This window comes from Hyperoodon ampullatus (assembly GCF_949752795.1).
Source record: "Hyperoodon ampullatus genome assembly, chromosome: 1".
NCBI classification, from domain to species: domain Eukaryota; kingdom Metazoa; phylum Chordata; class Mammalia; order Artiodactyla; family Ziphiidae; genus Hyperoodon; species Hyperoodon ampullatus.
In genome coordinates this window covers 75,111,461-75,688,176 of record NC_136914.1, presented here as the reverse complement: position 1 = coordinate 75,688,176, position 576,716 = coordinate 75,111,461, and the positions used below count along the sequence as shown (strand labels likewise).

General features: G+C 35.5%; 1 protein-coding gene across 4 annotated transcripts; it reads right to left on the bottom strand.

The window, feature by feature from the left end:
* Positions 1-90,784: 90,784 nt before the first annotated feature.
* PCDH7 (protocadherin 7) lies at positions 90,785-512,718 on the bottom strand (the record flags this gene model as incomplete). 4 transcript variants are annotated; one of them, XM_079703325.1, is made up of 3 exons in its annotated part: positions 509,543-512,718; positions 311,426-311,642; positions 90,785-91,161 (listed from the first exon to the last, which is right to left on the bottom strand). In XM_079703325.1, the coding sequence occupies exons 1-3, from the start codon at positions 512,714-512,716 to the stop codon at positions 90,785-90,787; spliced, it is 3,768 nt and encodes a 1,255-aa protein (XP_079559451.1). In that variant the 5' UTR covers positions 512,717-512,718. The 4 variants fall into 4 exon arrangements, with proteins under 4 accessions (XP_079559451.1, XP_079559452.1, XP_079559453.1 ...); XM_079703326.1 differs by having other exon boundaries at positions 311,450-311,642; XM_079703327.1 differs by lacking the exon at positions 90,785-91,161 and adding an exon at positions 285,178-285,266.
* Positions 512,719-576,716: the final 63,998 nt, after the last annotated feature.

Below are 576,716 nucleotides of genomic sequence, written 5' to 3'. Positions count from 1 at the left end.
CAAAAATTGAGCTACCATATGATCCAGCAATCCCACTCCTGGGCATATATCTGGAGAAAACTCTAACTTGAAAATATACATGCACCCCAATATTCATTGCAGCACTATTTACAATAGCTAATTTTTTTCTAAGACATGGAAGCAACTGAAATATTCATTGACAGATGAATGTATAAAGATGTGGTATATATACACAATGGAATATTACTCAGCCTCAAAAAGAATGAAATATTGCCATTTGTAGCAATATGGATGGACCCAGAGATTATCATACTAAATGAAGTAAATCAGACAAAGACAAATGTCACATGATATCACTTATATGTGGAATCTAAAAAAAAAAAAAAGATACAAATGAACTTATTTAAAAAACAGAAACAGACTCACAGACATAGAAAACAAACTTATGATTACCAAAGGGGAAATTGTGTGGATAAATTACAAGTTTGGGATTAACATATATACACTATTATATAATAAATAGATAACCAACAAGGACCTACAGTATAGCAGTAGGGAAGTATACTCAATATTTTGTAATAACCTATAAGGAAAAAGAAGCTGAAAAAGAATAGATATGTATACATATATATATATATATATATATATATATATATATATATATATATATATATATATATATATATATATATATATGTAACTGAGTCACTTTGCTGTATACCTGAAACTAACACAACATTGTAAATCAACTATATTTCAATTAAAAAACAAGAAAGAAATCCTGCCAATATTTGTATTTCGGGAGACCACTTACTGAATAGAAATATCCTTTTCCATGTGACTTAGGAACTAATAGATAATCCAACTGCTTGCCTATAATAAGGCCAGAGACAGACCTAAATTCCCATTGTTTGACTCATAAATGGTTAGCTGAACTGTCTGTCCCTATTGGGACAAACCCAGTCTGGACAAAATACCCATTAACTTGACATAACCTAACTAGTCTCATTTCTACCCTCACCACAGACCCTGGGAACTGGACATGCCTTTGAGCTCTGGAAAATGGAATACTCCCTATTTAACAATCCCTCCAGAAACCAGCTGATGTTAGAAAACACATTCCCCAATCAACTGTGTAATGAAACCCACCTGACTTTCTCATTCCTCTTCATCCCATTCTTTCTAGCCTTATTTACTCCTCTTTGTAAAATAAGAGCCCTTTCTTTATGTTTCTATGAGTTCAACATTTTTTTTATAGATTCCAAATATAAATGATACCATGCCATACAGTATTCATCTTTCTCTATCTGGTTTACTTCACTTAACATAACACCCTCTAGTTCCATCCATGTTGTCGAAAACAACAGGTTTTTCTTTTTTCTCATGGCTGAATAACATTCCACCATATATATACACATTTTCTTTACCCATCCATTCCATCAATAGACACTTAGGTTGGTTCCATATCTTGGCTATTGTGAATAATGCCACAATGAACACAGGAGTACAAATATCTAATATCCTGTTTTCATTTTATTTGGATATATACCCAGGAGTGGAATTGCTGGGTTATATGGTAGTTTTATTTTTAATTTTTTGAGAAACCTCCATACTGTTTTCCATAGTAGCTGTACCTATTTATACTGCTAGCAAAAGTGCATAAGTGTCCCTTTTTTACACATCCTTGACAACACTTGTTATGTCTTGTCTTTTTGATAGTAACAATTCTAAAAAATGTGAGGTGATATCTGATTGTGGTTTTGATTTGTAATTTCCTGATAATGTGTGATGTTGAGCAACTTTTAATGTACCTGTTGGCCATTTGTACGTCTTCTCAGGAAAAATGTATATTCAGTTTCTCTTCCCAGTTTCAGTCAAATTGTTTGTTTATTTGCCATTGAGAAGTCTGAGTTTTTACATATTCAGCTATAAGATGAGTAAGGCCTGAAGATCAGATGTATAACATGGTGACAATAACTGATAATGATGTATTTATTATACAATTAAAATTTGCTGAGAGCAGACCTTCAAGATGGCAGAGGAGTAAGACACGGAGACCAGCTTCCTCCCCACAAATACATCAAAAATACATCTGCATGTGGAACAACTCCTACAAAACACCTACTGAGTGCTGGCAGAACTCAGACTTCCCAAAAGGCAAGAAACTCTCCACATACCTGGGTAGGGTAAAAGAAAAAAGAAAAAACAGAGGCAAAAGAATAGGGATGGGACCTGCACCTCTGAGAGGAAACTGTGAAGGAAGAAAGGTTTCCAAACAATGGAAGCCCCTTCATTGGCGGAGATGGTGGGGGGCAAGGGGGAAGTTTCAGAGCCATGGAGGAGAGTGTAGCAACAGGGGTGCAGAGGGCAATGCAGAGAGATTCCCACACAGAGGATTGGTGCTGACCAGCACTCACCAACCTGAGAGGCTTGTATGCTCACCCATCGGGGTGGGTGGGGGCTGGGTGCTGAGTCTCCGGCTTCAGAGGTCAGATCCCAGGGAGAGAAGACTGGGGTTGGTTTCATGAACACAACCTGAAGGGGGCTAGTGTGCCACAGCTAGCTGGGAGGGAGTCCAGGTAAAAGTTTGGAACTGCCTGGGAGGCAAGAGACCATTATTTCAGAGTGCATGAGGAGAGGGGATTCAGAGCACTGCCTAAACGAGCTCCAGAGACAGGTGAGAGCCTCAGCAATCAGTGCAGACACCAGAGAGAGGCATGAAATGCTAAGGCTGCTGCTGCAGCCACCAAGAACCCTAGGTACAAGCATAGGTCACTATCCACACCACCCCTCCTGGGAGCCTGTGCAGCCTGCTACTGGCAGGGTCCTGTGATGCAGGGACAACTTCCCTGGGAGAACACATGGCGTGGCTCAGCTGCTGAAACATCATGCTGGCCTCTGCCTCTGCAAGCTCAACCCACATTCCGTACCCCTCCCTCCCCCTGGTGTGAGTGAGCCAGAGCCCCCTAATCAGCTGCTATTTTAACACCATCATGTCTGACTGAAGAACAAACTCTCTCAGGAGAAATACAAGCAGAGGCAGAGCTAAATCCAAAGCTGAACTGCAGGAGCTGTGTGAACACAGAAGAGAAAGGGAAATTTCTCCCAACAGCCTTAAGAGCAGTGGATTAAATCTCCACAATCAATTTGATGTACCCTGCATCTGTAGAATACCTGAATAGACAATGAACATCCCAAAATTGAGGTGGTGGACTTTGGGAACAACTGTAGAATTGTGGTTGGCAGTATGTGACTGATTAGTTTCTGATTTATAGGTTCATCTTAGTTTAGTATTTAGAGCTTATTATCACTGGTAAATTTGTTTATTGATTTGGTTTCTCTATTCCTACCACAGAGCAGAAAAATGAAAAAAGAATTGAGGACAGTCTCACAGACATCTGGGACAACATTAAACACACCAACATTTGCATTATAGGGGTCCCAGAGGAAGAGAAAAAGAAAGGGTCTAAGAAAATATTTGAAGAGATTATAGTTGAAAATATCCCTAATATAGGAAAGGAAATAGTCAATAACGTCCAGGAAACACAGAGAGTGCCATACAGGATAAATCCAAGGAGAAACACGCCAAGACACATATTAATCAAATTATCAAAAATTAAATACAAAGAAAAAATATTAGAAGCAGCAAGGGAAAAACAACAAATAACATCCTAGGGAATTCCCATAAGGTTAACAGCTGATCTTTCAGCAGAAACTCTGCAACACAGAAGGGAGTGGCAGGACATATTCAAAGTGATGAAAGAGAAAAACCTACAACTAAGATAACTCTACCCAGGAAGGATCTAACTCAGATTTGACAGAAAAATTAAAACCTTTACAGAAAAGCAAAAACTAAGAGAATTCAGCACCACCAAACCAGATCTACAACAGATGTTCAAGGTACTTCTCGAGGCAGGAAACACAAGAGAGGGAAAAGACCTACAATAACAAACCCAAAACAATTAAGAAAATGGTAATAGGAGCATACATATCGATAACTACCTTAAATGTAAATGGATTTAATGCTCCAACCAAAAAACAAAGACTGGCTGAATGGATAAAAAACAAGACCATATATATGCTGTCTACAAAAGACCCACTTCAGACCTAAGGACACAGAGAGACTGAAAGTGAGGGGATGGAAAAACATATTCCATGCAAATGGAAATCAAAAGAAAGCTGGAGTAGCAATTCTCATATCAGACAAAATAGACTTTAAAATAAAGACTATTACAAAGACAAAGAAGGACACTACATAATTATCAAGGGATCAATCCAAGAAGAAGATATAACAATTGTAAACATCTATGCACCCAACATAGGAGCACTTCAATACATAAGACAAATGTTAACAGCCATAAAAGGGGAAATTGACAGTAACACAATCATTGTAGGGGACTTTAACACCCCACTTTCACCAATGGACAGATCATCCAAAATGAAAATAAATAAGGAAACAAAAGGTTTAAACAAGATGAACTTAATTGATATTTATAAGACATTCTATCCAGAAACAACAGAATACACTTTTTTCTCAAGTGTTCATGGAACATTCTCCATGATAGATCATGTCTTGGGTCACAAATCAAGACTTGGTAAATTTAAGAAAATTGAAATCACATCAAGTATTTTTTCCAACCATAGAGCTATGAGACTAGATATCAATTACAGGAAAAAAAATCTGTAAAAAATAAACATTGAGGCTAAACAATACATTACTAAATAACCAGGAGATCACTGAAGAAATCAACAAGGAAATCAATAAATACCTAGAAAAAAATGACAGTGAAAACCCGATGACCCAAAACTTATGGGATGCAGCAAAAGCAGTCCTAAGAGGAAAGTTTATAGCAATAAAATCCTACCTCAGGAAACAAGAAACATCTCAAATAAACAGCCTAACCTTATACCTGAAGCAATTAGAGAAAGAAGAACAAACAAACCCAAAGTTAGCAGAAGGAAAGAAATCTAAAAGATCAGATCAAAAATAAATAAAAAAGAAATGAAGGAGATGATAGCAAAGATCAATGAAACTAAAATCTGGTTATTTGAGAAGATAAACAAAATTGATAAACTTTTAGCTAGTCTCATCAAGAAAAAAAGAGAGAAGACTCAATTCAATAGAACGAGAAATGAAAAAGGAGAAGTTACCATTAACACTGCAGAAATACAAAGGATTATGAGAGATTGCTAAAAGCAACTATATGCCAATAAAATGGACAACCTGGAAGAACTGGACAAATTCTTAGAAAAGCACAACCTTCCAAGACTGAACCAGGAAGAAATAGAAAATATAAACAAACCAAATACAAACAGTGAAATTGAAACTGTATTAAAAATCTTCTAACAAACAAAAGCCCAGGACCAGATGGCCTCACAGTGAATTGTATCAAACATTTAAAGAAGAGTTAACACCCATCCTTCTCAAACTCTTCCAAAATATAGCAGAAGGAAGAACACTCCCAAACTCATTCCACGAGGCCACCATCACCGTGATAACAAAACCAGAGAAAGATGTCATAAAAAAAGAAAATTACTGATCAATATCACTGATGAACATAGATGCAAAAATCCTCAACAAAACACTAACAAACAGAACCCAACAGAACATTAAAACAATCATACACCATGATCAAGTGGGGTTTATCACAGGAATGCAAGGATTCTTCAATATATGCAAATCAATCAGTGTGGTACACCATATTAACAAATTGAAGTTTAAAAAACATATGATCATCTCAATAGATGCAGAAAAAGCTTTCGTCAAAATTCAACACCCATTTATGATAAAAACCCTTCAGAAAGTAGACATAGAGGGACCTTACCTCAACATAATAAAGGCCATATGTGACATACCCATAGACAACATCGTTCTCAATGGTGAAAAACTGAAACCATTTCCACTAAGATCAGGAACAAGACATAGTTGCCCACTCTCATCACCATTATTCAACATAGTTTTGGCAGTATTAGCCACAGCAATCAGAGAAGAAAAAGAAACAGGAGGAATCCAAATCAGAAAAGAAAAAGTAAAACTGTCAGTGTTTGCAGGTGATATGATACTATACATAGAGAATCCTAAAGATGCTCCAGAAAACTACTAGAGCTAATCAATGAATTTGGTATAGTAGCAGGATAAAAAATTAATGTACAGAAATCTCTTGCATTCCTATACACTAATGATGAAAAATCTGAAGGAGAAATTAAGGAAACACTCCCATTTACCATTGCAACAAAAAGAATAAAACACACAGGAATAAATCTACCTAAGGAGACAAAAGACCTGTATGCAGAAAACTACAAGACTCTGATGAAAGAAATTAAATATGACACAAACAGATGGAGAGTTATACCATGCCCTTGAATTGGAAGAATCATCATTGTGAAAATGACTATACTACACAAAGCAATCTACAGATTCAATGCAATCCTTATCAAACTACCAATGGCATTTTTCACAGGACTGGAACAAAAAAATTTACAATTTGTATGGAAACACAAAAGACCCTGAATAGCCAAAGCAATTCTGAGAAAGAAAAACGGAGCTGGAGGAATCAGGCTACCTGACTTCAGACTATACTACAAAGCTACAGTCACCATGACAGTATGCTACTGGTGCAAAAACAGAAATATAGATCAATGGAACAGGATAGAAAGCACAGAGCTTAACCCATACACATATGGTCACCTATCTTTGATAAAGGAGGCAAGAATATACAATGGAGAAAAGACAGCCTCTTCAATAACTGGTGCTGGGAAAACTGGACAGCTACATGTAAAAGAATGAAATTAAAACACTCCTTAACACCATATAAAAATAAACTCAAGGGCTTCCCTGGTGGCGCAGTGGTTGAGAGTCTGCCTGCCGATGCAGGGGACACGGGTTCGTGCCCCGGTCCGGGAAGATCTCACATGCCGTGGAGCGGCTAGGCCCGTGAGCCATGGTGGCTGAGCCTGCACGTCCGGAGCCTGTGCTCCGCAAGGGGAGAGACCACAACAGTGAGAGGCCCGCGTACTGCAAAAATAAATAAATAAATAAACTCAAAATGGGTTAAAGACCAAAACGTAAGGCCAGGCACTATAAAACTCTTAGAGGAAAACACAGGCAGAACACTCTATGACATAAATCCCAGCAAGATCCTTTTTGACCCACCTCCTAGAGAAATGGAAAAAAAAAAAACAAAAATAAACACATGGGACCTAATGAAACTTCAAAACTTTTGCACAGCAACGGAAACCATAAACAAGATGAAAAGACAACTCTCAGAATGGGAGAAAATATTAACAAAAGAAGCAACTGACAAATGATGAATCTCCAAAATATACAAGCAGCACATGCGGCTCAATATCAAAAAATCAAACAACCCAATCCAAAAATGGGCAGAAGACCTAAATAGACATTTCTCCAAAGAAGATATGAAGATGCCAACAGACACATGAAAGAATGCTCAACATCACTAATCATCAGAGAAATGTAAATCAAATCTACAATGAGGTATCACCTCACACGGTCAGAATGGCCATCATCAAAAAATCTACAAACAGTTAATGCTGGAGAGGGTGTGGAGAAAAGGGAAAAGTTATTTACACATACAGGTAAAAACAGGTTAAAAGAACAAAAATCTCTGAAAATACTTTGAAATCTATGTTTTGGCCAAGTGCTAAAGCCTTAATTGGTCCTTATATGTGTAAATTGTGTATGACACCACTAAAAGGGACAAAATTTGCATTTGTAGTGCTTGTAGATTTGTTGATGTGAATACTGTAGATTTGTAAACTTGACAGTTTGCTGTCAGATTGCAGGCAGTGAAGTGTCCTGAAGAGGAGCTGTTTCTAATTTCTGGAATGTGCTATTTGGGGGAATGATTGTTGATCCTGTCAGAGGAGAGAACACACTCCAATTTTTACTATGTACTGCACTTTTATATTCAGGTTTACACATTTGCCAGTTGAAATTATGAAAACAATATAATATGCTTCTGTTCAAGTGAATATTTACAAACATCAGGCTCTGCTGTTTCCTGAGTCAAGTTCCCCAGCAACAGCAAGGCCACAGCCCAGCCTTTAAGCATCTCAGAAAGTTGCCTGCCATTTAGCATCCTAAATTAAAGGAAAATAATTATAAAAGTTGAAATAAAAATAAATCCCCATCTGATGAAATTGAATTGAATTCAGTGCCACTGTTACTAAAGTAATGAAATCAAAAATATGAGATGCTATTTTAGTGCTACCAAAATAAAAAGTTAAAAATAATAAAAATCCTACTTTCATAAGGGTAGGCAATTGCTAATGTTTAACATCATTAATGCTTATATAAACTGACTATTTTTCCTGGAACAAGTTTTATAATATTTCAAACTTTTTAAAAATATTATCATTTAATTCTAGGAACCCACCATAAATAAATAATATTCAGAGATACAAATGAAGATGTATATATAAAAATACTATTATTTTTAATAGCAAAAAACTATAAATCTCTTGATTAAAAATGAAAATATTTATTAAATTGGAAGTTTAAATTACATTTCCATGTTTAATAAGGAGGTAAAAATTTGTAAATATGATCATTATTACATTTTACTAATATACAATATATTTAATTTATCTACTAGATTACATAATCTATAGCTATACTATATAATCTCTTATCTGTTAGACCTAAAATGTTGTATATTATATGTTATGATATATACTATATCATGTATAATATATTATCATGTAAGATATATTGTATATTATCTTAACATATTATATAATAAAATATATGGTATATAATACATTATATACCATATATATAATTTACTGTATTTGATTACATTATAAATTTACTAAATATAGTATAATTAAATGTGATATACTTTATATAATATATATATTTGTATATTTAGCTTCTGCTATCGATTGAAATTTGTGTCCTCCTCAAATTCATATGTTGACACCCTAACCCCCAATGTGACTGTATTTAGGCCCCTATCTCAGGCCTTTAAGGAGATAATTAAGGTTAAGTGAGGTCATAAGAGTAGGGTCCTCATACGATAGGTTTAATGTCCTTAAAAGAAGCAATACCAGAGAGCTTACTCTTGCCCCAGGTACTTGCACACAGAGGTAAGGCCATGTCAGTGCACAGCAAGAAGGCTGCCATCTGCAAACCAGGAAGTAAGCTCTCACCAGGAACCAAATCCGTCAGCACTTTGATCTTGAATTTCCCAGGCTCCGGAAACTGTGAGAAACAAATTTCTGTTGTTTAAGTCACCCAGTCTGTAATATTTTGTCATGGCAGTGTGAGCTAAAATAGCTTCTTCCAGATTTTCAAATTTTCTACATTTTAAATTTTTATAATGATTTTGGTTGTTTTACGTAGAACTTCCCAGATTTATTATGCTTTAGCAGCAGCCTCAGAATACCAAATAAAAGTAGGCTGAACAATAAAGGCATTTAGTCTCTCAGTCAATCAGGAATAAATTTAGTGGAAAGCAGTTCCAGTCTTGGTCCAGTGGCTCAGTGATATCATGAAGGACTTTGTCTCTTCTCATCTTTCTCCCTGTGATCCTCAGAAGATCATTCAACTCCAGAATTGAAAGACAGTTTCTGTGATCGGGCCCTTATTAGATATCACTCAAGATAGGAAGAAGGGAGATAAATGGAATAATTGGGTTTTTGTGGCCACAAATTGAGTCTTATCCCCACCTACAATAAGGCAATTATTGGCAATGGATTATAAACATTTATACCTTGGGTCTTGTTCCACTTCTAAAAATTATATTTTATGGATAAGAACAAATTTGCATTTAGGGGACATCATTATTTGAAGTGTAGTCCAATATCATATCACATTATCAACTCTAGCTCACTGTCAGGATAGCTGCCAACAAAATAACATCAGCACCTCACAACCATGACTTAGATTTAGATGAGCGTGAAAACAAAGAGAAGGTTTTTTTGTTTTTTTTGTATTGTTGCAAAATCAAAGTTCTGTGAGAATGTTCCAAACAGGGCTAGTTTCTGTTCACACCCATGTGTCCAGGGGCCTGCCAACCTGTTGTGGATGCTGTGGTCTCCATCCTCCCTTCAGGATAGAGCCACACATTCCCCAGCTGCCAGCAGTGTTTGTTCAAAATGATAATCATATGAGACTATATTTTTTCTCATGGTTTCTCTACAAGTTTCCATTTCCAAATTATTAAATAAGAAAATCCTTTTGCTCCCATACGAGTTTAAAAAAATGAATATATATCTCAGTTAGCATGAGGTTACTTTTCTAAGGCAAAAAACATTTAATGTATTATATAGTTTGGTTTTATTAGTGTAAACTGTCACCCCAAACATTCATAACAGTCTTTCATACCTATAAATGCTTTGTGGAAATCAGGGAGTGAGGTCCAGATAAGGTAAAATCTAGCATAAGAAAAAGAAAAGAGCCATGGAAGATGTGGTGGGTAAAATAATAGTCCTTCAAAGATAGTCCTTCCATATCCTAATCCCTGGAACCTTTGAATATGTTACCTCTCATGGCAAAAAGAAATTAAGGTAGCAGATGAAATAAAGTGTTGCTAAATCAGCTGACCTTAAAATAGGGAGAATATCCTGATTATCTGTACAGGCCCAATGTAATCACAATGACCTTTTAAAATAGAAGAGCTTGGCCAAAGAGGTCATTAGAGTGATGCAGTGTGAAGGTCTCAACCCATTCTTGCTGGCTTTAAAGATAGAGGAAGGATGCCAGGACATGAGGCACATGGCCAGCCTCTGGGAACTGAAAGTGCAAGAGATCTCTCCCCTAGAGCCTCAAGAAAGGAATGCAGTCCTGCTGACACATTGATTTTAGCCCTGTGACACTTCTGACCTCTAAAACGTTGAGATAATAAATTTACTTTGTCTGAAGTCACTATGTTTGTGACAATTTGGTATGAGAGCAATAGGAAACTAACACAGAAGGCTGGATGCAATTGGGTTAGGGATTGAACCCACGAGAATGTAAGGGCACAAAAATACACAGAAATTTGGGGCAGGGGGAGCATGGGGATTGCCCAGAGAATAGAAGTGGGAGAATTGAGCCAACTTCATATATGCCTCAAAAGGTAAGTTAATCTTACCTTAACACTAAATCAAGATTTAGCTGTAAAAGAAGGCCCTGCTTCTGTTTCTATTATGACTGTTGCTATTGTTACCACTGGTGCACTGCCTGACTTTGGACATTTATATTTTCATTTTACCCAGTTCTGGGTTTGGATTCATGATCCTATGTTCATCCTACCGTCTAAAATCAATCTCAAGGCTATAATTTCTCTTTGGCCATGTTTTCCATAAAGACCACAGCCCAGCTCATCTTCTAAAGCTGCAGTTCTCAAACTGAAGTATGCTAAAAACGGAGATATCCAGAGACTAGCCTGGGGTAAAGCAAGGCCATATAATCTCCAAAAATAATCTTCAGGAAATATCAGCACTTTTTAAAACATCTTTACTGAGGTATAATTGCTTTACAGTGTTGTGTTAGTTGCTGCTGTATAATAAAGTGAATCAGCTATATGTATACATGTATCCCCATATCCTCTCCCTCTTGTGTCTCCCTCCCACCCTCCCTATCACACCTCTCTAGGTGGTCACAAAACACCGATAGAGCTGATCTCCATGTTTTATGCGGCTGCTTCCCACTAGCTATCTATTTTACCTTGGTAGTGTATATATGTCGATGCCACTCTCTCATTTTGTCTCAGCTTAACCTTCCCCCTCCCCGTGTCCTCAGGTCCATTCTCTATGTCTTCATCTTTATTCCTGTTCTGCCCCTAGGTTCTTCAGAACCTTTTTTTTTTTTTTTTTTTTTTTTTAGATTCCATATATATGTGTTAGCATACAGTATTTGTTTTTCTCTTTCTGACTTACTTCACTCTGTATGACAGACTCCAGGTCCATCCACTTCACTGCAATAACTCAATTAGTTTTACTGTATGACCTTAAAGAATTTGTTTTTTGACACTAAAACTGGGCAAGCGGGGCTTCCCTGTGGCACGGTGGTTAAGAATCTGCCTGTCAATGCAGGGGACACAGGTTCGAGCCCTGGTCCGGGAAGATCTCACTTGCCGCGGAGCAACGAAGCCCGTGCAACACAGCTACTGAGCCTGCGCTCTAGAGCCCACGAGCCACAACTACGGAAACCCACGTGCCTAGAGCCTATGCTCCACTACAACAAAAGCCAACACAATGAGAAGCCCACGCACCACAACAAAGAGTAGCCCCCGCTAGCCACAACTAGAGAAAGCACACACCCAGCAAGGAAGACCCAACACAGCCAAAAAAAAAAATAATAAATAAATAAATAAATAAATAAATAAATAAATAAATAAATGGGCAAGCAAAACTACAGACCTAGCTTTCTGGTTTAGCCAATCTAATACTTATTTTCTTCTTTCATGTATATACAATGTTTATATGCAATCAGGCATTGGAATATTGGCTATTTTTGTGCTCTCATGAGGCATCAGTGGCATTAATACTGTAGCTTAGGGCTTCCCTAGTGGTGCAGTGGTTGAGAGTCTGTCTGCCGATGCGGGGGACATGGGTTCATGCCCCGGTCCGGGAGGATCCCATGTGCTGCGGAGCGGCTGGTCCCGTGAGCCATGGCCGCTGGGCCTGCGCGTCCGGAGCTTGTGCTCCACAAAGGGAGGGGCCACAACAGTGAGAGGCCCACGTACCGCAAAAAAAAAAAAAAAAAAATACTGTAGCCTAGATTCGGCCAGAACAAATTTTATTATTTCACTGGTTGCTATAGCTAATCTTAGGCCTTACCACCAAACCCAATCGAATAAGCTTGAAAATGGGAGATACACAGCAATGGACATTTTTTTTAGTTTGTCATTTTTATTTTCATTCATGATCACACAGACATATACACATACACACACGCATACACACATGTCCACAAATCAAAATTCATTGACAATTGTGCTCCATAAAATTTTCTGCTAACAAATAATTAAATATCCAATATTTCACTTAAACATTGAAAGTGTCTTTATTTTGTCTTTCTTTTTTATTGTTTAAAATTAAAATATTTTTTAAATTATATTTTCAACTGGGATCATAGATAAAAAGTTAAAACAGAACGTTTGAAGAACTAGAGGCTCAGTATGTACTTATTCAAATGAATTAGGGAAGTTCAAAATCATTTTCAATTATTGAGCATTGAAATAGACATGCTGTCACCTTTCAAATGGAGGAAATGAACTTTTCAATGAATCTCTTAGCATTACCCCAACTATGGTTAGTAAATTTGTAGAAGCAGTAGTTAATCTAAATAGCATAATTTAGATTTTTACTAAATATATGTACTTTATTATCAAAGAGATATAAATCAGTTTAATTCAATAGAAGTGATATTGTACAATTTTTGAGCTTTGTCATCAAGAGATCTTACACTGTTTATTCTACCACTCTTGGAAATTTACCTTGAGATCACCATATATAGAAACCCTAACTTGCCTACTGAAGAAGAAGAAGCTACATGAAGCAACATCAGACAGCAAACACCAACTTCAACATACATGAGTGAGGCCATCTTAGATTACTGAGTCCTAATAAAGCTGTCAAATCTACAGTTGCATGAATGAACCTAGGCAAAACCAACAGAAGCCCTGCTTTGCTGAGCCCAACCCAAGCTGACCTTCAGAATCTTGACCAAATAATTACTATTTAAGCTTCCAAGTTCAGGGGTTGTTTTGTTACACAGCAATAAACCACTGATACAATATGTTTATTATCAAGTGTGCTTTCAAAATCCCATGAGACATCAAAAACTTATGAGAATACACTAAAATAAATCAATTGACCTCTTTAATATTTGGCTTGAAAACCTCCCTTAGTCAGATCCACATGTTCATTAGAAGAATTTTCTACCTTCCATATTATTAGGCATTATCATTTTGACATTTTTTTCACAACTATGTAATATGTGTCACCAGTTTTTCAGCCTCAGTTAGCATTCTTCTCACTATTTTTTCAAGTGTGCATGAATAATTCATTTGCCATTTCTCCAGCCTTGCAACTTTTCTAGCCTATTCTCACCACCTTGCACCAAAGCTAATGCCACTTGTTTGGGGTTTTTGTTATGCACTATCCTACATCTAGATACTAATAACTGTACCAGTTATTTATCAGTGCTTTAAAAAACACCCCAAACTTGATGGATTAAAACAAGCCATTTAATTTGCCCACTCTTCTGTCAGCAATTTTCACTGGACCTAGATAGACAGTTCTTCTGCTGGTCTTGCCTGTGTTCCCACATGCAGCTACAGTTATCTGACAATTGACTGGGCTCAGTGCTTCACTCATATAATTGGCAGCTTAGGCTGGGAGGAGGTCAATGGGGCCTCTGCTTGAAATGTGTGACTTTGTTCCATATGGGTTTTCATGCTTCAATAGGCTACACTGGACTTTTGCATAATACTCTTAGGGCTGCATTCAAGGAAGATAAAATCAGAAGCTAGATTCCACTTGAGCCCATGTTTATTCTGCCATAAATTAACAGTCAAGGCTCATCAGAAGACCAGTCCAGACTTAGAGGGTGGTGTAGTGGGTTGAATGACTTCCTCCCCAAATATATGTCTAGTCCTAGTAACCGGACTCTGTGAATGTGACATTATTTGGAAAAAGGGTCTTTGCAGATGTAATTAAATTAAAGGATCTTGTGATGAGACCATCCTGGATATCCCCAGGCAAACCCTGAAACCAATGATAAGGGTTCTTAATAAAGGACCGAATAAGAGAAGGCACAGACAGAGAAGAGGAGAGTCCATGTGAGGATGGAGGCAAAGCTTGGAGTGAAGCAGCCACAAAGGAATGCCGATAGCCACCAGAAGATGGAAGACACAAGAAAAGATTCTTCTCTAGAGTCTTCAGAAGGACTATGACCCTACTGACACCTTAATTTCAGATTCCGGCAGTCAGAACCATAAGATAATAAATCTTGGTTGTTTTAAGTCTCCAAATTTATGGTAATTTGCTACCATGGCCAGAAGATATAGCCTGCACTTCCTGATGGGAGGTATAAGAAACAAAGTCTCTTTGCAAAGGAGTAGACATGGGAATGGGTGAAACTATTGCAGACTTATTTGAAAACAATTTATCACATGTAGGAAATCAATGCTCTTGCAGCAACATTTGAAACTCATTTTCATTAAAAATGAAAAGTTGAATGAAACTAAGAATTTTATTCAATTAAAATGAGGGATGCCTTGCCTAGAAATAATACATTTAAAAGTGCAAGTCAACATGCAAATTTTTAAAGGCTCAAATTTTCTTATTTATCAGTTTCATTATCTTCTAGGAAGGGCTTTTGTAAGAGGAGAATATTTGGTTAATTTTTTAAAATTTTTATAGATGAATTAGTTTTGCATTAAAAAGCAGCATAACTGAAAAAGATGACTTTACTTTGAAAAGCTAATGATGCATTTAAATGGTATACTTGAGCTATAGATTGATAGTTTCTTAACTCATAGTAGCTATTACATTTATATTTTGCTTATATTTATAATAATAGTCTCTACAGAACAATTAACTTACAAATTGCTCTATGGAAAAAGAGATGTAGAAGATATTTTAATAAGGTATGTGAATTTCTTTATCAAGCAAAACTGACCATTAAAAAAATAATAATAAATGCTGGAACCATGCCCAGATGGAGCTAAATCTATGGGGAGCCAAAGAATGTGAGTGGCATCTCTAAATAAAATTTTTGTAAACCCAGATTATTACCTGCATTAATCACCAATGATGTCTCAAATGTATTATCCCTTAATTATCACAAGGTGGTCAATATAATGATAAAATTGGAAGTTTTGTGCAAAGAAAACCCAGTGGTTTTAACACTCATGTTTGAAACAAATGTATAATAAATAAGAAAGAATATTTGCAAAGGCACCTTGCTACACCTATCAGCACATAGAAGGTGTTGACAGTTTTTGAACCTAGGGTTTAATTCTTGTTGCTGATTTTGCTTCTTCCTTAAGAAGAAGAAAAAAATAAGAAGACACAAAGGACTTTAAGGTTTAATTAATTAAATGAATTCAGTCTTCTCCTTAATAAGCAACACCCCACCAAGTTGGGTATCTTTGTGGACATGTTTCTAAGGTTTAATAATCTTAAAGAGCAACTTCAAGACAAAAACTATAAATTTGTTTATGGTTTAAAGCAAAACTGAAAAAAAATAATAAGTCAACAAAACTACAAAAACAATAAAGTGTGGGAACTGAATGAGGAGAAATTATTATGGGGATTGTAGTCTGATTGGAACTCAATTCATTTATATGCAGTTTAAATTACAGCTTCAATGGGAAGGTAAAGAATAACATTGCCAATTATTTTTCTTCACTAAAAAAAGTTTGGCGATTATTGCCCTGAAGCACTAGGAAAGATTGACCAGTGGATCAAAAACTTGTTCAGTTCACCACAGAGCAAAAAACTTCACGTTTCCCTCCCCACTCTCCCACCACCCCCCAAAATAAAATTTCCACTAATGTCTTGTTTATTGGTTTCTTAGGTAAAATAACTTAGTTATTACCTGTTCATAGTGATTGAAAAAAATAACTTATTACTTACACTTATGTATTAATGTAAGGCTAAGTTATCAAAATACTATGAAAATATAGCAATGAAAAAACTTGCTAGAATGATGTCACCTATTATAATCTCAGCCCATTTCTTTTAGTTGATACATTCAGTGTCAGAGCTGTTCCTCCTTTTACTGTTAAATAGGAAATTCACTCATATGATGTTTGTTGATAACTTAAAATATTGTATATTAAAACAAATATCATGGATTTTTCATGAATAACTTCAAACAGAACCATCCAGCTTGCAATATTCATGCAAGATGTTATGCCTCTAGATTCCCAATGCTTGAGTTCACTTACCCCTCAGCTATTAGGTTTGAGAAGTTTAAGGCACACTGTTCCAATACATGTTTGTTGACACAGCTATGTTTTGTTTTTGTCAAACTGTTTTGGGGGCACTTTTCTGGCCTCATCTATTTTATAGACAGTTAACAATCTACACTGAAGTTCTTTGGGATGTTGTATTTATATCAGCTCCACACACTTGGGGAGAGAAAAGAGTATCATTAATGGACATGATGTTGGTAGGAGCTGCATTATTTCTGAAAATCTCTCTAACTTCTTTGTTTTAAATGTTCGTCTTGACAACTTACTCATGTACTTACTCAATGCATCCACTATATATATTTGCAGTGAAGTTAAAAAACTCCCTATCTGGGAGTATCAAAGGCTTTATATATGTATAAATGAAAAATATTTCATCCACTTATTTCTTCATCCATACACACACACACACTTACCTTTGGATAACATTTGCAGATCAACATTAGTTTACAGTTAAAGCTGATGTTGTTACGAGAAGTTCACTGATGACACTATGAAATCCAATCTTTCTCCAGATTTCATGTGAGAATTTCTATTACTAGAAGACCTTTTTACCTTCTTTAAAACTCTTTGAATTTGAGGTTTAACTTTTATCAGTTAATATAATGGCCTTTCTAAGATTTCATTAACTCCCAGAAGGACACTGTCATATTTTTTACACAGTTCATATCTTTACCTAGATTATAAGTATATTTAATGTCTTTATATGTTCAAAGTATATTTAGTGTCTTTACATGTTCAAAAGACTCATGTTAAAATAAACACTAACTTAGTCCTTCGTGTACTAAATTCTAAAGTCCTTCGTGTATTAAATTCCCTATATGTAGATTGGAAGGATTTTATCTGCTGCATTTTGATACATAAAGCAACAATATGCACCATATATCAGTTTAGTCTTTGGCATTTTCCATTTAGTATTTCTAGAAATGTTGCAATTTTATAATATAAAAAGGCAAGACTCAGTTGGAAATGTCAAAACTATTTTTATTGAAGAGATGATCAATTCCTGGTGGCATTGTTACAAACTGCCAAAAGGTTTGTTTTTTATTCAACATATAATAGGTTCAACATATAATAGGTGACTTTCCAAATAATACATTACCCTGAAGAATAACACCTAATCAGAGATATGCCGATCCCAGCTGCTGTCTTCTAAAAGTATACCAAAAAGAACAGAAAAATTGTTATTTATAGTCAAATTTCAATTTTTTAGAATTGTTCTCTTGTCGACATATTACTTCTGTTGTTTGCTTCACATTCTTCTAGATTAAATATTTCTAGCTTTTTCAAGTTCTGTACTCTTTTGAAGAAACTGAAGGTAAACAATAGAAAATTCAAGTCATCTAACATGGTTTTGGCATATCCATACATGCGTATCTGTGGTGAACATGGCATTTAAGGTAAGTGGATAAAATAAACTTGGTTACTTGTTTGTTTTCCATAGTTTCTGTACTGGCTGTACAAATAACTAGGATTTATCTGTTTTTAGATAACTGACATTATACAATGAAGGATCCCTTGATTCTTATCCGTGTAAGATCCATATTAATGGTATATTTTTTTTCATGTTTCAATATTGGACAAGCACCAATGCATCTCCTTGCAAGAGATATTGTTATAGTTTTGTAAAAATAAATCATGTTAGTAAAACTGAAAGGAATTTTGGCACTTTGACATGATGTATTCATTGTGTGAGCTTTCAGTATTTCCTTGATAAATGTAAAGGCTTATTAAGTGAGCTGCTGTAGGATAAAAGAGTCACAAAGTTTGTTTCATTTATACTTTTAAATTCAAATCTCCCTCAGACAATTTGTGTTTGCTCAGTCGTTTAATAACATTTATTTTGTTCCTACCACAGGCCAAGCTCTCTTTGAAGGACTAGGGATCCACAGTAAACCAAACCAAAATCACTATTCTAATGGATTTTACACTTATGTGTGTTGAGGCAAGGGAGTATTAAATAGAAAAATTAGATATGTGAACAACTTGATAATGCTTCAGTTGTTGATATAAAATAAGTCATGGTAAGGGAGATAGTGGTACCTGGGTGAGTATTGCTAATTGATAGGAGATGTAAGGAAAGGGAGGCCTCTCTGATAAGTAGAGATTTCAAGTAAGAAAATGAGCCCTGAAGATAATCCTGTCAAAAAGCATACCGGGCACAGCTGGTACAGTAATGGTACAGTAAGGGAAAGAAATAGAACTTGTTTACCATTGTCGAGGAATAATAAGAGGACAGTATGCCTAGGGTGCTTTACATTTTTATCACCAATGTTAGGATTTAACAATAATCTTTTCACTTATGAACATTTTAAAAATTACCAAGAGTTTGCATATAGTACATTGTTGATTGACACTATATGCCTAAAGTATGATTGATAATTATTATCCCAACATTATAAAGGAGGAAAACGAATTCCAAAGATTTTAAAGGCCTTACCTCCATTCTCACAATGCTGAATGATGAAGCTGGAAATATAATTCAAACCTGATTCCTGGCCCATTTTACTCCCCATTATTTTATATTTTGTATCAAAGTTAGACTAGACTGGGCCTTGATTACTCTCTGAAATACTCAGTCCAAGACTTGAGAATCTAGAAACAAAACCTTTATTTGAAAGTACATGTCTTGAGAAACTATAATGCCCATCCGTTGAAAGCTTTACATTTTAGAGAGGAAACAAGGTCAAGATATATATATATATATATATATATATATATATATGTATATATATATATATATATGTATATATATATATATATATATGTATATATATATATGTATATATATATATATATATATGTATATATATATATAACTGAAGCTTATAAGGCACTTGAATTTAAAATAGTTTTTCTCTAAAGAGGTAGCATATTCATTGATCTTATATAAAAAATGTTATCAACTGTAATTCAATAGTTAATTGACATGAAATTTTAAAATTATTTGAGCCCAAATGCCCAGGATATATCAGAGTGTCTATTTAACACCCTCTGAACATAACATATGCCATCCTCCTATCAATATTTTATTCTTTTTATACCATCTACCTGGAATACATTTACATTCTCTCTATTTTGGAAAGTTTTATCTGTTGTTTGAGATATCATTAATGGTACCATTCTGCTAATCATATAAGTCTCATGTAGCTCAGAATGCACTTAATGCTTGTGTTTACTACTCATTTTGCCACTAAGATATGCTCTTTTTTATTGTCACTTAATGTTTAAATGTTTCTGTCTTAACACAAATGAAAAATTTATGGATTCTTTGCATTTCCAGCCTCTTTATTTTATACATACACACAGTCATATACATATGTATGCATATATACAGTTGTATATATGATAATCTCTTAGCAAAAATGGATGGTGTTGATGATTATGATTAAAAAAGAATGATTTCAACTAGAATAGATGATTATACAAAACTGAAGGATCTTGTAGAATCTTATAATTTTAGTGTCCATTTTAACTTAAACTTACAAGTTTAATGTCCTCTTCAAATAAAGTGCTTACTAATCTCTCTTTGGAAATACGGGAGGGAGTGAGGGGGAGAAAATTAAAATTATAATGCCTGCTATACAAATACTTTCATTTTTCTCAAATTTATTTTCAGGTACTAAAGTAACACATAAATACATTATTCTTTAAAAATTCAAGTATTAGGGGCTTCCCTGGTGGCACAGTGGTTGAGAGTCTGCCTGCCGATGCAGGGGACGTGGGTTTGTGCCCTGGTCCAGGAAGATCCCACATTCTGCGGATCGGCTGGGCCCGTGAGCCATGGCCGCTGAGCCTGTGTGTCCAGAGCCTGTGCTCCGCAATGGGAGAGGCCACAACAGTGAGAGGCCCGCATACCGCAAAAAAAAAAAACAAAAAAAAAAAAACTAGGAAACAGAATCCAGCAGCACATTAAAATGATCATACACCATCATCAAGTTGGGTTTATCCCAGGAATACAAGAATTTCTCAATATATGCAAATCAATGTGATACACCATACTAATGAATTGAAGGATAAAAACCATATGATAATCTCAAAAGATGCAGACAAAGCTTTTGACAAAATTGAACACCCATTTATGATAAAAAAAACTTTCCTGAAAGTAGACATAGGGAAACTACCTCAGCATAATAAAGGCCATATATGACAAACCCACAGCCAACATCATTCTAAATTGCGAAACGCTGAAAACATTTCCTCTAAGATCAGGAACAAGAACTAACACATCCTTGTAAAGCAATTATACTTTAATAAAAATGTTAAAAAAAAAAAAAGCTCAGGAACAAGATGGTGTTGCCCACTCTCACCACTCTTATTCCACATAGTTTTGGAAGTTTTAGCCAGAGTAATCAGAGAAGAAAAAGAAATAAAAGGAATCCTATATCAGAAAAGAAGTAAACCTGTCACTTTTTGCAGATGACATGATACTATACATAGAGAATCCTAAAGATGCTACCAGAAAACTACTAGAGCTAATCAACAAATTAGGTAATGTAGCAGGGTACAAAATGAATGCACAGAATTCTCTTGCATTCCTATACACTAATGATAAAAAATCTGAAAGAGAATTTAAGAAACACTCCATTTGCCATTGCAGCAAAATGAATAAAATACCTCGGAATAAACCTACCTAAGGATACAAAAGACCTTTATGCAGAAAACTATAAGACACTGAGGAAAGAAATTAAAGATGATACAAACAGATGGAGAATTATACCATGTTCTTGGATTGGAAGAATCAACATTGTGAAAATGACTGTATTACCCAAAGGAATCTACAGATTCAATACAATCCCTATCAAAGTACCACTGGCATTTTTCACAGAGCTAGAACAAAAAATTGCAGTTTGTATGGAAACACCAAAGACCCCAAATACCCAAAGCAATCTTGAGAAGGAACAACAGAGCTGGAGGAATCAGGCTTCTGACTTCAGACTATACTACAAAGCTACAATCATCAAGTTAGTATGGCACTGGCACAAAAACAAAACTATAGATCAATGGAACAGGATAGAGAGCCCAGAGATAAACCAAGCATGTATGGTCACCTAATCTATGACAAATGAGGCAAGAACATACAATGGAGAAAAGACAGCCTCTTCAATAAGTGTGCTGGGAAAACTGAACAGTTACATGTAAAAGAATGAAATTAGAACGCTCCTTAACTCCATATACAAACTAAACTGAAAATGGATTTTAGACCTAAATATAAGGCCAGATGCTTTAAAACTCTTAGAGAAAAACACAGGCAGAACACTCTATGACATAAATCATAGAAAGATCCATTTTGACCCATATCCTAAAGAAATGGAAATAAAAACAAAAATAAACCAATGGGACCTAATGAAACTTAAAAGCTTTTGCAGAGTAAAGGAAACCATAAACAAGACGAAAAGACAACCTTCAGTATGGGAGAAAATATTTGCAAATGAAACAACTGACAAAGGATTAATCTCCAAAATATACAAGTAGCTCATGCAGCTCAATGTTAAAAGAAAAAAAGCACCTCAATCCAAAAATGGGCAGAAGACCTAAATAGACATTTCTCCCAAGAAGATATACAGATTGCCAACAAATACATGAAAGGATGCTCAACATCACTAATGGTTAGGGAAATGCAAATCAAAACTACAATGAGGTATCATCAGACACCGGTCAGATTGGCCATCATCAAAAAATCTACAAACAATAACTGCTGGAGAGGGTTTGAAGAAAAGGGAACCCTCTTGCTCTGTTGGTGGGAATGTAAATTGATACAGCCACTATGGAGAACAGTATGGAGGTTCCTTAAAATCTAAAAATAGAACTACCCTATGACCCACAATCCCACTACTGGACATATACCCTGAGAAAAGCATAATTCAAAAAGAGTCATGTACCACAATGTTCATTGCAGCACTATTTACAATAGCCAGGACATGGAAGCAACTTAACTGTCCATTGACAGATGAATAGATAAAGAAGATGTGTCACATATATACAATAGAATATTACTCAGCCATAAAAAGTGACAAAATTGAGTTATTTGTAGTGAGGTGGATGGACCTAGAGTGTGTCGTACAGAGTGAAGTAACTCGGAAATGGAAAAACAAATACCGTATGCTAACACATATATATGGAAACCAAAATAGAATACTGGTTCTGATGAACCTAGGGGCAGGACAGGAATAAAGACACAGATGTAGAGAATGGACTTGAGGTCACAGGGAGGGGGAAGGGTAAGCTGGGACAAAGTGTGAGAGTAGCATTGACATATATACACTACCAAATGTAAAATCGATAGCTAGTGGGAAGCAGCTGCATTGCACAGGGAGGTCAGCTTGGTGCTTTGTGACCACCTAGAGGGGTGGGATAGATAGGGTTGGAGGGAGGCATAAGAGGGTGGAGATATATGGATATATGTATGCATATAGCTGATGCATTTGTTGTATAATGGAAACTAACACAACATGTAAAGCAATTATACTCCAATAAAGACTTTTTTAAAAAAGATCAATTTGAAAAGCAAAAAAAAAAACAATTCAAGTATTAGAAATAAATCTGTTCTCCTTTGTCTCCCAATTGCAATCCCACACATCTCATTCCTCTATTACCGGCCCTGCTCCATATTCATTAGTTGAGTATTCTTACTGAGATCTTTCTACATTTATTCACATACCTGTGCATCCACAGATGAATTCTTACTATTTTGGTTTGGAACAGATTAGATTCATAGATTATAGATAGATTGATAGATGTAAAATATATATATATATATATATATATAATGTTTATATAATATGAATAAAATCACATATATTTTTATGCAACTTCTTATTTTTACACACTATTTCTTGGAAATATTTAATGATTTTACATCCTGATGTACAGCATTCTTTTTAAATGCTGCACAGTATTCCACAGTAAGGAATATTACAGTGAGTGTATTGAGTTATTCTCTTAAAGAAGAAATTTAGGACGTTTCAAGGACTTCCTTTATGTAAGAATCAGAGAATTATTCTCCTTGAAACTCTCTGCAAGAATGCCTTATTTTTGAGCTTAACATTAACAGTTCCTTTACCAGCTGGAACCTTATTTTACCTAATTATGTCTCAAGGGTTTAATAATCTGGCACACCGAGGGAATAAGTTTCATATTTATTCCAAAACAATTTTTAAAAGAAAGGAAATTTACATTATATATTCAATGGAAATTATCTCTTTTTTTTTTCCTTTTTTCTTAAATTTATTTATTTATTTTTGTTTGTTTGTTTCTTTTTTTTTCTTTTTTTATTAGTTTCTGCTTTATAACAAAGTGAATCAGTCATACATATATATCTGTTCCCACATCCCCTCCCTCATGCATCTCCCTCCCTCCCACCCTCCCCATCCCACCCCTCCAGGCGGTCACAAAGCACCGAGCTGATCTCCCTGTGCTCTGCGGCTGCTTCCCACTATCTATCTACCTTACGTTTGGTAGTGTATATATGTCCATGCCTCTCTTTCCCTTTGTCACAGCTTACCCTTCCCCTTCCCCATATCCTCAAGTCCATTCTCAAGTAGGTCTGTGTCTTTATTCCCGTTTTACCCCTAGGTTCTTCATGACATTTTTTTTTTTAAATTCCATATATATGTGTTAGCATACGGTATTTGTCTTTCTCTTTCTGACTTACTTCACTCTGTATGACAGACTCTAGGTCTATCCACCTCATTACAAATAGCTCAGTTTCGTTTCTTTTTATGGCTGAGTAATATTCCATTGTATATATGTGCCACATCTTCTTTATCCATTCATCCGATGATGGACACTTAGGTTGTTTCCAGCTCCGGGCTATTGTGAATAGAGCTGCAATGAACATTTTGGTACATGTCTCTTTTTGAATTATGGTTTTCTCAGGGTATATGCCTAGTAGTGGGATTGCTGGGTCATATGTTAGTTCTATTTGTAGTTTTTTAAGGAACCTCCATACTGTTCTCCATAGTGGCTGTACCAATTCACATTCCCACCAGCAGTGCAAGAGTGTTCCCTTTTCTCCACACCCTCTCCAGCATTTATTGTTTCTAGATTTCTTGATGATGGCCATTCTGACTGGTGTGAGATGATATCTCATTGTAGTTTTCATTTGCATTTCTCTAATGATTAATGATGTTGAGCATTCTTTCATGTGTTTGTTGGCAGTCTGTATATCTTCTTTGGAGAAATACCTATTTAAGTCTTCTGCCCATTTTTGTATTGGGTTGTTTGTTTTTTTGCTATTGAGCTGCATGAGCTGTTTATAAATTTTGGAGATTAATCCTTTGTCAGTTGCTTCATTTGCAAATATTTTCTCCCATTCTGAGGGTTGTCTTTTGGTCTTGTTTATGGTTTCCTTTGCTGTGCAAAAGCTTTGAAGTTTCATTAGGTCCCATTTGTTTATCTTTGTTTTTAGTTCCATTTCTCTAGGAGGTGGGTCCAAAAGGATCTTGCTGTGATTTATGTCATAGAGTGTTCTACCTATGTTTTCCTCTAAGAGTTTGATAGTTTCTGGCCTTACATTTAGGTCTTTAATCCATTTTGAGCTTATTTTTGTGTATGGTGTTAGGGAATGATCTAATCTCATACTTTTACATGTCCCTGACCAGTTTTCCCAGCACCACTTATTGAAGAGGCTGTCCTTTCTCCACTGTACATTCCTGCCTCCTTTATCAAAGATAAGTTGGCCATATGTGCGTGGGTTTATCTCTGGGCTTTCTATCCTGATCCACTGATCTATCTTTCTGTTTTTATGCCAGTACCACACTGTCTTAATTACTGTAGCTTTGTAGTATAGACTGAAGTCAGGCAGGCTGATTCCTCCAACTCCGTTTTTCGTTCTCAAGATTGCTTTGGCTATTCGGGGTCTTTTGTTTTTCCAAACAAATTTTGAAATTTTTTGTTCTACTTCTGTGAAAAATGCCAGTGGTAGTTTGATAGGGATTGCATTGAATCTGTAGATTGCTTTGGGTAGTAGAGTCATTTTCACAATATTGATTCTTCCAATCCAGGAGCATGGTATATCTCTCCATCTATTTATATCATCTTTAATTTCTTTCATCAGTGTCTTATAATTTTCTGCATACAGGTCTTTTGTCTCCTTAGGTAGGTTTATTCCTAGATATTTTATTCTTTTTGTTGCAATGGTAAATGGGAGTGTTTTCTTGATTTCATTTTCAGATTTTTCATCATTAGTGTACAGGAATGCCAGAGATTTCTGTGCATGAATTTTGTATCCTGCTACTTTACCAAATTCATTGATTAGCTCTAGTAGTTTTTCGGTAGCATCTTTAGGATTCTCTATGTATAGTATCATGTCATCTGCAAACAGTGACAGCTTTACTTCTTCTTTTCCAATTTGGATTCCTTTTATTTCCTTTTCTTCTCTGATTGCTGTGGCTAAAACTTCCAACACTAGGTTGAATAAGAGTGGTGAGAGTGGGCAGCCTTGTCTTGTTCCTGATCTTAGTGGAAATGGTTTCAGTTTTTCACCATTGAGGACAATGTTGGCTGTGGGTTTGTCATATATGGCCTTTATTATGTTGAGGAAAGTTCCCTCTATGCCTACTTTCTGCAGGGTTTTTATCATAAATGGGTGTTGAATTTTGTCGAAAGCTTTCTCTGCATCTATTGAGATGATCATATGGTTTTTCTCCTTCAACTTGTTAATATGGTGTATCACATTGATTGATTTGCGTATATTGAAGAATCCTTGCATTCCTGGAATAAACCCCACTTGATCATGGTGTATGATCCTTTTAATGTGCTGTTGGATTCTGTTTGCTAGTATTTTGTTGAGGATTTTTGCATCTATGGTCATCAGTGATATTGGCCTGTAGTTTTCTTTCTTTGTGACATCCTTGCCTGGTTTTGGTATCAAGGTGATGGTGGCCTCGTAGAATGAGTTTGGGAGTGTTCCTTCCTCTGATATTGTTTGGAAGAGTTTGAGAAGGATGGGTGTTAGCTCTTCTCTAAATGTTTGATAGAATTCACCTGTGAAGCCATCTGGTCCTGGGCTTTTGTTTGATGGAAGATTTTTAATCACAGTTTCAATTTCAGTGCTTGTGATTGGTCTATTCATATTTTCTATTTCTTCCTGAGTCAGTCTTGGTAGGTTGTGCATTTCTAAGAATTTGTCCATTTCTTCCAGGTTGTCCATTTTATTGGCATAGAGTTGCTTATAGTAATCTCTCATGATCTTTTGTATTTCTGCAGTGTCAGTTGTTACTTCTCCTTTTTCATTTCTAATTCTACTGATTTGAGTCTTCTCCCTTCTTTTCTTGATGAGTCTGGCTAATGGTTTGTCAATTTTGTTTATCTTCTCAAAGAACCAGCTTTTAGTTTGGTTGATCTTTGCTATCGTTTCCTTCATTTCTTTTTCATTTATTTCTGATCTGATCTTTATGATTTCTTTCCTTCTGCTAACTTTGGGGTTTTTTTGTTCTTCTTTCTCTAATTGCTTTAGGTGCAGGGTCAGGTTGTTTACTCGAAATGTTTCCTGTTTCTTAAGGTGGGATTGTATTGCTATAAACTTCCCCCTTAGAACTGCTTTTGCTGCGTCCCATAGGTTTTGGGTCGTCGTGTCTCCATTGTCATTTGTTTCTAAGTATTTCTTAATTTCCTCTTTGATTTCTTCAGTGATCACTTCATTATTGAGTAGTGTATTGTTTAGCCTCCATGTGTTTGTATTTTTTACAGATCTTTTCCTGTAATTGATGTCTAGTCTCATAGCATTGTGGTCGGAAAAGATACTTGATACAATTTCAATTTTCTTAAATTTACCAAGGCTTGATTTGTGACCCAAGATATGATCTATCCTGGAGAATGTTCCATGAGCACTTGAGAAAAATGTGTATTCTCTTGTTTTTGGGTGGAATGTCCTATAAATATCAATTAAGTCCATCTTGTTTAATGTATCATTTAAAGCTTGTGTTTCCTTATTTATTTTCATTTTGGATGATCTGTCCATTGGTGAAAGTGGGGTGTTATAGTCCCCTACTATGATTGTGTTACTGTCGATTTCCCCTTTTATGGCTGTTAGTATTTGCCTTATGTATTGAGGTGCTCCTATGTTGGGTGCATAAATATTTACAATTGTTATATCTTCTTCTTGGATCGATCCCTTTATCGTTATGTAGTGTCCTTCTTTGTCTCTTCTAATAGTCTTTATTTTACAGTCTATTTTGTCTGATATAAGAATTGCTACTCCAGCTTTCTTTTGATTTCCATTTGCATGGAATATCTTTTTCCATCCCCTTACTTTCAATCTGTATGTGTCTCTAGGTCTGAAGTGGGTCTCTTGTAGACAGCATATATATGGGTCTTGTTTTTGTATCCATTCAGCCACTCTGTGTCTTTTGGTGGGAGCATTTAGTCCATTTACATTTAAGGTAATTATTGATATGTATGTTCCTATTCCCATTTCCTTAATGGCTTTGGGTTCGTTATTGTAGGTATAGTCCTTCTGTTGTGTTTCTTGCCTAGAGAAGTTCCTTTAGCATTTGTTGTAAAGCTGGTTTGGTGGTGCTGAACTCTCTCAGCTTTTGCTTGTCTGTAAACGTTTTAATTTCTCCATCAAATCTGAATGAGATCCTTGCTGGGTAGAGTAATCTTGGTTGCAGGTTTCTCTCCTTCATCACTTTAATTATGTCCTGCCACTCCCTTCTGGCTTGTAGAGTTTCTGCTGAGAGATCAGCTGTTAACCTGATGGGGATTCCCTTGTGTGTTATTTGTTGTTTTTCCCTTGCTGCTTTTAATATGATTTCTTTGTGTTTAATTTTTGACAGTTTGATTAATATGTGTCTTGGCATATTTCTCCTTGGATTTATTCTGTATGGGACTCTCTGTGCCTCCTGGAATTGAGTAACTATTTCCTTTCCCATATTAGGGAAGTTTTCAACTATAATCTCTTCAAATATTTTCTCAGTCCCTTTCTTTTTCTCTTCTTCTTCTGGAACCCCTATAATTCGAATGTTGGTGCGTTTAATGTTGTCCCAGAGGTCTCTGAGACTGTCCTCTGTTCTTTTCATTCTTTTTTCTTTATTTTGCTCTGCATCAGTTATTTCCACTATTTTATCTTCCACCTCACTTATCCGTTCTTCTGCCTCAGTTATTCTGCTATTGATCCCATCTAGAGTATTTTTCATTTCATTTATTGTGTTTTTAATCGATGCTTGATTCATCTTTAGTTCTTCTAGGTCCTTGTTAACTGTTTCTTGCATATTGTCTATTCTATTTCCAAGATTTTGGATCTGGGAAATAGAATCTTGGATCAGCTTTACTATCATTATTCTGAATTCTTTTTCAGGTAGACTGCCTATTACCTCTTCATTTGTTAAGTCTGGTAGGTTTTTATCTTGCTCCTTCACCTGCTGTGTGTTTTTCTGCTTTCTCATTTTGCTTATGTTACTGTGTTTGGGGTCTCCTTTTTGCAGGCTGCAGATTCGTAGTTCCCGTTGTTTTTGGTGTCTGTCCCCCGTGGCTAAGGTTGTTTCAGTAGGTTGTGTAGGCTTCCTGGTGGGGGGGACTAATGCCTGTGTTCTGGTGGTTGAAGCTCGATCTTGTCTTTCTGGTGGACAGGTCCACGTCTGGTGGTGTGTTTTGGGGTGCCTGTGGCCTTATTATGTTTTTAGGTATCCTCTCTGCTAATGGGTGGGGTTGTGTTCCTGCCTTGCTAGTTGCTTGGCATAGGGTGACCAGCACTGTAGCTTGCTGGTCGTTGACTGAAGCTGGGTGCTGGTGTTGAGATGGAGATCCCTGGGAGATTTTCGCTGCTTGATATTATGTGGAGCTGGGAGGTCTCTTGTGGACCCGTGTCCTGAAGTTGGCTCTCCCACTTCAGAGGCACAGCACTAACTCCTGGCTGCAGCACCAAGAGCCTTTCATCCACCCGGCTCAGAATAACAGTGAGAAAAAGTAGAAAGAAATAATTAGTAGAAGAAAGAAAGAGAGATTGAAAGAAAGGAAGAAGGGAAGTAAGGAAGGAAGGACGGAAGGAAGAAAGAAAGGAGGGAGGGAGGAAGGATGGAAAGAAAGGAAAGAAAGGAGGGAGGGAGGGAGGAATGAAAGCAAAAGGAAGAGTGAATCGAAGAAGAGAGGGAGGGAGGGAGGAAGGAAAGAAAGAAAGAAAGACAGGAGGGAGGGAGGGAGGGAGGAAGGAAAGAAAAAGAAAGTGGAAAGAAGAAGGGTGGGAGGGAGGGAGGGATGGAGGAAAGAAAAAGAAAGAAGGAAAGGAGGAGTGGAGGGAGGGAGGGAGGAAGGGAAGGGAGGAAAAAAAGAAAGAGCAGGTAAAGTAAAATAGAATAAAGTATGAAATATAGTAGCGTTATTAAAATTAAAAAGTAATTATTGAAAAAAAACACGGACCGAAAGAACCCTGGGACATATGGTGGAAGCAAAGCTATACAGAGAGAATCTTACACAGAAGATTACACATACACATTCACAAAAAGAGAGCAGGGGGAAAAATCAAAAATCTTGCTCTCCAAGTCCACCTCCTCGATTTGGGATAATTCGTTGTAAAAAGAGGAAAAGGGCGAAAAGTCTGAAATCTTGCTAAGTCCACCTCCTTAATTTGAGATAATTCGTTGTAAAAAGAGGGAAAAAAAGTGGGGGAAAGTCTTAAATCTTGTCCTCAAAGTCCACTTCCTCAATTTGGGATGATTCGCTGTCCATTCATGCACTCCACAGACGCAGGGCACATCAAATGGACCGTGGAGCTTCAATCCGCTGCCTTGGAGGCTGCACAGAGAGATTTCCCTGTCTCTGCTCTCACAGCTCCCGGGTCTCAGCCTTGGACCTGGCCCCGCCTCTGCGCGTAGGTTGCCGGAGGGCGTCCGTTCTTCGCTCAGACAGGACGGGTTTAAAGGAGCCGCTGATTCGGGGGCTCTGGCTCACTCAGGCAGAGGGGAGGGAGGGGAATGCCCTCTCCTCGCGCAGCAGGCAACAAAAGGGAAAAAAGTCTCTTGCCTCTCCGGTAGCTCCAGACCCTTTCCCCGGACTCCCTCCGGGCCAGCACTAACCCCTTCAGGCTCTCTTCCTGCCGCCAGCCCCAGTCCTCTCCCTGCGCTCCGACTGAAAGCCGATACCCGAGCCTCAGCTCCCAGCCCCGCCCGCCCCGGCGGCCCAGCAGACAAGTCTCTCGGGCTGGTGTGTGCCTGAGGGCACCGATCCTCTGTGCCAAAATCTCTCCGCTTTGCCCTCCGCACCCCTGTTGCTGTGCTCTCCTCCGCTACTCCGAAGCTTTCCCCCTCCGCCACCTGCAGTCTCCGCCCTCGAAGGGGCTTGTAGTGTGTAGAAACCTTCCCTCCTTCACGGCTCCCTCCCACTGGTGCAGGTCCCGTCCATATCCTATTGTCTCTGTTTATTCTTTTTTTCTTTTGACCTACCCAGGTATGTGGGGAGTTTCTTGCCTTTTGGGGGGTCTGAGGTCTTCTGTCAGCGTTCAGTAGGTGTTCTGTTGGAGTTGTTCAACGTGTACATGAATTTCTGATGTATCTGTGGGGAGGAAGGTGATCTCCGCGTCTTACTCTTCTGCCATCTTCCTCCGGCTCCTGGAAATTATCTCTTAAACCAAGTTTTGTTTCTGCTTTTCTTTTGTTTTGTTTTTGTTTTTGTTCTTTTGGAATTGGGAATGAATAAAGTAATAAATAACATAACCTAAACCAAGATGTTTACTAACAAAAGGAAAATTTCTAATAGCATATGTAGGGTCAAGGTGATAATTTAAAACACAATGAACTCAAAAAATGTGAAAAAAATTAGCAATCACACAGTCATGCCCTCTAATAATCAGTGAATCACAGAGAAATAATAACTCACTTTTTAATGAGGATCTTCCATAGATTTAAGTAACTCATCACATGGGAATTAAATACAGACTCAGATATTCAGATAGACAAAAATATTTTGGTTTTAAGTGTGAATTCAGAAGACACATAACCAAGGAGAAAAACTATGTTTAATATTGCCCAAGATACTTTTCAGGAAGTAGCTCTGAATCTGCTTTGCAGGGCCAGTTTTTTATAATTTAGAATAGTGAATGATGAATCTAAGACCATGGTTATCTCCTGCTGAAGTCATGGTACTGAACCAGACAGCACCGCACATAAAACATGAAATGAAGAAGAAACCAATCGATAAAGCAAAGCATTCACTGAACTTTGTATTTCAAAAGACAGATGAGGGCTTCCCTGGTGGCGCAGCGGTTGAGAGTCCACCTGCATATGCAGGGGACACGGGTTCGTGCCCCAGTCCGGGAAGATCCAACATTCCGCAGAGCAGCTAGGCCCATGAGCCATGGCCGCTGAGCCTGCGCATCCGGAGCCTGTTGCTCCACAACAGTGAGAGGCCGGTGTACCGCAAAAAAAAAAAAAAAAAAAGACAGATGAAATCTGAACGACACAAGTCCTATCCTGAGAAAATAGCACAGAAGCCTAGAATGGGGAGTGGAATTTGGCTAAGTTAAAATATAGCAGAGTAATCTTAAGAATTTCTAATTTTTAGCTGAATTTTTGTCTCCAGATTTACAGATTTTGGCTCCAGTGGTTTACAAACATAGAATCTTTCAACCAATTGAATAAAATAAAATATAAAGGATGAAATCAATTTTAAATGAAAGTAAAAGAGAGACAAAGTGAGAGCAAGAGAGGCAGAAAGAGATTATTTAGGGGACCCAAAAACAAAGCCCTGGAGAAATTATAGACCAAATAACTTATACTCCTTCAGTATGGTGGGCAACCTATAACTTGAGAAGATTTTAAATCACAAGGGCATCTCAAATAAGCCTACCTTGTGTATAAGTTGTGCAAAATGAACACTATTTGACACACATTGTGAAAAATAACCATTAGTTATCTCAGTTAATCCTGTAACAGTACCACAACACATGATATGGAGTCCAAGCTTGTAGTGCCTGCCACAGATCAGGCCAACAAATCAAGAGATGAGTTGTTGGGGCAAGGACTATTGGCTATATTCAGAAAGTCAGCAGACCCAGAAGATGGTGGACTAGAGTCCCAGAGAACCATCTTCCCGAAGTTAAAGTTCGGGCTTATTTTATACTAAAAGGGGAGGGGGTAAAGTTTTGGTTCCAGCCAGACTCCAGAGGAGATGTGTTAATTTCTTCCTTCCTGAAGCCATTCGCAAGTGGGCCTGGTCAGGATGTTTCCTGTGAGCTAAACAGTGGTATTTTAGGTTAACACTCATTAGCTGGGAGGCAGGATACCCAGAGTTGAGCCATTATGTATACTTTAAGCTTATAGGCACATCCCTTTATTGATTAACTTGTTCTTCCCTATTACACATGCATTTTACCTAGCATTATATAGTTGACTTTACTTTATGGGTAATAAGCCTGGTTTATGCTAGATTAAATGAAAAATGGCAATGGACATTGTTTGAACACTTATTATTTGTTAGGCAACACACTAGGTATTGTGCATAGATTTACTCATTTAATTATCACAACAACCACACCAGGAGATATCATTAAGCCCATTTTTTAGATGAGAAAATTGTAGCATAGAGGAAAAATCAAGAGAGAAAGAAAGAGAAGAAAAAGAGAGCCAGAAAAAAATAATGTGGACTTATATTTAAAGATCCATGAAAACTGAAATAAATTATTTAGGCTATTTCTTCAAGGCTGATGCATTCCAAGATGGTTGTCCCACTTCTAAACTGCTCATAAAATATATCACTACATAGAAATTAAATGAATTAGCTCTAGAAAGACTTTCATTTAAAGTCATTTACTGAAAAGTGAGCCAACTATTGATTTCTGGAAAGAACTACTAGAAATTAAATATCCAGATACAAAAGGAGTAACCAATGATTAATACCAATATTTGTCAAACATATTCATGAGGATCATTATGCTTGGTCAAAATTTTATGTTGCTTTTTCCTGATGAGCACTTAGTGGAGTGTTTCACATTTTTCTGGAAATATATTTATGCTTAATTTAAAGGAAGATGGATCTAAATCAGAGATCTAAGAGTTTCTTAAAATGGTGGCAATGTTGCCATCTGATATTTAGGTTACCTGTACAACTGGATTTTGTGAAATTAAGGCTACAAGGTATTGCATTATATTTAGAAGAGGAAAAATGTTTACTTGAAATATTTCCCAGGATTCCTTCCTGAAAATCATTTCCCTGGATTTCCTTTTCCTTTTACATTTTTTTTTTGTGTGTGTGTGTGAAGAAAAGATATAGCTGCACTTTCCCTAAGGAGGTCAAATTAAGCCAATGACATATGGTTCATTTTTTAGTTTTCTTCCCTTTTGTGAAAAATGCAAACATTAGTAAAAATCATAAATTCTAAAGAGATGTTTAGTAATATTTTTGTCAGCAAATTATTCTATAATACATACTAGGTCTGAGACACATTCCCCTAAGATTCTGTGCAATTTGAAGAAATCTTGAAGTATAGGAACTCTGTAATCATAAGACATTTAAAAAAAAAAAGCAGAACTGGTGATTGGGAAAATGGGCATTTATGATTGAAACATTAGGAGAATCGGTTATTCCACTGTGATGTAAAAATAACTCTCCTGTTTAGAGTTCACTTTCACAAGACTCTGTTCCTTCCTGTTATATCCCTTACTCTAACTTCAATAGCTTTGTCATGTGCTTTGCTTTTTTTAATTCTTAAAATTCACTGCTAGAGCATTCTTACCATGGAATTGTCCAATCATCAAGGCATCTGCTTATATTATTGTCCAATCATTAAGTCACTTAAATTATTTTAATTTCCTGAATATTTTTTCTTTATAACCAAAGTAATTACAAACGAAAAAGAAAATAGCTTAGGAATGCATTATCACACTTGATTGAACAAACATTGCCAAATTATTTTCTAACTGCCCTATACAACTTTCCTTGTTCTTCTTTTTTTTTCTTTCTTTTTCTCTCTAAGCAATATAATAAAAAGTATTTTATGAATCAGATAGACTCAGGAGCTTTTTTCCTCACTATACCTATCATGTTAATTGAGACTAGGCCCACCCCATTCTGGTACATTGTCTAGTTAGTAATCGTTAATGTATGTACCTCTTTTCGGGTTACATGTGACGCTTGTCATGAGTTACCCTCTAAATATTTATCCTATTCTACAATGTAGAGTAAGTTGGGATTCAAGATTTTTCCCCACTCGGTACTTCACTCTCTTGACTTTCATGTGTTCTATTAATCAAAGAAATACTTCTTTTAGCTTAAGCAACAAATCTCAGAGAATAATTCTTTTTTTCTTCTATGATACCTCATAAAGTGTTCTGACAGGCAGTAAATTCTTAAATAGTTACAAAATAATAGAGAGTTTCCCTGTTTCATATTCAGTCACAAGGGTACAATTTTCCATTTACCTATTTTGTTATATAGTACACATAGTGGAAACTCTTTTTTTTTTTTTTTTTTCTTTTTTGCAGTATGCGGGCCTCTCACTGTTGTGGCCTCTCCCGTTGAGGAGCACAGGCTCAGACGTGCAGGCTCAGCGGCCATGGCTCACGGGCCCAGTCGCTCCGCAGCATGTGGGATCTTCCCGGACCGGGGCACGAACCCATGTCCCCTGCATCGGCAGGAGGACCCTCCACCACTGTGCAACCAGGGAATCCCCTGAAAACTCATTTTTGTTTAATGTGATGTAAACTTGTCTCACCAGAAAGTGAGTATCTTCACTCAGACAACTCAGCAATCTCATTTGTCTGCCTAGACAAGCTAATCTGATTGTAATCCTGTCACTTATCTTTTAATTTATTTTGAAGCTGATGTATATCTGAAGTGGCATTCAGCTGGGAATCACATAGGTAAAATTGATTTTTATCACATTTAAATGTTTCAGGACCTGGGCAAGTGTTTTTAGATATACAATCTTAAACCATCTTGTTTGAGAGTCCAGCAGATAAACTGTGGGCATAAACTCAAGTGGTAAAATATAACAAGATTCTAATAATGCAAACAGAGACATAAGTAGAGTTCTGGGATTCTGATCTCCATTGATATTTTTTTAGAGTGAATCGGCCATAGATAATTGTCAAAAAAACACAATATTTTATTATAGAACTAGAGAAGCTATTGCTGTTCAAACAATGCCCAGCTGCCTTCTTCCTCTTGAATTGAATCCATCTACAATACCAAAAACAAATATTAGGGAAAACAACAAAAGCATCTTTCATTTCTAAACTAGATTCATGAGAAAAACTGATGAGAGCAGAAATTAATAGCCAAGCCATTTCAAATGAGGCACACAAACTGGAATTTTACTTTGATACCCACTGGTTGAGCAGGAAAAACTAGAAACCATAAGAGGTAATAGTGATTTTATTTAATTCATGATTTTGTACAAACTACTTGATCTGAGAAAGAGCCAAGGAGGCTTCAGTTTCAGGGTAACAAATTAGATAATCTCCCAAAGTCCCTTCATCAGGAATTGAGTGCTGAAAGCATTTACCATGATGAGGGGGACCCATGAGGAGAGGTCCAGGTAAGGATAATGGGAGAATGGCCAGCCATGCAATTAGAAGGCAAAATTCAGAAGCATGATGAAAATCATCTGGTAGTAGAAATCACAGCAGATGGCTGAACTTAGGGAGGGTGATCAATCACAGCATTGTTTGTAGTAACTAAAAATTGGAAATAACTAAATGCCCATCATTAGAGAAATAGATGAATAGAATGTGGAATACTAATGGAATAATTAACAATAGTGTATATAGTGAGACATAGAGATTCACACACATGCACACATACACACACACAGAAAATGAGAGAGAGAGACATCAAGAACAAAATAAAGTGAAAAATCAAGTCCCATTATCATCCTTATTTTTTAATCTCACTCTCCAAAGTAAAATTGTTACAAATAAATATGCATGTATGTAAAGGGATAAACACAGATGAGAACTGTATACACTAACTTCCTGATGGTATTGGTCTCTGAAAACTTGGGCAGAAATTCTTTAAAAGGAAATAGGATTATAAATATTATTCTTTGTGCTTTTCTGTATTTGTGCATTATTTAGGCAATGAAAAACAAGGAAAGAAAGAAAACACAATGAAGTAGATGATATCAAGAGAACCAGATACTTTGTATAAGGACTTACAGAGCATTACTGTAAAGAGCAAACTGATTCATGTGTGTTACTGGCGAAATCAGTTATGAGAGGAAATGTCATCAGTCTCACTTGCTGTAGGTGATTGCATTATTCAGGACTCTTGGTTGCAAATAACAGAAACCCATGTTAAAGTTATTAAACAAGGAGGCCATTAGAGTGAGGTGGCTCCAATGCCTTGGTAGCCTCCATAAGCCAAACAAAAACTAAGCCAGAGTCCACTGACTAAGCCAGAGTCCACTTGAATTTGAGAAAGTGAAATTTGAGAACAACAAATCACAGCCAAGCTTTCCCAAACAAGGCAACCACTTAAGCTCTAACCAAGCAATTTTTTTTTTTTTTTTTTTTTTTTTTGCTTTGCTTTCCTTCTGCATCTTCTCTATATAAACCTTTCCCCAGTCTCTTCCTGTCAGTGGAGCCACTCCTAACCACTTTTGGCATGGCATTGCCCTTTGGAAGTTGACATATACTCGAATAAACTGAAAATTTGAGTGGGCCTCAATTTATCTTTAGCACCCATTAATGCTAACTTAAACTTGTGAAATGTATCTTAAAAATCCAAGCACATTTTACAGGTAGGCTCAGGATAGTGCTGGATCATCGGAAATAACTTAAAACTCAGATGTCATCAGAACTCGCTCAGTTTTGTCCATTCCTTGTATCTCTCTCATTTTTCTCTTTCTCCCTATGCATAAGGTTCCTCCATCTTTCCATGCTAGATATCTCTCACTCCCAGTTCTAGTTTTCTTGTGAACAAAGCCTACCCAAATTGGGTCTTCTATTCACCTCTGATTCAGTTAAATTTCATCTCAATGATTGTATACAATACCCATCATTCTTTCAGTTTTAAATAGGCACATAGGTCCTTGACACCTATTCTGTCATTCCCCTTTCAAGGCTGAGTATAAAATTTTAAAATAGAATTTCTAGTACTGTTTTTAGTATCTACCCTTAATAGTCAATTCTTAATTGACTATTATTTTCATATAATATTAGTATAACTGTTTTATAAATATGATTGTTGCTAGTCATGAAATTTTAGTTCATTCCAGGATTCTATATCTTAGCCTTATTAAGAAAGAGAGAACTACTTAGTGTAGTGATTTTGAGTGTTCCACATGATATATTTGTTTTTATTTAAAATCTGTGCTTGGGTTAATTCAATAATGGAGGTTAAGGAACAGCAAATTCAGTCATTTAAGGACTTTTTGTCATTCTATTTAGAGATTTTTTTTATTGACTAACAAAGTACTTTGTGCTTGGCTGAGATGAAGGATCATTTAACCACCCCAGAGAGGCATTTCAAAATTTGTGTATTTCGGCTTCCCTGGGGCGCAGTGGTTGAGAGTCTGCCTGCCGATGCAGGGGACACGGGTTCATGCCCCAATCCAGGAAGATCCCACATGCTGCAGAGCAGCTGGACCCGTGAGCCATGGCCGCTGAGCCTGCGCGTCTGGAGCCTGTGCTCCACAACGGGAGAGGCCACAGCAGTGAGAGGCCCACGTACCGCAAAAAAAAAAAAAAAAAAAAAAAATTGTATATTTCATAGAATCATTAAATTCCATGTACATTATCTTTTACTTTGAGGTATTTTGATTAACATAAACTAAGAAGGTTTCAGTGGAAACAAATAAAAAAGGTAATAGTTCGTCAAAAAAGTGAAAGCATAACACACTACAATAACTTTGTAATTAAAGTTTCATTCTTTACATTTTTTGAACATGCATTTATGTTTAGAAATATACCTACTTCATATCTCTTCTGTTTCTCTGAGCAGCCTCAAGGGTGCCAGACATGAAGATGAAAAATCATCAAACTCACTTAGCCATTCCAATTTATCATTTGTTTTTATTTTTGTACTTTTTTTTCTTTTGTTGGGTTCACTTTTGGCTAATGAAGTTATGAGTTATCCTGTTCTTAGAACTGCTTAACTTCACAAAGTATTTCCAAGACCTAAAAATTACAAATATAAGTATACATTTTCCTATTGGGAAGGAAGGATAAATGGAAGAAAATGTGTTTGCTAGATTATTGTAGACCTGTGCATATATAAAGATATATAGACAAATATAGGTATAGACAGTGAAATGGAGCTCCCAGAAGGAGATGAGAACAAGAATAGGGTAGAGGGAATATTTGAAAAGGTAATGGCTAAGAATTTTGTAAATTTAATGAAAATATTTTAACCTGTGCATGTTGTAACCAAGATGGTCAGTGAACCTCACACATAATACATACAATAAAATCTATACCTAGGCACATCATAGTTAAATGGCTATAAAGTGAAAATGAATAGAAAATCTCATCATTGGACAAAGACAAAAAAACACATAACATACAGAACAATAATGAGAGTTAAGGCAGACATCTCATAAGAAACAGTTAAGATCAGAGGACAATGATACAGAGTTATTAAAGGCTTATAGAAAAAAAAATGCCAAACAAGAATTCTATATCCAGTGAAAATATACTTCAAAAATTAAAAGAAAATAAAGACATTTTTCAAACATATAGAAGCTGAATGTATATGCTTCTAAGCAGAACTTTATTGCAAAATATGACAAAATTAGTTCTTCATGCTGAAGGAAAATCACAGAAAACAGAACTCTGGATGTTAACAAAGAAATAAAAACACCACCAAGCTTATTCATATGCATAAATAAAGCAGATTTTTAAAATTATGCTTATTTTTTATAGATATATGTGTATGTATGCATTTATAAACATATATGTGTTTATATACACATGTTTGTGTGAGTGTATGTGGCTATATATATTATGAAAATTATTATAAAATAAAATATATAAATAAAAAAAATAACAGAACTAAAGAGAGAAAAAGATAAACCACAATCCTAGCTGGATATATAATGTTCTTCATGGGAACTGATTTTTTTGAAATAGAAGAAAATTAGTATGGCATAGAAGATTTGAGTAGGATTATTAACCAACTTATTTGGCGTGGAAAGATTACTATACACAACAAAAACAAAGTTCACATTTTTTTCAAGTGCATATTGAACATTCACCAAGATTGATCATATGTTGGGCCAAAGAAAAAAACTTAGTAAATTTCAAAGGACCAAAATATACAAGTTGTATATAAAGCAATGATGAAATATTATTTCATTTTGATTAGAATAGCTAGAATTTAAAAGTCTGACAATATCAAATACTGGCAAAAATGTAGAACACCACGAATTTTCATCATTGTTGGTAGAGGTGTAAAATGGAAGACTTTGGAGCACTGTTCCAATAATGTTATCAATGTCTGACAAAATTGAATAAATATCTCCCTTAAATCAACACCAGAGAATAGATAAACAATTTGTATTATAGTCATATCATGAGATACCACTAATAATAAACATGTTTTTTGAATGAAAAAAGTGAAAAGTAACTGCTCCTTGGAGAATAGGAATTGACTGTTAGGAAAGGAAGGGAACATTTTGGGATGATGGAAATGTTTTGTATCTTGTTTTGCATGGTGATTACATTGCTGCATAAATTCAACAAACATTCAAATGTCAAATGAATGTTTAAAACCTGTGCATTTTTAATGTAAATTACACCTCGATGGACAAATACAACAACAAAGAAAACGTGAAATTACAACAATTCCAATCAAGAAGTGTTTATTGAATGAAAACCAGCAGGGTCTAATGGTGATGGAGGTGTAGTTAATGCCAGCAGCACAATACTCCTAATCTCCTCTCAAGCAACTGATATTTTAACTACAGTGAAAGAGTACACACACAAGTTAAATAATAATTTTAAATACAAATGTAAGTGATAGTACAAAACAGTCTATGGTTAACTGTAAGTTGAAGTCTTGCCTTCATCTTCAGAGCAGAGAATAAGAACACTTTGAAACTGAGGAATTAAAATGACTTCTTGGAAGCGATATATTTGAGCCTGGCATTTCAACATTAGTTAAGATTTGGTTGAAGGAGATAAAATAAAATAAAGACTGTATAGTCATTACCTCTTAAATTTTACTACTTTTTCTGAAACATGGGTGAATTAGTTTCCGATCATTACTGCAAAAAATTACCACAGACATAGTGTCTCAAAGCAACACAAATGTATTATAATTATGGAGGTCAGCAGTCCATAAAGGGTTTCACTAGGCTAAAATCAAATTGTTGCAGGTTGATGTTCCTTCCGAGGGATTTAGAGGAGAATCCGTTTGCATTTTCTAGCTTCTAGAGATTGTCTGGCATATGAGAAAATTATAAACATTCCCATTCAAAAAGGGAGAAAATAAGAAGAAAAAAAAGAAGTCACCAGTACCAAACAATTTCAAAATCCAGCCTGGAAAATCCCATTTTGTTTCAGAGTTCTGGAAATAATCCTCTTGTGATTCTGGGCCCATGGCTCCACCATTAGCTGAGTGGTATTACTACCTGTTTCCTATCTGTGAAATTGGTGGGGAGAGGGTCTTATATCTGCCAAGTAGGCAATGTTCACACATTTCAAGAATTAGGATGTAGGCATCATTGGGAGACCATTTTTTCTGCCTACTGTGATGGACTTTAAAAAATTCCTATGATTCTAGTTAGCAGAATTTCCTCACTTGATTAAAGTAGTGTAAACATATTAACTTTCCAAATTATAAACCTGAGAGGTCCTTTAAAAAAAGAAGAAGAAGACGAGGGAGGATTTTTCTTTCACTATATCAGGGAAAATCATTTTTTCACTCTGGGAGGAATTATCCCATTGACCCCAGCAGTGACTATTTGTATACCAAGATTTTCTCAAACTTAGAATGTTATTCCACTCCCTACAAAAATCCTTAAAAGATCACTCCTTCAAATCTTTCAGAAAGCAGTTTATTGGGTGGGTGTTTTAGTTACCTATTGCTGTGTAATGATTTACGTCAAAATTTAATTACTTGAAACAAAAATAAACATTTATTATTTCATGGTTTCTGTGGATTAGGAATTTGGGGATAGTTGGCTGGTTCTAGCACGGGGTATCTCATGAAGTTACAGTCAAGATGTGGACGCTGCAGTCATCTACAAGCTTGATTATGCCTAGAGGATCCAACTGCTTGAAGGCTTATTCATGCTAGCAAGTTGGTTCTGCCTCTTAGTAGGGGGTTTTGGTTTCTTGACACTTGTGTATCTCAATAGTGCTGCTTGACATGGTGGCTGGCTTCCCCCTAAGTGAGCAATCCAGGAGAATAAGGTAGAAATAACAATTTATTTAACCACATGCACATTCTACTGGTCACACAGCACAATCCTGATACAATTTGTGAGGAGACTACACAAGGGAATTAATATCAGGTAGCAAGTTTCCTTGGGGAGCCATCTTGGAGATGGCTGCCACCATAAGCAATACAGAATTTATAGGGAAATCTGTCAGACAGAAGCTCAGCTGTGAAAAAAATCCCCACAGGCAGTGAGGAGAAAATGTCCATGATCTATAAAGGATTTGAAATCAGTATTAAAAAAATATTTTGATTCTGTCTTCTAGAATTATCCTTACATTTGCCTTTGGGAAAGAAGACTAAGAAGAAGTATTCAGAAGGCTTCTTGAAAAATAGAATACTGTAGATATGTACATCATATAAGTGGAAATTGATCTAAACCACTGAAATATTTGCTCCATATCTAGTATCTGAAGCCTTGATACAGCATCTATCATCTGGGTGCTTACAGAATTAACCTTGCAAAAGTAGGCACAGCTTCTAAAGACTCATTTTGACACATTTTCCAAAAATGCATTGTTTGAATGGGAATTTAGCCAGTATTTTAAAAACCCCCTTGGCTCTAAATTTAACATTATGAAATAATCATAATTGAAAGGTAATGTAAGAGGTCATCTAATGTTTTCTCTAAGCAGAACAGTAAAGATAGTATTCAAAACAAGTGGATAATTATTTGGATTTGTGTTCTAAATCTTGCCTTTTGCTGGTGGTAACAGTGACCTATGGTGATGCCCCCAAGGCTAAAGTTGTTCCTATATTGTAACATAAGGTAAGGTATGTTTATTTAGCTTTTTTGGAAAGATTCAGTAAAAGTAGGTGATGCTTGAGATTGAGGATCAGAATATGGTTAAATAATTAAAAACTCTTTGTTCTGCTTCATCTAAAGGCTTATGGTCTGATTTTTGCAATGTTCCTTTTTAGAAAAAGTAAAAATAACAAACAACAACTGTTGGCCTTAGTCAGAAGGTAAAAACCTCATAATCCTTGGGATACTCATTCAACTAAGATATATGCAGTGCTTATTTTTCCTAATATGAGGCTGGACATTATAGAAAAATTGTACAAAACAATACAGCATCCTCAACCTCAAGAAACTGTATGTGCCGATGTAGAAAACAAACTTCTCATTACCAAGGAAGGGGAGAGGTGTGGGATGAACTGGGAGATTGGGAATGACATATATACACTACTATATATAAAACAGATAACTAATAAGAACCTACTGCATAGCACAGGGAACTCTACTCAATGCTCTGTGGTGACCTAAATGGGAAGGGAATCTAAAAAATAGGGGATATATATATATGTGTATATACATATATATATATATATATATATATATATATATATATATATGTATGTATGTATAACGATTCACTTTGCTGTACAGCAGAAACTAAAACAACATTGTAAAACAACTATACTCCAATAAAAATTAATTAAAAAACTGTATGTGAAGGGTCCTGTCGCTTATTGGTTCAGATATGTCCATTACCCTCTTGCTCGCTAGATTCCCCTTGGTAGATCCTGGGCAAAAAGGAGTCAGAAGAGAATGAAAATATCAGCTTTATTTAAGACTACTCAAAATGCAGATGTATCAGTAAAGGTGGAAGAGAACAGCACTGGGACACGTTGCCAAAGTGTGGTGGGCACCATCTATTACTCTTTTTAACTTCCTACTCTCAGCCCCCAGCCCTGATCCAGTAATTCAGCACTGATTTCTCTCCATTTGTCCACATTTAGGCTAAATCTGACAAAACAGATGCTTATCCAGTACAATAGCAAGAACTGTTTATCCTTAGGGATTAATATGCATTTTATATCCCTGTCTGAATGTCTCAAGATAAACCTAGAGCTACGCAGCAGTTTCTCCCACTGTGACAGGCTCTTAGTCGCCTTAAATAGTCTTGGGATGCATCTGCCATCTGACATTTAAGGTCTCTTTCATTAACATATCTCAGCCCCTGAGTCCTGCTAGTGATGCATGTGGTGTGATTTTGCAGTCACTGAAATTTACAGCCAAACTCAAACAAATGAATAGGAAGATTTTAGGAGGAGCCCAACACCTCATCCGGTATGACTTTATTAATTTATATCTAGTTAGAGAGAAAAAGAAAGCAAATTAAAGCACAAGAGCTCCAGAGAATCCTTTAGAGTATGAATTAAAAAGTTGTTTTGAAACATAGGAAATATGAAATGGGAATGAATTAAATTGATACCATTTCATTTCACTAATGAGTAAATCTTTAAACAACTATTTGCCATCTGGATAGCTGCCGATACAAACACTCCTTCAATAAAGAATTGCTATTCCCTTGTTTATTAGAGTCGTATTTTTTACATACCTGTTCTCTTGCAGGTTTTCAGTGAAAAATATAAATGCATTAAAATAAAAAGTTTAAAGGTCAAAACCTTAAAATATTTTAGATTACCCATGGTAATATGAATTAATTATATTAACATATAATTATTGAAACCTACATTAATATGTAGGAAGAAACTGACATAGATAAAGGGAGGCTGAAATATTCTAATGACTTTAAGAATATTATTATGCAATAACTCAGTTTCTAATACTGCAGAACTAATAGACTCAGGTAATAATACCCTCGCAGCAAGATTCTCTTTGCTTTAATTTTATCATTGCCAACTCTTAAACAAAACACAGTACTGATGGTAAGTACATACACCTGCATAAACACACATACAATAAGCACAATCACAAAGACTAGAATGTGTTTATTTTTGGAAATCAGTCATCTTTCATTCTATATTTTGTGATCAATGTCTAAGGAAAGAATAGGTGGCATGTATCACTAGCACTTCTAAACAATAATAATAAAAGGTATCAAAGGTTAAGAAGTTAAGAATCAAAATGAAGTCCTGCCTTTCAATCCTAGTGTTTAAGCCATTTTTGGTCAAAAGTAATAGTCACCATAAAGAGTAGATGTATCACGGCTTCCTGTTAGCACTGGATAAATATTATTGCTCTGCTATTTCGACAGCAAACTGCAGGCCTTTGGAGCCAGCAGGCTCTCCTCAAGGACTTGCTGATGTGGAACAAAAATATTTTAGTGTGAAAAAACTACTCCCTAGTGCACTTGTTTGCAAACTGCTGAATTTCTAGATAACTTTATGTTCGAGGACTATTTTTGATAGTGCAGATCTGGTGCTGAAATGCCTCTAAAAGAATCAACACTTTTTTTCTTTTTTTTTTTTTTTCTTTTTTATTCACAGCATGACAAGCCCAGTTGAAACACAAAGCTGCTTGGGTGGCAATCTTTTATTTTGTACAGTAATTTGTTGTGTTGAACCCTGACTTCCCTGTTTCATGCTTGCAAAATAGTAAAAAGCAGTCAAGTGAAATGCAAATTAATATGAAACTCAAATACTCAACAGCTTTCAACTTAGTAGACTCAATTGCCAAAAGAATGTAAAGAAAAGCTTTAACACCACTGTTAATTATGCTTTTCTTGCCAGGAACACTTTTGGCATTACCTAGAAACTGTAACGAATTGTTTTATTTCATCCAGAAATTTCTGTGTAATTTAATTATTGTTTATTTCTGTTTTATCTTCATCTGCTTTAACATAAAATATAGCAACTAAGCAAATACTTTTCTTAATGTTTCTGTTGAGATGTACACTAAACTGAAGTCCATTTAATTTCCTTGGTAAAGTCTAGTTAAAGTAAGAGTAAATTTATTTTTCAATTGTTATTTATATAGATTAAATTAACTTTTAGTTTTGTGTTGTCTACTGGGAATATGATTTTGCATAGCTAATTATAACTATTTGTTCTAATAAACTTCTAACACATGAGATTTTAAATATGTTTAGGAAAGTGAAATTAATATTATAGATAACTGAGACTGTTATATAATCTTGTGTTTACACTATAGCCATGCATTAGGAAAATTTTACCATTCATGGATGATGGGGTGCCATATTTTATATTATGCTCTAGGATAGAAAAGATAAGCAAGACATCATGCTTTCTTCATGGAATTCAATATTTAGTGAGGGGATACACATTCAAACAAATAATTACAATAAAAAATACTAAGTATTGTGAGTGTTTTTTATTAAATCAACATATTTTGTTCTATCATCAGGCACTTAAGACCCATCTGTAATGTGATTTTTTTTATTCCTCTGGATAACAGACACAAATAAGTCAGGAATTTGGTGAATAAGTTTTTCTTATTACATTTTTCAATCACATTAGGTACAGCATTAACTGCCCAATTTGCTACCATTTCCACCACTCCCTATGTCATCCAGAAGGCCAGAGTATCTCTTTGGTTACCAAAGTCATTTTAGTTTGAGACCCTGAAGTGGTAGTGCCTTTAGTAAATCACATAAACCTGCATGTTGACTGACTAAACTAAACTTGATTGGATTTCTAGCCCAAATATTCAATTACAATTGGATAACTGACAAATCTTCACTTTACTTTTCAAAATAAGAACACATACCATCCTTTATATGTTAAAGTGACATTCCTGACCTACCATCTGCCTTAAGAATTTTTCCTAGTTGAGAATAGATTTGTACTGATCTATATACACCTGGTCCCTTTTGTGATAAAGAGCATGCATTTTGGAGACCACTGGCCAAAGTTAGGGGCATGCTGTGTGGTTGTGGAACAGGGCACAGTTAACTGGATCACATGGGGACTGGGCCGTGGCCTCATTAGTTATATGCTGTAATCAGTTGAACTCAATAGTCACTAACAGCTTTATTGAAAACCAACAATATGTTCAGCTCTCTGCTGTGACTATACTCTTTCTTTTAGTGTGTTGAAAGAAAGGTTCTGTATAACAAATATCAAACTTGCTCTTTTGTTCTCTCTTATTTCTGGTGATACAAGGTCTCACTACTTACATTTTCTTCTGTTTTTCTCCATGTTTCTCTCCTTCAATTTGCTTTTTCTTTTCCTTTTCTTTTTTTTTTTTTTTTTTCTTTTTGGCCATGCCATGCAGCTGTGGGATCTTAGTTCCCTAACCAGGGATTGAACCTGGGCCCTTGGCACTGAAAGTGCGGGAGTCCTAACCACTGCTGGACCGCCAGGGAATTCCCATTCAGTTTTCTTTCTGATGTCCATACTTCTCTGGGTCCTTTCCTATTCCAACCACTCATGTTATTTATGGGCAATTAGTTGTCTATCCTGAAATACGCTTATGTCACACAGCTTCCAAGAATGGGTCTTAGGCAATATCAATCACTCAATGGGGGCTAAGAAGAGAGCTAGACTTCGAAATGGAACTTTTCTTACCAAAAAATATTAGTACAGTTATCTCCCTAAATTAATTTGATCCTTCAGGTATTGTGATGTTTACAGTGAGGAATACCAATGATTTTCCACAGTCGCATAACAACTTTTAGTTTTAGGCTCATGGACATTTCAAGCTGGAAAAATTCTTAAAGTGCATCTAACCCACTGAAATCCAAAAAGACTAAATAATTTTTCACCATTAGAAAAGCTGGCTAATGACAGAGTTTTGCATTAGTTAAGGTATAAGCTAAGCTGCTGTTATATAGAGACCAAAATGGAGTTAAGTTTATATTTCCATTATCAAAAAGACTAAGAAAACATCATCTATTACTAGATAAGTAGCAGCCTCTGCTATAGCAGAATTCTAAAGAATTCTTGCCTTTATTACAAGGTTAGGAGTCTTTATAGAAAAACAGCCTTACAACTTGAATAACATTCTATTGTTAAAAACTTTTGGGCTTCCCTGGCGGCGCAGTGGTTGAGAGTCCGCCTGCCGATGCAGGGGACACGGGTTCGTGCCCCAGTCTGGGAGGATCCCGCATGCCGCGGAGCGGCTGGGCCCGTGAGCCATGGCCGCTGAGCCTGTGCATCTGGAGGCTGTGCTCCGCAACGGGAGAGGCCACAGCAGTGAGAGGTCCGCGTACCGCAAAAAAAAAAAAAAAAAAAAAAAAAAAACTTTTTATATTATTAAAATTTCATATCAGAACATCATCTCTGTGGTCATCATCTAAAGACCTTAGGTGGTCTTTCCTTGTATCTTTTGTGATCTCTTCATACTACTCTTTAAGTGGGAAAAAGTAAAACGTTTAACATATACATAGTATATATATAGTATACTAAAGATATAGTAAATATTCAAGTGTCCAATGTTTGAACTTAATTAAGAAAATTAGATAGAGGTAAAGGCTCATTGACATGAGTCTTAAATCATTACTGTATTAAATTACAATATTATGACATTTGAACCCATATAAAGGAATTTCTACATTTATTGCAAAATTAACTTATACTACAAAATAGTATTCAAAAAAACTTTACGTATGTCACTGGACAAATCCTACCGTCTGGAATATTTGAAAAAATTTAGTTCCCCAAATTAATTTGTAAATAAATGGTTGAATGTACAAATGAGTGAATCGACCAAGACAAATTTTGATCATGTCTTAACTATAGGAACCTGTACAGATAAAATACTTCAGAACTACTTGCTGAATAAATAAGTTCCTTGTGAGATGGTTACCTACTGACTTTGTTTCTTAGATCATTAAAAACAACTTTCATTCCTTCTGACCTTGCATTAAGAATTTGGTAATCAGAATATGTGTGAATCTATACTAAATCCAAAGTTTCGCTGATCTTTTTCGCCCAACTATTTATTTATTTATTTATTTATTTGTTTGTTTGTTTGTTTGTTTATTTATTTATTGTGGTATGCTGGCCTCTCACTGTTGTGGCCTCTCCCGTTGCAGAGCACAGGCTCCAGACGCGCAGGCTCAGCGGCCATGGCTCGTGGGTCCAGCCTCTCCAAGGCATGTGGGATCTTCCTGGACCGGGGCACAAACCCGTGTCCCCTGCATCAGCAGGTGGACTCTCAACCACTGCGCCACCAGGGAAGCCTACGCCCAACTATTTAAATGCCTCCATTTTTCATAGCAAAACTTAGAGGGTGAGTGATATGAATGTCCTTCTACACATATCAACAAAATATCCTGAGACATTTGCTGTCTCTACACCAAGGAGTATCAGCAGATTCCAGTAACTTTTGTCCTCTGGCTACTACTTGTATAACATAAGGTAGTACATTTGCTATATTTTTCCAAGACTCCCAAAGCCATCTCCTTCTCTCTCTTTTTCTTTTTATTTTTTTTTCCCCATGAGCTTCCTGTCATTTGTCTCCCTGGAAAGGTTTCCCAATGATATGCTGTGAGAGTTCTTTAAAGAGGTTCTGCCTTTCTTTCTTGGCTTTAGGGTGGGGATTGAAAGAAAAAAAAAAGTCCCATTGCTGGAGACAGTGGTATGCATAGTACAGTTGGCCTATCAAGTCTAGTCTCTTTGTTTCCTTTTATCTTCGAAAAGCTCTAGGCTAGAGCCACAACTCATTCTTTTGCTTCATGCCTCCAGCAGGGCCTCAGACCAGCTGACTAGCTGGCACCACATCCTTTGGAACAGGAATTCTTCCCTTTATAGGGTTTAGCTGTCATTGCCCAGGCATTTTATGCAGTATGATTGCTTCTCTGTTTCCCACAAACACAACCTACTTTTAGAAGAACTGTATCTATTGTTTTCAAACTGTTGACAACTTTAAGACATTATATGCAAAGATTTCAAAATACAGAAATGATTTTTGAAAACACATGCCTAGTGGGAGCACTAAGAATACATTAAAATATATAACAGATGATCTTATTGTAAACTTTCTAAATCTAATAACTTACTTCCTGTCTTTTACAAATTCAGTTTCAAGAGCATTTCCAAGGTCTGGTTAATAAAAAGTAACTTCTTCATTAGTGTTGTTTCTATTAGCTATAAGCTGGTGACATCAGTACTTCTCTGTTTTTGTTTTGTTTTGCTTTGTTTTGTTTTGAGGTACGCGGGTCTGTCACGGCTGTGGCCTCTCCCACTGCAGAGCACAGGCTCTGGACACGCAGGCCCAGTGGCCATGGCTCACGGGCCTAGCTGCCCAGTGGCATGTGGGATGTTCCCGGACCGGGGTACGGAACCATGTCCCCTGCATCGGCAGGCGGACTCTCAACCACTGCACCACCAGGGAAGCCCTGTTTCTTGAGTTTATATTTTAAAGCAAATTCAGAACTATAGGGTTATTTTGCTTTCTATTTTGTTAAGTTGTTGCAAATTTCAAGCACGTAAATGAAGAATAAACTACAGAGTGATAATATCTCTATAGCTCCGTTCTTTGACATATATTGAAAGCATACAAATGGAAATTGGTTTTATTAGGACGGCATGCATAATTGCATTAGCATTTTTCATGTAAACCAATTTTCATGACTCAATGGAATTTCTGCATAAAATGTCTCTGAAGCCAAATTAGCCAAAATAGAACCAATCAAAATTTCCTAAATTAAATTTAAGGATATATATGTTCACAAATTTGCAAAATTAATGAAACTTGTTTTTACTGAAATTAAAACATATAGAAATAAAAGGAAAACAAGGAAAAAAAGACACTGGGTACCAGTTGGGGGAAAAAAAAGACTTTAGTAGAAGATGGTACAAATTCCTTCCAATATTTGAAGAGCTGTTCAGTCGACATGTCTTATATTTTTAAGGGCCAAAGAGTAGACATAATAATATTAGATAAAAATCACAGAAAAATTGATTACATTTTACTATGGGGGTTTTCAATAAGAGTTATTAAGTAGTTAATCAGTTGCCTTATGAGGTTGTGTAGATCCTATCAGGTAAGTCCTATCGTGAGACTTACCAACAAAATATCATTTCATTGAGGGTTACACTGAACCAAACCAATCGTATGCCAAAAAAAAAAAAAAAGTGCTCACATAAGAAGTTTGATTTGATATATATTTGATTTGATATATATATATATATGCATATGTGTATACACATACATATATACTATACATATATATTATACATATATATTATATAGGCATCATGTCCCAGAAGCCCTTATTAAAATGAATACATAAATAACCTAGGTATGCCTTCTAGACCTACCCCATTATCATATTAGAATGTGACAGATTATCAGAACAACTTGTTGACATAAATAAAAGTGATTTTTATTGGGTTTACTGCTGACTACAGCAGCAGCAAGCCCTGGGAGGTAAGAAAGTACCTGTGGATGAGAATACAGCCCTAGAAGATGCTTCATTAACCGAAAGGATCAGAGATTGACTTAAAGAAAAATCCCATTTGCCTGTTTTACCCAAAGCATTAAAAGTCCTTATTCATGTACTCTCACAGGAACTCACTCTTTTATCAAGTGTATGTGGAGCCTGATTATGTGCCAGATACTCTTCCAGACTGTGAGAAAAGTGCAATGAACATAACAGGCAAAGCTGCTGCCCATGTGGTGTTTAAAGTCAGCTTGGGGATCCCTAAGAACATAATCTAAAGCAAAACAGTGAGGTATTATTCAGAGAATTGAAATAAAAAGTATTTCATCAATGTCTTATAAAAGTTGAGACAAAACAATAAAATTATATGAATATTTGAAGTGTCTCATCTTCCTTTACCAAGAAACTGTCCTAGGAAGACAGATGAAGAATTCTAGGAGCAGGACAGGAATAAAGATGCAGACGTAGAGAATGGACTTGAGGACACAGGGAGGGGGAAGGGTAAGCTGGGGCAAAGTGAGAGAGTGGCATGGACTTATATACACTACCAAGTGTAAAGTAGATAGCTAGTGGGAAGCAGCCGCATAGCACAGGGAGATCAGCTCAGTGCTTTTTGTCCACCTAGAGGGGTAGGATAGGGAGGGTGGGAGGGAGATGCAAGAGGGAGGAGATATGGGGATATATGTATATGTATAGCTTTGTTATAAAGCAGAAACTAACACAGCATTGTAAAGCAATTATATTCCAATGAAGACGTTAAAAAAAAGAATTCTCAATATTACAGTATATTGATTGCTCTTAGAAAAATATTTGGAACAACACTCATTAATTTTGTGACAACTCATTTATATTTCTGTAATTTTTTGAATAGGTAATTTGCTCAAAAAGTTAATAAATTCAAAAACATACATAAAGTAAAAAGTAGAGTTAAAAGTACCCTGCCAGCTTTGTCCCATATTCACCCACTGCCCTTGCTACCTCCCCTGAAAGTACAGTAACCATTATTATTAATCTTCTTTGTGTTAATGTAGGCAAATATTAGTATAAAACCTATATTTTTATGCAAAAGATAAAGTAACATTCATATTAATTTGTACTTTTTTCACTTAATATATCTTAGCAGTCTTTCAATATTAGTCCATAAAGAGCTTTCTTATTCATTTTCATAGCTGAGTAGTATTCCATTCTATGGATGAATCACAGTTTATATAAATAGTCCCATTTTGATAGACATTTGTTTTATTTTTTATCATTTGTTATCGAAAATAATGTTGAGGAAATAACAATTTTTCATGCATTATTTCCAAAATGCAAGGGTATTTGTACAATGTAATCCTAGAAACAGAATTGTTTAAAATGGATATGTGTTTGCAGTTTTGATTAATTTTGCTAAAGTGACCTGCACAGAGATACACTAATTTATCCTCATAAATTGAGTGTATTACAGTTATCTTTTAGTTTCTGCATGTTATGTTGATACTTTTTCAGATTTTTGCTGATATAGAATGTAAAAAATTGTATCTCAGTGTGATTTAGTTTGGACTCTTGCATGGTCCAAATTGTTTTCAGTAGTCTTTATTCTAGAAAGGCCATTTGGCTAGGGAGAAAACCTTGGTTCACACTTTTCCTCTTTAAATATCACAGATGTTGTTTCCCTGTCTTCATTGGTTGAATTTTGCTGTAGAGAAATATGCTGGTTTTAACTTTACCCTTTAAGAGATTCTGCCTTAATTTTTTTTTTTCATTTTATTATGATGCATCTTGATGTTGACCATTCCAGGTCAATTATTCCTCACTCATAAGTTAACAATATAGTTTTCATATCCTAACAACGTAAATTTTGTTTTATTTTATTTTTCTTGAAATGTATCATGGGTTTCATCTTCAAATATACTTTTGTACTTCAAATACACTTATAATTAATTAATACATTTTCTGGTTTTCTTCTCTGGGTACCACACATTTACTTATGTTGGACCTCCTTTGCAAATCTTCTGTAATTATTGCTTTTGTCTTCTATCTTTATTTCTGCTTTTCTCATTTTTATTCTTTTTACTTATACTGTAATTCTCCCTTATGCTCCTAAATCCCTGTTTATTTTATTTTTCTAATGATATTGTTTATTTCTGCTCCTTCATTCTGATTTTACCACTTTTGTTTCATCTCATTTTGTTATCTAGTATCACTTTCCTGAGGTTTTGTATCTCTGCTGCTTGGTTTTCCTTCAAAGATGTGATGCTTCTTTTTTTCTTAAAAATTCTTGGTGAAATGTTAGTCTATAATTTTCACCTGCTTTCTCAAAACAACAAATTTTGGGTGCAATTGTTTTGCCTTTTTAAAAATTCTGCATCCTTTTTCTAACTTCTTATGATATATATTTTTTAATGTTGTCCTTGCTATTTTTCTTATTACCCTTTATTAAATGAGTTGTCTTTTTCTTGACTGACTAGCCCTTTTCAGAAGAATCCTATGGAGCACATAGAAAGTAGGATACCAGGATCACCTTCCTGGCTTCACAAAACAAATCTTCCTTCCTTTGGTTTGCAAAGGAAACATCTTGCAAATACAACTTTGTTAAACTCTGTGTGTCTCTGCCTCCTCTTTCCCTATGGTTTTGTGCCCAGGAGGGCTTCTCTTGCTGTCCCTCTTCACCCCAATTTCCACAAATATTACTGTCTGCAAGAGATTCAGTATTTATACTTTATAATTATGCTCTCATCTTCAGAAACTGTGTTTTGCTGGTCTTTTCTGAGATCTGCCACCACTTGGCCCCTTTTCCTTTTTTTTTTTTAGTTTACTTCCTCCAGTTCAGTTTTTTGCCCTATTCCAGATGTTTTTAATAGAACTTACTCTTATTTTGAAATCCCTGAATTAAGTCTTTCTTCAACTTTCTTTCAAAATAGGAATTTCTTCTTTTGAATTACTGGAAGGAAAGGGGAGAGATAAAAATTTACACAGTTATGCTCTTTCCAGAAGTCCCTATATTGATGATTTCATTAAAAAAAATAAATAGCTAACTAGGAAATATTGGAACAGGGGAGAAATGGATTTTGTCTATTGGGTCTCAGTTCTTCAAATTGGTAGTAAGCCCTGATCCAGACATCAAGCTTTATTCTTTTATTAACTTTTGTTATGATCACGTATAGAGAAACATTGTTCTTGAGGAATTAAAACCTTATTTGAAAGACAGAGTGAATGAAAATCCTATGTTTTTTCTTAACAGCATTATTTTTCTTTACTACTACAAAACAGACAGATGCTATGAAAGCCAAATGTTAGCAAGTTAATTTTTGATACTGACAAAATCAAAAACAAATGGAGAGCAGCCTTGAAAATTCCCTGAGCAGACGAAACCAGTTTAGTCATACAAGCCAAACTTAGTTTAGCTTACTTTGCAAGGCTAAATTAACCTGAGTCATGTCTTGTTTACACCTCTGGAAATTGTAAGCAAAGCTTAAACTGTTTCCAAAGGTTGATATGAGGTAACCACTGACCAATTCTCTATCATTTAAGAAAAATCTAATATTATAAACAATCACTGTGAAGAATAAACAGTCACCGCCTTCTCACTATATAAGCTGCTTTGTAACAATATATCCCTGAGGCTCATTCCATGTCTTGGTTTGAGTGCTCCCAGGTTACAAACTGGCTTTTTGGTATTTGCACAATAAACTTTTACTAATTACTTCTTCAGCATGTAAAAAATTAATACACAGAAACCTCAATTAAATAGTGTCAGGAGACCACAAGGGGGAGCTTCGGAAACTGCGATAAGAGCAGAGCCCAACCGGAAAGACTCCTCTTCTTTGGCAAGGATGCAGCCAATGAAACTTTAGCCCTCCCAACTTCCTCATTCCTCTCTATAAAAGTGTTCTTCCTTTGCCATGAAGGTACTTGCTCAGCCTGGTTGCAGACCCTGGATTGCAATTCTTTGCTGATCCCAAAGAAACCCATCTTTTTTGGAGAAATATCTGGCATTCTATTTCTTTTAGGTTAACAGGTGATACAGTAGCTTTACATCTGTTATTTCTGAACTTTCTACAATACATTTAACTTGACTGCAATGTAGTTTGAAAACTCATACAATTTGAGATTAAATTTTCAACTTCTCCATTCTTTCTTTATTCTGCATTTCACTATTTGCACCTGCAATCAACCAGTTTCCTGCTCAAGAGGTTAATTGTTTGCACCTGCATTTTTGCACCCTCAATTTTGGTGACCTTTTGCAATCAGTATGCATGTCTTTATTTACATTTCCAACTTGCTAATCTTACCAGATAGTAGGTTTTTTGCTTAAACTCTTCAAAAAAATTGTGTGTTTCCAAGGTGAATTTGGAGGTAAGCAATAGATGAGCTGATAATGATTTCGTCAGAAAGTTGAGTTATTTTTAATTAAAATAATGATGACATTTTCCAAAAGAACAGTCCTTACAAGAAGAACAAACTTAGAGATCAATTTTAAAGGGTTATTTATAAAAAACAATAGCACATCTCCTAAATCTTATAAATTATGTCTATTTTTGTCTTTACATGTGTCATGGAAGGTTAAAAGGTTATATTGAAAATATGCCCTTTATGCAGGCTAACTGGTTACCTCCATAAGAGGGATTAATAATTGGGGCTCCTGGACCCTTGAGATTTTTATCTTTTGCCAAATGATGTCTAAGTTCAAGTCATGATAATTTGAAATGAAGTCAAACAGACAAACCACTTAACCTGAGTTGAAAATTAATGGTTGGAAATGAATTAACTTCCTAAATATTTAATTACTTACAGATATAAAAGTCAGTAGTCAGGATCAAAGGTAATCTTTTGACACACTATTGCTCAGAAGGGTCTTTCATGGCAAAATCTTTAATTTATTTTTAGGAAGTATATATAAGAAAGTAATTTTTTACAAATAATAAGTCAAATGGCAATTCCAGTTTGTTCTGAGAATTGCTTGAATCTTATGGTCTCTGTTCTATTGCGATTTTTTTAAGTGTTGCTAGTAGGTGCTGCAATCCCACTAGCATAAACCTAAGAAAAATATTAGTTTGTTGAGATCTAAAAGGTAATAAACTAACCAAAACTGACCAAATGTACTGTCAACTGTGAGGCCAGATAGATTTGTTTGTACATTTCCTGTGTCTGTTACTCTCATTTATGAAGATGAATCTTCAAAGGAGGAGAGGGAAGATAGATTTATTACATATTTTTCTATTATCCTTCCTGCTCTGGGATTTGCCAGGTCTATGGCGCTTGACCAAAATTGTGTTTTCTGAATCGTGCTTAGGTGGTTTGCTATTGTTCAAATTGAAGGAGCTCATAGGAAATTGCCCCTGAGAGATGCTGCAATGTGTTTGCTGTAAAGAAGTTAATGGAACCAGATTCACTGGTTTAAACATTGTTCTTTTTATCAGAACCCTGGAGAAAACACCTCTGGATTTTTCCAGATTAGTCGGGTTTCCTGTGAGTCAGAAGTTACTTTCTGCCTTATGGATACTATGAAGGTCTTAACTTGATTGATTTTCCTCTTCTTGTTGGTTGCCAAGAAGTTGAAAGCCAACATTATGACCAACTTTTAAAAAGAGATTAACGTGTTTGATATGCACTTTATGTATCCACCATCTTATTTCCCTGCATGTATTTTCTCTTTGCTCCTCATTTTCCTTATTTATGGAGTATGGAGAGATATAAAAGCCACCTCAAAAATAGTTATATTCTCTAATAGAACCTCAGTTTCAGAAGAACCTTTGATCAAAGAAGCATTAACTGTGATTATTAGCACTCTAACATTTCTAACATTTTTAAGAGCCAGTGAAAAAATAGGAAAAAATAGGAAGGTAATGTGAAGAGAGATGACAGTTGCTTTGTGAACATCATGCTTCCTCCTGTAGACTAAAATTGTGTGTGTGTGTGTGTGTGTGTGTGTGTGTGTGTGTGTATGCCTATGTGACAGGCATAATGGTTGCTCACACACCACTGCCTTGCTAACAGAGCTTTGATTTTCTCAAGACATCAAGAAGAGATCCCTTGATCTCAGAGAAAGTGGGCATAAAACTTCTTCTTTAGGGAGTGGTTATTTTTCATTTCTTGTGAAAGAGATAAAGGTGAATTCTGCTAAGGGTCTTTGTGTAAAAATTTCACAAGCAGGAAAGTGGCATGAGAAGTTGTCTTATAGCTCTGGCTTACATCTCTGTCTTAGATCGAGGTCTTAATATCTGGAGCTATAGTAGCCTTCTTGTAGCCATGAGTCAACAAACTTAAGACTAAAATGCCAAAATTCTGAGGATCATAGAGTAGAAACATGGAAAAATCCTGGGTTCTTTATGATACACTGAATAACTGAACTCACACTACCAACTTTTTATCTCTAAACTAATTGTTGTGTAGAAGAAAAAACATATTTTTAATAGTACTTATATATTTTTTTAATGTTACTTGCAGTTGAATGTGTTCCTGATGATACAGTCTTGGAAGACAAAGGTTAAGAAGTCTAGCAAATTTTTCTTAGTGATTGATAACAGAAAGAAGACTTATCTCTTCTACAGTCTCAGTATTGAAGTTTATCATAATTTCTTATATGATAGGTAGTCTGACAACTTTCTCTACCTTTATTGGTACCTGTCACAAAAAATATCTGATTATCAGGGAAGACAAACCAACAGATATTTTTCCTTTATTTTCATATTTTTATTTTTAAGCTTTTAAATTTTATATTTATAAATAAATATTTATATATCTATATTTATAATTTTTAGCAGTTAATAATTAACTCCACTAGCTATTCTTCCAAAATTGATATTTTTGAGGCAGATATCCTTTGTATTTTTGAGGTAGACTTATCCAATTTAAATTTATTTGAAATAAACAATGGGAGGCCACTTTTCATTGAACACACACTATAACTTAGTGTGTTTTCCAAAGGAAAACCTGGCACTTCTTGCATTAATTTTGGATCAGAAATGGGACAATAGGCCCAGAAACAAGGGAAAGGAAACCTATAGAGAATTTCAGAACCTCTCTACAGGAATGAAAAGGAAAGTAAATTTATAGAAGTCATTAACATTACAAACAGTGAAAACTATAGTGGAAAGAGTATGAAATAAAGTGCAGAAGAGTGAAGAAGAATGTGACATTAGACAATGAAACAGCAGAAAAAAAAATCAAAGATGTGATAGATCATAGATAATTTTTAAAAAGCATTTATCATTTGCCTAACATTATGCCAAAAAAATTGCATAAAGAGTTTTATTTAAGACTTAACAACCACCTTACTAAGTAAGTTATATTAATTATTCCCATTTTACGAGTAAGAAAACTGAGCTCTGGAGAGATTCACTAACTGACTCACAGTTATACAGCTAACGATTAAAGCAAGGATCGACTTGTGTCTTAGCATAATTGTAAAGTCTATACTCCTAACAGCCATATTATGGTGCTCCCAGTAAATACATTAGGACAGCAGTGTGTATTCCTATACAGATCACATCTGCATTTTTGTCTAGCACACGTTCCTATATTCATCTATGCCCACAATTCTATTTTCCCACTAATGCTTCAGAGATTTTAGAACTAAAGTCAAATGTTATAATTTGACTATTCATGTAATACAAAATTTTACCATTGTACATATCAGCCAAAGTGTTTTCAGCAACCATTTTCATTTCTGCTCCTCAATTAATGTTAATCACAGTGATTATGCTAATCTAGGTTGTATACAGTATACAAGAAATAACAAGGAGAACCATTTTAGACTAAACAGCCAAAACAAGCTCCACAGTAGACACAAATACTTGAATTGTAAATAATTTGAATCAGGTCATATGCTGAATAAACAGCAAACATTTAAATATCAAAGAACAAGCAGAATTTTGTTTATAATAGTATACATTTTAGTATTTATCTCTTGATGTTTATACTTTCACATTATTTCTGCCCTTTATGTACTTTTACACTATTCTGAAACAATATACCAATCTGAAAAAAATAATAACAGTTTTGTCTAAACAAACATTCACATTGATTTCTACCAATGATACTGTCCATTATGTAATATAACACAGGATGATGGTGAATTGCACACACACTCTTTGGGGAGCTAAAAAAGTGACTATCGGGCTTCCCTGGTGGCGCAGTGGTTGAGAGTTTGCCTGCCGATGCAGGGGACGCGGGTTCGTGCCCTGGTCCGGGAAGATCCCACATGCCGTGGAGCGGCTGGGTGCGTGAGCCACGGCCACTGAGCCTGCGCGTCTGGAGCCTGTGCTCCGCAACGGGAGAAGCCACAACAGTGAGAAGCCCACGTACCGCAAAAAAAAAAAAAAAAAAAAAAAAGTGACTATCAGTGCTTGGTAGCAAAAGGCAAATCCAGCTGTGAAAAAAATTGGAGCCTGAGGAAAATGTGCTCTCCTACATACACTTAGAAAATATTCTTCCATGTGTAGAACCAGTTGGAAAAATGTAATGAAGTTCTACAATCAAAAAATACAATGATACATTACAGTCTATGTCATTCAATCAGTTCCCACACGGTTGTCAGCTCTCAAAACCAACATGGCAACGTGACATCTATTCAGCCCAGGAACTTCAAGCTGATACTTTTTTCTTGCAAAATCATGCATGGTGGCAAATAAACCAACCCCTATTTTATTTAAAAAATTAATATTTTGTACATCAAAAACATTTTTTCATTAATTTTGATGTGCTTAATATTTTGCTTTATAATATTATTTATCTTGATGACTAAGTGTTTTGGGCTTCTTAAACTTTGTACCTGCAGTAAGTGCCTCACTCACTTCAATTAATCCCAGTCCTACACTATATGAATCTATTCTAATTTTATATGCTAAGAATCATAGAAAAGTCCAGGCATGCCCAATGTACATTCTCTATAAATCTGATACTCAAGGACACATTGTGGTATGTCTTTTGGAGAGTTGCCAAAAAAGAAATCATGACAAATAATAACCAGAACTAAAGTTTTTCTTTAAAAATAGAATAGGACTAAGAGGGGGAAGACAATTGTCCTATTTTCATGACCTTAGAAACATCATGCAGGTAAAGGTCTAAAGCTAATCTACAGTCTTATTTTGTAAGAAGCTTTTTTTTTTTTTTTTTAAGTAAAGGAGATTTGGCTACTGAAGAGTAAAAATTTAAGCAAATGTATTAGAACCATCGCCTCCAAATATGTGTTGTCTTTTGCAAAGTGGTCATCATATTTATTTATTAATTCCAGTGATGTTCCTATCAGCTTTTTGAAATTCATTCCCACAACTTGCTCTCAGAGCTAGATTATGAGCCTTAGGAGTGAAACAGTCTTGTTAATCTAGAGGCACAACACATTATGTCTTAAAATAATTTTGCCAATTTAAGTGCCAAACACTTATATGCGAAGAATATTGACTATTACTAGAAACCAAGTCTACTCGCAAAGAATGGCCACATGCCAAGATTAATTGAATTTAAACGATTTGAGCAAGCTTCAAATGATATTCCAAAAGAAGAAATTAGAAAATATCTGAATATAAATGAATTCTGGAATAAGAGAATGGGTGCCATCTTTTAAGAAACTAGTTCACACTTGTTTATCAATTCTCGAATAGGTTTGCCAAAAATTAAGTTGAATTATTTTATCATCATACCTTATATCTTATTTGCAGCTGATGTCCTCCAATAGTCTACAGATTGTTAGTTATGCCGGTTTTCTACAGTAAAATCATAGAGTAAAAAAAAAAAAAAAAAAAAAAAAAAAAGAAAAAGAAACAATCAAACAAAAGATGTACATATAGTCACATACAGTCAATAACACCCTTGAAAATTCCCAGACATTTCTCATTAAGTTCAAGTTAGCAGGCAGTTGAAGGTATAACTTCCATCACTGGAATAAGTTGTGATTTCTTTAAGCTGAGCACTGGATGAAGTAGTTGGATTGTATTTAAGAGCACGTTGCCAAAAGTACATATCTCTAAATACTAGAAACCCACTCGGTATGGTGATCATTTCACACTATGTTACGTATGTGGGAACCCAGGCCAAGTAATGGAAAAACATCTTTACATTCTAGTTTTTCATGGTAGTTCTGGGACATTTATTTATTGAGTAGAATGTGGGTAAAATAGCTTACACCATTTAAAAATATATTTTTTTCTTCTATCTTTTTTTGTGTGTGTAAGGTATGAATTAATTTTTGCAAGTGAAATGCAGCTATGAAGTAACCTCACTGTATTTAATTGAAGACAGATTTATTTTTAAACTTGCTTGATATAGATAAGCTGGACCTCATTAAAATTAAAGACTTCTACTCTGAAAAATACAATGTCAAGAGAATGAGAAGACGAGCCACAGACTGGGAGAAAATATTTGCTAATGTGAAAAAGCTACATACTGTAGGGAGCATTTTTACTGTATGTGTCCATCTATATGACATTCTGAAAAAGGCAAAGCTATGGAGACAGTAAAAAAAAACCAATGGTTTTTAGGGACTGTGAGGGTTGTGGGGGGGGGGGGAGAAACAGGCAGAGCTCAGAGGATTTTTTAGGACAGTGAAAATACTCTGTATGACACCGTATGTCATTACACGTTTATTCAAACCCACAGAATGTGCAATGCCAAGAGTGAACCCCAAGGTAAACTATGGACTTTTGATGGTTATGATGTGTCAATGTAGGCTCATCAGTTGCCACAAATATACCATAATGGGGGAGGCTACACATGTGTGGAGGCAAGTGGTAGATGGGAGATTTCTGTACCTTCCCTTCTATGCTCCTGTGAACCTAAAACTGCTCTAAAAAAAGTTAATAAAAAAGAAAAAAAGTATATGAATGTACAATAACTAAAAGAAAAAAGGAAATAACCCAGTTCTAGCACTTTTTATTTGGGTGACTCAGTAATTAGATAACATTCTGAAGTTTTGCTTATTCATCTGATAAAAAAAACAGAGTAAGAAGCAAGTGAAATTATATATATGTTTATATATAATGTATATTAAAGTGTATTTTTAAAGCATGATAATAGCAATTTTCATTTGAAATAAGTATAAATCCAATATACGAATTTGAATTCTTGTATACATATTAAACAATCTTCAAAAATTCTTACAAGTAATTTGTTGTAGTATAATAAAAACACAGATATATATAATTTTCAACTGCCCAAAATTAATGGATATATAGAATCTATCTCCCTTGTAGATAGCATAGCACTAGCTAATATCAAATCACAAAAAGAAATCAGGAGATCTAGCATGTTCTTCACCTTACCAAATTATTTTTTCCATGGTGTTTTATTCAGTGTTTTTTCTATTTTTCCTTTCCACACATATTTGTTTTGTGCAACATTTTATGAAGTTGAAATCAGAACTGAAGATCTACAATGTATTACTAATTATTGATTGTTTTAGCAGTAGACAAAGAAGTGTGTCTTCGAAAAGTTCCAGATCTGACTACTTCAGCAACTGTGGCATGATTTACCTGTTATGTTTAACAATAAAGGATATCACACTATACTCAAGGCTGAGGCACACTGCCAGCTTATCAGTCAATCAAGCACTAGTCAGTTTCCTACTCACCACACACTGTCATGGACGCTGTGGGAGAAGAGGAAATTATTGGTGACCGACTCTACTTTCAACTGCTTTTAGTATTTCTGATGTAAAGGATGTCTTTTCTGACCTTTACTTTCCCACCTTCTAATACCTGTAAATGCTTTTGCTTCTAAATACCTAGAATGGATTCTATGATCTGCCAAACTCTGACTCTCCAATTTGGTCTCCAGAAGTCAAGCCTGTCCCTGAGGCCTTGACCACTAGGCCAGGCAGATGATTCAAGGGGAGCCAATCAAAGTTCCTTTCTTTGGGATTTAGAACTGCGAACAGGAGATACCAGTCTCAGCTGGGGTTAGACAGAGAGATTTCGAATTCTGAAAGGCTCTTAATTTCCTGTTACAGTGTCTGCACTGTTTCCTTATGAGTTCCCTAAGACACACTTTTATGTCCTTAGAACAGATTCTCCCTTGTGACTTAATCTAGCTCAAATTTGTTTTTACTGTTTGGAACAAAATGTTCTAATTTATGTAAAGTTACTTTTATTTATTTATTCTTATTGGAATATAGTTGATTTACAATGGTGTGTTAGTTTTAGGTGCACAGCAAAGTGATTCAGTTATACAAATACATATATTCATGCTTTTTTATATTATTTTCTCATATAGGTTTTCACAGAATATTGAGTAGAATTCCCTGTGCTATACAGTAGGTCCTTGTTGGTTATCTGTCTTATACATAGTAGTGTGTGTGAACAGCTACTTTTAAATTGATAGTTCTTATCAAGTGAGTGGATATGTCCAAAATAGTAAAGACACTTAAGTAAATGGTTAAAAACACGTGACTGCCCATATACAAGCTCTCAGCAATACCCAGATATGTCTGGGATTAAGAGGCACATTCCAGTCTGAAACTTTGGGGAGCACAACACATTCTTTGACCCACTCTGAGTTATAGATATCAAGGCCATGAGGTTGCATGGTGCAGTAGATTTGTCAGGTGATTTTTATAAAATTCAAGATTATTGGTCTGTTTATATGTATTTCCTGAACTTTTTTGTCCCTTCAGGGTATGTTTAATATAATAAATCAAAAACAATCCCTTGCTCCATGAATAGAGTTGGAAGAAAAATTTTTATTACATTCCAATTCTGAGTGAACTAAGAAAAATCTTCAGATCAAAATGAAAAGCTGAATAGATTTCATAAAAGAAAATATATACAATAAAAAGCTTTGTTATTAGCTATTTTATCAATTGGAAATCTCAAGAACACTGCATCCTGACATGCCCCATGCATATCTGGTCTCTGAAAATTAGAGAGATCGACAACAGGGTTAAGATATTTTGAAAGATGTCTGACAAAAAGGCAAAGCTAAAATGATGTCTGTTTGCTTAAACTAAGTAGCTAAAACTAGAGGGGAAAATAAATTCCTCTAGGAAATGCCACACAGTTGAAGGCAGAGCACTTCAAAAGTCCAGAGGAAAGGGTAGGAATTTTTAATACAGAGGTTGATTAGAAATGTAAGAACTCAGAAGTGTTTCTCAAAAGGAGAAGGGTTAGGAAATTTACAAGGAAATCATTTCTAATCAAGGCAGAGACCTAGTGAATTAAGTGCCAGCTCACCTGGAAGCCTCAGAGATTCTAGCCATTGGTTTGAAACAGGAGATCCATTTCTGGCCTTTATGGTGACTTCATCTCAGAAGAGGCATAATCAAGGGAGGAAAGAACAATGTGATTTCACCAAAGTGATGATGGAGGAGGGAGATTGGATTTCAAAGCCCAATTATAGCTTCAACTTATCCTCTGTGAAGGAATCAGGAGCAGTAGGTAAAGAATCAGTATTTTATGGTCTTCTAAACCTCTCTGTTAATTTTGTTATTACCTATTTTTTTTCATGTGAAGAATATCAGAGGCCTCTTTGAAGAAAAAGGTCTGCATGGTTGTGTGGGTTAATAAAGAACTACAGAGGCTGTATCCCACAACAAGGAAGTCAATTGAAAAGTCAAAAGAACATAATCTAGATGGAAGCAGCTATCAAAGGTAGGAGAGGACAAGAGCAGAGTGAATTCCTACAAGTGAAAGATAAGGATTTGGAGTTTGCTGAAATAAAGAAGCAACCATGATGACCAGAAGGATCCGCATGTAGTAAAGGACACAAGACATTGAGCTTAAAAAGCCAGGGCTGTTTATCAAGACTGAGCTGGCTTTGGTCTTTGGGACAAGTCCATCACTCAAGTCTGCTGGTCACACTTCAGTTGTGTGACTGGCTAAGTTAGGCAACCTCTTTGTGCCTCAGTTTCCTCTCCTGTAAAGAGTAAATAAAATAATACCAGATTAATAAGAGTTGGGAGATTTTAATGTTAGCTAGTGTTTGAGGACAACCTTTAAGCATAGAGGCTATTACATAATAGTAATCAATAAGAGGTATTATTAGAGAATAGAAGAAAACATAAATATGGAGTGACCTCTGCATCAGAACATATGCATGATTAATTCATTTCTTGAGCCAACATCTAATTTGTCTTAACATGGGATTAAACATGATTTTAGTCTAAAGAATGTAGATATTAAAACAAACAAGCAAAAACCTCAATTAAAGGAGTTCAACATATTGAAGAACATGCATGTGAAAACAAAGCAAAAGACTTATCCGTGGAGAAATGACTGATTTTACTACTGAGGCAGGAAATACACAAGATAAACCTGAAACATCATGCAGTGTCAAAAAGAAAGTGCTAGGGGCAGAGAGAATGAAAATGATGAGAGTTCGGGGGTAAGTCAAATGGAAGCAGGGACCAAGTAAAAGGACACCCAATGGACTAAGCTGTAACAATTTGTGCAAAAAAATAACTAAAATAGTACTGAATTATAATCCAAAGTATAAAATAAATATCCATGAATCTATACAGATATAAATAATTATGTAAATAAATAAATAAATAGGGAAGAAAAGACAAATCTCCCATTCAGATGAATCTCAATTTATGTAGATACTCCTCCCCCAAGGAGGTGGAACATGAGTAGTCATTACTGAGCATGGGCTTCCAAAAGAGGTGGTATAGGAAAAAGAGTAACTTTACAGTAGAGAAACATAACAAACACTACTTCAGCCTGGAGCTCAAAGTCAATAGCAACAATGATGTCATACTGATAGTGTGTACCTTAGATATGATGTGATGAAAAGGATACTTCCCCTCTGTGCTCTTCCTGCCAAAACCCATAACTACTGTCTAACTGTCAAATTCCAACTGAAATATTCTCCAAAATACCTAACTAGACCTCCTCAAAATATTAAGATCATCAAAAACAATGAATGTCTGAGAAACTTTCACTGTCAAAGGAGCCTAAGGAGGCATTAAGACTAAATGTAGTAGTATAAAATAAATAAGCTACTAGGCTATATTGTACAACACAGGAAATATAGCTAATATTTTATAATAACTATAAATGGAGTATAACTTTTAAAAATTGTGAATCACTGTGTGTATACCTGAAACTTATATAATACTGTACATCAACTATACCTCAGGAAAAAACAAAAGCAAAAAAAAACTAAATGTGTGGTATGATATCCTGCATGGGATCCTGAAACAGAAAAAAGACATAAAATAAGAATTAAGGAAATCTGAATAAAGTATGGTCTTTACTTAATAAGAATGTATATATCAATATTGGTTCATTAATTATGACAAATGTATTATACTAATTTAAGATGCTAATGGAGGAAGTAGGTGTGAGACTATAGGAACTCTCTGTATTATCTTTACAATTTTTCTGTAAATCTAGAAATATTATAAAATAGAAAGCTTATTGAGACATACTATACAACAGTGAGATAAGCATTTTCCCTCTCTAATATAAACTTCCTGGGGGCAAGAACACTGTTAGGTATAACTTTCTATCCCCTATATCAACATCTAGCATAGTCTCTAGAACATAATGGTATCTGGACAAGTTAGTTGAACAAATCAATGAATGCAGGAAAATAGGTACTAATTATCAGCATAATACTGGGTTTAAAGTCATAAATTATGCCTGGGAGTTTCAGGAAAGTTTTATAAAATGATAACCAGTAATTTATAGAGTAATATTTATGTATGATGAATACTCCAGAAAGATCTAAAACCATGTATGTACTTTATCTCTTCCCATGTTAAAATGACAATGTGTCATATTAATAGTTAACTCTTCCCCTTTGTCTCAGACTTACCACCTGTTGTTACTATAGTTCAGACATAATGGTCCTCAACTTAATTTGTTCTTTAAATGGGCCAATTTCCTTCTTGCTCCAAATCTCAACCCATCACATCCACCCCGCCTTCCCTCCTCCTTGCTTTCTCCCTCCCACCCTTATCTAATCAATTCTTACTCAGTCTTTTAATCTCAGGTTAACTGTCATTTCCTCCAGGAGTGACTCCCTGTCTCCTGGGACTAAGCTAGGTTTTTGGTTTTGTTTTTACTATTTTATATCACCCTCTATCTTTGTGTTTCTCCCATGTCTCTTATATCATTGCAAATACACACACATGCATGAACACATACACATTTAATGACAGCAAACTCTACAAGAGCAAGGATTACATTAGTTTTGTTCACCCTTGTATCTCCTGCATCTAGCATGATGTCTGAGACATGATAGGATACAATACCTACTTGTCATATGACAAGGAATGAAAATACATTAAAATAGAGATAGAAAATTTTAAAAAATTATGAAAAATAACAAACAAATGAGTTATCAACTCAACTCCTCTACACCCCCAAAGGCATCATCTTTCCTATCTCTCCCTCTAGCTATTTAACGTAGTTTCATATCTTCTTATCACTCATTTTACTCCAAAATAACATACTTTGCAACTGCTCCTTAGTATTATCTCTCTATATATAATATGCTATCAGTCCTTAAATTACTTAATATAAGAAAGCTATTACGGGCACACATGATCATCCTTTATGTGAGCTAGAAATCCACATACACACAGAAAGAAATTAAAAAGACATATTGTTTACTGACCTTGCAGCCTAGTTTAAATTTACTTCAATTTAAGGGACTCCTTGGAACACAAAAGCTATGTTTTACAGCTCCATGTGCACGTACTGCACTACATGAAATACTTGGCTGGGTTCAACGTCTGAATCCAAAAATATCTCCTTATGTTATTATGACTGCTGCTATCTCTCACAAAATTAGCTGAGCCGTGGAGATAAGAATGTTCTTCTGTTTCACACATGACATGCACACCCATAAACGTGTAGGCATGAGAGAATAAAGGGAGAGGGGCAGACACACACAGAGCTTTCCTAACGTGGAGCACAAAAGCAATTTTGATCATAAATATTATTTTCTCGATTTACAGAGCAGTGAGACCCAGTCACAGGATCCTATAGAAATTTACCCAGTGACAGTTGAATTGATTTATCCTTGCAGAATTTAAAAAAAAAATTAAAATTAAAAAAAATCTAAAAAGGCTTGAAATATCTAAGTTAAGGTAAATGTGTTAATATATTTTAGCTTTTTTTTTTTTTTTTTTTTTTTGCGTACGCGGGCCTCTCACTGTTGTGGCCTCTCCCGTTGCGGAGCACAGGCTCCGGACACGCAGGCTCAGTGGCCATGGCTCACGGGCCTAGCCACTCTGCAGCATGTGGGATCTTCCCAGACTGGGGCACGAACCCATGTACCCTGCATCGGCAGGCGGACTCTCAACCACTGCACCACCAGGGAAGTCCTATTTTATCTTTTTTAGACCATTAAAAATCAGACATTTTGCTTTGCAGAATATCATTAGCTCTATGAGAAAAGTAGGGTTTGGGAAACTAAGTTTTGAGGGCATTAAGAGAGGAGATAGAAAAGACCTTATATAAGGCAAAATGGCTTAATTTGATCTTATCCTGATTTCATGTAGTCAGAGACCCCTCTAATTAAATCTAATTGCCTCAGTTATTAATGAGAGCTTGTGCACTCTTAAGAATGTAAAATGTCCCTACAAGCAGATATATTTAGTCTATTTACAACTCAAGGGTCTACTAGAAAAATGCAGCAACCTGTGGTTTTACCTGGGTAAGGAGCTCAGGAAAGTGACCAGAGGACATTGGGGGAACTCTTCCCCTTTTTATCAGTAAATACCTATTTTGCAACTAGGAAAGAGATTAAAACAACACATTTAATTTAGGAATTTGAACTAAATACCTCTATTTGCATGCAAAATATATTGGACCATTTAAAGTGGCAAAATATTTAGGGAACATGAAGATATGTAAATACAATGAATTTATAATTTCATCCTAGTAAAATAATTCTTAAATCCCTAATTCATGCCAATCTATGAAATCCTGCATAAATTCTTACTTATTGCAAAATTTTCCACAAAGACTACTTAGTAGAATTGCTTTCTTGGGACAGGTTTCATATCAACACTTAAGAGTAACAAAACATCAAATTCTATAATATCCCCAAGTCCAGTAAATATCCAGAGGGGTTATTCTACCTGGGTGCCCTCTGCGGCCAGGAAAAGTACAATCACTTACCTATAGGAGACTAAATCTAGTAAGGCAGATGCTTGCATACAATCAGTAAAATGGAATGTGATACATAATTTAACAAAAATATGTAGACTGTACGATAGGAACTTGGATGAAAGAGCAATTAATTCTGCACCATCAAGGGTAGTTTCAGAGAGCTGTTCCTTGAACTGGGCCATAGAGAGAAGAAAATGCCTCCTAAAAATAGTGTAAAATACATAATGATTATCCCCAGAGGATATCTAGGGATTATTTGGCCTCTCCAAATCATACTTCTCCAAAAATATTAATTTATTCATTTTAAAACTGAGGTACAATTAACATATAACATTGTGTAACTTCAAAGTGTATAATGTGTTGATGTGGCACATTTATGTATTGCAGTATGACTGCTACCATGGAAGGGAACTTTAGCCATGCATCAAAGAGGGGATATCTCAAAATCTGAAATCTGGGGACTTCCCTGGTGGCTCAGTGGATAAGACTCCAAGTTCCCAATGCAGGGGACCCAGGTTCGATTCCCTACTCAGGGGACTAGATCCCACATGCATGCCACAACTAAGAGTTAGCATGCCACAACTAAGGAGCCCACAAGCTGCAATTAAGACCCAGTGCAACCAAATAAGTAAATAAATATTTTTTAAAAAGTCTGAAATCTAATCTAATTTACTTAGGTTTCACTTGGTTTGTAGGACCAAATTTGCTTTTATCTGAGTGCACACAGTCATTCAGAAACACACTTTTCCCAAGAATAGAATCGTCCAAAGACACACAGTCACACAAAGATAATGTGAAAAATACTCTCACTTATAAAAACTCTTGATTTTCAAGATGCATTCAATAAAATTTCTGAAAAAACAGATAGAAATTTAGATGATTTAAGTAAGTCCCTCCAAAAACATAAATAAATCTTAAGTTTAAACACGTTTTTAAATTCATGGTAAAAGTTATTAAAGACTGTGTTGTAACCTTAAGTCCATGTTAAGCATCTCAGGTTAGCCACACATTAAGGAATGAAGTAGACAATCTCAGATGACTCAAAATGATTCCCATTGACTACTGTTGAAAAGAGTAAAATGATGCTTTTGTACATTAAGTGTGAGCAATATTCAATCATGGAGATAGCCTAGGCTGAGCCAATGGAAATTAAAGAAAACAAAGATAAAGAAATTGTTGTGGAGCAAAGATGATAAAACGAGGACTCATTTGACAGCAGATGCCTCTTTACATTCTTTGCAACTTTTCCAACAACCATAAAGTAAGTAGAGTCTCCATAATGTGGATGAGAAAAGTGAGTTTCCAATAGGTTAAACAGTGGGTCCCTGGACCCCATAAGTAAGTAGAAGTGCTGGGCTTCAAAATCATCACGACTCCACTTAGAAGCCAGTGTCTCTTGTAGCTGCAATATTATTCAGGATTTAATTTCTATGCAAGAAAACTGAGAATGATGAGCAGTGTCATAGCAAATTTTAGTTGGTTGATTGCAGTGAAAACCATGTGGAAAACCCTGTGATTTATATATGTTAAAGACATTCTGAAAAATGCAGAGTCTACACTGTCCAATTTTTATGGTTAAAGATCTTTTCTTCTACACTCATGCCCTAATTTTATAGTTAAATAATTGATAGTGACAGAAAAAAAAAAGAGTGACAGATATATTTCAGTGGAATAACAGGATGCTGTCCTTCATTTCATCTCATAGAAAGCACACACACACACACTTACACTTTTTTATACTGAATTTAAAAAGCAAAAGAACAAAGTAGGCTCTAATTCAGGGCACTGGCATTAACCAAGAAACTTTTTCTTTGTCATGTTGGAAAATTGCACCACACTTAAGTTGTGGTTTAACTTCATTACTTTCATACACTTCATTAACTTAGAGAAAGTTAAGTGGAAATAATCTATGCATATATTATAGTCCTAACGAAAAGATATCAATCTCTTGAGCTGAAAATATATTCATAAGATTTTACTGTCCTTATATTTAATGAAGAAGAAATCAAATTACTTTTACATTCTAAGGGAAAAAATATCAGATGATGTATTTGGATATCTAATTAAAATGCTTATGTACCTTGCTTAATTAAAACTAGACCCTTATTCAAAATAACAGGATGTCTAATGCATCTATTTATAAATAACTCAGAAGAAATGCCTAGAAACTAGGAGAAGCAGAGTAACTGAACTCTGTTCATGCATTAACCTTCATTTCCCTCCACCTTTTTCACAGGAACACCTTGTGTAAAACAAGCCCTGTCCTAATCAAGCTTTTTAACAAACTTCCAGTGGTGACAAGCATAAAGGCAAAACATCTAAAGCTAAGAGTTTATTTTTTTTTCAGCCTCAAGTGTTATGACCACAACCCAGAAATGCATTAGTCACACGGGGATTAGAAGATGGCTTTTTTTTTAAAAGGACTTGAACGATTTCATGAATGCAAAATGAATCCCAAGAGCCTGCCTATTCTTGATTTGCTTAAATGTCTTTAATCATAGAAAGAGCCTCTATCTGAGAAGACAGAAACTACTTGTAAAAATCCTAGACAAATATTGGATGAGGATCCGAGGCATGCCATAATGTTTCTAAATATTTGAATGAATAGAATAGGTTAATGGAATTTTGCCTGGAATAGGGAAGAACTCAAACTTGGTTTTAAGACTCTTCACAAGAACTTTCCTAGAACCTAGGTCAAAATCCATTGTGTTGCCATCTGCTGTCTTCATGGCCTTTATAAACTCTCAGATATGATTCATGTTTATCCTCTCAGGTTTCGAATATTAGGAGCTACAATTTCAGAGCCAATCAAAAAAGAGAAAAAGTGTTGTGTTTAACTGCAATAATTTTGTATGCCCCTCATGGAAATTATAGATGTCTATGGATATTTGTGAGAGAATTGCTTTTTCTACAAGATAATAGGAATAGAATAAAATGGAGAGGTAATTTTGTGAATTCATCCTTTCTAAAACAGGCTAAGACATCTGAATGTGTTCACAGTGAAATTAGAAGGCAATTCATTTGAGGATTACGTTAGAGAACAGACTGTTAAGAACCTTTCCAATAAGGCTTCCTATAAAGTAGTTAAAAGGCTGTTTTCTTTTCTCCCACCTTTTCCCCCTTCCCTCCTTCCCTCCCTCTTTGTTTCCCTCTTTCTTTTCATCTTCTGTCCTTTCTTCCCTTGTCACATGTTGTTGGGCATCAACTATGTGCCATGAACTGGGTTAATTAAATGCTGAATATTGTAGACACCCTGTCTGTCCTCTGGGAACTTAGAATCTAGTTGAGGAGTCTGTTCATGTCATTGATCTCAATGACCAACTGAATCCATCTTGGAGACTACAACAATAAAAATCAAACCTTCATTCTTCCTGTTAGTGAGACTTTCAGTTGGTAAGTTAATATTCTCTATGATCAACTTCAACTCCATTTATAAATCTTGAAATCAGTTCTACCTCACCTCAAAGATTGGCTACCCACCAATATTTCAATCCCAGACTTTCCTCCAGCTTTTCTTTAAGATTCAGAAAAAATAAATAAAAGTACAATGACCTCTGAAAGAGCATGACAACATTTTAATTAGCCTTCCTTCAGATTTGCTTATGTTATTAGGTCCTTATAATTTTAAAACTGACCATACAACACGTATTTCTAAGATTTGAATACGCATATTGATTGACTTGGGTTTATTTTTTGCAAACCCTATATCTTGAATTTTAATTAATCTCACTTTTGAAGTTTGAGTTCTATCAATTATAAACAAACATACATAGAAGTTATAACTCACAGAAATTCAGTAGTCTTATGTAGGCCAAAAACTGTGCTCATAGAATCCCCAGAATCATTTAAGTCTCCTTGTGAAAATGCAGTGCCAGAAACCTGTGTACTCTGTCCACCTGGGACCACCTCTGAAGTCAGTTTCTCCCTGGCCTCTGAAGTACCACTAGATTATTCAAGAGAGTGAGATGCCTCTGATTTATAGGAAATATTTTTTGAAGGAGATGTTCATCCAAAGCATTAGAAAGTCTCTTTCCCTGCTGAAATGGTGTGTGCAAATAGTCAACTATCTTGTGTCTGAAGGGCTGAAGTGAATGTGACTTCACTTGTCAACGAGCTGGTAGCACACAGTGGTGAAGGGTAGAGTCTAGAGGCTGATGGCCTGGGTTTGAATTGGTAATTCACTGTTGGGTGACCTTGGGCAACTTGCTGAAACTATTTGTGTCTCAGATTCCTCACTGGAAAAGTGAGATAATGATAATTAATTTTCTCATAGGGTTGTTTTGAAGTTCTAAGTTAATATTAGTAAAGCTCTTGAAATAGTTCCAGATATATAGTAACACATATATCTATATGTATGTATGTATGTGTATACTAGGTTACTTTATGCTAACTTGAAAATGAGCTGTCATTGACTTGAGCAAAGAGACCCAGAAATAAATAATCACATGTCCAAACCTCACCTTTCTCTTGTTACAGGCAGATATACCTCCTGAATGAGTGGAAACATGGATAAATACAAGCTGAAGAAGAAAGTTTAGTGTTAAGGTCAGATAATCAAGAACAAGAGAGAAGCCATATAGGAATTACAGTGGGAAAGTCCTGTAAAACTCTCCCTTGCAGATTATTTCTTGTACTAGCTATGGGAGACAGTGCTCACCATGCATCTCTCCCTGAAAAAAAACATCTTGAGGGTAATGATTGCTTTTTCTTTTTTTTTCCAAATACAGATCACAGGCATTATTCTGTCTCTTAGTTACCCTAGTTAGCTCTAGGTAGAGGAAATCGTTCCAGATATGATATTCTTACCTACCACTCTTAAGACACAGGAACAGTTAAGCAAAATTCACACAAAATTTCAAGGAGGAATCCACTGGTTATTTTAGTATAGAAGAAGGATCCATCTCTCTTTCTACTCCAGCTCAGAGATGTGAGTGACATTACTTCTAAACCTAAATTCACTAAAGTTGTAAGAGAAGGGAAGATTCAAAAAGAATAGAGAGATATGTGGTCTTTTTAATAGCATGGTTTCCTAGAATCTATTTGTGGTTTTCATTACTAGATAGTCATATCTATATTGTCTTTAAAAAAAAAAGAAAGAAACACAATGGTAAGTAGCTAAAATAATCCAAAGTGAACAAAATATTCTTCTGACTTTAAATCTCATGTTTATTGCCTAAACAATTTGAGGACTGCTGCCCTTTGATTTATTTCTATTTACTGCATATGGATTCTTCATCTCACTTAAAAACTCTTAGTGTTTTCGTCAAATAAGAAAAAACAACAGCATAAAAGAAATAATCATTTCCTCTCATTATAACTATCTTGGAGCTCCAATTGACTCAAAGGAGTTGTGTACAGACAGAATAAAATGGCTTTTTAAACAAGTAGTAAATGACTCTGAATACTTTTGCCTTATTGTGTTTAATAAGTGCCATTTAAATTGTTGGACCCAACACTTTCTATTACATTTAATCTTGGTGAAAAAAAGTAAAAATGTCAGGAAAATGTTATCTACACAAAATTAAGACCAGTACAGATAGATGTTTTAATTCAAGCATCATTTGTAGCAATTGATTTATTTTAATCTCAATGGCAGTATGTAATTTCCTGTTAAAATAAAAGCCTTTTGAAAACTATTTGCAGAAAATGCAATGTGAGTCATTCTGGAGTCTAAAGTTTCATTCAAATTCACAATCTTTCAAATATTTAGCTTTTTTTCAATTACTAAAGTGACTAGAACATTCAAGACTAAGTTAAAAGTATAAACTGGGACTTCCCTGGCGGTCCACTGGTTAAGACTTCACCTACCAATGCAGGAGGTGCGGTTCGATCCCTGATCGAGGGAGCTAAGATCCCACATGCCTTACGGCCAAAAAACCAAAAACTAAAATGGCCAAAAAACCAAAACGTAAAACAGAAGCAATATTGTGACAAATTCAATAAAGACTTTAAAAACTGTCCACATCAAAAAATCTTTAAAAATAAAGTGTACTACTGAAAAGCAATTGTGTTTCTTTTTGACCTGTCTCAGCAAGGAAAGGAGAAAGGAAGGAAAAAAGGAAGAAATAGAGGGGTGTGGGAAGGAAGGAGGGAGGGGGAGAGGGAGGAAAGCAGGAAGGAAGAGACAGAGGAATCAAGGGATGGAGGAAAGAAAGAAGGGAAGAAAAAGGAATGGTATACAGGCTCAGGGTGAGTGGGGAGATAGAAGAAAACAGAGAGAGAGAAAGAGATACAGAGAGAGAGATTCATTTCTAACAATTTCTTTAATGTATGTGTATAAAATTGATTCTGGTTCAGAACATGAATCACCCTCTGTACTTGTTTTGCTCTTAAATGATATACTGGATTAGGAAAAAGATGTGTTTTAAAATTCTACTTTGATGTGTACCATGTAAGATACCACAAAGCATGTATTTCTCAGCACTCAATAGTGACCTAGAATTTGGCCAGATTAAAGAACAAATGACCTTTAGAATAGTGGTCTTCGACTAAGGGCAATTTTGCTCCCCAGTCCCCACTCTGGGAGGAAGGCACATTTGGCAATGGCTGGAGAAATTCTCTTTTAATTTATTTTATTGAAGTATAGTTGATTTACAATGTTGTGTTAATTTCTGGTGTACAAAAAAGTGACTTAGTTATACATATAATTGTAACGACTGAGGAGGAGGTACTACTGGCATCTAGTGGGTAGAAGCCAGAGATGTTCCTAAATACCCTCCGGTGTGATTTATCTGAGCTACAATATTAATAGTGTCACTGGTGAGAAATCCTGCTCTAGAAAGAAATTCTTGTCCTTTCCTCACAGTGTGTGCTGAGCTAATTAGGGAAATTCTCTGCATGAGGAACAATTATTGTAGCAGATTTGAAAGTCTGCATTGGAAGATGATGAGGGATGGTGTTAAACACATAGAAGTATGGACCTTGAAGTCATTCAGATAGGGTTTGGGATTCTTTTCAGTTAATAGCCAAACAGTGTATTTTAATTTGATTGAGACTCAATTTCTCCATCGAAAATGGAAATGATAAAATCTAATTCTTTTATTTATTTAGACATGATAATGGGATGATATTAAATTCAAAGCTTGTAACATGGATAGTTAACAAATAATTGTGGCTTTTATCATTGTTATCTTTATTGTTATCATTCTGAAAGCATAAAATTAAACTCATATTAAGAAATTTCTAGGCCTCCCACCAATTTTCCTCCTATCCTCACAAGTTAACTAAAATTAACATCGCTTATATTACAGCCTATGAAATGGCTGTAAATGTAAATTTATTTTTCATCATAAGCACAGGATCTGCCATCTCTCGCCCATTTCTAGTTCTTCCCGTATTTACAGACTTCTACTATTTCACAAAGACATGCTCTTCTTTATTATAAACTCCTTAGTCATTGTCTAGGTTTAAAAATTTATATTACAGCTAAGCATGCAAGTGGCTATTGGTCTTCAGCTGACAATTAACAATATTAATGTCATCTTATATATGTGGAAATTGAAATGCTGCATAAAAACATTAACAAGAGCAGGCAGAGGATGTGTGTGTTTGTATTGTACAAATTTATTATTATGTATAAAACTCAGACTATATTAATCAGTAATGAGTCTACAGAAGTTTAAAATAAAGAACATTTTGATATATATTAATTTACATTATTCTCAAAGTGACACTAAGGATAAGTGTTACTTCTTGTATGTTCCAGATTCCAAAACAGATATTCAAAGTTATGCCAATGTGTATAATAAATAGTAAAGTTAATCTCAAAGAAAGTCATTACTGCCCACTTTTTTGGCTCTTTGTGTTATTATGAATCATAGTCACTTTTCATGAACAATGAATAAAGATACCTATTAATCAGCAATCAGTCACTCAAAATTAGTACATTAGTGTATGTTGAGACTGTTGAAATATGCTGAGTAATTTAGCAGAAAATGTGCTCAATTACTTCCAAGAATATTGTTCCATTACTACAAGTAATGTCACTCTTGAAATTCTTCAGAATTGGCACATAATATTCCTTATTAAAAAGAGACCACAAAAGCTAATATAGGATATTATGGTATCTTACCAATCTGTTGAGTCTTGAGATTTTTATCAATCTTAGGAATCTTGGGGAGGCTCTATTCTTTCACTAGCATTTATGTCACAAACAATCTGGGGAAGATGCTGAGAAACCTGTAGATTCTCTATCTCTGTCTCCATCTGCATCTCTATTTTTATCTATATCTATAGCTTTACAAGAAGATCTATGGGATGAGGATGACATAAATGCAAGAAGCAAATATTCTACCAAGGAAGTGAAAGAAAAAGAAATAATCCCCTGTGGTCAAATAATCCCCTGTTTTTTTGTTTGTTTGTTTGTTTTTTTGTTTTTTTAATTTAAAAAAAAGAAAAACTCCTTTGGATTCAGGAAAAAAAAAAATGAGCAATTTTCTGTTTCTCATCCATAAATCAATTCATTCTTCTGCTGTGAGAGAGTGAGATGTGAGGCAAGAAGTCAAGAGAATTTTTGAAACTCTCTCCTCTTGGAAATGAGAAATGAAGAAATAATATTTATCTCCCAAATTAGTTTCAAGGAATTAGAGAGATGATTCGTGAGCTGAAATAATCAGAGAAAGTGGTAGGGAATCTAAGGCTGATCTAGGCCTTGCACCGTGAGCAGGATTTGGAAGCACACATTTTGGGATGAGGAGAAATGCCCTAGAGACTCAAATCTACCAGGCAAGTTCAGAAAGAGTGAAGATGCCTAACTAGGGCACAGGGTGGTCATGAAGAGATTAAGGAAGATTCAGCTGAAAAGGGAAGAAGATAAAACTGTGTGAACAGAACACTGAGAATATGCATCTGTTTTCCGGTATTGCTTTTTTTCTTCAATGAATATCACTAAGCACAAATTGCAGGTATTAAGGTTAAAACATTCGATAAAAAGCAGGTAGTAGGTAAACTCTTACAGAGCTCTTTGGAAACAGCCCTGGGGCTCTAGGCTGCAGACACTATGGAATAATCTTCAAGATGACACAATCAGAATCAACAAGCTAAATCATCTTCTGTTTTGGGTTCTCTTCTGAATTGGAGAGAGGGTCAAATTGGCCCAACATGAGTTACCCAACACGAGGCTAGGGGAAAATAGAAACCCTTAGCTGCAAACAACTGGCAAAGGAAAACTGAGGTAATTTTACCAAAAGAAGGTGGAAGGAGTGCTTGGTTGATGAAAAGGGCAGATACCCACCAATAGTGATGTATCAAAATAATGTGGAAGAAAGATTAAATAATACACAGTGTGGGTATAAAGAATAAAACTAAGAGGTAGAGCTGTATGATAGGATGTATGGATGCCTGCCCCTCCTCTTCATTGTGCTCTGGAAATACAGGACACTTGAAGGTACAACCTCTGTTTTCTTTATTTTCTTACCTTTAATGTTTAACATTGCTGTTCACTGTGCTTGGAATATTTATTTTCCTCTTATTGTCTAATTCTTCTTTATCTTTCCAGGTTAAACTTTAATGAGCCTCCATTTTCAACCTCTCCAGCTGCCCCAACCAGATCAGCCTTTTTATGTTCTAAGAACTACAGATATGTATTTCCTTAATGTGATACTTATTTTTGCATTTAGTATTACCAGTGTTCCAACTAACATGTTCCTTAAATTCATGGAGGATGTCTTCTTCAACTTTGACATTAAGCAGAGTTACAAATATTTGTTGAAATATATATGGTATGATGCCAGTAGCTTCCTTCTGCCACTAAAAGTGCAGAATCAGGAATTTTCTTCTGGTTTGGTTATCATCTTTACCTTCATCTCACCCCACACTCAACCGATTGCAGCAGAATGACCTGAAAACAACCAATAGGATGACCATCAACCTATGAGCTCAATCATTCTGCCTAACTCAGTCAGACTGTAACAGAACTGAGACTGAAGTATGCTAATTGAATTAAATTTATATTTAAATAGCCACATGTGGATAATGGCTACCATATTGGACAGGGTATGTCTAAAAAGTACAATTATTGGCCACAGCAGCAAAAATGGCAGCAGTGGCAGAGATGAGCCAAGTCACAGCTGCGGTTAAGAATGGATAAGGGGATCCATGGCAGTCAGGAGATGAATGTAAGTGTTGAAACTGGGTGGTATAATGAATAACAATTCAGTTCCCTGAGAGACAGGGCTTCAGTTGCTAAGATGGACCCTAAACTTTCTTATTTCTCACAACTACTGGAACAACTTGAAAATGTCTCAGTTCTTGGAAACAGAATGACACTAAATAATTCAACCACAATATTAGGATTTTTTTTTTTCTCAGGAAGGGAGATGAGAACAACCTTTGGGTGGTTCATCCCTTTCTTACCATTACCCCTATTACACTTACTCCTTATCCTTCCACTCTCCACCCCCAAAACACCTGCATACCCTTCCTTCTCTATCATTTCCCCATCCCAAATCTCTTCCAGTTCTTCAAACTTTCATGCTCTCTCAGACACCCTGTCCTTTATACACAGTTATTTTTCCCTGAAAAAACCTCTTCACCCCTCATCCCCATCCAGCCTGATTCCTGATCTTGGATACCTCTTTGAGTAGCTATTCCTACTGCAAAAGTCTAAGACAGATGCCTCACAAGCTATCCTAAACAACTTAGTTTCTCATCTTTGACCATACCAAGTTCTTTTCAGTTTCAATGTTGTTTTTCTCTGGCTATCTCCATGTATTTTATAACTCTATAAGAGAAGAGACCATCTATAACTTGCTCATTGTACCCCAAATATCCATCACTGTGTTTGATATACCTCATATTATTTTGTTAAGTCAATTAATTACACCCACATTTTCTGGAGGAAATGCACAATGTTAAAAAGTTCAGGGGGGAAAAGATATACGAGCAATTTTTCTGCAAGAATATGATACATTTTTAGAAATGTTATTCTGAGTTAAGTTATCCTTATGGATTGGAAAATGAGGAGAAATACCTTTAAAAGTCAGAATGACAATGACCATTTTAATAGACAATTTTCCAGAAGTTTTTTCCCTCCACAATTGGAGAAGACTGAGAAGTGCCATCACATCTTCGAGAAGCTGTTATTGAAATGCACTTTCTAATTGGGATCTTAGCCTAGAAATTATGCTACACTCCACACAGTTATAACCAAGACTTACACATTGGTTAAAACTGAATCCACTTATGGCTAAGATATAAATTTAGAACTAAGAGGAACATCTAGACATTCCTAGATAGTAGTTGACCACGGTGTGAGTGAAATAAATATGTTCCACCTGGTTCCTCTATGCTGGTTATTTGAAACATGTGTGGAAGGAGTGACACTTCTGGGAATTCTTTGCCATGATGTTGTGAGGGACCAAGTAGTGCAGAGGTCAAGGCATTTTTTTCATGAGTCCAGAGAAAACAAACAAGGCAGATGCCATTTCCAATTTAACTTCTGGTAATTTGGCTCCAGTTCACTATCCTGAGCAATCTCTTTATATTTGTAATTCAGGTTGATATTAAACCTGAGTATATCTTTCTGTTTACATATCTTCCTGCCCTTCTTGAAGAGTTAAAGTATAAATTGGTGCCTTCATCTCCATTGAAGCACCAGAGCAATGTATGATTCTTTTTCACTGTTGGGTCTGATTACAATAGAGTGAAGATTATTTTTCCACCTGTGACATTGTCATTATAATCGTCTGACTTATATTTATAGTCAAGTGGGAGTGTTTCTCTGATGACTTAGAGCCTTTAAACCTGAGGATAACAAAATGCTGGCTATGAAACACATATAAATCCTAAGCAGAAAAAAAAATAAAATCACCTGTTATACTATTTGTTTTCATCTAATAAAAAAATTAGCCTGGAGTATTCCAGGCAATTTAAGGAAAGAAGTCAACAGGCAGTGTACTAAATATCTCGTTATGCATCCCAGTAATTGACATAGCAGAAGCATAGCTCAAATACTACAAAAAAAAGACAGTTCACTGAAGGATCAGCTTCTTTGGATTAAGGCTATATTTCTTACCCTGTTCACCCTCTCTTTGCCAATAACATCTATAGCTTTGAAGCGTTTCCCAGTATGGTAGCATTCTCATTTGCCCTTTTTATTTATTAAACCATGTATGGACTGACAGTACCTATTGTTATGACTGAAAATTTATCTTTTCTTTTCTTCAGTTATGTTGCCAGATTACTTTAGTCAATAAGAAGGTCGACTGTTTCTAGATTAGACATAGATTTTTATGGTAGCTTTTTCAATAGCTTCATTTCTGGAGGTTTAACAAAATCAACTAGTGCTGACTACTACACAGTCAACATCTACAATAATTCCTAGATTGAAGGTTCAGAGATAGTCATATTAGAAAATGTAGATTGAAATAATATAATTTACAAGCTGAAACACATCCATATTTTCTATGTTGATCAAACCTTAGATAAATAGGTTCATTGTAGTTGTCGACTTTTTTCTGCATGGTTTTATGTTAGTTTCCTCAAAATATAAACTTCAAAGTTAATTTACAGGTTTAGCAGTGTTCATATTTAGGCTTTCTATAAAGATTATTTCCTTTGCACTAGTTTGGTAACAACAATCTCTGAAGTTATTTAGCATATCATATTTGCTTTCCTGGGAGAGGAAATAGCTGATGTCAAATGTCACACTACAATGATAAGATTTTTTTTAAGCACAATTTCCTTTGGGGGTGTTATCAGATGAAAAGTGTTCAATGTTTTAAAATTAAATTGCTTCTCTTATTATTCTAAAGTTTATTCACTCAACCGCAGATAATTTTAGGATACTTCAAAATGTTCACTTTTTTTTTATTAATGTAAAACATATTCATGTATGTAATTTGGAAAACATAAAAAAAGCACGAAAAAAAAAACCTCACTCCAAAAATGCCATTACAGTCATCACTGTATTTCTTATTTTTATTTTACATATGTCATGCTCTAAATATAAAACTTCATACTATTTGTTACTTGACATAAATAAACTGCATACATAAAATAATCAGCCCTTATCTGTGGCATTTAAATTGAAGTATGTTTAAAGCATTTGATCCAATGAAAAAAAGAAAGTCTTCCACCTCTAAATCAAACTGGGAACTTCCAGTATAAGACACTCTTTTTATTTTTTTTCTGAAGTGGACAACGATGATGCCTGCATTGAGAAGATTATGAGTTATTTTCCAGATGCCTGAGGATTTGTTGTATATCGACCTGAATCTCTTAAGGAGTCTATCTATTGTGATCTAGGGATGAGATTTTTACATATCTGGTCAATGGGAAGAAATGATCCTGATAACCAGGGTAATCACATAGTCTAAAAGTTGAGGGTGGTTATTAGTGACTTTGCTGGATAAAGCCATATACTAACACTGTCCAGGTCAGACAGGGGCATCCTTAAGTAAGGTGTAAGAAAAGGAATTTTAGTGATGAATTCTAAAATTAATCTCAGCTGAAGCCGTTTTTGGTATACCAGGGTGAGGAAACTGTAATTTACTGGTCAAATCCAGCCCAATGCTTTTGTATGTCTCCTCATCTAAAAATGTTATTTATGTATTTAAATGGTTGAAAAAAAACCTAAGCATTTGTTTTCTTTCTTCTCATACAAATACTTACACAATATCCTTGATTTTGATTCTTAAATTGCAAAGCCTAAAATATTTGCTATCTAGCCCTTTATAGAAAGTCTGTGTATGCTGGTATCTTCTAGTCCAATCATTCACATTGTTTAAGACTTTGCTTCTTATTCAAATCTCTGATTTGGTTTTTCTCATAGCTGAACTAAAATACAGACCTCTGTAAAAAAGAAAAAAATCCCTTTGGACTCCAGAAAATATAGTTACTCACACAATAGATGGACAAATACTGATTTACAAAATGAACATTTTATTCTATTAAATTCAGCTTCAACTAAGAATTATCACTGAAAACTATTTATGCTGAAAGATTACTTTAATATCATATTAATAAAACTCAAAACTTTAAAAATTTTCATAGAATACCTGAATCTCTAGAAACTTAGTGGATCACAAATTTCAGTTTAAGAAACACTATTCTAGTATATTCCAGATGTACTGTAGGGTCTGGAAAAACATTCAAGTAAGTGTTTCTCTCTTAAAGGCAGGTTTTAAAATTATAAGTAAATGAACTAGCCATCTACTTACTTTACTTTACTATTTTTTCTAGTATTTTTTGCCCTTACTCCCTTTTCATAAATGTATTAAAAAATGGTTTAAATACATGGTCACATTTTTATAACAAGCCATAAAACTGTAATAAAAATATTCCATATACTATTGCATAAAACACACTTGGAAAAAAAACTGACATTATCCTATCAAGTTACTACTAATTTTGCTAAGTCTGGGATGTTGTAATGTACTTTCAGTTAAATTACCAAAATAAAACATCTTGTTTCTATCTGTTTCTTTAGACTGCTCATTCAGGAGTTTATTTTAATGGACTATTTTTTTTTTAATTAGGCACTTTGATTAACATTTTTATTTTTCAAAACCCATTCTAATCTTTAAGATTATATCTGCATTTCTCTGTTGACCTCATGCACCTTTCTTATGACCTTTTTAGTGATACATCATTTGAATCATAACTTTTAATAGAAAAAAAAACTGAATATCATAAGTGAACTATAATTTTTGTTAGGCATCATTTGAGAATGTTGGGGGTAAATTTTGCATTTATGAACAACTGAGCAACTGCTACATATTTCCACAGGAAGTTCAGTAAAAAGACAAAATTATTTCTTTGTGGGTCGCACATATTAAATTCAACCAATGAATACAATTTACATTTAAAAGCAGCAAGACAGGAAAAAAATGAAGTTAGGCCTAAAGGAGAGCATAAATTTTTAGCTTTTCACATTTTACGTTCATATCCTTTCCTCACTCCCTGTAGCTTAGAAAATTTATATTATCTTGGTTAATCACTTTCCTCCATGCAGTTTATAAACAAGTATTAAATTAGAGATAAAGTAGGGATAAAGATTTGTTTATAAAAATAAACATATATAAGTTTATTCCCTGTTCACTCTGACTCCCAAGAACTCGAGTGATATTGTAAATTTCCATTAAAATAAAGCTGATTGGGTTGCAAATCCTCTAGTCCTGGGTTAGCTACCTAACATTCTGCCACCTCCTGGGAAAACTAGGTTTGCTTTTGAAAGAGGAAAAACACAGAACAAATAAACTTCTCAGAGTATGGCAAAGGGCTTTGAGATGAGGACACAAAGAAGTTAAATATAAAGAGAAAAAAGTACAAAACCAAAACTCGTGAACAGATTTCTTTGTGAAATCAGTCTGTTGAAACCAAAGTAAATTTTGGGAATTCAAAATTATCTGATCAATTTTGATAGTGCTGATTGTTGGTTGTGATCATTCAAGCCCCCAAACCTAGAATGACTCGATATCCAGCCAAGGTCTATCAAAACCTCATTGCCTGATAGATTAGGCCAAGGGTATTCAGCGGGAAAATTAGGCTATGAAGTTTTCAAGATTTTACAATTTGCTGCCAGAAAACCCATACAAGTTACAATTACTGCCAGAGTATGTTATGTGATGTCAAGTGAAGATAACTACCTGCCAGTCTGAGTAATTAGTATCCCCTCCGCTCCCATTCCCAATTTACCAAATGCCTATTTTATTCAGGTAAATGGGAAGAGTTCCTTTTCCTTGTTATCTGTTAAATTACAAAAAAATGTTTTCATTGGTACATAAGCTAGGAGAGATGTTAACACTGACAGAATTTTGTGTTCAATTTATTTTCAATCTAAGAATAATTTAATACAAGTAAAATCATTCATACATGGCTATTCTAATAGATTGTTCGGTTTATATCACAGGTATTATGGGAATTTTGCAATCAACCTTACAAAAACATTTGTAAACCATAATGTGTGCTGTATATGTAAGATACTGTCGTGCTAAGTCAAGCTTCTAAGTAACTAGATGGAACTCTTCAAGGAATCAAAGGTGGTAGAATAATCAAACTTAAGTCTTGGAAGCAATACACACAACTTTTGTTGACCTGCTTTATGTCTACCTACTTTCTATATGTATCACTGTATTTTTACATGTTTGAGATTTAAAAAATATATTTTAACCAAAGGATGCAGTCTCAGGGTAAAATACATTTGCTAAATCTAAATTGAGAATTTAAAAGAAAAGTAGTGATTTTATTTTATGTTTTACTGATTTAGATACAGAAGTTTGGGTCTCACCATTAGATGATCATAAAGCTAAATGAATGCACATATTTTTTCACTTCATTACAACTTGCAGCAGACTTTCTCATCATACTTCACCCTTAATTTCTTCTTTAGAGAAGGAGGGCTGCCAGCCAAAATCAATTTACAAATATACATTTGATTTAAAATGAATGTGTCATTCTACGTAAAGTATTTTGAATTTTCAACCAAGAAAGGGAAAAAAATGGCAGGGAAACTTCAAGGCAAGCATCTTCAGAATTTCTGTTTTTCACATCCGTAGATTTTAGAAGTACTGTTGTGAGATGGGGCAAACATTCCTTGCAATCTATTAGCTTATATAAAAAGTATTTTCTTTCCTTTTCTAAGTCTCTGAGTTGCATTGGAGAAGAGAAGTTGCTTGTTTGAATAAATAACAATTTAATAAACCAGATAGGGCATCGCTGGTGGCGCAGTGGTTGAGAGTCCGCCTGCCGATGCAGGGGACACGGGTTCGTGCCCCGGTCCGGGAAGATCCCACATGCCGCGGAGCGGCTAGGCCAGTGAGCCATGGCCGCTGAGCCTGCGCGTCTGGAGCCTGAGCTCCGCAACGGGAGAAGCCACAACAGTGAGAGGCCCGTGTACCGCAAAAAAAATAAAAAATAAAATAAATAAAATAAACAAGATAACCACTGTAGTTAGGGTAATAATCTGACAAAGAAGAGTAAATGCAATAGTTTTTTAAAAAAAAGACAGTAAATGATTGAAAAAATACAAAAAGTAGAGAATGTTCAACTAAAAGAAGTGAGTAAGGTAAAAATTCTAATTTTTGCTTCAAGTTTCTCTATATCTAACATGATATAAGGTGTTTTTTTTTTTTAGTCTCTTTTTGTATTCATCATTACTTTCACTTAAAAACCAAATTTCCTTTACAGAGATACATTTTGACTTTGAATGAATTTTATCTGAAATGTAAAATTCTCTAGATAACACCTGAAAAAAATCAATTTTTATGTTACTGATGAGAAGTTCTTCCACTGTAGACTTAAGATTTCAAAGCCAGCTAGGTAAATGTCTCAGGAATTATTTTGATGAAACTGAAGAATCCAAGTATATTCCATTATAAGGCAAAGTAACAAACAGTTATGCCCAGTGCCCTTTAAATCAACAATTACTGCAGCATTATCTTCCTTATTCCATCTTCATTTAGCAGAAATCATACCATTTAAAATCAAACTGGTACATGCATCCATTCACTTCTCGTCCAATCAAAATTGAATTACCTGTCAACAGAGAAGTACACTGACAAGTGTGAAACCATTTGACCATGTTATATTTTAATCTGCAGGGACAAAAATGACAAGCAATTTATTTACATAAAACTGTACAAAAGCAAATTAAATTATGTAACGTATTTTATAAATAGTTGGACTGGACGAGTGTTTAATACATTTTGCCATGTTTAGCATAGTTGCGTGCATAGTGACTCATAGTAAACGATGATAAATTGTTCTCTGCTTCACTATCAACATCCAAGTAGCAGAACAATAGTCAATGATTAACGTTACAAACGGAGCGTACCACACTGAATGCAAGTGCTTTAAAATGTAGGAAAAATTGTCTGAAAGTAAACCCTAGGTAGCTGAAAAATGATGCCTTCCTCCAGATGTTATATATACCTCTGCCCAGGTCACAACTAACAAGCTTTACAATACTCATGATCATCTTCACTCTTTTTTTTTTTTTTTTTCCTTAAGGATACATTGTATATTTATTACTGATACAATATACCTAAAACTACTGAGATCTTCAGATTTCTCTTGCCTGTTTTAGGATAGCTGTTTGATTCTTTGATTCTTGGCAGTTTCTTCTGGTCTCTGTGTTTTATTTTCCTATAAGACAGCTTCCTAGGGTAGCCTTTCAGCCAGACATCTTCATTACCATCTTAGTTTTCTTCCCATAAAAATAATGCCTCCCTTGTTTTCTGAAACTCAGGCAGCAGGCCAGTCAGAAACCATAATGATATCTGGAGGTTCAGAATGAGCATTAGATTTTAGACTGAAGCTACAGACGTTTTAATACACGTAAATTTATATAGTTACTCAATTTATAAATGCATCCTAATGTATAATGCATGCAAAATTCACTTGAGCTTCTTGTGTACAGAAAGCAAATATGGTTTATATACTGTACAACCAAAGTGAAACAGCAGTTAAAAGAAAAATAACAACAAAAAAAGAAAGAATAGAAATTGTAAATCAATATTTTACCTTGCAAAATGGACTGACTTCACCCCTGATAATCTCTGCATTACTATTACAATAAATGTTTTAGCCTTCTAGACAGAATTAAGCAGCCCATATAAATTTTGTTTTATGAATGAATGATATTTAAAACTGTTCCACTATCTGAGTTTGTCAGAAGGCAAATTTTTAATATATTATTTATTATTTTCAGAAAATAAAAATGGATAAATATACAAGATCAAAAAAGGTGAGAATAGCCCATTTCCCCTCATTGTCCAAACCCAACAACCGTTTTTTTACCATAACAACAGGTATAAAAGGCACAGTTGCTTATTTTGCATTCACTCATTTATTATTATTTTTGTTTCTTTTTATTGATTTTTTTCAAAAGCACTCTATATATGGAGTGGCACCAGATTTAACCTATTCAAAATAAAAGTCATACAAACACAAAATATATTTCTGTGTCATGCCAACTCATTATAATAATACACATGTTATGATAGCTAATTCTACTAGAATTACTGCAAATACAGTACACTGAATTTTATTCTTTCATACCCATTTTAGTTCTAAAGAGGCTCACAAGTTAAATGACAATGACATGGCTGACTTGAATGTTGTGCAGACGTCATTGGGGAATGTGGATCCAATTAATCCAAAGAGCCCATATGACCCGTATTAGCTTTATAGACAACAGAAGGGTTTTAAGATAGAGTGAAATGAGCTATCTAATGGTTCAAGTGTCTCATGAAAGAAAGAAAAAAATGTATTAAAAAGTTTGCTGCACACATGTGTTATGAAATTGAATATTTCCTTTGTAACGTGCAAGAAAAAATATGTATACATTTCATAAGAATCTTTAGAAGTATTTTGTCTTAATAGGTACTTACAGATTATACAAGGCAGAACTGCTTTAATGCAGTTTCCTAACAAAGTAGTAGAATTGTATCTTTCCATAATGTAAATAATAATCAAACATAAACATGTTCAATTATTGATATTTTAGTCCAATGTTTTTGTTTCTTCAATTACATATCTTCTTTCATCCTAACTATTACACATAAACTAACATCAAGATGAAAACTCCATTTAAGAAAGAGCATAAGGAAATGACCCCAAAAGAGTACCCCACCAAACAGAGAAGTGGTTTCCAAAGATAAACATTTGATGACCTATAGTGAATTAACAACCTATATTCCAGGCTGCTTCATGTTGTAGTCTGAGAAATATTGCAAAGCATGAAACTATCCAGAGCTACATAGTTTCTACAGTTCGCTACAGAGCCATCAAGGCTATGCCTTAACCAGGTTACAAACATTCAGTGATGAGACGGTTTGCTTTCTTCACCCATTATCCCCTAGTCTGTCCCTGGATCGTCAATTTTTCTGAATGTCCCAGCTCAATTTCCAATTGTATTAAATTATCCTCTGTAGAGGAAGTGACTCAAAACCTGCATATTCTGTTTCTTTATATTACACTGAAAAAAAACTGCATATTTTCCAACTTTGAGATGTGTATACCATGAGACATGTCACTGCCCAGAACTCATTTCCTTCTTGTTTACTCTGGCTTGGTTTTAGGAGATATGTCAAATAACGTTCAAATCACATTAGTGAGTAAGTCTTTTAGAGTGTCACCTTGTTTCAAAGTCGTGAGTCTCAAAATGTGCCATATTGCACAGGATTGAAAATTAATGCACTTTTGTTAACATGGAAGAGTGCACTGAACACGTAAAAATGCACTTGGTGATTTGAAATGTGGATAAGACTAGCAAGCATAACCTGACTCTACAATGACTATAGTGAACTTAAAGACTATATGTTGATGTATCTTTCTTTCAGTACCTACCCACAAATATGATTTTAAAAAGTAAAATCTTCCCTGATAATATTTGTGAAACTAAACTTTAACCTCAACTAATTGTCTATTTTAATACCAAAAATATGTCTTATTGACTTTGCATTTTCTGAGCTTTCAAAGAAAATCCATTTTAAAAGAAAATGCACACTTTCTGGATATAGAGAAAATGTAAAATAAACGTGTTTGAGGGCTTCTGTGCATGCCTGGGTTCAGTGACTTTTGTTACTTAATGGATTTCCACATGAAGACCAAATCTACTTCATGATTTCCCTGATCTGCCGTATGATCTTCGGCCTGTTAATGACACAATTGTTCCAGTTAGTTGATAATAGTGGTGCTGTTCTGAAAAAAAAAAATATATATATATATATATATATATTTTTACAGCTTATAACTAGTGTAATTGATACATGTGGTCAAAATTATGTATATACTAAGAATATTCAATACAGGTATGGGATTGAAGTTGATGCTCCTGACTTGAGAAAAACAACATATGCCAATTTGGGACTGCAATCTCCAACCGGGTACTGTTTAGTTTTCAACCTTTGTTAGAATATTAAAGCTGTGATCCTCCCCCAAATACTGCTTCTAGAGTTCCCCTCTATAAGGACTGTACCTTTAGAAGGACTCTATCATTTTTGAGGGATTGCCTTCCATGGTGATTAATCATTTCTGATCACACGTCTGAAATATATTTCACCTGATCTGCTTTCTTTTGACTAACCGCATGACATTTAAACTAAATCAAAGTGACTAAAATCATACTTCAGCTTAGGGATAATGAGAGTGTGTTGTGTTCTGCTAATCAGGCTTGTTACCATGAAAGAAACTTGCAACCATCTTTCTTGTTTGTTTGTTTGTTTTCTGGAGGGTGGTGGGGAAGAGAGAGAGAGAGTGTTGGGAGTCAGTGAGGGGGCTAGACATGCAAGTGACAAGGATGGTTTCTACATTGTATATTACAATCAGGCTAAACAGTATCATTCACTAAAGGCCCGATCTGGAGGCAGAAGTGGCAGGCAAAGCTTTGTCTCTTTGGTAGCCCCCTCTTTGTGATTACAAGGTTTTGTTTTGTAAGGTTTTTCACCCCTTATCCTCCTTCTCATACATGAAAAGAACTTTGCTGTTGCTTCTTTATAGCCTACAGGTAAACTTCTCTTCTAGTGAGAGTATTGACAGGAGATGGCTTGTATTCCCCTGTTTTTGTAAGGGGAATATCCTCAGTGTTGGCTTCCTCATTTTTGCTGAAACTAGCTGCACTGAAGGTCTCATAGGATGAGGTCAACTTTTTGTTCAGGAGGTTTCTGTTGCGGTCGCCCACGATGGCGGCTTCACCATTTGCCAGCTTTTCCTGGCTTCCTCGTTCATCAACAGGCATGAAAGTGGATAGTTTGGGCTGGCTCTTCTTCCTCTCTGGAGAAGTGCGGACGGGCATCCAGCAGGAGTCCGAGTGGCCATACTCATCACACTCACGGGTGCACTTCCCAGTTAGGGCTACATCTGGAAGAGGTCTTGAATCTGAAATTCAAGGAGAAGGAGCCATTAAAGTTGGCCATTTCTCAATAGGCCTTCCTGACCTATATAAAATTGGAGGATATATATATATATATATATATATATATATATATATATATATAACATTTATATAATATATATATTACATATATATTTCCTTTACCATATTATTTCCCTTTTTTCAACACCCTGCTGTTCATAATCTCATAGAACAGTTTTTATTTCATATCCAATAAAGATAAGGTTTTGAAAAAACATCAAATATTATAGAAAGAGAGGAATGGACAAACTGATAAATTTAAGTGTGTAGAACAAACAGGTATATATGCATGTGTTACAGAACAGGTACATGTGCATATTCTCAAGTAGAAATAAAGTACACATGTATATTTGTATGGGTACAAATTTTTCCACATGCATAAGAAAAGTTATTGAATCCAAAAAGTTAATTTTCTGTACTTATAAATTATCCCAGAAATTGTGTACCTTTGCCAATTGGATTCCTTCCTGCTTCTACATTATTCATAGAATGCAAATATGCAAAACCTTATAGTAAAAATACATTATAAAACTCCAGGGTGACTCAGAAGTAGAACCTAAATTGACAGCACATTAATTATGTGGTTAAAAAGTAAAATAACAAAGTACTAGTGGGTTCCAAGTGTGAGCACACTAGCAGTATCACCACCTACCCCACTCTAGCCCACACGCTCCTGCCTCCCACCTTGTTAATGACCTAATGTGTGCTGTAGGATACTCCGTTGAGTGTTCACATAGAAATACATCTGCCGGTGTGTTTGCTGAATGGAAATATTATATGAAATGGAATGTATTGGGTAAATCGAGTCAAAACTTCTACAATTTTGATGAAATGGCATGTATTCTTAATTAATGGTGTTGCCTAATGGAGTAGGAAATGTCTGTCTTCTATTTCTATAAACCTAAGTTATATCATTATATGTGTCTGTCTTTGGAGAATAGTTATATATTTTCTTACTATTAAAAATACTTTTTTTAACAAATTTTGTTTTGGTTTGAAAAAGAGAGTGAGAGAGAGAAAAACCTGCTTCATCTCAACAGATTCTAAGAAAACTACCTCTAGGGTTTTATTTAATATATTTTACAGTTTCTTTTATTGCCAAAAAAAGAACATAATATGACTAATATGACTATGCTACAATTTATATCATTCGGTACCTTTCTATTACAAGGCTTGGGACTTAAAAGACTGACAAATTAACCTCTGCAAATATATTCACAACAAATGAAATCAGTGAGATTTGCATATGCATCCTGGGTAGACTTGGTTTAAAATAGAATAGGGGGTTATTTAAATTATATCCAATATATTTAAACCCTCTGCTTTTGCCTCCACGCACCATCCCCTGTAGTTTGTAATGATATTCCTATTTGATTATCATTTGTATAAGGATATTTTTAGAAATTTTACCCTGCCAAAACTCCTAAATCAAGGCAGTCCAATACTGCATGTCACTTTTTCCCTACAGTGATGGGTGGATAACTGAAATATTGACATTTGTCAGCTCATTGATTTTTGAACCACTGTGACCTGAGACTTTTATGCTGTGTGCTCAGAGTTCAGCAAGGAAATCCCATTATTCTTCACAGGAAATCTAGAATTACTTTTCTCTTTTCCAAAGGTAAGCTGCAAAGATAATTATTTATTGTAGTTGCAAATGCTGCTATTTGACTTTTAAGTGAGCAGATCCTATTAATTTTATCATCAAAAAAAAGCACTTTGCTATTTATCTTTTTGTGCTAAATTCCCTCTGTCTCTTAAACACAAATTTTAGATGCATTTTAAAAATCAAACTATTGACAAATTTTGTGAATGTTTTTTGTAATCTGGTCAGTTTAAATGAGCAAATTGAGTTCTTTGGGAATATTTCTTGTCTTGGGATACTTTGCTTATTTGAAGCTGACCTAAATTCTTTGAACAGACCAAAAAAAAAAAAAAAAAAAAAAAGAAAGAAAGAAAGAAAGAAAACCTTATAAAAATGCAAAGTGAGAGGAGCTGGAGGAAGATGGCGGAAGAGTAAGACGCGGAGATCACCTTCCTCCCCACAGATACATCAGAAATTCATCTACACGTGGAACAACTCCAACAGAACACCTACTGAACGCTGACAGAAGACCTCAGACCCCCCAAAAGGCAAGAAACTCCCCACATACCTGGGTAGGTCAAAAGAAAAAAAGAATAAACAGAGACAATAGGATATGGACGGGACCTGCACCAGGGGGAGGGAGCCGTGAAGGAGGGAAGGTTTCTACACACTACAAGCCCCTTCGAGGGCGGAGACTGCAGGTGGCGGAGGGGGAAAGCTTCGGAGTAGCGGAGGAGAGCACAGCAACAGGGGTGCGGAGGGCAAAGCAGAGAGATTTTGGCACAGAGGATCGGTGCCCTCAGGCACACACCAGCCCGAGAGACTTGTCTGCTCGGCCGCCAGGGCGGGCGGGGCTGGGAGCTGAGGCTCGGGTATCGGCTTTCAGTCGGAGCGCAGGGAGAGGTCTGGGGCTGGCGGCAGGAAGAGACCCTGAAGGGGTTAGTGCTAGCCCGGAGGGAGTCCGGGGAAAGGGTCTGGAGCTACCGGAGAGGCAAGAGACTTTTTTCCCTTTTGTTGCCTGGTGCGCGAGGAGAGGGCATTCCCCTCCCTCCCCTCTGCCTGAGTGAGCCAGAGCCCCCGAATCAGCGGCTCCTTTAAACCCGTCCTGTCTGAGCGAAGAACGGACGCCCTCCGGCGACCTACGCGCAGAGGCGGGGCCAGGTCCAAGGCTGAGACCCGGGAGCTGTGAGAGCAGAGACAGGGAAATCTCTCTGTGCAGCCTCCGAGGCAGCGGATTAAAGCTCCACGGTCCATTTGATGTGCCCTGCGTCTGTGGAGTGCATGAATGGACAGCGAATCATCCCAAATTGAGGAAGTAGACCTTGAGGACAAGATTTAAGACTTTCCCCCCCCTTTTTTTTTTCCTCTTTTTACAACGAATTATCTCAAATTAAGGAGGTGGACTTAGCAAGATTTCAGACTTTTCGCCCTTTTCCTCTTTTTACAACGAATTATCCCAAATTGAGGAGGTGGACTTGGAGAGCAAGATTTTTGATTTTTCCCCCTGCTCTCTTTTTGTGAATGTGTATGTGTAATCTTCTGTGTAAGATTCTCTCTGTATAGCTTTGCTTCCACCATATGTCCCAGGGTTCTTTCGGTCCGTGTTTTTTTTCAATAATTACTTTTTAATTTTAATAACGCTACTATATTTCATACTTTATTCTATTTTACTTTACCTGCTCTTTCTTTTTTTCCTCCCTTCCCTTCCTCCCTCCCTCCCTCTGCTCCTCCTTTCCTTCTTTCTTTTTCTTTCCTCCATCCCTCCCTCCCTCCCACCCTTCTTCTTTCCACTTTCTTTTTCTTTCCTTCCTCCCTCCCTCCCTCCCTCCTGTCTTTCTTTCTTTCTTTCCTTCCTCCCTCCCTCCCTCTCTTCTTCCATTCACTCTTCCTTTTGCTTTCATTCCTCCCTCCCTCCCTCCTTTCTTTCCTTTCTTTCCATCCTTCCTCCCTCCCTCCTTTCTTTCTTCCTTCCTTACTTCCCTTCTTCCTTTCTTTCAATCTCTCTTTCTTTCTTCTACTAATTATTTCTTTCTACTTTTTCTCCCTGTTATTCTGAGCCGGGTGGATGAAAGGCTCTTGGTGCTGCAGCCAGGAGTTAGTGCTGTGCCTCTGAAGTGGGAGAGCCAACTTCAGGACACGGGTCCACAAGAGACCTCCCAGCTCCACATAATATCAAGCAGCGAAAATCTCCCAGGGATCTCCATCTCAACACCAGCACCCAGCTTCAGTCAATGACCAGCAAGCTACAGTGCTGGTCACCCTATGCCAAGCAACTAGCAAGGCAGGAACACAACCCCACCCATTAGCAGAGAGGATACCTAAAAACATAATAAGGCCACAGGCACCCCAAAACACACCACCAGACGTGGACCTGTCCACCAGAAAGACAAGATTGAGCTTCAACCACCAGAACACAGGCATTAGTCCCCCCAACCAGGAAGCCTACACAACTTACTGAAACAACCTTAGCCATGGGGGACAGACACCAAAAACAACGGGAACTACGAATCTGCAGCCTGCAAAAAGGAGACCCCAAACACAGTAACATAAGCAAAATGAGAAAGCAGAAAAACACACAGCAGGTGAAGGAGCAAGATAAAAAGCTACCAGACCTAACAAATGAAGAGGTAATAGGCAGTCTACCTGAAAAAGAATTCAGAATAATGATAGTAAAGCTGATCCAAGATTCTATTTCCCAGATCCAAAATCTTGGAAATAGAATAGACAATATGCAAGAAACAGTTAACAAGGACCTAGAAGAACTAAAGATGAATCAAGCATCGATTAAAAACACAATAAATGAAATGAAAAATACTCTAGATGGAATCAATAGCAGAATAACTGAGGCAGAAGAACGGATAAGTGAGGTGGAAGATAAAATAGTGGAAATAACTGATGCAGAGAAAAATAAAGAAAAAAGAATGAAAAGAACAGAGGACAGTCTCAGAGACCTCTGGGACAACATTAAACGCACCAACATTCGAATTATAGGGGTTCCAGAAGAAGAAGAGAAAAAGAAAGGGACTGAGAAAATATTTGAAGAGATTATAGTTGAAAACTTCCCTAATATGGGAAAGGAAATAGTTACTCAATTCCAGGAGGCACAGAGAGTCCCATACAGAATAAATCCAAGGAGAAATACGCCAAGACACATATTAATCAAACTGTCAAAAATTAAACACAAAGAAATCATATTAAAAGCAGCAAGGGAAAAACAACAAATAACACACAAGGGAATCCCCATCAGGTTAACAGCTGATCTCTCAGCAGAAACTCTACAAGCCAGAAGGGATTGGCAGGACATAATTAAAGTGATGAAGGAGAGAAACCTGCAACCAAGATTACTCTACCCAGCAAGGATCTCATTCAGATTTGATGGAGAAATTAAAACGTTTACAGACAAGCAAAAGCTGAGAGAGTTCAGCACCACCAAACTAGCTTTACAACAAATGCTAAAGGAACTTCTCTAGGCAAGAAACACAACAGAAGGACTATACCTACAATAACGAACCCAAAGCCATTAAGGAAATGGGAATAGGAACATACATATCAATAATTACCTTAAATGTAAATGGACTAAATGCTCCCACCAAAAGACACAGAGTGGCTGAATGGATACAAAAACAAGACCCATATATATGCTGTCTACAAGAGACCCACTTCAGACCTAGAGACACATACAGATTGAAAGTAAGGGGATGGAAAAAGATATTCCATGCAAATGGAAATCAAAAGAAAGCTGGAGTAGCAATTCTTATATCAGACAAAATAGACTTTAAAATAAAGACTATTAGAAGAGACAAAGAAGGACACTACATAACGATAAAGGGATCGATCCAAGAAGAAGATATAACAATTGTAAATATTTATGCACCCAACATAGGAGCACCTCAATACATAAGGCAAATACTAACAGCCATAAAAGGGGAAATCGACAGTAACACAATCATAGTAGGGGACTTTAACACCCCACTTTCACCAATGGACAGATCATCCAAAATGAAAATAAATAAGGAAACACAAGCTTTAAATGATACATTAAACAAGATGGACTTAATTGATATTTATAGGACATTCCACCCAAAAACAACAGAATACACATTTTTCTCAAGTGCTCATGGAACATTCTCCAGGATAGATCATATCTTGGGTCACAAATCAAGCCTTGGTAAATTTAAGAAAATTGAAATTGTATCAAGTATCTTCTCCGACCACAATGCTATGAGACTAGACATCAATTACAGGAAAAGATCTGTAAAAAATACAAACACATGGAGGCTAAACAATACACTACTCAATAATGAAGTGATCACTGAAGAAATCAAAGAGGAAATTAAGAAATACTTAGAAACAAATGACAATGGAGACACGACGACCCAAAACCTATGGGACGCAGCAAAAGCAGTTCTAAGGGGGAAGTTTATAGCAATACAATCCCACCTTAAGAAACAGGAAACATTTCGAGTAAACAACCTGACCCTGCACCTAAAGCAATTAGAGAAAGAAGAACAAAAAAACCCCAAAGTTAGCAGAAGGAAAGAAATCATAAAGATCAGATCAGAAATAAATGAAAAAGAAATGAAGGAAACAATAGCAAAGATCAACCAAACTAAAAGCTGGTTCTTTGAGAAGATAAACAAAATTGACAAACCATTAGCCAGACTCATCAAGAAAAGAAGGGAGAAGACTCAAATCAGTAGAATTAGAAATGAAAAAGGAGAAGTAACAACTGACACTGCAGAAATACAAAAGATCATGAGAGATTACTATAAGCAACTCTATGCCAATAAAATGGACAACCTGGAAGAAATGGACAAATTCTTAGAAATGCACAACCTACCAAGACTGACTCAGGAAGAAATAGAAAATATGAATAGACCAATCACAAGCACTGAAATTGAAACTGTGATTAAAAATCTTCCATCAAACAAAAGCCCAGGACCAGATGGCTTCACAGGCGAATTCTATCAAACATTTAGAGAAGAGCTAACACCCATCCTTCTCAAACTCTTCCAAACAATATCAGAGGAAGGAACACTCCCAAACTCATTCTACGAGGCCACCATCACCTTGATACCAAAACCAGGCAAGGATGTCACAAAGAAAGAAAACTACAGGCCAATATCACTGATGACCATAGATGCAAAAATCCTCAACAAAATACTAGCAAACAGAATCCAACAGCACATTAAAAGGATCATACACCATGATCAAGTGGGGTTTATTCCAGGAATGCAAGGATTCTTCAATATACGCAAATCAATCAATGTGATACACCATATTAACAAGTTGAAGGAGAAAAACCATATGATCATCTCAATAGATGCAGAGAAAGCTTTCGACAAAATTCAACACCCATTTATGATAAAAACCCTGCAGAAAGTAGGCATAGAGGGAACTTTCCTCAACATAATAAAGGCCATATATGACAAACCCACAGCCAACATTGTCCTCAATGGTGAAAAACTGAAACCATTTCCACTAAGATCAGGAACAAGACAAGGCTGCCCACTCTCACCACTCTTATTCAACCTAGTTTTGGAAGTTTTAGCCACAGCAATCAGAGAAGAAAAGGAAATAAAAGGAATCCAAATTGGAAAAGAAGAAGTAAAGCTGTCACTGTTTGCAGATGACATGATACTATACATAGAGAATCCTAAAGATGCTACCGAAAAACTACTAGAGCTAATCAATGAATTTGGTAAAGTAGCAGGATACAAAATTAATGCACAGAAATCTCTGGCATTCCTGTACACTAATGATGAAAAATCTGAAAATGAAATCAAGAAAACACTCCCATTTACCATTGCAACAAAAAGAATAAAATATCTAGGAATAAACCTACCTAAGGAGACAAAAGACCTGTATGCAGAAAATTATAAGACACTGATGAAAGAAATTAAAGATGATATAAATAGATGGAGAGATATACCATGCTCCTGGATTGGAAGAATCAATATTGTGAAAATGACTCTACTACCCAAAGCAATCTACAGATTCAATGCAATCCCTATCAAACTACCACTGGCATTTTTCACAGAAGTAGAACAAAAAATTTCAAAATTTGTTTGGAAAAACAAAAGACACCGAATAGCCAAAGCAATCTTGAGAACGAAAAATGGAGCTGGAGGAATCAGGCTGCCTGACTTCAGACTATACTACAAAGCTACAGTAATTAAGACAGTGTGGTACTGGCATAAAAACAGAAAGATAGATCAGTGGATCAGGATAGAAAGCCCAGAGATAAACCCACGCATATATGGCCAACTTATCTTTGATAAAGGAGGCAGGAATGTACAGTGGAGAAAGGACAGCCTCTTCAATAAGTGGTGCTGGGAAAACTGGACAGGGACATGTAAAAGTATGAGATTAGATCATTCCCTAACACCATACACAAAAATAAGCTCAAAATGGATTAAAGACCTAAATGTAAGGCCAGAAACTATCAAACTCTTAGAGGAAAACATAGGTAGAACACTCTATGACATAAATCACAGCAAGATCCTTTTGGACCCACCTCCTAGAGAAATGGAAATAAAAACAAAGATAAACAAATGGGACCTAATGAAACTTCAAAGCTTTTGCACAGCAAAGGAAACCATAAACAAGACCAAAAGACAACCCTCAGAATGGGAGAAAATATTTGCAAATGAAGCAACTGACAAAGGATTAATCTCCAAAATTTATAAACAGCTCATGCAGCTCAATAGCAAAAAAACAAACAACCCAATCCAAAAATGGGCAGAAGACTTAAATAGGCATTTCTCCAAAGAAGATATACAGACTGCCAACAAACACATGAAAGAATGCTCAACATCATTAATCATTAGAGAAATGCAAATCAAAACTACAATGAGATATCATCTCACACCAGTCAGAATGGCCATCACCAAGAAATCTGGAAACAATAAATGCTGGAGAGGGTGTGGAGAAAAGGGAACACTCTTGCACTGCTGGTGGGAATGTGAATTGGTACAGCCACTATGGAGAACAGTATGGAGGTTCCTTAAAAAACTAAAAATAGAACTACCATATGACCCAGCAATCCCACTACTAGGCATATACCCTGAGAAAACCATAATTCAAAAAGAGACATGTACCAAAATGTTCATTGCAGCTCTATTCACAATAGCCCGGAGCTGGAAACAACCTAAGTGTCCATCATCGGATGAATGGATAAAGAAGATGTGGCACATATATACAATGGAATATTACTCAGCCATAAAAAGAAACGAAACTGAGCTATTTTTTTTTTTTTTTTTTTTTTTTTTTTTTTTTTTTTTTTTGCATTACGTGGGCTTCTCACTGCTGTGGCCTCTCCCGTTGCGGAGCACAGGCTCTGGACGCGCAGGCCCAGCAGCCGTGGCTCACGGGCCTAGCCGCTCCGCGGCATGTGGGATCTTCCCAGACCGGGGCACGAACCCGTGTCCCCTGCATCGGCAGGCGGACTCTCAACCACTGCGCCACCAGGGAAGCCCTGAAACTGAGCTATTTGTAATGAGGTGGATAGACCTAGAGTCTGTCATACAGAGTGAAGTAAGTCAGTAAGAGAAAGACAAATACCGTATGCTAACACATATATATGGAATTTAAAAAAAAAAAAAATGTCATGAAGAACCTAGGGGTAAAACGGGAATAAAGACACAGACCTACTTGAGAATGGACTTGAGGATATGGGGAAGGGGAAGGGTAAGCTGTGACAAAGGGAAAGAGAGGCATGGACATATATACACTACCAAACGTAAGGTAGATAGATAGTGGGAAGCAGCCGCAGAGCACAGGGAGATCAGCTCGGTGCTTTGTGACCGCCTGGAGGGGTGGGATGGGGAGGGTGGGAGGGAGGGAGATGCATGAGGGAGGGGATGTGGGAACAGATGTATATGTATGACTGATTCACTTTGTTATAAAGCAGAAACTAATAAAAAAAAAATCCACACCCCCAAAAAAAAAAAAAAAAAAATGCAAAGTGTGAGATCAGATCTACTTTTTACTCTAAACATTCTTTTTTTTGTCACTGCTTAAATAAATTCAAGCTTTTCTTTTTTTTCTTATGCCTACCAAGGTAACAAGACAATAATCAGTAATTTAGCTACTGAAATAGGAAAAATCGCTACAAATGTGATTGTCATTCCCTGCAGAACTAACCCAGAATAGTCTCCAATCATCTCTCTATATTTACTTAAGTCTCACGTAATGTGACAGTTTACTTACACAGTGACTTACACAGGTCGCTGCTCTTTGGGGATTAATTTGTGTTTACTGTTTGAAATTCATAGCACCTTGTTTTTCGTTTGTTTGAGATGCATTTAGGGATAACTCATCGAGCTACCTTAATAGTTTAACACCTCTTCCCACCAGTTATACTTAACTTGTGCACCTTGAACTCCCTGTAGCTCATAAAAAATTTATATTCATTTAGATTGACTCAATTTCCAATCAACTAGGAGTGAGATACTCTTCAATTCATTCCCTCAGCCTTTACTTCATAGTCTGGGATATAAGCATGACTTTTAATAAGGATCTCCTGTCATTTCCAAAGTCAATGACTTGATTGGGGACCACAGTGGAAGTTGACAAGACTAATTGGTTGAGACATGTTGCAGTATTTATCATCAAATTTAGAAAATAATCAAGAAAGGCTATAAGAGATTCATCACAAGCAATCAAAACTTCCAACCTTGATGACTCAAATGAATCCTCAAAAGAAATGTTAATGATTAACAAACACAATTTATATTATGATGCAATCTATTAAAGGAAGGCATGAGTGGAATTGTATTTTTCTGTGTTTCTGTATTTTCTTATTTTAATTATTCAAGTAGATATTATATATATATATATATATATATATATATATATATATATATCTTTTAAAAGACAAAAGTTATATGGGGTCTTACAGAATCATCAAATGAACTTTTTTCTCTTTTTTATAAAAGATATACTCTTAAAATGTCCTATTTGTTGTGGGATTACAGAGGCAGATCCTCCATAAATAGTAATCCTTCTTAGTCTTTCAGTCTTCCACTGAAGAAGGTGTTCTGTGATATCTAAGAACATTATTTCACGCTTTAGTTTAGTATTCTTCCCTTTCATTTTGACCTGAGTGGAAATGGAAAATAGTTAATCAGAACTCTGTTTACTTGGTATTGAGTAAATCAATTTAAAAAGTAAAATGTTCTGTATTGAAATATAATGGTATTCTTTTATCAGCATTTTCCATAACCAACTCAGTTCCTTAGAGGTTCCCCCCTACACACACACTCAGTCATATCAAATCTTGAGAGGACTGGAAGTAGAAATGGTATTCATTAGCTCTTGTTGTTGCTTTAGCATCATTTGCAGAGTTCTCCATTTTTACCTAGTTATGCTATTTACTAGAAACATTACATACCTTTAGAAAGTTAAAGTCCTTTCTTAGATATGAAGTTAATTTCCCTCTCGAAAGTAGACAGTTTTCAGCCATCATAATATCAAACAATGTATAACACATAAAATACTTCCTCACATTTCCTCTCTTTTACTTATCACCTCAACCCAGCAACAAGGAGGATGGAAACAGTGAGGGGTCCAGACTACGGAAGAGCTGAGGCCAAAGAACAAGTATTTTCCATAATACCATATTGCTTCTTCTTAAAATGTAACAGCAGAGTTATTTAGAGGTCAATTGCTGCTAACCACAGCCATAAGAAAAAGCTAGAGTCCCCAAAGAAAGAGAAAAAATATATATCTGACAAGCACAGGAAATAGATGCCACGAAGACACAAATTTTACTACTTAATGAAAAAAATAATAATTCAACCTTTTTAAAACTATACATTTCCTAAAGTGGAGGTAATTATAACTAATTTATGAAGTCAAGTTCTTTGTCTGAAAAGAAATGTATTTGCTCTTAAGAGGCAGGGAAATGAGTGGGTGATGAGAAGATACTGCTGCAATGACCTCAGCAAGTAGCGCAGACAATATGGAGCATCATTAGAAATAAAAAGGAAAGCCCAGATTTATGGAGGCATTTGATGCTTCCAGAAGCTGTCCTACACAATTCAGAAGCCTTTAGAAGTATCATTATTATAGGAGAGCACTGGAATTGTTAAGACTCTTAAAGACAGCTCTGCACCAGTAAAGATTTTGATAGACTGAGTTATGCATTCTGCCAGAATCCTGGTCACCCATTCCTATTCCAGACCCTTGGCTTGGGGCTGAAGATATAAGGATATTTTCATTTCCTAAAAGAAGCATGAAAATGTTGCATTTAGTTTTTAAATATTTCCAAAGAGTTTTTCTTTGTTTTGTTTTGCTTTAAGCTCAGATACTTAAAGGTATATGCATCAATTGCTTATGTGTTTAATATACAAATAATTCTCTGGCTGTATGAAATAAATGGATTGCTAATCAATGTGTAGACTCCAAGACAGTCACATCCTTCCTGTGCACTTAGCACATTCTTAACATTATTTGACAAAATTTTGCAAATAAAAAATTGTGCTATTCTTCTTTTGAGGAGAAAAAAGCGCACACAGGCACCTTTTCCCTTATTCCTTTTTAAAGTACTTATTTCTCTCTTTATATGTCTTGACTTCCTGTTATCCAAGATTTCTTTTTCTAGAGACACACCTAATTCTGGTGGAATTTGGTGGACTACAAACAACTTTTACAAAAGGATGATCAACAAAAAAAGGCAGATAGGGCTTCCCTGGTGGCGCAGTGGTTGAGAGTCCGCCTGCCGATGCAGAGGACACGGGTTCCTGCCCCGGTCCGAGAAGATCCCACATGCCGTGGAGCGGCTGGGCCCGTGAGCCATGGCCGCTGAGCCTGCGCGTCCGGAGCCTGTGCTCCGCAACGGGAGAGGCCACAACAGTGAGAGGCCCGCGTACCGCAAAAAAAAAAAAAAAAACAGGCAGATAAATCTGTTGATTTTCCAACAAATATTTTAATATTACGTTTGTTTTCTTTAGTCCAAATGAAAATACCTTTTTTATTCTAATGATTCAGTCAGGTGCTTTATTTTAAAATAGCTGTCAGAAAATGATTTATTTTTGCCTTATATAATAAATCTGAGAACAAATAATTACATAAATCTTTTACTGGAACATTATTATTATAGGCGATAAAGTTTAGGTGTGAGGGGGTGAGATCCAAAAATTGAATACTGAGTCAGACTTGGCTTTTTTATATAAATGACCTAAAGATCCCTGCCTTTGATCTATTTGGGGAATTTGGGAAAGTTAAAGGTAAGCACATAACAGATCATGGAGAAGGTAGAAATCCCTGACTTAGATAAGCAGTAGGTGATCCTCCAAATATCCCAACACTTTCTGGAAGAAGGGGAAATTTATAGTTTTGCGAGTAAGTGTTATCCAGTGCTACTACAAGGGGGTTAAGATTTCTACATTGTATTCTAATTTATCATGAAATCACTTGATTCAACTGAATTAGAAGAGAATAAGGATCGCTTATCCAACCAACCCTTACTTCATTCTCAATTATACCTCTCCTGAGTGCTTCTCTCAAGACAGAGTGGAACTTGTGAAAAGAACGGATTAGGAGTCCCAGCAGTGGTGAGTGTGATTCTGATCCCATTATATATAAGCTGTGTGACTTTGGATATAATTTCTTTGAGCCTCAAGTTCCTCATATGTGAAGTAATAATACTTACTCCCCATGTATAATGGGGATAAATGAGTAATGTATATAAAGTTTATATTGTGGTGTCTGGTGTCTTGTAGATTTTAGGTAAATAGTAGGTCACAGCCCCTGGAGAGATATAAAGAAGTATAGTTTTTTTTCCTCTCTGCAGTCTTCCCTGAATGAATGGGTATTAAGGGAATAGGCTCCAGAACCAGGATCCCTGAACTTGAATCCTAACTTTGTCACTTAATAAGTATGTAACTTTAAACAAGTTACTTGATGCATTTAAATTTCCTCATCTTTATAAAGAGCATAAGAATGAATTAACTTCTTAGGATTATTGTGAGGATTTAATGTGTTAATAAAGGTAAAGTATTTGTAACAATTCTTGACACACAGTGGGCCCTCAGTAAATATTAGAAACTTCAGGCGCACAATCCCTTATCTGCAATTCAGTCCTCAAAATAGCTTTGAAAACCAAAAGCTTTTTTTTTTTCTATAAATTTACAACAAACCTGACTTTCAGTACAAGGTTATTTTTCAATTTTATTTATCTCACATAGTGTGAATATTTATATGTTTTCCGGGAGAAACAGTGTTTAATTAAGGACACTGTCTCAGACTCTTTGATCTTTAAAATAATATACATGCATGATATTACCTTTTCTAATATATGAAAGATTCTAATTTTTAAGATTTATTTGTTTCCAAGGGTTTCAGATAACTTACTGTGGACCTAGTAACAATCATCAGTCAAAAGGGCATATATTTGGAGTTTCTTTTCCAATAGTACTCATGGATTTATTCTGATAGAGTCTGCAGTATGCCAGAGCTACCACCTACTTAGGAAAATACAGTGGCCACTCGTTACTCTATATCAGATGTTCCCCTTAACACTTCTTTATTAAGACTTTGGCAGTGAAGATTTATTCAGAATGTGTCATTATAGTTGCTCAAAACTGAAGGGCAAATGCTCTATTAGTTGCAGTTATCTTTACAACGTAAACAGATCAACCTCACAATTAATCGTTTTCATTTGAAAGAGACTTGCCCCTAAGATGTTGGGTTGTTATCTTGCTTTGCCTGCATGGGCCACAACATAAAAAACAAACAAACAAACAAAAAAAGAGCTCCATTTTAATGACATGTTAAAAATTAGCAATAAGCTAAGACTAAGAGGTTGAAAATCAAGAAAAGACAACAAAAAGGAGGGTGCACCTCACATGTGGTACACCCTTCAGAGATCAAAAACAATGAGACAGGGCTTCCCTGGTAGCGCAGTGGTTGAGAGTCCACCTGCCGATGCAGGGGACACGGGTTCATACCCCAGTCTGGGAAGATCCCACATGCTGCGGAGCGGCTGACCGCTGAGCCTGCGCGTCTGGAGCCTGTGCTCCGCAACGGGAGAGACCACTACAGTGAGAGGCCGCGTATTGCCAAAAAAAAAAAAAAAAAGAAAATGAGACATAAAATCCATCTAGCATACAAACTATGCAGACTTTATGATGTATGTACGTGCTTGTTTTAAGTTGCAAAATAAGGCCAGACGTACCTCTCATCTTCCTATACACAGCCCTTTGGAGTGTGACATCACTGTCCCTACTGTCGAGATTCTATTTCCACAGCCCTTGAAGCTGGGCTAGCTTTGACAACTAGAGTGATACTGTGCAATTTCCAGGAGAGGTCTCAAGAGTCCTAGCAGCTTCTGTTTTTGCCCTTGGAAGACTGCCATCTCCATTCTGACAGAAAGCGTGATCTAACTTCTTTGAAGATGAAACACTTTTTGAGAGACAGACTAAGTTACCTCAGTTGGCCCAGTGGAGCCTACCCCCAGAGAAGCCCCCAAGTGAATGCAGCCACATGAGTGATCCAGGCAAAACTTGCAGAAGAAGCAATAGTCAATCCACAGAAGTATAAAAGTAATCAATCTTTGTTGTTTGAAGCTCATAAGTTGTGCTTGTTTGTTTGATTTTGTCTCTTTAGGGGGTGGGGAGAGTTCCTTGATGCAGCAATAAGTCACTGAGATCATGATCATGGACATACTATATTATCTGCAGTAAATCAAAAAACAGCCTGAGATGTGGCAACAATATATTCTACTTCTTTTGTCTTCTTATCATGGGCAAAAAACTGACCAATATTATGGAAAGCATAAACATTTTCAGGGCTGTAAGCACATTTAATCAGTAGTTCAAGCAGAGGTCTCCCATAGAAAGCTCTGGAAATTTTGGTCCTGTAATTACAGGATTTCACTGAATTTTTCACCTAACAGTGCTCTAGTTCGGGCTGACATGCCAAGACAATATTAAAATGTTTAAACCTGTTTGAAAGCATCAGCAACTTTTCTCTGTACCTTAGGCTAAACTCAGTTAAACAGCAATTGAATGTATCTCAAGAAGCATTTACTGCCCTGAGGCTTAGACCACTGTCATTCTGAATGTGGTATTAGCATATACAGTGGAGACTGCAAGCCAAGTCTCAAGCAGTCCTGCTGAATCAACTCAAACATGATTCTGCTGGTTGGTACATGAAAACTGCACTACAGCAGAAAAATGTATGGTGCCTGCTGGAGAGTGATCTATTTATGCACATCAGAGATGGGGCTTTACTTTGATTTCCCAATTCACGAATGCAAAATTAGAGGTGGTGGAGGTTAAGGGAGGAGAGTGAAAGGAGAGGAATTAAGTGCTGGAAATGAGAAGATGCTCCAAAATTGATCAGAAGAGTTTATAAAACCCAGAATAACATTGGGGACACTTATTATACAAGTTAACAGTTGATCATCCCACTGAAAATAGACGAAATTCTGGTTGTGTGGGCCATTCATGTTTATTTTTCCACTGCAATAATCAAAGCTTTCATGATTTTTCTTCTGGTCTCCTGGGTTTCCTTAAATTAGAAATCATTTGCTTTCAGTGTCATAGACTAATAATCTGATGAAAAGTGGAAGTATTGCCTCCCTCCATAAAGCATGTGCCCATAAAATCCGCATAAAATTTCAGTGGGGTTCAAGATACCAGAGTAAGGGTTTCAGCATCCTGGTGGATGGAAGAAAGAAGGGTGCATTTTTTTACTGACACCTTTTTTCATTTGAGTTTAAATCACTGGCTAAGAAAATATTTAACAAATCAACATTCATCCTTGAAATATAGAAATTTACATGTGGTAAATGAATTGCCATTCAAACAGTGACAGAATGATTTAAAATAAACAAACAAAAAAAAATTCTGAAACACGTATTTAGAAGTAAGGAAAATAATTTAGATTTGATTATGTTAATATTGTGCATAGGTCTTTTAAATGCCTAAATCTAAAAACCCCCAACAAGTTATAAGGCTTTGTATTAATAGCAGATTCATACTTGTGGGTGGATTTTACTGATTGCTGATCACTAACTTGAAAGGTATTTTCTTTCCTAGAATCTACATCCAACATTTACACCGTTGTCTTTTTTTTTTTTTTTTTTTTGCGGTATGCAGGCCTCTCATTGTTGTGGCCTCTCCCGTTGCGGAGCACAGGCTCCGGACGCGCAGGCCCAGCAGCCATGGCTCACGGGCCCAGCCGCTCTGCGGCATGTGGGATCCTCCCGGACCGGGGCACGAACCCGTGTCCACTGCATCAGCAGGCGGACTCTCAACCACTGCGCCACCAGGGAAGCCCTACACCGTTGTCTTGAATTGCCAGCAGCTGGATCTTCACTAACCATGAGAAGGGAGATGAATAGGTGAATTCTTGTCATTAAGGAACTTTATACAAAATAATAATGATACAGATGAGGTTTTTTTAATTAATAAAATGTGTTAGCCACTGTACATTGGTTTTACATACAGTAAAGTGTGAAGTGAGTGCTTCTAAAAGAGTTGCAAATATCAATTTAGAATCACTTTCCAATAATGATCTCAAATCTTCAATGTTTTCAATACTGGCTATAAAATTGTAAAATATATATCCTCAATAAATATTAACATTGTCTTTAGGAATGGATATTTATTCTAAAATAATACATAAAGGCTCTATTAACTGTAAGAATATTATCTTTGGATTGTAGTCTTGAAGGCAGTGCCCATTTTATCTTTGCTTCTCCATATAACATATAATTCTATACAAATAAAAAAGCTGAAAAAAGGAAACTGGAAAAATCAATTAAAGTATATTTTCTCAAACCTTCTTTCCTCCCATATAAACCATGATAAAGCATTTTTTTAATTGAAGTACAGTTGATTTACAATATTGCATTAGCTTCAAGTGTATAGCAAAGTGATTCAGTTATACATATATATATTTGAATTCTTTTACAGTATAGGTTATTACAAGGTATTGAATATGGTTCCCTGTGCTATACAGTAAACACTTGTGGTTTATCTATTTTATATGTAGTGGTGTATATTTGTTAATCCCATACTCCTAATTTATCCCTTCCACTTTCCTCTTGGGTAACCATAAGTTTGTTTTCTATGTCTGTAAGTCTGTTTCTCTTTTGTATATAGATTCATTTGTATTATTTTTTAGATTCTACGTGTAAATGATATCATGTAATATTTGTCTTTCTCCATCTGACCTACTTCACTCAGTAAGTGGTGAATTAATGATGATGGAATCTAGGTCCATCCATGTTGCTGCAAATGTCAATAGTTCATTCTTTTTTATAGCTGAATAATATTTCATTGTGTGTGTATATATGTATATATGTGTGTGTGTGTGTCTGTGTATATCTCACATCTTCTTTATCCATTCCTCAGTCGATGGACATTTAGGTTGCTTCCATGTCTTGGTTATTGTAAATAGTGCTGCTGTGAATATTGGTGTGCATGTATCTTTCTGAATTAGAGTTTTCCTCTTTTACAGATACATGCTTAGGAGTGGGATAACCGGATCATATGGTAGTTCTATTTTTAGTTTTTAAGGAACTGCCATACTGTTTTCCATAGCGGCTGCACCAATTTACATTCCCACCAAGAGTGTAGGAGGGTTCCCTCATGATAAAACATTTTTTTAAGTGAGAAGTTATGAAATAGGTTGTATAATAAGTAGCTGGTATTAAATATCTAAACATTTAATGTGAACATGTTAAATATTGAAACAAATTAATTTAGTATTTGGGAATGTTTTAAAAAGAAAGAGAATCACTGCAGTGGCCATAATGTGATATAAATTTTTTCTATGTATTTTTTCAATGCATTATTTTGTGTGAAAGTCTAAAGTCTAAAATAGACTATGTTAAAGCTCAAATCATGTATGAAATAGAACTGTAACATAATATGATTATTTTTTGCACAGAGGAAAATCATAGCAATTTAGATTTACTAAATATATTACTTTATTCATTTTTTTCTAAATGTGGCAAAATCACAACACCTGTTCATTTTCTCCTTCAATGTAGTGATCCTGAGAAATTATCCAATTATTCTAATGATATGGCCATTTTAAAAACACATTCTCAAACTATTTGCATGGGAGTACCTATTGAAATATTTATCATACAGAAAGCTCATCTGGTTGAAAATACTCCTGTAACAAGAAGCTGTGTTGTAACAGAATTCTATTAGTTATTACGATTCGGGAGAAAGATAGAGTTCCTCCTTTGTGTTCCTTACTGAGGAAGGTTTCACAAAAACCCTGAGTTCTGAAGTACTTTTGAGAGATGAGGCTCTGAAAGGTTTTTAGTAGGAGCTGAAACAATATTTATGGGGACAGTTTAAAAACTGTTGGAATGCTGGCTCCTTAACTCTGATCAATAAGTTGATCAGTTAAACTAAAATTGGCAACCACGATTAGGACCAAAAGAGTGTTGAAGGGCTTGGGAGCTTAGAGCAGGTAAATAAAAGGAAAAGGAAGGAAATGATCTCTGATGAGTAGCAAACAGGACTCAATGAGCAGTTCAAGTGGGGGAAATCAATGAAGCAAAACTGGATCAGTTTGCTTCATTGATTTTTGCTGCTTATTGAAATGTTTTCCTTTATTTACTTCCTATTTCTTCAGAGAGCGGCAAAGTCTCACTGTTGAATCTCCCTGTGAGCCTGTGATGAGCAGATAAGCAAGCTCTGGAGATCCTCTTATGCCTACATTATACCTTGTCACGCTGCATGGATTCAGAGGCACTTCAAATGCTCCCTGTGACGCTGTAAACGCCTCACTGAGCCCACAACCTTACTGTGGTAGGCAGAAAGATGGTTCCCCTCCTAAAATGTCTACATCCTAGTCCCCAGAACCTGTGAACATGTTAGATCACAGGGCGAAGGAAAATTAAGGTTGTAGGTGGTATTAATTTTCCTGATAAACTGTCCTTAAAATAGGGAGATTATAGGCGGCTAGGATACAAACCAAAGAATGTGGACAGGCTCCAGAGACTGGAAAAGGCAAGGAAACAGATTGTCTCCTCAATCTTCCAGAAAGGAAGGCAGTGCTGCTGAGACTTTGATTTTAGCTCCTGGAGACCCAGGGTCAGACCTCTGACTTACAGAACTGTAAGAGAATAAATTCTTGTTGTTTTAAGACACTGAGTTTCTAGTAATTTGTTACAGTTGCAATGACAACTGATACACACTCTCACCACTTCTCTGCTCAGAGTAAGACAGCATATATTTGGTCTTTTCTACCCATATTTCATCCATTGAAGGAAATGGAGTGGAAAAATTTTGATTTTCAAAGTTTTCATTGAGTCATGTTTACCTAATTTTTGAGTATCTGTTCAGGAATTTTTGTTTTTCACTTTTGAAAATTTTGCTACATTCTAGTATCTAATATTACAAGTTATTTGTATCTGACCAATCAACGAAGTCCAGCAAAGTGCTAACAGCTCTCCTTTCTGAGCGATAACATCTTCCTCCTCCATCCCTCAGTGATAGCTGTCTCTGGGATTACTACCAGAGAATCCACTTTAAGTCATTCAAAATTTGGGTAGTGTGATTCCCAAGAAGAGAAAAGAAAGAGAATTTGGCATATCATATAAGAAGGAGAGCCAGGTACCAGGGTACAACCTTAATGATGGCTCCATCAGATTATTATGGTGCTTTTGTGACTTCCTGATATTTATTACTTGTGTCACATTTGTCTGTTTGTCCCGTTCCCTCTTAGTAATTAGCAGGAGAGTGCCTAATTAAAAAGCACCCTTATGATAGTTTTAAGAACAGTAAGTAGAATAAGTCTCTCCCTACTTCAAAACCCTCTTCTATAAATTTTGGTATACATTTCAAACTTTGTATTTTTGCACAGAAGTTCCTTCAGGATCAGGGTCCTGCCTACCTCTTTCCATTCTTATATGCTCCCATTTGCCACTTCAACAGATCTACTGTAGTTGTCATTTCTAGAAAGCCCCTTGCTGTTCCGTGTCTTCATAATCCTAATGCGTTGCTTCTTCTGCTATTCTTTGCCTTGTCATCTGTCTCCCACAAATCCTTCAAAATCCATTTTCAGCATTTCAACTTTGAGATTTCTTCTAACCAGGCTAATTCTGACTTCTCTTTGCCTCTCTAGCCTGCATCCTATGCCTGTCTCTACCACAGCATTTAATGTATTGCACTAAAATCTGTTACCCACTCATGTGACTTTTTCTGTAACATGTAACTCCCTGTGGCTAGGTTTCACAAGTTACTTAACTGTGTACTTGGGTTGCTAGCACCAAGCCAGTCACATGCTCAATAAGTGCCTTTTGAATGGATGGATCAAGAACAGGTAGGGAGGGCTTCCCTGGTGGTGCAGTGGTTGAGAGTCTGCCTGACAATGCAGGGGACATGGGTTTGAGCCCTGGTCTGGGAGGATCCCACATGCCGCGGAGCAACTGGGCCCGTGAGCCACAACTACTGAGCCTGCGATTCTGGAGCCTGTGCTCCGCAACAAGAGGCCGTGGCAGTGAGAGATCTGCGCACCGCGATGAAGAGTGGCCCCCGCTTGCCGCAATTGGAGAAAGCCCTCACACAGAAAAGAAGACCCAACACAGCCAAATAAATAAATAAATAAATAAATAAATTAATTAATTAATTAAAAAAAAAAAACAGGTAGGGAGACATATTGCATGTCATCCCTGATGATTCTGTCTAATTCCACAATGGCCACAGGTAAACGGAGGATAAGGACATATGTTAATTGCAAACACAATGTAATTGGCCAAGAACAGAAGGTGAAGTGTTTCAGTATGTGCAGATCTGAATTGATTTCTTTACTACTCACTCTCCTTACCCTCATTCAGAGTCTGTCCTATAATCTCTAGTTGAGATTTGCTTTCCAACAGAACAATGGAATTGATTGAAATAACCCATGGATATATTTTACAGAACAAAATGCAGTCCTAATCCTCAGCCTGGGACAGGCTACTGGGGTTACTGGAAGCAGTAGTGGATGCAAAGTAAAGTCTAATGGGAAAAACCTATACAAAGTGGTCACAAGGCTACACATATGAACTAATTTGTTAAGCTTCTTTGCTCATGGGTGGTAGCTATTTTATAGTTATTTTAATGTTTTAAGGACCTCTGGTTGGCAAATCTTTCAATAATAAACTTGGGAAATAAAATTTATTTTTGGCTTATACACAGCTTGTATCATAGAAGAAAAATTTCAAAGCATGGAGTCATGAAGGAGAGGTATTCTATGTGATGTAAAATGAAAAGAAGAAAGCTCTCTTCTCTCATTCTTGTAATGTGGGTGTATTTTAATAGGAACTATGTAGACAATATACCTACCTATTTTAGTTCAATAAATCTTATTTGCCTTTTCGTAGCAACCTGATGGGTACATGTTAAGTGAGTAGGATCATGGGCAATTTACATCAGTGCTTTTCAAACAGAGAATCATGATCCTTTGGTTGGTGGTTGAACCCACTTACAAAGTTATAACCAGCTTACACCATGTTCACATTATTTTGTAAATATTTTGTTGTAGTTTTTAAAAAGTATGTGTATGTATATTTATATGTGTGTACTCAGCCCCTATGTAAAATAAATATTTTATTCTGGGTCACACTGAATCTATAGTTTAAATCATATCTTGTAGAAATCTGTATTTCTGGCTACTTCTGAGTAAGCTATATTATGTGATATTTAATACAAAATATAATTTTGTATTATATTATGCACACAATGTCATGTGAATTTTAAATTGTATTTTTATCTGTCATTTCAGATTGTAATTCAGAGACTAAAATTTTATCCTCATTAAAAAGGAATTCAGATAACTCAACAAATAAGAGTTAGTCACATCCTCAATAACCACTTCAGGAAGTCTACTGTAAATACAGTTTCTTACCTTGAGACATTCTGAATTTACAGTTAATTCCCTAGATTCCAATTTTCTAAAATTATGTGTAATCATGATGATCCTTCTCATAATCCACTTAAATCCTCTGATAGACTTTGATAGACTTTGATTTATATCAATCAGCAAAATGGCAACAGACCCTTTAAAAAAGGAAGACTTAATATGACTTCTTAAAGTCATATAGACATTAAGATGTAGGACACATTTAAGCTGTCTAATTGTACTGCTGGTCTAATGCCTAAGTATTAATCTGTCACAATGTCAAATTACATACATTTAGGGTTTTTTTTTTTTTTTTTTTAGTAAAACGTTTCTGTGCTTAACAAACTCATAGTGCAAAAAAATTCAGGAGTGCAATTAGAATGTCATCTCTTCTGCAGATGACTTAAGAAAAGCATGAATCAGAACTTAACAGTCAACATAATTTCACAGATAATCGTGGCAAAATTATGGTAATGCAACAACGCAGAGTACAGTGAGATTAGCAGAGAGTGATGATCAACTATTTATCTCTACCTTCTGCCATGCATACTCTTATTTAAGTCTCTCTCTCTCTCTTTTTTTTTTTTTTTTTTTTTGCCAATGTTTTCAGTTTTTACTTTGCCAGCAGTGGGCATCGAATAGGAAAAGAGGTTTCATGGTGTAAACAGATTTTTCCATGTGTTCAATGAATTAGCTTCACTGGCTCTTAGGCAAAACAGACTGGCTGGATGGAATTAATTTTAGCAAGCTTTTGTGTTTTGCCCAGGGTCTTGTACAATTCAAATGAATCAATCCTATACCAAAATAAATAAATAAATAAATAAAACTACAAGTATTGTAATGAAAATCATCACTAAAGCATATGCTTTAGGAGTTTCCTTTCAATGACATAGTTAAAATTTGTGTGTACTGTATTAATCATTGGATTGTACTCTGTGAGTACTTAAGTGAATTATTTGGTGGGAATCTTGCTATTTGTCAACATTCTCTTTCTGCAAATAAGCCAAGGACTAGTGGAATTAGGACTTGGCTATGACAGGACAGGGGAACTCAGAGGAAATTTCACTATACAGAGAAAATAAGAGACGGAATTTACTGCACAAAGCTGGAATGAAGTTTTCAGTTTCAGGGAAGATAGGTCACACTATTACGGTAACATAACCTGCAAAAGTAAATTCATTCATTCAAGAAATATTGATACATCAGGCAGTATTCTAAGACTACAAATATTAAGTCATTCAATGCTCACAACAACCTTGTGGGGCAGGTGGTATATTGCCCCCATTTTACAGACGAGGAAACTAAGGCACAGAGAAGTTAAGTGAGTTACCCAAGAGTTTGCATATAGTGAGTGTTAATGAGGTTGCAAACCCAGACATTCTGACTTCAGAGATATGCTTTTAACCACTATACCACACTCTCTCTCAATCAATAACACATCAATGTATTATAAACTCATGTTATAAGTATGAAAAAAGGCATATTTACCTAAGCTGAATTCAAGTAGAAAAGCATTTCCCTATACATAGAAGAAAGCTAGAAAAAGCAATGTCTCTGGACTTCAGATATAGTAGGAATCTCAACAGTCTTAGATTGAAATAAGGGGAACATTTTTAGTTGGGACAAACAGAAAGGTGAAAATTCAAGAAACGTGTGTAGAAGTTCCAGGGCCTGAATGACATTGGGACAGCTGTCCCTCAGTTGGTCTTTGAATACGATGAAGAATTTTGTATCTAAGTCAAAATCAGGAGTGTAAACTACTATTTTGGTAAAAAGCCTCAAACTTCTACTATTATTAAAGCCATATTCAGCTAAGAAAAGGTTGCGTCTTCATAATATGTGTCCATTTTTAATTCTACATGGTAGAAAGACACCTCAATTATGAGGTTTTGGATCATTGTCATTCCAGAGACAGAAAAGCCGTGTTTGGAAACCACAGTGTGCTGGGCTGAACTTCTGAGAACAGGAGATGCTGAACCACTCCTTGGTGAACTGAATGTGAGAGTGGAAATAAAGGCTTTAAGAATAGAAAAAGAAGTATGGACAGTCATTTCCGGCAAACAAAGCACCAAAGAGATTAGGTAGGACATATTAATCACAATTGGGTTGGTTAAATTGGGAAAGAAAACCTGACTGTACTGATTCTTGAGAGAAAATGAACACAAAGAGATATCTGGGTGATACTTATCTAACTTGATTCCCTGTATTAATCAGGTAAGTGATTAATATCCAAAATTTTAGATTATTTGACAATATAGAGTTGCAACCCATGAAGCTGAGATTTAATCTGTAGGGATAGGGAAATCTATGTGTATTAAAATATAATGAGGTAAAGAGTGGTGTCTTTAAGTACACTTACATACCTCATACTTTTTCATAATGGTATCTCGGAGCAAAAAAACAGGGAACCATGCACAGTGTAAACTTTTACATTCACTTTGTGAAAACTTTTACTTTCATCTCTTCACTGGAGGGAATCAATGAATCAGAGTGATTAACACCCTGGGATCTGAGCAAAGGCAGTCTGAGTCCACTGTTCTTGCACTTACCAGGAATGTAACCTCCGGCAAATTACTTAACGGAGTCTATCGCATTGGGCTGTTATGAGGATTAAATGAGACAAGAGTGTTGAGTGCTTAGCATAAAGATCTACATATAGAAACACTTAGTATATATTTCTGCTGTTATCATCACTGTTACTCTAACTACTATTCTATGTATCTTTTCCACACATATATTTGAATAGGAGAATATTGATTCTAAATTATCAAAAATTATATATTTTTAATCAATGTCCTCTTTTCTTGGCATAATTTAAAGGAGTCAAAAGCTTACATTTTTAGAATATTTATCAATTAATTATAGAAAAACAATAGTTTTCACATATGAAAGATGATAAATTCATGTTTTTGTACTATAAATTATACTGCCAAATACATATCTTTAAAATAAAGCCCCAGAATAGTACATGAAAAAAGGCATCTTTTAATAAGTTTATTTTAAAATTATTTAAATTAATAAATGTTAAAAATGCATACTACAGGAAGCTTAGAAGAAGAAATGTAAACTAATTTAATTTCAAAGATTAGGTGTACATAAATTAGTGATTTGTCTGACAAGTAGCATTGTATTTTATAATTACTAGCTGTTCAATGTTAATAGAAACAATCTATTGTTACTTGCAAGTATATCATATTAAAGGCTATAATAATTAGTACTCCACTTGACTAGGTATAATCTCTCATTTCCCCCAAAGAAACAATTTTTACATAATTATTATTTTGCTTACTTTAAAAGCACATTTTTTTACTCTTAAATCCTAATTTGCTGGGTTTTTTTATACTAGGACATGAAAAGATGGTAAAATTGAGAAAGTTAAAGAGATTATGTGTCTTCAACACAGTATAATCTCTGAATTATTACTTGGGTGGACTTTACAAGTGTATCAGCATTTAAAAGAAAAAAGAGTTTAAAGAATCTTTAAACAGATCAGAAAGTATAAAAGGTGTAGAATCCCAGTTAATGTGAATTAAATTATCTTCAAAAAGAGTGGGAAAGAAGTTAAGAAACAGCTTTCTGTTCTGCATGTTAACTAGCCTAAATAATGCAGAGCTTAAGTGCAAAAGCGAGAGAATTTAAAAGGGAAAACAAATATCTTGAGACTTGTCTTTTAAAGTAACTGTCAAGGGGAACTTGTCTCTCTGAATAAAAGCTAGCAGTGACTTAAGGGATTCATTTATCCTTTCGGCTGTATTAAGAAATGTCATTTAACTATTTAAAATGTTGTCCAGTCAAAATAAGGACTAATTATCTGCTCATGATATGCCTATATGGCTTCCAAAGAACACACCAGGATTTGGCATGATTAAATGCATTTAAGAATTTCAGTCAGGTTGAAGATACAGAATAAGATGATCTGAGAAGTATGACTAGTGATGCATTATTCATGAATATGGGAAACTAGTAAAATAAAATATGCTGCTTATGGTTTGTCCAGATATTTAGGGCTAAATATTCCAAAATAGTCAGTATGAGATCTGCTTCTCTTTCTTTGCATTAAAACTTCTAGCTAAATAGTGATTCAGATGTAATAATGATGATATTGAATATTTAACCCCAGGGCTACCAACCAAGAAGAAGCACTGTACACTTTTTTTCCTGTTGGGAAAGATATAATTAAACCTGCTATTTTGTAGATAACTAAAGAGATCCACATTTTTTTTCCTCTTACAAAATGGAACCACTTACAGATGAATCACCAAGCCACTATCATCATGCTAGATTTGCTTATTTTAAACTAACGTTTAAGTAACTGAAAATAAATAAATATTTATGTTTGATATGTCTTACCCTCTCCCTTGGCAGTTTTTCTAAATTGTTCAGTGTGTTTCCTATTTGGAGTTTGGGAGTGTTTTTCTAAATATATGGAAAACTAACAACAACTACAAATTCTGAACTAGTAATCATATTTTCCTGACTGTATCTCAAAAGATACAGGGACATAAAAAGTCCATAGAAATAAAATATCTTAAATAGCTAAGCATCCACAGAATATTACACTGCTGCTTGCTACAGATCCAAGATATCAGCATTAAATAAGTTATTCTTTAATTATTTTTGAATTTTTAAGCAATCATTTACAGATGATAGTCCTTCTAGCTTGTTCCTCTACAGTGAAGAAAGCTGATCATAGCTATTGATAGTTTCCTCCTACTCTTCCTTCCTTTCTAGTGCTATTCTGTCATATTTTTAAAAATAGTCTGCTAATTCATATATACCACCTCCTGTCCTAAAAATTTGTCCTAAATGAATATTCTATTCAACCTAAATTGAGTTTGGTTAAAAATGTATTTTTTTTCTCTTGCAGCACCTGGGCATGGAAATAAAGATAAAATGTGCACAGGGTATAATAGCCCAAATAGCCCAAAATCATCATAAGACTTGATTATTCAGTGCCTGGCACAATTTAGGGCATCTTTTCTATTGAGTAAGAAGATAAAGAGGCAAGTACTGTGCCCATTTCCCAGAGTGCTAAAAATATGAAACAGTTGCCAAGGGATTTGTCTAAAACAAAGAAATCTAGGAAGTGAAAGAGGTATAAAGAATTTGGCTAAGCTAGGTATCCTGGAATAGATAGTCATTTTCTACTCCTACAACTCACTGTATGAGCTTATGCAAGCTAATTAACCTTGCTTAACCACTGCCTCCCTACTCACTTGTAGGAATGTTGTGAAGAAAAAACATGAATTTGCACCTCAAATTCCTGGACATGTGTACATAAGAAGTTTTCAATAAATATGTGTTTAAGAAAGGACAGAATGAAAGGATAAAGGAAGGAAGGTGGGATGCTCATTTTAGCATCTATTCTTTCCATTATACCTACCTAGTTTTCAGTGAACATATGGCAAATTTAACATAGAGATTGAAAAAATACAAAGAAAGGAAAATAATAGAGTGAAAAAATACTGAAAGGAAGAGACATGGTGGGAAAGTTAGGGAAGACAAAAAACTTAAAAGAAAAAGAGTGGGGCTTCCCTGGTGGTGCAGTGGTTGAGAGTCCGCCTGCCGATGCAGGGGACATGGATTCGTGCCCCGGTCCGGGAAGATCCAACATGCTGCAGAGCAGCTGGGCCCGTGAGCCATGGCCGCTGAGCCTGTGTGTCCGGAGCCTGTGCTCCGCAATGGGAGAGGCCACAACAGTGAGAGGCCCACGTACTGCTAAAAAAAAAAAAAGAGTAAAAGAACACATGAAGGAAGGAGGGAAGCAGGGAGGAAGGAGAAGTAAAGGGGAGGGGAAAAATGGATGGAAAGAAGGAAAAAAGGAAAGAAGAAAAGAGTATGAGGAAATTAAGGATGAAGGAAATTAAGACAAACAAACAAACAAAAACAGGCAAAACAAAATAGAGAAAGATAATGAGTCTCTCAGCTAGATGTGTGACCTGTGGAAGAATTTATATTTTTCATTACCTTTATATAGATTTTCAGCTTTGTTTTAAGGTATAGTGTGTGGATTAATTATAAACATTGACTCTCAAGGTTTACAGATTTATGACAGATTAATCTAGGTTAAATCCATTAGAAGCTGTGTTGAAGCTAGTAGTCCCCTTCTTTTATATATGTACAGGGAGGCAGTACTGTAAGGCTAAAACATAATTTTAAAAATGACTCTACAGGATATTAGTCCATCGGCATGAAAAATAACAGAGAATGAGTGAGTTGATCAGTCATTTCCTATCATGAAGAAAGAAAATATATAAAAGCCTTTGAAATGAATCTAAAATTGGAACACAGTAGACAAGTTAATGAAAAACTATGGGCCTGGCAAGAAACAAACAATTGCATTAGGAAAAAAATGTAGATCAATGATAGAGAACACTTGAACATGTTTTAACATCTTCCCTTCATTTCAAAAAGTTTTTAGCAGTACTCTAATGATTAAAAAGTAGTAGTAACCAACAAGAGCTGTCTGTTAAATACACATTAGAGATTTATAGTTTTTCCTTTTATTTCTTTTAGTTTGATTTTCAAGTACTGAATCTCATCTAGAGTTTTCAAGGTGTTTTAACTAGTCTCTTTATTGTGTTAAAGAACATAGGCAGTTTAAGCTCCTTCAAATTTTAGTGTTTTAAGTGTTTTAAATAAATATCACTATTGGTCAGAAGGTCTTCCTGAGGCCCCTCTTTACCTTTAGCTCTTGCTCACTTGCACCATCAGTACCCAAATTACAGTTTTCTGTTGAGGGCAGAACATCCAAGAACAGATTTTAAATTAGATACTACTCAGGTTGACATCCTGTTCCTTTTTTTAAGGAGTTTCTAAACACTAAACATGCTTTGAACTAAATTTTTTTAAAACTAAAAATATGATGGATTAGCTTCCCAGAATGAAAGAACTTCCAAATGACTTGGCTAGGCAGAGGCCTATATTTTAGAACAACGTTAAAAAATGTTATTTGAGAACTGTTTAATGTTCCAAAAGAAGAACAGCTAATGACCTAAAATTAGTAGATGTTTTAGAGTGTTCCCAGTGGTTGATTTCAATTCCCTTTCAAAGTAAATCTGAGCACTATAATGACAGCAGAACTTTCATCATAATTTACACAAGCTTTGCTACTTTCTTGTCATGGTAGACGTGGATTTAAAACAGAATGGTGAGTTTTTATAAGACTTTGAAGGGTCATCTCACTTAACTGCAGGACTTTACACCAGTGATTTACTCAAGAAATAGTTACTTGGTTCCTCCTATCAAGTGACTGTGGGGATTACACTACTAATTTAAACATGGATGCTGTCTTAAAGATTCAGAGAATCTACGAAAGGTAGACAAGTATATTAGAAAAATTAAACCTGTTAGAAAGCAATGACTTTCATAACAGAAGTACAAGAAATTGTGTGAACTGTTCGAGGAAGAATATACAATATTAATGCTATTTAACATTAAAATTGACCTTATTATTTTTGGATTTAGAAATTGTCTATTGGAAAATTTTGAATTGTCATAGATCAAATTTGTTCAAATTATGACTGCCTGTTTTTGGTCTAGTATTTCATTAACATGTCTGTCATTGTCTTAAATATTTATGAAATAAATAAGCTCTATAAATTCCATTTTTGTATAGAATGTTTGGTAACCACTGGATATATAGATATTAATTTCTTCTTCAAAGAGAATCAAATGCCTATCAGTAAAGTCAAGTGGCAAGTTGAAGGAGTCCTCCATTTAATAAATAACATTTTGTTTTTGTCATTGACCCTGTCATTAAAAATGGCAACATTGGTCCATAACAGTCCCCATCCACCTTCACAACATACAGCATTAATAACATCTCCACCCAATCTTCCCTACACAGGCTGACCTCCACTTCCAAGTCTTTCCAAATGTCATTACTCACTATTGGATGAAAGATAAATCCGTTTTCTTCATCCATGAATATGGTGAATATATATATATATATATATATATATATATATATATATATATATATATATATATATATATATATATTTGTAAATTTCAGCCAGTTATCTCCATCTGTCATTTTACTCTATAAGGAAACAGATATAGCCTCATCCAAGCTGGAAAATTTGTGTTTTTAGCAATATCATAATGATGTTAATATGCTAGTAAGAAAAAAAAAACATATTGGTTTGATAAATATCCTTCCTAGAATATTACTTGCCACATTTAGATACATGATGAATAATTGTGGAGTAAGTGAATTAATGAATAATAAAATATTAACTACATCTCAGCATTATGATACTTCTTACTGCTCTGTTGAATGCATCAAATATATACAGGAGTCTTGCATTGTTACCCAGTGAAAAGCTCAGTGCCTTTAACAGAACTAGAGGAAACAAACAGCTCTAATGTACAGCACCCATCGCTGAATTGAACTGGAACCTCTGGTAGCATGGGAGACGTTAGCCGAGGTAAATTGGTTTACTGACTTTTTACTCAAGACAGATTCCAAAGTGCCTTAACTCTTCCCTGGTTGCTTAAAATTTTAATACACAATTCGGCAAACATGATATAAAATTCACAGAATTTCAGTCAGAATGCTCTAATTCATGGTTATCATTGGTGCTCATACTTAGCTTGATTTACATATTTTACAATTGTAGTAAGGCTGTTTTTTGTTTTTGTTTTGTTTTGTTTTTTTCTACTCAGCCTCTTTTATTCAACTAGAATTTGAAACTATATGGAGAGAAAAGAGTAAGCGGAAAGAATTTTCCCGGGATTACAAACTCATCGTGACATGTATGGAGTTTTTGAAGCAGCCCCATAAACTACTCGTGCAAATCATAGTGCCAATACCACTGAAAATGCCACCTAAGAGGTCATGACGCAAACTCTGTCCACCTCAGTTCTCCCAGATGTGAAGTGATGATATCAGTACGGCCTAGCTAAAGCCTTGGACAAGTGCTGGTGGACTTCTGTGAAGTTACAAGTTTCTATGAAACCCAAAATGCTCATAAAAGCAGCATTCTGGTTACTGCCTATAACAGCCAGAGAAGTCTGTAAACAGTGTTTATGGACGTTTTTATAACCAAATTCATTTTGATAAACCAAAGATGTCTCATGCTTTTCCAGAGAATTACTATTCTTAAGGGTGTCAGATACAATGATGCCTGCAGAGACTCAACAATGATGAAATGATGCTTCAAGATATTTTGAGCACAAGACAGACTTTTCTTGTGTCAGAGACACTTACTTACTTACGAGGAGGGCTTAGTCCTCCTAAGATCATTTCTCTCCCCTCCACTGACCAGGCCTGGTCTTGTAGGAATCTTTTTAAAACTACATCCAAAGAAGGATTTTTATATATTATATAGCTCCCAGGAATAAGAGAATGAAGAGTTGTCACATCATTACCTTTTTTTCTAGGTTCTTTTTAAATAATATTATTTAGGGGGAGAGAAAAAGAGAGAATCATTAAACCATACCTAAGGCACTTGGATACAGTGGAGGTTTTTCTTATCCATTTTGCAAGAAAAGAATAAATGTGAATTCAATAGCGATAACAGACTGAATTCTCTGAGCTGGCAAAATGTATATTTTAAACTGATTTTCTGTTGTGTGAGATCAAATTACTCTTGTTAAACTGCTTTAAAATTCAATATCACTTTCTCCTGTCCATGATTATTAGAAGGAAGGAAAGTGTAGAATATGTATTTTTTTAAGAATTCTTTTCCTAGTTGTGTGAGTTACAATAAAGAATTCATTACATTCTATTAATATTATTACTTATAGGAAAATTTAAGAAAAATAAGAATCCTACAGTTTTCCATATAATGGATGAATACAGCTTATACAATATAGATATATAAGAAACTTTTAAAAATCATATTTGTTACATGACCATACTAGCCACAGAAAATTAAGGAATGAGCTGAAAATAAATTAAAGAATTCATACTAAATAGCTGCATATAATTCACAATGAAACTGTGAACTTATCACATTAATCATCTTACCAAAGTGCTTTTTCTTTCCCAATTGAATGTATTAAAGGGAATAAAAAATATGCACAATAATAACATAGCAAAAATTCAGAGGATTTGAATATTACTATTCAAAAATAGTAATACTGAGCACCCTTTAAAAAATCATTACATACAAAAAAAATCATCAAATTATACTGTTTGTTCATAAGCTTCTCTGTGTTCTTTGTTCAATACATGCAATTCTGTTAAATTGAAGCTAAACATGACAACTTAATTCATGATGTGCTATTTATTTTGTACTGTATTATACTGTGTATGTTGTTTCTTTTATTGGTTGATTTTCAGTAAGTGAAAGTGGGAGAGGGAAAGAAAGAGATCAGAACTGACAGCAAAACTGAATCAGTGCATCCCATGCCAATGAAGTAATGAAAACCCGCACTGTTCCTACAGTGGCAATAATGAATATAAATAGACAAAGGACGTTGAATCGCTACTGGGAGGAAAAGAATGAAGCATCCATTTCAAGAAAGAACCTTTTTCTGCCATCACAGATAGCTTTGTGGACTGGCTAAATTAGGATGCCATATAACAATTTCATGCTTTAAGAGAAGTCTTTGACAGACAGCTCTCACATATTTTATTTAGGGGATCTGATTTAATAATAGGAGTTCTGCTTGTTATAATAGTTGTACATGCCCAAGTCTCTCTCTCTCTCCTCCTTCCCTCCCTCCCTTCTTTTCCCCCTATCTCTCCCTCTCTCACAAAAGAAGAGTGTTTTGAATACAGATCTGCGTGATTTATAGGATTATAATCATTTTACCTGGGAGGCAGTACCTCACTGGATTCTAGATGTCTAAAATAATATCAATATATTCATTTATTATTTACTCACAGATGTCACACAAATATGTAATAACCCATCACTTACATGTCAGAAGTAGTAGTATAGTTGTAATTATATGAGGTGATTTCTTTGACTAGACAAGTTTTTAATTGAAAAATAAGGACAGAATAATATGAAAACAATTACAGTGGTAGGCGTATGTACTTATAATGCTTAACTTGTAAATTTATAAAATTGTCTATAAATAGACAATGTATTAAGAGTATGGCGGACGGTCACTAAGAGTTATTTTGGGATCTGCAAAATTTCTCATAGCCACATGATCAAAACTCAATAGATAAAATATTCTGTTCTCTTTCTGGGAACATGCTAAAGATAATTCTTGAAATTACACAGAATAAAATAAACTTATTGTATTTAAGTAAGATTTTGGATTTGCTTATGCAGTATGATAGTATAAATGGATAATTTACAGAGTAAGCCATAAAAATGCTTAAGTTTTAGCTCTCCTATGTCACAAAAGTAAAAAAGTTGATTTACTAATGTAAAAGAGGATTAAACAATATGTAATATGGTCCCCTAGATGAGGATTTATTCTGGTTAAGTAAAGTTTTTAAGATGTAATACATAAGCATCAATAATATAATTATTCTGTGGTGGTCTCTCAAAAGAAAGTCAAATGGAGGATTCCTTCAACTTGTCACTTGACTTTGCTAATGTACATCTGATTCATTCTGAAGAAGGAATTTATGTACATACATACATAGGCAGTTACCAAATATTCTATATAAAAAAAGAATTTATAGAGTTTACTAATTTCCTAAACACTAGACAGCAAGAGACATTCTAATGAAATACTGGACAAAAAAGCAGTCATAATTTGAATAGATTTTTATCTATGACAATTAAAAAAATGTCCAATAGACAAATTCTAAGTACAGACAAAAGAAGGTCAATTATAATATTAAATAGCATTTTTGCTTGCAATTCTAGGCCTGCTTGCTTAAAAACTAACAATAAGGATAAAAAGGGAGCATAAAGGAAAACATGAAAAAATGAATCAGCTTTTATCTAAATAGGATCTGAACAATTATCCTGAAATTCATGTAGTGTAAAGAATAGCAGTCCTAGACAGTAAATCTGACTATTATCCCAAATAGCATAATTATCTTGTCTGTACTAAATACTCTGTGCTCCTTTCAAAAGGATGGGCAGAGGCACTAATTCTCTGTAGTTATGCAAATCCCGCCTAGAAAGAACACTATCAGTAATAACCACTGGTCAGTTTATTTCAAGATAATATACCAGGTGCTATCATTGTCAAAATACCTGCATTATAATTCCATTCCAGTTGCTGTTTTTAATTATGAGGTTCTTCTCAACAGGAAACAATCCCACAGAGAACTGAAACAATTTATTTTAAATACTGTAAACAACAGAGAGGCTTTGCTTCATGGATTTGAGATTCCTCTTCATCCTCAAAGCTCACAGCATGTTATGCCAACTGAGCATACAGTATTGATACAGATAGATTCTCATTTCAAAACGTTTTGTCTCGTGAAAGGCCTTAGATAGAGATTCAAAAGGCTTTGATTCTTTGTAGTAATTCCTAAATATTATATTTTCTTTGCTTTCCTAGTAATAACGTTTATGGAAATACAAATCATTGTACAAATCAAATACCCCAGCTCTACATAAAATCCAAGGAAAACATTTAGATAAGACACAGCTCTGGACACAAGTCTTCAAAAATACAAATAACTATTTTTTAGAATAACAACATGTCTATAGGGTTCTTGTACCACATACTAGCAACTAAACCTATCTGCTTAAAGAAAGACACAAAATCACCAAAACCTAATCAGTTTAGGCAATTGAGGGAAGGTTTCCATTGCTCCTTGCAGGTTAGTAAATAAAAGGGCAGCTGAATAGAATTTAAGGAAATTTCAAGAAAAATAAATATCTTAGTTAACTAAGATCTGTTCCCACACTGAGCTTCTAGAATTTACAATAACATTTATAGAGTACTTATTATATACTAGCTATGATTTTTCAATGCTTATTTATTAACCCATTTAATTTTTTTTATCCTCACTTTTTTATCTTAATTTTGATGAGTCACAAAAAGGTTAAGTAGCTTGTCTAAATCATTGTGCTAGTAAATGCCCTAGCCTGAAGTTGAACTCGGTCTATCTCCTGAGTACATGGCATACTAAGAGTAAAGTTGAAGCCAATACTTAGAACCTAAAAGAAAAAGATATAAATACAATAATATTTTATGGGAATTATTTGACATGGGAGACATTGAGTTAATTATTATAAGGCCCATTAATGTTGGGACGTGCCTTATCTTCCACTACTTGCTCTTAGGGTGTCCATAACACAGAATTGCTTATTGTTGTCAGAATATATGATGTATGAAACTTCTGTGTCTCTGAGTGGAGTTTCTGTTATTCTCATTTGTTTATCATGGATGGAAACTATGTCTACACATGAAAATTTGGAATAAATATCCATGTTATTTAAGATAGTAAATTACTAAAAATATTAAACTGCTGCTTAAATATTATTCAATACTGCAAATTATGAAATATGCTTTAGGCCACATATAAGGTACATTGAGAAATTTGTTTGTAACTTGTAAGAATAAGTCAATTTTCTTGTATGAACCATATATTTTAGAACTAAACCTTTATGAAATCACAAATATACTGACCTCAAACAGAGTATACCACATGGAGGTTGAATGACATCTGTAATGTGAATCTTGATATGAAATTCTGTTGATAAATACAGACTTAAATTTAACAATAGTTTTAAACATGTCATGGCAAAATTTACTACATGAATGTTAACTTGACCCTAGATGATGTAGAATGCTTTTGGTGTTTTAAGGTTTGTTCTCTGATATCCAAAGCCATGAACTGCTTGGTCAAAACAACAAATTTCCTTCAGCAATATCTTTTGTGGTATACACGAGGTGACAAACTCGCTTTCAATCTTTCAGCCTAATCAGCAAACTCATTTTATATCTAATGGAATGTCACATCTTTTACTTTCCATAATTGAACAAATAAAACTTTTGCAGATGCTTTTCAGGAAAATAAGACAAAGCATAAGCGTTGCCAGCAAGTCATTGACACAATCCAAACTTGTAAGAATGTATCAGACATTTGATTAGTCTTTTCTTCTCTTTCCACTAAATGGCTTAGTCGAATAAACACATTCTATAGTCTACATTTCCTGTTAAATTTTCCAGGCATGGTAAACTAGCCAGTAGAGAGCCACTAACTGAACTTAAACTTGGTCTCGTAAGTATATAGCACCAATTTTCTTGGCAGGCAAATAGTAAATAATCAAAAGCAAATGACTGACCAGTTAGAATGGGCATCATCAGAAAATCTACAAACAACAAATGCTGGAGAGGGTGTGGAGAAAAGGGAACCCTCTTGCACTGTTGGTGGGAATGTAAATTGATGCAGCCACTATGGAGGACAGTATGGAGGTTACTTAAAAAACTAAAAATAGAATTACCATACAACCCAGGAATCCCAATACTGGGCATATACCCAGAGAAAACCATAATTCGAAAAGACACATGCACCCCAACGTTCATTGCATCACTATTTACAATAGCCAGGTTGTGAAAGCAACTGAAATGCCCATCGACATATGATTGGATAAAGAAGATGTGGTACATATATACAATGGAATATTACTCAGCCATGAAAAGGAACAAAATTGGGTCATTTGTAGAGACGTGGATGCATCTGGAGACTGTCATACAGAGTGAAGTAAGTCAGAAAGAGAAAAACAAATATTGTATATTAATGCATATATGTGGAACCTAGAAAAGTGGTACAGATGAACCAGTTTGCAGGGCAGAAATTGAGACACAGAAATAGAGAAAAAACGTATGGACACCAAAGGGGAAAGCAGCAGGGCTTGGGGGTGGGGATGTGATGAATTCGGAGATTGGGATTGACATGTATACACTGATGTGTATGAAATAGATGACTAATAAGAACCTGCTGTATAAAAAATAAAGTTTAAAAAAAAGCAAATTATTGGTTTCATGGTGGTTATTTTCATGGGGAGGCAGTATATTGAGGATGGTAAGAGTGTTGTCACTTTGGAGCTACTGTCTGTGCTGGAATCACAGCTCCAGTGACCTTGGGAAACTTTTAATACTCTTTCCCTGAGTTTCCTCAGCTGTAAACTGGGCTAAAAGTAGTACCTAGCTCCCATAGTTGCTGTGAATACTGAATGAAATAAATAATACATAAAACAAACTTAGAACAGACTTAGGCAGCCCGGCATGTTTTGAGTATTCAGTAAGTGCTCTGATGGTGATTGTTCTATCTATACTTTCTGATTAACAACACTGAGCCTTCAGTTGGACCACATACTTCCTTTGGCACCAGTCAGTTTGAACTGAAGCTAAAAATTTTAGATGGCTCTCAATGAGTCTAAGGTAAGATTGTAATGGAATCTGCCTAATTTATAGAAAAATGAAAAAAATGTATAAATCTATCACTTAGATTATCAATATTAGGTGTACCAACAGCAAACCAAGGCAAAGTGTTTGTATTAGGTATTTAGTAACACATATTTGGGAAAGTAGACCATGTCTTTCACAGTTTCAACAAGGAGACTATGAATTTCATTAGGACTGTGATAAATAAGCCTTTGAAATAGTTATACTTGTGACAAGCACACGACAGTGGACATATATTTGTCCTGTCCTCTGTATATTAAAATTTAAATACATAGATTTAAACATAGAGATAGGAGTCAGCCTGTATTCATTATGATATTTTTACCTCTGAATAAATAATTCTCCATCACGTAACAATTTAACAACAAATTTGATCTATTCTATATCTTTGATCAATTTGTTTCATGGTTCAACTTTTGTTTTTTGTTTGTTTGTTTCTTTGTACTGTTTTGCTTTATATGGGAAAAGACTGAGGATGACAACCTTACAGTAGTAAGAATTGTTAAAGATATTTCAAAAGCAGAGTCATCGATGATTCTTTAGCACTGTCTTCATAGTAAATTCCTAAAATGGTTATAATTCTCTCTCCTTTCCCATACTATTTCCTGCCTATTTTGCCATTTGACTTTGCAGCTTCTCCCATCATGTGGAAGAGTGTACTTCCTCCTATTAAATTAGGCCTGGCCTTGGGACTTGCTTTGGACAATGGAATGAGGTGAAAGCAACATTCCAACACTTCCAACGTTTGGGTGTTCCTGCTTTTGCTTTATTTCTGCCAAACCATGAGAATAAGCCTGAGCTAGCTTGTTGGGGTAGGGTTGCCCTGTTGTCCCAGCAGAAGACAAATGAGAGAGTAAAGCAGAGGTCAGCAAAGCAAACCCCAGACAACCCACAGTGGACCAGAGGGGCAGAGAGAGCCTCGTCAGGGAAAGCTCACCATGGTCTCAATGAAAAGAACCACCCAACCACTAATAAATGCATAGTGTCTTAAGTCACTGAGTCTTGGAGTCTTCTCTGCACAGTTTATTCTTTCTCATTATATGACTAAGGCATGTGATGCTCATTGGGAGAAAAGTGAATGAATCAATCAATATTTGCTAATACATTTTATCTACAATTTATTTCAAAGTTACTTTGTGCCAGGAATGTTCCAAATATTTTACATAAATTCTCAGTTCATTTCCTCACCAATAAAAATAGCAACTGTGAGCCTTACTTTCCGGCTGTGAGGTAGGTGCCTATGGAATCACAAAAATAGGATTTTTCTCTTGTGGAAGTCTCACTGAGAATGGGTTTCCAGGTTTCCACGTGGCACAAATACTGAATCCTTGAATTAGTGGTTAACTTAGTTAAAAGGAAAATTCAATTACTTAGAATCCTTTCCCCCTCTCTTTCTCATATAATTAAAGAGTGTATTTTTTGCTAGATGCCTTATGTTACAGTCTACAGTAATCATAGCTCTATTTTTAGAATGTTGGTATGTCGCACTTGAATTCTACATTTTTCTCATTAGTAACATTTTACAAAGTCTCTACTATACTAAATTTCATATTTAAAAAAAGAAAAGTTCATTTTTTTAATAGTGTGGGGCATAGGAATAGAGTGAACATTTACCAATTTCATATCATAAACATGGCCATCGTCTATTTTAGCCTTGGAGATTAGGGTAATTTTAAGGTAAGCTTTTCTTCTGACTGGCATCAGTGATATACATTTCTTACTCTCTAGTTTTTTTTGTTTGTTTGTTTTTTGGGTTTTTTTTTGTAAATATAACAAGCTAAATCAAAGCAGTACCATATTTTGTATATTAAGGCTTAACCTTAAGTTGGTTCATTTTGTTGGTATAAAAATTTTTGGTTATTCTGTAAGTAAATTCAATAAAAGCTACAAGTAAAAAAAAAAATCTTTGCTAATCATGTTTTTCCATGCAAAGGCAATTTACATATGTTTAATTATCAATGTATATAAAATTCCAATGAGAAAAGTCATTTAGTACCCATTTTAAGGACTATAAATTCCTTATTCAAGTTAACATAGGAAAAAAATTAGAAGTTTTTAGTTTCACTGATTTCAAAGATTATTATTTCCCTACTAGATTATAAACTGCTTTTATTTCTCCCAACTAAGAATTGTAAACTTTTTTAGAAATATATTGACATGGAATCTATTACCCCAAAACCCAAAGTAAAACTGAAGCAAAAAAAAAAAGATTAGAAACTCTCGTCCCGGATGCCTAGCTCAGTGGCACCTAACTCAGAGGAATATTATACTGACATCTCTTATCATTTTGACTGATGTCCTGTTTCTGTCTCAGAAGAAAAGAACATTTTCCTTCCCCATCATCTGTGCAAGCTAAAACAGGAAGGAGATTGCTTTTGACTCATTCTAATTATCAAAACTGCTTTCTCACTCTCATTACACATCTCTGGTCTCTCTGCTGAACTACATTGCTTCAGCAATTTTGTATGCCAGTTAATGGACCTTCTATCATGTATATTTATATCACCCTTCCCCGCTTCATTGTGAAAAAGAAAAAAAATGTAAATGCAAAATGCATTTCTATCGCTATTTAGTCTTCAACTACATTCTATCACCCATATATTCACATCATTAGTTGTATACTTTAGGGCTTAGTTATAATAAAAATTGTCTGGGTAATTATATCATATATATATATATATATATAGATATAGATATATAGATATAGATATATATATATAATGATATATATATATACACTGCTTTGAGAATACATCAACATTGTAGATAAGGTTAAATTTTACAGCAAGGAGTACTATAGAAAAACAGTGTGAAAACTTAAAAAAAAGAAAATGTAGAAAATAAGTAAATGATATTAGCTTCTTATACCATGAGTAGTTATCTTAAGAAAGTAATTATCTAAAAGTTAGTACAGATTACAATTATCAGTTGGATTAAGAAGAAATTAAAAGGTTAATGGTTAGAAAACCATACTGGATTACTAAAAGAGGCTGGAATGGTCACCCTTAATTAAACTTCTTAATCTATTGACTAATATTAAGGATGAAACCTGCGCTCTTTCATAAATCACACTGCATGCCACTTCCAGAAAGAGAATGTTACTCTAAATGAATCATATTTCTGATCCGGTAGGAGAAGTCTACATAAGATGCCTTTAAAATGTGTGTGGCCATTTCTCCCACTAATATTTTTCTGTTGCAAATAATTATATGATAACTGATGTGAAATAAATAGTCAAATGCTGGCTTTCTGGGTCCAGGAAGTATGCTTAACAATGTTAAATGGGAAGTATCATGGCATTTATGTTTCAGCCCAAAGGCAGATCCACTTTTAGCACAGAACACAATCAGGAAGTGGCTCATCCATCTAAAGGAGCAGAGTATAAAACCTCCTTTTAATCACCAGAGGACACAGGGAAGCCTCACTTCCTCAGACACGGATAAAGCCATGCACATAGGAAAAGATACTCTATTCTATGCGTGACATGTATCTGGTGGCCAGCGCACTGCAGAGACCAAAAGAAGGAAAGCCGATCCTTCATAGAAGCACATAAAAAATTCTGTATATTCAGAGGTTTTTTCACAAAGGCCAGTATGAAGTTTGAACATTTCTGCAAATAACATTAAGGGTTCAACTCAGGGAAGCCACTTCCCAGCACAGACACAAGGTCAGGGAAGGTGGAAAAAGAAAAGAAATGGGAGAACCTCAGGAAGAAAAGGAATCAAAACTGGACTGGAACATAGATGATTGCCTTACACATATCCTGCTAAGTTTTTGTTTTAACGAGCATCTGTCTTAAAGAACAAAAAATTAACATAATATTACTGCCACATATCATTTAAAGTTTTAAACATATGCATCCCATGCATTCTAATCCATAGAATAAGCTCTATAATTCTCTATTAATACTCATGATAGCCACAAGTTTAATGAGCACACACACAAACACACACACACACACCCCTACAGGCAGTGTTATCAAAAAAAATTCTAGACTAGTGAATTCTACTTCTTCACTGTAGTAAAGCTGCTGTTCCCCGGAGTGACAAAAGTAAGTTTCTAGATAGAACAGGCATTACCAGAGAATATAGTCTCAGTAGGAATATTCCAGTCAGGGAGTTTCTCACTCCGTACTCAACTGCTCTCATACATATTTGAGTGGTTTCTAGAATGTTCTCTTGAGGTTTCCCTGACTTATATCCAGGCAGATCTTAATACAGACAATCTTGATTTTGTGAATCATCTACATATATTATTTTAAAAATAATAATATTCTTTTAGTCATTCATATGAACCAGATTTAAGGTAAAATTTCATTGTTGCAAAGCTCATAAAGTAATTATTATCAAATTGGGTTAATAGCTTTATATTTAAAACATCCTCTATTTATCCTCTAATAATTATGACAATTATTCATACCAAATAGTTTAGTTCAAAGCTAGGCTTTAGACTGGAATTTTTCCACAAGCAACTTCATTCCCCATCCTGCATTACACATGAAGGCAGGTACCATCCTTTCGGTCAAAATGAACCTCTTTCCTACTTCATTACAAATGAAATGCTATCTTCGAAATATCATATACAAATTGTCATCCATTTCTTAAGGTACACTCGTGCCTTCATATTAAATAGTGAGCCCCACCCTCTCACCATCTATCCCAGCCAAATTTTACCAACCTAGCTTTGCACACAACTCCGACTTCCCTTTAGGTTGGCGTACCCCTTGTTTGAGCTGGCACTAATCGATCAATACGCTCATACTTCAGCTGTTCAAGCAGCAGCTAACCAGGCAGCCACAACAAACACAATTCTGGCAGCTCCTAATGTGTGTCTCTGCTCATAATTCAGATGCTGTTTGCAAAGAGTTTATATGTAGACCATGCCGCTCTCACAAAGCTCAGTGCTAGGATTTTAAACAGAAAGCTTATTAGGCAAGCAGTCCTGCAAATTAAATCATTACAAGTAGTTGCCCAAAATAGTTTGGGAAGACAGAGTGCATGCTCATGTATTTTTACGCACAAAAACTAACATTTTCTTGGACAAGGTCACTGTTATAGTAAATGATAACATTCTGGTAAGAAGCAATTAATATTGATTCAATTAAGTATCATATCATTTACCTATAAGAACAAACTAATTTCTTCCCAATTAAAATCACAGAGGTCAAGGACAGAAGGGATGTGTATGAGACAAGTAGATTTTTTTCTACCTGCTATAAATGTTTTTGGGCGGGAAATATGACTTAGTACAATTAGAGAAGAATGCATTTACTCAAAACCTCACACATAATTCATTTCGTAGAAACGGAGCAGACTGCACAACACAGTTACCATTCTGAGTGCTATGATGGTAGAAAAATAAACAGAATTTGGTGTTTGCACTGTAAGAGCTTACAGTATACAAGATAATATAAATATTGAAAAACTGTAAATACACAAAATCTTGTGCTATACAAGCCCATATCTGGGGGGAGGAATTCTGCCTGAGGCATTGACATGTAATCTGGATTTTGAAATGATTGGCTTTTGCCTACCTAGGAATGGGGTAGGGGTGAGGAGAGCACTCCAGTGATGGCAACAGCACGACTCAATGCATGGAGGCATGACAGGGTATTATGTATTTGGGGGTTCCTAAACTGATCCAGAATGGATAGTCCAGATTATGTGAGGAGATAAGGTTAGAAAAGAAGGTAGTTAAGGTTCTTTAGTGCTATGCCAATCTTATCTCAAATCCTTTGGTCAAAACGGTAAATCACTAATGTTTATAAATAAGTATGTGTTATGATGAGATATATTTTGAGAGGAGCATTTTTACTTCAGAGAGAGTGGACTGGAACAGATAGGAAAATACTCTAGTAACCCAGTTAAACTAGCATGGGCAGCAAAGCTGGAGAGGAGCAGGGAGACTGGAGAAACATCTTAAAGATAGTAATTTGAAACATAGGGAGTAAATTAGAATAAAGCAATTATACTCCAATAAAGATGTTAAAGGAAAAAAAAGTCAAAGAAGACTACATCAAACATTTTTTTTAAAGTGAATGAGTAGTTACAGAGTGAAGTAAGTCAGAAAGAGAAGAACAAATATCGTAGGCTAACGCATATATGTGGAATCTGAAAAAAATGGTATAGACGATCTTATTTACAAAACAGAAGTAGAGACACAGACGTAGAGAACGAACGTATGGATACCAAGGGGAAAAGGAGGGGGTTGGGATGAATTGGGAGATTGGGACTGACATATAAACACTATTGATACTATGTATAAAATAGATAACTAATGAGAACCTACTGTATAGCACAGGGAACTCTACTCGATGCTCTGTGGTGACCTAAATGAGAAGGAAATCCAAAAATGATGGGATATATGTATACATAGAGCTGATTCACTTTGCTGTACAGTATAAACAAACTAACAGAATATTGTAAAGCAACTATATTCCAATTAAAAAAAAGTGAATGAGTAGTAAAATGTTACTGGTACTTGTTTTATATGGAGTAGAAAGGACTCTACAAAGTTATCTCCAAGTTAAATAAATAAATAAAATATCCTTCAACATCATCTAAACTTCCTAATTATTGAAAAATTGCAAGGAAATATAAGAAAATAGGTGCATAAAATAATTTGATATCTCCCAAGCAATATAATTATCAAATGACAAAAGACTCTGGTCTGGCAATTAGCCATATGCTTTATAAGGAGAACTTTATTATAGCTAATACTAAATATTCAAACATGAAGATAGTATTATGCACATTATTTATTGTTTTCTGTCTGCCACATGAAAATACTAATGTAAACATCAACTTAAAAAAAACTTATTCCCAAACATTAACCATCTTTCAGTGATTATACATTATACTAACTAAATCATATTTTATTATATATTTTTATGAAATATATCATGGAAAAAAGTATGTATTATTGAATGTGAATGATCTGGATCTTATGATGAGTCTAAATTACATCTCCAAAAAGTAGATAGTTATTATCACTTCTAACTTATAAAATCCATAAAAGGTATGGGAAATGGAAATCATGTGTTCAAGTTATATATCAGACACACATACACGGATCCCCATGCATGATCCTTGACTGTCATCCTAGAATACCTTTCATAAATCTTTTCCACTTTTCTTTTGTTTTTAAACGCTTTTTTCATTGTTCCACTTTCAGAAGAAATCTTCAACATTATGAACACTGATGCTCCCAGGAATGCCGCCTCTTTCTGTTAATCTCAATAGCCCCAGAGAGGCTAGCAAAATGAAGCATTTCATTTCTACATTTTTCACTTGACTTGTAGACTGATACCAGGTGACATTATTACTTCGGGTTGTGGATTTTGTTTGGGGAAGAGGAGAGTAAAACAAAGGATAAAATTATTGTCTCAAAAGGGGCTACATTTTGGGGCTGCCTTACGTACAAGTTTTCATTTAAAGTAACAACTCTAAGAATGATGCCTACTGCTGGAATTCTCAATATCTTATTTCATTTTAAATAATTCTCTGTTACTGGCAGATATGAAAACATTAATAGGGCTTGAAAAATGCTCCACAGAGATAATATTTAAGTCATTAGGGTCAGAGCTATGTGAAGTTTTTCATGCATAAAGAGATGAGTTTGTTATTGCAAAGTATTCCTACCATGTCCTTTCATTTGTAATATAGAATTATGCTTGGTTCATCCATATTTTACTGTGAGACTGTACAGATGCAACACACACACACAGGGACCATGTCATAGATCTTTGAATTGTTCAATATGGTTTGCAGTGCCTTGCATTTACAAAAAGTATGCTCAATGCATTTATGTAACATGCTCAGTTTTTTAACATTTCAGTTGAAGGGGAGATTTAAAGGTCAATGCTTACTCTGCCAAGATAAGACTTTTTCATACTTAGAAATAACACCCCACTATGCAGGACTTTCAACACACATTGTTAGGAATCTAAAGGACAACAAAGAGTAGGTTTTCCAGGACACCTGAATATATATAAAGCTTAAGGCACTTGCACTTTGACAGACTTGACAATTGTTAATTGCTTTTTCCCAAAGTATGCTTACTACAAAGAGACAAAAAACCCCGTATCTGGTTATGTCACACACAAATATGCACACAATCTCCTACAAATCTTCTCACTAAAATGCATGAATACCTGAATTATACTTACAGGTGTAACTTCAAGCAATGCCTAGAAAAAGTTCTCTAAAAAAATATTTTTTTAAATAAAAATGCCACTTTAGATATAGCAGTTCAAAACCCAGTACATAATTAAATACATATGATGGATTTTACTGAGTGCTTAATGCATATAAAATTTCCTTTGACAGTTCAAATTTAAACTCACTTTAGTTCTAATAAATCTTGCAAGAGTATAATTGACTTAATATTTTTTTCCAAAACAGCTAATACATTACTTTCATTTCTATCTCGATTTTCATATAAATGAGAAAAAAAATGTTACCTGGTAATAATCAACAGAGAAGCAGCTTGGGAAAACCAAATGCATTTTCTTTTCTCCTGTGCAGTCTTTTGTATAAGTTTTTGGTGATGTTGAATATGATTCATTACAACCAACACAGTAAATAGGGTAAATTAATTTTAGAGTTGCAAATGTTCTGATAGGAATCAGTAGAGAGAGTGCTCCAGGCAGAAATTAACAATTTTTCTCTGGAGATTATGAAACCAATTTTCCACATGCCAAAGATATTAGTAAATGCATGTGCAGAACTATCTAGATAAAAGAGCATTTTTCTATAACTTTAAGGACAAACAATTTATATCAGACCATGGTTCTATTTTCCTGACTTACCCACTGATAACTTGTCCAGAAAATTGGACTGGTGTTGAAAGAGCACTGAAGAGAGAGCCAGGAGTTCTGGAATCCAGTTCTGTTGCTGCTCCATAAACTTGAATTAGTGCTGGTTAATTTCTCTATAACTCAGTTTTCTCTAAAAAGAGATTATCCCTAAAATAACCAGGGACTCAAAAATTCTGCTTCTGGTTTCCAGTGCTAACCACGTGAGAAAGGACAAGTGTCTTGCCTAATAATAACCTGTTTTCTATCAAAATTTCCCCAGTTGTTATACTTCAGAAACCAAAAGTGAACATACCATACACTCAAATGTTAAAAATCATATGATATTACATTTCTTCTGGGATTATGTTACTTCAGTTTTACTGAAGTTCTTTGCCTACATAAATACCTACTCTTTTATTTAAATTTTTGTTCAACACTGACTTAAATCTCCTCCCATTATTTTTCTCCAAACTTGTTTCAGCCCCCTGATCTCCTTATAACACCCTTGTATTACAGCTAAACTGTTCTTCTCTAACTAATCTTATTGAAATCTATTTCTGTTTGAACCCTCAGTAGCAATTTTTACCTTCTTCTTGGGGCCTTAACTGAACTGAAGAAATCAGAGCTATTAATTGATTAAGCTTCACGTTATAATTTATATGAATTTGTATACATTTGTGTATAAGGGTTGTGGTGGTTTTGTGGCACATCCAAGGCAGAGTAGCAAGAATAAGAAACATACTCAGCAATGTGTAACCTTCCTCCCTCCCTTCCTTCCTTCCTTCCTTCCTTCCTTCCTTCCTTCCTCCCTTCCTTCCTTCCCTCCTTCCTAGTCTAGTGTTCACCTTGGCCTTACCATGGCATAGGCACAGTGTTAAACACTGTCTATGTAAAGAAGAATCAATCACATCTCCTTCTTGCAAGAAGGGACAGGCCCATGTAGATACAAAATCACAAGACATTACTACAAAGGCTAATGGAGACACGTGACAAGTAATCTTTCCATATTTTGGTTTGTTGGTCAGTATGGTTTAGAGCATGGGCTGAGAAATGTAAGGGATATACCTACTCTACTTGCTAGCTGTTTGGTCTTCAAGAAGTTTCTTAGCTTCTCAGGGGCTTAACTTCCCCATATGTGAAATAGGGGAAATAATATTCTCTTCCTCAGCTTTTAGTAAGAATTAAGCAGATAATGTATCACAGTTCCTGACATAATAAGCAATAAGTAAACTGCACATGATATGTTTTTAAGGATATCTGTATGCATACCAAGCATTTGCATATATCTTGAGGCAAAACGCCTCATCCATTATCAATAGATTTCCATAACATGTGTCTTGCATATAGTAGATAATATTTGTAAATTCACTACCTATGATAAATATATGTCTGCCCAGGTTTCCCTGACATTTTTCTGAGTGTATGATTTGCCTATCCAGACAGAACAAACAGCTTTAGGCAGATTGCTTCTGCAGACACATGCTGCTTATATAAAGGAAATCCACTTTACTTAGAGAGCAGATTAAACCAAACTCAGACCCACAGTATAAGGTAATAGTGACTCCACTTTTGCCCCCTTTTAGGCTGCATAACTAATGCAACTTTTGTGCCCTGTAGTGGAGCACTCCAGTGTTTCCCAGACTGTGTCAATGACAAATGAAATAATATTCTCTCCCTTTGTGTTATGGACTGAATTGTATTACCCTTAAATTCCTTTGTTGAAGCCCTAACCCCCAATATGACTGTATTTGGAGACGGGGCCTTTAAAGAGGTAATTAAAGTTAGATGAGTCAACAGGGCTGGTGTCCTTATAAGATAAGACAGAGAGAGACCAGAGGTGTGTATGCAAACAGAAAGGGCAATGAAAGGACACAACCAGAAAGAGGATATCTGCAAGCCAGAGGAAGAGGAATTGTGGAAAACCAAACTTTTCTACCCCTTGGTCTTAGACTTCCTGCCTCCTGAACTGTGAGAAAAAAAATGTCTGTTGTTTAAGCCCTGCAGGTATATTTTTATGGCAGCCCCAGCAAACAAATACACCCTGCATTAAAATACTGGCCAAGAGTTTTAGCTAGTGTCTAGCTAGTCTATTCTATTTTAGAAGCAGAAGGGACTACTAGAAACAAGGATAACTTTTCTGAGAACTAAAGCAAGGGAGACAGCCGATATTTATATTATGTGTTTACTATCTACCAGTTACATAAATTTGCAATGGTCATAAATTTAAGGGGACCAAACTGATGTGAACCCACATGGTCTGGTATCAGACCCCATGCTATAACCAAACACTGTTCTTCCTACTATTTCTAGTAATGGTTAGCTTTGAGACTCTGCAACAATCGGTCAGCCTCTTTGAGTCCTTGCAAATTGAGTGGAACAATATTTACATTGCAAACTTATTAAAAAGACTAGAAATAATGTATACAAACTGGTAAACACCAGGCACTCAATATATGATAATTATTATTATGTAGTGTTTTCTAAACACTAATTCAAATTGTGCTAGAAATACATTTCACAAAAATAGCTTATGATTAAGCCTGAGTTTTTCCAGTGGTCAGTTGTAAGACCTAGAAACAAAAATACCTTCAGAGATGATAATACAGTTTAAATATGGGAACAGGAAAGCTAACTGGTGTCCCTGGCCTTCCTATGTGGGCAGTGACATCACTTTGTAGGGGGATTGGCAGCTGGGGACATAAATCCAAGATCCTGATTCCATGTTTCTTCTCTCTGGGTGAGGAAACAAGCCTAGGTTTGCCTAAATAGAAGTACATGAAGAATTTGGGATTACAGGGATACTCCCAAATATATTCCATTAGGATAATCCATGGCCTGAAAGATTTTTCCTAGAAAATCATTTATTTAGGTAAGAATCAGCTCAAAACATACACATTTCCTTAGTGAGGGTAAAATAACAGCAGCCTACACTTTCAACATGTCAGATCTTTGATAAATTTGCCTTAGTTTAAAAGAAATCTCTTTAAGACAAGGGCGGGTACTTAATAGTTAACTACTGAATAGGGAAATATATATATATAAAGGTACATAGAGCCTAGCCTGCCTTTGAACTAGGCCAGCTTTTTTTGCATTATACTTTCATTGTACTTGTTGGATTAATCAGGTAGTTAATAACTTGAATATAAAGTCATCAAGCCTCACTAGAGAAATTACAAAAATATATCAATGACATATTTTTGGAGAAAAAAAAATAGCCCCATCTACACAGTGTATGTGTGTTACTTGAGAAAACAAGTTTTGGGGTTTTTTTAAAGATAGGAATACGTCACTGTGTCATCCTCTAAAATAAATGGTAGGCACATGCCATCCATTTGTCACAGATTTGTGGATGTCTAGATGAGACAAATTGGGGAAAATTCACTTCCTCTAAAACAAAAGTTACATAATAGCGGTAAACAATTCTCTCTCTCTCTCTCTCTCTCTCTCTCTCTCTCTCTCTCTATCTATCTATATATATATATACATATATAAATACATAAAAATATATAAGTATATAAAAATATATGCACACAACCTAGGGGCTTCCCTAGTGGCGCAGTGGTTGAGAGTCCGCCTGCCGATGCAGGGGAAACGGGTTCGTGCCCCGGTCCGGGAAGATCCAATATGCCGCGCGGAGCGGCTGGGCCTATGAGCCATGGCCGCTGAGCCTGCGCGTTCGGAGCCTGCGCTCCACAACGGTAGAGGCCACAGCGGTGAGAGGCCCGCGTACCGCAAAAAAAAAAAAAAAAAAAAAAAAAAAATATATATATATATATATATATATATATATATACACACACAACCTAATGGGAAAACACATACACATATTGACAGAAAAACCTATTGACAGTAAACAAATAAAAAAAATCAAAGGAATGTATTTTTCATTATTCTCAAAGTGATCAATTATGGATTCAGAGAAAGTATACTTATGGGATTTTTCTTTTCGGCTTATCTCCTAGGATACGATAAACTCAGTAACAAATTTTATGACCCGACATAGAACGAGGATGATAGAATCTACTATCACCTGGATTGCTCTTTTCCTCACATTGACAAATTTCTAAGGTTTGAAACATGTCCCCAGTTATGTTTTACTATGGGAAAAGGTTTCCCTTGTCCATTTATCACTTTATGCCTGAAAGCGTGAGATTTGATTATTCCTACACCATCACCTAAACTTTTGCAGCCATGAAATTATTTGTTTTTAAACTCTAGACAGAGGTTTAACTTAACCTCCTGAGGCTGTAAATCCCACAGGTTGATTATATGATAGAAAAAGGAATTCTAAATTTGCTACCCTTTAATTTAATTGAGAGTGTCTACTTTTACCCGGCGTTTTGGGAAAAGGTGAAAAGGAGGGTCTTCTCTAGGTCCTTTTTATATCCTTCAATTACTTCACAATTTTTTTTCCGCTCCAGATCCAGTGACCCAACTTTCTATTTTCATTCAAGCTTGATTGTATCCTTTTCTGTATTGGAAAGGTGACTCAAATCTTGGAAAAAATATAAAATAGATTTTCTTGAATATTTAAGCAAAATATATTCTAAAAACTAGAAATAATTCTGTCTGCCAAACTTCTCACAGCAGGGGAACAATTTTATATGGTGCAAATAACTGAGAATACTTTGGGGCCTAGAGGATATCTTGTACACACACAGTTTACCTATGTTTTAGACTATGATATGTATTATTAGTGAAGTTATGGTTTGTAATATTTCAGCATTTATTAAGGACCAAAATATTAAGCAGGTTATTTCCATACAACGATTTTCTATTTACCCTAGGTCACTAGCACCAAGGAAAATGAACATCTGATGATGGGAGCACCATGGCAAGACTACCTCAGGCTTAATTAGGTAAGAATTTATAATATCCTGCTTAACGTTAACAAAGGAACAATGTATTGATACAAAATCAACATGTTATAGAATGAAACAATCATTCTATAATAATTATCAGCAGAAAGAGAAATAGGTTACTAATTAACAGAAAATTTCCTAAATTAATAGTGTACAGGGGTTCTTTTTTTTTTTTTAAATCATATTGTTTCCCATGCAGAAAACCTCATTTTATTCCTTCACTTCCAAGCCTCAATCGACCAGTACTTGGTCCTCTGTCAGGACCAGGAGGTGTTTTTTTATTAAAAAAGAAATGCTTATACTGAAATCATTTTTTTGAAAAATAAGAATGAATAATTTCTCACGATGCTCTACTGAAAAACAGACCCAGACAAAAGACACCAACAGAAGTTATTTTGGAAGTCAGAACAAGTACAGATGTCTGATAAGAAACTAGGTTTCCTTGAAGGGCCTACAGAGAACCGTTCTGGGGTCAGTTAGTCGATTCTCAATAGGAAAAGAAAAGTTATAAAATCCCCTGCAGGTGCCCCCATGGATGACTCCCATTGCCTTTGGTTCTCTATCATTAATCATCCTCAGATTCAATACTCCAGGGTAAAGGTGAGGGTAGTAGAAAGGGACTCACTACACAAAAGAAATGCAATTTAAGCTAGGTACAAAATCTACCAGGGGTCCAATCTGCACAACCACAATTAATAGCCTAAAATAAAAGGAAAGAAAATGGCACCAGCGATATTTAAACCTAAGGTTTCAACCATAAAAATACCCTGCCTAGTAGATCTATAATTCATTTCTATACTATATCTTTGGCTTTTATACAGGTCAATGTCTTTTTTGTTTCTGAAAATATACATCCAACTACTGTATTTGATTTCTCACCTATAGCTACACCTTTACTAAAAAGATGACTAGTTTGGCTATCAATATTTAAGCTCAAGGATCCTGTCTTTTCAAATAACAAAATAATTATATGGCAAATTTACATTTGATAGAACTCTAAAGAACCATCCCTAAGGCATAATGTTTTTCGTTATATTGATCATAAAACTTAACTTGAATGTTTTAAGGATTTAAAGGAAAGTGTGTATTGACTGCAGGCAATGTTTTGGAGAAGCAACCCTCAGCTGAACCATACATATTTTTTGTTGTTATTTATGTGTTTCCTATCAGTGGTGTTTGGACCAAGGGCAGGATTTTCTCTAATGCTCTCCCCAGTTCCATTTGCCTCTAACAGATTCTATGAAATTGCTCCCAGTACCATTGTTGGCTGTGCCTTGCTGATTTGCTTCTGTTTATCAGAAATGCTTTCTCTTATCTCAGTATGCCCTATCTGTGATTCTGTAGTATAAACTAAAACATATCTTACCACGAAAATACACGTTTCTCCTCATAATCCATTGTGAAGATTTTTGAGTCTTTAAGACTTGTTTTGTCCATTCTGTAGTCTTTCACTGATTTGTTTTAACATGTACTTATAAAGTATCTGGTGAAGTGATGGTCATACAGCTATCTCTCTTTTTAATGCAAAATCTAAATGGATTGGTTCAGCTTTGTATTGGGAGGCCTGGAATATTTCTGTTCTAGAGATTGTCGCAGAGATCTGCACAGATTCAAATATTTGATTCTGCAGATTAAATTAGTTTTGATGACTTCACTGCAAGATTTTCTAGACAGTGGAACTATCACCCCATTTTCTCTTTAGCAATGGTAATTTGCAAATGGTTTTCACATACATTATTTCACTCAATTCTTCTTAGGACTCTAAAGAGGCAGTTACTATAATCGTTATTTGGAGGATGTGGAAATTGTACAGATGGAAGTTACAGAATATCCCCCAAAACAGTGACAGTGAATTCACATCTTCTAACAAAATGCCCACCATAAACTGGAAAGGATGAATAGAAGTAGGAAGATCATTTAAGATTCCAGCTATTAGGTGATGATAGACTCAGAAGACACATATAATTATAAACAGCTTCTACATTATCTTGTGATATTTTGTTTATAATAGAATTTCCCATATATTATCTCCTTTAATCTTCACTATAACCATAGAGGAAAGAAGGGACTCACACTGTTGCCTTTCAAAGTCTCAGAAATGTAACTTCTCCAAGATCATAATTATAGGAGGAACTTGGTTATAGGAGGAACCAAAGATGAATCACAATGCAGTGGATGTATCTGCAGTGCTGCTTTTAAGAAAAACTTATGTTTGCATTTTAACAATTCATCTTCCAACTAATAGATAGACGGAAATTTCACTATACCTTGCATTTCATTTCTGTAACCTCCAAAGGACACTGTAGAAGACAAATATGCTTCCCATGTTGCTCAGGAAAATCCCAGCTATATACAATATCCCACTACCTCAAGAGATGGTCTCAGAGATATATGGCTTTAAGGAGCAGAAAGAATTAGAAGAAGACTATAAGCCCTTTTCTCTCTACCAAATTTTACAGAGCACCTTTTTAAATGAGTGATACCAAAAGTAGAACTTACCTTTTCACTATTACTCAGAGCAAAAGAGAAGGGAGCAGTGCTGACATTGACACCTCCTTAAATTATAATTAAATGAAAGTGGTAAAAGTGACTCCTCCTGCTATTTTTTAGTTGTCACAAAGCTCTACTCTAAGAGGTTAAAAATAATTCCTTATTGTTTATGACAAAAGAACATCCCATCCTGTTTGAAAATCAGGTAATATCTGTTAAAAATAAGTACCAGTGGCATCCAAGTACCTGCCACTGGACAAGAAATGCCCTACTCCACATTATTCTTTGGAAGATAGAAGCAGAATCAAACACTTACAAGAAAGGTGGAACAGCTTAGTTTAAGTTTTGAAATGCTAATGGATACACACACACACACACACACACTTACACAAAAGAGAAAGGACAGAATACTTTTTTCACCTATAAAGACAAAATTAGGTAGTGGAGCTGGAATTGTCTCTAATGAAAGTGGAAGTCGCTTCCACACATTTTCATTTCCTTTCAGTCATAGAAATAGAAAAAATGAGCATTAGGTGAGAGTCTGTTTGGAACATTATCAGTGCAGATGGCTGGACAACTTGAGAGGTATCAAAAAGTCAGTGGAATTGGAATTAAGGAGTCTTCTTACTCTCTGGATCTCTAGTTGACTCCATTTATAAAGTGAACTTTGAATAATCAGAGGCTCTTTAATTGTGTCTATGGGTTGCCTGGATTAACTAGAATTCCTGGAAATGTACACAGAATTGTGTGCAGAACTGTGACTCTGGGCAAGTGTGTAATTTTTCAGTGAGGGGGTCTTGAACCCTCATGTATTCACAAAGCATTTCAAAACTCAAGTTAGTTAAGAACCATTGGACTAGTTGATGTGTAAAGTCTCTTTCAATAGAAAGCTTCTGGGCTTCCCTGGTGGGGCAGTGGTTGAGAGTCCGCCTGCCTATGCAGGGGATGCGGGTTCATGCCCCGGTGTGTGGGGATCCCACATGCTGCGGAGCGGCTGGGCCCGTGAGCCATGGCCACTGAGCCTGAGTGTCCAGAGCCTGTGCTCCGCAAAAAATAGTAAGGTTCTATGATTTTAATAGAACAAATAGCATCAGAGAAATGTAACCAAATCTCTCTGGAGAATAGAAATGTTACCACTGCTGACAGATTAGAACCTGATCCAAAACATAACTTATGTTTGTAGCTTTTTCTAATTCGTTATTTTCTTTCTTCAATGTCTATCCCTACAAAATTCTTTGAATTTCATTTATTATATAATCCTTATATCTAACAAAGATAAAGATTTGACATTTGCCTTTTTTATATTTATTGGAAAAGGATAATCTCATTTCTTAGAGATATAGAAATATGTATATTTTAGAGTATGTATCTATGAAAAATATTTGTACTTTTCTTATTTAAAGAGAAACCTTATTCCACATCAACATTTTACCAAACACTTCTCAGAACATGGAATTAGGCAGTTTCTCATAATGTAAAGTATGCAGAAAATTTGAACACGTGCATGGGAAAAGAATAGTAACTCCATCAGGCAAGAGATTACTAAAACGACCACTGGAATGGAAATCATAGTACTTCAGATTGAGCCTGATTATAATTTCACAATTCAACCATTATAAATACTTCTAATTTTTCATTTCCTTTAATCATGCAAGCATTTAGCTCCACTCTTTAATTATATCTATCCAGAATCTCATTTTCTGTGTTTCTAAGTTGTGAAATTCTTCTTCAGTTAGTGGAAACTTTATGCACAGATTTGTAAATGGAATGAGAATTATATATTACATATAATTATATATTATATTTTGGTTGAGTAAACCTTCTTAATGATAGCTGTTAGAATAACTGAGTATTAGACTAGGATATAAAGTTATCTTTTCTAACCAACTCATTTTTACTTTAATTTTTTAATTTTAGTGATATTTACTACTATGGTTTCATTCAAAATACAGAACATAAATGAATTACTGATTAATAAAAGTTTGAAAAATTACTGTGAATCCACATGTTAAATAAGATAACAGAAATAAGTAACTGTTAAAAAAATCATCTATTTTCATATCCTTAATCTTATAAATTCAAGTTACTTTCCAAATTTAAAAATAGTTTCCTTAATTATTTTTATATTTGTTTCTGTAGCAATCCACAAATAATTGAAATCCATAAGCATATATATATAAGCACATTTTAAAATCTTTTTCAGGTAAGAAATAAATAAAATATCAGCAAGTTCAGGAAGCTGCCTTCAGACTTTGGTGACAGATGTAATAATAGTCTGTCCAGAAATTTCTTCTGCATAATAGGAGTTTAAAAAAATGAACTAAGCTAGAAATGAAAATTGAAAGTTATAATCAGAATGCCACTGAAAATATTCATTATATTAAGAGATAATCTCTAATAAGGCTACTTGTCAAGTGTATTTCAAAGAGGATTTTTTAACCGAACAAGTTTTGTATTCTTGAACATTCTGATATATGTTTAAGGGAATGTTTTGAGGAAGCAAAAAAAAAATGGATCTAGATAACACTTTCCATAGATATTCTCTAAGGAGACATACGGTTACATTTTATTTAAACATTGATGAGTGAATTCAGAACAGAAAATAGTGAAGAATGAATATAAAAATAGCATGCTTCTCATCAATTTGTAAACCTCAAAGATTGAAAAACAATCTTCTCATATGCAAAGTAGGTGTCCAGTTCTAGAGGAAAACAAGTCTTTTTTGGCATCATTAGGGCCGTATATATCTACTTTAGTGTAACTGCAAATATTCTTACTGTTTGAATTACAGTCTTAATATTTGTTAGCATTTATATTAAAGACAGATTACAGGAATTCCTTTCTTTCCTCCCCCATAAAGTCTTTTAGAACAATGCATATATTTAATGCTTGTACACATCAAGGACTCTCTTCTCGTTAGGCACATGTGACATAAGTGCAATGAACTGAATAAACTCTAAACTGGCAGGTTATTCCTGAAGGCTACTTCTTAGCCTGCTGACTTGGCTGTTAGCCACTGAAATCAAAGGAGAGGAAGGGGTGATGACTCGTGGTTTGCATATGTACACAACATCTGAGTCAGGTGTTTTCTTAATCACATCTTTAGGGGTAATTATTAGGTCAAATTACATTTGACAAGCAGCTCTAAAATCTTACTAAGTTATCTGAGGCCTACAGAAGAAAATTAACTCGCTTTACTGAACAGAAATGTATGAAAGCTAAAATGTGGAGCTTATTAACATGGCCATTTTTTAGGATCTTTCCTTGTTGTAAGACTGATAGTTAGTTGATGGTTCTGTGAATATAATGTTACTTCTCCATTAGCTAAAATTGCTATACAGAGAGCATGATTAAGTAGAATTATGGGGAAAAATGAAAAATTTTATAGGAAGCATTTGTAAATTTCTTGAAAGAGATCCTCAAGTCAGAAAACATCTGTAAATATGTCACTATTCTAAATTTAACCTTAATATTTCTATACCGGGAATTGAAAAATAGAAAAGCACAATTATGATTCAAGCCATTCCTGATATTTTACACAGCATTTAATGCAACACCTATCAGTACAGAGATTTATTTACAATCTCACTCAACTTCACATGTATGTAATGCCAAGAAGGAAGAAAATAAGATAAATTTTTCTTGGAATTTTGTGTTTTGGTAGAGTAGCCAAAAAATACTTAAATTGTTAAAACAGCAGGGTGGTCCTTAAGAGGCATATATGTTATTTTCTGTATTTATTACAAATTCTTTTTCTGTTTCTAAAATACATTGTATTATATGCCTTAGAAACTATAACATTTTACAGTTTAAACTATAGAAATAATGTTTTAAAGATATTGTTCAATTATACTTACTGGTATAAGTTTGTCAACTTTTGCCAACTACACAATGTCACTGAAGTGTGGCCATTTTCAGCATGAGAGGTGATGAATGACCAGGAACTCATTTATCTAAAGCAAACAAGTGGTGCTCTTAGCTGTTTTCTGACTGAGTCAGAATTACAAGATAACGTGTCTGAAATAGTTCAAAAATGTAGTGCAAATGCACCGTATTAGGAATTAAAAATGGAATGTCTAAAAGTGTAAGATATTTTGGGTGTTACACATGATATATTATGTCATGTAACTAAACTAAGTATTGGAGCATAAAACCAGACTTTAATACTATCATTGAAAACATTTAAGGTACTTGAAACTTTTGCTACACTCTACTAGGTAGGTGCAAAGAATTATAATTACTAATTTTTAAACGTTGACTTTTGTAATAAGTTGATCACACTGAAAAAATGGCAGACCTGGGTACAGAGATTCTAAGGGAGATGATGCATTTTATTTTTTTTTACATTCTTTATCTTTTATACATTTTAAAGGGTTCAGAAGTAATGTTTTAAGTCAAGTTACAATGTAAGATGTTCCTTTCATTACTAATTTGGGGAATTATCACAGATATCCTTGAGTCATGTATTTTTTTCACTAGCAATATTTTAAAGAATAAACACCATTAAATAATGACTCTTGCCTTCAAGAAGCCTAGAAAGAGAAAAAAGACATATACAAATATAACACAAAACAAAAGGTATAGCATGTATAAGACATAAAGAAAGGCTCAGGGAAAATCAAGAGACAGTCACTAAACTTTCTTTAAGTGTTTCCTTTATAAGTCTGAATTCACCTATATAACTGTGCTGCTCTTTGTGTTGCTTACAATCTTCTGAAAGAAGTATTTACAGAAATTCTTTGTCATATGCACCTCTCAAACTTACCAGAAGAAAATGGGCCTTTTTGTTAGATCTCTCTACCTGGATAATAACAGTCCCAGTGGATGGTATTTTCGCTATTTTCATGTATAATATTTCAAAGTGGTTAGAGCCCAGAATGTGGAGAAAAAGGGCTGGGTTCAAATCAGTTTACTGAGTAACATTTGGCCTTTTACTTGAAATCTCTGCCTCAGTTTCCCTACAGAAATAATTGGGGATTGTAATTGCATCTACTCCTTAGAATTGTTATAAGAATTAAATGAATTAATAGGTATAAAGTACTTAAAAGAATGCTCTTATTATGCCATCATTCTAGTCCCTCCTTTAATTATTGAACCCCTATTATATTTTAAAATAATAATTAGTTGTGTCTTATTAGCAATATATGATGCTCCAGGAAACTGAAGAAAAATATAGAAATTTCCAAGGTACATACAAAATAAAACATTTGCATATAATTAGTGTGAATATAAAACAAGGTCATGAGATGAAATTCTGAATCAATCAACATTTTAGTTCCTTTCACATTGGCATGCAACTTTTTTCAATGAGTGCAGTTAAGGAAATCGGGGTCCTTTTCATTAAAATCTGTACATTCTACCACTGTGTTTGTCACTCTTCCTCTTTGCCTTTCTATGCTTTTTCTCATTAGCGTAGGTCATTTCTACATCAACAATTGTCTACTTCTAGATACCAGGCTGCTTCCCTAAAAAACATGTAGGCTCAAATACAGGCACATTTTAGCAAAGGCAATTTTTTTTGATATATAGAAAAACATGTTTTTTCTAAGAATACAGATCTAAATATAAAGTGTAGAATTGTGTCTCAGTTTTACTTGGGGATAAGTGTCATTCATTAATCTTTTAATATAAATCTTCCATTGAATATCACTCAGTCATCATTCTATTAGCTTTATAAAACATGATAAATGACAGGGAACACGATGAATTCTGAGAGTGAATGAAGGTACAGACACCACACATGATGAAATGATTTTGATCTACCCATGGCTAGTAGTTGACATACTGATTTAGAAATTATTCGGACAGGGCGACTACGTTTATTTACTACCAGCATCGCGAACCATGTCATGTAATTAATCACACCCTGCACTAGCAGTAAGGAAGTCTGCTCCCCACAATGCAGTGAACAGTTATTTGCCTCTCTTTCACTTGGCGTCTCTGCAACACTATTGTGATTTTGTTTCCAGAAAGACTTCTGTCCCTGCTATTTGGGGAAATGTATCTATAATATCTTGATCCAAGAATTTCATATTCAACAGATGGTATTCTTGGCTATGTATTCACTGTGGTTTCTCTGAGAAGAGCCGAGTGCTTAATATTGCTTGTTCTCTGCCAATCACCTCTTAGCCTACGAGTGAATTTTGATCAAATACGTATTATTCCTTGTGCTTTGGCTCTGACGCTTTTGGAATTCTGACCTCTATCTAGCATGAGCTGCAAAGATACCAGGCTTGTTTTTGTATGGTCCTGTCTTAAAAGAGATGCCCAAGACTATATGTTTACATGCACAGATAAATATAAAATAGTCCCATACTTATAGAGACAGAAACATACACATGTGACTACTCCTACTAGGATTGATTCTTTTCTGAAAGTGGGATTTTCTCTATGCATATCATATACATATACACCTGTCTTCAAATTTTGTAAACCAAAACAAGATGCTTATTATTCATGATAATGTATATAGGATCTTAAAAATACCTGTGGGAGATCATCATCTGAAAAGTCTTTTGAAATGCTGTAGATCAAGGATTAGGCTTTTTGCAGCAATTTTGATTTATTTACTTAAAACCAATAAAAGCAACTCTCCTCTGCTTTCTTTTTACATAGGTCTGGACATCAAAAAGATGAATGGAAGGAGAGAGTGTTAGGGACACCACAGGCTTCACAGAGAGCAGAAACTCAAATCTCATTCATTTTCTACCTCATCTAACAAGCCTCTACAAATTTACAAGAGAAAGATTCTATTTTTCCGAACAAAGCAAAACCAAGAGTGAACTGGATTAACTGATTCAGTCTTCAGTTTCCTGATGCTTTCTTAGCTGGCAAAAATCCACTATTTGTGTTTTTCAACTTACTTTTTTATTTTCTGGCCTTCTTTAAAGAGTGTCTTCCTGTTAGGCATTAAATCTGCCATCAAAAGATTTGACATGGTCATTTGTAGAAAAAAGGCTGCGATATCTCAGTGAAGAGGAAAAGATGAACATGAGAATCAGATGAGGATGTCACAAAATGTTTCTGACTTTATGATCAATTTTAGAAGGTGCCAAGTCAAAATACTTGTTTAACACTTCTAGATATCATTGCTGAATTAGGAAAGTTGAAAAAACGCTGTCCACTTGTTTAGGTGAAAGCCAATGATTGAATTCAACGACAGTGCTAACTTCTCTATAACAGGGCTCCATAGCCATACATTTAACTAATTTCACATCTCAGGCTATTGATGCAGGGAAATTAAATTCTTGTCCCTGTAAATGGGCCTATCATATATTTCTCAACTTTTAAATATTTCCCTGCAATCAATCTATATAATCACTATTGGAAAGCAAATGCAGCCTTCCTTTCCAGTTAGTATTTTATGTACCCATACTATAGGCAGCTCAGCTTCCGTCTTAATATACTTATGTCAGGAAGTATAGAGGCATTTCTTAATCACCTGAATCAAAACTGTGTATCAGGGCTTCCCTGGTGGCGCAGTGGTTGAGCGTCCGCCTGCCGATGCAGGGGACACGGGTTCGTGCCCCGGTCCGGGAAGATCCCACATACCATGGAGCAGCTGGGCCCGTGAGACATGGCCGCTGAGCCTGAGCATCCGGAGCCTGTGCTCCGCAACGGGAGAGGCCACAACAGTGAGAGGCCCGCGTATCGCCAAAAAAAAAAAAAAAAAAAAAAAAAAACCTGTGTATCAAATCTTTGCATGGAATTCCTGGATAATATTTATTCTTTGAATATAACAAATACAATGAAATAGAGTAAATGGCAAAAGTGTTGACCAGAGCACCCTCTACGTAATACATGATTATAGATTTTTTATTTCATTTCCACTTTATAATTTTTAAAGAAAAAATATTTATGGTGTTCGGCATTTCCTATTTATCATTTCAGCATCACTGAATAAGGCTGGGGAGGAAAGTGTTACAAACAAAAATAACTGCATTAATTCCCTCGGTATTGAATAATAAATTAAAGGTAGTCACACTTTGACACAGCTGACTTCTTTGATGAGGTCAAGGGCTTAGAGATTCTGCCCTTCCCTGCCCCACCACTGAGAAATGAGCATATTGAAGATGGGTTGGAGGGCTCTTAGAGACACTACAGTCTCACTCCTTAATCTTGCTGGAACATTTACAGCATCACGGGATGTCTTCTTTGAATGTCAAGATTAAGAACGTAATCCTTTAAAATTTGTCTCAGACATACACAGAAGTGAAATTAGGTTTTTCACTTTTTAAAAGGATGGCAGAGAGATACTATATAGGTAAGTTTCAAGGCAAAGATCTTGAAAACAAAAAAATTCAGGAGGTGTGTCATAAAGATAAAAAAGACATGGTTTTTAAGATTCTTTCTTAAAAATGATTGTGGCAAGTTCATATCTATATTGTGCAAAAGATATCACAAGATTTAGAATAATTTCTAAATACCAATAATATAATCTGATTAGTATTGAAAACTAAACTAAATTCAAATTCTGATAATGTCAAGATTCAGTTTAACATTCTTGCTTTTTTTTTTTTTTTTTTTTGTGATACGCGGGCCTCTCACTGCTGTGGCCTCTCCCGTTGCGGAGCACAGGCTCCGGTCGTGCAGGCTCAGCGGCCATGACCCACGGGCCCAGCCGCTCCGCGGCATGTGGGATCTTCCCGGACCGGGGCACGAACCCGCGTCCCCTGCATTGGCAGGTGGACTCTCAACCACTGCGCCACCAGGGAAGCCTCTTCTTGCTTTATAAAAAGGTCTTTTTCATCAGTATCTACCAACCATCCAGACATCCAAACTTTCAGTTCAGTTTAGTTGCATCTAAAAATTTACAAAATATCTGAATTATGTTAAGTATGGACGGACTAATCCTTATTTTACTGTATTTTATTCTCAGCAATTAAGTATAAAACTCATGTTTCATAGCTGGGGAAAGTAAACATAATTTAAAGTGTTTTGTATGCATATTTAATATATGGTTCTCCACTTATACTAATCTTATAGTTGTTGCAATTTTGACTATGTTTGTTAGCACAGGAAATTTGCTATAAAATTGGACAAAATTTAGCCTAGAAGTAATGTGGAGTCATTTAAGACTTGTATCTGTGGTCTAAGACTTTCAAAGGCAGTTTAATTATTTCATGTACTATTCTGTGTCTGTTTTCTCAACTTCCCCAAAATTCATTTTCTATTAGAAATAAGAAGAAAGTAAAAAAAAAAAAAATGCTCTTCTTAAACAAGTTTGTTTTATATTTAAGAGATTTCTTAAAAGGCTATCTGATAGTTTTGACTTTTTTATTTTTATAGTCCTCCGTTCTACCAACTGAGCTATTGAAGGACCACTTGACTTTTTTATTTTTAAATAAGAAGTTGGGGAATGGGAAAAATGAACCTTGGTAACGTTTTTGAGATAAGCTCATGTAATCTCAGCTATCTTGGCCAAAAATCATACAAAGAAACCTAAAATAATAATGTTGCAATATCGAAAGAGACAGAAGTATGAGTCATTGTAGAGGTATATCATTGGGACTTCTTGTGAAGTTCTAAGTAAAAGAAACCGAAGTGCTATAGTAAGAAAATTTTATACAGTGCTTCTAAATTGATACTCCCATTTATAAAATTGCATATAAAATGATCAGAATATACATATGCATATATGATTATTCATAATTAATTCGGTGGAAAATCTAAGAAATATAAAATGTGGTCAGCTTTAGAATAAATGCTTAATAGTTTAGCTGGTTTGATATTTCCTTGATTAGAGTTTAATAATCTTATTCAGAATCTTAAATATAAGAAAGCCTGCTTACTATTTAGAAATAGAATTTGAAAGCAGCTCTTTTCTCTGGAAATCAATAGTATGTATAGCTCTTTTAACACCAGAAATCCTTTTAAGGATTTTTCTTCATTATTCCAAAATACTGCAAGTTATGTATGTATTACAGTTCAGTTTGGTACTATTGCTAAGGCCTAAGGCAAGTGTACTCTTTTTATAGCTTTTTGTGGCTCCACTTCTTCAAAGAAAAATTTGCTATAGATGACTTTTGAAAACAGGGATAAATGCAAATAAGAAGAATTTTATTTTCTTCTAAAGAATAATCTTATTCCAATTATCATTCACTAGTCATTTACTTAATAGTGAGTTCCAGTGGCTTCTAATAAATCAAATGATTAAATATTATGGGTTTAATCGTACTTTGTCAATTCACTAATACTTTTTCACACTGGTTTTTTTAATCACAGCCAAAACATAAAATGGATGTTTTGTTTTGTTTCATCCTAACTATATATATTTTGCTCTTAATATGTTAGGTACTGTTCTGGGTACCGAGGATACAGAGGTGAGTAAGACAAAGTCCCTGCCCTCCATACTTCCACCTGTAGATGCTGAGACATATTAAAATGTACAGTAATTAAAGCAGTGGGGTGTTGGTACAAGAATAGATATAGCATTGTTACAGATTAGAAAAAAAACCTGGCTTTTTACTAGTGAGTATACATTAAAGATAATACTACGCAATGGCTTTGGAACTAGTTTGTATAATTTAGAGAGCCTATTTCAAGATTCACTAGCCCATGCACATGAATCACTTTTGAGGATTTTTTTTTAAATTAATTACTGCATTTATTTATTTATTTATTTTTGGCTGTGTTGGGTCTTCGTTGCTGCTCTCGGGCTTTCTCTAGTCGCGGCGGGCAGGGCTACTCTTTGTTGTGGTGCACGGGCTTCTCATTGCAGTGGCTTCTCTTTGTTGCAGAGCACGGGCTCTAGGAGCACCAGCTTAGTTGATCCTACTAGTTGCTCCTAGTAGTTGTGGCATGCGGGCTCAGTAGTTGTGGCTTGTGGGCTCTGGAGCACAGGCTCAGTAGTTGTGGAGCACGGGCTTAGTTGCACTGCAGCATGTGGGATCTTCTCGGCCCAGGGGTTGAACCTGTGTCCCCTGTATTGGCAGGTGGATTCTTATGAACGTTGTTATTTTTTTAAGTAATCCAGAAATTTTGACATTTTTATCATATTCATTGCACATACTATTATTTTAAAAAAATTAAACTGATGAATCAACTGTGAGGCAAAGAATAGGTATCCTAGTTAAACACACCTTTCAAAACAAGGTTAATAACATCTATAGATCTCTAGGAAAAATCAGGTGACATTTTACAACTCAAACATTTTATAAGCGTTTTTAAAATAGTAGAGGAGCCTTTATCCAGTGATGTTTAAATGTTTCTAATTATAGGATTTATGGAGGGCACTCTGAATGATTTAGCAGCTAAATTAAAACATATGTTCTAGGACCCTGTTTTTATGCTATCTAAAGCAAGGGCTTAGGTGGTAACAGACCAGGGGGGAAAATTATGTGAAGTGTAAGAAAGTACATGGCACTTCTTACTGAGTGTTTACTCTTGCTACTGATGTTTTCTTTCTATTATGTACTTTCCCCTCATCACTTTATCTTCCTTTTATAATTATTCTTTTTTCTTCCACTGTACACCATATTCTCCTCTATTTCTACGTTCACTGATTTTTAAAAATTTAATTAATCACTTAATGTATTTTTGGCTGCATTTGGTCTCTGTTGCTGCGCGCGGGCTTTCTCTAGTTGCAAACAGTGGGGGCTACTCCTTGTTGCAGTGCGTGGACTTCTCATTGTGGTGGCTTCTCTTGTTGTGGAGCACGGGCTCTAGGTGCACGGGCTTCAGTAGTTGTGGTGTGTGGGTTCAGTAGTTGTGGCACACGGGCTTAGTTGCTCCGCAGCATGTGGGATCTTTCCTGACCAGGGCTCGAACCCGTGTCCCCTACATTTGCAGGAGGATTCTTATAGGTTCACTCATTTTTAACTGCAGTAGAATATTACATTTTATGAATCCACCCAAATGTGTCGATCTAGAAGTCTGATAATGGACATTTTTGCTCTTTCCAAAGCTGCTGTTCACATTCCTGGGCACATCTCAATGTGTCCCTGTACAAGGGCTTTTCCAAGGTCTATCTAGGAGAAGAATTAATGTGTCGTAAGGTGTGAAAATCTTGACCTTTACTAGCTATTGTCAAATTTCTCCCTAAAGTGATTCTACAAAATTTTACTCCAAACTGTTGTTTGTCAAACAGACGGTATATGAGAATTTCTGTTTCTCCACACCCTCACCATGCTCTTGTTAGCCTTCTTTGGAATCTGATAGTTGTTAAATAGTATTTAGGCGTAGTTTCAATCAACCTTTACTTGATTACTAGTGAGACTGAATATCTTTTCATGTTTACTGGCCATTTGGATCTCTTCTCACATCAACTGCTATTTTGCCTATTTTTAAAATTTGGTTTATATATCCCAGTATTGTAAATATCTTTTCACATTCCGTGGTATTCGTTTTTCACTTTAGTTTATCATGTCTTCTGTTGTACTGAACTTTCAAATGTTAATGAAATCATGTTTATTAAAAGCCTTCTTTGGAGTTTGTACTTTTAGTGTCTTGCTTGAAAAAGAATTGGCCTCACTCAGGAGTCATAACATTTTCATATGCGATCTATAAGTTTTACATTTCTATCCTTAAATTTTAGGTCTTTAACCTACCCAGAATTTATTTTGTGCATTCTATGAGGTAGAGTTCTATCAATCCCAAACCCCCAAGTATCCCAGGATCACTTGTTGATTAGAGTCAATAGACCATTGTTTTCCCCTGATTTCTAATAAAGGTTTTGTAAATTAATTACTCATATATATGTGGACCTATTTTATAGTTTCTAATTCTGTTCCATTTGTTTATTTTGTCTAACACTGTGCTAATACCATACTCTTAACTACTCAGGCTTTAAAATAAGTTTTCATATCGGGTACAGAAAATTCCTATCACCAATTTTGTTCTTAGAATTAATCTTGCCAACTTTTGAACCTTTTAATCCCCAATAAATTTGGAGATGAGCATGTAAAATTATCTGAAAAATACATTTAGGTCTAAATGCCTTAAATTAAAAAAAAAAAAAATCTTTGAGGAGAATTGGCTTGGGCCTGGCAGATGTTTAAAGCTGACTCCATTGTGGGATATTTCATAAGTTTCACAAAACTCCCTTGCTGGGTCTTGTCCTTCTAAAACTACAATGAAATGGGTGGCACACCATTTTCTTCCAGCTTCTATATCTGGCCTTGGCTCCCTAGTTTTCCAGGGTGATGTAGACTCTTACTGTTAAATTCCACATTTGACTCTTATTAGACAGAGGCAAAACTAGTTATAAGCCAACTCTCTTCTCTTCATGGCTCACTTCTAATTCTTGGAAAACATCTACATTCTTAACCTGATGACTTCTGGGATACAGGCTGATCCTAAATCAGCTGCCTCATTTTAATTCCTTCATCAAAGTAGTTTGTACCCTCTCCTCTCTCGTTCTCTAGATTTCTATCTGGGATTTAGTCAGTGGACCACATTCCTTCTACATATCAGGGTCATATATCAAACTCTCCAAGTAGGGTCATTGAAGGCTTTCTTTTTAGGTATCTTGGTATGTAGAATGTGCTCTCCTTATCAGTTCCACTCTAGAGGGTGGGTGTGAAGCACATATATTATCAGATCTAACCAAAACAAGCTCTTAAATGATCTCTACCTACCCGCAATTCCCTTTCAATTCTTTTTCGTAAGCATGTCATGATGAGGGATATGAGACAGGATGTAAATTATTTTGAAAGTTTCCTTTGAAAATTTGTAATTTATTTGTCTGCCATTCTCTTTGGTATCTGATATCTGTTGTCTCTGCAACTCATTGTAAACTTCCAACTTAACATCCTTTTGCAAAAGCTTTGCATATGTTTCATTAGATTTTTACATATATATGATATAATCACATTAATGTGTATGTAGATATAGATAGCATTTCCAATCATTACAATTTCTTCTCTTCCGTTTTTGTCTTTTGCACTAAATACCTCTAGTAAGATGTATTGAAGCAGTGACAATGAGCATTTTTGCCTAGTTTCAAATTTTAAAGGTATTCTTCCAATGTTTCTTCACTAAATATAACATTTCATGAGGATGGAGAAAATTCCCTTTTATTCCAAGTTTGCTAAGCTATTGTTTGAAATGAATGAGAGTTGTTTCATCTGTTGGTAAGACCATTATTTTTTTCCTTCTTTAATCTTTTAATGTGGTGAATTACATTAATAGATAATCTGTGTAATAATGTTCCATATCGGGTCTCCCTTTCTGTTTGAGATCTTCATAAAGTTAACAGCTATAATAATATTAATTCTGTTGAAATGCTGAAAAGTGCAATTTTGGCTTTTTTCTTTGGCATATGAATAATTTGAGAAAATAAGAATAAAAGGTAGCTTACTCAATATTTGTTTGTTTGAATAAAGTGTAGAGGACTTTATAAGTATAAAGATTTAAAAGCAATTTAGATGAGAAAACATCAACATCAGCAGTATATTTTAGTACCATTGTTTTAAATTAAAGTCTTATTTATGTTTTAAGAAAGTAGAAAGAAAGAAATTTCTATATTTAAGATTTTCCTTTGGAACATTTCTGTATGAAAGAAATGCATTTTTAAATGATTTTCTTTTTAATAGTAACAGGCTTCAAAAGAGAGTTAAATAAAGTATGAATTAAAATGATACTTTCCAACAAAGGACATTACCACAAAAGGTGAACATGTTGTATCTGGATGTAGGTTTAACTGACATAACTTAGTACACACTAAGAGAGTTGGTAACATAAACTTGATGATGAAGAGCTGGTCCTTCAGACATATTGTGTCATAATAGACAAAATTCATTCCACTCTATTCTAAGATCTTTAAAAACAGCATGCTTTCAGACTTCAGACTATACAGGGGCAAGCAAAATAACTGCTTCACTAGAATAAAATATATGTGCCAAATAGTATTTGCATGCTACTTAACCCTAAGGAGATTGTAGAGATATAAATATTCCTAGGAGATCAAAATGCACATTGGAACAGGCATACTGGCTTTATGCCTGCATGAACTATGCCACGGCTGGCTGGGATATTGTGCACACCTTTGAATTTAAAACTGTTTGAACTTTGCTTCTGGGATATGGAGGTAAAATGAAGAAAATTTTAATAGATAAAGTGAAATTGTGAAGCTGATTCAAAGAATAATTGAAGGAAGGAGAGAAGGAAAGAGGAATGAAGGAAATTTTGTATTTAAAAAGCTCTTGACAAATCACATTTCTCATCAGATTTAATGTAGTTCCAGACATCACCTCCCATGAGACATGGTAGGGCCCATACCCAGATGGTCAGACACTGACCTTTGCTCTCTGTTGTGACATAGCTAGTGTTACCTAAAGAGGAAGAGAGTTGGCCACCTGCCTTGAGGTTCTCAAGTCATAATCCAGACCTCTGGTTCTCAACCCTGGTGCATAGCTAAACTGCCTGTGATTCTTTTAAAAAATCACATATCTAAGACATAAAGAATCAGAATCTTCGTTTAGGTTACAGATCTTTTTCTTGTGAGGGAAGATACCTTAGAGGTAGAAACTTAGACTCTGGAGACTGAGACATATGTGCCGGAGGTCCAAGCTGACCAGCTAGCCGAACCAGCTCTGTGATCAATTATTTTCCCTTTTGATTTAATCTCTGGCTCTTTCAATCCTGAGTATCTTGCTAATCTATAAACAGCACTCTATCAGCACTATGATTATTATCATACCATGTAAAAGGAGCACTTTCAGGCAAATGCAAAGGTCGTATGCATGATTATAGAACAGAGCTGAATAAATGAAAATAAGACAACAGGAACAACAACAACAAAAAGTCGATGGTAACCTATGGTTAAAACATACTGCACACAGCAAATATGATACTGTCACTTTTATCCACATCCGTCTCTGTAAGAAAGGGTGAGGTCTAGACAGTCATGTAATTTCTTTTATGCAGGCTCCCTTTCAAAAACTTTTTCAGTAAAGCTTTAATAAGTACTCTGAAGATGAGAAGGACATGGTTGATTATATGCTAGTGTAGAAGGAAAAGAGGAAAGGCCACTAACATTTCCGCCTAATTCCTATTAATTTTCCTGGTACAAATGATGAGCAATGTATCAGGGGGAATGAATCTCATATGCAGAGTGGCGTGGCTAGGCCGCTCAAATAGATGAAAGTTTCAACAATACCAAGAATCTTTTGCCTAGTGTAGAAAGAACTAAGAGTTGTATGTTGTTCTTTTCAGTCACACCCAGAAATAGTTTGTATTCATTATTAACAGCATCTTTGAAAATAATGATATAAATATATAGGAGTGCGGTATCTTTATTCATTCAACTGAACACCTACTGTCCTAGGCCCACATGTAAACAGTAATGAGCTAAATGGGCAAGTTACTTGCTCTTATATTTTGCAATCTAGGTGTGTGTGTGTGTGTGTGTGTGTGTTGGGGAGGAATGGTGGGAGAGGCAGAATAAATACATAGCAAGGAGATAAATGGAATGATTTCAGTTAAGAGGGGTGTTCTGGTTGAGTGCAACTGGGGCTTTGGGATTGGAGATTGCGTCTATCTAATTTAGAACAGATACGGTGGTGACATTTGGGCTAGGATCTGAAAGACAAAACAGCTGTCTGCATCTTGGGGAAAAATAATGTGTGCAGTAGAAAGAGCAAGTGCAAAGGCCCTGGAATATTGGTGTGTTTGAGGAATAGATAGAAAGGCAGTTGGTTAGAATGTGAGCCCAGAAGAGGATGACAGGAAATGAGGTTAGGATTACGCAGGGTTCAGGTACTGGAATATTTATAAGGCATGGGAAGGAATTTAAATTTCATTCTTAGAGAGATGGACTGGAGGATTTTTTTTTTCTTTTTTTTTTTTTTTTGGCGGTACGCGGGCTTCTCACTGTTGTGGCCTCTCCCATTGTGGAGCACAGGCTCCAGACGCGCAGGCTCAGCGGCCATGCCTCACGGGCCCAGCTGCTCTGCGGCATGTGGGATCTTCCTGGACCGGGGCACGAACCGTGTCCCCTTCATTGGCAGGCGGACCCTCAACCACTGCACCACCAGGGAAGCCCAGACTGGAGGATTTTAAACAAGGAATTGAATACCTATGTTGAAAGGGATTATATTTATCTACCTAAAAAAGATATTTTGTTCTATAAAATTATATACGAACACAGTGAGACAATCCTTCCGTATAATCATTATATATCATCAAGATGAATTGAGTCTTCATATGAAGTAGGGCAGAGTATAGAGAAACTACTATTTTATTACACATAGCAGATGTGCTTCGTTTCAGATTTATCCTATTTGGTGGCCTTATATAGAAACAACCATAACCTTGATCTAAAATCTTTCATTTGGCCATTGAGTTTCTTATGACGCTCAATGAGTTATTGTCTCTTCATTTGCTCTGTTCTCCTTGAAATGCAGAGGTTCATGTTAGACTGAGTAAACTGGATGAAGCAATTGGGCTAACAGTTTATCAGATAAATCCTTCAGTTCTTTTTAGTGATTGATACATTATAAATTCTACTTGATCCAAGATATGAATATAATTTAGAAGGTACTACATATTAGTGGGTTGACTAAGTTACAGCCCATTTCATTTGTCTATGTAGGCTATAAATCAATGCCCAAGGAATGGTGCTGAAGTTCAGCTAAGATCTTTCACTTCTCTACTCACAGAATTGCAAAGTCTATAGGGCTACGGAATAAAGTCCCATCTCCTAAGCATAGCACTCAAGTCCTCCACCCTGACACATTATGCCTTTCTACACCTGCCTTCATTTACAAATATTTATTTCATCTGCTTTGACAATTCACCTTATACTCTTTTCATCCACCCTAATATTTACATACCCTTCAGGATCCATGCCAAATGTCAATTTTTCCATTAAGTTTTTCCTGATTCTCCCAAGCAGATTTAATTGATACATGCGTTTTATTTTCATAACACTCTGAACATTCCAAGTAAAGAATTTATTACATGGCCTTGTAATTATCTGTTTTTATTTCCATATTCCACAATAAAGAATGATTTCCTCCTGGACAAGCATTATATTTTATTCACCTTTTTTTCTGAATTTATTCAGTAGTTTATACCAGGGAATAGCTCATTTCAGAACCTCGGTGAACTGAGTGGATGAGTGAATGAACAGATGACTGCATGCAGCTATCATTCTCACCTTATATTTGATTCATTCCCACAAGGTGCTCTGTGTAAGGAGACTGAGATAAAATGACTCTCTGAAATGGCTTCAGATTTCTGGACTTTGTGTCTCCACTCATGCTGTTCCTTGTTCTTACTGTTGCCTCTTTCCACTAATGACACTACCTGTGAAATCTTACACATCTTCCAAAACCCATGTAAAATGGTCAATCCTCCACAAAGCCTTTCCTTGCTCTTAGTCAAACAGCCATCCCTCCCTCCTCTGTGTTCCTTCACACATTGTCAGTGTCTCCCTTTTTCTCATTTCTTTCTAATTGGGTATGTTTATATTAAATCATAATTATCAGTGCACAAGCCTTTATGTGTGTATGCAATTACAAGCCATTTAAATGAGATCATATATGGTTTTCTTTGTACCACTCTTTTACAGCTGTGCAGAGGAGCACACACTTTAGGGCAAGGCAACTGCAATGCTCGACAGAATAACTGATATAGTTATAAACATTATCCTGTTTGCATTTTTTCAAAATAGATCTCACACATTATTTCTGCCAAAGATGACCAGACCTGGTAAAACCCTTCATTGAATTGGGTATTTTTATTTGTCCAAGCGATTTCTTTAGAGCTTTATACCAGTTTTGTTTTTATCTAGAAATGTGCTAATGTGCATCTATGGTGTGTTTTGAACTGATGCAATACTGTCTTCCAAAGAAAATTAGCTTGTTACATTTCCAAACTTATAAAAACAAAGATAGTAAAAATGAGTCAGCTCTGACACCAGTTTAGTACTAAAAGTAGTTATTTATATGAGCTAATCTAAAAGTAATAACAACCAAAGAAAGTGTTCTCACTCTCTTCAGAATACCCAGGAATGCAGATATCCTATTATTGGTATCTACTATTAATTACAGAATCTGTTTAACACTACAGGAAAAGTTCTTTCTAAATGCTGTATTTCTAAAAGAACAAAGGGAAAAGGGAATAGCTTACTAACTATTACATAGCTAAGTGAAAAGTGAAGGGCTTATGCCAGGGAGGATGATGGGATATGTTCTCATGAAATCAGAGCACCGACTCTGCAGATGAACTAAGGTGGGTGGGATAAATGCAATGAATTGAGCTCTCTCTGCAGACTTATCCTATTATTTCATCACTAATGAATTGATTTGTCAAACATCAAAAGCAAAGAGTATAGAAATAAAATTTACCTACATTTGCTAAAACCTTCAACTCTTTTCTGTAATTCCAAAATATGATTCTGTTAGATTGATCTAGTCAAAGATGTATTTAACAGTACTTGGTTTATAAAAGGTTACCTTCCAAAAAACGCATTTACTACCAAATTTATTTTCTTGATGAATAACTGATTTTCTTTCATATGGATAAAAAAATAAATAGTCTTGTTTGTAAATAAATAGACCCACATGTATATGAAAGTATATTAAGATGAATTTAAGATATAGTTTCAGAAAGATAATTTTTGGGGGGCATTTGTGAAAATAACAGCCTCACAGTGAATTAATACTATGAATTTTCTATATATATATTTCCTCTCTCAGACTTAAAAAAAAATCTACTAAAGACTATTCTACCTGTGAGTGAGCTTTGAATTACCTTTGCTTCTGTCAAAGCCCATTTATCAACCTGACAGCATGAATCTCTAAAAGCAAATAAGGGCAGGAAGGGGCCCTGTACTCGTGGCTTGGCAGAATTAAGCTTCTTTTCCACAAGGGAAAGGCATCCTAGAGACAGCTATAGTATTTTACACAAACTCAGTGAAATACTACATAGTGTCTTTTTTTGGAGGACCTATATAAATTGTGTCTGATAGAAGTCTAAATGTCCCTACCTTGCAACAGTGTATTAACAAATACATATATTTGTTCATCTCCATAAATCTAACATACTTAGCTTTAAAATGTAAGGGTTCAGGAGAAAAAAATATAATACAAACTCCTCTGTAAAAGTAACTTCCGATTATGTATTCTTTTGATATTTTTGCATATGTTCTTATAGTTTTTGTATAGAAACCTAAAGACAAAATGATTTGATATCCCTTGAGAAATATTTTCTATAGGCTACACTGATTTTAAAAATCTGATTAGGTCTACATAAGCCTAAGTTTAATACAGTGGTCATTCGATTAATACAAGAAAATGGTTTGCTTGAACAAATACCTACATGTAAACATTCAACATCCGGGCACAGAGGTCTGTGTTTTATTAACCAATGTCCTTAAGAACATATCTATGCAACTTGAGCAACTCCCTTTTCACTAATGGAGTGGAACATCATCGTAGAGAGAATTCTATTAAACAAAAAGTCAGTCTTATTATTGGATCTTGCTGGATCAATGATGCTAAAAATATTACCCCAGTTTGAAAAGTATTCATTGTCAGATGTCCATCTAAATATTTATGGCCATTTTGTTTAAATGAAACACGTTAAAAATTATACCATTGAATGATGGATATATGGAGCATATGTGTTGGTAAATTGATAAATCATACTTCAGATGAAGTGAACTCTTTAGAACACCCAGAGTAGAAGTTGATGGTAGGCAAAAAAACATTCATTCTCACATGCACATGTATATTTCATGCTTTTCCAAGAAGTCACTTTGTATCAATTCTGCCTTCAATTGAAAGGAAAATTCATTTTAGGCTTGGGCTACTTTTAACTTTTCAGTTTTTATTTTTTAATTTTATTGGAGTATAGCTGATTTACAATGTTGTGTTAGTTTTAGATGTACAGCAAAGTGATTCAGCTATACATATAAATACATTATATATATATATAAATATATAAATATATAATAATGAATATAAATATATTCATTCTTTTTCATATTCTTTTCTCATATAGGTTATCACAGAATACTGAGTAGAGTTCCCTGTGCTAGACAGTAGGTCTTTGTTGGTTATCTATCAGTGTGTGTATGTTCATCCTAAGCTCCTGATTTATCCCTCCCTGCCATGTTTCCCTTTTGGTGACCATAAGTTTGTTTTCGATATCTGTAAGTCTGTTTCTGTTTTATAAATAAGTTCATTTGTGTCATTTTTAAAATTAGATACCTTTACCTTTTTAAATTGAAGTCTGACTAGATAAGTCTATTTTCAGATTGAAAACCAGATCATTTGTATTATGTATCTCAATAATACAATTAAAACATTTGAGCTGTGAAAGATTATTGCATAATATTTCAGCTTTTAAGAAGGCAAAACCTAAAAATAAAATAAAATAAAATAAAATGTTAGTGTCCAACATTAAAAAAAAAAGGCAAAACTTCAAAAATTCAGCTTACAGTCGATTGGTTGAGAGAATCGTCAACTGAAAATGAACTAAAACTGAGAAAACTTGAGATTAATTTATATTCTTACAAAATACACAAAATGGGTGAAGGGGGTCAAAAGGTACAAACCTCTGGTTATAAAATAAGTCATAGGGATATAATGTACAGCATGGTGACTATAGTTGATAATGCTGTATTGCATATTTGAAAGTTGTGAAAAGAGTAGATCTTAAACGTTCTAATCACAGGAAAAATATTTTTGTAATTATGTATGGTGACAGATGTTAAGTAGACTTATTGTAGTGATCATTTCACAATATATACAAACATCAAATCATTATGTTGTACACCTGAAGTTAATATAACATTATATGTCAATTTTAACACATACATACACATACACACACAAAGAAATGAAACAATAAAAGAAAAATACCCCCCAATATAGCTAATGCAATCTTATAAACAGATATAAATATTAACAAATATAAGCATAAAAAATATTAGAAAAAATTATGCCACATGGACAGGTGATCTAATAAGAAAATTTTCCTCACCTTTTTTAATAGAAAGTTTTCAGTTTTTAAGGAAATTTTGGTATAATTACATATAACTTGTATTATCATTTGTTCTTCAAAGTTTACACAAAAACTAAAGGTTATTCTAAAGCACTTCAACTCATTAAAGTATCATTTTGAAGGAAATGTATTGCAATCTCAGTTTTGCCTTCCTTAAGTATTATTTTTAATAATATGTAAGGTGATGCTCATTTCTTCTCCCTGGGATTTCTCTGATAGTTGTTTTGGTTACAAAATTCTTCAAATGATTGCTGAGAATGCCCTAAATTCCATGAAAAGGAAAAGTATTTTCACAAGGAAACTTGAGGCATGAGGTACCATGGAGACTTGCTTATTTCTGCAAAGTGAATGAATTGGATGAGGTTTTTAATGGCCAGATTGAATAGAATAAACCAAGTCCTCCATGGCTTAAAGTTTCTGAAAGTCTAAAGGCCTCTTCTGCAACAGTTGGCAGAGAGCTGCATTATGGTTGAAGTAAACTCCCTTTTTAAAAACTCTTATTTATCCCTAAAATTAAAGACACAGAGGAGGAAATCATAGAGTATTTTAAAAAGCATTTATATTGTCTATCAGTTTAGCATTTATCTCAGACATAACAGCTATTTCAATATGTAAATACACACGCATATTAAGAAGTTATGTGTACTTAACAAGGAGGTCATCTTTTCTGTTACCCCAACATTTCTAAGACAAAGTCAAGGGAAGTATCTAGAACCATATTTTAAAACAAATGTTATTCTCTGAATTATAGGTCTTATGTCTGTTCTGGAAATAGTTGCATGGCCAGTGTAATTATGGCTTATATGAGTCACAGAAGCTGCTCTAGGCACTGTTCATCCTATTTATACTCTAGCCCTGGAACAAATACTCAGAAGTTAAGGATACAGCGACAAAGACCGACGTCAGGTGAAGTTCAATGGCCACAGCCTCCTTTCTTATAACTCGAACTAAACTTAAGGATCCCAGCAGACAGGTTAGGAAGACCTCCTACCTCCCTGGAAGTCTTCAGTAGTTATGAGGGGACATACAAGGCAGATCACAGCTTCGTTTGAGGTCGACCTTGCTGGGCTATTATAGAGAATTGAATCCTACTGAAAAATTTGGCCATAACAATTTTCTCTACAGCAGAATAATGTACTTCACAAGAGAAGTATCAGATTATTGAATTCTTTGTGCTGAAATGCTCTTTGTACCAGGGTGTATGTATTGGACCCTACAAGCCAAATACAGTTCCTATACATTCTGTCCAGCTTCAGCTTGCAAGTCATCTTGCTGTGTGGGAATTTTTATACAGCAACAATGTGTTAGTTGAATGCCACTGAATGTTTTTTCTATTTTCTCTTGAGTTAATAGAATCAAAGGAAAGAAAGAAGACAAAAATTATAAGAATTGTAGTTTCAAAAGTAGAAAATATATTAAAGTCCCATTTTCCCACAAGACAAAACTAGCAATACAGTTAGAAAATCTTGTCTCCATATTCAGTCTCTCTAAAAGTAATTATGTGTGGACTGTATCAAACTGTAAGCCCATGGGTAGAAGAAACTATGTATTTAAAAACAGTTATGAAGAATTAGATCCTTAAGAAGTAGACAGCAAATATTGAAAAAGCATCTTTTGATATAAGAGAGACTGTGAGGCTTAAAATATTCTTTATTCAAGACTGGGGGAGAATTTTTGCTGTTCTCATTATTTCACTGTATGTATAATTTATTTTTAACAATTTAATATCTCTTGCTGTGGACAATCTTCTACTATATCTTAGAATGAACTTTCCAAGATTCCCTACAGATCGGTAAAAGAAGAAGCTTGTTTGATTCATTGAAATTTTTTAAAAATGTGTTGTAAGCTCATTAAAAGAAATGAATTAATTTGGTGACATAATGGAAGCTTAGCAAACATTATGTTACTCCTCACTCATTTTATATATACTTATATTTCTTTCTGGTGCCTTGACAACGTTTCATTTTGTGATTTGGTCAATTTTCACTCTCACTCCCCTTATCCTTCCAGCTAATATTTACTGTAAGTACTTACCATACTAAGTACTATAATACATGCAACAGTCCAGGGCAATGCAGCTAATACTATCCTCATTTTTTGGAGAAAGAAAATGAGTCTCAACAACTTAAAGTCTTGCCTCACAAGGCAAGTAAACAGCAGAGCTCAGAATCCAACCCTGGCCTTTCTAATCCTAACCAGGCATATTCCAGCTCATAGATGAAATTTCTCTGAATTAGGCTTTGAGAGTCATATCCATTAGGAATTGAAATAGATCTTAGGGATTACTCGAATAGTGGTTCCCAAACCTTTTTGTGCAATCAAAATCACTATGGAGTAAAGAACACAGATTCTTGGGCACTGGTCCTAAATTCAGATTATTCTAGACTGGGCTGGAGCTAAGGTATTTGTATTTTGAACATGCTTCACAGCTGAATGGATGTGCAGTGGATTTGGAAAGCATGGAACTCTTCCAGATCCCTTATTTTAGAAATGAGACAGCTGAGACTTGTGTTTGTGATGATAAGAGGAAGAAAGCCCAGACTTCTCCTCCTCTCACCAGTCCTTTTTCTACTCTATCATGATCAGTAACTAGTCCTTGTGTATGACTGTACCCAGGGACTGCATAATTATTATTTTATTTCTCTTTACTGTCTCTGCAACTGAGCAGGACCCAATGGGGCCTTCCCAAGACAGACTCCTCCTATATATCCTCTCCTGTAGCTCCTCTCTGAAGTACCCAGATAATAGTGTCTTACGCATATTTCCTGAGTTTTTCAGATGCTAAAACAACCACCAAAAGGAAGAAATTAACTACTTGATGATAGTGATCAAGTAGCCCGCAGACCTACTGATGCGGAAGGGTTGATAATGTCAACTGCCCTGTTACCTCACCATCAACCAGAGAATTGTGCATGAGCTGATCACATACCCTTGGACACCCTTCCCTCACCTGGTCTTTATAAATGCTTTGCTGAAACCCGTGGGGGAGTTCAGGGTGTTTTTGAGCAGAAGCCACTTGTTCTCCTTGCATGGCCCTGTAATAAACCTTTCTCTATTCCAAGCTCTGACGTTTTGGTATTGTTTGGCCTCAGTGTGCATTGGACACACGAATTTGTGTCGGTAATATCTCTAATCATTTTTCTTTAGAAAACTGTGAATGAAATGAATGCATTTATTGAGAGAGACTTGCTTAAAAATGTTCATGAAATACTGTGCCTTGTCTACTATTATTTTGGTTAAAGGAAACAGAGGGAGCAATTGAACCTTTATGAAAAAATATTTACTACCACAGATGGTACCCTCCATATGGGAAAGCATATTTGGGTTGTTAAGTATTGTGTCAGTGGCCTGACCAAAGCACATTAAACCCCATTTAAAATCAAAGTTCATGTCAAAGTACCTTGAAAGAGAAATCCCATAGTGAAATTCCAGAGGGGGAAGTGCACAGAACGGATTAATAAAGCCCATTAGAAGGTGTTTGAGACACTATTACACTTTGAGAATGTGGCTTTGGTGAGTGAGAAAGCCTAATGATGACACCTGAACTAATTTCCCACTTGAATTCTCACTTTGTTTTTAATCTTATATTAGATATGAAGAGAAAAATTAAAGGAATATAAATTTTCTGAAAGCTTCTTAGTGTTTGAGCAGACTGTATGTCTTTTTTATAAGGGTGGTGGCTTATGAGTACATTTATTCTTATGTAATAGACCATTAGTATTACGTTATAAAACTCATCACATTAAAACAATATTCAAGCTGAACTAGCTCTAAGCCCTTCCTTTAACATGGGGGAAAGGAAGAATTTCCTTCTAATTCAGGAATCCTGAACTCCCTGGCCGAGGACCAGCACCAATCATCAGCCTTTTAAGAACCGGGCTTCACAGTAGGAGGTGAGTAGCAGGCGAGCGAGCAAAGCTTCCTCTGCTGATCCCCATCGCTCCACACCCCTCCCCATCGCTGCCCATCGCTCCCCATCCCTCCCTATCTTTCCCCATCACTTGCATTACCACTTGAACCATCCGCCCCTCCACGTCCCGTGGAAAAACTGTCTTCCAGGAAACCAGTCCCTGGTGTTAAAAAGGTTGGGGACTGCTGTTCTAATTATTTGCAGGTATTATCTCCTAAATTACAGAGTGAACCTTAAGAAAAAATAACCTTGTCTTGCACTGCATTGTAGTGTCACAGAAACTCAAGTGAAGCCTTACTTGAATTAGATGTGAATATTTGTTGAAGGATGTGGCTGACTTGGAACTGGATGGTGATCATTGGTCAGCATGATGTTTCTGAGGATACAAGGAACACTCACATACAAGATACTATCTTTCAAAAACACTGAAGGGAAAATGTGGCAGTACTAACTAGGTCTAGAACTTAATCACCCTATAGCATGTACCTTCCAGTTTCACCTCAATGGAACTCCGTTGCTGACCCTGAAATTGTATTACACAACTAAAAGTGTCCTGATATAAAGTTTTCTTTTTCCCCTGGTTCTAACAGATTCTAGAGTCATAGGCAATTGCTGTTAATATTACAGTGAACTTTAGTGGATAATAATGACCATCAACTCTACTTTGATAGAATGCTTTTCGATTTTCTTAAGAGTTTAAAAGCTGAAGAAAGGAAAAAACAAAGAAGATAAGGCAAAAAGCATCCAGTCACAATGACAGGCCCTAACACTTACTACTCAGTACCCGCTGATTCATTTAATAATCATTTGTCAAATGTCTACTGGGCACATGATTCTCTCTCTTAATGCCACGTATTTTTCTAAAGTGCTAACCAACACAGGAACCGCATGTTATATTTCCTCTTCCACTGCTGACTACATGCTTTGTAATGGAGAAGCATTAATTTTACCTTGAATGTGATCTCTTAGCAACAGGTAAGTGAGGGAAAAGAAAGTTGAAAATTGCAACCCTGACTCCAAACTACAAAGTGAAGACAATTTTCTCTAAAGTCCATTTAATTTAAAGTCTCTTTTCTGCCTCTCAGACAGCCTTCCCACTAAGAACTGCTATTAAAGAGCTGCTCATTCCACCTCACCAAGAATTGCTCTCCTGGTTGTTAAGATGACTCACAGCCAAGTACACTAGACTGAAGCTGCCACGTGGATCTTACATTTATTGCCAATATGCAGGGGAAAGGATGAGAACAAGTCAAATGTCTAGTGTCCCTGCAATGCCAGAGGAAAATAATAACATGACAGGTTTACACAGCATCCCTCAGAGGGGTGTCTTACTTCCTCACAAAAGCACCATGGGGTGATAAAGTACATTACCATATTATTTGACAACTGGAATTCTAAATTAAAGATTTTTACCACATTTGAAATCAAAGTAAGTCAACTGGAGAACTGTAATCAAATGTAATTATCTTCATTAATGACAATGTAAGTTGTTCACAATGAAAAAAGCCCTGAAATAATACATAAACAAAATTCTAATTCTGTAAGTATCATGTTTCTGATGGAATTGATTGTATCCCCCAAAGATACATTGAACACCTCCCATTACAGAATGTGAACTTATTTGGAAATCGGGTCCTTACAGACATAATTAAGATGTGGTCATACTGAACCCTTAATCCAATATGGCTGGTATCCTTATAAGAACAGGGAAGACAATGTGAAGACAGACACACATGATGAACACCACATGGTTACAGGCAGAGACTGGAGCAATGCACCTGTAAATCAAGGAAGGCCAGGGATTGCTGCCACCACCAGAAGTTAGGAAGAGGCAAGGAATGATTCTACTTAGAGACTTTGGAGGAATTGTGGCCTTGCTAAGACCTTGATTTTGGACTTTTAGACTCCACAACTGTGAAAGAATAAATTTCTGTTGTTTTAAGCCACCACCACACCCCCTCCACCCAGAACATGCTCCATACAAGCATACAGCAAAATGAGAATATTACATGCATATGTGTCAAATTTTCCAACTTGTTATCTCTGGGTGATAGGAAGAAATCTGATTTTTTAAATGCATGTTGTTTCCAAACTTCCTATATTAAATATGTTATTCTGTTGTATTAAAATAACATATAATAAATAATCACAGAAGGGCTTATCCCCAGCATGGCCAAGTGGACATAAGCAAAATTTTATCTGATTTTCCTCTGTTGATAATCTAAATTTCTTTGTACTTGACATTCTAAGTTTTCATTTTGAAAACAGTACTGATACTTACTACATGGCCCAGAACATAATGCTAGGTCCCTTAACCTGCTTTTTGATATAAGGTATATTGTAATAGACATGGGGAAAAATCCCCAGATATTCAAATCATCTTGAGCTTTCAACACATTTTTACAGACTTTGTGTCAGTACAACATCAAGCTTAAAAGTAGTATGTACTTTTCACTTGGAACTGGGTTAAATCTCTTCAACGATTACCAGCTATTTGACTTGAGGGGGATTGCTAAACTTCTCTTAATCTCAGATTCCTCATCTATAAAGTGGTGACATTTATTAAAAACCTACACTCATTGAGATATTATAATATATAGAAGACATAACATGATAATTGCTTAGCCCAATGTCTAACAAATGCATGCTCATTAAATATTAGATAACATTATACTCTACAGACTGGGACAGACAATTTAAATAATGAACATACTACTATGAATATCCCCTTGTCTTCAAGAAGATAACATCATTCTTTAAAATCAATTATCTATTGCTTTCAACGTTAGCAGTACCATTTAATTTGCGCAGTCTCTTTTAAAAATAACTTAACCTGAGAATCAGTTTGCTCAACTGTGAAATGGAAAAAAATAATACATATCTCATTTGGACAGTTTTGGAAAAAAAATAATATTTATAATAACTACTATAATTTATTGAATATGATGATGAGTCAGGCCCTAGATTAAACACTGCATGCATAGTAGTATATTCAATTCTTGCAAAATGTTTGTGAATTATTTTGAAGAATCAATGTCCAAGAATTAAATGTAGGTGAACCACGTAAATCTAAAGGAATAATTAGTTGGTGTTAGAAATGATGTATTGTGTACTTGCTTGTATTAAACTTATATTATAGTCTGAATATTTAAATAAGCTTTTTGAAGAAAAAGATATATCAATACATGTATTTTCCCTGCCATTACAGTAATCCACATGGCCCCCAGCTTTGATAAATGCTTTGAATAAATGAATACATGAATGAGTGAGAGAATTAATTAATGAATAATAACCTATCTGTCTGGAAGCATCTGAGTTTTCATCTATGTTAAAGATTTGTGGGCTTAACAAGGTCTTTCTTTTTAAAAATTGCATTTTAATCTTTATTTGCTCAGTATCTTTTCAGACATCCAATAAGGATTAACTCAGCAAATATATTATTCACACATGTAATTATACATACACACATGCTCTCTATATGAATATACTACTTACAGTATGCAAATTGTATGCAGCCTCAAATTTTATACAAAAAATGACAACAAAACTTGGTGTTTCCTTCAATATTTTAAAAACTATGAAAATGTGAAATTTTTACTTTGCCTAAAGCCCCTTTTGCACTTCATACCAATCAAAAGCACACAGGAAAAATCAGGTTTCATGGGACATACACACAGAAACACAAAATTACATTTTGTATGGCCCTGCGGCATTTTGACAAAATGGTCCTGAAAAGAATATGAAGAATGAGTATGAGGAGAGGATCATGAATGTAGAAGGAAATTGTTTTTATTGATTTTCATTGGCACTACAGTTCCTAACACAAGAACTAAATTTATGAAATCAGTTATAATTTTGGCACTGAGAGGCAGGCTACCTTTAGCACCCAGAAAGTTGGCTCTCATATCCTTCTGATTATTAATTTATGAGTTTCAGACCTGTTTCTGATGTCCAAATGATAAAAAAACAGGACAAAATAAAGGAAATGAGATATTTTAAAAGAACAAGAAAACTATTATTTTTATCCTCCACCAAGATCTCAGAATCTATATTGGTTCTTTTATGTATTACTTAATTTCTTTTGCACATTATGCTACCCAGTTACAACAGTAAAAATGTAACTTGGAAACACAGGGATAGAATGCAGTATCCTTAGTGCATTCAGATTTATCCTATCATTCTAGGAGGTTCTCCAAATTTTTTTAAATGTTGGAAATCATACAGTTATAATAGATGGCTATCATACTGTCAATGGCTTTTGGTTTTCTGATAACTTTACAGAAGCCAGATTTCAGATACCATCTTTAATATAACAAATAAGTGTAATATACAAACTAGATGAATCTGAAACAATCTTCTAAGAATGGTTTCTTTGGATGTTAAACAGTTGCTGAATCTATTGTTCCTCTCCCTTGTGTATGGTACTATTTCCATTTGCTTTCTGACACATTATTAAATGCAATCATAAAGCAGAGTGTTTCCTGGAGCAGAAGAAAAGCAGAGGGAAATTATGTTACTCAGAATATCCTAAATTCAATAAACAAAGTCTCTGTATATATGCACATCCAATTAAACCATGTTGACTCCATTGGCCAATCAATTCTGATTTAAAGCAAAGGTCAGCTCTGTCAAACCAGCAATCAATTAAAAAAAAATCAGTAAAACCTAACTTTCAATGTGCATGCTTGGAATATTACAGGTGATGCAATTATTCCAGAAAAAGAGAAAAGAACTCTAATTATGTAACACTGAGTTTAAAATTGAGTTTTAAGTTTGTTTTGTTAAAATACTCTTTATACTCTTTCTTGCCTCAGGATATTTTTTTAACTGCAAAAGAAGGAAATTAAACACAAGGAGATACATTTTTCTTTGAGAAGATCTAGATAAATTTTACAATGAAGAAAACAAATATGATTTTATATTTTCTAATAGTTATAGTCTCAGGGACTAAACAAAGTAGGATCTTTAGATTAACCCTCTAGAAAACAATTAAAATTATAATCTTTGGATTTTCCATCATCATCATCATAGCACTATCTGAATACCTTTACATTACATGACTTAAAAAAAATCAAACAAACAAACAAAAATGATTTCATGAACCATGCAGTGTTGGGAGACAAATCTAGCACACCAATTATCACCTCATAGCTTCTGCTAAAATAGATTTTAAAATAAAATCACAAATATTCAATCCAGGGGACATCTTAAATGCCCAAAACACAGATTTGAAAGAAAACACAGACACTGTAATTTAAGGCTTTCCTAAAAATGATACATGTTCTAGCATTTTATGTTCCATAGAAACCAACATAACAATAAAGGGAAGTCAGTGAAGAGCCCAGGCTTGTTCTTTCAAAGAGAAGACTGTACTGTGAAATGGTTACAACCTGGGCTCAGAGAGGTATGGACAGAAACCAAGATTCCTTCTTACAAGTGAAATAAACTTGCACAAGTTACTGAACAGCCTAGGTCTTGTCTTCCTGAGAATAGTGAAAAATTTCCCTAAATTTGTAATGATACTTAACCAAAATAATGTGTGCTATGTGCTTACTACAGAGAATGTTGAAAACTTGGCATTCGATAAGCTATTATCGCTATTGATATATTACATAAGCTAACTAAATCAAAGATTTCAGGCTTCCCTGGTAGTGCAGTGGTTGAGAGTCCTCCTGCCGATGCAGGGGACACGGGTTCGTGCCCCGGTCCAGGAAGATCCCACAGGCCTAGGAGCGGCTGGGCCGGTGAGCAATGGCCGCTGAGCCTGCGCGTCCGGAGCCTGTGCTCCGCAGTGGGAGAGGCCACAACAGTGAGAGGCCCGCGTACCGCAAAAAAAATAAAAAAGATTTCATCCACAAGGTGGAGGGTTCCTGTTCTTCTAAGGAAAATATAATGAAAAATCACTAACTAAAAAAAAAAAAAAAAGTTTATCAGATTACAAGACAAAATTGCACACTAACCTTCAAATATACAAAAATTGAATATTTTAGACTTTGGAGATGGAAGGAAATGATTCCTTTTAGGGAGTATTTAACACTTAAGGTATATAGACAGTATTAAAAATCTACACAGAAGTAGCCTAAGTAGACAACAAACACTTGGTAAAATGAGCTTTGACAGATGTCCAATAACAAATAATAAGAAGTATCCCCTCAAGGGGCTTTAATTAAATGTTTGGCCACTAAGGGCCATCCAAACAATATGGCAATACACAAGACAAAACCATTTAAAAATCTGATGGTACTAGGAGCTCTTTGGAGATGCAACAAATAGGAGTGTCTTTTTTTTGAAAATTAAATGCTAACAAATTATAATTAAGTGACCTCAAATAAATTAACTCTCACTGGGTGGGCCCTTAGTTATTTAAACGTTAAGGGAAGTAATTTATTATCATAGAAAGATATCTAGACCCATAACCAAAATTGGGAGACATGCAGCCACAAAACATCTATATTTTATCTGTATATATGAGCAAAGGAAAATGAGCTTACTACTAGATGCAGCTGATTTATTCTTCATAGGATTTAGCCAAACTAGTATAAACTTGTGTGTAAAGATGAAGGTACCTTTTAATGGAAATCAACACAATCTTTACATTGTTTTGGTCTGATATGCTTGACCAAGCACATGCACTGTTATAACCACAGAAAGGCAGGCTGATTCCAGCTTTCATTATGCCTGAATAATTGTGGAGTTTTCTAAGCCATTTTGCCTCACTGTAGCTAAGTCTCTTCAATTTGTAGAGGGAACCAAGAGCAGACTATCCCCAAGGTTATTTTCCACTCAATATTTTATACATGTAAGAAAATAATACTTTCTATAGTAAATGTATAGAACATTTCAGTCATATAAATCCTCAGAGATAAGATGATATACAATTAATAAGAAAATATTATCTTGATTATAATTTCTTTGGGTTATAGAAGCATAAATTTGAATTCAGAGATATTTAATTCAACTACCTTGTTCTAATTATAAATTATTGTTTACCCTAGAATATTGTGAAAATAGTAATGTACATCTAAGTCAAGTTGAGAAGTGTATTATTTTGCTATATATTCAAAACTATTTAATTTGTATCATTTGGGGGGCAAATAAAACAACATTGAAATGACATAGAGCTTAATAATTAGAAGAAAAATATTTATGTAAATTATAATGAACATTATGAATAAATATGACAATTTATACAATTTTACTGTCATGTTCTTAATAAGTGTCAAAATAAAGCTGAAGGACTACACCCAAAATGATTTTAAATATTAATAATTATATAATGCTGTTAGAAATGTTACTGGGTAGAAAGTGTTTTGATTTATATATTTAAAAAACATGTTTAAGAAATTATGAAAGTAATATAGATGGTACTTGTCATCAAGGACTCATGGAATATTTCTTCTCAAAATGAAGATTTGCTTCATTATTCATTATTATTTCAAGTTAATTCAAATATAAATAGTCATAGACTTCTAAAAACATTTAAAGCAAGCAAATATGAACATGATGTTAAGGAATAATGGTATGATAGACAAAGTCAAGACAAGTATCACCATTTTCAAAAGTAAATTCTAAGGAAGAAACTTGAAATGTTGATGAATCATTGCACTTCTCTGTATAAGGGGGAAAGTTGCTTTAATTTCTATTGAGTCTTGCACGAGGGCCTGTGTTTTTGCCACATGAGAATGGAACAATAGATTTTAGATCTGCAGTCAGTAACATGTGGCAGTGAGTGTCAGCTTGTAAATAGTTTCACAATTCTGTGCATCACTGCCTCTGTTGATTCTTCAACTTGGCTCTGTTTATTCTATTGTTTCCCTCTTGAATGACTGTCTAGAATACCCTACTCAAAGACTCTATTATTATCTGAAGCATATTTGTCTATACGAGAGACTATTTATTAGGTTTGCCACTAGATTGCCAGCACAGTTGGTGTGAAAGACTGCCAGGCGATTAACTTTTTCATTCAGTAATTTCCAAAAATATTACCTAGATTGTAAGAAGGTCTTTTACCTCCTTAATTAAATCACTTGTCAAATTATATTTATTGCCCTCAGGCAGCACATTAAAATAAAAGTAATAAAAATTTAGAAAGTCATCTTTATAACTTAATGTCATATATGCATTTACATCTCAGGTAAATGCACTCTGCCTAGCTAGATGATTACCATCTATTTGTTAGGTTTATAGGTTTTTGGTTAAAATTTGCTTTGACAGACTGGCATATGTAAATGAATATTTAACAAATCAGTTAATATTACTTACACAACCATCAGTGATATATAAGATGAATTCCAAAGAAACTGACTATTGAGAATATTTTATTAAACAGAATGAAATAAGGGAAAGAATACAGTAATAACTCTTTAAGTGAAAATGTGTGTCACCTGATTTCTTTGCACAGATATATGTCTGGTTTGGAATTAACTGGTGGAAGTTCTCTACTTTTGTTTTTAGTTTCTGTGTGTGTGTGTGTGTGTGTGTGTGTGTGTGTGTGTGTGTGTGTGTGTCTTTGTTATAGCAATCCAAAATTTCCCCCAGTGCTCCTAAATAAAAATATTTCAGTTCTGCAAATTCTTGTTTCATAGCAGATTCTTGTTTAGAATCTCATTGCTTTCAGTTGTCAAAGTTCATTTCAACTCAATTAGATAGTTAAATTTTAAGAATCTCCTGTGAATATCTAGTGAATATCTCTTTTTGAACTCCTATCATACTTTCTTAAGGCACTTAGTGTGTGTGTATATATATATATATATATATATATATATATATATTTCTTTATATTTATATATACAAGTGAATTTACAAATGTGGTTTTTCCAGATAGGAATTTTTTTAATCAAATAAATTATGTATTTTTTAAATGCTTGCCCTTATCCACTTTCATAGAGCACATGGTGCTACTTTGGCTGTTGAATCCAGTAACAGCATCAGATTCCTATAGTGCTAATTGGCATGTGATCTTCATTACCAGGTGTATCATTAGAGCCCAACTAGCTCACAGACACATAGAGCAACATTTTATTTTCTTCTCTAATCACCAATACAGACAAGCTAATATATGTTTATGTGTAGAAATTAGTATAATTAATTGCTGAATGCCTGGGTTTTTCTCTCTGAATCACTACTGTGAAAAGTGAAAATGTTTATTCTATTTAAAATGTTGTACTTAAGACCAATCTCTCATTTTTCTATTTTCCATGATGATTTTATTTTGAAGAAAACTGGAGATAAAATGACTATTTAAGTAGAATCAGAAAAATAATGTCAATTTCTTGTGGGTGCAGGAGAACAAGATAACATGACTAAGCTTTCTACTTATGAAAGTCAAAATGTTTTTATTGGCAAAACCCATGAGTAAGAAAGAAAAAGTCTCACATGTTTACAAATATTTTAAATTAAAGCACATTTGAGTGTGCTTTTATGAATTGACTTAACCAAACACCAAATTTGTTGTTAAATAACATTTCTCTAAACACTGACATTTTCTAAAAATAAGCAAATTCTTAATATGTAAATAAAGATATTGGAATATTCATCGACAAACATACATATGTATAAAATTTGTCTCATTTGGATGTTTGATTAATGGATGAAAAGTTAAGAAAACGTCATAGAGAGAAAATATAAACACCCAATGTTTATAAAGATGAAAGTGGCATCTGGAATCTGTTTGCATAAAATACATTTCTCCTTTTTACACTGGAACACAGCTATGTCCAGGTGGGTAAGTGTCTCCAAATAGAGTCCTAGTGATCAATGACATTAGCAATTAGGTGAACATCTAACATTCCTTAATAAGCAAGATACAAAGCAAGCATTGGATGTTCTCTATATCTCAGATTCAGATACCTTAAATATAATGTGAAATTTGCAATAAATTTATTAAACACATCCTTTTGACTCTCATTATTTTCTTACTCCACTTTTAGGATGCATCCTTAGTCTCAAAGAAAAAATATTGCTAACTACAAGTGACTTAGATCTAAAATTTGAGAATTACATTATAATGATGTGCCAATCACTGATCTAGTGTTTCTTCTTTTAAAAAGATGAGGAGGCATCTTTTATGAAAGTACTTAAAGAAGACAACATTTAAATTATATTTTATATTATAAGGCTCAACTCAAGAACTTATTATGATGCCAGATGTTTACTGAGGTAAATGAAATCATTGTCATTTGAAGTTTTTAAAAGCCTGCTACTACCCAAAGTCATTGAAGTCCAGTATTAGATTTTCAAAACCTTTATCACCTAAAGCTTTTGCAGACCCAATATATTCAGCTACTACATGAGACATCTTAAAATTTGTAAATATTAAATTTATTATGCCAGTTAGGATCTACTAAATTTCTCTGCCATTTAAAAACTTTAACAAAGAAAATGCTTTATAAACTTAAAAATATAATCTCTTAAAACATAGCTACCCTTTTTCATTTTCGTTGGAGGAAGGTATAAAAACATAGTATTTTGGGCTTCCCTGTTGGCGCAGTGGTTGAGAGTCTGCCTGACGATGCAGGGGACACGGGTTCATGCCCCGGTCCAGGAAGATCCCACATGCCGTGGAGCGGCTGGGCCTGTGAGCCATGGCCGCTGAGCCTGTGCGTCTAGAGCCTGTGCTCCTCAACGGGAGAGGCCACAGACGTGAGAGGCCCGTGTACCACAAAACAAAACAAAACCAAAAAAACCCCATAATATTTCACTTGAAGATGAATCACATAAAAGAAGAAATAAGAATATCAGTTAAGGAGAAAAGGAGCAGGGAATTCCCTGGCTGTCCAGTGGTTGATACTCCACATTTTCACTGCTGAAGGCCCAGGTTCAGTCCCTGTTTGGGGAACTAGGATCCCACAAGCCACAGGGAGTGATGAAAAAAATAAAATAAATAAAATAAAATAAAGAAAAAAGGAGTAAAGGTAGCTGTAAAGTTAAAAAAAGTGAGTTTCCATGTCACATCCATACTTGTTACCATCAAACATAAATGCTTTGTTTTTCAGATGTTCATTTAATGTCTAGGGACAAAACATGTAGAGATAATGCCATACAATAATATTAAAAAAAGAAAGCCAAAATAAGACATTGACAGCAGTTAGAAAATAACATGAAATGGGATGGGACTAAAATTATGGCAGGTTGATCCAAATATTTGATAAATACCCTACACTCACTCCACATAAAAAAAAAGAGCAAAACATTAAATAACAAACATTACAGGGAAAAATTAAAATAAATTGCAGTTTTAAAGAGAAATCTGCAGTTATATTAGCCTAATTGGAATCAACAAAAAGGCACTAAGGACATAGACCAGATGGACCTCTGATACTTTTAACCACTCTGCCTTTCCCATGTAATGTCACCATGAGGAGGAACCAGAATCTTTAATCTCGTGATCTAATGGCATGCAGATTACTTCTTTAAGTCAAGTAAGCTATTCAATTACTTATTTCCTTATACAGAATGTAGGTGTTGAAAGAATTTTAAAATACATTAGAAGAACTGGACCTATATATAATAACTCAAGACAGCTCCTTACAAAGTTGGTGTGGTTTAAACTAGCAATATCTCTCACTCTTGCATATTCCTATCTATTGTAAAGGTCAGTCTGTATCTCCTTGCTGGTTGTAACTCCAGCTCTAAGATTAATAATCATCAACTGTCTTTGGATACATTAACTTGGACATGTTAATAATCTTCAATACTTCTTACAGATGTGAAATATGTTTTAGCTATTCTGATTTTACATGTTGCTCTCAGGAAATTCTGCTTTCATGGTTTAATCAAAAGCTCTTGTGGGTTACAAGAGTTTCATCTGTTCCAGGTGAGTATTTTTTTATCATTACTTCTGAAAATAATTTCAAATAACCAGTAAGTTTTAGTTGAATAACCTATTATTTCTAAAATATATTTTGTTTAATGGCATGGGAGGAAATCAGAAGAATTATAAAATGTATCTACTAACTCCTAGAAAGTAAAATGTAGCTGTAGGGACAGAGCATGCATCCATGACAGGATATGGGACAATAATAGTTTGTAGGTGACAAAATAGTAAATCAGTGTTAAATCCTGAGTGTCATATAAAGTTACAATAAAAAAGAGAAAACAGTAACATGAGAAGAGCAGGGAAGACTCACCAGAAGATTAAGAAATCAAACTGAGTTTTGACATGTGAAAAGGAACCAAGTTAGGCGCCTTGTGAGATGGATGATGTAGGTTGAGGAAACAGCAGGGACAAATGCAGAGAAGCAAGAGAAAATTAAGTTATGTTTGGGGACAGGATGTAAAGTTTGGAAAGATAGGATGAAAAAAGTCTGAATGATGAAGTAATGAGATTAGAATTTTGGGTTGGACAAGTGGGTGAAGAACTCTGAGTGAGGGGGGGTAACATTATGAAAATGGTGTTTACACAGGATTAGTCTGGTGATAGGTATACTGAACTGTGGAAATGAGAAGACGCGGAAGTAGAGAGACCAGCTGGGGTGACTCAGAGAGTACAGGTGAATACTGAGGGGGATGAGAATAAAATGAAATATGTAGCTTCGATTTTTGTTTTTATGTCATATCCACTTTTTAACATCTATAAAAAACAAAAACAAAATCATAAATTGCCAACAGAAAAGGTATCCTAACTATTGCAAAGATAGAGATCTGGAAAATGATTTCTCAAAAAAGCCATCAAAGCCCTGGTAAAAAAGTAATTCAATTCCTGAAGGAGCAATAGCAGTCACAACATAACATTTAACTACTTAAAAGGAAAAATGAGAGAGACCTTCAAGATGGCAGAGGAGTAAGACATGGAGATCACCTTCCTCCCCACAAATACATCTGCATGTGGAACAACTCCTACAGAACACCTACTGAATGCTGGCAGAAGACCTCAGACTTCCCAAAAGGCAAGAAACTCCCCACGTACCTGGGTAGGGCAAAAGAAAAATGAAAAAGCAAGACAAAAGAATAGGGATGGGACCTGCACCTCTGGGAGGGAGCTGTGAAGGAGGAAAAGTTTCCACATGTTAGGAAGCCCCTTCACTGGTGGAAACGGAGGATGGGTGGGGGGTGAAGATTCAGAGCCACAGAGGAGAGCACAGCAAGAAGGGTACAGAGGGCAAAGCAGAGAGACTCCCACACAGAGGATCGATACCGACCAGCACTCACCAGCCTGTGAGGCTTGTCTGCTCACCCACTGGGGCGGGTGGGGGCAGGGAGATGAGACTCTGGCTTCAGAGCTCAGATCCCAGGGAGTGGACTGAGGTTGGCTGCATGAACACAGGCTGAAGGGGGCTGGGTGCCACAACTACCTGGGAGGGGGTCCAGGAAAAAGTCTGGACTTGCCTAAGAGGCAAGAAACCATTGTTTCAGGGTGCTCAAGGAGAGGGGTTTCAGAGCACAGCCTAAATGAGCTCCAGAGAGAGGCGTGAGTCGCACCTATCAGTGCAGACACCAGAAATGGGCATGAAATGCTAAGGCTGCTGCTGCAGCCACCAAGAAGCCTGTGTGCAAGCACAGGGCACTATCGATGCTCCTCCCAGGAGGCGAAGCTATAGTTTTCAGCTCTTGTTATCATTTGTGGATTTGTTTTTTGGTATGGTTGCTCTCTTCTTTCTTTGTTTATTACTTTTTAAATTTTTTAATTTTTAATAATTTTTTTATTTTAATAACTTTATTTTATTTTATTCTTTCTTTCTTTCTTTTTCTCTCTCTTTTCTTCTGAGCCATGTGGCTGACAGGGTCTTCGTGCTCCAGCCAGGTGTCAGGCCACTGCTTCTAAGGTGGGAAAGCCGACATCAGGAATTGGTCCATCAGAGACCTCCCAGCTCCATGTAATATCAAACTGTGAAAGCTCTCCCAGAGATCTTCATCTCAACACTAAGACCTAGCTCCACTCAACGACCAGCAAACTACAGTGCTGGACACCCTATGCCAAACAACTAGCAAGACAGGAACACAATCCCACCCATTAGCACAGAGGCTGTCTAAAATCATAATAAGGTCACACACCAAAACACACCACTGGACAGGGCCCTGCCCACCAGAAAGACAAGATCCAGCCTCATCCACCAGAACACAGGCACCAGTTTGCTCCACCAGGAAGCCAACACAACCCACTGAACAAACAACCTTACCTACTGGGAGCAAACACCACAAACAACAAAAACTATGAACCTGCAGCCTGCAAAAAGGAGACCCCAAACTCAGTAAGTTAAGCAAAATGAGAAGAAAGAGAAACACACAGCAGATGAAGGAGCAAGGCAAAAACCCACTAGACCTAACAAATGAAGAAGAAATATGCAGTCTACTTGAAAAGGAATTCAGAGTAATGATAGTAAAGATGATCCAAAATCTTGTAAATAGAATGAAGAAAATACAAGAAAGGTTTAACAAGGACCTAGAGGAACTAAATAGCAAAAAAAAAAAAAAAAAAAAAAAAAATTATGAACAACACAATAAATGAAATTAAAAATTCTCTAGAAGGAATCAATAGGATAATAACTGAGGGAGAAGAACGGATAAGTGACCTGGAAGATAAAATAGTGGAAATAACTATTGCAGAGTAGAATAAAGAAAAAAGAATGAAAAGAATTGAGGACAGTCTCAGAGACTGCTGGGACAACATTAAACACACCAATATTCGAATTATAAGGGCCCCAGAAGAAGAAGAGAAAAAGAACGGCTGAGAAAATGTTTGAAGAGATTATAGTTGAAAACTTCCCTAATATGGGAAAGGAAATAGTCAATCAAAGCCAGGAAGCTCAGAAAGTCCCATACAGAATAAATCCAAGGAGAAACAAGCCAAGACACATATTAATCAAACTATCAAAAGTTAAATACAAAGAACAAATATTAAAAGCAGCAAGGGAAAAACAACAAATAACATACAAGGGAATCCCCATAAGGTTAACAGCTGATTTTTCAGCAGAAACTCTGCAAGCCAGAAGGGAGTGGCAGGATATATCAAAGTGATGAAAGGGAAAAACCTACAACCAAGATTACTCTACCCAGCAAGGATCTCATTCAGATTTGACAGAGAAATTAAAACCTTTACAGACAAGCAAAAGCTAAGAGGATTCAGCACCACCAAACCAGCTTTACAACAAATGCTAAAGGAACTTTCTAGGCAGGAAACACAAGAGAAGGAAAAGACCTACAATAATAAACCAAAATAATTAAGAAAATGATAATAGGAACATACATATAGATAACTACCTTAAATGTAAATGGACTAAATGCTCCAACCACAAGACATAGACTGGCTGAAAGGACACAAAAACAAGACCTGTATATATGCTGTCTACAAGAAACCCACTTCAGACATAGGGACACAGGCAGACTGAAAGTGAGGGATGGAAACAGATATTCCATGCAAATGGAAATCAAAAGAAAGCTGGAGTAGCAATTCTCATATTAGACTAAATAGACTTTAAAATAAAGACTATTGCAAGAGACAAAGAAGGATACCAAATAATGATAAAGGGATCTATCCAAGAAGAAGATATAGCAATTGTAAATATTTATGCACCCAACAGAGGAGCACTTCGATATATAAGGCAAATGTTAACAGTCATAAAAGGGGAAATCGACAGTAACACAATCATAGTAGGGGATGCTAAAGATGCTACCAGAAAACTACTAGAGCTAATCCACGAATTTGGTAAAGTAGCAGGGTACAAAATAAATGCACAGAAATATCTTTCATTCCTATATACTAATGATGAAAAATCTGAAAGAGAAATAAAGGAAACACTCCCATTTACCACTGCAACAAAAAGATTAAAATACCTAGGAATAAACCTACCTAAGGAGACAAAAGACCTGTATACAGAAAATTATGACACTGATGAAGGAAATTAAAGATGATACAAATAGATGGAGAGATATACCATGTTCTTGGATTGGAAGAATGAACATTGTGAAAATAACTATACCACCCAAAGCAATCTACAGATTCAGCAGAATCCCTAAAACTACCAGTGGCATTTTTCACAGAACTAGAACAAAAAATTTCACAATTTGTATGGAAACACAAAAGACCCCAAATAGCCAAAACAATCTTGAGAAAGAAAAACGGAGCTGGAGGAATCAGGCTCCCTGACTTCAGACTATACTACAAAGCTACTGTAATCAAGACAGTATGGTACTGGCACAAAAATAGAAATATAGATCAATGGAACAGGACAGAAAGCCCAGAGATAAACCTACACACATATGGCCACCTTATTTTTGATAAAGGAGGCAAGAATATACAATGGAGAAAAGACAGCCTCTTCAATAAGTTGTGCTGTGAAAACTGGACAGCTACATGTAAAAGAATGAAATTAGCATGCTCCCAAACACCATACACAAAAGGAAACTCAAAATGGATTAAAGACCTAAATGTAAGGCCAGAAACTATCAAACTCTTAGAAGAAAACATAGACAGAACACTCTATGACATAAATCACAGCAAGATCCTTTTTGATCCACCTCCTAGAGAAATGGAAATTAAAACAAAAATAAACAAATGGGATCTAATGAAAATTAAAAGCTTTTGCACAGCAAAGGAAACCATAAATAAGATGAAAAGACAACACTCAGAATGGGAGAAAATATTTGCAAATGAAGCAACTGACAAAGGATTAATCTCCAAAATTTACAAGTAGCTCATGCCGCTCAATATCAAAAAAACAAAAAACCCAATCCAAAAATGGGCAGAAGACCTAAATAGACATTTCTCCAAAGAAGATATACAAATTGCCAACAAACACATGAAAGGATGTTCAACATCATTAATCATCAGAGAAATGCAAATCAAAACTACAATGAGGTTTCACCTCACACCAGTCAGAATGTTCATCATCAAAAAATCTAGAAACAATAAATGCTGGAGAGGGTGTGGAGAAAAGGAAACCCTCTTGAACTCTTGGTAGGAAGTAAATGATACAGCCACTGTGGAGAACAGTATGGAGGTTCCTTAAGAAACTAAATATAGAACTACCAAATGACCCAGTAATCCCACTACTGGACATATACCCTGAGAAAACTGTAATTCAAATAGAGTCATGTATCACAGTGTTCATTGCAGCACTATTTACAAGAGCCAGGACATGGGAGCAACCTAAGTGTCCATCGACAGATGAATGGATAAAGAAGACGTGGCACAGACATACAGTGGAATATTAGCCATAAAAAGAAAGGAAATTGAATTATTTGTAGTGATGTGGATGGACCTAGAGTCTGTCAGACAGAGGGAAGTAAGTCAGAAAGAGAAAAACAAATACTGTATGCTAACACACATATATATGGAATCTAGAAAAAAAAAAAAGCAAATGATTCTGAAGAACCTAGGGGTAGGACAGGCATAAAGACACAGGTGTAGATAATGGATTTGAGGACACGGGGAGTGGGAAGGGTAAGCTGGGACAAAGAGAGAGTGGCATGGACATATATGCACTACCAAATGTAAAATAGATAGCTAGTGGGAAGCAGCCACATAGCACAGGGAGATCAGCTTGTGCTTTGTGACCACCTAGAGGGATGGGATAGGGGGGATGTGAGGGAGATGCAAGAAGGAGGAGATATGGGGATATATGTATATGTATAGCTGATTCACTCTGTTATAAAGCAGAAAATAACACACCATTGTAAAGCAATTATATTCCAATAAAGATGTTAAAAAAAACGGTAGAGGTGAAAGAGGAGAAAAATCATGAAGTAAAAAAATATATTAAAATCTATCTTTATTCTAAAGGGATGCGTTTTGATGATATTGTTTTCATTTGTTCTTTTCCTTTGATGAGTCTGAAATTCAATCTAACACAACTGATTACTAAGATAATTCATGTGGTCAGATGCTGGCATCATCAGCGTCATATTCAACAATTTTTACAGTGTGTCAGAGAAAAAGATCTCTTTATAATTTCAAATGCAGCTAGATTTTTCAGAATCACTCATACTTGTTAGGATTTTCTGATTCCTGGTCACTTATTATATGTTTGTTTCTTAAAGAGGACTTGAGGGCAAAGACTACATAACTGAGACTTGATTGTCCCTTAAGAAAAGATATACTTTAAATATTTTCTTCACAAAGTGGGCCTTGGATTGAAATCATTGCATTATGCTTACTACCCCTCAATAAAACTAAAAAAAAAAAAAAAAAAAAAAAAAAACAATTTCCAGACACATTGTAAAGTCCAAGAGTCTATAAGTTATTGATGTTCAATATAACAATGATAAATTGCTTTGTGTAGTTCTAAAATGTTTAATGGTGAGGATGATATTACTCCTAAGATTGTACTAAGAGAATTCTATATCAGTTTAACAAAAACTCAAAACATTGGTCCTGAGGTTATTATATAGAGAGGACACTCTTGGTTAAACCAAGGTTGATAGGCAACTGGGATGAGAACCTATTCCTTCCTACACATTTTGAACATCTTATACAGAAAAATGACAGTTATATTCAGTACCAAGACACAAAAAAATTCCATTAGACTTCTATTAGTATATAAAGCAATAACCTTAACACTTAGTTTAGATACTTGCCGAATTAACAAGTGTCTCTTCTCTAAAACCATAGAAAAAAAAAGATTAGAATGCCACTGCTAAGCAAATTAATGTCATAAAATTGAAATATAAACATCACAGAACTAGTGGTAATCTATTTTCTGCTGAAGATATATTAAATGATTGAAATATCATGAACCACATCTCCCACCTACAAACACACACACACACACACAAACACACAAAAATGCATTGGACTTAAAGAAGATCAAGGCTGCTCCTGTTTAAGACAAAGTGTAAGATTTTTCTTCAGAAGTTTGCATATCTGATGAGGTGTCAACTCAAGGTTGCTATTTTTATGCTGTGAAGGTTTAAGTTCTGCTGCTACCCATGGAAAACATGTGAGTTAGTGTTGTTTTATTGTACTTGTTAAGAATTAATGTTAAAACAAAGGGCCTTATTGAAGTGTTTTAATATCTAGATTAAGAAATTGAATCAAACTCTACTGTAATTCTAGGTTGGCAACTTAACAATAAGATAAAAAATGAAAAAAAAAAAAAAACCCTACATATAAACTTCAGAGATATTATACCATGGCTGTAAATTCCTTATCTCTGACTTCAATATGCTCCAGCAAAGCAATCTATCCATACAGCTCTGCTGTGTTTTCAGTATGTATGGTTCATTCATTCATTCATCAAACATTGATTGCTTAACTCTCAGGTGCCAAGCTTTTGGAGCATTAGTAACTGGGGGCACACAGATGCATGAGACATGATGTCTGTCTTCAAGAAACTCACAGTTCAGTTGGAGAGACGGTCGTGTAAACAAATCATTATAATAGAGTGAGACGTGCTAACAGATGATTGTACAATGGGGCTGTGATGATAGATAAGGTATATTTGCTTGGGGATTCAAGAAGGCCTTTAACGGAAAGTAGCATGTGAGCAATATTTTGAAGAAAGAATTGGAGTTTCCAAGGCAGATTCAGTAAAACTCAATGAAAGAAAATGATAAATACTTATGTGAACTAAGTGACTAAGATTCAGGTGCTATTCATAAATAATACCCAGCTGGAAAGACATCAGTGGAGTAGAGAACAGATGATGTGAAGGCAGAGGACCTGGTTATAAATGCAAGACAGTGAAGTGACCATGGAAAATTTATGCAGCCCAATTTTCAATCTCTAAAGTGTAGATTTAAAAAACGGATTAACAAAGTTATTAAGGAAAGCATATAAATCTGTTCTATATGATCTAAAGCACCTTACAAATGTTATTTACCTAATTATACCTTTCTTTTTGGTCCAGTGAGTATAGAAGTAGAGATCACTTAATTACAAAAATATGCTTCTTAGAAACATCAAGGCCAAGAGGTAAACTTCACATTTCTCTTTAATATAAATAATATTTCAGTAAAATCTGAGGAGCTGGCAGTAAGGTCTCTTTATATTACATTATTGTCATTAATCCCTATGAAGCTAATTAACTCTTGAACAAGGGCATCCATGATAAAGCATGGATCATATTTGAGACATCATTTACAACCAAATAGCACCTGAACAAACCAGGTCAGATTCCAAGCTTTTCAGATACCTAAGGTGATGAACTTCTCTGTGATTAAAGCTAATTTGGGTCAAGTTTTCTGTCACTTGCAATGTAATTAACAATCAATATTAACAATTTATGCCCTATACCTGTTACTAGCAAGAAAAAAGAGCGTAGTTTATTTCTTGCTTGTTGCTTTCCTAGCTATCCTTCCTGGTCTGAATTTCTCTTGCATATCTATTCTTGGCTCCTTCTAACTTCAGTCTATACAATCTTCATCTCTAAAGTAAGTCACATGCTGTCAGAGACTTACTTACAAGGGATGGGTTACGCTTATCCGTAACTAATTGTCTCTCATGTGACCTGATGCTCATAATTATTCTATTCTCATTTTGGCTTACCTACCTATAAGCTCCTTTCAACTGGCAAAATAAAAATACACTTTCAAATCATACCCACAGCACACTTCCCTGTTTCTGGTTTACAGTTCAATTATACCATATCATCATAGCTGTCTTTTTCCTCACTTGTACTTTTATTCTCCAAGGGTATTTTGTTTCTTTATATTGTGGAGCCCTCTTAGGACAGCATTCCGATATTATGTTCTTACTGGATCCTTTGGAAGAAGTGCTTTCACTGCACTGGGTTAAGTGCATTTCCTTTGTTGAGTGGCAACAGCAACCTCACTTAAGAAATTAAGCTTTTCTTTTCTTCTCTTTCTAACAGCACCAGCAGAATGCTTTCTTCTGAAAAACTGAGTACCTGGCATATGGAAGAATCAAGTATTTGTAGTAAAAGCTTGAGGCTTCTGACGACTTTTGTGGGCATCCCATATAAATTCACTAGGTTGGAATTAACAGGTCTGTCCTTGCATAAATGAACAGAAAGTCTGCAAAGTAATTCTCTGCTAATCAGAGCAAATTGGTCTTGGATTCTACTGACATGGAAAGATACTAACTGGCCTCCAGCCTAAGGACTAGTAATAATTATATTACCGTGGATTAGAAAGTATCAATATTTATATCCCTTTGTAAGATGTAATCTTTATTTAAAATCTAATATCTAAATTTCATCCAATATTGTAATACTATGATTATTAACATAGTTTTGGACTTGGTAAATATACACCTTCTTGTCTGGAGACTGAGTATAGACGTAGTTAAGAAATATCTCCCATTAATATCTCAGTTTTCAAAACTCCTAAGATGTTCTTATCCTATACCTGTCATTTAATAATGTTTAGTAATTAGCAATAGCTTTATTTTATGCATCTATTCAAGAAAGTATTTATTGAGTACCCATTACTGCACGAATCTTGAACTAAATAGTAGAGACATAATTATGTGAAAGGGGAAGATGAGGCCCCTCTCTTTATGGAATTCATATTCTAACAAATATTTACACAAAGATTGCTTGAAGTTCAGAAAAGTGCAAATATTATGCAACTATAATATATTAATTATTGTTAAAATATATAACCAAGGCACAAGTTACCTATGTGTGTGGACCTTTAAAAATGATAATTGGAACACTTTAAATACCTTGCAATTTTATTTGTTAATTATACCTCAATAAACCTGGGAGGGGAGTGGAGTTCATCTGAATGCTTTTTAATGAGAGAATAAGTGGTGTTTCCAATCACATCAGGCATGATGGGATAGTTTTAATCAGCCAAGCAGTACGAAACTCAAAGCATCAGAGTAAATCAGGAAAGGAGAATGCCTAGAAGCAGAAAAACACAACGTCTTATTTTCCTTTCCTTCAAGGTGCTGTGCAGCCCTAATATTTAGAAAACCTGGAAGAAAATGCAAAATAAACATGTAATTGTAGTGTCACTTCTTCTTTGAAATATTCTTCTAAAATGTAAACTGACTGTTGAAATGTAAAACATGGACCAGAATTAAAACCCTGAAGTTTTTAAAAAATTAAAGTAAAAAAAATTAAAGTGTTAATTAAAAAACTCACCACACAAATTAAATCAAATAGATTTGCCATTAGATGAGAACTTACCACTTTTCTATGTCTCTCAAGTTAGTTCTGAGTACAGAAATAAATACTAGTCTCAAGGAAGGAAATGATCAAAATGAATGAAGTATATTTAAAGACATCTGACATATTTGCCTTTGCAATTATGAGAGACATCCAATCAAATAAGGCCATTTAGAACTTAATAAAGCATCATTGGTTTCAAGATGTGGAAATGATGAACTCATAAAAGAAGCTCTGAAATCAATCAGCCATCCAATTAATCAATAACTTAACTGAACAGTCTCTTTCTTCACCCTTACCGTATTTATCTTTCAATACAGATGGGTGTATTTTGAGGAGTAATTTTTGAAGAGAGAAATGACAATTGTTTGACTTCTATGGAGTAATAGTAATTAGATAATCAGGGAAAGGCAGAGATAGTGGCTCCTATTACAGTGAGCATTTGTCCAAAATATGCAGCTGTACATCCCCACTGTTTGTAATCTTGGAATTAAAAAAAAAAGTACACACTGCTATATTTAAAATAGATAACCAACAAAGACCTACTGTATAGCACAGGGAACTCTGCTCAATACTCTGTAATAACCTAAATGGGAAAAGAATTTTAAACAGAATAGATACAGGTATATGTATAATGAAATCACTTCGCTGTACATCTGAAACTAACAGAACAACTATAATATAAAACAAAAATTTAAAAAATGTAAATGATGACCAAGTTCAAGAGTACTGGTTTGCACTTTGAAGTTTATAAACTGGTAATCATGTTATAGGATAGTGTACAAATGCAGGGAGAGGGGTTTGTTTTTGAATATTTGCCCTCAACAATGACAGAGGAGAAATCCACATGAAGTTACTCATTAGTTTAATCTTCAAGAACATTTCGAGTCCATCTTATCTGTTTTTTAAAACTGCTGTTATGAAGTATGTGTATATCCAGAGGAAGAATAAAGTTTCAACTATTTGAAAATTAAGCCTATTTTTTAAAAAACTGTACTTTAGTTAACTTGAAATTACTAAAATTTAACTACCCACATACTGTCAAAATCAAATATAAATAAGCACTGTTGTGTACATAAAGTTATAGTAGCAACTGTGGTCCTTTCATTTTCTTTTATCCCTTTATATCAATTATGAAACAATTCCTGTCTGTGTTTATAAATTCTTCTGTTGAATTTATAACACATAAATTTACAACTATTTCTGTGCAAAGTTAAAAATCATGTTAGAATTTTCTCCATCGTATAACATTTGAAAAGGAAATATTTTAATATGATGGATGTAAGTACCATTTAAATAAAAACAATTTATTTAAAATAATTTTAATTGTTATACTTTGGAATGTTTAATTCAAAAGGATTTGCCTCTTTGAATAATTAAATGTGTCACTTTAGAACAGAATTTCCACAAAACTATATATACGTGTGTGTGTGTGAAATGTCTTCAAAACTTGAGGATCTTTTAAGTCTTCGCCTAAGTAATTAAAAGTATTGTATATACTTCCAAAAAATTAATTAAACATTTTGTACCATTAGAGGTCAATTATATGTCACACAAACTATACGTTAGATTATTTGAGTCATGGTAAGTGCAATGGAGAAGTTTTGAAATACGTAATATTAATGAAATTAGCTTAATATTATCTATATATCTCTATAGATATCATTTTATCTTCATAACAACCCAAGGAGGAGAAGTCATTAGACCATATTCACATTCTCTACATAGTGGAGCTGCTATTTAAACTCAAGAAGTCTGATTCCAGTGTCAACCACGGTGTGTGTATACATATTATGGAAAGTAAAATCATTTATAAGCTGTATCTTAATAAAAAGTGGAAAGGCTTGATGTTAAATGGAGATGTTCCAAACTGCTAATAAGCAGGCCTATACTGAACTATTATCTCAGCTAAGCCTCACATTTCATAGCCATATCTTTACTTACACATATCAGCTGCACAAATAACAAGCACAAAGGAGGTCCTCAAAAACTTTTTGATTAATTGATAGTAAGATTTAAATAGCCTTAGTTATCTTGGTAGGTGGAACAATCTATAAAATGTTACGGATGTAAAACCAGTCAAAAGTTGCTAACTTACTGATATATAAGTTAACCCATTCTATGTAACAATAGACAGGTGGGGTTGCTATAGACAGCAAGATTCTGTATGATGTAAAGAATGCAACATTGTATTTTGGATAAAAATAGATCAAAATCACTCTTCAGGTATTGCAAGGGGTCTTATCAGTAAAAGATACAAATTATAAACTATATAAAACAGGTGGCAGTGCCCTCTTGAGGACACTTTTGAAATTTGACACCAGTTACCTATCTAAGAATTCTTCAGGTAAATTGATGTTCTTTTCCATATCCTGGAATTACTGCCTTTTATTTTTACAATTTTAAGAAAATACAATGCAATGAAAGTACTATTCAGGTTGACTCCTCAAATTTTTCCTGAGAAGGTAGCCTTTGTAATATTATCAAATTTAATGCAAGGGTACAGAACTGGTGTAGGTTAGGTTTCCATAACTATAGGAAAGACATATTGCAATAATTGAACACATAGAGAGCATTATGGCTTGGTACTGATGATTTCAACCAAAAATGTTTTACGAACATACATCCATACCAAACTATAGTAAATCCAGAATTGCATTCAACAAAAGATTCTAAATATGCTAAACTTGCATAAACTTACCATTCTGCTTATAATGTCATGACTTCTAACAGAAAGAATATAACAGTCAATCTGAATGTTTGGTGAAACACTTAATTTAGTTCTTTGGTCTAGAACCTTTATGTTCTTAGAAGTGAGAGTGCTCTCTGGCTCTTCATGTTGTCCCCTGGACACACATACACATAGATACACCAACACACCTCCACACACACACACACACACAAACACACACACAGTGTACATTCCTTCCTTAAGTCTAACATCATAGAGCGTTTGCAATCAAAATACAAATACCCATGAAACAACTCTGGAGTAACCTAAAAAAAAAAAAAGAAAGCCAAAAAAATGAAGACCAACAAACAAGGCAGCCTAAGTTTTATCAGAAAGACAGGGATTCAGAGAGTCCATTTAGAAATCTTCTTAATCAGAAATTAAGAAAGCAAGAAAACAGTCAAATGTTCTAATGGATTTTCTTTCTTAAAATCACAATGATTCCTATGTGTCACTGTGTGTTAGAACAAATTCATAAAATGCTTGGAAATTCCAAGTCATTCATTTATGGACTAGCTTGCTTCCTGAAAAATCTAGCTGGTTATTCAGATTCCTTTTAGGCCATAAATGAGATAAGTAAGAGGTGAAATAAAAACTAAAATAATATGTATAGGGGTGACTCTCTAAACCTTGGTAGCTGGATATTAACTCTGAGGAAAGGAAGTAAGGGCCAAAAAGCCACTGCACTTTCTCTGTTCATTTGTGTTTCAGCTCTGGAAGAATGGCAAATATGTAAATGAAACTAACATTACAAAAAAAGAGAAAGAAAGAAAGAAAGAAAAAGAAAGCAAGCTACAATGGATCTTATATTTATTTTGCCAAGAAACTAAGCTTACTGAAAATAACCAATTAATTAACTTAAAGATTCTTTTGTAATTGTTTGTTAAAACACCAAATTATATAACTAAGACCACGAACATATTTTTGTTGTTTCACCCTTAGTAGTTAGTAATTACTCAGTAGTTTACAAGTATGGTAGTAATTTATTATCTTATAGTAAAGGATCATTATCTTTGAAAATTCAGATAACATATATAAGATTCAGAATCTTTGGCCCCTTAGCATGAAGAAACACCGAGGTATCAATCAACAAAATATCAAAACAGTGTCTTGCTCGTCTGTTTTATGTGTTCATACTGTTGACAAGTAAATTAAGAAAGAAAATGAGAAGAGAAAAGGAAGCATAATATATATTTGTCACAGAATCACTATTATTATACAAATATGGGATGTGAAATTAACTATATATTGATGTAAAAAAAGGTACAGTTTTAAAATGTGTCCCAATAGCGTTATACCCTCTGCAAATTTTTTACGACCCACCCCCCAAAATGTGGAATCAGTCATATTCCATTAACACTCTCATTATTTTGTCTCAATGGCAGGCACTGCTGTTATTTATTTACTTACTTATCTATTTATTTCTTTATTTAAATTGGCAGAATTGTCTATTAAAAAGAGTGCAACTTTCAGGCATGAACTCCATTTGAATCTGCCACCTTCTCTCCTTTCTCTTATGATTAGACATCCTTAGAGAACTATAAACTACATCCAACAATCTCCATTTTCTCATCTCCCATTCAATTTTAAGCTCCTTACAGGTTGACCTGTGTCTTTATCTTGCCAAAGTTGTTCCCTTGACGGGCTTACAAGGATCTACTTTATAAACTCAACAGCCTGTGCAGACCTCTTAATCTTCTGAAAATACTGAGACAGGTGAAAACTCCTTGGCCTTCATGATATGATATTTTTTGATTTTCCTACTCCGAATATTCCTGTTGTGTCAGACCTTAACCTCTACCCAACCCCACACACACGTTAAGCTTAACTGCTCTCCATAATATTTTTCTGTTCCTCTCTGTAATAGTTGTTTCAGAAATGCCATGGCTTTAAAACATCACTTCCATAAAGGTGGTTTGTGCATTTCCAAATTTATCTTTGTCTTACATTCTAATTCTTTATTCTCTCCCATCTCCCTATTTTCCTGGTCGTCTTCCTATGTTTAATGTATTTTAAGCACCTCAAATATCATGTCAGAAAGTAAATACACCAATGCTTCCATAAATCATTCCTCTGTTTTCTGTTCCTTAAATGTTTTAATGGCCCTCGAATCTCCAAGAATGTTTTTGTAAACCTCCCTTTAATTTGTCTTCTCATAAAATTAGCCACCACACTTTGTACATTTTATTTCTTTATTATCTTTCTTATATTAACTTCTGCTGCTGCTACCTTGTTTCACACTTTTCATGCCTTTCTAATGGAAATATTGTAATTGCATTCTAAATAGCCTTCCTCTTCCTGCCTTTCCTCACTCTACTTTATTCGGTCTATTGCTGTCAGATTGGTCTTTCTAAAGCCGAAAAATGTACAGTTACCTGCCATGGCATGTAAGTTAAAGTCTGTTCGTCTTGAGCTGACATACACGACCTCATATAATCTGGCCCAATTTTACTTTTCCAATATTTTGTGTGCCCTGTGATCATTCAATTGTAATATTAGTTGACACAAGTTTAGTGTTTTGTTTGCCTTTGTTCATCTTTCAAAGCTATTCCTACCTATTGGAATGCCTTTTCTCAAAGTTCATATATCCAAATTCATTTTTTTTTTCCCTCTGAATACCACTTACTTACTCTCCGAAAGTTTCTTTAATCCTCTGCCATAAAGACAATACAAGAGGGCTTCCCTGGTGGCGCAGAGGTTGAGAATCGGCCTGGCAATGCAGGGGACACGGGTTCGAGCCCTAGTCCAGGAAGATCCCACATGCCACAGAGCAACTAAGCCCGTGCGTCACAACTACTGAGACTGTGCTCTAGAGCCCGCGAGCCACACTACTGAAGTCCATGTGACACAACTACTGAAGCCCACGCACCTAGAGCCCGTGCTCTGCAACAAGAGAAGCCACACAATGAGAAGCCCACGCACCACAATGAAGAGTAGCCCCTGCTAGCCACAGCTAGAGAAAACCCGCATGCAGCAACAAAGACCCAACGCAGCCAAAAAAAAAAAAAAAAAAAAAAAAAAAAGACAATACAAGAAACACACTACTTTAAGTCAGACATTTACACTAAGTTCTTTATGTGTATTCTTTTGCTGAAGGCAATCTCTTTTTCCCTGTTATCCATCTCTGAATATTATCTGTATTTTTCTTATGACAGTTGTTACACTTTACTGAACATCATATTTATTTTTGTGTAGTTTTCTCCCCCAAAAGAGTAAAATCTTTAAGGTCAACATCCATATATGCTCCTTCCCCAGTGCTTGTCACAGTGCTTCAAGGAAACTAATCTAGGAGTCAATTTACAGGTCTCCGCTTACATAAAACAACCTGCATAAAATATTCATAAACATGATACACACATACATATATATGCACACTCAAACATACATATATATGATGGTTTTAATGAATTACTATAATATTATTCATCAACAAATGTCAAATATTCTTCATGCCATTGTAATTAACAATCGTCAACGCAACACACGAAGATCAAAAAGATTAGATACTTCCTTGGGAAGAGAGTCTTTGTGACGAGAATATCTGACTCATTGCTGTTACTTAAATAATTTGATTACAAGGGAAAGCACTGCTAGGCTTTGATATTTTCTGTTCTTACCCGAAAAAACAGGGAGAAAGAAAGTGACAATCACTCGAACAAACATATGAATAGAAATCAAGCCTGAAACACTTGCACATATTCAAACATTATGAATGACTGAGTGCTCTGCATTTCCCCATCACTGAAAGAGGCTGCAGACTCAGCTGATGGAAACCTTAGTGACCTAACTCACTGAGCACGCTGTCAGTCAGGAACACTGGTATCTAGTCACAGAGGGAGTGCCGCCTGGATTCACATGATTACCTTTTTGATTAACTTTCCTACTCCCATTGCTATCACTTGTCCCCTGTTGCACACAACTCTTTTGAAAGAAAAGATACTCAGTTCCATGAACAGAAAGATTTTAAAAAATTTGTGGTTTATTTTATGCCCCTTAGATAGCATTTATTTATTCCTTGAAATATTAAAGTGTGCTTTTTAAAGTAAAATTTCCCTTTGAAAAAAAACTCAAATCACTCAGTGGCATTTCTACATCTTCTTCAACAGGAAGAAGCATATTGATTGGGCTAAAAAGCCACATAAGTAAACTGGAACAGCTTGTTTGAGGGGGAAATTGCTCTGCCCTAATGAAAATGTGAGTAACTAGCAAAGCAATGCCAATTGAAGCATTGCTCTGCTTGGGGGCAATTCCTGTCTTTGTAGGACTGCTCAATGCCAGGGCCTACTGGACTTTAACTGGCATGCTCTGCTGTGCTCCTTCAGGGATTTTCCTAGAATTGTATGCCTTCTGTCATGCAAGAGTCCTTAATTTGATTTTCACTTGCGAAGTTGGAAATTACAGCCATGATAATTAGTAGTGACCAGATTTCAACATGTTAAAGAAGGAGCTTTCTCTTTAAAATGTACTGAGTGGAAAAAAGTAAGGTAAAAAATAATAAAGTGCCAGTATCTGAATATTAAGTCAATGCTCTGCTAAACAATTTCTATTACTCATAAAGCATCCCTGGAAGAATAACGAAGCAAACAATTCTAATGATAGGTAGAAAGTACCATAGACCAGGTAATTCCCTTGTGAAGAAACATATTTCAAAAGAAAATGTATATTGCACTATTTTTCTTTTCTTAGCTGTAGAATTTCATCTTAAGTGTCCTATAAATGGATAAGCAAACAAAAAACAAAATCCCTAAAGAGTTGTTGTTCCAAATTTGTTTAGTATTATAGAATTTTTAAAGTTTAGTAATGAATATTACTATGCAAGCCTTGACAAATGGAAGTCAGTACTGTCAAAAATCTTTGAACATGTCCTTTCTCAGAAAGTTGAGAAAATTTTTCAACTTCTCTCCCTAACTCTGTATCCCCATGTGCTTTTCCAGTTCAGGTATTTTCTCATCACACATGTCAGTTGAATGGAGACTCAGGGGAAAACACTTCATTACCAAGTGGCATATGATTTAGTTTTTCTTAATTTGACTTTTAATTTCCAAACCAAAAAAGTAAACAAGAGGCTATTTTTCTGGGCAACTTGAGTCTTCAGTTACAGTAAAGAATGTCATCATCTTTAGCTCAAATGATCTAGATTATGAGAACATTACTAAATTTTGAGGATCGTTGAGAATATAATGAGTAAGACCTACCTAATGAATTGACCAAACACTACATTTTTGCTTCATCTTGGTTTGGCCAACCTAACCTAAACTCAAGAAATGTTTCCAGTTTCTGATTAATGGTAGATATGCTCTATACACTCAAGTGAAATCCTCTATCATTTAATTTCAACAAATTCAATATACTAGAGTAATGTGAACTAAAGTGATTTAATCACTATATGTGTACAAACTTTAAGTGAATATAATTTTATAGCAGAAAACCCATTAAAAAGCATTATTTCCTCTTATGAATGTCATACACAATTTGTTGAGCAAAAAATGACCAGACACAAAAGTTCACATCAGTATGCTTCTATTTACATGAAGTTCTAGAACAGGTACAACAAAGAGACAGTAATAAAAAAGATCACAACAATAATTGCTAAGGTGGGTCAGGAAGCTGTGGGGAGGTATAGAGGGGAGATTGTAAAGAGGAACAAGGGAATTTCTGGAGATTATGGAAATATTTTATATCTCGATGGGGTGGTGGTTTAATCCATGTATATATTTGTCAAAACTCACTGAACATACATTGAAAACATCTGTGCATTTCATTGTATGTTAATTATTCAAATTATATCTCAATAAAGCTAATTTATTTAAAAGACAAACATTCGGCCCTGGCCATTTGCTCTTCTGATACAGAAGGTAACACCAGATAATCCTAGAACCCCTTTCAGAATCTCTGCTTATATCTAAGACCTTGATTTTTGAACTGAGGGAAAACTCTAGGTTAGGGGAGCATGAACTAAGTCTGCAAACCCTAGCAGTTCTGTCTGTTGTATTGACATTAATGAAATCTACCTATCCTGCTTTGAGGATATAATTATCAAGCTGATTCTAATTAATTCCCTTTGCTTACAAGGAACCGTGGGTGAATTTTTTTCAATTATGAAGTGTGCTTACACACACACACACACACACACACACCAACAAAACATTTGGACACAATAAGCCTTTCAATTGCTCTTCTAACAAAGTTATGATGTATAGAATCAAGGAATACTTCTATGTTATTCCAGAGATGAGAATAAAGGGCAGGAAGCAGAGAACATTAGGAGGAAGATTTGGGTCTGTAAAAAAGAGACAACAAAACCATAAACTGTAGACAACAGGCCATCCAACTTCAAAACATGTCCCCTCTTCTTGAGGGGGAAAAGCCTTCAACTGGCTTTCAGCCTTAGGAGCTCTAATTTTCACATCTGATGTTGAAGGGAGTTGTAATGACCACTCCAATATCCTCACACTTTCACAAAAGTACTGTGAACTCTAAAATACTACAGACAAATGCCAAATTGAATCTATGATTTTGGTGTTTCAAACCACATTAACTGACTAAAAAAGCTAGATCTTTGATCTTTAGGGTCAGTGATCCACGTGGAAATGGTTTCACTGCTTTGCAGTAATACGAGTAATGACAGTTCATATTTGTTTTGCACTTATGGGCAGGTGCTGTTCTAAGTACATTGTATGTATCATCTACTTTCTCTTTGCAAACACTCTATGTAGTAAGTTAGTATATCATTCCTATATTACAAAGAATATTTAACTCTGAGAAATTAAGTAGCTTTCTCAGGTTTAACACAGATTTGTAGTGGTGCTTGGATTTTTTCTTTTTTTTAGAAGTATTTTATTTATTTATTTATTTTTACTTGAGGTATAATTAATATTGGAGAAGTATTTTTGTTGTTGTTTATAGCACTTTATTTTCAGGTATAAACATGTTTTTGTTTTTTAAAAACTCCCTTCAAAACATGTTCAGAAACAAGTTTTACATTAAACAAAGTTTATGCCATGTCTTAAGAAAAATATGCTTTGACAAAATAATTTGACAAAATGAGGTGAAAACACTGTCAAAAATCTCACTCCGGAGGCTAAAGGGGTAAAACACATCTACAAATATATTTTTTTAATGTTACCAAAGAACTTATTTACAAAACAGAAATAGACCCACAGACATAGAAAACAAACTTATGGTTACCAAAGGGGAAAAGAGGGAGATAAATTAGGATGGCGCTTGGATTTTAAAACACATATGCCATAGAATATTGCATAAGTGCATGCATAGGATCATTGTTAGTTACAGCAAAGAACTGGAAATAATTCCAATGTCTATCAATAGAAGAACTGATAAATAAACTCTCACATAAGCCTGCAATAATATGCTATGTAAAACTGAAAATCAGTAAACCACAACACCCACATCAACATGGATTAATATTTCAAACAAAATTTCTAGTGCCTAAATCACAGAAAAATATACAAAGTATGGAAACATTTACACACAACTCATAAATGGAAAACATAAAACAATATATCTTGGGGGGATACATACCTATTTGTTAACATTATAATGAAAAATAAATATCAATAAACCCTATTTTTCTATATTATAATTTCATATTCTATCTCAAATAGTCCTCCAGCTAGTTTTGTGTTTATTTTGTTTATCGTTAAGTTTTTCACCACTAAGGAAAAAATCATATTTGTTGGCTTAGTCTCCTACTTGATGATTCTAATGGCATATTTTAGTAAATGCTTAGGTTTATAATGATTAATGTAAGTAATAATTATAGTAATGGTTTAATGTAAACTATCAGAAGCCAAGTATACAGAACAATGCTTAAAAAAACTTGTGCCAAGTTCCTTTGCTACTGATAAATGTCATTCAAAGGCCTGATCTAGACTGAGTTACTAGATATCAATTTACTCTAAATTTTTCCCCTGGCTCAAGTAGCTTGGCTAAACCCTTGAGAACACTCCTCTTTTCTTATCTTGTAATTTATTCTCTACAACAAGATCTCTGCTCTGACCATACTTCTAGAATTGCAGGTCAGGCTTGCTCTCAGAAGTCTTGGCCTGGGCCCCAGCCATCTGCTGCCAGACATTATTGAATCCATTTACTTGCCTGACTAAATTCTGAAAATTGCTCGTTTCCATCTTCCTTTGTCAATGAACTCTGATCATCAGCCATGAAACACATGTCACCTGTCATCTACCTGTTGTCTGATTGATCCACTGTCTCCTTTTATCAACATACTTTCATGATATTATAGTTCATCTGGGTTTCTACCATGTAAAGCAAAATCCATACTGCAAATGCTAGCCCCATAGCAGGGAAGTGGTGGTTGAAATGAGAGCTGCTTAAATACTCTCTGGAGTGCACTCTTCAGTCTTCAAGAAAAGAAGGAATAGGTTGAAAAGATGACTGCATTCAGTATGAGAAAGTGAAATATTCACAACTAATGTCCTCTATAGGTATATTTTTCAGAACATTTCTTCAGTCGTTTAGTTGACCAACATTTTGAGACTCTTCAATGTTTTAATCATTGCAAATATAGAAATTAATAACACATGGCCAATCTTCTCAAGGTGCTCACTAATTATTGTATGAGAAAAATAATATAGAACTTGCCTAGAACAGCAATAGAAGTATGAACACAGCACAGTAGGACCAGGGGAACTTCCTTCCAGGAGAGCTTGTGATATCTAAGCTGAATCTTGAATAAAATCAATAATAGCAATAAAATTAGCAAACAATTACTATTTATCTACTATTTGTCAATAATTGAGTGAAATGATTTCTAAGTATTATTTAATTTGCAAGCAATTGCTAGATTACATTTCATTCCCAACATACAGCTGAAGGAACTGAAATTCAGATTGGTAAAGTCTTCAAGGATGAAGAATAGGGCATTGAATGGGACAGAGATGGGAGTGGGACAATAAAATCAAATTAGATAATTAAGGATTATATAAAGTTAATTCAAAAGGGAGGATGATGCTGACAAGTACAGGTTTCTGGTAACTGACTATACTGCTGAACTGAATGAATAAGCATTTTCAGAGCTCTAATGGAAAACTGATGAATTCATAAAAGTGTTAACAAAAGATCAAGATAAAAAAAATTAATTACATGGGACTGAGTGAACTGATGAGGATGATTATAATTTTTGTGACTTTCTGTTTGAATAAAGAAAAAATCCCACAAGGACTCAGAGGCAAAAAATATACAAATCAATTTTCACTGCAAAGTAAAGGAGCTGTTACAGTGGAGGATTACTGGACTGAATGTCAATATTATGACATAGTATGTGTGTGTTTCGTGTTTGGTAATTACAATCATTGTTGCTTTTGTTGTGGTCATCCATTTACAATGCTTGGTGTCAGTTTATCTCTTGTAAAAATAAAATTCAGTGTGTATGTGAAAAAACAAACAAACAAACAAAAACAAAACAGTGATTATCTTTGAGTGATAGGATTATAAGTAATTTTCCCCTTCTATATTTTCAAACTTTTCTATAATAATATATACTGCTTTGATAATGGAAAAATATAAAGTAAGCACTAACTAAGTACACACACACACAAAAAAAGAACATGATCTTAGAATTCTAAAATTTGAATAAATTTAATTTTAGATACAAAAAAGGGGGGATGATGGAGAGGTAAATGTGGTAATGAGGTACGGAATTTTTAAAGTTTTACTAATTTAGAGTTACTAGTGCAGTAGAGTGCCTTGCAGGTAATAGATTATGAAGAAATATTTTTAATGAGAGAACAAGTATCACTTGGTTTACTCTCTAACTCAATTTTCTCCACAATTTCACAATGTTGACCTCATATATATGTTAAAATGTTGGTTTAAGAATCTTTTGGAGATGGAACCTATTATTGCTACACTTCAACAACTATAATTTCTTACTTCTATCTTCACTGAAAAAGACAAAATAATACCAAGCAAAATACTGAGTAAGCAATTATATTAATTAAAATAATAAAAACATACATCACATATTGATGCAAAATACATTTATAATACCTTATCAAGTGTCTATCTTAGCATTTCCTAATGTTTTGTTCAAGAAATGAAAAGCATATGAATCCATACAACATTTTTACTGACAGTGAAAAATCAAAGGTTAAAGTCCACTTATAATTCTTGTGAACATTGAATGATGTATGCCAAGGAAACATTTATCACTATCATAAACATTTTACTAAATGTGCCAAAAATTATATACAAACATCTTAAGATCATTTGAATGCCAAGAAAACCCTTCCACATTCTCAAGAAACTTTAAAGAAAGCACATTTTAATATAATAAACTGCTTCCCATTTTCCTCTGTTAAATGATTATCTGATGTAAGATACTCATCACTTAGTTATAGCTTAATTACATGGCGGCATCACCATTTGGGGAATTATATTCTAATGCCATGCTCACATAAAAGTAATTTACATACCACCTGACCTTTGGTTCAGTGGATGACATCAGCCACTGCAAATGCAGAGAGGGAACTTGTTAGTAAGAAACATAGATATTCTCTGAGGTCATATTGAATTGATACTACAGAATAAGCTAGGACAAGTGCCTCCCTTACTGGAAGGGATGACAACACCATGTTTTCTGCCACAAGAGACACAGATTCCTAAAGAACCTCATCTGTCACTCAGTGAAAAGTGACCTGAATTCTAATTTTTTTCTCCAAAAATCCACTTTGAGATATCAGAAAAGCTGTTGATTGTCTATGCCCCAGTCTCCCTGCCTCAGAGTTGAGGATAAAATCTTCCTCATGGCAAGGGTGTAATTAATTAAGGTGTAAGCACTTTCCAACCTGTGGATGAAGTTAACAGGTGCAAATTACCATTTGAAAGAGTGATTCATGTCACCAAGACTAACTGTTGACTAGGAAGGCTTAAATCAACCCTATTTGAAGTTCTATTATTTTTTAAATGCTGACAGAGAATCCACACTTACATACATCATTGCACAGATAAGACATGCTCCCTGCCCTCTGGATTCGCCATTTCAGTGAAACAGATGGCAAGATTATAGAATGAATGTGGAAGCAGTGGGCAGGGAAATGACGATAGATTTTTACAACTCTAAAAATATTCTGAAATGGAATTACCAGTAGGTAGATGACACTTAGATGATGGCAATTTCTAAATTCAGATGTTTATACAATTTTTTTATATACAAATTTTTGAAAAGGCACTGAGCAACTAGGCTTCAGTTGTTCTCATTCTAAAAATGTGTTTTAAAGATAGGCATTATCATTCATGCTAATATTTACAATGAAATGTGAAAATCAAATACCTAAATATTTTAATGTACATGTTGTTGGTTACATCATAATGATTGTTAAAATGTATTACCAATAATGAATAATTAGTTTCTTTTTTAATTAAATGAGAGGATGTAATTTTCTGTGAAGAGAAGTATATAATGTAGTGCTTCTGAAGCCCAGGTCCAGTTTGATGTGACATAGGGGAAGAGATAGGAGAAAGGGAAGTTGATAGAGCATCATGGTAAATGAAAAACTGATGAAAAAGAAAGAAGTTTTTCCTTAAACTGTGAAGATGCCATTTACCAAAAAGGAAAGAACATTCAAGAAGCTTCTAAGGGGGAGATTTGACAACCCAACTGAAATGGTAGAATAGACTTAAAGTCAGAGTTTGAAGAGGGAGAAATTGATCAGGATGAGGGCAATCAGGACAAGATAGGGTTGAGTTGGGCTTTGGCTTAATGGGATAAGTCTAGAAAGGTTTCAACATAAAATACTGTAAAAAACAATGGAAAAGCTAGCAACTCAAGGTTGAATATGAAAGAAGAGGTGCAAGCTTTAGGAAGCAGAGGAAGTGGGAACACAGGATTGGACGGAAAGCTTGTAAAACTGGTTGAAAATTATTTCCTGCAATTATTAAATTGCCTATGTAAGTAAGCGACTATAGTTAAATCAAAAGAATTGTAGAAAATTTATTTTAATATCTTGAATTGAGTTTCTGAAGCCAATGTAGATTCCAGTTCTATAATATGATGGAATTGGAGTTAGCTTCTAGAGGCAAATTCTACAGTAAAAATAACCCTCTCTGATGCTTCTCCTCACCCCATATCCATTTTTGCTAATTTCTATTTTTTTTAAATAAAATATGCTGAAACACCATTTTTATCCTATGAGTAAGGGATTCCCATTCTTAGTATTTTTTTTCTCAGCAACGTTGGAAAAGACATAATTTCAAACAATATTTTCTAGCTCTCTTAGGTTGCTGAACATAATCTGATAAATTAAGTGGTGCGTGTTGGTGTAAGTTACCATCTGCAAGGCCCATTGCTGAGACTCATAGAAACACATTTTTATTGGCTTTACACAGTATTAAAAAAATAAAAAGCGGACTAATGAAACTTAAATGTCACTCTTATTTTGCATTTTATGTTTATACTTTGTATTTTGGGGAAACTCTCTTCTGAAAAAAAACATATATTATTACTTTAAAGTGACTCATTCTATAAACGTTTTCTGAACGCCTGCCAACACATTGGGCATTAAGTTAACCTGTCTACCTAATCCAAAGTAACCTTCAATGGAAGACAAAAGAGGAATTACAAAAGAAAGTAATAAACACTATTATGAAATTAAAAACCAAGAAAAACCTTGACAGTCTTGAAGATAGGAAACAACCATTACATAAAATCTATTTGTGATTTGTTACTGTCCATTAAATAGATTCTAAGGTAAAACATCATTTTATGGCAAAATTCAGATCTTTCAACCTCATGAAAAGTGGATCATTTTAACATTTGAATTTTAGTTTTAAAATAATTTGTTTTGCATTTACATTATGTGTAAAGATCAGATGTTCAAAATTATATGTATTATTTCCTAAACCCAATCATATTTGTGTGTTGATAAAAGTTATCTTGGGGGCTTCCCTGGTGGCGCAGTGGTTGAGAGACCGCCTGCCGATGCAGGGGACACGGGTTCGTGCCCCTGTCCGGGAAGATCCCACATGCCGCAGAGCGGCTGGGCCCGTGAGCCATGGCCGCTGAGCCTGTGCGTCCGGAGCCTGTGCCCCGCAAAGGGAGAGGCCACAACAGTGAGAGGCCCGCGTACCGCAAAAAAAAAATAAAATAAAAAAATTAAAAAAAAGTTATCTTGGTTTTTGAAAGGGAATATGGGTCATACGAGAATTCCTTAGATATATGATGTTACATATAATATACACATACATAATTCTACAATTAGAGGCTAAACATTTTAAGAAGGGTGTATCATCTGATAAAAAATGTCTCTGATCTTAAGAGATTGTTTATCATAACTTGACACATACAAGTAATTATAAACAAATAATTTTACTGAAGCAGATGTAAAGCTTTTTAAAAAGTTAATTAAAAATGAAATATGCAACTATACATTTTATCTTGATTCTTTCTGAGGTTGAACAACAAAACTAGTTGGCCCTGCACAGATATAACACACTACTTATATATAATTAAAATAATCATGAAAATGCCATGAAAATAATTAAATATGGATGAAAGTCATGCCAGAATCATGAAAGACTTAAGTAAGAATTCTAGCACTTATCTGAGGAAACAATCCCTTATTCTTTGTAAATAAGTTTGGAGAAAACTGGCACATAATAAGAACATTTTTCCAAGGAGTTATTTGACTGTTTCCAAATGTTCTCTTAATTTCTTACACTAAGAAGGCGAGAAATATTTGAAAAGAAAGACCCCTATTGAATATTTGAAATAATATTGTTTAAATAATGAAAGATATTTTCTACATTTTATTAATATTATGTCAGATATGAAATATTTTTTATGAGGTGGTATCAGGAAGGTGAATTAAGAAATTGAAATGTTTTAAATCGGCATTGAAATTTGTTGTAAACTCTCTCCAGCCTTCACTTGTTTTATACTCCTTCATACATACTATGTCTATACCTCAGACAATTGAGACCATTTAGGATTTACCAAAGGTCTCAAGACTTGCTTTTGTGAGTATTCTTCCATCTACCTGGAATGTTCTTTATTCCAGGGTTTCTCAACCTGGGCACTATTGACAATTTGGGCTGGATTATTCTTGTGGCAGGCTGTCTTTTATTTTTTCCCCTCCTAATTCCAATAAACATTTCTATTTTCACAGTTGTACTGATGATAGATTTCTTTTGTACTCATTTTTAAACTTACTTCAGTTGCATTTTTAGCTTGAAACCTATAAAACTATAAAGTGTTATTTGCAAAATGTGAGCCATATATATACATTTTCTTAGAGGTAAAAACACATAAAGAATATGCAGGCAAAGCAGGGCCACGTCTGGGGATTACATAACAATTTAGCTCTGTAGCAGCCACTATAATGTCTGGGAAAGCAGAGAAAACAAAAAGATGAGAAAATGACCCCCCCAAAAGTAACTGAATTTCCATCTTCCCATCACTTTCTATGGATTGAGGCCAGTCCTCAGATACTTGTTAGTAGACTATGCTCATCCCACTTGGCTGAACAGGGATGAGCTGCGACCAGTGGTTATAGGCACACATTCAGGTAGGTATAATTAGAGTTCTGACACAAGGCCTGAATGAATTCAACATTACACATCAGTGTATTTGTATATGCATAGAATTTATTCATTAAAACATACAAAAAACAACTTATTTAAAAAAAATAATACAAGTAGTAGATTCTCCACGTTCTACATCCTAAAATTGCTGCAATTTGTCCATCTCCTCTTGCTTCCCTAGATTCATCTAACAACAGTGCTAACTCTTCAGAAATGCTGGGTGTCTTAGAATTATATTCATTTAGACAAGGAAGCAGAAACCATCTTTTCACCCCCAAGCTCATGACCTTTGGATTTGTCATGACTACCCTCTTAACTCTTTCAGATTACTTAACTCTTTAACCCTAGTTTTTGGACTCATGATCAGCTTTTTCTCTGTTATTGTCCACTGGCAAAGTTTATTCTTCTCTGAGGGTTCTAATTCAAAAGATATGGCTTCTGTCTTTCTTATTTATGCTTACATCAGGGTTACATCTTCTCCCTACAAAAACATCTTTAGAGAATGACCTCTATTTATCAAAAATATTTTATTCATCCAGCAAAAATAGACGATGAATAAACAGTAAAATGAGTATGTTCTTTCCACTACACTCTTCTAGTAGCCTCTTAGCCTACTTCTCTCGTGGATCTTGTAAATTATAGGAGGTTTAGCAGCATCCTTGACCTCTACTCACTAAATGCCAGCTTCATTCCCCCAGTTGTGACAAATAAAAATGTCTCCAGACATTGCCAAATGTCTCCTGGAGGTGGGGGGAAGTGGATGCAGGTTAAAATGGCCTCCTGTTAAAAAAAATCACTCTTTAATCTCTTCATATATACTTGATTAAATCTTAACCATCATTCTCCTTTCAGACGTAGATCAAATATAATCTTTACATCCTCTTCATGCTACTAATCACTTGTATCATATTCAAACAACCCCATTCTTCTTTATTATAAGTATTTATGGCCAAATCTTATCTATGTCACTATGAAATCTGGTTTAATGTTGGAATCATGCATTTTCTTCCTTGGTGTCTCCAAGAGGGCTTTATCCCAAGACACACCTCTTATTTCCTCAGAAAGTGACAAATATTTGTCATATAACAGTCAATATTACTATCATCACCATATTCTTAGCCTCTACATCACTGTTCATGCTATATATTTTGAAAATGTAAGCCATGATTAATATTAATCAATCTGAAGTATGATACAGGCAAGTTCTACTCCCTTTTATTGTTTAAAATTTGAGAGTTAGTCTTTGCTGTTGAATTCAGTAATGGTCTTTTCGTCTTTTCTCTCTGCAGATAAAGTTCATTTCTAAACAAATTAGCTTTTCAATTACTGCTGCTAAGCCATAAGTAATTAGAACTCACTGAAACTTTCACAGTCATTTTTTTTCCGTTGTTCTTTTCTAGGCATCAACAACGTAAAAGAAGATAAAATTATGCTGACTATGATTTTTTTAAAAATATATGAATAAAAAATGTAACTTGGCTCTCAGCCTGAAGACAAATAATTCGAATAAAAAACTTCAACTGTTTTTTTCTTTCCGTCTTTCTCTCTTTTTTCTTTCTAGGTCTGTGGTTAAGCCTTGTTAGTGTTTGGATAGGATTCTTAAATACAAAACTTTGTGTTACTATAGATAGTAGAGCAAATAATTACATGTCTTGCTCTATTATTTGTGAGAAAGCATAACATCCTAGAACTAGATTGCCAATTAAGGCCTAAAAGGGAAGACTAACAGAATGAATGAAATTTTGAGTCAATGGAAAATCAATGGTCAGGCAAGTCTGAAAAAAATGAGGTGGGCTGGTAGAGTGATGCTTTTAGCCCTCTCCCTCTTGAAATTGACACAAGTGAAGGATGAGTGCTCCTGGGTTTGCTAGCTGCAGGGTGAGGCCCTAAGGAAGGCAAAGCAATTTGAGGATACAATGAAAGATGGCTGAGATGATGACAAGGCTGGGACCTACAGAACACTCAAATAAAACCGGTGATCTTGAACACCCCATCATACACACACACTACCCAGACTTAGCTTATTCTCTCAATCACAGTCAGAGGTACTGAATTCACAGTTGGCAGCTCATCATTGGGTTCTTCAGGGAGCTGATTCATTCATGATTAGAAAATTGAACATTTTTTCAAGACTTAGTAGAACTTAGCCCCCAGTGTAATGAGTTTTTTCTTTGTTTTGTTTTATTTTAAAACTACTTTTGCATTAGTCATTGTTTCTCTTTTTTTATGCTCATTAACTACTAGTCACCAAGGTCTGTCTCTACTAATATATGACCCTTAGGTATCAAATTCTTATGCTTGAACCCCAGCCTAGAGCTTAGGGCCCTGGTATTTGGTATCAGCCCTTCATTATAAGCCTATCCGCCTGCCTGGGGTTTCCAGATATTGCCCAGATTCCCCATCCCAGCATTCTACTCACTTGTTAGACTTCTGAACCATGTCATCTGGGATATAATATGAATTAAGAGTGGTAGATCATAGTTGCAAACCCAAATATGTCTGAATTTGAAGTTCTCTATTAATTTCCTTTCTAGAGCCAGGAGCCCAGGCTTGCTAGAGCTACACTCAGGTACTGTTATGTTTCCATGCTAGTGCTGGAGTATCGTCCCCTTAAGGCCCTCAGCAAAGCCTGCAGATATCATGTCTTCATGCTCTGCTTGGGATCCACCCCAAAGAATTTGCTCTAGATTCCATTGACTCCCATCTGGAGAGACGTCTGGATATCTAGGACATTTCTGACCCTGTTTTCATATTTGAGACACACAGTCTTTAGAAGACCACCATTTTTACTTTACGATTAGTTAATAGTGCATTAATTAAAATAGGCATAATATTTCTACACAATAAAATAAAATAAAATAAAAATAAAAACAATAAAATAAAAACTTACATGCTTTTAACTTGGGTAAATTTGCTGGTGATGCATTAATATGCTCTAGTAGTTTTGTTGTTTTATTTTTTTTCTGGTCACATAAACACACCAATGATTACAGCAAAATGAATTAATAAGGCCTTCAAAATAAAAGATATATTTAGTATTTGCTGCCTTTCAGGGGGTAGAAGATAAAATTTTGTAATCATCAATGAAAATTACTGTCACCTGTACCTAATTACAACTTTTCTACAGCCTTGCTTTATTAGCTGTTCTGGGTATAGTCAACTATAAAAATCAATCAAAGCCACACAGCCAGTTTGGGGTTGCTTCTGACCACTGGGGTAAGTTATGTTCTGTGACATAAGGATTTTTTTCTATTTTTTCCATACATATTACACTTCCCAAATCTTCAGATTATTCTATAATGAGCGTTTAGTTTCTTTTTGAAAGATTAACACATTTATCAATGTTTTTCATCTCATATGTAACCCATTATGAAAAACTGTAGTTTAAGTAAGGCTATAATTAAAATATCTAGTTAAATAACTCTAATATTAATCCCGAATTTTGGATAATTTTGAAGTGAAATACTTATCTTATTCCCTTCTGATTTAAAGGAGATTTTCACATTTAAATAATCAAATTTGAGTGCAGTGTACTGCATGAACATCAAAACAAGAAACAAATGGGGATTTTAAAGACCATACCTAAACCCTTTCATTCTAAGAATATTCCTTTGTTTATATCACTACAATTCATCTCAACTTTTTAATATATGCTAATGTACTAAAGCCCTGTTGGTGGATATTATATTTAGCTGCTCAAAGTCAGTATCATATAAAATAAATAATTTGACTTAACTCTAGAAAGTAAGAAAACTTTCCAGAGTATTTCTCGTATTTTAAAAGAAAAAAAATTAAAACTAAAAGTTATAAAAGGCATTAAATGATCATGGCCACTAACAAGTCATCCATATATAAAAAAAGAATTGCTATACCTAAAATTCAATTGGCTAATTTAATTTCCACAGGAAATACAAGCATTTCTATAATGAAATTGAATCAAGATGATAAAATACCAATAAAAAGTAGCCAGCATTGATACAAAGCAGGTTTGCTCACATTGTAAAAGGTTGCAAACTACAATTTCAATGGAGTCTACAAACAGGACCATGTTTCCCTTAATAATACATTTTAATAAATATATACTTACATATATATAACTATATATGAATATTGCGCATGTATAAATGGATATATATACACATACAGATATACAAATGTAAATCTAGGGCTTTTTTCCAGAATTTTGAAAAGAATAGTGTAGGATACTATATCAACAATCAAACAACCAAGGTGTTTGATCGAATACAAAGCAGAATTTCCTTCACACAAAACGTAATGCCTGTTGGTGAAAACGTTCCAAGGAAGCTCAGCTGGCAATTTAAAGAGTCCTTGGGGGGATTAATTTAGCTCCTTCATCAAGTCTTAGCAGAGAGGCACTAAGAGTTGGGGCTAGTAAAGATACATTTATCTTAACAGTCAGCAAAGCTTGGGCTGGGTTTCCTTATGGCAAATCAGGAACATTCTGTGGGACTTGGGCAGAGGATTCTAGTGCAATAACTGCATTAGATTAGCTTTGTAAAAAGTTTAGACATACTCGTTAGCTGCTTACTCTAACGTTTATTCAAAATGCCGTCATCAGAAACCCTGGTGAAAAGACTGTCAAACAGATTACTTTGACTAATTAATCGAATTACCAATCAACTAAGCCATTCGGCTCTGTGACACCACTGAATGTATTTAATGTGGTAGACACTCAACATTAGGCCAAGATCTAAGAACACAGGTGTGTGTATCTGTGTGTGTGTTTTACATTTTTCTCCCCAAAGGAAAACTGAATAGTGCAACATATTTTTCTATGGCGAAAATAAGAGGTGTTACAGATATCAGTGATGTTTAGAAACTTTTTAATTCTGTGGGATGCTAAGGTGGCAGAATGTTGTGTCCCAAAGAAAGTAAACGAGGCAGGCAGAATGGCACGTATGCTAATACATATTTGCTCACAGACACACACACTTACAGCTTTAAAGGGAATACATAAAAATTATGCTGCAGACAATGTCTTTATACAAATTTATCATAGCATCTGTCAGCTCCATAATATGTTCATAAAACTAGGAACACGTGTCTTCACAGCATGCTCATTTTGGGATGCCCACTGTTGTTATCTCAACTTCTCTTGCTGCTAGGCTGGCTGTTGTCTTTCAGATCATAGCCTCGGGAATTCATGTTCCTTCACTTCCACATCAAAACAAGAAGTTTACATTTAAATAAATCAAAGGTACAACTTGTGGTACAAAAGGAGAGGGAAATAAAACTACTTAGAAAGAGAATTCAAATAACATTTCTAGGATTAGAGGGAACTCAGGAAAAATCTCATGGATGACTGGTACAAAGGGATAAAGTCAAAGGGGATTACTGAGTTATTAATACAAGTCTAATCTTAGCAAACATTTTGACTATCCCAAAGTCAATGAAACCTCAATGCTGTTTGGAATTTCAGTAATGGCAGTGGAAGACATGTCACAAAACAGCACTAGATAAATTACTTGATATGTACTAAAAATGATAATTGTATGAAATTCTAAACATATTTACTTCATAAGTGGTTGTCAAAAAATATTAGTATGTTATCTGCTAAACATCATTACTCTTTTGGTCTATATGTCCTGAAAACTTCCATCATTTTCCACAAAGATTTTAGTAAAGATGTTTGTAATATTTATATTTTCAGTGGGTGCCATAAAATACATTCTGTTAAGTTTTACCTTTACAAAGACTGAACTTCCAACACACCACATTAATTAAAATTCACTAGACTTAGGGCTTCCCTGGTGGCGCAGTGGTTGAGAGTCCGCCTGCCGATGCAGGGGACACGGGTTCGTGCCCTGGTCCGGGAAGATCCCACATGCCACGGAGCGGCTGGGCCCATGAGCCATGGCTGCTGAGCCTGTATGTCTGGAGCCTGTGCTCCTCAACGGGAGAGGCCACAACAGTGAGAGGCCCGCATACCGCAAAAAAAAAAAAAAAAAAAAAAAAAAAAAAAATTCACTAGACTTAGAATATGTGAAATAATGGAGAAACTAGATTTTGATATATTTGGGAAGGAAAAACTTAAAACATATCTGGGGCTCTATATTGTATGACTAGAGATTTTAGATAAATTTTCTATTAAATAATAGGCAAATGGAAACATTTCTACTTTTCTTCAACTGTTAACTACCTCTGATAATTAAGAAATAAATTATCCACTTCAAAAACAAATCTCATAGATTTGCTTGGTACTCAAAGAACAATACAACACTGTGAATCCTAGCTAAGTGGATTCAAAACATTTCAGCTGAATGACAAGCAAACAAAAATTCTTCCAAATTCTTATCCTCTTCTCCAGAGTTGGGATTTCTTCCAACTCTTACTAGAACTACATTAAGAAACAAGTCACTCTCCTAATGCTGTTTGTACACTAATAGCCATTTCATTTAGCTTTTCATAGCTGAAAATTCAGGGCAGATGCTATGCAAGATGTCAAATGCAATGTGTCCTATATGTGAGGCAATTTCTTTGAAAATTCCATGAAATTCATGTTTTGAATTTTGCTTTTCTTGGATTTCTCTTGAGAGAAAAATGGCACAGAATAGTGCATTTCGATAAGCTGCCCCCAAAAGAACAAGATATTATCAGCGTCATTAATAGGATTAACATTTCTTAGTAAAATTATTGATTATGTAGCTTGAGTTTAATATTAGTAACTTAAGAGTTTAAAAAAGTCACAGAAAGCCAAAGTACCTACTAGAATATTTAAAGTAACTATGAAATTAAGTAAAAACACACATTCTTTCTCTAAGTATTATTGCTGTAGTGTATAGTGTTAAGGACTAAGTGCTTTGAGGGAGGTGAAAAATAAATGTCATAAGATGGAAAGAGTACAGACATTGCACTCAAACATATTTAAATTCTGCTACCGACTGATATTTATTTATGTCATGATCTTGGATTATAAAATCCTCCTGAGACTCAGATTCTATATTTCTTAAATAGGAATAACAAGAATAATGATAAGAGGTACCATTTGGGGAAGAGAGCCTAATATGTTTCAGGCACTGAACCAGGTGCTTTGTGTCATCAACTCTCCCTTTTTTCAGTAATCCTATTACATAGGTATCACTATCCTAGTTTTTAACAAATGTAGAAACTGAAGCTCAGGGAGAAAAGAAAATGGAAATATAAATAATATCTACTTTGCAAGGTTGTGTTTTATTTTTTTAAGATTAAAGAAAATTCTATTTTATTCAGTGACATGTAGAGTGCCCTGGAAAAAAAAGTGCATACTCTTAAAATATTATTTCCACGGTTCTCCACCCCACTCCACTTTTCTGGAGTATATCTTTCCTGAAACACAGCACTCTCTTCAGTCAAATGGCCATTCACCTACACTGCAGAAATTAGCATTTCAAAGTTTTAATGCTTTTTTTACTGACAAGCATCAATCCATGCTTCCACCCAAATGGACATCAAGGTCTGCAAAGCCTCTGTCTGCGCTTCTCCTAAGCCATGCCTCATTGCATTCCCTGACCTTGATTTCTATCGCATTGTCTGTCCTTCCTGGGTTGAGAACTTTCTCTCTTATATCTGAGCATTTTTTTTTTTTATATTCAACTCCTTCTAAATCCTAAATACTATTACTAGGAGCGTTGTTATGGATTCACAAAGTCTTTCTTTGTTATACTGTAATGTAAGGCAGAGAAATCCTGTAGCATGTATTTTATACATGAACATTCTTCTGTAATTACAAATAAAAGGAAGGGAGGAGGAAAAGAAGGAGAAAATTGACCCTTACATGAAGGTAGGGGAGCAAGGGAATGAGTCATTATGCCAGACCTCCTTTGTGCTTATATTGTTTTAGGTTCTTACCTGCACACACACATATTATTTCAGTTACTCCTAACAATAGGCCTGCAAATTAGGAATTCTCCTCAGTTTTACTTAAGAGTTATTTTAGGTTGAGAAAAAGAAATGTCAAATTATACTGCTAATTTGTGATAAAGCTGGAATTTGATCCTGATCTGACTCTAAAACTCCTCCTGTTAATTCTCTTAGAAGAGGGAGGTTTAGATGTCAGGATAAGAATAGGGATAGTGAAGTAGATAATACATGCAGGAGCCTCATCTGAGTTCCAGGGTCTGTTTTTATAACCTCCAGAGCATTTCAAACCACGGTCAGCTTCCATGCAAATAGCAGCTCTAGCCTGGACAACAATCAAGTCTGAATGTGGGAGCTAAAGTCTCTACTATTTCCAACCACATTATCCTTGTGAATTCATTCTCTGCTGTGGCACCTTGATCTCACCAGCCAGCCCATCACCTCCTTACATTCAGAAACACCATGCTAACATTTCCTAAGTCTTGTTCCAGTGTCTGTTGAAAACGTTTTCCAGTTTCTGTTTCTCATTTTCTTTACTTTACTAACTCAAGCCTCTTGTTCTAAGCAAAGATACTTGACATCATTTTCCTGATAACTTTATTTCCATTTCCATCACGTCAAACTTACATTTTCTCTTGAATGTTTTTCCTTTATCTTCCCCATCCTTTTCCTTCTTCTTAACTCCTGACCTATTGCTTCATTTTCCTTATTATCATATCTACTTTGCACTGCAGCTTATGATGCTTATATATTATTTCAGTTGCTACATGTAAGCTTTTTGAAAAGCAAGGTGCAAGTTGGATTCAACACTGTATTTCCCTCAAGGCCTAAAGTGATAGCTTACACATAATAGTTTGTAATCAATACTCATCAAAATGGAGATACATCAAGTATTTACAAGTTACATTCCATGGAAAAACTAAGCCCAGGAATGGGGGAGAATTTAAAATTTCCACTTATCTCTCGAGATGATAAATATGATTTACAGTTTAAATATCTAGATTGAAATCACTTTAGACATCTAGGTGCCCTATCTTTGATCCAAGAATGTGTTTTTATTAAACAAACTCATAAGAAACATACAAACTATTCAGTCACGCATTTACTCTTAATGTATTCTTAAACTTGCCCACCATGCTTCAGAAAATGTTTTGCTTCATTACTTAAATAGATGTAATGATACAGTAAGCAAAATTATGTACAATAAAACTAAACATTAAGAATTTTAGAGTTTTAGTGTGAATTTTCAAGTTATTACCTACTCTGCCATTAGAAATAATCAGACAGCAACTGTGTAAAATTACAAAATCTCTGCAGTGCCAAGAATACCTTTAACAGTAAGCCTAGAAGTTGTTTTCCACGTGGAACACATGAGATTTGTAAAAATTATTATTGATACCCAAAGGGCACCTGCATACAATCAGCTGTAAGCATAGTTTGTTGCTACAGAAAATCAAAAAGCTCATTATTATTAACTATTAAGGAGCCTTTTCACTTCATAAAAGGTCATTCAAAGGAAATGTTTTGTATTTCATATCTTTAAATGAAAATAATTTTCCTCTAACCATCAATTAGGCAAAAAAGATGTGTAAGTTTTCTAATACAAGGCACATGTATTATTTCAAAACCACTAAGGTTATATTTCACAAAGGTGAAGGGAGATGTTTTGTTTTTATTTTGTGTTTACTTGCTAAAGAAAATAAGTAACTTTCTCAATGAAGTTTCTTCTGTGATAGAAGCTGATTATGCTCATCCAACCATTTTTTTTCCTCTTCCATGGCTCCAGACTAGACTATACTTCCCCACCTCCCTTGAAATTATACATAGTCATGTGACTGTCTGACTAATGTGATGAGGGGCGTAGAGATACCTGCCATTTCCAGAAACTGATCCTTTTTTTTTTTTCGGTATGTGGGCCTCTCACTGTTGTGGCCTCTCCCGTTGCGGAGCACAGGCTCCGGACGCGCAGGCTCAATGGCCATGGCTCACGGGCCCAACCGCTCCGCGGCATGTGGGATCTTCCCAGACCGGGGCACGAACCCGTGTCCCCTGCATCGGCAGGTGGACTCTCAACCACTGCACCACCAGGGAAGCCCTGATCCATTTTTTGAAATGGTGATGCTTCTTTTCCTTTCCTTGTCTCCTTGAGGAATTGAAAGGACTCCAAGGTCTTGGGGGAAGCTGGAACTACAGGATAGAAAGAGCCTGTGTCTCTGAATCCAGTGGAAAGTCTCCCCCAGAGCATCGCCAATCAATTATTATATAAGCAAAACATTAAGGTCTATTGAGTTAAATCACTGAAATTCTGGGGTTGTTTATTACAACAATTAACCTATGCCAACCAATAAAACTTCAGAAATGCCTTTTCAAAAGTATATAGGTCTTTAATTTGATTAAGGTTTTTCCCACAGCCCATTTTGATCACAGTTGATTCCTTCAAAGAATGTCTAACAAGGAAACAAGGAAATTAAGAGTCTATGTCTGAGCTGTGATGGATCTAGCATATGTTAGTTATACAAATCCCTAGGGGCTGCATGAGCTCACTTGGGAAAACAATTGACAGCGTCTTAATGAATTGGAGGTAAATATATCTAATTTCCTGGGCCTCTGCCATTGGAGACCCCTTGCTCATGCCCATTTCTTGTCAAACAAAACTGGTCAATTTATATCAAGATATTTTTTTTCCTTTTTCCATGCATGATGTTATCGTATAGCCTGAATAAACATGCATGAGATATTTGTTGCTCTTTACATTCCTCACAATACTTTCCGAATGGGTCATTTTATTTTGAAATGTAGCATAGAAAGATAATGTTTTCCAAAGAATGCAAATATCTTCCTTGAGTTCTACCATTCAGAAGGCAAAGTAAAGAAGGGAGGGGAGAAATAAAAAAAATCAATTTGGATGAGAATCTTTGCACACAATCAGTGGGTAGAAATCAATGTGAATCCTAGTCAAATACAGACTTCACAGTGGGAATATATACAGCCCTGCATTACTCAAACAAATGGTTAGTGTTACTGTGAACAACTGTAAAGAGGCCTGGATTGTGTTTACATTAAAGCAGACAGAATCCTACTGTTAATTTACTAAACCAAGACTGCTGAGTGTTACAGCTTCTGCCACATTAGAGCAAAGAATTTAGCTTCTGTATCCACACCTCTTTTGTAAACCTATCCCGGATTATTTCCCTGTCCTTTCATTGTTTTCCTTGTTCTGAAAGACAGCACTTGATGCTGGAGAGAGCTTAAGAGGTCTTACTTAACAACTGCAATTATTCCCAAGCTTACTGCTGAAGTGGAGCTTGATTTGTCCATAACATGTTAAAAGCTGCTTCTCTAAACTACTCATATCACACACACACACACACACACACACACACACACACACACACACACACAGAGTCACACACCTTGAAATATAATTCAAATGATAAAAATGCTCTATTTTTTTAATAAAATTTGCAGTCACTGCATGATAGAATCCTCAGTAAGAGATTCCATTAATTTTGACATGTGTTTGGATCTTCTCATGAATGCACTGTTCATGCTGATCTTTGGTCAGTTTTTACAATGTTGAAATGGAAATGTTGATTAGAAATTAGGTTATTTTTGTCTGTATCAATGGGGCTTTGGGGATCTATTTATATAGTTTTTACGTGTAGTTACATTTCCTTTAAAAAAAAATTAACACAGCTGCAGTTATCTCTGATTTTATTAACAAGTTACTCCATTTCATTTGTCAAATTGATTTTAAGATGAAAAATTGAATAAATATGATATGTGCTGACGACTGAAACACTAAATACCATCAAAAGTATTTTCAAGAGTGAAAATTACCAGAAATCCTACTGCCCAGAGAGAGCTACTATTAAAATCTAGATGAATAGCCTTCCAGAATTCCCCCTGCTGCTCCCACCTTCTTTCCTCCTTTCCTGGGGACCTCCAGGTTCTGTCCCCTATAGCACAGCACACAACACACCATGTACTATCCTTCCAGGCGCTCGCCAAAGTTTCACTCTTATGTAAGAGTGTGTGTGTGTTTAATAGATGTCCCCTCCATTTAACTGTGAGCTCCATGAAGGCAGGAACTCTGTCTTTTTTTTAATCCGCTGGCATGGAACACATGGCTTCATACAAAGTAGAATTCAATAAATATTTTGGTTGACTAAATGAATAAAATGAGATCCTACTTTTTTAATTGTTTAAAACCTCTTCTTCTGTCAATAAATCCAACTGTAGCAAATTTTAAGATTAGGTATTTCATGTTATGGGTAAAATTTCTTTAACAATGATCTCATGAAGGCATTATCTCTCTTTTGTTCAATTTTCCACAGCAGTGTACTAGATACCATTGTAGTAGATACATTTGAGTACTTAGCTCCTTCTTGGGATAAATGACTCAAGCTGGAATGTTTGGGCATTAATCATACATATTTACCTGTAATACACATTTTTGAATTATCTCACTAAATGTTGTACAGATTTATATATTCTCACTAAGTATAAATTAACGTGTCAATTTCTCTTCAGTTTTGCCTTAATTGAGTACTAGACCTATATTTTCATCTCTGTAAGTTATGTAGGATAAAAATCTAGACTAGAGATATTCAGCTATTTCTCTATAACTTTTGGTCATTTCTGATGTACTTTTTTAAACATGGATTTTAGCTTCAAAATATATCCTAATCTTTTTATGAACTGGGTAGGGGATATAAAAATCATGGAGAAATAAGTTGCAAAAACAAGTAGCTAAGGAAAGAATTACCTCAGTGTGTGTCAGGTGCTATATATGAGATGCTGTAAGTTCTCAGTAGATTTAGAACCTTCATGTAAGGGTCCCAGGTGATTGCAGATTTTGGCTCAAATTTCTAATTCTACCAAAGTAAACCTAATTTACAAAACCTCTAGCTCAAATCTCATAGGAATGCAGAATACAATGGGCAGAGCTTCAAAGCTTTGCTTGTATTTGTGAGATTGTAAACAACTAAAGGAAAGAAAAGGCTAGATATCATACTTCGGTCCTGAATTAAAAACTGCTAGGATAGTGTCATTATATGGAGGAAGGTACATGACAGTGAAGATGCAGTTGAAGGATAGTGAGGAAAACATTGGTATAAGGGAGGAAAAATATTGAATAGGATCCGGAATGTTTTCTTCGACAAACTTAGTTCACTTACACTTGTAATGCAATTATAATTTGGTCTAGGTTCAGTGACCTTTGTTTTCTAATCAGATATTTTTTCACAAAGTACAGTGGTGAATATTTTCCTTTTATTGATTCAGCTAAACTAAAAATAAAACTGAGATAACTGATGATATAGGAAGAAACTCAAGTCAGGCTAAATATATCAGAATTTTGCAGAAGAAAATTTTCATTATCCTGTCAATCATCACATGCTGATAATCTTCTTAGCCAGCCTTTTCACCAAGTTAATTAAGATTTCCAAATTTTCATAAATGCCAAAGTTTAAAAAATAAAGTTTAATGTTTTGATGTTGTAAATCTGAGAATTATTAAAACTGTCTGATTTTTAAGTAAAACAAGGTTGAAACTGGCCTTAAGTTACTCAGGTAAATGGAAAGTTTTATTGCTGTAATATTATTGGGAAGAAACTTTATTGTATTTATTCGAGGTAAGAAATAAAAAGTCTCTTGTGTTAGTAATTACATTTTGTACTGCCATCATTGCAAGTCTTATATATTGTTCAACATTTTACCTATATTCAAGGATGGAATCAATGTATCCTCAACTCTAGAAGAGTTATTTGTTATTTGTTCCCACTTTCAGCTAAGCACTATTTTAATTTTCTCCTCTCTATATTGCTGTCACTACAGTGACTAATCAAATAGACCACACTGCTTTAACTGTATAACTGTTGTTGTTTGATGGTGGTGGTAGTGGTGGTGGTGATGGTGGTGGTGGTGGTGATGTGTGTGTGTAGTACTGAACTTTAATGAATACATTTACATAAACTTTATGTGTGTGTGTGTATGTATGTATGTAGGCTGTCTGCTGAGATGCATTACATAGGCATCCTTCACCGGTTCTAATTGAGTCTATCCATCTGTCTACCTATGTATGTACATATACATATATACATATGTGCACATATGTGTGTATGTGTGTATATAGTACATGTATGTGTTAAATGAATCTTTGTACCATAAATTTCAGAATAGCAAAGATGACCTACTTAATTTCTTATATCTTCATTCAATTAATAAGTGAATCTTAGTGCCCGTTATGTAGTACGTGCTAAGAACTGTTTATATGTCCTCATATATGTGGGACCTGCTATATATGAATGAGCACAGCTAACAAAGTCCTTGCCCCCATTGAGCTTAAATTATAGCCCTTATAATTCTACAAACAGAATGCATTTAAGTCATTTAAAAAAATAACCATCACTTTACTTAATTTTTCATTAGTCATATAAATTATCTCTCATGTTAAATATAGTCCAAAAGATAGAATTAAAAGTTTCATTTTGGAAACTAGCAGGATCCAGACAACACCTAGAAGGAGAAGGTACACAATAACTCCTTCTTAGATGGCTTTTACAGTATGTTCAGCAACTAGGCCTGCTCTCTCACACCACATGTCCACATTTCTAAACACTTCTATCTAAATGAACTCTCACATTAATTAAGTAAAACTATTATCCATACACTGTCTATAAGGCCTCAATATTATAAACAAAAGGAATACAAAACTTACACACACACAAACACAAATACACACACACACGCACACATACACCTTTACCCACACACTATGAAGCAACACATACTCAACTATTTGCCTTGAGAACTGTATTGGAATAGTTCATTTGAGAGTTTTTTCAGCTAAATTATCCTATATATAGATTTCAGTTTTTAAAAAAATTAATTTTATACAAACAGACCACAAAATAATAATTTCCTTAACAAATCCTCCACATCTTACTATAACACTATTCATGATAGCTGCCCACTTCCCCTATCAAAGCCACTGCATTGCATGGATCCAATGGCACTATTCCCGTTGTAGTTCATGTAAATGGTGCCCCTGGGGTTGTTCAGTGCACAACCCGTAGCTGAGCCATAGGTTTAAATGATGACCCTTTCTCCTCTCCTGGCTAATAAAACCAATAATGTTGTTTTGTCAGCAAAATCTGTCCTTTCAGTTACTTGCTTTGCAAGCTCCTATAGTAAATCATATGCTTGTAAAAATACCAGGAGTCAACTTTCAGAAAGAATTATTAAAAAAAAAAACTCAAAGAATATTTCAAACCTATTTCTTACTCAAAACACTTTCTCTTTAAAGTGGTTTTAAAGACCTATATCACCCTCGTAATCTAATATTCACGAATGTGTAGATATTGCATTACCAATTATAGATACACAAAGTATATATTTTCATTGGGTCATCTGGGAATTTAAACATGTTTTGCACATTAACTAGAAACTGTAAAAATAACCTGAACATCAGCCTTTAATGTGTGTTACTTTAATATTCTTGGACATTTAGAAACCAATTACATAAGGCAGGTGGAATGCTGGCCTTGAGTAGTTTAATTGCATAAAATATAATGGATTATATTACACCCACCATTCCAGGCCCACCCTTTTTTGTTGCCAGAGGCTATGTATCTTGGTAACTGTAACCATATCGCAAAATTAATCTGTGAAAATTAATGAATGCACATATGAACATAGTTAATAGATGTGATTCTAAAATAAGTTTGTTAGATTTTGACATTTTATATATTAACTGAAGTCTGTTCTTACACATGTGATCTATAGTTTAATTAACTATTTCTAAAGATCCTCCTATAGATGAGGCATTATACTAGGGTATAGGCAGTTTGAGAAGGGTAAAGATAAAACTAATGCTGTCTCTACCTTTAAGAATTTATAATATAGGATGGGGGACTAGTTTTATTAAAGACCCACATACTGATAGTTTTACTCTACTAGAAAAGAATGCATTAAGTGATATAATGCAAGCATGAATAAAGACTTATATGTGAGTTGAGAGTTAGATTCTGGGCAGTGTGAGATTTTAGAAGAATTAATGGAAGAGGTGGAATTAATGGATGCACAAGGATTTTCTATGTCATGCTTGAAAAATATGTTATCATATACATATTTGCAAGGCAATTCTTGACTGATAGAGACCAAGTATTGCATGGTTTATGTTACTTTTTTCCATTGGATAGACATATCACTTATGTCAATAATCTATAAAACACACTGGAAATAAACACCTGGGTATTCACAGTACATCTTTGTAAGGTTGTATTATACAATTATCATGGACTTGGCATTTTATCATAAAGTGCTGACTTGAAACCATAATAGCCAATTATAATTGTGTGCACAATAAAGCAACTGGTAGTTTGCTGAGTTTATGCATTCTGATTTTCTGACAGAAAAAGACAGGGCATGAAGTGGAGCTGTTGCCCTTATGAAAAAGAATAGGTATGAAAACTAAAAGAACGTTCTCATTGCACATCTGGAGAGTTCAGCCATCAATGTATATTCAGGTACAGATATGGTGCCATGGCAAAATATATCTTCACTGACAAGGCACTTGGTCAAATTTTAAAATACACATTAATTTTATTCATTTATTCAATAAATATTGTCTTCCATAGGCCATGAAAGACAATCTCTCTCCTCACATTAGCTCACATTCAGTAGTAGGACACACATAAGAAACAAAATAAACAAGTACTTATGAGGCAGTGATAAATCCTGTACAGGAAATTAGTGTGACAAGACAGAAAATGAGTAGGGGGGCCAGAGAGGCCTCTTTAAAGTGACATTTACCTGCAAACTAAAAGATATCCCAATCCTGTCTAACAGGTAATTTTCCTGTGATATCATTTAAGGAAAGTGTATTACTATCTTTTAAAGGAATTCGTTATACATCTCAAGTTTTATGATCTGTGCATCATTGGGAAGTGACAGAAAAATGTATTCTTACTTAATATTTTGGCCATAACAATTTACTTAACCTAAAATTAATGTAGAACAGCAAAATAAATGTGTGATTCTTCAACTAGCTTATGTGCTATTATATTTTCCTTTCCTTTCCCTTCTTTTCCCATCAGTCAATCATCTCAACTCCTCCCCTCCCCTCTACTCTTTATTTCTCTTCTTTTGTCTTGTTGTGTTTTCTTTTTTTTCTTTTTCCTTTTTTTTTTTTTCATCTAAAATTGCACTAGGTGTAACACAGGCTGCTTATAATAGATTAGCTATAGAAACACATAATTCCAAAATACACTGGTATAATAAGCCTTTTTTAGGAAGGGTCCATATTTCAATAGACATTTGACATAATGAATAAAAAAGCAATTTGATACACTTTCTTATAGCAGCACAGTTCTTTAATATCTTCTTATAAAATGGCTTAATGCATTTTCATCTTCCTATTTGATTTCTTTGATGAATAATCTATCAATACATTCTACATCTGCTACAAAACTGTCACCATATGGTAGCCCTTGTCAATGGAACCTATTGTCTCCTATTTGCCTTGACTTATTTTGACCACAATGATTAAAAGAGAGATATAAGAACCCACAAAATGATAATGGGCTTGATCTTCTGTGTAGATCCAGAGAGGTAAGAAGTCATCTATATAGATGGGAAAAAATATATTTCAACATATTTATCAGAAGAGAAGGAGATTGGCATTTATTATCTATCATGTCCATATAATATGTTTGTTTCCAAACTGCTCTGAAGGTTGGAATTATCATCCTAATCTTTTTACTTATTTAAATACAGATAAGAAAAATAAGGCTCAAATTCCTTTTGCCACAGTTTTCCTTATTACTTCCTGTATGTGCAGTGCTGATTAAACATTCGTCTAGATGTCTTTTTTTTTGAAACTATTACATCTATTTAAAGCATGTGACAGGAGTTGAAAACTAGAAAAGTTATTATATGGCCAAATGTTCTTTCAGATTGCTTAAGAATATTGCTTTTACACTAGGTGAAATACAAATATATTTTTAATATAAAAGCACAAGCTCTGAGTTAGAGTACTTCTAAAAATGTAATTTTGATTTCTAACTCATAGTGTCAAACAGTAGAGATAATCAGATCAAGCTAAAGTTGATTCTTATTAATGTTCTTCATGTAACCTGACATTTTCCAATTTATTTGGGCCTGCTGTTATCATTAAGTAAAATGTTGCTTAAAATTACCTATTTTAACATTAAAAAATAGAAAAAGGTAAAGGTTTACAAAAAGCACAAAACAAGCAAATAAATTAAAAATTCCATTAGGCCTAGACAAAAGAGGGTTTGCACAAGTATGTTCTTTACATTTAAAACTTTCATTTCCCTTAAGTTTCTAATTTTTAATACAGCCCAGCAGTAGAAAGGTTGGTTTGAGAAGCCAGAAAAATGCTTATATAATGCTCATCCAGGCATGAATTTCAAAACCCTCTCAGCTTTATAAATGTGAATGCGGATTGCTTTTGCTCTCAATGCATTTTTCTCAGTACAATGAGGAGGACAATATTCTGAGTCTGAGGTTTATACCACGAGGCATTTTTGAATTTTGCAGGCAAAAGAAACTGTTGGAGTCTTATGGTCCAGTAGGGAACACAATTCCGCCCTCCTTTCTGGCATATAATTCAACAGCGGCAAAGCTAGTTTTATCTAAGCTCCCCAAAACATTCACCTTTGGCCCTATATCAATAAAAAAAAAAAAAAAAATCTTACCTCCTAAGAATTGCTCTCTGGAACTTTACTGAAAAATTCATCTTTACCCTCAGCAGTCAATGAATATCAACTATTCAGTTACGTCTTTATCATCTACAGCAATATACTTCAGGCAAAACCAAAGATGGAGTTTGTTTCGACATAGAGAAAATCTTTATGGTTAGTTATCAACGGAATCAGTCCAAAATTAATTTTCTGAAAATATCCCAGTACATAATTGCTATATAGACCGGGGATAGAGATAGTGAATATATGTAGACTTAGGAAAATACTTTCTGATAACAATACAATTAATTGAAAATTAACGACAAATCTCTAATTCTCAGAATATACCCAATTTAGTAATTGCAATTTTGCTCAGTTAGAAGTTGCCAGGACTTTCTACCACATGATGGTGGTTTCAGCTGTGACTCCTGGCAGATTTTGTGCAGAAATTGTGGAGTTTCTTAATACTAACAAAAAATATACAATGTGTGTATGTATGTGTGTGCACACCTTCAATTTTCATATAAATCAGTTAGCTGTTTTCAACAAAAATATTTCTCTACCGACATTGCAAACAGCTGTTTCACTGTTTCCACTAATTGGAGAGAGGTTTTCCAACACCAAAACGTGGAAGCAGGTGGAACAAATGGACTAAAAGAAATGTTATCCTGCTAAAGTGATGTTTGACAATTTATTACTTGGGTAAAGCTAATCTGCTACTTTAAATCTACAAGATTTTAGACATTATACAATATTTCAATGTTAATATTATTTTCTATGTTAATTACACAGAACGAATGTTATAGAAAATTGGATTTGTCTTCAATGTCTCTCACTTATATGTCACTGATTTTCCAAAATATCTCTTTATTTTGATTATTAAAGAACCCAGATTGAACTGTGTCATAGGTGCAAAATGATTTATTTGGTACATTATTTGATGGAATGTAAAGTGTGGCAGTGGTAGGTAACGGGCAAGGGACTTATCTAAAATTACCTAACTGCAAATTTGAGAATGCAGTGGAAAGAAGTGTTGAAGTTGGAAATAGAAGAAATAAGAACTGTGTTAGCTTAAGGGAAACTTTTTCCTCAAAACTACTTTTTGAAAGGATTTCCCTTAATACAAACCTCACTGAACTGTAGAAAATAAAGAGAAAGGTGGACAAAATAGTAATGCAATCTGTAGGAGTAGGAGTTAGAATCATAAAACGTCCATTTGTTTCAGGAAATAGGATAAAGAGGTAAATTGGAGCTTCAAAGCATATTTTACAGTGGTTATTCCTTAACAGGAAACCCTGTAAAATTAGCTAGAGAAAATCAGGAAGAGGAACACTAAAATGCATTTAAAAATTTTGTAGTACTTTTATTTTCACCATATTGCCCAGGAAATCTAGCTTACCAAGTAAGAAAATGCATCCTGAGTGGATTTATAAAACAAATGGATTTATAAAAAAAATTTGGACATGATCTGTGAAATTTGACTTTTAAAAGTAAATCATTCAAGCTCATCAAGTTAAAATCAGTCTATATTTATGAAACATGTCATTTCCTAAGTTGACCCCTTAAGTTCTGAATTCTTCTCCAAATGCTAAAATTCAATTTTTTTCCCTAAGTACATTGGCAAAAAAGGAGAGGTGCAACTAAAGAATATATCTCAAAGTCTGAAAAAACCTAATAATATGAAGAAAATGTTAGCACTTCTCTGGAATTTGATTTCATTCTTTTCATAATTCATTTTACTAATGCACCTTTTCTCCTCTCCAGCTGCTGTACAGAGTGCCTACCTTCTGTCTCAATATTTCTGATCATCTGCCATCTCCCACAGGTAATTTTCTGACTGTTTCTGTTTATTGTCAACTTTCCTTGACATTCTGCCCTCCCTCCCACCACAACTCCCACCCCATGTTGTACTGCAGTGATGAAATCATGTGTAAGAGTTGTGAGTAACAGAAAAGTTTCTTTCACAATGAGGTTTCAAGGTAATTCATGCTCAAGCAGTAAAAGAAAACAAAGCTGATTGTGTAACTCACTTTTCAGTGAAGCTTCAAGGGTAATCACTATGTGGTTGCCTTTGAGACCTGAGGTCATATACTAAAGCTATTACAAACGATTTAATAAATACATATTTAATTATTGAATCATGTTAAGTGCACTATTTAATTTCCTTGCCACAGATGGCACACAATTACTAGATTTACTCAGGTTTCTCTCAGTAATTTCCATTAGCATATATTCTCGTTCTTTTCTCCCCTAAAGTTGAAAAACTCTTTAGACAATTACCCCAGAGAGTGCCCAAATATTTTTAAAAAAGAAACAAAATGATAACAGCAAAAAGGACATAAAACTGTACCCTCTAGAAACTGCATCAGAACATATGAAAATACTGAATAGCATTTTTAAGAAAGTATGAAAATTAAAACTAAATTTAAGTTCTTATATTTTATACTAAAATTTCATAATGTATTATTTTATACTGTGATCATCTTTGCAATACAGACAATTGACAAGCCTGCTTCTGTGCCAGATTTTCAGGAGGTAAATGAAGGAAGAGAGGAATTAGGAGAATTCTCCAAAACAACAATTAGCCATTCCATGTTGTTAACTAACATCACATACTGATTGTATTGTATTTGCACTAAGTGTCAGGCGGTCTACTTTATAAGCACCAGCAAATTTATTCTCCACAAAAACCTGTGAGAGTGTTACAATTATTATCTCCATCTTACAGTTGGGAAAATGAGACACAGAGGGATTAAGTAGTTTTCCAAGTTATTCAGCTTGTAATGTAGGTGAGAGATTTGGTCCAAGAAGTCAGACTCTATTTTCTTTGCTGTAACTCTCTGCTATACCAGTACCCCTCCTCTAAGCTGGTATTTCATATTTCCTTAGCTAATTTCCTGGTAGCTTTCCCCTAGATGATTAGTAGAGCCTATTGATTATATCTTCCTCTTTAAAAAAATCTACAAACAATAGTAGGCTCTTAAGATAGCTATATGTAATAGGACATTTTCTATCAATTATACAAGGTTGAGTTAGATTCACATTGTACATGAATGTAACTGAAACTTTTCTTACATCTATTTGGATTTAATCTGAATTAACAAAATATTAATCTAAGACTGTGCCTAAATTACACGTCTCCCTTTGGAGCCTCAGTTAATATTTGTTCAATCGCAATAGCTCCCTTTAACCATGGTCTTCTATAAATTCCTACTCTCATCATAGATTTTGGTTTTGTCTTTCTAAAATTAGGTTAATCATTTTCAGTTCTGTTGAATTTTTCGTTTAAAAACTTTTGTTAATAGCCTCAAATCCTTTCTGAAAATGGGAAAGAAATATATGAATATATGGAAGTGAAATCTGTTACTTTTAAACTTTATAGGAGTCTATTAGTGTATTAATTTTAATCCTGAAATGTACAATTGATCCTTTTCTAACTAATGATGATATTTAATTTAATGACTCTAAAAACATGGCTAGCCCCTAATAATAATAGCCAGCATTTATTAAGCCCTTTGTTTGTGCCAGATACTGATCTAAATATTTTACATATATTATCTCATTTAGTACTCATGACAACTATATGAGATAGGTATGATTAACATCCCCATTTTTGCACATGAAGAATGAAGCTCAACAAGAACTTGACCAAGGTCACACTGCTAGTAAATGAACCTGGACTGAAACACAGGAAGTTGGAGTCTAACAATTGTAAAATACTTAGAGTCCTTCATCTGATTTTCAACAAAATTATGTTAACAATACAGTGAGGAAAATCTTATATCTTTGAAATCATATTATGCTGATAACCTAACAGAATATGTTACTAGGGAGAAAGTCCTTTTAAGTCATTGCTTCCGTAATTTAACTTTTTTCATATATGGAACCTATTTTGAACTTGTTTTTTCCCTTTCAAAGTTGATCCCTTTGTGAAGAAAGGCTGGTGATACAATAGGGAAGGAAGCTTCATCACAGGGGCAAACAGCTATCTACTTCTTAGCAGAAGTGGCTCTGCCCCTGGCACCTCCATTCGTGTGTATTTCCTTCTTTCCATATCACTTTCAGTGTTAAACTCTGTGACTGGGGAGAGGCTCACAGCAAATAAATGCAAAGGAGTGTGGCTCCCAGCTTCCCCAAACTTCCTGTTAAAAATACTTTAAACAACACTTAGTTCCTCATTGAAAAAAAAAAAAAGGAAAAGGAAACTTCAATAACAGATAAAAAAATTAGCACCTGCAGAGCAATTTTACCAAGTTCTTTTACAAGATAAACCATTTGAAATTCAAGAAACCCTACAAGCTGTAAGCCAAATGTGATTAATCTCACACTTCTGAAAGGAAAAGTTAAACTTAGAAATTTGACTTGCCCAATTTTCACAGAAATACTGTTTCATACAGTGAAGTCACCAATGAAGATTTTGGGGATGTTTGTTTTGTTTTGCTTTTTTGCGTTTCACTTTGACCCCTCCTTACATTGTCATCCTATGTGCTCTGAAAGCAGATATCTGGTTTTCAGTGTTGTTCCGGCTATTTAACTGTGTTAGCAAATTAATTAATCACTCTGTTTTTTCATCTTAAAAATGGGAATGATATAGTTCTGACAAGATTACTGAAAATATTGAGATAAGAGAAAGGATGTCACACAGTGCTTGGTATATAGTAAGTGTTCAATAAATATTGGATATTATCAATACTTTTATTACTCTTATGCAACATTCTCACTCCTTATTTTAGTATTGCCTATATTTCATAGTTTAGTAAATAAAGGATATTCTGCTTTGCATTGGGAATTTGTTATAGCATGCATGTATGTATTCTTCCTGAAATCATTTTTAAGGCCAGGTCTCTGTCCCATATTTACTTATCTCTCTCTCTGTCTCTCTCTCTCCCCTACATAACTTAGTATAATGCAGCATATATGTTATAACTATCAATTACATATGGAATGAAATTAAATGTGTCTCTCCAATGTGCCAGTTTTTTATAAATGGGAAAGATTTTCCCCAACCACTAGGTAACGGGAAATGTGGTCCTAATAGCTGTGAAGTAAATCTCTAAGGCCAAAAAAGAAGCTCATCTCCTTCAAAACCTTTAGCAGGATTTGTATTCACCCTTCTGGGATTCAAACGAGTTTGAGGAAAATGGCTTTATTTTGCCTATACAACCCAATAGGCTGGTGCTAGATCTGTGCGAAAGGAAAGAAAACCTATTTCATTTAATGTTACTTAACATGAAGAACGTATTTAATACAGTTCATGAGCAAGGAGAAAATGAAGGTTAGAACCAAAAGCAGACAGTTGCAATTTCTAAAGAAAAAAATTTTTAGCGTATTTTTTGTGGTGAAATGTTTACAGTGTAGAAGCTCTGACAGAAAAAATTTCTTGGTGGGTAAGATACTACTACTACTTAAGATTCACTTGTACATATTCATTGTCCTTTATGTAAAATCTTTCAGCTGGAAAGTCTACAAAAAAGAAAGAAACTAAAATAAACACGTTTAAATGAAAGTGTTCTTCTGGCAGGGAGCTTAGGAGGTGATCAAGAGGCTTAAAGCACGTAAACACTTGGTAAGTATTTTAAAAGAAATTTTAAACAGGCATGATTTATTTTTTTCCAAACCAACTGTGCCTTTTTAAAAAGCTGCATGTGAATGAATAACGTGAAAACAGCAATTTTTCTTAAAGGGATGCATTTATCTACAGAAGTGTTATGATTTAAGATAAAGTCATCGACTCAGAGCTAAAGTTTAGACTAATTAAAATATATAAATTACTTTTCTTCTGACCTCAAGGAGAGAGGCACAGGCTGGCAATAGCACAAGCCATGCTCTCAGCAGGAGAATTATGATTATAAATGGAACAGAGCTTCAGATATTACAGGAATGCACATGTCAAAATATTTGGGGCTATAACTATAGACAGAATCAATATAACAGACACAAGCAGCATTCTCCCCCTTGATTTTTCTATTAAGTTGAGCTGAAAATACCTCAAAGAATAATTATTTCATGCCAAAATTGCAGGAAAGTCTGCATTAATCAGTAAAGCATAGTTTTATTTAAAGAAACATTCTACTTTAGTGACATATGTTATTGGCTTCTCGTGTAATTTTTAGTTTTCTTGGATTATATCTGTATTCCTGTTCAAATCATGGATCAGAAACTAATTTTATTAGCATCACTGCAAAGATCCTGGCTTCTATTCTCAAGACCCATCTAAGTAGAGCCTAAAACTCCAGCAAGTTTATTTATGCCAATTTACTTTAAACAAAACAGTCTACATTAAATATCGGGCCACTTTCAATGGTGCAGTGAAACTGTTGGGCTACTAACAGTATGAAACAGTGCATGTTGCTTCAAAGAGCAATAGTCTGATTTGGAACTGTGTGAACATGTACTGGGGTAAAATGCACATGGTGCCTGAATGCTTATCATTTTATTCCCTTGAGAGACTAATATGCCCCTAGAGTTAAATCTTGACTCAAATCATGCCTGTTCATTTGCCCCTATAGGTTAAATAAAGATTCTCTATTGTTCAGTTAATATTTTTCAAGTACATGCTTTTATAAGCATGCTGGTGATTCTCTGTTAGGTGAAAATAGCTAGATGAACAGAATTTGTAGGGGTGGAGGAGGGATTGTTTGCTGTGATTGTTTATAAAAGGAAAGCAGCTTGCTCAACATTTTAGAAGAAGCTATGTTGTATCATATTGGCTCAGCATCCTTAATATATATATATATTATGATCATATATATGATGATCATCAAACACATCATGTATGTAACTATATACATAAATACAATCACATTATTAACAAAATTTGAGGTTTGATTCAGTGAAAGCACTCCTCATATGAGTGTATTTGTACATTGATTAAAAATAATATATGTACATACATATAAAAATATGGTCTGTTAATCTTATTCATTATTTATGTATAAGCATATATTTAATGTATTATGAAACAAACTAATATTTACACTAATTCGAAAGTATATTCTAAAGAAAATTTCAAACTCACACATAGAAATATGTAATATTTGTTTATTATTTTTGTTTTTACAAACAAAATATATCACCTGGTTTTGACTAGTTTAATATTTTTTTTTTTTAAAGATGTTGGGGGTAGGAGTTTATTAATTAATTAATTAATTTTTTTGCTGTGTTGGGTCTTCGTTTCTGTGCAAGGGCTTCCCCTAGTTGTGGCAAGCGGGGACCACTCTTCATCGTGGTGCACGGGCCTCTCACTATCGCGGCCTCTCTTGCTGCAGAGCACAAGCTCCAGACGCGCAGGCTCAGTAGTTGTGGCTCACGGGCCTAGTTGCTCTGCGGCACGTGGGATCTTCCCAGACCAGGGCTCGAACCCGTGTCCCCTGCATTGGCAGGCAGATTCTCAACCACTGCACCACCAGGGAAGCCCTAGTTTAATATTTTTAAATGAGGACGTAGGAGTCAGGCTGTGTAACATTTCATGGACTTTTGTTTTTACCCGCAGGCTTTTGTTACAGATGATTTAATAACCAGCCTACTTATTTCTATAATCTTTGAAAATAATAACTTATGTTGGGTTTAAGTAATTATTAGACACACATTTTTATCATCAACATACTTTTTGTCCATACTACTACCACTCACAGTTCTAGTTTCACCATCTAGTTAATGTATTTCCTGAAGTTGCCCCATCTTTATAAAAGTGGTGCATACATAGGACCCAAAATACATAAAATATACCATCATAGTGTAAAGATTAGTTAGCAGTGAAGACAATGATAATAGCACCTCCATTTTGTTACCTTTTTACTAGATATAAGAAGAACTACCTTTTTGGACTATACTATTTTGTTGTTCTAAACTCAGTTTTACTAGATTTTATATAGATGGGCCTTGCACTGTTTCTTTTTCTTTTCTTTTCTTTCTCTTGTTTTTTTTTTTTTTTTGCTTTTTGTCTCAAGTTTTGTTTGGGAGGAAGGAAGGAAGAGAGGCAAGGATAAGGGGAGGGAAAGAAAGATGGAAGCTATTAGTAAAAGCAACGAATGCTGTGTCCTGCCATTTAATCTACCTCATACTTATTTTAACCTTTTCCTCTTTTCCCCATAGAAAACACATAGCATAACTAAGTTTTATGTAATGTTAGCCAAGTTTAATCTCTCAGAAAATAATTTTCTAGGATCATAGCTATTTTAACTGCCTATGTTAGCGAAATATAATAATCAACTGGTTTGTTGTGTTTAAGACATAAGATTTTAGGAACATAGTAAATGAAGGCCAATACATTCAGATATGAACCAGATGTCTATCTTTATATAAGGGCCTTCAGTGAGAGTGCCTTTGTTCCAAATTGAAAACCCCTTTGAGTCTGAAAAACACACCCTTCTAGCTTGAACACCTACTGACATTATTTTCTAAATGCTAAAATTGACAGCAGAAAGCTACTGCTGTTTTCTGTAATTCTGTAAAAATCTTTGCCCACTTCAGCCTTCTCAATTGCAAAGCTAGTCCAGATGGGACCATGAAATTTTTGCAGCAAGTTCTACAGCACATAATTTTGTTCAATAAAGTTATTATGCCACACACAGCTGTATACTGCCATATAAATGAGCACATGTGCAATAGAATTCTTGTATTATAAGTTTTATAAGACTAAAATTGAGATTATACAGCCATACACAATAATTTATTTGAAACATCAACATGTGCCTTGCTCTAGGGTTACACAAATGGTGCCATTTCTCTTCCAAGAGAAAACGTTTGTCATTTAATATTCAGTATTAACACAAATGTTTTCCTCAGAATTATAACCTAAATTAGGCTCTTTAAAATACATCAATATATCATTAACTTCTTACTTTAGCATATTAAATCTATAGAAGAATCAATTCTCCCTAACAATGGTGAAAGAACGTAATCACTCTCTAAATTTGTTTTTAATTAGCATCATCTGCATTAATTTGTGTAGCTGATAGCAAAACATTACAATACGTTGTTATTTTATATTTAAAATGTAATATATCTTTTGGTCCCATGTCTCTCTGAAGGAAACTTAGCCCTTTTTTCTGCAATGCCTTAGAAAGTATTTTCAGATGTATTGCTCAAGAATTTTCTCTAGGAAACTATGTGAGGCTATATTAGGGATGTACTATTCAAATAAATTTCCAGGTAACTATTTGGTCTTCTGCAAGTTAAAGAATATCCTGAGAAGTATTTTTTTCTCTCTTCCATCTTCATCCTCCCAATTCACTAATTCTCAGTCAGATTTTTGCGTATTGCAAAGGAAATGGTATGTAATCAACAAGCAACTGGGAAGGAAGAAAGGAATCTATCATTTATGCTGTTATGTTTTTCACACATTATTTTTTCACAGTGATTATGAAATATAGGTAATATTTCCTGGTGGGAAAAATACAAACAAACAAACAAAAGCCTAGAGTTCTGAGAAGTTAAGTGAATTTCCATAGGTAACAGAACTAGTGTTCAAAGCCAGGTAGTGTTATAGATGTTCTAGGTCATAGCCATAGTTCAGGCTCTCTAACCCCCAAGTCCAAAGCGCTTTCCTCTATACCACACATTCTAATGGTGTTTCAGCCTCTATCCAGACTTCCCCTCCATAAAGAAAACTACAGACAAATTAATAACAGATTCTCTGGTTCAGTGAAGACCAAAGATTGGTCTAATCAAAACCAATTCCTGACATTTGAACAGAGACCTGTACTTTTTTTGTAATGACAGCTTCCTTGACAAATATTTTCAAAAGTACCTTGTTGGACTAGCCTAACTCTCCTCTCACTTATCCTATCTCATTTAATGATATCACTCTCTACTTAGTTGCCTACATTATAAATTTTAGCTGTTCCTGATTTCTCCATCTTCCTTATCTCCAAGTCTAATTCTATTTCACTCTAGAAATATATCTTTAGGGCAGTTGTCTTCAAATATTAGTGTGCTTCAGATTCTCTGGAGGACTTGTTAAAACACAGGTAGCTGGAGGTAATAAATATGTTTACTGCCTTGGTTGTGGTGATGATATATATGTCCAAATTTAACAAGATGTATACATTAAACATGTGCAATTTTTGGTATATTGATTATACCTTCATTAAACTAAAAAAAAAAGGTTGCTGGACCCCAGATCAGAGGTTTTGATTCAATAGGTGTTGGATGGAGTCCCAGACAATTGGCCATTTTGGCAAGTTGCCAGGTGATGTCAATGCATCTGATCTGAGGACCACACTTTGAGAGCACTAATCTAGTGCATCCTTTCACTCCTTATCCACAGCTATTGCAGCATGCTCTCCTCATATCTTGGCCAGACAACCACAAAAAAAACAACGACAACATCAACCATCACCTTTCTCATCCCCAATCCTGTCTATCCTGGACAATTTTAACAAGTAAAAACACAAACCTAATAAAATTATCCAACAAATTAATGTTTCTTGAATCTCTCCAATGGTATGCCACTGACCAGAAAGCAAGATAAACACCTTCACCTTACAGTTTACCATGCTCTCCGTTTGTACAGGATGTTTCCCTTTCATAAAGTGTTCACCTTAATCTCAATCTGTCTAGCTCCTATTTAACTTTCAAAGTCTATTTCAAAGGTCATATTTTTTGTGTATGAAATATGTACCTGCTCCCCCTGGCAAAGTTCATAATTCCCTATGGTGCTTTCTTATTGTGCTTAGTACTAGCTCAGTTGAATTGTTCATTATATCGTATTTAATTATCACTTTTGGACCCTTTGGGGTTTATTTCTGTGTGCCTAACTCTATCAGCAGGTATTTTATTATGATTTTTTTTTCTCCCATCTCCCAGTAAAAATTAGGAGAAGAAACAGAAAACTTGTTTGGCCTGGTGACTTTCTTTTATTAAGTATTCTTTAAAAATGTCTTGATTACAAATATATCACTCAGCATATATTATCACCTCCAACATGTATGTTAATGCAGAGCTGTACTGAAGAAAGAGGTCAACATTATCTTCATGATTTTAGAAAAACAACTTGTGTAGTCACGTGTCTTTGAGATACAAATGTCTAAATCAATAGTCAGTTATTTTTGTGTAATTTAAGTCACTGTCTTTAAATATACACAGACTTTATCTTAATAAATGCCTCAGGATTTGGCCTGTCTTCACCCTCATTTTTAAAGATTTTACCTGATCATGAATATTTGATATTTACTAACCTACACAATTATATTTTCTAAATATAGACACAGTCTAAACTCTAAATCTATTAAAATATACCTCCTATACTAAATGCATTTTAAAATCTAGCAAAAGTTTCATCCAAACCAAGACTGAAGTTATTATGGACTAAATGTACAGCAAAAATCCTTTCTTTCCATATCACAACTTATTACTAATATTACTTATATAATTAAAAAATAACTAGTTATAAAATAAAAAGACAATGTTATAAATTACAGAATTATTATAAAATAAATTTACTTTGTCTTCCTCAAGCACTTAATTTTATTATATTTATCTTTAGCTGGTACATTTTCCCATAAAAATTACCTAAATGGAAATAATGTAAAGCTTTCAGAAGTAAAGTTGATTTTAATTGCTCTGGTATGAATAAAAAAGAAAAAAAAGAAAGAAAAGTAAAAAGAAGAAAGAAAATACCCAGTATGTGTTTAAATCACCATGTTTAGAGTTCACTGATTTTATTGTTATACCTCTGTGGCATGTGTAGCCAATTTATCTTTGTCAAATTGATAGGGTAAATGAACAGTTTTCTACGTCTAGTTAAATCCTTTTTATTACTGAAAGGAAGAAAGCAATTTAAATATTGCAATAGGGAGTATAATATCTTAAAAAGATGGGTTTCACTTAAAACCATGGATCATTACCTTTGGAAAAGTCTTTGAATCATTTTGTGTAAAAATGGAGCGGCCAAATTCGGACTCCTAAGGACTATTCTTATCAATTATCTTATAAGTAAGCTTTGTTATCCCTCAATATAATTCAAGCAATGGTGAAACTGTCTCTAATCAACTATACTTTAAAAATAAGATTGAATTTTTCCAGTTATTTGACTAGGTGAAGAGATGTTACCAAGTCGCTATTGCGTTTGTACAATTTCTTGAGGAACCCACTTTTCAACTCACAGAAGCATGTCCCAGGATAATCTCAAAAGGTCTGAGCAGGTGTGCTAAACTAACAAAGCCTCTTAGAGAGGCACAGAAGTTCTTTGCCTCTTTCCTTTATTTGGCTTTGTTTCAAAGCCTTTTCTTTTTCATGAAAGTTCTACACTTTCTATCCATGCTGAAAAATGTGCTCACCCACTGGAATCCACATTCCTTTCCTTCTGATATGGCTGCTGTGTCAGTTATTACTCTACCTGAGGAACATAGCAAACAATTCCAAATTCTGAGGTATTTCTCCCTAATTAGAAACACCAAAATGAACAACGTAGCTTTTCTGTGTCATCATGTCCTGGCCTTTAGCTATGAGTATTCGGGTGAGATGAGACTATCTGAAGCTTTTATGAGACCTAAAATATTAAGAAGTAGTACAAAAGGAAAACAAAGGGAAAAGTCTGAAGAAAAACACTTTTTTGGGGGGTATGAAATGGAGAGGAGAAAGAAAGACAAAAGAAGGAAGGCAGGAAGGAAGGGAAGGAGAGGGAGGAAAGAAAGAGGAAAGATTTTATATATTTATCTATCAGATTAAATATAAGTATATGTATACACATTGTTGTAGGCAGAAGAATGTTTGACCAAAGATGTCCACATGCGAATCCCAGGAAACTGATTATTTAGGTTAATGGCAAGGGGAGGTTTAAAGTGGCAGACCACTTGACCTTGAGATGGGGAGATTATCCTGGATTATTCAGATGGACCTAATCATAGGGTCCTTATAAATAAAAGAAGGAGGGGGGCAGAGAGGAAACTGGAGGGATGACAGCCTTAGAAATATTTGCCCTGTGTTGCTTTGAGGATGGAAGAACTGGGTCACTAGCAAAAGAATGTGGGATGGTAGCCTCTAGAAGCTAGAAAAGGCAAGAAAAAGGATTCTACCCTAGAGCCCCCAAAAGGAATGCGGCTTTCTTGATACTTTGATTTTAGCCCAGTGAGATCCACTTCAGACTTCTGACCTCTAAAACTGTTAAGATAAATTTGTGTTAAGCCACTAAATTTGTGGTAAAATTAAAGAAGAAATAAGAAATAAACAAACACATACATACACTTGCCTCATTGTTTCTCTTTAAATTACAGAACTTCTCTTTTGTGTTTAGAGATAAACACTGTCCACATCAATGCCAATAGAAATATATAATTCAAATCACACGTAAGAGCCATGGACATAATTTAAAATATCCTTGTAGCTACAGTTAAAAAATAAAAAGAAACAAGTGACATTAAACACATTAATTCTAATAATGTGTTTTATTCAACCCCAAATTTCCAAGATATTATCATATCTATATATAACCAATATGAAATTATTGAGATATTTTACATTCTTTTTATTATTACTAAGTCTTCTAAATCTGATGGGTATGTTATACTTATAGCACATCTCAATTTGGACTGACCACATAATAATGGCTCAGTTGTCACAACTGGCTAATAGCTTCTGTATTGGGCAATATAAATCTGTATATTAAATCTCTCTATATATAAGTATTCTGAAGTTAATTTTGGCGATGGTTTTGACTATATGATTAAAAAACTATATTAGTATGTATCTGTTTTTAATAAAAGATAGTGATTTCTTTACATGTTTCAAAGGGTGCATTCTTTGACTTGATCAAGACACTACACAAAGTGTCCAAACAAACACAGAAACCTAAATGCTAACAGGACCATCTCAACCTATGAATTCTTTTCAAATAACTAAGTAGAAATGTATGATATTTACATATCTGTCATGCATTTAGGTTTTTTTTTCTAATTTCAATTTCTTTTTACTTAGTTTACTTTTACTCTTAAAAGCGAGGAATCAAATTTTTCTAGTGCAAAAGAAACTACAGTAAAATGAGTTTGCTTCTTTACATCTACTCTGAATAGCTGCTTATTCATATCACAGCACAGCTGCCACAAAGCTGTCATGGGTCATGGTGTCTGCTCAGAGAGAGGAAGCTGAGGTAGCCAGAATATTGCAGGTGAAAGCATAGGTATTTTAGACCTTGTTTTCCCAGGGCCAGTTAAATTCTACAGGTTCTCAATTGCTTATAGTTTGGGATAATCTATATAAACTGCATAGTTTATTCTTAATGAGATTTAAATAGACACTTTAATTAGACATTTTACAGAAAAATAAGCAATTGTAGATTATGAAAATCAATAATCCTGAGGGTTTTCATTTCAACCTAAGCAGGCAGTAGAGTTTTTCCCCATTATGCTTGTTCTTCTAAATAGAGGTAACACTTCTACCAGCATTTTAAATAACTCTATTGATATTTGAAAACCTCAACTGGGCAATGCAGTTTTTTTCACTGCATATGTATGCATTCTATCCAAATAGCTACCAATCTAGCCTTTTTTTTTTTTTTTTCCTTTTCTGGTTTCCAGACTTATACATTTAGGGAATGTTATAAACTGTGAACATATACCCATACAGAAGCACCCTCTACTAAATATTTGGAGGGTATTGCAGCTGTTTTTTCCTTTGCTTTAATTTTATGCCAATCTTTTATTTAATTTACAATGAACTAAATCTTCCAACTTTATGCTTTTTTTAAAAAAGATCATCTCTATTTGGCAAAAATCTTAAACTGATGGTGTTACTCAAAACTTTTAAAATATTTTATTTCCTGTAAAAAAATATAAAAATGTTTCCCTTCCTTGCCCTGGCTTTAATTTGCTTTTCTTTAAGGCTGTAACAAAACTTAACAAAGTATAGCTGATGCTCAAATATGGGCATGCTATTTTTTTTTCCAATTGTCTAATATTTATGTTAGGAACAGGCTTTCCCTACAATTAACAAAGTCTTACACTTTATGAATGATGTTATTCATCATCATTATCAGTTTCCATAGTAACTTGCCACTCTGATGGTCCCTTCTCTCTATATTTTAATTCAGTCTAGGTGCATTAGACCCAAGGACACCATGACTCACTTTGGAAGGGGAAAATACCATAACCCAATTTCAAAGTATATGAACACCCTGCTTCTTTGATTTACTTCAAAAAAATTGTCAAGCACAGTATCCATCCATGGAGGATCACCTAATGGAAAATGCAGAAACTAGGGTCAGAAGAAACATAGGCTGGCACACATCTCATCTCCTCCATCTCTACCTGCTGCTGAAGTGAACATCTTAGGAAATGAACATCTTAGGAAGTTCTGAGTGGCAGTTGGATGTCTGGGGATTGTTTGTCAAAAATGAGTGGGAAAAATACCCTCATTGCACATTGATATTAATGATGGTAGTTGAGGGACCAAGAATGAAGAACTTACTTTATGTATTTTAGTGTTAGTTATTTTTTTCCATCCCAGTTGGTAATGTCAGCTCCTTTTCTTTCAGCTGATGTCATTTATAAGATCACAGGTTGAAGGCCTCTCAAATGACAAGGATCATTCCCTAAGTTTGGCTGTAATAAAGGAATTGGCCCCTTCTGAAAGCTAATAGGTACATCCCTGCACAGTGTTACTATTAAAAGCAAAAGCTAGAAGCTCAAGAAGAAGCCTCACTGAATTAAATTTATTTCCTCCTTCCTTGGGACAATTTTTTAAATACTTGAAAATTGTATCATTTCTCCAAACTGTATAAGACTGTTGTTATACTGAGGCACTCTGTAAGACTACCCTATACCCTTTGTGGCCAGTGGAGGAGAAAGTACTAAAACTCATTAGCACTGTTTATATTCAGTTGGCTTGGGAATTATCCATTGTTAGCCACATGAAAAAAAAAACATGTTCCTTCTGAGGATATGCTGTACTCATATGACCCCTTACACAGCATTAAGAATGAGACTGGCTGACATGTTGACATTTACTGAACAAACACTATGAGAGACGCACAATGCTTTGTAGTACTAGCTCATTTAATCTTCACCACAATTCTACAATGTATGAAGCATTATTATCTCTTCCCACTGAAGGAAATGAGGACTTAAGAAGCTTAGTTATTTTTCCAAGGTCACTTAGCTGGTCACAGAACTAGAATTTGATCCCTCGTCTATTTGACTCCAAAGCCATGACCTTAACCATCACACCACAGAAGTGTTAAGGCTAGCTCCATGGCTAATATCCATAAAATTTTTATATGTATTTATTGAATTTCCACTAATAAAAATTATATATATAATATACCTATATACATATATTAATTATATATGCATATATATTAATTATATACACATGCACATGCATATGTATATATGTGTGTAATACTAATTTGCAAGATATATTTTAATTATATTGAATGAAGGAGATTAAAAACACAGAAGCCAAGATTAGTCATCTGAAATTAACAAAGGAACAATGAATCTTCAAAAGAATGATGACCGTTTTTTTCTTTGGGGTCTATTTCAAAGGCTAAATTGAAAACATTTAATCTTTGTCTTTTAAAATTAAATGAGAATATGAGTATCTAAATCTGCACCATGCAGTATAATAACCACTAGCCAAATGTGGCTACTGAAATTTAAATTAAGATTGAATAAAATTTTTAAAAATTAGTTCCTGTCACATGAGCACTGATCTAAATGGAGCTAAGGATTAACTAAGCAATGCTTTTATCAAGGATGTTCTACCCTAATTCTTTCCCCTTGTATAGGCTCTGTCCTCTTTCCCCCTTTCACAATCCTGCACTGTGAATAAGATAAACTTGTGATTTTCACATTATCTTTAACAGGATCCAGTGGACAAGCTGTCTGCTTAAATGAAAGTGAAGACTGGCAAAATAAGAACTGATGTTAAGATTTGAGGGTGAGGAGTAGGGCTCAGTTTTCTTTTAACATGAGCCAATGGTATATTTCAGGAGATACCATTTAAGACACAAGATTTCATTGGTACCTTGAATTCTACCAGGAAGAGGAAGCATTCTAAAACAGATAGTTTTTTGAAAAGCATGGCATCTGAACTGAAAGAAATAGTGTAAGAGATGAAGAGATGAACAAAGCAATGAATGTTTACATCTGTAAAACCTCTTTTTTAAAGTGAGGAAAATAGGATGACTTCCACCTTTACTATAGCCAACCCTGATTTTCTTCATTATTTATGTGAAGAATTTTAGATAGTTTTTTACACTCATCATGAAAACAAGGAGATGGGGCTATTATGCTTAACAATTTCCATAAGTGACATAAAAGAGTTTGCATTTTCAAAATGGGAGGCTGAGCAAGATGGTAATTTAGATTGTGAACCCATTAAGAAGTGGGCTCATGTTATGCTTTGCCCCATTTTTAGCCCTTGAAAATAGTTTCAGTGATAAAACCTAGTATCAGTGGCATCATTATTTTTAATAACATTAATGATTTTCATAATCACAATAGCATTCGCCACCTTTAATAAGGCTGTTGGATTTTATAAGTGGTTTGCTCAAGTCTATTTAATACCTATTTAATAAGGCTTTACCCATGGTAGATTGACTTAAATTATTTTAAAACTTTGCATCGTATATAAAAGAACACATTTGTAAAAGAAATTTCAAAAAAGAAATTTGTGACTAATTTGAAAAACGAAAATTGATTTTTTGGAGGCACTGATTAGAAAGAGTCAGAATCTTTTTCTTTCCCACATAGAGATTAAGAATATCTATGAAAAAAAAAAAAAAAAAAAGAATATCTATGGCAAAGCCATAGCATTCTGGAAGATAATTCTCTACCATCAAAGTTATTATCATGTTGAAAAAAGTCTATACCATATATATAATATATGTAAACATTGCCCCACTTTTTTGAGGCTATTACTGTATACTTTTCCCCTCCCTAAGTAAACAAATTGTGAACTTCCACAAGTGTGGAATAGGTGAATGCTTGATCTTATTTAAAGACTACATTACATAAAAATTCTATTATAATTTTAAAGAGAATCAACCAACCAGTGTTCAGTATTTAACCTTAATGTAATTAATTTTATGATCCATCAGCCTATTAATCTCTATTCATCAATATCCTAACATAGTTAATCTCTGTATTATATTTTCACATACCACATACACTATTGAGAATCTTTTAAGAAAACCAATAGGGCTTCCCTGGTGGCGCAGTGGTTGAAAGTCTGCCTGCTGATACAGGGGTCACGGGTTCGTGCCCCGGTCTGGGAAGATCCCACATGCCGCGGAGCGGCTGGGCCCGTGAGCCATGGCCGCTGAGCCTGCGCGTCCAGAGCCTGTGCTCCGCAATGGGAGAGGCCACAACAGTGAGAAGCACTCGTACCGCAAAAAAAAAAAAAAAGAAAACCAATAATATGTGCATATGTCCTAAAACATTTTTCTAGTCACATCTTGAGGAAAAACTTTTGATAATTTGATAAAGTAATGATTCATCCATCTCACTCAATCTCTCTCCATCTCTTTTTTATACTAAATCTTTTATTTTTCTTTAGTCAGATGATGGGTAATATGTGGGAAATATACATGGCCCTTATTCAATCATTAGCTAACTCTCTGTTGTACTTCCTTAGCTTGGTCACAAATATCTAACTCCAAAACATTGCCTGAGGGTAGGCAGGAGGAGAGGGTGAAGCTCAAAGTGTGCTGTGTCTTTATAAGTACTGCCCATTCTTTTAGTACCTGCATTTCCTTGGAATGGCGCGGCACCTGTAAAAGGTTAACGAGCATAGAGACTTTCAGGCATAACGCAAATTACAGACAGACATACAGAGACATTTCATTGATTAACAGACAGGCAACATGCACGCTGCAGGCATACTACAGGTGGCAGATATTACTGCAGCCCCACCACCGGAAGATCTTATAGATCATGTATATATATATATATATTATATATATTATATATATATAATATATATATATATATATAATATATATAATATATATATATTATATATATATTATATATATATTTCAAATATATATTATATATATATATAATATATATATATTTCTTTTTCAACGTGGTGAAATACCATTTCAAGTACTATTTAAAAAGAGGGAAAATTGTTTTTCCACAGTTATATTTTTCAACAGGTATATTTGTCTTAGCTTGAGTTGCAGCAGATATTTATATCATCCTTTTAGTTACAGGTCATTAGAGATCTCCTCAACTTTATCAAATAGATCAATTAAATAGATCTTTTTAAAAGGCTCATTCTTTTTTAAAAAGCCCGATTCACTTACATCCAAAAAGTACTGAATTCACAATTCAGGAACCTTGTCTTCACTATATTTGATAAACAGCTTTACTGATAAAAATAAATCATGGTCTAAATCATCTCCAATAAATATTTTAAATAGACTCAAACACTCTGAGTTATTAAAAAGTACAGTGAGGACTTTTTGATGAACTCAAATTTTTAAAAAATCAAGCTGTCAGGTTTTCTAAAAATCCTAAATTATTTGCCTTTAAAATTGCATTCATGGTTCTATGAGAATCATCAAGCATTAATGTACATGCATTAATACTACCATCAATGCAGAGGGCCTGCAGAGAAAGAGTTCTTCCATTCCCAGTTTCATTTTTTAAACAATCTCTTGCTATTTTTGTAGCACTCAACACTAATACAGAAGTAATCAAATTAGCATTAGCGGTTCATGTTGCAATCTTCAATTTGTATTGCTACACATCAAAGTAAAATATTTACATATCAAAAGTAAAAGAGGTGGGATTTAAATTAATTTAGTGTCTTAAACAAAATTAAGTAGGCCTTGATGGTAAATTAAATGATAAATAGTTCACAAATACCAAAATTGAATATATTTATATTTCTTTTTAAAAAATCCCAAGGCCTGTGTACTAAATGCTAATGAAATATGAATATTAGAAAAAGAATGGAATATGACAGTGCATATGGAAAATGTTGGGTTTCTCATATTCTGAGAATTCTGTTTAAATTTCATTCATATTATAGTGTTTTTAACTATTTATAACTCAGAGTATGTAGGTGATAATTCTATCTATCTATCTATGTATCTATCTATCTATCATCTATCTAAACATATTTCAATAGTCTGAATCTAATTATTATCAATATTTTACCATGTAGGAAAATGTAGTGGCTTTGATACACCTGTGGGCATAAACATGCCAAAATAAGGTGATTTCCAAAAAATGCATTCCTCTTCTATCACCTGTTATTATCATGAAGCTTTCATCTGCTTACCACAATGATTAATGTTTTAATATTCCTTTCTCATATGGTGATTCATATGGCTAAACTGGGAGAAACACACAATTTTTATGAATGGATATTTTCATGCAACCACATTTATGTGCTTCTCAGGGGATAACATGTTTTCAAAGCACCAAATCTGGCTTTAAAATAATTTACATTTCTGCTCTAGCTCAGTCTCATCCTGACAGTGACCAAGTGAATGCCCACCATTTGCAATACAATGCCCTCCCTGGACAATAAATATCCCCTGATGTACCTGGGGCATTATGTTCCTTCCTCCCTGGTACATACTCCTAAACTGCCTATTATGAGAATTATTTCCTAGGTTAGTCTATAATCCTGCATTGATATTTTATTTTGTTGCTTCATATTCCAGCTAATATTTAAACTAAAACATGTACCTATGGTACTACCATACTTCCAGATATTTCTCAAATATAAAAGAATTAAATGTATTCAGACTATTTATCTTTTAATCTTATATGCATATCTGGAAAAGAAAGAAAATGTTATTTTTATGAGTCATTCTCATGATTTTAAACTATGTGACATAATTTGAGAAATACTAGTGACAAAATTTCCCAGAGATACTATAAATAGTACCCACCAACTACTAAATGGGGTTCATGGAGCTAATCTGACAGCCATACTTAGAAACTTTTAAGGTATTAGCCAGGTGCCCTTACAGAAAAGACATATCAGGAATAGGTAAATCAGAAAAATAAAGGATTTTCAAGTGGACATTTGGGACAAAATAGATACAATTTATTACCTTCATCTAACTTCTAACTTTTAAGTGATTTATAAGTTAATTACATGATATTCAGGTTAAGGTAAGCAGGCAAAATGATGAGTAGTACATTTATTTATTAATTAAAGAATTCTTATCCTTGCATAAAATTTTGTTTTGTTGCTCTTGTTTTTTGTTTGCTTTTCCCTGTGAGTTGGAAAAGTGGAAGACTTTGGAGTATGGTATAAGAATAACATTGATTAGCTTCTCCATCATAAAATCATAAAGAAAAAGAAAAAATCATAAAATTATAAAGAAGTCACTCTCTCTAATCTATAACCTATGATACTGTAATTTTCATGTGTGACCTATCACAATGGATTGTAGAATATTATGCCCAAAGACAAAGATATTTTCAAGTGCATTCTGAATATATTAGAATACTTTTAAATTTTAAGTAAGAAAAGTTGAGTTGTGTAAAGATCACCTTTGTCATTGTTCAACCATTTCTTCATAATGATTTTATAGTCATTATTTTTTTTTGGCAGGGGTCAAGTGAAATAGGGATTGTCTATGTATTTCTCATGGGTTTTGCTTTGCAGATTTGTTATAATACCTATATAACAGTGAATCATTTGATAATCTAAAGAGACAGTGTTTTGTTTGTTTGTGTGCTTTAAGAAAGGCCCTTCTATCTACAATCTATTTTCATGGGATATAATAATTCTCTTCTCAGGAATACAAGAGCTTAATTTTTTAAAAAGACAAAAAGTGACCTTTTGGGAAGACAGGACAGAGATCTGAATATTAATGTAATCAGTAGCTGTCATTTAGAAGACAAGGAGAAATCAACTGCAGGCCAAAAGAAACTTAAACCTAGATATCTATAACTCAATAGAAATTAATAGGAAGAAAATTACAACTTAAAAAAGTCTAAATGTGGATTAAATTTTCCTTGTTTTTAAGAAAGATTAAAAATACCCATCTCAAGTCTCTTAACAATTCCAGGTGGAAATTAGGATGCTTTTCAAGGTGATTTATTACAATAATTAGTATATTCTTGGATTATGACATGTTGCATAGAAAACTATTGTAGTTTATTGCTAAATCAGGAAATAGTAATACACCTATTTGTTGTTGTTTTTGTTCTTTTAAAACTACAAAGACCAGAAGAAATAAAATTAAATGAAAGGGTGGTAGAGTATTTAAGATTGTAGTGTTCAGATCTTCCTTTTACAGATAAGAACAGTGGAGCACAAAAGGGCAGTGGTTTGCTCAAGGTCACACATCCTGCAGCAAAGCCAGGAGTAAATCACAAGTTTACAGATTCCAAGAATTGAGAACCGTGCTTACTTCAATGTAAGAATGAGTAAATTGAAGGAAAATCAGCTGAGAATTGATGAAGATTTGATGAAGAATTTGATGAAGAATTGATGATAGGCACTATGATACATGTTTCATATACAGTTTTTCATCTCACCCTCATATAATTCATGAGGTTATGGATTTAACTAAATTTTCAAATGGGAATACTGAATATCAGAGAGACTAAATAAATTGTCCAAGGTCACAAAGCTTGTAAGTTGATTGCATGGTTACTGCTAAAACCCAAAGCATTCCTCTTTCCTATCCCATGTTCTTTCCATTTTACTTGTTAAAATAACTAAACTTGAATGCCTGCTGTATAACCAAACTAGCATAACATAATATTTGTTGAAATAATGAGGGTGATGATTTATAAAGCTTCGTGAAGAGGAATCCAAACATAAATTAAAAAAAATACTTGGCTGTACTTGGGGCTCAAAACAAAGACAAATGAAGCTTTTCAGCAAGAGAACATATAAAACAATGCAGGAATGTGTCCTTACTTTCTTTTAATGGTGCTACTAATCTAGCCTTTGCCCCAGATGATAAATGTAGTTCAAATTTGAGGGGAATTTCTCTTCACACATATTTGCCTTCCTCATGGCTGGCTTTCTTTCTTTTTCTAATATGAGAGTTTTATTTGGATTTAATATGCCTTTGCCTCATTTTACTTGGATTATTTTATTGTCCGTGGAGATCTCTGTACTTAACTTGGAAATTTTATTGCCATAGAAAGGAGTAAACTGGTTGCCTTTAGATGTGACTGATAAGAACCCACAAATAATTTTTAGAATTACACATTAGCAGGCAATTTTCTCTTGGATATAATTCTAACTAGTAAATTTTGCTCTCACTGCATTCTTTCTTTGGTACACCTATCATCCTTTATTAATGAGTCCAAAATCACAGACTTTTAGAGCTAGCTGAAAAGACCTATAACGTTTGTGAACTCAACTCCCTTATGTTTGTATATGAAGAAACTGAAGACCTGAGAAATAAAGGTGGATGAAAAAAAAGTTTTCCAAGGAATGAAAGCTTCAAGACCAAATCTAGAATTCCTAATCTAGTGCTCTTTCCATACGTACTCACAACTGTAGTGGTAGACAAACATTCCCCTGGCAAAGATTCCCAGATATTTAAAGATGAGAAATGAAGGCTGGCCTTTATCCAGGAAGGCCATTTTGAAGACTTTTCTGTTTCAGTGTAGTCGCTATTTATGAAGCAAGACTTTAATATTAAAACTAACCCTTGCATGTTGATACCTCCCCTCAGCTCACCTTTACCTCAAGCACAGAAGTCACGTGATTATTTTTGTATTTTATATATTTTTAAAAATTAACGTATTTGAATGTAGAATGTGTTTTACTGATTCCTTTATTGCTCCAGCTCTGTAAGCAATGAACACAATTGTTTCTTTCAAGTCCATCAATCTCAGTACCATAGGTACTAGTGTAAGATCACTACTTATTAGTGTAAGAAGCCTTAGAAGTGTAGGCAGTCTCATGAATTTACTATAAAACAATGTGGAATGCTTTTTGTTAAATCTACACAAAGACTTTCTTCGACTCAATGGCGTGGGGCACTCTGACAGCACAGAGTGTCAACAGACAAACGGAAATACACTGTTACAATGTTATTATTAGTATTTATAACAGCTCTAGTGCTCTTGACAAATGAAGCCACATTAATTAGTTTCAGGATCTTATTCTCACTTTGGCATATCCACAAGCACTTCTGAACACGCAATTAAAATATTTCAAAATGTCACTTATGTTTCCATTCTACAAGAAATGCATACTGATTATGGCCACTTGATTTGTACTAGGCCGCATACATTTAGAAATAAAAATATGTTAACATTTTAGGGGTTAATAAATCTCTCCTAGACTGCTGGCAATAAAATCTGATGAAAAACAAAGCTATCAATGATCATGCAAATGTACAATTATAGTATTTTTCTTAGTATGAAATATTTCCAGTTATATATATTTTTTAAAGATCCAACCCTGGTAAGTGTGCTTTCCTTTTATTTTGGAAAATGTAAATTCACTGAGAATTTGGATGATAATCAGTGAAAGCAGATGGATTTTTGAACATCTCATAAGTTAAGTTAGCTCTTTGTTAAACAAATAGCATAGATGATTTGAAAGTTAGATGGCAACCCATGCATTGACTTTAAAACAAATTAGCATTCCCTCTTAAATTGGGGGAAGATTGATTTTCATCTTTCTCCAATGAGTACCAGAAATCCTTCGGCTTATGCTAAGAACAGTTTAAAGTTGATACATTTTCCCTCTTCTATTAAAAAGAAAACTACATTATAGATTAGATAGATGAAGATACATGTATATGTATACAGATGTATGCGTATATAATAACTTGACAATATTTATCCAAATTCTTTGACCAGTGTAATACCAACTTGATTTCTTGTATAGAAGTAGTCAGAGAGCAAAGTAAGCTAGAAAACGGACCCCCTGCACTACTTCCTTGATCTCAGGAAGAGGCAAGAGATGTCTAGACAAATGTAGAGGCATGTTTTAAACTGCTTTCCTATAAATGATAAATTGAATTTTGTGAGAACATGTTGTATAGCTGGAAGATCCCAACTGAAATCAATGTTTAATGCTTAAAACACTGAAATATTTTTCTTCAAATCTTTAACTCCTTAAAAATCAATAATACAGGACTTCCCTGGTGGCACAGTCATTAAGAATCTACCTGCCAATGCAGAGGACACGGGTTCAAGCTCTGGTCTAGGAAGATTCCACATTCTGTGGAGCAACCAAGCCCATGCACCACAACTACGGAGCCCGAGCTCTAGAGCCCACATGCCACAACTACTGAGCCCACGTGCCATAACTACTGAAACCTGCGTGCCTAGAGCCTGTGCTCTGCAATGAGAAGCCACTGTGATGAGAAGCCCGCACACCACAAGGAAGAGTAGCCCCTGCTCAGTGCACTAGAGAAAGCCCGCGTGCAGCCAAAAATAAATAAATAAAATTTTAAAAAATCAATAATACAGAAAGTCTCTAAATTCCTCTTTAATTCCACAGGAATGTTCTAGGTGCTATCAGACCTAGACTCAAGTGTTCCTCCTACCTTGGAAATATGAAGGACAGTAAAAGAAATGACTCACACAAAAGAGTGGACAGAGAAGTTACTGTTAAATGTGAAAGAAATTAGTAAAGTAGCTGAAAAATAAAAGAAATCCTGACATCCTTAATGGCATTTTACACATAATGTAGCAGGCCATACATAATTTGCAAAGAGTTAGGGTTATTTTGTTAATTAATTTGAAAAGGAGGAAATATGAAAAGGGATTCCCAATTTAGGAGTTTGGGTAGAGATGATAGCTTTGTTCTGAAGATCAAATCAAACCTGGGTGTCGGGCTTGAAAGGCATCAGGATTCTATCTCCTATGGGTAAGAAAGTGGTGGAGGCTCTCTTGAAAGAAAATCCAGAGCATAAGTAGACCTGCCAGAAAAAGTGGGATGGAGGAGAGAAGTGAACAAAAACTGGGAGAGAATTCGTAGGTGGGAGAGTTTGCTACAGACTTGTGAACACTCCTAAGGAGAGAGTCATATGAAAAGGGAAAAAGAACTAGAGAATGACACATGCATCCAGTGTTCCCTCTCCACCCTCCTCTGTGCTCCTCTGCCCCTGCAATAGAAACAGAACAGAGCCTGGCCCACAAAGGTGAATGGTACTCTAAAGTATAAAAGATATGAATTCTGACTATCTCTACACTGGGCCAAAAAAAAAAAAAATGAGTAAGGGCAACATTTTAAAAAAAGAAAACCTCAGGGACATAGTGCACAAAGCATTTTCATATCAGATCAACACTGGCCTCAGAGGACTTCACATAAAGGAGCAAGGTTAAGAAGAAGGGTGAAAACTGAATCCTTTATTATTCCTGGATACTGTATTATAATACATAAACTGATATATTCTATTAATTTAAAAGAAGATCTTTGAAGAGCTTGTACTTTATTCAGTGATAGAATACGGGCTTTTAATTGTCCAAAATTGAATGGATTTCTAATAAAATATTTACTTTGACCTTGGGCAGCAAGGCAGCAGATAGTTCAATGTGAGACAGTAATATTATGAAAAATTGTGATATTTTTCCATTCAGTTCGAAGCCTCCTGTGTTATCCATCAAATTCATTTCCCTTGTAACTAAATCTGTCATAAATCTTGGCATACAAAAATGAAATGTGTTTCTCACCAATAATCTACTGTCAATAAAGACTTCAAATGATACAACACTTTCTGGTGGTTTTAAAATGCTTCACAAATAAATTATTGATCTTGGTATTTGATGATGATGGTATTAACAGTAATCTACAAATAGAAAAATGTGGTATGGGGGGAGGGTTAATATATCCCAACCATTGGAGCTTTACTTTTCTCTTAATCTTTCATGATTATAAATAAATAAACAAACAGAACCATAGGCAAATAAATATTCTGACAAAATTTATATTTTGTGTACACAAAATTAACCAAAATTGATTCCATTTTAAAGAATTTAAAAATTATTGAACAGTTTGAAACAACTTTTAGGAATTTTTAAAAATAGCCAGTTTAATTATAATTATTAGAAGTGTTTTTTTTTTCTTGCTCAATAATGAATGCATCATTTGTTTCTGGGTGAGTATGATACACCATTCATTTTTTCTTTACCAGCCTTATCTTTTCTTCTCTTCAGAATCCATTAGAGAAAACAAAATATGAATACTGAAGTTAGGAGCAATTCTTAATGTTCATGTTTTGCTTCATTTTGTGTCAGTCAGTATCTGTTGCCTAGACTAAATTCTGTTAAGCATAAAAAGAAATCCCATGCTTGTGCTAGTAGCTAAATATGCTCTTCACAGAAAAAAAAAAAAAAAGTTATTTGTAACATCTTAGTTTTAATGAGGATCTTGTGAGTTGCAGATTATTATGACTTTGAATTATTAACCCTATACTTACGAAAAAAGTGTGTTTTGTTACGAGAAAGGTCTAATGTAAACAGTCATGTTGAATACTTCTATGCCTAATGTTATTTTATGTGAGATTTGTAAGATGTAAAGTGAATACAGACACACTGTATGAGCGGAAAGCAGAAGCATCTTTAGCTTTTATACAAGGAAACAAAGAAACAAGAAGTTTCCTTATTCCCCAAAACTATTAACACGGTTGGCCTAATAGCCCAACAAAGGGAAAAGAAACTAGAAGTACAGTTGTTGAGACTATTAATATCACTGTGGCAACAACTCTCTTTAATGTCAATGTCCCAACATATTCTCAGGGTCCGGGCCATGATGCCATATCAGTGTATAGGAAAATAAACAGCTTCAGACTGAAGGTTGTGAATAAAAACTTGTTATAATGTACCATATGAAGCAATTTATGAGGAATGTATATTCACTACTGAAAAATCTAGTCCAACAAGTAGTGAAGAGCATAATACATTTAATGCATGCTTGTGACCAGATACTGGGAGAGATACAAAATTAATAATACATAGTCTCCAACTTCAAAGACCTTTTTGATTTAATTGGACATAAAAACACATATGAGTGAAAAATAAGTAACAATATTAGGCAATGAGAATAAAATAGTGGAATTCTAGATTTTATGATATTGTCTGCAATATTGTACATGCCAGAGGAGTGATGTTTGAGAGTGACGAAAGTTTCTGGTGTGATTTAGAAAAGAATACATTTTCTATTATCAGATTGCACTGCAAAAGTCAATCCACTTTTCATCTATGATTGAGCTAGTCAACCAGTATTGAAGTTTGTAACATCAATCTTCTCATTATCCATTCTCATCTTTAGCCTTTCCTTATCTGGCAAAAATTCAGGTAGGCCCAAAATACTTTTGAAAGGATCATTCATTCAATCTATATGATGACTCACTAATCTTTCTTCAACCATGAACATTGTTATTAACTTGAAAAGTCCCAAATTTTAGACAAGGTTTGTTTTGTGGTTTTGTTTAAAAATAAAATTACTTTTATTAATATCCAGAGACAATAATTAATTTCTTTTGTCCTATTCAAAACTAACTTTTCATTGCCATCCCTTTATTTCATTTCATTTCAATGAAAACTAGGTCTTTATTATTTAGCAAAGAGCGAAAAAATAACTTGAATTTTTGACAAAATTCACATGTAGTATATTAATTAGTTACTGATATATTTTATTAAAGATATTGCTAAAACAAAAGAAGTATATGATCATTTATCAAATGCCAAAAATCACCGGATAATGTGATAGTTACTTTTAAATTTCCTCACAACAACTTTAAAAATATTATTCCTTTCTTTTCTTTTCTTTTTTTTTTTTTTTTTTGCAAATGATGAAATCAAAGCTCAGAAAGTTTAAAAATTTGCCCGAGATCATATAGCTAAATAAAGATTTGATCACAGGTAAATTTGAACCAAATGATACTTTTCCACTAAATCACAGCACTAATACAAAAATTGTACAAAACATGACATGTTTATATTCTTCTGACTGTATGGGCTATCAAACACCATGCTAAGATTATACTGTATGAGGGTTGAAATAATTCTTACCATGGAATGTAATTTTTATCATGGAAAAAGTATTTGAAAAATAATTAGTGACATATAATCATTTTATTTTATGGATGAGGAAATTAAGGCTCAGAAAGGGAAAGTCTGGTACCCAAGGTCACACAACATGTGGAGGCAGAGTGAGGATTGAAAACTAGTTCTCCTGGATATTGATAGGCCCTGATTAATTTATAAGACATTTTACTATGTAACTGTAGGATAAGAGAGTCAGGACCCTATGAACTCAGATTGGACCACATATATGTAAAATATTTAGTTCACTGCAACATTATAATGGCTTTTTGTATTATACTCATGAAATATAGCCAAGCAGCAAAGAAAATTCAGAGTATGTAGGAAAAAAATAACCAGCTGGAAAGTTTTAGATTTATATGAAGATAGGGCATGCGCATCTCTACATCAGTATATATGCATCAGCATATATGCAATGGTCTCCACCATGTTATTTAAGTACCAAATGAGTTTCATTTCAAAATGGCCAACATGGGTGTTTGAAAAGGAAAAGATAATTGTTCATACCAAATGTAAAATAGATCTCCTGCATAGCACAGGGAGATCCGCTCAGTGTTTTGTGACCGCCTAGAGGGGTGGGATAGGGAGGGAGGGAGGGAGATGCAAGAGGGAGGAGATATGGGGATATATGTATACGTAGAGCTGATTCACTTTGTTATAAAGCAGAAACTAACACACCATTGTAAAGCAATTATACTCCAAAAAAGATGTTAAAAAATAAAAATAAATAAATAAATAAATAAACACCTGATCAGTTGATCTGCCAGAGGAGGAGAGGGCTGGGAAGACGAGATGCCTGAGATTTAGGCTGCTTAATAAAGACACACAAGCCTACATGAAACCTCACTGCAACGAGGGAAAGGCAGAAAGTAATATGAATCCTGAAATGAAATTCAGATAGATAATATCTGAGAACAAAATTGTACTTGGTGATACTTCTTTTTTTTTTTTGATACTTCTTAACATACCACCACATTCCAAGTTTTGCTTCCATACAAGTCATATATCCCCCAGAGATGGGAGGCAAGGAGAGAAGGGAAGGAAAAAGAAAAATCGTATATTGCCTCCAAAAGTGTCTTCCATTGATAGAAGAGGTGGTTTTTGCCTTAACTTCAAAACGCCTAACTGAGCCTTCACAGACAGCAATGGGACAAATTACCTGGGAAATGAGGTTAGGGACAGAAGAAAATAAGGAGAGGGGCTGAGAAGATTGCAGACAAATATAAATGTGGCACAGAGAAAAGAATCCAGTGCTACCTACCTAGATGCTAGTTCTAAATCTTCCAAATAAGAAAACTGACCTAAATATTACTAAAATTTTTGTCATCTCTCTTGTACAAATAAGGCTTTTAAAGAAAGATATTATAAATGCCGGTTTGTAAATATTGTGTGTTTAACATGGATTGAAGTCTTTAAAAGGTTTCTCGATAAACGAAATGACCACATATTTTCATTGGGAGAAACTATTTACAAATAAACATAGCACAGATTTAAATAACTTACTATTACTTGTAAAACTATACTTGGTATATGTTTAGTTTAATAGTTACACAGTTTCCAGATGACTTACTAATTATTCTTAATGAAATAAAATAATTCTCACTTATTGACCTTGAAAAATAAGAGATATAATTGTTTACTCTTATTTGACAATGACTTTTGTTTTAATTTCTGGCAAGAATGAGATTGGAAGTAGGCAATAAAACCTTGTCAGTGGTAACCAAACCATTTTCCCATACAGTTGTACTTACTGGCTTTATTTTTGAGCACTTTATATTGAAAGTATTATAAAATCTTCTGGAGGTACTACAAATCTCTGTGATTTAAGATAATTGTTTTTGGAAACTTTAGCTATTAAAGCCCACTGGTATTGTGATTTGCATTTGTTAATCAGGGAGATCATAATTGTAAAGTGATGGGCATTTATAAATAACCATATTATGAGGGTAGTAGATTCTTTCAAAGTAAGACAAATGCTCACCTGAGGAGGTAGGGATTTACCAGGACTGAAAGGGATTGAAAAAAATAATGGAAATGCTGCAGGGGGTCTGTGGTTGGATACCCAAGGACTGCCTGGGGAACAATGAAGTTCCTGTTTGGCTTAAAGGCTCTTAAAGGTTCTGTTCGAGGGGGCCAGCTTTAACATTCACAGACAATAAGCATTGATACATTTGAAAATAATTGTAACTACAGGTCAAAAAGCATTTTCCGCAAGTGTAACATGAAAAGTGAATCAATTCTAAGCTGCTTTTGGAGTATGAAAGGTGTTCAGGAGCTAAAAATGAATAAACGAATATATGTAACAAATAAAACTGGAAAACTAACATCATCCTGCTTTGTAAAATAGAAGTACTTTACAAACATAAAACAAATGGGCACAGGTAATATCATCTCTAGACTACTAAATGTCATTTGAACATTTAGTAGTCTTCCTAGGACATTAAAAAAAAAAAACAAACTAAGAATGTCAGGGTTTTTGTATAAGTAAAACTCTTCTTGTATAACAGCGATTTTCCCTGTGTGAAGGAAGGTCCTATATTATATTAATTATCATGGAGAAAAAAGAATTTTGATGATTTTTGAGATAGAATATTACACATTTTTAGAACATTCCAGAGTGATATGTTTCCTCTGGAGATCTTTTTCATGGTTGTTTTATAAGCCAACCTATGAGTGTTTTGAGTCAATCAGTGTTCAGTGAAACTTAAACGAACACACACACACACACACACACACACACACAGGAGAAATGAAAGGGAAACAGAATGGATTTGCAAAGTACTGCTTTGTCTGTACTTCTCTGAGGGTTATCTGCTCCCTGGACTCTCTCTGCTGGCAGTCAGGCTGCTGCCAGCTCTAAAATCAGAGACCTATAGTGCAGCTGTCCCCTTGCCCTGCTGGGTCTTTCCAGAGAAATATAACCGGTGTGCTTAACTTAGGCTGAGTGACAAAGACTATGAGAGAAATACAAGCCAACTAAATAAAGGGCCTCTTTCTTCTGTAGCTGTTACTAATTCCCTCCCTCCCTCAGCTCTATCGCCTTCAAAATAGCCCTCATAAAATATACTTTAAATAGAGTGATACTCCAGCATTTTTTAAATGGTTTCCTACATTAAATATGGCCAGGCCCCAGGGACTACTGAGCTGAGCTATCCTTTCCAAAGGAGGTTATAAAATACTACCTTACATGCTTAATTTGTCTTGGCAATCCTGGATATTTTGGTTAATTATCAGAAATTAGCTTGAGGGAAAGATTAATCTTTTTACGTAGTCAACACACAACTGGTAATTTCTAGTTAGTCAAGTTGCATGACAGTTTCTACTATTTCTTATTATTATCAAGAAAAATGGCAGGCTTACAGAGTGAAAGTCTCTATCAGCCAATTTAGTTCATTAAGTATCTGACTTTTGGTTATGAAATGAAGCACGTTTGAAGTAAAAAAAAATAACTTTTATATTTAGTGGGAAATTATTAAGTCTTTGTGAAGAATTTCTGTTTTGTTTTCTTCCCCAGTTCACCCAAAACATTATATCAAAGAGAGAGACTCTCATTTAGAAAAGAAAGAAAAAGACAGGAAGGAAAGAAAGAAGGAAAGAAGGAAGGGAGGGAGGAAGAAAAAACTGCAATGATCAGATTTCATCTACTGACACCTGAACTTAGGACCTGTCTTGAGAAATAGGAAAACATCTGCTAGTATTTTTCTTTAGTGCGATTCTACAGGAGACTTGGGCTGAGTGCAGGGGTATCTGCCCCAAGTCTACACCTCCCACCTCTGCAAACACTCCTTCTTGTCTTTGCTGTTCTGCTAGGAATTGAACAAGACTTGCTTTTTCTAAAAGATAGAAAATAAATTTACATGAATTCAACAAGCAACATTCTCCAGTAAATTTCAGGTTTTTTTTTTGTTTGTTTGTTTTTGTTTTTTTTTTAGAAATAAAGTAACAATCCATTTGGGTAATTTTTTTCATGGCAAATTTGAGAGCTATTACAATAGAAACAAATAAAATTTTCACCCTTAAAAACAAATTTATACAATGGAATCTGAACTAAATTAAAAAAAAAAAATCAAGGATTTTGACTTCCAGTAACATGGGAATCCTGGCACATCTTGTCCAGTGCAGTTTTAACCCATACTCACCTCATTTCACCCACTATCCTACTGCCATTACCACCAATATTTAGTGCATTCAACAACAGAAATACTTGACTTTAGTCCCCATCCTCAGGAAGGTCTCAATTATTACTTTGTTCCTTTGGAATGTTACTAGACCAATCTGCCCCAAATTCCAGTAATGTAATTTTCCATTCAAAACCTGAAGGCAATCTCTTATCACACTCAGTTAAACCACTTGATCTGGCAATCAAGGGGTCCATGATTTAATTCTATCTCATCTATCCAAACTCATCTTCCCAAATAATACTCTCTCCAAACCAAGCTCACCTTTTGTCCCCAAACATGTCACAACATTTCTCAATCCCTGCTCATGCTGCATCCTCACCTAAGAGCAAACTTATTGTGAGTTTAATCTGTGCCCAACATCATGCTCCCATATATTTCAGGGAATTTGTTTCTGGATGTCTTATTTTCTAATCATGTCATCTTTTCAGAGGTCAGCAAAGTAATCATTTCCTCACATCTCTTAATAATACTATTTATTTCTCATCTAGCAAGTGTTCCAGAAATATTTGTAAGAAAGGAACTGTCTATACTAGAAGAAAACAAACAAACAAGGTGGTGAGGGATATTTTTTAGAATTTGTTCATTTGAGGATGAGTGTGAGTTTATGTGGTCAAGTGAGTCCATCTCTATGGGGTGGGGTGGGGCACGATTGAGATGAACCATGCCTAATTGTGCAAAATAATTATATGTCATCTTAGGTAGCATGGAGCTTGGGGTGTGGGATGATGTGGGTGAAGCCAGTGATTTTACGAGCAAAATAAGATCTGTGAACTGTAACTGCGTTTTAGAGATAATTTGTTTGTACTGTAGAGAACAATTACATCAAATATAGGTTGGGTGTTATAATGGCCTTGATTACCTCACTCTTTGGAAAGTGGTGTGCTCATTGGAAGACCTGAATACACCTACATCAGAAAATGAATTTTCGAGTTGAAAGGAACTTTGACAGGTCATGTTTCTAAGCTTCTTTATTTCCTAGATGGCAGTGGCTTCCTCCTCTCATAATCCCCATCTTAACTTTGGGGCAGACTTGGAATTGAAACAGCCTCTGAAAAAAAATTAACCTACATGCAAAAAATTTAAAAAAAATTAAAAATAAATGTAACAAGTCAGTTGACTGACTCATAGCAAAAGAAACAATGTGTTAAAATACCATAATAGCCCACAAACTTTAGCAACTGCAAAATGAGATATTGGTGTTCAGATTAAGAAAAATTGGAACATTTTTCATTTCCATAATAATAATTATGACAATTAAAGAGAGAATTATTTTAGTTATAAAATGATTTTTCCGTTCATCTTAAAAAAGTGAGATGACTAACATCCATTATCACAAAGACTGGGATTTCTTAGATTTTCCATAAACGTTAAGCAAATTATAAATAAAGTCATCTCAATATTCTTTTTGGTTGAATGATCTTTGTAGCTTTTGGTTTTAATCATATATGACCTTTTATAATTAGTGTGGCTACTACAAGCCCATCGTTAAAATGAGACATTGACCTAAAATATATCACTCATTATGCACTTTGGTCAAAAATGTTTGAAAACCTCTGACAAAGAAGCTTGTCTGAAAAGCGAGACAGCCAGCCAGCCATACAGACAAAGAGACTGATTCTGATTCAAAATTTTGGGAAGCCCAGGGGTCTGCAGTTTTAATAAGGCTATTCTAATGCAGACAGCCTGAGGACTACATTTTAAGGAACGCTGATCAAACTTACATTAGTTACCAATAAAGCTGGAATTACTGACCCACAATACCTGGGACATTTTAGAGAAATAATCCTGCCTAAACTTGATTTACATAAACACACAGCAGGTGTTTGGGTTTATTGTTTTATTGCTTTGCTGCCAGAATTCACAGTATAATTGGAGCCTTGGTTTCAGTCTACTTAGGGATGTTGTGTTGTTTTGTTTTTCCCTGAGATTAAGAAACCTGAATATAAGCTGTTAGTCCTTTCTTAAGGTTCCTCTGACTGTATATGCATTTAGCTTATACAAGCAAGTTAAGAAACTTGGGGTCAGAAACAAACTGTCTTTAAGAACTAATGTAGGGCTTCCCTGGTGGCGCAGTGGTTGAGAGTCCACCTGCCGATGCGGGAGACACGGGTTCGTGCCCCGGTCCGGGAGGATCCCACATGCCGCGGAGCGGCTGGGCCCGTGAGCCATGGCCGCTGGGCCTAAGCGTCCAGAGCCTGGGCTCCACAACGGGAGAGGCCACAACAGTGAGACGCCCACGTACCGGGAAAAAAAAAAAAAAAAAGGACTAATATAGCTTACATTTCAACTCAACACAGTTTGTACCTTGTGTGTGTGTGTGTGTGTGGTACGCGGGCCTCTCACTGCTATAGCCTCTCCCGTTGCGGAGCACAGGCGCCGGACGCGCAGGCCCAGCGGCCATGGCTCACGGGCCCAGCCGCTCCGCGGCATGTGGGATCCTCCCGGACCGGGGCACGAACCCGTGTCTCCCGCATCGGCAGGTGGACTCTCAACCACTGCGCCACCAGGGAAGCCCAGTTTGTACCTTCTAAGTCACCTCTGGCAGGGAATTCTTTAGCATATTTCTAATGATATGGATCTGATTACTTTAAAATGCAGATGATTCTATATTTGGATAACCCGAATTATCCTACTGAAGTACATGTAATATTCCTTCCTAGAACTTTACCTAAAAAATTACAGGATTATTGACCTTAGAGCTAGAAGTGTAATTTGTATTTGAACTTACTCTACACTTTACATAAGAGAAGCCTGAAGCTTAGGCAGATGAAGAGACTTTCACCACTTCACAGAACAGATTCTGAAATCCTGGTCTCTTAATACTTGATACTACAGTGACACCACTTTATAGATTGCTCTGTAGCTGTAGAAAATATACTAAATCCCTCTTCCATCTGACAAATCTAGTTAATAGCAATATGTTCTGTAAACCAGTATCGATTGCCTGGGTTATGTAGAAGTAGTAAAGCAAACAATGTTTTCCTTTTTGTCTTCCAAAAAGGAATAGGAGAAAAAAGAAGTCTGATATTAAAAAGGTATCATTCAGCTCATATGAAATATTATTTGTTCCAGGAAGAAAGCAACTACCACTTTGTCACACTTCTATGCTGTGTAATTTACAATAAAATCCTGGGAGCATAATCAGTCTATTTCAAAATTGTTATTAATAAAACACTACTTATATAGCATTACTACGTGCCAGGCACAGCATGCAGGAAGCAGGCAAGACACAGCGATATGCATAGCACATGGGGTTCAGACTGTGATCTGACCACCGGGGTGAAAATATCTGATGGGCGAGTCAGGCAAAGTGAGTAACTCTAAGCCTCAGTTTCCTCATGTGTAAAATGAGGACATGGGATTGTTGTGATAATTCAATTAATTAACACAATTCAGAGAGCAAAGTCTAACACACAGGAAGCACAGGAAGTGACTGATAATCAATGGTTATCTCTTTAATTCATGCAAAAATCATCTGTGGAAGGTGAGGCTCAGTAAGGTCATTAAAGTGTCTGCAATACTCAGCTTCTAAATGCAGATGAGATTTGAACATGAGTCTGACACTGATGTTTATAATTTTAACCACTATTATTATTGAAAACCAGAGAATAAACACTTCAAATTTTGTTCCACACACTTTGATGAGACATAAGATACCTTAAAATCACGTATTTCAATCTGAGTTTTCAGCTGCAGGCATTCTCTTTATTTCTCCTTCTCTCTTACTCTAACTTCCTTTCTTCTCCTTTCCTCCCAAGCAGTCTTGGATCTATAAGACTCAAAAGTTAAGCAATAGCTTGCACATTTGGACACCTCGTCCATCATTATTTTTTTCACTTTGTCAGTCTTGTAAGTATAGGAACCAAATTCTCTGCTTCATTTGAGTTTGTCAACATATTTCCTAAATTGCTTTTCCAATGTTGTCCTTCAGTTCCTGAAGGATTCATAGAACAGGAATTAACACTCCTCTGGGGAACCTCTGAGAAAAAGAGTGAAACTAAATCAAACTTCTTTCTTATGGAGGAGTTTGCCACATAGGTGCAGTAGTAGAGCTTCACGGAAAGGAACGTGAATGTCACATCTGAAATGCCCAGGGATTCTTTATTTGTTGTGTAGGGGCAACATTCAAAATATTTAACCACTGGCAAAGCAAGGGCTTGAGGCTTTCAGAATGGACACTGGCCGTAAATAACCAGTAAGTCTATGTTCTGCATTCTGGCCTAAAACAGCCCTGTCTGTAGAGCTGAAATGACTCTTTGTTCCTGGCACAGTGCTTTAAACAAAACAGGCTCTCAGTAAATATTCTCTGACTGAGATACATAACAAATGTTATAAAGGGAAGAAGAGATTATCCTTTCATGCAGGATCTTGAAATTGTTACATAAATTTGTGGAAAGAGGTAATATGTGTGGACATTAAGGCATGAATAAGGGTTGTCCGAAAAGAAGAGAGAGAAAAACTGTAATAGGGCAAAGGACACACAGTATATAGACACATACATGCTTGAGAAACTTGGAGTTGTCTTGTGTCACTATAAACTATTGTAAGCTATTTCCAGTTTTACAACATTTAATAAGAATTATTTTAATGTCCAGGTGACATTCTTGTTCACAGAGACATAAAAACTAATCATTGTTAGGCAGTTCTTTATTAAAGCTGGATTCAAAATAACTGGCAAGTGAACTTAACTATCTTCTCAAAATCCCTGATTAAAAGAAAAGTAAATTTTTCTTTGTGGAAAAACACATGCACAATTATGTCAGCAGAAGGTTAAGTGTGAGAAGCATGGGTTTATGGGTTATTTTAGGAGATTAAAGTAGAAAAGAAGCAAAGAAATTCTGCTCATGTATTTCCCCCATCAGAAAGTCTCTGACCCTGACCTGAAGCTGGGTTGCCCTCTCTTTTTTTTTTACTCTGCCATAATTCTTTCTACACATTCATGATCACAGTTTTTCTATTATCAATGTTTATTTTCTTCCCACTGAATCCTGAATTTGTATGGGGCAAGAATTCCATATGGTTCATATTTTTCCTTCCTGTTGAGTTTCCTTCCACTCAACAAATATTTGCAAAATAAATAAAGTCAAAGAGGGACAATGGATACTTAGAGAGAATAGGGTCCTTGTGTCTGATATTTGGATTTAGGGCATATTTTTAATAAAATCAAGGAACTATCTCTATTTCATGAATATATATTGGAGCTTCTAAATATGAGACACTAAGTTGTGAGTGAAGCAGACACAGTGACAGTCCTATACTCACAGGGTTCTCAGTCTAGGGCAAGAGTCAAACACCCAGCCTAAGGCTCCTCAGAGCTGTGATATGGGCTCTGCCGTAAGCTGTGTATAAACTGTGCCAGTTCACTGTACTGGATTCCAGAACAATAGTCTTAACAGTGGGTTTTCATTGGGGAAAGTTCTATAGATTGGAAACCAAAGTTTTGGATTCAGAGGGTATGGATGCCTCATTTCTTGAATTCTTTGATACTTGTGTTTTGGGAAATGCTACTCAAAGCATTTGGTTCTGAAGGCTAATATTTATTAACATATTTTTTTTAGTGTCATTGTAAAAAGGCTCACTTTGAGTGTAATCAATCAGTGCTTATAAATTATATAAATATATTTTTATATTTTCTTCTCTCTCTCATATATGTATCTGTATATATATATATATATATATATATATATATATATATATATATATATGAGAGAAAAAATATTAAGACTACCTCTAGGATCTTAACAGCTTCTATAGGACTCAGTGTTTTCTACTGTTTAAAGTGTACTTTGGTTTATACACTTGTCTATATTTTCTGCCATCACAGCCTGTGAGGTTTTCTTGCAAAATCAAAAACTATAATTTTTAACATAGAGAGCAAAGTCAGAAAGATGTCATATATCAACGACTGTCTATTGATGAGTATAATATGAACTATAAGACTTGCTTGATTATAAATGTGTAGGAAATTATATTTGGCCCAATTTTAGGAACTATCTATTGCTAGCTATTAGACTCTTCTATGTTTAGTCTGAAATTACAATTCAAACAAAACCAAAAAAGTGGGAGGATAAAAATCAATAATGTTTATGACTTAGATTTTTTTTTGTAATGTTAATCATTGCTTTTCTGTCTTGTAATTTAACATTCTTCATTAGCCTCAATCTTTATATGAATTTAAAATAGCTTTTAAATTATTATAATTTTTATAATAAATTGTTTTTACTTGAAACATCCACATTTTATTTATATTGGCTAATTTTAAAACATCCAGCACATAGAAAAAAATCAAATTTAAAACCAGATGAAATTTTAAAAATCTTTAGCCCAATTCCATAATTTCACAATATGGAAACTGAGGGATGCAGAGGCTGACATATTGCCTGGTTTATTTCCTAAGAAGGGTGAAAATGGAGGTTCCTATTTTGATGCTCTTTTTACTAAAATATGCTCTCTCACAAGAATAATAGAATTTTGTCCTTGAAAGCAATTTTGATAACCTCAACTTTTATTTCTGCTTTAACAGTAATCTGATGCATAGTCTCAGAGGACATTTTGCTCCCTATTTGTAACACGGCCAAATCTCAACATAGGGTGCCTTTCCTTATTTTTCAGCTACTAATAATATAAAAACTTTGTTTGAAAGTTGGTGAAGATTCCTTAGTGATTTCCTACTTCTACTCTTAAAAGTTGGAGGCGGGCTTCCCTGGTGGCACAGTGGTTGACAGTCCGCCTGCCAATGCAGGGGACGCAGGTTTGTGCCCCGGTCCGGGAAGATCTCACATGCCGCGGAGCGGCTGGGCCCGTGAGCCATGGCCGCTGAGCCTGCGCGTCCGGAGCCTGTGCTCTGCAACGGGAGAGGCCACAACAGTGAGAGGCCCGCGTACAGAAGTTGGAGGCAAATATATATATATAAAAACAAATATATATAAATATATACATATACTTATCTATATTTATATCTACACCTATATCTCCCTTCTTACTGAATTCGTCTCCCACTCCCTTAAAAAGAATAAAAAATTTTAAAAAAAGACTTAACCAAACCAAACTACAAATGTATTTCTCTTCCTTTAGTCTCATATTCAAAGTCCCCCAATTTCCTCTGTCCTTTAAGAGTTATATACTCTGCAAATGAAGGCTAACATGAAACACCTTATGGATATTAAATCCTATCACAAAAACAATGACAGTTATCCTCAGTGTGTAATGCAAGAACTCAAAATAGTGTATTTTTGTCCTGAGCATCATTATGTAAGGAATAAGGTAACATTCCTTTAATCCAGTAGAGACATTTACATTTGTATGACTCAAAGTTCAAATGACTGGGTTAAAACCTCAATAGAAATTCTGACAGTGTAGTTCTCGCTCTGCAATAATGTATGCTGATTGGAGAACAGTGCTTTACAATTACTTAGAGAGTATCTTCCAAGCTCTGACATCTAGCCAGCAACAGTCAGGGATCTGCAATGAAAATCCTTTGATTTAAACAGCTCTTGCTTTGAAAAGTCTGATGAGTTATAATGTTGATGGTCAGAAACAGCATACATGTTTAACAAGGCCAGGTTATCCACTAAATCATCTGTGTGCACTGAAAATTAATTATCTTGAAAGATTCCAAGAGAAAAATGTACTTTCACTCCACAGAAATACTTTTGGATGAAGATGGCCATCCTGTCTGGGTACTGCATGAAAATTATCCATAATAATCTGGCTGTAGTTGCTTCTAAATTTAGGGAAACATTACTTTGTTTGTCTTTTAAAATTTTTCTTCTTGAAGTTCCACAAAATTTCAAAGATTATTTTGTTTTTGATGGAAGTATACAGATGCAAGAATACAAAAGGGCAAAATATTTAACACGACTATCTCCAGCTGGCAAGTTTTGTACTTTCTTCTCTTTAATTTCTCTCAGTGCTGATGTAGAACTAGGAATAAACCTAATTTGCATGGAAGGATTCAACAGCATGAGGTAACAACTCTCATGAGGGAAAAATGCTTAGAATTTTGAAGATTTTCTGCTTTGCATGATTGATGAAAGGTGATATCATGTGATGTATAGAGGGAAGAGCTTCAGGAAAAAGCAGAAGCTTGATAAAATATTCTAGTCAAACATATTTAAAATAAAATTATTTTGATAACAGTGATTCAATGCATATTGAAAAGGCTGAAAAAATAAATTTCATGTTTTCCTGAAAATTAGCCACTAATTTTAAAGATGTCATCCTATATAATTAGAATTAAGGAAATACAGATTATTTAATCAATTCATATATCTGCATGCTTTGGCTGATCCAGATTACTTCATTTCCCTGTTGTGAGTCAGGATCATCAAACATAAATTTACATTGCAAAAAATACCTATCATTTTTTTATTATTCTACATAAACTGATATATAATTAAAATATAAATGACTGTATCTTAAAGACCACCTACCAAATATACCACACTAGGATTGCAAATCATTAAAATACAAACCAACAGAAACTAAGATTTTTTGTGTTTAAAATAACTGGGTGTAAGCTAATGAACATATATTCATTTCTTATGGATTCTGGAGAATGCCTTGAGTTCTTTGTGTGAAAAACCATGGCATAATTATGAATTAAAAAATAAACACTCAAGCAAAGCTTATAGCAATAACTCTAAATACTGGTCACGTTCCCTGAAAAGGAATTTTAGGCAAAGGGATGGAAAGTGCCTCTTTACTATCCACAATTGGGATTAGCATTAAGAAAAAAAATAACAAACAAAAACAAAACCAAAGCAATTCATCCAAAAACATGGGAAACGGAAAGGACTTTCTAGTTTGTGCATGAATTGCCTGAGTGAGGGAAAATATTTGTTGAACAATTTCAGTTTAGTCTACTATATGCTGGTCCTCACAGTACTGCCCTTTTGTTGTCCAAAGCTCTGAAACCCTACATCTTCTGCTACCATTTCTGCCTACCCCAGGGAGGTAAGAAAAGAAGTACATGTGAGGTTCTCATATGCAAAGATATAAGAAGTGAAATTCAGTAAGTCCCCAAATAAATATAACTATTGCCACTGAAGGAACTTAATACACCCTATCATTTCCCCATGGCAAACTAAAGCTGTGAATGAGACGTTCCCCAAAGAAAATGAACTCTGAAGCACAGGGTAGACTCTGCTTTACAACATTATTGGGATAAGATAATATGCAGATCATTTAATGTTAGTTGAAAATAGAATATTTCTTATAAAGCAAAAATGCATGCATTTATTGACAATACATCAAGGGAGCAAGATAAGACATAAGTGTTTGAAATTGAAAGGTAATATGTTTGTGTTTAATATATTGTAGAATTTGTCCTGGTATAGTTTATCCATGTAAAAATATGGCCTCTCTGAGACTGTCATGATCCCTAAGACTCAGGGTGATCTTCTGAATTAAGCCTGGTTCACAAAGTTCAGGAAGGTTTTAACTCACATCAAAATTTCCCTAGAGCTGAAAAATTATTTTGGAAATGAGAAAAAGGGGTAGCTTGCTTGGTTGTGCTGTTTTTTTCTTTTTCTCCTTTCTGACATTCTATTCAGATTTGCCAGGTATCATAAACTCTAAAAGGCACTACATTTTTTGTTGTTGTTGTTTTTTGTTTTTGCGGTACGCGGGCCTCTCACTGTTGTGGCCTCTCCCGTTGCAGAGCACAGGCTCCAGATGCGCAGGCTCAGCGGCCATGGCTCACAGGCCCAGCCGCTCCACGGCATGTGGGATCTTCCCGGACTGGGGCACGAACCCTTGTCCCCTGCATCGGCAGGTGGACTCTCAACACTGCGCCACCAGGGAAGTCCTAAAAGGCACTACATATTTATTCACCACTTTACTATCTGTGAAGTGTAACAAATGCAGGACTATCCAGCCACTCCATTTGTAATGAAATAGAAAAAAAAAAAAAAGAAAAAGGATAAAAACAATATAAGCAACAGATTAAATTCTATAAATTCACTCTAGCACCTAGCACAGGATTGGGCACAAAGAAGGTATTCTCTACTATTATTAATTGTTAGATGAAATTAATTACCACTATTTTTCTAAAGGTGCATTATATTGAAACAATGCAAAAGTATTATTTGACCTTAAACAATCACCAAGAATTGGGAAATTTTCATTATTTAGAGATCCCCAATATTGAGGAAGCATATATACAAAACCTGAGAAAATAATATTATCCGGGAAAAGCAACTTACTGAAGTTAGAAAGGAATATTTAATCTCTGATGACTTTTAAGCCTCAAAACATATGCTTAGTCAACATATGGCATGCTATTTTATACTTGGAAACCTTATTTTTGATTGACTAGATCTAGATCAAAAGCCAGAGGAATCAGTGAGTCAGTCCTTATCAGATCATCCTGATTATAGTTACCATTAGCCAAGGTTTGTGTTTCATATGATGGTTTCAACAGTGGACCAAGGCATATCTCTTCCACATTTCTCACCCTGTCAACAGTTGTAATACTTCCTACTATTGGGAAATACCTGAAATGTTAAGTGTTAAAAGAACCTTGGCTGATTAGAACACTGATGATAATACAACTTAGTCGTCAGGCTTCTAACTTTCATGGTGGAAGCCCAGCTGAGCTGTTATCACCTCAGCAGAAATAGTGAACAAATCAAACAGCTATAGAGATAGATACTAATATTAAGCCAAGACTCTCACATCAATCTCATGGCTCTTTAACGAATGACTTACGTAGAATGACTACACTTAACTGACCACCTTTCTACCTCCACTGGAAACACACACATGTGAGTACACAAACACATGCACACACACATACACACATCTTACAGCTTTTTAATATTTGGGGGGCTAATAGTTTAAGAAAATAATGCCTTAGGCTGTCCAATGTGAGCAAGAGTAGCTGATGAGCCTTGATACAGGTCTGTGGTGTTGTATAACTCTCTTATTACAATGCCAGACAGTTATACTTCCTGAATTTCAATCTATTACAGAGACATCTGTTTATTAACATTTTTAAAATTGTAGATATCCCTGTTTTAGGACCTTAATAGTCTTTCATATATAAGAAGGAATTCAACTCAAATAGTTTCCTCCAAGACCAACTCAATTCGTTCTTAAACAAATGTGCATTTGTTCGACTGAATTCTGCTCTTCCTAATATCAAGCTCAGAAGAGGTGCACTGAATAAATGTGAGTGTTGATTAAGGAAAGGGAAAGGCAGATTATCAACATTACTTTGTGGGTAGAGAGGTGAGTGAGGGAGATTAGTTAGGTCAGAGGAAATGTTTTAAAGTTATTAAAACAAAATTTGAAATAACACCCTATGGGCATGGTCTGTTTGAACAAAGCAGCAGTAGACAGCTTATTCATATCTGCAAGACAGGTGTGTTGGTTTGGTTCTGTTTGAGGCAAGAAGATGGCAGTAAAAACAATGAGATGGTATCAGGTCAAGAACCCAATAGATAAGTTTTATGCAAGCACGGTCCATGTCAATTGACAACACTCATGTGTGATGAGCAACCACCAAAATGACACTTTCAAATAATAAGAACAATACGTAGAGGAGGTTGGGGGGAGCTGTGGTTTTGGTAGACTTAGATATGTTTCAATCATAATAAAACCACGATGAGCTGTCAAGTTTTTATAATACATTTTTATAAGCTACTTTAAATCATTTTTGAATAAGATAAAATATGAATGAAAATAATTTTAAAGTGTTATTAAGAATATAGTTAATATTTTATAAATGTTCCCAAGAAATAATAAATGACTGCATTCGTATGGCAAGAGAAGATCGGTTAAAAGAAAATAGTCTGCCTAGAATATCTATAAACCCATATATTTTCATTTCAATGTAAAATAACAACTATGCCTTCTTTTTTCTTAATTCATATATTTAAGTCGCCTAGACTCTTTAATGGAATGAACTCTAATTAAAAAGTTCTGTATTCAAAATGAGATCTAACTCAGTTTACTCAGATTAAAACATTTTAAAAATAAATATTATTTCCCTTTCCCTCAACTCAGTAGAGATATTTTTGGTCTCATGTATGGTCTTACTATTATTTTCTCATTTTATATTGTGTAAAAATAATGTGACTATAACTGAAGTTCACATGAAAAATGAAGGAGACCCCCTTAGCAGCCAAAGTTGATTTTCATCAAACAGCCAGAGAATCCTGGGACAGAAAATAAGATGCACAAGATAAATGATATTTTAATTAACTCTTATTTGAGAATGAGCAGTTCTCACATAATTTTCAGTCTCATGTTTACATTTTTTTCTGTTTATCTCTATTTTTAAATTACTTGTAGCCCAACAATTTCTACACTTGATTCATCTTCTTTTATCCTGCAATAAGCAATCACATGTGTAAAGATTGTTCCTCTAATATTCAGCATGAAACTTATCCTGTAATTTCTTCACCAGATCTCTACTGTGACCATTGTGTAAGTGTTCTCTAGAAGATTATCCCCCAAAAGTAGCTATGCCCAGGGAGTTCTGCCTACAGGTAGCAGTAGGAAGTAGTGGTGCAGGGCAGCATTTTGCTCATTAATAAACTGACTGGCTTCCTGGGGTCTGCATAGTGCCCTGTTACATGACCTAGCTGCAGCCAATTCTCATTTTCCAATTCATTCCTAAGAGCATTTCTCTAAGCCCACCTACATAGAAACTCCTTTTTTAACTGTGAAGTTCTCTATTATATCCATACTCTATGACCTCTCTACTTGGATGCAGCATCTCCAAATGCATTGAGGGATTGACACATTTATTAAACAATAGAAAATGTTTCCTTCTTTCCTTCCTTCCTTCCCTGCTCCTTTTCTATTTGAAACCATCCGTAGGGTATCATGCCTACATGAGCTATTGGGAGCTTGACATATGTTACTATGTTATTATTTTACAGGTGAGAAATAGAACATGAAGTGGTTAGACTGTCTATCATATTTAGTAGCTGACAATTCAGTGTAAATGCTTTGTCCTGACAGCCAATCACTCATTAAGTCTATCTATGTTCCCTTTCATTTAGGACTTGTGCAAAATAAAATGGAAGCTCTCAACTATTTATTCAAAGTAAAAGAGAGAAATAAGTTAATAACCACTTACTAAAATAGATGAAGACATTACAGTTTAAGTGTCTGTCTTAAGTGTATGACACTTAGACTTTGCAGTTTAAGTCCAAAAGTTTCATTATCAACAAAGTAAATCCTTACATGCCAGGGTACTAGGGAGGCAAGTAACCCAGAAACACTTGAAAATCAATTTAATGCCATCAGACTTCCGGAAGAATAAGTAATATACACATTTTACTTATAAATATAATGTTCATGAAACTATAGAAAAAATACTTTCATATAATCTACAGCCATGCCAAAGTATACTCCATAACACTTAATATAGTTTATGTTTTCCTTTATCAAAAATGCTCAGTAATTAGTAGTTCTGATGTTTAATTCTACTTTTTTCCTAAAAATATATAACTCATCTAATAAGACAAAAGAATTTATATCTTTGACATTTAGACTTTATGAGAGTCCTGAAAATAATTCATCATTTTAATTACTAATGGTGCTTTTATATCACAAATTTCCTTATAGTAGACTACTCCAAAATCTCACATTTATTTATAATAAATCTTTGCCTTAAAAATATCTTTATATTGCTAAAATGCTCCTTTTAGTGCCCCTCAATTTATAAGCAAAATTCAAAAACATAATCATTCTCATTATTGAATCTCATAAATAAACTACAAATGGAGGTAAAATCTATATAGCATCACTGCAATGTCCAATAAATGACATTTTTGGAAAATGTTAGTGATACTGATACAAAGTTGTAAATGATTCATTACTTTCTTAAACTTTCTGAACCATCTAATTTTGCTAATATAGTGCTCTGAGCTTCACACTATTGAAACAATTAGCATCCTCCCCCACCATTGCAAAAATGTAACAAACATTTAAATAATTGATATCTCCTTGAACTACTCTTCAATTTATTGACTGGTTACATTAAAATTAAATGGCTAGCAAATATATTAGACTCCTTAAAAGAAAAAGAAAACTATACTATTTTATTTGGAAAAATAAATTATTAAAAACTTAGCAAAATACTTTTATGGTTTATCTGTTCATGACACATTTCCTTTTCTTAAAAATTTATTCTTAAATTGGTAATGAGATAATCTGATTTTTGTCTTTTGCCAGTCACTATTTTATTGTAGCAATGATTTATTATAGGAAAATTTTGGTCTATTTTTTGTTGATTAAACAAAGATTAAAATTCTCTCATAAAAAAAAGCTATATCCTTAAAGTCCTGCAATGCCTCATAATGCTTTATTTCATTTGTAAACCATTTCACTTCCAGATTGAACTAATCCAATTTGTTAAAATATTGTTACAACTTTAAACACAAATAACAAATGTCAGCGAGGATATGGAGAAACAGAACCCTCAGATACTATTGGTGGGAAGGTAAATTGGTGCAGCCACTATGGAAAACGGTATGGAGGTTTCTCAAAAAACTTAAAATACAACTACCATATGACCCAGCAATTCCACTATTGGGTATATACCTGAAAAAAAAACCAAAAACACTATATGAATAGATACATGCACCCTAATGTTCATAGCAACATTATTTACAATTGCCAAGGTATGGAAGCAACCTAAGTGTCCATCAACAGATGAATGGATAAAGAAGATGTGGTACATATATACAGTGGAATATTACTCAGCCATAAAAAAGAATGAAATTTTGCCATTTGCAGCAACACAGATGGACCTAGAGATTATCATACTAAGTGAAGTAAGTCAGAGAGAGAAAGACAAATATTATATGATATCACTTATATGTTGAATCTAAAAAATACAACAAACTAATAAGTAAAACAAAAAAGAAACAGGGGCTTCCCTGGTGGCGCAGTGGTTGAGAGTCTGCCTGCCAACGCAGGGGACATGGGTTCGTGCCCCAGTCCGGGAAGATCCCACATGCCACGGAGCGGCTGGGCCCGTGAGCCATGGCCGCTGAGCCTGCGCATCCAGAGCCTGTGCTCCGCAACAGGAGAGGCCACAGCAGTGAGAGGCCCGCCTACGAAAAAAAAAAAAAAAAAGAAACAGACTCACAGATATAGAGAACAAACTAATGGTTAATAGTGGGGCGAGGGAAGGGGGAGGGGCAATATAGGGGTAGGGGGAAAAGGAAGGGTTATTATAGGATTATATGAAATCATGTGTCTGGAACTTGGGAAAATTGTAAAGCACTATAGAATTCAAAGACTCTTTCATTCAATTATATATATATATATCATTAGAACTTTAAAGTGCTTGGCCAAAAATACATGAAGATTTTTTTCCTCATAACTTACACCAAACTCTTCTTAAAACTAAAAAAGACTTGTTAAAAGGATAATTTTGTTACATAAAATATATTTCATTTTCTAAAGTTATTCTTTAAATCCAAAAGTAATAAATTGTAGTTTTACACACACATGGATATATTTCTTTTGTGATATATAATAACCTGATACCACTATTTGGGCAACCTAATTGGTCATAAATAGATTCTGTATTCTCTGATACGTGTTTGATAGGTTGCTATGTTTACATAATGCTCATATATCCCTGATACATATTCTGGAAAAGTGAAAAGAGACTATCGACCCAGTTAACCATATGAGACATCTAAAAAGGCACTCTCTTGAGCAGGCCTGGCACAGTACTATTGATTTCCTTCCTCCCTCACTCTTACCTGCCCGCATTCCCAGTCCACCTGTTTGTCTTGTCATGCAACAAACAAATTAACTAAAAGTTAAGCAGATTTTAAAAAACTGTAACTTCCTACTTCACTTATTTTTGCCATGCACATGTACTTTGTTCTGCCTATTTTTAATCTATCTTCCCTCTCTTTACTTTCTCATAGAGCTACCCTCTACTCATCACACTTCAGCATATATTTTCAGTCTCTGAGGTGTAACCACACTTTTCTTAAGCGCAAGTGTTACAAAACATCACCAAATGATTTGATTCCTCATTCCTATTGAAATGAAAACTGTTTGGTTATTTTCCCCTAACCTAATGTGACCCAACAGAGTTTGCAATAAAGCAAATTAATGGATTAGCTGAAAGTTACCTTTCCATTGATTTCCATGATAAAATTAGAACTTCAGTCCCCTGGAAGAAAATGTCTTATGGATATATACTAAAAGATACTTACTATGCAAAGCCTACCTAATTCACATATTTAAAGACATATAATATACAATGTCTTTTAATAATCAGTTCAGAAATAAGAAAAAACTCATTGATGGTATCACGCTTTATTGGAAAATCCTTGTAAAATAAATGATCCAAAACACCTCTGGAAAGCCATCAGCCTTCCCAACCTCATTTTTTTGTTCTGAATTATAAATTCAGAAATCAGTAAACCTTTAGCATTATGGCCAAGTTTTCCATTATCCTCACAAAAGTGGCATAACTTCTAAATTAGATCTACATTTCTTTGTTGTTTTAAAAATATTTTCCTGCATTTTCTTCATTACTTGAACACATTGGCTTATCATGGTATTACACGTAACAAAGATCACAAAGAATTAAAATCCTGAGTAATATGCATTATGGTGTCTAAGGACATTCTTCCCCCTGTCAATTAGCTAATATCCTATTACATGCAGCTAACGTGCCTGTGTTAACAATTCTCTTTATAATCGGATGTTCTATTTATTTAATTGGTGCCTGTTGTCCTGATTAGAGTGGACAGGCAAGCTTAAATAATGATAGTTGAGTCTTGTTAAGGCTTATGATTGGAATATTTGGTAACTTGCTCTGCTTTATTTCCTGTAAACTCTGGGGGTGTTGCATACTGTGATGTCCCCAGCCACAAGGTGGTGGTGATAAGGTCATATGAGGCAACTCCTAATTTTAAGTTGGAATATATCTTTGACTGGTTTCACTTCTGGAAAAACTTGTTAGTCGATTACAAAGAATGTTTGTAATGTCAAGCTTTGCAAAAGGATGCCAACTTCCATGCCCCTCCAGACTACACTACCTAGTGTTTTTCTGATTCTTATGAATAAAATTGTTTGCTTTCCTATTTCATTCTGCTGATTCCAGATAAGCAGTGAATCCAAGGACACAAAAGAAAGTGTCAACTCACTAAGATCTGTATTTTAAAGCACGCTACTGCAGCAAATTTGGTTACCCCTGGACTGTGATTCAGAAAATCTGGAGCACAGCTCTCTCACGAACTTAATGACCTTGAAAAAATTACTCTTTTCATTAACTAGATTTCAAAATGATGAATTTTCAGATAAAACAATTTCTTCCAGATAAAATAATTTATGATTCTATGTGAATGCTTTATATTCCACTCTTTAATAAGTTGAAAACAATCAATCATTAAATTACTTTTGCAAGTTGTCTTTATCACAGCTTTGCTATAGTCAGTTTCATTGCAATAGAGAAATAACATTCAAAACGAGGACAGAGTTTTGTCTCCAGATGCAAAAGAATTGATGGTTCCACAAATGAAAATTAGCGGCTTTGTCTTTGGAAGGGTAGTCTTAGTAAGATAAAAGAGCTTCACTAGAACACTGTAGAATTGGCTAAAAATTAGATGACTTATGATAAAAATTCTCAATCACTCAGTCCAATGAAATCTTTGAGAATTATGTCACCAGATTCCAGTACAGAATTATCGCTATTATGTCTGTTGATTACCACAGAATCAGAGACCTTTAGTGTTGGAATCCATTTTGTCTAACTTGTTATCTTATGAATGAATCCCTTTAATAATGACTTTGAGAAATTATCATGCAACCTAAGCTTTGATATCTTCAGTGATAAAGATTTCAGAATACAGACTAGTCTATGGAGCAGATTTTGTTGAACATTTCTTAAGATAATTTATTTTACCCTTATAAGGAAGTAATTTGCTACCATTTACACCTGCTAGCATTTGTTCTGTCTCCAGGAATCACAAAGAATGAGTCAAATCCTTTATCTCTCTCTGCATTAAAGTGCTTCAAATATCTTTTAAATGACTGTCCTCTCCTCCACCTGTCTTCCTCAGCACATCAAACATTTTCTTGGATTCACGTATTTTTAAAAGCAAACAAAAAAGGAAAAAATATAGCAGCTTAAGTGATAACAATCAATAAACTTTTTTTTTTTTTTTTTTTTTTTTTTGGCGTTACACGGGCCTCTCACTGTTGTGGCCTCTCCCATCGCGGAGCACAGGCTCCGGATGCGCAGGCTCAGCGGCCATGGCTCACGGGCCCAGCCGCTTCATGGCATGTGGGATCCTCCCGGACCGGGGCACGAACCCGTGTCCCCCGCATCGGCTGGCGGACTCTCAACCACTGCGCCACCGGGAAGCCCAACTTTTTTTTTAATTAGAAGCCTTCTTAGAAATTGTGTAAGAAGCCTATAACATAAATGTTAATTGATCACATGATCACAGCAATCCATGCCACAGAGTCAAAGGACATTCTCAGAATCCTTCTCAAGAGAAAGTTCCAGAAAGAAAAATAGGTCAACACATGCTATCACTAAAGATAACATCCCTGGTCTACCTTGGTTTCCATATTATACAGATGAGTAAACCATGCTCCAAGGAGGTTAAATATCATTTATTGGAAAACCTAGACCAAAACCCCAATTTCTAAAATTCCTTGTCTTCCATATTCTGTAGAAAATTGAAAGTTAAAGATCAGTTTTAGTTAAATCCCTCATTTTGGCGAAATAAGTGAGGTTTTGAGACGTTAAGTGATTAATCTGTACCTCCTGCATTTAACTCCCATCTTTCTAAAATACTAAAAGACATTTTTAAATGTTAAATTATATATGTGCACATAGTATATACATCTTCTATAGCACTGATAGACAAAGCACATATAGGTTTTCTGTTATTTTGAGAATATTGCCTAAGACTCATATATAACCAAATATCAAAAGGGTATTACTTTGGGAATTGAGGGAGCCTACAAAGCAACATTGAGTATGATACAGAAAGAATTTATGTAGGCACTGGAGCTTCTGAGAATATAAAGTCAAGCACTATAATGACCATATGGAAGACGTTCATTAAGATTATATAGGTTCATAATATATGAAGCACATTGAAAATTGAAATCTTGGGTAGGGTCAGGGAAGAATTGTGTGGCATAAAAAGTATTCTCTGCCAGCAAATTGATTAAATTTCCCAGGTCTAGAAAAGGCCATATATTCTGTGTAGGCTCTCACTGAAAGGCAGATGTGCACAGCTTCTGAGAGAGTGCCGTAACCTACTTATAAATAGGACTCACCAAGGGACATTGGTAGCAATTTGGCATTAAGAAAGAGTTCACATACATGAAGAATTTACTTTGTGGTAACGTTTATTGAGGAAAGTCCATATCTGACAGGGCATCCTTTATATATCTTTCAATCTTATTTTGCTCTATTTTGACCTCCATGTAACATAGTGTTATATGCAAGCACATATTTAGTCATTAAAGTCAATAATTTGCATTGAGAAAATAGTTTTTGTTTTGTTCTGCTTTTGTTTTGTTTGCCTTTTACTTCCACTGGTATTATCTATGTAAGGATATGTATTTTTTTGTACCAAATTTGTTAGAATGGTGAATGGGCATCTTAAAGAAAAACTCATATCAGGCACCAACTCAAACTGAAATATTTATTCAATTAAGAAATAAAAAGTAGACACAAAATTATTTTACTTGCATCAAACACTATTTTTAATTCATTTTTTTCTTTTTTCATTCATTTTTGTGCATACTTGTACTTATTTTATTTATATATTATATTATATACTAGCCAAGCCATACCTTTATTCTGTACAAATTCAGATCAAACCTATATGCAGTTTTAAACTGCACCTCCTTTTATCCCCCTGAAGTTATTTAAGCGGATTTTCTGGGTTCTTCATACTGAACAAATATAAGCATAAAAACCGAGGGAGCCCATCATGAATTCCTTGTCCTTTTGATAAAGTATCTTGCACTAAATTAGAATAACCAGAATGCTAAAAGTATTTGCGATCAAGTAACATAGAACAGTTAGGAAAACTTGGGCTATAAACAAAAAAGAGAGAGAGAAAGAGAGAGACATTATATAGCTAGACATTAGGATAGAGTGTTTATCTGAATTTAGGTCCTGGAAGTACTTTCATTTGGAGAAGGAATAGAACTGATTTTGTGTTTTCCCAATGGGAAAATTCAAGATAAATGGATTCAAGTTATGGGAAGGCAGAATTTGATAAGAAATATAAGAAAAAGCTGAAAAGTTAAACATGTCCTCAAATAAAGTGAGCCACCTCTGGATTTTGTGTCACTGGAATCATTCGAGCAGAGATTAATGATTCTTATGATGGTGCTGAGGGATGCATGAACAATCTAAGACTTGATTGGCTGGGCCATAATCTCTCTACCAACTCTTAAAATTCCATGACTAATTCAGCAAATATTCATTCTATGCTCCAGGCACTCCACATAAAGAAAAATAGAAATGAAATGATCCTTATATTCACAGGGCTAACAGATTGGTTAATTCTAAGATTATCTTGGTAGAAAGTGGGGAGAGGAGGGTATTTTGACTTGTATCCTAATTTTCCATCAAGGTCTGCTCAATTGTACCCTCTAGGCACAACTCTTTTAGTTCTAAGTACATAGCTCCAAGTTAATGCTTAAGTGCTTATCTTGCTCTCAAAAGCACTATTTCCATTTTAAAAAGTCCTAGAAAAATATAGTGTACACAAGGTAACGTATCTTAACTCCCGTTTCTCTTTCCAGCCATTTTACCTCAAAGACTTTTCTAAGAATAACGGAAACATGAACTCATTAATAAAGTCCTTTTTCTATACCTGCATTATTTTTTCCCCTCCAAGTTTTATTTCATATTCTCTTAAAGTTCTTTCAGGTCCGTGGTTTTCAATATCTTTCCTTCAATTTTTTATTGCTTTTCAATTTATTCATTTTCCTAAAATATTTTTGTTTCTATTTTCTCAAAGATTTTTCTTTTCTTTCTTGGTTTATCCTCTTTTCCTCATCTAATTTTACTTCTCCATTTCTTTCTTTTCTTGTATGGTAAACGACTCTTTTCTTATATGGTGCACATTTCCTTTATTTGCCTGTAATGTAAAAAAATGTGTTTCTCTGATAATCTTCCCTCAAAACTTTAGAACATTTTGGTTGAATTTCCTTCTTTCCATGTGAGATATAAGTATATCTGTGCTTCTTTTCTTACCACTAGATTTGATACATTTTATAAAATTTAAATGATCTTTTTTCTGTGTTTTCAATTATTTTATACTTACTTGGTTTTTAATTGCAGGTCCTAAAATTAGGGGGAAATAGTGACTGATCTCTTATAATACAATTTATTAAGTCATCTGTGAATCTAATAATAGTCAAGAGCCACAAGCTAAGGGGAATAAAAACAGAGTAGAGGAAAGTGTGGATGAGGAGAAGGGTACATGCAAGGGTGAAAAGGATGAATGACTTCTTTCTAAAAATTCATTCATTTGCTCAGCATTTAGTGAGTAACAAACACTGTGGACATAGAAGAGTTCAAAAAGGATAAGATGGAATCATAGAAACTCAGAGTTGAACATGAATGAGAATCCTAGCTTTGCTTGGGAGGAATCAGGAGACACTACATAAGGTACATGGTACTTCAGTCAATTCTGAGTGATTTTGGCCACTTTAAGTTTTCTCCAAGCCCCATTTTTTATCAATTAAATATGAATAATAATAATTTCTAACTCTATGTTCCTTTGTATGGATGAATTAAGAAAGTGGAGATTATTATGTTTATTTACATTGTGTCCGACACACAGTAAACCCTCTGTACATGTTTGCTCTTATTATTGTTGTGAGTTTTCCAAACAGACCTGGGGAAAGTGCTCTCCAGATGGAAAGACCCAACAATGCAAAGGTCTGTGGACAGGAAAGCCATTGAGAAAGATGGGGAGTCCAGAGTACAGTGTAAATCAGGGTAAAGGTATAAAATATGGACTAGAAATGTAGGTAGAAATGGGATCATGAAGGCCAGCCAATGATTTCAGAGATTTTTGGAGTAAGAGGCCATGCATTCCTGAATGAAGATTAATGCTCCAGCCTTTAATGGTTAATGGTTGCATCAGTGAAAATGCCAATAAATCAAAAGAGTTTGCTTTGTTTATGTACACAAACAAGATTTAATTTTGCTACTATTTTAAGGAATACCACAAATAGTGCTGCCACACACTTGCACACCTATAGACACAATCACTGTTTTTTTTGTTTTTGTTTTTAAGACATCTGCCTTTTGTTTTGTTTTTAAGACATCTGCCAATAATCTTCCTAGCCCAAAGGTAGTGTTCTAGTTACATGTCTCAAAGATCTGGATAGTCACAAGGATGTAATGCAGAGCCTGACACATCCTCAAAACAAGCCCCTACAGGAGCTAGGAGGATCAGTTCCGCTAGTGAAAAAGGAAATTAAGAAGGTGGGTGTTTCTCTGTGATGACTTAGTATTTATGTTTTATAGGTTATGACTCTGCTGTTGTTTGAGCCCTGAGGGCCTAGCTCCTTTCAAAATGTAGCAGCCTGAATGAGGTAATCTTGGGACTGCTGAAAGAAATAGTGCCCCCCACCTCCCTCACATGCCACCAGCTGAATTGACAAAAGAAAGTTTTGAGGAAAGCAATTAACATACGTTCAGCTCTGACATCTGGATGACATCGATTTGTATTTAGATTCATTTGAACTGGCTCATACCAAATTTTCTATAACCAGATCAATAAGCATTATAATTAATGTACATACAGTTTTGTGTAATGCTTTTGAAAATTCAAATGCTATAATAATTGAATTTTGAGTTAAAATTCACAAAGTATTTCCATTTAACACTTTTCAAAGATATGTTATATAAAAAGTATTTGTATAACATTGAAAGAGGCATATAGACGCATACAAGGTCCATTTTATTCCTGTACAATCAGTTGAGGAAACTGCATAGCACCTTTCTCTGAAAATGATATAATTAATTCTTCTGTACTTCTCTACATTTAAAAAGTATTCTGCAACTGCACAGGGAATTCTGAAATGCATAGCATGCTGAAATATGTAAAGATATACTCAGGTTGAGTGATTTTTCTGTATCAGTAGGCTCTGTGTAGGTGGGTAAATGAGTCTTCTCAATATAAAAGAGATAGACTATTAATGGAGAACGCAGAAGAGGGGCACTGCACTGATTCATGAGAACCACCATACCTGTTCATTAATGGAGAGGCCTTAACAGCACTCTTCTTCCATGCGTCTTGCCATGAGGAAAGGGGAGGAAGGGAAAGGTAGTGATGACAGCAACACCTGGGGAAGGGAGATGGGGAAATTTGTAAAGGGAAGATCAGCAGCCCCTACACAATGGTGTCCATCCATAGACCTTGCCAATAAAACAATTTCCAAAAACCCTGAGCTTGTTTTCTTTTTTAAAAAAATCTAGATAAATTTCAAAGATAATTTAAACAAATTAGGTACTTCTAACGGCGTTAATCCGAACATTTTCCAACTATCATCTTCCAAGTCTAGGACACGGGGGCTGCTACAAGTAATGAGCTACCATCTTATTCTCACTTTTCGACTGGGTAGTTTAAGGCAGGCCATTTTTCTATAGGTATAGTTGTTGTTGTTGTTTTTTACAACAGATTTAAGAGAGAAAAAAAACTACTGGATAAACAAAACCAAATGTATATGTATTTTTCCTCCAACACACAGTAGGATTATAACCATTTATTTGTTCTGCCTCCATCTAATTGACATACATCTAATTGCTCACAACACATATTCCCTTTTATGTTCTCCTAAGGGCATGTAGTTTTGATATCAAAACGACTTCAACTTGTTGATTTAACAAAAAAAAAAAAAAAAGAATTAGATTTGTAGAATCCCTATATACTGCAATAAGTCAAACTAATAAAAGTTGCAAAAAGTTTTGTGTTTTAATTATATTTTTGTAGACATGGTTTAATCTGGACTATATGTAATTTTTTAAAAGTAAATATATAGAATTATATGGAAAGAGAGTGAAAAATTTTTTTAAAAAGTTGATAATACTAAATGAGTTGAATTTTAATAGTGATTAACTGCTTTTATAAATCAATATAGGAGATAATACCACACCTGAAAACCAAATACTGCTACAGATTTTGCTCTAAGTATTTGCTTTTAAAGAAATCTTTAACTTTGTATGCTTTTATTTAAATACAAACTTTATATGAAAAATGATATTTTTACACTATTTAGAGTAGCTTTTAGACAGACTGGAGATAACTTGATTGAAATATGCATATTTTATGAAGAAGAGGTATTCCCCTGTGGTGGGGGACATTGTAAGGGGGAAGGTTATGCATTTGTGGAGGCAGGGGGCACACGGGAAACCTCTGTATCTTCCTCTCCATTGTTTTGTGAACCAAAACTGTTCTAAAAAAAAATACAATTTTTTTTTTAAGTACTGTAAAGTTGAAAGGTAGGAGAGATTAGGTTTTTGTGTGAAAAATAAAATGTTTTTGACCCCTCACACCAATACATTTCTTAGTGTAATATTTACAGAAGGGCTGGGACATTCTTGAATTTTTCCCTAAAGACAGGGATTTCTGTGAATACATGTTTGCATTCTTGTTTCTGAATGTGATTCTAACCTTTAATCCTGATGTTTAGGAAAGCAGCTATCACAAAGATCTTTGGGGTTTGAAGCATGATAATCCTTTTGGTTTTGCCTTAATCCTGTTTAGACAGGATGTCTCAAAACTTTCCCGTTTCTCAACTTCTCTGGTCTTTGACACACTGCTTATTATTAGCCATCATCTCTGTTTAAAATAACATACCCACTTAATGCTTAGGTAATAGTATTAGTCAGCCCTTGAATTGAGAAATTTGGAAGTTCTAATTGGTTATCATAAAAGATTAGCATCAAAGAATTCTGAAGGCACATGCAGTATCTAGGCCTGTTGAATTAAAATAAATGAGCTCAAAGTAGCAAACTTAATTTTTTTTGTAGCCAACTTACATTTTATCTGATATGATTGAACACAATTTTTTGGTAGCTTTGTTTTTTTATTATAAATTTTTAATTTTGTATTTCATTTTAAAAATATTACCTGCCATTACACATAATATTTAAAAATTTAAATCTCCCTCCAAAATTAAAACCTACATAATTCCAGTAATATCAAAGTAACAAAAATATAATTATTCCTACATTTAAATATTCCTAAGTGATTATTTGGGGATCAGCATTTTATCTTTGGAAGAATCAAGTGTGGGAATCTCCCAAGCCAGGAACAACAAAAAAAAAGGAATCCTCGTGCTCTTAATTTGTGGCAAAATACTTTAATCTAGCATGAAATACAGCATTTTTTGTACAGGAATCCTTAATACTGCAAGGATTTGATATATAGTAAATTCTTCGGTTGATCTTAGGAAGGGTAGGTAATTATGAGACAATATATTTGGAAATTAACCTGCACTGTGAAAGATACAAAAATAAACAAAGGTGTACTTATGAGAAACTTTGGAAAATAAATATACACACACAAAACATAGATGATCACGAATAGTACAAGTTATCAAGATGTAACAAGTAATAAAATTATTTTATAAATAGCCGAGTTTATAAATAACTAAAACAACATAGAATGGCAACTGAAAAGATTAAACTGAAATTTTCGAGTCATGAATTCATAGAGTGGACAACAGAACTTTGTAGATTAAGAGAAATAAAAGTGAAAGCTATTTATTTTTTCATATTTAAAAGGTAGGGCTAGAATAACAAAATCATCTCTGTTACTAAAGTGGTATTTGGTAGGAATATGCTTATAGACAACGCTATGAGGTTTCTGTTTTTGGAAAAATGTATGATAAAAGTAGAAATACGAATACTAAGATATTGTATATAAAGGCTGTGTGACTTAGTGAAATAGGCAGCACAGAGAACGCAACATCGAGCTGTAATGCCAAAGAATAAGGCATAAGACTCGGTTCATATCCTCAAAAAATATAATCATTAGGTGGGGAACAAAAATAAGCATCAAACATCATAGTGCTTGGAAGTTAAAGGCGAAGAGATAAGGGGATGAACTTTGAGAAGACAGATATGGACAAAGGATGAAAGAAAGAAACCGTTTGCAGAAAAGGAAGCTGACACAGCCTAATGCAATGTGGTGGGAAGGAGGTTGTTTAGTGCTGACAAGTCTGAAGTTAGTCAACCCAGAATAGATTGTATGGTGGGAGAAACAGAACACACCTTGATATGTAGTAGAGACGCATCAAACTACATATAAAGAGGGAGATTAATTAGCCAGTGAAACTGCTGTTCTCTGCTTGATGTCCTTAAAGTTTTATCAAAACCTGGCTTGTCTGGTATAAGGATATATGAGAAAAGGCCATTACCATATTGCATAAACATTCCTGATAACAGTAATGTTTTTTATCCTATTTGTAAGGTCCATCTTAAAAATACATTTTCTCTAACAATTAGAAAACTGATATTTTAGCTCAGGTTCTGACCCTAAAACTTTCCCTCAGTCTCTCACATTCATACCCAGGGCTTTTTTGAACACAGTCTAATATACTCCTCCTAGGGGGCCACACTCCAGGCAATAAATTGGTTCAATTTTTTCTCATTCTCCTTCTTGCTAAGAGTTGCTGGAAAGTTATCAAAAAGGACAATTTATCCATCTTAATGCTAGTGTCCATAGTGTGTCTAGGCAGGGCTGGAGTGTTTGGTGTTTCCTACTAGCTCCTGCAGGACGGGGTTAAGATCTGCCCTGGTGGCAATAGGAAAAGAGGTGGAATCTGAAAAGCTTTGCAGAGGAAGGAATGCTACATGTTCTTTCTGCACTCAGGAAACTGCTCCACTGCAGATATGACATGGCTCAATTCAGTTTTTGTTAAAGAGGAACAAACAGTATTGTTTTTAAGTATAAAATAAACAATCGTACAAACCCTGGGTAAGGTTATCAGTCAGCGCTTGAGTATTAAGACCACGAGGAGGAAAAAAACAGAAAATACAAGGGGAATAACATCATTGGGTAGGCAACACCTGAAGTTTTTTTTTAATCAGTAAAAAGTAGAACTGATTTAAAATGAAAGAATGATTATTAACCCTTTATTTAGCTCTCCTTAGTAAGTGGTGGTTTTCTAGTATCTTGCTTGGTATTTTACATTCCTAAGGTTTAAAAGTATAGATTACTTAATTTAATGGCAATAAAAATCAGCTAAATAACAGTGCTTAATATTATCAACTACAAACTTTAGTAAAACAATTGTGTAATGAAGAAATTAGAAGATAATATTAAAGAGATTTAAGTGCAAACTTTTGTTACTAATACTGAATTATACATTTTAATTAGGTTTGTTATATGTAAATTTAAAGTGTGATATAATAATGCTAGTATATGATGTTTAAAATTTCTTAACTCAATAAAAGCATGAAATATGCTTTTGGTTTTTCCTCTTTAACTGAAGATGTTCATTAATTTTACTTAATATCACACACTACTTCCTAAAAATAAATTTTCATAATGAAAAAGTATTGTCATATATAAATCTGGAGTTGTGATAAATTTTTCTAACAATTTCATTAAAATTTCAAGATTTAGTTGCATCAAAAACATTTTATAAATCTTCTAGCAAATCTATAATATTCCGCTTTATTATTTTCAAATTTCTGTTTTACAAATCTGCTCTCTAAAACAATCTCACAATTTATAGCTATAATAGCATGACCCACTGTGTCCTCCATACAAACTAATAGGCTACCTGAGTGCCTGCTTCAACATTGATTAATGTATTGAATAATGTTCACTTAGAATTTTAATTTTAATTAATATATGATTTACTTGATTGATATAATTAATATTCTGAATTTAGTTTTCCCTAAGAAAAACATATTTTAATGTGGTTTTTACTCATTTTCTTCTTGACTTATAATTGTTTGAGTAAATTTATAAAACTATGTAAATCCTAAACCCTCACATAGTACATTTATAGTCTCTGCAACTAAAAGTTGTTATATCAATTTGATTATTCAGTTTTGTTCATCAAATATTTAAACAGTGTTCAATCTGTACTAGACACTGCTGTCGCCAGCAGTACTTAACCATTTGTGTTTCAGAACTCCTCTAGCCACTTAAAAACTGTAGATGACTCAAAGTGCTTTTGTTTTTATGTGGCATATGTTATCATTGGTATTCATTATATTCAAAAATAAAATTGACTGTTTAAAAATAATTAACTGAAACATATTTTAAAATAGTCATAACAAAGTCATTTCATGCCTACATAAATAAAATATTTTTATGAAAAATGATTACCATACTTTTCAAAGCCAAAAAAATAGTGAGAAGAGTGACATTATGATATGTTCTAATACAGATGTGTGATATGCAAAGAGCTAAGCAGGAGAGGGTCAACATAGGCTCCACAGAAGAGGTGATACTTGCAGTAAACTTAAGAATTTGCCAGCAGGACAGAGACAGAGGTGAAAGGGGTTAAGATCATTCCAGTGAAAGAAGGGCATGGCTAGACACAGTATGTTGTAATAGAAAGGACGTGAGTTTTTTGGTTTGACAGAGTTTCCTCAAACCCTATCTCAGCTATTTTGGCTGCATGGTTTTGAGCAAATCACCTAAGGTCTGTGAGCCTTCTTTTGCTCTCTTGTGAATAATAAAAGCTACATATTAAGAATGTCATGAGGATTAAGTGAGATGAAATATGTAAAGTATTTTCACATGTGGCAGTTAATTAGAACACTCAGTAATATATTGCGTTTTGTTGCATATTTAAGGAGAGTGAATTGGTTATCATGCCGAGAGCACAGAGTAGCATGAGGTCAGGGGGAGAGAATGGAAGTTATAAACAGTATTGAAAAGGGCAGCAGTGAAGTAGAATGGGTAGGGAGGTTAAAGGTGACTATGAGCGATTTAAAAAACAGAAATACAGGGCTTCCCTGGTGGCGCAGTGGTTGAGAGTCCGCCTGCCGATGCAGGCGAGACGGGTTCATGCACCGGTCCGGGAAGATCCCACATGCCGCGGAGCAGCTGGGCCCGTGAGCCATGGCCGCTGAGCCTGCGCGTCCGGAGCCTGTGCTCCGCAATTGGAGAGGCCACAACAGTGAGAGGCCCGCATACCACAAAAACAAAAAAAGACAAAAAAACAAAACAGAAATACAATAATATGAAATGAACTACCCTGGAAACTCCAAAGAGAATCACTTCTCATGAAGATCTTAGCAAACCCATAGAAGAATCTTGATTTCCACCCAGCCTCATCCTATCCTCTCCCAGGAAAACATACAAACAAACTTCAATTTTAGAAAAACATATTCCAGTATCATCATAAATATAGAATGAATGTGTAAAAAAAAATGGATGGTAAAAACTTAAGACAAATTTAACCAACCTCTTCCATCTCTTATAGAGGTTTATCTCTTATAGAGGTTTACTTGACATGAATCTCCCAGCTCTCTTTGAAATTAGACTTCAGTTACATTTAGCAATGAATGAATAAATGAATATGTAAATAAAAATATATTTTAACCCTTATGAACAATATATTAAGAATCTGAACTGGCAACTGTGATTTCGCGGCCTGGAATTGAGAATTAGGAGGCTCATAAAGTCTACCAATCAATGTCAACTTATCTAGAAAATACTTTTACTAAGAGTGTGGTACACAGAGAATGTTATGATTTTTCCCCATGCTGGTTTTTACCATCAAGAGTCTATCTTTGATCTTCAAGGCCTTCATGGATAGAATGTTAAAAACTATTTCCCAACTGCAAACTATTTTCTGCTGATGCACCTTAGTTTTGACAATTAGGGCACACAGGAAAAAAATACACTTAGTAGAGAAGCACGGTTTTAAAATGTAAAATAAACTTCATCAAGGCCCAGGTTTCAAATTTTATAAAACACAATAAATATCCAGGCTCAGTGTACAAACACTGGCTGTAATAATACACCAGTGACCGATAAGAGCACTGTGAATTTTAGGTGAGAAAGTTTGAATTATTCTATGAAGAGTTTAGGATTAGCCTATTCCTTTTCTTACAAAGTATGTTTTATACTAATCCATCATCTTGACTGACTTCTCCACCATTACAGTTCAACCCACACTAAGTTATCAGAAGAACAAGCAAAGAAAATAAAGCATTAAAGCCAAAGTAATAATGGAAATTATGGTTGGACCTTGGACCCAGAAAACATTAATTTATTCTTTAATTAATTCAGCTTAATAAATAAATAAATACAGCATTTTATTCCACCCAATGCACATGCAAATAATTCTAGAAATTATTTTCAAGATAATTTTGTTGTAAAAAAATTTATATATTGTTAAAAATGTAACCAAGTTTTCACTTTATAATTTCTCATATACTGACTTTATAAATATGAATAGTAAAGCTCTGTATCCAAATAGACATTGTCTAACTCCATGTAGCACTCATTATACAGCACTTACAAATGACAGTACTAATAACTGAAATTAAATATTACATGACAAATTTTTACCTTCATTTTTCTGGTCTCATGTATGTGTACATATATGTGAGGGCAGGACACAGAATAATCAACTTATGGTGATAACTTTAGGATAAAATGTCCCTATTCAACCATCCTTCCCTTGAGCACAATTGCATATAGATTCTTCATTGAAATTTCTCTTTTCCTTACAATTTTTTTTTGCTACCTCCCCTCTCTTGGTATCAACTACCATATTCTAACTTTGCCAAGTCAAACAACAGTTGTCAATTCTGTGTGAATTTAGCCACATAAAAGTAGTAATCTACTCACAATTGGGAAACTTTTTTTTTTTTTTTTGTCAAAAATGCTTCAATCTTGAATAAGTTTAGCAGAAGCTATGATAAGCCATTTTGAGTTTGCCCAAATGAAAATAAAAACAAAATGGATGATTTCCTTTGTAAAATCAAAATAACTCCACTCTGCAGTGTTATTTATAATTTTAAACCTCAAGGAATGATTATTCATAGATATGTGGAATGGAAGGGAAGTGAAACAGTCTGTTCACCGTATCCTTCATTTGAAACACTTTGCCCACTGTTCCGAGTTAATGTATTTTAATTTCTTTTTAAAACACAAGCTGTTCTTTGACTGTAAAACATCTCAGACTCTTAGTCAGACTTTTTTTTTTTTTGTATTATTTCCTCCTCAACATACTCATGCACAACCAGAGAAGCAGGCAGCATGCTCTAAGTTGGAATTCAGTTAATACATGAGAACACCTTTTTCAATACTATAATTTAAATTACATGAACTAAAATGCCAACTTTGGGCAATGCTATTCCCTTGAAGCATATATATTATTTCGTTATGGATGTATTAATTCATAATGTTTTATTTCAAGCCTATAAAATATGGTATCCTCTTGAAAAATCTGACAGATGATAAAACTGCATTATACTTCCACAAAGTTGCTGATTTCTTCTTATTTGAATCAGCTATCTGAATTAGTTAAATAGCATCAAATTTAATAAACAGCATATGGACCTACTAATATATGAGAAGAACCTATTCTTTCTTTCCCCTGCCACATATATGCTCTTTTATCTTTAAGTGATACATTTCCTGTGGGGGAGGGGTCCTTGAAAATAAGCCATATGCCACATGGATTTCATTGTAAAAATGACAGCTAAGTTTATTATAAGAGTACTGTATAAAAAGAAACCAAATCTTTGAAATCTTTGCCTTAGTATATCTTCTCTATTTGTACATTATGCACAAAATATGCTTTTGTATTTTGCTGTTGTATATTTTTCCACTTATGGAAATAAAATTTTGTAAAATTTTATATTGTATGCATAAACTTTTTGAGTCTTTTAAATAGTCAATTATTCGATTAATGCGGGTTCATTATAAGAAGAAGAAGGTGAAATCACCATTTTTTAAGTAAAAGTTTACTGACCAAATATGCTGAATTTCTCAGTAGAGTTTCAATGAAAATCAATTCACAGAGTGTGATGATAAAAGCTTTTGAAAAGTTCAAGACCAAAAAAAAAAAAAAAAAAATCCACTCTTTAAAATGTGGACCAAAAGTTCTGAAGTTTAATTCCTGGGAGACGAAGAAATAGGTTAAATATATTTTGATATGCCAAATGCAGTTTCAGAGCACTGGTAATAACCCTGTGTCCCTCTTGGCTACACACACACCAATATTCTTCATTCTGGGGTAATCACTGGTCTCAAATTCCAGGTCTGTGCTCATCAACCTTGGTCTGTTTTTCTTCTAACATGAACTCAATTAAGCTTCCTACTCTTTTTTTTTTTTTTAATACCCTGAGAAAACCATAATTCAAAAAGAGTCATGTACCACAGTGTTCATTGCAGCACTATTTACAATAGCCAGGACATGGAAGCAAACTTCCTACTCTTAATGGACCTTTCCATTTCTTGCCAATAAAAGAAACAGGTAAGGAAATACATCAAAAGTAGGCATGTAGGGCTTCCCTGGTGGTGCAGTGGTTGAGAGTCCACCTGCCGATGCGGGGGACACGGGTATGTGCCCCGGTCCGGGAAGATCCCACATGCCGCGGAGCGGCTGGGCCCGTGAGCCATGGCCGCTGAGCCTGTGCGTCCAGAGCCTGTGCTCTGCAGTGGGAGAGGCCACAACAGTGAGAGGCCCGTGTACCGCAAAAAAAAAAAAAAAAAAAAAAAAAAAAAGTAGGCATGTACATGGAAAGTTACAGTCTGTGTAAGAGCAAGTATTTCTAAAATAAATGTGTATTCTAAATTTTCCTACATCAAATTTAGATTTGCAAAGCCAGGCCATGTATGATTACAAATGCTGAAAGCATATCTCTTCAGTGGTTCATGCTTTTGAGATTTCAAATTACAACAGCATCCCATTTTTACAAGGCATTACTAGAATAATCTCCAATGTGTATGTTAGATTCCTTTATAGAGACAGTCATGTTCCTACAAGCCATAAATTTAATAAATCATCAGATGTATAACTTTCATTCTCACATTTACATTACCAAGTATTTTATGGAGCAATTTTCTTAGTCATAGCAGTGAGACTGTTCAATGATATAAATAAATAAATAAATACTATTTCAACATAAAACCCTTAACTCTAAAGGAAAATAACTATGCTGGAGTCTCACAAGAATACAATTCACTATTAAAAGGAATTCAGTTATCAGTAGGGTCTATCTTGGATTGCTTCCATGAAGTTTATTACTAGTATCAGAAGGACTTTATTATAAAAAGCATTGCAGAAGCCAAGGACACAGTTATGGCTGGGTTCCAGTGAAGAGACAAATAGCTTGAAAAGCCTAATATACTGCAATACTGAAATTGTTATTATAAATAACTGGTACATTTACATCGGATTATCATACATTTTCAACAGAAACTTGAAATGCCGACTCTGTCAGTATCAGTCTCTGGGCACAGTTTCTTGTTGAGACCTGTTATGCATTATCAGAGTCAGGCGTAATTGCTCCCAAAGGATTTTTAGGCTTATATTATAAAACAAAATCCCTTGTAAGGAAAACCAGACTTTTAGGTGTAAAGGATATTTTGAAATGATGAAATATTTGAATGATCCAGTGAAATTACCTTGAAACAATATTTTTAAATACTCTAACTAAAGATACAGCTATTTTAACTTAATCAGCACAGTTCCCTAAGTATACACTGTAAAAATGTAAGTATACATATTATTCTTGAGAGGTAGGTGGGAAGCAGGAGAAGGCATTAGAAAACTACAGCCTTAAATTAACCTTATAGTCCTTTCGTTAGTTATTTACCAAAGAGATTATATTGCAATCCAAGTTGGCATGTTACATAATGAGAAAAATCAACCCAAATTTTAAAGGCACATGCTCTACACATTTTCTATTTGCAATTTAATAAACTTACTTTAATATAGGAATATTACTTATTTTTACAATAAAAGTCTCAATATGGTAGGAGGCTGTCAAATCTGCAAATGATTAAACTATTGACTTTAATTTAATGGAACATTTCCAAAATAAAGTCTTTCTGGAGGCATAGCTTATTACTCAAATTATTTCCATGAAGTGCTTTAGCCTTCTCAGCCCAGCCTATCCAGGATGGTGTGTCATGCATGTGTTCATGCATGCGTGTGTGTTTCCCAGGTGAGCAATACTGAGTCTTCTTAAAATTTGCTCATAAATTTCAGAATGAATATCCAAAATATACAGCAACTGATAAGTCAAATTCTCCACATGTTTTGCCATCAAATAAAATATTTGTCCTCAGTATTGTCTAGGAAGGCACATCAGGTACAAGTAGATAGTTCGCAAAGTCCAATTAATAAGGACGCTAGCTAAATGAAGTGCAAAAAATATTATAATGGATACTTTTTCTCTTTGGAATCGATGGCAGTAACCTTTGTTTAGAAAAAAATGTGTGTCTGAGCAATAACGTGTACCAATATTTCTCAAGCTGCTAAAATGAAAAGAGCTCAGAGGTAGGCATCTCTCCATGTAGTTATATTATGTTTTCTGTTTTTTTCTCCCCTATTGAGGCAAGAGAACTGTCTTAAGCACTTCAGAAATGCCCTGTCTTCTTCCAATGGAAGGAAATGAAGGCCTTAGCACTGAAGCTAAAATATACACAATAGATACAAATGAGCAGCAGGGGCAGATGGGAGCTTTTGGTTGCTTGACGACTAGGTCAATTATTAGCAAACTAAATATGCCAGCTTCTCAGTGAAAACAGATATTTTCACTTAATCCCACACTGAAATATGCATTATCTTTTCTGCATGTTCCTAAATACATGAAATGATTCCATTTCAAATAAAAAAGCAATATTCTTACTTCAGTATGAAAACCAAATTACACTAGCTTAACTATTAGCAACGATTGAGTTATCAATCTATATTTGTAAGGCATATCTTCTCCTGACTACTAAAAATTTAATAAGATATAATACTTGAGAATAAAGGACTTGGAAAATCTTTTGTGCAGATGATATATATGTGCTTTTACTTGTTTATGCCAGTGGTTTTGAAATTACTTTTCAATTTATTTTCATTTGTTACTGTATCTAAGGAAGCTTCTTTTTCTTAAGCAAGTTTGAGCAAATTCAATAATTTATATCAGCTGATAGGCATAATTAAAATAAATATTCCTCAGAGAGGCATGGGGCTTATGTTGCAGTTAAAAATATGTGTCCCAGTCCTGAAATAGCTAAGATATTTTCTAATTCAATCATATACTATAAAAATTCTATTATTTAACACAGTCTAGTAGTTCTGAAATTAGTGATATGGGTAAATAAGTGTTTTTGCTATATCCTACAAAGGGGAACATTTGAGAGAAAAATCTCTAAGAGTTTATAAATTTGCTTGTTTTTTTTCTTATTTTGAAATTTTCAACATTATCGAGACATTAAAAGTATTAAATAAACTTTAAGTATCTTTTTTTTTTTTTTTTTTTTTTCGGTACGAGGGCCTCTCACTGTTGTGGCCTCTCCCGTTGCGGAGCACAGGCTCTGGACGCACAGGCTCAGCGGCCATGGCTCACGGGCCCAGCCGCTCCTCGGCATGTGGGATCTTCCTGGACCAGGGCACGAACCCGTGCCCCCTGCATTGGCAGGCGGACTCTCAACCACTGTGCCACCAGGGAAGCCCCTAAGTATCTTTTTAATACATGCTTTACTGAACGGTTTGCATAATTAAAAAGTTAATTGCTCTGTTTCCACAGTCTTTGGGAGTCATGGGACCAACTCCAGAAGCAGGCTCTTAGTGCTGTATTTTCTCATACACATACATTATCCTTTTCAGTGAAGCACCTTCCCTACCTTGGCAGAAGGATGCAATGAAGGTGTGTGTGCGTGTGTGCATGTGTGTGTGTGTGTAGAATGAACTACCAATGAAGTATAGGCATAAGGAATAAAACTGTGTAGTTTAATCAGTGAATAAAGCACCTGGTATTAATTCTTACCCTATTTTGGGGCATATAGTATTTCTTTAAGCAGCTCATTATATTGAGTCTATTATCTTAGTATTCTGAAGGGAAAAAATAATTAGCATGTTCTTAATTGTTGTGATATGAACACATCTATTGCACTTATGGTCCCAGGTATCATCATTTATGTCAGCCCACAATGTAGAGTATTTCTTGATGATGACACAAAATAACTGCTTTACACAAAATTACAAAAATGCATTGTTTTATAACATGTGCAAATAAAAAGGGGAATTCCCTTAATAACCCTGAAAAAGGGAATGGATTACTGGTTGCCTCAGATAATGAGACAACAAGATCAGTGATTTGCTCAAAACTGCATAATACATTAATGCTTCTGTTATATATAAAATGAAAGCTAAATTTTTCCTACTTAAAGATATTTTTAAAATAGAAATAATTATAATGGCTTTCATAGGCTTTCCTGAGCTTTGAATGTAGTAACATAAATATACCTCTTTGGAGCTGATAGCAACAAAGCAAGAATAATAAATACTAACAGTTACTAAGTTGAGCACCTAGTATTATCAAGTATAAACCATAATTTTACTTCTCTTTTTCTCAGTTACATCGTTTATAAAATGCAGATAATATTACCTTCCTCAGAGTGATTCTATGAAGCAAACGGATATGTAGAACCCTCGGGTTATCACTAATATACTGTAAAGGTATTCATTTATTATTTCAATTTTTCCTTACCCTTTTATCATTTATTTTTAGATACTTAATAAAGATACTATTTCATCATTCTAGTAAGCCTTTTTTGATAGATAGATTGTCCTCTTTATGTTATGTTCCTCTTTTCTGGTGCTTCACTCTTTGTGTGTGTAAGTGTAAGAGGGCATGAATGAATCTATAATTCATTTGTCTCTGACATTAGAGATAGTTCGTGGTGACTTGGTTCATTTAAATTCCCTTCAGCCCTTTATATTTGAATTGTATTGTAACTGGGGTGTTTCATACAGTGATCTGAAAATTATCTCCTATAACTGATAAAAGTTGATTTCTACATTTAAATGTATTTGGCTTAATTAGTAGTTTAAGAGGAGATGTGAATAAGTGTTATGAATTGGTGCCTAATTGGCAGAGTCTATCCGCACTCTGTGATTGGCAGTCATCTTTACAAGGCTTTTCTTACTGCCATGAATTTTTGAGAGTTGGCTGTAATCTCAGTCTTTTAGGAACCACTTGGCTACTGGGCACTGAATGATCTTTAATAATTATTTGATGAATATCTCTGTGAGTTACTGTTTTTTGTCGTTTACTACTCGTTAACAATAAATCCAGGAAAATATATGCAGGCCTCTTAAAAACAGAAGCCATTTAGCTGCAGAAAATAAATGTGAAACTATTAATATGTTTTCTCTGTCTATGACTTTTATTATATTTGCTATAAACACTGGCACTTGTTCACAATGGGTAGAGAGCCATGTGTTCTTAGCCTTGGAAACCGATAAGGAATTCAAAAGGGGCCAGGAAACAACTTACCTTAATGGCAAAATATATGCGAGGCCAGTGAACACTTTTGTAAGCAAGAAAACAATTATGCATTTAAAAATATCGTAAACATCGTGGGTCTGATTTAATCTGGAAAAAAAATAAGAACTACAGAACCAGAAAAAAAATTTAAGGTATCTTTAAAAAAATTAGCATAGCAAAGTAGTTATCTGATAGAATTTTATTAAATGCTAACTATCTAAAAATATATGTTCAGGTATAACTTCACGATAACTCTTTAAGAAAGGGCAATAATTATTATAATTATTGTCTTCATTTTATAAGGGAGTGAGATATTATGTGAATTGATCTAGGTTCCCTTCCCGAAAATGTGATGGAGGTTGAACTAGGACCCAAACTTCTGGTATCAATTCCTTGCAAATGTACATATTGTATTATATACCACAACACAGCAGAATTAAGTTAGGTTTAAGTAGGACTTTTTAAAACTGAAAACTTACAAAACAGACTATTCCAAAAAGTATCCCCCAAAGAGTATAGAAACTTGATAGTCTGAAATGACTCAAACATAATGACTTTTGGTAGAGAAAATGAATTACTTGACCCTCAAAATGACCTAGATAAGGTATTAGAAGGGAGAAAATGTGCATGGGATGGTGAGGTTGGGAGAGGCAAAGGAGCAAGATTATTAGAAGGATAAAATAAAGAAAAAAAAATAAAATCTCAGAGTCAATGTGGGGGACGTTCATTTAATCCTCCTTCAGAAATGAAATGACTGTCAGAGGAGCTCAGAACTTTTCATTAGGGTAAAGAAGAGTAATGCATTTTCCCTGCTATTTTCAAAAACTAAAACATAAAGACCAGAGGCTAAGTAATCAAGTCAGAAGTCTTGTACTTTGTGCCCTGAAATAAAATGTGGTTACTTAAGAAAAACACACATGGGGACCTCTAAACCCATGGACAATTGATAGAACTAATTTAATAGCTACTTCATTCTGGGGACATAGATAATACTCAGACATAGACTGCAAAGGAAAAACATGTGGGTTTGATTTCACAAAAGAGGAAAAAAAACAGTCTGGGGCTGAAATAGGCAAGAATTAGATTTTAGATCTTCATTAATTCTGGGAAAAAGAGATGAACCAATGTTGTCCAGGAAACTAAAAGTGCCTCTTAAAATTGAATTCTCAAAGAACTAGTGAAGGCTGAATACAATTGATCACACTAAATAAAGGGCAGTAAGCTTAAGGGGAAAAAATAACTCAGATAAAATATGGTTCTGTGTGCACATGTTGCTTTCCAATCACCTGTTTAAAGATGATGTATGATTCACATTGCCTCAACCAAAGTGAAGGGAAAGGATAAGGACTGGGCCCTAAATTCAATTTTCTCAAATACTTGTATAATTGAAAAATGAGTTCATTTTAGGTGAAAATTATCTGAGAAATTATGACTATATAAATAATGATTTTGAAAATTACATATCAGTCTAGATGTTTCTGATTGACACAGTATTTTGAGAGTCAGGTATTACTTAAGAGTAACCCAGTAAACAATGAAATTGATGGATAATTAATTGAATGTTTAGCTAATGCAGAGACATCTTACAGAATGGACCAGAAGCAAGGAGGGAAACAAAGTCTGGCCATTTAATCATGCCTAAAGCTGATATTGAGAAAATCATTTACATATTTTTTTAAAAAAATTTTCCTTAAGAGATAACCTTAAAGAGAAGAGAAAACAAACAAACAACAACAACAAAAACAACAAACATGAGTTAGAGACACAGAATTGCAGCTGCTGCCTAGTACTAAAAGAGTCCCTGAATCTAGGGCGCCAAAGCAATCTGTTTTCAGGAGAGGATCTCGGCCAACGGTAGACATGTTACAGCAGACCTTATCCGCCTCACTGGGTCTGGATGAAGAGTTCCTTTTCTGATTTCATCCTCGCCAGGCAATCTTTTAAGAGGTACACTGATTTTCCTTGGGTCTCCTTAGAGATAAAGAATACTGCCTTGGAGAAGAAGCAGGGACTTTCCTATTTATGGAATGGGATATTCTCCTGTTCAAAATGTAGTAAACTAATATTCCAGTTTAACACCAAAGTCTTATAATAATGTTTAGAATTTGTTTTGGCTCTGTACAGTTCTGCACACTGATGAAACTGATATTTGGATCTAGAAAAAAGAATTCAGGTACCGCGTAGAGGCCACTCAGTAACTGGAAAGGATGCACATTTCTAGAGGTTTTTGATGAACCAAATAAACATATGCATGATTAAATAGGAGTTGAAGTTTTGTTTGGAAATTATTATGTAGCAATTATTTAGATTATCTTGGGCTGGAAGACTAGTTTTATCAAGGTACTACCTACTTATAATTCCTACTAAGCAACAATGAATACAGAGAAAGGAGAATACATTTATGTGACATTGATAGCTGTCCTTTCTTAGATAAAAACAACATCAAAAGTGACATCTGACTCACAAATCATCATTAGTAAGTCTCCACACATAACACATTTGGAGGCAATTCTTCCCTTGCATGGTGCACAAGCTGTGGTAAGCATCTTTGACCTTGCACTTCTGTGACTGGAACTGGATAGTCCTTTACAATTTGAATTTATTTATCCTGAAAATTCTATTTCATTGTTTTCTGTTTTGAAGCATATCTATTTGCATAATATTACTAACAACTGATAGCACTATTACAGTGTCAGGAATCTTATAATCACAAAATTAAAATGTTTGATGATAACTAAAAATGTTTGATATCAATTATTGGATCTCACCAAAAATGCAATTAGTCACATACTATTTTAATTCCAAGCCAGTGAGATGGACAAATGATGACCTACTATAAAATAAAACATAGAAGTTACATGAGAGGCCAAAACTCACTTAAAAGAGTAATTATTATATCTCAAGGAGAGATAGCAAAAGCTGTTATACAGAAATTTCAGACTCTGTTGTACTTTCAGAACATTTTGTAGAAAGAGCAACAAAAAAATCCTGAACATAACATAAAGTATAAGTTGTTTAGAAATTTATTAAGATTGATGTCAAGGGGTGCAACCATGCCCCTGCCTCTGACAATGACATTATAATGGACTTGCTGACCTTGGGAAAAAATTTCAAGTGTGTTCTTACATTATATCTCCTGGTTTTCTTCTTTCTCAATTGTCTCACTTCTGTTGAATCTCTATTGGCAACACAGGGTTCCTAGTCCATACAACTAAATTCAACAATTTTTTTGAACATCTATGTATAACCTTAATGCTAAATTTCTCCTTAGCCTGCCACGCTTTGTTTGGTTTTACTTTTTAATTTTAAAATATCCTTCTCTGAAGCTTATTTCAGTATTCTCTTATATTTCAGTATTTTTTTCAGATTCTGTGTTGGGTACAATCTCTCTCTTCTCTAGTGTCATATGTTTAATTGAAGGTCACATCTATTCTCCAAGTTTAATAATCATCATAGTGCCAATGGCTCCTAATGCTGTATTTCTGCTACTCCCAAGTTTCTAATATACATTTTAATAGCCTGCTAGATATCACCTGAATTTTTCAAAGGTACACTAAATCTGACATGTCTTAATCAGGTTCGTTCTCCTGGAAAGATGCTATTCCTTCCATTTTTCCCAAGTTGGCAAACAGCACCTCTGTCTTCCCACCATTGGTATCCTTGGTATCACTCACTATTCTCTATAACCTTACCCATTTTTCTGCTTACCAAATTCTAGTCACCCACCCTTCAAAATTTGGCTACGGTTTTTCACATGCCCAACTCATATCCTATTCTGGTTCTGGTAACCTTTAGTCTCTAAACCTAGAGCCTCTCACGCCTTTACTTTTAAACATCTAATTCTGTATATGTCATTCTCCATCACAATAACTAACACTTAGAAGGCAGAGAGAAAGTCTCATTCACCTTTGGATCCTTCGTGAGAATTTGCATAGAGTAAATGCTCAACAAATGGTTATTGAACTTCATGAATTCTCATAATATTCCAAATTCCCTGTTCATTGTATAAAATTTAATCTATGGCTGTGATGACCTTTTGCTACAAATGCTGGGTTGGTGAAATAAAACCTCATACTGAAAAGAAACAATGTGCACAATTCAGTATAGGGAACTATGGTTCACAGGAATGCAACCTCAGAGTAGCACACCACTCTCAGATCATATGTGGGTCCCCCAATGACATCATCGTTGGAAATGTTAAGCATTTCAGAGCAGAAATAAAATCATAGAAGATACATTTTGCAATAGAAATGAATGAGTAGATTATTTTTAAACAATAGGATGCTATTCTATCTTTTTATTACCAAAATATTTTATAGCACTCATTGCAGATTTCTTTTGAATATACAGTATCAAAACTTAGTTTCCTTTGTGACTATCACATTTTAGCAGCTGAAAATCTGTTTTAAAGGAGGCATTTAAATTTTCATGTGTTTCAAATATTTTTTTCATTTTGTAATAAACTTACACTTTCTGTACAGTAATGAGAAGGCATACAAGATAATGAGACTGATGTCAAAAAAATATACACCTGCATAAATTAAGTAAAATTTATCAGAAACAAGATTTAAAAATAAGGCAACCTGTTGTCTATATTTCAGATAGAAAGGGAATGTGACATAAAGACAAATACCCAAATATTTAACTCGAATCTTGAGACAACAATTACAAAAACAATTTGCAACCACAACAAAAGGAATGAATTGGTTTTTCAAAAAATAAACCTAATCTACTCCAGTCTACTCCAATCTAATCATCTGATTTGAGTATTACAATTTGTCTTCTGAAAAGAAATCACAAGAACTTAAAAAATTATTTATAGGCTCTTATTAAGTTTGAAAAGCCTTATTTAAAGCACACGTATTTTTAGTAATTGTCCATATTTATGAGCAGGGAGAGAAAAGAGACATAAAAATAATCTGTTCTGTAGATGAGACCTGAATTTACCATATGCTGACAATTTTATCAATGATAAATTCTGGAGTTTTGGAACTAATTATGTTTAGCACCAAGAAAAACAAAAGAAATAACTTGATTAGAAAAGTAAAACAAACAAATAATTTAACTTCATTTAGCTTGACATGAAGCTTCCAGGTCAATATAGTACTTATTTTTAAATCATGTAGAAGATGGGTAGGTAAAAAGAGAGGCTATGATTCAGATAACATTTCAAGGCCTTCTTCCAGCCCAAGCTATTATTTATAAAATGGAAAGATTTCAGTAAGTGCATTTATAATTGTTTCATCTGAATAATCTTCCTCTCCATTCTCTGTGCTTCATACCACTCTGAACTTCTCTGGTGAGCTTTCTCCTTTTCATGTTATAGTGAAATTACTGAAATCAAAGTTGTATCTTCCTAACCAAAGGACTTCCACCATGAAGGCAGAGACTCTTTCTCGTTCACTTCTACTTCCTCAGAAAACCTTGGCCAAGTTTTATTTTCCACACGTTTCTTGAATCAAAATGAATAACCAGTTTTGTCACTATATAATTACCCCATTATCAAGGGACAGGGAGGATATTACTCTGTTTTGCTTAAGAGAATGCTTTTCTTACAAAAAAAAATACCTGCAATAGGAAAAGTAACAACAGTGAGTGTTTTAACCTAAAAGAAGAATACTGAGATGAAACAGTTTCTCAATAAGTGGGCTAACCTCTGAGGTTTAGTGCTAACTACACTTTAAGTTAGTTCCATAGTTCCTTAAATCACACAGAAGATGCTTGAGTGTTATCATGTTTCAGCAACATCAAGTTTTTTATATATAACTCTAGAACAAAATCAGAGGAAAAACAAAAGTATATACAATGTATAAGCAAAGAAGAATGCAAGTATGGGGATAAAACCTTGACTAAATAAGGAACTTAACATAGAATTCATTATCTAATAAGTGTGCTGAAATTCAGATAAGCAAATGCTTTGAGCGTCTGGAGGCAACAAACCCCCTAACTGACCTCCAAAGTCACTTTGAGATTTGATGAGAGCTTATTCCCTCCTCAAATGTCATAAGGGTTCAGCAGAGTGATCTAGTTTTAAAGGACTAAATTAGAATAAAAAGGATAATATGGCCACACATTTTATCAGTGTTAATTATTAATACTGAGATTTAAAAAAAAAGGGCTGAGAGTTCGGTAAGCATACTAATAGGACACTTTTTTCAGCTCGTTTTCTCTGTCAGTGTGAATACTTTGCGGCAGTTCAAAGGGAAATATACACCTGAAGAATAATGCATTCAGCTGGAAAACTGGGTATAAAATGTAAAAACATTAAAAAAGAAGAGAATACAGGGAGATAATGACTTCTCCTCACCTTAAATGACAGAGCGCAGGAAGAGTTGGGTTGATTTGATACCTCAGGATAGAATCTTTCTCTCCCCTCTTTTTAGTTCCTTGATATTTTTAAATGTCACTGGATGTCACTCCTTGGTATCCCACAAAAATGAGAAATTGACTGGGAAGTATTCAAGGTGAGAATATCATCCTTACCAGTCATTTTAGAATGCTATCTTTGTGAAACTAAACATTTTATGATGTTTTCATAATTACGCCATCATGTCATGTCAAATCTACCTAAAGATAACAATAATCACAAATTTTTTATTATTACTATTTAAATAATAGTAGTAAATAATTTTATCATCAACTAATATAGTAAACTTATTGCTACTCTTTTACTATTTATTTATAAATTATTACATGCTATTATCTCACTTAGTGTCTTCCACAATCCTATGATTTATTATTAAGTGGGGCTAAGAGAAGTCAGAAAATTACACTGTTAGTAAGAGGAGAAATCAGGATTTAACCCAATGTCCTTAGATTTCAAGCCTGTTTCTTAAGCCAGTACATTCTGTCTTCTACATTACCTCTTCTTCTACAGGACAATGTCTTCTTTAGATTCTTTTAGATTGTGCTGCTCATTTTACTGGAAAGCTAGAAAACTGCTGAAGCACACATCTTGATTAGTTGAGACTCAGAGATAATCTCTATTATCACTATCCATAATCACTATGAAGAAGTAGGAGTAAATAAAGCCCTCCAGAAGTGTGTAGGGGGGTGTGGACTTGGGGGTACTTGGGAGGTACAGAGCCATTTTACAGATGGCTAGAAGAGTAAAAAAATGCAGTCAGACACTGGTAACTAGATACAGTGAAATGCAGAACCATGAAAATGAATCTTTCCAAGGTATATGTCTCTTCCTACAGAAAAAAATTTGCAGGGCATTTGTTTTGGGGGTATTATGAGTATGCCATTAACAAGTATATGAGCATCTTTGAAAAGCTGGAAGAGACAGTGTTAATTCAATCTAAATGAAAACAGCACAAACCAACGATAACCAGATGATAGTACCTTACAGATGACTACTGAAAATTGGGTATGTAAAAGAAAAGCAGAAAGTAGAGGGTCCTTTATCCCACACAAGGATATGAGTTTAGTGTCTTTTCTAATTACCCTTGGTCATATAAAAATGATGTTTCATTTCCAAATGATATTTCAAATATACTGTTATTTACTTCTGAAAGCAATGTGAAAGTCCATGGCAGATACCTAAAGACTTCCCAGCGGAATGCACCATGTTTCAACCCTCAAGAACAATGTGCTCTAAACACTAAAGCATGTGTAGTGAGGGGAATGAATAAAACAGTTAAGCCTAATTTACATAGGTTTGAAGAAATAAGAAAGTTTGGAAGTGTGAAATTGAAAAATATTAGCATATAAAAATCAAAATTATATTTTAAATGTCTGCGAAAATCAAAAGCATAAAATTAATTAGGCAGTTAAAATGGCCAAATTTCTGACCATTTAACTTTTTAAAACCTGCCTTATGGATCAACTGCTATTTTCTTATTTTAATTTATTTATATGTTATACTATTTGTAAGTTTACCTAGAGGAAAAATACATACTGTTTTGTACCTTTTGTTCACTCCTAACTCTGACCAAAGTTTACGCTGTGAGGTAAGAAAGTAAATGTGCTTATTCAATTGTGAGATAACTTAGTCATAATTAATGGTTTTGAGGGCACTGTATCCAAAGCCAGATCAGACCTAAAATTGCCTCTCTTGCACAGTGTAATTTGGGGAGGCTCCAAAACTGTCTCCCATACTGACCTGCTGTTGGGCCAACCTTTCCACCTACCTGGACAGAAATCACACCCTTTGACCCGATTCATTTCTTTGATTTATGTAATACATTCATTATCTACTATTAGAATGCATGTGTGTTATATAAGTTGTGTAGAAGGCCCTAGAATTACTTCTGCTTTGCCCATATTACTGCATATTATCAAATTCACTCACCATCTTACTAAGAGACCCAAAGTTCTCTTTCTATTCAGGAGAATAAACTTTGTAAGAAAAATTGGATGTGATAAAATAATTGCAGCTTATTGGATCTGCATATGGTTTTCGAGTTAATTTAGTGAATTGCTTATAGATGATAGAAACAGACCCAGAAGGAGTAAGTGACCTACCCAATCCTAAATGAAAATTGGGTTTAGAGGTCAAGTGTGGTGTTTTCCATATTTGAGTTGTTAAACATATTATATGATCAAATGATATACAGTAAAACAAACTAGCTCCGCAAATATGATTCAGGGGGACTTCTGGAGGAATAAGTAGACCATGGCATGAAGGCAGGCGTCAAAATAAAAACTTACAATAGACTTAAAGAAACTCATAAACACCATTCCAAGACAGACTCTGAAGCCTGCTGCATAGTTAAGACAAGGGCAAGCTCTTGCGTAGTCAATGGTTATCCTTAACGTGGTGGTGCTTTTAAGCCTAATATTTGGTTTTCACTTAAATTATTAATTTATTTTATCATTAAAATATCATTAATGAACAAGTATTTTATCATTACTTAACTTCCTACCATGTACTCCATATTTTAAAATATGTAATACCATTAAATGTATTTTAATAAAATAACAAATAACCAATTTCCCCTATTTTATCAAAGGATCAACTTGAAGTAATCATGCTACTGATATTAATTAAAGGAAAAGAAAAAATGTTAGTGATTTTTTTTCATTAATAAATGCATAATCCATTAGGGTTTTTTAAAAAGTATTTTTAATATATAATTTTCATTGTTCCTTTCCAGAGACCCATGGGATATAAGTACCCCAGATTTGAAATGATCAGAATCGTGGGTCTCACATTAATTAATAGATTCTAGTTTCAAGAAATTATGTTTATTCTTACACTGTATTCTTTTACCTAAGCTAATAAGAAAATAAAGCCCCTTTTATCATTTGGCACTAATGTGGGTTGAAATATAGGGTAAAACTCGTTATAAAGAGAATTAACCCATAAGCTCTTAATAAAATTTTATTATGCTAAAGTATAGAAGGCAGAAATAAAAGCTTTTGTAAAACGTAAGTGCAGTTCACTGCCTATGTAATTAAATTTTCTTGTATTTTGGTTATTTCCTTACTACAGCATCTGTGACAATTTATTTTTATCATTAGCTATCCCAATCTATACCCAGTTTGCATCATAATATTAGAATATCATAAAATTATTGCACTGGAATTTATCTTCTAAATTTTATGAGGAAAGTTAATCCAAAAAATTTAGTTATAACTGCATTGTTTCACATAGGTTAAAATTCAAGAAAAATGTTTGAGGTAATAATAATTAGGAAATAGGGCAGCATCGAAAATGGTATTTTCATGGAAAATCCAATACAAATCCTGATTAAAACCTAACCAAGCAAAACACTGCAGATTACCTGGATTCCAATTAAATGTGACAAATGAATATTTGACAGGTTTCAACTCCAATTCTATTTATGCCAGAATGCTCCATCAATATTGAAGATGAAACTACCAGAATTCAAGCATACAATTGCACTTTACTGCTAGATAATAGTCTGAAAATCTGAACCCAACAAAACTCTTACTCAAATGTCAACTGCTACATTTGGATCACCCAAAATGAATCACATCTCCTGTGTCATTACCTATAGATCAGGGCTAACATGAATCACAGCTAGCAGATGACAAATGGTTACACAAACACTGAATTTCAAGTGTCAGTCACATAAAATCAGGAAAACTCAGTTACATTATTGTGTTCCTTGGCCGTTGACAAGACTGAAAACATGGTTATAAAAAATAACTAAAAGTCTTCCTTGGGAAATGCTTGTCAGTAAACTTTCTAGCCTCTCAACAAGCTCACCAGTTATGTTTTCCATGACATGTATGTTTCCTAAAAAGTAACTGCTATGTGTTTGTATTATATAATTATGTTTATTATTAATTATTTCTTTCTTATTTTAATGGCACTGAATCCTCAAACTCAACAAACAGAAATAACATTAAAACATGATTATAATGCCAATGATAGTTGACACCCAAAAAATAAAGATTTAATTGTACTTTATGTTGTTTATAGTGAGACAAGTACTTTTTAAAACACAAATAACATTACATGATATCATCAAAAGGTAATGCAGATATACTAATGCCCTTAAAGTAAATTAATCCTGCCTTCCTGTGGGGTGGGGGTGGGGTGTATACAAAACATTATTACAGTATTTTTAATTTAATTTTTACTTTCGGGCAAAGCATTTTAAACCTATTTGCCTTAAATATACATTCATCTGCATTGCAATTCATACCAAAATTTTTATGCTTATTTAAAAAAATACTAAAAAAAATGTGAATTCTTAAAAACCATATCAAACTCCCATCCACATAAGCACACACCGCCATACACACAGGTAAGCATGACTTTATAGCTATAAGGCAAAATGTATTTAATCTCTGGCTAATTAATCAAGAAGGTTGTCAATCATCAGACCCTGCTTAATATCATATCTGCTCAACCAGATAACAGTGTGGAAAACTAATTATTTAACATGATTTAATTTAACAACAATTTCACTTAAGGTCATTTATGATGTATTATTCTCTAATGTTGGGTTTTAATTTTCATAGGTAAATGTCCAGAAAAAAAGATCAGACTTTCTCCTGCTCTAATATATTCTATTTGCATATCATCATTAAAGAAACTGGCATATAACAAAAATTTAGAGTATCTTACTTCACTTGGGGGATGGAATGGTGAAAGACAAAATTCACTTCAGGGTTTCACTAGAAATAAAAATGTGTATGATTCCCCTTCCTTTCCCTGCATATAACCAAATCTATTTTTATATATGAAATAATAAAGTTAGCAAGAACTTTACCATTCCATTATTTGACACAAATTTATTCTTCAGGCATTTACTTATAACCTGAAATCCAAAATATAAATCACCTAATTGTCTTTGGTAACATAAACAAATGTGAAAAGTTTCATAAGCACTACTTGCTATCTAACTTTATAACTTAAAGGAAAGTGTACATAAGGCCAATTGTGATAATATGAGAACCATCTCACAACAGGATAAGAATATAGAGTGCTATAATCTTCTTTCCTCCCTTTCCCTTGCACAAAAATGAGAAAAAACATAATTAAATAAGAGGGGAGTTCTAATAGCATTTACAATATATTTTGGAGAATAAGATAATACTGTTCTCCTTCTTTGACTCCACTTCAGTTATCACTTGAAAAGGAGAGGTCTGAAAATATTTTTCTAAATCCCTAGGAGAAGAAAGAATCCAGCAAGGTGTGTTTACTGTCATTTCCTTTTACCAAGACTGGATGATTGCAATTGAAGAAATAGTTGCATGACAAAAATGAATAGAAAAAAAACAATCACAAAAGACCTTTCTTAGCGTCTATTGTTTAGATATTATGGACTAGTTTAGTCTTTTCCATAACAGGTACTACTCTGATTTATTTGTCAATGTGTTCATTTCTGACAGCTTGTTTTAAAATGATGGTTCAAGTTTGGTGAATTTTATCTATAGAGTTATGTTCCTTTATTTGGCATTTCTGTACTTTTAGCAAATATTGATTATTTCAAATAAACCAGGTTTAGTGTCAGCTATTTTATTTTGGTTTTAGACTGACCTTCGCAAGTCTACTTATTATGGCTCCCTAGCGTGATTATGTGTGTGATGTTGTGTTTGCCCCTACCATTTTCCATATGCTCTGCCTCACCAACACTGCCATCCGGCGTGGTCCTTTCATAGTTGTCCTCTGGGAGTGGAAGGGCACCCAGCCTTGGCCCTGATGAACTCTTACTGCTTGGTGTTTCTGACTCCTCCAGCCCGCTGTCATAGCAACTCTGCAGTGACCCCTGATGTGGGTCCTGGGGCTGACTCACAACAGAAAACGTCACTCTACGAAATGGCTGTAAAAGAAAAGATTCTGAATGTCACTAAGGTATAAGATTGTAAATAATCTTATTTAAAAAGTACATAAATTACATACATTAAGGTCGACTGACAACTAATTCAATAGAAAACAGTTAATATAACATGTTGAAATCTATTTGGTTAACTCTGTATTTTCTGAGGCAATACCTAGAGCTTAGATTTTATTATGGAAAAACTGAAAATTCCCTTTCTGAAACAGAAATAAGAAAACATCAATGTCACTAACACACACATGTAAATCTGATATGTTACTTACTTCCACGCATTCACCATTTTTCTATTCTGTAGTCTTCACTTCAAATATGTTTTCCACAAATAGACTCCTTATAAAAACAAGGGTCAGTGATTTTGGAGAGCAATAAATATAGAGCTAATCCACTGTAAGAAGATTTCATTTTTAAATACTTTGTCCATAAGGCAAATGGTTTAAAACTGAGTGTTCTGGCAGTTGACAAACTATTAAAAGTACAGCTGATAAACAGGAATTTAGATGTAGTGCTAGGAAATCAGAATATATTTCTTACTTCATTCATCTTAGATATATTACCTATTGACCCTGAAAGTGTAAGTGTAGTATTGAAATAATAGACAAAAATTTCCTGAACCAGGGAATTCAAAATAAACCAAAATTTTTAATTGTATGTGCTTTTACTATGACTATTCACAATTTGCTCAAAAAAGTAACATCATGTACAGTCTTTAAGTTGTAATTAAAGTGTGGTGCAGATCTTTACACAATTGGACATCACAATTTACTATGTTACTAATGTTGGCTGGATAGAATAACTTAATATATATGGAATTTAAAGGTTATCATAACTACAAAATAAAACAAAAATATTTTAGACTCATTAAGGGAACAAATTAATGCCATACATTGTCAGGGCTATGTAAACATAATATTTTGGGAAAACAATATAAAAAGGTTCTGTAATATTTGTTGGAGATTATTCTTGGCAATAGTTGTAGTTGTATTCATTAAGCTCTTGTATGATTTGAAAGTGGCATAAATGTACAGATTTTTGCACCTATAACTCAGACTGGTTCTTTCTAATATAAAGTATAAAACTAATGTTGCCAGAGTAGTGAGAAAGGTAAAGAACCTTTTTTGTACTTTTAGAACTTGAATACTATTGGTAGAAATCACTAATCACAAGTGGCACCAGTAGAATTTTTAAAATGTTAAGGATTATCTACATATGGTAGGTTATTAATGGGAAAGCTAAGAAGAATTGTGACATTTCCCCAAAATTTATAAATTGGTTTTACTAAAGACAAACATATGGTTCCACAAATCTTCCTTTTATTTTGTCTCATATAGAAGATTGGCCAGGAATATTGTCCTGTTCATATTTCTAACCCAGTACCTCTCCCTCCATGTACATACTTGGAGTATACAGTCTTTATAAAATCTTTTTAATTTAATTCAAAATCAAACTTACAAAGGGAAAACATTTAAAGCACATTCTCTTCTTTATAATGTTTCACTGAATTGGACTGCAGATTTTAAAACTTACAAAGTATTTCTAGTACAAACAGCATGCACACCATGGGCCAAAATTTACTGGCAACTAAATCTCTAGAAACATTTTCCTTATTTCACTAATAATTATATTGCTTTACTGTAGTATGATTGTGATATTTTACCTTATTTCTTAATACACATAGAAGTCAGTTTGTATTTCCCATGCTTTACCTTATGTGTGCATATTTTCTTGTTTTTTTTTCTATTTATTACTCCCAACTGACTGCAGACTCTCTGTGAATTGTTTTATGTTTGGTCTCACCTCAGAAGTAAGACCAGTGACAGTCTCCTAAAACTATACTGTTCTGCACACAGAAGATACTCAGAAATACTACCGAACAATAAAATGTTAATGACAATGTTGAATTTAGGAAAGGATGCCAAGAATCAGGAATACATATTATCACTTCAAGACATAGCAGTGGGTTAAGAAAAACATATAAAAAGAGAAAGGAGGGTCATATGTTATTTTTAATTCTATTTTAATGATTCTCAAATCTTTTAGAATCAGTCCACTAATGCAAGGAGAAAGTTCAAAATGAATACAGAAATACATAAATTATGCTAATAAGTTGACAAAGAGAAATAAGAAATTATGAGAGATAATGTTCCATCTTGATATAAAAATAGAAAAGAGGGTGATGTTTGAACAAAGGTGGAAATCTCAGAAGCTGTGCTTAAATGCTACTTCTACCAAAAGTAATTATAGAATAGCAGAGACAGGTGATCGTCTATGTTTGCAATGAAAAATGTCAAAAATAAAATAATTATTTTTCTATTATGCATTATGTAATAACTACTGTGAATCTGTGCATTTTTTAAAAACTTATTTTATTTATTTATTTTTGTCTGCATTGGATTTTCATTGCTGCACGCAGGCTTTCTCTATTTGTGGGGAGCGGGGGCTACTCTTGGTTGCAGTGTGCGGGCTTCTCATTGTGGTGGCTTCTCTTTGTTGTGGAGCACGGGCTCTAGGCATGCAGGCTGCAGTAGTTGCAGCATGCAGGATCAGTAGTTGTGGCTCACGGGCTCTAGAGCACAGGCTCAGTAGTTGTGACGCAAGTGCTTAGTTGCTCTGTGGCATGTGGGATCTTCCTGGACCAGGGCTCGAACCCGTATCCCCTGCTTTGGCAGGCAGATTCTTAACCACTGCGTCACCAGGGAAGCCCTGAATCTCTGCATTTTATTTTCTTGATTCCGTACCCTATTTTAACTGTGAATATATTGATCCCTATGAATTATTGTAGGTTACATATTACATTTAACGATGGAAGGAAAATGTTGTAATTTTAAAATACTAAGATCAATATATATACTTGCAAATGCTTAGATCCATTAATATTTCCTTTTTATAAAAAGCTTTTTCAGTTAAAGTAATATCTAAATGAGTGGAAGGTGATTCATAATAAAAATCTAAAATAAAGACTATCACACAATGGGTCATAAAATACTCCATCTATCATTTTTATCTACACTTAAAAATATCCCATTAGAGCTCTACATACAATATAAACATTACATTACTACCTCTTAAACTCTATTTTGATAAATTTACATAAATAAAATCTTGTGGCAAACTAAGTTGGTAATGTGAACCAAATTGGTACAGAATTCTGAATTCTGAAAGAGAACCCATTAATGCAAGAATTAAGTTTTAATTCCAGTAATAAATCACACATGTAGATTTAGATAGACAGGTAAATAGGCAGATAGTTCAGGAGACAGAAAAGTATTTACACATTATCCTTCATCATTGGGTTGGGTCTATTGAGAAGATAGGTTTTATGGCATAAGTTATGACACAGAAATTCATATTATTTACATAGTCCAGATATATTGACTAAACCAGAAATGTAAGCAATGTGTTGACTGTGTGACAGAGAGAATGAGTTTGCATTGTATATGTAACTGTCACTTTGTTAATGACTGATACTCTGAAGCAGAGTGGTTTAAGTGGTGATTCCTAAACCTAGATGTGCCTCAGAATCATCCAGAGTACTTTTGAGAAAACACAATGCAAATATCTGGCCTCAACTTAAACCCAGTGAATCAGCATTCAGGGTGGAACTGGATATCAATCATTTCTAAAATCTCTCCAGGTGATGAAGAGGCACAGAGAGGAAGGAGAAACCCTACAGTTGAAAGACTATTTGGTCAAAAAGACTAAACTGCTTCAGGAAGCCAGCTGGTCCCCTAAGTGTTCATAAAATTTCCCTGGAGAGCCAACAGAACCATGATTTCATCTTGGGATGCAAAAGTATAATATGAAGATATTTAGTGACCTGAGGTGTCTGAGCTTTCTATTTTTCTGTCTAGGATGATAAATGACTTCATGTCTTGCAAAGGCAAGCTGGTCTATACAAAACAGGAAAAAGCGGAAGATCTTGAGGAAGAGTGTCAGCTTCCCAGCTCTTTAAAACTATGAAGATGTGCTTGAAAATTGAGTAAGTAATGCAAGAAAGAAGTCTCCAAGAAAATTGTTCCAAAAATTGTGCATGGGACATGTGTGAGAATTATAAACAAGAGGGAGTGGAAATCAAAGATTTTCTTAGGCAAATAAATGATCTAATTAAAGGGGTGAGATTGAAGACATGATCTGACAATTCCCTGCAAAAGAGAAGGAAGAAGAAATGTTGAAGACAGAGGATTATGCTAAGAAAGAATGAGGGAACAGCAAAAAGAATGGCCAGCAAGGCCACTATAAAGCAAAGCTGTGTGGCTGACTGGATCTAGTCATTATACCTACACTTGTTTTGTCCCATTATGTCCCAGGGTTTCAAGGATGTTCCAACAATAATTCTACACATTTAAGAAACCCAAATCTTATATAAAAACAGACAAAATATAATATGATTAAGTTTCCAATAAAATAAAGGTACCCCCAAAATGCCATGAAACCTGCTTAGGAATTTAGGGCAGGCATTGCAAAGGAGGGTTTTCTGGGTCAAGATCTCTAAAATAATTTTGATAGATAATACATATTTGAAGGCTGATAATAGATTTCATATCTGGGACCAGCAGCAAAGGATAAAAAATAGGGTGAGTAAGAAAAACAGGTCACTTTTGAAACTCAGAAGCCAAGGAAGCTGTTAATTTCAGGAAAGACAGTAAAATCTTACGTGATCAAAGTCATCAGAGATGTTGAGAAGAATTCTGATTACCAAAGGTCCATTGGATTCATCCATTAGAAGGGCATTTTTGTTAAAAAATCTCTGAACTCTGGGGAACAATTCTAGGAGATTAAGCCAGAGGAAGTAAAAGACCCACTTGTAAATATATGGAGAAATAGAGAAAGTGGGGACAAACTACTAATTTTTAAAATATGGTATAAGAGAGATGTGGGGTAGCAGTTAAAAGAAAAAAAAAGATTTGTATAAAATTTTTATTTTTTTGTCTTTTTTCATTGTTATTGAAAAAGTTTTGCTTTAGGGTAAATAGTTGAAGATGCAACAAAAAGGGCAAGCAAAAATATGCCTAATAACATACGGTTGTCGGGGAATGAAACAAATCAGAGACTGGAAGTAAACTAACTAGAATTAATAGAAAAATGAAATTAAAAATAAAATCATAAAGGCAAGGTAAACAATAAAACTCATTGAGGAATTGCATGTATAATTTGTGTGTGTGTATGTGTGTGTGTGTATGTGTTTAATGAGAAAATATATTGTGTATTAGAAATAATAGGAAAAAAATTTATTCCAAGCAACATTATAGATTCCCTATTGACCACAGACAACGTAGCTGACCCTTGGCTCTTGTGCCTTAGGCTCAGGGTCTGTAAAATGCAGGAAATAATACCTGCCCCTTACTAACTTAAATTCTCTGAGAAATAATGAGATAGTTTATACAGAAGAACCTTAAGCTTGCTCAAAGACATATACTATAAAATGTATTATACCTCAGGCCACAGCTATATAACTAGAGCTATCTCCCATTAAGTTTTAGTTTTTTTGTTTTTTGGTTTTTTTAAGAAAATATAGAGCTGGCCCAGTAATTTACAAAGTTTCTAAATATAATTTTAATAAGTCATATGAAATTTCAGACCTAATTCTCCAATTCATGCACTAAGTTTTTATTGTTCTACATGCAAGTTATTTGTAAAACAAATAGGTACATACAGTAACACCCACATTTTTCAAAACTATTTGAATCTAATCATTTTTATTGAGCATGAATATTTTTATATTCAATTATTTAAGAATGACATTCATCAATTATCTTTTGTTTCCATTATGACACACTAGAGACTTTCACTTGAAGACACACAGATATTCAAAGGTAACTCTGGATAATATCCAATCCCTGGGGTGTGGGATGTACCTCCATCCTCATGCCAGGCCCCAGCTGACAAAAATGCATTAGAAGTGACTTTGCTTTAAACTACTATAGACTGGGAACCAGTCCATTCTTTATATGATCTTTATCCCTTCTTTATCTAATTTTATTCACTTTCTGTTCTATAAATCTAGAGGTCACATGGGAAGTGGATACAGATGTGAATGGAGAGGTCTTCTCCCTTCTATTCTTTCCCTCATGCTGTGGGAGTAAATAAGTATGGCTGTGTCTTCCTATCCTTCTCTCCTCATTGAGAATTCTGATGAGCTCAAGGTGAGAGACATGTGATTGGCATGATCATTTCCACATAAAATCATCCTCATAGCCTTGAAAAGACAAGCATAGCAAATAAGGATTAAGTTGGGTGCTGTGTGGATATACAATGTAACATATTCAATAAATGCATTTTCTTATTAATATTTTGGATTTTTTTTAATTTGGAAAACATGAACATAAGTTAAAATGGTGTATTGGTAAACTTGGGATCAAGAGAAAGACAGTCTGCATAGATGAGGAGGGGATTTAGAATATGTCTGGATGACAGAAACAATGCTTTTGTTCTAATGATAGTATTGCAAGGGGTAAGGCATTCATGAAGGGAAAAGGTGATGAGCATTTGATTCATTCTTCTTCTCTGTAAATTTTCAACTCAGCAATTGATAATGTGGACTACCAAACAGTAAACCTAAATCTAGGCAGTCTAGCTGGTTTAGAGGTCACATACAAAGTTATCACAATTACCACTGCAAATATGGAGTAGAAGCCAGATCTTATCCTGGTCTTATTCAGAGAGTTCAAAGAAAGTTAAGTCCATACATTTCAAATTCATTAGAAGACTGGAACAATTTTCTAAAAAGTTTTTTTTTAATATCTAGAAAGTTGATGTCAAATTCTAATACTGCCTCATTTTTTATATTGCAGATTCATTTTTAATTTTTTTAAATTTTAGAGAACCATATAACTGCCCTCCTTTTTTGACAGTACTGATATAATAGCATATACTATTTATAATCTACACCTTTAAGAAAATTCATTCTGAAATTAACAATAATATGTTATTCTGTTTTCAGAATGCAATCATTGTCAAATGTGTTTAAAATTTCCAGGTGCTACCTATTTTAAAAAAATCTTTGTCACAAAGTTCATTTATAGTCTCTAAGAAAAGCAGTAAAGACCAGATGCATATTTTCAAATATATGATAATAATGAAAATTTTATTTTTATCCATTCTTAATTGTTAGATTGATTAAAAGGTAACCATCATACCATTAAAGCAAATATTAAGTCCCATAATCAGACACACTTAAAAATATTGGCCTTCTATCTGCATTATCAAAATCTTCTAAGTTGCAACCTGTACAAGAATAATGGATTGTTTTCTCTGATAGGGCAGTGGCCAATTTTTGAAAAGGGAAAAGAAAAGAGTTGAACTTTAGGAATATCCTATTATACACAATGCTTACAGTAAAAGAGAAAACAGCATCAGGTTAAGAAAGTAGAAAGTTTCCCTTGGAGTCCATCAACCTAGTGAAACTTTTATGAGGATTGCATCTGCAAGAGGATAGAACTCTAAGGATGTCTCTGGAAAGAACTTCAGGTTAAATTTCTCTGCTCTGTGTCTTACAGACTACTTTATAGGAAACTTTAAATTTGCACCTTCCTTTTTAGCTTCAATAGTTTCTCCATAAATTGTCTCCTTATCTGGAACTCACATACAGCTGTCTCAGTCACATCAATTATTTCTGAATGGGATGAAAAGGCTTTTTTATTTTTTCCAATTCACTTAGTTATGTCCATCAAACAGACTTCTAATGACTCTCTTTGTCAGTCATAAAGCACTGAAACAGTCATGGAGCAGAACATTGCTGAATTATAAGGAGCGCTGCTTTTGCTTTTTACTTTTAAAGAGGAGCTATCTAAGACAGTGAGATCTTTCCTTGCAAATGAACAGGTACTTGATTAATCTGCAAGCATTGTCAACCAGTGTCAGTGGCTAGTGAACAAACATATCTAGGATTCCATAGTGCATTAGCTGGAATATGTCTGGCAGAATTTGCAAACAAACTTTAATGAGGTCTTTTAACTTTTGGGGGGCATCTTCCTTTGCTAACATGTTTAGGTTGTTCTGTACTTCAAACTGTCTTTCTTTCAAGTCAATAGCAGATGAAAGGGTATTAAAAAGAAACATGCTGAGACATTTGGATTGGTTAATTAAAACACTCATTTGGGGAACGAGAAGTTAAATAACTATATTTCTTTTGACTTGCATGCAATTACATATTTGACATTATTGTGTATATTTGTCCTGCAGAAACTAAGAATGCAGGTTATACTTTATAGTTCTTAGTCCACTAGATCACGAACAATATAATATTGCAAAAGAACAATAATGACAGTAAAAATAGGAGCTATTCATTTCATATGGGTCATGTTGATATTCTGATTTTGCAAATGAAAAAAGAATAATGAACTTAATATTCAAACTACTGCAAGAAATACTCTAGCCTAAAAATACAAGCTTGTCTCCTATTTTTTTCTAATGAAAAATATCAGAAAACAGAACAGACAAAGCCTAAAACTCTTAATAAATATAGGCAAACAGGGCTTCCCTGGTGGCACAGTGGTTGAGAGTCTGCCTGCCGATGCAGGGGACACGGGTTCGTGCCCTGGTCCGGGAGGAACCCACATGACGCAGAGCGGCTAGGCCTGTGAGCCATGGTCGCTGAGCCTGCGTGTCCGGAGCCTGTGCTCCGCAATGGGGGAGGCCACAACAGTGGGAGGCCACAACAGTGGGAGGCCCGTGTACTGCAAAAAAAAAAAAAAATTATATATATATAGGCAAACATTTTTTTCTGAAAACTTCTAAAAAAGTTATTGTGCTCTAAAACACAAACTGTGGGTCCTTTATTTTATGGACACATTGTTTGATCTAGTTTTTCTCTTTTTGCTGGTTTCCATTAAGCCTAGTTGAGGATTTGGCAAACTTTTTCTGTGAAGGGCCAGAAAGCAAATATTTTAGGCTTTGTAGGTCATAGGTCTCTGCCACAATTACTCATTCTGACACTGTCCTGCAAAAACAGTCATTGAAGATACATAAATGAATAAGAATGGTCATGTTCCAATAATACATTATTTATGGAAACAGGAATTGGAATTTCATATAATTTTCCTAATTCATAAAATGCTGTTTTAAAATTTTTTCAACCATATAGAAATGTAAAAAATCAAATGTAAAAATACAACTTTTCTATTTTATTAACATTTTTCAAGTTATTGTGGACTTTTCAACCAGTGTGTAAAGTCCTCATAAACAGTGTGTAGCAATTATACCTCAACAGTGCCTTGAAAATAGTTTTGATTCAATTGTCATTTCTTAGCCTGTTTTAATATTTACTGTCCTTTTTTCCAAATAACTCTGAACTGGAGAATCAGGAGACTTGGAGTCAAGTACCTGCTCTGATACTAAGAGTAATATCTGGTGGAAAGATCCATCTTTCAGTTTTATCTTCAACTTTAAAAGGAAGGAGTTATAACAAATGATATTTAACATCCTTTCCAGTTCCTTAATTCTTTGAAACTATAAGAAGATAGGTTTGTTCAATAAGTGAATAAATGGCTGAAATCCATGATTTTAAAGTAGCCTTTGCTCACTCATTAAGAAATTCCTTAGTACATTGTATGGTCTTGAAAACATGAATGCAACTTGAAGTGCATTTACTCATGAAACGAGAACCATGAACAAAAATATGTATACCAACCAAACATTTCAGTCCATTACCTTGATGAAAAGCTACAAAGATGACAACATCTTTGAGAGAGGTGTTTGTAACTAGTAAAGAAATTCTCTGGAATGTCAGCTCCATAGGATATGCTTATCTAAATCTTCCCTATCCTCTGAAACCACCTCTTCTGTGATTTCTTCTTTGACTCAACCCAAAAAAATGTTCAGTTGAGTTCCTATGGTGGGTTAGATGCTGTGAGATCTCATTCATCGCTTAAACGTATGCTTCAAATAGCAGAGTTTAGCAAGAGTTTGGTATGAAATTGAGTGGTGAAAACATGCTGAGCCATTGATTAGATTTCACCTGCCAATTCATTTGAGACCCTACACAGTCCCTTGGAAGTTTCTATGTTTACATGCACAGAGAAACAGGAAGGCAGAGGGAGTCCTAGTTAGGAAAAGATACTGACAGGCAACTAATGAGAAAAAGACGATCTTTGCAATAATATTCAATCCAACAAAGACTTATTAAGCACTTGCTTTGTGCCTACCCCTGTGCTGAAAAATCTACATGCTGCAAATTTAGACCTTAAGCTCAGTTGGGAAAGTGTAGATTAATCATACAAAAGCACTCACAGAATATAAGCAAAGGTTTCTTTCTCCTTTTTTCTTTTGGCTATTGTGATATTCATCAAAAGCTCAGTTCACAAGCCTCTCAGTTGCTTTGCATGACTACGCTACACACCCATGCAGTTCCAAAAGCAGCTGAATGAGGTCGATAAACCTGTGTCTTAAACTACACAGTTGGAGTTAGTCTGCAGCAGTTCAAGGGAGCAATGCTGAAGAACCAAGTGGAACTCCAAAAGATCTGCCCAGGTTTCCAACTATAAAGCACTAAAAATGAACAAATAAACAACAACAAGAACAACTACTAACCTTTAAAAAGCTACCTCTTAAAATACATAGAAGTTTAGAAGTACAGACAGGAGCCTACCTCATAAACACCTGAATCAATTCTCCCATACTGAAATGAATGAAAATAAAACTTGCATTTTAGGATCCACTCAAACAGATGCTCCAGAATTTTTTCTCTTTTTTTCTTTTCTATCTCAGACATTTCATCGAAACTGCACCTGGTAAAATCTGTTTGGGAAATTACATGCATTTTAAAAACATTGGGTTTTCATATTCTGTGGAATGGAAGTCTGTGTCCTTAAGTAGCTTTTCCTGGTATGGATGGATTAAAGTGTCTGACAGGAGTCAAGACAGACAAATGGAACCAGGCTCCAAAGTGTTACTTAAGCATTTAATTATTAAACTGAGCTGAAACCTAACTAGATTCAATACAGAATCTTCTGCTACCTATGTGAAACTTCTGCTACCCTGGTGAACCCATTTCCTCTGTCATCCCTGCTGGTTTACTTGTTTTATTTTATCTGTACTTTGTTTAAAAGAAAAGTTACCAGTGTCCCGAAGGAATAGCCTATTCAATGCCCACTATATGCTCATTTTCATTCCTTAATACAAGTCAAACGACTCCAGAAAAATCAGTGAAAGTGCTTTTGGAAGGCAGAAAGGTGGACCCTGATGACGTCCACATCCTAATCCCTGGAACATGTGACTAGATGATTTTACATGCAAAGGGGAATTTAAGATTGCACATAGAATTAAGTTTGATAAACAACTGACCTTAAAATAGGGAATTTATTTTAGATTATCTGCCTGGGCCAGGTGTAATCACAGGATTATTAGAAGGAGAAAGGGAAGGCGGAAAATGCGGTCAGAGTGATGCAATGTGAGATCTGTACTCACCTTCTCGAGCGTTGGAGAGGAAGGGGCCACATTCCAAGGAATGCTGGTGGCCTCTAGAAGCTATTAAAGGTAAGGAGGGGAGCATATTTTCCTCTAGAGCCTCCAGTATAAACACTACCTCATGTTGGTTTTAGCCCAGAAAGACCCATTTTGGATTTCTGACATCAAAAACTATAAGGTAAAAAAAATAAGCATAGTTTTAAGCCATTAATTCTTGGTAATTTGTTATAGCAGCAATAAGAAACTTATATAGTGGGTCATGGAGCCTGAGATAAGATGGGAAGAAAAGGGAAGTAAAGCAGTTGGACTTAGGTTTCACATTTATGAAAGAGGTTAGTCATCATTCAAATTTAAATTGGTGTTCCATTCCTGGATCACTCCACTTGTAGGGCATTGAGAACCAGCATTTAATTCTAATAACTGTACTTATTTTATAAAACACTCATATCTACTGTTATGTATTTTATGTTGAAAGTGTTTGGCAACTATAAAAATGTTAAAATAATCTTTGTAACCTTATTTTCACATTTGTTATTCTTTTAATGCAGTGAAAATACCAATACCAAACAAAACGAAATTAAGTGGACTAGGTCTCTGTCCACTCATTCATGTGGGGAAAACCACTTCAAATTTACATTTCAGTCCTCTCTTATCAGATAACTAATATTGTATTTGGGGAAACCCATGGACTTTCAAATCAGGAAACTATAATTTGTTTTCCTGATGTTAACTAGAAGTTGAACAAACTTGGGCTACTGACAATTCTTCTGAGCCAGGATTCAACTTCTGTAAATATAAATGATAATCTCTCCATTTTAAATACAATGAAAATCCAATTTGATCTGTGAGTCATATTTTATATTATGAAGTGTTCTATAAATTATAATGGTGAATTGAGCTCAAAATTTTGTCCATAGGCCAAAGATTTAGGGAGCTGATAACGGTCACTAAGAAAAATTCCATAAACTTGGAAGAAATGAATTCTTCCCACCATGCTAGCATTAAAAAAAAGAAGAAAAAGATAATGAATGTCTTGATTTTCAAGAATAGCCTCATCTATACTGGAGAGTTAATAAATCCTAAATGGAGCCTAACTGGAGTTACCATATTCATAGATATTGCCTCTTGTCTGCTACTTTCTTTCTTATTTCTTCTTTGTTTTATACTTGTGTATTGAAGAAACTTTCTAGGAGGGTGAATTCTTTGTATTAAAAGTTGAACTTTTCAGAAGAAAAATGGAAAATAAATTCACCAAATAAATAACAAGTAAGCATGTTGGCATCTCATGATTCTTTAGGGAAATGAGGATACTCACAACTTGACCCTAACATGAGGACTCAAAAGTGATTCTTCTACAGTAGGGCAAGTGTTCAGAAACACTGACTGGAGGTTAATTTTTAGCCATAATTTGAAAATATAACCAATAGTATCCAATATTTGCCATATATTATTTCAATATTAAATGCCACAAGACCAACTTATCTCAATTCTCACCTCCTTGAGAAAAATGGTCAAATTCTTAAGCTTATAGAAAATGCACCTTTTTAAGCATGAGGGAAAAACAAGTCCACAAAGCAATAACATCAGAAGACCATCATATTTTATTAGTAGTACTACTATTTGGCTTTCTAAGTCTGTTTACATTTCATATTTAGAAGATACATGGGGAGCCATATATAAAATAAAATACTTTATTCTTTTTTTTTAACCTTATGACCGTTTCCAAGTCTCTGATCTTTTTTTTTTTCACACAGCGTTATATACATTGACATTTTGTACACATTGCTTCACTGATATCTTTTTTTTTCTTCATTGATATCTTAATTTTCATTTTAGAAGTGCTAAAATTGTAACACTTTGATGCCCATAGTTTGTGAAATTCATTATAGTCTATTAAAGTTTTTGAATCACCAGTGCTTCTGCCCCTTGGATCTCATTAAACACATTCTGTGTGTTAAGAAATAAAATTAATAGCAAACCATGTAATCAAGTTAACTCTTGTATTCTGGGGGAAACAAAATAGTCATGGCATGCCTGTTTTTTTTTTAATATTTAACTTCAGTTTTTTTAACAACTGCTTAATTGGCAGATTATGAATTAACTAAACATAGCATGTATTATCTTCACCTAGTTTGACAGAGAGCCCTAAAGTAAAGCAGAGATACTATGTTGAGCAAGAAACTTACATATTGCAACTGATCAATGGGAAGAGAAACCTTTCAAGGTGGCAATCAGTATCAATAATTGGTGGCAGACATTTCCCAGAACATATTGGAAAAAGGCAAAATCTCCTTAATGATATAGCTGATAACATCTGTACTTAAAATGTGTAGTGATATTCCCTAACACTCACTGATTGCTTACCATGTGTCCATTCAAAGCTTATTTAATTTTCACAATAGCACTATGGGGTAAATGTAGAAACCAATACCCATAGAGGTAACTTGCCTGAAGTCACACAGTTGCTAAATGATCCATAGGTTGGTTCTTACTCACCAAGCAATAGCCTGGACTTAATTGAACCCTGACAAATTAATAAACCGACACAGAGACTTCTGCATACATTCACAATAGCACTGGCTTAAAGAAACCATATTCTAGCACAGGTCAGCTCACTCAAAAGCAAAGGATGGTAGAACCTGGACTACACAAGAAAACAAATACTCAGGAGAATAAAGTTGATTATTTTAGCCACTTCTGATAAGGGCTCCTTAGGCTGAAAATTAGACATTCAGCTTTGAACTCCACTGGAGATTATCTGTAGTTTGTTGTTACATTTAAGCCAAGTATAGAAGAAAAGACATATAGTTTACCTTCTACCATGTGGGGCTTAAGTAATTTTCTTAAAGTCCAATAAACCTTCCTGCTTTGTTTTATACAGGTCAGCTGTTCTCAGAACTGCTTGTGCATTTGAATTACCTGGGACACCTAAAGAACATTCATACTTGGACTATGTCCCTGAATTATTTTGGGATAGCACTCAGCCTCTATGTCAGCAGGGTTGAAAATCCACTCTAATTCTAAAATAAAATGGGAAGTCATTCTAAATTTCAATCTGACTTGGTTGCCAAGAATATCAGTACTCAATCACCATCTATTTATAAGCCCAAGTAGGGTAGGTACATTTCCTTATTCTTCTCTCTATGTGGTTCTTGAGGTATTATTTATGTTTTAATATCTCATTATAAATTTATTTTATCATAACATATCCCAAATCCTTTTGGAAGCAGAAGGCCTACATTTTGAAGATGATTACAGAAAAACTTAAAATGAATGTTTCTTATCATTCACTTTATCTACTTTGGGAAAACAAATGACTTGGGTATTATTTTCTAAAAACAATAATACATTCTAGATAAAGTAATTTGTAATTAAAACCAGCCATACTTGGGGTTTTGTTCAAAAATAAGAAGACTAAGAGAGTTTTATTTATTAATTAGTATGGGAATGATCAACATGCCATTAGAATACAAGAAAATTCATCTTCATGAAGTTACCTAATACTTATTATAAGACATGTGAGACCTATTTTGTTCTTCAATTAGCAATCAGTCTTATATAACTAGTAATAACTCTATTTTTCATCATTACAAATATGTATTGCTATTCATGACTTTATTTCCACACAGTAATTTACTAGTTCTTCCTTTAAGACTAGGAAATCCCCAGATAGAATGCCATCAATGGCAGCATTATCAAGCACTCCTAAAACCATGTCTTTAGTATCCCTTCCTCCTTTTAACATTTTTTACACCACATTTTTTTCACTTTCTTTTTCTCCCAAATATCTCGCGTCATTCTACTAACATATTGCTTCAACCACCCAGGAAACATTACCCTTGCTCTGTCCTGTGACCTGTGTGCACTGATTCGTGAATATCCATGGTAATGACAACCAGAATTTGTATGCATTGCGTTCTAGATGGTGTGTTGCTCCCCTCAGGTAATACAGTAACATTAATTAAAATACTTGGTGTCTTAAGAAAATCTTTCATGAGTGATGTAAATTTGAAGAATATCATACCTAAAGATTAAGAGAAATTTGAGGAGGGAGATTAAACTCCTAAAGTCATAAATATTTCATCTATTCTTCCTTCAACTAGAAAAGGCACTGGACTTGGAGTTGATACCTAAGCTTTCTCATTTCAGTAGCAATTCAGAAACATTTCCTGGATCTTTACTTTGTTCACATGAGCTTTACTACTCACAAGCTCTATGATCTAAGGCAAAATACTTAATTCCTCTAAGCCTCAGTTTCCTAATTTTTAATATGGGGGAAAACTGTGAGCACTTACAACAGAGTATAACTAAGAGTTTTAAGTTATGCAATCCAGTGAGTCCTAATCTCCAGGGTGCATAGCATTACTGGAGAAATTGATCAGTACTCAAAAGCTCTCTAGACCCACATTCAGAAAATCTGTTTGTTTAGGAAAAAAACAAACATGATTGTGATGCACACCAAATTTTGAGAATCCCGGGTATAAACCATGTAAAATCCTGAGCACATTATTTGTTTTATTAATATTACAATTGTTATCAGCCCTTCATTATTATGGTTAACCGTGAGAAGCTCCTTATAGCAGTCAATAAGGTGGCAGTCAGGCCCACCCATTATCAGGAAATTTAGTTATGGTGAGAACAAATACCAAGCATTGTAATCATTCATTGCTTTTCCCACCCTCACACACAAACAAATGTATGTGGTCAAGAACTGTTGAAAGATGGGTAGTAGAGTCATAATCAAGTGGGTTCTATTCTAGAAAGATTCCAAGGAATGTTAAAGACATATTTTGAAAGATGGAGGCAACAGAAGAGGCAAATCCAAAAGAGGACATCATGGAAATGACCAGATGACAGCCTTGCCCTGACACACATGCTACTGCTTCCCACTGGCTGAAAGGCCTGAGAGTAGCAGCGGCAGATGAGAGAGATCCTACCTCCCAAGGGCAGCTCAGATGGGATCAGCCTTATGGAGGGACCCGGGTCTCCTAAGATAGCTTTAAGGTACTGCAGATAAGAAAGGCATGGAAAATTAGGCAAGTGGTAATTGTTTAAACAGAAACAACAAAAACAGACATATACACAAACATGTACATCAGGAAAGTCAAAGGAAGGGCAATTTTTACCCTTTACAATCTGAAATACTGCAATACTCCAAGCGCCTCTCTTTAATAAAGTGATTTTATCTATGTTCAAAGTGGATGGAATAGGAATATCTTATACATTTGCATTGTTCTAGACAGTCATTCTCCAAATCTATAATGTAAGATATTCCCGGGGTAGTGGGCTTCAAAGTTGTTGTTATTTTTTAATCACTACCAATAGTAAGAAATAAATTTTGCATTCCTATCCTGTATGTACAGGTACACACACACACACACACACACACACACACACACACACACAAAGGGAAGCATGATAATACAATACTTTACTGCACACAGTGTACTTTGATATATATTTATATATATTTTAATCATATTCCACCTCATTCCATTATCTTATTTAATTTGAAAAAGGTTGTTAAGATCCACTAAATTGATTTTATGCCCCATTACTGGGTCTTAATTACAGGTGAGAAAAAATGGCATTTGTGAAAAATGGAGATTTCAGCTCCACCTTCACCCCAAGATAGGTATTAAATAATTCTGAGGGTGTGTGTCAGGAATGTGCATTTTATAAGTGCCTTAGGTGATTCTGATCTCTCAAAATACTGTGACCTACAGAGTTAAAACTGTCTTCAGATATAGCAGATCTCACCTTCCCTGATGTTTTCTACCTTCCTGCTCCTGCCTGCTTCTCCACCACTAAAAATCAGAATTGAAGCTTACATTAGACCTCACTCAATTCCATGTCTGGCACCATATTTAACAGATGAATAAACTGAGGTCCTAGAAGGTAAGTGGCAGACATAAATTCACAACCCCCTTCAGATTTCCCTGGTTTTTAAATTACTACAGGTTTTGTATAGATCTCAGAGTTCAGCTCAACATGAACAAAAAAACAAAAAAAACCCTTCTCATATGCAATTTATGGTTTATGTCATACAGAGCTTTTCCCCCGAGGCTACCTTTATGGCTAGAAATAGGAAGATATTAAACCAATTTGACTCAAGCCTATTTTTAACGTGTATTTATCTTACTTGGAAAACTTAGCTTCTCAATTTTCTTATTAGGGTTAAACTACAGATGTACCTTTGAGGGAAAAGAGAGAAGATTTCTAATGTACTCTGGAGTTACATGAGTAAAGAAGACCATTACAGGACTGAGAACTGATTATACCAAGTTGTAAAAATATTTCCTATTATTGCCTAAGAAGATTATATATTGTACTAATTGGCTAAAATTTGAAATGATTTCTCAGGAAAACCAGAAGCAATTTTGCTATCATTCATATGGTATCACTACAGAAAAGTAAATACAACCCATTTTGTTTTTCTACAGTATTGACACATATGACTTATTTCAGAAGGATAAACAGCTATGTGTTTTAATTAGCTCCAGTCTTCCTGATTGTATTTACTCTCTATCATCAAGAACAAAATGATTAAATCACGTAGCTTCTGTCACAGAATTTAGGAATCACAGAAGTCTATCCCTCTTTTAGAAGTCTGTAATCAATAGAAATATATCCAACTAATATCCACATCAAATACCTTTGTATGATCTTGCTATAAAACATGTATATTAATCAGTTATTTGATATCAATAATTAAAGGAGATAATTATGTAGCTTAAGAAATATTTTAAACTGGGAATTCCCTTAAAATAACCTTAAAAAACTTCCATTTAGCATGGATATAGAAAGTATCTCAAGTTATTAAACCACTGTTATGATTTAGTGGACTGTAACATGAAATATTACTGAATGAATAAAGGGAATTATTTTAAAATTTTGTATCCTCAAGCACTTTAGATATTTGTATTATCTCTTAAAAAGGAGTTTCTGAGGCAATTTAGTGGTAAAAGCAAAAGGACTGTCAGGGGGCAGAAGAAAAGGGGAAAGTACTTGGCTAATACTTCAAAAGCATGCCGATCTTCCTGTGTGTGCAAAGATAAGGGTAAACTACAAAGAAGTTACATGTTTGTGCTTTAAAAAGTAGTATATATGGGCTTCCCTGGTGGCACAGTGGTTGAGAGTCCTCCTGCCGATGCAGGGGACACGGGTTCGTGCCCCGGTCCGGGAAGATCCCACATGCCGCAGAGCGGCTGGGCCCGTGAGCCATGGCCGCTGAGCCTGCACGCCCGGAGCCTGTGCTCTGCAACAGGAGAGGCCACAACAGTGAGAGGCCCGCGTACCGCAAAAAAAATAAAAATAAAAAATAAAATAAAATAAAAAGTAGTATATGAAGTCAGTACAATGACACAATTAGTTATTAGCACAATATATAGTAAATATTTTGAAGAAATAAAACTCTATTTAAAACTTCTTTCTCAAAATTTTCACTTCATTACAATTTTCCACACAGTTAGTCTGAATTACTGTGGTTTTACTGTACCTAATTCATTAAGTTACTGTCTCAATCACTCATCATCTGTAAGATTAAAAAGGAAAAAACAAATTCCTTGCTCCAGTGATGAGGTTTGTACTATATATTCAAAGTACAAGTCAGTTCATAACATTTATAACAGTAGAGTTTTGTTATTTTTATCATCGTGATGTGTTACAGTCTGGAGGCGGGGGGAACATTTATAGAAACAAAACATTGAGAATCAGTTCAGAATTGGAATAGCTGTCCAAATCAACAAAAGCAATTAAGCTGCATTGGAATAAATAAAAATTTCAAAGATAACATTTTATATTTTGTTTAGTTGCTAACTTCACAGCAAGAATTTAGTGCCTGTTCAAATCCATATAACTAAATTGTGAATTAAATGCTCTCTAGACATACCAAACGTACAGTCCAAAATGCAATATAACTGGATTTAGCCAGAAGTTGTTTATGATGTAGTGAGAGGTAGAAAAAAATGTCATTGGAATATTTAGTTATGTCACAGAGTTCAGAAAGAAACAATAACCTCTGTAACACATCATCACTTCTGTAGTGAAAATAATTCTTGTTTATAAGATTTCATGGAACCCTTTGAATACCCTTGATGTTGACTCTGTAGGGTACATCAGATGAAATGGAAAAATCAAGCACCAATAGTTTTGAATTATTGATATGGTCATTGCACAAAGCAGATATCTCCATTGCACACAACCCTCCATGTGCTCAGTTTCACTTTGAATTGGTTTACTGCCATTTAGATTCATTTGTCATATAAATTCAGGCTGAGTAAGGTGACATCAAATGAGGAGTCTGTCCGGAACTGGACCAGGACAAAGCCAGTCCTTGGGGCAACTGGCATCAGTGTTCTTACATCGTTTTTTGAAGGTGAGGTATATTTTCCATAACCTTGGATGGTCTGCAAGTAGTGAAGTAGGAAATGACTTTCTCAAACTTTTACCACTCATTATCTGAAAAGATAGGTGTTGTTCTGCCTCCTCTTGAGAACAAAATAAATAGGGGGAAATAACTTTCATAATGGAACAAAAGGTGGGAGAAGGGTGAGGTAGACACTATCCTGAGATACAGCTATACACGACTGGCTCCATATTAGAAATACATCACATGTTCCTGTACCCAAACTGTTTGGAAGAGGTTTATTTTTTAAACATCACTTGCATTTTCTGGTTATTTTACATAAGATACAGGAGTTTTTCTATTGCTCTACATATCTGAGATCATACGTCATGAATACTCTAGACGAACACTGTAGAGTACTATATACGTAAGAATGTATGGTAATATACTCAAACATATAGGGATTATGCAGTGCATGTCTTCCTAAGTAGACTGGAAGATTCTCCAGGACACTAGGTTTTACCTTCCTTTGTATCCTCCATAGCTATTGCCACAAAGTGGGTACTCATTATTTTTGCTGAAATTGTCATATTCATATTGAAAATCTAACTGTTTAAATGTAAAAATATATATTGATTTAACATTCTGTAAAGAGAAAGGCTATATATATCCTCTTGGTATAAAAAGATGAAACTGATGCATGACATAACACTATAATAAAAAAATAACAATATAATAAAAACAAGTACAATTTATTTAGCACCTACCAACTTGCTAAGTATAATGTTAGAGGTTTTACATATGTTGCCTCATTTATTTCTCACAAGAATCATATGGCATATGAATTATTACCTCCATTTTATAGAAAATGAATCTGAGTTTCAGAGAGGTTGAATAACCTTCCAACACTCAAACACAAAGGGGCAGAGCCAAAGTGTAATGCCAGGGTCTGGATCATTCTACTCTTAAAGTTGTTTTTCAGTCGTTGTTTGGGGTCCATTTTAAAACTGTATTTTTTCATCAAATATTGCTTGTGACCAATGCTTACATTAGCAAGAACATATACTTGGATAAAATGAAGTTACGACCTCAAAACACAGAATCTTCACACCATATACAAAAATAAGCTCAAAATGGATCAAAGACCTAAATATAAGATGGGAAACCACACAACTCCTAGAAGAAAACATTGGCAGAACACTCCTTGACATAAATCATAACAATATTTTGGGGGGTCTTTCTCCTAAGGTGAAGGAAACAAAAGCAAAAATAAAAAAATGGGATCTAATTAAACTTAAAAGCTTTTGCACAGCAGAGGAGACCATCAATAAAATGAAAAGACATGCTACAGAATGAGAGAAAATATTTGCAAATTCTATTACTGATAAGGGATTAATATCCAAAATATATAAACAGCTCATGCAACTCAATATCAAAAACACACACAACCCAATTAAAAAATGAGCAGAAGACCTGAATAGACATTTTTCCAAAAAAGATATGCAAATGGCCAACAGGCACAAGAAAAGGTGCTCAACATAGCTAATCATCAGATCAATGCAAATCAAAACCACAGTGAGATATCACCTCACACCCGTCAGAGTGGCTGTAATCAAATGTCTACAAATAGCAAATGTTGGCAAGGATTTGGAGAAAAGAGAGCCCTAGTGCACTGTTGGTGGGAATGTAAATTGGTGCTGCCACCATGGAAAACAGTATGGAAGTTCCTCAAAATACTAAAAAAGAACTACCATATGACCCAGCGGTTTCACTCCTGTATACAGCTGAAGAAAACCAAAACATTAATTTGAAAATATACATGCTCCCAATGTTCATAGCAGCATTATTTACAATAGACAAGATATGGAAGCAACATAAATGTCCATCAACAGGCAATGGATAAAGAAGATGTGATATATATACATGGTGGAATATTACTTAGCTGTAAAAAGAATGAAATTTTGCCATCTGCAACAACATGAATGGACCTGGAGGGTATTATGCTTAGTGAAATAAGTCACACAGAGAAAGAAAAATACTGTATGTTATCACTATGTGTGGAATCTAAAAAAATAGAGCAAATGAAGAAATATAACTGAACAGAAGTAGACTCACAGATGTAGAGTACAACTCATGGTTACCAGTGCACAGCGGGGAGGGGAGAGTGGAAAGATAGAGTTAGGGGATTAAGAGTACAAACTACCATGTGTAAAATGAATAAGCTACAAGGATGTATAATATTGCAAGTCACTATACTTCAATAATATGTGTGTGTGTGTGTGTGTGTGTGTGTGTATGCCACAGAATCTTCTTTTCCCAAAGGTAACTGGTCTCCAGAACATGGCCTTGGCCTCATCAATACCATGCTCTAATCAACTGGGCTTCTTTGGCAAGCTAAATTTCCAGCAAGGCTGACAAACATCATTCACTAGTGCATACTTTGACATAGACACAAAAAATATTTTCTACCAATAACTCCTCACCTGATAGGACGTTAATCTAGCAGAGTTGCTCTTTGGGAATAAGTGTTCACTCTAGGGTGATGTTTGGTTTGATGGCAATGAAAGCCTGGGTGCAAAGCAAACCTTAAGCATCTGAGATCCCATATTTTTCACTGGAGATGATTCTTTAGAATGTTAGGCTCATTTACCTACAAGAATAATTTCTTAAAAACAAAATAAAATGTCCCGGGCAGTTAATAAGTCATTATCAAGATTGAAAGATTCTATATCCAACTCTCCCAGGAAGCATATAGGTGTCTGCCTGGTAACTCTGCACTGTCACCTAGAGGAGTATGACTGACTTCAACCTTTAGTGGCCTCCTTCTTCCATATATATTTCTCAAAATCTTAGTGGCGATGACGTAAAATTTACCACTCCCTAGACGCTTATTCTAGTATATTCAGCCATAGTGATACGTGCAGGCGTGTGTAAGCAGTGGAGTCCATTTTTATCATCAGGAGATGAACCTTCCAGGTCATATATAGCACAGTCAAATTTCTGCATGGTTACTAGCTCATATATGAGCAAACCTGAAAATGTGCTAAATTGCTGACTTTAAATCCAAAAGTGGAAATAGCCATAAGTGAGTCCAGAAATAGGAAGACAGACTTGCTACCTCTACTGCAGTCCACTGAATACTGATTATTTGGTGGTATATGGAAATTTAATAGTAATTCAAGAGGAATGCCAATTCACAGATATTTAGGTTAGATCTGTTTTAGAAAGTAAAATTAAACCTACTTATTAAGTTACCACAGACTTTGAAAAACAATGACAATGGTAGCTTGGAAATTTTTAAATTACTGATAATAGTATCATTTTAATACATAGACAGATTATTTTCTGCTTCTTTTGTTATGGAAAACAATCTATTTAAAATTTCCATTTTTAAGATTATATAGTACATGACACAAAACATACAGAGTATGAAAGTAATTTCTTATGAAGAACATAAAAGATTTATTGAGAAAAGTGACTACATACTCATATAACTTTTTGAACAACAGTAATCACACTTCAGTATACTAGTCAGACCTGATGAGGATGCAGCTACCATATGGCTTAGAGTGGTTAGTTGTCGAAAGAATTGTGACCTTTTTAACTGTGGCAAGAAGAAGTGGTCTAGGTAAACAGGAATGATACACTGGTGGAAGGGGTCAGCAATACTGTTAACTGAGAGTCGTCATCCAGTATCCTATTCCATGAAAAGCCTCATCACATATATTTCCATTTTGGAAAAGAGAATACAATAACACATGCATACATACATACACACATACTTTGTCATTTTATTTTCTACATATATTATATTCAACATAGAGAGAGAAAAGTCATATGAATAACATTAGGATATGATTATTCATCTCACAAAAAAAGAATCTTCATTTACTAATCATTCACTATTTAAATCCCTCAAAGAAAAAGTGCTTGGTGTACTTAATATATATGATTTTCACATACCTATGCAGTACAATTTATTACGTAAAAAGACTCCACTTCAGAATTCTGTTTAGAGTGACTATTTTTCTCTGCTAGCGTTATTTGATTCAGTTTTCAATTCACTATGAAATATTCCAATAAATTTTAATACTTTCTCAATTAATTTGGGAATAACTGAATATGGGATCATTCTTGTGAATTTTCTTCCCTTGTCATATATGTATATAGTTGGCAGTTTAGAGAGTCTATCTTTCCACATAGTCTATTATATAACCAAAAGATAATAATTTCCACCAATTTTCTTCCATATCTCACCTAATAAAGGTTTGGGATAATACCATATAAAAACCAATTCACTTATTTAACATTCATACTTTTTGACAGAATATCTCTCTTTTCCTAACTATTCTATGTGAAATGCATGTAAGTTCATGTAAATTCTTGGAAAAATGTTCCCCTGACCAAATCAGTTGAAAGTCTGACAGATAACATAAGTGAAAAATGACATCATTGTAGTGCTCTCTGAAATAATTTATATAGTGCAGACTCTGGGAAGTGCAATTTAACTCTTAATAGAATAAAATAGCCAACTGAAAATTGGGGAAACAAACAAACAAACAAAAAACAAGAAATACACATACACAATAAACTAGTTGGTTGCTACATGTAATTAAGAGTTTTATATTAGTCAATAAGTGACTTTTGGTCATCTTTCCTCCTTCCCTAATAGAATTTGTTGCTGCTGCTATTGTATTTAAAGTTTAAAAACAGTGGATATGGATCAGACAGAATATCAAGTTCATTCACAGGGAGTAATAATTTCCTTGGTAAGGGGAAGAGGAATTCTTCAGGGATACCAAGATCCTAACCAGTCTCTTAATCCACATCTAACTTGGTATTCTAACTATATAAATTATTCCACATATTTATATGCAGTAAATGGCTCTCTGGGTTAGGTCAAAATCAAGCTTAATATTTCTATATCACAATTCATGTTAAAAAGCAAAAAACTAAAATTACAGCACTAGAGTCCAGATAACTTCCAAAGAAAAGCAGCGCTTTCAGTCCATTTAGTAAAGAGCCTACTCCTATTCCCTGAGTGGCTCAAAACAGTTAATGTACCTCCAAAATGTAGTCAATATATTCTCCTATCTCTGGTAAAATAGATATAATCATTCACCGTATCATGAGATTAAACTAACTTGGAAACCCAATTAACTATTTTAATGACTGGAGAGGGGTTTAATAGATGATTCAAAATGACAGCTGGTAATTATAGGCCTCTTCCCTCATTTAAACAGAGTTAGAGAAGGTGATTTTTTAAAAATGCAGGCAGAGGATGTACGAAGCATAATCTTGTATGACCACAATGAGAGCTTTGATTTTTTTTCATCAAGCATTTATGGAGCACCTACTGTGAACCTGTGCCTAACCTTGGGGAACTTTCTGTCTGTGTTGCTTCCCCATGACTAATAACAAAGAAAGTCCGCTTAACTGGGTTGCTACAATGCTTGTACAGAAAACATCACCTATTTGAGTGATGTCAGTTACCTGGATATTATTAAAACATCACTGGTAGCATTACACTAGGTAAATATAAGGTTTTATATATACCTTTAGTAAAAACATGATTTCTTTTCACTAGAAGATTGGTACAATGCACCTCTACCTAGGTATCTCATGCATGCCATTTTCCCAAGAAATCTATCAGATTATTGATTCTTTCTTCTCTCTGATCTTGAAAACTCTTAAGATAAACTAATGACTTGAACTCCATTAATGTGCATCAAAATAGATTCTCCTTGAAAAGATTCTCAAACTGTAAAGAAAACATAGTTGAGCATATATTTAGGTGTAAGTTTTCAAAACATTTGACTCTTGGCAGTTGATATTGACTACACAGTGACCAAAAAAAAAAAAAATAACAAATGGTGCAATCTAACGGAATTCCATCTTTTAGCAGACACATAAAACAAAGTGCACTATAAATCATGTACTAGTCTAAGGTATTTATGTTAAGCATGCAATTAAAATGAAAGTATACTAAGTGTGTAGGACATTTTTTCTATCACTTCAGCTTCAGAATCCTTCAAATTAAATGAGTATGAATTGCATTAAATGAAAATCAGACACACTTGGCACACAAATTATTACTCTCTGACAGTGATTTTCATTTTCTCTATTTTAAAAGAGATCCCTAGAAATAGTGGTCAATGGCAAATATTACTCTAAAGTTTTTATTTCTGAAAGTCTGCTAACAATATCTTAGTTTATGATTTTAAATCACCACAAGGGAACACTGTGCCTATCGCATAGCAAAAACATATAACAACATTTTCTTTCATGTCTGTACTGATGCCCAAGCTGAACTTATCACCATGTTTCTGTGTTCAATACACACCTTTAGTATTGTACTTATCGTATTATCTTGCAATTCTTTATTTCTGTATTTAGGCACCTACTAAGAATATTCATTTAGTGAGGGCTGGTTTTTGTCTCTGCTACTGACCACAAAGCATTTCTTTGTACTGTAACATTGTGAAATTTATTATAATATTATCTTCAAGTCTCATGCTATGGAAATCACTGCAAAAGCTCTCAGTATTTTAGACTCTAAAGATTATGTTATATAGTCTAGCGTCAATTTTCTATAGCTTATAATTATTATTTTTTTTCTTTTTAAAGAAACCAGTAGTGAAATATATTTCCTTTATACATGGCAAACCATTTTTAATTTTATCAAACACTCAGTTACTTTTAAGCTACCCTATAAATGTTTGATTAAGTGCCTCCTCTTTTAAATGTATTAATTCAATACAATTTAATGACAGAACTAAGGTAAATCTATAGTATTCTCAAACTTGTTTTACTATGGCTACTTCCAACCATACACAAAATTCAACAAAATAATAAGTTCTCATGCACACATCAGCCAGTCCTTATAACTGTCATCCCAAGAGCACAACTGCCCAAACCACTCCTCTGTCCACTTTCCTTCCTCTCCAAACACTAAGAAGCAAATCCCAGACACAATTGCATTTCATCCATATTTTAGTACTGATATCTATAAACTATGGACTATCTTAACCAAGCTACCACACCATTATCACTCTTAAATAATTAATATTAATTCCTTAATACCATCAAATATCCAGTGAGTGTTCACATGTCCAATTGTTTCATACATGTAATGATTTGTTCTATGTTTTTAAAGTAGAATCTAAATAGCTTTCATACATGATAACATGGCAATTAATTTCTATGTCTCTCTTAATCTATAGGTATTCTATCTCATTGTTTTCTGTCTCTTGTCACTTATTTGTTGAAGAGGAAAATAGATGTTTATTTATTTATTTATTTACTGGCTACTGCATTATCTCAGTTTGAATTTTGCTGATTGCATTCTTGTGGTCAAATTCAACATGTCCCTTCTATCCTATGGCTGTATATAGGCTTATCAGATCCTGTTTGTGTTTTATAAGACTACTTCACAGAAAGTGCCTACAGTATTTTCAATGTTTGCATTTTAAAATTATGGTGGATCTATTATATAAATCAATTTAGAAAAGACTCATTGTTGCTTCTATTATGAAAATCAGATAAATGCCCCCTGGATACAAACTTATAAATTTCATTGAATCAGCAAGTTAATTTGCCTACATGTTCTGGCATACAATCCTTCTCGTGTAAGATTTAATTTCATATTCAGTTTGAATCATACCTAAACTACTGAATATAAAATTAACACAATAATCTTAGACCAAATTGTAATAACATTTGTTTAATGTCTTATAGAAAAAAATTAAGTTCTAGAAAAAGAAGGGAGTGGCTCTTTCATATGTGTTTCATGCATTATTATGGCAAAATTGTATGTACTTTAGATAATGAATGTGTGTTTATTTTTTAAATTAATTTTTATTGGAGTATGGTTTACGTACAATGTGTGTTAGTTTCTGGTGTACAGCAAAGTGAATCAGTTTTACATATGCATATATCCACTCTTTTTTAGATTCTTTTCCCATATAGGTCATTACTGAGTATTGAGTAGTGTTCCCTGTGCTAAACAGTAGGTTCTTACTAGTTATCTATTTTATATATAGTAGTGTGTATTTAGATAGTGAATGTGTGTCCACCTTTTGCTGTAGCCCTAAAATGCATTTGGCAATTGATAATGTGGTTCATTGTATGAGAAACAGCATGATCATTTATTGAGTGCTTACTGTATTCTAGTGTTCTGGACTCCTGGGATGGAAAGGTGTCTTGAGAAGTATTCAGTATAATTCAGTATAATACGGAAGAGAGACACATAAACACAGATGATTTCTGCTATAATCTTATTACGGTATAAGTATGTTTAAAACAACCTCAGCTTTAAAAATTCAAGTTAAAAAAAACAATGATTATTACAAGATCTGATATTTTTACTATCAATAAGGAATTATTATTTAGACATAGCTGCCTTAGCATACCACTGTTTTATTTGCCGAGATTAAGATTTTGACCCTCTTCACAGCTCTTAAATCACACACGCATACATACACACACACACAAACACACACAGAGCTATCTCAAAAAAGGATAGGAATTCTTTTGAAAGGGACTGAGGAAATAATAATACTTGAATACTGCTTCTTACATGGCATGTGCTGTTTGCACCTATTAACTCATTTAATTCACTCAACACAATACATATGATAATACAAATGACTGTATATGAGAAAACTCAGTTTTATCAACTTGTCTGATGTCTCACACTAATAGGTGGCAGAGCCAGGAATCACACTTAGACAATGTGACTACAGGTTATGTGTTTTAACAGTATGGTAAACTTCCTCCTAAAACATGTAGATGAGAAACAAAGGAGAAGCAGCAAAATGTGTCACCTGGACTGGAGTCAGAGTGCTTGGGCTTGGATTGTGGCTAATGACCTTGTGCAATGTACTTCATGCTTTCTTCTGTCTGTAAAATATGAATGTCGATAGTACCTACCTCACCCGATTTCTGTAAGGATTCACAAAAATGTTTGGCAAGTAGTAAGGTACTCAAAAATGTTAGCTATTATTTTTATCATTATGTGCCCAAAATACAAGCAAAGTTATTTAGATTTTGTTCTGAAAAAGGGGAGCCACTATATCTAATATACAATATTAAGATTAATAGAAAATGAAGTAGTCAGGGGAAACTATTTCTGCTCGTACCTCCCACAGAAATGAAATGTTACAGAAGGAGAAAGAAAATGGTAAAAGGAAACAATTTGTCAAAAAAGATTAAAGAGTATCTGCTGGGCTTCCCTGGTGGCGCAGTGGTTGAGAGTCCGCCTGCCGATGCAGGGGACACGGGTTCGTGCCCCAGGCCGGGAGGATCCCACATGCTGCGGAGCTGCTGGGCCCGTGAGCCATGGCCGCTGAGCCTGCGCGTCCGGAGCCTGTGCTCCGCAACGGGAGATGCCATAGCAGTGAGAGGCCCATGTACAGCAAAAAAAAAAAAAAAAAAAGAGTATCTGCTACTTTCACAGTTACCTCACTTAATATTCACTTCAACCCCACAAGAAAAGTGTTCTTATTCCCTTATTACAGTGAGGAAAACTGATTCTTGTTGATAATTCAAAATCACACAGTAAATGGCAAAATCAGGAGGATTTGAAACCATAACTCTCTGACCCTTATTTTTCTATTACACCGGTACTTTTCATACTATAGGTCATGAAATAGTTTAAATAGTCGTGAAATCATTTTAGTAGACTGTGACCAGGAAATATTAGTGTACATCACGTGAAGTGAAAGCAAATACTATTTGGTCAAAGTATTGCAGTTATATGTCATGCTGTGTATAACCATGGGTCTACTGAGTTGCCATGGAAATTGTATTTCTTAATGTCTGGAGCAGTCAAAAAAATTTAGAAACACACAGAACCATGACACATTCCTCATGTTTGTATAATAGCCAAACAAATATTTATTGATACCCAAAATACTAAAGTCCTGATCCAATAACTGCTTGGACCTACACATATTCTTAGAGTACCTCAAGGTAAAGAGAAAAAAATCAAAATATATACAGACACACATATACACACATACATGCATATAGAGTAGCATACAGTTTTCTGTTTTGTCTCATATTTCCAGAAAGTACTAGGAGAATTTGGCTTGATGGTTATACCATCACTAACAAGCTGAGTGGGTTGACACATCAATTAAATTTTATGTGCCTTGGGTTTTTGCTCTATAAAAAGGAGATAACAATCCCTTCTCTCTAATTACCTCTGTGGGACTGTGAGCTATTTAGGCAAAAGTCAATGTAGTGATTTAGAGAAATATTTGAGGGAAAGGTGTGTTTGTGTGTGTGAGTATGTATGTGTGTGCGCATGTGTGTGCTTGCTTAATGGAAGAAACCAATGCTAACACAAAGATGGCAAAGTGTGAGATAACAAGGCAAAATATGTGTCACAATGAAAGAGAAACCATAGCTTCTTGAGATCACAGGTTCTCGCTATCACCTGGCTGGGTTTGTGGACAATAAAATGAGTGATAAAATGGAAATACGAAGTGCTTCGGAAATGAGGTAGTCTCCACAGATATAGAAGGATATATGGTGTGCCAGCTAAGAAGCACTGCCTACTAACCTCTGGCATGGTTTCGATCCCCAGTAATTGCAGCTATTGCTAAGGCAGTGACTTCCGAAAGCAAAAGTTTTACTTTGTTTTTATCTTCTTTCAGCTCTTCAAAGAGCAAGGCACACAATGAAAGATTTATTTCCCCACATGGCCAAAGCTCAGAGGTGGTAGATTCACTGACTGTATATTTCATTTATTTTACCAAGTGTTAACAAAGAAAAAAAGTGTTTCTAGCTAACACCCTCTGAGAATAAGTATTCTCAGAGTTACTGGCCTCAAGTTGTGGCATCCAAAATAAGACTTGCGTCCCCACTTGGTAGCCTGTAAGGCCTGGCCCCTTTGCTTTTTGGCCAGTTATATTATTAGTGTTTAAAAAGTTTTGCATCTGTTACTTTATATATGAACCACATTTGTATTTCAGCCTGGTTAAAATATAAATAAATAAATAGGCAGAATAATGCACAAAAACACAATCCCATCAATGTAAGGACTATTTTGCAGAGTTAGTTTCAAACAACACTGCTAAAAAAAAAAAGTGAAGGTGAAACCTACAAGTCACATTAATGAAGATTCAATTTTGGCCATTTTTAAGTTAATATGAGAGCAGCAGATGGTATGACTTTAAAATTTCCTTCCAAAGCTGTTCAGGGACCTAACTTGCAGTCACCAAGCTAGAACTGGTGGTAGGAGACAACCAGAACTCACCAAAATTGCCTCTTAAGTTGTGTGAGAGCTAACAAGTTCTTCAGTGGTCTCTGGATGCCGTATATATCCATCTTGTTTTTATGCGTGTGTGGATTGTTGGATAGCTATTCTTTTGACTTGCCACCCATCCATCTTTCTTCTTCTGGGATGAGAACTATCGTTTCTGAGGGAACTCACTCCTCTCCTACTCCCTGGACCTGTGGTGATGTTTTGCTGATTCCACCAACTACTCCAGGATGGTTAACAGGACCTGGTCAACCTTTTTCCCATCCATCTTGTCACAGTTATTGGTCCAGTTTGAGAAACTGTCCTGTTAATTCATACTGACACTGCTCAAAGAAACTGATTCAGAAGTTATGTGATCTGAGTTTGTTCAAAGAGAGCTAATCTGATGGTCTTGGGGTTGAGAAGTTGTAAATCTGAGTTTATAGAGACCACCAAGGAAGAGGAGAGTGAGGCCAGAACAGAGAAGAGCAATGAAAACAAAGAAGCAACCAGATCTTTTATTTTATTATTATTTTTTTTTTTTTGCGGTACCCAGGCCTCTCACTGTTGTGGCCTCTCCCGTTGCGGAGCACAGGCTCCGGACACGCAGGCTCAGCGGCCATGGCTCACGGGCCCAGCCTCTCCGTGGCATGTGGAATCTTCCCGGACCGAGGCACGAACTCGTGTCCCCTGAATCGGCAGGCGGACTCTCAACCACTGCGCCACCAGGGAAGCCCGCAACCAAATCTTGATGTCATTGTTTGAGTCCCCAGGGCCAGCCATACCTGTGGCAAGACAGTGCCTCTGGACTCGCAGTTGAGTTTGCCAATCAGTTCAGTTTTGCACTCTCTATGTTTGTTTTACACAAATTCACTTCTCCCTCTTCTGATCATTGTTAACCCATACTATTTTTTTGTCACTCAAAGAGTAAACCATTTGCTTGCATCTTTGCTAAAAAAAAGAGAGGATGGCCTATGAGGCTTCAGGTAATTTAAATAAGCAGGAGAAGAAGAAAAAAAAATAGAAATATACTTTTAAGGATATAGAACTCCTGTTCCTGTGTTTGTTTTGTTTTGTTACAGAACTCCTGTTCCTGTGTTTGTTTTGTTTTGTTTGCTTCAAGTTGTATGACACAAAGCAGATGCTACCTCAGTGGAGACAGAACTTTATGAGAAATTCAATGCAGAGGTGTTTCTACTGAGCTATTCTAATAGTGATTTCACTGTTTTTCAATGAATCACCACTACAATACCTCTGTGTCCTATAACAGTTATGCATATTCTACATATTGCTTTAAAACTGTACATGGATATTTGGTTATTGAGACTATTTTAATTAAGTTCTTTATATGAAAAGTCCTTTGCAATATAAACTTTTTATAGAAAAGTTAAAAGCTGATTTTTTCTTTTTCTTGTTTAGTTGTGTTTTTCTGTGTGACCATAGATGATGACAACGTACACATTAGAGATCCTCCCTGGAAACAATATAAACCACCTTTTTTCACTGGCTATTTTCCCCAGTTAGTTAAAACTTTTAGCTTTCTTCAACTATTCCTATGTATTACACCTTGCCAAGAAGTTAAAATTCATCCTAAGCTGTAATATATTTAAGGACATTCCATTAGGTATTCCATGAGTCAATCTTATATATTAAGAGTGGAGGTGCCTAACATTTGGTTCTAAAATAGAAACTATGAAAGAGCTTTAGGGAATCTGTTGACCACTGAAGTTGTGTGAAAAATATTTCAGAAACATGTGTCTGAGTATATTTTTCCCCCCAAGGAAAGTATCCTAGCTTTTATCAAATTCTCAAAAAGTCTATAATGCAAAAAATGTTATTAAATAAGAGTAAGAGAAATTTTGATCTTTAATAGGAAAATCAAGAGAAAAGGGATGCTACCGTGTTCTCAGAATTTCCATCTTCTATTTATCTTGCTGAAAAACAGCTTTAATACAGTGTCAGCGTCTGCAGGTGGTAGGGTTATGAATATGTAAAGTTAACCATGATATAATCTGCTCAATATTGCATATCATCATAGTAATAATTGCTTTTTTGTTCAGTGGTCAGTGTGCCTGCCAGGAAACGTAATCCAAATATGAATTAAATGCAAGAAGCATATCTCCATGATATCACAATTAAGCTCAGTGCAGACAGACCTGAATCTTAATATCAAATTTATAAACTTTCAAGGATATTGTCACATAAATGGTAAGCATTCAGGGCTCAAGGATAAAATTTTGCAAAAGTACACTAGAATCATTTATGTGATCACAGTTCTGAAATTTAAAATTATCTGATATAAAGATTTCCCTCTTAATGAACATTCTGTTATGTTAATCCTGGAAAATAATCACTCTTGGTGCTTTTGTGTCTAGAAAGCAGGGTCAGATCACTGTTTCAAGTCATTTGTTGAAGGAAAAAAAGGGAAGCACCAAGATGGAAGGAAGGAGGGAAGAAGAGAGGAGGGTGGAAATAAGAATGAAAGAGAGTATTTTTACACTAACTGCAAATTTGCAGAGAAATTTCCATCTCCCTCTAAGTTCAGCTGCTTTAATTTTGCTCCATTTCCTAATTATCTTACAATATTCAATGTGTATATTTTACTTAATACTGTTAAAGGATCTACTTTTGATATTTTTCCCACTTAACTGTATTAGTTAGGAGACTGGCAGATTAGGCAGCTGAAACGAAGAGACTAAAAAACAAAACAAAACAAAAAGGCAGGGTAGCTTAAAAATATCAGAAGTCGGGCTTCCCTGGTGGCGCAGTGGTTGAGAGTCTGCCTGCCGATGCAGGGGACACGGATTCGTGCCCCGGTCCGGGAAGATCCCACATTCCGCGGAGCGGCTGGGCCCGTGAGCCATGGCCGCTGAGCCTGCGCATCCGGAGCCTGTGCTCCGCAACGGGAGAGGCCACAACAGTGAGAGGCCCGTGTACTGAAAAAAAGAAAAAGAAAAAATATATATCAGAAGTCTATTTTAAACCAAGGTCTAGAGGTGAGTGATCCAAGCTGGCAGTGTAGTTCTGCTTCAGATGATTACTTGGATGCCCAGATTCCTTCCATCTTGTTCTACCACAATATCCAAAAACTCCGTTTTGCCCAGGGTCACTGGCTGTGCCTCACTATCCATTCTAGCCTTCTCTCTCCCATCACATGAACCCCATGGAATGTCAGAAAGACCACATTTCCCAAGCTGCCTTGCAGGTAGGTAAGATCATTTGATTAATTTATGGGCAATAGCATGTGCACATGCACAACAGCATGATATACAAAAATTGGATCACGCTTTTAAAGGAGCAGAGGTGACCTCCCGTGCCTTTTATTCTCTAACAGGCATCATGGAGAGCCACAGCAACACAGTAAGGGTGGTGAAGGATGAAAACACAGGAGCCTATACCTAACACCGTAGAACCAAGACACTGTACTAGCAAAATGGGTTCTTATATGAGAGAGAAATAACATTCTACTCTTGTTTAAGTCGATGTTACATAAACAAATTTATGTCACAGCAATTGAGCCTATATCCTAACTGTTGCATCAATACAATACTTGCTGTACTTCCTCCCACTGTTCTTCTGACACAAGCATACTTGTAAGTTCCCGCCCATCCACATTTTTTTTATATTAGGTTATTTGTTACAAGCAAAATAAACGAAGGCACCATAGACATTTAGAGGTCCCATTACAAAAAAAAAATAATTGTCTCCAAAACTTTTACTTATTTAGCCATCCAAATGTCCGTATCCAGAAGAGAATCAGCTGTGACACCTTTCCAGTTCTATTGATTCCAATGCAAATTGTCTAAGAACAGAAATTTTTGCCTAAAGCTGTATGTACTAAATTTTCCACTGAATACCATGTAGCAAGCAGCATAAAAATAAGAATGAAATAGTAGGAAAAAATAGATTATGAAAAAGATAATGGGATAGATTTGAAAGTAGTATGTCAGAGGTGTAAATTATGGGTGGGAGCTAGAATGGTGAAGCGAGGTGTCTCTGAAGAAGGCAGAGGGATAGCTGATCTGCCTTTATCATTGGCTTGCTGCCTATTTTCTTTCAGGTTAGGTCTTATTTTATCTTATTTTATTTTTATTAAGCACAAGCATGGTTGCTTTAGGCATGTCCTTTTTTGATGGCTACAACTTCCTCTTCCTACCATTCATCTCTCACTAATCAATACACAATGAAGTGCCAGAGTAATTTCGTATTTATAAGACTCATACCACTTCCTGACACTTTTCACATTTCTTTGCTAATTATTTTCTGATTTTGACACCAGATGGAGAGTTCTCATGCTCACTAACAGGCATTTGCTCTCCACACATTGGTCCAACTTCTTTTGTTCAGGCCTGGCCTGTCAAGCTTTTCTGGGGGTCTTTATTCCTGTCACCCTCCCCAAAAAACATCATGTCCTAGTATAACTTTGTCCTTACCTCCTAAGTAGTTGTTTTTTTCATCTAATATTCACTACTATTGTCACAAAACACTTCTTAAAACTTTCATAATACCCCTCATTTATTACTAAGGAGACTTTTCATGGTGGAAAAAAAAAAAGATGAAAACAAGAAAGTGTTAACATCTGTCAGGGCTGGGGCAAAATATATTACAAAATATATGTCGTAGGTAAAAGACTTACAACCTGTTTTTCAAGTAAATACCTACCCTGTGCGGTCTAAACTAAGTTTTAATATTAAACTATAGCTCTTAACAAATGTACCTCAAAATTTGATTGCAATATTATAATACAAATGTACAGTATTATAACAAAGTATCCTTCAGAATGTGTTAAGCATAATGGCTGTATTCCCACTACTATCTACACAATCTTTACTTCAGAACATTTTTGGATCTTAAATACAAAAAGGTAATAATATGAACAGTTGTTTTAACTTCTCACATCCTATGCACATTAAGCCCAAAATAAATATAAATTTAATATATCACATACTTGGCATATATTTACTGCAACTTTGCCTATAAATAATTTCCATTCAGATGTGCTTTCCTATTCCTTGGATAAAAAAGATAAGAATACTAACACTATAGGGTGATGTTAATGCATACTGCAATCTGTTACCTCTGCTGTCTGATACACTTGTGAGTGGCCCAGGGTGAAGTGGAGGGAAGGTAATTGAAATTTCCTGGGACTGACACTCTTCACAGACATCACGGGGACACCTTCAGTACTCACGGATGTTACAGGCATACTTGGTTAGAAATCACAAATGCTCCTGAGAGAACAACAGACCTCAGAAACTACTTACATAACTGTTAGACAGCATACTCTTTAAAATCAGGGAAACTAATTTTCACCCTCCCTCACAGGACAGAAGAGAACATTCACAGGCCCTGTTGAAATTAACAACCTCAGGTCTAGCCAGCCTCAGGACTACAAGCCTTCTTAATAAATCTTTGCTGAATGAATAAACAGTAACTATGTGTACAAGATACATAGAAAATTTAATTAACACATTCATCTTTAAGTAAAAAAACCTTAAGATAAGAACCAACAAAGCAGGCATAGATTCAGATGAGCCTCCATCACTTCCACATAAATTCAAAGGGAACCTGAGTGAGTCCAGTGTTGAGACTTCTTTGGTTTATTTGTGTAGAACAGGTTTATGCATTAATGTAGAGAGAAGGGCAACAGAACACTCTGGAAAGTAGAAAAGAAATTAGAATCATTATTGTGATTCTGCCACAAAGGGAATGCAGAAGCTTAGACTAGTCGCTTAGATGCACCAGTCTTTCTCTAAAGAGCCTGTGTTATGAATTGAATTGTCTTCCCAAAATCCATATGTTGAAGTCCTAAACCCCAGCACCTCAGAATGTGACCTTATTTGGAGATAGGGTCTTTATACGGGTAATCCAGTTAAAAGGAGCACATGAGGGTGGACCCTAATTCAGTGTGATTGGTGTCCTTTTAAAAAAAGGGAAATTTGGACACAGAGAGATATGCATACAGCGAGATTACCATATGAACAGGAAGATGGCCATACAAGCCAAGGAGAGAGACCTGCAACAGCTCCTTTCCACACAGCCTCAGAAGAAACCAGCTCTTGAATTTGGACTTCTAGCCTCCAGAACTTTAACAGAATACCTTTCTGTTGTTTAGAACATACAGCACAGTACTTTGTTACAGCTGCTTCAATAAACTAATACAGTCTCTAGCTCTAAAATACTATGATCTAGAGGAGGGTAGACTTCAACAAACCTGGGAAAAAATCCTACTGGATGTGGACTGGGAAAAAACATGTGTGCATTTGGGGGATTTGTATGATACACCAAGTCTGAAAGCAAGCAGAAGCAGTAATATATATTCAGGAGACACAGTAAAAAAAAGAAATAATAATAATATTAATTTTAATTAAAATCTCCAAAGGCTATAGCTGAAGAGCAAATGCTAAATGCTTTTAATGAGGCTGAAGTAGCCAAGTAATGGGCTCTGCAATGGGAGAAAAGGAGGGGGGAGGGAGCCACCAAGAGAATCAATATTAGAAGATTTTTAAAGATTCACAATGTCTCTACATGAAATAAACAATAATGGCATCTTTTTCCCAAGTTCACGATTTAACATAGTCTGGCTGAAACAACTAGGAACTTTCTGAACCATTAAATTAAATAATTTTCAAATACTATTAGAATGATTCCCACTTTTATTCTTTAAAATTTAAAAAAAGTCACCAAATATAAATAAGTAACAAAAACACACAAGTATATTTCTATTGATTTGAATTTATCCAAACCAGTGTAAGGTGGCATTTACAGTATGAACATGGAGGCATATCACATGTCATAGTCAGCATAAAGAAATAAAAATATCAATTTTAAGCTGAACCTCATGACCCCATGAATATATTGCAAGACAACCAATTGAAAATATGACTCACATTTCCTCTCTAAGGAAAGAGAGAAACTAGCTAGATAATCATTGTAATTAGTTCTCTGCAAGTGGTTCTCATTATTTAGAAATATGTATTTACAAATTGAATTTACATGTTTAAGTTACTAACAACAAAGTTTAAGGATTTTAATTTGTAATTTTCTATTTTACTACTCTGATTCTAATTCTATATTACTACTCTATTTCTTCTGAAAAATCTTCATCATTATTTGTTTCCAAAAGAACAAGGCAAGTTTCTGAAAATCATTAAGTTAATATAACCAAGTAAGATACAGTAGCCATGTGATTATTCTCTGCTACATAGCTAAGAAAACTTCTCAAGTATATGTTAGTAACATTTTGAACATCAAAATGTTAGCCAATTTTATACATTCTTTTAATCGAAAGAATTTTTAAGATGGTGTTCGAATCCCCAGATGTAATAGATAAATAGTTCATACTAAAGTTGGCTCTAAAGCAGGATTCCACTTATTGAATTTCATTTTCCTTTTAATTCTTATTGTAATGTGCAAAAAACTTCAGGCATAGTGCGACTGGAGGACAGAGTGGTTGCCTGAACAGTCTGATGCTTTTGTTCTCCCTTGTTGAGTAGAAATAGTACAGAGAATAAAAGAGAAACCATCCTTTCATCCTAATATAACTGATAAATCCAAAAAAGAAATCACTTAGGCCTGAATAATCATAATGTATTCGTATAGTTGTCTCGATATAAATTCAGCAAAAATAAAATGCAACAATACATCCTATTGCTGAGTAAAAAGAGAAGCCAATTATAACAATGATGACCAATACGAGTAGGCAACACTTACTGAGTGCTTAAGTGCCAGGCACTGGTCTAATTGCCTTACATGTGTTAACTCACTGAATCTTCATAAGCAAGCTAAAAGGTTGACAGTACGATTACATCTATTTTAATGATGAGAAAAATGAAGCACAGAGATAGTAAAGAACCTGCCCAAGATCAACACTAGGAAGGGGCAGTCTAGCTTCAAAGTTCCTGCTCAGACCCGTTTTGCTACACGGCCTCTGCAAAGAAGACATATATAGACAGCTCCATCTGAATGCCTCCAATGAGCTAAGCACTATGTGTTTGATTTATGTGAAATGTCTGTTGATGAGGGACTAGCACTTACTGAGGTTAAGCTGTTCAAGGTCACTGCTACTCAGTGATGGCAGGAATTTGAATTTATGTGTATATGAATCCACAGCTGGGGTTCCTTTTACAATGTTCACCTCCAGGTTATAAAGGACCATAGGCTAGCACAGCAGTCTGAAAACTACTGCCCACAGGCAAAATCTAGCCTGCCACTAGTTTTTGTAAATAAAGTTTTATTGGAGCTTATATGAGCCTTGTTCATTCATTTACTATTCACTGTGGCTGCTTTTCTGCTATAAGGACAGAGTAGAGTAATCGTAACTGAGACTATACGGCCCACAAAGCAGAAGTGATTGGTTGTCTGGGCCTTTACAAAAAATGTTTGCTGACCTCTGGTATAGGATGTCCCTAGCTGAGATCTTAGCAAGAACATTGTTGTGATTATAGTTGCTATCTTTTTTTTTTTTTTTTTTTTTTTTTTTGCGGTACGCGGGCCTCTCACTGTTGTGGCCTCTCCCGTTGCGGAGCACAGGCTCCGGACGTGCAGGCTCAGCGGCCATGGCTCACGGGCCCAGCCGCTCCACAGCATGTGGGATCTTCCCGGACCGGGGCACGAACCCGTGTCCCCTGCATCGGCAGGCGGACTCTCAGCCACTGTGCCACCAGGGAAGGCCTATAGTTGTCATCTTTTGTATTTAATTTACTAATAGGTAAAAATTGCTAAAGAAATTAAAAAAAAAAAAAAACTAAGGAGACCAGAGTTCCTGCTATGGGTTAAATTGTTTTCCCCATTAGGACGTGTTGAAGTCCTAATCCCTGGTACCTATGAACGTGATATTGTTTGTAAGATAGAGTCCATGAAGATGAAATCAAGTTAAGACGAGGTCATTCGTATGTACTGTAATCTACTGTAATATGATTGCTGTCCTCATAAGAAGAGGACAACACCAGGGAAGACTGAGACACAGAAAACGAACAGCATGTGACAATGGAGGGAGAGATTGGAAAAATGCAGCTGCAAGCCAAAGGATGACAAGGATTGGTGGCACCATCAGAAGCTGGGAAAAGGCAGGGAAAGATTTCACCCAGAGTCTCTGAGATATCATGGTCCTGCTGACACCTTGATTCTAGATTTTCAGTCTACAGAACTGTGAGGGAATAAATTTCTATTGTTTTGAGCAACCATTTTGTGGCACTTTGTTATGGCAGCCCTAGGAAACTACTACAATAATCTTTAGGATATGCAGAGACAGAGGTTATCACTAAATTTCTTACTTTGAATAGTGTATCACTGGTTACCAGCTGACCATCAACAATTTGTTTTTCTTTAGTAGACTTATAATTGGGAGCTATCCATTCAGCCAGAGACAACATTTCCCTGCCCCCTGCCAGCTTTAGTCAGGGTCAGAAGACTTGTACTCATCAACAGAATATCAGTAGCAATATAATGACCAAAGTGACTAAGGAAGCAGTCTGCATTCTTCAGGCTGGTTGCAGAGGATCTAGCAGAAGATTCAAAAGCCCGAGGGATGGTGGAGCCACAAGATGGAAGGAGCCCGAGCCCTGGGAATATTCATGAAATAAAACCCTCCCCTCTGTTAACTGATCTTTATGTCAGTGAAAAGTAAAACTCTATTAGGTTAAGCCGTTAGAATGCTTTTATGTTATATCAGCTAATATTACATCAACTTCATTAACTATTAAACACAAAATCTAGTTTGTAGAACTTGAACTCCTCATAGGTGTTACATTATGACAGCCCTATAAAAACCAAATGGAGAAGGACATCACCAATGTAAAGTTCATAGACATATCAACCCAAATTCAAGCAATATTTGCCATCAGTGCAAAGATCACAGAAGAGCCATATAAAATATTTGGCAAGAGGACATCCAAACTACGGCTACATGGTGAACAAAAAATGAGTAAACTCTCAGAATTTTGGCCAGATGTTTAGAGGTAACATGAAGTACAAAATCTAGCAATAAGATTTAGTTGGGGACATCTGGGAAAGAAATGCAGCCCAAAGATCAATGTGATGCATAGCCAAGACTGGGCTTAAAGCAAAGTGTGAAACAAGAGGTGAGGATACATGAGTCACAGACAACTCTCCTTCTTGCAAACAATGGTTTCTAAGTGATGCCAAAATGTGATATTTCCGTGGGTGCAGAGAGGAAATCAATTGGTGCTATTTTTGCACCTCCTAGATGAGATAACACATGTTGAGAGAATGTCTGTCAAGGATGGGTCTTGAAACCTGCAACTCCATAGAGGCTATTTGTAACTAGGAAGAAGATTTACCTGACTTGAGTAAAGAAAGATGAAATATTAAATGCAAAATTTTCCAAATGAGACATTCTATGTTTTTCCTTTTTTAAAAAATTAAGTCTACTTGATTATTTTCTGAATTTGCATAAGTTAAACTTTGATTTATGAATTAATTTTTATTAATGTTTCCCTTGCATGTGATTGCAAACTTCTTTTTTGTAATAAGTCCTAAAGAGACTGCAGGTTTATGTCCTGGGGCAGCACGCTACTGTACCATCAGTGGCTATGCCACCATCTTGGAACTGGCATTCTCCCTTGAAATATTTCTGTGCTATCTAACAGAAGGAATCCAAGATTATCATGTTGTTCTCCATCACTAGCTGGGGTTAAAAAAAAAAAAAGAAAAGAAAAAAAGGTTGGTAACAGCCTTGGTTTCCTTTTGATTTTGTATATTTTTAATTCACTCTTTTTCATTTTACTGATTTTTCTTCATATGGATGAACTATTTTTGCAGATGAAAACTCAAAAAGTAAAGTCAAAAATCTTTGAGTGGAAGTCAAACTGTACATCAGAAAGCTAGAGTTACAGATAGAAACATCTGTCAACATATGGCGATGCAGATGCATCGTAACACCTTTGGGTTTGACAGCTTTGCACTGGATGTGCTCTTGAGTAAAAGAAAAAATTGCTTTTGTTTTCTTGGATTCTGAAACAACAGGCCTATGCTAAGGATCAAGAATTTTCGTTACTAGATCCTGGCTTTCATCAATCACACTTGCATAAACATAGATTTTTCTTTTCTCCATCAGGGGTCTATCATTTAGTTTAAATGGTTTAAATGCATACAGGGAACAAAAGGATAGGGAAAAAAAGCACTTGGAATTTCTGTTACACAAACAGAAGTCTTTAGATAAGCATCATAAAATGGAAAGCACTGAAGTTTCCTCATCAAAGTAGCTACCTCAGAAAATATACAATGGCTGTTCCCAAGTGTTCAGAAAAAGGCAGACAATTCAGCAAGGAACTTAAGTCAACAGTACAATGTTTAAAATTGGAGTTTTGCAAGCTGTACCATTTTGTATGATCCTAACATGCAAATGAACCCAAATCACCATTTCTTCATCTTTAAAATAGCATTATAATAGGGATTAAATGAGGTGATGTATGTAAAACACTTAGCACCATGCCTGGCATACAGGAATTTTGCCAGAAATGGTATCTTGAAAAAGTGAATATTCATAACAGTTGGTATCATTAACTGAAGTCCTAGTTAGTAGTGCATGAATTTTTATTTCTCTCAGAATACATTTCTGACAGCACTATTGAAAAGTAGTGAAAATGATGGATTTTACAAGATGTGTAATGATGGATAATAACTATTAATAATAACTAATATGGCTTCAAATTTGAGCCTTTTCTGGGGAAAGGTTTTGTGACATCCTCTTATAGAAACACCAACACGATTGACAGACCTAAATGTTAACATATATTAAAAATACCATGTGATTTTTAAAGCGCATCTTAATCTGAAACTATATGTTGTTTCATATAGTTTGAGTTTCTCGAAATGAGAATTTCATCTCTGATAAAATTCAAGCAGCTCTTTTGAATAGTCCTACAATCATACTGAAAAATGAATGCTATTTTCCCCTCAGGTGATCCATATGGGTGACAGGGCAAAATAGGCATATTCCACATCATCCCATGCAGTCTGTCTTCCCCCTTTCTCACAAGGAAAGTGGCAACACCAGTGAATCACCAAACCTTCTGTGGGCTCCTACTGAGTGAAACGCACTGTGCCAGGCTCTCAGATGTATTCACGGATGTATAAAACCTTGCGTTTCCTTCCTCCAAGAAGTTTACAACTTTGATGATAAGACACAGGAGAAAAACATGAAAATATGAATGCAAAAGTTATTGGATATGTCATGTACCATCTCAAAAAAGTCTATTTTCATTGCTTTTAGCTCATCATTTATTTTATTATTAAGTGCCCTGGAGTGTATGACAAATGTTCTAGATTATCACAAAGCACATCACAAAGCATACAGATTTTCTCCCTGCTTGGATTATATCCTTTAAAAGTCAAACAGTTTCCTTGAGGGGGGGAATTTGGGAAATATTAAATTGGCCCTTCACCTCCAGCACCACCTTTCTCCTACCTGAACACACAGAGGTTAATTCTATATGGAATAACTGAATCAAATCAGAACTGAACGTTCAAACCAGCAATAATTCTTAATCTGTGGTTTGAGTTTCTGGAAAGCCGCAGAGAGAGCTGATCTATGCACCCTTACAGAAAGCCTGGGCTGACATATCAATTTGATCTCTTCACCCTAGGCAAACAGAACCTCTGATAGCGGCAACGGAGGGTGTTAGAGAGACATTTGTCATTTCTACCACATGAATCTTAGTTTTAACTCACACTTAAGGGTAGAGTTATATTTCCTGTTCCCCCTTCTGTCTAGCTCTATGTTCTGGGGGAAAAAATATTGCAAGTTTGCTGCCCTATCAAATGAGAGCTGCATACAGAAACTTCTTTATTAGCTGTTGGAGGGCTTCCTCTGTTCTTTTAAAGCCCTATTTCTCTATAAACTATTGTCTTATTCCAGTTTACCATGTAAGGATTTCAGAGGAGTAAAAACCCATCAAAAAGAACAATACTTTTTTTTTTGCCCAAGATACTATTTGTGGAAAGCATTTTCCTTTTATGGCCATGGCTAGAAAGCAAATGATTACTCAGCAAAGCTATCTAAGAAAAATATTCATTTGCTTCATTTCACAGAAATGCAACCTGAAAACCTGAACAGAAAAGTTAGAAAATAGAGTAAATTTGATCTAACATTATAGCCACCTGGTGTAAAAATGACTTGATTGAAAATGTCTGAGTCAAAAAAGGGAGGCAGTAGTGTGTGACAGAAAGCATATGGACTTTGGGGTCAAACAGATCTGTATTTTCCTCAGTTTCAGTCTATTACCTTAAGTTTACAATGTTAATAATAATAATAATAATAATAATACTTTCTTGGAAATGTTTATAATAATACGTTCTTGAAATCATGTAGATTTCAAAAGTAAACCTGTTAGGTAATAAGTGAAAGTAAACTTCTCTAACCACCCCTCATTAGTCACACGTAAAAAAAGGCTAAACTTCCTGATATAGTACTTTAGCATGGAAATACCAGCATCATTCATTTTGCCAAGTAAAGCAATGAGGGTAAAGGAAGTAACTGGAAGGAGTCATATGACACTGAGCAGAAATAGCTCAAGATTATCAGCTAATAACAGAGCTTTAAAAAGGCAAGAGTGGAGTCATAGCATGTTCAATTAACAAATGAGAATTTAACTATACAGCTTCAGGGAACAAAACAGAGGGAGACCAGGCTGTGTACAAATTTTGTCCAATTTTCCACCCCATGAATATATGCCCCCAAATGTGAGAGGATAGCATTGGATCTGCTCTTCCCTCAGTCATTTTAGTTCCAACCTTCTGCTCAGCATGTGAGGATCTTTCCATGCCAAGTGTGATTCAAGGGTCAAATAACACATGGTTTCCCTACAACATATTCTATGAGTATGCCAACTACTTTGGCTGGTACCTAACTTAAGAGTCCATTACTCATCACCAGAGAAAATAACCACTATGTTGGAAAGGCAGAAGGTATGTACAGTTGTATCAGTTCTTTTTTATGAGGTTTTCTAAGGTAATTTTCCTCAAAGTATGATGCCATTGTAAACCACTAAGAATATGTATAAATTATCATTTACTTTCAATGATTGTCTCATGACCTAAATGTCATAGCTATCAGAACTCTACAAGTTGATGTTTAATATGGTTAAAGCAGCCATTGCTCAGAGGCTCAGGTCCCCTCTGTGATGATGATGGTCCAGCCTCTGTTTAAGATCCTGAAAGATTGGGCCCTCACTACTTGCCAGGTTTCCCATTTTATTTCTGCATATGCCCCATTTGAATGTTCTAATACCGATCAGAAGCTACTTTTCCTGTAACTTTTAATTACAGTCCTAAATACTACATCTTAATTCCTCCTAAACATGACAAATCTTCAAATATTTGAAATTTTAAAATGAAGTCTTATAAACATCCCAAGTCTTATATTCTTCAAGTCAAACATTATTAATATCTTCAACCTTTCTTTGCATGACCCTTTCACTATCCTGAATTCCTACCTCTTAAAAATGATTCCAGTTTTTTTAAGTGTATTTTGTCACTTGTTACCTGAGATGCCTAAAAAGAAGCACAGTTGTTGGCTTGAAATTTTGGGAGCTTTCCAGGTAAAATCTGAAACTTGCCTCTGTACACAGAAGGCAAGGAGAGACCAAAGAACGAGGTAAATCACCTCAGCTTGGAAGGTGACAGGTTAAATAAGCAAGGGAACTTACATATGATGCTTGTCTTGGGCAGTGACAAGACGATGAGTAAATCTCCACGCCCACTTGCCAGAGTCTTAAAAGTTTGTATAGGGGCTTCCCTGGTGGCGCAGCCCCGGTCCGGGAAGATCCCACATGCCGCGGAGCGGCTGGGCCCATGAGCCATGGCCACTGAGCCTGCGCGTCCGGAGCCTGTGCTCCGCAACGGGAGAGGCCACAACAGTGAGAGGCCCGCGTACCGCAAAAAAAAAAAAAAAGTTTGTATAGACTTTCACTGGGTTCAGTCACATATACTGTCCAGATGATCTCAACAACACCTTGCTCTCTCAAGACTGCGTCCTTGAAAATGGCGCCCGCTGTGGAAACAGTGGGTAGAAAGTACATTTCAAGGATGGAGGTGGGGCTGAGGAGCCTCTGACTGCCTGGGTCCGGTTTTCGGGTCAACCAGAGGTCTCGTTCTCTTGGTGACCTCGCCTGACAACAATACAACTAGTAGTGTCTGACCAATGTGGTACCATCTCTCAGCTCCTATTTCTCATATGCTATAATCTTAATCAAGCACTCTAAAATCAATGGGCTCATTTTGTTGTGAGAGCTACCCTCAGTGCTAACTTATGTTAAACTTATAATCACATGCAATTCCTGAAGATTATTTTCATATATGTTCCTCTCAAAGTTTATCTCCCTCATTCTTTATTTGAATATTGCCTTTTTAAAAAGTTTCCATTATCCGTATTAAATAACATCTTATAAGACCCCACCCTTAATCCAGCCTGTAAGAACCTTTTGTACTGGTTTGCTCCGAGATGTTTACACATTGGATCAAGCCATGGTATCCTGGTAACCAGGAATGTGGGACAGCATCAGAAGTTTCCTCAGCTGAACTTTGAAAATACAATTTTTTTCCTTCACCATATAAGACGACTGTTTTGGAGAATACAAAAGCACCTAATTTTTATGGACTGACTTTATTGTGCAATAAACAGTCTGTCATCCATTTAAGTTTAACATAGAGTCTATAGCCCGCAGATTCAGAAATGAACAAAAATTAAACCACTTTCCTTAGTAAACTAAGCTCCGTTGACAAAAACACGATTGTGTGCTTATGTATGGCTGTGTGTTTTCCAATAATTTGTTTTTGTAATATAAAAGTTAAAGGACTGGGCCTCCCTGGTGGCGCAGTGGTTGAGAGTCCGCCTGCCGATGCAGGGGATACGGGTTCGTGCCCCGGTCTGGGAGGATCCCATATGCCGCGGAGCGGCTGGGCCCGTGAGCCATGGCTGCTGAGCCTGCGCATCCGGAGCCTGTGCTCCGCAACGGGAGAGGCCACAACAGTGAGAGGCCCGCATACCACAAAAAAAAAAAAAAAAAAAAAAAAAAGTTAAAGGACTTTCTCACAGTAATAGTTTACTAACTTTGAGTCTACAACTTCCTCTTTTTTCAAGGAAGGAAGAGAATTAATATTGCACTTATGGGTTTATTAACATGTCTGTCTCTCACTATAAGCCCGAATGTCCTGAGAGGTGAGGGAAAATGTTTTAATTGGTTTTTGTTTCGAGTGCAATTAATATGCTCCTACTGTAATTAACACATTCCACTGAATGAATAAATATATTAATGAATGAATGAAAAGGTCATAGAATTCAAAATCAATATGGGAACAAAGAGGTGGTCTTGGAGTAATTAGCCAACTTCCCCTCTGGTTGCAGAATCCCTCTTCCAGTCTTTTGTGCCGCTGTGCTGAGCCAATTACAGATTAATTACAGTGAATTCTTGATTACTGGCATGCGGTCTAGCTATTTTGTGGATTACCTATCACAACTACTGCTGAATTTATCTGCTGCCCGCCAGCGTATGTCTGAGTTACAGTCAGCTTCAGTGATAGCAGCTGCATGCTTCAGGAAAGCACATTTATGTTGATAATTCTGTACAGAATACATAATTATGAAATTCATTCTGGTGGGGGCTGGAGAGAACCAAAAGGCATTCCAAAATAAAATGCAAAGATTGTTTTTTAATTCCCAAAGTAGATGAGATGACTTGGATAAAGAGGTTCAAACAATTTATCTGTATCTTTCCATGATAGCTTGATGGAGCATAATTAGTATGCAGCCTATTCCTCACTCTGAAACTGGCTACCTGTCTCTGATAACTTATAATAATTGTGCTTTATTAATTCATGCTTTCTTCTAACAAATATTTACGAAATGCTACAGTGTACTGGGCAAAATGTTATGTGTTAGAGATCAAGCATTAGGCAAGAATAAGTATGGTTCCTGCCCTTAAGGAGCTTAAAATTTATTTATTGAAATAGACCTTGTGGTAGGCAAGAATGGCCCCCCAAAGATGTCCACACCCTAATCCCTGATACCTGTGATTATGTTATGTTACATGTCAAGAAAGAACTGAGGTTGCAGATGGAAGTAAGTTTGCTAATCAGCTGACTTTAACAGAGGCAGATGATCCTGGATTACCTAGGTGAGTCCAATGTAATCGGATGGGTCGTTAAGTGGGGCAGAGGGTGGCAGAAGAATCAGAAACAGAGAGATGGCATCAGGAGAAAGAATTGATTGGTCATTGCTGGCTCTGAAGATGAAAGGGGACTACAAGAAGAAATGCAGGCAGCCTCTAGAAGCAGAAAAGGCAAAAAATGGATTCTTCCCTAGAGCCACCAGAAAGAAACGCAGACTTGCCTGACACCTTGATTTCAGCCCCATGAGACATATTTAGGACTTCTGACCTACAGAGTTGTAAAACATAAATCTGTGTTGTTTTGAGCCACTATGTTTGTAGTAATTTTTTGTACATCAGGAATAGGAGACTAAGACAGACTTTCAATAAATAATCAATCAGATTAGATTTTAATTGCAATTGTATAACGTAGAATAAAGACTGCAGAAGATGTTATAAATATGTACCTAGGAAAACTTACCAAAATTGAGGTTTCAGGAAAAGCTTCCCTGAAATTTAAGCTGAGATTTCAGGAAGGAAGAGATTTCAAACCAAATGAAATGAATGTGGAAGAGATTTGCAGGAACAGAGAATAGCATGTATGAATGATCTGAAGAGAGAAGAAAGGTGGTAATACTCAAAACCTGAACAGCCTCTGTGGATGATGCAAAGTGATTTTGTTAAGAAGAGGCCTAAGGCGATGCTAGGAAAATAGCTGGAGTTCAGACTATGCACGGTTTTATAGACCATAATACAGATTTTCACCTTTATCCTATGGACAATGGAACTTTCTGAGGGCTTTATACAGGAAAGAGATATAATCAAATTTGTATTTTAAGATCATTCAGGCTCATTTTTGGATGACTCACTGAATTGTGAAAGAGAATGTAAACATAGAAAGATTGTGCTGGACACTCATAGCAGTGTAGATGGGAGGCAATGGAGGCTGGTACTGGGGTTAGTACAGCAAAAATGCAGAGGAAAGGATGGACTCCGGATCCCTTTGAGACATGGACTCTGTAGGAATTGGTGATTATTTGGAGGTGGGATGAAAAAAGAAGAGCTCGCAGCAATGATTCCTAGTCACCAGTATTAACAATGGTTCCATACACTGAGATGAAAAATATGTTGGCAAAGCAGCCTAGGAAAAAAGATCAGGGGTTCCTTTGGGAATCTGCTCAGTTTAAGATGCCTATGAGAAATCTATGCAAAGCTGGTTCAGAATGTAACTGGAACACTGGCCTTTTTAGTGTCCAGCAAGATGGCACATACTTGGCATGTTTGCTGCCACTCCTTAATCAATCTGCCGTTGGCCTCAGAAATCTTCCCAAAATAGTGTTCCCTATAACAATCACCAAGTGAAGGAAGTTGGTATTGGGAATAAATTTATTTTCTATCCATGATCTAGACTATAAGTAGTGGCAAACCTTAAATTGCTATTGGAACTACTATGAAAAGGAAAAAATGCTAGTACTCACGGGAAATTTTTAAATTATTTTTCCACTTCTCTCCTCTTTTTGTGCTTCCTTCCACTTTTCTATTTGAATTTGATTTTAATGGTTTCCATTAGAGACTTCATCATAATGGGGAACTAATTTGTTGGAATAGATATGTGTCAACATAACTCATTTGAAAAAAAAAAAACTCAGTATATAATCCTAGTGTACTTTACCATCACCACTACCTTTCTCCTACACACACACGCACACACACACACACACACACACACTTTCTAAAATAGAAAAAACTTCCATTTCTCTTTTAAAATTTCTTTCTTTGGTATCAATAAATTGATTGGGTGTGTGTGTTCTTTAAACCTGAAGATGTTTTGCATCAATAGTTGCTCAAAGCGGTAAAGAATGTCTATTTACATGGTTCTGTATGAAAAAGACATATTTCCTATGAGAAGTTTTTTCTGGCTACTAGATTGTAGTCATCTATAGCATACTCTAAAAAATTGAATAATTCCGTTATGCCATTTCCATCACTTTTTACTGAGTACATAATTTTTTATTGGAAGGAGCCTGTGACTATGAGCCCAAATCCCAGAGTCCTAGAGCAGCCTCAGCCCCACTACTAAGTAGCCATTTTCCTTTGGACAAGTCACTTTAAATTTGCCCATGAGTTTCAAAAGTAAAATTAGAGTCTTGCACTAAATAATTCATAAGTATTTTAAAGCCTTAAAATGCTATAAGCTTAATACATAAGATTATAATGTCTTAAGTGTCACTATGAAATTACACACTGCATGTTAAATATGATTTCTCTCAAAGTGCCCAAATAGTACCATGTGTTATTAATATATGGCTGTAGACACATGGAGTTCAATTGGAGGAAAAATTACCATGATGAAGTGGAATAAAGATGATCTGATTAAGGAAAATAAAAGGGGAAAAAAAGCAGTGGATATACATGTGGACCAAAGGTTCAAAATAGGTCAATAGGTAAATGGAGCATAGTGGAGACGTGTGTCTTATGGGGAGGGGTGGTTAACATAAGTCAAGTCATAAATATCTCTTATTTAACATTAGCTGTTGTGAAATCAAGTCACAGTGGCTAAGCCTATGTTATAGCAGAATCAGGAAGGCTTGAAACAATAGGAGACTCTGAAGATGATAAAACTTGAGCTTCTCATGTACATAAATTTCTGCCTCAGTCACTGATGTTTGAGGTTATTTTTTATCACAAGTAGCAACAAATTCCTCATAAACTATACCTATGCTGCAGTAGGAAAAAGAATTATTTTGCCTATCTTTCCATATGATCATGACTCTTATATTTCAAGTTGAACATATGCATTTCCCTATGATCCAATAATTTCACTTTTATTATATACCCAACAAAAATGTGTGTATATACACACCAACATACATGCACAAGAATATTTATAGTCATATTAACTATAATGGCTTAACACTGGAAACAACCAAAATATCCATCAACAATTAAATGAATAACAAACATGATAAATTAATCCAATGAAATACTATTCAGCAATGAAAATGGACAATTTACAGCTATACATGATTTGGATGAATCTCCTAAACATTCCATGATTTTGAACCAGAAATCAATTTTAAAACAGGAAAATCTAAGAAGTCAGGATGGCAGCTACTAGTGGAGAAGAGGTAGGAAATGATGTTTGGGCAACACATAGTTTATGGCAGGCTGGCCACATTTATTTGTTAATCTATGAGGCACTTATATTGATGTGTTCATTATTTTAATGATTTATTGACTGGTACACTTAAAGTTTGTACATTTTTTTGTGACAAATGGCAATACAAAATGTAAGCAATGATTTCCAAACCTCACCAATGAGTATATGGAGAAAAGTATAATTAGGTAGAAATCACCGTCAGACTTACATTTGAGTCATTCAACAGTCAATATTTAGGAACTCCTATTCATACTGAGAATACTTTAGGAGGCAGAAGGCTAGTCCTTGACCAGTAAAAATCTTACAAGCCAATAAAGGTTAGATAGAGGTAAACAAATGATTATGATACAATGTGATACACATTAGGAAGGGGTTCTCTGCCTGGGAACTACTGACATTTTGGTCTGGGTAATTCTTTATTGTGGGAACCTGGCTTGTGCACTGTAGAATGTTTAGCGGTACCATGCCTTCTACCCACTCGATGCCAATAGCACCACTTCTGGTTGTGACAACAAACAATGCCAGAATGCCAAATATTCCCCTGGTGGTACAATAACCCCTCGTTGAGAACCACTGTATTAGAGCCATATATGGCAGTTTAGGGTTACCAAATGGGGAATAGCTAACTGCTTAATCAGAGGATGAGGCATCGTTTTCTGGGCAGGAAACCAATATAATATCTTCTTCACCCCATTAAATTTTGGAGCAAGGGGAAGTTAGTCCATAACTACAGGGCAAAGGTCCAATTTCCCTTAGTAGCACTCTAATCCCAGGACACAAATGAACTTGAAGAAAGCTTTAAAAATTACAAAAGGGAGACATTTATTGGTAATGTTAAAGCTTTCAGGCCAAAACATCTCCCTTATCTGGTTTTAATAAATATGAAAGAATTTATTTTACTCTAGTGTTTCTCTCTTGTATATGACCAGAAAATCATTTATTTACTTATTTTTTCATTTCTTTAACTCACTTTGGGTAATAAGTTTTTATGAATTATGTTTCCATAATCATGTGGTTTGGAATTATACTAAATCAGCCTCATGGTATTATATAAAACCTTTAAAAATGTAGTGCTGCAGATATCAGAATGTCAGGAGAACAAATATTTTCATTTCAAGTAAGAAAGACTAAAATCACGTGATGCTCCACCTGATGTCACTTATGACCCTTTTGTTGTTTAGCTGAGAAAATTACTGAGAAAAGAGTAAAAAGCAAGATTTTTCTCAGTGTATTTATTTAAAACCTGCAGCAACTAAAGATTCAGCAGAGACGGCAAACTCTAAAAGGATATTTACAATTGCCATAAGATATCTTGGTAAAAACACTGTACAAAATATACTATCAATTCTGAAACATAATTCTGTGGTATCTCACTATATGTACACTTAAAAGAGGGCTGTTTCAGAGGCAAATTTCTTCATTTCACAATGGCCAAGGCATTAGGATGCAAACCTCTTCTTATATGAATAAGGGTTACCTCAGCATGACTTTATACATTGCTAGGTACAGATTGTTAATGGCAAGAAAGTTTTCTGTGGGGAGAATAACATGATTCTGACAATTCTGGGTCCTATAAAGGAAATATGTTAAGCTACAGAGAATTTCACACTGCTGGAATTTTTCTCTGAAATTCTTGGACAGCCCAGAACAATTTTTGGCCTGCATCACCTCTAGGAATTTCCACTGGGTTTATACACTAAACATCATCACCTTATTACTAATTATTTTCCAGTTTAAAGAAATGTGTCATGGATAAGCTGGAAGACTAAGGATTAGAACTCAAAGGATCTGGGAAGCTAACTAGAGGTACAATATTGTTTTAACCTGTTTCTTCAACCATAAAGTGAGGGCTTAAAGGTTGTCATTTCTATGGACCTTTTCAGCTTTCCTACAAGATAGAACAGACTCCTTTATGTGCCCTTAATAGGATTATATGTTTCCATGCTTAGAATTTATACATAGCTTATAATTTGAAACTAATAAGGACCGAAGTGAATCAGAAGTTTAACGCTGAAAAAAAAAAGTCAAATAAAAAACACACAAAATACTTCTATGTTACTTAGACATAGTGTGTGGCTGACTAAAATATGATTATTTTCTACCATTGAAAATATATCAACTATAAATAATCTGTATAATGTTATTTTGACATGTACATATATCCAAAGATAATTATAACATTGCGCTTATTTTCTAAACAAGAACAATAAAAACAATGTCCCTAAAACATTAAATAATATAGTACTATGTAAGGAATTAATGTGTGAAAACTATTCATTTAACTACATTGAATTTATGAACCATAAATTTTTAGAACTTGAGAATAGTCAAAAATCATCTAACATAAATCCCTCAATTGACAGGTAATGAAATAAGGGCTACAAAGCAGAAAATATAAATCTTTTTCATTTTTTTCTTGTCATTTTGTTGCCTTTTCAACATAATGTGTATATATAGCTATTTTGCTCAAGTGGTTATTATAACATAAAGTGTGGACAAAAAAGAAATACATGCATTAATTGCTCAGACCATTGTTAAGAGAATGTAATGATCACCCAGCCAGTCATGCTATACATACATGCAGTATATCATTAGGGAAAAAGAACCAAGTGAGTGGGGGTGAATCAGAGAAAAGTAATTACCTCTACCAGAAAAATGACTCAAGATTGTGTAATGCTAATGTTGAATCATTAGAGGCATCATCTTCTTATTAAAAGAATAGAACTTTAATTGGCTAAGGTGGGGCTGCCATGTAATACAGCTGATTCCACAGAAAACCCATGAATCTTTCTGTCTCTCTCTTGCAGCTCTGCAACAACTTTACTTGATAACTAGGAAGTAAGCTCTAACCACAAACTCCAGAGGTCTATCCAAAGCCAATACATTTAATATACTGTAAAATATGTAGACTAAAATGTTTCCTTTTTATGATTTTGATACAGAAAAGTGTTCTGCTTAAACAGCACAAAACAATTCAGTTCAAAAGCAGATGACAGCATACTGGATGCTAGAGATTCAGACAAGTTTAAAATGTTTTCTTTCCTTCATGAGCCTAGAACCTAATAATCAAAACTGAAATTAGCCTGCATTTGTACTGTGAAAGAGTAACATGCTAAATTTTGAAAGATTAAAAAGAAGAATCCTAGTATGTTCATATTTACTTTTGCATAAACTTTTAAATACATTTAATAGCTTCAAAATTGGAACACTAAAAAAGAGCAAATGATGTTAGTTGCGGCCTGGGGCAGATTGAGAAGGAAGGTGATCACTTGAGAAGATAAGATTCTGGGCATATAAACAGAATAGCTTGGAAGAGTATACGCTTGTTCACATAGATTCTCAACATATGTAAGGAATGATGCATGATCTGAAAATTACAATAAATAGACAAGCGCTTGTTCACATAGACTCTCAACATATACAAGGAATGATGCATGATCTGAAAATTACAATAAATAGACAAGCCATATTTGGAGACTATAACCTGAAATCTTCCAATTTGAAAATACAGGTGATATTAAAACAAAGAAACAAACAAGAAAACATTAGGTAATCATTCATTTAAACCTACCAATATCCTGTCTGCTCTACTTCTTCAGGGTAGCACAAAGAGATTTTCTTTTTTTCTGTTCGGTAGTGTATGTTTTGACAATCTGAGAGTTCACCACACCTGTTTGTTTCTCTGGAGATTTTTCTTCTTTCTAAGACCCTCAGAGAAGACAGAAAGATCATGTTTTTGAAACCAGAGAGACCTGGCACTCCACTACTAACTAAACACATTGCAAAGTATTTGATCTCTTTGACCTAGGTGTTGACCTCAGATTTCCCATCTGAAAGATGAGAGCCATCTTTTACAGCTCTGAGAATCCAATGTCTTATTGATGTTCGTTTGTTGGTAGATTGTCCAACAAACGTTAATTCTCATTTCGTTCACTAGTTTTAGTATTTACCCTCCAAGAAATGTAAAAGATTCCCAGCTTCAGTCACATTTTAATAAAAATTTTACTTTTTATTGGTTTTCCCTCTGAACTAGTGTTCAAAGTGCCAACTCATTGAGAGAATTCTTTCTCGTACTTCTCAATGAGATTTACTCAGTCTTTATATTAGCTTGGCCAAAAAGTTCGTTCGGGTTTTTCTGTAAGATATACTTTCCTATATCTGCTAGAAGCAAACCTCCCTGGCTTTTAGTATCTTTTCAATCATCTCAATTCTTTCCTTTTCTAACCTGGAATGATTTTGCCCTCCAAAAAAATCAAAGCCCTCTCCACTGCACATACAGCGGGACAAAATTAATATCTTCTGTTTTTAAAACATGGCTTGTCAAGAGGACAATATACAAGCATTAGGGCAGACTGACTGGCTTCACCTGATGTCAATGTGATCTCCTAATTGTAATGCAAAAGTTGATAAAATCCTTAAATGCTGAATCGTCCTTACACATTGACCATGTCTTTGTTACCCAGAGTTCCACTTGACTTCATTGGTGTCTGAAGGTGCCCAGGATGAAAACAACAGAGTTTTGAAGAGGCAAAGTCCTTAAAAAAAAGCATGCACTGTATTAAAAACAAAATGAGAAACTTCACTACAGCAAGAGTAGTGACAGTAAAGAACAAAAAAAGCAAAGATAGAAAGAAGAGAATGATCTGTAGAAAACATCAGAGTCATAAGCTGTGAGGCTCAATACGACAGATAGAGAACATTAATGCTGTTGACCAATAGATCTGTGGCAGCCAGCCTTCAGACAATGCAGAACTCCTGCGGGTAAATGATCTTATTTCCACTATTCAATGATAAAATAGCATATGGCAAGGTGGAAGAATTCAAGGCAGGAATTTAATACATTCAGCTCAGAAACTACTCTCACCCAGAACACACTTAAGGTAAAAAAAAAAAAAAATCAAGCTTCATGTGGAGTGTCAGTACAACAACAAGATGAAGAACTAAAAGCCCAAGGGATACTAACCCAATATAGGAGATCAGTAAACAGCTAATTAGCTTGGTTACATATACTTGGGCATTTGCTACTCTTGCCTAATAAAAGACGCACTCCTGGTTACAGAGATATTATCAATATTATTTACCTATTATTTTAAAAACAATTCATGGTATTATTAACTATTAACTTGCTTATCTATGGGCTTATCTCTGAATATAATTCCAGTAATTGAGTACCTGCATGGTTTAGAATAATAAATGTATCCTCACTACAAAGGAAAACTTATGGTGGCGAAAACCAGAAAACAACAAACAAAAACAACAAAAGAAGACATAACAAGTTGGAACTTTTTTTTAAACTGAGAAAAATATTTGCAAAATATCATATATAAAGAGTAAATAAGCAAATAGATGAGAAATTTAACAAATCAGTAAGAACCAAAAGGACATGGTTGTGCTCATACAAATAAGAACAAAAGACAGGAAAAGGCTTCTGCTGACCTAGAAAAATAAAATATGTTTTTTCATGTAGATCAGAATCGTAAACATTTTAAAAATTGACAAGGATCTGTATTAGCCATGTTAAAGGAAATGGCAACCTCAGGCATTACTGGTGACATATTATGGTATGAATCAATGCAGGCAAAATTTCATGTGCATATGAATAATAAAACTTTGCATAGACATATGACTGACAATATGTTTGCCAAAATATTATTCATGGGTTTGAGTGGCTGGTGTAATTTTTGTTTATTTTTAGCATTTTTTTAAGATGTTGGGGGTAGGAGTTTATTAATTAATTAATTTATTTTTGCTGTGTTGGGTCTTCGTTTCTGTGTGAGGGCTTTCTCTAGTTGTGGCAAGTGGGGGCCACTCTTCATTGCGGTGCGCGGACCTCTCACTATCGCAGCCTCTCGTTGCGGAGCACAGGTTCCAGACATGCAGGCTCAGTAGTTGTGGCTCATGGGCCTAGTTGCTCTGTGGCATGTGGGATCCTCCCAGACCAGGGCTCGAACCTGTGTCCCCTGCATTAGCAGGCAGATTCTCAACCACTGCGCAACCAGGGAAGTCCCTATTTTTAGCATTTTTTTTCATTTAAACCTATATTATTTTAAATTTGTGCCCAAGTATGTACCACTTTTACAAAAGCAATGATGCTACTTTTATAACAAACCTCATTTCAGTTCATGTTAGAGTTTAGCCCAAATAAATCATTCCATAAAGCAGAAGTCTGAGATCTTTGCCGTGATTTAACATAAACAAAGGAGAAATGATCCAGAACAAAAAGGCTAATATAAATTACCTGGTTTTCAGGATCTCAAAATAGTCTGACAAAGGTACGACTGGAGCAAGAGGGCAGGATGTGGAAGAGGGAAAACATATTTGATGAAGTGTCAGGATATCATAATAGAGCTTGTCATGTTGCTGCTGTTTGGCAGGACAACCTGAGTTTTCGGTTCCCTCATCTCAAAAGTGAGGAGTCTGGGCTCAACTCTAATGTGCTAGAAAACTAAGATCCCAAGAACACCTATTCACAACCCAACCATGCTTTGCTGACACGAAAAAGCCTTCTACATTTTATAGGAAGTTCTACAGACAGATATAAACTGAAATTGTATTGGAAAACAGCTCCACATAAAAAGTTAACTTGGTGAAACCACATCCTTTATAAAGGTTAAGGGGTCGTGGTCTTTAACAAATAAGATGTTCTGAGTGAGGGGAGATAACTTCCTTATGTCACCCTCAATAATAATGCTAACGACTTGATGAAAACAGCAACCAGACAGTCTAAAATGGTTAGGTTCCTAGAGCATCGCTGATCTGAAGCAGACAGCGAAATTAGATTTCTAAAATATGCCTATTAAATGAAAAGCATTCGGAAAACACACCCTAGAAGGGAAGTCGCTGTAAAAGGTAGCAAGGTCGCGATGAGAGTCAAACAAGAGGGGAAAAGAAGTCGTGTTTTGACAGTGGGTTTGAAAGGGTTTCATTCAAACATCACCATTAACCTTGTTTTCTAATTTCAGAATGTATTTCATTACCTCTCTATTTCAACCTTCACGTTGACTCACCACCACCACTGCTGTTCCTTAACTGAAATACCTGACAAAGTGAAGTCATTTGAAGATTAAAAAAGAAAAAAAAAATCTTCCCAAATTGCTCTGAGTTAGATGTACAATTTCACAGTCAAATATTACAGGATTTTGTTTTCAGAAAGTAAATCTAATTATCTTTCTTTTTTAGCAGTAAAAATGTGGATTTTGAAAGTCATTAAACTCATATTTTCAGTAAGCCTCATATATACACCTCTGTTTAATCTTACTATGTGAAATTATAGTCTTGGTTACACTGATTTAAAACATATATAAGAGAATGTAGTAAGTACTTGCAAAATGACCTCCAATTCACTTCAGTTATACTCCGCTAAGCATTAATAGGATATATATACATATATGTGTAAAATTGTTATTTCATATTTCATAAATATAAAACTGTTATCAAGCTTATATTGGTATATGACAACTGCAGAATATGAATTCTGTTTTTAATATCTGACTTCTAAGCTTTAGTAACATCTTATAACCTTGAATTATTTAAGAAGCTCTAAGTTTAATCTATATTTCTTCTTTTGCCTGCCTAAATTCTCAGTCTAAAAGAGAAAGAGAACATATTCTATTATGAAAAGTAGGTTCGGGGGCTTCCCTGGTGGCGCAGTAGTTGAGAGTCCGCCTGCCGATGCAGGGGACATGGGTTCGTGCCCCGGTCCAGGAAGACCCCACGTACCGCGGAGCGGCTGGGTCCGTGAGCCATGGCCGCTGAGCCTGCGCGTCCGGAGCCTGTGCTCCACAACTGGAGAGGCCACTGGAGAGGCCACAACAGTGAGAGGCCCGCGTACCAAAAACAAAAACAAAAACAAAAACAAAAAAAAGTAGGTTCGAGCAATATCAAGAATTAATAAAACTCCTGTACATCCATAGAGGGGGAAGAACCATTTTCTATTAAAAAAATAAATGTAAATACTCCAAAAGATTACTATAAAAATAGTGACTTAACACAGGATAGAGTGTGTTAAAAATTATAAAATTACATTTTTTATTTTTATTTTTTTTGGTAATCTGTTAATTCCTTTTGGCATAACCTCTCAGATGAACTAAATTTAGATGTTAAGAGAGAAACATTTTGTTTAAAACCAACGTAGAACTCACTGAATTTTCCAAAAATGTTCTCATTCCATCCAAAGTAAGAAAATGGGTTCAAGGGAAAAAATCAAGAGGGTTAAGTTCTCACTTGGTCCTTCAATAGAATTACTTGTCACTGCATTCAGCTGATGATCACCCAGAAGTGCCCCTTCCATTAACAATGCAGAAAGATCTGACATTTTACTGATGGCAGTGGCCATCCTGCAGATTAAAGCACAATTTAGATTTAATTTCCCCAATGATTTGATAGCCTCAAATGAAGGATTCTCAAATTTCATGGTTCTGACCTATTCAGGGTGAATAAGCATACAATAAATTGCCTATCCCCTGACTCTGTAACAAGAAAAAGAGCAGAATTGGACTATTCCTGGATTAACTCCCATGTATTACCAAATTTACCAACATAATCTGCATGCTGCAGAGCAAGAGATCACCCTATTAAACAGATTTCAAGACATTAACTTGCACTGATATATGACCATGTTTGATGCCAGTATGGTAAGGTGGTAGCAGCAGGTTACAGTGAAGCCAGATTTAAGAGAGGCCCATTTGACTGGTAATTAAGGATAACTTCCAGTAAAAGTGATTTCTCATTAGGGAGGAAAGATACGTTTGCTGCAAAAAGCAACAGTGCCCACTGGCCAGCTACAGAGTTAGTTACAGTCATACCAAATGTGCACACCACAGTCATGCTGGAGAGTCTAGCTAAAGGGACAATGACCCACCAATGTCTTAGGAAAAGACAAGAGTTAAGAAACAGAACAAAGCACAACTGTAAATGAAGAAGCAGGTGTACCTTGATGTTTTGCTCTGAGCATGACAAATCAAACATTTTTAGAACGCTTTAATTTATGTTGCTCTCCCTAACTCAGGCTGATTAAATTAGAATCTCTATTATCCAGCAGTAGTGCTGCCAATGCACAGGCACTTCACCAACATGGAGCTCCCTGTCCTTGTCAACAGACCCAGAAATACCACAACAGCAGATTTTGTGCACATTAAAAATTAGCAATGAGACTTCTGGCTTCAGAAGGTAAATGCTTGACCTCCACTCCTTGAGTACAAGAAAAGATTCTTGAACCAAGGTAATGACTGGATAGTGATTTTAGGTGAGTCACTTAACTCAGAACCACAGAGATCTTAATCAGAAATATACAAATAATAATGCATGCTTTGCCTGAAAATAGCTTTTAAAATTATAAACATTACATAGAAGGTAAATCTTTACTTCTTGAATGCTCCTAAAATTTATTGCCCCTCACCTACCGCCACAGTCTTCCATCCATCCCTTCCACTGCTCCCAATTCCTTCAAACAGATTTCCATGGCAACCAAGAACAACTATAAAAATTCAGACTCCTGTGTGACATTCACAAAGAATATGCATGACTCCAGTAATTTTACTTTTGCTGCACCAATCTTAACCCATGTTTTCACAATTCTTTCAGCTTAACCCCCAAGGACCATCCTCAAGGACTTTGTCTCTGGAACATTATATTTTCCTTGAAGAAAGTGATAGAAAGAGCAAACTGAAGAATTTTAGAACTGAATAAGATATGCAAAAGCCTCACTTATTTAAATGAAATCTGGGCCAGGAAGAATATGTAACCACAAAAATTTACACAGTTAGTGAGTGGTAACCCAGTTCCCTTAATCCCCAAATCAACGCTCGGTATCTGGAGACATTTTTTTTTGTAGCACATCTGCCAAGGGTGGGAAGGAGCAAGTTGCTACTGGCATCTAGCAGGTAGAAGCCAGGGACTCTGTTAAATGTCCCACAGCACAAAGCACAGCCCCTAAAGAAAGAATTATATGGTCCAGAATGTCAATAGTGCCAAAATAGAGAAACTTATCTAGACTATGAGGTGGGGAAATTGAAAAATGTTTAATAGAAACTGTAATGAAGTTTAAATTATATCTTGAAATGTCAAAGCTAGTGTATTAATAGTGGTTTTCCTTTCAAATTTCCACTCTCTGCCCAAATACACCATAAAACAGAATATGTTTCCAATTCTTCATAGAACTGGTATTTACTATCATCACATTTCCTTTTACCTTGAAATGTTAATTACTGTACAGCAGGACTCCATGGTTGATTTAAATTTACATTTGCTTTTAACTTTGATTAATCTAGTCTCTTAGAAGCCCAGTCTTCCATAGCTACCCAGAGGAAAAATAGGCTTTTGAGTACACAATGGTTTTAAAAAAATCCTGGCTGATTTGGTAGTTACACTTTTACATTAAAGTCACTTTTACCTTTAAGTAGAAGAAATAAGGGGTGCTAATAGAAGAATAAAATATATCCTCATTAACCCTGGATATCTGTCTTGAATATCTTAGGCATACTGTGACACAGTTATAAATACAAGAGAAAATACAGCTTCAGCTTACTTCCCCAGAAAATATTTTTAAATATTTTAAAATTTAAATATTAAAAAAATAAATATTTAAAAATTTCTTTACTCAGAAAATATGCTACCTTTTATGAATATCCTAATGTATTTAATTAAAAATTAAATATAAATATATAAAAGTTGAATGATTCCTCCTAGGAACAAATATGGTGCCTTACATAGAACCACTTCCTCTATCTAGCTTTCTACTCACCTTCCCACTCTGCCTTCTGGGACTCTCTCACTGCTAAATCCACTGTAAGAAGATTCTTGCTGGCTACACCGAGAAGAAGTGGTTAATGATAAATGGAAGATAAATAACATTGCTTAAATACTTAATTCTCACCAAGCACTCTCCTAGACATTTTATTTCAACCTAGAAATGTCAAGTATTGGCAAGCATCCTCTCCATCACACTCCAAGGCAAGTCTCTCTAATCAATCATGTCACTTTCCCAATAACTTGGATTTATCATGAAGTCCTTCTCAATGGGGCACACCAGCAAGCCATTACCAATTAATCCTTATGAAGGGACAGGTTGAATGAAACCCATTTGACATCCCTGATAAACATTAAGAACATAAATACGAAACACTTTGCTGTTCAGTGAGGCTGGTCAACATTGTTGAACAGCGATTTTTCCCTTGAGATTGGTGGGCCTGAGTTTAAATTCTGATTCTGACAATTCCACATCAACTTCTATGATCCTCTCCACCTTATCCCCCACCCCAGGCCTGAGTACCTGAAATTCTGGGATGAAGGTATTGAAATTTGGAGGGCACGATATTATGAAATAAGTGTTTCATGTGCAAAGTTTTAAAGTCCTTCCTCCTTCAAGAATTTTTCAGAAGGACTATTATGATTCAATAAAGAACATCAAGTAGTGCTATTTGATTTGATCACCAAGAGGTTTTCTACTCTACCACCATTTTGGTTAACATGTTAATAATTTGAGACTACTTCAAGGAGTCTCAAGAGAGAGTTTAGGAACCTGGCTGATTAGATGAAGTAGTATTGCTGAAGGACAGATTCTCCTCTGATATATCTGAAGCCCTCAGTAGCTTGGGCTACTGCCTAGATCTGGAATAATTATTTCCCCTACTCTCTATTCCTCTACACCCCTGTATCCATGTCTTTTACTTCCCTGACTTTGATGCAATTGCTAAATTGTATACTTTTGTCCATATATAATTGTATTTATGTATACATGAATCTCTCTCTCTATATATATACACATATATATATGTATATATATATATATATATTCACATGTAAACAAATGGCCTTTATTGAATCTGATGTGACTCTGTAACTTGGTAACCCGTGCCTTAGCATGGTATTATATATTTTGACATAGCCTCTTAAATATAAAACTTTAAAGTGGCACAAAGAGACTGAATTCCCTAGCCAGAAATAGAAATGTTTACATCATAACTTTTTTAGATAGGAAAACAGTACTCTTAGGTGCTTTGTTGAACTAAACACCATAAAATAGCAGAGTATTAAATGACAATTTCTGCATATTTTATCTCTTACTTTCCTTCAACAAATCTCTTTTCCTAGATTATAACTTTGGTTTTCTTTGAAGGAAAAACACTGAGCTTCATTACTTCCATGTAGCCATAATATATAAGCTGATTTTCTTATGTATGTATTAGTTTTCAGGAGTAAATTATTATAAATTACCATTCCTATTTATCTCATTAGTGATTTATTTGAAATCAATGGCTATCAAATTCATCATCTCAACAATATACTCAGAAGTCAAATTACTGATAATCTGCTATGGCCTGAATGTTTGTGTCCCTCCCCCAAAACTCACGTGTTGGAATCCTAACACTCAAGGTGATGGTGTTAGGAGATGGGGCCTTTGGAAAGTGATTAGGTCATGGGGATGGCACCTTCATGAATGGGATTAGTGCTCTTATAAAAGAGACCCCGTAGAGTTTCCTTGCCCATTGTGACATGTGAGGATACACTGAGAAATCTGAGAACCAGAAGAGGGTCCCCATCGAACAGTACTAGCACGATGATCTCAGACTTCCAGCCTCTAGAACTGTAATAAATAAACTTCTGCTGTTTATAAGCTACACAGTCTGTGGTATTTTGTTATAGGAGCCCAAAGAGACTAAGTCATAATCATTACTTAAAAAAAAAAAAAAACTGTACCCTTCTCAGTTTCTTAGGATGGAGAGAGGGTAGAATGATAGTTCTATTAGTGCTATATCTAAAAGACATCTTTCACATACATGATCTTATTTTAACCTTACAAATATCTTTTTTTTAAATTTTTACAAAAATTAGTTTTATTTATTTAATTTCGGCTGCGTTGGATCTTCCTTGCGGTGCGTGAGCTTCTCATTACAGTGATTTCTCTTGTTGCAGAGCACAGGCTGTAGGCACGCGGGTTTCAGTAGTTGTGGTGCACATGCTTAGTTGCTCCGTGACATGTGGGATCCTCCTGGACCAGGGATCGAACCCACGTCTCCTGCACTGGCAGGTGGATTCTTTTTTTATTATTATTATTATTAGTTTCTGCTTTATAACAAAGTGAATCAGTCATACATATACATCTATTCCCCCATCCCTTCCCTCTTGCGTCTCCCTCCCTCCCACCCTCCCTATCCCACCCCTCCAGGCGGTCACAAAGCACCGAGCTGATCTCCCTGTGCTCTGCGGCTGCTTCCCACTATCTATCTACCTTACGTTTAGTACTGTATATATGTCCATGCCTCACTTTCGCTTTGTCACAGCTTACCCTTCCCCCTCCCCATATCCTCAAGTCCATTCTCAAGTAGGTCTGTGTCTTTATTCCCGTTTTACCCCTAGGTTCTTCATGACATTTTTTTCTTAAATTCCATATATATGTGTTAGCATACGGTATTTGTCTTTCTCTTTCTGACTTACTTCACTCTGTATGACAGACTCTAGGTCAATCCACCTCATTACAAATAGCTCAGTTTTGTTTCTTTTTATGGCTGAGTAATATTCCATTGTATATATGTGCCACATCATCTTTATCCATTCATCTGATGAGGGACACATAGGTTGTTTCCAGCTCCGGGCTATTGTGAATAGAGCTGCAATGAACATTTTGGTACATGTCTCTTTTTGAATTATGGTTTTCTCAGGGTATATGCCTAGTAGTGGGATTGCTGAGTCATAGGGTGGTTCTATTTTTAGTTATTTAAGGAACTTCCATACTGTTCTCCATAGTGGCTGTACCAATTCACATTCTGACCAGCAGTGCAAGAGTGTTCCCTTTTCTCCACACCCTCGACAGCATTTATTGTTTCTAGATTTCTTGATGATGGCCATTCTGACTGGTGTGAGATATCTCATTGTAGTTTTTTTTTTTTTTTTTCCTTTTTTGTTTGCAGTACGCGGGCCTCTCACTGTTGCAGCCTCTCCCGTTGCGGAGCACAGGCTCTGGACACGCAGGCCCAGCGGCGATGGCTCATGGGCCCAGCCGCTCCACGGCATGTGGGATCTTCCTAGACGGGGGCACGAACCCGTTTCCCCTGCATCGACAGGCAGACTCTCAACCACTGCACCACCAGGGAAGCCCCTCTCATTGTAGTTTTGATTTGTATTTCTCTAATGATTAATGATGTTGAGCATTCTTTCATGTGTTTGTTGGCAGTCTGTATATCTTCTTTGGAGAAATGACTATTTAAGTCTTCTGCCCATTTTTGGATTGGGTTGTTTGTTTTTTTGCTATTGAGCTGCATGAGCTGTTTATAAATTTTGGAGATTAATCCTTTGTCAGTTGCTTCATTTGCAAATATTCTCTCCCATTCTGAGGGTTGTCTTTTGGTCTTGTTTATGGTTTCCTTTGCTGTGCAAAAGCTTTGAAGTTTCATTAGGTCCTGTTTGTTTATCTTTGTTTTTATTTCCATTTCTCTAGGAGGTGCGTCCAAAAGGATCTTGCTGTGATTTATGTCATAGAGTGTTCTGCCTATGTTTTCCTCTAAGAGTTTGATAGTTTCTGGCCTTACATTTAGGTCTTTAATCCATTTTGAGCTTATTTTTGTGTATGGTGTTAGGGAATGATCTAATCTCATGCTTTTACATGTCCCTGTCCTGTTTTCCCAGCACCATTTATTGAAGAGGCTGTCCTTTCTCCACTGTACATTCCTGCCTCCTTTATCAAAGATAAGTTGACCATATGTGCATGCGTTTATCTCTGGGCTTTCTATCCTGTTCCATTGATCTATCTTTGTGTTTTGGTGCCAGTACCACACTGTCTTGATTACTGTAGCTTTGTAGTATAGTCTGAAGTCAGGGAGCCTGATTCCTCCAGCTCCGTTTTTCGTTCTCAAGATTGTTTTGGCTATTCGGGATATTTGGTGTTTCCATACAAATTTTGAAATTTTTTGTTCTAGTTCTGTGAAAAATGCCAGTGGTAGTTTGATAGGGATTGCATTGAATCTGTAGATTGCTTTGGGTAGTAGAGTCATTTTCACAATGTTGATTCTTCCAATCCAAGAACATGGTATATCTCTCCATCTATTTGTATCATCTTTAATTTCTTTCATCAGTGTCTTATAATTTTCTGCATACAGGTCTTTTGTCTCCTTAGGTAGGTTTATTCCTAGATATTTTATTCTTTTTGTTGCAATGGTTAATGGGAGTGTCTTCTTGATTTCACTTTCAGATTTTTCATCATTAGTGTACAGGAATGCCAGAGATTTCTGTGCATTCATTTTGTATCCTGCTACTTTACCAAATTCCTTGATTAGCTCTAGTAGTTTTCTGGTAGCATCTTTAAGATTCTCTATGAATAGTATCATGTCATCAGCAAACAGTGACAGCTTTACTTCTTCTTTTCCAATTTGGATTCCTTTTATTTCCTTTTCTTCTCTGATTGCTGTGGCTAAAACTTCCAAAACTAGGTTGAATAAGAGTGATGAGAGTGGACAGCCTTGTCTTGTTCCGGATCTTAGTGGAAATGGTTTCAGTTTTTCACCATTGAGGACAATGTTGGCTGTGGGTTTGTCATATATGGCCTTTATTATGTTGAGGAAAGTTCGCTCTATGCCTACTTTCTGCAGGGTTTTTATCATAAATGGGTGTTGAATTTTGTCGAAAGCTTTCCCTGCATCTATTGAGATGATCATATGGTTTGTCTCTTCAATTTGTTAATATGGTGTGTCACGTTGATTGATTTGTGTATACTGAAGAATCCTTGCATTCCTGGGATAAACCCCAGTTGATCATGGTGTATGATGTTTTTAATGTGCTGTTGGATTCTGTTTGCTAGTATTTTGTTGAGGATTTTTGCTTCTATGTTCATCAGTGATATTGGCCTGTAGTTTTCTTTCTTTGTGACATCCTTGCCTGGTTTTGGTATCAAGGTGATGGTGGCCTCATAGAATGAGTTTGGGAGTGCTCCTCCCTCTGCTATATTTTGGAAGACTTTGAGAAATATAGGTGTTAGCTCTTCTCTAAATGTTTGATAGAATTCGCCTGTGAAGCCATCTGGTCCTGGGCTTTTGTTTGTTGGAAGATTTTTTATCACAGTTTCAATTTCAGTGCTTGTGATTGGTCTATTCATATTTTCTATTTCTTCCTGATTCAGTCTTGGCAGGTTGTGCATTTCTAAGAATTTGTCCATTTCTTCCAGGTTGTCCATTTTATTGGCATAGAGTTGCTTGTAGTAATCTCTCATGATCTTTTGTATTTCTGCAGTGTCAGTTGTTACTTCTCCTTTTTCATTTCTAATTCTAATGATTTGAGTCTTCTCCCTTTTTTTCTTGATGAGTCTGGCTAATGGTTTATCAATTTTGTTTTTCTTCTCAAAGAACCAGCTTTTAGTTTTATTGATCTTTGCTATTGTTTCCTTCATTTCTTCTTCATTTATTTCTGATCTGATCCTCAAGATTTCTTTCCTTCTGCTAACTTTGGGGGTTTTTTGTTCTTCTTTCTCTAATTGCTTTAGGTGCAGGGTCAGGTTGTTTACTTGAGATGTTTCCTGTTTTTTAAGTTGGGATTGTATTGCTATAAACTTCCCCCTTAGAACTGCTTTTGCTGCCTCCCATAGGTTTTGGGTCGTCGTGTCTCCATTGTCAGTTCTTTCTAGGTATTTTTTAAATTCCTCTTTGATTTCTTCAGTGATCACTTCGTTATTGAGTAGTGTATTGTTTAGCCTCCATGTGTTTGTATTTTTTACAGATCTTTTCCTGTAACTGATGTCTAGTCTTATAGCATTGTAGTTGGAAAAGATACTTGATACAATTTCAATTTTCTTAAATTTACCAAGGCTTGATTTGTGGCCCAAGATATGATCTATCCTGGAGAATGTTCCATGAGCACTTGAGAAAAATGTGTATTTTGTTGTTTTTGGATGGAATGTCCTATAAATATCAACTAAGTCCATCTTGTTTAATGTATCATTTAAAGCTTGTGTTTCCTTATTTATTTTCATTTTGGATGATCTGTCCATTGGTGAAAGTGGGGTGTTGTCCCCTACTATGATTGTGTTACTGTCGATTTCCCATTTTATGGCTGTTAGCATATGCCTTATGTATTGAGGTGCTCCTATGTTGGGTGCATAAATATTTACAATTGTTATATCTTCTTTTTGGATCGATCCCTTGATCATTATGCAGTGTCCTTCTTTGTCTCTTCTAATAGTCTTTATTTTAAAGTCTATTTTGTCTGATATAAGAATTGCTACTCCAGCTTTCTTTTGATTTCCATTTGCATGGAATATCTTTTTCCATCCCCTTACTTTCAATCTGTATGTGTCTCTAGGTCTGAAGTGGGTCTCTTGTAGACAGCATATAGATGGGTCTTGTTTTTGTATCCATTCAGCCAATCTGTGTCTTTTGGTGGGAGCATTTAGTCCATTTACATTTAAGGTAATTATTGATATGTATGTTCCTATTCCCATTTCCTTAATGGCTTTGGGTTCGTTATTGTAGGTATAGTCCTTCTGTTGTGTTTCTTGCCTAGAGAAGTTCCTTTAGCATTTGTTGTAAAGCTGCTTTGGTGGTGCTGAACTCTCTCAGCTTTTGCTTGTCTGTAAAGGTTTTAATTTCTCCATCAAATCTGAATGAGATCCTTTCTGGGTAGAGTAATCTTGGTTGCAGGTTTCTCTCCTTCATCACTTTAATTATGTCCTGCCACTCCCTTCTGGCTTGTAGAGTTTCTGCTGAGAGATCAGCTGTTAACCTGATGGGGATTCCCTTGTGTGTTATTTGTTGTTTTTCCCTTGCTGCTTTTAATATGATTTCTTTGTGTTTCATTTTTGACAGTTTGATTAATATGTGTCTTGGCATATTTCACCTTAGATTTATTCTGTATGGGACTCTCTGTGCCTCCTGGACTTGATTAACTATTTCCTTTCCCATATTAGGGAAGTTTTCAACTACAATCTCTTCAAATATTTTCTCAGTCCCTTTCTTTTTCTCTTCTTCTTCTGGAACCCCTATAATTCGAATGTTGGTGCGTTTCATGTTTTCCCAGAGGTCTCTGAGACTGTCCTCTGTTCTTTTCATTCTTTTTTCTTTATTTTGCTCTGCATCAGTTATTTCCACTATTTTATCTTCCACCTCACTTATCCGTTCTTCTGCCTCAGTTATTCTGCTCTTGATCCCATCTAGAGTATTTTTCATTTCATTTATTGTGTTTTTCATCAGTGCTTGATTCATCTTTAGTTCTTCTAGGTCCTTGTTAACTGTTTCTTGCATTTTGTCTATTCTATTTCCAAGATTTTGGATCTTGGAAATAGAATCTTGGATCATCTTTACTATCATTATTCTGAATTCTTTTTCAGGTAGACTGCCTATTTCCTCTTTATTTGTTAGGTCTGGTGGGTTTTTATCTTGCTCCTTCTCCTGCTGTGTGTTTTTCTGTCTTCTCATTTTGCTTATCTTACTGTGTTTGGGGTCTCCTTTTTGCAGGCTGCAGGTTCGTAGTTCCCATTGTATTTGGTGTCTGTCCCTAGTGGCTAAGGTTGGTTCAGTGGGTTGTGTAGGCTTCCTGGTGGAGGGGACTAGTGCCTGTTTTCTGGTGGATGAGTCTGGATCTTGTCCTTCTGGTGGGCAGGTCCACGTCTTGTGGTTTATTTTGGGGTGTCTGTGTACTTTTTATGATTTTAGGCAGCCTCTCTGCTAATGGGTGGCATTGTGTTCCTGTCTTGCTAGTTTTTTGGCATAGGGTGTCCAACACTGTAGCTTGCTGGTCGTTGAGTGAAGCTGGGTGCTGGTGTTGAGATGGAGATCTCTGGAAGATTTTTGCTGTTTGATATTATGTGGAGCTGGGAGGTCTCTTGTGGACCAGTGTCCTAAGTTGGCTGTCCCACCTCAGAGGCACAGCACTGACTCCTGGCTCCTCAGTTTCGGATGATTTGTTGTCTATTCATGTATTCCACAGATGCAGGGTACATCAAGTTGATTGTGGTGCTTTAATCCGCTGCTTCTGAGGCCGCTGGGAGAGATTTCCCTTTCTCTTCTTTGTTCTCACAGCTCCCGGGTCTCAGCTTTGGATTTGGCCCCACCTCTCCATGTAGGTCGCTGGAGGGCCTCTGTTCTTTGCTCAGACAGGACAGGGTTAAAGGAGCAGCCGCTTTTGGGACTCTGGCTCACTCAGGCCGGGGGGCAGGGAGGGGCACAGAGTGTGGGTGGAGCCTGCAGCGGCAGAGGCCGGCGTGATGTTGCACCAGCCCGAGATGCGCCATGCGTTCTCCCAGGGAAGCTGTCCCTGGATCCTGGGACCCCAGCAGTGACGGGCTGCACAAGCTCTCCAGAAGGGTGTCGTGGACAGTGACCTGCGCTTGCGCACAGGCCTTGCGGTGGCGGCAGCAGCCCGAGCGTCCCACGCCCGTCTCTGGTGTCCGCACTTTCAGCCGCGGCTCGCTCTCGTCTCTGGAGCTCCTCCAAGCAGCGCTCTTAATCCCCTCTCCTTGTGCACCAGGAAACAAAGAGGGAAGGCAGGTGGATTCTTAACCACTGCGTCACCAGGGAAGCCCAGCCTTACAAATATCTTTATCTCAGTGTTACAACTGAAGCAACTGAAGCTCAGAGATGTTCAATAATTTGACCAATCATTCAGTTTTCAATCATTTACCTTCAGGTAAGTTGAAGTCCATTTGCCCTTCATGCTAAAGGCAAAAAACCATGAACAGTCTTCTCTTCAGTTACATTAAATGAATCTTCCCAAGCAGAATTTTGTCTTATGCCATGGTGTGAGAAAAACATAGGTTTTTAGAGCTTGGTAACTTTGTGTTTGAATTCTGACTCTGGCACTTAACATATAATTTTTCCAAGTTATTAGAGGAATTGCGTTCCAAAAAAGGTGAATCTGATTCCCAAAACCAAACTTAACCCATTATAACAATGCCCTCAAAGGAATCCCTCCAATAATATCATGTTTTTTTATCACTTGTGTCATACTTCAACATAAACACACACACACACACACACACATTTACTTTTACTTTCTTGGTCTCATAAGAACTGAAGGAAATTTGCAAAGCCATGAAGAACATGTTCTCTACCCTAAACAAGATTTAACATTTCCAAAAGCAATCCTTGGGTCACTTTATAAAAATTTCCAGAGAAATTGGCCACCTTCAATATCTCCATCAGTCAGAACAAATGATAAATCAAAAATAGAAACCAAAGCTTCTCTTATGCAGACAACTGAAGAAAATGCAGGAAGTCAAGGAAAAGAAGCATGGTAATTGAAGCACAGTGGTAGGTGATATTGCGAGAAAACCAAGAAGGCCTCATGGAGCCCACATAGAATTACCAGGTGGAGAGTCAATTGGGGAGGCAAAGTCTGCGTACTAGGAGAAAGCAGGCAGTGGGCATTAGGCTAGTCTGGGTCCTGGCAGTGAGTACCCAACTGTGGAACGGGGCCATAACATAGGCTCCCAGTCCCTTGGGAGCTTAGAAAAAGAAAAGTCATGCCTTGAACATAGATGCCAGAGGTAGCAACCTAGTTAAACAACTAGATACAAAGCAAGGATGCAGAGTTAGAAATTCCAGCAACAAAAAAACCCACAAAAACCTGATTTCTAGACCTGACTCTGAATGGATTTGGCACAAATGACTTAGGCTCTCTGAATCTCAGTTTTCTCACATATAATATGGGATGAGACTAAATTATCCCAAAAGCTATTGCTAACACAAATAGTCTATGGCGTGGTCAGAGGAATGAGGAGAAGAGCAGTTCTTTTTTTTTTTTTTTTTTTAACATCTTTATTGGAGTATAATTGCTTTACAATGTTGTGTAAGTTTCTGCTGCATAACAAAGTGAATCAGCTATACGTATACATATATCCCCATATCTCCTCCCTCTTGGGTCTCCCTCCCATTCTCCCTATCCCATCCCTCTAGATGGTCACAAAGCACAGAGCTGATCTCCCCATATGATGCAGCTGCTTCCCACTATCTATTTATTTTACATTTGGTAGTATATATATGTCAATGCCACACTCTCACTTCATCTCAGCTTACCCTTCCCCCTCCCCATGTCCTCAAGTCCATTCTCTACATCTGCGTCTTTATTCCTGTCCTGCTGCTACGTTCATCAGAACGCTTTTTTTTTTTTTAGATTCCATATATATGTGTTAGCATACAGTATTTGTTTTTTTCTTTCTGACTTACTTCACTCTGTATGACAGACTCTAGGTCCATCCACCTCACTACAAATAACTCAATTTCACTTCTTTTTATGGCTAATATTCCATTGTTTATATGTGCCACATCTTCTTTATCCATTCATCTGTCGATGGACACTTAGGTTGCTCCCATGTTCTGGCTATTGTAAATAGTGTTGCAATGAACACTGTGGTACATGACTCTTTTTGGGTTTTTTTGGCTTTTTTGTGTTTTTTTTTAGAGATAAGAGTTTAATGAACCATATCACCTGGCTCATCAATTATTATCACTCCAACAATTTTGTTTCATCTATAGGAAATCTATTCTTTTACTTTTTACTTTTTTTATTTTTAAATTTTTTATTAGTTTCTGCTTTATAACAAAGTGAATCAGTCATACATATACATCTGTTCCCATATCCCTTCCCTCTTGCATCTCCCTCCCTCCCACCCTCCCTATCCCACCCCCATGACTCTTTTTGAATTACAGTTTTCTCAGGGTATATGCCCAGTAGTGGGAAGTGGGATTGCTGGGTCATTTGGTAGTTCTATATTTAATTTTTTAAGGAACCTCCATAATGTTCTCCATAGTGGCTGTATCAATTTACATTCCCACCAACAGTGTAAGAGGGTTCCCTTTTCTCCACACCCTCTCCAGCATTTATTGTTTGAAGATTTTTTGATGATGGCCATTCTGACCTTTGTGAGTTCATACCTCTTTGTAGTTTTGATTTGCATTTCTCTAATGATTAGTGATGTTGAGCATCCTTTCGTGTGTTTGTTGGCAATCTGTGTATCTTCTTTTCAGAAATGAGAAGAGCAGTTCTTAAAATCGAAGGTAGAGTGAAGGGAAAATCAATATCAAAGCAGTCTCAATGCTTAGCCATCAAATTGTAGTTTAAAAGCCCTTTCCATTTCTTCCATGAAGACTGAGCACAGACGTAGAGATCTGGTAAAAACATGCCCTCCAACCACAGATGATATATATATGCATCAAGAATACCTTTTCAGTTGAAGTCTTCACAAAAAAAGTGTAATCTAATTGTGTTTGCAAAAACACGGGATTATATCAGAAGAGATAATAGCTGGTGTCTGTGGAGAAAGACACTCGAAACTGTATGAAGACACAGGTAAGAAAATTATAAAGGATCGAGGAAAGAAGGAGCAGACAAAGGAAGCAGAGGAGACTGGTTCTGTTCCAGAATAAAGGAGATTATGCTACAGGCAGAATAATCTTATAGACAAAGACTAGAGACCTCACAGAATTTTAACTTTCAAGAGAACAATTTTAACCTGAAGCCACAAAGTATAAACCTAGGTTTCAGAGTAACACAGATGCATCTGTGTTCACAGAAGATGGGGAACCTAGTCTGCCTTGGATTCAGGGAACAGAAGTTAAAGAAGAAATAGCAAGGAAGAAGAGGGACCTCAAGAGTGTGGGGTTTGAAGAGGAGGAGGCCATTGTGGAGCTCAGTGGTGAGTGGAAGAAAACAATTAATGCTTTGAATTTAGTGAATTAGCAGTCTCAGAACAATCAGCAGGGTTCTGTTTTACAGACAAAGAAAATGAATTCCCAAAAGGCAAAGTAAGTTAAGAAAATGATGTAGCTAGTTAATTTGAATAAGCAGAAGTTATATATCTGTAACTAACTTAATCCGCATACACACATGCACACACACATGTATAATATAATACAGTATAAGAGTGTCATTATCATTAGTAAAACAGACCCTCTAAATTGCTAAAAATCTGGCCTATTATACCTTGGGCAGTCAGAGGAAAGAAGGCTGAAAGTAATGTGAAATGGACAAAAACCCTAAATTATCAGAGACTACCTATTCTGAGAGTCAGGAAAGCCATGTTGTGATCTGACAGCTAGTATGCTATTATTCGTGTGATCTGGAGGAAATAGCCTCATCTTTAAAATAAGGAGGTTGAACTACCATGATTTTTCATTACACCAGCCTATGATTTTTCCAAGCATGGTCTTTGGTGCTGGGGAGGGGGGGAGGGGTTAGTCCTCTTCTGTACACATATACACAACTGCCAAAAGGCCAGGTTTCATCTAATGGTATGCTCTCTTGGATGGTGGTTTTCCACATGGCCATTTAAATTATAAATATATAGATATCCCCATGCTATTTTTCTGTACCCACAAACTACAAATAAATGAATGGTTTTAGTTGGAATGGAATGTTAAAGGCCAATTACTGACAAGGCAAAATAATGTTGAAACAGCTTCATTTCTGAATCTATAAAGAACCTAACATGATTTCTCCAAAGGGTTTAACTTCTGTAGTGTGCTTTTCCATTTTATAATTAGTAATGAGAAGAGGTCTTGAGGAAAGAAAATAGTATTTCCAAAGCAACATAGTGAGGGACAGTTTATCACCTAACTAAAATAGGACAATTTTAATCACATGTTTAGGTCATTGGCTGTAACCGCTGGTAAGCTGTTACCATGAAACATCCTAAAATCAATAAAAAAAATGTTAGAACGAGAGAGAAGTTGTAAACGGAAATGTTAAGAGATTCTTAACTACATTGTCTTAAATGTTAGTAATGCTTAAATGCTGAACTTTAAGCATGATTTAGCACAACCCTGAAAAGAAAGACCTCTGAACCACAGCTCTTATTTTTGATTGTACTGAAAGCTAGCAGTGCTGTGTTTATGCCAGACCAATTTAGTCAAGAGTAAAAGTTTTCATTTAGGCACACAGCTCTCATTGCATCTGTCTTCATCTGAAAAGAAGAAAACCTAAATGATAAAGGAAGGAATGCACTTTGCTACAGAAATCTTTCAAAATGCCAAAAAATCACCATTTAGTATGCCAGGACTGTGATAAATACACATTAAAAACATAATTATGCAGAGAATTACTGATTATATATTATCTGTACTGTATTTTTTTTCTGATTGGATCACATAGCTGTTTATACAGAACACTTCAAATTTTAAAATATGTTTAGAGTTGTTACCTGCAAAGTTTTATGTTCAAGTAAAAATTTCAGATTGCCACTGCTACACTCACTCAAACTATATATATATATATATATATTTTTTTTTTTTTTTTTTGCGGTACGCGGGCCTCTCATTGTTGTGGCCTCTCCCGTTGTGGAGCACAGGCTCCGGACGCGCAGGCTCAGCGGCCATGGCTCACGGGCCCAGCTGCTCCACGACATGGGGGATCTTCCCGGACTGGGGCACGAACCCATGTCCCCTGCATCAGCAGGCGGACTGTCAACCACTGCACCACCAGGGAAGCCCACTCAAACTATTTTAAAAGTCAGTTGATGTGAGAAGGTAATATGATGTCACAATTGCAGAAGTTTGTGTTTATAGTGTATGTATATAATCCATTTATATACAATTGACTAGATGTACATTTTATGGGAGTGAAGATAATATTGCTCCCTAAAGACAGAGCAGGCATATGGCAAGGTGCTTCATTAAATGCATATTAATAGCAGCTGAATGAAAGCGGTGTTGCATTTTTCTCTTGAAAATTGTTTTAAAGGAATGTGCTAGTTTTATTGGTGTCGACTCTAAATTTCAAGTTCACATTGATATATTACTCGATTTAGAGATGCAATAGTAGTAGGAAATATGAACAAAGTCATAAAGGAAAGGTAGGAGAGAGGAAAGGGTAAGGAGATAGGATAAAAATATATAATGTAATGTAAAATATATAATGTAATTCTGAAAATGAGTTAAATATTGTATTATAATTTATTAGTAAACTTCCTTTTTAGTATTAAAATCCACTGCAAGATTAACTTAGAATCATGATTCTCAGCAACAATCATTTCCATCTAATCATTTCTAACATTATTATTATAATGTACTATATAATTATAATTTATTATATTTGTTTTATGACATATAACAAATATAATGAATATATTATATTACAAAACATTATAATTTATTTATGATTAAAAATAATTTCTAAATTATTTTCTTCTAAAATTTCAGCTAGTTATTTCCATCATAGTTTTAAAAAATGTTCACTAAACCATCTATGTTATAATTGGACACATTCTAAGTTCACCTGGTTGGCTAAGGGAGTGATAATTTAATGGTATACTGTTCACGTTTGCATTGTGACTTTATCTATGTGAAGGCAAACAAACATTTTGGCAAGTCGCACATTAATGCACATGGATGTGGGCAACAGTTAGTATCATAGGACAGCTGGATGTATCCTATAAAGATGTTTCGGCCAAATGGTTTTTCTAAAGTCTTCTGGTGTGAAGCACAGAGGAAAGCTGCAGCCCAACTAGTCTGAAGCAGCCCCTAATGCAGAAAGGAAAGCTCAGTCTACTTACTGATAGGAGGTTCCCCCTCCTTCATGTTCTTTGAGCAAGAGGGTAGAAGTCTGCATCCATCATTTGCTAATCTACCACACCGAAAAGAGAGGCAAAAGCACAAAGTATGATAGTAGCATTGTAAATTTTCAACAAAAAAAGAACTTTCTTTTTACCTCTGCACTCTTGGCTTTTAAAAACCTGATTTCTACACAGAGAACTGGGAGTTTAAACACACACGCACACCACATATTTTGAACAATAAAGTATAATTGTACACATTTACCTTACAAACAATAGTTCTCAACAGAAGGTAATTTCCCATCAGGTGACATTTGGCAAAGTCTGGATGTATTTTTGATTTTCACAACTTGAGTGGCACTATTGACATCTGATGGATGGTTACCAAGGATATTACTAAACATCCTACAATGCACAGGACAGTCACCCGCAAACAAAAGAATTACCTGGTCCAAGATGTCAATAGGGCCGAGGGTGAGGAGCCCTGTTATAAACATAGTCAGACATGCAGCTGTCACTATTTAAGTCAAAATTTAGTGTGTTGATATAAAAATAGATTTTATTTTTTAGAACAGTATTGGGTTCACTGAAAAATTAAGCAGAAATCACAGAGATTTCCCATATACATCCTGCTCTCCGCATACACACACACACACACACACACACATACACACATGCCCCCACTATCAACATCCCCCACCAGAGTGGTACTTTTGTTACAATCAATGACCCTACATTAACACATCATCATTACCTAGACTAAGGTAGTTTACCTTAGTGTTCACTTTTGCTGTTATATATTCCATGGGTTTGAACAAATTTATAATAGCATGTATCCACCATTAAAGCATCCACAGACTAGTTTTATTGTCCTAAAAATCCTCTCTGCTCTGCTTATTTGAAATTATTTCCTGTGTTTTTAACTTTTATGCACATCACAAAGTAATTGGTATAGTTTCATAATGAATTCATATATTGATTAGATGCATCATAAGGTTGGAATAGGTTTTACTAGAAGAACTGTAACTTCAACTCCATAAATAATAACAATTTAATAAACATTAAACAAGTATTCTACAAATTTTTGAAGTTACATTTCAGTGTCAAAATAAACATCTCACACTAACATTCAAAGTAAACATGAAAGACAATATTTCCATCCATCTGAAAAGGCTTAACGTCCTGTTAAGAGAACCAATGTGCTTTTAATGTGTTCCACCTTTTGAGACCAATGTGTAATAAAACCCTCAAATTAAGTAGATTGCATTTTAGCTTAGATAAACTAATAGCACAATTAGAGCACCACATAATTCACCATTACTTCTCCAAGGGAAATCACTTAGGTATTTAAGCTCTTTATAAGAACTTCACTGATAAAGTAATGACTATCTATAAAACCCCCCTGAAGATTAGTGGTATTGGTACCCATGGTAGGTGAAAAGAAGGTGGGATGGGGTGGGGGAGAACAGACACGACACATTCTAAGACGCACTTTAAAAATCACATAGGACTTTTTTAAGGACATTGCTGTGTTTCTCCCCTCCATCCCCCTCAAAATGTAGAAGAAAGGTGGCTTGTCTAGTCCCACCTGACTTTTATCATATGGAACAAAATGAGAAAAACTGGATCTTAGTTATTAGATATATTAATTTGCACTTTTTTCAATATCCCTCATCACCATACCAGAACTAGTTTGCTTATGTTGTTAATATGCAAATTTACATGTGCTCAAATACTTTTTGAAACAAAGGATATATGTATATATCCTTCCTTGTTTCAAACAGAATATACATATATATATATATATATATATATATATATATATATATATATATACACATACATATACACACACATATTGTAGATAATATGATTTCTGTGAGTACATGATTTGGGGGAGGAAACTTACATCTATAAGTTTCTACAGAAGTTTTGGAACTTCTTTCCAAATACCTTAATTCTAAACCTACCTTAGAAACAACTATAAAAGGCTCTTAAAAAGTTAGGAAAGGCCAAGTATGAAATAGAAATTAGGCAGTGAAAGTCTATGAAAGTCAACACTTACATATCTGGAATCCACAGAGTTCACAGATGATTGCTTAGAATGTAACTATTTGAAAATCTTATTTTTCTGATAATTATAGCTAAGTATATAAGAAAAAAGTAAACTGATGATCACATTTTTTGTTTACTCCCATAGCAGCAATTTAGCAATAATAAGCTGAGTTTTTCATTTCTTGGTAACACTATAAGACTTAGGAAAACTGTACACAAATAGTTAATTTTTCAGATCATACTGTTCATGCCTAATTGATACGAATTTACTTAGTAAGAGCAAATAAACATGTCCATGTGTTACAAAGAAGAATCCAGTGTTTGGGAACCATCCACAGTGCAGACTCAAAATGAGCCACATATGTAAATAAACTGATTTTCCCAACTTTCCAGTTGAGAAAATTCCTAGACATTGAAGACAAGAGAACCATATTTTAATAGAAAATAGAATTTCATTGTCAAGGTTATTTATTTGCTTCTGGGTACTGTGATTTCTTTCATAACAGAGACCTGCAAGAAAATCAACACTGTGAATTTCTGCCTGAGGTTTTGAAAGAATTTTAAATGCTTAGGCACAGAGAAGTATTTTTTTGCCATTGGGAGAAAGTGCAGTTGTAAACTTATTTAAATAGATTATTGTGCTGATAAGAAGAGGCTATTCTAATCTTGATGAAAAGGTAATTTGCAATCTCAGCCCAAATATACCACCAATCTCTAAAGAACAAAATCTAAGGGGCTGCAGGAGCAAGATTGTTCTTTAGATTATGTGTTAAAATTAGCTTGAGTAGCTTTTTTCTTTGTTTATTTATTTGTTTGCCTCATGTCTAACAGAACACAAGCTGAAAAATGTGAAGACAGAAGTCAGAAAGTGTGATAGTCTTTGAAAATTATCGCTACATCCTCAACTGGAAGAATTACGTCTATTTTACTTAAAGTCTCCAATCCACCCACAATGCAAGGTAGGTTAAAAAGGATAGGTAGAAATAAGATATACTATATAGCTCAGCAGACATTTATAAACTTCTCCCTAACCATGTTCAAGTTTTCAAAAATACTATTCACTTATTTATTCAATAAATATTCATTGAGGCCCTAACTTATGCTAGTATTTATAATTGCTGGGGCTACAGCATTGAGTGAGACAGACACTATCTCTTCTCTCATGGAAGGATAACAGGGTTTGATAGACAATAAATGTATAAATAAGCAAATATCAGGGAGAAGTGAGTATATGAAAAAATAAAACAAAGTACTATGGTAATTACTACAAGTACACTTCCAGTGTCTCCATGCTGCCCTCTCTCCCCTGATTCTTCCTCCATATAACCTTCACAGTTGTCTGCTAAATCATCAGTCTTACTGTGTCACATACCTGATAAAGTTCTTTCATTAACCTCCTACAGAGCATAATCTAATATCTGTGGTATTCTAGATCCTCGAAACCTCCCTTCCCTACCTGTTCCCCTTCCAACTTCACATTCCATACAAAGTGTGCCATGTCACATTGAATATAACTTTCATTTATCCATTCATACATCTACCCATTCAAGAAGGCATTTATCAGGATGACTATGTGTGCTGCTGACACAATGTTGAACATAAATATTCATGGTCCCTTCCATTATAAGACCTAAACTCTGGTATAGAAAACAGATCCAACAAAGAAACTACCAATTGCAAATGTGAAAAGTGTTTCAAAAGAGGAACATGATACCATCAGAATTAATAAAAGGGGATGCAATCCTCAGATGAAGTGACAATTGGGTATCTATTGGCATGTATCTTTAGATGTTTTTTTTTTTTTTTTTTTTTTTTTTTTTTTTTTTTTTTTGCGGTACATGGGCCTCTCACTGCCGTGGCCTCTCCCGTTGCAGAGCACAGGCTCCGGACGCGCAGGCTCAGCGGCCATGGCTCACGGGCCCAACCACTCCGCGGCATGTGGGATCTTCCCGGACCGGGGCACGAACCCGTGTCCCCTGCATCGGCAGGCGGACTCCCAACCATTGCGCCACCAGGGAAGCCCTCTTTAGATGTTTTAATTAAGTGTTTTTATGTGTTCAATAAATTTCTGCACTCCTCAAGGGCAGGTTATTTCTGGGTTTCCAGCCTAGTTTATAAAGCATTATATACAACAAATGATAAAGGAATTATTTCCAATGGGTTTATATCTCTTCCTAACATTTTATAGATAGCTGAGATTACTGTTAAAAGCAGAGGCGAAAAAAAACAAAAGCTCAGTTTTTATTGTTGTCAAGTTTGTTTTCCACATCAAGCTCTTCCCTCTTCCTCACAGCAAACTCATGTATCCAATGGCCTTTGTCTTGAAAGCTTATGAAACTCTGTTGCCAGATTCTGCATTCTTAAAGAAAATATATTTACCTGCTGACAACTTCCCTAGGGCTAAAGGCCTTAAATGTACAGATAGGAAGATTTTATATCTGGCAATAGAACACTTTAGAGAACATTAAACTTGCTCCATCCTTTTTTGTGGGTAGTGACATCTTCTTTGTATGTACACTATTCATCCCCAGACGGTAGACAAGATCCACTGGAAATTATAAGGAGATGAAGAGAATTCAGAGTTAGATAACTCTGACCTGGCCTAGTGTGGCTTTTATTTATATTTTTATATTTCTGGGTATATGTATCATTTTACATTTTCACATATTTAGGGGATAACTACAAAACTCCAAACCCACATTTGGAGGTCAAGCACTCAAGCTCTCACCTATTTCCATCTATTTGTGTTTAATGCTTAAGGCTGAAAATGTTTCAACAAGATCATAAAATCACATCATGTCCAAAAAGCAACTTTCTTAGAATGTCTGGAGGGTAATGTTTTGGATAGATTAAACTAAAACATCATATCAAGGAAGTTGCTGTCCTGCAAAACATGTTTGGTTTTTTTTGGTTTTTTTTTTTTTTTTTTTGCGGTACGCAGGCCTCTCACTGTTGTGTCCTCTCTCATTGCAGAGCACAGGCTCTGGAAACGCAGGCTCAATGGCCATGGCTCATGGGCCCAGCCGCTCCACGGCATGTGGGATCTTCCCAGACTGGGGCACGAACCCGTGTCCCCTGCATCGGCAGGTGGACTCTCAACCACTGCGCCACCAGGGAAGCCCCCATAATGTTATTTTTAACTATAAAGATAGAGCCCAGAGCTGCAGAACAAGAATGGCAAAGACATTTTTTTTCAACGTATAAAGGATTTAGCTCCTTGAACTCATTATGAAATTTGAGAAATCATTTTTGCCCTATAAAAACCTCTGTAAAAATCTTACTATGAAGAAAATTGTGAAGTCTTAAGGTAAAATATGTGGCTTCTTTCATAGTCTTCTTTTGCTCCTGTCTTAATCGAAGATTATTATCTTGAAAAGAACCAAGTAATACCAGAAAATTAATGTTTCTATCTTCAATTTAATTGTCTCTTTTTTGGAGTACATTAGAGCTAAAGTATTCTTGGCAGGTACAGTACTTCAAGGTATGCATATCAAGATCAGTTGCATTTATTTAAATCCTAGTATATTTTTTAGTTGTTATTTTAAATGCTTTAGCAAAGGAATTTGAATTCCCAAAACTGGGTCCTTATGCATGGCAGTGTTTCCCTTTATATGAGAGAGCAAACTCTTGATTTTGCAGAAAAAAAGGGCCAAAGAAATTATATGAGAGCAACTGTATGTCCTTTTACAGCTAGAAGTTGGCTTTACACATTCCACGACTCATAAATAAACAGAAGAGTTCTGTGAACTATATGCAGATGGCTGGGTCTACACTGGGAGCCTTTTGTGATGACTTTGGTTTGATTCCCTGTTTTGCCATCTCTTAAAATATCTGCAAAATTTTTTTTTTTGCTCTGCTCCTCAGAAATAGGACAAATAGAATTCTGTAACTTGAGAATGTGCCCTCTGCTTCCTTGAGGCTTTATAAAGCTTGAAGAAATCCATTTTTCATCCTCATTTTGTTCACATAAAGCTATCTGGCCCTACGATTGGCATTAAAAAGGCTTTATGTTTTAAATATTTATTGTTCTATTTGTAAAAGATCACACAATAACTGAAGTACAATGAGAGAGGCGAACCTGCAAGGTGGTAGAAGGAAGTAATAAGCCAGAGAGGGGGAATAATCCTACAAACCACATAAAGGAAGAGATGAGATCAGCCACCTTAAGTAAGCGAGTTTAAGGTTACCACACTGGCACTGAGCGAAAGTGTGCCTGCCAAGCCCCAATGAGAAAAGGAGTGGGAAGAATAGGGGCATTTGACGGAGCAAGGCAGGGAGACAAGGTACCAAAGTCAAGTGGAAATGCTAAAACAGCAGTTACCTGTCTTTTTTTTCTTTTTCTTTCACCTGATTATGGCACAAATTCTAGCAGGCTGGTAAGAACATTGGATTAAAAAAAAAAAGAAGAAAAGAAATAATATGCATACCAGTATTTGTCATTTAACTGTTGCAAACACTTTTGTTCAACTATCTCCACTCCTCCAAACACACTTATCTATAAAAATACACACACACACACACACACAAACTCTTCTCACCATTCCTGCTATAGCAACAATCATTTGCTTAGGTAATCATAAAGCTTCTTCTCAACAGCAGAAGCCTAAGGGCTTTGGCAATGTAAAAAGTATTGGCATTTCTCTGATGTATATTCAAAAATCTATATCATAATTCTTAATTCAGCATGCATGAGTCAGCAATAGATATACTGTATCTTTAAAAAGACATGAAGGTTTCCAGTCAAGCCTTTTAAAGCTTTACAAATAACATTTCAAGAGGGTTGAGAATGTGGGCTAAGATAGCAGATGGCTTTTAGTACAATACTGCTCCAGGATCCTTTGATTTTATTTCTTTTGCTTTTTGATGGTGCTCTCTTCTGGTTTGTTTTGATGACTTTGTGGCCTAATGGACTGAAATCAGACAGCGAAGCCGAAAACCCGTAAGTCTTAACGACAGAGAGCAACTTATTGGGTGACCTTGAGTAAGTGTTATGTTTCCCTTATTGCAGTTTCTATGGCAGAAAATAAAAATTACCCTGACCACTTCCCCCCCAGGGATGGTCCAAGGAGACTAGTAATTATTACTCAACTTGCATAATATGAAATAATAATATTAGCTGCCATTTATTAAGCATTTCCATGAGCCAGACACTATTTTAGGTACCTAGCATATTTTGTGACTTTTAATCCACACAATAGCCATATGAACTATGAATAGTTAACCTCATTTTACAGAAGAAATGAGGCCCAAGAAGTGTGAGGACTTGAACTTAAGTCAACTTGACGAAAAGTTCCCTTTTCTTTCCTTTACATGACCTGATCTCTGCTAATGAATAATAATAATGAAGATTAAAGTATTTAGTAATTAACTGGTTATATTATATATATAGCAATTATATATACTGTGTAATACACGGCAATTACTACACTTATACATAGTATGTATATAAAAGTTATTAATTGGTAATACATTATTGTGAATTCAGGGTGGCCTTTTAGCACTAGCATTCTATTGTTACTTGAAAATAAATACTCAAAAGAAAAGAAGAATGGAAAAATGGAATGAGGGAAGGAAGGACAGAACACAGCTATGCTTTGTTCACAGTCCATAAATTACTATTAGATTTCTGAATGTGTGAATGATGAACTGATTTGCAAGAATGGTTGGTCCCTGGTTTGAGAGTGAAATCCTGGACCCTAGACTTTGTTTGATTAGTGATCCTTGGTGGAATTATTTATCCTGTAAATCACTGTTCTGCAACAGAAAATAAGATCCACAGTGCTTTCCAGTTCCAGGGAGCACATGGAGAGAAGGAATCTGAATTTTCAGTAAAAGAAAAGAAGAAGGAAGGCAGGGAGGCGGGAAGGAAGGAAGGAAGGAAAAAGAGAGAAAAGAAGATTCTTAGGCTGGTCTACCAAAGCCAGGGACTCACTTGTTAAATGAGGGATTTTCTTTCCAAATGAGCCTTCTGATAGATCACTTTCATGTGGCTAAATGTATTTTCTGTTTTTATTTAAAATTGCAAAGAAAAAAAAACTTTAAAATATGTTTAAATAGTGGTGATAAGTTAAGATGATGTAAGGAGTTTAACTGGAATGATTACAGCCACTTCTGAAAACTGAGGTATCTAAAAACTGCCTAGGGCTTCCCTAGTGGTGCAGTGGTTAAGAATCTGCCTGCCAATGCAGGGGACACGGGTTCAAGCCCTGGTCCAGGAAGATCCCATATGCTGCAGAGCAACTAAGCCCATGCGCCACTACTACTGAGCCTGCACTGTAGACACCGCGAGCCACAACTACTGAAGCCCAAGTGCTGCAACTACTGAAGCCTGTGCGCCTAGAGCCCGTGCTCCGCAACAAGAGAAGCCATCGCAATGAGAAGCCCACGCGCCGCGACAAAGAGTAACCCCCACTTACCACAACTAGAGAAAGCCTGTGCGTGGCAATGAAGACCCAATGCAGCCAAAAATAAATAAGTAAATAAATTAAAAAAAAGAAAAAAACCTCCCTAATTTCCATATATCTCCCAAGAATTAATTCCAGAAAAGGAAGGATCGAGTCCTTGAGTCTCTTCAAACTCCTACTTCCGGTGCATGGGGAGAACCACATGCCTATGATTTTTCAAAAAATATGTTTTTCTTTTTCTTTCATTCTGCTTGTCATTCATTCAGCAGGGACCTCAAAGCATATTAGAACATTAATTTATAATACTTATGCATATGTAGCGGAATCCCCTAAGATTTTAAGGACTAACTTGCCAATGGAAAACAGGCCATATGGAGCGCCCAGGCATTCTGAACACAACTGAAGTCGATTATCTCCCCTAGCCCCCAGCCCCAGCATGATGAAGAGAATATTTGGCTACAATATTTTGGAACCTAAGATGCTCTTGTGGATTGTGGATGCCAAATTGGAATGGAATTGATAAGACAGTACTGGATTCAAACACAATAATGTTATACATATTTCTGATCAATTATTTTTAAAATATGCACTTTGCTTAGTTTCATTTACACAGACATTAACAATAGAGTGAGAATTAATTTCTAGAAATTGGAGAAAATATGTTTTCAATTGGCATGTATATTAGATTCAACTTATAAAATAGCACCTTTTCAGGGAAGTCATGTAAGTTTGTCAGACTGTAAAGGAGAAATTGTGTAATACCTCTGAGTTTAACAATGTGAAAAACTGATGGACATTGGTAAAATGAACCCCACCCTCTCTTAAAGACTCTACAGACTCACATTTTTCTTTTTTAGCCTCCATTTTCCATTTTGTTGTTCATTTCCTTCCTTGTGTAACACCACCATCTTGCATGTCATGGTTTGCCATATTTTTTTAATGACTTAACACTTTCCTAGATAAAATGGTGGGCAATTATCTCTGGAATGTTGCTGAAAAGAATTCCTTAAGCCTCTGGCTAGTTGCAGAAGGGCTTACATTAATCACTCTCTCTCTGCATGCTTGTCTCCTCTTAGTAGTGTCCAATGTCAAGTCAGACAGTCCAAGCAGGGCCATGGATAGAACGTTAAAAAGGCATTACTACACACTGCAGGTGACCAACAGGAACAAAGCCTTTGGCCCCGAGTAATTTTAATAATTTCTGCCCAGGTCTAATCCAGTGCTTTGGGGCATGTTTGTTGCTGAAATACTTGTTAGACTACTTACCATACAATTGCTGATCCAACACACACACACACACAAATGTGGTTCTTATATTCCAAACCACTCTTGGTTTAGACTTGGTGTGTCTGTCACTTGCTCTTCATTTTTGAAAATACTGACAGCCAAAAGCTAGCTTCTCATTGTAACATGTTTTATTTGTGTCTCAGGGAGGGACCCAGAATGCCCTACTGTGCTAGCCTGTGTGGCTTAAAGTGAGTCAGCTGCAATGAACTCCTCACTCGTTCAGTTAGTGAAGTTCAACAGTTATTGAACAATGATTTTGACAACGATTCAAGGTCACGATAATGTAAATAGGTGTATTCTTCAGGAGGATTTTCCTCTAGTGTTTGAAACCTGCAGATATTATAAAACCATATTGAAATGATCTGAACCAGCTAGAGCCAGATATTTTTTCCCATTATCATAACCTCCAGGCTACAGGTTTTTATCATAATACTATTTTTTCTTATACTCTCTCTCTCTCTCTCTCTCTCTCTCTCTCTCTCTCTCTCTCTCTATATATATATATATATATATATATATATATATATATATATATATATATATATCCAGATTGTTAGTTATATAGTTTTCTATTTCATATGCTCATTTCCTCCTGTGAATCTTCACAGCCATTCTATAGCACTCATACATCTGGCCCTGGATGCACGCATTTTATCCCTGTTATCACTAGTAAACCATACTCTCCATAAAGGCACAGACTACATCTTATTTTTTTTATTCATCTCTACATTATTTCTAACATCTTATAAATAATAAAAGCCCAATAAAGCGATTAAAGGACTCAAACAAGTTAGCTTCATGTTTTGCCTTCTCTACTGAGTCAACCAAATACAAATTATAAATATAAGACTGTGAATTAAGGAATAGAGTAAATTAGCACTGCTCACATCTTCAATCTTTTAATTTTGATCCAATAGCAATCTGAGTCAACTGAATATGGGTTACATAAGGTAGTAAAATAGAGGTGAAAGTAATGTAGCTGTACTTAATGTGAAATAAGGCTTCTTTTTTTATACTTTGTGATTTACAGCCTATATCTTGTTTGGAGTTCTACTTAGTGCAAGAAAAACACCTTAGTTTAATATCTCCCTCCTCCTCCCTTTTAAAAAAAATTCAAGATGCATTCACATTCATGCCACTTAGTATTTACATCACTTTGTGAAGTAGGTAGAAAAGATATTATTACCACCACTCTACGGAAGGTGAAATGCAGATACTGAATGTATTTGGGCTGTGAGCTGCCCAAAGTTACACGTTATCAGTTGATAGAATAAACATTAAAATGTCCAAGTGCTGGCCTCAGGGTCTTACTATGCCGGCTCTTCCAGCCCTTGTTACAGAATCTTTCTGATGCAACCTCCATATGATTGGATCTCTCAGCCTGTAGGACTCTGGGCTCCCTGAGGATGACTTTTTATTATTATTACTAATATAATTACGACTACAATTTCCCTGATACAGCCTAGCATTAGCACATACAGACTAGCATTAGCACATAGCAAACCCTGGAAAATGCATATTAAATTGATTTGAAGCCTAACAACCAACAAACCCTCTCAACTGCTCCTCCCACCCTAACGGTTTATTATTAAATATGTCTTTTCTATTTTTCACTCTATTGAATATACATGAAATTACACTTCTTAGACTAATTTTATCAATGGATTTGTATAAAACCATTGTTTCTAAAATTTAAGTTTTTTAAGAATAAATTAGGACAGTGGTAAAATATTGCTTTGTGTAGTTTTATCAGATCTCTCCAGAATATTTTGCTACATAAATCTAATATTTTGCTATATAAATCTCTCCAGAATATTTTGCTATATAAATCTACTGTCCTCAAGGTCAGCCAGGCTCTAATAATAAATAATGGATTTTTGAACAAGGGAATATCCTTAGACATGTGATTATGTGAAGGGAAAAAAGCCAATTTTGGTCTGTTTGAACAAATGTCTTGGAAAAGATTCAGAATTTTTTGTTTTACTTTCATCTCTATTAGTTGAAAAATGAAATGAATATTTTTACCAAAGACCATCAAATATAATTTAGTTCAACAAGCACTTAGCAAAAGTTAACCATGTAGCAGACAGTTGGTCATAGTTGGGAAGAAGACATTACCTCTGCCTTCAGAGAAGCAGGAGATGGGTGTGGTTCAGAGCTCACTCTCCTCAGGTTCAAATCCTGGCTCTCCTTCAGGCCATCAGTGTGACCTTGGCAAGGTAACTCTTCTCTACCTCAGTTTCTCTTCTACAAAATGTTGGTAATAATTTTATCTAGTGTATAGCTTTAGTGTGATGAGCACAACCAACTACATAGTTTATAGGGCCTAGTGTCAAATGCAAATGAAGGGTCCCTCATTATAAAATGATCAACAATTTCAAGAGAGTAACAGTGAAGTATTAAACCAAGGGCTGGGGAGGGGGCTGTAGGGAGGGGTTTCTCAGAGTGGGGCCTGTGTAACCAGATAGGCTGATGCCCAAGAAGACAGCCCTGGTGATGAATAAATTATTAATATATATAAAGCAGTTTGAAGAGTGCTTGGCACATAGTAAGTGGTATAGTGTTAGTTTATAATTAAAGAGTTTACAGTTTCTCTAAACATGGAAGAAATATAAAGGAAAATGGTAATTGTTTTTAGACACTGTCTAGATCTCAATTTCGAATGAGCTCTCAAGTTTGTAACAATGTTCTTTTCATCTGCCCTGGATTTGGGGACACATTATTGACATGTACCACCTCTTATTTATTTCATAGAGATCATATCCTTCCATCTTTCCTTCACACAAAATATGTACAATGTGAGTTCCATCCTTTTTTATATGGCATTTATATGATACTTTCCATTTGTTTACTTGCATAGTTTTTGTCTCAATATGGCACACAGTATATGTAACAGGGAAGTTTCTTAACAGGAGATTCAAGTCCTGGTCTTCTCTCCACTGTGTAGATGGAAAGAGACTTTCAGTTTATTACTTATGTCTTTTTACATTTTCTCCCTAATATACAATTTTTAACTGGAAAAATATATACACTTCTGTGGTATCAAAATAAAGACCCCCTCAAAGATATCCACATCCTAATCCCTGGAATCCATGAATACGTCATGTCACCTGGCAGGGGTGGGGGGCGGTGACATTAATAAGGTTGGAGGTGGAATTATGGCTGCCAATCACCTGACAATAAGATAAACTATCCTGGATGATCCAAGTGGGCCCATGTAATCACACTGTAGTTTAAATGTGGATAAAGGAGGCAGAAGAAGTTGGTGCTAGGGTGATGTGATGTGAAAATTCCTCTACCGGTCATTGCTGACTTTGAAGATGGAAGAAGGGGCTATGAGCCAAGAAATTCAGCCAGGCTCTAACAGCTGGAAAAGGTAAAAACAGATCCTCCCCTAGAGCTTCCAGAATGGGATGCAACCCTGTTGGTGCCTTGATTTAGCCCACTGAGACTCATTTCAGACTTCTGATCTCCAGAATTGTAAGATAACAAATTTGGGATGCTTTAAGACACTCAGTTTGGATAATTGTTACAGCAGCAGTAGGAGAGTAATATAACATCTATATGTAGATGTATGTGTGTAAATACCTTTACACACACACACATGCACCACACACACTCACTCCAGATATACTTTTGAGCATTTGAACGTTGCTGTCCTCAAGGTCCAGTAAATACTCTCATAAATACTGTTCTTTCTTGAAGTCAACAAAGAATCTCACTCCACACTGGGCGCCAAACAAGTTTCCACCTCGGCTACAGAGATATCTCAGTAGAAATGCAAAGAGCCTGCCTTCTTTGACTTAGACTGATAATTTTGAACCTCCACATGGTTCAACTACACTGAATCTACTCCTCTATTATTGTGTTGGTCACATGAGCTGATAGTTAATATACTTTTTTTTTTTTTTTTTTTTGCAGTATGCGGGCCTCTCACTGTTGTGGCCTCTCCCGTTGTGGAGCACAGGCTCTGGACGCGCAGGCTCAGCGGCTATGGCTCACAGGCCCAGCCGCTCTGTGGCATGTGGGATCTTCCTGGACCGGGGCACGAACCCGTGTCCCCTGCATCGGCAGGCGGACTCTCAACAACTGCGCCACCAGGGAAGCCCAGTTAATGTACTTATCTGTCTTATTCACTAGACAGGGAATGCCTGCAGGACAGGAACTGTGTCCTTATTCATATCTCCATATCCATGATGTGACAATGCATGGCATATGGAAGATCCATCAGTGTTTCTTGATTTTTCTTGATTTAAATTAATGAATGAATAGCTAGAAATTTCTTTAAGCATGCACACACACACACATCACACACGTGTACACCCACACACCACAAACACACATTGCACACACACCCCACACAAACACACACATCACACATACACACCCCACACATACACGTGCACACATATCACACACGTGTACACCCACACACCACAAACACACATCGCACACACACCCCACACAAACACAGACATCACACATACACACCCCACACATACACGTGCACACACATCACACACTGACACAGACACCCACATACACATCACACAGACACATCACACATGCACACACTCCCACACATATGCACACACACATCACACACAAACCCCACACATACATCACACACAGACACATCACACACGTGCACACACACAGACACATCACACACATGCACACACATCGCACATGCACACACATCACACACCCCACACACATGCATACACGTGCACACACATCACACAGGCACACACATCACACACCCCAAACACACACATACACACATCACCCACACACGTGCACACAGCACACCTGTGCACACACACCACACACACATCACACATCACACACACACAAACATCACACACACACATCACACATACACATCACACACATCGACACACACATCACACACACACACACACGCTGGGGTAAATGTATACTTTTATTTTATTTACTCTAGCAACAACGTTAGGAGATAAGCACTACATTGGTTAAAGACATTAGTTGGCGATGAACAGTAAAGTCTGATTCAGAAATCCACGATTGTGACTATGAATCATTAGAGCTTTCTAATACCAGTTTAAACACTGATCAATGAAAGAGCAACAGGTTTCATTGCTATCAGTTAATATAATATAACATTAACCAAGAATTGGTCAATACTCGCCAAGTAATTTCAGGATTCACAGAATATATCCAGTAGCATAAGAGGCAGTTAACAAAACAAAAACAAAAACAAAAAAAACTCTTCAGAAGCCTAAAAGTTAGACACCATTCCTACGGGTGTCATGGATAAGTGAGATAAAATTCTTCAATAGTGGAGTCAAATGATCTATTTTTATGTTATTATAGATTGTATCTTTTCTAGTTGAAACCCAGGTTCATTCACCCAAAGCAAGAAAAAGCTCACAATTCTGCCTCAATCGGTGATGTTGAACTCACTTCTAGATGTGAATTTGTACTCTTTTCAAAAGAAGTTTAACAAATCGAATTTGTTCATATGTGAGTTACTGTGCTTTTCTAAAGTGCCAGTCTTGGGGGTTTACTAAAATGACAAATCACTTAAGTACTGATTCATATGTGGCTAGATTGCAGTGAAGGGGCATACATTAAAAATACAGATTCATGAAAATTATAAGACATCTGAAATATAAACCATCGATTACAACTTTAATTTTAGGGACGGAATTTAGCAGAAAGAACACTTGCTCAGCAGAGCACGACAAGGAAGTTTTATTGATGGCTGTATCCACTTCAGTAATAACCCTATGACTAGGTGATTCATGTCTATTTTATAGCTGTGACTTTGTTTCCATAGCTAGGAAGGAAAACAGGGCTTCCACAACCGACCATTTGCTGGGTGAACTGTAGCTAATGCATCTCTTCCTGGTTTGGAATCACCTGATGGTGGAGGGGAGGGTGTGCACAATGAGTAGGGGCCCTTCTTCCTTTTTGTGTGTTTTTGGTTCTGTTTCTGTTTTAATGAATCAATTAAGAATAGTTTCATCAGGGGCTTCCCTGGTGGCGCAGTGGTTGGGAGCCCTCCTGCCGATGTGAGGGGCGCGGGTTCGTGCCCCGGTCCGGGAGGGTCCCATATGCCACGGAGCGGCTGGGCCTGTGAGCCATGGCCGCTGAGCCTGCGCGTCCGGAGCCTGTGCTCCGCAACGGGAGAGGCCACAACAGTGAGGCCCGCATACCGCAGAAGGAAAAAAAAGAAAAAAAAAAAGAATAGTTTCATCAAATATTTAAATGATGGAAGAAAAAATGTTCTTTTTTTTTTAAATTTGTTGGTATCCTCATATCCATGATCCCATCATTGTGTTAGGCACTTGTGCCAAGAACTTTACAAATGTTGTCTCATTCAAGTTAAAACTTACATTAATCTATGGATAGTTTTTATACTCATGTTTACAAATGAGATTTTGGTCCCACTCCTACTCAACGCCAGGAACAAGATGTGAACCCAGTTCCAAAGTTAATCAAGTCCATACCCTTTGTCTTTTCTAGCCTACTTCTCAAGATGGTGGCAAACAGCAGAAACATATCTCATATGAATAAATTCCAGTTATGATTGTCTTTGTCTATTTAATTTCCCAGGCATAAATGGATGAAGGATAAAATCTGGTCAGTTGGAGAGGAAGTTGAAACATCACAGATAACAGGACAGATGCAGAAGAGAGGTAGCTAGCAGTGCACAGAAGAGTGTTGAAAAGCATAAGCACTAAGGTAACTTGTGGGAAATGGCTAAATATTGAGATACCTAAGTAAACATACTTTCAGAAAGTTAGTTTAATGAAATGCTCTCACTGTAGTAAAATGGATTAGACTTTTAATGTACCTAACAGAGATAAGTCCAACAGTCTACTAAAGAGAAAAAAAAAAAAAAAAAAAAAAGAAAGTGAAATGAGTTGAAGTAGAAGAAAGTAGTGAAAATGTGTAGACCTTATGAGGAAATAAGAATTAGTGAGGTAATATTTTAGCTTGAGCAATCAATATTAGGATACATAAAATTTTAGAAAAATAATATCAAAGATAATTTGAGAAATTTGTGGTGATATTGAGAAGAGCATAAATAATTCTTATTCTGGAATGGCTAGAAAGCTAACTAAAAGCAGAGAAGTAACCGTAATGACCTCTGAAATCCCCCAGATTTAGATCCAAGATTTCTATTGTTATTATCAGTGTTAGCACTACAGAGCAGGAAAGAGTAAAGATAAATGACGAAAAACAAGTCCTATCTAAACTGGGGAAATGAGAGCCAGACACGGAAGGAAAGCAAAAGATGCATGAAGGATGATTAGAAAAGGGACTAAAATAAAGAAAACATGTTATTTTATTTTTATATTTTTTAGTCTAAAATAATGAAATAGAAAGTGTGCAAAATATGGTACCTAAATCCATCAACAGCAGGATGTACAAAATTATAATGTCTCTATTACATCACCATATGTAGCGCTTTTGATTGCTAATTGCACTATCAGATGTATAAACGTATGTAATGTGAATAATTTATTTTCTGTTTTTTTTTTTAAACCTAACTTTGGTCCTTGTATACATTGACAAGATTCAAATCTACAATGTACATAATGTGGAAGTGCAGTTTTTAGTGATTATGATATAAGTACATACTTTTCAAAGCATTCATATTTAATTTAAATAACATGTATTTAGGAATCTTAGTTGAATTGGATTTGACATGTGGTGCATTTTAAAATGTCTCAAGATTAGAGTCTATTAAAGAAAAGACTGTTATAAAATAGAGACTGATAAAGAGAAAAATGAAAGGAAGTAGAATAAATAAGTTTAAAAAATTATCACTCCACAAAACCAGAGCAGATTCTGATTGGCTAGACATGAAACCATGATTTACTGGCATATTTGCTCTACTATTCAAAAAATAACTTGGTGTCAACCATTCATTCTTTCTGCTTATAATGTGGTTCCCTAGACACTTGGTGGTAAAAGAATTTCCCTTTATTGTTGTTGAGAGAGTTCTGAGCATATTGTTTAACAGTTGGCATTTGCAGAAGTACTTTATGGACATCAATTAGTTACTGCTGACAATTGCTTCAAGGAATAGAGCTGTATCTGTGGACTCAGGCTGTTGCTTCTAAGTACTTATATACTGATACTCTATCCACCAACCACTTTGCTTCTGAAGCTCAAAATCTGATTTATTAATAGGGATTTTACTCTCCATGTTCGCTTATAACTTGGGAAACTTCTAAAACCGCCCCTCAACTTACTCTCTTCTAATCCATACCATTTGCTTTCTCAATTTATTGTATAAATAGGGATTTTACCTGTTTGATACCCTTTAGGAAAATAAGGAGACAATTTTCCATATTTACACATTTGTATGTATTTAATATCTATTTTATATTTAATTTATGCTTGTGGAATGAAGTGTTGGATTACATAACTAGAACCATTCATTCTTTCTGCTTATAATGTGGTTCCTTAGGTAGAGCCCTCTCTCTGTTTTATCACACACAAACCCCCATATCATTTCCTCAAAACCTCCTTCCCCTCCGCAACTAAACACAGAACAGAATGGCATCTGGATGGACTGCTCCAGCTCAAAAAGATAAAGTAACAAACAAAGTGCAGACACATGGGCATCTGCACATGAGGTAGAATCTGGATTAAACTCATGCATCAACTTTCATGTCCAGGTTAATTTACTCAAAGAAAAACACAACAGAGCAGCAACATTCAGAAAGTGCTCACAAGGCTTGGGGACCATTAGAAGCTTTTATAAAACATAGTCAAACGACTAGGTCGAATGAGTAAGAAAGGTACTGTTTAAATGTTACTATTAATATCTATGGTTAAAAAAGCAACAACAACAACTCAGGGTCAATTGAAAGGTACACTGTACAGAGAGTCCAGAAAACATCTGGGCAGCCATAGTTTTACACACGCATGATAGTGAATGTGTACATTGAGAATAAAGAAAAGTAAGCAACCACATAAAGGAGAGTTACTCTAACCAGAGAACCAGGCTCTTGGACCATGGTCACCAGCTTTATATGTTTTTCCCACAAGAGTCAATTCAGAAAAAACAGGTATGTTTATTTATGAGTCACATATTTTCATTAAATTTTTTCATATCACTGTAATAAGACTCCATGATGAATACATGTATCCTCACTATGTAGATTTCCTACTCACCTAAAGAGAAGACTATTAATGAGAAAATTGGCAATACTTTTAAGCCACTAAAATGTAAATAACTGGGCATATCTCATATGTTGACAATGGAAATTAAGAAGCTCACTGTGTCATATTCCACTGGAGAGTTTCTCTATATTGGTCACCAGAACCAAATTTATGATTGTGGTTTCAGCAAGCATGTATTATGTATTTGCTCTTACTTCTGTAGATTATACACATGATATTTCCCTGTTTCCAATATATTTTCCTGCTTCTTTGTTAAGGATGGTATTTATTAAGCTGCATTTAGTGAGTACGTAATTACTATGTGCCAGCCATTGCTCTAAATACTTTACGCACATCAACTTTTATTCTCTCAATACTAACAATAAGAGTACCTACGTAGCTCTTCTGAGAGTTCAATAATTTACAAATTCAGTAATTTGTAAAGTGCTTAGGTCCCTGCCCAGCACATAGAAAGTGCTACATAAGTAAGTGTTTTGCCAAACAGTCATATGAAATAGGCTGTATTTGTTATTCTCATCTTACACATGAAGCAATGGAAGCAGAGGTTGATTAAGGAACTCCCAGAGATCAAGAGCTAATGAGTGATGGGGCTGGACTTTAATCACCAGCAATTTAACTCTAAAGCCTGCATTATTAACAATTCTTAACAATGGGGCACTGCCACTTCACAGAAATGTGCAATGGGTTTTTCCTTCAACAACTTGATGCTGAACACCTCCTCCAAGAACTTTCCAGAACTGATATCTGTACACACACTAGATTGCAGGCTTCTCTTTTTTTTTTTTTTTTTAAAGAAGATGTTGGGGGCAGGAGTTTATTAATTTATTTATTTATTTTTGCCGTGTTGGGTCTTCGTTTCTGTGTGAGCGCTTTCTCTAGTTGTGGCAAGCGGGGGCCACTCTTCATCGCGGTGCACGGGCCTCTCACTATCGCGGCCTCTCTTGTTACGGAGCACAGGCTCCAGACGTGCAGGCTCAGTAGTTGTAGTTCAGGGGCCTAGCTGCTCCGCGGCATGTGGGATCCTCCCAGACCAGGGCTCGAACCCGTGTCCCCTGCATTAGCAGACAGATTCTCAACCACTGCGTCACCAGGGAATCCCAGATTGCAGGCTTCTTAAAAGTACAAACCAAATTCTGTCACACAGTCTTCTCCTGCAGGGTACTTCTGCACTGGTCTGCACACAGCGAATGTGCACTAGATGCATGGATGCCTATATAGATTGATGGCCTTATGAGGATAATGTAAGTGATAACGTTTTAACTTTAAAAATTTAACAGATAGGAACTGAATATTTTATGCTTCAAGATACAAATATCCATCCAGTTTAATTATCTTTTCATTTTTTATTTCTGAGTAGATGACGCCCAGATACATGTCCAATGACCACTCTTTCTGTACTTATCATTTCTAAAACTATGCTTTCAAGAAATGCCCTGACAGTCGTGAATGCATAATTTTGTACTTCTTGAAAAAATGAGTACTTCGGTCTTTACAGATTTGAGTTTGTGCCCCAATTCTACACCCGTGGGTACTACTACCTGTGAATCCTAGATAAAGTTATTTAACCTCCATGAGCCTCAGCTGCCTTAGCTTTCAAATGGGAATACATAAAACAAAATAATAGTGGACACAAAGTAAGCGCCATATAGTGAGTATATAAATTGCTTTTCAGACTTTTCCAAGGAAGTAAGGAATAAATTAAAAACCAATAATTGTATAAATGAAATTTAGCTATGACTTTATTTGGGTTGGATACATGGATTTTCTTTGCATTTTTATCTTTCTAATCTTAAAATAGAAATGTATTTACATTGTTTATATACAAATTGACTATTAGAGGTAGGACACATAAGAGTAAAATCTAGAGTAGCACTGGGAATTTAAGTTGAAAATTAAAATTTCTTGAGAATAATCTAATAGCCAAATAACTGTATCTCTAAGAATTCTCAGATGACAGCCTCTTCTAAGTGTCATGATTGCAACATCTGGTGATTTAGAAATCTCTAGATGTTCTTGGATGGCGTATATCCTTTTCTGGGTACAGGTCCAAAAAAAGAAACTTCCTGGTTCTTATTTTCAAGTGTGACGCTACAGGTCAGTATTGCCTAAAGTGGAGCACGACGGGAAAAAGCCCCAGAATGGCTTTTAATATACTAGATATGCTAGAGGCTCAGTTGCACTAATGATGGATAATTAACAAACTGTATTTCCGTGATGCATTTTTTAAAAGCATATGTTTACTCCTATGAGGCACTGTTCCAAGTGTGTCTCAATGTTCAGTGCATTTATTTTATTTATGTATATTATCCTTGTCCCAGAGAATCCTAACCACAATAAGACACAATACACTGACTTTCTGTCAGTCGTGCTTCCCTTCCACAATGAATATTTATGATTCTAAACTTAGTACAGGTCCTTGAAATAAATAAATAAATACATTACAGTGCTGCCCTGGCTTTAATGAGGTTTTCAAATGGAGGAGAACTTAAGATTTGCCATTAGGTGTTTTTTTTTTTTTTTTTTGCGGTACGTGGGCCTGTCACTGTTGTGGCCTCTCCCATGGCAGAGCACAGGCTCTGGACGCGCAGGCTCAGCAGCCATGACTCACGGGCCTAGCCGCTCCACGGAATGTGGGATCCTCCCGGACCGGGACACAAACCCGCGTCCCCTGCATCAGCAAGCGTACTCTCAACCACTGTGCCACCAGGGAAGCCCTGCCATTAGGTTTTAAAGAATGGTCATCTAAGAAAGAAGCCTTCTTTGGGGCATGAATAATGAGAAGGATGCAACACTGATGCTTGAAGGGAAGGAAGGAAAGAAGGAAGGGAGAAGAGAGGGAGAGAGGCTGGAAAGAAGAAAGGATGGAAGAGGGAAGCAAAGAATAGCTTTTCTAGCCAGATACAAACCAGAAGCCAAATTTGCAAGAAAATTCTACATTTATCCAAGTCATGTTCCCAACTCTTTTAAGGTACTGGCAGCCACTCCATCTTATTAAACATTAATCTAAAAAGCTAGTCAATGCTTGGCCTCATCTGACCTGCCATTTTCGATTTTTTTTTTTTTTTTTTTTTTTTTTTTTTTGCGGTACGTGGGCCTCTCACTGTTGTGACCTCTCCCGCTGCGGAGCACAGGCTCCGGACGCGCAGGCTCAGCGCCATGGCTCACGGGCTCAGTCGCTCCGCGGCACGCGGGATCTTCCCGGACCAGGGCACGAACCCGCGTCCCCTGCATTGGCAGGCAGACTCCCAACCACTGCACCACCAGGGAAGCCCCTCGAATTTTTTTTAAAGGGAAAAAATTAGCCATACAAAAGCATATTAATATCTTCTGATATGTTCAAAACTATCCAAGGGCTTAAGCACTTAAACCACTGTAGCTCTTTCTCAAAACTCCCTAATTAAGTTTTGACTCTTTTCTTGTCTTGGCCACATGTGTTCTTTGTGTTTTTACAGAGAAGCAGCTACCTGGGACCACCACCATGGCAAAGCAGCAGTTAAGCAAAAGCACCAATAACAATACACAGCTGACATGTTTTCTTTTCCTTGGCTTTCTGACAATCCTCAGGAAATGAGGCATGTGGTTTTGATGAAGTAGTTCCTTAAATTTTAATGTGGCATTGATCTATCTTAGTATTCCTAAAGGTTCATGGGCAGTACACTAAGGGAAGAGAACTAACAGCTGAAAAGAAAAAAAAAATGAAAGTTTAGTTATATAAAAGTATTCTGTATAGTACAAATTAGAAATGGTACTATGTTACACCAAAACAAAATACCATTGATAATCCTTTCATTCACCTCACAGATTCTCAAAGTCAACACTGAAAAATGAATCACATAGCATGCCTTGTCTATAAACCAAGACACGAGTCAACAAGGCTGAAGCAGTAGGGAGCAAAAGTAATACACTGGTGACATTACCTAGTGTCCTAGGTGGTCCCCGTCATCTCAGTTACTGGCATCACCATCTACTCCGTTGTCCAAGATAGGAACCACAGAATAATCTCTATGTCCTTGCTCTTGTGAACACAACCTATCACATCTATTCATGAAGCTCTATCCGTTCATCTTTATACACGCCTTGTGTGTCTCTCCCTGTTCTTCCTTTACCACTGCCACTTGATTTGCTAGGTTACTCATCATCTGTCTCCGGACACTATTCCAGGCACTTTGCCACTGACTCTTGTCTTCCCAATCTATTTGCTGCCAGAATTATCTTCCTGTAATACAAATCTCAAATAATTACTCTTTATAAACTGTTGATGACTTCCCATTTCCTACAGCATAAATTCAAAACACCTTTTCACGGTATTCAGATAGCTCCATGCTACCTGCTATCCTGCTATCTTTCCCTATGCCGTAATATTCTGCCCTGGGCTTCTCCTTCCTTAACCGCAACAGAATTTTCACAGTTCAAAACCATTTTCCTGCTCTTTAACTGTGTTTGTGTTGCTTCCTCCATCTCAGCCATATGTAGAAGGCATTTAATATTTTTGTTTAGCCATTTTTTAAGAAAAAAAATGTCTTTAAATTGCCTTAACTGTCCTCTCAGCAAAATACCACAGCCGCAAGTCTGAGGTTTCCCAAGAGAACGTCAAATCGGATTTCAGAGCAGGAAGTGTCACTTTGTCCACTCTTTTAGATTGGGGGACAACACACGCAGGCCACACCTGGTGGGCAATGACTTAAAGACAAGATAATGAAGACTTCTAAATCTATCACGAGGAAGAGCTAAACAAGAAAAATCTCCCGGATGATGGAGGAGGAAGCATGCATATAAGGGAAGAAAAAAAAGAAAATTCATTTTAATTACGTACTAACAGACAGCTGTCAGGAGAGATTCTGTCTTTGTTATGAATGATATTTCTCGAAATCCTCCTAACTTACTGGCCTTTTGAGATTCTGGCTTCCTTACTTCAAATTTGCTGAAGAATAAAAGGAAACTGCTTTTGCTGAGCAAAAGGAGAAAGACACACTTTTGGAGTGAGATTTCAATGGTAACCCTAAAATGAGAGAAATTGGAAATTCTCATTTTTGGTTGGGTGTTTTTCATTCTGCAGAGGCAGCACTCTCAGACCTGTTCTGAGTTAACCTGTCCCGTTCTGAGATCATTTGAGGATGTTAGATTTTCAGCTACTTTAAACACCAAGATTCTAGCTACCGATGTTATCAATCTAATAAGAACCAGGAGTTTCCATAATATGATTTCAAGGAGCCTCAATCACATTCTGTTCTCTGAAAGGCATTTCGTCAAGTGGTTCTCGTTATCAAAGACCCCTGTACACCCAGGAAGCATCCTATTTAAATTTGCAGGGACTTTATTGTAATCTCAGCAGTATCTGGTTGTCAGCAAGAAGGTGGCATAATGGACTATAATCATCTTGCACAGAGTAAGGACAGGTCTAGCAGAAAATGTTTAATTCTAGGTGATGGCTCCTGCAGAGTCAGTAAAGGGCACGTACTAATAAGGAACTGCAAAAAAGTGTCAGTGACGACATACTCGCTTCAAAAAGCAAGCTCAGCACATCTGCGGCAGCTAATAGAACCATTATAGCTGCATGTCAGGCTATGAAAAATACCAAAGGACAGGAGCACCAGAGTGAAATGGATAAGAAGACAGCAATAATAACAAAAAGAGATAAATCAGAATATCTGATCATGCCTCCATATTTTTACCAGCTGAAAGTCAGGTGAACCATATTATCAGATCTAGGAAATAAAAGTGTGCCAAAAAGCTTGCATGGGACAAATCTTCACGTTTTAATTTATTATAAATGTCACACACTGTAAGCAAACTCTTTGCTATATTAATATAAGTCCAAGGCTCATTTCATTTTTAGTAATGCCTATATTGTCACCTACTACTAATCCAAGCTGTAAGGCTTTTATCTTTGCTATGTAATGCTCGATTTTCTCTTTTCTTCTTACTCGAACATAAAATGTGAAACTCTGCAAATGAAGAAAAAGATAATGCATGACAAGAATCCTGCTGCTTTTGAAAGGGAATGAATTCTTCACATGAGTTCTAAAGGCTTCTGTTACCTCTGGAAGACTTAGGGTCAAAAGGGTTCTCTAGAAAACTGGGAGCTAGATGAAGAATACTGCCAGGGTCATAAAACCTCGTGTCGATTGTCCTTTGCTCACCAGCACTCTGCACACTTGCATTCTGTAATGAAGGACAGTCCTTGTGCAGGGACCACAAGAAGCACCGATGCTTAAAAGCCACATACTTGAAACGTCTAACAGAAAAATATAAATTTTTTATATAAAGAGGTGGAATCACAATATAAGGAATCCAAGATGGAGTCATAAAAATGCACACAATATCCCCACAGGAATGCAAAGTAGTTATTTAAGGCTTATAGTACCATCTATCAGCCAGGAAAATAACATGAACAAAAGATGAAAACAGAACACCTAACCTTTTACACAGCTCCCTGTCAGTCTAGGCCAGGCCGAGGCTGTTTAATGAAACACAAGAATGAGAAAATGTTTCTGGATGTGGTGCATGACTTTCCAAACCCAACGTGCACTGGCCCGCACTGTGAAATATTAACAGCATCTAGCCCTCCGTTAGGTACGGCTTCAAATTTCCTGATTATTTTGAGTAAACATGAAATTAAATAATGGAAGATTCTTGAAAATACATGTAAAAGTAGACGCTCTTGGGAAATATATTTTCTTAGGTTGGGGGTGGGGTGCGGGGTCACTCAGACGACCTCACTACCAAGGAGTTGAATTAATCATGGCTGGGAGGTGATGGGAATGCTCGGGTTTCCGGCCTGCCCTTTAAGAAATTTATCTACGTTATCACCCAATATCTGAGATACTGCTCCTTTGCTCTCACCAGTTACTGTGCTGCTCTGTGATGGGGTTTAACTCAATTTATCTAACTCTTAATTTAACCGTTAATAAAAATGGAGCATCAGGGAACATAGTTCAGAAGGTTCTGAACAGTACCTCTGGGATACAAGTTTTATCCTTCCCACTGTTTCTATTCTGGTTACATCAGTTTGAAGAAGCCATTTTCAACTGAATATTCCTAGACACAATACAATTGTATGCAGAAGGATGGGTTTGAGTTTAAATTAAAAGTTTCAAATGCTGGCAATTCCTACATGCATACAGCACCAGTGCAAGGAAATCCTGGGCCTCCGTGAATGCAGGCCATTTGTCACTGGAGATTATGAAAGAAATCCATGAATGAGCAAAGGTATCTCTCTGAGTGTAAGAAGACAAGTGCATTTGCAGCAGAGGAATGTCCCTTATGTCTATTCCAGGGCAGTCTAAGCCATGGGAAACCTTGAGTGGACAGGGAGATCTTGGCACAGCATCTGAGTGAGACACTGAGAAGGTCACAGTCCCTTGTGTTTTCTCAGAACAGGTTTAGCCACATTTATATTTTCTGGACATGGTGCCAAGCTACAGACACACCACATATCCTAAGTCGATGCTGAAACTGCACATCCCCTTTTCCTCCGATATCTGAAAGGAGCCAACCTCTTTCCTCTGCATGATATCAGTTCGTCTGGAAGCCCCCAAATACAAGGAAATGGATGAAACTCTTATTTTGGACCAGCACTTGGCAGAGAATGTATCTGCAGAGGGAACGTAGACAGGGTGGTAAAGACTGATCTAAGTGTGAATGCAGTGCTGTTGTTTACTAGCTATGAGGCCAAAAGGCAAGTCACTTAATCTCTGTAAGCCCCAGTATCCTCACCTGTAAAATGAGTTAAATAACAGTACTCATCTCACAAAGTCATTGTGACAAGTCCTTACAACTAAGGCTTGGCTTGTGATAAGCACTCAAGAAATGTATATTCTGATGATGATGTTACAATATCAAAAGTTAAGCCGTTATTTTGAAATGAGGCATGGAAAAACACTCAGTTGTGAGGAGCGCAGTGGTGGGAACTTGTGCTCGAAATACTCTGCAAAACTCAGTAACAACCTCCCAAGTTTTCTTCACCCTAGGTCCTTTTGATAAACTTGTATTTTCCCTGTGTGTCATCTCCAGTAAATCCCTATAGTCTATTGTGCTTTTGCAAATATGCCAGATAATCAACATATCACATTTAAAACAAAATGTTCACATTCATATTAAAATATGTCACTCCCCCCCAACCCCATTTGCCCCTAGATGAACTGTATATTTTATATAAGAATATAAAATACATATTCTGATAGTCATTTTTATATAAGATGTGTTGGTGTGTTGGTTATAACCTACATACTCTCAGAACTTCTTTATTCCTTAAAAAACAGCTAGTGTTGTTTACTTAACATAAATTTTTCCCCCTACAGTAATATGCTCAGTTTCTAATCAGAATAATATATTACTATTTTAAAATCCATTTGAATATGATTTATCATCTTTTACACATTGCTGCCCATATGGTTCTTCATAGGCAAATACTGGTCAAATATACTACCTCTGCAGATTAATATGTCACTTCTTACATATTCCTAGAGGGTGCAGAAAGAACTGTTTTCTTTTTTTTTTTTAATGCCTGTGTCAAAAGTGTGACAACAAAGATAAACTAGGGACTCACAACTCTTCTGGGGTATTTTGTACATGGAGACACCCTCACAACAAAAAAATATATTTTAATTTATTGTTTCTTTTGCAACTTTGGACCTGTTATAAAAGTGTTCATATCAGTTTATCTCTTTTCTCTGTATTCTGTGATTTTTTTTTAAATAGCAAAAAGATTTTCCTATCATCAAGCTATCTAAAATATTTAACTGAAAGAGTCCAAAAGTATTATCTGAAATGCTAAATCTTGATCTATTAGAATTCTTTTACTCTCTTAATCATTTTGCTCTTTGATTTTATGAGAATTCAAGATGCTATTAACATTTTTGGAGCACATTCAAAAGACAGAACATGATTCACATTCATGTGAAGCCACTATGTGGCTTCATCCAGGCTTTATTCAGAACTTGTTTATCAGAAGCTATCTCCTCTAAGCTCTCTTCAAGACAGAAGATGCCTCACTACCCATATTCATCCCCAGTCCCTTACAGAAAGCTTTAAAATAATTTCCTAGGGGATTTACTTACCAAAAATAGATGAGCTCTTTGGTCAAGCTTGGTAATAGGAATTTATACCTCATAACTTGTTAGAGAAAAGTTCTACATATTGAAAATTACCTGAGCAAAATTCACCAAACAAATGCTTTCATAACCAACTTGAACCTAATTATTCAAGAAACTATCATAACATTACACACTCATCAAATTAATGGCAGGGATAGATAATCTGAAGATGAATCATTTAACTTGTCCTTAGCAAAATGGCAACAGAGTTTATTTTTACTTTATCTATCCAATTTCTCCCTAACAATGTAAAATTCTTGTGCAAGCACAAAGCCATCTGCACTTAATTAATCACAGGATCCACCCAAACAAGATCAGATCTCAGGAGAATGAAAAGTATATATATATATATATATATATATATATATATATATATATATATATATATATATATATATATATATATATAATTTTAAATATATAGAGTTAAATACAGTTTTCATATAATACATTTAAATCAGGGCACACCTAGATGAGCTAGAAAAAGCAGCACTGCTCTGCCTAACCAGTGAAATCTCTAATTTCAAGAGAGGAGCACAGATAGCCAGGCATAAGTTCCCATCAAAACTTTTTATCCTGTTGATACTGATTTTCTTCCCTAAAAGACACAGCTTACATTGAAGGTCTTAGTACATGGATGGGAAATTTCTAAAAGAGCTCATTCATTATGAGAAATGGCTCCTATACCCTCAATAGAGAACAAGGAACACATCACCTTAAAAAAAAAAAAGTCATCAGTGTTCTATGTTTTGTGGACAACAGCTCAGCCACCTCTGTCTCATCCTGTGACAACAGGAATGATTTACTATTCCCTTCCCAGTCAGGAGACAGAAATCAGAAATGGTTCGGAATAGGAATAATTACAGTGAAATCAGTAAGATTAAGTTTTAGGACTGCAGGTGTAGGGGAAAGAGAAAAGATTATAAATCTCACTGTTGGATTCTATTTTGCAATCTTCCCTGCCAGTAATCCTTTGGTTTCCAGGTCTTGTCATGCTTATTTGTTAGTCATGTTATTCCTTTAGGATTGGTTTTCTGGGATCATTAAGCTGCATATTTTGAAAAGAACACTGCCTTGGGAACCTGGTGTTCTAGATTCTAATTCAAACTCTCCAGGAAGAGTGGGTATGTCTGAAACAGGGGCATTCAACAGATGCTTCCTTAAGTCTTTATCAATAAAGAAGTCCTGATTTTCCAGTTCTGTGGAGCAAGTCTGAGGGTCACTATGGTTATCGGGTTACATATACGTATATATGGAATTTATTATGATAATTAGAGTTGTTGGGGTCTCATCAAAGGGAAAGGGCTGCTCTTTCATTGCAGTGAGAAATCATCTGGTGTTTAGGAGTTAACAACAACTAATATGTATATGTATAGCTGATTCACTTAGTTATAAAGCAGAAACTAAAACACCATTGTAAAGCAATTATACCCCAATAAAGATGTTAAAAAAAAAAAGATTACATATAAGATTTCAGAGACATCAGAAGCAAGAAGAACTACAATCCTGCAACTTGTGGAACAAAAACCACATTCACAGAAAGATAGGCAAGATGAAAAGGCAGAGGGCTATGTACCAGATGAAGGAACAAGATAAACCCCCAGAAAAACAACTAAATGAAGTGGAGATAGGCAACCTTCCAGAAAAAGAATTCAAAATACTGATAGTGAAGATGATTCAGGACCTCGGAAAAAGAAGGGAGACAAAGATTGAGAAGATGCAAGAAATGTTTAACAAAGACCTAGAAGAATTGAAGAACAAACAAATAGAGATGAACAATAGAAAAACTGAAATGAAAACTACACTAGGAGGAATCAATAGCAGAATAACTGAGGAAGAAGAAAGGATAAGTGACCTGGAAGACAGAATGGTAGAATTAACTGCTGTGGAACAGAATAAAGAAAAAAGAATGAAAAGAAATGAAGACAGTCTAAGAGACCTCTGGGACAACATTAAACACAACAACATTCATATTATAGGGGTTCCAGAAGGAGAAGAGAGAGAGAAAGGACCTGAGAAAATATTTGAAGAGATTATAGTCGAAAACTTCCCTAACATGGGAAAGGACATAGCCACCCAAGTCCAGGAAGCACAGAGAGTCCCATACAGGATAAACCCAAGGAGAAACATGCCGAGACACATAGCAATCAAATTGGCAAAAATTAAAGACAAAGAGAAACTACTGAAAGCAGTAAGGGAAAAATCACAAGTAACATACAAGGGAACTCCCATAAGGTTAACAGCTGATTTTTCAGCAGAAACACTACAAGCCAGAAGGGAGTGGCATGATATACTTAAAGTGACGAAAGGGAAGAACCTACAACCAAGATTACTCTATGCGGCAAGTATCTCATTCAGAATTGACGGAGAAATCAAAACCTTTACAGACAAGCAAAAGCTAAGAGAACTCAGCACCACCAAACCAGCTCTACAACAAATGTTAAAGGAACTTCTCTAAGAGGGAAACACAAGAGTAGAAAAGGACCTACAAAAACAAACCCAAAACAATTAAGAAAATGGTCATAGGAACATACATGTAGATAATTACCTTAAATGTGAATGGATAAAATGCTTCAACCAAAAGACACAGGCTCGCTGATTGGATACAGAAAGAGATCCATATATATGCTCTCTACAAGAGACCCAATTCAGACACATATAGACTGAAAGTGAGGGGATGGAAAAATATATTCCATGCAAATGGAAATCAAAAGACAGCTGGAGTAGCAATACTCATATCAGATAAAATAGACTTTAAAATAAAGAATGTTACAAGAGACAAAAAAGGACACTACATAATGCTCAAGTCTTCACTCCAAGAGGAAGATATAACAATTATAAATATATATGCACCCAACATAAGAGCACCACAATACATAAGGCAACTGCTAACAGCTATAAAAGAGGAAATCAACAGTGACACAATAATAGTGGGGGACTTTAACACCTCACTTACACCAACGGACAGATCATCCAAACAGAAAATTAGTAAGGAAACACAACCTTTAAATGACACAATAGACCAGATAGATTTAATTGATATTTATAGGACATTCTACCCCAAAACAGCAGATTACACTTTCTTCTCAACCGTTCACAGAACATTTTCTAGTAAAGATCACGTGTTGGGTCACAAATCAAGCCTCAGTAAATTTAAGAAAATTGAAATTATATTAAGCATCTTTTCTGACCACAACGCTAGGAGACTAGAAACCAATTACAGGGAAAAAAAACGTAAAAAAACACAAACACATGGAGGCTAAACAATACGTCACTAAATAACCAAGCGATCACTGAAGAAACCAAAAAATACCTGGAGACAAATGACAATGAAAACACGATGATCCAAAACTTATGGGATGTGGCAAAAGCAGTTCTAAGAGGGAAGTTTATAGCTTTACAAGCCTACCTCAAAAAACAAGAAAAGTCTCAAATAAACAGACTAACCTTACACCTAAAGAAACTAGATAAAGAAGAACAAACAAAACCCAAAGTTAGCAGAAGGAAAGAAAGCATAAAGATCAGAGCAGAAATAAATGAAATAGAAACAAAGAAAACAAGAGCAAAGATCAATAAAACTAAAAGCTGGTTCTTTGAGAAGATAAACAAAATTGATAAACCTTTAGCCAGACTCATCAAGAAAAAGAGGGAGAGGACTCAAATCAATAAAATTAGAAATGAAAAAGAAGAAGTTACAACAGACACTGCAGAAATACAAAGCATCCTAAGAGACTACCACAAGCAACTGTATGCCAAAAAAATGGACAACCTGGAAGAAATGGACAAATTCTTAGAAAGGTATAACCTCCGAAGACTGACGAAGGAAGAAATAGAAAATATGAACAGACCAATCACAAGTAATGAGATTGAAACTGTGATTAAAGATCTTCCAACAAACAAAAGTCCAGGACCAGATGGCTTCACAGGTGAATTCTATCAAACATTTAGAGAAGAGTTAACACCCATCCTTCTCAAACTCTTCAAAAAAATTGCAGAGGAAGGAACACTCCCAAACTCATTCTCTGAGGCCACCATCACCCTGTTACCAAATCAGGCAAAGATACTACCAAAAAAGAAAATTACAGACCAATATTACTGATGAATATAGATGCAAAAATCCTCAACAAAATGCTAGCAAACAGAATCTAACAACACATTACAAGGATCATACAACATGATCAAGTGGGATTTATCCCAGGGATGCACGGATTCTTCAATATATGCAAATCAATGTGATACACCATATTAACAAATTGAAGAACAAAAAACATATGATCATCTCAATAGATGCAGATAAAGCTTTTGACAAAATTTAACACCCATTTATGATAAAAATTCTCTAGAAAGTGGGCATAGAGGGAAGTTACCTCAACATAATAAAGGCCATATATGACAAACCCACAGCAAACATCATTCTTAATGGTGAAAAACTGAAAGCATTTCCTCTAAGATCAGGAACAAGACAAGGATGTCCACTCTCACCAGTATTATTCAACATACTTTTGGAAGTCCTAGACACAGCAACCGGAGAAGAAAAAGAAATAAAAGGAATACAGATTGGAAAAGAAGAAGTAAAACTGTCAGTGTTTGCAGACAACATGATACTTTATATAGAGAATCCTAAAGATGCCACCAGAAAACTACTAGAGCTAATAAATGAAGTTGGTAAAGTTTCAGGGTACAAAATTAATGCACAGAAATCTCTTGCATTCCTATACACTAATGATGACAAATCTGAAAGAGATATTAAGGATACACTCCCATTTACCACTGCAACAAAAAGAATAAAATACCTAGGAATAAACCTACCTAAGGACACAAAAGACCTGTATGCAAAAAACTATAAGACACTGATGAAAGAAATTAAAGATGATACAAATATATGGAGACATATACCATGTTCTTGGATTGGAAGAATCAATATTATGAAAATGACTATACTACCCAAAGCAATCTACAGATTAAATGCAATCCTTATCAAACTACCAGTGGCATTTTTTACGGAACTAGAACAAAAAAATCTTAAAATTTGTATGGAGACACAAAAGACCCCGAATAGCCAAAGCAGTCTTGAGGGGAAAAAAAGGAGCTGGAAGAATCGGACTCCCTGACTTCAGACTATACTACAAAGCTACAGTAATCAAGACAATATGGTACTGGAACAAAAATAGAAACATAGATCAATGGAACAAGATAGAAACCCCAGCGATAAACCCACGCACCTATGGTCAACTAATCTATGACAAAGGAGGCAAGGATATACAATGGAGAAAAGACAGTCTTTTCAATAAGTAGTGCGGGGAAAACTGGACAGCTATATGTGAAAGAATGAAATTAGAACACTCCCTAACACGATACACAAAAATAAACCCAAAATGGATTACAGATGTAAATGTAAGACTGGACACTATAAAATTCTTAGCAGAAAACATAGGAAGAACAGTCTTTGACATAAATCACAGCAAGATCTTTTTTGATCCACCTCCTAGAATAATGCAAATAAAATGAAAATAAACAAATGGGACCTAAAGAAACTTAAAAGCTTTTGCACAGCTAAGGAAACCATAAACAAGATGAAAAGACTACCCTCAAAAATGGGAGAAAATATTTACAAACGAATCAACAAAGGATTAATCTCCAAAATATATAAACAGCTCATGCAGCTCAATATTAAAGAAACAAAAAAACCCAATCCAAAAATAGGCAGAAGACTTAAATAGACATTTCTCCAAAGAAGACATACAAATGGCCAAGAAGCACATGAAAAGCTGCTCAACATCACTAATTATTAGAGAAATACAAATCAAAGCTACAATGAGGTATCACCTCACACCAGTTAACATGGGCTGCATCAGAAAATCAACAAACAACAAATGCTGGAGAGGGTGTGCAGAAAAGGGAACCCCCTTGCACTGTTGGTGGCAATGTAAATTGATACAGCCACTATGGAGAACATTATGGAGGTTCCTTAAGAAACTAAAAATAGAATTATCATATGACCCAGCAATCCCACTATTGGACATATACCCAGAGAAAACCATAATTCAAAAAGACACATGCACCCCAATGTTCATTGCAGCACTATTTACAGTAGCCAGGTAATGGAAGCACCCTAAATGCCCATCAACAGATGAATGGATAAAGAAGATGTGGTACATATATACAATGGAATATTACTCAGCCATAAAAAGGAACAAAATTGGGTCACTTGTAGAGACATGGATGGATCTAGAGACTGTCATACAGAGTGAAGTAAGTCAGAAAGAGAAAAACAAATATCGTATATTAATGCATATATGTGGAACCTAGAAAAATGGTACAGATGAACAGGCTTGCAGGGCAGAAACTGAGACACAGATGTAGAGAACAAACGTATGGACACCAAGGGGGGAAAGCGACAGTGGTTGAGGGGTGGTGGTGTGATGAATTGGGAGATTGGGATTGACATGTATACACTGATGTGTATGAAATGGATGACTAATAAGAACCTGTTGTATAAAAAAATAAATAAAAGAAAATTTAAAAAAAAGTGAAAGTAATAAGAACCTGTTGTATAAAAAAATAAATAAAAGAAAATTTTAAAAAAAGTGAAAGCAGGGACTCAAACAGATATTTATACACTCATGTTCATAGCAGAATTATTCACAATAGCTAAAACATGGAAGCAACCCAAGTGTCCATTAACAGATGAATGGATAAGTAAAATGTGGTGTATACATACAGTGGCATATGACTCACCCTTTAAAAGGAAGGAAATTCTGATGTATGCTACAACATGGATGAAACTTGAGGACATTTCATGCTAAGCATTATTTTACTTAGCATTCTTTCAATGCTAAGTGAAGTAAACTAGTCACAAAAGAACACATATTGTTTGATTCTATTTATATGATGTACTTAGAGTAGTCAAAATCGTGTAGACAGAAAAAAAAAGATTTCATGACGTCAATAAAATGGTGGGAAGTTTTTTGGTAAAAAAAATCATTGAATGTCTAAGATAATTTAATAACTACATAAGATGATGCTTTGGAAATCTAATGTTTTCATCCATAGGCTAAAAAGAAAAGTGCTTTTTCTTATAAAAAAAAAAAAAAAAAAAGGAGTTAACAACAGCTAGTCCATACTATGGGAAAGGAACAAAGGCTTACTTTGTGGATCCCAAAGCCTTCCTTTGAGTTGTTATGGAAAGTGGAGATATGGAGACTCAGAAAGATGAAATAATTTCCCTATTCAACTCAACAGATATTAATCAGTACCTCCTCTTGGTTAGGCACCGTAATATGTACAGAGGATACAGCAGTGGAAGAAAACACACACAAATTCCCAAACTCATGCAACCTACGTTCTAATGGGTGAGAGAAAAATAGGCCAAATAAATAGGTAAATATTATACACACACAGTAAGTACATACATAGTTACTTACTTACTTACATACATACAATCTTAAGAGGGATTGAGGAAAAGGGAAGAAAAGTGGGAGTGTTTGGGATCTAAGAGGAAGATGCTATTTGAAATAGAGTGGTCAGGCAGTCCTCACTGCTAACATGACCAGAAGCTATGTGGGGACTGGAAGAAACACCCCAGAAGGCAGAGCAGATTTGAAGATTCTGAACAGGAAGTGGACCTGGCTTTGAACAGAAAAGGCAAGTGTGGTCAGAGATGTCTTTAGAGATGTAAGGAAATCAGATCATGCAGGGTCTTGAAGATTTTGGCTTTAACTTGCAGTGAGATGGGAAGCCACTGGAGACTTCTGAACAGAGAAGTAATTTGAACTATATTTTACAAGATAATTTATATTTAAAAAATTTTTATATTTATGTAAAAAATTATATTTTTCCCTAGTTCTTACTCTGATTAGTTTTAAAAATAGCCTGCTGTAGGGGCCAGGGTTAGAAGCAGGGAGACTAATTAAGAGTCTTTTAGACACTCTTTGCCATGCAGAAGAGATAGCAGAAAATTAAACAAAACAATAGAGTAGCATGCATGTCCCTGTATAAAAGCAAAACAAAAGAAAACAAAACAATAAAAGCCCTGTAACGAAAATCCACAATGTCCTGAAAAAAATGCAATTGCTGACCAGTCAATTTTTCCAGGGTATGAATACAAATATCAGAAGGGAAAAGCCAACGAGGTGAAAAAATGCATGTTCTTCAACAAATTACACAAATCCCTAGCATTTCATTTGCTTTATATTATCCCTACAAATATGTTCTACATCTACTTACTTATTGAAATTTATAAAACAAATACATGCAGACAAAAGGAAAAATTGAAATCCAAATGCTTAATTTATAATGCAGCCCCTTTTATGTTAGGACACACTAGTAATTAAACTTGGCCTAAAAACTAAATTTTAAAATATTAAAAGAATATAACAAGTCAGTACACTGAAACCTAGAGAAAGAATGCAAAATTTTTAAGCACTATGAGTAGAAGCCTCAGAAACCATATTTCATCCAGTTATTACAACATCCTGTAAAGTAGAGGGAGGTGAAAAAACTGCAGCTTCAAGATGTTAGATGACCAACCCAAGGTCCATAGAAAGTAAATATTAGGTATTGATTTGGATCCAGGTGTCTAATTCTAGATGCCATTTTCTTCTATCTAAATTCCTCAAAATAGAGATTGCATAGCAAATAATCAAATACCTAAGAATGGTCAGTACTGCCAATAACTTGCCTCGATATGACTGATCTATTGGTTTGTTCACTGAATTTCTGGTGAAGTAATGCAGGAATAGAATGCAGTGCTAACTCATGATAAAGCCTACTGATGAGGTTCTTCTATATTTGAAGGGAAGCAAAAGGCCTTTAATAAAAATATTCCTGAAATGTCCCTTTTCCCTAGTTCTTTCTGATAAATGCCCTACCCATCATTATCTTTTTTTTTCTCTACTGTTTACAGTGTAATCTTCATTGAAATCTAAGTTTTAATAAAACTTATCTTGAAATGCAGATATATATTTTTGTATAATATACAATCACTTTTTGGAAAACAGGTTGTGTCTCCCAGTGCCTAAATGAAGAGATAGAAAAATATCTCAAAAATCATTCTGGAGGGCTTCACTGGTGGCGCAGTGGTTGAGAGTCCGCCTGCCGATGCAGGGGACACGGGTTCATGCCCCGGTCCGGGAAGATCCCACATGCCGCGGAGCGGCTGGGCCCGTGAGCCATGGCCGCTGAGCCTACGCGTCCGGAGCCTGTGCTCCGCAATGGGAGAGGCCACAACAGTGAGAGGCCCACGTACCGCAAAAAAAAAAAAAAAAGAAAATCATTCTGAATTCCTATGGTAAAAGTATGCACTTTCCACTTCTAAAATCTATGAGAAGTAAAATAAATCTCATTCCAAAAATGTACCTTATTTTGCAAAGCATTACGATGTAGATTTAATTTAAAAGAAGCAACATAATTAAAGAGGAAAGTCCCTCTTGTATCAAAACTTGACACAAGGAAATGTGTTTCAAATTGCAGCTTTTAAATTTAAATTCCTCCTTAAATGTTTCTCTACAAAGTCAATCACTGCAGGAGAGAAGTACTTCAGGGATTTTAGAACTGAAAATACATCTTAAATCAAAATATGCCACTAGCAGCTTTATACAAAAACTCAAGAGACAGCCTGACATCATTTGAATTTCTTTAAGTGTGTACAATATATTTTAAAATACATTTGAAGCCAATTTGGTCAAATTTAACTGGATGTATTTTTCTGAGTTTACCATAAAGAAAGACAAAATGATATTTTAATAAGATGAACAAAACCACTGATTCATCTACAAAACACTGCAAATTAATAATTAATAATCGATAAGGAGTCTCACTGGAGGAGTATCCCTATACAATGTACAGATCCATTCAGTAATTTATTGAATGAATCCACCAGCATTGTTTCAAATATCTTTCCTCAAAGGTCTATCTGCAGTGAGATACTGGGTATATTTCCTTTTTATTGTTTTCATTATATTTTACATACACATGCACACATATATATAATCCATACTCACAAATAAAAATGAACATATACATTTATAGTCTTCATAATATAACTTAAAATTTATCTTTATCCTCTTTTTTATTAATATAATGCTATTTAACTTTTGCTTGTTGATCTGTCTCAAAGCTTTACTCTCTAAACCCACCAGTACAGGGATAGTGTCCTATAGTACTTTTTACATTCCCATCACATCAAACATAATATAGGAAAGCAGTTGCTCAATTCATGAGTCTTAATCAACACATTTGCTTTAATAAAAATTATGGGAGAAAATGGACTCTAATCCACTCCTATATACTTACATTAGGAATTAAATGTGAAGAGCTAGTTACTTATTCCAAAAGATAAAGGATATATTTATTTAATAAATTATATAAAGTCTATACCAATATTTCAAGCCTTAGCCATTTTTCACAGGGGAAAGAACCTGTGTGATTTGTTTCCATATGTTTTTGTACCAGGTCTTAAGCAGTGGTGCAATGAATGAACAAAAGTCAACAGGGATTGCTAATACAAGTGGCTTCCTCATATACACAGAAAATTAGGTAGGTAAAGGAAATTCCTTTTGTAGGCCAGGAAAAAATGAAAAATATCACCAACAATGATGTTTAGAGAGGAAAGAGAAAATAAAATAGAGTTGATGCTGCATTTCACATAATTTTAAGATAATTCACTGAAGAGTAAACCAAAGAAAATCACATTTAAGTGAGCCAACAATAGATTTTCATATGATGAATGAAATTTTTACTGTGAATCTGGTATAACATTAAAGCTACAGAAGTATTTGGAAAGGAATGATGAAAGCATTTCCAAAGTGTGTTTACAAGTGTATTTGTTTTTTTCACATATATATGGATATTCCAAACATATACATATTTGCATATAGATAAACATTATCTATATATATAAGTACATGTTACCTATATGTAAAAACAGGTAATAAGAAACTGGGACATGAAAATACATTTGTTTATCCAAAATTTAAAAATAATACAAAGAAGATGTCAAAATTTTGTGACAACTGCAGACATAGATAAATCTAGGTATATCACTTTGAATTACTTATGCAATCTTAAAAAAAACAAAAAACAAAAAGCTGAGCAAGGTGAAATTACTTTTTCTTTTTTTAACATCTTTATTGGAGTATAATTGCTTTAAAATGGTGTGTAAGTTTCTGCTTTATAAAAAAGTGTATCAGCTATACATATACATATATCCCCAAATTCTCTCGCTCTTGCATCGCCCTCCCACCCTCCTTATCCCACCCCTCTAGGTAGTCACAAAGCACCAAGCTGATCTCCCTGTGCTATGCAGCTGCTTCCCACTAGCAATCTATTTTACATTTGGTAGTATATATAAGTCCATGCCACTCTCTCACTTTGTCCAAGCTTACCCTTCCCCCTCCCCATGTCCTCAAGTCCATTCTCTACGTCTGCATCTTTATTCCTGTCCTGCCCCTAGGTTCTTCATAAGCTTTTTTTTTGTTTTTTTTTAGATTCCATATATATGTGTTAGCATACGGTATTTGTTTTTTTCTTTCTGATTAACTTCACTCTGTATGACAGACTCTAGGTCCATCCACCTCACTACAAATAACTCAATTTCATTTCTTTTTATGGCTGAGTAATATTCCATTGTATATATGTGCCACATCTTCTTTATCTATTCATCTGTTGATGGACACTTAGGTTGCTTCCATGTCCTGGCTATTGTAAATACAGCTGCAATGAACATTGTGGTACATGACTCTTTTTAAATTATGGTTTTTCTCAGGATATATGCCCAGTAGTGGGATTGCTGCATCGTATGGTAGTTCTATTTTTAGCTTTTTAAGAACCTCATACTCTTCTCCATAGTGGCTGTACCAATTTACATTCCTGCCAAGAGTGCAAGAGGGTTCCGTTTTCTCCACGCCCTCTCCAGTATTTATTGTTTCTAGATTTTTTGATGATGGCCATTCTGACCGGTGTGAGATGATATCTCATTGTAGTGTTGATTTGCATTTCTCTAATGATTAATGATGTTGAGCATTCTTTCATGTGTTTGTTGGCAATCTGTATATCTTCTTTGGAGGAATGCCTATTTAGGTCATCTGCCCATTTTTGGATTCAGTTGTTTGTTTTTTTTTATATTGAGCTGCATGAGCTGCATGTAAATTTTGGATATTAATCCTTTGTCAGTTGCTTCATTTGCCAATATTTTCTCCCATTCTCAGGGTTGTCTTTTCATCTTGTTTATGGTTTCTTTTGCTGTGCAAAAGCTTTTAAGTTTCATTAGGTCCCATTTGTTTATTTTTATTTCCATTTCTCTAGGAGGTGGGTCCAAAAGGATCTTCCTGTGATTTATGTCATAGAGTGTTGTGACTATGTTTTCCTCTAAGAGTTTTATAGTGTCTGGCCTTACATTTAGGTCTTTAATCCATTTTGAGTTCATTTTTGTGTTATGCACTTAGGACGTGTTCTAATTTCATTCTTTTACATGTAGCTGTCCAGTTTTCCCAGCACCACTTACTGAAGGGGCTGTCTTTTCTCCATTGTATATTCTCCTGTATCAAAAATAAGGTTACCAGGGCTTCCCTGGTGGCGCAGTGGTTGACAGTCCGCCTGCTGATGCAGGGGACACGGGTTCATGCCCCGGTCCGGGAAGATCCCACATGCCACGGAGCGGCTGGGCCCATGAGCCATGGCCGCTGAACCTGCACGTCCAGAGCCTGTGCTCCACAATGGGAGAGACCACAGCAGTGAGAGGCCCGCGTACCACAAAAAAATTAAAAAAATAAGGTGACCATATGTGTGTGGGTTTATCTCTGGGCTTCCTATCCTGTTCCATTGATTTATATTTCTGTTTTTGTACCAGTACTATACTGTCTTGATTACTGTAGCTTTGTAGTATTGTCTGAGGTCTGGGAGCCTGATTCCTCCGGCTCCATTTTTCTTTCTCAAGATTGCTTTGGCTATTCGGGGTCTTGTGTGTTTCTATACAAATTGTGAAATTTTTTTTTCTAGTTCTGTGAAAAATGCCAGTGGTAGTTTGATAGGGATTGCATTGAATCTGTAGATTGCTTTGGGTAGTAGAGTCATTTTCACAATGTTGATTCTTCCAATCCAAGAACATGGTATATCTCTCCATCTGTTTGTATCATCTTTAATTTCTTTCATCAGTGTCTTATAGTTTTTTGCATACAGGTCTTTTGTGTCCTTAGGTAGGTTTATTCCTAGGTATTTTATTCTTTTTGTTGCTATGGTAAATGGGAGTGTTTCCTTAATTTCTCTTTCAGATTTTTCATCATTAGTGTATAGGAATGCAAGAGATTTAATTAATTTTTTAATTAATGCATTAATTTTGTATCCTGCTACTTTACCAAATTCATTGATTAGCTCTAGTAGTTTTCTGGTAGCATCTTTAGGATTCTCTATGTATAGTATCGTGTCATCTGCAAGCAGTGATAGTTTTACTTCTTCTTTTCTGATGTGGATTCCTTTTATTTCTTTTTTTTCTCTGATTGCTGTGACTAAAACTTCCAAAACTATGTTGAATAATAGTGGTGAGAGTGGGCAACCTTGTCATGGTCCTGATCTTAGTGGAAATAGTTTCAGTTTTTCACCATTGAGAATGATGTTGGCTGTGGGTTTGTCATATACAGTGTTTATTATGTTGAGTTAAGTTCCCCTATGCCTACTTCCTGTACGGTTTTTACCATATATGGGTGCTGAATTTTGTCAAAAGCTTTTTTCTGCATCTATTGAGATGATTACATGGTTTTTATGAAATTACTTTCTTGAAGCAACCTTCGAGTTCCCTAAGCCTGAGTTACTTGCCCTTCGTCTACACTGCAGGATGCAGTATTAGTCATGTTGTACAGTGTTTCCATTGTGTTTCTGTTGCCTCCACTAGACTATAAACATCTTGAAGGCAAGGATTGTGCCTTATACAGCCCTACAGTCTCTGTCTTTAGCATGATGTTTTGCTAAGTCAATGGTTTCTTGAGTGAATAAATGATATTTTTGGGGGGATCCAGACACTGGTGGAATACTTGCAAAATCACCCCATGAATCATGTTCCAAAATGAATAGTTCAATTTTTACCAATGCCTTTGTCTGCCTCCCCTTTAATATTTTCAGAGTTGCAAATAAATATGCAACAAATGAAAAAATGTCTTTTAGAGGCTAGATTCTCCTCTATATTTAAAAACATAGTTTGTGATATCCAACAGTTCAACTACTTATTTATAGGAGGGGCTGGTGTCCTTTAGTTTTGAAAACGACGCTATTATCTACCTTAAAAAGGCACACCCTTTTATTTCCAGTGGCCCTCCTATATGCTCAGTATAATAGATTTGCAAAAGTTTTATTCAGAATAGAGCGAGAGTATGGCATTCTGATTGAGTTACCTCATCTCCCTAGATGTGTTAACCACCAGAAGCTCAATATATCTTCATAATGCTTAGAATTATGTTTCCTTCATTTTCTAATTAAAGGCTGATTATATTTATGACAGTTAGAGAATTTAATATGTGCATGTTTAGTTAGTTGAAAAATTAAATTCATCAGCTCACCTACTCTTCACTACAGCTATTATATTAGCAAGAAAAATGTAGGAAGCCTTAATGTTATTCTCTCAACATAAATTAGATAAATAATGCTTTCCCTTCATTATATGAGGAGGGGAAAGAAAAAAAGATAGTACCGTGAAGAGTGTTTAGAAAATAGGGAAAGAACATATACTTTAAGGAACTGATTCAAGGTGGAGTGGAATGAAAACAATAGTATATACTAGAATAAAGTTTTACTTTACCCTCTAAAATTTTAAAAGTAGTTTAAAAGAATTTATCAGTATGAATTATAATATGACTCACTTCTCAAATTTGGATTTTGAATTTGTCCTAGAAAGAAAGTTTATTGATTTATTAATGAACATTTGTATGAAATGTACTTAAGAATTCATATTTTGATTAGAGTACTCAATTAATCCTGACTGAATTTCTGAGGGAGAAAATGTACATTTCAATGTAATTTTGACATGTTATAATGCTAGGTAATATTTTCAAAATGTATATGGAGAATAATAAAACAAATGGTGACAAATTCACAGTTATTGATATATCAAGAGATCTTAGGACTTAATGATAGTCTCAAAACCATAGTACCACCTACCCTAAATCCAAATGTACTACACATCTCAGAACACTGAGAATGTTACAATGGTAGACTTATTTAATCCGTTTTATTTATTTAAGCTGTCTGGTTGTAAATCTTTGCTTCTCGGGAATCTTAAAGATTTAGGAGCAGGTACCTTATTCTCCAGTCTTGGAATAGGCACATATCTTCTATTATGTGGTTGTACTTTGCATACATTTGTCTCTGTCCACTGAACTTTAATTTGGGGGCCATGTCTTGTGCACCTCTGAATCATCCCACCCCATACTTTCACAAGTCTGGGCCTTGCCCTTGACTATTCTTTCTCCCTACAAGGCCTTCCTGTCCTCTACCTAGTAAAATGGTACTAGTATTTCAAAGCCCAACTCCAGTGCTCTGAATCTCTTCCTGACCCTCTCTGGATCCCACCTGCCCTCAGTCAGGGCCCCATTATGACTTCCATGAACCCTAGGCTCTTCTGCCTTTACAGACACTTTCATCATTAAAAAAAAAATCTTACAAATTATATATAAGGACTGTGTTGTTATAAAGATGGATGTAGTAATATTACATATTAAAACATTTTATTTGACTGAAAAGGTCCTTGTTTTTCTTCTGATTTTAAAAGAAACTGAAACACTGTCATGGGCCCCACACTAAAAATATTGTGGGTCCAAAGCATTGTAACTACTGTGCCCAATGAACAGTCAGTTCTATCCCAGTGTGCTTCTCCAATGCCAGAGTTAAAATATTCTACAGAACTTTGTGCCCATAGCATTTATTAACACCCAACACAGTGCCAAGCAAAGAGCAGCCCCTAAGAAATTTTGTTTAATGTTGCTAATTTACATTTCACCCTTTGTTTATCAGTAATTGATTACATTTTACCTCCCTAAAACTTACTGTGAGTTCCTCAAAGAAAGGGCCAAGGTGTAATGCACTTTTATAAATCTAGAGACTCATAAATTATTTGGTATACAGTAAATGTCTATTGAATTGAATGAAATTGTGCTCATATTTGCCAACTCACATCAGATGTCACTGACTGCCACTTGCAAGGAAATGTTCTTCCAATAGAGAATACACACGAGAGCAATGTTTGAAGCTTCTGATTGTCATTCAAATGTATCTAGTTGTCCGAAACTCAGTTCTGATACAAAGTACACAGATAGCTAGAAATTATTTGTAATGGTAATCCATTACAAAGAGTCACTTTTGGATTTAATCATCTGTGTTCTTATATTGGCATAGTGCCTCTATTTGACTACTAAGGTTTAGCCATAGATCTCAAGATGAAAATACCTTATACAATACAAAAAACAAATGAGAGAATGAGAAGTTGCCTTAAAAATGATAATTTACAAGAGCTTCCCTCATTTATTTATTATAGTTTATTTATTTGCTATTGTAATAAAATTTATTTTTCAACATTGATTTCCAATGAGTATAAAAGCACAAAATGAACTAAGAACATGTAGCATATTATATGAACTGCAAATCTAATTAATTATTAACTGTTGAATATTGTCCCACATCTATTTACTAAAGTAAAATGAACTATATACATAAACTATTTGTTTATCCATTCATTCATTCATCTGACATGTAATAAATGCCTATTATAGATATTGCAGCCAATATAACTATATTTATAGAAGATCTCAGTCTAGTGAGATAGACAAATAAACAGTCCATTTAAACATTATCCACTCAGATAATTATTAGGAGAGGCGAACTTTTGTGCTAGTGAAAGGTGAGTGGGGCACCTAACCCTGATTCGGGTTACAAGGGAAGAACTTCAGGGTTTTGTTAATTAAATCTTCAAATGGCACTGTAAATTATAAAAGCCATGAAAGAGAACTAAAAATGTAAAGTATAAAGAACAAAAAGATTTAAGTCACCTATAATCATACCACACAGAGTTGAGCTGCATGTTGAAGAACAAGGAAAATGTAACCAGAAGAAAAAGAGAATTTGCATTCCAGGCATGAACAAATGCAAACAGGAATGAGATGGCATCACAAAATCTGAAAAGGTGCTAGAGCATTGGGGCCAGGGGCACAGTCTATGTTATATGTATAATGTAAACCAGACCAACCCATTCTGCCTCTGAAGAGAGGGACATAGGGGTCATCAAAGGCAGATAATATGCAGGAAAATTGGTGTCTCCCTCTAGGTCCAGATAGAACCCTCATGCATCAGGAGATGCAAGGTTAGTGAATATTCACAAACTTCTAAGTGGTTAAAGCTCAGAATGAAGCAGGGCTAGAGGAATTCTACATATTGTTTTTCCTCAGAGATAAAATATTTCAGTCTTCAAGTGGGTGACAAAGATTGCCCTACTTCAGAAGCCTGGATGGTGATAGCTATCTCTGCCTCCTGTGAGGGACTTACTTTTACAAAATATTTGCACATTCTTCATTTCATTAATTCTTCATAACAACACAAAGACTAGCAGAGGCATTTCTCACATTTAACCACCACAGAAATGGAGTCTCACAGACATGCAACGTTCTGTTCAAGGTCAAAGGGTTTCAAAACAAGACTAGGACTAGTGTTTCCCTTTCCCTCTTTTGAGCAGGGAGACCAGGTTATTCAAGCCCTATAAAGTCTACAGTGGACAGCAAAGAGAGCTGGAGACGGGGTGGAGTCGATACTGCTATCTAAATGATTAATTATGAATGCTTCTTTTTTTGCCTTGATTTATTTAGATAATCTTCCATTTTGTTGAGTATATGTAGCAACATCATTAGTCCAATTTGATTTTTTAAAAGGTTATAGGCTTAACAGAGAATGAGGAAAGGAATAATAAACTCTATTTTTCCAGATACATTTGTAAGCTTTTCAATAGTGACACCAATATGAATTATTATTATTATTATTATTATTATTATTATTATTATTTTTGCGGTACGTGGGCCTCTCATGGTTGCGGCCTATCCCGTTGCGGAGCACAGGCTCCAGACGCGCAGGCTCAGCGGCCATGGCTCACGGCCGCTCCGCGGCATGTGGGATCTTCCCAGACCGGGGCACAAACCCGTGTCCCCTGCATCAGTAGGCGGACTCTCAACCACTGTGCCACCAGGGAGGCCCCAATATGAATACTTTATAATTGCATATTTTCTTTTTGAGGACCAATAGCCATTTTAATATGGAAACCTTTAATAGAATTACCAGATGGGTGCTTTATTTGCTTTTAAATTGGGTTACAAATAGTAGCAATTAGTCATTGATGAAGACCTCTAAGTCGAGAGGTTTTTCATAATTCCGCACCATGATAATTTTTGATTTCATTTGTAAAACAATAAATAAAAAATAATTTGTAAAAAGCAACATATGTCTTGACAATTTTCTAATTATCTGTGTGTAAAATACTCAATTCTCCTGCACAGATGGAACTTTTCACATGACACATTTTTTACTCTAAAGCCTACAAAAGATGACTAGAAATTGGTGAGTCCATATTTCTACAATGTGTTTTTATCTGATTCTACCCAGTTAGAGCCCAGAGTTATGTTTATTTTTCCCACAAAAAGAGGTAACTGCTTATATAAAAAACAAGAGAGGAGGATGGGTGCTGAGTTGAAAGCTGAATTTACTCAGAAATAGCATTAAAAACTAGACTCCACACTTTTCTCAGTGAAAATAAGAGGGGAAGGATGCCAGATGGAAATCGGCCAAGTGGTGTTCTTTTAGTAATTGTGCCTAAGTTATCCTGAAGGAGGAATAAGAAAGAGAGAGAAAGATAGAGAGGAAATTTTTAACAAGATGCCCTGAAAAAGTTTTCTGGCTTTACTTGCCAGTAAAGAAGCCACAAACAATTATTATTCAAACACCTTAATGAATCCATATGAAAAACTACCAAGTATTTTATACTAGGAAATGTAATTTTTAGTAACTTTTCTGTCATATTTGGAATTTACCAACTGTATTCTCTCTCTAAAATTAATGACTGATAATGGCACTTAACCCCCTTTCAACACGTTTGTTCATTTAGTCAGTACTGGCATCTCTTCCAACCATACCACAGCCTTTGTACATGTCTGGATCTCACTCGTCTTCTGCAAACACCAACACAGAGATGTGCCTACATGCGCACCTCTCCCTCCTACACCAGCTAAGTAAAGAAGCCACCCATGTCACTGTAGGTACCCCCGAGAGAGCCCACTGTGATTGCAGTTTGTGGCCACTGTCATTGTTTTTGTTCCTTCAGGAAAAAAGGAACCTGGGTTGAGACTCCTCTTTCTTGAGAGGCTCCAAAAATGTATGCTCTAATTAAACATCTCACTTTGAGATTTACAAAATATTTAAGGTCAGAAAGCCTCTCTCATCGTCCATCAATTGGAATTTTGAAACTGTGCCAGTAATCACCAAATTTTCTTTTTCACAAACAGATGATGACTGTTACAATATGTGCTGGGTTAGGCCTACGAGTATAATAATATTTAGCTGCTAAGTTAGAATACTTGCTGCACCCTGTCTTTAAAAATGCAACCAGAATCCAGAAATGTAATATTTGTGGTTTCAGACTACATGTAGAAAGCCTAATTTTATATCCAAATCTTAAGTGATTATAAGGAGATATTCGGGGCTGCAAACATGACATTATGTTTGATGAATAAGAATCTATTCTATTTTTGTAGTGGAAAGCCCATGATTGCAGGTCATGCATGCCTGATATCCTCATATATCTACCTTAAAAGAGTAATCCATGAACATGCCTCCATAGTCAATATCTTGATCCCAAGAGATATTTATAATTACAACACATGGATTCTCAAGTAAATATGTATCCTTGCATCAGAAATAATAAGTATGTTTTGCATTCTTTTACTCAAAAGGAAAGTGAATGTAAGGAAGACAATACTTTGGTTTTGTTTGTATTTCATTGATTACACTTTGGAGATCTATTGATATAACAATTATTATCTTCTGATATGTTAACCTTATTAATAAAATAATTCATGATTCAAGTGAAGTACTTATAGGCTTAAATACAACATTCAGGTCATTTTAGCAGTTTTTTCTATTATATATATATATATATATATATATATATATATATATATATATATATATATATATATATAATCTTCCATAAAAATCAAAAGAATAATAGCTCATTTTCCAAAAATAGTAGTTTTCCAAGAGAATTCCAGATCCAAAACAAGTACTATTTTATTCACATTTTACAAATGTGAAGAGGAATGCTAGAGATGCTTACAACATTCCAAATGCCTAATACACCAGCAGACACCAGTGTATCATCTAATAATCACTTTACTTATATGAACAAGTATACACAAAAATAAAATTTAAGAACTCTGATGACCAAAATGTAAATAATCAAGTAAATCAAATGAAACTCTATGATAGATTTTTTTTATTTTCCCAGATTTAGGTGTGATCATTTTGGGTGAACTAAGGTTTGGGTGGAAATTGCAGATCAAAATGAGTGCTACCAAACCTGTAAAATAGAGCATCATTATGAAGAGGGTCAAGGAAGCCTCTGTGAGGACCTGATATCTGAAGTGAGATTTAAATGATGAAGAGGAGGCAGGCATATGAAGACTGGAGGGGAGAAAGTGTTCCAAACAGAAAGCATAACAAGTTCAAAGGCTCTGCAGGAGGAAATCTTTTGGCATGTTTGAGTGACAGAACAAAGGTTCATAGTGGCTTTGGTTTAGTGAGTCATTATGAGAGTGAAAGGAGTTGAGGTTCCAGAGGTAGGCTGGTACCTAATCAGGTCATGCTTGTAGACCATTTTGGAAGATCAGATTTTATTCTCGTTGTAATGGAAAGACATTGGCAGATTTTAAACAGGGAAAAGACATGTTTGCATTTGCACTTTACAAATAACACTCTAGGTGTATCACAGGGAGCCTAGTAGAATCAGAGACACAGCAGATGTTGGTGGCTTGGATTATGATTTAGATGAGAAGGTCGTGAAAAATGGTCAGATTTGGTATAAATTTTTGATGTAAAGGTAATAAAAATTACTGAGGGATTGGGGTGGCATATAAGGGAAAAGAGCAAAAGATGATCTCAGGGGTTTTCCTCTAAAAAAAGTGAATGGATATCAGTACTATTCACTCACATGAGGAAGATTTATGACGATGGCAAACTGAGGTATATGAGGAAAACACTCAATGGTTCTACTTTTACTCTGTTATGTTTGTGATAATATTAATAACTAGCAATTACTGAGCACTTATTCTGTGCCAAGTATACCTCTATACACTTGTATATTTAATTTTTTATACCTTTTACCTAATCCTCCCAAGAACCCCATGAATTAGTTCTTATTATCATCCTCATTTTAGAGATTAAGAAAACTAAATTACAGAGAGATTTGCCCTAGTCAGTCAGTTAATAGAGTCTTGGAGAATCTGGTGCCAGAACCTACTGCATGACCACTGGGTACTCCTGCCTTTACCAGTGGAAAAGCTGAATAGATAGTTGTATTGAGTATGGAGCCCAGGTGAGAAGCCTGGGATGGTGATACATAAAAACAAAATCCTGGGGCACCACATGACTTAGATATTTAGTAGAAGCAGCATAGGAGACTAAGAAGATGTAGTCAGCAATAGAGAGGGAAACCAAGTGAAGATGGTGATAAGAAGTGCTCCAGGGAGAGGGAGTGAACAACCACTCAAATGCCAAGATTTCAGACAAGGAGACAGAACTGACCATTGAATTTAGATTTCACTATGTTCTAGAACACTGTAAAAAAAAGTAATCATCTTCCTATCTCAGGGCAAAGAGGAAGAAGGACATTCTCTTGGACTTCCCCTTCTAATTCTGAGACACTGTTCTATTATCTTAGTTCAATAAGCTCTATGTCTACAAAACCCAAACAATCAATCAAACCATCTGTCTTCTAAATCTTGTCATCGACAAGTACTTCAGCAATTCACTAGAATAATTTGGCAGCTGGCTTGTTTGTTTTTTCATTTTTGGGGTTTTTTTCTTCTATCACTTGTCACTATCCTAGATGACTTGGATGGCTCATTCATCTATTTAGCTTCAAAATTCTTTTGCCCCTATATTCAGTGACCAACACTCCCACTCAGCTTTGGCAATCCATACCCATAGATACAAAATAAATTGTTTCTAAACAAAAAGTGTTCTATTGTACTATCCAGAATTGTGAAATTCTCTTCTCTCATTCCCATCCCACTCATGCCCACAAAATTCCTCTTAGGCATCAAAGGCTGATGATCTTTCCTGGCTTGACTGTCATCTCTTCCTAATTGTGATCCCCCTGATAACACACTTTCATGAGTGAAATTAATTCTCCCATTCTTTGACCTTCTCTCACAGCGGCCTTGCCAATCCCATTACCAAATCAATCCTACCATCTGTTTGCTCTCCTCCTCCTCCTGGGCTGCCAAGAGTTACTGAGAAAATTGAATAACCATGCTGATTGACTCTGCTACAAATTTATGATTTCCGATGTCAGCTGGACTCTCAGAGCTGCTTAGCAGCCCTATTACTCATTCCTACTTGGCTGGTCTTCCCATTCCACATAGCAGCTGTTCCCACCACACCCTCCTCAGATCCCCCACTCTCACCCTCATTCCTCTCAACCTCAACACGTGGTTTCACCTCCTACTACTGAGAACATTGGGACATTCAGGCATGAACCCCCTCCACTTCCCTCCTCTCTGTCTCCAAATTTATTGGTATCTTTACTCACTGGGACTTCACTTTGCATCTAAGAAGAAGAATCCTTATTCTCTTGTTCATCTTGAACTTTTGATTCCACTCTTCCTGCCTCTGCCAAGATCTTGTTTCATCAATGTGCTTTCTCTTTTCCGTTCAACCTCTAACCTTCTTTCAACTTACAAACCTACCTGAATTTCCCTATTTTGTAAAAAAAAAAAGATCTTTCTTCCCCTCTTCCACCATCAAGTTGCTGTTTTCTTTTCATTCCTACAAAGATTCTTGGCAAAGGACCTTGCATTCAACGGCTCTGCTTACTTAAGCTGACTCCATAAAATCTGGTGTAATCTTAGCTGGCTACCATGCTGATGAAACTATTCGAAATGTTACACAAAGGACGTTTTTCCCACTCTTCAGTTTTCTTGATCTGAATGTTGGGAGTTTGGCTTTAATATGAATACATTTACTTACTAACTGTTTCAATTTGGGAAAGCCATTTAAAGTCCATAAGATTTAGTGCCCTCATACATAAATTGTGGATGTATGGGTCACTTTTAAGGATACCTCAGGTTCCTTTGAGCAAATTACTTTCAACCACTGAATTTAGTCTGGTAAAACTGTTATTCAAAATGTGTTGCCCTTCTTGTCAACCAAAAGGTTGACAGGTTACCCGAAAAGGATATTTCAGCATTCCCTCTCTGGAGTCTGAATAGTGAGCTTAAAAGGAACAGTTTACCAACCCCTGCTAACCTCTGAATTGACTTCTACCCTCTGGAGCTGCAAGGGACCTTTCTCTTTCCTGAGCATGTTTTTCCTCCGCTAGCACTTTGTGAGCCCCATCTCTTGGTTCCCAAAGTCATCTTCAGTCTAAAATGCTAAATTGTAAACTTGGTTTCTATTGCTTGAAAATAAATTTTATTATTAGGGTTAAATGAGCTCATCTGTGTAATATTTTTAGTGCAAAGTTTAGTGACTAGTAAAAGTTAAGTCAAGTTTTGCTATTATTATTGTTTTTGATATTGTTATTATTAGTACGTCTATGAGCAGAAACACTTTCCATTTTCTTCAAGCTTTTCATCACAGTTTTCTTCAGATTCTACATACACTTCTTTTATGGTGTCTTCCCCACATCTCAACAAGATCGGTCCTTTGCCATCTTCTGTTTTTACACTCTCTGTGAACTCCCTAGGGAGCTCATACACTTGACTGGAGTCAGCTATCACTAAATGTAGATGAACTGTTTAATTCTTTCTTTTCCCAAGCTTAATCTCCTACATTGCAAATTCCACGTTCTTATTAAAATGTTCAAAACTAAAATCTAAAACAAAATTATTTTCCATTCCTCTCCTTTCTTCCCCAACCTCCAGTCATCTGCCAAATATTTTACATCCATCTGTCCATGTACCTCTTGATCTGTCTCCAAAGTCGTGGCATCAGAATCATATGATTAGACTTTATCAGACTATCCGAGTTCCCTAACAAGTATCTCTTTCTCTAGTACTTTTACTATAAACTGCCCTCCATTCTTCCCACAGAGCCATCATTCTAAACCAAGTATTGCATTATACCCCTGCTTGAAAACTTGCAGTGACTTCCCCATGTTCACAGGATAAACCCAAACTCCTAGGCATAAAATTCAAGGCTCGGGCTTCCCTAGTGGCGCATTGGTTGAGAGTCCGCCTGCCGATGCAGGGGACACAGGTTCGTGCCCCGGTCCGGGAAGATCCCACATGCTGCGGAGCGGCTGGGCCCGTGAGCCATGGCCGCTGAGCCTGTGCGTCCGGAGCCTGTGCTCAGCAATGGGAGAAGCCACAACAGTGAGAGGCCCGTGTATCACAAAAAAATAAAAATTTAAAAATTTAAAAAAATAAATAGAAAAAATAAAAAAAATTCAAGGCTCCTCTTGAGTTGAATCTACTTAATCTTTCCAGTTCATATCTAATCACTCTTCCCATGTTCCCTATACTCTAACCAAACTGGATGATGTGTCTTTTACCAAATAAATGATTAATTTTGATGCTTTCATTACGTTGCTCATGATTTCTTCTCCAGTTGAAATGCCTCTTTCTTCCCTCCTTAGTGTAAATAAACTTAATTTTTGTAAGGTTCAGTGCAAAAGCTTCTTGTATTATTCCCAAATGACTTCACTTTCCCTCTTTGTCTCTTTTGCTCTATAGCACTTGTAACACATCTGACCCTCTTGGTAACTAGTTCCTTAAAAACACAGATGGCATCTTTCCCACATTTATATTCCCAGCCTCAAGCACAGTGTCTGGGCTAAAGTGGTATTCAGTAATTATTTTTGAGTAACTGTTTCCCTCTGGTGACTCAGAGTAGAAAAATACATTCTGAAATATATACGTACATATATGAATATATATGAATAATATATATGGACATATATATGAATATGTGAAACAGACATGTAGAGAAAGTATATATTTCAAAATATTTATTAAATATCTAAATATGTATATTTAGATATATGTGTATGTGCATCCAAAATAATCCAGAACTTTTATACTTTTATACTTCATTTGTTAATGCTTCAGCAGTCAATACATGACCCAACACTGACATTAGTATTTCCGATATACTTCACTTATGATATCAAGAAAAGTTATATTCAGAATCAGCAAATCAAGCATTGAGAAAATTCTACATTATATACAATGGTAAGATATTCTGACAATATGGTATATCATAGATTGTAGCTTTTCATAATAATATTAGTAAGACAATTTGGATTTCTAAGTTAATTTTTTTTTTTTTTTTTGTGGTACATGGGCCTCTCACCGTTGTGGCCTCTCCCGTTGTGGAGCACAGGCTCCGGATGTGCAGGCCTAGCGGCCATGTTTCACGGGCCCAGCCGCTCCGTGGCATGTGGGATCTTCCCGGACCGGGGCACAAACCCGTGTCCCCTGTATCGGCAGGCGGACTCTCAACCACTGCCCCACCAGGGAAGTCCTTTAAGTTAATTTTTAAAAGAAAACATTTAACTCTTTCAATTAGAGAAGACGTGGTGAACTGCCAATCCATGGATAACAGCAACATTAAAGTCATGATGGTATTCCTTCTGAAACCTATCAAACACAATACAAATTTCAAACAAAATTACAATCTTTTGTTTAAAAAAATATATGAAAAAGCATACTCAATATGATTTATACAGGATTTTGCATAAATTTTATGATAAAGTATAAAACAGGCATTTTGAAAATTGCACATCGAGAATGTGGATATTTATCTATAGAACTGTGGGTTAAATACTTTGCATACATAGGATATGTCCAATGTCTGCATTATATGAATATTAAGAATAACTTCAGCAACACAGAATAACTTTACAGGACATCTTTGCTGGAAAATTTAACAATGTTAGTAACACATATTAATCATTATTCATAGATCAGGGGTTCTAAATTCTTGAAACACTAATAGCCCATGGCATACTGTGGTCCCATTCAGCTCTAACAGATTGAAGCTACATTTCCTTGGTTGCAAGTCAAAGATCACACAGAAAACATCCAGGCAGAAAGCATCTAGTCTAATAGAATATGTATCTTTTAATTGGAATTAAAGATAAAAAAAAGAGAGAGAGAAAAAAAAGAGTAACTCTGCAGACTGTGCCTTCAGTATTGATGATCCTTAAAAATTCCACTGTTACAGAACTGCCAGAACAGTCTCATTACAAATGAAATCCTATGAATTGTTTTATTTTTTCAAAAGAAAACAGTGAGCCTTATAAACAGCAGGACTGTGAAAGTCATATCTGCATTATCTGTGGCATTAATTCTTTTTTTTTAAACCATGACACACAAAAGCAAGCAAAACCACTGAAAAAGATATGCTGCAAGGTCAAAATAAAAATACTTTTGGGTAAAGTGTGAAATAATAATCAGCTTATAGCTTGAGGAGTGAGTTCAGACAATGATAGAGGTAGAAACAGGATGGCATTGATTTGATGAGCGATGATTTTTAGCCTTCAGCCTAAAGATAGTCTCCAAGTATACTTGAGATCATAGCTTAACATCAAGGAAAGTCTTTTTTGACAGTCAGTATTACAGCAAAAGAATTTGATATTTAAATGATGCTTTCTATCTATATCTCAGTATCATATAGATTTGCCAAATCATCACACGTGAACGTTTTAAGTTGGACTGAACTCCACATTTAAAGAATAGTTTCAAGTCTATGGATTTTTAAAACCATGCATTTATATGTATTTCTTTTATTATTAACTATTCTAATTCCTCAAGAATAAGTCTAGAATAAGGAAATAAGTTTCTAGAGCAGAGCAGTGTATTGGTGCCAAGAAATGACCAAAGAGAGCTGTTGTCTCTACTACTTCTTATTCCACATAAAGTGTGGCCACTAATGGCATAGAATTCCAAGTCTAAGAGAAATATGTCTCTGTTAAGGCACAATCCAGATTCCTTTAGGGTTATTTATTTCTTCCCTCTCTGGTGCTTCTTTCCCACTGCTTTGAGAGTTATTCCCCTAACAAATCAAGGCCTCCACTGCCCTGTACTTAAAGACCTCTGCTGTCTGACTCCCATTTCTCCCAGGATCAAGTTGAATCTCCTTCACATGAAATCTAATGCCATTTACATCTTGATCTATTTCCCAGTCTCCTTTTATATCATCCTGCTTTGGCATCTACTTGTCCTCTACCAGACCCCTTACTCTGGTACCATGTAGTTATCACATCTGGGTAATATAGTTATCTTGGTAATAACAGAATTTCTGCAATAGAGTAGATCCCGAGTAACACACAGAGTGTACATGACATATGATATTTATGTATATAAACAGGTGCACATCACCCCAACTGTTACCCAGAAGTTAATTCTTTAGAGGAATATGACATCCACTGCACCTTATCTATTGTAGCACTGCAATACATATTTATTGAATAGCTATTTATACATTACATTGAATGCCCTAAAATCACAAAAAATTCCCCTTTATAGCAACAAATGAATTCAATCACTGTTTAATAAGCATCTACTAACTTACCATAAGCAAGGCACTTTGCTAAGAACTGGGTGGAGACAGCAAATATGATTCAGGCTTGGACCTTCCCAGTGAAGAGATTATGGTATAATAATAAAATAATACATATATTCACTTACATTCACAAAAATATTCCATCATTAAAGGTAGGAAGCGCCAGGTAACATATATCACACAGATAAAATGACTTAACATTAATACTCACGACCTGGTAATCAGAAACAGCTGATAAAAGAAGAATCATGGAAGGTAGGATTCACTCATGTAAAATTAGAAGACAGAGATTTGCTGGAGGAGATAACAGTATAGGTTAAGATAAACTGGTAGGAAAGTTTGAAGCAGGTAAAGTCACTCGAAACTTACCAAGCTTAACAGGAGCATCGAGTTCATGAAAAGAATGAAAAGTATAAATGGGAAAGGGAGATTAGAGTCAGAGGAATATGATTCTAAATTAAGAAATTGGAAATGTATTAATTAGAAATGAACAGGCACTAAATGTTCCTGAGTCTGGCCTAAGAAGAAGCAAGTTGTTCTGTCCTTGCAAGATTTGGGGGTGCCAACGTATGGGATACTTTAGCCTTCAGTGTAATATCTGAATCCATTATGTATACTTTGTACACAACTTTAATAGCAGTTCAACCATGCTCTCCATACCTAGCCATGATCTATTTTATCTTATAGCCTTGATCACTTGCCAGTAGCACATACAAAGAAAGCACGAGAAAGCTTTCTTTATTTAACACATATTTTTATGATCCAATATTGCTAGATGACACAGTAAGTGGAGTAACTTCTAGTAACAGTCATCAGGGCCTATCAGTTTCAAGTTCAACTAAACAGCAAGTAATGGTGACAACTGGAGGATGGTGTTATGCCTTACAGACCTCTACGTGAAAAGTAGTCAGTAAAACAAGTTAATAGAAAAATTACTGCAAACTATTTCAAGAAAACTGAAATAAAACATTCTTCACAGTTAAACAAAACTGAATGGCAACACAAATGATGCAGCAATAGCTGAAAAGAACATGTCACAGTGTAAAAGGTGTTCCCCACAATTCTGACAGTGATTAACATAATTAATCACTTAATTTATTTTGATTAATATAATTCCAAATATTCGAAGAAAATGAAAGTGAGACTATGAGCTTACCAAATTACCCTGCTGAAGCCTACTAGAAATAAATAAATAAACCTGTTAGATATTTCACCATTTTTTGTTTTAATGAGTAGTTTCTAAATGTTAAGAGACTCATGGAAACAGCTCAAAGTATCCATTGATAATTGATCATGTTTTATAATATTCTCATTTATAAATATTACCATGTTTTATAAGCATGTTTGTATGTTCTAAATAATCCCGAAAATACCTTTCTAAGACATACTAAACAGCAAGCTTATTTGTAAAGTTTGTTTAGTCCACACCAAAAAACAATTCTAAAATCAAGTTTAAATTCCTGTAAGGGTTTAAGGAAATATGGGTTTAAAGTCAGGCATATCTGAAGTTCGAATCTCAAACTAACTCATGACCAGTGTTTTTGGTGTAAAACAAATTTGCCTGTTTTTAATAGCAGACAGCACTCAGCACTCATAGACACCTACTATATGGCGGGCACTATTGTGAATTGTGTTAAAACTGCTTCTGGAATCTTAGCTCAACTAGTGAATAGCTACATGACTGGTGTCAATTTCTGAGCCTTTCTTTAATAATAGTTGTTATTTATACATTCTCACTGCATGCCAGGCATGGCCATAAGTGGTATATATCAACTTATATTAACCCATTATATGACATATAACATATAGCATACTAATTCATGCACTTTTCCTAATATTACCATAAGACTTCTATTATCTTCATTTAAATACATGACAGGTTAAGTAGCTTGCCCAAAGTCTCAAAGACTGGTCCATAATCAATGCTCTAAACACTTCATCTTTTAATTCATGAATTATATATACGTTTAAGTCATATATTTTCACAGGAATCCCAAGAGAGGACAAAATACAGCAGTTCAAATACTTAGTAAATGTATTTAAACTGAAAGATCACTCACAGATCAGATCGTTATCAGGTAACTATCAGACCAAAAATTAAATTGCAACATTCTGATCATCAGAAGATGTAATAACAACTAAAAAGAAAGAAGCTTAAGAATCACACATCTTTGTCTTCATCCTAGCACAAATGTTTACTGAATTATTTTTATCACAAGTTCAATTGTCCTTATTTTAGAAAATAGAACTTCTGATTGATTATATACTATCAATTAAAGATCCACAGTTTTTATATACTTTCTATTCCATTTGCCAAAAATTTCTGCTACGTGATAAGGGAGCAATTTGAATTGATGTGTTAGACAAAGGAAAGAGTCGGGGGAAAAATTGCTTTTTTCTCCTTATAAGGTTTTGTCTTTAGATTTCTATAAATATTCAGTTCTGTGTACAATAAAATATCTGTGAGCAACATAATAACCGAAGTTACATTCCAAGCGGCATTCATACATTAACTGCTAAAGGAGGCTACAGAATAATTTTTGAAAGGGAAAAAAAGAAGCCCTCTGGACCTACTATAGTATGCAAACTCAACGGAAATGAATAGCCTAATGATATATCCATGAGGAGGTGGCCAACAGAGTTCAGTGATTGGGAAAGAAAGCTTGACAAAATCTAGGTATATTAGTCATATCCTCAAAATATTTTATTTCTTTGCAAGTTCTGAATTGTCAACAGTGTAAAATGGAGAGAAAAGTACCTCCAGAAGGTTTGCTATATTTTATGGCTCAATATTCATAACTAATACAGCCATTCTTTCTACTGTTGTAAAAAGGCAGAACCAATCAGATGGAAGATGACTGTCTTTGGCTGGGCAGAAACTTCCATTTCATGTGATAAAATCAAACACACACAATATGAATATGTTCTCAGTGGGGAGGGAAGAAGGGATGAGAGACCCCTTTATGTCATTTACTTTATACATTATTTCTAAGATGCATATTTTTTTTCCTCAGGCCTGTCCAAAGGCAGAGTTCCATTGTCCCTTTCCAAACTGCAGTCCTTTGTAAGTCATTTCAATGGCCCTTAATAGAATCCTATCAATCACATTATACTTTCAAAAATATGATCACCCTAATGCATATGTTTTATGTTTTCTCTCAAAATCGTAAATGGAACTTCTTTTTTATCGAAGTGTATCCTTTAGTCATTTATTTGTCATTTACTTGTGGTCACTTGGAACTTAAAATGTACTTCAGTTAACACTTGCACATATTTGATAGCTTTTAATTCATGGAAGTATTTCATACCATAAAAATTCTTTTAAAAAATCTGTTCTGGATTCAGAAAAAAAGCATATGTATGTTCTCTTCTTTTAAAATGAAGAATTATTTTTAATTCTGCTAGCATGTGATATAACCATTAACAATTCTAAAGCTTTCTTTTTTTCTTTTTTCATTGTCTCCATTACACCCACTGGGAGTACAATGGCTTAGGCCACAACATGAAACATCATGCTAATTAAACTGCCAATTAACTGGTATAAGAAATATATTGCATGAAATAGATTGCTGTATTACTTTGTTTTAATTTTTGTGTCATTTCAACTTGGTAACCACTAATTTAGAATCCTCTAATCATGCTCTTTCATCCAAATGTTAATCTCAGATGGCACGAGCACATGATTGCTGAGGAGTCCCAGAGTAAGATACGTACTGCATTTCTGCCTAGTATTAAAAATGGTTTATTGAAAGATTAAAAGAACATGTGTTTACAGATTCTTGGTATTCATTTGACTACAACCTCTTTTAATGTAGTACTAATAGCAAGACATCCTCAAAAACATGTTCTAAAACATCATCTAAATAGTGAGGCATTCTCTTGACAAGTCATCATAGGATTATGGAAAAGTCTTATGTAATAAATTGTTTCCTTAATATTATCAGTGTTTTCCTTAACAATTTTTTTTTCAATTACATGATTTTACCAATCATGTTTCAATTTTGGGTTCCAAAAAATGGCAGATTTTTTAGTAAATATGCAGGGGTTTTAAAAAGTCAACTGGCAGAAAGTTAGACTATGCTATATCCACTTGAAATGTATTATCGGGAAGCAGCCAGTTTCTGATCCTTCTGGAATGCATATACCAAATGTCTGCTGCTTTCATGAGACTGGCACATAGGGGAGAAAAAGTCCTTGCTGACCCGCCTTTTAACAGCTAGACAAAGAGAGAAGAAGAAAGATTAGAGACCCAGGTCCCCTTCAGCTGCGACTGAGACAGAATTTTCACTGACAAATATGGGAAGTGGCAATTAAAAAACAGGCTGAGCTGTACCTGATCTCAGAACTCCAATCTCTTAAAATCGGAAATGTTCATTTTTCCCCAAACATCTAAGGATAGAGTCTAGAAAGATATTCATTTTTAATCACATTAATTTTAACTTCTCATTAGAAATTCACAAAAAGCAGCATAAGATAGGTTATTATAGAGGTATTAACATCCACAAAAATATAGAGTAGCCAACTTTTTCATAAAAAGTGTAAAAATTACTGAAACGCATGGTCTAATAAAAATCTGTAGTTGGCTTTGGTTTTTTTCAGATGCTGAGATGTTAAACTGTGATATGAACTCAAAATATAACTTTCTCATGTTTTCACCAGCAATGCTATGCATTCCCAAAAATGCAGAGCCACTTCTGAGGCCTACATTTTCCACAGTCACAATTGTTAGTCAATATATTTCATTTAAAAAGTAGTTTCAAATAGGCAAAACTGAGCATTTTCAGTGGTTGTTTATTTGTTTTTTCCGCTCCAATATGCTTACTTAACCAATAACTATGTTTAAAATGAAAGCCACTGGCTTCCCTTATAGTAAATATGATCCAATTCAATTCAGCAAGTATTTATTTTGTTTATATTTCATACAGTCAAATCTTATCATCCAATAAATGCAGCACTATTTTCTGCTTAATGAAGGACTTTGAAAATAAAGCCCTAATCACATAGAATATATATTTATTAAATATTGCAAAGAATAACAATGACTTATTTATGGATTGGTTGTTATAAACAGCATTACCCTTAGTTTTTATGATAACCTGACATAGTTCTCATTCTTAAGTTTCACAATTTTTAAGATAATAATAATGAGAAAAAATTGTATTCCCTTATGATTGTGGATAAAGTGATCTCCAAAAATTGTTCTTTAACCTTTTGGAAACTTTCATCATTGGATCATGACAAAGGTTTGATTTCAGCTTTCACAATTTCCTTTCACTTGTCTATGTCTGAAAGAATTACAGAGATCCCAGATTTGAACTGTAGCAGATCAGAAACTGATGCATTTTCCCTGGAGAACCTGGACCTGCACAATTTTTCTGAATTTCACACCATAGCATATGGAGAATACTGAGGGCTTGTCATTACACTTTTCTGTAAGGTGTCTTTTTATTTCACTTTTGCTGGTGATACTGAGTTTATTTTGGCCCATGAACATATCAGTCAACAGCCACCTCACTCTATTCAGGTCAATTATAAAAACAACACTAAGAAAATTAATAATTACCAGGGTTTATTGAGCTTTTGTTATGTCACACTCACTTTGCCTGGCTAAATCTCATTTAATCATCACAACTAATTTATGAGGTACATACTGTTATTAACTTCACATTACATATGAAGAAATGGAAGCAAAGAGATGTTATTTGTCCAAAGGTCACCTCATTTATGTGTGTGAACCACGTTTCAAACCCAGGCAGCCTGGATTCCAGACCCTGAACTCTTAACCACTGTAATAGTCCGTCATTTAGCATATGGCATTGTAATAATTAGCCTGCATAGCTGGAATTCCCATTAAACTGGGAGCTCTCCTGATTCAAAGAATGTAGCTGCCATTTTCCTCAGTCCACCCAGATACCAGCAGCAAAGTCTTCATTTAAAAAAAAAAATTGATGCAAATAGTCCATATTTATATTAATACATTTTAAGCGTGCAAAGCAAGTAAGTTAGAGAAAAATTTCTCTTCTTCCATGTATACAGTATTTAGAACAGACCTTTTTATCACAGATTCCACCTTTATCCAATATTCCAGTGAGCTAGAACTTTTGAATACCTTTCACATCTAAGTGATGTGTTCTAAATTGGCCTCACTCAGACTAATAGATATGTGATCTAGGGAACCACAAAATTTACCTCTGCACCCCCAAATAGTTCCAGAACCTATCTTGAACCCCCATCTATAATAGTGTTTGGCATGAAGGCTCTGTGGACCACCTGTTGAGTGCAGCCTCAGAAACCAGACTGGCAGGGCTCAATGCTCAGCACTACCTCCTGCTAATTCTGTAGCTTTGCAAATTTACCAAAACCCTCTGTTCCTCATTTTCCTCATCTGTAAAATGGGTGCCATGACAATAATAGTATCTACCTCATGAGGTTGATATAAATATTAAATAGGGCAATTAATATATCATCTACACAGAGTTGGCTCTCGGTAACTTAAGTTTAAAAAATTATCAGAGAAATATGAAAATCTGTTCAATTAAATTATATTTACCAAAACAGAGAGGTAGAATAATAGCAGTTCAAAAAATAACTAGAACTAAAACCAAATGCACGTATTTTAATTCCCAATAATATTTTAATTTTCTTTTATATCTTGGCAAAAGTTTTACCCACGTGCATCCAATCTGATGAATTCTGGACGTAACTTTTCAATTGTTAATTCTCATTCACGGTTGCTCCACTGCTCTATATAGCCATTTTTCTTGAGCCAAGTGCAGTCTCCCCTTGCTCCACCCCCCCTTTTTTTTCCAAATGGATAGAGGCATGAGGCAAGGGTAGAAGTTTTATTTAGAAATAGTGGGTCTTGGGAGAGGCTTGGTAGGTGGAAGCCTGCAAGTCTCCCATCTAAATTTCTAATCTTGTAAAACAAAGACTAAATTGACAACATTAAATTTTATTATCAAAATCAGTTCCATAAATGGCCAGAAATTCACCTAAATGAAAAAAAAATTCAGTGTGACCAAATCTCTAAATATCCCTGAAGATTATCTATGCCATCTTTGTGATATTGAAAGTGACACTATTTTGCAAGTCAGTATACTGCAATGAAAAAAAAAATCCAAATGATCCGTATGATTTCATTTTGCTTCCCACTGTTTCTCTGACCTTTCCCAGTTGGAGTAGTAGCAGGAAACTAAAATAAAAGTACTGTTTTTCTGTGTGAGGCACTTTGAGACTAAAAATTAATCGTGAAATTATAACAGCTGCAAGAGTCCTCTGCCTGTTGCTTCTCTTACGCAGAGAATTACTATTAGATGAAAGAGCCTACAGCAATAAACATCAGGGGCTAGTGTTTCCTTCTCCTCTGAACCCAACCAGGCTGATCCAAGTACAGAAATGCCTTTGAAGTTACGGGGACCTTCATGTGCTGATCAATCCTTGTGGGGTAAAGAGCAAGAAAAACTGGTTCTAGCACTTTAGTATACTCTGCCAGGGAATGCATTCAACTCAGGGTAGTCCAAAAACATTTCCTCTGTTACAAATTGATTTTGTACTTGGGTGCTGCTTGGTTCAATTAACTTAGAGGGAGCTATTGATCCCAGACGTGATTATTTGTACCTCAGTACATATTTCTATTAAGTCAAACTAAGGTTGGAACAGCAACAAATATAAATTCATATTTTTTCTTGGTCCTAAGGCGTATGTTGAGATTTGGGTCAGTTTTGGTGGAAAACAGCATATGATTCTCTTAATATGGATGATCAGTATTGATTATTGATATAATCAGTGTTCCATAGCACACTGTTAATATTTCTAAGTTATCAAAACCTAAGAATTAAGTTTACTTATCAAGAGTTAAGAATTTAAATAATATTAAAATTGATAGTGCAATCCAAAACCATCATTTATGGATGAGAAATCTAAGCACCTGAAAACTCAAAAAATGTATCCTTTCAGGTCTGGCTGTTTAACAGCAGGATAAAATTTGGCATCAAGACTCCTGACCCCATTCAGGGTGCTTTTCTCCAAACATTCTCTAATTTATCTCTGTCAAAGCTTTCCTCTTTATCTTAAGTAGCTAAGCTCTTCACTTTCAAATTGTAAAGATGCAGAGAACATAGTTTAAAAACCAGCAACATGAATATATTACACATCTCATTATGTTTTAAGAAACTTAAAATAAAAAAATATAGACATTTTATAAAGTAGCCTTTTTTTATTATTTTGGTCACAGAAAAATATGCAATACAATAGAATTATACAGTTTGTAGACTTATAATTTATTATAATAGCATAAATAAAGACAAAAATCCCTGCAATAATATAGATAGGGTACCAGCTTCAGTTGATTGTCACATAGAAAGAAAAGGTAAAAATTTCAACTATAAAGTTAAAAGGTAAGATAAAGAGAAATGAATACAAATACCAGAGAACAATAGTTTCAAAATTATTATGGCACATGGTGACCTCAAAAAATATGTCAATCTGTTTTAAATACTTACTATCTTATCTATGTTAATATATGATCACTTGTTATATAATTTACACTGAAGAAAAATGGGGAAAAAACACATGTAACTTATTGGTACATTAAAAAGTTATAGTTAGAACACAAATATTTCCCCAGTCTCATCTATAAGAGAATCTGTGATTCACATCCTCTGTCACTGAGTGGAGACCTTAAGGAATATAGTATGACTTTCCAACTGTCTTCAAACTGATTTCACAAGAGTCTACTCTCATTATTTCCAGGCATTGGTATCATTTTAATTTAAATGGCTCAATAGTATTAAATATCATACTTAATTGGAGAGCCTTTGCAGTAGTCATTCTATCTTCAGAATTGTTTCCTTTGTGAATAATAATTTTTAATAATGATCACGGCACATACAAAATGGCTTAAGACGGTTTACTCTACCTCTTTACATTCTAGGTAACAAACCAAAGTGCAAATGTCAATCATTAAATTTTACCTCTTCCCACTTATACACACACACACAAATGCATACGTATACACTCACACCCATACAAAAATTAGATTTTATACAGTATCTTCAGTTGAGTAAGTAACTATAATGCAAAGAGGTACATCCTGCATGCAATTCATTTTTAACAAAATCTAAAAAGCCCTCCTCTGCATACATAAATGCATAGGACCACAAATTTTAAAAGCCAGTTTCCTATTAAATAATGGCCATACATTCCTTTAACACTTACAGGGTTTACCCTAAATTCAATCAGAAATTGTGTAAAATGTCTGTGAGATATATTGTGAGCTTCTACTTTTACACCATAATAAATTGTTTCAACAAGTATCAGACTGACCTAAATTTTATTTTCTCTCATGTCCACTAGTTTCTCACTTTCCCTGATTAGCAGTAGTATTTCTTCTTTGTGCCTTATGAAATAGCCTTGAACAATCTAATTTTCTCGGAATTCAGTCCTGAGGTATACATTTCCATTTTCTTTGTTGACCTAGCACAGCCTCAGGTGATTTCTACATAATGCATCCAATTAGTTCAAGCAAGGCAAATGAAATCACATCTATATTAATCTCCACCTTATTAACCATAAACAGTAACAGGATACAGGTCTCCATTCTTTGCTTGAGTCCATTCAAGTGCAAACTGAAGGAAAGGGATTTTCTGATATTTTCATACTCTTGAGTATGATGATATTTCATTCTGTTTCTCCACAGTAATTGATAAGATTGCAAAACCTCTCTCACATCCCTTCTTTATTCCATATGAGAGCTTGATTTTCTTTTTCAGTTGGTTGCAAATTATAGTTTGATTCCTTTTTGCAGAGATTGTAATTTAAAGCCATTTTTGTTTTCTTCAAAATCAGAACTTCATTTTAATCAGCTAGTGGTCCTGCCCCTTGGGAATCGATTTCTTTTTACACAAGACAAATCCAGGTCTATTAGGATCCAACAGACTGAGTTGGAACATTACATGTATTTCACTTACGAGCACATACATTCATTTTACACGATTCCTCAATGTGGCCAGGGGGTTTCGTGGTCTGCACTGTATCCACCTATAAAAAATACAAAAATATATGTCTGCTTTACAGGGATGTGAGTAGGGTTTTGCTAGCCTAGTTCCAAAGTTTGGATGCACATCTTGGCTGATAGTATTCTTTCCTTCTTTAAGATGTATTTGCAGTGGCCATAACCTCTTTCAGAAGTCATGGAGACATAACTGTTCTAGCTACAATTAACAACCCTGGGGCACCTAGATCAATACTGATGGCTAATCTCTTGGATGTTATCTCTGACAAGAGATATTTGCATGGTAAAAGAAACATTGAATTAATTGTTTTTCAGGCTTCAAGTATTTGAAGGCTATGAAATGTCATCCGGAGAGGGGCTCTCAGGAGAGGGGGTATTGCTGGCTTTATTTATACTATAAATACAAAGAAGAATGAAATGGTAATTCTGTTGTCACTGCTTTTACAATGTACTGTCCCTAAGATCTCTGGGAGGTGAGCTTGATCTGAATGTTCACACCCTTCAAAGTAGCTTTCTAGTCTCTAAATGCAATCATTAGATGCTCACTGTCTATAGAAATCTGAGCAATTTACACACTATCAACAAATGGTCCGCTAATCTCTGGTCAAGGATGAATTACTCTCCCCTTCAAAGTCATGACCAAAAGAAGGCAATGTTTTCCAGGAATGAAAGTGATGATAATACTCCTTCAAAACGTTTTGGTGCTAATGTGAGTTTTAAATAGTGTTGAATATTTATTTCTCTGAACTTGAGCCTGACAAATAGGCTGATTTCTGCTCTGAGTGCCAAAAAGTACACAGAATATTGTTTCCAGTTTGATGGTGCAGTTGATGTCAGGAAAGCCTTTAGTGAGATTGAATATTGCCAAAAAGATAATGAATCACTTCCATAAAATAAAAGTGCTACAGTTCACTACCAAAAGAATTTGAATATTTTAAGAATTAAAAAATATATATATATTGCACCTAGTTTCCAGTGTCACAGTGAATCAGCAAATGAGAGTCAAAGTTAAAAAGAAGTAAATGATTTCTTTCACTGAATAATCAACTAACTCACATTTGAAAATAAACGGTATAAAAAAGGTAATGTCTAATTTAAAAATTGTTTATATTCAAGAGCATAAAGTGTTTAAAAATTGCTCTGACTGCAGATTATCCATATTAGCTGTATAAAATTAAGCAGCTTTAAAATGTCTTAATTTATTAAATTAATTTTTATCTTTTCTTAGAAATAAAAAGAACATTTTTTTTTTCTTTCTCTAGCAGGTCTAAAAGTTAACATAACTTGGGATATTTTCTGGCCAATTACACACGGAGGACAAGTTTACCGAGGAATCTATGATAAGTGAGTGTTCATGATTTAAGTTGTAAGTTTTAGATGGACAAAGTTTATCTGATTTTACAAAAACCAAGCACTACACGTCATTTAAAAACTGATTATACAAAGGTGAAAGCTAAATATTTAAAAGTTTGAGATATTTTTTTTTATTCCCAAACCAACTACAGTGATGTAGCCATAATACACACCTAGACTACATTAGATCTTCCTGTTAGGTACTGTGTGTGTGTGTGTGTGTGTGTGTGTGTGTGTGTGTATAAATGAATAACTTCACAAAAGTAGTTGAATACTTGATAAATAGTTAAATAGTAAATAAATAATAAATAGTTAAATACTTGATAAGTGCTGTGGCTATATTTATGTGTATATATATTTTCAATAAATGAATAAACAAGTAAAACAATAAAAACAGGAAATCAGAAGTTTCAAAGAGTTTCATCTTCTATTTTCAAGACCTTACATACTATTAACTTAAAAGCATATCCAAGAATTAGAATGCATTTATGTAATATGGTCACCATACTGCCACGCAGCATAATGAAATCCTCTTATTAAAATGTTATTGAAAAATAGACCTCTCTCATTTCATAAATTAACTCTGTAAAGGCAGGTTTCACGTTTTTGTGGTTTTAAGTTTTGATGCACCGAACAAAAGCATCTGTGTAATAATATTCACCTGTCACTGAAGCCAAGAAAAATGGATTCTTTCCTCACCATTAAAGATTCATATTTAAAAACAAAAGTGCATACCTCAAATCACTTATTGAGCTCAAGCACAACTACTTAGGAATCATCATTCTGAAAACAATCATTGGTGAGGATCAGGGTAGAAATGGATGTTACCAAGATGTGTTTGTTTTGATTTTAATCAACTAATTAAAATGGCCCTGGAAACAATTTTCAGATCACTGCCACTGAGGAGATAGGCTCTAGTAAATCAAACCAAACAAATCTTTCAGTGAGGTCCTATTCTGTTGAGGATGTATAGACACAGCTTTTGTCTTCCCGTCAGCCATTCTCCTCAATTTCTTCTATCACCTAGGCAACAAGCCACACACACACTCACACACACACACACACACACACAGAGTAAGACGAAACCAAGCCATTCCTGGAGCACGTTTTACCAGGCCATCTTTGTATCTCATTCAGTTTCCGTTTCCTAACCAAAGAGACTGAAATAAGCTGGGAATTTAATTATCAAAAATTATCAATAAAAAGTTAACTTATAAAAGCTTTGTTCTTCTTTTCCAGACTTCCCTGGCCAACAACTGGTGACTAGTGCTAGGACAAGGAAGCTGAATCATGCAGAGAATAGGAAAATAATTCATATTTAGGTGTAAGAATAAATGAACACTCACACAAAGGAATAGACACACTCTTAATAATTCTGAAAAAACTTCCAAACCATAAATAAGGAAATATATATATTTTGAAAGGAACATGTATCTAGTTTGTACTTATTTTTATTAGGTATGCTTCAAAACTAAATCACACACCTATGTAACTAGTAGAAATTAAGTACAAGGGTGTGTTGAATGTGTTTCCATATAATTGGCAATATGTAAAAGGATTCTATGACTATTCATTGTTTTTTTTTTTCTCTGACTGATGTTAAAATCTAGGGAAAAGTAAAAGGTATCATATAAAAACTAGAGTCTATTCCATGACACAGAAAATCAAATTGATGGTAGTTTCTGCAATCTAGGAACAGGAAGTGGACATTCATATTTTAGAGCATAAATGCATGATATAGGAGCTGAGTCAGGTCAGAGCCACTATCAACATCGAAAGTTTATCTATTATTTTTTTAAATACTGGAAAATCATTTAAAATAGAAAGTGTGACAGAAGGTAAACATGGCATTTGGTGAATGGAGAACTATGAGAACGACAATTCTGAATAGTATTATGGTGTTTTACTTCATTTTGCTTTATATAAATGAGGTAGCAAAACTCATAAATTATAATTATTAGTTAATATATCACCTGCATAGATGTTCATTACAAGATTGCACTCAATTATCTAACTTAAACTCACAAAGTCCTTGTGAAGTAGCTATTATAAGTTTGCTCATTTTACACATGAGGGAATTAAAGATCAGAGAGCTTAATCTCCTTATATAAAAAATCACATAGATAATGGGAGAATCAGGGCCCCAAACCAACTTTGGCTCTTGATGAAAGATTTTTTTCCTTTACATTATGTTTCCTCATAATTGTTTTTTTTTAAATTTGACTTTGAATCTTTTAAAAATAAACAGCTAAGTTATAACTGCAAATGTCTCCATTTTTGCCATGGTTTAAGGAATAATAAGCAAAACTACACAAGTTTCCTATACTATTATAAATGAATGTGTTATGAAATTCAGTTGTAGAAGCCTATGTATCTATCAGATTCAGGATTCTATCATAATTACTTAAATTTGTGAATAAATTAGAAGCAACTTCAACATATCTGCAAGTTGTCTAAACTGCCAAAAAAAAAAAAAAAAAAGAAAGGAAAGGAACCAATAAGACAAATCCTATCCAATCAAAGAAAGGGAAGTTTATATCCATTTACATTTGTAAGAGTGTACACACACACACAAAAGGGCCATTCATTAGCACTGTTTAATCTGCACTCTTTAGAAAAGAGGGCTTTTAGATTGTGAGTCAACCACTGAACTGGCCATGGAAGGAAAGGGGCTAGAGAATATCATACCACTTCCTCATCATAGGTACTTTGCTCTGACTACAGAATACGAATGATTTGGGCCCTAACAAAAGCATCCCTTGGGTTGGATAGCCAAGCAATCAATATTTATTGACTGGCTGACTGTTAGAATCATGGAATCTCAGAGTTAGAAAGAAGGTCAAAGGTTATAGAGTCCAATCATGTGAAAGGCATTGCCGGAGGCATCAGGGGAAATACAAAGCAACATAAGGCATAGTCCTGGTTCTGAGGAAATTATTTATACAAATATATACAGTTTACTAATATAAACAGATTACTAATCTTGAGGAGGAAAAGATGAGAGCCCAGGGCTTCCCTGGTGGCACAGTGGTTGAGAGTCCGCCTGCCGATGCAGGGGACACGGGTTCGTGCCCTGGTCCGGGAAGATACCACATGCCGCGGAGGAGCTGGGCCCGTGAGCCATGGCCGCTGAGCCTGCGCATCCGGAGCCTGTGCTCCGCAACGGGAAAGGCCACAGCAGTGAGAGGCCCGCGTACCCCGCCCCACCTCCCCCAAAAAAAGATAAGAGCCCAGTAGATAAAATTATGAGAGCTCTGACGAGTGAGAAGAGACAGTGGTGAGGGGAGGAGGAGGAGGGCTCACGGACTAATTGAACCTAAGCTGGGTCTTAAAATAAAAGATAGGTAAGCTTGACATCTACAGAAATGAGGGAAAACTGCGTTCTGAGAAGAGAGAATGTGTGTGAGGAATATGTGAGGTAACGTGAGGAGGCAGTGAGAGGATTTCCCTGCCTAAACCAGAGATTTCTCTAATTCCATTCAACTCCATCACGAGCTATTTTCTCTACTTAGCTCAAGTCTACATATAAAAGAAACCAATGTAATAATTAAAAACAACAACAACAAAACTGTCCTGAACACCCTACATTAGAATTACACGGACAAATTAAGGTAACTGTCAAAAGCCAGAGAATGCAGAAAACAATTATTTGTTAAAACTAATGTAATTAAGTATTCAAGGATTCCTGCCCTAGAACCTCCTGTTCTTAAAGGTTAAATCGTGTATGTCTTATTTCACAATTTTATTTTTTCTTGCTTTTTTAAAAAATAATAGTTTAAAGAAATACTCTCTCGAGAAATAGGGATCAATTCAAACAGACGGCTAGGCACTAAACAACCAAAAACATTAGACTGGATCCCAGCATTACAGTTCCAATGACGTTTGGTCAAAGTTGAGCATTAATGAATTTCCATTCTTAAAGCTGAGAATAAAAATGTAAAATGATGTAAACTTAAGTTGTCACCATTATCATCTTCAGACCATAGTATTGGCCACCTTTTGAAACAAAAGCAGAACTAGCTTGTATTTATGTGCCAAAGGAATAAGCTGCCCAAAAGAAACAGAGACTAGATGTTAATGAGAAGATGAAATGAATACAGCAAACTCGGCTGTTCTTAAATGCCACTGAAATTGCAATCGTGTGACTGAAAAATTGAGAGCTACTTGGGTAGCCTTAAACACCCACAGAAGGAAGTAGAAAGCAGTCAAAGTGTTTCCAGGTGATGGATAAACTTACTAAGAGTTTGATCCACTAACAAGGAAATGCAGTAAATATCCAAAGAATTAACTGAGTCTTGAAAAAGTAAAGGTGAGACAGGACAGAATTACAAAATCAAACCAACCAGTTTCCTGCTTATGAAAGATAATGTTAAAAGTGTAAGAACTGGTGCCGTGAGTATGTGGTCCCTTGGTTTATTATAATAGATAAATTTCTAAGTTGAATATAATTCTCTTTTGATATGATTTGTAGTTGACCAGCTTTAAAATCTTGCTTTCTGATCATTAGAAATTTCTAGAAGTGTTTTTATAAATACTTTCGTGAATACTAAGTGGTGCTGATTTAAGGATTGATATGAGCATATTAAAATATTGACTTTTAGGACACAGAAAGACATTATATTAATAACTAATGCAGAAATACAACTCCAGAGATAAGGAACTCACTTGAAATCATCCTCTACAAAATTATTCACTTTACCAGTGATAATACTGAGGCCCAGAGGGGTGACAAGACATATTGAATGTAACACTACAGACCTAGGATTAAAGCTAAATGTCTTCACTCCCAATTCAGTAGTTTATTTCCATTTAATTTATGGGAATTACATCTCAAAGAAATGGAAAACTGGGGGATGATATTATTTAAAGACCAAGTATCTCTAATTTCAGTACATTCCTGTTGTGAAATGTAGGGAAGATACACAAATTAGATAGACTTCCTTTTAAGTTATAGTGAACTTTGCATCAATAATGTCAGTGGGCTCATCAAAAACAACCAATGGCAATTATATGTCAAATACCAAAACAAGATTCTTTGTAATAAAAATGTTTCTGCATGGACTAAGTTGAAGAATCTCTTTTTTTTATTTTGAAGAGTTTGAAAAATCATTAAGAAATTAATAGAAATTACTTCAAGCCAAGCTTTTCTATAGTTTTATTTCAAAATTTTGGGGGGTGGTCCCAATCAATATTGCATAGAACTTTCTTAACATGCCTTGTATAAAAAGGACTGTAAATCTCATACTTTAAAATAGGTCACAAGTCTTAAAGAGTTTAATCAAAAAGCAATATGGTGTTTTTTAACATAGAGAAGATTATTTGCTTCTTTTTTGCTCCTTTGTCTTATAAGTGCAATGTGATGTATTAGTTTAATTAAAGTCTACTAAATTATCATAAGGATTTTATGTGTTGCAAGTAATTGGCTTTGTTCTCTGCTCAGTTTTTCTTAATGGAAGCAGAACATTTTTTTACATGATACTTAGTGTAAGATACCAGAAAACTACAGGGAAGAAAGGCAAATGAGGTGCCTAATGAAGTGGCCTTCCTCATATTGGACATGAAATAAAACTAAGCCTACACTAATGCAATGAATGTTAAGTCAGTGTTTTCAGAGAGTTAAGAGGATAGGTAATATTATGGCTCAGAGCCAAACCATACCAAGAATTCTTCCATACATAAAAATGACAATCCCATTAATATGAAAAGCTGATAGGCCCTAAAATGAAGTAAAACGTATAAATAGATCATGTTATAAGATTTTTTTATGGAAACCATAATGAATCAATCTTTTTCAAGGGACAGATTTAGATGATAATCCAGATAAAGCATATTACCAGGTATGCCCCTGATAAGTGACAATTTAAGCACATAAATGAACAGAGAATTAATGAATACAGCATATTAAGTGAAAGTTGTTTCAGAAAGTAACAGTACTAACTAACGTAACCACTCTTGCCAAAGGTGAGTTTGAACAAATTATGATTAAAATATACACCATTTACAAAACACTGCTATCTCTAACAGTAGTGTAACAAAAAACTGAGAATAACCTATGAACATGAAATCAGTTAACTGATTAGTTTATGAAATCTGAAAGACAGAAATTACCAGTGACTTTCTTATAGTATAATTCCTAAGTACATTACAGAATATGTATAAGACATAAAGGATAATCAGCAGTGATTCTTTTGTTAGGAAAAAATGTGATCACTACCATTTACCACTCTCCTGAAAGAAACATGATCAATATATTACAGACTTCCTGAACATTTTTGAGCTTTTAATTCATCCTCTGAATTACTTTTTAAAAAAAATTTGTGCTTCTATTCCTGGCCTCATAACATGATAAGTGCTTTCAATTACGAATAACTAATACTCTATTGAGTGTTTATGAGATCTCAGGCTAACGCACGTGGTCCCTAGAAAGTAGATACTATCATTAACCCCATTTAACAAAGAAGGAAGTCAAGAACTGAGAAATTAACTTGCTCCAAATCACAGTTCTAAAAAAATGGCAGCATTGGAATTTTAGAGCCCAAGAAGTCTCATCTTTGTGTCTGTGCTTTTAACTAGACTACACTCTACTGCCTCTCCAGTTAGTGATAAAATTGTTCTTAAAAGCAGGTTTTATCACACTTGCTATACCTTTTCAAATATACTCAACATTTTTTGGGTACTTGCTATACCTTTTCAAATATACTCAACATTTTTTGGGTACTTGCTATACCTTTTCAAATATACTCAACATTTTTTGGGTACTTGCTATACCTTTTCAAATATACTCAACATTTTTTGGGTACTTGCTATACCTTTTCAAATATACTCAACATTTTTTGGGTACTTGCTATACCTTTTCAAATATACTCAACATTTTTTGGGTAGAGAATATTATTGCATTTTTAATATGGCCAGAAAATGTGTAGCATCTGATCTTAGGTTTATTAAAACTCTCTATCTCTCTCTCTCTCTCTCTCTCTCTCTCTCTCTCTCTCTCTCTCTATCTCTCTCTCACACACACACACACACACACACACATGCACACACAGAATAATTACATTACATTTATGAAGAACATATGATAGGTGTACATATGATATACTCAGATGGTGCTAAGCCAGGAGGTTTTTTCCTTTTCCTCTCTTCTTAAAGGCACACTATGTACTTGTGAAATCCCATGACCTCAAAATGTGCCTAACTAACAATTAAGCCAAGAAAATGATAGTCTTCCCAACCCATGATACATGTTTTAAAAGTAATTCTCTCATCGGTTGTCTCTGAAGAAACATTCCTAGGAAGGGGTGCTTCCTCAGTGAGCGCACATGCATACTTTGAACAGATATACTTGATTTACTCCATTTGTTTTAAGCTAAAGAGCGAAAGGGAATCTTTAACAAAACTGTCATCTTTAAACCACAGTGATATTTCATTTTCCCCTTCTGCACTATTTAGATTGCCTGGAACTGAAATGCTTCCAGAGGATCCTGTGTCCAATTTTTCAAAGCTGTCACTTTCTAGCAAATCTGCTTAAGCAAAATACTTATGTTGTTAGAAAACAGAACAAACATACATTATAAAATACATTCTATTCTTCTGTTCAGGTCAAAGTCTTATTCAAGAATGGGAACTTGGAAGGAAATGTGGAAATAAATTAAAAGATGACTATGATGGATTGCTTAAAGTCAATGAATCTGGTGCACCTCTGATAAGTTTCCAGAGATACACTTCGACTTAGCTCAGTAGAGTTTTTCACACAATAATCATATAATCAAAATGTTATTTTCAATACATTTACTAAAGGTCATCAAACTGAAAAAGAACAAATACAGAGGAAAATGGGACATTGAAAGATGACCATGGTTACTCTTCCTAAGATCATGTCTATAGCAGCAATTATAATGTTTTTGTCAAGCTTCCATGTCCCAGAGGGTAACAAAAAATTGTCAAGCATTACACTTGTAGACCTCTGGCCTCTCTGAATTGTGAGCATCATAACTCACATCCTCTAGTACCTGACTAAGTAAAAGCACAACAGTAACAAAATGCAAAATAATGATGATAAGAATGGTGTAAAAGACAACAAAACTTCAGTTAACACCAAGCAACTTCCAAAATGTGAGATGAAACGTGTTTTGAAAAAGTTCAGTCATATTGAATTGAAATATTACTCTATATTCTTAGCACAGAGTATGCTTTCTTTATTCACACATATACACATACTCTAAGTTGTGTCTATACATGTGGACCTTTTTTTCCTGTATGCATGATTACACACTTCTGGTTTAAATTAATCTTTCCAAGTTTATGCAGTAAAAATTACGTAAGACTTACAATTACTTCCATTGCTTTAAAAAGCTAGTCATGCCTCAGCAAAAGTCAGGACTGCTTATGGTGTACAATCTGAAACCCATTCTCTCTCAGCACTTTAACACTAGATCTGTCACCCTTCAACACCACAAAATCAATATCCTGGAATGTCATGGTTCTCTGATGGCCCACAAAGTCAAGGCATGATCAATTTCAACTTCCTTACTAGATAGAAATAGACTTATATAAATAAAAAAGATTTTATTCAAGTTAAATTCAATAAAACAAAGGAATAAAGGTAGAAAGAGTCAGAGTTGTTAGAATTCAGTCCAAAAAATTTACACTTTAATCTAGATCCATTTTTAAATCCAACTAAATTGCATACTCAGCCAAAAGGTATATATCAGAAATTAAAAGAAGCCTAGAACTTACTGTAATCCCCAGATTAAGAAATGCTATCAATTAAACGTGTGTGTGTGTGTGTACACATGCACGTGTTTCTTTTATTACATTAGTTAATAAGCAGTAGGGAAAGGACAGTGTCTGAGTTCTTTATTGTGTATCCCTAGAAAACAGGGTAATTTTTGGCTTCATTGCTCAGTAAGAATAAGAATCTTGTCTTTCTTGTCATAAACTGTATATCCTGTATTTAGAACAGTCCAAGACATGGAGTAAGCCCTTAATAAATATTTGATTAGTATATGAAAATCAATGCATACATTAAATATAATCTGGTACATAAACTTCCCTGAGGGCAAAACTTCCTCTTTCTTGTTCACTGCTGTATCCCTGGCTTCTATAGTGCCTAGGACATAACAGGCTCTCAGTAAATAGCTGTTGTTTTGAAAGACTAGAGAATGCCTCCTATTTTACTAGTCAATTTCTAGCACTCTGTGGAATAGATATTTTAGAGTGGTCATTTCAAGAGGTTGGTTTTTTTCTTTTTCCTGTAACAAACACTTTCTATGTCAGTGGTTTCAGTTTGCTCCTAAATTTCAACATACATAAACTCAAAGACTTATTATTTAGAAATGCCTAGAAAAAGCCAGGCCTGAGAGTCAGGAGACATGGAGTGCAGTTTAGGTTCACTAACTTGTTATGCAACTTTGCCTCTCCAGGCCTCTGAGTCTCATCTATAAAATGTAAAGGAGGGATAGAGGGAGAACAGGACGGTTCTCAGGTATCCTCTTGGGAATGTGTAGGTATGCAACCTCTTGGGTATGTGTAGAGATATGGATTTTTAAAAATCAATGAAAGGGGCTCTACAGGTCAGAGAAAAGCTCGAGAGCGATCCTATTAAGAGAGTTAAAAGAAACTGGAGTCATTCAATTGAACAAAGAAAATGCTGAAAATGTCAAAGGGAAGCAGACCAGTGTGAGAGGACTCACAGGTATGTGGTACCCAGACCTGAGTTGCTACTTTCTGGTCCCTTAAAGCAAAGAGTATAGCTTGGCTCACTCCCTTGTCTTCCTACAGCATCAAAACTAAAAAGAAAAATGCTCACACTCACATCTAGCTTTCTCCTAGAGGACAAAATGTTGGCCAATAAAATATAGAGAAAAGTCCTTGAGGAGGGAATTCTTCTCAGGACAGAAAGGAAATGGAATCAACGGAAGTTTTTCTTTTTCCTTTTCATTTTTGTCCCTCTTCCTTCTTCTCATCTGAAACAGGGGCAGAGTGACTGGAGAAGAAGCAACCAACTTGGGAATATGAGAAAAAAAAAAAAAACTAAGGATAGTGGAGCAAGAGAACAGCAGCACCATGATTCCTCAGAGAAACTTGCTGACTGACGGCTTCTTGAAGCTTGTTATAAGGGAAAAATAAACCCTTTACTTAACCATGATTAATTTATTACTTTCAGCTAAATGCATTCTTAAGTGACATATTTGCTAAGGGAAAAGCCAGAGAGAAGGATCATCCAAAAAAAGACCATGGGGGATAGGAAAAAGAAAAAGAAGTTATGACTATAAGGGCTCCTATTCAGACACCAAATACAGGGCTGTAAGAGTCTCAGTCTGTCTGACCAATTACCATGTTTCACAAAATTTTATATCACTGACACCCTACAGAAAGGAGGCAGCTTCTAAGTGTAAAAAGCTCTAGAGCAGGAATCAGATGACATGGGTTTGAATTCTGGCTCTGCCACTTAATAACTCACTTAAGTTTTAGCAAGAGTTTCTTCAATATAAAATGGAAGTCACAGTATTTCACTGATAAGGTTATCGTTAGGATTAACAATATAATGCATGCAAAGACACTTTCTAAATGCACAGTGCTTAACTAATAGCTATTTTCATGGGATGATGCAAGTAAAACACTTAGGTACAAGTTCTGACACATAGTAAGTGCTTATTTATTATGATCATTGTTATTATTAGATAATACCTGTCCATATCTTCTCTAGAATATCTTGCTCATGAGCCTTCTCCCCCAGGCATGGCTGACTGAAAAAGTCAGCTCTTAACCTAGGCAGAGCCAGAGTTTCTCTCGCTGGCATTTGAAATTGGTACCCAGAAAAATTACCAGTCTTGCACACTGATGAGCATATAGCATGCAAATTAAGGAACTATGGAGTTGTCAGCCATGTTTTACCATATAGAGTAGAAAAAGATAAAAGGATCATCTCCAGTGTAAGAAGAAAGAAGTGGATGCACAGAGAAGAGAGATGGAGAGAGAGGGAAAGGGATGGAGGGAGAGGGAGAGAGAGAGCACACAGGTGCTGGTGGTACTGAACTTCGAATATGTTTATGAAAATTGAGTTCCATGCACTTCTAATTTATCATAATATATTTTGAGCTAGTTTCTCTTACTGGCAATCAAAGAGTGCTAACTAAATAAATATATTTGGGGCTTCCCTGGTGGCGCAGTGGTTGAGAGTCCGCCTGCAGATGCAGGGGACACGGGTTCGTGCCCCGGTCCAGGAAGATCCCACATGCTGCAGAGTGGCTGGGCCCGTGAACCATGGCCGCTGAGCCTGCGCATCCGGAGCCTGTGCTCCGCAACGGGAGAGGCCATGACAGTGAGAGGCCCGCGTACAGCAAAAAATAAAATTAAATTAAAAAATAAAAAATAAATAAATATATTTGTTCTGGTTTTAGCATTGAAACATGTTACCAAGTTAGGTATAGAAAATCTGAATCTATGAAAGCTTTATAAGAAAAGGCCACACATAATCCTCTTCTGCTTCTATAATTTAATGTTAGCTCTATGATTTTATGATAAAATTTCATGAAGAATTTTATAAAGAAAAAGGCATATACAATTTAAAACAAAAAATATTCTTCTATTTATTTATGATTCCCGATGGCTGCAATCATTAAAGAAAATGTGAGATTAGTTAAAATGCTGAGGCTACACAATATTTTCTTGAATTTTTTAATCTGGGTGTCTTCTTGAAAAATAAAATCAAATGAAAAGTCACATTTATGTATGCAGTTTTCCACTTTTCCCTCCTGTGAACAGCAAACAGCCTGAATAAGAAAATACAGATTTTAGGTGCCAGGAAAATAGAACTGACCAACTTCTAAACACTCCCTGACGATTTAGTGAATGCTAGGATACTCTGAGTACATCATGGTACCCAGAACTTAGAATCAAAGTATGGGTTTTCTGAAGGTGGGTAGAGCGAAATTGGTAAATGCTTTTGGATGGAGTCCCAGAATGCAAGGGCTTATGTGTACAGTTTTGTTTTGTTTTGTTTTGTTGACAATGAAGAAAAACCCCTGGGTTTCACTACAATTCTGGTTTAACAATAGTCATTTTTCAGATGTAGGACTGTTCAAATATGGTCAGTTCCATGTAGCTAGGACAAGATTTTGAATTTGTTCAAAATAAGAAGTAGAGATTAAGTGTAAGAAATACAGGAGAATACTTCCATCTGGTGACAATAAATAAATCAAATGTGTCCTGTTTAAGACATTCAGGTAACTGATTTTGTCAGTGAAATCTTAGCTTCCAATGGAGAGAAGTTTTAGACATGTCTTTCCCAGAAAAGAGAAGACCCATATTTAGAGTATTAATACACTCTAAAAAATAAAAGCAATATAAAGTAAGTCTATAAGCTTATATCTTGCATAGTTTCTTTAATAATAAATCTTGAAGTGTATACAGATATTTTTAAAGACATTAAAGACAAACTATATATTTTTCCCTTAAAATGTTGTTCATTGTATAATTTCAGCAATAACCAATGGGATTTTTTGATAATTATTAAATGAAACTTTTGTTCAGTTTTCCAGTTTTTCAATGAGGAAGCTATATTTCATTCCTATGTTTTTAATAGGAATTTTAACAGGCTTCTAATTTATAATCATCTGGAGCACAGCTTATAACTAACTTCTACACTAGAAGTTAGCATGATGTAGACAATTAGTATCCGTGGGGTGAATGAATCTATAATAAAAAGAAGAGTAGACGCTATCACTGAGCACTCTATTCCCACCTGAGTTTCATATTTCTCTTTCCATTTACTTCACCCAAACAGTTTCCATAACACACTGGGTAACAGGGCTAAGACACTCAACGCTATTTCTTATTGTTAAGAAGCAGGAACTCATAAACCAATTTCAAACCACAATCCCATAACTAAGGAAATCTGCCAAAAGACACGAAAGCCATAATGATTTATTTCTTGAAAGGAAAGAAAACCTGATACCCTATTTCAAGCAAGGACAACTGGAACCTGGTGCATTAGCAGTATCTGTGGGATCTACTTTTAGAACAGATATTCCTTGTTTGAAAACAGAGCATGAAATGATATTAATCTGTAAGTGGAGGAAGCTGTTCACGGCCCTCTAATCAGAGCATGGTGTACTTGAATTATCCACCTTTCACTTTTCAACTCAGAATACCCACCAAGCCTGCACCAATGGCCATTATGAGTACTCCACTCTTAATAAATTCATTGGGTATTTTACAAGTACAAAGCCTGTAGGATTGGACACTTCAGAGTAAATTTTAGCTTCATAATCAAGAATATGGCTGAAAATGCCAATTAATGGTGCAAAACAAATAACCAAACTTTAGCTATAGAAAAGCCCTTTATGGACTAACCATATCCACTATGCAATCTATCCCTGACTTTGCAAGGAGGCTTACCAGAATATTAATAATCAAAGATATCCAAATAAATTCCTGCTGAAAAGTGATCTCTTGGCTAAAGAGAATTATGTAAGATAAAAGTGAACTGGGGGCTTCCCTGGTGGCTCAGTGGTAGAGAGTCCCCCTGCCGATGCAGGGGACACGGGTCCGTGCCCCGGTCTGGGAAGATCCCACATGCCGCGGAGCGGCTGGGCCCGTGAGCCATGGCCGCTGAGCCTGCGCGTCCGGAGCCTGTGCTCCGCAACGGGAGAGGCCACAACAGTGAGAGGCCCGCGTACCGCGAAAAAAAAAAAGTGAAGTGGGAAAAAATGCCATTATATATTTAAGTAATCCATTCTGCTGTTATTTACACTTTAAAGCAAACAAAACTTGCACCATGGTAGATCTTCATGGATTAAGACATTCAAAATTGAATGGGCAACATGTAAAAGGACTCTAATAAGCTTAGCAGAGTGTATCTTAAAACAGAAACATCTCAAAGTTAAGAATTAAGTAAAACTTAATTAATTGTACTTAACAGGTACAACTAAAGGGAAAACACACCCATGGAGAAATTTCATTTTGAGTCGCGACCTGGGAAGGCAAGTCTTAAAGCCAATTGAGGCTTATCAGACAAATATATGCATGCCAGGCAAGCAGTGAAAAAAAGCCACAAAAGAATATCAACACAGATGGGAATGAGATAGCTGACTTGCAGGAAACCATGCGGAGTGACAGCTTGGCAGTATCTCCACACCTGATCTGGCAGCAGGGTCTATGGGGACCGTGCTGCAGCCAAGCCAGTGGGGGCCTTAGGCAGATGTGGCTCAGCACTGGGAGCTGTGTGCACAAAGTCCTGGTCCTACAGGTCTGCAACTCTGCGAGTAGGGTCTCAAAAAATACATAAAAATCAGGGCTTCCCTGGTGCGTGCCCCGGTCCGGGAAGATCACACATGCTGCGGAGCGGCTGGGCCCGTGAGCCATGATGGCTGAGCCTACGCGTCCGGAGCCTGTGCTCCACAACGGGAGAGGCCACAACAGTGAGAGGCCTGAGTACCGCAAAAAAAAAAAAAAAAAAAAAAAAAAAAAAACTAAATAAATAAAGAATAAAAAATTAAAAAAATAGATCGTCTAAAAAATACATAAAAATCAAAACTCACTCCTGGACTCATCAATACTTAACTGGATGCAAATTATACTTCTACTTGGGGGAAACGACTTATCAGAAGGGGAATGTCTGCCAATAATTGCTATGAAAACATTTATTTGACCCTGATCCATGCTGCTCACCAGATTCTATTATTTTAAATAGTGAATGGAAGTAGAAACAAAATCATTGTTAATCAATATTAGACTGATTCTGTTGTAAAAAACTACATTTTTTGCTTTATTTATTTATTTATTTATTTATTACATCTTTATTGGAGTATAATTGTTTTACAATGGTGTGTTAGTTTCTGCTTTATAACAAAGTGAATCAGTTATACATATACATATGTTCCCATATTTCTTTAAAAATCTACATTTTTTAAAGCTACCTGAAACTATCATCATCTCCTAAACGTGATTTAAGAAATTTGATTGAAAGAAACTTGATTTAAGAAATTTAGTTTAAAATAATGCTTTATTTCAATTTGTTTTCACAACACATATCATCACCTGTTTGCCCATAGTTATGTTGCTAAACACAAGTCCTTCTAAGAGAGGTTTCTAGTTGATTTTAAAGAGAAAGGGGAAAGAGCACAATAACAGAAATCGGAAATCAAGTCAGAGGTAAGATGGAAAATATATATATACCCTACAGCACCTAGTTAAATAAACTTACTGACATCGTAAACAGCAAAATCGTGTTTGTAAAGAACTTTTCTCTCACTTGAAAACTTCCTACTCTAAAACTTTCACTCCATTACAATATTTACTGAGTGCAGTTTCCTGCTTTAGGATGACAGAATTGCAGGGAATTAATCTCTGATTCAGGCTAAGGTCTTCCTGTTCACATCCCCTCTGCAAATGGAGCTTCTTGGGGAAGCTGAAAAGGCACCAAATGTTTCACAGCTGAAGCTGTTCACCTGACCTTCTTTTGGTGACATAATGTTATGTTTTTGAAAGTTCTGAGGTTTCCGGTATTAAGCAAATGAAAGTTGAAGATGTAAACATACTACTTATAATAGCCAGTATACTTAGTAAATGTATATTCAATTGTGGAATTTAACAATAAATTCAGAGATCAAATAGGTTACAATTGCTAGATATTTCAAAGCTCATCAACTGATGTACGGCATTAGATTTATTGTAATGGCAGCCACACAAATTTTATCTACTAAAAATATTTTATCCAAAAATAGCATAAAAACTATTTAAAAATTATTCTGTCTAGTTTTTCTGTGTATCATATTGTTAGGGTACAATGACGGTTAAAAGATTATTAAACAATTTTCTCCAACGAAGTGGAAGTAGATATCACTTTCAACTGATAAAACTATAGCAATGTAGGATGGGAGATGAGTTACCTAAATTGGAATTTTGCCAGCTCCTTTAATGGTTTTAGTGTAAAAGAGCTTGAATTTTCCTTTCTGTTGATGTTTATTTCACTGCCTGAGCAATAAGATTTTTCTGAGAAGTTTAATTCTCTCAAGTTTCCAGTTCAATGTTCTAAGTTGCAAGATAAATACCAAATTCTACCTTACTAGTAAGATCTGATATGACTGTTTTATTTAAATTCTAAAACCCTTTTTCACTCAGTACTTCTAGGAGACTAAGGGTTTCCTGATTGTTGGCAGAGCTACTAAAGATTCATAGCCCCAGTGAAAGTAAGATTTTCATCAGTCCAAGTTTTTAGGAACAAACCGTCACAGTTCTTGTTACCATCTCTTTCTCTTTTAAAAATGCACGTTGCACTTCTGCTAGCAAAAGGTCTCAGATTGGCTGGAATATCCGATAGACACTACATTATGCTGTGAAGTTACCCGATCAGTATTTTCTCAGAGGCAAGTTTACCACTTGATAAATCATTAGCATCACTTCCTGTAGCACTGAAGTTTTCCATAGGGGTTCCTAACTAACTAAGGGCTAATCATCTGAGGTGTTATTTAGCTCTTGAGTTCTGATTAGATCATAGTTTAAAGTGGATGACTGCAGACTGCTAATTCTTACCTGACAACAGGGTGAACAAAGACTACATATTCAGCAAATATGTTTTATCTTTCCTTTTAACAAATCCATACATTACTATTGTATCATTAAATGTAAAATCATGATGAGCTAGCTGTTCAGGGGAAAGATACTGATAAGATTTCAGAGGCCACATGTTATTACTATGGGAATTTGTACTGGCTAAGTTATTTACAGCCCATTACTAATTTTAAAATTTGATATGGCATTACAAAAATGTATCAGGTAAAGGTTAAGGCCAATAACAATATATTATAGGTCAAACTCATGCAACAAATATTTTAAAATAATTTAACCAAATATTTGAGATTATTAAACATTTTTACTTATATTTATTTTTCACTTGTAAACCTATCTTTTAACATCTTTTTGATAAACAGTATATTTTATGCATCTGTTTGTAACTGAAATAAAACTGTATTGATTAATTTCAAACTATTGCAATTTGAAGAGAATGTGATGAAAATGGAAATAACTATAATATAAATGAATCAGATATAACATTCTAGAAAATCATTTTTGGTAAATTTTTATAAAAAATATTAATAAAATACAAAGGAGATTTTTTCTTATATAAATGAGCCACTATTTTACTATTTTATATATATAATTGGTCCTCTAGGCTTGAGATTTTATATAATACAGTACTTCTACAAATAACACACATTATTATATGATATTTGTAAATACAGCCGTATCTCAGTTAAGTAAATTTAAAAACATGTGCTTTCCCTCCACTCACTGAAGCACTGAAGCAGTTATAAAATTAAAATTCCAAATCATGTATTGTTATCATTTAGCACATCAAAAGTCTTGTTAGATCATATCACTTTGCAAGTGAATTCTTACAAAAAAAATAGTAACCAAAACTTGAATTTTAGGTGCCCTTTTTAAAACTGTATATAAACATACTCTCAAAATTCTGGTAGTTGCAATACTAGATCTAGCTTACAACACAGTAGCGTTTTACATTTAAGCGGGCGGCGCTTTTCAGTTTCTTTTTTTTTTTTTTCCTCCGACACGTAAAGGAAAAGGTCCCACTGATATGGAGTCCCCAGACTCTCTTTCCTGTGACGTCTTTTCCAAGCCCACTAGTGTCTCTTAATAGGCATTACTGGGCTCCCTTTCTGTCTCAAGGGAGTTTGGCTCTGCCTCACTCCCTCCCAATTATACATATGCAGGCTAGATAATTGACCCACCCCCTTGACTGACACACTGTCTAAATGGAACGGACTGCCTTCTAGTAAATCACTAACAGGTGGGAGAGGAAGTACTAATTAACCAACCTGAATATCTGAAGTCATTATTGACTCAAATCCTTTCATACCTTCTTTAACTCTCCCAACTGTTAAAAGGCTCCACCCTCTAACCCCTGCACACTGCACACTCCCCTTGGTTGGAGAATACAGAAAAGGGTTTAAAAATTATGTAGAATCTGCAAAGAAAAAAGAAAAAAACGTATGTGCACACATGCATATTTAAATTTTTTTTTCTCAGCATCCTAGATTTACCAATCAGATCCTAAAATTTAAGCAATTGTAAAGTCTAGAAAATACAATTGTGAAAATAAGGAAAAACTTATCCCCTTGGTCCCCTTGGCATCTGTTCGTGCCAATGTCTCCACCAGAAGTACAAGAGTAGCTCATGAAAGTGTAAAATCAGAAAATAAGCAGAACCTTGGACAAGAAGTTCTAAAGGTACCTAAAGTTACCAGGCCCTAAAGATACACTTCCAGAATGTTTAAGAAAAAAAAAGGGAAAAAAATCCAAAACCAAAAAAAAAAAAAAAAAAAAAAAATTCCAGAGTGTTAAAAACAATAAAGAAAAATCTCTGTGAGGAAAACGTATAGCCTCTATTCTAGACTAGAATGTATGATCTATGATCATTAGCTATGAAGTCATCAGATGCCATGGGTAAGAGGCCTAAGCTTCCTCTTAGATTTAAGGTGGCAAAATAGGATTTGTATATCAAAGTTAGGAGGGTTTTCAGGTTGGTTATCCAATATCATGACTTTATCATTCCAGGTAGTTTTCAGGAACAATGTGAAGGAAATGAGACACCTTAATACATAATTGCCACTTTACTTTCCTTCTTACTTGGACTCAGGTACCTGAATCCATTCTAAGTGACTGCAGCCCTACTCCCCTTTCCCTTAAGTGGCCTCTTCTTAATTACAAAGAAAATTCCCCAAGCAGATCATATATGCAAGAATACAGATGAGATAAGAGACCAAACAGTCAATCAGGTCAATTGTGTGCATTTTAGTAGAATTAGGATGGCAGTCATCATCTTAAAAGAAAAATAAAGTTTTGGTGAAACTTAAGGCCAGTATTTTAAGGCCACTTGCACACTTTATTTCTTTCAATATCTTTATACTGAAATATATATATTTAACAGTAACATTTACTTCTATGTCTTTAAAAAATCTGCCATCATGGATTGATTGGGCATTATTATTACATAGATAAACATTAGGGTCAACTATAAACTATAAACCCTTTATGATTCAAAATTCTTGAGTCATCGTTACTTAAAATTATATACAAGGATGGCTCATTGATGTTCATGACAATTAAATCTGTATGGTAACATACCTATTAAACACACATTCAACCATTTGGGGTGGAAATTTTACAAAATGTGTTCCATAGTAACCAGAATTCTTAAACAAAGGATACATGAAGACTCCAAGATCATTATAAATACTAATCAGGCTGTCTAAGCTAGTGTCATCTGAAGTCAATGAAGTATGTGTAACTTTACTTATGGATCCAGATAAAGATTCTCCCTTAGATACATATATTAAATACTTATTTACTTCTGATATCAGAACACATATGTAGTGTTAATGACTTCATTTGGATTCTAATTGGCTGCTTTAAGTTAGGAGTGGGAAAATAAATAAGTACATTTGGTACAATCTTGGATAAATGAGAAGCAGCAGGTTCTGAGTAAGGACCCAGAAGTGAGTTCTGTGAGGTTTCCAAAGTACATTTGGTAGCACCCTTTTTTAGTTACTTGGTACTTTTTTTTCTTGTTTCTAAGTTTCATTTTTATTCCAAATAGTAAAGGTTATGCAGTGAACTATGCTTAAAATGTATAAATTTATCAAAATGCAAGTAAGTATTTATAGTAAAGCAAGAAGAAACTTAGATACCAAAATACTAGGATGTGAGCAGCATAATCTTCCTTTTTCTCTTTCCAAGTGGCAGTTTAGGATATTGAGACCCTATTTCATCATTAATGCAGAGGGATTTGAGAAATAGTGGGATCAAAACCAAAACTGATCCTGAAATCCCAGGCTAACAGAGCACTCTGGGATTATATTTCCTATTTCTGACTAGACAGCTATACCCATGAGGTAACAGCTGTACGTGATGTAACACTGTGAGTTGGTAATGAATGTAGCCTCAACATCAAGAGAAGTTTCTAAGCTTCCATGTTTATCTTATACGTGGGTAGATAATTTTACATAAACAATTTAAGAGAGCCATCGATATGCAAATAATTTACACTGAATTGTCTACGTATGAGAGATCTTCATGGTGAATCATCTACACAAAAATTTTAACTCTAATTTGACTTTATATCGAATGTTTCTAAAAAAATCTTACTCACTGACATATCACTGTACACTCAGGATTAGAAGAATAAAGATTTAAAAATAATACATCTATTTTAGGCCAAATATAATACATTTAAATTGCTGTTTGCCATTTATCCATGCCCTTCTCATTCGGGTGAGTAATCAATTTTGGAAAATTCTGACAGTATGTAGATTCAGTCTAATGATAGATAAATATGAATCCAATAAGTTGATTCTGCTTATAAAAACCAAGATAAATAACATGTTTGTTCGATTTTGCGTTTATTTTCATTCTACATGGTACAACTGACTTTACATTTTCAAAGCACTTGCTGCCTTAATCTGAAGATCTAATGCAATCCATTCCAAGACAGTAATAATAGAAGACTAAAGTTTTCCATTTAAAATAATATTTTCTTTGGTCTTTGAAAGTCCTTGAGGGGTAAACTATTTTAATTTAATAGCTGCAATTGATCTTCAAATATTCAACAATATTAAAAGCAAAGGGAGCCCTTTTTCTTTAATCAACCAAGTTAGAACTAAAATAAATGAAGATGTTCATAGCATGCGTTCAGGAAGCAAGGGAAAAGAAAATAACTTTTGACAACCTTCTTTAAACAAATGATGATATGGTGAGAGTCTTGCCCTTGAAATACTGTAGCTCTTATAGTTTTATTACACATTGGCCCACTTTATTTATTTATTCATTCATATTTAAGATAATAATCATCAGTAAATGGCCTTATTATATTATTGGTTATAATGTTTCCTATTTCCTCAGAGAGAAAAAACCCACTAATCTTAAGAAATATAAAACTGATAAAAAAAAGCCACTCATAATATTTTGGCATTTTCAAAATACACAGTTTTTATGTCCAGTCCTCCCTGGCATTTTCAAAATACACAGTTTTTATGTCCAGTCCTCCCAAGCATCCCATGCCAAGGATGCTTATTCCAATTCTGGGAGTTTAAGTGGCATGTGGGTTAATATATAAATATAATCCAGTTAGTTATCTCTGAATTCTATTTTATGTTATATTTATATCACACAATCCCTTGAACATGTGTCTAAGACTTTAAATTAGAGAGAAGCCCGTGTTTCATTTAATTGTTCGAGAAATAAGCATGGTATAGAAGGGGGTACTCAAGGGTGGTTAGCAGATGCTCTCTGAGAGCATATCAAACCATTCTGTCTCTTACTTGCTTTATGATTTTCACATACTAACCTCTAAGTTTGTGTTTTTCCAGCCAAGTAGGTAAAATAGCATACCTACCTCCTATTTCTGTTGCTTGGATTTTATAATATGATGCATTTTAAGAACTTAGTGCCAAGCACATGATAAGCACAAAAAGAAAGCATGTTTTTATTTAGCACTGAAAGCTTATTTACTAGATTTGAAAGCAATTCTCTGAAGCTGTGTTGTCCAATACGGTAATCACTAGCTCTTGAAATATGGTTACTAAGTACTTGAAATGAGTACTTGGAATATGGTTACTAAGTACTTGAACTGAGATGATGTGCTGTTGTAAAATACATGCCAGATTTTGAAGACTTAATTTTTTATGAAAGGAATGACAAATATCTCATTAATATTGGGTCGGCCAAAAAGTTCGTTCTGGTTTTTCCATAACATCCTATGAAAACCCCAAACAAACTTTTTGGTCAGCCTGATAATTTTATATTGGTTAAATACTCATAATATTTTGGATATATGAGGTTAAATAAAATACATAAGTAAAATTAATTTTATCTGCTTTTTTATTGTATTATTATGCCTACTAGAAAATGTAAAATTACATGTGTGGCTTGTATTATATTTCTATTGGATAGTGCTGCTGTAAGGTATTTTCCATAAGAATAAGCCAGGGTGCTTTTTTAAAATGTAGGAACCTGACCCATGCCTGAGGTGAACAAAAGCAGAACTGCACTTCCTAAAAGCTCCTCCAGTGAACCCTTTGCAGGCAAAAATCTGAAAACCATTTCCCTAGGTCTACATGTATTAGATGCTGCCGAGAATCCAGCCTCCTTCTGACCTTCAATCTAAAAGTTCTAAAAGATTTGACTATTCCTACTTAGTGTCTGATGAGAGTATAGTTAGATACAAGTAAGAGGCGCCTATTAGACAGCAGTTCCTTTAGGAAGCACCCAACCAAATGGTCAACCTCAGGATTAAGGGGAATTTGCAGACACCTGATTTTAGAAGTAGAGTTGAAGCATGTGGGTCTTTCTTAATGTAGGGTGCAGACAGAATTACAAAGAGGATGACAAGGAAGAAGGCATTCTGTGAGACCCGATGTGATTCATTTCTGGATATGTCTCCCTAAGACACACACACAGTTGAGATCCAGAGGAGGGGAGAAGAGTCAAAATAAAAGGATGCCTTACTAAGTTGTGGTTCTCACATGGGCTTGGTGGCGGGCTCATCAGTGTCATTTGTCCTTTGAGGAATATCATGGTAGAGTGAAGTATTTAATAAATTCAATCTAATTAAGAATAAAGAACCGTTTACATATAGAAAAATTAATACATTAAACTTGTTAAATATAAAATCATATAACAAGCTTATTTGTACCTGAAAAAGTGGCTCATTTTTTTACATTAATATTAGAATAAAAGTTTGCTGGTTGTTTATTCAATTTGCACATTTTATTCTGTCATGTGCCAGAATCAGCAAAGAACTGATAATAGGCAGCAGAAGTAGAAGCAAAATGTATAGAAGAAAATCTAAATTGAGAAAAAAACGAATGCATTAATTATTTTTTCCAATAATTAGAAAAAGACCACTAATAATTTACTTTAGGAACAGAACACTTCATTCTAATTTCAAATATTATCACAGAACCACCAGCCATCAGCAAGAAGAGACCATCACTCATCAGAAGAAACCAGCAGATTTTCTGTGATATAGTCTAGTGGTAGCCAACACTTCTCAGTGCTCTGGAAAGTGAGAGAAGACTTAGGACGAGAAAACAAGAGTTCTGGGGGAAAAGAAGAGTCACAACTCCAAGGCGGCTGTGAGGAGGAAGGAGGGAGGAGGAGAGCTGGCAGGAAGCCAACAATGATGAGTGTTTGGAGCAGCTGAAGACCCTCTTCTCCCATTTCTCTCTTCTTCTCTTTTAACGTCTTCAGTAAGAGTTATGAAACAGACATTGTGGGAGGAATTTTGGCAAGGGAAGACCCACAAATATGTAGAAACGCTGAGAAATAGTGTCCTTGAGAAGGAAACAATGGAACCTGAAGCTTAACTATCGTACTTCTTGGGTTGTTTTTAAATTTGATTTTTCTTTTCAGTAATAAAAATTGTATGCATGTGTTTATATATACCATGTCTATTTCCAATGTACAGAGGTGATGCCAATATTTTAAAGGAAGAGTTTAATGAAAAGATAGGCCTAAGATTCATTATTAGGGGGGTGGGGCTGGAGAGTACAAATAAACCCAAAGAAATATAGAGAGAAATACAGCTCTAGCCTTCTGAGCCACATTTGTTTGTGACCAAAAAATAATATGTAGGATAGATCTGTACTTAGAATGAAGATTTGTGTATGACCAATACAATGATGACACTTTCTGATGTAACCTAGCATTTGTTATTCATTTATTTAAAAAACATTTCAATTAAATTAGATCACGGTATTGCAGAAAAAGCCTTTGACATCTATTATATAGGTAGGTATTTATATATATACACACACTATATTTTATATTTTAATGTATTTATTTGTATTTTAAAAAAATTATAGCTAAGATAAAGAAATATTTCTACACTTTATTCTTTTTTTCTTTTCATATAAAGATAAACCTCTGGCATCCAGTCATTTAACATTCAACATTTAGTCTCCATTTTTTGACTCTTCCTAGAAAATAGGAACTTTATCTTTCTCTATACAACACAGATTAGCATAAACTTGGGTGTCAGATTTTTTTTTTTTTTTTTTTGTCTTTCAAAGAACCTTTACTTTCAGAATTTCCTAAGGACTGATCTAACCAATTCCAGGAAACTCAATATCCTCTGCCATACCATTAAAAAAAATGACCTCAAACTAACTATAAAAACAAGGAATCAGGATAGAAAATAAGTAGGATGATTGCTGTACTTATCCAAGAAGAACTCTGACATCCTTTACATCTCTTGTCTCAGCATTTTTTTCCTAGAACTTGCCACCATCTAATCTTAATAATTTACATACTTATATCATTAATTATCTACAGCCCTCCAGTAGATGTGATAGCAGTGATAGCAGTGATTTTTATCAGTGCTGTTCTTTGCCATATCCCAGTGCCTTGAGCACTGGCTGGCACAGAACATGTTAAATATGTGTTAAATAAAAGTTGGTTGCTTACAGTCATTAATTTGACCACTGAAACTGTTCTATAAGCTTTTATTGAGAGCCTACTTGGTATGGGACACTGGGTATTCAATGATAAATTAGATATAATCCTTTTTGCTGAGCAGGTCACATTACTGTGGGAATGGGCATATAAAAATTAGTTACAATGTAAAGTGACTAGTGTATGTTGAATAAAGACCAAAAGCAGGAGAATAATTCATTTAGCATGGGAGGTAGGGAAAGCACTGCATAGGAAGTGACACTTGAGCTGAGTCGCTAGGTCATGAAATACACGTGTGTTTCTGAGGAATGGAGAAGGATCAAAGGACATTTCAGACAGAGGAAAAGGAATGTACAAAGGGACGGATCTAATAAAGGGAACATTCCATAGGGCAAATAGCAAATAGTTCAGTGTGGCTGGAGCAGAGTGAACTTGAGAAATAAATCAAGAAGCGTAGATGGATTAATTCATTTGCTAAGAATCTTTCTGTTCTGCTCATCAGTCTTTATTTTATCCCATGGGATGCAACTGAAGGTTTTACTTGTTGAGAAAATAACTTAGGAGAACAAAGATGTTTTGAGGGTTCAGGACTAGAGGCCTCTCTTTTTATTGTGAGCAGCAGGGAGGAAGGAGTACTGGGAGGTGAAAGGAGCTTTCAGAAACCAAGAAGAAACTTTATAATAGCTTTTCACAAGTAAACTTCTCTAAACAATTGTAAGAGATCCAAAACAGTGCATCACCTCTGAACACCACCAATAGATGAAGAAAGCAGTAGCTTATTATAAAATTTTAGAAAATAAATTTTTATATGCAGTTTACTCATTCAAAAATAGAGATGCACGTGCAACTTTAAACACTTAAGTTGTTTAACTTTCTAAGATCATGCACATTTGAGCTTCTGCCCCCATTAATATTACAGAAAAGCACAAACACTGTGGGAAGAGAAAAGCATCTGTGATGTCACAGAGCTCTGGTCTCCAGTCCAGCTCTACCCCTTACTAACCATACAATCTTGGGCAAGTTATTAAAGCTTGAGCCTCAGTTTCTTTAGCTGAGAAAGCCAACATAAACACAATACCCATCAGCACTGAAAGAATGAAATGACCTAATCAGACTAAACACACCTGGCGTAGTGTCTGATATACAATAGATCCTCTGTCAATGTGGATTTCCTTAAGCCTCATTATAAATAAAATTGTTGAAGCCATCTGAACACCACCAAATAATTATAGACACTCATCAGAAACCCTGACCACCCATCCACTTGTTAAACTATGCAATTAGATAATGTCAACAAAATATATATGGGTTTCTCAAGAGTTGACTTAAAATATTTAAATACCAAATCAAATCAGAGATAAAATACTGCAAACTCTTAAAAGGGTATCTGCATGTCATATGAAAAATGATGAATCGCTTTAAATGTCTCACATACTTCCCTGAATAGTATTATCTTGTGACCTTCGTTCTTTTTTTTAGAGCAATAAAAGTAACTTGAGCCTGACAAGATTTATTGTTTCCAACTAATATCTCCTGCATTGGGTATGAATTTCATTCCCATTAACACCTTACAATTTAGGACCTTTAATTCACAACTTTTGCAAGCATAAAACACCTTAGACCCTGAACAATCTAAAATAAATCAATATATCATGTTTTCTACACAAGAAAGGGAAAATAATAAAGTGATACACTCTTGCTCACATCACTGGGGCTGCTTGACTATGACAACATCCTTCCCTTTCACTTGATTAATGACTTGGGAATGCATTGTTGCTTGCCTGATATGGAGCTAAACTTTTATCAGGACATGTTCTAATGAATCGCGGTAGAGGCTAATAGTAACCCCTTCTACCACTGCCTCCTTCCTCCAGAAAACCCTAGGGAGTGTTTACAGCATAGCTTGATGGCTCTGAGTCAATAAGACAGGGCTAACTGCTTGAGAAGGCTTAATTTTAAGTTAATAATGACTGTCCAACCTGACTCCAATGTGACAAGCCTGTGTATTAGAGATTCAATGTATCTTATGAAAATGTATTTCAGAAGCATACTGTGCCATTATGTTTGGTGGTTTCTATTATCAGTAACACTTTTGGACAAAATCAAGGTTTTTATCAATAAATTTCATAGTAGTCAAATATAATTCAAACCTTATTTTAAATTACAGATATAATAATTTATTTTCCAGTGCAATTCCTTATTTATATGTGCAGTGAAATCAGTAGTACTGGTAACTACTCCTTTGGGAGGAATACTTAGAAGGGGCTACTTTGCAGTTTTTAAAAATTCATCACATATGCAATAATTTTTATTTCTTCATTCTAAATTAGAATTTAAGCAACATGAGAACAAGAACAGAGACCAAAACAATGTAGGTGTTTAATAAATATTTGTTGAATGACAGAAGAATCAATCTGTCCCCAACAGAGCCTAAAAAAGCTCCCTGCTGTGGAAGCCCAGCTTGAACACAGTCTGAACCCTGTGCCAAAAATCCATAGATCATATGGAACATGGAATGCCACCTTACATGGTGAGTCCCTGGTAGTCTCCCCTGGGCTAAGTGCCTACTTGAAGAAATGTCTCAAGTTTACCTACAGTACACCTTCATACATCAACTTAGCAAAATTTGTAATTTATGTGAAAATATACTTCTTATAAGATTCCTGCTAACGTAACCACATTACCACTCAGAAAAATACGCTGTTCACAGATTACAGCAACTGCATATAAACTGAGTGACTTTCATTCTGTTCCTTATCAATAAAAGAGAGAGTTGTAAAGGTTACCTCTCTCTTTACAGTTAAAGATATGTGAAGGGAAATTAGATATGTACCAGCAACAAAAAGAATCTGTATGGAAGAATTAAGAGAAATGCTTTGACCTTGTCTTTTATAGTGCCCATGATTGTTTATAATGACTTAAAGAGTCTCCCAGGCATGATGCTGACATTTATGGTATTTTATCTTCCATACCAGCCAGTTGAGAACTCTTCCACTTTCATTAATATAATTTAATCAATGATTCCTGGAATCTAAACACTTCCTATTCTTTTCAGAACTTCCCAAAATCCATGACACCAAGTTCAAATGCTCCCATTTTGAAGCCTAATATTTTTAATTGGGTTATAGTAATATATCATTTACTTACCCCACTGGAAACTGAATTACCACTTATTTAAATAGCAAAAGTGTATGTGGGGCCAAACATCTTTATTCACAAAGTTTGTCCTGTTTATTTCCAGGTGTTTTTACCCCAAAACAAGAAATCTAAAGGGAAGAGGAAGACAAGAGACTGGGTGTATAAGAATCTGGGTCAAAGTTCCGTCACCAGCTTCAGCAGCCTCCAGTAATCACCACAATTCACTGAAAGATGAGGACTTAAAGAAGGTTTGCAAAAAGAAGAATCCACATCTTCTAATATTTACTTGCATTTTTAACATTCCTCACATTCAGATCAAAAGATAGTTTTGGACATTCATTATTTTGAGAAGTGGAGATACTGAGGCTAATTACTCAATTATAATGAAATTTTCCTTCAAGCTTCAGGTTCAAAACTAGAGAAGAGACAGCAGGTAGTTGCTGTTACACCCTCACACCTGGCATTATTCCCTTGGTTTGCAAATGTGTTGGAGAGACAAAATGATTAATAAATTTTATAGAGGGCAAGGAAAATATATGTGTATTCATATTTAAACAGAATCAAGTTTAGATGCATCCACATAATATAAAACTTGAGTCCCAATTATATAGCTGACAAACTTAAAAAAATCTGTCCCCGAACAATGATTATTTCACAACTTTCTAAAAGATAATGATATAAGAAATATTTCCCAGTGTGCATGTGAGGATTTAAAGAACATTTTTATAGTTGAGAAACAGAAGAGGGACTCTTATTCTTGAAATGTTTCTGAGATCTTTGATCCTCTAACACTTTAATCAGAATAACCTAGCAAAGGACATGTATTAAGTGCTATCACTTTTGAACATCCAAATGCCTCTGTAAAATCTTCACTAAGTTAAGCTCACTCAGAAATAATTGAATTGTTACAGCATCAAGTTTAAGATATTATTTTAAAAGATTTTAATTTAAAGACAATATTCTGAATGTCTCATACCATACAAGTGTATAGAAGTTAGAAAATTTTTAGAAAGGTAAGTCAGTTTGCACTAGCATTACCCATACATCCAATGATTTTCAACTACTTTGTAGATACAGTTCCAATATTTCAGCATGGCACAAAAGATCCTTAGAAATAGGAACTCCTCTTTATTTCATCACCCACTGTTTCCACTCTGTCACAAAGGACACCTCTAAGTCCCGTACTATTTCCATTTCCCTGTCCAGAAAACACCTACTTGACCTTGGAGGCTCTGTCAAGGTCACTTTCTACATGCCAGGAAAAATGAGTATCTCTTTTCTCTCTACCATACTACTTCAGACATACATGCTCCAAGTGCTGCAGTAGTTTGTTTATATAAATATCTCTCCTACTACATCCAAAGAAGCTTCCAGAGTGGGCATCATTTTATATATATTTTTTGTATCTTCTGTACTTGGACAAGTACCTGGCACTCAGCACACTTTCTGTTACTTGGTAAATTATTGAATGAACACAAATGGACAAAGGCATATAGTTGAACAAGGTACAAGCTGATGCTTACTCTATTTTAATATGGTGAACAACACAAACTATCTGGGGAAGAATTAATTTACAGATGTATTTCTAAATTTTCCTTCTCTTCAAATTTGTACCCATGGTTGACTTTACTCTCTGCATATATACAAACCTATCCACAGACATTATTTCTTCATGGACTCACAGAGTTGAATATTAATTAGAGACAGTGATTCATGGTTGGGGTTAAATATTTTCAATTTCTCACACACACCTGTTCTGTCCGCTCTCATCCTTATCCACATGATCATGTTTTACACCCAGGAGGTTGACCAATATAGATTACATGCCCAGGATCCCTTGCTCTCTGGCTTATAGCCAGGTTTGTCCAGTGGAAATTCTTGGCCCAGACTAAAAAGAGAGAGAAGAAAGTGGTCAGAGTTTTTATTCCCTGACTCCAAGGCCACTTTGGGCAGCCCTCTCCAAATGTTTCTCCTTTTTTATTCCATTAACTTCTCTCTCCCCTTGTCGCTTTCAGCCTAGAAATGGGACAGAGTGGTCATTACTCACTATAGGGCAGGGTCTCTCTACCTTGGCATCATTGACATTTCGGGCATCACATTTCTATGTTGTGAGTAGCTTCCCTGTGTTCTGTACAATGTTTAGCAACACCCCTGGCATCTACCCAATAGATATAAATAACCTTTGTAGAGCAATCTACAATTTATAGATTACTTTCACCTATTTAATCTCGCCTGAGCTACATAATTCTATAAATAGATATTATCAGAATACTTATTTTTACAGATGAGAAAATGAAACCCATAGTTATAGAAACTAAAACACATGAACCTAAAAATCCTACAGAGTAATAATAATTTGTACAACATTTTTTATATCCAAATCATAATCTCATTTCATACTGGCCTTGTAAACATTTATTGAACTTAATTTCCTTATATTATCATTTGCCTGAATTCCATTGTTTCATCATCAGGGATATTGAGTTTCCTCTGAAATGCAAAAGTCATGATGTAATTCTCTGGGCATTATATTAAATGTGAGTGATATACTTAGTCATCTATTATCTCTTTTTCTATCCCTTAGAAGAATAATGTTGCAGGCATGTTGTATTGACAATTGAAATCCTCTTCAAAGATAATTTATTCTGAACCCCTAATACAAAAATGCCCACAAGAATTACAAAATAAAAATAGAATAACTCCAGGCATGCTTATGTATTTGATTATTTTATGTTAAAGTAAGAAAGATGTTTAATGCATTTCAGAATTCTAGAGACTGCTTCTATTTTTCCTCTTCTCTTACAGAAAACCTGGCCCTATTGAAATTTGCTCATTCAGGCAAACTGAGATACAAACTGCCATCATATTTTAAGGAACCAAGTGATGTCAGCATATATGTGCCCTGAGAGGTTCAGAAATCAAAGAAGCAGCAAGTAATGTCTCCATTAGGATTTCAGGGAACACTGATTGATGAGAATTGGTGAGACCACATCTTTTCTCCAGTGTCAACATTTATTTATTTATTTTTTTCTTTCCTAGGGGGACACTATCTTGGATCCACGGTCTCCAATGAAAGTATAGTTAAGACTAAACTGAATGCATTTGAGTAAACTACAACTGAATAGTCTTTCCTAATTCAAAGCATATCCTTTCCTCGGTTGATGACTAGTCCAATCATGGTTAGTATGGGTTCCTGCAATCAAACAAACCATAAGCCATGGCAATTAGAAAGAGAGGAATTATGACTGGTGCCAGATATAATTACCTTTTACTGCCCTCAAGATAGCGCGGCCATCGTGTTATTCCTGTAGTGGTATCACTGTCAGGTCAAGTCCTAAAGAGTAAAGACACTATCCTTTGTTGAGTTTCTGTATGTCCCAGGATCTGTGTGTCCATTAACCCATTTAACCCTCATAACACCTCTACATGGCAGATATTGTTGTCCCCAAATTACAGATGAGGATGTTGAGACTCAAAGATGAATCAGATTTACTCTACTGCAAAGCTAGTCTCACCTCTTTACTGCTTCTGGTTGAGCAAGTCAGTCAGACCCTATCTAACAACAATCATAGTATTTGTACATAATTGGTACTTAATAAGTTCAATAAATAAACAGTTTGAAAAGTTGATGCAGTCATAAACTCCTAATAAAGTTGAGAGTGAAATCACTCAATCATATTATGTCTCAAAACAGTTAATGGCTTTATATATAGAAGTTTATCTTACAGAAAAAAAATTACTTCAGCTTTTTCTATCCTTCAGCTTTTTCAAATACAAATAAATTCTTTTGAGGGAAAAGTAAGATATAGTAGAGCTAAGAATGAAATACTTATTTGGTGATAAGATAAAATGTTGAGATTTCACAGGAAAAGAAAACTCAGGCTGGAGACTGCCTGCATAATATTTTGTGGTTTATAACATGTCATTTTCAAATTTTTGGAATGTTTGCCTATCAGACCTATAGTGAGCAGAACGATGCCCCCCTCCCAAGATATCTGCATCCTAATCTTGGCAAAAAGCAATTAAAATTACAGATAGAATTAGCTTCTAATCAATTGATCATAACATAAGGAGATTTTCCTGGATCATCCAAGTGGGTACAATGTAACCACAATGTCCCTAAATGATTAAGAGAGAGACAGAAGAGAGCCAGAGTGATATATGAAGAAGACTCTTAACCAGCCATTGCTGGCTTTGAAGATGGAAGACAGTCAAGACCCAAAGAATGTAGGTAGCCTCTGGAAACTGGAGAAGGCAAGAAAATAGATTCTCTCCTTGACCCTCTAAAAAAGAAAAACATCCCTGCCAATACATTGATTATAGCCTGGTGAGACCCATTTCGGAATTCTGACCATCAGCTGTATAAGAAATAAATGACCACTGTTTAAATCACTATGTTCATGATAATTTGTTACAAGGGCAATAGGAAACTAATTCAAGACTAAAGTAAGGCCTGGAAGACACCTAGGAAATGATGGTTAGATGCATTATGCAACATCACGTAGGACCTGAATTAAGTCCCCTAACTGGGGCTTCCCTGGTGGTGCAGTGGTTAAGAATCCGCCTGCCAATGCAGGGGACACGGGTTCAAGCCCTGCTCCTGGAAGATCCCACATGCCGTGGAGCAACTACGCCCGTGAGCCACAACTACTGAGCCTGTGCTCTAGAGCCCGCTAGACACAACTACTGAGCCCATGTGCCACAACTACTGAAGCCCGTGCACCTAGACCCCATGCTCCGCGACAAGAGAAGCCACCGCAATGAGAAGCCCGCGCACAGAAGGGAAGAGTAGCCCCTGTCGCCACAACTAGAGAAAGACTGAAAGTAGCAATGAAGACTCAAAGCAGCCAAAAATAAATAAATAAAATAAGTCAATTTTAAAAAATAGGAATAATTAAAAAAAAAAAGTCTCCTGGTTGTATAGTACCACAATGCCTCCATTTTCTTAGATGTAGTTCAACATTAACTATATAAAGTGTATTAAAACATTTTATTGTTACACAAATGGTTTTAGCCAACACCTTTTAAAAAATCATGATATATAAGTTGCCATGATGGAGAATAATTCAAAAATGCATTAAAATACTTTACGTATTAAAACATCATATATCTTGTTCAAATGATTAATTATACTGCTCTATTCTGATACATGAAAGAATTCACCATGATACCAATGGTATAAAAGACCCAGTGATAAAAAGAACCTTTATTACTAAATCCTCAAAAGCCCACTGAAACAAACATGTATTTATGGTTTACTAGACTCTACCCAATTAAAAAACTGAAAAAAAAAAAAAAAGGAATGAAGGAAGGAGAAGAAAAAATTATTCTCTTCCATTAGCCAGACTTAGTTGAAATAACCATTGCTAGCTGGAATGTTTTTACGTCAAGTCAATTTCCAATTCTTAAAAATAGTTACTAGTAATATTAACATAGTAACCCACTAATAGTCACCAGTGTAAATATACTCTCAATAGAATATTCCAACCTATGTATTAGCTTAAACCATTGCCCTGAGGGAATTATATAGAGATTCTGCAAGACTTTGTAGAAAGTGAATGGAGTGGATTTCAGGAATAGTTACTGAAAATAAGGCCTCAGGAGACTAGAAAAGTTGGCAGCACAAAAACAAGGAAACCGAGATGCCAAAATATGAAGGGAGAGATTGCAACCAAGGCTAGTTAAACAGTGACACCCACTCCAGAACATCTACCTTTCTGCTCTCTCTTCATGCTGTAGGTCTTACAACTGAAGCTAATTTCCAGAAAATCAATTGGGTTGTTCTTCCAATAAGTAACCCTTTTAAAGGGTCTTTTACCATGAGGCTTGACAAGGACATTTAAAACATGCAACCTTTCTACATGCTGCTTCTTTTTAATACTTTTCAGAAATGATAGAAATATAATTTTTAATTTTTTAAAAATTATCATCTAGGTTAGAGTTAACAGCCTCTTATCTCCTGGGGGTGAGAGGTTTCCAGACCAAAATTAACCCTAAAATTTAAAATATAATATTATCTCTTTTGAGGAAAAATTATATATACATATATATGTATATATAAAATGAACTAAGTAAGTAGACCCTGAGTATCATTGGCAGTAAATAAGGAATACCTTACTCCTTACTGCCACCTGGACACAAACTAAAGATTTATTGTGAAGTGACCCTTTTAAGAGGTCAAGGGAGCAAGAGTGATAGGAGAAAGGTCAACCAGGATTGCTTTGTCTCCAAATGTTTTCCTCTGTACTCTGGATAATGCCTTATATAAATCCCTTCATTAGAAAGCTTCACATCGGGGCTTTTTGTTATTCCAGAATCCACCCTGAATAGAAATATAACTTGGAGAGGTAATATCTTAAAAGCTATCATCAACCAGTCACTTAAGCAGGATTATCTAGAAGCCAGTTGATAACACGTACCAGTGTTAACAGAACACATGAAAGGTGTTCGGCTAAAACAAGACAGCACCTAGAAGAAATGAAAAGCACCTAAAATAATTAGAAATCACAGGAAAAAATCATTATGATTTTTCTTAGGATCTCCGGGGCTATAACACTTTTGACGATCAATGCATAAAACAAATGCAAGGTGTGAAAATACAAGATTACATGACTGTTTTTAGGAAAATGTAACTTATGGCTCAGACGAATTGTTCTACTTTTTAAAGAAGTTGCCTCAAGCAGGTGTAAACATTCCAGTAATGTTGCCATGATGAAAAGCATCTATATGACTCCTCTCTTGGAAGTCGCTTTGCAGCATGTGCCTCTTTTCTTTCAATTTCTTCAATGATAATAATAGTTCCCACTTGAAGGTGGTTTGACATCAGAAAATTACTTAAAATCATTCAGAGCCAAGTGTGAAGAATTCAGAGTAAACAGTTACAGTGAGCAAGTTCAGTTCTTGGTCAAAAATAACAGAATAACAACAAAGCAATGAGGTTAACTGAATTGCTCATGTGCTGGCTCTAATTTCAACAAAGAAAAAAAATCCTTTTGAAATGCATAAAAAGCAAAAACCTGTTGAAATGTAAAGGAGGATGGGGTTCCAACTCAGCTCCCATGAGAACGGTTAATGCCTGTGGCCAAGGTTGCCAGATTGGTGCAGGGTTGATGCAGGAGAAAGAAATTAAAGCCATGTTAGAACTTCCTCGTCAAGTCATTATCTATTATCAACCTTCCTAGGAATCAGTAAGTCCTTCCCAAAGTATGTATAGCTCCCATTATAGTCGTTATCATACTACATTAAAACGATACTTTGGGGCTTCCCTGGTGGCGCAGTGGTTGAGAGTCCGCCTGCCGATGCAGGGGACACGGGTTCGTGCCCCGATCTGGGAAGATCCCACACGCCGCGGAGCGGCTGGGCCCGTGAACCATGGCCTCTGAACCTGCGCGTCCGGAGCCTGTGCTCCGCAACGGGAGAGGCCACAACAGTGAGAGGCCCGTGTACCGCAAAAAAAAAAAAAAAAAAAAGAGAGAGAAAATCCCAAATTTGTTAGTCCTTTATAGCTTTCTCAATGCAGCTGGGATCCTGAAAACTTCAAAAACATTCAGCGTTTAAAATATTCTTATCACTTGGCTGCTCGGTACTTAACTGACATCTGACTTCCTCTGAGACAGTGAGAAAACTCAGCCCGCTTGGTGGGAAAAATGTAGCTAAAGCAAGTGTAAAAGCTTATAAGATGCCACAGGGGAAAGATAAGAGCAGCACCTCAGACTATCACAAACTGACTCCGCTGCAGGGGATGCTGCAGGATGAAGGGAAACCCAGATTACCTACAATCCGATGTCTTTCAGGAAAATTGCCAAGTGCAGAATGTCCACTTTGCTAAAGTCATTATTCGAGCAATCTTCCTCCCCAACTTGAAATCTCCTGGGAGGATTAATAATCAGTTTTGTGAAAGCAGCTTTCAAAAATGCCAACATGCCCCCAAAATTTCAATGCTCCCTAAACTGATTTATCAGCGTATGACTGTGTTAAATCTTAGTGAAGTTTGAGCTTGTGGGAGTGTTGTGTGTGCTTGTGTGTGTACATGCCTGTGCATGAGAAAGAGAGAGTAGAAGTGAGAATGCGGAGTAGAAGGGGCACAGGATATTATGTTTTATTCTCTAGCACTTTGCTCAGGGCTTGATATCTTTTTCAGAGTTTTTCAACTATAAGTTTAGGGGGAAATGCAGGCAATCATGAAAGTACAAAAAGATACAACTTCCTATCTATATTCCCTTAGCACTTCTATTTTTTTACTGTCTTTTGCCTTTGCTGAAAAAGTTCCTCCCTATCCTTTTCTTTTTTTCAATTATTCCATAAAAAGACCCAGCAAGAAACCAGCTTAAATGATAAAAAAGAAATAAGCCAAATATTTTTTGGACCCCTGAGCAAAACCCTTCATTTTTTTCCTTTTGTAAATTGAGACTTTCCTCTAGTTCTGAAGCATATTTTTTCCTCCTTTCTTCAATAACACATTTCTGCTTTTACTCAGAGTGATAAAATAATGTCTTCAATTTTCCTCCACAGGTGAGTGCTAGGAATAAAATGACAATACTATTATTTTTGGTAACAAGATAGTTTTTATTTTTTTAAACTAATTCTTCTAGGAAAATACTAAGCTTCAGCTTTGGCACCATTACTTCATTTCTGAATCTCCCTCCATCCTCCTTGAAGATAGTTTGTTTACTAACATAGAAATTACATTCATCAATATCCAATGTTTCACTGTTTGATTTTTACAGTTTATTACATTTCCCATGGAGTTTTGAATAAGTTGGAAAAATGAGAGAAAAACCGAGGGATCTGTTCAACATCAGAGATCAAGACCAAAATAAACCTTATAAAAGCTTCACCTGTCTCTCTGCCAGGATTGTACCCACTAATGCAGAGGCATATTATATGGTAAGTCATGCTTTTAGATGTGAGGATGTGTCTGCATTTCAATGTCTTTTTATATGAACTAGATTGTGATGAATAATTTCTTTCTTTCTGATACTATTTTATATCAAAACAAAATTCACAGCTCAAGTGGCAGCCCTCTTCTAGTCCTTACTAATGCTAGAGATCAAAAGAGCAGCACACAGGTCAACTCTGAACACAAGATAAATTACGTAAGTGTGCATGACACAGTAATTAAGGACTAGAAGTGTGGCTGAATTTCCTTTGTTTAGCTTCACACAAATCACTCTCATTTTCTTCACATGGCACTTCTGTAGCCTGAAACATAGAACTGAGAATTTCTGATGTAGAGAAATGCATACAGACATATATAGATTACAGAAGTACTGTGCACAAATTGATTTTTTACTCACAAGCCACGTCTGTTCTTCCTTCACAGTGTGCATATGCTGTCCCATTAACTGTAATGTGACATAGTGGGGACATCAAGCACTTTAAGTTCCTCAAGGTTCACATCATTTAATGATCGGCAAACAATATAGATATTTGAAAGCATAAGCATACAGTAAAACTAAATTATTCGTTGAACCACTTCTCAGGATAAACAGAGTGGTAACATGGTTGTAAATGCTTATTTGCCATTAGGAGTTTCTGCCATGTGCTCTGGCAACAACTGTTCTTGCTTTACAAAAGAATAGTCAAAAAGTTCAAAATTAATAGCAGTGAATTCTCAAGAATACATAAGCAAATAATGTACTTTTATAACTTGCTTACTGTGGAAGGTAGGTATTCATACTATTTGCTGCTGGGGACTGAAAACAATTCCCACTTGCCTAAGTGGATTAAAAAAAAAAAACAAAAAACCTCAGAAGGTGTATCCAGGAAACATTTTTCTAGAGTGATAATAATACAGACAGACTGAATTATGGATTTCACCAGGTCCTTACAATGTGGTTGTGCCTTATACATGGCATTCTTTGTCTTTTCTTCTCTTTTCCTCTTTCTGAAAGTGTACCAGTAACTACGTTGAAGTGTACAGATTCATAACTAATTATCCCTTTTCAGACACTAAATTTGAATGAGCTTTCCAACTCAAACCAAATTGTTCCATGCCCTACTTTGCTCATACTCTAATGCTCCAGTAATTTTAGAATGTATGTTTGATGCTCACACTTAGTAGGCCAATAACTAACACTGATTAATTGCCAGAGTCCTTTGGCTTTAAATTGGTTGTTTCCAAGTGGGAGTTAAACTTTTAACCAAATGGTAAAGAGGTGATATATTGGGCTCTGTAAGAATTCAAGTGAGGTCTGGAGGGGATTATTCGTTGGGTTCCATACCAGTTTATCATACTTTCTTCCTATTAGTAGGAAATAACTGTGAAGCTGGCAATATTTTTAATACTTATTGTTAAGAAATGAAAATTCCACAAATTGTTAAGTTGACTGTGGAAATAGCCTCAAAAATTTGATTCACTAATTCTGAAGCTTAAACATTTTAAATCATATAAATCATATACTAAGATCAATCCAGATCACAAGTGTATAGAGATATTATATAACTGAATCCAGAGTTATATTACAAAGATTCATATTTTGAGACATCTACCTGTTGAGTAAACATCCTATAATAAAAAAGTATCATCAACACGTTAGGAAAGCACTATCATAGCAAAAATGAGTACATTTATTGTCATAAAGAATCAACTTCAGGTAGGCTTCACTGGTACTCATCTGAATTTTAAGTGATTAAAAATGTGTCTCATAAAGAAACATATATAATGTTTAAATAAAGTAGTAGAATGATAATAAGTTTTGAGAGAAAAAAAACTGTGAAATGATGTAGGTCATATTTTAATTGAATATTTAAAAATGAGCACCTAATTTAAAGAAAACCAGAGTATGTTATAGGAAATCTTACAAGGAATTCACTTTCACCGTGTTTTCTTTTAAATGCTCTGAATGATTAGGGGAAAAAAAAAAACAAAAATAAGAGAAAACATGTCTTTTCTTTTTAGTAAAAGGTAAACAAAATGTATGATTTTAAACTCTTCTAAGTAAAATTTTATTCTCTATATAAAGACATTTCCTATCCTAAATCAATTGACAATTCACAAAAATTAATGAATTTGTTTTCTCCTAGTTGTATTAATAACATACACCACAGACAATGAAAACTTAACAAAATGAAGAATATTAAAATAAAATAACAAAAAAAGGGAAAAATATATTTATGAGGTGTTCCCCAAAGAACAGAACGGGTAGAAGGAAGGAGGGAAGTGCTTACTAGTCTAATAACTATCTTCCCATCTTTTGATTTGCACTTTAAGGCTTAAGATGGCACTATTAAAAACAAAAAATTGGACTGAGTGACCTAATTTCAAGGACATAGTAAAAGGTATTAAAATAGTAAGGTTGAAATTTCACTGAAGCCTTTAAGAGAAGTCTAGTGAATTCAATTTCATCCTCACAGAACTAGTTGGCTGTAAAATAAATGTGTTCCCTCTACTTTGCATATTCACAGTGGTGGAGAGTATGGCCTCTGTAGCCAGACTGTCTGCACTTGAACCTCAGCTCTGACGCTTTGTAAATTGTGGGGCAATGAGCAAGTTACTCAACTCCACTGTGCAACACTCTCCTCATCTACAGAATGAAGACAATTACAGGTGTTCTTCATAGGGCTGTTGGACCTATTTAATAAGTTAATATATATAAAATATGTTGACCAGTGCGTAGAACATAGCATGCAGTATAAGTTTACCTATTATTTATGTATTATCCAATTATAATTGAATCTCCATGGGGGAAGACATGTGTGTCTGTTTTATTTTGCCGCTTCTCCAGTGTCTAAAACAATGCCTTGCATATAATCACATAATTGGCATAAGATAATCACTAATTGAGTATCTGCTCTCTGTAATGTTAACTATATTACCTTTGTGTGTGCATTGTGTATTTATATGTATATATGCATATACATATCATACATACATATGAACATACATATACACACACTAGTTTCTTATTAAAGAAACATTAAAACACTAAAAAAAAGGCAAGACTTTTTTTTTTTTTTTGCGGTACGCGGGCCTCTCACTGTTGTGGCCTCTCCCGTTGCGGGGCACAGTTCCCGGACGCGCAGGCTCAGCGGAGCCATGGCTCACGGGCCCAGCCGCTCCGCGGCATGTGGGATCTTCCCGGACGGGGGCACGAACCCGTGTCCCCTGCATCGGCAGGCGGACTCTCAACCATTGTGCCACCAGGGAAGCCCAAGGCAAGACATTTTTGTAACAAGGTAAATTTTAATGCTCCTGACCTAATAGTATGGTCATTGGTTTGGAAAAAAATCGGCATTACCATATTTTGTCTTTAATCCACTATAGAAAAGCCATCTCTCTATCTAAAATTGGTCCGTGTGTTCAACAGTTAAATATACCAAAAAGCAGATTTAGATGCAATTTTTAAAAAAGCAAAGCAAAACCTTTACATTCATGCCATACTTATTGCCATTTCCCTGAACAAAAGAACTGATAAACTTGCCATTTTTAATATAGGGGGTCAAATGTAATATTAGCTCAGGAAGCTTAGAAAGGTACTTCTTAGGAAAGGCCTGTTCAGCTGTTATACTCCGTTGCCTAGAAATTATGACCAAAGGACAGAAAAGAAGTTTCTTTTCCCAACATTGATGAGTTAATCCTGTGTTATTACACTAAAATATAACCACTTCCTACAGCCCACTGGATACATATAAAGTTCCCAGCCTACTCATTATGTATTTTATCACATGACTCTTTAATTTTATTAAGAAAATAAAAAGGCACAGTGAAAAAAAAATCCTCGATATGTCCATGTATTTGTGTTGATGCAAAGTGTTGCATGCATACATAATAATAGTTGGTGAAGAGTCACTCAGAGCTTGGGACCAGCCTTGGTTACAGGTTTGGCAGTTTCCATATGCCAGGAGAAATCAAACCCATTGGATCTTTGTCAGACCAATTATGCCGCTGTGTGTGAAAATCCACTGAGACTGTCCTTTGAAAAGAGGGATTATTAAGCCTACATTATTACTGTTTCAACTGACTCCCCCCACCCCTTAACTCCTATTCCTTTTCATTTGGACTTTAATGCTGAAAATATACTAGACATTTAAGACTAAATAGTAACATCATCATTTTAAAAGACTACTGTTACATTTGTGGAACAATTTCTGGACTATTTTATACAAATATTGATTTTACATTAATTAATATACCTACATGCACTTATATTGGTTGGCAAAATTAAAATAACTAAGATGTTATTTAATATCACAAATCCCTGTGAAAACTGAAAATTGCAAAAAACATTCAAAGATGTGCATAAAAAGTTAGATATAATAAGCTAAACAATGAACTACAAATTTTATGCACATGCATACATGTTATAGATTCATATTTTTTCACAAAAGCTATAGCAACTGTACCAATTTTTCATCAGTGCCAAGAACACATCTAAAGGGCTGCCTTTTGGAGCCAATCTGAAAAGGGAAAATGTTCTTTTAAAATGGAAAGTATACCTTCCTTCCTATGAATATACAGACTCTGGTGAATGACAAGCTCATGAAGAAACAATGGTCTATTCCAATGTGTTCTGCTCGGACCGAGAATAGAATCTGTTATGGAGTGACTTGTGTCTCCCCAAAATTCATATGCTGAAGCCCTGACGTCCAATGTGATTTACTTGGAATTAGGATCTTTATGGGGCTAATTATGGTTAAATTATATCAGAAGGGTAAGGCCCTAATCTGGTAGAACTGGTGTCGTTAGAAAAAGGGAAAGGAACACAAGAGCCCTCTCTCTGTGAATGTGTTGGCACCTTGATCTGGGACTTCTAGCCACTAGAACTGTGAAAAAGAAATTTCTATGGTTTAAGGCACATAGCCCATGGTATTTTGTTATGGCAGCCGTTTTTGCTGAGGATACATCGCAAATATTGTGGACTAGAATGAAATGCACATAAAAGCCTAAATATATATATATATATATATATATATATATATATATATATATATATATATACATACATATATGCAAATTCAAATCTATCAAGACTACTATATCAATAATAATTCTCAGATTTGTAGAGAGAACTATGTCAGAGAAGAGTTGACTGCGGGTAGCTGAAGGCCCCTGTTTTACGTAGAGAGGATGGGACCTAAGAGGTTTTGTTTGATTTTATTCCCCAGTTACATGTGTCACATGGAAAAAAATAATAGAACCTGCCTCCTGGAATTGTTAGGAGGAGTCAATGTTATAATGTGGTACACGTTGTTGCAGAGTGATTGGCACAGAATTAAAGCTCCATAAATGATCACACTTAATGTTAGAGGCCGGACATGAGAAGTGAAAGAAAAACTCCCAGGAAATATTGTATGGAAGAGGAAAGGACTGTTAAAAAGTAGTGAATTTTTTAAAGTATCAAAATGGATACAAACTATTTTAAGCCTTTCCTAAACTACTTGCTTTACAGCAATAAGCTATTTCTTCTCCTTTTTCCCATCGAGATGTCATAGGCTCTGAAACGTCTTCAGACAAAAACCAGTGGCTATTGCTCTAAGGAGAGCACACACCCTAGTTGCACCTTGATTGGGGATCTGCATAACTTTGAAGAAATCAACCAGGATAAGAGAACATCAGAGGTTTCAAACAAGTGATTGTGACAAAACAAACAAACAAAAACCACTGAGAGACTGAAACCAAAAACCTTTTAAAAATAATGGATAGTGAAAATACCCCAAAAGTGTACAATAAATGCACTTTAAGAAGGGCTTAGAGAAATTCAAGGATAAGGAGAAGTACTATCTTAAGTTTCCGTGGCGTTTTACAAGTCCCAAACGTTTTATGTGACCCTCATAAACCCTGTCACGTAATCAGAGCAGGGGTTATTATGTAAAATGACACCAGATGAGTTTGAGAGGCTTCAGGACTTGAAGGGACTTACATAGGGTGCACTGGCCAGTTAGTGAGAAAACCAGGGCAAGAAGGCAGATTTTCCTATAACCTTACTAGGCTTCAGTTTTCTATTTTGCCAGATACCGTCAAAAAGCAAACCAGTAAGCAGAAGTTAGGAATTTCAGGGGCTCTAAACCTCACGTTTTGTAGTCTTACCTACCCTCTGCAATCAGAATTGAAAAGGGGGAAGTGTTAAAAATTCAGGTTTCTGGGATATAGTACAGACCTATTAGAACTCAATTTCTGAGAATGGAATTAAGTTAGGATAAGAAACAGCTACATGGCAATAATGTGGCAAGCATCAAGCATTTTGATTACAGTAATCTAATAAAAATAGTAAGGAGAAGGGGAGTCTATTGCCATTCAGTGGTTGTACTTTTTTTCCCTTTCTTTTCTCCTTCTTTGTTTTTCTCTTTCTCCTAAAAGTACAGGGGTAGAAAATGAATGAAGACAGAGCACTTGGACCTGATACTCTAGGCTGAAAACAAAAACAAACCAAAGCAAAACAAATAGTAGAAATGAGAGAAAGTAAATGTTTACTATTTTTTAACACCAGTCTTGCAATCATATCAAGCCTTGACACTTAGCATCATCCTTCTGGTCACCAGGGCCCTGGGCCAAAATCAAGGCCACATACATTTGCTTTTGTCTGGACTGAATACTTTTTTCTGCTATAATCTCACCTTACCTCCTGACTCCCAGCTGGAGTCCAAGACACTTGGTGCCTTAACAGAGATCTCAGTCTTCTAAACTACTGAAGGCTGTTCATTCTTCCTCATGACTCTAATCAAAATCCCCATTTCTTAAGAACTATTGATCTTTGTGAGGTGCTGACCTAGTTATCTGCTTACAGCAATTTACACCCAGGTGTGCCCAAGACTGAACCAACTCCTTCAGAGGTCATTTGCAATTTACAAGAGGTGCCTCTTAGAATCTCTGGACTTCTAAGGAGTGCTTTGAATTTGCAAGGCATTTCTCAGCTTCTACCTCACTGCCTATCACTCCCAGTAAGGGCATATCCTTTCTTCTAGACCTCTTTCCAGAGTACACCAAGTACACGTTTCTCTTTACAGATACGCTAGACTCTCATCTTTAAAAATGACTTCTCCTCAGGGGCAGTCAGAATGAAAATGGGGAAAAAAAGATCCATTATCAGTGAGCATAGGTTGGTACAGTGATTGAATAATATCTGCAGGACTATATAAATTGATGAATACAGAGACCCATGCATGCGTTTGGGTGCGCGTGTGTCCATTTTTCCTTGCAGATGAGGATCTCCACAAAAATCTTGAAAACCCATGTGTCTGCACACTTCTGCACAGCCCCTCAAAATATATCAGAAGTCTGTTGTGTGACCAGTGCCTCCCTCACATGTTTGCTTTAGTTTTGTTTTATCTTTTTTAAGGGTTTGGTGTTTATAACACCACCAAGAAGAAGCGAGGAGGGGAAATCAGAGAATTATTCATTTGGTACAGAAACAAGTCATACATCCTGCAGAGAAGGCAGGGACTCTAGCCAACCTAGCAGGTAGTCTTCTATCATGGAGACACCCACCCAGCAGGGAAAGAAAATAACAATTAGGATGTTCTTAGAGTCCAATATAAAAGGACCATACCACAGTCTGGTGATCCCATGTGGATGGATTTTCAGTCTACCTAGCAATAAAGCCCAGTCCCTTTGTTCATTCATTTGTTCCACAAGTATTTTGGGGGTATCTCCTATATGCTGAGAACTCTAGTAGGCACTGGGAATGACACAACAGACAAGACAAACTTGGGGGCAGTCTCTCTGAGCTTCATGTATCCCTTGCCTTATGTATATTATTTTTGCACAGAGGATAAGGGCCTTATTTTAGCCATCATTTTAATTACAAAGCCTTGCATGGTATATAAAAGATATCGCAAATCAATCTATTCTCTATAAAATAAATGGATAAAAAAAAAGTCACACACATCCAAGAAAAGCATTTTGCAAAGTTACAGATAGAAATTATTCCCAGAGAGCTATTTCAAACTGTGAGATTACTTCTGAAGGATCTCAGTTGTTTTTCTAGAGATAGGCTCAAAAATTAATTAAGATTAGAGTGATTTACCTAATTCTTGAGGTTTGTTTGTTTGTCTTTAACCACATATGGGGTTGTTGTTTACAAAGTAGGGTAATTAATTAGATCTCCAAATTATACCCACAACAGTTTTTTTTTGGTAGTATAAAGTATAGTTTGTGACTGGAAAAAGTTTGAAAAGCTGGGCCTTTTCTAATTCTTTTGGGAAGAATTTACCTAGGTAAGTCTAAAAATATAGTGTATTCGAAAGCACAAATTTCACTACCTTCCTCAAATGCTTTCAGTACTTTTGAATTCTGACTGGCTACTTCTTCAAAGACTTGATAAAGTTCTTAGCTAGTTCCATCAGAGTGCTGAAAAAGCTGTTCATTACTCTAGTTTGCTCACCTCAGAAATAATAATGGTGCTTTTTTTTCACAGATTACACTGAGAAGCAAACATGCATCCAATGCTTTGACCCTTAAGAAGCATAATGCAAATATAATCTATCATTTTTCTGCTCTGTAATCTTCTTTATAATATAGTAATTGCACGAGGACAAAGACTCTTATTTTTCTTTGCATACCCAGTACCAGCTTATATTGTGTTAAAAGAAAAAAACTTTATTTAAGCCAGTCTCTAACATTCTCATATTCCTCTTTAGATTTTGTAATGGAGAAGGAAGTATTGTCTTGTCGTTTTAAATAAAATGTCCAAATGCTAAAATATATAAGGTGGGTGGGTTGCTCTGAATTTATCTCCAACTCTCCACAGACACCTCCCTACATGGTAAATTCCAGTAACTGAAAAGGAGACCTGAGGAGGAGGATGACATCTGGGAGCAAGGGGTTGGAGCAGAGAGAAATCTGGAAGTCTGTGCAGGGATAGGAACCAGTGGCAAAATGCTCAAAGATTTAAAAACAAACAGAGGAATGATAACAGACTTCTCAAAAGATTGTTGCTGTTGATTATTTTGATTCAGCTAAAAAGCACACTAAAATCCTTGGGAGTGTTAGTAATTTTGTTGTTTTGATTTATTATGTTTTTCTAATCATAACAGTAAAATAGCCACTGTTCCCTACCCCAAACAGTCTAGAGTGATGGTTCTCAATCCTTTTCAACTGCTTCCACAATAAGACAAATTTTTTACATAGCAACCAAAAGCAGGAAGACACACATGCATACAAACACAACTGAAATGAAGATTGCACAAGACAATATTTACTCTTACTACATGCATGGCGTACATGAAATTTTTCTGCTTTATTTCGTATCTTTCGAATTGTGGTAGAAACTCACAAATTGATTCATGTCCCAATAGTGTGTTGCAACCCAAGTTTGCAAAATTCTGACTTAGAATGGTCCTTGTGAAGGTACTCATAAATAACCCCTCCATGTGGTTACAGATGAATTTATCCCCAAATTCTGGACTTCGTTTTTTGGTCTTTTGGTCTGTAATTTGTTTTGAGTTGATGAGATTTGTTACAGGATTTAGTTTAAGTATATATCTAAGGAAGTTTTCTACTTGGGATGAGGAAACATAATATTTCCTAGAAGCCAAAAGTGGAAAGAAGTTTTTTCACCCGTTTCTTAGACTGGTCCTTGTGCTCAAAACAAAATGAGAGGTTGACAAAAATTAGGTTTTATTCAGGAATTTCACTATATTCTCAGTGATATTTCTGAAAATTTCTATTTTGCAAAATTAAATAAACAGCTAATAAAATAAAAAGCCTGAAATACATGCACTGGTGATTTACATGGGTTAGCGTGCATCTCCTATCATTCCACATTTTAATGTTGTTCCAGTATTTATTTGTATTTCATAAAGGGCTTTTATATTGACAATAATTCATCAAAAAATTCTCAAGAATCTTGAATTCTTAGTATTTAAAAACTTGGGTAAAACTCTAATAAGGCAGATGATATGATAAATATAAAATTATCAAAGTTTTCATATGGAACACTTATTTTTAAGCACATAAACACATACGACATAACAAATAGAGACATAAAAATATAAACAGAGAGAGTTGGGACCATACAGAGAATTCTTGACTTACCTAGCAAATCACTATTTGTACAACTAAACTTCGGTTACTTGCTTTCTCAAAAATATATAACGTGCTGAATTCTCAGAAGCTGCTTGAACTTATGTTATCTGACATCAAATAGAATAGCATTCAGATAAATGCAGTCCACAAAAATAGGTAGCCACATACTCCTTCTGAATGTGACCACAGTGACTTCAGTGAATCTAACTTAAAGGTTCTAAATTTTCTTAAGGAATTTAATAACAACAGCAACACAAATCATAAAAATTCTACAGATATTTTGGTCAGTATTTCAAGATTAAGGAAAAGCCAGTCCATTGGCAGTGCCTGTGGTAAACACAAAATAAATCTCTCAAGTTTGTCTTACAGGCAATATTTTTTATAAATATTGCTCCAAGTCCTTGTATACACATGTGTGGGAGCAAACACGCACAGTGGCATTTAGAAATACACCCACACGATGCAAAGGAGACACCATCCTTCACTCTGACAGACCTATCTCCCTGATCTGGAAAAGGCTTTGATTACATAACACTTTAAAACTATTGATCAATTTAGGATTTTATTCAAAGTCATTTTTTAATGTATTATAGACAAAGACCTCATAGACTTAATTTTCCTTGGTTTACACAAAGCCAGCGTCTTAAAATCATTGTTGAAATACGCTTTTGGGTTTTTTTTTTTAAAAAGACTTCACTGTTAAGTTCTGCTAACCACCACTCTGAGAAAGGAATTCCTGGTGACTTAGACATCCATTAGTAGCACATTTCTTTATTAATACTCTTTCTTTTATACGTTTATTTCAAAACTATTTTTCTTAAAAGAGAAAAAAACAAAACAAAACAAAAAACCTTGAAAATCAGATGCACAAGTGGAACAAGCAGTGATTGGCTGACACCCCACGGCCAAGGGCAGGCTCCAGCAGGTTGTGAAGTAGCAAGGTCATCAGAGTATGGTGCATAATGGAGCATCATATTAGAGTGGAATTCAGCCAAACACAGTAATGTATGGATGCAGACGCATCTGAAAGAAGGAAAATAAAGATTTATGCAGGTCAAAAAAAAATGCTATGAAGAAATTTCCCCAATGGCTTATGCCCAATTGGAATGCTATGATGGAGGTTTTGGAGCAGAGAAATTTTTATTTGCAAATTATGTGTTTGTAAATAATAAATATGTTCGGGGGAAAAAATTAACTTGTCAGATGAATTCTACTTGGAAGCTTTAATAGTTTTTTGTTTGTTTGTTTGTACACAGCATTAGAGTTCAATAATCTGGAATTTAGTTCATCACTAAATTCCAGAAAATAAACCTTTATTCCGCCTTTAAAACATTAATTCACCAGAAGTGATAATTAAGATTAGTTTTAGTGGTTTCAGCTCAGTTCTTCTTGGAATGTGATTTCTCCCACAACACTAATGCTAAATAAAGCACTGTGTAATGTACTGAAACATGGTTCCTGCTTTAGAAAAGATTCTAAGGGCTTTTAAAATAAATAAGAAAGAAAAGCAAAGCTGACTCAAGATATACATATATATATATATATATATATATGTATATATATATATATATATATACACACACACACACACACACACACACACATATACAGATTCTACTATTTCTATAGAGTCATAGTAAATAAATGGATATACAGCCTTGCTACAGCCTAGAAATTGGTTATATACAATTTAAACATAAAGTTCTAAACAATTATTATACTAAATTTTTTACATAACCTCCACTACCATCTTCTGTTAGGAAAAGAAATGATGTTAAAATGTCTGAAAGCATTGGGGGCTATGGTGAAGCAATGGTTTTGTTATATTATAGTTAGTTTTAAAAATAGTTCACATTTTATTTTTGAAATTAATAAATTCAATCTTTTATATTTTATCAACAGGTAAATTTAGAATCTAAAATGCTATACTGGTTAACTGCCTAACAAGGAAGCAATTCAATTGAAAAATAGCAAAATGTCACATTCTTCTATACATTTTCTAGAAAAAAAATTTAGAGGAAAAATTAGTTCAGAATTGTGTGTTAAGGACGCTAATAAAGTAAAGTGCATCTACAAAGTTGGCAAAATGCAAAGGAGCATAGAGCCAAAGGAATCATCACTATTGATGGAAAAGGTAAAAGATTATCCCAATTAGAATGCATAGAAAGTTTCATACATAATGTATAGAAAGCTTTATTCATTTCCATTACAAATATGGTTTTACTGAGGATATACTAAATGCTAGGTAGAAGCTTATATCTGTCATTGTTCTGCTAAAATGAAAAATTCTCTCAACTTGTTGAATATATGTTCTAAACCATGTTGTTACTTTAATGTCCATCATCATTTACTATCTTACATAAGAGGGAAATAACTATGAATTTCTTTTTTTTTTTTTTTTTTTTTTTTTTTTTGCGGTATGCGGGCCTCTCACTGTTGTGGCCTCTCCCGTTGCGGAACACAGGCTCCGGACGCGCAGACTCAGCGGCCATGGCTCACGGGCCCAGCCGCTCTGCGGCATGTGTGATCCCCACAGACCGGGGCACGAAACCGTGTTCCCTGCATCGGCAGGTGGACTCTCAACCACTGCGCCACCAGGGAAGCCCTATGAATTTCTTTTAATCTATCAAATTTGGATTATAATTTCCCTGATAATATAAACTAGAGCCTAAAGCAGAATTATATACTATTGTAAAAAATATTTGTTTTAATAGCCAAATATATAGTTATACATACATAATTAAACCTCAAGAGCTTTCTGTCACTATTGAAATATATACAGAGAAAGAGAGAAATTCAATTTTTTTCCCTACAGGTAGCATGATAAAAAAAAAAAAGAACATTGGACTCTGCACTCCATGACTTGGACTCTAGTCCGCATTATATCCCTGATAATCTTAACGATATGAATCAAATTAACTTTCATACTGGGCTTCAGTTTCTTCTACAAAATGAGGGGTTTGGTTTGGTTGATATCTTTTAACTCTAAAATGTGATAACTTTAGTAATTTTAGATACAAACATTAAGCAATTGATTATGACATATTATGTCAGTTTTATATGTGTTTAAGTTCAAATGTTTCCTACGTATCAATGTATGAATATCACAGGAAATAAAAGCCTAATGGAAACGTAGTTGGTTTATATGGAAACATCTGTGTATGTATGTGTGAGACAGAGAGAGAGATTATGATATATATTTACCACATGTGCATGCTTTTCAGCATAAGATATGTACTTACTCAAAGATAAAAGATAACAAGAAAGAATGATTTTGCTATAGTTGTCCAGCTGTATGATTTACTTAGAATCCTGACTTAAATTGACTTTGTGGTCTTATGTCCAAGTCAGTAATTGACTTAGAAGTTTGGGTAAGATTCAAATGGTCATACCTGGACTTCAATAAAAATTTGTATATTCATTAGAGATCAAATCAGTGGATGACCCTTTCCTTGTTTCACAGACATCCAGAAAGCCAAGTATTGTTGCTTTAGTAGATACCTCCTGACTAGAGACACAGCCTAACTTTCATCAGTTATTAGTCTCTTGCCTATGACTTCAGGTCGTATGTAACAAAAATCCCAACATATGCAGATTAATTGTGCCTCTTGAAAGTGCCCTTGGTTATAGACAGGAGAATCATATTGTAGAAGTTATTTTTATAGAATTAAAGCTGGAAGCTATGGTTGGCATTTCCACCTTAATACATATGGTGTAATATACATTCACAAATAAATTGATATTGTTTTTTCAGTGCTTAGAACTCTAATAGATGGTGGCAAGTCATTATTTGTTTCCATAATGGAAGTAATTTAAAAAAATAATTTCTGCCATAATTTTTCTAGGTATACAATGAATAGACTGAACACAGTTTGATCAATTAAAGGGAACTTTATTCAGATGACATTCAGAAGTTCCTTAGGCAAGAGAAACTGTCACTGGAGTTAATATGAATTTGTCTTGAGTATTTCAGTATCAGCTACAAATGGCTTTTTAAATTAATGTTTATTCAAGCTGTATCCTCTATATGCCTGCAGAAATAAAGTACCTTACTTTCCATTTACTAAATAAAATGAAATTCTTACTTGCCAGTTCATTATCTAAATAATATCATGGCAAGGATAAGCTCAAAAGAACTTGAAAATAATATGCAAAGTGGGAACTATACTTTTTTATTGCCTATTAATCTTTTGGAATTATAGTATTTTTAAGAAAATTGAAAAATGCTTATCACATAGTAAAATAAATAGAAAAACAGAATGATTCTGCCTTCATTTCATGAGTCAAAAGCACAGCTGAACTTCCAGTTTACAAAACTTTAACAGCCACCAAGACCAGGTTTACCAAGTAAAGGAAGAATGAAATGGAATGGTGTACACTTAATGCTGTCAATGATACCCATTTTTCTCAACTAGACAGATTATTTAGTTGAGAACAAGGGCTTTTGTTTGAATTGCAAAGATATGAGCTATGAAAACCTGGGCTAGTAATCAGTTTTCCTAATGTGTGAATTTCAGAAATAATTCCGGCATCTCTGCAACACATTATCTCCTAGATTCTACCCAAGAGTAACTATAGAAGATTGATTTGAATGTCTCTACAGCCTATGAAAACAAACCAAAAAGAAGGGGAGGGGGGCATTATTTACAAACTTTTATTTCTACAAAGCTGTTTAACTCATTATAATGTAACCATTAAGAGGACTTAGGAGCAACACTTCATACCAATTCTCATGAAGATAAGAACACTGTAATAGACATCATTTCCATTATATCACAAGTAAAGAACTATGATAAGAAATTCAGGAAAAATATAAATAAAAAAACGCTTTACGTCAGATAAAATTTCATATTTTTAATTAATCCCTACTGTAAGAAATTAAAAGACAGCAACCCTCAAGATTTTCTTTAGATAAATTTGGCATTAAAAGGGAGAAATTATAAGAAAATGCTGTATTCTTTATTTTATATTTCAGTTTTAATCAAGGAAAATACATTTTGGCAATGTTTAAAAACTAAACGTAATATCTTTTAAAAATAAATATAGAAAATCATCTATCTACATTACAGACAAAAATGAGAACAAAAAAGATCCTGTTTATTATGTGAGATGTCTAAACAGAATGTAACTTTGTAAATGGATCCCTTGTCTCCTGACAGCAATATTGAGGAGATGAAGCATATCAATTACTAATACTAATTACATTAAGGGGAGTGTATTTCATTTGCCTTTCTTTCATTTTAGGTCAGCTATTTATTGTGGTTAAAACTTTATTCATCTTTTGAATGCCTAACAACACAAAAGTTTTTCAAAGTCACTTTTAGCAAAGTGCATGGTTTATTTCAATGGCTTTGTAGTTTTTCTCTTCTGGTATATGGACGTCTTTGCTGAGTTAAGAGACTAACACCATACATTAGTTTATTTATAAGCATATCACTTTGCCTTTTAAACAGGATGCCACAACAGTCTTGATATTGGCTGTTTTAAATATTCAAGAATATAGAGCTAACCCCATCTGATGAGCTAAATAAAGTTTAATGACAGCATAGAACATAGGAAGTGGTTGCATAAAGTATCAATAAATCTGCCACTTGATATGTCTACTCAAAAGTTTAAGATTACATGATTTAGAATGCCACAGGACAAAAAGTCCTATTAAGATGACAGTGGAGAAGTAAGTTTTCTTCAGAAAAATCTCTTTACATGCTTTTGCATAACACATTACCATTTTCTAAATAAATTTCTACAGATCTTTATTTGTGGGTGTTATGATAACTAACGTTATAAAAGTGCTGTTATTTTTAACTGGAATCGTCCTTGTTTACAAAACAGATAAAAGCACCAAAAACAAAACAAAAATCTTCTAGTTCCAGGTAAAGCAATAACACAACAACAGATATACTCTCCACTTGCTATATTTCAGTTTAAAAGAAATAACTCAGGCTCATGTGCATGAAAAGACATCTTTTTGAAAGTCACTTAATCCAGTGTAGTTCAAACCTGTGTTTTCTTGGATTGCTTTGATAACTGGATATAAAAGCATGTTGTCTTTCTCCTTATCCAAATACCTATAGTAAACTACTGTATATCAAAGACATTTCTTTAGAAAGTTGATTTTTTAAAATTATGACAATAAGAAATTAATATTTATCCCTTTTCTATAATATCTTTACTGAGTCCATCAATAACATCTTCAATGAGGCTATAAAATAACTTTTTTCTTTGCCTTAATTATTCTAAGATCTCACATTCCATATGCAAAACATATTTGATAGAAAAACTATTATTGGATATTAATTGACAGACATAAATGTGTTTCTTGAGATGTTCTGGTGGTAAGAAATATGTGACGTTTTATTAGCAGAGTTGCTACAGCTTTAGACACAGAATTTTCCAAAAGGTTTTATTTGTTGTGTGTCAAACTCTGATGGGCGTGAAAAGTAAACTTTGTGAGTTACACACATACACACATATATTACATGAGCAAAACTTTCAAAAATAAATTTTATATTTTTTGAAGTTCACCTCAGAATACACTTTTTTTTTACTGTTGCCACATTTCACTGAATAATAACTGTGTCAACTATTCCATAAAACCTTTATAGTCTCAGTATATCACAATGCACATCAAAATATTCTTGCACACACTGCATCAAACATGAACATTTTTGTTGCTTGGCTTAAATAATAAATGGTTCATGTGATTTACTTTTGCTTATGAACTTTATTACCAAATACAAATAATATAAAGGCTGACTGCATATCCTCATAGAAGCCTAATTGTATAGATACTTAAATAATAAAAATGTAGCTTTGCATGGTATTTGCATATCATTAAATACTGTAAGTCAGCATTTCGTCAAAGTAGTCAGTTTTTCAATATCTCGGACTTAGTACTTCATTTGAATAAATCAGCATCTGCTTATCTGTAAAATTCTGCATAGTGTATAACATAGCTAAAACTTTTATAGTGTCCAATTTGCATAGACAGCAGAAGTAACTTTAGAAATTTTGTCTTTGGATACAATTATCCACTTAGTAGCACAAAAGAAAATAATTTCAGGTTAAAACTAGCCATCCAAACAATACTTACATATTTATCTGGAAACAGAGAATGTAGAATGAATTAGCATTGTCAAGTACTAAGAGAAGTGTAAAACACTGCCTACAGTGTTTTCTTTAGTAACTTAGTAAACGCTGGTATAACATGCAAAGTACAGTGGTGTACCTTTTGTACATGGCCTCTACTAAATAAATGGTATATGAACTACACCAACGCTAAATTCCTGCTATTAAAATTTTAACTAGTAGCTTTAAGAGAGAAGACAAAACTTTGCAGAAGATGCTCTGTCTCAGATATTTAAATATATTTGGGATGCATCTTACCTGTTTGCTGTACTTGTTATTGGTTTGACAGCTGTACTCAGAGCAGTGATCTGATCCAATTGAAATGTTGTCTCCTGCTCCCACAAATGTGTTAGCTGGCGGTAGATCTTGTACGGCCTGGTGTTTTTTTCCTGCAGTTGGTGATTGGGGGTGAAGCTGGACAGTAGGCAATGGGGAACTAGATTTGTAATGCCTGGCCAGGTCAGGACTGCCAGGCCCACCATTAACTGATCGGTATCGGCCCATGCTTGGGCTGTCTGACAGCTTCTCATTGACACTATCATACCTCTGTCCATTTGGTTTAGAAGCTTCTACAGTGACAATGCTGCTGTAGAGAGGCTGCTTAGATTTTTTGTTTCTCTTGTCCTTTTTAGGCTTTTTAGATTTGTCATGCTGTTGTGGTGTAAAAAAGTCTTCGTGATCTTTTTTGCCGGCTTCATAGCCATTTTTATTTTTGGAACGGCAATATCTTGCCATCACTACAATTAAGATGATTAGAATCACCGTCATAATTCCAGCAACAACCCCAATGACAATACTGAGTCTCTGTTTGCTTATTTCATAGCTTGGGTCACCGGCTATATCCTGGGTGAGTGGGGTGTGCAAACTTCTGGCTATCTGGGAGTCAATCACAGTTGCATTAGAAACACTTTCATTGACAAACACATGCACCAGAGTCGTGGTAGACTGGGAAGGCTGCCCACTATCATTCACTTGCACCACCAATCTGTGCAAGCCATAATGCTTTTGGGTGAGTTTTCCCACTAAGGAAACCACACCACTGGTGGAATCAATCTCAAACAGCTTGAAGGGATTCCCTCCCACAATGCTGTAGTTAAGGTCTGCATTGATGCCATCATCGCTGTCTGTTGCCAACACCGTAGCTACTACTGTCCTGACATTACTTGAAGGTGGCAGTAAAGTGTAGGAGACATTTCTGGGAAGGGTAACTGTGGGGGCATTGTCATTCTCATCCATCACAAAGAGAGAGACTGTGGCTGTTGCGGATCTGGGAGGATCTCCTCCATCCACAGCCTTGACTCTGAATGTGTATGTGGTCTGATGTTCCCGGTCAAAAGACATTGTGGAGTAAATGGTCCCCGTGTCATTTTCAATGGAAAAAATGTTACTGTTCTCCTCTATGTACAGACTCATCTCCGCATTGCGCCCCTTGTCAGCATCCATCACTGTGACCATTCCCACGGGACTGTTGGGCTGCAAATTTTCTTTCACATAAAAGGTAAAGACGTCCTGCATAAACTTAGGATCATTGTCATTCTTGTCAGCCACCTGCACAATCACTGTGGTGCTGCCCTGTAGCACTGGGATGCCTTTGTCTTTGGCGTTAACTTTAAACTCATACCTGTCAGTCTGCTCGCGGTCCAGCACCGTATTGACGAGGATGTCCCCAGAATCGGGGTCGATGGCAAAGATCCCCATCACGGAAGAGTCCAGCGAGTAGGCGATTTCAGCGTTTTTGCCGCTGTCTGCGTCTGTCGCCAGCACCGTGGCTACCCTCTCGCCAGGGATGTTGTTCTCGGGAAAGTATACCTCCACCACCGACTGGCCGAAGACGGGCGGGTTGTCATTGGTGTCTCCCACCTTGACAATCAGGGAGTTGTTGCTGGAGAGGCTGGGACTGCCCGAGTCCACCGCCACTATGACCACGTTGAACTCCCGGGTGGTCTCATAGTCCAAAGGGGCCGAGGTGTGCAGGAAGTACTTTTTTTTGTTCTGGTCGCCCTCTGTGTCACTGGCCGGCTTGAGTTGGAAGGGCACATCGCCCACCACGGTACAGGTGACCACTCCGTTCTCGCCTTGGTCTCGGTCAGACACTTGTACCAGGGCGATGGGGGTGTCGACCAGAACGTCCTCGGCCACGTTGGCCACCCCGTCCTTTAGTGGGATACGCCCGATCTTGCGGATTTCAATGGACGGCACATTGTCGTTCTCGTCCTTGATATTAAGGACCACCGTGGCCTTGTCGGTCTTGGGGGGCTGCCCGCGATCGCGGGCCATGACGGTGAAGCGCAGCTGGTTCACTTCCTCACGGTCGATACGGTGCAGGACACTGAGCCAGCCGGACGTCTCGTCGAGGCGCAGCAGGCGCCGCACGGACTCGGTAGCCGCCCCGAACACGTACTCGATCTGCCCGTTGACCCCCACGTCCAGGTCGGCGGCCCGCAGCTGCAGGATGGGGGTCCCCGGGGCGCTGTTCTCCGCCAGGTCAGCCTCGTACACGCTCTTCTCGAAGCGGGGACTGTTGTCGTTCACGTCCGTGATGAGCACCCGCAGGATGGCCTGGGAGGAGCGAGGCGGGTCGCCACCGTCGCGCACACGCAGGGTCAACTCGTAGGAGTCTCGCTGTTCGCGGTCCAGCGCCCCCTTCACGATCAGCTGCGGCTGCTTTTCGCCATCCGGGGTGTCGGCCACCTGCAGTTCGAACACGCTGCTGCGGCCGCCGGTGCTGGTCCCGCCGCCGCCCTCTGGCGCGTCCAGCCGCCTCTTGGAACCACCCGGGCCGCCGCCGCTCGCGCTGTTCCCGCCGCCCCCGGGGTAGGGGGCGCTGTCTGCAGGCCCGGCGCGCCGGCCCTCGCCACCGCCGCCGCCGCCCCCGGGCTCCTGGAGCAGCTCGTAGCGTTCGATGCCGTTGCGGCCGAAATCACGGTCGGTGGCAGTGGGCAGCAGATAGAGAGTGCCCACTGGCCGGTTCTCCTCCACCGTGAGCGTGAGCACGGGCGACGGGAAGGTGGGCGTGTTGTCGTTGATGTCGAGCACGATGACCCGACCCTCGAACAGGTCCACCCAGCTCTGCGAGGGCCCGATCACCGACACCTCGAAGTCCAGGAAGCACTCGTTTTCGTCGAAGATCATCTGACACTGAGGTAGCTTCTCGCGGTCGATGCGCCGCTCGCTGGTACTCAGCTCGCCGGTGAGGTTGTCGATCTTCAGGTACTCCGAACCCGACTCGAGGCTGAAAGTCACCTCACCGGAGCCGGTCACGATGCCCAAGTCCGAGGCGACGTTGCCGATGCGGACGTCTGCTGGGCCCTCCTCGGCCAGTCGGTATCGGAGGAGTTGCTTGGCGGCCGCCAGGCTTACCGAGAGCGGCAAGAGGAGACAGCAGCCCAGGCACCAGGCGCGCGCCCATCCCATGGTCCGCATCCTCAGCATCTTCTCCTGCTGCTGCTGCTACTGCTCCTTCTAATCACGGTCCCCTAGGCGCCCCCCTCCTCCGGGGCCGGTCGCCTGCCCTCCTCCCAGTCCTCTCCCCTCTCTGTGAAGGGAAGAAGCGAGAGGGAGAAAAGGGAGGGGGCAAGAGCAACGTCCAGAGTGGGCCAGGGGGGACCAGCGATAGATCCTTTTTTTTTTTCTTCCTGCTTCCTCCTAAAGTTATTGTTTCATTATTCATGCAATGGGTGCTAATCGCCCGCTCGCCAGCCGCCGTTCAGTCGCAGTACTCACAGTTCACGGGACACTGAGCGCCGCGGACTCGGAGCCCCCTCCCCGACCCCGCAGAGTCATCACCGCAACGGGCAGAGGATCCCGGGCTCCCGTCCCCGCTCTGTCGGATGGGGCCGGAACCGGTCCGTCAGGCCGGCGGTGGAGCCGGGAAGCAGCGGGGAGCGAGCCTGCAGCCTCCCCCGCCTGCCAACCCCGCTCGTCTTTGCTGCTACTCGAGTTGCGTCCAATTCACGTTCCAGCCACTCACTCCAGACCCAGCTTCTGCTCCGGCTGCCCAGGCAAACGTGAGTCGCTTCCTGCACGAGGTGCTAGGGCTAGCAACAAGCCAGTCTCAACTCCGACTCCGCTCAGGCAACGGGGGAGCCAGTCAACAGATCGAGAATGAAAAATCCCGGCAGGTCGCTTCGGGCACCGTGCAGTGGAGACGACACGAGTCACACAGCGGTCCGCTTCAGGGTTCCCCCCGCGCGCGGAAGAGCAGCCCGAGCCATCTTCAGGGACGCCCAGATAGTCAGTCCCTTCTCACCCCAGAGAGCTCGGGTTTCTCTTTTTTTCTTAACAACTCTGCGCAAGGTCATTAGTCACGAAGCCGCCGCCAGAAACCGCAGCAGCTTTTCGCCCACGGGGGTGAAGGCTGAGCCGTGCGCACCGCTTGGTGCCCAAGTTTGGGTTCGCAGCCGCAGAGTCTGTGTCTTTCCTCACCTGCATTCGGCCCGCATGTCAGAGCACTGGGATCTGCAGCGCTGTGCGCGATTCAGGGAGGAGATTGCAGCCTCCCTCTCTCCCCGCTCTCTCTCGATCCCTCCCCTCCCTCCCTCTCTCCTCCTCCTCTCTCCTCCCTCCTCTCCCTTCCCCTTTCCCCTTCTCCCACTCCTCTCTCCTGCACGCTCCCTTCTCCTTTCTCCCAGTCCCAATGCAGGCAACTCGAGCTGAACTTGATCCCTATGCAGTTCAAAGGTGAGCAAACCAGGCTCGGTGCGCAGGCGAGGTTGGCCTGGCGAAAGACCCCAGCCGGGCTCTCCCAACGGCAGTTAACAAAGATGCCCAATTCTGTCCGGATTTCCGAAGAAAAGCAAAAGGCTTGGGGGGTGGGGGAGGTGGAGTCAGAGGCAGCTGCCAAGTAGCTTTTTAAAAAAAAAGAAAGAAGGAAAGAAAGAAAAAATCCAGTTTGCCAAGGGGACAAAAAGTGCCAGTCGGTTGTTGCCTCGGAAGTGCCCTGGCACGGCGGGTGAATTCCGCAGTTGTCTCGTCCCCTTTGGTCTGGAGAGTGGTGCGGGCGCTCCCGCCGCCCCTTTGGCTGCCACGGCTCAAAGGCACTCAGTGGCAAGCGGGAAGCTCCCGCTCGCTAGCCGCGAGCCGGAAACCCGCAAGTTTGCCCAAAGTGGCGGTTGCTGCTGGGAGCTCACTGCCTTGCTCGCGGCTCAAGCATGTCCCTGACGCTGCTGCTGCTGCTGCTGCTGCGGCGGCGGCAGTAGCAGCGGAGCCGCGGAAACTACACACTAGCAGTGAAGGAGGGAGGAGTACCGGGGGGAGGAAGACAGGAGGGAGCAGTAGCCAGCCGCCCCGCTCCAGAAAGCCCAGCTTCAGCTCCGGGGGGCACTCCAAGTGTGCACAACACCATCAAGTCCCCCATAAGCCAAAGCTTGCCCCTCCCCCCCCCCCCCCCCGGCGAGTGCAGCCGCTGCGTTCTGGGGGGAACTTGCTTTCCCTCCCTGGGGCTGGTAAATTTCCTCCTCGCTCTGACTAATGCGGAGTGTGTGTGTAAGAGCGCCGGGAGCGTGTCAGCAAACGTTTCTCCTTCTCCCCCTTCTCAGACGATGTTCCCCACCTCCCGAAGTGTCTCTGGTTCGCGAATTAGCATCTTGGTTAAGGCTTGGTCAGCCGTGGCTTCGGGGACCCCGAGTGCACCCAGGGAGCCACGCTGGTGTTCTGAGAAACCATGATGGGCTGCAGTGGTTAAGAGAGAACAGCAACTCCAGAGAGAGTGGTAGAGGGATCCTTTTTTGGGAGCGCAGAGTTAGGAGGGCTGGGGTTGGAGGGCGGCGCGGCTGTCTTTGTTTAAATGCTTGGCATCCCTGTCGTCGCGCTTGCTTACGGGGGTAGACCATGTGTGTGCGCGCGCCTGGGTAATAAACACATGTTGGAAGCCTCGATATTATTTTCTGAGCAGAAAACTGCAGCCTTTAGTAACTGGCAAAGTGTAGCGTCACCTATCTGGATAAAAGGGAAATAAACTTAAATAAACTTGTGTACCTAAGTGTTCCTAGTTCCTTTTCTCTCCTTCTTTTGACTTTGTGCCACTTGATCGTACACGGTATTTCCCCACGCGAGGCTTCCCCAGTTTTCATTCACGGCCACCGCAGCCCGCCTCATCGGATCTCAATTCTGGTCGTGTTTTCTGAAGTGCAGCCAGTTACTCTTCATTTACTTCAGCGGCTGTTAAACAAGGGGGCCCAGCCAGGATTGGGGGGGGGGCGGTTTGAGGTGGGCAGGAGATACTTGGAGAGAATTCTTTCCACCTCAAAAAAGAAAAGGGGCTACTGCTAGGTTTTGGTTGGTCCTCAGCTCGTCTGCTCAATTTAGAGGCATTGAAGGGCCTCCTCTTAAAGGAAAATTTAAAGCGAAAAGAAGCAAAGAGAAAGAAAGCCGTCCAGTGTGGGTACTCTGCTTTAACGAGACCTATGTGAGGCGGCAGAATGATTTAAAGAAGACAAACACCAATAAAGTCTACGAGCAGTTGTAGCGCGCGGTTGTTTAGGCGGGTGCAGCCAGCAGGAATGGGGGAGGGGCGGCAGAGATTTCCAAGCATTCCCTATGGGGGACCGTAGAGGTGCGGAGGAGGGAAGCGTGTGTGGTATGTGCCAGGGAGCGGGCGGGTATTTTCCAGTCTGCTAAAACAGCAGCACTCTGGGGGTAGCGGCTCCTCCTCCGAGGCCAGGCCGGGAAGGCGGCCTTCACGCCCCACTTCCCCATCCCCTATCCCCCACTTCCTACCCTCTCGCCGCCACCAGAGCCTCTCCGCTCTGTATCTGCAACATCAGCGAGAACAGCCCGGCGCGCAGACTCAGTGCGTACCGCCGCAGTCTGAAGTCGGGGCGGGGCGGGGTCGGGCGCCGCAGCGCCCCGGCAGCCGGCTAAGTGTCAGTAACGCCAAATTCCCCTTATATTTGGCAAACTCTGGTTTATCAAAACGCCTGCCTCCCTGCGACACCCGGTTCCATTTTTCCAGGGTCCAAGGCGAAAGACTGAAGCCAGTCCACTCCGCGGCCTTGCGCCCGCGCGTTCCACTACGCGGCAATATGGTGCAGTGCACTCACTCCCCTCGCCGCCTTTACTAAGATTTTGCAAACTTCAGGCAGCCGCATGGGCAGAGACGTTGTGTACTCCCTCTTGCCTCGCCAGTGCATAAACTTGAACAAGCCCCTGCGCATCTTCAAACATTCGCCCACCGCTGCGGCGCTCAGTCTTCAGGTGCGCACCAGCGAAGGGCTAAAGAGTGAGCGACTTTTCCCCAGCGCGCTGAAATTTCCTTCCCAGTTGACCGGAGGTGGGGGGCGGGGGGAGAGCTCGTCCTTCACAGCGGAGTGGTTTCCTCATTGCAAGTGGGAGGTAGTCTCTAGCCCGCCCTCCCTACTCTCATCCCTACCAACTCCGCCGCCAAGCCAAACCAGCGTGGGAAATGGGTACGACGTGTGCTGCATGGAGAATTGCGCGGCCAGACTGCTGAGGCCTTGAAGCCTTCTGGACTTCCTCCCTCCCCCCACGGTCCCCGGCTCAGACCTTTACGCCGGAGCAGCCAGGAGTGTTGGCAGATTTGCCTATCCATTTGGTTCTTGGGAAAGGGAACGGAATGGGCGGGGTAGGGTTGTGGGCGAGGTGAGGGGAGCCCTCGGGTTGCCTTGCCGCGGCCGGAGCTCCCAGTTCTCTTCCGCCCCCTGTCTAGGGACTGACACTCCAACTCCAGCCTCCAGCCGGCGCGGAGGATGAATGGAGGCGAGATGCCGTCTTCCCCACCCCCGCCCCATTTCCGCAGTCTTAGAGCCAGTGTCTCAAGTGCTCAGCAATTTCATTAAACGCAACCGGGGGACTAAATCCCTCCCGGTACAAGACCTCACCAAGGGAATATTATATCCGGCTTCGCTCCCACCCACAAACCCCGCCCGGCTTTTCAGACCCGAGGCTGCATTTATCTTCTCAACCTGAAAGGGTTCAGAAGGAAATGGGATCGAAAGTGTAACCGGCTGCAATAAATTAAAGAGCCCGCTGCTGCTACTGCCACTTTTGCGGCCAGAATTGAAGAGAGGAAACGAGATCAGTGTCCTAAAACCTGAGTTCCTCAGATAGGACGTCATCGCTTGTATGAACCAAAATGTTTGAGAGACTTTGAAATGTTGGGGATGTTTGTTTTTGTCTCTTTTTTCCTTTTTTTTTTAGGACAATAAAAAGAAATATCCATTTGAAACCTAGGTTAAAAAAGAAAATTGATTATAGAAATACCATCCCATTCTAATAGACATTTTATAAAAGCTCGCCAACGATTTCTTTTCCATGCCAAATATTTTAGCCTAACTTACAATATCTGGTAGTTTTTGGTTTTACTTTTTAAATTTACCGACTAAGCTTGCTTACTTGAAACTACTTTGCAGTTAAAACATTTCAGTGACTGAGCTGAAAAATAGCATTCAGGATCCGTGATGTAGTTTAAGCCTCAAGAAAAGACAGGAAGCGGAATAACAACGACAACAAAAGTTTATGGGTTAGAATGAATTACAAAGAAGTAGGTGTCGGAGATATAATCTCTGGGGGGCTTTCATTTATTATAGACGCTGTATTTACGATAATACAAGAAAAAGGTTAAAGACAGTAAACATGATAGCCAGTTCTGGAAAGAAATGTAAAGCAGTTTGACGGGAAGGGAGAAAGTGACTCAAGAACGCCACCAAGGGACAAACTGAGGAAATGACACCCCTACATCCTCAAATTCATTGACCTTTCATCTTTTTCAAAAGGGTCATCTGTATCCAGTTACATAGGTGTAAAGTTTTTGAACTCTTTACGATCAATCATTTATCCAACTACTTCTGTTAAATTTGATACTTTAGTCTTCTTTCTCTAAATAATTATCAAAAATGACGTCCCTTAAACCTATAACATTTCAAACAGTAAATATAACCATTGTCTTATAGCAAGTATGATTCTGATTCTTGGGACTGAGAAACTATAGGCATATTTTGTAGTCTTAAATACACGCTTGTAGTATTAAAATGTGTAGTAGACTGAAATGGCTAAATTATTCATTGCAGTAACAGACTTTTTGATGGACATTAAAACTCAGCAGTTTAAATAAGGAAACCACAGATTTCCTTTTAAGCAGGTAATAACTGCTTGCATCAGTGGTTATTTAATTGGTCTCCGGACAAGAAATAAAACAAGTTGTACTGTTTAAACCATGAAATCATGTAATGCAAAGCCATATATTGCAATATATCAATACAAGAACACAAGCTAAGAACTAAACTAAGTTGATTCATACTGCCTATGGATGACTATTAAACATTTCCATAAGGCTAGTATAAAAACTCTGGTTGAAGAGAAAGAAATTCATGAAAATAATTTTGAGTTTATCTAAATATTAATTTATAGGCTGTGTGATTTACTGATTTAAATGCAATGTTTTTGGTTTTAAAGTGACACCTGGTAGAAATAATTTTCACTTTAAGTTTAGCACAGATTGAGAGATTTATTTTTTTGATTTCTAGAGTTTTAAATGCAAAAATATATGCAATATAGCATAGAATTACAATTTATGTGATATATATATTTATATATATAGCCAGTTACTATAACTGACGAACACATTGTCTTTTATTTACAAGATAATTTGTGGATTTTTTCCAACTTTACACTAATTTTTATATGTTTGCAAAAATCTAAACTTAGGAGGAAAAGAGTATTTAGCAAAATCTGGGTGAATTTTTGGGAAAAAGACCCTTGATAGTTCAAAACAGTATATCCTATTATTCGTGGCCATATGAAGCTGTTCCCTGTCACTATCTATGGTAAAAATTGAATATTCCAATGCCCTTTGCAGGGACTTGAGACATTTGGCATTTCTTTACTACCATGGCAGGATATGTCAAATGCTGCTGTGAATAATGACCTCTAAGCTAGATAATATACTAAGGGTTTCAGGGGAAAAAATCTCATTATAATGGCTTGTATGAATATAATACTCAAATAAATGACCTTGCTTGTACTAAGAATTGTTGAAAGTTATGAATTAGCTTTATAAGGGTTAGCCTCTATGTTGACCTATGCTAACTAGATCACTTCTTGTGTTAATTACCAGTACCAGGTGGTACAAAACTTCACTCAATCAAGTTTAACCCACTGTATTTAGAAAACAAAATGTAGAATGTTTCTAGAGTGGGTAATATAGTAAATCTGACTGACCACTTTAGCAGCAACTAATTTTCCAATGATAGATGCTGATCTTTATATGGTAATCCCTGGGACCTTTCCCCAAATATTTCTGACTTCTGGACCTAGGATAGGATTACTCTTTTGGCCCCCTTGTGGCTAGATGAGGCCATTGACTAGGTCTGGGCAACCCTGAGTGGAAGTGGAAGTTCACTTCCAAAAGGAACATGGATGGCTAAAATGAAGTCATTGTTCAACTCTGTCAGTCACACAGATTATTAAGCTGACCTAGGACCAATACCTGGAAACCATCAATACATTTCAGACCCACATTGATTTTGGAAAGCAGTAGTGTGTTCTAAATGCCTGTTTCAGCACTTATTTGATGAATTATACAAGTAAAGCTGGATTAAAAGGCCTACCAAATAGACAATATGGGTTTCAACTATAATCCCTATAAATCAGCAGTTGTTCTCTTTAGTCACAGGTGGAGATGCAAGTTCCAATGCAAGGCAAGTTTTTGCTGTTTTCATAAAGCTATATAAATTTGTACCTGGTGATTTTCAACATTAGGAAACATATTTTACTCTTTTCCCCTCATAACTGGTGTAGCATTTTAACAGTTTGAACAGTACTTTGATAAAGTATTGTTGATGCACAGTGAGTTGGAAAGATAATATTGATTCTTTGTACTTATGGTTATTCTTTTTATTTCTTGTTTTGGCTGTGTAGCTGATTTTCAGTTTTGTCTCCAAATGACTAGATTAAAAAAAAAAAAAACACTATATGGATGTAATTAGAAGCTTTTGATTTGGCCTACTTATGAATAAAATATTAAGTGTTTTGGTGCATTATTAAACAAACATCTGTGATTAGTAACAGTATATATCATCAACAGTATATATCTGAATTCAGCACTGAGAGGTTTACTAGATCGTTCTGTTTTTGAGTGTTTCCTTGTTTCTCTCTCCAGATGTTAGCCTGATCATATCTGACTATTTGGAGGAAAGAAATAGTACCTATCCTTGTCTTTTCAATGACATCTGATATAAAGCTTCCTTTTTCATCTAACAAGTGGGAAGCTTTGCCTCTATCTTTCTTATAAAACAGATTTATTTAAAACATAGGAGAGAGGGTGAAAAAAAATACGGGAAACTTAAAAAGGTATCACTGAAACTAAGGTAACATCCCAGTTTCTGTTTTATTTTGCCCTATAAAATCGTATTTTGCAAAGGTCTACAAACCAATATTGCCTTCAACTACCAAAAGTTACTCTTTAGGCATCCCTGTCAGTATTCCTCAGTTTCTGAATTACGCCCCTGGGCAGACTTAATGTGATGCTAATGAATCTCAAGCTTTCAGGGTCTCTCACTTGCACCAACATCTTCCAAGACCTTGGGGTGAGGGGGGGTGGTGCAATAATATGTTTACACAGTCACATGTTTTTGAAATTTGCAATAGTAAGCATTTTAAGTGCAATAGGTTAATAACACTGCTTCCTTCCTGTTCAATTTCCTCTGTCGAACCTCTTGTTTAAATGGTGTTAGAGAGCCCCAGGCATTTTGGAGATCTAGTTAAGGGAAAGTTGAGATGGGGATACATTTAATTTGGGTGTGTTAAGAATGTATTTTTACGGATTTACAGTCTCTTTCATTCATAGTCATTTCTAACAACCGTGGTACAGATTTGCTTCCAAGAATTTGACATCCACTGCACCAGCTTGCCCTGTGTGGTGGCACAAAGGTTGAGTGCCAGAGATTCTAAAGTAGTGGAATATCCCCCAGTGTGGGTTCCTGGAAATATGTGGGTGGTGAAGTGGAATCACGGCTTAAGTGTGTGGAGACAGAAAAAATTCTGTAGAAAGTTCTTCTAATTATTAGGCATAAAATTCCAAATGGAGAATGTGCTTCTCATTGACATCTAATTAAAGCGAAAATTCTCTCTTGTAGGAATTACTCAATAAGGCAGAAGATGTACACTATTCTTTTGAGTGTCTGTGTGTGTGTGCAATTTTTAAGCAGAAATTGTACAACTACAGAATTTATCAGAGTCCCTGTGTTTGAGGGAACAAATATACAGCAATACTGCAGAGTCAGTGTGTGTATAGTTGGGTGACTTTTGCATCCCAGTGTATTGGAACTAGCAAATCTCAAACATCTTTTCCTGACAAAGTCTGGCACTTGAACATGAAATGGCACACCCTGTATCCACCAATGCAATAAAGATACCCTAAACAAACAAATGTTTCAGTGACAAACTCTTACGGTAAACTATTCATCAATATGTCAAAGTCTGTTTTATTTATTCAACTATCAAGTTTAATACAGTGCAGTAACACTTAAAAATCTATTTCAATTGCTCTTCTGTATGCCTAATTTCAGATTGAATGTATATATCATTTTTTCAGAAGTTTTGATCATACCAAAGTTCAAAAAAGTAGTATTATAGACATATGTCATCAGTTCATTTATTAGTTAATAAGTTATGGGTTTGGGGGAGACATTGTGATACTTTTTTTATTTGTCAGATCTATAAAATGTGGAATTTCTTATAATTTATGATTTTTAAATAGGTATTTATTTTGCAACTATTTTTGTATCTTATTCTATATACTTTTTCTTAAGGAACGCCACCCAAATTATGTAAAGTTTACAAAACCTGATTCTGTCCTTGCTTGTAATAATTAAGAGCATAGATAGTGGTTTAAATGAGTAAAACATGGACATCAAAAATTCCCCCAAATCATAAATTCAATTCTGCAAAATAAACAAATGCTAAGACTTTAAATAATTTAATTTATAGATAAATACTGCTTAATGGTATTTTCCTAAGGACAGTAATCATATTGCTATAACAAATTATTTTTGGATCAGATTGTTGGTGCTGGAAGTTGTTCAAGTGGTAGCATGGTGAGAAAGAGTTGGGCAAAGTATTTGGAAATAAAGAAACTGGTTTTGAATTCCAAGACCTCTACTTTGGACCTCCGTGATTTTTGATGGCTCTCCCTGAACCCTGATATTTCATCATTTAATTCAATTAATCCAACATGTATTTAAATTCTTTTTTATATCAGCCCCTGTGCCAGATTCTGAACATAAGTAAAATCCAATACTTGCCTTTAAATAGCTCATATTTTAATTCTGTCTATATAATGGGAAGAGCAAATAACCTTTTCAGTTGCTGTGGGTAGTAAATATGATAATTTCATAAGAGAACCTAATACTGCCCAGAACAAATTAAATTCGTAACAAAAGTTATTTTTCCTTTATTTTTCCTAACGCTCTTCTGAGAACTTAAGGTTGAGTATCCTAGATTTTTCAGGATCTTCATTTCTGTTTTGCGCATTTTCATAGTTTAGAATTGGAGCCATTTACACTGTATTGCTCTTCATTTGTTCAGGGGTCAGCAAGCTATAGTCTGTAGGCCAAATCTGGCCCTTGGCTTGTTTTTGTATGGACCCCTGTGTTATGATTTCTTTTTTTAATACCTTCAAAGTGTTGTTAAAAACAAAAGAAAAAGAATATAGGACAGGGACACAGCATGTGGCCGGGAAGGCCTAAATTATTTACTATGTGACCATTAACAGAAAAAAGTTTTCTGACTGTTTTTTGGAATATCAATTTCATGAGTATAATGACAATATTGAAAAATACGGTATTTCACGTTCCATGTGAGAAAGGAGCTACTGCAATATGTAAGTGCACAGATGGAACATATGTTGCTAAGTGCCATGTGTAAAGCTCCATATCCATAAAGCTCTAACTCAAGTATAACCAATGTCACATTACATAATCCATATGCATAACGATACACTTTCATTATAACACAAAGAATTTATAGTGTACCTTGTAATTATGGTCATTTCTCTTACTGAGAGGTTGATTCTCTGTTCCCTCTCCTTGAATGTGGGCAGATTATGTGACTGGTTTTACCAATAGTGCACACTGAAAGTAACACTGTGCCAGTTCCTGTCCCTTGGAGCACTCTCATGGAAGCTGTGAACTACCACTTAAGAAGTCTAATTACCCTGTGACCACCATGCTGGAGAGGCCTCATGGCATGTGGGCACTATAGGTGACAGTCTCAGCTGGACCTTGACTTTCAGTCACCCCTCCAAGGCAACAGATATACCAGTCAAGCCATCTGAAACCCTTTAGATCAGTCCATCTGACAACTGAATGCCACTGAGTGGCTGACACCACGGTCGGCACCATATGGAGCCAATGAATCACCCACCTGAGCCTTGCACAAATTTTGACCCACAAAAGTTGGGTGACATATTAATAAAAGTTTATTATTTTCAGCCACTATGTTTCAGGGTGTTCGTTACCTAGCAATAGATGGCTGGAACATGAGAATTCTGTTTGCAAATTTAACAGATGCTGAATGTCAGCACCAGATTTAATAATGATAATTGTTATCATATTGTGGCTCATCTGTGTGCCAGACACCATTCTCAACACATTTCATAAGGTTATCATTTAACCTATGAAGATTATTGTTTAATATAATATACCTATAAAGTTATTACATTACAGAGATTATTTTTTATGTAGCATTGAAGAGGATACTGAGACTTAAGGAAGTTAAATTTCTTAATAGCCCTGTGAAGTTATTAGATTATAGGGATTATTTTATCCATAGTAAGATGAGGACACTGAAACTTAAAGAGGTTAAGGAGGTTAAGTAATGAAAAGATATCACAGGTATTAAGTGACTGAGGCTGGGGGGATCCAATTTAGTTCATTCATATTTGAAAACTCTTCCTCTGATATGTTATAAATAATACCTTATATTATGATGGAGAACTTATCTAATTAATTTTTAAAGTTTTACCCATAAGCAGACTCACCAAACACATTTCTTGTTTATATACTTCACTTAATTAATCTTATGTGGTTCTCTCTTGTAAAAATCTGTCTTCAGTGTAACTGATTTTAACTGACAGTCTGCTCATAGTTCTCTGGACTGAAACATAGAATAGAGCTGTATTTAAATGTACCTATCTCCCTTATGACAGATCAAAGCAAGTATGCCATTTGTTCCTAACTTTCAAGGGACCTTCATTTAATTCAGAATGTTTTGATGGAAATATTCAGTCCAAGGAGCTTTATTTCCAAAGATGACACAGTCAATATTTATGGAAAAATCCCATGCATTGATATTTCATTTCTGCTTCACTGTAATGTTTTCATTACCTTTATGATCCATGCCACAAAATATTGTTATAGTGTGTTAAGCCACAGTATGGTAGCAATGATCATTATCTTGGTATTTTCAGAAAGAGGCCCTCTTTAAGACAATTATTGATAATCTAATTTTTGTCTGTAGAGCACCATTTTGTAACAATGATCAGAGCAATTGGTAATATTAACTGAGCACTTATGGTATACCAAGGACAATTCTAGGCTTTTTACACATATTAAATTAATAAATAGTCCAATGGATTAATATTCATAACCCCCTCAAATTGTATGTAATTTCTGCTTTTTATACTTATTTTGATCCTCCATCTTCTATTATGGCCTTGACCTTCATTACATGCCTGAAGGATAGACAAGTAATATGACAAGAACTTTACTACAAACTAGGAGCGTCTTCATAAGTGGACTAAATTACTGTGCTAGTCACTTTTTGTTATTCACCAAAGTGCATTCCTGACTACATTCAAGCATAGGAAGGACTATACTTCTATATATCTAGAAGGTGGTCATGGGAATTGCATTGGTCAAAGACATATAAACAGAAATGATATGGGTCATCTCCTGGTGGAGGCATTTAAGAGCCAGCACACAATGCTCCATCTTTTCTTCCTTAACATTATATTAGCGTTCTCCAGAGAAACAGAGCACAAATAATATGGGAGGGAGGGGGAGAGGGAGAGGGAGAGAGAGAGAGAGAGAGAGAGGACACCAGAAGAGCCCACCGCATAAATTCTAGTCTAAAAATAGCACACTCAACCCAAGAAGAGCTGATGTTTCAGTCTGAGTCCCAAGCCTAGAAAAAAACCAATGTCACAGCTCAAGCAGTCAGGAGAAGTTTCCTCATACTCAGTCTTTTTCTTCTATTTGCACCATCAACTGATTGAACGAGGACCACCCACATTAAGGAGGAAAATCTGCTTTACTCAGTCTACTTACTAAACTGTTAAACCCAACCAAAAACATCCTCACAGACAAAACCCAGAATAATGTTTGTGGGAAAAACATTTTTTTCTGGATCACTAGGGGTAATAATGGTGCTACTTGAATTTCTATCCCTTGATTCCTACTTGATTCCTGATGTCTTGATTCCTGTGAATCCTGCCTATCAGGGAAACAGCACCGTGTATTCAACATTTATTCAGAGCATATACTGCCTTCTAACGAACGTTTCCCCAGCCCTTCAAGATACTGCCACCTAACTGGCACTGTAAATGAGTTTTCAAAAGGCCATTTCACAATTTTATCAAGCCAGCTACTTCAGGATGGTGGGAAATGTACAGCAAAACACTTTGCACACTTAACCAATGCCAAGGGAGGACTGAAACTATGTGGGGGAATAACAAAGATCATCATACTGCTAGCCACCAGGATTAGAAGTCCAAACACTTCTGCCCACTGCATTTTGATATCAAAGTTGCTAAGGAAAACACAATACCATCAAGCCCTGGATGGGACAGGGGTTTTACTCACATAGTGAAGAGACAGAGAAAGATCAGCTTCAGTAGTGTACATTGGTCCCTTAGGATTAGCAAGTTCTATCTCATCCACTCACCCCCATTCTACTAGCAGCTGAAGAAGGGCCACTTGCCTAGATGTATACCTCTCATGCTACAGTAGAAGGACTTTGACCCCTCTTCCATGAAGTCTGAAATACTAAAAGGTAGGGTTCTGCCCGAGGGCCACTGATGTACATGCCTAAACAGAACAAAGCAACGCTTATTGAGACAGAAACAGAGAAAGATATTCCCACACAAATTGATAAGCCTGCGACAGGCTGTGTGGGCTCTTTATCTCTTGGTGAGGAAGTGGTCCAGGCCCAAGGCCCATTCTTATGTGGATATATATATATATATATATATATATATATATCACTTCCATTTGATAATGGATATTGCTGTGCATATCCAACTTTATGAGACCCAGCTCATGATGGGCAGCTCACATCATATGATTTCTTCCCAGTTAATGCCTCCATTTTAACTGCAGAGACTGTGAAAAGCTGGAAATTCAACTTGAATTGTAATTCAGCCAGCTATAGGAAATATTTTGTATTTAATTTTCAGCAATCTCAGCACTGTAACTACAGGAGATAAGGATCTGCTTGAGGTCACATACAGAAACTTTCACGTCATGTATATGGCACTTGAGCGGAAATTTGAATCTCTGAGCTCATCCTTATTTTCCCCACTTTATCCAGCTACAATAGGAGTAACTAGCCAATCTCATTATATATCTTAGCAAAGGTAACAAATATAGAGTCACCAAGATCCTTGCTTCTTCTAAGTGGTTGATTAGGAGTACCCAGTGGTGCTATTTTGCATATCTCTAGAGCCAAATCACACCCATGGACTATCAGTACTCTCTCTACTATTGCAAATATATTCATTAGCATCTTTACATTTAAACAGATTAGAAAGCCAATTCCAGAAACCTCAGAACCAATTCAGAAAACTTATCCTTAAAATTCTGTTTCTCTAGACCCTCTCTTGGTACCAAAATTTCCATTACATTACCCTCCAGAAAACCAGAAACTATGAGATATAGGATATATGTATATACATATACACATATATCTCACATATTTGTGAAAGAGAAAGAGCTAGAGAGATTATTAAGAATTGGCTCAAGTGATTTTGGAAGCTGAGAAGTCCCAAGATCTGCGTTTGGCAGGCTCACGCCTCAAGAAGAGCCAACATTTCAGTCCGAGTCCAAAGACTGAAAAAAACTCACTGTCCCAACTCAAGTGGTAAGACAGGAGAAGATCCCTGTTACTCAGTCTTTTTGTTCTATTCAGGTCTTCAAATGTTTAGATGAGGGCCACTCACATTAAGGAGAGGAATGATTCACTCAGTCTACTGATTCAAATGTTAATCTCATCCAAAAACATCCTCATGGACACCCCCAGTATGTTTGACCAAATATCTGGGCACTGTGTGGCTCAATCAAATTGACACATAAAATTAACCATCACAAAATGTTAATATATATATGCATTGTGAGATTAAAGCAGCCTGGAGTGTTTAGCCAACATGCAGAGTACACAAACATTCCCTGGTCATCCTTGGTAAGGTCCACCATAATAAATGTTCAATTCAGTAACTGGTCATGGGAGTTAGGGGTTTTAGTAGTACGTAATTCATTGGAGCTTTATTAAATTATTTAATACAGATGCCCAGGATAGTGACACAAACCTTGAGTAGTCTTTGTAAGAGTGAGACATAAACCCTTGCTGTTTTATGTTCCTGATATTTAGAGAGTGTTTGTTTCAGGGGCAAATTTTGACGGATGTTGTCTCTTGATCTGTAAAATGTGAGATTTTAAACTAGATATCTCTAAAGTCACTTACAGAACTTACATTCTATTATTTTAGGTTTCCCAATTTCAAATAGGAAAACTCAATCATATGAAAGCAAAACAACTATACCAAAGCCACTCAGCCCATTAAATGAAATTCTGTGGCCAGAATTGTGGGTTTTTTGAATTATCTACCCAGTAATTTGTTTCCATTACATTGCCTCATGCTCTTCTAAACTCAGCAATTGTTCAAAGGAAGCATTAAAATATATAGCTTATTTGGGAGTGATTTTTATCTTGGAATTAATTGATTGTTATGGTAAAGTTTGGGATGTATCATTTGAAAATGCCAGAGTTGCTCATCAGTAGTCAGTTTCACACATAAAATTTAATTTAAACTCATGTTATTTACCTACTTTGTACCTAAACATCAGCAAGGGACTATGGGAGATGCAGAAGTATATGATGTGACTCAAGTAATTTCATTAATTTAATCTTAACCAGCATGGAATATAATCACACATAAATCACACACTTAATTTGTTTAGTATGAATGTATTTATGCCTTGACTTCTTATGGAGAACAACACTCCTCTAGGATAGGGCTAACTATGATGTAATAAAAAATTATTAAAGGCATTTCTGAAAGCTAGCAAATCAGAGTCTAACATCTAATAAGTTCAGGTATCTTCAAATTTGTCACTTTGAAAAGTTGTGCGATTACTTCCATGATACTGCAAGTGCTCTGAACATTCTTGGATTTCCTCTTCCAGGTACCTGAGGCATTTTTTTGACTATTCCTTTCATTCTTTGAAGGTGCTGCTCATTATTAGAAATGGTCATTCCAATAATTGATTTAAGTGTGTGTATGCATATGGGTGTACATATTATGCACATTGTGTGCACGTGTGTGTGCATATCTGAAAGGGAGAGAATGAGGGAGAGATTCATTACTTTATGCTTTACGAAAGGTGCTATCTCTATTTTTGAAGCATTGTGATCTAACCTGAGGACATACATGTATGTGGAGCAACATATGAGGAAGCCTGAGCCACTGTACTGCAGGCACTGAACCAATGTGATGTGACATGTTAAACAAGGAGATTTCTTTTTCTGGAGATTTTAAAGAAAATGATAGATAGATATTTATGGGATTTTTGGAGGCTGTGGTATTGCCTGGAGGTAAAAAAAAAATGAACCAGATTAATAAGGTTATTTCTATATCTCTAAAACTCTCTGAATGGGGCAAAATGAAAGATACTAGCATGGACTTGCCTTGGAGGACAAGAGAGAGGAAAAATAGATCTACTCTGATCATTAGTTGTACTCCTTCTGTAAGGGTCAGAATCCTGCAGAAGGAATAGAGGGGCTACTCCCTAAGAAAATAATTATGAGGATTTAAATGAGATCATGTATATAAAGTGTCCAGCACAGAGATCAACATAAGAGTTATGCTTCACAAATATTAGTTTGCATTTCTTTGGCCATTTCACACATTTTCTGATTACTTGCTTATCTTTGGATATAAGATGAAAGTGATATTTAGCACTGATATTCAGTATAATAAGGAACTAAATGGAGAAGAGATACGATCTAATCAAAATGAGTTAGTCATAATCCCTTGCCTTTGAAAAATAATAATATAGTAAAGTCATATTTATATCAAGCTCTTAACTTTTCATATCCATGATTTTTCTTTTATTCCTTGAATAGCCCCAAGACTTTGGTCAGACTGGTTATTATCATCATGTGCTTGATGAGAAAATTAGTGACTGTGACTTGCTGAAGTCGTAACTATTCTGTAGCAGATTCTAAATTAAAAGAGAGTTCTCATGATTGGTAGACTACCTCTAAGATGGCACCCAATTATCCTTTCTCCTTGGTATTCATGTAATCTCCTCCTCTTTGGTGGGCTGGATTTAGTGACTCACTTCTAATAAAGAGATTATAGTGAAAGTAAAAACGTCATTTCCAACATTAGGTTAAAGAGATGCTGTGGCTTGCACCTGGACTGTCTCTTTTTCTCTCCTGTGTTGTCTCTGAGGAAACCTGCTGTCAGTTAGGAGTAACTCCATAGAGAGGCGCAAATGGCCAGGAACTGTTATCTCTGGCCAACATTCAGCAAGAACCTTAAGCCTGTCAATAGTCACCCGATGTGCTTGGATCTTCTGAGACCTGCCAACTGCCATGTGAGTGAGCTTAGAAGAGGATTCTCTCCAGTCATATTTTCAGTTGAGACCACAGACCAAGCAGACACCAAGCACTGTTGTGATAGATCCTGAACCAGAAGCACCGGCTAAGCCACTCCCTATTTCCTGACTCAGAGAAACTGTGAGATAATATGTTTTGTTGTTTTAAGCCACTAGCTTTTTGGGTATTGTGCTATGCAGAAATAGATATCTAATATACATGATTTTCAACTCTCTGCATTTCAAACATCTAGTCTATAGAGCAGATGTTATTTATTAACTAATCATTGAAGCTTTGGAGTTAGTCTTCTGATGCTTAACTCTGTGGCTTTGGCCAAGTTGTACAAACTCTCTGTGACTCAGATTTCCCTTCTATAAAATGGAAATAATAAAAGTAGAAACTACCTATGAGAAAAACAAAAAGTAAAATCTATATAAAGTGCTTAGAATGGTGCTGGCCCAGAGATAGTGCTGAATACATGTCATTATTATCATTCTTTCATTAAAGTAAACAGCACAACTGTTATCACACATAAATGGAGACAGAAAACTAAGCAAGCATTCAAACATTCAATTGTAAATATGAATCAATGATATTAACAATATACACCAACAGAAGAATAAATGCACAGGATAATGTGGTAAATAAAAGGACCAATCATGAACTAGAAGTTATAAGACAGGGAGGTTCTGGCATACAGTAAGTCCTCTACATATGAACGAGGTCCATTCCGAGAGCCCGTTCTTAAGTCCAATTTGTTCCTAAGTCCAACAAAGTTAGCCTAGGTACTCAACTAACACAATCAGATATATAGTACTGTACTGTAATAAGTTTATGATACTTTTCACACAAATAATACATAAAAAACAGACACAAAAATAATGAAAACATTTTTAATATTGCAGTACAATACCTTGAAAGGCAACAGTAGTACAGTACAACAGCTGGCATACAGGGTCTGGCATCGAGTGAACAGGCAAGAAGAGTTACTGACTGGAGGAGGGAGAGGAGGTGGGAGATGGTAGAGCCGAAGGATCATCAGCGATAGGAGATGGAGGGCAAGCTGCAATTTCACTCACGCCTGACGTTGATGGCACAGGTTCTGGTTCCTTGCTGGGTTCAATTCTATCTACCCTCTTGAAAAAACGATCCAGTGATGTCTGGGTAGTAGCTCTTTTTTTCTTTTCATAGATGACATGGTAGCACTGGATTGCATTCTGAACGGCTGCTGCAACCTTCGTGTACCATTCTAAGTTCAGGTCCTGTGCCTCAAAAACTAACAGTGCCTCCTCAAGTAAAGAAAATCCCCTGCCATTTCCTGTGTCCTGAATCTCTTCAGTTCTTCAGTTGCTTCTTCCTCCTCTTGTCTCTCTTCATCCTTTCTCTGGGTCTCCAATTACATCAGGTCGTCAATAGAAAGCACCTCGTGCTGCACAGCAAGAAATTCAATGAAGTTGTCCTCTTGCAGATATAGTTTGAAATAAAGATACTGTACTACTGTACTCTATACAGTACTGTACAGTAAAGTACACAAAAGCACAACAACTCGTAGAGGATGGATGCACGTGACAATGTACACCAGACATGTGAACTAAGTTACATGATTGGACATGTGAATTCATGTTCACGTCTCTGAAAGTTCGCAACTTGAAAGTTCGTATGTAGGGGACTTACTGTATTTCAATTTCTGATGATTACTCTTTGAGAAGATAGTATTTTTCTATTTAATTGTATTATTTGCTAGCTGTCTTTATTTAGAAACCTCTTTGCATAGAAGTTTATAGGTAATTTGTCATCTAATTTTATAAATGTTAATATTTTAATAAAGATTTTTATTAAATTTGTTATACTTAGATATACATAAACATATATATATATGTTTATTTGTGAATATATTTAAGTACAAATGGAGACATGTCAAAAGTATTAAATAGCATTATTTAGAGGAAATTATATATAGAAGTAGATTGATTTATGGTATCCTAAGCAAGGAATGGAGTGGAAACAGTCAATGTTGCTTTTGGGCATCTTCTGAAAGATACCACTAAGAACAGAAATAACCCTTAGGCATAACTGCAACACTCCTAGAAGGACAAACAGGGAATGCCAGGACTGAAAGACACAAGATAGGCCTTAAAATATATAATGATGATTGAATTTAGAAACTAAATCATATATAAAAGAATTACAGGTACACTAAACACTACCATTGCTGTTTTTGTTTTTTAGAGCATTTAAAAAAATGAATTTAAGTGATAAAGACTCTTGTGTAAATATGTAAATTAAAATGTGAAGAATTATAATACAATAAACAAATACAATTTACAAGAATTGCTTTTCAGCATTTTCTAGCCTGCATCAAACCTCTTGAGTTCAGCAAAATATGTATATTTTAAAGATCTGTAGGAACAACAATTTCTTTTGATATATTAAGGGAAAAACTCTTAGGGACTTTTCCTGGAAAAGCTGAAAATAAAAATTACTTTTATCAAATTTATTAAATAGCACTGTATGTTAATATTTGTAAAACATGGCTTTTATATTTATGGTAAAGAAAAGGTCTTCTTTTTTTGCACATAGTATCTAAAATCACTTAGAGATAAAGATTGTTGTAAACCTTAACATTATAATGACACAATATGGTTTATACTCCAAGTTTGAAAATGCATATTTTCTAGCTTGTTCCTTATGGACATTATGTGTGTGTGTGTGTGTTGCTTTGATAAATAATAAGCAAATTGGTGGTATACGGATGTTTCACAGACCAGGAATGCATTCTAAGCCTATTCTTTGTTTCTTTCCTTTACTGCCATTGCCATTTTTAAGTAAAAAAGACAATGATATTTCATGATTATTAAATATCATCTAGGGATGAACTTATATAATGGGATTGAGTTTTATGACCGTCTACCAAATTATCTTCAGTGAAGGGCCACTCTGATGGAAATCTCCTGACTGATTTTAAAACCAAATGCTCATGTTTCATTTCCAGAAGCAAGCTTAACTGGAATTTGATGTCTCTGACACCACAGTGTCTTTCTTCAAGGGCAGTGAAAACACAGAATGGCACTTGCCACAGAAAGCAGAAGTATTATTTGACAAGTAAGAGCAGAGTAAAAATGAAAGATTTCAGGTATAGTCAGGTGCCTGCAGTTGCTAAAGCAAATGTTCCCACAGTGGAGGAGTGAGGCTGCTAGGTGTTTCCCTTTCCTCATCCAACAGTACTAACTGAGCCAAAGTGCATGATCTAGTGCTGAGATTTTCTCATTTTACTTCTACTCTATTTCAGACTTACCTGTGATATTTCTTCTACCATCTTCTCTTGCTGTTCCTTTTCCTTTGCCCTCATCTATATTTTCTCTTCCATGTCTTTAAAATATATATTGAATTTTAAAAATTAGAAATGTCATACCTGCTTCTTGTAACAAGTCAAACTGTACAAATATACAAAGTGAAAAGTAATGATATTCCCTTACCAAAAGGTGCCATTGCCTGAGGTAACAGATACTAACATATTGGTGACATAGCTTTCCTCATTTTACTCTAATTTCATACAAACATACAACTTGTGTGTGTGTGTGTGTATATATATATATATATATATATATATGTATATATATAAGTATATATACACATATATGTATATCTTTTATTTTTGTTCTTTAATAAACAGTTAAATTATACCAAATATTTTGCCTACAAATGAAACTTTCTCCAAGTCAATATGAGCAGTATAACATGATTTTACATAGCTGTGTAATATTCTATATTCTGGATGTACTATCTAATTCAGTATTCTCCATACAGAAAGAAATTAGTATGTTGGTAAAAGTTTATCACCAAAAAAAAAAAAAAAAAAAAAAACAAAGAAAAAAATGCTTACTTCAAGGAACAAGACAAGTTGGCCCACTCTCATCACTATTATTCAACATATTTTGGGAAGTTTTAGCCACAGCAATCAGAGATGAAAAAGAAATAAAAGGAATACAAATTGGAAAAGAATAAAAACTGTCACTGTTTGCAGATGACATGATACTATACATAGAGAATCCTAAAGATGTTACCAGAAAACTACTAGAGCTAATCAATGAATTTGATAAAGTAGCAGGATACAAAATTAATGCACAGAAATCTCTTGCATTCCTATACACTAATGATGAAAAATCTGAAAGAGAAATTAAGGAAACTGTCCCATTTACCATTGCAAAAAAAAGTATAAAATACCTAGGAATAAACCTACCTAGGGAGACAAAAGACCTGTATGCAGAAAACAATAAGACACTGATGAAAGAAATTAAAGATGATACAAACAGATGGAGACATATACTGTGTTCTTAGATTGGAAGAATCAATGTTGTGAAAATGACTATACTACCCAAAGCAATCTACAGATTCAATGCAATCCCTATCAAATTACCAGTGGTATTTTTTACAGAACTAGAACAAATAGCTTAAAATGTGTATGGAGACACAAAGCAGCCAAATAGCCAAAGCAGTCTTTAGAGAAAAAAACGGAACTGGAGGAATCAGACTCCCTGACTTCAGACCATACTACAAAGCTACAGTAATCAAGACAATATGGTACTGGACAAAAACAGAAATATAGATCAATGGAACAGGACAGAAAGCCCAGAGATACACCCACATACCTATGGTCAACTAATCTATGACAAAGGAGGCAAGTATATACAATGGAGAAAAGAGAGTGTCTTCAATAAGTGGTGCTGGGAAAACTGGACAGCTACATGTAAAAGAATGAAATTAGAACACTTCCTAACACCATACACAAAAGTAAACTCAAAATGGATTAGAGACCTAAATGTAAGACCAGACACTATAAAACTCTTAGAGGAAAACATAGGAAGAACACTCTTCGACATAAATCACAGCAAGATCTTTTTTGACCCACCTCCTAGAGTAATGGAAATAAAAACACAAATAAACAAATGGAACCTAATGAAACTTAAAAGCATTTGCAAAGCAAAGGAAACTACAAAAAAGAAGAAAAGACAACCCACAGAATGGGAGAAAATGTTTGCAAATGAATCAACGAACAAAGGCTTTATCTCCAAAATATATAAACAGCTCATGCAGCTCAATATTAAAAAAACAAACAACCCAATCAAAAAGTGGGCAGAAGACTTAAATAGACATTTCTCCAAAGAAGACATACAGATGGCCAAGGAGCACATGAAAAGCTGCTCAACATCACTAATTATTAGAGAAATGCAAATCAAAACTACAATGAGGTATCACGTCACATCAGTTAGAATGGGCATCATCAGAAAATCTACAAACAACAAATGCTGGAGAGGGTGTGGAGAAAAGGGAACCCTCTTGCACTGTTGGTGGCACTGTAAATTGATACAGCCATTATGGAGAACAGTATGGAGGTTCCTTAAAAAACTAAAAATAGAATTACCATATGACCCAGAAATCCCATTACTGGGCATATACCCAGAGAAAACCATAGTTCTAAAAGACATATGCACCCCAATGTTCATTGCAGCACTATTTACAATAGCCAGGTCATGGAAGCAACCTACATGCCCATCGACGGATGAATGGATAAAGAAGATGTGCTACGTATATACAATGGAATATTACTCAGCCATAAAAAGGAACGACATTGGGTCACTTTTAGAGACGTGGATGGATCTAGAGACTGTCATACAGAGTGAAGTAAGTCAGAAGGAGAAAAATAAATATCGTATATTAACCCAAATATGTGGAACCTAGAAAAATGGTACAGATGAACTGGTTTGCAGGGCAGAAATAGAGACACAGATGTAGAGAACAAACGTATGGACACCAAGGGGAAAGTGGCAGGGGAGGTGGTGGTGGTGGGATGAATTGGGAGATTGGGATTGACATGTATACACTATTATTTATAAAATGGATGACTAATAAGAACCTGCTGTATAAAAAAATGAAGAAAATAAAATTTAAAATTAAAAAAAAGAATTCTGAAAGGATGCATTTCTGGAAGAAAAGTCTGAAAAAAAAAAAAAAAAAAAAGGCTTGGGCCAAGAAACAAAGCAGGAGATATTTAAATAATTGGCATAATAGTAGGCACTGACTTCCCTTTCTAGGTTCCTAACACTGGGAAAGTAACCTAACTTCTAAGACAGAATATTAAATGTTAAATGAAAGTTCCCAAAGCACCATAAGCCAAAATGAAGTTTCAGACTATGTGGCACATTTTCAAAGACGGACATTGTAGAGTTTAGAGATGGATCAACCCATTAAGATATAATACTTAAAAGCACACATGCACCTAACAGGGTCCCAAAATACATGAAGCAAAATGACAGAATTGAAGAAAGAAACAAACAATTCAACAATAATAGTTGGAGATGTTAACACCTCATTTTTAATAAGGGATGTAACAAGTATGGAAGATCAACACGCAAATAGAAGACTTCAGCACCAGAAGCCAACTATACCTAATAGACAGCTATAGAATGTCTATAAAACACTACACCCCCCAAACAGCAGAACATTTCCTTTCAAACGCACATGGAACATTCTCTAGCATAGACCCTAGAGAATGTTTTTATTGTGAGGCCAAAATAAATTTAAAAGGATTGGAACCAGATAAAGTATGTTAGAACTCAATAAGAGAAAAAAAAGGGAAATCATAAATATGTATAAATTATATAATTCTTAATGACCAATAAATCAAAGAAGAAATTACCAGAGAAATCAGAAGGTACTCTGAGTTACATGAAAATGAAAACACAACCTAATAAAACTTAGGAAATGCAATGAAAGCAGTATTCTGAGAGAAATTTATACCTGTAAATACTTATGTTAAAATGAAGTATCTCAAATCATAACCTAAGCTTCACCATAAGACATTGGAAAAGGAAGAGAAAATTAAACCTGAAGGTAGAAAATAATAAAGATTAGAGTGAATATGAAGAAAATACAGAATAGAAAAACAACAGAGGAAATCAATGAAAAGTTATTTCTTTGAAAAGATTAACAAAATTGACAAAACTTTATACAGACTGACTAAGGAAAAAAAGATGACTCAAATTACTAAAATCAGGAATTAAAGAGGGACATAGCTGACAACCTTACAAGAATAAAAAGCAATATTAGGGAATATTATAAAATCTGTATACCAACAAATGAGATAGCCTGAATGAAATGGACACACTCCTAGAAAGACATAAACTACAAAAATCAATTCATGAAGAAATAGAAAATGTGAATATATCTATAAAAGCAAGGAGATTAAATTAGTAATTAAAAAAACTTTCCATAAAAAAATCCCAGGCCCAGATTACTTTTCATTAGTAAACTCTAAAATTTAAAGAACTATTAATGTGACTCCTTCACAAACTTCCTAAAAAATAGAAGAGGAGGCAATACTTCCAAAATCATTCTATGAGATCATGTATTATCCTGATACAAAACCAGACAAAGACATCATAAAAAATAAAATTACTGAGCAATATCCTAATGAATATATATGTAAAAATCCTGAACAAAATACTAGCAAGTGAAATTTATCAACATATAAAAAGAATTATACTCTATAACAAAGTGGGATTTATCCCTAGAATGCAATTAATGTGACATTTTATATTAACAGAATAAAGGAAAATAAACACATCATCATTTCCAGAGAAACAGAAAAAGCATTTGACAAAATCAAAATTTGTTTTATGATTAAAATCCTCAATAAATTTGGAATAAAAAGAAACTTTCTCAACCAGATAAAGGGCATCTATTAAAGAAAAACAAAAAACAAAAAACATAGCTAACATCATACTTACTGATGAAAGTCTACATAATTTCCCCCAAGATCAGGTATAAGACAAGGCTATCTTTCAGTACTTCTATTTAACACTGTGCTGAATGGTCTACCAAGGGCAGTCAGGCAACAAAAATAAATAAAATGCATCCATGTAGGAAAGGAAAACTATTTCTATTTGCCAATGACATGATCTTAAATACAGAAAATCCTTAAGAATGTCCACAACAACTTTTGTAAATAATAAAGGAGCTCTGAAAAGTTGAAGAATATAATATCACTATACAAAAATCATTCATATTCTGTAAACTAGAAATAAATAATCAGAATATAAAATTAAGAAAGTAATTTCTTATAAAATAACACCAAAAATTAAATTGTTTAGAAAAAGTTTAATAAAAAATAAATGTAACATGTGTACTCTGAAAACTACGAAACATTGTTGAAAGTAATAAAAGAAGACCTAAATAAATGGAAAGACATTCCATGCCCCTGTATCAAATTAATTAATATTAAGATGACAATACTCCCCCAGATGATACAGATTCATTGCATCCTTATCACAACTTCAGTTTGCTTTTCTGAAATTGACAAGCCATTCCTAAAATTCATATGGAAATGAATAGGCAATATAATCTTTAAAAAGAAGAACAAAATTGGAGGATTCACACTACCTAAGGAGATTTCAAAACTTACTGCAGAGTTACAGAGATTAAGACATAAGCACAGACATATAGATCAATGGAATGGAACTGAAGGTCCAGAAATAAACTCTTATATTTATGTTCAAATGATTTTTGACAAGGGGGCTATGATAATTCAATATGGTAAAGAATAATCTTTTCAGTGAATGACAGTGGAACAACTGTATATCCATATGTAAAAGAATGAAATTGGGCCCCTTTTTAAAATCATATACAAAAATACCTCAAAATGGATCACAGACCTATATATAAGAGCTAAAAGTATAAAACTCCTACAAGAAAATATATCTTTGTGACCTTGGGTTAGGCAAAACCTTGTATATAACACCAAAAGCTCAAGTAACAGAAGAAATAAAGATACATTGGAGTTTGTCAAAATCAAACACTTCTGTGCAACATACAATGCCATCAAGAGCATGAAAAGACAAAATACATAATAGGACAAAATATTTGCAAATCATGTTTCTGATAAATGTTTTATATTCAGAATATATTAAAAAATCTTTATGAATAACTTTAAAAAAATAACTGAATTTAAAAATGGTCAGAGTATCTGAATAGACATTTCTTTAAAGAAGATATACAAATATCCAATAAGCAAATGAAAAGATACTCAGCATCATTAGCCAGCAAAGAAATGCAAATCGAAACCAAATGGGATACTACTTTACATCCACTAGAGTGACTATAATACAAAAAGACAGATAATAAATGATGACAACAATACAGAGAAATTAAAACTTTCATATATGGCTGGTTAGAATGTAAAATGATATAGACCCTTTGGAAAATACTTTGTCAGATCTTAAAGACGTTAAACATGGAGTTACCATATGACACAGAAATTCAACTCCTATGTATTTTCCTAGGAGAAGTAATAAGATATGTCCACACAAAATCTTCTATGCAAGTGTTCATAGAGTATTATTCATTATAGTCAAAATGTAGAAAGAACCCAAATGTCCATTAACTGACGAATGGATAAACAAAATGTGGTGTATTCATACAGTGGATACTATTTCACAATGAAAAGGAATTAAGTATTGAAACATCCTAAAACATAGATAAACCTTGAAAACATTAGATTAAATGAAAGAAGCCAGTCACAAATGGCAATATATTGTATTAATTTAAATAAGATGTCGAGAATAAGCAAATCTACAGAGGCAGACAGTAGATTAGGGCGGTGGTAATTGGAACGAATGGGGACTGACTGCTAACGTATACAGCACTATTTCTTTTGGTAGTGATGAAATGTTTTCAAATTTAGTACAGTGATGGTTGCACAATTCTGTGACTATACTAAAAAGACTATTGAAGTTTATACATAAAGAAAAAGAAAGGAAATACTTTAAAACTCTGTTAAATGGCTCATAATCTACTCATCCACACTGAGGGCATAAAAAATTTCTGAGCTAGAGATTGGGGAAATTTTCTTTGGTGAGAGTTATGCTGTGAGTTCCAGCTTGCTCAATTACAAGATAGCAGTTTTAAGGTGACCATTCTGAGGGCTCATTAACATGTATCTCCTAGACTTTGGAGGACACAATGGGCTGGCATCACCAAGTCTGATTAATTGAAAGGATGAATGACTGGCTGGCTAGCTACTCCAGTAGTGGAAACAGGAGAGCTTGCTGCTTTGTCTAGTAATCTAAATCCCCAGAGTTTGTTCAGGGCAAAGGATGTGTGAATGTTTCCCACGGATCAGAGATTGATCATCACCATGAAGAAGATGCAGTATAGAGTAATCCCTGGCCCTGTCCTAATCACCTTCCAAAGGCCCTGCCTCCTAATGCAATCATACTGAACATTAGGTTTCAACATATGAATTCTGGGGGTACATGAACACTCAGACCACAATAGAAATGTTATCTTAGAACCAGTTGTTATATTGAAGCCGATAGAGGAGGAAAACATATGCGAGGCAGAAGAACAAGGAAGAAGCCCAACAAAACTGCCCTTATCACATGACATCTTCCTGCCAGCTATGGGCCCAGACTGCAGGGAGGGTGAAGCCACAATTTTAAATCAGCTTCAGAGCTTTGATAATTACATGGGACCAGAAATTCTAATTATTGAATTGATACTATGTTTTGTGAATTAAAGTCATTGTAGAAATTTCTTGGAGTGACCAGAAAAGTCACAGACTGTCTAAATTTTCACATAGGAGCCAGAAGAAAACTCACCCCATTGAGTGTATTTGAAAGGCAGTGGGAAACACAATTTAAATTGTTTGTAATTATATCCCACCAGTCATGCTTCTTCAAACTCTGAAATGAGGATAATAATAATATCCAATCCCTTCTTAACTGCCTAGCAAATGAGTACTTTTAATTAATGTTATTACTTCACTTTGCTTTTACCATTGTTAACATACCTTCTAGAAGAGTGGTACCAAACAGAATTTCTCCTGTAGATAGGAATGTTCTCTATACTGTCCAATTAAGTTAACCATTAGCTGTTGAACACATGAATGTGACTAGCACAACTGAGGCACTTAATTTTTAATTTTATTTTAATTAATTTAAATGTAAATAGCTACATGTGACTAGTGGCTATTTATTGGACAGCTCAGATTCTAAACCACATAACAAAGAAAAATGACATGGGTCAGAAAAGTTGACTGTAAATTCAATCCTAAATTCAGCCTTTGGAAGACCTTTCCAAACCAAATTATTGTTTCATTACTATAAGTGGTGATGCCAGAAAAACTTCAGAATGAATCGCAAGCAAGTAGAAATGTAATTTATACATTATACAAGATTAGAGTTTTGTGCAAGAAGAATAACAAACATATACACAACGAACTTTGCCAGTACTAAAATATATTCAAACTAATTTTTAGACATCTAGTCTTGTTCATTAGCACTGATAGTAAATTGCCTGTGGGATTTAAACTAGCCACTTCCTAATGATACAAATCGTTAAGCATAGTATCTTACTAAGAGAAGCTGCATCATCTTACTCTATGAATCTTAGACAAAAAGATACGTATCCACCTGATTTGAATACTCCAGCATAAACCTGTTAAAGGTTTGGTGCAATTCCTCTGTAATATTAGGGGAGATTACAGACTGGTAAAGGGAAGGACATTTACCTGACTTTGGTAAATTTCCTGACCTACTCTTTTCTATAGCTTTAGTAAGCAAGGTATAAAGCAAGCCCTGGAGTAAGAAGGCAGAGTCAACAGGGCTCCATGTTGAAGTCTATAGCCTGGGAGAAAACACTAGAGCACACTTAGCATTATTCTCAAGCCATATCAGACATAGGGGGAAACCATACCAAAAGTAATTCTGGCTGTGTTCTAACTCAATGTAGAGCCAAACAGCAGTGTACTGTGGTATTTACTATTGTTGTCACATTAAAGATTTATGTCCACTGTGGCATCTTCCATATAATGGATCTAAGAGTTTTGACTTTAATTTTTATGAGTAATATTTAAAATTGCTTTTGCTTTCTCCCCCTAAGCACCACCCTCATCCTCACCCCATACAGGGTTTCTTGTACAAAGTTAGCAATGCAACCTCTGCTTGGGAATAAGGCAGCTGTAGACAACTTATAATATTCAGGGTATATTCTAAGCTAGAGACTGCCTTTACACCGTATCTAGCCTGAACTTGACTGGATGCTGTGGCAGCAAGTCATAGAAATTAGAAGTTCTAAAAGAAATGTGAGATCAGAACTGCTTAAGAAGGTAAATTACTGTTATAAATATATTTATATATTTGTACAGCATATCTAACATTTGTAAAGTGCTTACTCTATATGTGGCACTTTATATGAATTGTTACTCATAAATATCTTTACGAGATAAGTGATATTTTAGTCCCAATATACAAGGAAAGAAACCAAGGCTTGCAAGAGACTAAGTAATAGCATGCTCAAGGGGACATAATTAATTATTGATAGAGGTCCTGAGCCATTCGTTAAGCACAATGCAATGTGGTCTCTCTGATACAGAATAGAATTCTCCCCATCAATCAAGGTGAAAGGTGGTGTCATCATCTCCCTGGGGTTGTAATGACCTACTGATATATGAAACAGCATGCAGGCTCTCTATAAATATAACTTGTATCTAACCTAAATGCTCTTTTCATCTTTTTATAATGAATATAGAAACAACTGAAAAATAAGGGATGAGCTTGCTAATGTTGCAACTTTGTGAGGTCCTTACTGGAATCTGATCAAGGGAGACTACGATGATCACTTAAGTCTATCAGAACTCTAACTTTCTGAGTTTAAAATCTTGAGATAAAACTTTCCCTCAATATATATTCAGAAAATATTTTATATTTTCACTAAACCTGTACTCTTCAATATAGTAGTGCTTCAAAAGCACTACTCTCTTTTATGAGGATGTGTTTGCATATGGGTGTCTGTCAGGGTTTTTTGTTATTGTTTTTGTTTTTCTGTAAACAATAGGCTCTACCCTGGCTAGCTCAAGCACACACGTATATTAGGTTTAAGTTGACAAGTGTATCAGTTTAGAACTTCCTGGAGGACTGGAGCCAGGCTAGGAAGTTATGCTGCCATGACTTAAGCCAAACCACAGAAGGAGAAGGTGTTGGAGAAGTGAGGAGGAGTGAGGCAAGTGGGCGTGGGGGACTTCTTTAGGCAAAAATCTGCTGACACTGCTGCTGTGTACCTAGGATATGGGGACTGGTCACCAGGGGTACTGCCTTTGCGGGAGGTGGAGTATGTGTGGCATGTGTGGCACCTTCCTTGTGTTGTTCACTTCCAAATTCACATCTCCATGGGTGCTTCTAATTGTCAGAAGCTAGGTCATGTGCCTGCACCCAGCTGCGGAAGAGGCTGAAAATGTGAATATTCTGACTTGGACTTTGGAAAGACAAGGATTTGTAACGTGAGAAAATGGACCAAGAGTAAGGAGGTAGGTTATAAGAGATGTTGTTTAGCCACAGTTAGGACAATCCTCTACAGTTGAGAAGAAAAACGTTGGCCTTGAATTCATCCTCCAGACTGAAGTTTATTCTTAAAAGTGTCAATATTAAGTAAACAACAATAAAAATGGAAAACTTTCATAGACACATTAAATGAACCTCTGGCTTTTCAAAGAGAAGATGGCTAAACAAAGTGTAAACTTTTATTGATGACATAAAATTTAATATAAACTCCAATACTGTGAACATGATTACATAGTATGAGGGAACTGATTACTCATTATCTGAATCCTTGAAGTTACTAGTCATAAAAGAACTGATAACTTATAAATCTGATTTCATTTATTGGACATTCTTCCATTTCTAATTATCATGGGGGTATGAAATATCCTGGAATCAGATATATCTAGGTTCAAATCCTAGCAGAAGAACTTTGGGTGTTTTAATAACATTTTTGATGGTTAAGTGAGATGATGAATGTGAAACATGGTTCATAGAGCCTGGTGCATTGTAAGTACTCAGTGAATGAGAGCTGGTGTTGTTATGCTTGCTTTCTTTCCCGATTTTTCTTTGTAAATCTGCCTAATGTTACTTTTACTGAACATGCCTGCCTCTCACTCTGCTAGTTAGAGCTCTTTCACTTTGCTGCTTCTACTCTGTTATGAGATTTTTTATTACGACCATTCAGTTAATAGTTCTTTAGGGTATTGATTACTCAATTCCATGGTCTGCATCTGTCCTGTGTATCTTTATAGGGGTTGTCATAAAGGAACCCCACTGCCCACCGAATCAGCTCGTATTGTTCTTGACTTCTTGATTTCAAACCTTTAATTTCTCATCATCTCTGTTTGGTGTTTCCAGAAGGGCTAGCCTGCCTTGCAATGCTTTAGAGGTAGATTCTAATGTATAATTGAACATCTTATTGGGCAAAGGTTAAAGAGAGAAGAAAAACAAAAACAAAAGGAATTTTTCTCTCCTCATTAGCACATAAGAAGGGATTTGGAGCCAGAGAAATCTTTGATTCTAAGCCAATTCATTTATTACTCAAGATATTTAAGCAAAACAGTTAACTTCTCTGAAAGATTTTCCTGATCTGTAAAACGGGAGTTCAACAGCTGACTTGCAGGGTTTTTGTGTAGATCAGAGATGCATTAATTTCCCAGGGTAGGGTCTAGCATGCAGTTGATGTTCCATTGTCCTTTTCATTACAGATGGGAGCAAGCCAACAGATAGCAGTAGACTCCTGGGAAGTGAATGCCGACTAGCATGAGGTGGGAAGACACCCCAGAGAAAATATTATCTACTTCTGCTCAAGGTGAGCCCTGTCAGCTTGCCAGGAGGCAAAGACCTTTAATTTCATTGTGTCATTTTCTCTTCCTAAAAGTACAGTCTGACATATATTTGCTTTTTAAATTGAGGTGAACTAAAATTAATCTCATTATGGGAATCTTATAGTCCTTAAGGTACTTGGAGACTCCAGAGTGTCACAGAACTAGGATCAAAAACCCTGGCAAGATGCCAGAGGGAAGAACGAAGGCAGATAAGTGGACGCCTGTGGGGCTGGGGGTGAAGGGGAAGGGGATGCTTATGTATAATTTGACTCCTTTTGACATTTTTTCAAAATATTGTGGCTCACATGGACAACTGAAGCCAGACTATTTCTGAGAAATCCTTAAAGAACTGCATTGTTTCTTAGCCAACAGTTTATATTTTTGAAAGTCATTTAAATTTAAATTTTATTTAAATATTCAGTAGAGGGCCATTATTAAGCATTAATGTGCACACATACTTTGGACAACCATAGATTCTGGAGCTGTTTCTGGAGCTTCATGTGTACCTGCTCTACATTAGAGGACAGGGCATATGAATGTATAACTTGAGGTTGCTGTGCTTTCCAGGGAGAAAAGTCTGTGCTTTTCCATAAGAGAAGGAATTAAGGAGTAGCTTCTGGGAATAAAATGAGGTTGATTTCCAGAAATCCTTATTTTTTCAGATGAGGTCTTCCAGTCCCAATGTGATAGCTTCCCTTGGTCAGGCTCTCTACTGTCCCCTTGGTTTCCTGGCTCTTTAATTCTCCGCTGGTGGTCTTCTGTCCACTCTGACATCCTGAATCTCTGTACCTTAAATCTGTGAGTACAGGACACTATCTTCCTCATTATCTTAAGGGTTCTAGAGCTTCCTGGAGAGAAAGCTTTTAAGATTGCCTCTTGTCACATACTTTAAAATATTTAAGAAGCAATTTGCTTAAAAATGCCTGTTGCTTTGGTCTAAATTTAAGCCTCTGTCTTACGTTTTATTATTTCCATTTTCTTGATTTTGAGAGCCATTATGCCATCTATATGTCACTCCCTCCAAAGATAGAAACTACGTCCTTCTTTTCTATGCTGATCATGAAAGTTCTGTCAGTGTTACCTCTTTTGCCCATGATATTTTGTACTGGAAGTTTGCCTGTTGTCATTTTCTTATTAAAAACAGCACAATTCGCTATATGTATCCATCCCTTCTTCTGTCTGAAGACAAAATAGCATAATCATTAAGAGCATGGCTCCCAGAGTTAGATTCCCTAGATTTGCTCACTTCTTTTTAGTGGTGTAATCTCTAACAAGTCATCCTTTGCCTTAACATCCTCATCTGTAAAATTACTATCTTAATAACACACATCAAAGAAATTGTGACAATTAAATGGGTTAATCTATATAAAGCACTTACAATAAAGGGGGAACCTAACTTGGTCAAATGCCACCTCCCAGGAGTCTTTATTCCATGACTGGTTCATGTTAGTCTATAAATACCCTAGTTCTATTGCCCGTTGTGTGGGTTGTGTGGACAGCTCTGAGACACACCATCCTCACTGAGTCTCAGAATTCCTCGGTGGGATTAAGTTCCAGTTACCCATTGGTGTAACTGAATTAATAACACACACTTTACTCCTCACGTTCCCTTGTCTATCTCACTAACCCACTCCACTGCTGGTTCTTCCTGGGACTACCTTCCAAATAAACTACTTGTGCACAAATACTTTGTTTCAGGGTCTTCTTCTGGGGAAAAACCAAACTAAGATTGATGCCATAAGAATATAACATTGTGAAAAGGTCATAGAGTGACAGGTCCTGGCACGTGGTACATATTTGTACATTTCTTTGTTCTTTCATTCATTGAATCATTTTTTAAAAATTTAGTTGGTCAGTGTATTATGGGAGAGGTCCACAGGGTCTCCAGAAAACAGCCCACCAAGGTAGCTGAGAGAAGCAGAGCCCTGAAAATTACAATGGCTGGCAAGAAAGGAAGATTTCTGGTGGCCTCACTGGCTCTGGTTACTCGCTGCTATAGGTGCAGGAAGTGCAAAGATTTTTATTAAAAAAGTATTTTTTAAAATAAAGGTCTTCTCAGACTTTACTGAACTTGCTTCCTTTGTCACATATTATTATAAGTGACATCAAGAAGTGGTTCTCAACTAGGAATAATTTTGTTCCCCAGAGGACATTTGGCAATGTCTAGAGATGTTTGACTGCCATGACTGGGAGGGGATGCTATCAATATACAGTATCCGGTGAGTAGAGGCCAGGGATGCTGCTACTAAATGTCTTAAAATGCACAAGATAGCCCCTCATAACAAAGAATCATTCAGCCCAAAATGTCAATAGTGCTGAAGCAAAGAAATTCTGAATAGGGAAAGAGAATTTGTCAACCTGAATTGTAATCTCTTTGAAGAAGATTGGTAATTATTTAGTTTTGAAATAGCCCTATTGCATCAGGTAGGAGAATAATAATTTCTGATAAAACAGTGCAGTCTATTGCAACACTGTCCTAGGGGACTTTCTGCAATGACAGAAATCTGTATCTGTCCTGGTCAATGTTGTTGTCACTAAATCCATGTCGCTACTGAGCATTTGAAATGTGACTAGTGAGACTGAGGAAGTGAATTTAAATTTTTACTGACTTTTAATTAATCTAAAATTAAATAGCCACAAGTGGCTAGTGAGTACTATATTTGACAGTACAAGTGTAGTGGTTGAGATATCAGAGGGTAGAGTCAGAGAGACCTGAGTTCAAATCTGTACTCTGTCACTGCCTTAGTAGCTCTATGAGCTTGAACAAGATATTTATCTTTTACAAGCTTCTGTTTAACCATCTGTACAATGGGGATAAAAGTTGTACATCCCTCACAGTACTATTGCAAGGATTAAAGACAAAATATATAGCACAGCATATGCATGTATACATGTTCAATGAATTATTATTAGTTATATGTGAACCATTAATATTCACTTACTAAGGCTTCTTTCCACACCTCAGTCAGCCTTAGCAACAGGAACTGGAAAAAAGTTAAAACAGCACACTCCCTTCCCAGAGCCCTGAACTCTCAATCTGATTTACATCTCTATCTATGGGTTTAATCCTGAGTATGTTTATGTAAATATGTGTGTGTGTATGTATGTATGTATGTATGTGTGTAATCTACCACCTACCATATTTTAACTACAAATTGTCTATTCCTAATCCATCCACACGCAACCCTCCCTTATTGTTAATTTTGACTTTATGTTTGAACCACAATGTCAGCCTGCATTCCTGTTAATTATGATTCTTCCTGAACTTGGCATGCATTTTGAGAATTTGGGTAAAGGTCTTTCCTTTTCCTCCTCCTGACACCTCTTTACATGAAACAAAGCCGTTTGTAAATATTTTCACCCAACTGACCCTGACATTTACAGATAGGGCCCTAGAAAGGCTGTGGGAGTGTTTCATTTAAAGAGATAAATTAAAATAAAACTTCGTCTAGAGTTTTTCAACAATGCTTAACATTACTTGAGAAAAAGGGTCACTGTAGTTAGTTTCAAACATACCTATTTCGTGTGAGTTTTATGTAGCTCATATAGTGCTCCCATTTTTCAGAAAGCAAAGGGAACAAATGATGATTAAGAAGACACCATAAAAAGGTATTTAAAAGTATGAAATGGCTTAGCTTTATGTGCACACTTACTAGTTTGTGAGTAAGTATGCAAGACAGAAAGAAATAGAGATGAAGAGAATGTTTTTTGCTTTTTTTTTCTTTTGTGCTGGGGGAGTTTAAACCAATATACTGAATAAGTACATAAGTTCATTTATCTCAACAGACATCGATATCATCGTGCCTTCTGCAGAATAATGCATCTTGTAAGAATGATGCCTTGAATACCTGAAGTCATAATAAAACAGTATGCCTACAGATACACACAGAGATACACATGAACAAAGACACACCAACACTCACATACACACGTTTGAATAAACAATGAAAGAGAAGAAAGAATACAGGATTTCAGGAGGCAGAGACACTTTTAAGTCAGCACTAGATAGATTTCCACCATCATTTTCAAAAATTTCCACTAGGATTAATGTTTTAGTTTTAATATTTAAGTTATATATTATTTTAAAAAGTATGAACACTTAAAAATTATATTATTCTTAGTAATGACATCCTAAGAGACACCTGGCCATGCTGGAATATTGTGGGTGTCAACATGCTTAACAGTTGTTACAGGAAAAAGAAAATGTGTAGCATGTAACACACAAAATCAAACCTATTGAGTAAAAGGCAACATTTACTATTATTAGGAAAATTAGCAACATCAAAAATACATACTGTGCAGGGAGAGGGGGAAGATGGAGGAGAGTAAGACATGGAGATCACCTTCCTCCCCACAAATACATCAGAGATACACCTACATCTGGAACAACTCCTACAGAACACAAAATTCAACACCCATTTATGATAAAAACCCTCCAGAAAGTAGGCATAGAGGGAACTTTCCTCAACATAATAAAGGCCATATATGACAAACCCACAGGCAACATCATCCTCAATGGTGAAAAACTGAAAGCATTTCCACTAAGATCAGGAACAAGACAAGGTTGCCCACTCTCACCACTATTATTCAACACAGTTTTGGAAGTTTTAGCCACAGCAATCAGAGAAGAAAAGGAAATAAAAGGAATCCAAATCAGAAAAGAAGAAGTAAAGCTGTCACTGTTTGCAGATGATATGATACTATACATAGAGAATCCTAAAGATGCTACCAGAAAACTACTAGAGCTAATCAATAAATTTGGTAAAGTAGCAGGATATAAAATTAATGCACAGAAATCTCTGGCATTCCTATACACTAATGATGAAAAATCTGAAAGTGAAATTAAGGAAACGCTCCCATTTACCGTTGCAACAACAACAACAAAAATATCTAGGAATAAACCTACCTAAGGAGAGAAAAGAACTGTATGCAGAAAATTATAAGACACTGATGAAAGAAATTAAAGATGATACAAATAGATGGAAAGATATACCATGTTCTTGGATTGGAAGAATCAACATTGTGAAAATGACTCTACTACCCAAAGCAATCTACAGATTCAATGCAATCCCTATCAAACTACCACTGGCATTTTTCACAGAACTAGAACAAAATTTTTCACAATTTGTATGGAAACACCAAATATCCCGAATAGCCAAAGCAATCTTGAGAACGAAAAACGGAGCTGGAGGAATCAGGCTCCCTGACTTCAGACTATACTACAAAGCTACAGTCATCAAGACAGTATGGTACTGGCACTAAAACAGAAATATAGATCAATGGAAGAGGACAGAAAGCCCAGAGATAAACCCATGCACATATGGTCACCTTATCCTTGATAAAGGAGGCAGGAATGCACAGTGGAGAAAGGACAGCCTCTTCAATAAGTGGTGCTGGGAAAACTGGACAGCTACATGTAAAAGTATGAGATTAGAACACTCGCTAACACCACACAAAAATAAGCTCAAAATGGATTAAAGACCTAAATGTAAGGCCAGAAATTATCAAACTCTTAGAGGAAAACATAGGCAGAACACTCTATGACATAAATCACAGCAAGACCCTTTTAGACCCACCTCCTAGAGAAATGGAAATCAAAAGAAAAATAAACAAATGGGGCCTAATGAAACTTCAAAGGTTTTGCACAGCAAAGGAAACCATAAACAAGACCAAAAGACAACCCACAGAATGGGAGAAAATATTTGTAAATGAAGCAACTGACAAAAGATTAATCTCCAAAATTTACAAGCAGCTCATGAAGCTCAAAAAAAAAAAAAAAATAACCCAATCCAAAAATGGGCAGAAGACCTAAATAGACATTTCTCCAAAGAAGATATACAGATTGCCAACAAACACATGAAAGAATGCTCAACATCATTAATCATTAGGGAAATGCAAATCAAAACTACAATGAGATATCACCTCACACCAGTCAGAATGGGCATCATCAAAAAATCTAGAAACAATAAATGCTGGAGAGAGTGTGGAGAAAGGGAACACTCTTGCACTGCTGGTGGGAATGCGAATTGGTACAGCCACTATGGAGAACAGTATGGAGGTTCCTTAAAAAACTACAAATAGAACTACCATATGACCCAGCAATCCCACTACTGGGCATATATCCTGAGAAAACCATAATTCAAAATGAGTCATGTACCAAAATGTTCATTGCAGCTCTATTTACAACAGCCAGGAGATGGAAGCAACCTAAGTGTCCATCATCGGATGAATGGATAAAGAAGATGTGGCACATATATACAATGGAATATTACTCAGCCATACAAAGAAACAAAATTGAGTTATCTGTAGTGAGGTGGATGGACCTAGAGTCTGTCATACAGAGTGAAGTAAGTCAGAAAGATAAAGACAAATACTGTATGCTAACACATATATATGGAATCTAAGAAAAAATAATGTCATGAAGAACCTAGGGGTAAGACGGGAATAAAGACACAGACCTACTAGAGAATGGACATGAGGATATGGGGAGGGGGAAGGGTAAGCTGTGACAAAGTGAGAGAGTGGCATGGACATATATACACTACCAAACGTAAAATAGATAGCTAGTGTGAAGCAGCCGCAAAGCACAGGGAGATCAGCTTGGTGCTCTGTGACCACCTAGAGGGGTGGGATAGGGAGGATGGGAGGGAGGGAGATGCAAGAGGGAATCAATATGAGAACATATGTATATTTATAACTGATTCACTTTGTTATAAAGCAGAAACTAACACACCATTGTAAAGCAATTATACTCCAATAAAGATGTTAAAAAAAACAAACAAGAAAAATCTCAAATAAATAACCTAATCTTACACCTAAAGCAATTAGAGAAAGAAGAACAACAACAACAAAAACCAAAGTTATCAGAAGGAAAGAAATCATAAAGATCAGATTGGAAATAAATGAAAAAGAAATGAAGAAAACAATAGCAAAGATAAATAAAACTAAAATCTAGTTATTTGAGAATATAAACAAAATTTATAAACCATTAGCCAGACTCATCTAGAAGAAAACGAAGAACACTCAAATCAATAGAATTAGAAATGAAAAAGGAGAAGTAACAACTGACACTGCAGAAATACAAGGGATCATGAGAGATTACTGCAAGCAAGATTACTACAAGCAAGATTACTAATATATGGCAATAAAATGGAAAACCTGGAAGAAATGGACAAATTCTTAGAAAAGAACAACCTTCTGAGACTGAACCAGGAGAAATAGAAAATATAAACAGGCCAATCTGAAGCACTGAAATTGAAACTGTGATTAAAAATCTTCCAACAAACAAAAGCCCAGGACCAGATGGCTTCACAGGCGAATTCTCACATCTAAAGAAGAGGTAACACTTATCCTTCCAAAACTCTTCTAAAACATATCAGAGGGAGGAACACTCCCAAACTCATTCTACGAGGCCACCATCACTCTGATACCAAAACCAGACAAAGATGTCACAAGAAAAGAAAACTACAGGCTAATATCACTGATGAATATAGATGCAGAAATCCTCAAAAAAATACTAGCAAACAGAATCCAACAGCCCATTAAAAGGATCATACACAATGATCAAGTGGGCTTTATGCCAGGAATGCAAGGATTCTTCAATATATGCAAATCAATCAATGTGATAAACCATGTTAAGAAATTGAAGGAGAAAAACCATATGATCATCTCAATAGATGCAGAAAAAGCTTTAGACAAAATTTAACACCCATTTATGATAAAAACCCTCCAGAAAGTAGGCATAAAGGGAAGTTACCTCAACATAATAAAGGCCATATATGACAAACCCACAGCCAAAATCATTCTCAATGGTGAAAAACTGAAACCATTTCCACTAAGATCAGGAACAAGACAATGTTTTCCACTCTCACCACTATTATTCAACATAGTTTTGGAAGTTTTACCCATGGCAATCAGAGAAGAAAAGGAAATAAAAGGAATCCAAATTGGAAAAGAAGTAATACTGTCACTTTTTGCAGATGACATGATACTATACATAGAGAATCCTAAAGAGGCTACCAGAAAACTACTAGAGCTAATCAATGAATTTGGTAAAGTAGCAGGATACAAAATTAATGCACAGAAACCTCTTGCATTCTTATACACTAATGATGAAAAATCTGAAAGAGAAATTAAGGAAACACTCCCATTTACCATTGCAACAAAAATAATAAAATACCTAGGAATAAACGTACATAGGGAGCCAAAAGACTTGTATGCAGAAAACTAAAAGACACTAATGAAAGAAATTAAAGATGACACAAACAGATGGAGAGATATACCATGTTCTTGGATTGCAAGAATCAACATTGTGAAAATGACTCTACTACCCAAAGAAATATACAGATTCAATGCAATCCCTATCAATCTACCAATGGCATTTTTTTACAGAAGTAGAACAAAACTTTTCACGATTTCTATGGAAACACAAAAGACCTGAATAGCCAAAGCAATCTTGAGAACGAAAAACGAAGCTGGAGGAATCAGGACCCCAGACTTCAGATTATACTACAAAGTTACAGTAATGAAGATAGTATGGTCCTGGCACTAAAACAGAAATATAGATCAATGGAACAGGATAGAAAGCCCAGAGATAAACCCACATATGTATGGTCACCTTATTTTTGATAAAGGAGGCAAGAATATACAGTGGAGAAAAGATGGCCTCTTCAATAAGTGGTGCTGGGAAAACTGGATAGCTACATGTGAAAGAATGAATTAGAACACTACCTAACACCATACATAAAAATGAACTCAAAATGGATTAAAGACCTAAATGTAAGGCCAGACACTACAAAATTCTTAGAGGAAAACATAGGCAGAACACTCTATGACATAAATCACAGCAAGATTTTTTTGAACCACATCTTAGAGAAATGGAGATAACAAAAATAAACAAATGGGACCTAATGAAACTTAAAAGCTTTTGCACAGTTAGGAAACCATAAACAAGATGAAAAGACAACCGTCAAATGAAGCAACTGACAAAGGATTAATCTCCAAAGTTTACAAGGAGCTCATGGAGCTCAATATCAAAAAAACAAACAACCCAATCCAAAAATGGGCAGAAGACCTAAATAGACATTTCTCCAAAGAAGATATACAGATTGCTAACAAACAAGTGAAAGAATGCTCAACATAATTAATCATTAGAGAAGTGCAAATTGAAACTACAATGAGATATCACCTCACACCAGTCAGAATGGGCATCATCAGAAAATCTACAAACAATAAATGCTGGAGAGGGTGTGGAGAAAAGGAACCTTCTTGTACTGTTGGTGGGAATGTAGATTGATATAGCCACTATGGAGAACAGTATGGAGGTTCTTTAAAAAACTAAAAATAGAACTACCTTACAACCCAGCAATCCCACTACTGGGCATATACCCTGAGAAAACCATAATTCAAAGAGTCATGTACCACAATATTTAATGCAGCTCTATTTACAATAGCAGGACATGGAAGCAACCTAAATATCCATCGACAGATGAGTGGGTAAGGATAATGTGGCACATATATACAATGGAATATTACTCAGCCATAAAAATAATTGAAATTGAGTTAACTGTAGTGAGGTGGATGGACTTAGAGTCTGTCATGCAGAGTAAAGTAAGTCAGGAAGAGAAAAACAGATATCGTATGCTAACACATATATATGGAATCTAAAAAAAAAAAATGGTTCTGAAGAACTTAGAGGCAGGACAGGAATTAAGACGCAGATGTTGAGAATGGACTTGAGGACATGGGGAGGGGGAAGTGTAAGCTGTGATGAAGTGAGAGAGTGGCATGGATTTATATATACTACCAAATGTAAGATAGCTAGTGGGAAGCAGCTGCATAGCACAGGGAGATCAGCTCGGTTCTTTGTGACCACCTAGAGGGGTGGTATAGGGAGGGTGGGAGGGAGGGAGATGCAAGAGGGAAGAAATATGGGGATACATGTATATGTATAGCTGACTCACTGTGTTATAAAGCAGAAACTAACACACCACTGTAAAGCAATTATACTCCAATAAAGATGTTTAATACAAACAGACAAAAAAACTTGAGTTGACTTAAGCCACTGATACTTGAGTGTTCTTTGTTAATTGAAGCCAAACCTAATACATCCCAAGTTAAAAGACTAGTAGGGCACAGGCTTTGCTTACAAGCAAAGTCTTTCTGAGAGCTGTAGAAATAATCAGATGATTATAATTGAATATGAAAAAATATGAAATAATTTGAAATATGAAAATGAAATATGAAAATATGAAAATGAAATGAAAAAAAGGAAATATGAAAAAATGCCGTGACAAAAGTATGCAAAGAATTTTATGGGCACATATAAAAGCGTCACTTAACCTGGACTAAGAAAATTTCCTGAAGGGATGTGACATATCAGCTTAGTCTTGAATGGCAAACAGGAATTAGCAGAAGAAAATGAAGTCAGAAGACATGTGTACAAAGGTGAGAATTGCAAATTTTGCGTTATGTGAAATGAATATATGAGGGTCAAATGTGTAGAAGTGATGTTTGGGGAGGATAAGCTGACAGGTCTGAGGAACTCTTTTTACCATGCTTTGAAGGTTGTATATTACTTTCTCATGTACCTTCCCTAGGCAATGAAACGTTCACAAAAGAATGAAATAATAGGTTATCTTTACAGTTTTGAAATTGAAAAAAAGAAAGTATTATATACCTATAATTTCAGTTATGTAAAATATAAACATGGATAATTGAAAAGTAATATGCAAAAATGGTTATGTGAGAGTAGTATGAACATAGGTAAATGGTGTTGCCTATTTAAAATGTTATTATATAGTGCATTCAATTAAAAGGAAAGTTAATATAATGGTCTGACTAGGTAAGAAAAATAAAACTAAAAATGTTTTTCCCCAAATCTTAAAAACCTATGGGAAATGAAAATATATGTTTACAAAATGCAGTTAAAGATCTGATGTGAAAGGACTTGTTAAGATAAGCAGCACAAATGAGATGAAATTAGCTTTCTGTAGCACTCTTGCTAGGAAAATTAACTTATACAAAAGGCAGAATAAATATTTTAGAAGACTGTATTTACAGATTGAAAATTCAGAGAGGGAAATTAAAAAAAATGAAAAAGAAATCCCAGTAAACAGAAATCTATGCAAGATATGCCCTCAAGTTTTCTGTTCTCTGGTTATCTAATCAAACACTAATCCAGGTGCTGCTGTGAAGGGAGCTTTCAGATGAAACTAAGGTCACTAAATCAACTGACATTAAAATACAAAGGTTAGTTTATCAAGGTGGATCCAATGTAATCACTTGAGCCCTTAAAAGCTAAAGAGGAGGCCACAAGAGAGAGAGAGGTGGAGGTTTCAGAAAGGGAAGCAGAAGAGATATCTGAAGCATGAAAAAGACTTAATTCTTCATTGTTTGCTTTGAAGATGGAGGAGGGGTGGGCATGACCAGGGAATGTGGGCAGCTTCCAGAAGCTGAATGCAGCTACTGGCCCACAAGGTAAAGAAAAGCCTTAGTCCTATACCTACATGGAACTGAATTCTGTCAACAACCTGAGTGAATCTAGAAGTGGATGTATCCCTAGAGCCTCCAAAAAGGCATGCAACCCTGTCAGTATCTTGATGTCAGCTTCATAAGACCTGAAGAAGATGGCACAGATGAACCCACTGGATTTCTGAACTAAAGAACTGAGATAATAAGTTTGTGTTGTCTTAAGCCACTAAGTTTGTGCCAGTTTGTTACAGTAGCAAAACTAATCACTTATAAAAGAAAATGTGAAATAAGATGGTAGGGAGATGGTGAAACACATGCTTCAGTCTTTAATCAATAAGTTGAAATATACTGTAGTGATCAAGGCTGTAGATTCTGGAGCCAGATGGCCTGGGATCAAATTCTAATTCCATCACTATTTGTGTGGCCTTGGGCAAGTCTCTGTCACTCAGTTTCTTCGTCTGTATAATGGGGAGAATAATAGTTCTTACTGTAGGTTATTAAATTATTATATGCAGGGTTCTTAGGATAGTGTCTAGCATGTGGAAACTTCTGCATAAATGTTAGAGTTGTTTAATTTGAAAGGATTAAAGTTTAACCCAGGTGTTGGCAAGTCCATGGCCTGTTTTTTATGGGCTGAGAACTAAGAGTGTTTTTATTTTTTAGAAAATGTTTCAGACCCATAGGTTAAGTTTACCTATTGAAAGATATTTCAGATTGGATAAATAAAAATAAAAATTTAACTGTTTACAAAAAAACACATCTAAAACAAAATGACACAGGAATGTTAAAAATAAAGGATGAGAAAAGAATTACCAGAGATATGTAAAAAAAGTAATTGAAGCAGTGATGTTAGATATAAAGATAATTAATAGTAACATTATCAAAATGGATAAAGAAGAATTTAAAATATAAATTTTTTAAAACATAATTTTGGTTGTTCAATAAAACTACCTAGTAGATGATCAGAATTTATTTATTTTTCTATGGTTGAACATTTAGTTTGTTTCTAATTTTTTGCTATTTTAGATAAGGCTACAATGAACATCTTTGTACATAAAACTTTTACCATTCAGTGGATTCTTCCACTAGGATACATTTCCAGAAGTGTATTATTAGGTACGAAAGCATAACCGTTCTAAGATTTCTGATACTATTTCCAAATTGTCAAAACTGAAACAGGAGGGAAGGGGACAGGGCACAACCTTAAAAAGAATGACATAGCCATAGGATGTAACAAAAACTGACTAGAACTAACTAGGTCCAAGATGGCAGAATATTTGACTTCCAGTGGACCTTGAGCCTCATTATATGCTCACTGTAATACATTAGCATAAGCTAAGTGAAACACCCATCAGCACCATGACAGTTCGGAGGCTGACCATCAAAGATTAAAAAGTGGGAGGCAGCCCAATTCCTGGAAATCTCAACCCCTTCCTTCAAATAGTTGGAATAATCCTCCCACTCATTATCTTATGAAATTACCCACTTGATAAAAACTAACTTCCCCATATTTCAGGGTCTCTTCCATTCTGAGATGGCCCATACTCTGTAGAGTATGTTTCTCTCTAAATAAATCCACTTCTTACCTATCACTTTGTTTCTCACTGAATTCTTTCTGAGATGAGACATCAAGAACCTGAGCTTCATTAAGTCCTGAGACCAGGTGTGTAATCTCAATTAAAAGATATTGGGTTCAAGTCCCAGTCTGAGTTGAATGGTTTCAAAACAATTGTACTAATTAGTACAAACTGCATAAATTAATCTTTTTTAATACATCTTTATTGGACTATAATTGCTTCACAATGCTAGTTAGTTTCTGTTGTACAACAAAGTGAATCAGCCATATGCACACATATATCCCCATATCCCCTCCCTCATGAGCCTCTCTCCCATCCTCCCTATCCCACCCTTCTAGGTCATTGCAAAGCACTGAGCTGATCTCCCTGTGCTATGCTGCTGCTTCCCGCTAGCTATTTTACATTTGGTAGTGTATATATGTCACTGCTACTCTCACTTTGCCCCAGCTTCCCCCTCAACCCCGTGTCCTCAAGTCCATTCTCTCTTAAACTTTGAATTTTTTCTGAAATGATTCTCTTACTGGCAAGAATTGTTAGGAGAGTAATACATATTTTCAATTCCTCTTAATGTTTTAGAGAAGTGTTTCTCAAATTTCAATATGCATACAAATTACCTCCCCCATCATGTTACAACATATTGACAGAACCTGAAGTAGTACATCTGGGGTGAAGCCTAAGACTCTATTTTCTAACAAGCTCTCAAATTGTTCTGATGCTGCTGGTTTGATTCCCTGTGAGTAGGAAGGCTAGAGGCTTAAGCTACCATAGAGAAGGAAGTAGCAAAGTCTTTCCTGAGTTTTAAAAATGAAGCAAGTTTGAAAAATCTCACTTTGAAAGAATGTTCCAAGCAAAGTAATCTCCCAAAATTATCTCAGTCAGATAAAAGATCAGGAAAATAATGTGATAATCAAGAAAAACTTGTTAGTAATATCCCCACACCATGAATGTACATATAAACATCTATTTACATATATAAGACATATTTTACATATTTATCATTTTAGTCTTACAATAATCCTATTATTACTAATCCTTTCTAAGTTTCAAAAGGCATCAGTAACATGACATTTCCTGAGTCATTAAGTATTTTTATAAAACAGGCTTTCCAATGCTAGCAGAGTACTCTAGTTCATAAATATGTGAAGATTTATTTATTTAGTAGTTGCATTATTTATACATTGAATTTGTTTCCAGTTTTGCCTATATAATTCTCCAGTGGCTATTCTTGTGTATACATTTTATGTGTATATTTTATTTTATCTTATTTTTATCTTGGACTAAGTTTCTAACTTTCCTAGAGAAAGTTTTCATAGTAGCATTCATTTCTGGATCAAAATATAAACATTCCTTTTTAAGGCTCTGATAAGTGCTATGAACTCACCTCACTGACATTGGATATAGGCTTATGTCTAAAAGGGTACCAATTTGAACATGAGTAATGACCTCATGATTTGAATTTTACTTATTATTATAATGAACCAAACCAGTTAATATCAAATAAGTCAAGAAATGTATCTGAAGGGGCATCGACCTCTTTTAGCCAAATGGCTTATTTGTTAGTTTTTTGTATTTGCTAAAATACCAGAGGTGTTGATGATCTAGGTACAGGAGGTATTTATTATGGTACAAACTCCTTCTTCAGGGAAAAGATCTTCAACTAAGATGGAAATCAAAAGATCCCTATGCTTTAGATTTACAGCTGCATGTCTTTGGAATGTTTTAGTAAATCCTTCTACAGTGGTTTCAGAATATTTTCCTTTCCTTTTGGGTGCATAGTTTCATTTTAGCTTATGGGAAAAGGCCTAAAAAAACGGTTCCAATCAGGTTCTGAATATAAGCTTCCAATTTGGCCAACTTCTGATCATAGAGATACTTAAAAAAAAAAAACCACCTTTTAAATACCTTGTCAAGTTTCAGACAGGGGAAACAGTAGGTATTCTTGGCAGTATTGAACAACCCCATGCACACAAGAGGGGTCCCCAACTGGGTGCAAAAGCTACTATTCTCCCAGGATCTACTATTCTCCCAGGATTCAGAGACACTGTGAAAGATAACCAAAAGAAAGAAAGACTTAAGACACTTGCCCTGAGAACTGGAAGCAGTCAGTAGGACCCCAGCTATAAATGGAGGGCAGCCCACATTTTTGTCCAGCCATAGTTTGAGGGACCCCAAAACTGACAGCTGCCAAGCCAAGTTCTTAGACAAACAAGAAGGCAAGAAAAGATTGATAACCAATATTTTCTTTCTGCCAATATGAATTCAGAAAGAAAGAGACAATGTGAAATTTTACCTTCCTCTCTTGACCAGACACCACAGATAGAGATCTGGGAGTGCTGACTTTGGTAGGAATTCTTACCCTTTGCTGGCTTCTGCCGGTTTTGCCAGGATGCCATCTGTAGGCTCCAGAGTCAGTGAATTGTCCCAGCGGGTCTCATTCTGGTCACCAGAACCTGTAGAGGAGGAAAAATAATTTTCCTTTTACCCTCTAAAGTGTGTGCCTGGCTGAGACCTCTTTTTCTTTAGGGCATCTTTTAAATGGATAAGCTTATCTCAGATGGTTAAAAGTTCTCCAGTGTGGTCACTGTAATTGAATTTTATCTTTGGTAAGTTTAACCTCTGTAGAACCCAAACTAAAATGGAGTCACTTATGTTGGGGACAAAATGGAGCTGACCAACACAGGAGCATTTAAGAAAGTTAGGTAACAAAACTTTACCTAACAGAAGTCGCAGGAATTTGCAGTTCTTAGAAATCAGCAGAGGATGCCAGCCAGTCCCCAAATGCCAAGTCTGTTTATGCCCACTCTGGACGTTTTTGTCCCGTGACTAGGCTATCCTTCCCCAAATAGGAAAGAAGACCACCAGGCCTCCCATCCGCTGAAAAAAACAACTCTCGAAGTTACCCCATAAAAAGCCACAAGTCTGTGAGCAACTGGGAACACGTTGCCTTCATAGCCCTAAGTTTCCCTGCTTGCAGGTCAAAACGTTTGCGATAGGGCTTCCCTGGTGGCGCAGTGGTTGAGAGTCAGCCTGCCGATGTAGGGAACACCGGTTCGTGCCTCGGTCCAGGAAGATCCCACATGCCGCGGAGCGGCTGGGCCCGTGAGCCATGGCCGCTGAGCCTGCGCGTCCGGAGCCAGTGCTCCGCAACGGGAGAGGCCCGCGTACCGAAAAAAAAAAAAAAAAAAACCCACAAAAACGTTTGCGATAAACTCATTTTTTTTGCTTGTTTTACTCATAGTGCAGAGTTTGGCTTTTGACGCCTACTTGTTCAGCCTTAAAACAAAACTTTGTTCACCTGGGCCTCACACTGAAAACAGTCCGGTTTCTCAGTCGGACCGGGTCCGACCCCGGACCCGGTCCGACTCCGGCTGGTTTCCTGACTGAGCCCGGAAGAAGGAAGGCTTCAAAAACTTCTGAAAGCTCAGAACGAAAAGGCGCGAAGAATCCAGGATCCCACAGGGATTTACCCGCCACCCCATAGGCTTCAGGCCCAAAGGTACCTACACCTGCTCGGTCATTGTTTCTGGGGGACTGCCTGGGGTTTACTAGGTTCCCTCTGATACCAGAACTGTTTAAGATATACTGACGCATATTACAAATTTTAAGAGTTTGAACAAAAATCAATTCCTTTAGAGCAGCGCTGAACTACAAGTGGTCAGGCAGACCCGCAACTGTGATTTTATTTCGTCCTTCACTTACTATTGGTTAGGTTGTGTATTTTCACCCTTACTGCCCAGCCCCTTATACCACTAATTACATCTTCATCTATTTTGTTTGGGGATATTTTCCTCTCACGTTATTTGGTTTTTGTTATTGATTTGTGAGAATTTACTTTATAGTAATAATACGAGGTCTCTCTCCTAAAAGTTGCAAGTGGTTTTTCACTGATGATTGTCTTTTTTTTTTTTTTTTCCCTCTGTTTCTGAGAATGTTTGACCTAAAATATTTCACATTTCCTAGATTCTAAAAATCCACCTCTCACATTATAGCTTCTTCCTTTGCTTTTATGATTAGGTACACCTTCCTTTCCTTCCAAGCAAACAAAAGTAAAATCTATTCTTTCAGTGATGAAATAGTTTTACTTTTTAGCATTTCACATTTTATACAGAGGGTGATACTTTTACCTTTCAGAACCAGTTATCTCGGCACTTTTTTATTTGGAAATTCATCCTATCCTTATTGATTTAAAAATTCTCCATCTATCCTATTGGAAATAAAACGTTGAATTTTGAAATATTTTCTCTAATTCAACAAAATATGTGTAAAACACTTTGTTTTTAAAGGGCAGACATTGAGATTTTTTAATCCCTACAAAATATTATGCATGATCTCCGACTTTTTAGTTAAAAACAGTTTCTCCATCATTTTTGAAAGTTCAACAGGATCTTGAATACTGAATCATTTTGCAACTGGTTATAAAAATCTAACTTTTTGAGTTATATTTCATATCCTAACTCCTGTCCTTACTTGAATTTTTGTGGTCTTAAAACAAATGTACATTCTTCTCAGTTTCCAGATATATATTTTTATGAAGGGCAAATTATATAAAGTTCATGTGCAAGGTCAATAAGTTTTTTTTTGTTTCCCATAATAAAATTCACTCTTAAAATATCTACTTAATTTTTACAGCAAAAGATATTTCAATTAAAATATAATAAAGTAATATGTAGCAAATATTGTAATACAGAGGACAATAGTATTTTTAGTTACAGAAAATTTGATTCATGTTTAAAAATCAGGTCTCACAGATTAAACTAGATATATATTTAAAATACAAACAAACAAGTTTTCCTCTTTTACTGTTCCCTCATCATCCCAAAGTAATATATCTGAATTTGATACATTGATTGGTTCATTGAAATTGAGCTCTTCAGTAGATGATGTTTAAATAACAATCGCCTTATGAATATTTAAATTCAAGAAATGTCAAATTAAAGGTTTGCTCATCTTATTTACTTTTAAGAGTTCTTCAGAAATATCAGATAAAATAAGATCATACTTGGTGGCAGTTTAAAACTCTTAAAAGTCTGATCTTTGCATAGTAATACTCCAAAATATTCAAGGGGAATATATTCAACTATAATGTCACCTTTGGGTTTATTAAAAGAAAGCTGCTTCGATCTCAGCAAAACCTGTTATATTTAACTTTAACAACATTTTCCAATTAACTCTTGATTTAATATACTGGACTTAATTCTAAGCTAATGCAATGGAATGAAAAATCAATTCAGTTTTATTGTATGATTAAAATAAGTATCAATATAATGGTAATTTTTGTTACATTCCGTTTCTGACTGATTACATTTAATTTTTGAAGAGCCACCAAAGCACTTTTGTTATATATTTTTCACTTCTTTTCAGACAAATATTTAATACTTTGAATTTTGAAACACTACATTAAATCTGTAATCTAAATGATACCCACATACAATTTAGCTTAATGGGTAAATTTTATTTCATAAATATATTTTCCTTAAAAAGGAATCCAACTGAGTCCTTGGAAAAGCAATGTCTTCTTTTGCCTTTAAATATGATTTAGTTCATCAACATGTTATATATACATATATATCTGAAGTTATTTGTTTACAAAGTTTATCTATTAACTATAAGAACATCAATGTTCACTGAATAGTGTATACTGAACCATTTCTACTTTCTGAGCATAGATTAAGGGGGATGGGTGCATATAAGAGAACAAAGTAACTGCCATGAAGGAGCTTATTGCAAGATCATATCTGTAGCTTATTCTTCATATAGATATAGATAGATATAGATATAGATATAAATCTGTTTGAAAATACCCAGAAGCAGCCTGACCAAACTCAGAGAAAAATGTAGGGTCATAATGTTTTCCAGAGGCAATTTGGTTTTCTTTATGACGTAGCGGGGGTAGAGTTAACTTCTTCAGGGGCATGTTAGCTATCCACTTCATCTGTCTAAATTCACATCTACATCTTTTCTACATACTACTCCCCTTTCCCTCTCACACACAGCCCAGAGTTATTGATGCCTTCAGCTTTTGACTCTGTTCATCTGTTTGACTCTAGTTTCTAACCTTATTTCTCATCTCCCTGACACTCACAGATAATTTGACTTATTTTGCCACAGGTCTTCGATCCCAGACTTCATAAAGGATATGCACGTCATCTGTCTTGCTTGGTTTCTTTCTACCTCTCACCTTTACAAATCACAACCCATCCCTCAACTTGCCCCAGGACTCGGATTCCCACCGTATCTAGTGGGATTCCCACCATATCTATTCCAACCATATCTAATTAGCTCCCACAGATTTTTTGACAATAAAAGAGATAGCCATAATAAATCAGTCTTGGCTGAATTAGAATATTTTTCCTCTCTTTACATGATTTTCTAAGCAGTCATCAAATTCCTAAAGTTTGAATTTCTTAATTCTCTTCTAAAGGACTCATTTTTGTTCTACCTTCTTTTTCTTTTAAATGAAAAGTAAAAGCATAGTAGAAAACATCTATGTTTCATTTTCCTAGAAATTAACAAATGTTAGAATATTGTTACTGTCAATTTTTATAAAATAATAAACCATCTTATGTGAAGTTGAAATCCATTATATAACTTACCCCAGGCCCATTCCATTCTCTCTTGGATATATTATCTATACTCAGTGTCCCCATTCTTGTCTTTTGTTCGTCCTTAACATTACTCCTGTTCGGTTTTTGTCCCATCACTTCACATAACTGTTCTTTTCAAAGTCACAATAACTTCTAAATTGCTAAGCCAGTGGGCAAATCTCAGTCTCTTTTTAAGTAATCTAGCAGCATCATTTGATACATTTGATCACACCTGTCTCCTTGAATACATTAATTTCTTAGCTTTCAGCATATCACACACTATTAGTTTTCCTCCTGTAAACTCAATCTTGCTTCCTTGTTCATTTTCTTCTCCTGTATCTCTTAAAATTGGAGTGACCTTGTCATCTTTTCTAATTATACTCACACATTTGGTTTTTTCATTTAATCCAATGGTTTTAAATAAAATTATAGACTCATAATCTCTTATTTTTTAATTTTATTTTTGCGGTATGCGGGCCTCTCACTGTTGTGGCCTCTCCCGTTGCAGAGCACAGGCTCCGGACGTGCAGGCTCAGCGGCCATGGCTCACAGGCCCAGCCGCTCCATAGCATGTGGGATCTTCCTGGACCGGGGCACGAACCCGTGTCCCCTGCATCGGCAGGCAGACTCTTAACCACTGCGCCACCAGGGAAGCCCTCCTATTTTTTAAATTCCTCCTTCTTTCCCCCAAACTTGACTTCTACACGTGGATATCTTATTGCCATCTCAAACTTGTATGCTAAGTGGAACTAGTAATCTTCTCCCTAAACCTGCTGTACCCACAACCTTTCCCATATCAGTTAATGACAACTTCCTTTTAGTTGCAAGTTAGAAGTTAGATCTTGAATCTAACTTTTACTTTTATTTCTCTCACATCCCATATTAAACCCACTTGGAGAACTTGTGGCTCACCTTCAGTACCCTTCTGACCACATCTCTGTACCTCCGTCTCTATTACCCTGGTCTAAGGTATCACTTTCTCACTTTTATAGCAATATCCTTCTAACATGTCTCCCTACTAACACCCCATTGTCCATGTCATCTAGTCACAGCAGCTACAGTGATTCCTTTAAAATAAAAGTTAGATGACATTACTTCTTTGCTCAAAACTCTTCCTTTACTCTAAAAGTCAAAGTCATTACAATAGCTTACAAAGCCCTACAAAATTTTGTTCCTTCTCCCATCTCTGCACTTGACAACTTCCCAGCTTGCATGCTTTTCTCTATTCACAGACATATTCCCACTTTTTGCACTGGCTGTTCATCGTGCCTGAAATTCTCTGGTGCCAGATGTCTGCATTGCTATCTCCCTGTGGCAGATTGTTATGGTTGCCAAACATTCTTTGCTTTAAAAAGAAGGTTTTTGCTACCCCATTGGGATGTATGACTGATCTACCTAATGAAATGAACAGTGATATATGCCTCTCCAAAGTAGAAGCTTTAAGAGCTATTGTATGATCTTTTCTCTCTGCTATGAGATCTGCATGATCCAGATAAGGGCTTCTCCTTTAGCATAGACCCTGGTATGAAACAACGGAGAGGAGAAACGCAGCTGATTTATGAGATACTTGTAACACAAGAGAGAAATATATATTTGTTGTTGGAAGTTGCTGAAAATTGGGATTTTTGTTATTGTATCATACATAATGAAAGTGAATATAGAAATTAGTACCAAAAATCGGGGTGCTGATTAAACAAATACAATCACCCTTCACATTAACTTTCCCTTTTGATGGTACCCAGGGAACTGTTATTGGAGTCTCAACAGATGATTACAATGTTGTGCAGGGATGAATATGAGAGAGAATATTGCTAAAATGCCTTGGTTGATATTGGCTGCTTTGACCAGCCACTATAAGAAAGACATTAAATTAGAAAATATATAATTGTCTACCTTGTAAGCAAAAACGAATGGGAATATAGAAAGCTCAGAAATTCCCAAAGCTCCCAGGTGTAGAAGCTGTCACTACTTCTCATTTCCAACAGATAAAAAATAAAACTGAGATAGTCTTTGAAAACAAAGGCTAGTTTAAGCTCAATCTCTTCTGAAAGTACTAACTTAGAATCATGGCCATAAAACCCTTTGTTAAAGTCTCCAAATTGATTAAGGTAGTGCCTGATGAAAACTTTGTTAGACAAAATGGCTCAAGGAAAAAAGAATAAAGGCATGGGTTTCCCAATAAGGATTGGTAAGTTCCAGTTACCTGCAAATAAGTCTTGAAAAATGAATAATTTGTGGGTAAGCTGCTAACATATGAATTGGGAAACAGAAGAAAAGCAAACTATGCTTTTGAAAGAGTTGTACTGCCAAAGGAGTCATTAATCTGGATTTAAAATACACTGTGACTCCTTGAGACTTAACTTTGGGTCCCCACTTTCTACAGACAGAAAGGAAGATGAGAAAGCTGTGTAGCCCTCAGGGAGAATATTTTCTTCAATGTTCTCTTCAGATGAGAATTTAGGAGACACAGAAAAGGAAAATCTCCTGGAGGGAGCGACAGATACCAAAAGAACATCGGACTAGGATTTACTTCAAAGTAATGCAAGCTGGGCCTAATTAAGGAACATTCTCTTCCTCCAGGGTGGGAGCCCTTTGTAATTTCTCCCTGGGGATATTTGAGTGTTGCTACATATTAGTGATGATGTCTGTTTTCTATTCTCACCCTGTTTCAATGGGAATGTTTCTTGTGGTCAGTCTCTCTGTGTTCCACCACTCTGTGTGATGTGTGTTGGACAGATAACTTGACTTTTCAGTTCTTGGATCTTTGGATCAGGAAAAGCTAATTATGGGCCTGATCTAAAGACTACCATATTATGGACTTTGAGCATGGTGGCACAATTAGGTTTTTTGTGTGTGTGTGTGAGTGAGGCAAGTGTATTTTATGTGGGAAGGAGAGGGAAACAAGATGGTATTATTGCTTCCAGTTACTCCTGACACTCCTGTGAGATGAGTACTCCTACTCCATTGCTATCGGGTTTGACCAAGTGACATGCTTGGGGCAATAGAAAGTGAATGGAAGTGGCATGTTAGTCCAAGAAGAATGACATTTAAGGGCATTTTGTGGTTCCTCCATTTTCTCTCCTTCTCTGACATGGGAATGGCATGCTCCAGATAGAGGCTGCTTCTCTAATCTGTTTCCTGAATTTACAACAACTTGAATCAGTGCCACAGCTGATCCATGAAGGTCATTCCATGTACCTGGGGAATACACACCAGTTTTTCTAAACCATGGTGACTTGGGGGTGGTTAACACAGCATAACTCAATGAAAGCCAAATGATAAACTAATATTCCTTGAAGTCTTTGCTCAGATGTCACCTTAATGATGTCTATTGTGACTATATTTAGAAACATTTCAAACCCCATTTCATCACTTTGAATTTCTCTTATCTTGCTCTATATTTTCTATACCATCTATCCTCTAAAACACTAATGGATTGTTTTTCTATGGTCTTCTTCCCCTGACTATAGACTCTATGAGGTCAGCAATTTTTGTCTGTTCACTGATGTTCCTGGCACAGAGTAGCCCCCTAAATTTATTTGTTGAGTAAGTCAATGAATGAGTTGTTTTGTATCCAATATGATTTACATAAATTATATTATATTCTATGTGATTGTTAATTTTATATGTCACCTTGACTTGACTTGCCCAGTTGTTGGCCAAACGCTAGTCTAGATGTTGCTGTGAATATATTTTGTAGATGTGATTAAAACTTAAGATCCATAGACTTTAAGTAAAAAAGATTACCCTCAATAATGTGGGTGGGCATCCTCCATTCAGTTGAAGACCGTAAGAATAAACAGGTTTTCTAGAGTGGAAGAAATTCTTCAAGACAGTAGCATAGAAATTCTGCCTGAGTTTCCAGCCTTCCAGCTAACTCTTCAAATTTCAGACTCAAGAATGCAGTATCACTTGCTTGACTTTCCAGCCAGCAAGTCTGTCCTACTGACTGACAAGATTCGGGACTTGTCAGCTTCCATAATTGCATGAATCACATAATTGAAATAAGATAAATCCATATATATATATATATATATATATATATATATATATATATACACACACACACACATACACACATATGTATATATATATATATTCTTTCTTGTAGAACTCTGACTATACATAACTTTATATATTTAACCATATGTAACTTCTAGATATAACTTTTTAAATTGTATTTGTTGCCCAATATTCTATTTATTTGCTATGGTAGGAATAAAAGTACAAATTATTTATCCATTCTCCTACTGATAGACATATGCGTTGTTTCCAGTTTGACTGGGTTGATGCTGCAATTATTAATTTTATACATGTTTTCTGGTATACATGTAGAATAATTCTGTTAGGATATTTATCTAGAATTGGAGTTGCTCACACAATTTAATGTTTAATCTTTATTAACAAAAATGAGAGCTATAACATTTCACTTACAATTTATAATTTCATTTTTTAAACATCTTTACTGGAGTATAATTGCTTTACAATGGTGTGTTAGTTTCTGCTTTATAACAAAGTGAATCAGTTATACATATACATATATCCCCATATCTCTTCCCTCTTGTGTCTTCCTCCCTCCCACCCTCCCTATCCCACCCCTCTAGGTGGTCACAAAGCACGGAACTGATCTCCATGTGCTATGTGGCTTCTTCCCACTAGATATCTATTTTACATTTGGTAGTGTATATATGTCCATGCCACTCTCTCACTTTGTCCCAGCTTACCCTTCCCCCTCCCCATATCCTCAAGTCCATTCTCTAGTAGGTCTGCGTCTTTATTGCCGTCTAATTTCACAAAAGTTTTTGGAAAATATTTTATCAATGAACATTTTATACATAATAAAAGTAATAGATATTAAATGTGAAAAATATTAAAATGCAGAAAACATTTTTTAAAGAATTCCTAAGTTCTCATCACCTAATTGAACCATAATAAACATTTTGCTGAATTTCTTCCCATTATGTTTTAGTGTAGACTGTTTTATTTTTAGTTATATAGTATATATATTTTTAAGCCTATTTTCAATTAAAAGAAATATTTCCATTGTAACGAACTTTACTAAATCTAATTTTTTGTCTAATTTTTTTATGAATCAGACGAACTAAAATTTAATTATTTCTCTATATATGTTTAACTTCTTTCCTTTTTTCTTTGAGTAGATAATTTTTATATTAGGTTTTATTATGGATTAATTATATTCCCCCCTAAGAACGCTATCTTGCAGTCCTACTTTCCAGGACCTCAGAATGGGATGTTATTTGGAAATAGGATTGTTGCAAAATAATTAGCCGAGATGAGATCATACTGGAGTAGAGTGAACCCTAATCCAATGTGTTGATGTCCTTATAAGAAGATGGCCATGTGAGGACACAGACAGACACACAGGCACGGAGAATACTATGTGATGACAAAGGCAGAGATCAGTGTTCTGAAACTGCATACCGAGATATACCAAAGATTGCTGGCAAAGTGGCAGAAGCTAAGAAGAGACAATGTAAGACTTTCCCTTATAGATTTCAGAGGTCCTGTGAGAAAATAGCTCAGGCTTCATTTTCCCCTACATTTTCTCCCCTTCCTCCTTCTACTCAACTGAAGGAAACTGTTTTGATTCTTCACACAGATGTGATCTGGCACCTCCCTCATTCTTTCCCACATTCACAATTTAATTGGTTATATGTCTTTTTCCTTACCATATAATCTCCTGATATTTTCAGGAGTTTTTTGTTTGTTTCTATGTTGTTTTCCTGGGGGTTGTTTTGTATCACAGTGCCTTTATTTTTTCTGGTTTGAAAGACTTAGGAAGGCAGAGACATTTTCACTTACGCTTTTGTTCTTAAAGTGCCTGATGGAGTACTAAGCACACAGTAAGAACTTACCATATGTTTATTGAATTAAATAGGTTAAATATTCTTAAATGAGTAAAAGCAGTATTTATGCCAACAACTATTTGTTATTAATAAGGAAAGAAATCTAACATCCCTTGTGTGGCTCTTGTATGCAGTTTCATGAAGGTAGAGCCTTCATCAGGTTCACTGCCAAACCCCTAATACCTAGAATAGTGTCTGCCACCCAATAGATACTCTAAGAAATTGGGTTAAATGAAAGAAGTATCCAAGTACTGTAAATATAAACTCTCTTTACTTTACCTTATAAACCATGTTATAATAATTTTTTTCTTGGCAAATATATAATGCATTTATTGACTTTATTTCTATAATTTAATGAAAGTTACTTAACTAAAATTGCCTATTTAAGTAAAAACATTGACAGGACAAAATTTATTTTATTTGGGGAAGCAGAACAAATCATACAATCCTTGTCATAACCAAACCTCATTAATACAGGTTCCATCACCATGGTGTCTGTAATAATGTTAGTAGTTGCAACTTAGTTTGCTGTTGCTTATGTAAATCTTTTCATTATTTTGTAGATTTGTATGTTAATACTCCACTATTTTTTAGAGAATCTCTATTTATAGAGAATCTTTAAAACAAAAAGAAGTTGTTGAACATCCCTTAATAATCATGATAATGAGAATAACAATTCATCTACCATAATGTGAACGACCAATAGTTTATTGCTTGATAATTGTATCTATGCTGAAGATTTGATATTTGTAAACATTTAAATAGTTAATGTTTAATTTATAATTACTGAATAATACATAGGTAGCATTGCTTGTAACTTTAATGGAGGTAGTAATGTTACTTTTTTTTTTTTTTTTTTTTTTTGCGGCACGCGGGCCTCTCACTGTTGTTGCCTCTCCCGGTGCGGAGCACAGGCTCCGGACGTGCAGGCTCAGCGGCCATGGCTCACGGGCCCAGCCGCTCTGCGGCATGTGGGATCTTCCTGGACCGGGGCACGGACCCGTGTCCCCTGCATTGGCAGACGGACTCTCAACCAATGCGCCACCAGGGAAGCCCGTAATGTTACATTTTTAAAAGCAGTATTATAATTCAGATTTTATTAATTTAGGTTAATCAGCATCAGTCAAAATGAGTGAGATAATGTAATTATAATTGCATTTCTTAGAGTAAAATCTTAGAATGAGGCAGATGTTGGATGCTCCCCTTATGAATTTTTCTTCCTTGCTGTCTCCCTTTATATATGCACACATGCATATTACACAAAGCATGAACACATATATGTGCACACACATATATACATACGTATGTGCATGTGTATGTATAAATTTATTTGGGAGGTTATAATCTAACAGAAAGAATAAAAGAATAATTCACAAAATATTTTTCACATAAGCTTTATATGTTTAATAAATATATATCTGTGAACTATATACAGAATATATTAAAATGCATTAGCTTAAGTACAAATTCTACTGCTGGTGCTATTGAATACTACTGCAAATACGACTAGGAGTAGCTAATATTTACTGGGAATTTTTCTATGTACCTAGCACTGTGCTAAATACATTACATCTATTATCACATGTTGTAACCCTCACAACAATATGATGAGTAAGGTATCATTGTATTCTCCCTTGCACAGATGAAAAAATCAAGATACTGAGGGTTCAAGTGACCAAGTTCATGCAACTACTAAGTGGCTATGTTCAAATTTGAACTCATGCTGTCAGATGTTGTTATGATTTGTGCTTGTCTTTCCTTCTGGTGTTATAGGGTATCAGACTATTGTCTTAGAAGCTCATTTGACCGCCAGAGTTATTAGCATCTCTAATGCCTTCCATGAGAGAGTGAAACAAATGCCCTTAAAAATCCAAGAAGAGCCTAGCATGTGCTAGCCATTCAATTATTATTTAGTAAACAAAGAAGTAAATGAATGGGGTTCTGAACCAGTTGCATTAGTCTGAGAACAGCAGAATTTAATAATTTTAAAAGTCAAATTTGATTAGAAAACTGTACCGTAAAAAGTGTCTTAAGAAATAATTTAATTCAAAATATTTAGTACATATGTCCTTCAACTTACTGTTGTCAGTTAATATATTCCACTGCTAAGTATTTTAGAAGTCTGTGGGTTTTGTTTCCAAGAGCTTCCTTGTAGAAATCGAGCTATGTTAGAAATAAACCTTTGAAAAGAGCAACATGGTGCAGGAAAAATGTTCATTTTATGGAGAAAAATCTGACAAGTTAGAGGTCTTTCTCTAGACAGTGGGCTTCATTAAATCAAGTGTAAGCACACAGTCTAATGCTTGACAATTTGCATCTTTCATATTTAATTTGAATTTTTCTGCACCATCTATTCCTACTGGTGTATAGTTATCCAATTTTCTATTAACTGAAAAGTGTGAGCTTTTAGTCTCAAGTTCCAAAGATCAGGCATTATGTTCTTTTCTAACAGAAATCTTGAGGTATCAATATTTTTCAGGCTGATTAAGCCCCTTGTCATACAACTAAGTAGTAAAGCATAGCCTGGTCCTATGACTTGAGTTACTTATAGCATGTTTGCAGTGGAGTACCTCTGAGGGGGGAAAAGTGTGTAGTTTTACAGGAAGCAGCCTTAATTTGTATTCCTCCAGACTACATTTAATGTTAAAAGTTTATAAAAATTTAAAGTTTTACAAGACTTGCTTCCTCCAGGCTTAAAAGCCTAGCTGACATTTATGAACAAATAAATTTATCATAGAACGAATATATATTTTAAGCACTTAGTGTATTCTCCAACCTAATATCTGCTGAGCAGGAATGACAAGAATGTTTTTAGTTTTTTAAAAAATCTATAGTTTAGTACAGTAAAAAAGTGAACAAACTGGTATGTAAGGATTACTTAAAAATTTACATTCATTTCATCAATAAGTGCAGCTTTTGCTTAGATACTTAATGAAAGAATAGGAGCATATTGTAGCTTTCTAGAATTAATAAAACTGTTTAAGTGTAAAAGTAGGGCCAAAACTACGCCATGAAAATATTTTTTCTAAATTTGATAACTTGCTGGGCAATCATTTATATACCAAATAACCAAGCCAACAACTATTTGCCTCTGTGTTCTGTGAAGAAAAGACCAACTAAGGTCTTCCAAAAAGGAAATTATAAAGCCCAAATATTTGGAAATTTCAAGGCCTGAATAACTAGACAAAAAGATCAATCAGTTTGTCCACAAATCCAAGACTCAGACGTTTCCTTTTCTCCCACTCTGCCTTGTCTCCTTTTTTCATTGGTCAAGACGTCTAATAAATGTTTACTTTTGTCATTTCTTCAAATCCATAAACTCATAGAAATCTCAGCCTTGGATGGAGATTTTTATTTTTCATTCTGAATCTCCCTGGAATGCTAAGAAATTGATATTTTGTAAACACACAGGGAGGAAGGTAATAAATTTGTTCAGGAATCTAGAGTGAGAGGGGACATTGAGAGAGTCATTGAAAGCATAAGGACATGAGGGCATTAAATGGGACTCCAGTGGCCTGAACGAGTTGACACCTCTCACCACACAACACAGATTTACTACTGTGGAGAGAACAAAAAATGAGTAAGGAAGGGAATTAAAATTCAAGAGGAAAAACACTTTTATTTTTCCCTTACCTGACACATCATGTGCTTAACATGTTGTGTTTCTCCCAAAACAGTTGGTAGCATTTGCATACATTGTAGAGAATGCAGATGGTTTTCTGCTGAGAATCAAGTAAGCCCAGGAGGTCACACTGGGAATAACTAAAGTCTTAAACTACATCCTTGTGAATGCTATAATTTTTAAATCAAGGCCTTATTATTTAGTACCTTAACATATTTTTCTGTGGTTAAAACATTGGTGCTCTTGACCCACTTAGGAAAAAACAAAACAAACAAACAAAAAAACCTCAACTCCCACCAGTAAAGCAAAGGCTAGTAGCATAAGTGATCGAAGTGTCTGTAAAAACACCTTCCCGGGAGAATAGCCTGCTATTGAAGTTCAGATCAGCAAATATACTTGCCTCATTATTTTCGCATGCCTCACATACCTGCTGCTTTTCCAAACTTTGGCATGTTACTTTCTATCTTTACAAGTATTCTGCTCTCATCTAGTATTTTAAGAAATGAAGGAATCCAAAAACCCTTGAAGAGATAGGATATTTTAAAATGTATTACCAGTCTAATTATTGAACTATATTCTAAAGTTTGCAAAAATTGGCCCAGCTCACATTCAAGTAAAATATTCATCTTATTTTTAAAACAGTGATGCCAACTAACAAGAATAGATGTACTAGTGCAATGGCACTTTGGTTAATAGTCTCATGGTTGGACTTGAATTAGAGGCAAGAGAAATTAAGGACACAGAATTAGGGAAGGCAGTCATTTCTAATTTATATTCACTCTTATTTTTCCTGAAACAGTTTATTGCTATCAACTATAGTTGGGTAATTTAAATTTGTCAGAGAATGTTTATCCCAAATGAAAATCATTATTTAGTTAATGACATTTTAAAAATGTATTTTAAAACATTCATATGTTCATTTATTAAGTATATATTTTTCAAATGTCTATAATAAGAATGGCACTGTGTGGGCACTTTGCATGGATATAAGGATGGTTAAATATAAATTTTCTTGTAGGTTGACCTCTTCCAAGATTGTATTAGTAAATAGGAACACGTTTTAATAAGTGTAAAGTTATTTCAAACTGTAGACATCAAAATTGTAAATAAAAAAATATTATGCTAAACATATCAATTTCATACAATTAAACACTAAACAAATATCTTTTAATAATTCCAGGCAGTGATGAGGGTAACGCAGCCATCTAAAGGGATGGAGAGTGAAGGGGTGGAGAGAGGAAAAAGCTGAGAGAGAAGGTTGTTTCTAATAGGTATGCTGGGGACAGTTGAACAGATACCTAAATAATTGAGGGAGAGAGTCATACAAAGATTTGGGAGAAGACTAGGAGGAAACCACAATGTCACAAAGTGCAAAAGCTCTGAGATGGAAACCAACTTGGTGGTGTTTGAGGAGCAATAAAGATGGAGGGAGAATTGTTGCAATGAGTAGGAGATGTAGGCAGGGGCAAAATCATGAAAAATGATGTAGGCCTAAGTCATGGTAAGAAGTGGTGCATTCTATCAAAAATTCAGGAACAGGGCTTCCCTGGTGATGCAGTGGTTAAGAATCCACCTGCCAATGCAGGGGACATGGGTTCAAGCCCTGGTCCAGGAAGATCCCACATGCTGCGGAGCCACTAAGCCCGTGAGCCACAGCTATTGACCCTGCATGCCACAACTACTGAAGCCCGTGCACCTACAGCCCGTGCTCTGCAACAAGAGAAGCCACTGCAATGAGAAGCCCGCGCACCACAACGAAGAGTAGCCCCCGCTCGCCGCAACTAGAGAAAGACTGCACACAGTAATGAAGACCCAATGCAGCTAAAAATAAATAAATAAATAATAAATTAAAAAAAATCAGAAACAGCAAAATTAAAACCACCAGATCAATAAAATAGTATTTAGTAAGAGCTTATTATGCATATAAGCGCAATTCTTGATCTGCGAGCTTTCAAATTCAAGACTGATATGAAGCTCAGAGGTCCTTTGTTACAGGATGGTTTACAGAGTGAAAATGAGGAAGTTGTTTAACCTTTACAATGATTGGTTATTACAGTGAGGTTTCCAGAGGGCAGGGATTGGTTAAAAGAGATTATCTTGTATCATTTTTAGGAAGATGACAAGTTTGTTTTGATTATCAAAGGCATTTATAAGAAATAACCTAAGTTTCACTTAAATTCAAGAAAAGAGTTAGATTTAGTTTTGCCCACATTGCTTAAATAGTTTTGTCTGCTCAAGGAGTTTTCAAGTCTGGTCTCTATTTTGTGTTTTACTTTAACACAGTGGATGATGAAAAGCCATTGAATGGTTTTAAGTATAGATGTGAGTCTATAACAGTGTGACTTAAGAAAGCAAGTTGCCTCAGTTTCAATCCCAGTCTGTCTGTTATCAGCTATGATCTTGGGCAAGTTACTCATTTTTCTTATCTGTGAAATGGAAAAGTAAATGTAACCTTCTTATTAGGTTGTTGTGAGAAATAAATTACCTAATATATGTAATGTATTAATTATTCATATTTAACAGTTCACTCTTGTTACTTGTGGAAAACAGACCATAGGAAGCCAGATAGGAAACATGAAGGCATTTAGGTGGCAGCAGTATACAGAAGTCCATTCTGGAGACAAAGAAGCTCTTGATGTTTAATGTTTGAAGTGATGAAAAGTGATCAGATTTAACATATATGATGAAAGAAAACCTGGGAAGACTGAGATGGATTAAATTTAAATTCTAGGAGAAGAAGCGGAGATGATAACTGAACAACTGGCATGATAGAATAAC